Genomic DNA, 409633 nt, shown 5'->3' on the forward strand with positions numbered 1-409633 from the left:
GGTCCCGGGTCCTGATTGAAAAGACATTCCCGCTAGCTTGGCTAACGGGGAATTCCCCTTTGGCTGACCTGGTAGAGGAATGGTCTTTAGTGTGAGCTGTCCGGGTTCGATCCCACCGCCGTCCCGGCCACAAAGGTCCTGCAGTCACACTCATATAATTAAGACAAAGCCTTGGACCGAACATCGACGTAGGCTGATGTAAATATATCGTGTCGATTCTATGTGATACACCACAGTTCAAAATTTCTTGGGTGTATGAAGATCTTGAGATGAAGGTACTTTAAATAGACTGACACAATTTGTTAATAATAAACTAGGCTTTAATGGTGCATACATATGGGTTTATTAAAGGTATTCATGAAAATATCATTGCTAAGTAGAATATCAACAACAGAAACTTCTGTACTCTCGAGATCGATAGATTTATTGAATGATCAATGCAATTTACAGCAACAATAAATAATATCTTTATGTCGCCAACATTAATGAGCGAAGCTCCTCACCATCTCACCATGTCATTTAGGTACTTTGGGTGTTTTTTTCAGTAAAATGGCTCTGGGAAGCATTAGCATGGCTAAAATGCTTCAGCCCTCCAGAAGATTTGCCCCACAGACCCCTCAACCATGATCCTCATGAGCCGCGCCATTTTAACCATATTCCTTTATTTGCTTTTCACCCTCCCCAGAACCCCCAAACAGGCGCGTGTAATTCTACATTTATTTCATACTCAAAACTGAAAAACTACTTGTATTTGAAGAAAATGTACTTTTAAAATGAGGTACTTTTTATTTAGATTGGAAGTTGATCTTATCTCCTGCTAACCACAAGACCAGAAGGAGGATGCACGTGTCCAACTTTAACTATATAACCAACTATTGTTACAATAAAATACTGTGAATACAGTAAAAATAATTTTTCTGTACCTGCATAATAAAGCAGAACAGCTGTTCATTTGGCTGGCTTAGTCTTCGCTATGAAAAATTAGCACAGGTTAGCTTAGCTTAGCCGCATTAGGTGTAAGTTGAATCACTTTTGACTATAGCCAACATGCTCATTAGGATATACACATCATAACAGAACATTATACTTCAAAGTGGATTTAGAATTTCTTATAATTGAACACTGTCCGTGAGGAGACTTGAACCTATGAACATCAAAGATGGCTGATCTGGATTACATTATTGAGAAGAAGCCAAAGGAATAACCCTCTGAGAATGAAACAATGAGACAAAAACACGTCAACAGATGTAAACATTCATGTTGGACTTTGTTGAGGAATGTACTCTGAGTGTATGTATATATATATATATATAAACAAACAACATATATGTACAAAAATTACATCAAAAATACTCAAATATAAGTTATAGAACAAAGAAACACAAAACTCATTCAGCTGCATAAATTATTCATATAAATTAACCATTTTATTGCATTTAATGAATGTATTTAATTTTATTTAAGGGAGGTCAGTTATTCGGGTAGACAAATGATCTCAAATTAGGGCGGCACAGTCTCGTTTGAACCCCTGTGTGATATCTTGGGATTTAACCACTTCCAGGGACAGCATGCCGCTTTGCAACACAAACGCAATATAACTTCTAACGGGAAAATGGTGTACTGTTTTGTTTTCAGCTGCAATCATGGAAGCAGTTGCGAAAACTGTGGGTTTTTTTTTTGGTTCCCAGTGGAGAAGGGCAAATGGGAGACGTTATGTTGTTAAATGTTAGCCTACACATCTAACCAGAGTAGCGCCATTCTCTTGCCTGCAAAACCGCCTTCACATGTTTGAGCTCCGGGTCATAAACAAACCGCAACACATGTCCACTTTCCAATGCATTGTCACTTTTTCTTTGCACATTCGCTTTGTTTGTCTTGTAATTTGCCAAAAACTCAGAAAGGGCTGTCCCCAGGTGTAGGATCTTCCTGTCATATTTTAATCCTTTAGCGGCCACCCTCAAACGAGACTGCGCTGCCCAATGGGTTGGCGTGAGTATACATTATGTCTTGCAAAGTGACAAATCCAAAGGCGAGAATTTGCATTTCGCAACTGGACGCCCGATGAAAACACGCCTGGGCTGCAGCTGGTTTTGTTTTGTCTCTAACTTTCTTCTATCAGCCAGCTGACAGCTGTCATTGCCTGGAACAGTGAGATTTATACACCAAGCTGACCTGAAATGAATCATTGGCACATTAAAAATGGACTTTATTGACGAGTTTGACCCATTTGAAAAGTGATCAAATTATATGTATTTGTATTGAGCTTGGTGATGTTTTCATCTGCCAAAAATGGCCACCAGAGGGCGCTCGGTGTAAAGTCCACGCCAACCCATAGGCAATCACATTCAGGAAAGAAGCCATAAACAACTAATTTTTTAAAGCCCTGAAGTCGCTTATAATAACCAAGCCTGGCAACACAGCCGCATTCTCTTAGGGAAAGAGGGGTCGCTGGCACGCGCACAGGAATGCGCCTGTGCCGGTTTGGACGTATCAACAGGGGTGAAAAAAAAGGTTTGTTCAGAAGCTGTGACACGGAAAGGCCTCCTGTGACGCTCTGCTCCCCGTCAAATTGTTATTCCAGAGGGTGTCGTCAGTCCGAGTTAAGATAAGTGAACTCAGACCGCGAGGGCTTTGATGAGGGCGCAGGGGCTGATGGGAGTCAGCGCGTGCTTCGCGACCCTGTGATTGACAGGGCAGGTCGCGACCAAAAACTACCTGGAAGCTGGTTTACGTTCGGCAGTTTCCGTCCATCCAATCGAAAATCCGAGGAAAGCCCGCTGTGTGATGGCGCCACCTACTGGCCGAGGTGTGCCAGTGACCCAGAAGGTGAACGTTTCTATTCAGACGTTTAATAAATGAATTTAACATATTTAAATTATTTGAACAAAGTAGCATAAACAAAGAACACAAGCCTGAAAACAATTAAAAACATCAGGAAGGAGGTTTTAAGTTGAGTAAAACCAACTTGTTGAGTTTTTAAAGTAACATCACACTAATATTTTTAAGTTGACTAAACTCAAAAAATGTCTTTACACATTTTTGGAGCTTATTCAACGTACAAATTCAGGAATGTTGAGTGTACTCAACTTAAAAAGCTAATTAGACTGTATTGACCTCACAGTGACAGAGCGCGAGTTGTGTGTGTGTGTGTGTGTATATATATCCATATAGACTGAAGAATGACTGTCAGTGTCCTTTGTCGCTCACCACAGTGTGTGGTGTTCAAGGCATGAGGATGAACGGGAAGTTGACCTTGTATTTATAGGTTGGGAGGTTCCACTTCCATGGGCATGACTCTGTTGATATTCCGTCTCAAGAATAGACAGAAAGAAGGTCTTCATTCTATTTTGAAAAGACGGTCCACCTGCTGCACCAACAGCACAAAGTGTAAAGGATGTGGTGAGTTCTCTTTCTTCTTTGTTCATTTTCTCAATGCTTTTTATTTTGTCATTCATATATTCATGAAAGTCATTCATGCACTGATCAGAGTAGGAACCAGTACACATCCTTGATGAATGCCAGGATTCAGTGGGAAGAAGTCAGAGACTCACAGAGCAGTCAGGTCAACCAAATGAAACACTCAGCAAAAATGAAACACTGGTTTTGTGTGTTTTATTAAAATATTAACGTGACAGACTGGTGTCCTGTCTAGGGTGTACCATGCCTCGTGCCCTATGACTGCCGGGATAGGCTCCAGTCCCTTGTTACCCTTAACTGGAGTAAGCGGGTATAGAAAATGAATGGATGGAGAAATTTTTAAATACAAAATGACTCTTTGCAAATTAGTTTCCATCTCATAGTTAATAATGTTTATATAACGGCTGAGTGGATCCTTGTCATTTGATTGGTGCTTTGTATGTCACATGACATGGATTAATTCATCCCATTTGTGTTGCATTGCATTTTGAGTGCAGTTTGGTTCCATACATTTGGTACCATTGCACTCTGCACACGTGCACACACACGCACGCACGTCCTCGTGCACACGCGCTCTTGCATGCATGCACCACACGTGCTTGTGCACGCACATGCACGTGCATCCATATATGTGCGTGCACGCGCACACACAAAACAAATCCACTACGCTGTCTGGAGGCTGTTGGCAGGAAGCTGGAATGAAAAGCTGGACTCATTTCTGATGTGATTTAATCAGTCTTTTTTGGTAGTACACGCGCATACAAGCACCGACCAGGTTGCGTGTGTGTGCGCGCACGCGGGGGACAATGATACAATGATTTGATCGAGCTAACTGACGCTGCTATTTCTTGTAACAAACACAGACACACACACACGCACACACCTCGTTGAATGGTACTATATGTTACAGCTTTCACCTCATGAAATATTCGTACCATTGAACTCATAAACATTCATTATTTGTATAATATTTATATGTGGCCCTGTGATAGACTGAATGCCAGTCCAGGGTGAACCATGCCTCTCGCCCAATGACTGCTGGGATAGGCTCCTGCACCTTGACCCTTGATAAGAATATACAGGTATACAAAATGAATGCAGTGTGTTTCTAGCTTTGTGGAGGGGCGATGTAAGATGAAGTTTGGGGCTTCTGGTTTGCCAAACTAGGTTGGAGAGATTCCTAATACATTATGATCCATGAACATGCCACAGTCCCTTACACGTCATGAGCAAAACAGGCTATAGTCATGATAATCATGACAACCACCTCTGTAACAATCCACCAATCAGGCCTGTATGGTAGAGTGGCCAGACAGAAGCCTCTCCTGAGTAAAAGGCACATGGCAACCCACCTGGAGTTTGCCAAAAGGCACCTGAATGACTCTCAGACCATGAAAAACAAAATTCTCTGGTCTGATGAGACAAAGATTGAACTCTGTGGCGTGAATGTCAGGCATCATGTTTGGAGGAAACCAGGCACCATCCCTACAGTGAAGCATGGTGGTGGCAGCATCATGCTGTGGAGATGGTTTTTAGAAGCAGGAACTGGGAGACTAGTCAGGATTGAGGGAAAGATGAACACAGCAATGTACAGAGACATCCTGGATGAAAACCTGCTCCAGAGCGCTCTTGACCTCAGACTGGGGTGACGGTTCATTTTTCAGCAGGACAATGACCCTAAGCACACAGTCAAGATATCAAAGGAGTGGCTTCAGGACAACTCTGTGAATGTCCTTGAGTGGCCCAGCCAGAGCCCAGACCTGAATCTGATTGAACATCTCTGGAGAGATCTGAAAATGGCTGTGCACCGACACTCCCCATCCAACCTGATGGAGCTTGAGAGGTGCTGCAAAGAGGAATGGGGCAAACCGCCCAATGATAGGTGCACCAAGCTTGTGGCATCATATTCAAAAAGACTCTAATTGCTGCCAAAGGTGCATCAACAAAGTATTGAGGAAATGGTGTAAATACTTATGTACATGTGATTTCCTAGTTTTTTACATTTTTAATAAATTTGCCAAAAAAATCCCACCTTTTTTCATGTTGTCATTATGGGGGTGTTGTGAGTAGAATTTTGAGGGAAAAAATAAATTTACTCCACACAGGAATAAGGCTGAAACATAACAATATGTGGAAAAAGTGAAGCGCTGTGAATCCGGATGCACTGTATTTTTGATGGCATAACAGCATTTTTCATCCATATCCCTACTAACAGGAATGATACGTCAGTCGTTCCCATTGTACCTGTCAGCAGATGTAACTTTATGCCACAAAATCACTAGCCACAACTTATCACTGTGGTTTATTTTATTCTTACGTCCTTCATTTATTTTTAAACAAGGGAGATGAGGCTGAACATTCAGCTCTGGTGCCCCCTACTGGCTGATGGGGCTTAATGCATTTGCATTGCAAACTGATCGTTCAGTACTGTACTTCATTTTTTGTCCTTCAAAATAAAAGCATTGCAGAAACAAGCCCAAAAGACACCTTCAAAATGAGACTAACAATAAACTATTTGGGGTTTGTTACATATAAAAAGAAACCGCTCTCTGTCCATGGACATTTGACACAATATAATTCAGAACTCATGATGGTAAGAAAGTGAAAAGAAGCTAGATACCCAAGTTAGATAGTTTGGTTGTTTTTTGGGGGGGGTCATACCCTCCAAATACCTCCTGTAGTTTAAACCTTGATTTGAGAGGCTAATTAGCAGGGGTTGTCAAGTGGTTAGTGTGCTTGGTTTCACTGTGGATGGTTCCCAGTTCAAACCCCAGCCCAGCCACATTTCTCCATGTAATGTGGAGTTGTTTCAGGAAGGGCATCCAGTGTAAAACTTGTGCGAATCAACATGCCACCACGTGGCGACCACGAGTGCCAAGCAAGAGAGCAGCTGAAGGGTCTTACTTCTCTGAGAGGTTAACTACAACAAACATGTTTTAAAAACCATATATGTACAGTTGTGACATTTAAGAAAGATGCACAGTGTCATTACCAGTCTGAGGTCACGGTGAGAAGTCAGAGATTTGCACACCTGAAGGCAAGTGATATGATAAAATAACATTTATTTACATAACATTTTCCCACAACACAATCAAATAGTACTTCACAAGAAATCAGTGAAAAGAAGGAACGGCCAAATAAACTGCAGTTCTGTAGGCTACTAAATAAAAAACAGTAACATAAAATCAAACTAAATAAATGGGAAAAAAGCACAGCTGCTATGGAGACATAACATAAAAACCTCACAGAGCAGCAGACGCTAAATAAGGCAACAAAATCCATATACAACCAAAATAACAGTAAAAAGGAGAAGAAAAATAAAATATCTTCTGATTAAAAAAATATATGTATACACATTTTGAGAGGTGACGACCGACTCTGAGATCAGCCCTGTTCCTGGAAGGCGTTGGACTCCGCGAGGACGTCACCAATCCTGTTTGTAATTTTCACCCTTGAGGCAGAAGATGAAGGGACTGGGATGAGGACCAGCACCTCCAATTCTAAGACCATGGTCCTCTGACTGAAACATTTGGATTGTCCTGTTTGGTCAGGGGAGAGTTATTGTCCCACAGGGAGTTGTTCAAGTACCTTGTTCACAAGGTACTTGAACCTACCAAGCTCGTCACTGCCTGACGATGGCCACTGGCCGAAACGTTGCTTGATTAAAATTACACTGGAGTTGCAAGTAAGGCAGTGTGCAAGAGCTTTTCTGTCTTCATGTTCAGCAGCCGATGTGCTCTCTCTTACGCACCTGTCGCCAAGGGATGTGCGAAGTGACAGAGCATGAGATCATCAGATGGATTGGGGCTGCATCTCTACCTGTTCCTGGGGGAATAGGATGATAGGGAAGCGTGGGCCTACTGCTTGGTCTACTGCCACCGTGACCCAGACTCAGATACATACAGTGAAGGAAAATGAATGAATGAAAGTTTTGTCAGGAAGATATCTGTGATCCTGGTTACTTTGGGTGAATATCCACCTTTCAAATTTCAGCTTTTATCTTAATTGTTTTGATCGTGATTCCTTTAATTCTGGTCTTATACCTCCGCCAAAGAGGTTATGTTTTCGGTCGCGTTTGTTTGTTTGTCTGCTGTCAGCAGGATAACTCAAAAAGTTTTGAACGGATTTTGATGAAATTTGTGGAGTGGTGGTTGGAAATGACAAGAGGAACAAGTGATTAAATTTTAGTGGTGATCCGGATCACGATCTGGATCCCGATGCTAACGCATTAGCATGTGTATGGCATTTTCAATGTTAAAAGTTAGCATTAAGCAGTTGCACCTGTCATCACGTTCAGGTGCATTTGTTTTCAAATTGTAATATTTCTTAAATTTATTTTTGTTTATATATTAATAATCTAATGATTATTATATACAGTTTTAGAGAAAGAGACAAAAATAAATAGATCATTGTTTATATATTAATAATCTAATGATTATTATATACAATTTTAGAGAAAGAGACAAAAAGAAATAGATCACTGTGCCAAGGAGGGAATCTCTTTAGGGTCAGTGACCCTATGGCCTTGTTTAGAGAAGTGTTTCAGAAATGTTAAAAAATTTATATATTTGCAGTTTAGTTGAATAATAAAGTGAATTTTGTCTCATGTGTTTTTATCTATAAGCACATGCAATATCAATATCAGTGCTCAGATGACAGTAGCTTCTGGGAAAGGTGCAAGTTGCAATAAACTGTGATGCCAAGTGCTAAGGATACATGCTATCCAGTCACAGCAGATGAAACTTTTTTTACTACTGAGCAAACATCATTGTTAGACTTTTTTAGGTTCAGTGATTCCACGGCATGTAGATGTTATGGCGTCATTGACCCCATGACCTTGGCGGAGGTTTGCACTCTCTGAGTGCTTCTAGTGTTTTATCTTTGATTGTGATGGTAATGGGGATGACAATAGGATCCAGTACTGAAACAAGCATTACTACAGTCAGGATGATCACATCAAAGATTCATGGCAGGACAAGGATAAAATGAATCAAAATAAAAAGAACTAAAATAAAAGATCAAAGGCAATAAACACCCCTTTATCCACACCAGAATATAATCAGCTCTTTCTTTAACCATGGCCTACCCATCTTATAATGTATATGAAATTTCCAGTGCCCTTTAGAGAATATCAAGTTAGGTTTAAACCAAGATTACTCATGTTACTCCTCTGGAAAGTTGTAATATTAGCTTCGTTTAAAGAATATCCCAACCTAGTCCAATTAAAATCAAACATTGGCTGGTAACGACTTCACTTGAATTTGGTTCTGAAACCAGCTCACAAAAACAAAGACCAACACAAAAAAGACAAAAACAATAATAATAATTAAACACTCAGACATGGATATCTTTGTTGTATCTGTCCAGAGTTGAGAATGTCTGAGATATGGGAGGACCAGAGGTGCACAGTTTCTGCCACATTCAGTAGGACCGGGGCTGAAGAACGGGAAGATTGTGTCTTTGAATTCACAGTTGGTGAAAGAATGAATCAAAGTGAGATCATCTGCATCATAGAACTCCACCAGTCCATTTTCATAATCTGTAAACACCCTGACCCTCTCAGGTTTCTTCATGGCTGTGAGTCGGCTGGGACTGTTACATTTGGAGTTCTTCCTCAACCTTATGATCCAGATTCCAGTTTCAGGGTTTGGTGTAATTTTCTTTGTCTTCTTCATGGACTCTCTGATTAGTCCTAAATCCCAACCGCTCTTCCCTGTAACCTGAACCTCAAAGTAGAATTTTCCTGCACAAAAGCCCGTGTTTCCCAGCACATACGTGTATCTGTCAAATCGATGTGGGCCACCGGGGAGAAGCCAAATATAAGCAGTTTTCACCTGCTTCAAATCTTGTGAAAATAAGAGTTGATCATTTGCAGTTTGGGGGTCAAAAGTTATGTCCACTGCATGATACTGGAGAAATTTCATCAACATGATGTACTTGGCGATCTGCTGACATGCAATTTTGTCTGTTGGTGTCAGTAAGAGATCAGTTTCTTCTTCTTGGATTTTACTATGACATGTCCTGAGCTCGTTTCCATTCTCTTCCATGTTGTTCACATGAAGGGGTTTGCGGACACGGACGTCAGAAGAACCATCAATGATGGGTTCTGAGTTGGATAATAAAGAGACAAATCTCTGGATGAGTTGGAGGTGGTCTTCAATTTGTGAGAGACCATCCAGCTCTGCTCTGCTTGTCTGAAACTTGGTGATTTCTTCCTCCAACTCTTTGATTATCATGTCAGGTCTTCTTTCTCCTCTCCCGTTTTCTTTAGACACATTGTGTGGCTGATTCCAGTGTTTTTCACTGTCTTCCCTCTTTGCTCTTTTTTTCAGTTTCTGAACCATCTTTTGTTTTGCCCAAATGATCCTGTCAACTTTTTTCTTTTTCACTTCCAGCTCAGCCTTTTTTTCCTCATACACTTGCTGTAGGGGGGCCGTATCATGCCCGTTATGCTCTGTGCACATAACACAAATGCATATTTGTTCCTTCCTGCAGAAGAGCTCAAAAATCTTGTTGTGCTTGTTGCATATTTTGTCCTCCAGGTTCTGCACAGGATCGGACAGTTTGTGTGTCTTCAAGGAATTAACTCTGTAATGAGGCTGCAGGTGTGTGTCACAATAAGACACCAAACAAGACAAACAGGTCTTTGATGCTTTGATTTTGTTTTCCTGGCAATAGTCACATGGCACCTCACCTGGCTGGACTAAAACTTCAGCTACTTCCTTATGATGTTTCTTAAAACTTTCCATGACGTCTCTAAAAGTTGTGTTCACCCGAAGCTTGGGCACTTTATGGAACTTCTCTTTGCACAGCGGACACTCACAGTGCTGTTTGTCCTTCCAGTACTTGGTGATGCAGGCCTTGCAGAAGTTGTGTCCACATGGAGTGCTCACAGGGTCTTGGAAAAGCTCCAGACAAATGGAGCAGAGAAATAGGTCCTCAGAGAAACTGCTGGAAGTGGCCATCTAAACCAGAATATAATGTAAGCACAAAAATATCAGAGAAATCTTTCAAGCCCCTTTTCCTTTTCACTGAAATTGCTCTTAAGACCACATAGTGCTGGTGTGGTCATGTTGAGGACATTTTTATTTGCAACAATAAAGTTTATAAGAAAGAATCAAAGTAAATGTAATGTAATCACTGGGTTTTTGATCAGTTATTGTTTCTAATGAGTTATAAGCAGTTTAACTGTCTGGTTTCCTTTGTGACATGTTGAGTGAATCATCACTGTGGAATTGTTTTTGTCTGCCTTTGAGGAAAATCACAGATTTGACTTTGGCTTGCTCCCCGAGCCTTAGAAAAAACTTTGTAATAACTTCCACGCGGTCAAATTTCAGCATGTTTCTTACTCATCTCTTGCATAATTTCCTTTGACATTGGACCATACTGAAACTTTTAATCCTACTATGCAGTGCCACAAAAGTTCTATTAAGATTCAATAGATCTGCAATAATTGTAATAATATATGATTACTAAACACAGAGTTGAAGCTTAATTCTCCATTCATTCATTTCAAATTGTACCCTGTACCTTACTTGTATGAGAAAATTTACAGCCTTGGATGCTCATATTTCCTCATGGCAGATGTATTATAAAGTGACGATGGTGATTCATGATACTGTTTTTCTTAAAACAGGTACGTGTGATAACTAGCAGTGAAAATTCTTTCACAGAATAAATGCAAAACTATAAAGTTTCACCAACAATCCCTTATCATAAGCACCTGGACATGCAAACACAACAGAAAAGATAAATGTTACCTTTTGGATGTGGATGTTGTCTGTAGTCTTGCTTTTCAAATACTGATACTCACTGAGCAGTTCAGCCTTTAAAGGTTTCTGCAGAACCAGAAGTTTCATTTCTGTGTAAATAAAATTTTCTTGCCCCGCCTCTTTCTCTTACAATCTTGCTTCAGTTTTCTCCTGCACACCTGTTAGTCATTAGTTAGTCTTTTAAGTCACTCCCTGTTCTCAGTTCGGCATGGGTCCATTGTTTGTATGAATGTTAGTTAGCGTGTTTATCCCAGATCTTTAGTGAGCATAGTTGGTGTTTTCCCTCCGTGTCATCCAGTTCTTTTGTCTTATTATCCCATTTCCTCACGGTTTGTCCTGGGTTCCACAGTATGTTACTTTGTGTAATTAAAACACTTGGTTTTTGGCTGCCTGCTTCTGGGGTTCAAATCATCTTCATGTCTGGCTGCTAGTTTTAACAATATTTTCAACATATATGTGCTGTATTTACATACACAATGCGACTGAAATAAACAAATTATTCAACTCAACAAGATGGCTGTATTTAATTCACCCATTATATAAGAGGCATGAATAATCATATTTAAGTTTTCAAACGCAAATAAAATTTACATCAATAATACAATGAAAAAAGTAACAGACTGCAAATTCCAGATTAAATATAAAACAGCATTTATTATTTTTACAAATCATGCTCCACAATGAGTTGTCTTGTTTGGGTCTATTCAGTGTACAGATCCAACATCTTCTCATTTGGGAATCTTTTGAGAGGATGGAATGATACTTTCTTCCCAGAACGACTGTGAATGTGCCATCTTGAAAGCTGAACAAATGTTGAACCTGCAGCCAAGGTTGTAACCACTTTCGGCCTCTTTTGCAAATGGGAAAAACAATTGTGTGAGTAATATCAGCAGGGAAAAAATAAAATAAAAAAATTGAAAGGTTAATTGCATAAATGTGCTAGGGATATGACCATGGCTAATATTGGATTAACTGGAGAAATTTTGGATGGCCAGGTAAAAATTTGTGTCATAGTCAAACTCCCATTTTAGCATAAAAATTGTAGTACTCGGTATATCATGACAGCAGGAGAGTATATCATATTTTATTTAAACATAAATCCACCACAGGAAATAAGAGTTAAATCCCAGGATAATTGTACCTTATGTATTGTGGTTAAGTAAAGGTACCTTGACACTTGCACAAATTTGATCTGTGCACTGGTACACAATCTGCTTACCAGAGAGTAAACCTGTTGTAAACCATTGTAAACTGTGCGGGGCTGCATGCAAGTGTGCAAAGAAAATTTTTAAATATTCAAAATCTCTGGCATGTCTTGGGATATTTTGGGGTCCCCTGTGACCTCCTCTTATCCCGCGCTGTAGCTACGCTGGTCTGCTCAAAAAGGACTTCACGCTCCTTACTGATGTCCACAGACATTTATTTCTTTATTCAGCTCGTGTAACAGCCATGGAACAACCGTGGGTAACACCCGTGGAACACCGTGAAAACTAAAAAAGACAAAATGCTACATTTAAACTCATATTCATAGACATTAACCCTAAATTACACATTTCGGCTGTAACAAGACAAAACAGCATTATAAAATAACTTTTACCGTGTGCACCTGTTTGACCAGCAGTAGAATGACACCATAAGCAGATTCTGTGTCTTATATGAGTTTTACGTGCTGCTCTGACTTTCCTTGTCCCCTTTTCTCTCCCGCTCTACACATATGCCCTTCCGGGTCGAGCAATTATGTGGCTTATTTCCTCTTCAGCACAGGTAATTTCAAAATAAAATAAACATCTTAAGCTGTAAAGCCGTGTTACACATAGCCTTAAATAATCGTGCAGTTATTTACCAAAATGAACAAAGGAAATTTTGTATCATATTCCTGTTGTCGTGGTAACCTATATACAATTCATTTTGGCGTCAGTTACACTCCCACCAAATTACCTTTGATACACAATGAAGATGCTGCACTTTACACTCTTCATTTAAATAAATCAATGGTAATTTCAAAGAAATCATCTACTTTCTACAAGAACGACAAGCTTTTGGACGGGTCTCTCTATAATGGATGGTTTGCGCAAGCATTCACCCTTCTTCCCCAGTTGCTTGTCTCCAACTTGTAGTGACACCTTTCTAATCAGTCCATCATCACCCTCGTGTACATCTACCACTCTGCCAAGTGTCCATTCATTACGAGGGATGTTTTCATCCTTGACTATCACAATATCACCAACTCTCATGTTGCGCTTAGGGGCATGCCATCGCTGTCTCAGAGTGAGGTTAGCAAGGTATTCTTTCCTCCATCTGTTCCAAAACTGCTCTGTAGCATACTGGACTCTTCTCCAGCGTTTGGTGGCATACACGTCTTCTTGAACAAACTTGCCAGGTGGGGGCAGTGGTACAGCGCATTTCATGGTGATAAGATGATTTGGTGTTAAGGGCTCCAAACTTGTGGGATCACTGATACTGTTAACAGTGAGTGGGCGACTGTTTACAATGTACATGGCTTCATAAAGAAAGGTTCTTAAAGATGCGTCATCCAACCTTCCAACACTTTGGGCAAGAACTTTACTCAGTACACTTTTTACAGTCCTGATTTGGCGCTCCCATGCGCCTCCAGCATGGCTTGAGCTTGGTGCATTCATGAGGAAGTCGCACTGCTTATTTGCCAAGTATGATGTCACTTTGTCTTTGTTGATTTCTCGTAGAGTTTTTGCCATTTCATTCTTTGCTCCCATGAAGTTAGATCCCTGATCCGATCTGATTTGTCTGATAGCTCCACGGATAGCTATAAAACAGCGTAAAGCATTGATGAATGTATCAGTTGTCACGTCTTCTAGCATCTCTAAATGAATTGCTCTCGAGCTGAGACATGTGAAGAGAAGAGCATAGCGTTTGTACACTTTGCGGCCTTGTTTCGTACTGAAGGGGCCAAAGCAATCCATACCTACATAGGTGAATGGTGGGGAAGGTTCAATGCGATCACTAGGCAGATCTGCCATTCTTTGTTCCTCTGGTGGTGCACGGGCTCTCTTACACCACACACATTGTCTGATATACTTAGCTACTGCTTTACCTCCTCCAACAATCCAAAACCCATTAGCTCTGATCTCATTTAAGGTTTGACCTTGACCTTGATGCTGTGTCTTCTCATGACAGTGTCCAATAATGAGCCTTGTAATAATGCTGTCTTTAGGGAGTATTGCAGGATGCTTCACCTCAAAATGTGTGGATGCCTTCCTTAGCCTACCTCCAACTCTCACACAGTCCTTGAGGAATGGATCAAGCTGATAGAGTCTGTTATTACAGGGCAACTTTCCTGTTTTCTGTTCAAGGTTATTCAGCTCTTCCTGAAAAGCATTTTGTTGTGCAAGTTTAACAAGGGTCAATGTGGCTTGTCTCCTTTGTTCCACATCTGGTGGCTCCGATGTCTTTATTTTCTTTGCCATTCGTTGAATGCGTGCAACAACATTGACTGCAGTAGTCCATTTGGAGAGTCGTGACAAATGTTCTGCAATGCCCCATTGTTGTTCCAACTCAGTATCCAGCACTTGTATGGCCTTTACCTCTGGATCTCCCACCAACAGCTCCGGAATGTTTTGTTCTGTTACTATCTCTCTTTCCCATAAAAATCTGGGACCTGTGAACCAGTTTGAGTCAATAAGGTCAGTGACTTTTAGGCCACGTGAGGCGTGGTCAGCTGGATTTTCTGCAGTGGCAACATAATACCACTGTTCTGGGTTTGTAGTTTCGCGGATTCTCTGTACACGATTGGCTACAAAAACATGGAATCTTTTGGCCTCATTGTTGATATAGCCTAGAACTACCTGTGAGTCTGTCCAATAGTATTCCCTGTCAACTTTGAGCTCTAGTTCTCTTTTTAGCATAGAGCTCACAGCAGCAGAAGTTACGGCCGCTGTTAGTTCTAGTCTTGGGATAGTGACTATTCTGGTTGGCGCAACCCTTGCTTTGCCCATGACTAAAGTGCAGTGCACTTGTTGGTCACTCACCAACCTGAGGTAGGAGCACTGGCCATACCCTTGACTGCTTGCATCAGAGAAGTGATGAAGTTCAACTCTCAGGACTTCACCAAAGTTTATGGGTTTGAAGCATCTGGGGATCTGGATCATTTTGAGATTTTCTAAATCTTTCAGCCAACCCTCCCACCTTAGCTTCAGTTCAGTAGGTAGCGGATCGTCCCACCCAATGCCTTTCTGACACATTTCTTGCAACACTTTCTTTCCTTCTAAAATGAAAGGGGCCAGGAACCCTAAGGGATCATAAAGAGATGCCACAACAGAGAGAATACCACGGCGTGTCAGTGGTTTCTCATCGAATGTCGCCTGGAAGAAAAAGTTGTCATTTTCTACATTCCATCTTATGCCTAATACTAGTTGCACTGGAAGGTCATTGTAGTTGAGGTCCACGTCCTTTATCTCAACTGCACGTTCCATTACATCGATTATGTCTAGCACGTCTCTGCTGTTGGAAAGAAACTTGTGAAGGTGCAGCTTCCCTTTGGCACACAAAGCTTGGGCCTCCTTTAGAAGCTCAATTGCCTCTCCAACAGTTTCCACACTTATGAGGCCATCATCCACATAAAAATGCCTTTTAACAAAGTTGGCTGCTAGTGGGTACTCTCTCTCATTTTCATTGGCCAGATGTTTCATACCGTAATTAGCACAACCTGGGGATGAGGATGCTCCGAAGAGGTGGACTTTCATGCGGTATTCTGTGGGCTCCAAGTCTGTGTTCCCATTTTCCCACCAGAGAAACCTCAAATAGTCTCTATCCTCTGATCTGACGTGGAACCTGTGAAACATCTTTTCTATGTCACACATAAGTGCAATGGGGTGCTTACGGAAACGACATAGTACTCTCCGTGAGGCCATTTGTGAGATCAGGCCCTGTCGTTAAGTGGTCGTTTAAAGCTGTCCCTTCAAACTTTGCAGAGCAGTCAAATACCACCCTGATCTTGCCTGGTTTTCTCGGGTGATAAACACCTTGGTGTGGTATATACCAGACATTTCCTATCGTCGGCTTTGAGTCTGTCTTTTCAGCATCGCCATCTCTGAAAACTCCTTCCATGAACTTCACATAGTCATTTTTAAACTTAGGATCTCTGTCCAGTTTCCTTTTGAGGTGCTTCAAACGAACCAGAGCCAGACTCTTGTTGTTTGGGAGTTGGGGGCGTGCCTTAAATGGAAGGGGCATTTCAAGATGACCATGCTCATTTTGATGGATCCCTTCTTTTAGGATTTGGAGGAATTGGATATCCTCTTGCGATATATCACTCTCGTTTGGTTTGGTATCTGCAAAATCTGACTCGAGTACTTTAATAATGGCAGTTGGGGTTACGGGGGGTATCTCTTTCACAGCCACACGATGACATAGACCAGTTACATTGCTTGCATTTGCCAACTGTGGTGCCCCTCCTACAATGCTCCAGCCTAGGTCTGTTCTGACAGCATAAGGCTCGTTGTCATCTCCAGTGATGACCTCTCTGGGAGCTAGGGCTCTGGAACAGTCGTAGCCTATCAGCAATCCAACTGCACAGTCCATTAAAGGGGGAATCTCTTGAGCAATGTTTGCGAGATGTTTCCATTTGCTGGCTGTTTGACAAGTAGGAATGTGTGTGCGCTCAAGTGGAATGAAGTCTCTTGTGTAAGCTGGAGGTAGGTCGATGCACGTATTGGAGAAGAATCCTCTGACCTTAAGTCCTTGTGCTCTTTGACTCTTCACAATAGTGTCCCTTTTGACCATAGTTGCGAGCTTTAGTTTTACTGGCTCTAACACTGCCTGCAGCTTTCCACACACTTCCTGATCAACAAACGTGTGGGTGCTTTGCGTATCTAATAGCGCATACACCAAGGTTTCACTGCTAGGAGAATTAGTTGACGAAATCCACACTGGCACAATCATTGAGGTGCTTCCATTCTTACTTCCTTCCACTGAACAAGAGAGTGAGGCCATGTTCTCATCTGCTGTAATTTGTACAGGTTTGTCTGCTGGAGAGTGATCTTCATGCAGAGGAGTTGGATGGCTTCTTTTGCATATGCTGCACGTGGCTCTGTTTTTACAGTCTTTAGAGATGTGACCTGTCCTCAGGCATACAAAGCACAGTTTGTTTTCATGTACATAGTTTTTCTTATCATCCACAGACATTTCTGTTAGCCTTGGACATTTATGTATGGTGTGATTTTCTCCACAGCAAATGCACTTGCTTGTGCTGGAGTTTTGTGGCAGTATGTCTCTTTTCTTTTGCTTATCAGTGTCTCTTATCTTTATTTCCTCTATGTCAGACTTAGCTGTGAAGGTTGCAGTGTCTGAAGCCTTTACACGGGTGACAAAGGCATTTGCTTTTGTGCGTTTTGTTTCTCTCGCTAGGATTTCTGCAGGTGGCTTTAAAGCGTGTAAGGACGACACTGGGTTACAGGCTATGCGTGCCTCCTTAGAGATAAAGGAGGCAAAGTCTTTAAAGCTTGGATAGTTCTCACTTTTATCCAGCTGTTCTGTTACATAGCGATTCCACCTGGACGTTATCCAATCTGGGAGTTTGACCAACAACTTCTGGTTCTCCTCACAATCATCTAGCACTTGTAGACCTTTTATGTGAGGCATGGCATTGCTACATGTTTGCAGGAAATCACTGAATTCTCTCAGTTTGACATACTCTTTTCCCCTGATTTTTGGCCATTTGTTGAGTTTCTCTCTGAAAGCACGTTGCACTACAAATGAATGACCATATCTTGCATTGAGCCTATCCCATGCTTCCTTATAGGCTTCCTCATCTTTACGGTAGAAACTACCTTCAAGAGTAGATTTAGCTTCTCCTGCTATGTATTTTTGCAGATAAAATAGCCTGTCTGCAGGATTTGAGCATCGTCTCTCTATTAGAGCCTTAAAACTTGTGCTCCACTCTATGAACTTTAAAGGTTCACCGTAAAACACAGCAGGCTCTGGGGCAGGTAACCGAGTGAGAGCTATTGACTCTTGAACCATCTGTACAATGGCTGACTCATTTTTTGTGACTGGCTGATCATCACGTTCAATGTAAGAGGTGGACAGCGTAGGGCTTACTTTGCCGTGTGCACATCTCTCACTTTTTTCTTTAATCTCCTCTTCTGTGTAGACTTTCAGCTTTGCCTGCATTACTTCAATGTCTCTTTGGTTTTTTCAATTGTTGACGATGAGCTTCAATAGCTTCTTCCAATTCCATTTCGGCTTTCTTTGCAGCTAGTTGTGCGGCCGTCTCCGCTCTCTTGTTTGAGATGCTAGGTGACTCAGAGAGATGGTCAGAATGAAGGCTGTGTGTAGTTACTCTGGAAGCAGTAGATCCATATATTGATCTGGCATATTCGTTATCAAGGAGCATATGTAATCTTGCCTTTTCTGCTACAGCATCAAACCCATTTTCTTCTTCTATTAGTCGTAGTCTCATTAACCGCACCAAGTCCAAAGTTACAGCAGAGCATGCATCAACTTTCCTCCGAATTTCTTGACTTGGGACGGCTTGCCTTCTAATGTTGTCATAGGTTTCTTTCAATTCGGAATCAAGCATTTCAACATCATCCATCATGTCACACAAGTCCTTTCCTGAGCATGCTTCCTTTAATCTTGTGCGAGTATCTCTTACTTTAGTTTTCCACTTGTCATAGAGTGATTGGAACTTCTTTTGCTTTTGGTCTAACTCCTGTTCCTTGAGTTCTTGCATTTTAGGTGTAAAATGTCTTTCAGGGGAGGATTTTCTTATTTCTCTTCCAGACTGATCAGTTATAGCATACATTTCCTTTGGTCTTACAGCTGCCTCTGTATGTACTTCCCCTTGTTCTTGGGGCTCATGGTTGATTTGGTTATCATTTTGTAACAAGGAATTGTCATTGGAAGTCATTTTGTATTTTTCTTGCTTTATTTTCTGTCGTTTTGTTATTCATTTGACTCTTTATTTATCCATCAGTAGCTCTGGCCATTCATAACTACACAATTTGCCCTTAAGATGCGCATTTGCACTTGGTCTTGCAGCTGCAGATGAAACTTTGAACTCTGAAGCCTTGGCTTGCTGCAGGATGCGAAGAACTCTGGCGCCGCCTTGTGGGTGTAGGACGAAACAGCCTCAGCACGATGGATCAGGTCACGTTTTCACTGTAGCTACGCTGGTCTGCTCAAAAGGACTTCACGCTCCTTACTGATGTCCACAGACATTTATTTCTTTATTCAGCTCGTGTAACAGCCATGGAACAACCGTGGGTAACACCCGTGGAACACCGTGAAAACTAAAAAAGACAAAATGCTACATTTAAACTCATATTCATAGACATTAACCCTAAATTACACATTTCGGCTGTAACAAGACAAAACAGCATTATAAAATAACTTTTACCGTGTGCGCCTGTTTGACCAGCAGTAGAATGACACCATAAGCAGATTCTGTGTCTTATATGAGTTTTACGTGCTGCTCTGACTTTCCTTGTCCCCTTTTCTCTCCCGCTCTACACATATGCCCTTCCGGGTCGAGCAATTATGTGGCTTATTTCCTCTTCAGCACAGGTAATTTCAAAATAAAATAAACATCTTAAGCTGTAAAGCCGTGTTACACATAGCCTTAAATAATCGTGCAGTTATTTACCAAAATGAACAAAGGAAATTTTGTATCATATTCCTGTTGTCGTGGTAACCTATATACAATTCATTTTGGCGTCAGTTACACGCGCGTCCGTTGATTTGAAAGAAGGTATTAACCAGTCATTTAAATTTGAACACAATTACTCTGAGGGCTAGACCACCACTCAGAGATTTATTGAACAGGATTTAAATGTCACAAATTTTGACAGAATTTAAGTTTTACAGAATGAGTGAGATAAACAAAAACATACCCAGAAGTTCTTAGAGTCCCAGGAGCTGCGAGCTTCCAACCAGCAATCTGGTGTCCCAGCAAGCTGACAGCAAGGAGGAACCCTGAACAGTGGGCTGGCATTTAACTTTATACCCTAAGCTACTACAATGTCTTTCTGCTAATCTTGGGCATTGTCCTTTATCTGGGTGGTCTTGATCCCTCTTGTTCGTGGCATGGTCCTACCCACACGCGCTGTGAAGTCTTCTGATAAGGTTTTCAGGCAACAACTGCTAACTGAAGAACTGTCAGCAAGTTACATCACAAGAATGTTTGCACATTTCAAAAACAGCATTCAAACATATAACTCAAAATGTATTTAAACATTTGGATATCACATGATTAACCTTAGCTATTGTTTACATGTTTAATAAGCATTAATATTTGTTAATCATTATGTGCATATGATTAATGTATCTTTCTACAGCAACAAGCTCTATCACTTCAAAACATTTAAACACACTCAACACAATATATTCTTAGTTCAATAAAGGATAAAACAGTAAACTGATTCTGAATAGAGAAAGAAGCACAATTGGTTAATATTAAAACATTAAAATAAAACAATATATCCTTCACACACATTAATTTTGTGAACTACATGTGAACATTGTGCAAACAATTCAAAAACACTGAGTGTCAGTGTGAGTCATTGCATCAGCACAGTGTAGCTCATCTGAATGATTATGACAAGATGTTAAATCTATCATAAACATAATTTGCATATACTCATAAAAAGGACTGAAAATGCAACTGTTTTACCAAGCCATTACAATGTAAATATTATAAATAATTACCTTTGAGATGATTCCAAATGCGTGCTCCATGTCATGAAGCGCATGAGAAAAGCTGCAGCTGTGGAAAACTCCTCTGTGATTCCGGAGTGATTACAGGTGGTTCCATCAGCCAAACTCTGAAAGCAAATGATTCATCTGCTACGAAATAGTTAATTTACATAACTCAGCATCCAGCGGCACAAAGCGGCTCGCATTGGTACGACACTTTTCTGGTCACAGTGCAGTGGTTAAATGCGTGCAAGTGTCAAGGTGGCTTAAGACTTAAGCTCTCCTTTGTGCCCTAAGCCCACAAATTCAAACAAACAAATTAATTGGGCCAGTCAGGGAGACCAAACAAAGAGCTTGTAGTCTTGAATTGAACAATTTCCAGGGGTTCTCAATCCGGTCCTCAAGGACTCCTGAACCTGCACATTTTCCATCACTCCCTGCTCTGCCGCAAACTGATTTGCTAATTCAGCTGTCTGTTAGCAGTTGATTGGCTGTGCACCTGATGAACCGTCAGGCGGGCACCTCGTACCCCTCACCAAGTAGTCTCTGCAACTTAGAACATGTGCAACATGTGAGACAACTTGTGAGGGGTTGACACACACTTTTCCTTTTTTATGACTGGAGAGGAACAGCACGTCTGGAAGTGACTCCAGCAGCCTCCAGTCACCCCGCTCTGCAGCTGGGCAGCAACCACCTGACGTGCACATGCACGTGAGCGAGCTGGATGTGTCCTGTCCAGCCACAGATGAGACTCGTGTTTATTTATTTATTCATTGATTTTTCTGAAGAAAGAAGTGGAAGCTAAGTTTAACGCTCCTGGTCAGTGCACAGGCAACAAGCATGCGCGCTGGGCTGGAGGCATGAGCTGCACAGACCAGATTTATTGTGTTCATTTATTTATTTATTTTTCTGAGGACAGAAGTGGATTTAAGTTTAATGGTGCGGGATGGTAGTGACCCACTGTGCACACGTGCTGGAAACACAATGTCAGCACTCTGGCTTCTCTTGGGATATTTCAAGGGTCTCCTGTGACCTCGCCTCCCCCCTGCCTCTCTTATCCCTCGCGTCCGTTGATTTGAAAGAAGGTATTAACCAGTCATTTAAAATTGAACACAATTACTCTGAGGGCTAGACCACCACTCAGAAATTTATTAAACATAAATTAAATGTCACAAAATTTGACAGAATTTAAGTTTTACAGAATGAGTGAGATAAACAAAAACATACCCAGAAGTTCTGAGGGTCCCGGGAGCTGCGAGCTTCCAACCAGCAGTCTGGTGTTTCAGCAACCTGACAGCAAGCATTAACCCCCAACAGTGGGCTGGCTTTGTATTTATACACCCTATGCTACTACAAAGTTTTTCTGCAAATCTTGGGCGGTGTTTTCATCTGGGTGGTCTTGATCCCTCCATTTCGTGGCATGGTCCTGTCCACACGCGCTCTGAAGTTTCTGATAAGGTTTTTGGGCAACTGCTAACTGAAGGTCCTGTCCACACTGCTAACTGAAAAACTGTCAGTATATCTTCAGGGCCTCACCGAAACAGGGACACATCACATTTACAAGACTTTTGAAAATGATTATATAAGTAACATATCATCATGACAGCTTGCTAAGAAACTAAACTAATATTTGAGCAAAAGCAAATCTTAGAACAAAAGCAAATGTAATCATAAACATAACATACCTTTAATTTGGTAGACACAATACACAATTCAACAGCATTTGAACATGTAACCCAAGAGTATTTGAATATATAGATATCATGTAATTAACCTTAGCTATTGTTCACATGTTTAATAAGCATCGATAAATATTGATCACTATGAGCATATGAGTAATATATTCTTCAGCAACAAGCTCTAGTAATATATAAATGATGACTTCTAAACATTAAAACACACTCATGTAACAATATATTGTTAGCTCAATAAAAGATAAATAATATTATGATGATACTGAATGGGGAAAAAGCACAAAAGTTTAATGCATAGTTTAAGCACATTTAGGATATATTCCTTCACTTCTGTCTTTTATTTTATTGTTATCTGAGTGTTTTCAAAGGATCACGGTGCCCGTGTGTGGTGCTGATCATCCGTGACAGTGCCACATGGTATTCAAGTGCAAATTCTTGCACTTGTAAAGACTGCACCAGTTCCGCTTGACTTTCGTGTGTGCGCTGTGCACCATGTCAGTGGCTCTCGTGCGGTATGTGTGCGGATTGCTTGAGATTTGTGGCCGTAATTTTCAGTAGCATGAGACAATTCCAAAGTACAAAAAAAGATACTGTGTGGGAAACATAAATAAAATAAAAAGTCTGGTGAACCACAACAATCTGTGGATTTTGGTAAAGAGTAATATGATATTGTCATCATATTCATTCACACAGCTATTCTCCCATGTGTATTTTTGCTGAGCTGTCTGATTTGATGATGGAGAGGTCAAGACTTCTACCGTCAACCTAAAACATGCAGCCCAGTCTCATGTTTATTTTCGTGCCCCGTCACGAAAAGCGCCCAATTTTCATGACATGGTATTTTGCATTTTGCTTTGTCTAAACTCTAACCATAACGTAGCGTGAGAGTGTCCCCTCCCCTAACCATAACCATAACCATAACCCCCCCCCCCCCCCCCCCGTCGCCCCACATTTCCTGCCGGTCAAAAAATATCCTGCCCCCATCACGAAAAATGCCCAGTTTTCATGCCCAGACCACAAACCTATAAATGGATGTATTTTTCGTAATGCTGCCATGAACTGATGTGAGAAATGTCAAAAGCAACCAAAATAGTCTGTAAAGTGGCATCATTAATCACCAACGATGTCTCAAAGTTTAGCACTTAGGACATCATTACCTCGTACATATGCCGTGAGAGTCTCACGAAGGACACCACGCCAGAACATGACATCACTCCACAGGAGACCATGTGACTTTTGAAGGGAGCCAATCAAATGGTCTGCATGGACATGTGACTAGCAAAGCAGCGTTGTGACATCACGTCTCACATTTCCACAAAATTAAAGAACCAGTTGTCTTCTTTTCTCTTTGGCCTTGGTTTTTGGGGATGGGTTAAGGATAAGTGTGGAGTTAGGTTAGTGTCGTCTCTACTGTTGGTTACACACATTTGTGATGGCGTGATGGTGAGGGAGGGCTGCTAGTCACATGGGTAGGTTATATGTTCTGCTGAGTTTGGCAGTTCAGATTTGGGTGTTATGGTTAAGGTCTGTGTTATTCTGGGGTTGGGTTAAGATTACCATTGCGGGTTAGGGCCACAGCCAGAGCTGCAAGGGTTCATAAAATTATAACTACTAAATTAATCAACAACTGTTCTTATTTCAATTTATAATTTTTTTAATTTCCAAATTCTCTGATTTCAGTTCCTTTAATGTGAATATTTTCTGCTTTATTTTACTTGTTTACACCTCTCCAGTGGCAAATCAAATGTCTTCGGGCTGTAGATGCATTTTAAGGCATCGTGTTGGGCTCTCAAAAACATTGATCAACATTTTTCACCATTTTATAAAACTAACAACTAACTGATTAATCAATAAAAGAACTGATTATGAAAACAATAAGTAGTTGTGGCCCCATTTATGGCAGTTGAACCTTTCTGTGGTATTTTTTTTGACAGACGAGGTGTGCCAGTTTCTGGTGTGAAGAAGTGTCTCTCTCTAGTCCCCTTTTCAATATGGCGAGTTGGCGACCTGCACACGTATTTGGTGAACACTACTGGAATGCCTCTTCAATTACAACTACAGTTTTTATAGCAGTTAACAATCTGAACTAACAGCCGACCATGCCGACAAACAAAGGTGGCGTTGAACATAACAAAAATTCTTGAAATTTGGCAACCTCACGCCCAAACTGTGTGGAATTAATTTATTATCAACATAAGCAAAAATTTGTTCTAAAGAAGTTGATTATACTGCATATGAGCTATCAATCTTATATACACACACTACATAGATACAAGGCAAAAAATAAAAGTAAATCATGAAACACATATCCATGTTTAAAAAAAAAATCACATTTTTACAGAGGAAATGTTTCCTTAGCAGCTCCTTTGCAATGAGCTGGTCAACAGTGGATTGTTTTCAGTCTGATCCCTTCAGGGTTTCTACATCTACAGTTATGACGTTATTGGTTCAGTTCATACAAAGTCGTGTAAAAGTCCGGCATGTAAAGAATCAATTTCTTACGCTCTCCTCTGCCTGTGAATGTCAACATTGTTGCATTAATGTGGCTGCCTGCCGGCCCCCTGTCTCCTCCCAGCATCCACCTGTGTGTTCCGTCTGGGGGGAATAATTTGTATAACTAATCATAATAATCTGCGGTGATCCATGAGATTGCAACCTAGACTCCAGACTCTAAGGATGAGCTGCTGCCGCAATAACAAAGATCAAATATGAGTTGTTTGATATTTAGTTGTACAAACTTTAAGTCAGCTAACATTTATTTATTTACTGACTAATGGTCAAAAACGTTTGCAACCCTAAAATCCTACATGTTTGTTCCTGTTGGAGCTTCGACACAAATCCAATGAGCAAAATTATCGTACGAAGTCAACAAACATGACCTCAAGGAGTTGGATGAGCAGGAAGTCAAACCAGTTAAATACATTAATTAGATTACTAAAATTATTCTCCATTTGTATTATTATTCATTATTTATTATTAATTTAATTTCAAGTTAGCATTTAGAGGTAGGGGAAATACATTACCAGGACTAACATGCAAATCATCAAAAATGCAAAAATTATGATTGTTATCTCTATTTCCGCAGCATTGGGTTGTTGTTTTATCTTCAACCTGATGTTTTCAAAAACAGTTGAGATGAACTTAATCAATAATTTGATTAGGTTTGGTTTGTGAATTTTCCTCCAACATACCCTGACCTCTTTATCAATCCGCTTCACCTCTTCAGTGAGAGTGTCCAGCTCAGCCAGATTTCTTCTCACCAGCTCCATACAAGAGTGATTGTTGGCGCTGAGGTCAGATGAGCCCTTGGCGGTTGGAGAGGTGTTGATGAACTCAAAGTCATCTTCAGTTTGTGAGAGTTCCTCCAGCTTTGTGCTTCTCATCTGAAGCTTAGTTTCATGTTCTTGCAGCATTTTGACAGATATCTCAGAGAGTCTTTCTACTTCCTGCTGCTTCTCATCGAGCTTGTCAACCAGCTCGGCCCGGCGTCTTTGAATGGACCTCATCAAACTAAAGAAAACCTCGGAATCCTCAATCTTCAAGGCATCTCTGATTTTCCTCTTTGTCTGCACCTCTGCTTTCATCTTCTGAACTTTGTTTTGTGTCTGCTGAATCATCTCCTGCATTTTTTTCTTTTCAGTCTCCAATTCAGCCATTTTTTCCTTGTACACCTTCTGTCGTGGTTTCGTGTAACTGCTGGATGTGGCCATATCTACGGAGAAGAACAATTCGATAAATAAAAACCACAAGCGGCGATTGACAGGGTCCAAGCTTTGTTCTCACAATTGGACCCGTGAGGGTCTCTGGGGGTCTCTGGCATTAAGTTTTGCTGCGGACACAAAAACAACTTCTTTCTGTCCCCAGCTAGACTTATAAATAATGCCAGAGTCCCGTCCCCCCCCTCCCCCCCCGCACTCCCACAAAGGATACAGGCTGATCATCCGTAACTGTTCATCTGTATGCCTGCACAGCCCCATTCCACTATAACAGAACCACAATTCTTTGATATAGGGTTCAGTCATTATTGCCAAAAGTCTATTGTGGTGGTTGTAGCACTCCCATCAGGTCACATAAGGTATAATTTTTTGAAAAAGGCCATACTCATCATGTCCAAAAGTTTGAGTTAAAAAGAGTCACGCCTTCATGAGCTCGACCACACTTCATGAATTAGGCCACACCTACTTAAATTTGGCAGGCAGCAGCAGCAAAACAGAAAGAATGATCAAAAAACCATGTGATCAATTTTGTGCGGCCGGTCCAAACATGTTATGGCCAAATTTTATGAAGATTGGACAAAAACTGAAGTAAGAGTAGGGGGAAAAATAGATTTGTAAACAATTCAAAATGGTGGAAAAACTATTGAGTCGTAAATGGGTGTGGCTTATCTATGGGGCCATTAGTATAGCAAAAGTATTTGCAAATGTGTATTTTGATCTGTGTGTGTGTGCAAACAGATCCACAAATGCATATAGCAATCTGTGTGGTAAAACGGGTCCGTGTACCTTTCGTTCAATTGATTTTCAATTAAGAATGAAAAATGAAATAATGAAAAAACGATTCATTTTTCCATTTTTTTGTTTTCAAATTGAAAACGAAAAAACGAATAATGGTTTGATTTTTCATTTTTTGTTTTTATGTTTAGTTCAAACAAACGAAATGAAAAAGGCATTACAACGTAAGGATTTCATTTTAATATTTTATTTTTGTCGACTTGCTTGACCCGGAAGTAGTATTTCTACACCTGTGTCTGGATGTTTCGCGCACAATGGCATCGTTGGAAGCACACGCCGGTTTAGTTGAAGAGCTTTTTCATCAAGGCAAAACACGCCGAAATCTCCGCAACGCTGCAGGAGATTGGGATCCATAAATGCTCCAAAATGAGCGTTAGACGATTCTGTGCTTGGCACAATTTAAAACGTAAAACGCTCATTTCGCAAGCAGACTTGGAGATGGCTGTGCTTCGCTCAATATACGAGGTAAAATGGGTTGTTATTGATCTTATAATAATAATTAATAATAATAATATATGGCAGTTTACATTTTACACAGTGTTTTATACATTTTTAATCATATTTCTACAGACTGGACCTTCATATGGGCGCAGGTTTATGACAGGGTATTTGTCTTCCAAAGGTGTGCGGGCGGGAGAAGGTCGGGTTGGGAAAATCTTAAAAAAATATTCATCAGCCCTATCATGACCTGCGACGTGAGGTAAGTGGAGCGAGAATTTAACAGTGACAGCTATAATGATTAAAATATTATTTCGAGTGTCTGGCACGTGCTGCTTATTGACTGATATCAAATTGTGAGTCTGATATTATAGCGGAGTGGGTATTCTCGCTAGCGTTTACACTCTCTGTCAGAGGTGTGACCAATGAAATATAAAACTGAAAAAATCATGACACCGGGGTGGTTAGCCGAGTTTTTGAGCCTTGTCCTTGGTCGTTGACATGCTAACCAGGTTCTAACTCAACTATTAAATATGCAAATTAGGAATAACCAAGATTGTTCTGGCAGATGTCAACCACTTGACCACGTGTGTGAACTTTACCTTTAATTGGCATTAAGTTTAATTTTAAAATAACAGTTGGCATAAATAATCTGCACCTGAGCTCAAGGCTTGGGGCTTGGTGGAACAGTGGTGGGACAGTGGTTAGCACTCTTGCCTCACAGCAAGAGGGTTTGATTCCCGGACCAGTGGTCGGGGCCCTTCTGTGTAGAGTTTGTACGTTATCCCCATGTCTGCGTAGGTTTTCCCTACCACTAAAAACATGTACAATAGGTTCCCCATTGGGGCTAGGACTCCCCTGAAAAAGAGATTCTTAATCTCAGTGGGACTTTCCTGGTTAAATAAAAGGTCAAGGTTGGTTTATAAAATTGTTCATGCACTGGCACCTTCCTACCTGGCGGATTTGGTTAAGCTCTACGTGCCTGCGAGGCCTTTGCGTTCGCAGGGCTTCTGTGTGTTCCGAGGATGAAAAAAAAGTCTGTGGGTTATAGAGCCTTCTCCTACCGTGGTCCGGCTCTTTGGAACGATCTACCTGCTGTTATTCGGCAGTCTGACACGGTGGAGATTTTTAAATCAAGACTGAAGACCCACTTTTTTAGACTGTCTTATCATTAATTTTTTAATCTGTTTGTGTTTGCGTTGTAATTTCTTTTTATTCTTCTGTGTTTTATCTTTTTACTGTGCTTTTCTTGCTTTTAATTTTGATTTTAGATTAATTTGTTGTTTTGAAATATGGGAAGCGCGTTGGGGCGACTTTGTCGTGATTTGGCGCTATATAAATTAATAAATTGAAATTAAATTGATTGAATTGTCAAGGTTAAATAATATGTTTGATTTCAGTTTTCGTGCCTGCTGGGACCCTGCTAGTCACTAAACCTCTTTTTTATGTTTTTATGATGGCGATACCACAGAATATTTTGTAACAAATATGTAGTGTATATGTGGCATCACCGTTTTAGTCTTACTCTGGGCAAACTATTGGCTCTGACCATTGTGGCATTAGACCAGTGGCAGTTAATGAGGTCTGCCACTAAGCTATTAATGAGGAAAAGCTTAATAAAAAATATTTTCTTTTCTTTTAAGGGTGCCCGGAATCTGAATCCTGTCCCATATCAAGCCGAGTATATGGGTCAAAAATTTCACATGGATCAGAACGAAAAGTTGGGCATGTTTGGTGTGACCCATGTTTTGGCAGTAGATGGACACAGTAATAAAATAGTATCAAAAAGCACCATGCCAGTGGAAAAACAACTTGGTGATATATGAGGAAGTTTACAGGTAAATAAATACATATGTTACCCATTGTTATCTAGTTTCAGCATTGTTATACACATCGTTAAAGTCACAAGAGGATGTGCTTCCTTGTACAACACACACACAATATCACCACACACAAGGTGAAGGTCAACGGCATACTTTTTTCTACTTTGTAATTGTACTTGTTTTGTTTGTTACACAATTTTATTGCAGACCTGCAGTGATCAAGTATGGCCTCTGGGATCAAGTTAGGGTCGACCATGGGAGAGAATTCTTCTTGTGTTTGTACGTGCAAGAAAAGCTTGCAGAGCTTAGACATGATACCAGCAAACCAGCATACTGCCAGACTACATCTACGAGAGTGAGTTTTCAATAAAAAAATTACGGTACTTTTAAGATTCAAGATTCAAAGCTTTTATTTTCATGCACAGTAAGGAAACATGTTTCCCAGCACAATGAAATTCTTAATTGCTGCCAAGACTGGATACCAAAAATATATAGGTCTAAGAATAAAATATGTAAATACAAAATAAAAAAAAGCATGCAAACAAATTAATAATAAAATAGAAATATTTTAAAGTTACACGTTTTAATTTTTCAATTGCTACCAATTCAAACATTTATTTTCTTTTAAAGAATCATAGAGTGGAAAGGCTTTGGCCTGAGGTCAACAACCGGGTCAACTATCCTCTGAAGCAGGCTCTTGTACAGCTGCAAGACCAAGAATCAATTTCAATGAATGATCCACTAACCAGATACTGTACTTCTCAACTGACCTGTCAGCTGAGTGAAATAGGGCTTGAAAGAGTGGTGAATTCATGGAATGCTCACATGATTCCTGGTGTCTACATCTATTTCATTAGTAAAATTTGAAGTCTCATGATAAGACATTCAAAAAAAAAAAAAATCATGCTTTTTTTAAAAACAAAAAAAAAACAAAACAATTTCAGGCTCTGGAATTCCCAATGAATTGGCTGCAGGTGGCTGTCCAGTACAAGTAACAGAGGAGCTCCTGCCCAGTGCTGCTGTTGTGGCCAACCAATATGAAGAAGAACTTGGTTCATCATTAACATGGGCATCAGAGTTTGGTGCATTTCCCTTCACCGCAGAGGAGGACATGGATCATGCTGAGCAACTGTTCAGTGAGAACTACCCGGACATCTCAATTATTTTTAATGAAGTGGCAAACCATAACTTTGTTCCCTTTCAAAATGCCCTCTTGGACCTTATTAATGTTACGCAGAGATTCAGCTAAAGGGGCCATATTCTGCTAAATCAAGTTATCTGAGCTTTCTACTATGTCATAATATTGTTTCCTTGTGCTGTGTTTTGGTTAATACGTACATGCATATTTAAATCTTTTAGTTTTGCATTAAGTTTAATCTGTAGTTGAGGTGATGCGAGAAAAGAACTTTATGAAATGAATGTTTATTAATTCATAATAAATTAAAGGGATGAGGAACAAGTTAAGAAACTACAAGAGCATGCAAGGTGGTGTCTGTAGGTTGACTCCTTGGAGAACTGCTCCACCTGTCAATATATTGGTGTAGGGCAAGGGGTAATGATTTTGCTAATTGTCCAACTGTTTTTTTCATAATTGGATTCCGAGGGGCATAAGTAGATTTCTTTTTTTATTCAACCATGGGTAGATAAAACCATTTGAGCTAGTGAGGCTTTTGAGGCTTCTACCTGATAGATTGGAAATTAAAGGTCATTAGTGTACCCGTTTATTACTTCTTTTTTGTGTGTGTGTATAGTTTTGGCTTAATTACTGCTCTTAGTGGTTTGATCCAGTTGTTTCAGCCCTGTATGGATGATCACGTCAATGCTGTCTTTAAATAAAAGCATATTATAATAAGCTGAAATGTATAGCTGACTGTACACGAGCAGCTTTTCCAATAAAATGTAAATAGTTCTCTAAAGCAATGTTTCTCTGTTTATGTAATTAAAACAGTTACTCAGTATGTTACATTGACACCAGTTGTTGTCGAAAGCTGTTGTCAGTTGGCTCCAAACTCACTGTAATTGTATGGCAATCAAACATGACATTTGAATGTTTTATTTTGAATACATATACTATTGTTTGACTTGATTACAAAAAAGTAAGCAATCGTTAAGTGTTGCCTAAACAGTATTCTTCAAGTGTGTTAACATGAGCAAGAGTTTATTTTTTAATCAAACGTAGCAATATTTGCAAGACTTGTAATGAAAACCCATTAAATGTTTTAAGAGCTGTATGAACTTTTAACGGCTGGGTCAATAAAACTGGTATAAAAACACTTAAACTCTAAAAACATAGTGCCTGAACAAGCCACAACAGTAAAGGTAACATTTTACTCAAGTATCTTTTGTAGTGCTGTGAAAACTTCGCTAAGACCAATAAGTCTTTGCATGTTCACATCAATTCCACTGGCTTGGCATTTTGGACAAAATTCAGAGTTGTTCTTCCACTGTTCAAGGCAGATCCTGCAGGCCACAATGCTGTTACAACAGGATGTAACCATAGGGTCATCAACAGTACCTGAAAATTGAATGAAAAGTAATTAATATTGTACTGCCAGATGTGCATACAGTGCCTTGAAAAAGTATTCAGCCCCTTTATTTCACACTTTTAAATTTATGGCATTTCAAATACAAAAAGTAAATCAGGCTTCTCAATATAAAAAAATTCTAAAATGATCTTCCTTAAACTCAAACTGAAAGTAAATCTTTACAACTTGATATAAATTAATTAAAAATATAAAAGCCAAGATGATAGGTTGCATAAGTAATCAGCCCCTTTGGTATAATACCTGTAAATCAGTTTGATTGCCAGTTTTATTCTGACAAGTCAGGGGATGGATACATGAACATTTGCAAGTCAATGAATGTCTTGAACTTTATTTACGTCAGTTATGAAGAAATACAAACAGTATGGCACTCTGTGATAAATCTGTGTGGAGTAGACAGTTCTCAAAAACTGAGTGACTGTGCAAGAAGGAGAAGAGTGAGGAAAGCCACCAAGACACCCAGAGAACCCATAGGCTTCTGTGGCTGTGTTTGGAGAAATTGTGCACAGTGCAAGTTTTGCATTTTGTATCACCAGTTATACAGCTTCATGTTGAAGTGGTACAGAGGAGGATTTTATTAAATAGAAGACTTGAAAGTTCACCTACAATTTGCCAGAATGTACATCTTAGATGCAAGCCCAGATTTAATGTTTTGGTGAAAGAAAATCCTCCTCTATACCACTTTATTATGAAGCTGTATAACTGGTGATACAAAATGTAAAACTTGCACCATGCACAATTTCTCCAGTCACAGCCACAGAAGCCTATAACTTCTTCTGGGTTGTCTTGGTGGCTTTCCTCACTCTTCTCACTCAGTTTTTGAGAACTGTCTACTCCACACAGATTTACCACAGAGTGCCATACTGTTTGTATTTCTTCATAATTGATGTAAATAATGTTCTAGACATATTCAGTGACTTAAAAATGTTCATGTATCCATCCCCTGACTTGTCTGAATAAAACTGGCAATCAAACTGATTATTTACAGGTATTATACCAAAGGGGTTGATTACTTATGCAACCCATCATCTTGGCTTTTATATTTTTAATTAATTTATATCAAGTTGTAGAGATTTACTTTCAGTTTGAGTTTAAGGAAGATCGTTTTAGAAATTTTTATATTGAGAAGCCTGATTTACTTTTTGTATTTGAAATGCCATAAACAAATTTAAGTGTGAAATATCAAGGGGCCGAATACTTTTTCAAGGCACTGTATAGTTGTTACAGACCCACAAATCAGTTGTTTTGTCAAAATCTTAGCTTGAAGTGGTACTCAAAGACATGATTTTATTCATGTTATAATAAATTACATTTGTTTTAAAGCTTACCTCTACAGATTACACAGGTGAAGGCAGCTTTAACAGCCGCAGCTTGGGCCTCTGTCAGAGTCACTGTCAACATACGGTTGGAATGGGCAAGTTCTGTTAAGCTCTTTATGGTGGTGATGACATCCTGAAGTCCCTGTGCAGCAAGAACCACCTCTTCAATTTTGTCCAGTGTTTCACTGAGGCCAGTCTCATCTGCTCGACTTATAAAAACAAAAATATACAGAAGCACTTGATATAATTTTCCTAAACATTTATTGTTATTTTTATTTAAATCCATTATGTGTGGAAAACAGTGCAGATCTAGTACCTTAATCTCCTCCTTTTTCGTCCTTGAAGCTGTTGAAAAAGGCTCTCTTTCAGGGCAAATACCTTCTTAGCACTCTGTTTCCAGTATGATGACCCTGTAAAGAAAAGATATATATATATATATATATATATATATATATATATATATATATATAAATCTTTGAACTTTACCTCTGGTCCCTTCAGAGTCCACGATTTTGTTTCCTTGGCCATCAGTTAAGACAATGGTGTCTTCAGTTTGAAAAGCCTCCTTCACTTTGGACAGGATACCATCAACAGTCGCTTCAAACTCCGAAAAGCGTACAGTTAGGGTCTGGCTCGTTTCAAGCTTCCCATCTGCTAAGTCTGCAATGTAGATGCTCCTAAAGATGCATATATCTAAGTTAACAATTCACAGTTTTTACTTCATAACTCTTTTGGAAATATGTTACTTGTTACTCAAACCCAAAGTAAGACAGAAAAATATTACCTTTGAAAACCTTTAGCAATCAGAGTTCTTCCACTGGCCCTGTTGGTGGAAACAGAGCTTGCTGCAACACTGGATGGCCAGTGAAAAGAAAATCTATGGGGCTGGAGTGAGCTGTCTGGGGTTCCTGCCACAGGTGCCTCTGTGCACTCACCGTGAACCTCATAGTGGCTACGCTCAACCAGACAATTTGAACTGAAGTAACCATCTTGATTCGGAAAGATGGCCACATTGGTGTCATCGGTTAAGTAGACTGTTGTGCTGTTTACCTGTAGGAGACAAGAACATTGTTGCATTGTTACAAAATTATAGGACCTAGGAGACTGGTTCCAAAGGAGAGGAACTCTTCTAATGTTCTACACCTGTGGCTCTCAAACTGGTACTGGTAACACTGGTGGTTTTAGTCCTGCTCAGTCCTAGATATATCTGTGATTTAGACCTGGATTAGTCATTTATATTTATCTCTGCTTTGGAAATTATTTAGACTTGGTTTGTCCAACATTACACCTGATTAAGATGGGTTGTTCTTAGACGGTAACTGGTACTTGTGGTACTCTGTTCTTTAACACAAAATATACTACATTGTTTTCTTACCACACCAGTGGCGGATGCTGGTCTTTCAAGAAGGGGAAGCTCAATTTCGGGCTACATCATAAAATGTGCTGGTTTATTTATATGTAAATTCTACCCTCTGTTCCTTTTCAAGAAAATGATCTGTGACCCTGTCGTACCAACAAGGCGTCTTTTCCAGGGACTTGACTAGTGTCCTCTCAATGGCCAGCAGAGCTAGGCTGCTTAAATGGCCTTGGTCCATGGTGTTGCGGGTGTAAGACTTGAGCTGCTTTAAACAGGAGAAGCTCCTCTCTACACCTGCAGATGTAGCTCCAATCGTTGCCACTAATGACAATAGTTTGTACACCTGAGGCATTGCACTGTTCAACTCCATGTCTTTCAGAAACAGCAAGAAATCACATAGCTTTCCCCTGTTGCCCTGCAAGTCCTGGTTTGAATATAGGACTTGAAGTTCAGACCTCAGTCTCCCTGAATCAAAGAACTGGCCAAACCTTTTCAGGACACTCTGAAATGCCTCCTCTGGAAACACTTGTCTCATCTTATCAAATTTCCCCGGATTGACCAATTCCAAGAAGTGCAAACTTTCCAAATTTGCAAAACGCCGAGGTAGCTGCTCTGTGAGATTGTCTAGGATGGCCATGTACAGATTTCTGTAGCACTCCTTGGGATCCTGTAGTTGTGACACAGCGTTTTCTCATGGGCTCAGTTTGTGGGTCTGATGTGAGATCTGCTGCTTTGGCATAAACAGCTTGGAAAGCCCCCTCTGACCTCTTCTCTTTGACAAAAGCAAGAAGAGACTCGATTCTTTTCTTGCAGTACAGAACATCCATAGCTCTCTGCTGGACAATGTCAAACACCACATCAGTCTCAGAGAAGATTTGTTCATATGTGTACAACATGAACACAAGCTCAAAATCCTCCAGTTTCATCAGAAGGCCTTTGGCACAGTCTAATGTGTCATCATCCATGGACTTATCTGCAATGATCATCTCAAAAGTTTGCAGGAGGGCATCATAATTGTTTGCCACAGTGCTCACTATCCGTGATGTGAAATTCCATCGAGTAGGAGCATTTCTGGGCAACCGTGTGCAGCCTGCAGACTCAAGAAAAGACATCCTCTTTGTGGATTTTGAGAAAAATGTGGCAAACCCAGAGCGTGATGCAAAAAATATTCTGCACTCAGATAAGCATTTAGCCCCCTGAAACAGAACCAGATTCAGTCTGTGTGCATAGCAATGCACAAACATTGCACTGGGGGCTATTGCTTTAACTTTGGCCTGCAAACCATTGAGAGCTGAGCTACTTTTCTTACCTTTTAGTCCGGCGGCTAAGGGACAAATTTGAGGGGAATCATGCACTTTTTTCCAAAAGTGCCAAAACTTTATCAGAGGTACTTTATAGTGTCCTGAAGTATATAAGATCGGGAGACATTGAATCCATAAATATCTCCACTCTAAAAACTTGGGTTTAAGAGAACAACCATTTTCAGCCTTCTACAGCATGTAATTCATGACAAACTCTTATCCAAATGTCTTTTTAAGTTCATAATATAAACTTGAAGGTTATGAAAAATGTATTAAGGTTAAGTAGGGATGGTTCAAATGTACTTCAGTGTGCTTACACTGAAGTACACTGAAAAAGCGTTAATCTAGGGAAAGTGACAGCAGAAGCAGATATGCAAGCAACCTGTTTAAATCTTTGATAATAATCATAAACATCTTCACCACCATCATTATGTTGTTTTGTTGCAGTTTTTATAGATATTATTATTATTATTGTTATTATTATTTTATGTTATTGGTATTAAGACGATTATCACCATATTTTTTAACTGAAAACATTGTAAATATCTGGTTGGCACTGTATTATAACCATGCAAACACCCTTTAAAAAAAAGAAGGATACAGGGCTAAAATCAAATGTCTCCCGCTTTGACATGACTTAATATAACCTAAAGAGTCCCTGGACAAAGTTTGGCGCTTTTGTAAAAAAAGTGCACGATTCTATCCCTTAACTGCTGGGCTATTTTGCACCAAATTAATCTGAGTTGATCTGCCCTGCTGTTTAACTCTAAGTTTTTCTTCGTAAGGAAGACTATCAAATGGCTTCACCAAAATCCGGCCCACAACATTCAAATTGTCTGCCATTATGTGCAGCTTGCTACCTAGCTAGCTCACTAGCTGGGACTGGCGCGAGGCTAGTGTGAAGTTTGTCCGCCTGTGAGTGATTTGTGACGGTGGAGGAGCTCAGCAACACCCGCTGCTCGGTAGGGACAGAAACTGCGATAGAAGTCGGAGAGTGATAGAAATCAGTCTCCAAACACAAGCAGCTACAAAAAAACCCACCAGAAATAGAAGTTCGATTCGTCGCTAGTCGTTTTTACCAAAGAAAATGCCGCTAAGAGGATTAGGAAAGGCTCCGGTTCAACTCAGAACAGAATGAAAACGCTCCCACGGATGTTTACACCAAAAAATAAAAAGATTCGCTCATTTCGCTGTCAATCAAAAAGGGATTCAGCCTCAGACAGATCATCCAATCATCATGCAGAAGCTGAGCGTCCGGGCCAGCTGAGGCCAGCCCACTGCCCCATAGACCCCCAGACACGCTGAGCGTCCGATGGGCGGGACAAAGCCCAGCATTTATCCAATGACTCGTCTCGTTTTGCTGCGTGCTTTGTGTCGCTATTGAAGTCTGTGGGCGCTCAGCGTCCACACTGAGAGAAAAGCCGCGTCGTTATCAGTGATAAGACGCTGATTCTGAACAAAAGTTGAGCGCGTTGTAGCGCATATTTAGTCAATGACATGTACACACAACAGTATATATTTGATCACTTATTTTTTGACATTTTAGGGGAAGCTGAGCTTCTCTTGCAGTCTTAGAGCAAAATCGCCTCTAACAACACGCATATACACTAATATAAAGGGGCTCTTTCTTGTAAAATATTTTTTGAGCTTAACTGTATTGTAATCCCCATATAATATTTCAAAGACAATTATTACCTGGAAGATCCGGCCGACCTTCTCGGTAGTCATGTCATCTTCTTTAAGCGTCACTCGCTTATTTGCTTTAAATAAAATGTAGCTGTAGCTCTCCATTTTGATAAATTTCAGCGTTGACTTCTCTCGTGTCACTTATTTTTGAGCGGGCTTCTTCTTTACATTTATCTTCTTGCTTTGCAAATACTGATACTGAGTAGTTCAGCCTTTAAAGGTTTGTGCAGAACCAGAAGTTTCATTTCTGTTTAAATGAAACTTTGGTGCCTCGCCTCTTTCCCTTTTCCTGTTTTTTTCTCCTGCACGCCTGTTAGTCATTAGTGAGGAAGTAGAGAAATGGAATGCTAACTTCTGATCTCGGGAGCTGAGGTTGTGCTGCGCATGTGTGAGAGGAGTTTGGATTCTTTACTTCTGGTCTTTTGCTCTGCAGCCAGCACTTCGTTCTCAGGTATTATAAACTCCAACATTCTGCTGGGAACCAACAATATCAAGCATCACAAAATAAGGTTAAAGATTTACATGTTATTTTGATCAACTAATCTGAATAATTTACAGAGACTTACATTTTGCAGCTGCCCCGATTATCTCTCATAGTCACCTTGAATGAAGGCAGGTGTCAGGTCCTTCATGATGCCCCTCATATTTTCTTTGATTTGTGTGGACTGAAATAAATTATGCATATTTCATCGTATTGACTGTTGATACCTCAGTGATATCGAAATAATTTATGACGGGAATTTATGATGGGAATTGTGCTCAACATTTTTTGTTGTTCAGCAAAAAACGGGTGGTTCTTCTGGAACAATATCAGGATCTTCAAGATTGACGTCAGCCAATATTTATTTGAAATCCTGGGAAAAAAATAGAAATTGCTGCAGTGTGGCCTGCAACCTTCTGATATCGCACACATCTCTGCATGTTGCCGTTGGACTGACTGAAATCCCCACGGCCAAATATATATACATACATACAAAGTACACTGAGGATCAAAGAGTGTCTGCAGTGAAACACACATCAAAGTGTTGATTTTCACACCACACGTGACGTCAGCAGCTTTTACTGCTCCGTTATTTTCATGCAAACTGTTTTTGGTTTGGTGACATTAACAATGACTCAGCAGAAAATGATGACGTCATAAGTTGTGTGTGTTTGAGCTCCATCAAGACACAAAACCTCACGACCAAGACACCAATAAAGACGTAAAAATAAAACAAACAAAAAAAAAAAGATCACACAGAGACGGAGGTTCATAAAAAAAACAAAACAAAAAAAAAAAACACGTGAATGTGGTACATTATGAAAGTAACTTAAAGAAAGAAACCTTTGTGTTGTTCACTGGACTAACAGCAAAGAGAGCGAAGGACATCAACTTTTATGAGACAGAGATCGAGGTGCTTGTTTGTGGTTCACTGTGTGTGTGTGTGTGTGTGTGTGTGTGTGTGTGTGTGTGTGTGTGTGTGTGTGTGTGTGTGTGTGTGTGTGTGTGTGTGTGTGTGTGTGTTATGCTGCACACACCCTTGCCCAAGGGCCCTTAGTGATTTTCCAGTCAAGCGGGGATTTGAACCCAAGATCTTCTGGACTCAAGCCCAACACCTTAACCACTAGACCATCACCAACATGTGGCTCTTACGTATGTGCAAATTATCAATCAATTTTTTTTTTATATAGCGCCAAATCACAACAAACAGTTGCCCCAAGGCGCTTTATATTGTAAGGCAAGGCCATACAATAATTATGTAAAACCCCAACGGTCAAAACGACCCCCTGTGAGCAAGCACTTGGCTACAGTGGGAAGGAAAAACTCCCTTTTAACAGGAAGAAACCTCCAGCAGAACCAGGCTCAGGGAGGGGCAGTCTTCTGCTGGGACTGGTTGGGGCTGAGGGAGAGAACCAGGAAAAAGACATGCTGTGGAGGGGAGCAGAGATCGATCACTAATGATTAAATGCAGAGTGGTGCATACAGAGCAAAAAGAGAAAGAAACAGTGCATCATGGGAACCCCCCAGCAGTCTACGTCTATAGCAGCATAACTAAGGGATGGTTCAGGGTCACCTGATCCAGCCCTAACTATAAGCTTTAGCAAAAAGGAAAGTTTTAAGCCTAATCTTAAAAGTAGAGAGGGTGTCTGTCTCCCTGATCTGAATTGGGAGCTGGTTCCACAGGAGAGGAGCCTGAAAGCTGAAGGCTCTGCCTCCCATTCTACTCTTACAAACCCTAGGAACAAGAAGTAAGCCTGCAGTCTGAGAGCGAAGCGCTCTATTGGGGTGATATGGTACTACGAGGTCCCTAAGATAAGATGGGACCTGATTATTCAAAGCCTTATAAGTAAGAAGAAGAATTTTAAATTCTATTCTAGAATTAACAGGAAGCCAATGAAGAGAGGCCAATATGGGTGAGATATGCTCTCTCCTTCTAGTCCCCGTTAGTACTCTAGCTGCAGCATTTTGAATTAACTGAAGGCTTTTTAGGGAACTTTTAGGACAACCTGATAATAATGAATTACAATAGTCCAGCCTAGAGGAAATAAATGCATGAATTAGTTTTTCAGCATCACTCTGAGACAAGACCTTTCTAATTTTAGAGATATTGCGTAAATGCAAAAAAGCAGTCCTACATATTTGTTTAATATGCACTTTGAATGACATATCCTGATCAAAAATGACTCCAAAATTTCTCACAGTATTACTAGAGGTCAGGGTAATGCCATCCAGAGTAAGGATCTGGTTAGACACCATGTTTCTAAGATTTGTGGGGCCAAGTACAATAACCTCAGTTTTATCTGAGTTTAAAAGCAGGAAATTAGAGGTCATCCATGTCTTTATGTCTGTAAGACAATCCTGCAGATTAGCTAATTGGTGTGGCTTCATGGATAGATAAAGCTGGGTATCATCTGCGTAACAATGAAAATTTAAGCAATACTGTCTAATAATACTGCCTAAGGGAAGCATGTATAAAGTGAATAAAATTGGTCCTAGCACAGAACCTTGTGGAACTCCATAATTAACTTTAGTCTGTGAAGACGATTAGCTCACCAACAGGAGACTTTACGGTATTGTCAATCATCACATCACATATTGCAATATTTTTATTTATTGTAATTATTAAATTACATTCTCACAGTTTTCCTGGTGGCTAGACACAGCAGGACATCAGCAATTGTTTTGATATACTTTGTGTTTTCATCCACCTTTTTCTGGTGTTGTTGAGACATTGCCTGGAGAAAAGATGTCTTGTTCTCGACACCTCGACATCCTCTGTCTGTGGCACTGTGGCATTCAGATGGTGCTCTGCCTTGTCATGCTTCTGGAATCCTCCATCTTTGTACACGGCCCTTTTCCAGTTTGAAAAACCAGTACCTGAAGTTTTCACATTCACATGTTGCGATATTGTGTGTTAATAACAGTTTTATTTCATTAACATTCGACCTCAGAGACCTTTAGGCTGAACTGGGAGGTTCCTGCTGCAGCTGCTGCTGTTGTTGTCCGATGTTTCATGGTCATCATCAGGGTCAGTCTCCTCCTTGGTGAACCGAAATGTATTGATTGACATAGTCAACACTTCATTAATAATATTTCAAATTAAACTTACACTTTACTTTTTACAATAAAGTGCAGATGTTTAACTCCTATTAAGACACTATTAAAAACTGCACAGTGCACAATGTCGGCTTAACTTAGCAACTAAAAGTTGGTAATTAAGTTACTTCATTCACTGAGAAACTAAAAATCCTGCAGAACATCACATGATACTACATTTTTAAACAGTTTTCCTCATATGTGTATTTTCACCTGGAGGTCCATGAGTGCTGGTCCCCCCCCCCCCCCCAAAAAAAAAGTGCGCACCGAAGGGGACGTGCCTCTGAGCATGCGTAATGAATTGGGTGCGCTCCTGGAAAGCTCATGTATTTAGGCTACACCGTTGTAAGAGACTGACTGAGTAAGAGTAAAGAGTGATGACAGTATTTTTAAAGTATTATTTGAACGTATAGACCCTCGGTCAAGTGATCTCCTGCATACCACAAAACCAAACCAACAGCTGATCTGAGAAACGACACGAGACAGTAGATTAACCCCACATACAGCCCTCCATCACAATCGCAAACACAGCACAATTGGACATGTGGCACAGAGCCCAACTACGCATGCAGTCACAAAGTTCTTCTGAAAAATCAGGAACATCGAGGATCTGGACAAATATGACCAATAAGGTATGAGGACACAAACAGATCACAACACCATGACACAGACCAGAGGAACCTATTCATCTACTACCTATTCATCTACATCTGGAGACAAGAAGGATATAACTCAAAGGATTGCTGATCATGGAAAAGTAGAACTGAGAACATTTAAATACACAGACCACAATGTACTGGACTTGGAGCACGATATAGACCCGGACAATAATTTCTTCTCAAATATCAATGACAGTTGTTGCTATTATACAGATGAACAGTTTAATCGGATCATTAGAACGGATAACAAATTATCAATAATCCATTTCAACAGCAGAAGTCTATATGCAAACTTTAACAACATTAAAGAATATTTAAGTCAGTTTAAAAAAATATTTAACATAATTGCTATATCAGAAACATGGATCAATGAAGATAAAGGAATGGATTTTGAACTGGATGGATATGAATTTAATTGTGTAAACAGAAAAAATAAGAGTGGAGGAGGAGTGGCTGTGTATGTGGATAAGAACATGGATTATAAAATAGTAGACAATATGACAACTGTGATTGATAACTTATTAGAATGTATAACTATTGAAATATGTGAAGAAAAAAGCAAAAATGTATTAGTCAGCTGTATATATAGAGCACCAGGATCTTGTATTGAAACATTCACTGACTGTATGGGAAAAATGTTCTCAAAAACTAATCAAAAAACTGTGTTCATTTGTGGTGACTTAAATATTGATCTGCTCAATCCAAATAAGCATAAAATAACAGATGAATTTATCAGTATAATGTACAGTATGAGTTTATATCCAAAAATCACCAGGCCAAGCAGAATTACATCCCATAGTGCCACCTTAATTGATAATATATTCAGCAATGATATTGAGAATAACACTGTGAGTGGATTATTAATCAATGACATTAGTGATCATCCACCAGTTTTCATCGTTTATAATAGAAACCATCGGCGGAATCAGCCAGAGGAGAAAATAAAATACAGGCGAGTGCGGACAGAGGAAAACATGAACACACTAAAGAAGGATTTACATGCGCAAAACTGGGAAAAGGTATACAGTGAAAGTGATGTTGATAGTGCATATGAAACTTTTTTACAAATATTTACATCATTATATGATAAAAATTGTCCAATTAAACAAGACTACAGAAAACAAAAAATCCAAGCTCGACCATGGATGACGAAAGGGTTACGAAATGCATGTAATAAGAAAAATACACTGTATAGAGAATTCATAAAACTAAAGACTAAAGAGGCAGAAAATAGATATAAGAAATACAAAAATAGATTAACTAATACTATACGGGTATGTAGGAAGGAATATTATAGTAACATATTATATAATAACAAAAACAATATTAAAGGAATATGGGATATATTAAATATCATCAAAATGGTAATAAAAAACAGAGTTACCCTCAGTATTTCATTGATAATAATGTCAAGAAGGAAAATAAGGATGAGGTAGTCAACGGTTTTAATAATTTTTTTTGTAAATATTGGACCAAGCTTGGCAGAAAAAATTCCTGATTCCCAACCTGAGGATTGGGATAATAATCTCATAGAAAGAAATCCCTGTTCAATGTTCCTCACAGCAGTGGATGGAAAAGAAATTATAGACATTGTGAATAATTGTAAATATAAAACATCTACCGATTTAAATGAAATTGATATGGTGGTGGTAAAACAGGTCATTGAATGGATTGTAGAACCATTAACATACATCTGTAACTTATCATTTCAAACCGGTAAATTTCCCAATCAAATGAAAATAGCTAAGGTTGTGCCGCTGTATAAGACTGGGGATAGACACCACTTCACAAATTATAGACCTGTTTCTTTGCTTCCACAATTTTCCAAATTATTAGAAAAGTTATTCAATAATAGATTAGACAAATTCATAAATAAACATAAATTACTTACTGATAGTCAATATGGATTCAGAGCACATAGTTCAACATCACTTGCATTAATAGAATCAGTTGAGGAGATTACAAACGCCATAGACCACAAATTACATTCAGTTGGAATATTTATAGACCTTAAAAAGGCTTTTGATACAATCAATCATGACATATTAATCAATAAACTTGAACAGTATGGGATTAGGGGGTTGGTGTTGCACTGGGTGAGAAGCTACTTAAGTAACAGAAAACAGTTTGTGAAGTTGGGGGAATATACATCATCATGCTTGGACAATGCTTGTGGCGTCCCACAGGGGTCAGTATTGGGTCCAAAACTGTTTCTAATTTATATAAATGATATTGTCAATGTTTCCAAAATATTAAAATTAGTATTATTTGCAGATGACACAAGCATTTTTTGTTCAGGGGGGGATTTGCAGGAGTTACTGAGGAGGATCAGTATAGAAATGGGAAAATTGAAAATATGGTTTGACAGAAACAAATTATCATTAAACTTAAGTAAAACAAAATACATGTTATTTGGCTATTGTAATACAGACATACAGGTTCAGTTACAAGTCGAGGGGGTAGATATTGAAAGGGTACATGAAAATAAGTTTCTGGGGGTGATAATAGATGATAAGATAAACTGGAAGACTCATATAAAACATATACAAAGTAAACTGTCAAGAAGCATTTCAGTTCTAAACAAAGCGAAACATATTCTGGACCACAACTCACTCCGCATTCTTTACTGCTCACTGGTTTTACCATATTACAGTACTGTGCAGAGGTATGGGGTAATACTTATAAAGGTACAACACAATCACTATCAGTAATGCAGAAAAGAGCTATAAGAATTATTCATAATACTGGCTATAGAGATCATACAAATCCACTAATTTTACAATCCATATTCTTAAAATTCACAGACTTGGTTCATTTTCAAACAGTGCAAATTGTGTATAAAGCAATAAACAATTTACTTCCAGCAAATATTAAAATATGTTTTTTAACAGATCAGGGGATTACAGTCTGAGGGGGAAATTTAATTTAAAGCATCAGTGGGCACGAACAACATTAAAAGGTTTCTGTATTTCTGTCTGTGGGGTGAAGATGTGGAACAGATTGGGAGTGGGGCTCAAGCAATGTCCAAGCATGAACCAGTTCAAACAGCGGTACAAAAATATGTTTTTTTCTAGGTATAGGGAGGAGGAAGGGTAATGAGGGTTAGGGTGTTTTTGTTTTTTGCTTCGGCTTGTAAATATATAGTATTTTGTATGTAAGTAGGTATGTGTAGGTGTATATTTATGTTTGTGTATATATATGTGTATATATGTATATGTGTGTATATGTGTATATATGTGTATGTATGTTGATGTGTGTATATATATATATATATATATATATATATATATATATATATATATCGGTTTAGGTGTGTAGGAATCTATGTGTATATGTGGCAAAGGGTATTACTGTTTGTGGGGAAGAAGGGGTAGGGATAAATAAGCTGATGCTTCACCCTACCCCTTTTCAGACATGTTGGGTACACAGTAGGAACTTTTTTGTTGTTGTCTTTACTGATCTATCTTGTAATTGTTGTTGTATCAAATGTTCGAAATCAACAGTTTTCATTCATTCATTCATTCATTCATTCATCATTTTCATTCATTCATTCATTCATTCAAAAACTTCTGAAAAACTGGAGCAATCTGAATTCGGTTGGATGAATATGGGTGTGTGTGTGGAGACAATTCACCTCGTTCACAACGTGACAGAACGTAACGATGCGCTGTTACGTGCAATAGCGCACAACAACACGGAACACTATTCTTCACCGTGCGTAATGGTTCCTGATAATTCTCCAGCAACACGTGCCATTAATTGTAACGTGTGGTAACAGGTTGCAGCAGTTCCTGAGGACACCTGATGCCTCTGCCCCGAATCATCACATTCGTGATCAGCGGCCAAGAATGTGTGCTTCATGGCATTCGTGACTTGTCGTCGTTATGTGTAAACGCAGCATTAACACCCTCCCCAAGTGAGTCGTGCTGCATGATCTGCCTTTTGCTTGGTGGACTTGACGAATCCCAGGAACTCCAGCTCTGACACTGCTTGAATAAATCAAGCATGCTTTAATTCGTCCACCTTGCCATAATCGCTGGACTCAGGATCCTTGCCCTCTGCCGCACTGACAAACTATCAAATCGCTTGAACACAGACACACGCCATATCCGTTTGTTTTAAAATGAATTACTTTAGTTAATTAATTTGGTTTATTTGTTAAATACATGATATTATTGAATAACTAATATTTTGCTATATTTTCCAGTATTTCTTTTTCTCTCTTTTTTATTTTTATATTTTGATAACTCTCACATCTGAGGGGGCGTCGCCCCCAAACGCCCCCTCGTGGCGCCGGGTCTGGCTTGCATCAGCCAAGCTTGAACCTTCGTGCGCATGCGTGAGTTTTTTCACGCCTGTCGGTTGTGTCATTCGCCTGTGAGCACGCCTTGTGGAGGAGTGGTCCAGCCTCCTCGGCAGATTTTCATTGTCAGGAAATTGGCTGAGCGACTGCCGCTTTACTGCATCAAAATTTTTTCAGAAACTGTGAAAGACAGCCAGGTGGAAACCATTCGGAAAATTCAGATGGCTTTCAGTGAAGATCTTATGGGGATCACACAGCTTAAGGAGCATTACAACCGGATTAAAGACGGCCCACAGCGGCTGGGGGCGCGCCGCACTCTGAGCGGCGATCGACAGGCTGAAATGACCAGATCATTTCCAAACTGAACGCTGTGTTGATCCGGGACATCGTCTGACTACTAGAGAAATGGCACAAGAGGTGGACATAGCACTTTTTCGGCACATTCCACTGTTACAGGAGTTTTTGTCATGAAAAGACGTGCGGAGGAATTTGCGCTTTGGGACGGAGCCGCATGGCGCAGAACAAAAAGCAACGCCGTGATGAAGCCTCACAGGACATGTTGTGGCATGTCCACCTCGTCCACAATTTCTCGGATAGTCACACAACTGAAAAGCCACTGAAAGCCGTCTGAATCTTCCGAATGGTGCAAGAGCTGGGGATGTCAGGGCATGTCCTGTGAGACCAACACAGAGGTGCTTTTGTCCCGCGCCACTAGCGGCTCCATGGTGAATTCCTCTGCTCCTCTGATTCCTCTGACCAACTAGCAGGAGTATTTCTGGACATCTTCAATATCTCCTTGCAGCAGGCTGTAGTCCCCACCTGCCTTAAATCATCTGTCATTGTACCTGTGCCTAAAAAGTCAGCAGTAACCTGCCTTAATGATTACAGACCAGTGGCTCTGACTCCTGTCATTACAAAATGCATTGAGAGACTTATCCTGAAACACATCGGGAACAGCATTCCACTTAATCTAGACAAACACCAGTTTGCCTACAGGAGGAATCGCTCCACAGAGGATGCCATCTCCATTGCACTCCACATGGGCCTGTCTCACCTGGAGCAACCTGGCACATATGTCAGGATGCTATTCATTGACTATAGCTCTGCGTTTAACACAATAATCCCTCATAAACTGGTAGCTAAACTCTGCAATCTAGGATTGGCCCCCTCACTGTGTTCATGGATCAGAGACTTTCTTACCAACAGACCACAAGTGGTGAGAATAGGGGACCACACATCGTCCACAATCATTTTAAACACTGGTACACCGCAGGGCTGTGTGCTCAGTCCAGTACTCTTCTCACTCTTTACACACGATTACACCCCCAACTATGCCTCCAACACCTTTGTAAAATATGCTGATGACACTGTAGTGATAGGCTGCATAACCAACAATGATGAGACCCACTACAGAGAGGAGATTCACCATCTGGCACGGTGGTGCTCAGACAACAACCTAGTTCTGAACGCCACCAAAACTAAAGAGATCATCGTGGACTACAGGACAACTAAGAGAACTGCACATACACCCCTACTCATACATGGTGTTGAAGTGGAGCGTGTGAACGACATCAAGTACCTCGGACTCTACATCACAACTGATCTCACCTGGACTCTCAACACCTCATACCTCATTAAGAAGGCCCATCAAAGACTTTTCTTTTTGAGGAAACTCCCCCCACAATTACTTGTGAACTTTTATAAGAGCACAATCAAAAGTATCCTTTGTCTCTGCATGACTGTATGGTATTCCAGCTGTACAGTGCAAGACAGAAAGGACCTGACCCGGGTGGTGAGAACAGCGCAGAGGATCATTGGAAGTCCACTCCCAGATCTGGACTCAGTGTATGCTGACCGCCTACGCAAGAAAGCCAACAGCATTACCAAAGATCCCACCCACCCAGGACATGATCTTTTTGTTCCTCTTCCTTCTGGACGGAGATACCGAACAATAAAATCTTGGACTAGGAGGCTGAGGAACAGTTTCTTTCCCAGAGCTGCATCATCCATCACTCCCTCTGTATTACATAAAACTTAAAATAAATACTGTCAGATGTTGTCTTCCTTTGTTAAAGAGGTACCAATTGGAATTTCGTTGCATCATATATAAGGACAATAAAAGCTAAATTCAATTCAATTTAATTCAACAACTTATTCATTTATACCTTGCAATAACTCCATATTTTGCACTATTTTCTCTCTGCCATTTTGCACCACCTGTACGTTGTTGTTATTATTATTATTTTGTATTTTTATTCTTATTTTTCTATTTTATTATACCAACGTGCTGTATGTTGTCTTCAGTTGTAATATGTTATTGTATGCTGTTGTATGTTTCCCTCTGTTGTCTTTTGTTGTCATATGTTGTGTTCTTTTGTTAAGAGGGACCACACGGAATTTCGTTGTATCATATACAATGACAATAAACCTCAATTCATTCAGTTCATAATCTACTCAAACACTTCCTGCAAATTGGGAGGGCATTTAAAAAATCAGTTTCTTACACTGTCAACATTGTTGCATCAACGTGGCCGCCGGGTGCCCCCCCCCCCCCCCAGCATCCACCTGGGTGTTCCGCCTAGGAGGAATAATTTGTGTAACTAATCATCACTACCCAATATCACAGATAGTAATCTGTGGGGATCCATGAGCTTGGAGCCTAGACTCCTCTTAGTGCAGCAGATAAGAGAATATTTAGAACTTAATCTTGCAAATGGTGATACAGGCATCAAATTCGGCACAAATCCTCCTTAGACGTTCCTCTTTTGAAAAAACCGAGTGGCCAGGTAGGGGTCAATTGAAGAATTAAAAGAATTAAAATCAAAATTAAAAGATGCTCCAATCATATTAAAAACTATACCACATTATTTGCCTGATCATAAAGATCCCAAAAAGGTATAGTTTGGACTGTCTGTGACCGAATTTTATGGAGTTATGGGATAAAAACAGCAAGAATTCTGACAAAAGGTCAGTTTCAGTTTGTACAGGGGTCAAAAGTTCAAAGTTGCTCCAATTTTGGTAAAAAGTGATGCAAATTATTAGTTGAGTTAATAATAGGGTATTAAAAAGGAATAGTTTGGTCCATGTATCATGCTTAGTTATCGCGTTACGGGGTAACATATGTCACATGTCATGGAATCCAATGGACGTTGACCTTAGTTGACCTTTACGTTGGAGACCAAACATTCAACACTGTCAAAACTATTCCATTTATTCATCCTATTAGCTTAACCAATAATTTGCATCACAGATGTCAAACCAGTTAATGCATTAATTAGATTACTAAAATTATTCTCCTTTTGTATTATTATTCATTATTTATTACTCATTTAATTTCAAGTTAGCCTTTAGAGGTTGCAGAAACATACCAGGACTAACATGTAAATGATCAAAAATACAACAATTATGATTGTTCTCTCTATTTCCTGTGCATTGGGTTGTTGTCTTATCTTGAACCTGATGTTTTCAAAAACAGCTGAGATGAACTCAATCAATAGTTTGATTTGGTTTGCTTCATCTTTTTGGATTTTCCTCCAACATACCCTGACCTCTTTATCAATTTGCTTCACCTCTTCAGTAAGCGTGTCCAGCTCAGCCAAATTTCTTTCCAGGACCTCGACACAAGAGTGATTGTTGTCGCTGATGTCAGATGAGCCCTTGGCGGTTGGAGAGGTGAAGAAGGACATAACGCTCTGGATGAATTGGAGGTGATCTTCAGTTTGAGAGAGTTCCTCCAGCTTTGTGTTTCTCGTCTGAAGCTGAGTGACAATTTCTTCCAGATTTTTGACAGATATCTCAGAGAGCGTTTCTACTGCCCGCTGATTCTCATCGAGCTTCTCAATCAGCTCGGCCCGGCGTCTTTGAATGGACCTCACCAAACTAAAGAAAACCTCGGAATCTTCAGTCATCAAGGTGTCTCTGATTTTCCTTTTTGTCTTCACCACTGCTTTCATCTTCTGAACTTTGTTTTGTGTTTCCTGAATCACCTCCTCCCTTTTTTTCTTTTCATTCTCCAATTCAGCCTTTTTTTCCTCGTACACTACCTCTAGTGGGGCCGTGTCATGGGTGGTATGTTCTGTGCACATTATACAAAGGGAAAGCTGGTCGTTTCTGCAGAAGAGCTCGAAAAACCTGTCATGTTTCTTGCATATCTTCTCGTCCAGATTCTTCACAGGACCACTCAGCTTATGTTGCTTCAAGGATGGAACTTTGAGATGAGGTTCCAGGTGGTTCTCACAGTATGATGCCGAACAAGACAAAGAGGTCTTGGATGCTTTGTGCTTGATGTGAAGACAACAGTCACATGGCACCTCACCTGGTTTAACCCAATTTGAGGAGTCATTTGACGTGAATACCTGATGTTATGTGTCGGACGCAGCTCGGAGAACCGACCAGCGTTTGAAGGACCCAGTATGAAATAAGCAGAGCACGGTTCAAAGGCTAACTGAATTTAATACATAACAGTGATCATAATAATAATAAAAGGTGCGGTCTGGCGTGGTGCGCTCCCAGCAGCGCTAATGGTCCGGAGCCAGAAGCTGTTTCGGACCCAAGGACCCCGCCGACACCCCCCAGGTGGCCGCAACAACCGAGTCTGTGAAAGAAGGAACTATTATGTGAGTCCACACTCTACACACAGAACACTTAAAGGTGTACAAACAGCAAACACTTCCTGGCTTGATTACTGATCAGCTTCCAACCTGCAGGCATGGAACATCCCGTTCACAAAACTCCACCGCAGTGGAAGCTGATACATGACTAACATACAGCTCAATACAATAAGGTGTGAGGGACACCACATTTACTGACTGTATAACTGTTAGTCACAAAATCCAACGTACCTCAGGAAGTGTGCTGACGAGCGTGAAACCTCACCCTCTCCTCTTTCACAGACCGTGCATCAAACCTGGACATTCTCAGCGTCCGCTGCTGATGAGATGGCTCCCGAGACGACGATCTCACCCGTCTGGTCACAAGGTCGAGTCTCTGGCAAATGCACACTGTGCACTTCAGTCTTAAATGCCAACATACTCCAATCCCTCCAGATGCACCTCAGCTGTGAGTCCTGACGAGTCGCAGGTGATCAGGGTGAAGTCCTAACAGCCTCAGCAACACAGCCACTCAGTCCCAAATGCATGCCACCTGGGAGGAAACACAAAAGGCAAACAAACTGGCAGCCAGGCCCCCCCAGCCATACAACAGTACCCCACCCTCACGGGAAGCCTCCCGGCGACCACACACACCTGGCCCAGGAGAAACACCCCCCTCCAGGGACCATGGCTGGAAACCACGTCCGCGTTAGTCCTCCAACAGACTGGTTGAACTGGCTGCATCTTTGCCTTTGTTTCTGACAGTCTTAGCACAGGTGTGGCCAGGAGTTCCTACACCTGTGCGGTCAGCCTTTAACCAAACGTGTGATTAGCCAAAAACAAAACAACCAAAACATCCCCCCCCCCCCCTCCCCAGGGGACCGTCCCATCAAACCCCAGGGAAGGGGAGAAAGGAAAAACAACCCACATGTAAACACAAACAAAAATGCCAAAAAAAAAAACCCCCTCCTCCCCCCCAAACGACACGCAGGGACCAACACCCCCCAGAGGGCCACCCGCCAGCTCCAGGAGTAATAACCACGGCCGAGGTCCCTCTGGGATCCACCGTCACCCACGGGGACTACCAGCGCCCCCCAGAGGACCACTCGTCAACCCCAGGAGACGCCTCCCCACACGACCAATGGACCCAGCCCCGGCCGCCCACGGCTAGATGGACCCAACGCCTTTTCCCCCCCAGAGGACACCACAGTCAAACCCTGAGGGTGGAAACTGGGGGAGGAAAAACAAAACAAAAACTCCAAACCCCCCCCCCCCTCCCCTCCCGGGTGCAGAGGCCACCTGGGAAACGCCCAGTACAACCTAACTGCACCCCTCCAGCAATGCCGACACTACGGCACCCCCGGCTGGAGTCAGAGGAGAAGAGAGGGCATAACAAAAAACAAAGAGAAAAAACAACCCAAATACCACCCCATCACCCCCCAGGGGACCGTTCCACCTAACCCCGGGGAGGGGGGAAACAAAAAGAAACAAAAGAAAAAAAAACAGACCAACACACAGTTGTTTGGGTCCCCGTCTTTCTTATTTTTTTTTTTTTTTTTTGTGTAACAAAGGCCGCAGGATCACACCCCCAGACAAACAGTGGACAACAAAAAAAAACAAAATCCCACACAAAAAACACCCACACAAAACAAATCAGTGAGTTATACCGTCAAGCTCAACCACATGGAACACACCTGTTCCTACTCAAGAGCTTGACGGTACCGTGATTCAGTCACCACAAGGGGGAACCAGAGTGCTAAAAAATGAAAAACCCCCTTTGGTGACAAAAAACAAACGAGCTGCATCTTCGTGCGCAGCTGTGTGCAACACAACCAAAATGTGCTCAACTAAATAACGCCGGAGCTGAAACAACAGACGCAGTAGTTACCTTTTATCCGGGGAAACGGGGCTACGACTGTAGCACAGGAAGCCCAGCGACCCGTGCTAACAGAGCTCCGCCGTGCGCGTGAACCCATTACAAACGCACTCTTGCAGCTCCCGTTTAAGCCTCTTATCCGGTCGGAGTGTGACGCGAAGCTGTCGCCAGTCACACTCCACCACGACCCACGGATAAGGCACAAACACAGGACACGGCTGCAAGAGAGCACAAATTAGTATCCAGTAATGGGTTCTCAAACACGCACCTTCCGGGCGGAGAGCCCCGCAACTGATCCGGATAACCACTGAACGTCTGCTGCCGCCTTCCCGGCGCGTTACCGTCTCTGCTACCGCTGGGTCCGTGATGTTTGGCCAGAGACTACTGTTATGTGTCGGACGCAGCTCGGAGAACCGACCAGCATTTGAAGGACCCAGTATGAAATAAGCAGAGCACGGTTCAAAGGCTAACTGAATTTAATACATAACAGTGATCATAATAATAATAAAAGGTGCGGTCTGGCGTGGTGCGCTCCCAGCAGCGCTAATGGTCCGGAGCCAGAAGCTGTTTCGGACCCAAGGACCCCGCCGACACCCCCCAGGTGGCCGCAACAACCGAGTCTGTGAAAGAAGGAACTATTATGTGAGTCCACACTCTACACACAGAACACTTAAAGGTGTACAAACAGCAAACACTTCCTGGCTTGATTACTGATCAGCTTCCAACCTGCAGGCATGGAACATCCCGTTCACAAAACTCCACCGCAGTGGAAGCTGATACATGACTAACATACAGCTCAATACAATAAGGTGTGAGGGACACCACATTTACTGACTGTATAACTGTTAGTCACAAAATCCAACGTACCTCAGGAAGTGTGCTGACGAGCGTGAAACCTCACCCTCTCCTCTTTCACAGACCGTGCATCAAACCTGGACATTCTCAGCGTCCGCTGCTGATGAGATGGCTCCCGAGACGACGATCTCACCCGTCTGGTCACAAGGTCGAGTCTCTGGCAAATGCACACTGTGCACTTCAGTCTTAAATGCCAACATACTCCAATCCCTCCAGATGCACCTCAGCTGTGAGTCCTGACGAGTCGCAGGTGATCAGGGTGAAGTCCTAACAGCCTCAGCAACACAGCCACTCAGTCCCAAATGCATGCCACCTGGGAGGAAACACAAAAGGCAAACAAACTGGCAGCCAGGCCCCCCCAGCCATACAACACCTGATGTTTCTTAAAATTCTTCACAACATCCCTGAATCCTGTGTTCACCCAAAGCTTATATCCTTTCCTGAACTTCTTTTAGCACAGTGGGCACTCACGGCACTGTTTTCCCTCCCAGTGCTTGCTGATGCAGGCCTTGCAGAAGTTGTGTCCACATGAAGTAGTAACAGTCTCGTGGAAAACCTCCAGACATATGGAGCACATAAACTGCTCCTCAAAAAATAAACTGATGGGTGTGGCCATATGTCTGGAGGAGAACAATTACATAATTAGAATAATGTACTTTAAAAACATTTTAAAACAGGTGGTTGACATCCTACCTAACTAGTTGCTCTCTCTGTGTCCTGTACAATAATGTCCCCTCAAACCTTGTTCAATGAAATACAGGGTTCCACAGGGGTCTGCCTTAGGTCCCCTACTGGGATTACTTTTTACTGGCTAAGCTGAGCTAAACCAATAACGAAGCTAAGCAAAGCTACCGAGAGATGCCCAAAGATAGATGAACGCCGATTTCCTGTGGCAAAAACACAGCCACACACCATGGAGTTGTACATGGCTCCGTGTGTGAACACAGCAAGAGGAAAATCAGACACCACTTTCAAGGTATGTAATCATTACTATTCAGTCTTACTGAGATGTGTGCTGTTATGGATTGGTAATACTACCATTATTCCCCCACATGAGCAGGAGATGCTCTGTTGCTGTTGTCATGTTCATTCACCATCGAGTAATACGGGGTTGCAATGCACCTGACACGTGGTCGGTCTTCTCACACTCATTCTAGCATAGTGGTGTTATAGGTGATGATAATATCACTTTGGTGTGACGAGTGACTTCATAATATATGCAATGTTTATTTTTCCTTTTTTTCAGAATAGGCTGTGGGTTTATGAAGAGGTGGAGACAGACAAAAGTTGACTGCAAACAGTGGCGGCGCCAAGAGGGGGGAGCTTAAGCCCCCCCCAATAATGAGCCAAGCCCCCCCACAGCTCCCCCAATAATTCTGCCAATAATGTGAATAGCGACTGACATATTTGTGGATCTCAACTGCAGTTTTGCGCTGAGAATGTCTCAATATTGCATAACTGAGCAGTGATGAACGCAATCATTCTAAGTGATGTGTGTGCATTGATACCACATTTTAGAGGCGCACGGGTGACTAAAACATATACTGTTGTGTGTTGGGGGGTTTGGCTGGACAGTTTGGTGTTGTTTTCTTTTCTTTGCTCTCCAGGTGGTATGCAAACTGGTTTTTGTCTGTGGAGAAGGTGCTGGCAGAAGAGTCCTTCACCCTCATCAGCATCATTGGCTGCACTTGTGGAGGATGTTCACGTGCAGGCCTAATGACTTGCAGCACCTGTGGATGATGCTCACGTGCAAACTTAAAGACTTTCAGCTGAAGCAGATAATGAGATGGCGTTCTGCATTTAAGCCATGAGTGGTTCAAGCAGAATTGCCGGGAACTCGACCTTGTGACGTTTGGTTGTGAGACGCTGAGGACCGCGTCTGGGTTTGACACATCGTGCCTGTGAAGGAGGACGGGTGAGGGACACATGCTGTCAGCACACATCAGAGGTGATGATTGTCTGAATAAGTGTTAACAGTAATTTGGTATTTTGTTACACAGTATATTTGAACATTGATGAGAATTGTGAAGCTCGCTTCTCACTGCCGTGGCGTACGGACTGATGATCCTCCACCTGTTGTGAGAAGCTGCTCATTTACATAAAGCTTAAATTCAGACCTGAATGTGTTGCTGATAGTGTGTGCCTTTGAAGGATATTTGTTGTAGCTGTTGACTTACCTCACCTTTTCCATCCTTCACAGAGTCAGTTTGTCGTGTCCACCTGGGGGGTGTTCGGCGGTGAGTCTGGGTACAGAAGCGTCGGGCTTCGATCCATTTGGGCGCTGGAGAGCGCGCCGTCCTTCACCTCACCAGACAAATGCACATTTATGTTGTACACAATTATTGCACAAAAGGGAAATAAATTTGTTTTGTTTTGGAACTGCTTTCTGGTTATTTTAGCGCTGGGTTCAGTCAGACGCTGGTCCGCTCCTCAACTCGCGTCTGCACATAACAGTAGTTCCCGGCCATTCTAAAATGGACCCAGCGGCAGAAGCGGTTCCTTTTGCTGAAAAAGTTCAAGAATACTTGGAGAAGATATGGGAGCAATTACGGCCTCTCGCAAATCAAATTAAACAAACAGATGCTCGCATTACGGAGCTTGCAGCACAAGCCATTCTGCTTCCTGCTGCTCCAGCTGCGGCACTATCGATACCGGTGCAGATAACTCCGTCACCCAAGGGGAGGCGGAGTGCGGCGGATTATTCCGTGGATTTTAGAATTTTTTCTGCTCAGTCCGGTTGGGATGCCGCAGCTTTGAGAGGAGTGTTTGTGGATGGTTTGAACGATTCATTAAAAGACGAGCTAAAAGACGAACCAAAAGATTTAGATGAGCTGATATCTTTGGTTGTTCGTCTAGATGATCGGATAAAGGAGCGTGGACGCGAGAGAGGACGGACATCAGAGCGGGTCTTTTCGTCTCGGGGCTTTCCCCGACACAGATCAGGGCTGCCTCTTCTTCGCCCCACTGAGACTCCTCCGACGGGACCTCTGGCTCCTCTTGCGGATGAGCCCATGCAGCTCGGACGAGCTGAAGCCGCCATATTGCCCTGGTCACATAAGCGTCAAGAAAGAGAACAATGACGTATCTCCAGCTGTTCTTAGACAGGCATAATAATGGACACAAAAAAAAAAAAAAAAAAAAGGGGCAGATCTTTGGTTGTTTAGTTATTTGGGCTATTTTTGTTTTTTTGTAAGGGGTTATAAATTGTTTGGGGATTTAGAGGCGGTTCCGGAGGAGTGAACGACTGGCAGTTCGGAGCTCGGCTGGACTCAGGTAATCGTTTGTTTTCATTATTTGGACTTAGGTATTTTCTGTTTGAGGATTGGGTCGTTTTGTTGTTTTTTATTTCCCTGCTTCCCTAACCCCAACCTCACATTGCTCTGAGACTGTTTTGTCTTTTGGGTTGTGGGGTGGTGCAGGTTGGTCACGCTGAGCGTTTCTCAGAAGACCTCTGCACCTAGGGGGGGGGGTTGTCAGGGGCATTTTTTTGGGTTTGGTTAGGGCCCGGTTCCTCTCCAGCCCCGGTGGGCCTTTGACCGTTCGTCATTGGTTTTACCGGGGTGTGGTGCAGCGGGAACATACCTCAGTCGGAGTGGTGGGCCGATCTGTTGCCGTTCGCCATTTCGGTAGTTCCACCCCTCCCGATAGGCTGGTGGTATGGTCGGGTTGGGGCACCGGACGTCTTTCCGGTTTTCCGCTGCGCTTCGGGGATGGGACCGGGTTAGATTTTCCTGTTTCCTTCCCCAGCTTAGTAGTTTTGTGCCGTTCGCCAAAATTTGGCTGACGATAGGCTCTGGGAGTGATCTGGAGTCTTTTGGTGTGCTGGGGGGGGGGGGGGTAACAGGGTTTGCCGGTTGTTTTATTTGCCCCCGGGGTGGTTTAATGAAGTCCGCCGGGGGTTGGATTTTTGGGTTTTTTATGTTTCCTTCCAGGTTCCACCTCCAGGGTTGATGGGACGGTCCTCTGGGGGGGAATTGATTGTGGGGCTGACTAGCCAAGTGTGGCCGGGTCTGGGGTTCCTGGGTTGTGGGGAGGGTGCCTCCTGGGGTTGATGGTACGGTCCTCTGGGGGGCGCTGTTGCTCCATGAATACCTGGGGACCTCTGTGGGATTCCGGCTTTGGCTGTTACTCCTGGAACTGGCGGTAAAGGTCTTCTGGGGGGTGTTGGGCTCTGCAAGTCGTTCTGGGGGGGGGTTGTTTGTTATTTTTCTTTGTGAATTTATGTTTGTATTGTATTGTTGGGGCTGTGTTGGGTTGTTGGATTTGGGTGTTTTTCTTTTCTTCCCGGGGTTGGATGGAACGGTCCCCTGGGGAGGGTTTGGGTGGGTTTTGTGTTTTTTCTTGTATGTTGGGTTGTATATGGGACTTTTTGGGGTTTTTTGTTGATGCCAGCCGGCCTTCCAGCCGCGGTGCCCTGTCCTGCTGTCTGCGGTGGACCTTGGGAGCGTTACGCCATCTGCTTCCTGACGAGGACCCCGGAGGGAGGTGCTGTTCTCGGGCCTGGTCTGTTCGGTCGCCAGGAGGCTTCCAGTTGATGGGGGGGTACTGTTGTGTGTTGGGGGGTTTGGCTGGACATTTTGGTGTTGTTTTCTTTTCTTTGCTCTCCAGGTGGTATGCAAACTGGTTTTTGTCTGTGGAGAAGGTGCTGGCAGAAGAGTCCTTCACCCTCATCAGCATCATTGGCTGCACTTGTGGAGGATGTTCACGTGCAGGCCTAATGACTTGCAGCACCTGTGGATGATGCTCACGTGCAAACTTAAAGACTTTCAGCTGAAGCAGATAATGAGATGCCGTTCTGCATTTAAGCCATGAGTGGTTCAAGCAAAATTGCCGGGAACTCGACCTTGTGACGTTCGGTTGTGAGACGCTGAGGACCGCGCCTGGGTTTGACACATCGTGCCTGTGAAGGAGGACGGGTGAGGGACACATGCTGTCAGCACACATCAGAGGTGATGATTGTCTGAATAAGTGTTAACAGTAATTTGGTATTTTGTTACACAGTATATTTGAACATTGATGAGAATTGTGCAGCTCGCTTCTCACTGCCGTGGCGTACGGACTGATGATCCTCCACTTGTTGTGAGAAGCTGCTCATTTACATAAAGCTTAAATTCAGACCTGAATGTGTTGCTGATAGTGTGTGCCTTTGAAGGATATTTGTTGTAGCTGTTGACTTACCTCACCTTTTCCATCCTTCACAGAGTCAGTTTGTCGTGTCCACCTGGGGGTGTTCGGCGGTGAGTCTGGGTCCAGAAGCGTCGGGCTTCGATCCATTTGGGCGCTGGAGAGCGCGCCGTCCTTCACCTCGACAGACAAACGCACATTTATGTTGTACACAATTATTGCACAAAAGGGAAATAAATTTGTTTTGTTTTTGGAACCGCTTTCTGGTTATTTTAGCGCTGGGTTCAGTCAGACGCTGGTCCGCTCCTCAACTCGCGTCTGCACATAACAATATACCTTGGTATTTATAAAGCAATTTACTATATATTCCATTCCATTTTTTGGAGTAGGGAGATGAAAATTGGTACACGTGTGACTTGCATAGACGTACAAAAACGTCTCTTGCACCATGGGTCTACTCCAAACAGGAAGTCGGCCATTTTGAATTTTCTTGTCATTTTGGCATGATTTCCACATGTTGTATTTGAACGAACTCCTCCTAGGGATTTTGTCCAATGCACTTCAAATTTCTTTGACAGCATCCAAAGATGATACTGACCAAAAGTTATCAAAAGCTTTTCTCTATGTTGAAGGGTGTGGCCGCTATGGTGCCGCCATTTTGACCCTTTGCCATGGAACATCAAGTCATGATAACTCCTTCATGCTTTGCCTGATTGACTTGAAACTTCACATGTATGATGACGGTTGGCCCCTGAACACACCCAGCCCCTCTGTTTGTACACTGAGCGCCCCCTAGTGGATCAACAATCAACATGTCATAACTCCTTGATGCATTGTGTGATTTGTTTAAAATTTTAACTGTGTGATGAGTGGTTGCCCCTGCATGCACATGCCCACATGTGGTCACAAGGGCACCCATTGGCATGGGTAGGCGGTTGCGCGGAATGAGGGCCTGTATATGACTACTTGCAGTCCTAGTTCATATTGTTTTTGTCATCTGATTTTTTTAATTGACCACAATAGAGATAAATGTGTTCACTTTCTTGTTTCATCCATGTATTTTTAATGTAGTTATGCACTTAAAATCACACTTTTAATATAATGATGATTTACTGCCCCCTGCTGGAAAGGCGTGTGAGTCCAAAATGTAATCAGCAATGTTAGTTAAGGGCTATGAATCTTAGCTAACAGCATTATATAGCATTCATCTTTCCCTCAATCCTGACTAGTCTCCCAGTTCCTGCTGCTGAAAAACATCCCCACAGCATGATGCTGCCAACACCATGTTTCACTGTAGGGATGGTGCCTGGTTTCCTCCAAACATGACGCCTGACACAGTGACTATCGGGTTCTTGGTCACCTCCATGACTAAGGCCCTTCTCCCCTGATCACTCAGTTTAGACGGGCGGCCAGCTCTAGGAAGAGTCCTGGTGGATCCAAACTTCTTCCATGTATGGATGATGGAGCCCGCTGTGCTCATTGGGACCTTCAAAACAGCAGAAATGTTTCTGTACCCTTTCCCAGATTTGTGCCTCGAGACAATCCTGTCTCAGAGGCCTACAGACAGTTCTTTTGACTTCATGCCTGTGGTTTGTGCTCTGACATGCACTGACAACTGTGGGACAGCTGGGACAATTCTGTAGACAGGTGTGTTTTCTTACCAAATCATCTCCAACAAACTGAATTTTTGCCAGGTGGATTCCAGTTAAGCAGCAGAAACATCTCAAGGATGATCAGTGGAAACAGGATGCACCTGTTTGAGTTCCACATTGCTTTTCTGCTTTACTTCTGGATTTTGGTTTTAGTCCCTGTTCGTTCTTATAGTCTTTGTGTTGTGATCACCTCCTGTGAACTTCGCTTATGTTTTGTCGTGGCAGTGAGATAGGACTGTTTCATTTTCATTTTACCGTGTTCTCTCAGGAATTCACAACTTCTGGAATCACTGGCCTCGGAGGATGTTCATTCAGTTGTTTAATTTTGTAGAAAAAAGGCAGATCACAGACATGACACAAAACTAAAGTCATTTCAAATGGCAACTTTCTGGCTTTAAGAAACACTATAAGAAATCAAGAAAAAACGATTGTGGCAGTCAGTAACGGTTACTTTTTTAGACCAAGCAGAGGAAAAAAATATGGAATCACATACAGAAAAGCTAAACGAAAGGCATCATTATCACCTAAACAGAAAAAAACAAGGTTACAATGGGCTAAGGAAAAGCAATTGTGGACTGTGGATGACTGGATGAAAGTCATATTCAGTGATGAATCTCGAATCTGCATTGGGCAAGGTGATGATGCTGGAACTTTTGTTTGGTGCCGTTCCAATGAGATTTATAAAGATGACTGCCTGAAGAGAACATGTAAAATTCCACAGTCATTGATGATATGGGGCTGCGTGTCAGGTAAAGCCACTGGGGAGATGGCTGTCATTACATCATCAATAAATGCACAAGTTTATGTTGATATTTTGGACAATTGAAAGGATGTCTGGGGATGATGAAATCATTTTTCAAGATGATAATGCATCTTGCCATAGAGCAAAAACTGCAAAAACATTCCTTGCAAAAAGACACATAGGGTCAATGTCATGGCATAGGGTCAATGTCAATGAGCAGATCTGATTTGATGCAGGTGTTAATTTGGGGGATGAAAATTTACAGGGTGATTCCATAATTTTTGCCAGGGGTTGTAGGAGGCATGTGGAACAGTTATATTCAAACTGATGTTCATTCTACTTTTCTCAAAAAAAAAAAAAAAAAAATCAACTCTGCTTTGGTTGACCTTTGTTGATTATATTATTTTTTGGTATTGTACTATGTTTATGAGGTGAGAGTACTTCTATAGGTTTTTTTTAATCTCACCTGTTGTGTGGGCCGCTGAAGAGGAGGTACTGCTGGCCCACCACCACCAGAGGGCGCCCTGCCTGGAGGGCGGGCTCCAGGCACCAGAGGGCGCCGCCGCCTTACGAGAGCCGTCAGGGTGACAGCTGTCACCCATTACTGGACACAGCTGACTCCACTCAGCACGGGGGTATATCATCAGGACGGCGTCTCCACCTCAGTGCCGAGATATCGCCTTAAGACTGAGGTAACGTTCTCTGCATTCACATTCTGAATAACCAGCTAAGATTTGTAATCCGTTTCAGGACTGCTGACTACTAACAGCTAAATTGCTTGGATAAGTACTCACCTTCCTGCTGTATATTGTCAAGAGGTGGAGGCGGCTTCTCCCCTCTCCGTTGCTGGGTGCTGTCGCATCCACATCTGTGTGTTGTTGCTCTCTCCCGCCAGCAGTACCGGATCCGACGAGCGGAGGCAGTGGCCACCTGGGAATTCGGGACTTGGCGGTTCCAGTATTTCCAGGGTTCGGTGGCAGAGGAGATCTGGGTGGTTCCGGTTCGACTGAGACGGACGTCTCCTACCTTCGAGCCTGCCCACACGACACCAGCGGATTCGACCCCAAATTGTTAATTGTTGTATTCGTTGTGCTCGTTTTACAACAGTAAAACTTGTTATTCACCTTCCTCCATTGTCCGTTCATTACGCCCCCTGTTGTGGGTCCGTGTCCCTACACTTTCACAACAGGATATCTCGGCCAGCGTCATGGACCCCGAGGGGCGTCAACCGGCTGTTGAACGGCCAATGGAAGACCAAGGCGCGTCGGCGGCTTCGGGAGGGGTAATCGGTGAGTTGCAGCGGATCCTCACCGCTTTCACCTCTCGGATCGATTTAATGACCGAGCAGCACGTTCTCCTAAACCGCAGGGTGGAGGCTCTCGCCGCACAAGTGGAGGCGCGCCCTCCGGGCGCCGCTGCGGCTCTCCCTCCCGAGGACCCTGCGCGTGAAAGTGACGTTCCACTGGTCGTTCAACGGTCCCTTCCTCCGTCCACAGAAGCATACATAAGCCCTCCAGAACCGTACGGAGGCTGTGTGGAGACGTGCGCGGATTTTCTGATGCAGTGTTCGCTCGTCTTCGCACAGCGTCCCGTGATGTACGCGACTGATGCTAGCAAAGTAGCTTATGTAATAAATCTGCTTCGCGGGGAGGCACGCGCTTGGGCTACAGCGCTCTGGGAGCAGAACTCACGGCTCCTTCATACATACGACGGGTTTGTACGGGAGCTCAGAACAGTGTTCGACCATCCCAACAGAGGAGAGTCCGCTTCAACCGCACTACTGTCAATGAGACAGGGGCGTCGGAGCGCAGCTGCCTATGCAGTCGCCTTCCGCATCGCGGCGGCGAGATCCGGCTGGAATAGCACTGCCCTCCGCGCCGCCTTTGTAAACGGACTGTCACTGGTCCTAAAAGAGCACCTGGTGGCGAAGGACGAACCGCGGGACTTAGACGGGCTAATCGATTTGGTCATACGACTCGACAACCGGTTAGAAGAACGCCGTCGGGAACGAGGCGAAGGGCGTGGCCAGGCACGCGTCGTCCCTCTCCCTTCCGGGTCCGATCGAGCTCCGCCCTCCCCACGCTCCTCTGTTCCTGCGCTCCGTGCGCCTATGGCTCCCCCTGCTGACGAAGCTATGGACACGAGCAGGGCAACATTTAGGGCACCTGGAGCACAAAGGAGGCGGGCCCACGGAGCTTGTTTTGTTTGTGGCTCGAGTGAGCATCTCGCAAACGACTGCCCCGAGCGGTTAAACTCCAACGCCCGTCCCTAGAGACTGGGCCAGGGGTGGGCCAAAACATTCACGTGGGACACACCCACATTGCCACACGACTCCCAGTCACGATCCTGTTTGAGGATTCAACCCTGAAGGCCCCAGCACTGGTGGACATGGGCTCTGAGGGGAATCTGCTGGACAGCAGATGGGCGAGGGAGATAGGGCTCCCTCTGGTGGCTCTTACCTCGCCTGTGCAGGTTCGGGCGCTAGATGGCTCCCTACTCCCACCAATCACGCATAAGACACCTCCAGTAACGCTGGTGGTGTCAGGTAACCACCGGGAGGTGATTGAGTTCTTTGTGACTCAGGCCACCTCCCGTGTGGTTTTGGGTTTTCCCTGGATGCTAAAACACAATCCCCGGATTGATTGGCCGTCCGGGGTAGTGGTTCAGTGGAGCGAAACCTGCCATCGGGAGTGTCTAGGTTCCTCGGTTCCTCCCGGCTCCCAAGCTAAGGAGGAGGTCCGAGTCCCGCCCAATCTGAAGGCGGTGCCGGCGGAGTACCATGACCTCGCTGACGTGTTCAGCAAGGATCTGGCTCTCACGCTTCCTCCCCACCGTCCGTATGATTGTGCCATTGATTTGGTTCCAGGCAGTGAGTTCCCGTCCAGCAGGCTGTACAACCTCTCACGGCCGGAGCGTGAATCAATGGAGACCTACATCCGGGACTCATTAGCTGCCGGGTTGATCCGGAATTCCACCTCTCCGATGGGTGCTGGTTTCTTTTTTGTGGGTAAAAAAGATGGCGGGCTTCGTCCATGCATTGATTATAGGGGGTTGAACGAAATCACGGTTCGCAATCGATACCCGTTGCCCTTGTTGGATTCGGTGTTCACCCCCTTGCATGGAACCAAGATCTTCACCAAGCTTGATCTTAGGAATGCGTATCATTTGGTTCGGATCCGGAAGGGAGACGAATGGAAGACGGCATTTAACACCCCGTTGGGCCATTTTGAGTACCTGGTCATGCCGTTCGGTCTCACTAATGCTCCCGCGACTTTCCAAGCGTTGGTAAACGATGTTTTGCGGGACTTCCTGCACCGGTTCGTCTTCGTGTATCTGGACGATATACTCATCTTTTCCCCGGATCCTGAGACTCATGTCCGGCATGTCCGGCAGGTTCTGCAGCGGTTGTTGGAGAACCGCCTGTTTGTGAAGGGCGAGAAGTGTGAATTCCACCGCACTTCTTTGTCCTTCCTGGGGTTTATCATCTCCTCCAACTCCGTCGCCCCAGATCCGGCCAAGGTTGCGGCGGTGAGAGATTGGCCCCAACCCACAAGCCGTAGGAAGCTGCAACAGTTCCTCGGCTTTGCTAATTTCTACAGGAGGTTCATTAAGGGCTACAGTCAGGTAGTTAGCCCCCTGACAGCCCTGACCTCACCAAAAGTCCCCTTCACCTGGTCGGATCGGTGCAAAGCCGCGTTCAAGGAGTTGAAATGCCGGTTCTCGTCTGCACCAGTTCTGGTGCAGCCCGATCCTAGCCGCCAGTTAGTGGTTGAAGTGGATGCCTCAGACTCAGGGATAGGAGCGGTGCTCTCCCAGAGCGGGAAGACCGATAAGGTCCTTCACCCGTGTGCCTATTTTTCCCGCAGGTTGACCCCCGCTGAACGGAACTATGACGTCGGCAATCGGGAACTCCTTGCTGTGAAAGAGGCCCTCGAAGAGTGGAGACATCTGTTGGAGGGAACAACCGTGCCATTCACGGTTTTCACTGACCATCGGAACCTGGAGTACATCAGGACCGCCAAGCGGCTGAACCCCAGGCAAGCCCGCTGGTCACTGTTCTTTGGCCGTTTTGACTTCCGGATTACCTACCGTCCCGGGACCAAGAATCAACGATCGGATGCATTGTCCCGGGTGCACGAAGACGAAGTCAAAACGGAACCGTCGGATCCCCTGGATCCCATCATCCCGGAGTCCGCTATCGTGGCCGCCCTCACCTGGGATGTGGAGAAGACCGTCCGGGAGGCCCTGACCCGTGACCCGGACCCCGGAAACGGACCAATGAACAGACTATACGTCCCACCAGAAGCTAGGGCTGCAGTCCTGGACTTCTGTCACGGTTCCAAACTCTCCTGTCACCCTGGGGTGCGAAGAACCGTGACAGTCGTCCGGCAACGCTTCTGGTGGGCATCCCTGGAGGCCGACGTCCGGGACTACGTCCAGGCCTGTACCACCTGCGCCAGGGGCAAGGCCGACCATAGGAAGACCTCAGGGCAGCTACAGCCACTGCCCGTGCCTCATCGCCCCTGGTCCCACATCGGCCTGGACTTTGTCACGGGTCTCCCGCCGTCCCAGGGAAACACCGTCGTCTTCACGATAGTGGACCGTTTCTCCAAGGCGGCCCACTTCGTGGCCCTCCCGAAGCTCCCAACGGCCCAGGAGACAGCGGACCTCCTGGTCCACCACGTCGTCCGTCTGCATGGAATACCATCAGACATCGTCTCCGATCGTGGTCCCCAGTTCACCTCGCACGTCTGGAGGAGCTTCTGCCGGGAACTGGGGGCCTCGGTCAGCCTTTCGTCCGGGTACCACCCCCAGACCAACGGGCAAGCAGAGCGGGCCAACCAGGAGTTGGAACAGACACTACGCTGTGTGACAGCCGCGCACCCGACGGCCTGGAGTACCCACCTGGCCTGGATCGAGTACGCCCACAACAGCCAAGTGTCATCAGCCACCGGCCTCTCCCCGTTTGAGGTGTGCTTGGGGTATCAGCCCCCCTTGTTTCCGGTGGTCGAGGGAGAGGTCGGTGTGCCCTCGGTCCAGGCCCACCTACGGAAGTGCCGTCGGGTGTGGCGTGCCGCCCGCTCTGCTTTGTTGAAGGCCCTGACGAGGGCGAAGAACCATGCAGACCGGCGGCGGGCCCCGGCCCCCAAGTATCGTCCTGGGCAGGAAGTGTGGTTGTCCACCAAGGACATTCCCCTTCAAGTGGACTCCCCCAAACTCCAAGAACGATACATTGGTCCCTTCACGATCCTCAAGGTCATCAATCCCGCCGCAGTGAGGCTCCAGCTTCCGGCCTCGCTGCGGATTCATCCCGTTTTTCACGTCTCTCGGATAAAACCCCATCACACCTCACCCCTCTGCACCCCGGGTCCGGCACCACCTCCTGCCCGGCCTGGACCGTGCGCCGGCTCCTCGACGTCCGTCGGATGGGCCGGGGTTTTCAGTACCTGGTGGACTGGGAGGGGTACGGCCCCGAGGAACGCTCCTGGGTGAAGAAGGGCTTCATCCTGGACCCGGCCCTCCTGGCCGACTTCTACCGTCGCCATCCGGACAAGCCCGGTCGTGCGCCAGGAGGCGCCCGTTGAGGGGGGGGTCCTGTTGTGTGGGCCGCTGAAGAGGAGGTACTGCTGGCCCACCACCACCAGAGGGCGCCCTGCCTGGAGGGCGGGCTCCAGGCACCAGAGGGCGCCGCCGCCTTACGAGAGCCGTCAGGGTGACAGCTGTCACCCATTACTGGACACAGCTGACTCCACTCAGCACGGGGGTATATCATCAGGACGGCGTCTCCACCTCAGTGCCGAGATATCGCCTTAAGACTGAGGTAACGTTCTCTGCATTCACATTCTGAATAACCAGCTAAGATTTGTAATCCGTTTCAGGACTGCTGACTACTAACAGCTAAATTGCTTGGATAAGTACTCACCTTCCTGCTGTATATTGTCAAGAGGTGGAGGCGGCTTCTCCCCTCTCCGTTGCTGGGTGCTGTCGCATCCACATCTGTGTGTTGTTGCTCTCTCCCGCCAGCAGTACCGGATCCGACGAGCGGAGGCAGTGGCCACCTGGGAATTCGGGACTTGGCGGTTCCAGTATTTCCAGGGTTCGGTGGCAGAGGAGATCTGGGTGGTTCCGGTTCGACTGAGACGGACGTCTCCTACCTTCGAGCCTGCCCACACGACACCAGCGGATTCGACCCCAAATTGTTCATTGTTGTATTCGTTGTGCTCGTTTTACAACAGTAAAACTTGTTATTCACCTTCCTCCATTGTCCGTTCATTACGCCCCCTGTTGTGGGTCCGTGTCCCTACACTTTCACAACATCACCTGCTTCTTTTTTTTCTTGTTGCTGTGTTACTACCACTATTGCTGCACACACACACAAAAAAAATCTATATAAATAAAAGTAGAAATTCAGCGGTACATAAGTAAAATACATAAAAGCAGAAATACCAAAATAAGTAACCCAAAAAATGTGATGTATGGTTATGTAGACATGTAGAATAAAAACAAGGTAAGAGAAACTATACAAAAAATAAATACATTAGTCATATTTAAGTTTCTGTTACTTGTTAACAGCACTGATAGCTACTGGTACAAAACTGTTTTTGTAACGTTTGGTTTTACAAGCTGGTACCCTGAACGTCTGACCTGAAGGGAGCAGCTGAAACTCACCATGAAGAGGGCGGGAGACGTCTCTCAGAATCGAACCAGATATCCTCTGTACCTGTTTAGTATAGAGGGATTCTGGCTGAAGCTGAGACTCTCCAATCAGCTTGCTTGACCATTTTACAATTTGGTTTAAACAATTTTTGTTTTTGAGGGACATACTTCCAAACTACGAAACAAGACAGAAGGATAAAACTGATTCTATAAAAGCACGATAAAACAAGGTCAGCATGGTTCTGTCAATGTTAAAAGTGGACAGTTGTCTCAGACAATAGAGGTGCTGGCGTCCCTTTTTGTGCACAGCTTCACAGTTTGCCTCAAAGTTCAGTTTGTCATCAAGATATTTATATGTGCTGACACACTCCACTATCGGACCTTTTAAACTGTTGCCTCTTGACTGGGAGCACTGTTTTTACGAAAGTCAATAATCATGTCTTTTGTCTTGGAGATGTTCATCTCAAGAAAAGACTTACTGCACCAGTCAAGAAAATCAGTGACAACTGGGCCGTGACTCCTGTCATTGTCTTTCAGCAGGCTGACAAGAACTGTGTCATCTGCATACTTTAAAATAGTTCCTCTCTGCTGCTATGGCACATGTTTGTATAGAGGATGAACATTGTGTGTAACATTCACTATCATGTACGTACATATCATGTGGGCCATTACACAAGCATATTTTATATTTCCCTTCTTACAGTGTATATTTCTTTTTATTACATTATTACATTTTTATTACATTGCTTCTTATATTCTATTGTTCTTACCAGCATGCTTATTTTATGTTATTTCATTTCTTCCCCCCACTTATATTTAGATATTTTATACTTACTTATTTATATATATATTTGGGCATCCAGTGTGGGCAGCTAGGTAAGAATTTCATTGCACAGGGAAACATGTTTCTTTACTGTGCATATCACAGTAAAAGCTTTGAATCTTGAATCTTGAACAAAAGCGGAGACAGGGCACACATCCTTGTGGGGAACCAGTGGAGGATATAACCTGATCGGAAACAGTTCCGTTCACTCTCACTCTCTGTGTCCTGTCAGTTAAAAAATTCAAAATCCAGCCCACAAGATTGTTACTTACTTTAAAATGTTCTAAAAGCCTAAAGGCTAACACATGGGGCTGTATTGTTTTAAGAGCAGATGAAAAATCAATAAATAAAAGTCTTGCATGTGTTCCTTTCCCCTTCAGATGTTTAAAAAGCAAATTTAATAAAGTGACTGTAGCATCTTCTACTCCTCTGATGAGCCTATAAGAAAATTGCATGGGATCATGGTCATACTCTGTTATCTTCAAAATTTCAGATCTTACAAGTTTTTCAAAACATTTCATGACAATCGATGTTAGTGCAATTGATCTGAAATCATTGAAGGTCTTGGGAGAACTGATTTTTGGCACAGGGATAACAATAGCATCCTTCCAGACTCTTTGTACGTGCTGCATCTTTAAAGACTGATTAAAAATGTACTGAAAAATAGAGCTCAGCTCTTTCCCACATGATTTCAGCAAACGGCCACAAATACAACCCCTGGCCATAATTATGGAATCACCGGCCTCAGATGATGTTCATTCAGTTGTTTAATTTTGTAGAAAAAAAGCAGATCACAGACATAACACAAAACTAAAGTCATTTCAAATGGCAACTTTCTGGCTTTAAGAAACACTATAAGAAATCAGGAAAAAAAAATTGTGGCAGTCAGTAATGGTTACTTTTTTAGACCAAGCAGAGGAATCACTCAATGACATGTCCAGCTCTCCACAATTTCTCTTATACTCACTCGACTGGTAAGCACTGAAAGCCGAGATAGGCATGTCCCAACTTGTCCTCTAACACTCCGAAACGGAGGTGTTCCTTTGTCTCGCTTCCAAAGCGAATCGGTCGTGACGCGCAAAGCCTCCGCGCGGCTTTCCATGACAAAATCTCTTGTTAAAAGTGAAATCTGCTGGAAAATGGCTGATGTCCAGCTCTTGTGATAACCAAAGAAAGAACACACGACGGTCTTGTATCCACAGAGCCATCCGTTTAGAAATGATCCAGTGCTTTGTGCCTCGTCGTCGCAGCTCGGAGCGAGGCGCACCGACCGTCCTTAAAGGGGTCCTTAAAGGGGTCCTTAAAGGGGTCCTTAAAGCTGTAGTTAAAGTCCTTATTCTCTGTGAAGCCTGCAGAATTTTCACCGAAAGCCAGATAAATTTTTCTAATGGTTTCCAGCTGCCAGTCTCTAACAGCTTCTGAAAAAATTCTGATGGAAAAAAAGTCCTTTTCATTCCGCCATTTCCAGACAATGAAAATCCGACGAGGGGGCGGGACCACTCCTTCCCAAGGCGTGCTCACAGGCGAATGACGTCACTAACAGGCGTGGAAAAACTCACGCATGTGCACGAGGGTTCAAGCATGTCTGACGTAAAAACATATGAATGAAATCCATATAGTTTTTGAAAAAAATAAAAAAGGGCCGTTACTTTATGGACAGACCTCGTATGTGTGTGTGTGTGTGTGTGTGTGTGTGTGTGTGTGTGTTAGAATGATCATTGAGCAAAATAGAGAGTGAATAAAGTAGCGGCATCACAGTTCATTGTTTGAGAGTAGTCCTTTGTAGTTAAAAACAGGCAAAATAATGAAGACCTAGATCTGTATAATCTATATAAACATATATTTCTCTCTATTTATAGCCTCATAATGACTGCTGATAAAAGGCAGCTGTCATCAAGTTGCCACAGTGGAGTTTGTGGCAGGTCATGCGAACTGCCACAGGACAGTTATTCACTTGTAGTTAGGTGAAATAATGAAGATTGCATAATGTGCATATATATATATATATATATATATATATATATATATATATATATATATATATATATATATATATATATATCAACTTTATTTATCCAGAAGCAAATTATTTTACCAGAGTACAGAAACAATAACCAAAGATAACTTAAATGTACACAATTACAGATAGTGTTAGCAGCTAAATTTTATATACAGTGAGGAAAATAAGTATTTGAACACCCTGCGATTTTGCAAGTTCTCCCACTTAGAAATCATGGAAGGGCCTGAAATTTTAATTTTTAATTTTCTTAGGTGCACGTCCACTGTGAGAGACATAATCTAAAAAAAAAAAAACAAATCACAATGTATGATTTTTTTTTTTTAATAATTTATTTGTATGTTACTGCTGCAAATAAGTATTTCAACACCTGTGAAAATCAATGTTAATATTTGGTACAGTAGCCTTTGTTTGCAATTACAGAGGTCAAATGTTTCCTGTAGTTTTTCACCAGGTTTGCACACACTGCAGCAGGAATTTTGGTCCACTCCTCCATACAGATCTTCTCTAGAGCTTTCAGGTTTGGAGTTTCAGCTCCCCCCAAAGATTTTCTATTGAGTTCAGGTCTGGAGACTGGCCAGGCCACTCCAGGACCTTGAAATGCTTCTTACGGAGCCCCTCCTTAGTTGCCCTGGCTGTGTGTTTGGGGTCATTGTCATGCTGGAAGACCCAGCCATGACCCATCTTCAGTGCTCTTACAGAGGGAAGGAGGTTGTTTGCCAAAATCTCGCAATACATGACCCCATCCATCCTCCCTTCAATACGGTGCAGTCGTCCTGTCCCCTTTGCAGAAGAGCACCCCAGAGTATGATGTTTCCACCCGCATGCTTCACGGTTGGGATGGTTTTTTTGGGGGGGTTGTTGTCATTCTCTAAACATGGTAAGTGGAGTTGATTCCAAAAAGCTCTATTCTGGTCTCATCTGACCACATGACCTTCTCCCATGCCTCCTCTGGATCATCCAGATGGTCACTGGTGAACTTCAAATGGGCCTCGACATGTGCTGGCTTGAGCAGGGGGACCTTGCTGTCCTGCAGGATTTTAAACCATGACAGCATCATGTGTTACTAATGTAATCTTTGTGACTGTGGTCCCAGCTCTCTTCAGGTCATTGACCAGGTCCTCCTGTGTAGTTCTGAGCTTTCTCAGAATCATCCTTACCCCACAAAGTGAGATTTTGCATGGAATCTCAGACCGAGGGAGATTGACAGTCATCTTGTGTTTCTTACACTTTCTAATAAATAATCACAACAGTTGTTGTCTTCTACCAAGGTGCTTGCCTGTTGTCCTGTAGTCCATCCCAGCCTTGTGCAGGTCTACAGCTTTGTCCTTGGTGTCCTTAGACAGCTCTTTGGTCTTGGCTATGGTGGACAGGTTGGAGTGTGATTGACTGAGTGTGTGAACAGGTGTCTTTTATACAGGTAACACATTCAAACAGGTGCAATTAATACAGGTAAAGAGTGCAGAATAAGAGGGCTTCTTAAAGAAAAATTAACAGGTCTGTCCATCCATCCATCCATCCATCCATCCATCCATTTTCTTCCGCTTTATCCGGAGTCGGGTCGCGGGGGCAGCAGCTCAAGCAAAGCCGCCCAGACCTCCCGATCCACACACACCTCCCCCAGCTCCTCCAGGGGAACTCCAAGGCGTTCCCAAGCCACCCGAAAGATGTAGTCCCTCCAGCGTGTCCTGGGTCTTCCTCCCAGTGGGATGTGCCCGGAACACCTCTCCAGTGAGACGTCCAGGGGGCATCCGGAAAAGATACCTGAGCCACCTCAACTGACTCCTTTCGACGTGGAGGAGCAGCGGCTCGACTCCGAGCTCCTCCCGAGTGACCGAGCTCCTCACCCTATCTCTAAGGGAGCGCCCAGCCACCCTGCACAGGAAACTCATCTCGGCCGCTTGTACTCGCGATCTCGTTCTTTCGGTCATGAGCCAAATCTCATGACCATAGGTGAGGATCGGAACGTAGATTGATCGGTAAATCGAGAGCTTTGCCCCCCTACTCAGCTCTCTCTTCACCACGACGGTCCGATACAGCGACCGCATCACTGCAGATGCTGCACCGATCCGTCTATCGATCTCACGCTCCAGCCGTCCCTCACTCGTAAACAAGACCCCGAGATACTTAAACTCCTCCACTTGAGGCAAGGACACTCCACCGACCTGAAGAGGGCAAAGCACCTTTTTCTGGTCGAGAACCATGGCCTCGGATTTGGAGGTGCTGATTTTCACCCTATAACAGGTCTGTGAGAGCCAGAATTCTTGCTGGTTGGTAGGTGTTCAAATACTTATTTTATGCAATAAAATGCAAATTAATTATTTAAAAAATCATACAATGTTATTTTCTGGATTTTTTTTTTTAGATTATGTCTCTCTCACAGTGGACATGCACCTAAGATGAAAATTTCATGATTTCTAAGTGGGAGAACTTGCAAAATCACAGGGTGTTCAAATAATTGTTTTCCTCACTGTAACAAACAGTTAAAATCACCAGTTAATATCACATTATCACTATCATTATCATTATATATATATATATATATATATATATATATATATATATATATTTGGCCGTGGGGATTTCAGTCAGTCCAACGGCAACATGCAGAGATGTGTGCAATATCAGAAGGTTGCAGGCCACACTGCAGCAATTTCTATTTTTTTTCCCAGGATTTCAAATAAATATTGGCTGACGTCAATGTTGAAGATCCTGATATTGTTCCAGAAGAACCACCCTCTTTTGCTGAACAACAAAAAATGTTAAACACAATTCCCATCATAAATTCTTGTCATAAATGATTTCGATATCACTGAGGTATCAACAGTCAATACGATGAAATATGTATAATTTATTTCAGTCCACACAAATCAAAGAAAATATGAGGGGCATCATGAAGGACCTGACACCTGCCTTCATTCAAGGTGACTATGAGAGATAATCGGGGCAGCTGCAAAATGTAAGTCTCTGTAAATTATTCAGATTAGTTGATCAAAATAACATGTAAATCTTTAACCTTATTTTGTGATGCTTGATATTGTTGGTTCCCAGCAGAATGTTGGAGTTTATAATACCTGAGAACGAAGTGCTGGCTGCAGAGCAAAAGACCAGAAGTAAAGAATCCAAACTCCTCTCACACATGCGCAGCACAACCTCAGCTCCCAAGATCAGAAGTTAGCATTCCATTTCTCTACTTCCTCACTAATGACTAACAGGCGTGCAGGAGAAAAAAACAGGAAAAGGGAAAGAGGCGAGGCACCAAAGTTTCATTTAAACAGAAATGAAACTTCTGGTTCTGCACAAACCTTTAAAGGCTGAACTACTCAGTATCAATATTTGCAAAGCAAGACTACAGACAACATCCACATCCAAAAGGTAACATTTATCTTTTCTGCTGTGTTTGCATGTTCAGGTGGTTATGATAAGGGATTGTTGGTAAAACTTTATAGTTATGCATTTGTTTTATGAAAAAATGTTCACTGCTGGTCATCACACTTACCTATATCATGTCATCACCATCGTCACTAATGCATAGTAGGATTAAAAGTTTCAATATGGACCAAAGTCACAAGACATTATGCAAGAGATGAGTAAGAAACCTGTTAACATTTGACAGCGTGGAAGTTATTACAAAGTTTTTTTCTAAGGCTCAGGGATCAAGCCAAAGTCAGTTCTGTGATTTTCCTCAAAGGCAGACAAAAACAATTCCACAGTGAGGATTCATTCAACGTGTCACAAAGGAAACCAGACAGTTATCTCATAAAGTGCTTAGAACGCATTATAAACACTAATTGATCAAAAACCCAGTGATTCTTACATTTACTTTGATTTCTGTTTGATTGCACACAGTATGAACTAGAGATATCTTGTGTTTCGTGTGGTCTACTTCATTTCATTTGTTAATATACATCCACTCCAGCATTAAAGGCCTGGAGCACATTTCCAAAAGATAACAGACAGGGGAAATTAAGGGCACATAATGAGGTTTAAACAACAAATAAAGAATAACTGTAATCATCATTTGCAGTAATCATGAAAGGTTCAGTCCATGAGGAGTAAAGACGAGCAGATGATCTCCAGTTTATCAACAAATGCCTGAGAAAATTACTGAAAGTATTAAAAAACAATGTTCCTCAAAGAAAGATGGGAAGGGATTTGCAAATTCTCCCTCTACTGTGCATAATATATATTTTTTCTATCAAGACAATGTAAAACCACATTCTGCAACATTACAAAGGCACAGCTGTGGAAGAAGAGGGTACGGATACTGGACTTTCCTGGCTGCAGTCCTGACCTGTCACCAATACAGAATAGGTGGAGAATTTTGAAACAAAATTTTAAAAACACAATGACAACCGGTTTCGCTGACCAAACGGTCCCCCCTAAAAATCGATCCACCCTGCCTTCACTGCACATGCGCCATTAGCTGCGGTTCACTGATTATCACCTCGTTTCTGCTTAAAATTGACTTTAGAATGATTTAAGAGGTTTTACCACACAGATTGCTATATGCATTTGTGGATCTGTTTGCACACACACACAGATCAAAATACACATTTGCAAATACTTTTGCTATACTAATGGCCCCATAGATAAGCCACACCCATTTACGACTCAATAGTTTTTCCACCATTTTGAATTGTTTACAAATCTATTTTTCCCCCTACTCTTACTTCAGTTTTTGTCCAATCTTCATAAAATTTGGCCATAACATGTTTGGACCGGGCAGCACAAAATTGATCACATGGTTTTTTGATCATTCTTTCTGTTTTGCTGCTGCTGCCTGCCAAATTTAAGTAGGTGTGGCCTAATTCATGAAGTGTGGTCGAGCTCATGAAGGCATGACTCTTTTTAACTCAAACTTTTGGACATGATGAGTATGGCTTTTTTCAAAAAATTATACCTTATGTGACCTGATGGGAGTGCTACAACCACCACAATAGACTTTTGGCAATAATGACTGAACCCTATATCAAAGAATTGTGGTTCTGTTATAGTGGAATGGGGCTGTGCAGGCATACAGATGAACAGTTACGGATGATCAGCCTGTATCCTTTGTGGGAGTGCGGGGGGGGGAGGGGGGGGACGGGACTCTGGCATTATTTATAAGTCTAGCTGGGGACAGAAAGAAGTTGTTTTTGTGTCCGCAGCAAAACTTAATGCCAGAGACCCCCAGAGACCCTCACGGGTCCAATTGTGAGAACAAAGCTTGGACCCTGTCAATCGCCACTTGTGGTTTTTATTTATCGAATTGTTCTTCTCCGTAGATATGGCCACATCCAGCAGTTACACGAAACCACGACAGAAGGTGTACAAGGAAAAAATGGCTGAATTGGAGACTGAAAAGAAAAAAATGCAGGAGATGATTCAGCAGACACAAAACAAAGTTCAGAAGATGAAAGTAGAGGTGCAGACAAAGAGGAAAATCAGAGATGCCTTGATGATTGAGGATTCCGAGGTTTTCTTTAGTTTGATGAGGTCCATTCAAAGACGCCGGGCCGAGCTGGTTGACAAGCTCGATGAGAAGCAGCAGGCAGTAGAAAGACTCTCTGAGATATCTGTCAAAATGCTGCAAGAACATGAAACTAAGCTTCAGATAAGATGCACAAAGTTGGAGGAACTCTCACAAACTGAAGATGACTTTGAGTTCATCAACACCTCTCCAACCGCCAAGGGCTCATCTGACCTCAGCGCCAACAATCACTCTTGTATGGAGCTGATGAGAAGAAATCTGGCTGAGCTGGACACTCTCACTGAAGAGGTGAAGCGGATTGATAAAGAGGTCAGGGTATGTTGGAGGAAAATTCACAAACCAAACCTAATCAAACTATTGATTAAGTTCATCTCAACTGTTTTTGAAAACATCAGGTTGAAGATAAGACAACAACCCAATGCTGTGGAAATAGAGATAATCATTTTTGTATTTTCAATGTTAGTATGTTTCTGCTATATTCTAAAGACTATCTTGAAATTAAATGATAATAATACAAAAGGAGAATAATTTTAGTAATCTAATTAATGTATTTAACTGGTTTGACTTCCTGCTTGTCCAACTCCTTGAGGTCATGTTTGTTGACTTCGTACGATAATTTTGCTCATTGGATTTGTGTCGAAGCTCCAACAGGAACAAACGTAGGATTTTAGGGTTGCAAATGTTTTTGACCATTAGTCAGTAAATAAATAAATGTTAGCTGACTTAAAGTTTGTATAACTAAATATCAAACAACTCATATATTTGATCTTTGTTATTGTGGGAGCAGCTCATCCTTAGAGTCTGGAGTCTAGTCAACCTCATGGATCCCCGCAGATTATTATGATTAGTTATACAAATTATTCCCCCCAGACGGAACACACAGGTGGATGCTGGGGGGGGGCAGGCAGCCACATTAATGCAACAATGTTGACATTCACAGGCAGAGGAGGGCGTAAGAAATTGATTCTTTACATACCCGGCTTTTACACAACTTTGTATAAACTGAATAACCAATATCGTCAGAACTGTAGATGTTAAAACCCCGAAGATATCAGACTGAAAACAATCCACTGTTGACCAGCTCTTTGCAAAGGAGCTGCTAAGGAAACCTTTCCTCTGTAAAAACGTTGTAATTTTTTTTAAACATGGATATGTGTTTCATGATTTACTTTTATTTTTTTGTCTTGTATCTATGTAGTGTGCATATATAAGATTAATAGCTCATATGCAGTATAATCAGCTTCTTTAGAACAAATCTTTTTATGCTGATAACAAATTAATTCCACACAGTTTGGGCGTGAGGTTGGTGAATTGCAAGAATTTTTGTTATGTTCAACGCCACCTTTGTTTGTCGGCATGGTCGGCTATTAGTTCAGATTGTTAACTGCTATAAAAACTGTAGTTGTAATTGAAGAGGCATTCCAGTAGTGTTCACCAAATACGTGTGCAGGTCGCCAACTCGCCATATTGAAAAGGGGACTAGAGAGAGACACTTCTTCACACTAGAAACTGGCACAACTCATCTGTCAAAAAAAAAAAAAAAAAAAACCACAGGAAGGTTCAACTGCAATAAATGGTGCCACAACTAATTATTGTTTCCGTAATCAGTTATTTTCTTGACTAATCAGTTAGTTGTTAGGTTTATAAAATGGTGAAAAATGTTGATCAATGTTTTTGAGAGCCCAACACGATGCCTTAAAATGCATCTACAGCCCGAAGACATTTGATTTGCTGCTGGAGAGGTGTAAACAAGTAAAATAAAGCAGAAAGTATTCACATTAAAGGAACTGAAATCAGAGAATTTGTAAATTAAAAAAATAATAAATTGAAATAAGAACAGTTGTTGATTAATTTAGTAGTTATAATTTTATGAACCCTTGCAGCTCTGGCCGTGACCCTAACCCGCAATGGTAATCTTAACCCAACCCCAAAATAACACAGACCTTAACCATAACCCCCAAATCTGAACTGCCAAACTCAGCAGAACATACAACCTACCCATGTGACTAGCAGCCCTCCCTCACCATCACGCCATCACAAATGTGTGTAACCAACAGTAGAGACGACACTAACCTAACTCCACACTTATCCTTAACCCATCCCCAAAAACCAAGGCCAAAGAGAAAAGAAGACGACTGGTTCTTTAATTTTGTGGAAATGTGAGACGTGATGTCACAACGCTGCTTTGCTAGTCACATGTCCATGCAGACCATTTGATTGGCTCCCTTCAAAAGTCACATGGTCTCCTGTGGAGTGATGTCATGTTCTGGCGTGGTGTCCTTCGTGAGACTCTCACGGCATATGTACGAGGTAATGATGTCCTAAGTGCTAAACTTTGAGACATCGTTGCTGATTAATGATGCCACTTTACAGACTATTTTGGTTGCTTTTGACATTTTTCTCACACCAGTTCATGGCAGCATTACGAAAAATACATCCATTTATAGGTTTGTGGTCTGGGCATGAAAACTGGGCATTTTTCGTGATGGGGGCAGGATATTTTGTGACTGGCAAGAAATGTGGGGCGGGGGGGGGTTATGGTTAGGGGAGGGGACACTCTCACGCTATGGTTATGGTTAGAGTTGAGACAAAGCAAAATGCAAAATACCATGTCACGAAAATTGGGTGCTTTTCGTGACGTGGCACAAAAATAAACATGAGACTGGGCTGCATGTTTTAGGTTGACGGTAGAAGTCTTGACCTCTCTATCATCAAATCAGACAGCTCAGCAAAAATACAGATGGGAGAATAGTTGAGTGTGAATGAATATGATGACAATATCATATTACTCTTTACCAAACTCCACAGATTGTTGTGACTTTTTATTTTATTTATGTTTCCCACACAGTATCTTTTTTTTTTTTTGTACTTTGGAATTGTCTCATGCTACTGTCTGTGTTGACAAAATATGCAAGAAGCACAACAAGATTTTTGAGCTCTTCTGCAGGAAGTAAGAAATATGCATTTGTGTTATGTGCACAGAGCATAACGGGCATGATACGGCCCCCCTACAGCAAGTGTATGAGGGAAAAAAAGGCTGAGCTGGAAGTGAAAAAGAAAAAAGTTGACAGGATCAGGAAGAGTTGGAGGAAGAAATCACCAAGTTTCAGACAAGCAGAGCAGAGCTGGATGGTCTCTCACAAATTGAAGACCACCTCCAACTCATCCAGAGATTTGTCTCTTTATTATCCAACTCAGAACCCATCATTGATGGTTCTTCTGACATCCGTGTCCGCAAACCCCTTCATGTGAACAACATGAAAGAGAATGGAAACGAGCTCAGGACATGTCATAGTAAAATCCAAGAAGAAGAAACTGATCTCTTACTGACGCCAACAGACAAAATTGCATGTCAGCAGATCGCCAAGTACATCATGTTGATATTTCTCCAGTATCATGCAGTGGACATAACTTTTGACCCCCAAACTGCAAATGATCAACTCTTATTTTCACAAGATTTGAAGCAGGTGAAAACTGCTTATATTTGGCAGATACACGTATGTGCTGGGAAACACGGGCTTTTATGCAGGAAAATTCTACTTTGAGGTTCAGGTTACAGGGAAGAGCGGTTGGGATTTAGGACTAATCAGAGAGTCCATGAAGAAGACAAAGAAAATTACACCAAAGCCTGGAACTGGAATCTGGATCATAAGGTTGAGGAAGAACTCCAAATGTAACAGTCCCAGCCGACTCACAGCCATGAAGAAACCTGAGAGGGTCAGGGTGTTTACAGATTATGAAAATGGACTGGTGGAGTTCTATGATGCAGATGATCTCACTTTGATTCATTCTTTCACCAACTGTGAATTCAAAGAGACAATCTTCCCGTTCTTCAGCCCCGGTCCTACTGAATGTGGCAGAAACTGTGCACCTCTGGTCCTCCCATATCTCAGACATTCTCAACTCTGTACAGATACAACAAAGATATCCATGTCTGAGTGTTTAATTATTATTATTGTTTTTGTCTTTTTTGTGTTGGTCTTTGTTTTCGTGAGTTGGTTTCAGAAATCCGAAGAATGACCTAACGATAGAGATGAACCAAATTCAAGTGAAGTCGTTACCAGCCAATGTTTGATTTGAATTGGACTAGGTTGGGATATTCTTTAAACGAAGCTAATATTACAATTTTCCAGAGGAGTAACATGAGTAATCTTGGTTGAAACCTAATTTGATATTTTCTAAAGGGCACTGGAAATTTCATATACATTATAAGATGGGTAGGCCATGGTTAAAGAAAGAGCTGATTATATTCTGGTGTGGATAAAGGGGTGTTTATTGCCTTTGATCTTTTACTTCAGTTCTTTTTATTTTGATTCATTTTATCCTTGTCCTGCCATGAATCTTTGATGTGATCATCCTGACTGTAGTAATGCTTGTTTCAGTACTGGATCCTATTGTCATCCCCAATACCATCACAATCAAAGATAAAACATAAGACCAGAATTAAAGGAATCAAGATCAAAACAATTAAGATAAAAGCTGAAATTTCAAAGGTGGATATTCACCCAAAGTAACCAGGATCACAGATATTTTCCTGACAAAACTTTCATTCATTCATTTTCCTTCACTGTATGTATCTGAGTCTGGGTCACGGTGGCAGTAGACCAAGCAGTAGGCCCACGCTTCCCTATCATCCTATTCCCCCAGGAACAGGTAGAGATGCAGCCCCAATCCATCTGATGATCTCATGCTCTGTCACTTCGCACATCCCTTGGCGACAGGTGCGTAAGAGAGAGCACATCGGCTGCTGAACATGAAGACAGAAAAGCTCTTGCACACTGCCTTACTTGCAACTCCAGTGTAATTTTAATCAAGCAACGTTTCGGCCAGTGGCCATCGTCAGGCAGTGACGAGCTTGGTAGGTTCAAGTACCTTGTGAACAAGGTACTTGAACAACTCCCTGTGGGAAAATAACTCTCCCCTGACCAAACAGGACAATCCAAATGTTTCAGTCAGAGGACCATGGTCTCAGAATTGGAGGTGCTGGTCCTCATCCCAGTCCCTTCATCTTCTGCCTCAAGGGTGAAAATTACAAACAGGATTGGTGACGTCCTCGCGGAGTCCAACGCCTTCCAGGAACAGGGCTGAGTTCAGAGTCAGTCGTCGCTTCTCAAAATGTGTATACATATATTTTTTAATCAGAAGATATTTTATTTTTCTTCTCCTTTTTACTGTTATTTTGGTTGTATATGGATTTTGTTGCCTTATTTAGCGTCTGCTGCTCTGTGAGGTTTTTATGTTATGTCTCCATAGCAGCTGTGATTTTTCCCCCTTTATTTTAGTTTGATTTTATGTTATTGCCTTTTATTTAGTAGCCTACAGAACTGCAGTTTATTTGGCCGTTCCTTCTTTTCATTGATTTCTTGTGAAGTACTATTTGAATGTGTTGTGGGAAAATGTTATGTAAATAAATGTTATTTTATCATATCACTTGCCTTCAGGTGTGCAAATCTCTGACTTCTCACCGTGACCTCAGACTGGTAATGACACCGTGCATCTTTTTTAAATGTCACAAAAAGCCCACTGAGTTCATCTCCAGGAACTGATGTGTGGTACAATTTCAAAACGTGACCCTGTGTGTAGCGAACACAGTAACATAAGCTTTTTTCTTTGTGAATTTATTTATTTTATTTTTAATATCCATTTTATATTTTGTATATTTTTTGATTATTTTGTGCATACTTTGGGAAAATTGTTTGATTAATAACGTCACCTGATTACGTCAGCAGTTACGTCATCACTTGGTCACGTGATACACTTGATGGAGATATGTAAGTTTCGTTTTAATAGTCAGTCAGTGTGTGTGCAAGCGGTATATGCAAAGACAAAAGACTGAAATATGAAGAAATGGACTTCTAGCAACTCCTAACCTGGTTGGAGGCGCACACGGTATGGACATTTGAGTGACATATTCTTGTATTGTATGTGTGTAAATTATGGGGGGGGGGTTTTTGAGAGCATTGATATTTTATGTAATAAGTGTCAGTTAACCAATTCATAGATAGGACCATGACGGTTTCACTGATGTGTATTTGTCACCGTGTATTTATTTCAGTGTTCACGGTGGTCTTGGGTGTTTGTGAGACAGAAAATTCCTGTAATAAACCATCAGTCGGAGCGTGGCACTTTCATAAACCAGTTAAGAAAAGTTGGGAGCAGCTATAGTGAACACATGCACCGTGTGCAGCTCAGCCCGAGAACATCGAGGGACACCGCGTGGTGAATGCAAGCTGTGAACTCCTCGCTCGGAAATCTACTCGGACCGTTGCAACTGCAGTGACTTGCAAAACGTGGCGTTGGCTCTGCATTGAGGACAAGGATTGAGACAGTGCCGTTTCCACAAGTCACCACAAGAGAGCAGCAGCGCACCGTTGTCGTGACTGGGAAAATAATCTTGCAAGAAATGTGCAAGCGAGGTGTAGGCTGGGATGAGCCTGTCCCGCCAGAACTAAGGCCAAAGTGGGAGACATGGCTCGATGACCTGTACAACTTTCAAAACATTCAAATACCAAGGTGCTTTCTTGGCACGATTCAGAAGATCGAGCTGCATCACTTTTCTGATGCCAGTAATGATGGCTATGGGCAGTGCTCGTATATCAGGATCGTAGCTGAAGAACGAGTGCATTGCACTTTAGTTATGGCCAAGGCTAGGGTAGCACCCATGAAGATTGTCAGTATCCCACGTCTGGAGCTCACCGCTGCCACAATCTCTGCAGCTGTAAGCAAGAGTCTCAGAGAAGAGCTGGACCTGAGGACAGATGAAGAGTACTTTTGGACGGATTCACAAGTGGTACTGGGGTACATCAAGAACGATGCCCGTTGCTTTCATGTTTTTGTAGCGAATCGGATCCAGAAAATCAGAGATGCTACTGACCCCAATCAATGGTTTTACATTGAAACAAGTCAAAACCCGGCAGACCATGCATCTAGAAGACTCAAGGTGGCAGATCTAATGGCATCAGATTGGCTAAGAGGACCCAAGTTCTTATGGGAACAGGAAATTGTGACTAACCCAACAACCCCAGAGCTTCTCATAGGTGACCCAGAGGTCAAAGTCCTGAAAACTGATGTTGTGAGAGAAGATGACCTCCTGAAAAGGTTGGCAAGATTTTCAGACTGGGTCACATGCCTCAACGTCATTGCTCGCATTCAGAGGCTGGCTCATAAGGACATATCTGGGACTGTTACTGTAGAGGAGCGAAAGAAAGCAGCTCTCGTGCTGATCAAGGCGGCACAAAGATACATTTGGAGAAGAGCTCAAACTGCTTAGCCAATCACAAAAACTCAGGAAAACTCATAAAATGTATGAGCTTGACCCATTCCTTGAGGACGGAGTGCTCAGAGTTGGTGGCAGGTTAAGAAGGTCATCAGCTTCGCTGGAGTTCAAACATCCCGTAATACTCCCGAAAGAAGGCATTGTAACACAACTGATACTTGACCATTGCCATAAAAGAACACAGCACCAAGGCCGAGGGCAAACACTAAACAAACTCAGAGCCAATGGATACTGGATAATGGGTGCCAGTAAAGTGGTGGCCAAGCACATCAAGAGTTGTATGACATGTAGGAGGATGCAGGGACGAACTGAAGAACAGCGCATGGCTGACTTGCCTGTTGATCGAATAGAGCCATCTCCTCCTTTCTCATACACAGGCATCGACTGTTTTGGCCCTTTCTACACAAAGCAAGGTAGAAAAGAGTACAAGAGGTACGGGCTGTTGTTAACATGTCTAAGCTCCCGGGCCATCCATATCGAGATGCTTGAAGATCTGACAACCGATGCATTTCTAAATGCATTGAGATGCTTCATAGCAATCAGAGGAACAGTCAGACAAATAAGATCTGACCAAGGTACGAATTTCATAGGAGCAAAGAATGAGTTGGGAAAGTGCTTGATGGAACTTGATAAGGAAAGGATCGCGACCTATTTAGCAAGAAAGGAATGTGACTTTCTCATGAATGTTCCTGAAGCCAGTCACATGGGAGGCATATGGGAGCGTCAGATACGGACGATCAGGAGCGTGATGAGCTCTGTCCTTGCTCAGGCTAAGGGATGACTGGATGACTCCTCATTAAGAACGTTCTTCTATGAGGCCATGTCTATAGTCAACAGTCGCCCGCTGACAACAAACACCCTCGCTGATCCCAAAAGTGCTGAACCCTTGACACCCAATCACTTGCTTACTTTGAAGCCTACGGTACTCCTTCCACCTCCTGGAAAGTTCGTTCAAGAAGATCTGTATGCAAGAAAAAGATGGCGCAAAGTGCAGTATCTCTCAGAACAGTTCTGGAGCAGGTGGTGCAGAGAATACTTAACCAACATCAGCCTTCGTCAGCAGTGGCATACAATCAGATGAAACGTGCAGGTTGGAGATGTAGTCATTGTTAAGGATGAACACACTCCTAGAAATGAGTGGTCACTAGCTAAAATCGTTGAGGCTAAGGAAGATGATGATGGTCTCGTGCGAAAGGTAAAAATACAGGTCGGCCAAAATAAGTTAGGACCAAAAGGTGAGCGCTTAACACAACCTTCATTTATTGAGCGTCCAGTCCAGAAATTAGTTGTGTTAGTTGAATATTATTCAAAATAGCTCAGCATTCACATAAAAATGAAAGGTCAGTTATTTAATATAATAGCCATTGATGGAAATGGAGTAAAGGTTGAGTTTGAAGTTATTAAAAAATTACAAGTTTATTTCTTTGAATATGGTGAAAGTAAACCTTTGTAATTTTGCTGGCAGTGTAGCGAACACAGTAACATAAGCTTTTTTCTTTGTGAATTTATTTATTTTATCTTTAATATCCATTTTATATTTTGTATATTTTTTGATTATTTTGTGCATACTTTGGGAAAATTGTTTGATTAATAACGTCACCTGATTACATCAGCAGTTAGGTCATCACTTGGTCACGTGATACACTTGATGGAGAAATGTGAGTTTCGTTTTAATAGTCAGTCAGTGTGTGTGCAAGCGGTATATGCAAAGACAAAAGACTGAAATATGAAGAAATGGACTTCTAGCAACTCCTAACCTTCTGGTTGGAGGCGCACACGGTATGGACATTTGAGTGACATATTATTGTATGTGTGTAAATTATGTTTTTTTTTTTGAGAGCATTGATATTTTATGTAATAAGTGTCAGTTAAGCAATTCATAGATAGGACCATGACGGTTTCACTGATGTGTATTTGTCACCGTGTATTTATTTCAGTGTCACGGTGGTCTTGGACGTTTGTGAGACAGAAAATTCCTGTAATAAACCGTTTGAACCATCAGTCGGAGCGTGGTACTTTCATCAACCAATTAAGAAAAGTTGGGAGCAGCTATACTGTGGTTAAATCAAGTTCTTCCTCTGTGGCACTTAATGGCAGCCGGCATCCGTATTCATGCTTTGCTGCCACCTTCTGCATCAGTCGGTTATAGCAGTACTACAAGCAGTACAACATACTACAACTTGACATTCTTGCCTCACAGCATGAAAGTCATGGGTTCTATTCCCATCTGTGGCCTTTATGTGTGGAGTTTGCATGTTCTTCCTGTGCTTGCGTGGGTTCCCTCCGTGTGCCCCGGCTTCCTCCCACATCCAAGGACATGCAGCTTAGGTGGATTGGAAACTTTAAATTGTCCATAGGTGTGCGTGCAGGTGCAAATGTGTTTGTTTATCTATATGTGACCCTGCGACAGACTGGTGCTGTCCAGAGTGTACCCTGCCTCACACTCTATGATGGCTGGGATAGGCTCCAGCTCCGGAAGCATAGGGACCGTCTACAAAGTAAAAAAAACAAAAACAGACACTAGAAAAATATTCAATAAATTCATTGTTAAAAGGTGTGGTATCACCAAATGCACTGAACACATCACTGGTCTCCTGCTGGTTAGAAGGGATGTTCACTCAGAAAGCATCCCATCAGTGAGAGCTCTCTGCACCATGTGCATCTGCCTCTGATGCGCTGTGCAATGTTGTTAATCCCTCAAAATGCCATTGTTCTGTGTTGTGATGCACGTCACGTCATAGGTGATGCAAGTATAGACATCACTGTGACCTTGTCACTGTGAGTCAAGACCATGATCCATTTAATTGTAATATAATGTACGAATGTGTAATTCACAAACCATTAACATGTATCTTTTGGCTCCACACAGATTTATTTATGGCCCTACAAAATGAAATTATTCAATTGCTCTAAATTAAAACAGCGTGCATGTAGCCAGAAAAACAAGCTTCACCCAGCTTGTTTTATCAGAGGGGACAGCTTTTTTTTTTAATTACCTGCACAGAGTGCTTTTTAATTGAAAAATCCCTCAAATCTTCAGCAAGGTGCCGTCACGTCACTACAGTGTTTCTTCACAGCATCAGATGGAGTTTATTGTAAATTTAACATAAACTTTCTAAATGCTGATGTTTACACATTTAAAACCAAGACAAAATGGGCACAAAATGGGCTTTTCAATATTAAATTCAAATGTCCACAAAACCCACAATCAGATCTGAATTAAACTATCAGGGGGATAGTGATTGCCAGTCTGCACCTCACTTTCGAATATGAGAGTAATTGGTTTATCTTTGGTTAAGATATAATGTCAAACATACATGAAATGGGGTTTTAAATATTAAATGGCCACAAAATTTGTAATCTGGATTCGATCCAGATCAAACTTTGCCCTTTGATAAAGGATAGCATCCTATATAATACTCTCAAATTTGAAAGAAATTTGATATATCTGACAGAGTTATGAATTTTTGAAAATTCATTCAGTGTTAAAGATAGGGATTTTCCCTGACTTTGACCTATGACCTTGAAAACTGAATCACTTCTTGCCTATGAGGATGTGAATCTCTTCAAGCTGTTCACAAACAAACAGACAAACAGAGGCAACAACATAACCTCCTCCAACTCCATTGGTGGAGGTAATTCATTTATATATATATATATATATATATATATATATATATATATATATATATGATAGAACACATATATATTATAACTGCATACCTTTCATCTCTGAGTTTTGACAGGCAGGATTCTTTGGCTACATGGCGGTAACAGTCAGGTTTAAACCTCCCTTTGCCACCAGCAATGTAATACTTGTTCTTCTTGAGTTGACTGGGTTCTTCAATGTGATGCCCATCCAGTGTGAAAAGTCAATTGATCCCACAATTTAAAGGAGACAGAAACCTGAGTTTGCTTTTGTCAAATTCCTGAGTTGAAACAGTTTTCAGTATCACACACAACAGCACGGTCAGTACAAATTCTTAATGTAATTTGTACTGACCTAATACCTAATGCCATAGGTATTAAAGGCACTGCGCTGCGGTGGTTTGAATCAGATTTATCTAATAGATTACAGTTTGTTCATGTAAATGGGGAATCTTCTTCACAGACTAAGGTTAATTATGGAGTTCCACAAGGTTCTGTGCTAGGACCAATTTTATTCACTTTATACATGCTTCCCTTAGGCAGTATTATTAGACGGCATTACTTAAATTTTCATTGTTACGCAGATGATACCCAGCTTTATCTATCCATGAAGCCAGAGGACACACACCAATTAGCTAAACTGCAGGATTGTCTTACAGACATAAAGACATGGATGACCTCTAATTTCCTGCTTTTAAACTCAGATAAAACTGAAGTTATTGTACTTGGCCCCACAAATCTTAGAAACATGGTGTCTAACCAGATCCTTACTCTGGATGGCATTACCCTGACCTCCAGTAATACTGTGAGAAATCTTGGAGTCATTTTTGATCAGGATATGTCATTCAAAGCGCATATTAAACAAATATGTAGGACTGCTTTTTTGCATTTACGCATTATCTCTAAAATTAGAAAGGTCTTGTCTCAGAGTGATGCTGAAAAAACTAATTCATGCATTTATTTCCTCTAGGCTGGACTATTGTAATTCATTATTATCAGGTTGTCCTAAAAGTTCCCTGAAAAGCCTTCAGTTAATTCAAAATGCTGCAGCTAGAGTACTAACGGGGACTAGAAGGAGAGAGCATATCTCACCCATATTGGCCTCTCTTCATTGGCTTCCTGTTAATTCTAGAATAGAATTTAAAATTCTTCTTCTTACTTATAAGGTTTTGAATAATCAGGTCCCATCTTATCTTAGGGACCTCATAGTACCATATCACCCCAATAGAGCGCTTCGCTCTCAGACTGCAGGCTTACTTGTAGTTCCTAGGGTTTGTAAGAGTAGAATGGGAGGCAGAGCCTTCAGCTTTCAGGCTCCTCTCCTGTGGAACCAGCTCCCAATTCGGATCAGGGAGACAGACACCCTCTCTACTTTTAAGATTCGGCTTAAAACTTTCCTTTTTGCTAAAGCTTATAGTTAGGGCTGGATCAGGTGACCCTGAACCATCCCTTAGTTATGCTGCTATAGACTTAGACTGCTGGGGGGTTCCCATGATGCACTGAGTGTTTCTTTCTCTTTTTGCTCTGTATGGACCACTCTGCATTTAATCATTAGTGATTGATCTCTGCTCCCCTCCACAGCATGTCTTTTTCCTGGTTCTCTCCCTCAGCCTGGTTCTGCTGGAGGTTTCTTCCTGTTAAAAGGGAGTTTTTCCTTCCCACTGTCGACAAGTGCTTGCTCACAGGGGGTCGTTTTGACCGTTGGGGTTTTTACGTAATTATTGTATGGCCTTGCCTTACAATATAAAGCGCCTTGGGGCAACTGTTTGTTGTGATTTGGCGCTATATAAATCAAATTGATTGATTGATTGATTTTCAGAAAGTCATAACTCTCTCAAAAAAGACTGAATTTCCTCCAAATTTGATATCTTTGTGTAGGATAGTATCCTTTATATACTGACAAAGTTTGATCTGGATCTGAACCAGATTACAGATTTTTTTTTTTTTTTGGCTATTTAAATTTAACATTGAAAACCGCATTTAATATATATTTTACATGATATCTTCATAAAATCCACAATCCAGATCAGATCCGGATTGTGGATTTTGTGGGCATTTTAATTTAATATTGAAAGGCCCGTTTGGTGAACATTTTGCATTATATCTTAATCAAAAGAAGCCTCAATCACTCTCAGTTGTGATAGTGAGATGCAAACTGGCACTCTGAATGGACAAACTGTTTGATCTGTATCTGATCTGTATTGCAGATTTAGCGGATATTCATAATATTTTAAATTGAAAAGCCCTTTTGATCTATATTTTAGCTCCTGAAAAGCCACCTCCAACAGGACTTTGTCCTTGAAATCTTTTTCCGAGGTAAAAACTTGTGGAATTGGAAACTAGGGTTGGTAGAGCACTGTGCTCAGCTCCACATGCTTTTGTTAACAGCTCCTCAATTTTAGGCCTTCAAGCGATGGGTGCAGAGCAACAAACCTGAAGTTTCTGGTCTGGCTGGGGAAGACTCAAGTCAGATGCCTGCAGTAAGTGTACAGAGATGAGATGATGTCTTGCACACGGATTTTTGAGTGGAACAAGAGGTTCAAAGAGGGACGCGATCATGGAAGATGATCCTAGGAGCAGAAGGCTTTCAGTGAGCAGGACTGAGGCCTACAATGGGTATGAACAACAACAGGGGAGGGGTTATTTTGAAGGGGAAAACTTGTTTGGATTTGACATAAATTATTTACGACCCCAATCCTGTTTCTTTTCTGACACACCTCGTATATAAAGTGTGACATAAGGTGCTTTAATACAGTATATAAATATAATGCAATGCTAACATACCGTCGGACGTATGAGCATAGAAATATGAAACAGAATGTGACCTTTTTACCTCTTAAAACAGGTCAAGGTTAGGCATCTTTGAACTTGTCCAATGTCTGTGTCCCAAGAATGCTTCCTGTGAATTTGAACAGCCTGGCAGTCATAGGACTGGACTCATACTAAGCACAGAGACAGAGGGACAGACAGACAGATGCAAGGCCTTCGCAATACCCAATGGCCATATTTTGGTCTCAGGTAAAAATGAAGTTTATAGTCATTCATAAATTTTCTATACCCACGTATTCCTATCAAGGGTCAAGGAGCTGCAGCCTATCCCAGTAGTCACTGGGCGAGGCATGGTCCAGCCTGGACTGGCACCCAGTCTATAACAGGGCCACATATAGACACAGTGAGATTGTGCTTGTATCAACAAGGAAAGGTTTACTGACTTTGCCTTTAGAGACGATCCTCTGATCTTTGCTGCATCAGTGAAATTAGTCCTGGATCAAGTTCAGAACTTTCAGTTATTTGGTAGACTTGGTCATCAGAAGTGTATCTGTAACAGGGCTGCTGCCCTACATTTAATTGCTTGTGGGGGCCCCTACTTTGAAGAAAAGTATGTACAAGTTAATTCTCCTTTTACCAACGAAATATACATTTCACTGTTAATGTTTCAAGGAAGAAAAAGACATAAGGACACAATACCAAAAACAGAGTATATTAAAATACTGTGCAACAAAACAGGTAAACACACACACACACAACATTTTTCCCAGCAGAGACTCATAGGCTACAAACTGATATACAATATATACGTATTAGTAAGTCCCTTCGGCTTCTCCCCTGTTTGCACTCGAGGTCGCCACAGCAAATCCGAGGTGGATCTGCATGTTGAATTGAAACAAGTTTTACACCGGATGCCCTTCCTGACGCAACTCCACGTTACATGGAGAAATCCAACCAATGTGCGCTCACCACTTGGCCACCACCCCTGCACATACATACATACATATTAATTATGTACCGATAGCTTATAGTTGATTTTGAAATACATAGTTAACATTGATACATATTAACTGTGTATTTCAAAATGAACCATAATCTATCAGCCCAAGAGCTGCACTTTGCACTTCACTACTCGATACCTTATTGGCTTGCAGCTAAGATTATAAAACAGTTAGTTTAGTTTGGAATTGAGGGGTAATAATGGGCCATTAAATTGAGGGAGGTCTTCTAATAATCTGAGGTACATTAATGCATTTTGGGCTCCAACACCAGCTGTGCTAGACCTAAATTATGTTTATGTTTCTGTGAGCTCAGTCAGTGAATTGTGAGATTTTGAGAATGTTTATCGGAAACCTGATCTGATTTGATGCAGGTGTTAATTTGGGGGATGAAAATTTACAGGGTGATTCCATAATTTTTTCCTCTGCTTGGTCTAAAAAAGTAACCATTACTGACTGTCACAATCTTTTTTCTTGATTTCTTATAGTGTTTCTTAAAGCCAGAAAGTTGCCATTTGAAATGACTTTAGTTTTGTGTCATGTCCGTGATCTGCTTTTTTTCTACAAAATTAAACAACTGAATGAACATCCTCCGAGGCCGGTGATTCCATAATTTTTGCCAGGGGTTGTATATATGAGTTCTAGCTGCAACATTTCATTGTTACTTTGTTTGATTTTGTTGATATGGTCAAAGCAGATGGTCACCACACTGCTTGAGGTTTCTTCGTATACCTACGACTGTTATAAATGTGTGTATGTTTTCTTGTGATTTAACACTGTACAAATAAACTGAACTGAACTGATAAATATCAATGATTCCAAAATTACTTTTTGCCCCCAAAAAGTCTAAATTTTAAAGGAAAATTTGATGAATCATTTATAAGTGGTATTTTAAGAATGGCACTTGTTTGTTTATGGAATGAAACTCATATCAATGATTACAACTCAAATTATTATATTAAAGCTACAGTGTGTAGGAGTCAGCGACATCTAGTGGTGAGGTTGCAGATTGCATTATGCCACTTCAGCTTACAGTTTTGTTTCCTTTCACATTTTTGTCTCTTTGTGGACGGGGATTCATGCTGCTTTGCCTTCTCTTGTGATTAACAATATATGAGCCTTCATTTTACAAAATCAAGGATTCACAAACTTGGTAGCTTACACTAGTAGACAGTAGACTTCATTTTTCCTCAGTCTTATGGCTGCACTGCAGAATGCAAACGGTGGAGTAATCATGTCCCTTACTGTATCAACATGGTGGTGGAATAAATGCTACATTACATTTATGCTAATAAACGCCCCTAAATCCTGCACACTGTAGCTTTAATTTACTCTCCTTTGACATAATAATGTAAGACACAACCTACAGTATATGGGAACTATATCATGATGCTGCTGAATCCCGGCTCTGAGCGTTGCCATGCAGCGTTGTCTCGCGGGCAGTTGTGGTGACAAGCACAGGTCAGGATCACCATGATGGGCCTCTTGCCACTTTTGCCACTGGTACACTGGAAGTCCACCAGGGCGGTCTTGGTCCTGTGGGGAGTACAACAGCGGCCGTCTGTGCAGGAGCCGCAGTAACGAGGCTTGTAGGCCAGCAGGCTGGTGCAGTTCTTATAGGACAGATGGGTGGCGCTCTCGCTCCTCACCATCTTCTGGCACTTCATGCCTCTCTGTAGGATGAGAGGAATCATTTTGCTGTGTAAGGGTGATTCTTTAACTACGGGCCTTGTAAATGTAATTTCCACCACACCATTGCCTTACAATATAAAGCGCCTTGGGGCAACTGTTTGTTGTGATTTGGCGCTATATACATGTGCTCTGATGTCACTGTTTATCTCCATAGAAACTACCCAAACAATCTTTCATACAAACAGTTTAAAGGGACATTAGTGTTGTGGTGGAAATTATGGCAATAGTGTGGGACAACTACATTTTGTTTAAACAAATTACAACAGTTGTATGACATTGAATACCCCAATTATGTTTTTATGTTTTTTTATGTTTATGTTATTATTTTACTGATATTTTATTCAGAGATATTTTAAAACATTAGAAAAAACGTTTCTTTACCATTCATTTTTATCATTGAAGATCAAAAGTCTGGGTGTGGGACAAGCACAAAACAGCAATATTTGCATATAATGATGCTGAAAAAAGGTGAAAATGTCATCATAGACTACTAGAACAAATTTCTTAACACTTTCATTGTAAAGATAACTATAAAAGTGTGAAATTTCCCCTTTTTTCTGTTTTTCATACAATATGATCAAAGGACATAATAAGTGCCCGTAGTCTAAGAATCACCCGTAAATGTCTGTTGTTGATTTCTAAAATCAGGCTTTAGTTACATATTTTTGAGAGCTTTTTTTAATTTTCAATTTAAATACACTCTGATCATCCTTCTGTCATCCTTCACCTTGAAATCCACTGACGTTAACATAACAAAATGACATATTTTCATTAACTCTCCGGGTACATAGGGTTTAACATACGTTTAGTGTTGGCTGCACGTGGTGCTGCTGGTCGTCACACGGTCTGATCATGCACAGCCGGCTTTGCTTCACCATTTCACACTGGCGGTTCTTATTGGTCACTCTGGTGGACAAACCCATGCCGCAGGTCTGAGAGCAGGCGCTCCACTCTGTGGTCTGCTCAATACAGTTCAGGCTGGGGTCCCAGCCGTCAAAGCTCACAGCGTCCTCTTGTCGATACGCTGCAGGAAGACAGAGCGAAAGGAGCGTTAGTTCTGATGAACAATGGAAAAAAAGGGCCAACATTAAATATAAATGCAGTAAAACTGAAGGTGTAAGCATGTCATTAGAAGCTACACCCACTAACAAACACATTTCTAACTGGTAATTAAGCCGACTGTTGTCAGAGGACTTACTGTTCTCACCTGCATGTGTGTCTCATCAAAATATCTCCAAAACTAATGGAGGACGTTTAACCAAATTTTGCGCATTAGTGAAGTTCCACCCAAGAATGAACCCACTAGCTTTTCAGCTTCAGCATTGAAGGGTCAAAGTCACAGCACAAGCTCAAAATGTTTGCACAATACAAATAGACAGTGGAAAATATTTCCAAAGTTTATAACTCATAAATCCGAAGTGATAAACCCATGGGTACGCGTCAACATAAATAGGAAGTCATATGGGGGCTTTTAAAATATACTACTGCATTTGACCTTGAGGGACTTTTAAGGTCACAATCAAGGTTGTGCATGCTTTGATCATTTATAATTGTAAAATTGTGCCAGGTGGGCTCATGTTTACTATTAAATATGGATAGGAAGTCATAAGTGGCCTTGCAAAAATATACTATTTGCATTTACCTTGAGTAATCTTGGAGGTCACAGTCAAGGTCACTCCAGCTGTGGTCATTTATAGTGGCTGAATGCTGGGTTTGAATAAGAAATCTTATGTGGGTTTACAGCATTCAACTTCTCATCTGACACTGCGTGACCTTGAACATATTCAAGGTCAGACTCGGGTTGCTGTGATGAAATAAAATGTACGTTCCTCGCTGATACAATGTCCTTATAGTGATGGGTTTTGCACTCATTAGCGTGTCACTGTCTAGTTAACCTCCTGACAACTGCTGCAACTTTTAACCTGGTCAGAAACTCTGACAGGTCACAGAATTTGTTTTGACATCAGCTCACTGTGGTGGAGTTGAAGGATAAAGTTGCACAAATAATAAACCACTGGGGGTGGTATCATTTAGGTAGGCATTAAAGACATCATAAGAAAATCATTTATCTTCCTTTTACAGTCACAATCTTGGTCATAATTATAAGGACCCCCGTTTTTTACAAATAAAATTTTGTATATTTTCATGTAACTAGTTATGCAGGAGACAAAAGTTGCTCTATGCTCAGGCTGTCTAATCACAGCTACAGAAACCTATTCTATAACTCCTTTAGAGTTGTCACAAGTGTCTTGGTGGCTTCCCTCACCGGTCTTCTTGCACGGACACTCAGTTTTTGAAAACTACCTACTCCAGACAGATTTACATACAGGACTGTACTGTTTGTATTTCTTCTTGATTTATGTCAGTGAAGTCAAAGATATATTCAGTGACTTGGAAAGGTTCATGTATCCATCTCCTCATTTGTCTACAAAAACAAAACAAACAAACAAATAAAACTTCTGTAAAAGTGATTTATTGTAAATTCCTCAAAGTGCCCCTATAACTATATGCACAGTGAGAATTTTTTTCAATTTCACTTTGAAATCATTCTCTGTTGTTGCTGATGTTGTTGATGCTGTTGATGATAATTCAATAACTTCTGATATTTTGTAAAAAAAAAAAAAAAAAAAAAAAAAAAATTGTTTCACTGATTTGTTTCTGAATAAATTTAAAATTCTGTTACACTCAGGTGTGACCATAATTCTGACCATGATTGCACACATTTGGTGTTTCAGTCCTACAGCTCTATGACAGTGCACGCAGAAAATCTCCCACTATGACCAGAATGATTTATGCAAAGACCTGCATATTAACCTTTCACAGTGATTTGTGTTTACATCTCAATGTATTTCCCCGTCTGCTCACCTGCCATGGCGTAGCCACCCAGTGTGCGGGTCCCACCCTGAGGCCCACACACCCACTTTTCACAGCATTCTCCAGGTACTTGGATCCTTCGTGGGATGGGGCAGTCCGGTCCCGGCAACATCACGTCCAAGTTGCAGCGCGGCACGCAAGCGATCTGCCCATTTCTGCATACACACTGATATTTACAGCTGGGGAAGAAGGTTTGGCCATTCTGATAGACAGAACCTTCCAAAACGCAGACCTGTCCCACCTGAGCTGTAGGAGACAGAGTGCAGATGAACAGCCTATCTGGGTTATACAGATCAACGGATTTTAACTACAAAAACACTTAGTGGCTATGCTTCTTAGATTGGGTTTAACTAAATGTGACGTAGCTTTACTGTTAAATGTCTGATTGTCCTGCACAGTATGACATGATGCACACCTGCAGGTCTTTAAATAAAAAATGAGACTGCAAATGTTTATGTGAATCATCACCAAAAACATGTGACCCACCGACACAGATCCCCGCCCTCTTGTGGACGTCAGCTGTGTTATCACACTGCAGGCCTTTCCGGGAGTCACAGGGGTTGGCGTGAGAGCACATCTGTCCTTTCTGACGGGCACACACCAGGCAGCAGGCGCAGTCATCCAGGATCAGCGGCACACCGGGGAGACACATGGGAGGTTCCTCAGGGCACTGGCACCTCTGAGGACACACGTGGGATGTGGCAAGTGTAAATACCTGGAATCAAAAAAACAAAAACGAAAAGGTTGTTACAGTGATGGGCCTCCCTCAGAACGTTCCCCACAGCAACCAAACAGAATAACCTGCAAGACACAAAACTTCTAAAATGTTTAACAGTGAGTGTAGTTCACCTATTCAGAAGACAGAATTTGATTTATAGAAAGCACATGATTTAGAATGGTTACAAAATAATGTGTTCATGAAAAGTCTTTATGCAGGTTTTAACTTTTAACTTTTAATTAAACAAGCCAAGTCATCTGATCTGGGATCAGAAGTCTAAACACAGCGACACTACAAATCACTTCCACGTTGATGGTTTACATACCTGTGTCAAAAAGCAGAGGAGAAAAACGGCTCTTTGTGACATGCCGATCGTCTTCATGTTCGGTAGAAACGGTGTTTGCTCGTCTTTCCTTCAGGTTACATGGAGCTGATTTGGGTCACGGCGAAAAGTTTCCCTTCTCTTTTGTGGGTGGTGTTGCAGGCAGTTGTAGTCTCCGTGTCGCACTGGCTGCAGGTTTGAAGAAAAGCAGCTTTTTATAGCAGGGCTGTCCTGCTGGCACCATGACGACAAACGTGAAGGAATGCTGTAAAGATCACCAAGACTGTTGAATGAAGAAGAGAGCCACATTGCACTTTGTGAAAAGTCATTTCATCCCAAGCTACATATTGCATGTTTTGATTTTACTCATTTAATTATTCATAAATTCTCCTACTGGAACACTTTCTTCTCCGACCCTTGTTTTTCTTCTCTCCCCCCACTTCAGTTTGCTCATGTTATAGCAGGGAACCTGGGTGTTCTCATAAGTCCCATGGTGACCTTTGACCTTTCCCCGTGACCACCTACCTAAGAGGCCACAGTTGAAAACCGCTTTATTCCCTGAAGGATTCTTACTTGCTTCAGTGGGATCGGACAAAGCAGTCAAAACATAGTTCTGCTTTTATTATTTTTATTTACAACTCTGATTCCAATGAAGTTGGGACGTTGTGTAAAATGTAAATAAAAACAGAATACAATGATTTGCAAATCCTCTTCAACCTTTAACACGTGCAGAATGTGGCTTGTTATTGTCTTGCTAAAATAAGCAGGGACATCCCTGAAAAAGGCGTTGCTTGGATGGCAGCATGTGTTGCTCCAAAACCTGGATGTACCTTTCAGCATTGATGGTGCCATCACAGATGTGTAAGTTGCCCATGCCATGGGCACTAACACACCCCCATACCATCACAGATGCTGGCATTTGAACTTTGCGCTGGTAACGATCTGGATGGTCTTTTTCCTCTTTTGTCTGGAGAACACGACGTCCATGATTTCCAAAAACAATGTGAAATGTGGACTCATCAGACCACAGCACACTTTTCCACTTTGCGTCTATCCATTTCAAATGAGCTCAGGCCCAGAGAAAGTGGCGGCGTTTCTGGATGTTATTGATGTATGGCTTTTGCTTTGCATGGTAGAGTTTTAACTTGCACTTGTAGATGTAGCGACAAACTGGGTTAACTGACAATGGTTTTCTGAAGTGTTCCTGAGCCTATGCAGTAAGATCCTTTACACAATGATGTTGGTTTTTAATGCAGTGCCGCCTGAGGGATCGAAGGTCACGGGCATTCAATGTTGGTTCAGCCTTGCTGCTTACATGATTTACAAGATTTCTCTGAATCTTCTGATTATATTATGGACTGTAGATGATGGAATCCCTAAATTCCTTGCAATTGAACATTGAGAAACATTGTTCTTAAACTGTTGGATTATTTTTTCACGCAGTTGTTCACAAAGTGGTGATCCTCACCCCATCTTTGCTTGTGAACAGCTGAGCCTTTTGGGGATGCTCCTTTTATACCCAATCATGACACTCACTTGTTTCCAGTTAACCTGTTCACCTGTGGAATGTTCCAAACAGGTGTTCTTTGAGCATTCATCAACTTTCCCAGTCTTTGGTTGCTCCATCCCAGCTTTTTTGAAATGTGTTGCATGCATCCATTTCAAAATGAGCAAATATTTGCACAAAACAATAAAGTTTATCAGTTTGAACATTAAATATCTTGTCTTTGTGGTGTATTCAATTGAATATAGGTTGAAGAGGATTTTCAAATCATTGTATTCTGTTTTTATTTACATTTTACACAACGTCCCAACTTCATTGGAATTGGGGTTGTATTCATTTATTTATTTTTCAGCAGTGTGGATTCAGTCTATACCTAAAATCTACTGGTTCTATCATCAGAATGCAATCCAAAAGTTGAAGGTAAGGTGTCTAAAAATGTGTGCCTGTGTGGTTTTCAAACCTGTTGCACGTAATTAGATTACATCGGATAGATATAAGCTGACAGCACATCACCAAACTCACAGGTACACTCAGAGTGTAAACCCTCCACCTCTGCAATCTGACAGCTCTCCAACTTTTATTCGTTAGGCAAGCCTGAAGACTAAAGGTCAGGTTGATATGGGTTCATGCGTTGGTGCAGGGAGTTGCACCAAAATATGGAACCATCCTGGATCCTGTCCGGCAGCCACCCCAGCAGACTACTAGTCCATCTCCACACCCAGAAAGTAGCCATCGATCTCGCACAGCCAGGTGATATGTGGAGGGTCCCCTTGACCATGTCTTGTTTCTGGTGTCCTCAACACTGAGGGACCAGCATGCTGGATCATAGGCAACACACGACCACAGTGTTACAGGTGATGCTCCCTCACAATGCAACTAGTAAATCTCATCTGAGTCCTCTCGGATAATTGCTCATTTGGCAAGAAGTAATTTCAGCAGATTCTCCAGAGAGACTGAGTGCCAAAGACATCTAATCATCACATTAGGTCACTGGTTAGCATCCAAGTCTCACAAGCATACAGTAAAATTAGAAGCACAAAGACCATGAGCAGCTTGGTGTTTATTCTCCTGCGAAGACATCAGCATCACAAAGTGCTTCTGTCCAGCGACCTCATGATCAAATACATCTCTCAAAAAGTTTGACATTTTCATTGTATACAGATACATTTCTCATGGCCAAGTTCAGAAAGTCAATGAAATGAAAGCCTGGATCTCAGTTTTGATCCAGGACAATAACAAATCCAGACTCTGGTAATCCTCACTCATCTTTTCAAGTGCAGCAATCAAGGCTTTTGATGATTCTACAAACATCACAGCATCATCAACAAAGTCTGTGAAGTTTTCCTCACCAACGAAGACACCCTAGTCACCGGACTCCTTGACTTTACCCAACTACCAGTCCAAGTAACCATTTGAGCAGAGAAGTACACTTCACTCACCAGGAAGAATTCAACAACTCTGCCTTGCTATGAGGATCAGGAACTTATTGAGGAGCCCATGAATTGATGTCCAGCAAAGCAGCCTGATCTGACTCAGAGGTTTTGCACAACTCAACATCGGCTGCAAAGAAGCCTCATCAACATTCATGCTTGCATTCAGTGACTACTTGCAGAGCCATGATGTGGTTGATGGTTGACTTCATGGACATGATAGCAGAATGTTCTGGCCACTGATCAGCAACTAATAGCAACTTGACTTTCTGCAGAGTCAAGGTACTCAATCTCTGGATAATCCTTGGGTATTGCTGGAATGACTTTTTTGCAAAGTCAAGGTGCACTGAGCCATTTTCACCATGATTGCCAGATCCGTGGGGATGGGCACAGTCCTCGGTACCAGCTCTGTATTGTGAACAGTCATAACGAGCGATGATTGTTCCCTCTGGGACAGTCAACAGTCAGCCCATGAAGCTTTTGTGAGAAAAATATCATAGAGTTGGTTATAGTGAAGCTAGAGTGTACACTCCCTCTATACCGCTAAAGTAATGCTGCTGTGCCTACATGGGGGCATGGCGGCCAATATCAAAGTGGGCAAAACGGACACAAAGTACCCGGATGTGCAATATAGGGTGCATGTTGAGTGAATACAGAAGTACCAAGGACAGTCTCTACAATGGGTTTACATGGACCATAAAAGCCATACCTACCTGTTTTTGGTTCGCTTTTTAATTGAAATAATATCATTAATTAAATTAGAATAAAAAGAGTTCAAATTTTGGTACCTTCGTGGCAGACATAGTGGGGCTTCGGGATCATAACACACTTGTGACTCGATCATCGCTAAACACAGCACGCGGTGCATTATGCAATGTAAATACATCCATGGATAAATTCTTGTGATATCATTGTCTCAAGATCCTAACAACATGAAATTTCCAGCTTGGCACAAAATAATGCTCACTGCACATACTGGAGTTGACCATGGGATTAAAGAGCATGAATGCATGCATGCATTTAAGTAAAATCTACACAGAGTATAACTTGGTTGGTTGCAATATAGAAAAAAGAAATGTTAATCCCTCATTACCGGAGGTTGCAACAGTCGATGCAGGCAAATGAATATGTCATTTTGGATGATATTTTCCTTCTGAAAACAAGAAAGCACAATCACACTGTGTCACTTATAGCACTGAACTGTGCAGTAAACAGTCAATTCAAACATCGCTTTTTTGCCCTCTTTGATAATGGCAGTGCATACTCTTTGACGGCACATGGTCAAGCGTGACTCTGCCCTCTAGCTTTGCCATTTGGTTGCAAAGCCGTGACGTAACGCGTCACATGATAAATCTCTTTCCGGACCCAAAAAAACTGCGCACGTGGATTTCTCTACAGCGATGGCTGAGCCGGTCCCTTTGTTTACGTTGACAATCTTCTTTTCTTGTCCACCAGAACGGGTTAAAAAAGGCTTGAATTTGTTGGATTCTGGTCAGGTGATGTCTGTAAATGTTGCAAATGGCACAGGATGCTGGCTGCCATTAAACACCACAGAAGACGAGAGGGTGTTACTGTTACATATATGTCGGAGCGCATTTCTGCCTTCGCAAAATGCCTCAAGAAAGCACAAAAATGCATAAAAGTACTTACTTTAATCATAATTGTTGTCAGTCTGACTAAATCGTCGGACTCTGACCGACTGATTAGGCAGCTAATTTAATTTTCCACAGCAGAGCATGCGCGAGGGTGCGTTTGTGTAATAACACAGGACCGCATATTTCTGCATTCACAAAATGCCTCAAAAAGTGCATAAAAGTACTTACTTTTGTCATATTTGTTGTCAGTCTGGGTAAATAGTCGGAATAATGTCATTTCCTCAGCAGAGCGTTGGCGAGACAAAAACAAACGTGTTTTCGACATGGTTAAGTGGTCAGAGCTGTTATCTCCGACCACCAGCTCACTCCGGCACAATGCGAACTGATTAACAAATAATTTATAGATTCTTAACGATACTCGTCCCACTTGCACAGTGAAAAAAGAGAATGTTTGAACCAACTTAAAAAGTGTTACAAATTGTAAAAACCTGAATGAATTAAGTTGTTTGAACTTGAAAATTAAATCAACTCTATCTTACAAACTTAAGTTCAAACAACTTAATTCATTCAGGTTTTTACAAATTGTAACACTTTTTTAAGTTGGTTCAAACAGTCTCTTTTTTCAGTGCAAGCACTGATCTAAATTAAATACTTTTGTGAAGGTGACATTATCTGTTGGGTCCACTTGGCAGTAACATGTCTAATATAGTCGTGTTTATGTACCTTATCAGCTGTAGCCATCTACTTTTTTCTTTGCCATTAGTCGGAAACCTATAGAAAGACAAATCCAGCAAAGTTTCAGGTCGATTGGTGCACATGGGCACACAACACTGTGGCATTCTTTCACTGTTTACACTGTGCCACCAGATCCAACAAGTGCAGAGAAAAACACATGTTTTCTTTGTTTGGGTCTGGAAGGAGATTTATCACGTGACGCGTTACGTCAGACTTTGCAACCGAATATCCAACTCTATAGAAAATATATTTCAACAAAGATAATGCTATGAATGAATGAACTGCCTACACATTGTCCTTGTGTCTCTACACTGTGACTAAAGTGAAAGGAAGAGATTGAGGATGAGAAGAGAGAATGATGGAGTGCCTGACACTGTGCCATGGATGCAGACGGGATGTTTCTTCAACTGAATGCTTGCCAGTCACTTTTGTTTCCTGTCCTCAGTGGAGGTGCGTGGCAGCACCACTGGTTGCTGAAATATTGCATTATTCTAACCGGCACAGCTACTCCAGCGGCAGCAAATTCTTCAACACTACTATAAATAGATGTATGACACAATCCTTTCTAAACAAAAATGGATCTCATAGCAACCGTCTTTTATACAGTTTGCCAGCCTGTAGGTGTCATCTATGCTGTAGGGCTTTGATCCTTCTCCCAAGTGGTTGGGCCACACAGTCGATATTGCCTTTTGAGAACTCACAATGATACGCTGTGGTTTTACACGACCGTTACAACATCATTAATGTTTGAGCAAAAAAATCAGAGGTAACATTTGTGGCCAGGAGTGTGTGTGGCGCTATAAGTTTCAGCATCTTTGTGTTTTGGCTTTACTACAATGTGGAGGAGGTGGTTTTGTGGCGCGGGAGGTAACCAGGATTCAATTACAGGTAGGTCCACAGGACACTACCTGTCTGTCAGTGGACGTCACTTCATCTTTGTCCCAGTTTACCCAGTTGAAAATAGATACCAGCTTTGGCTGAGGAATGACCTGCGGTGGACAAGTGCTGGGTCCATCTGCTTCATGCTACAGAAACCAGAGATATAGTGAGCCCCAGTCTGATAGGACACAGGTCCTGGGAAGAATTTAGAGAATTTAGTCTCTCAACTGCAACACGTTTGGACTATATTTTTTTATAGCACTTTCACAGTCAAAGTGTTTTACAGCAATGCCTCACATTCACCCCATTCACACACAAAACAGTGTCAGGGTACTGCTATGCAAAGCGTTTAAGTGTGCACCAGGAGCAACTTGGGTATTAAGAACCTTGCCCAAGGACCCTTAGTGATTTGAAACTAGAATCCTCTGGTCACAAACTCATCACTATAACCACTTGACCATCACCTCCCCAAACTTTGAATTCATTCTTGAGTCAAAGATTAATTTTGGTGAAGGGAACTGAGGTGATGAGAAGGTGATGTGTAGGCACTGTGTCAACAAGAGGGATGTGGAAGAGGAGACGTTGGATTTTGCAAAAAGGGTAAAAATGGCTGTATTGAATACAAACTTTAAGAAGACAGAGTAGAATATGGTGACATAACAGAGGAGAAAGGTGCTCACAGGTGGGCTGTGTCCTACCTCGAAGAGATCGGAGACCAAGGTGGCAGTAGGGGCAAGTGCAGCAAGACAGCGTGGACGGTGGTTTGTAGGGACTGAAGGTGAAGAAGAGTAAGAGATTGAGGGTTGGACTAAGGATCAGATGATGGAAGTTGAAGGAGGAAATTCAGCGAGAAGAAGAGGCACACACTGGATGGAGGTGAAGAGATGCTGAACAACTGAACAACTACTTTAGAGGTCATAAGAAAGACAGCTAGTAGGTTTGTGGGTTTATACCTGGAGAGAGGAATGAAGACAAGAAGACTTGGTGGTGTTATGATGAAGTACACCAGCAGTGGAGTTTTTAGGCAGACTTTTTAACAAAATCCTTGAAAATGAGAGGTTTATGAAGAGTGCTGGTCCAGTTTTAAAGAATACCAGCACAGAGCTGCAGACATAATGTTGTTCAAATACAGCATGAAGTTATGGAAAGGAATAGTGGAAGCCAGGCTGATAGGAGAGGGAAAGATCTGTGAGTAAAAATATGGTTTATCCCGAGAAAGAGTATTATAAATGCAATTTCCTTTGAAAGTTCTGATACAGTATATAGTATATAAGCATAGAGATGACTAGAAGTATTTGTATCAGGTGTTTGTGGATGTAAAAAAAGTTTGTGTCAGGGTACCAGTATTGTATGAAGAGGGTGGCAATGTCCAACTCCTCATCTGCGTCGTTACACCTGGGTAACAGATCAAGTACAGCACTGCCTGTTGGGGTGAAATACGGTGGGGACCTTGTGTGCCCTTTGGCCACTATGGTAACCATGAAGGCTCACTGGGAATCCTGAACACAAAACAGCTAACAGGGCCCTGGTGAAAGAAGAAGTCCCTAATGGCAAAGTAATGCAATGTAACCCAAAGGCTGTGAAGGGTGATGAAGGCTGCAGCAGGTCCTCAAACCTCAATCATCTGGAATTTCCCAACCATCGGACCAGGCAAAGTATCTGTCAAGGATTGTGTGTTTGTTGGTGTGCAATAACATTGCCACATTAAACAAACCTACACACAGGCATCTCTAGATCAACCCTGGAGGTAGACTGTCTCCATGTCCACATCCCTTCTGGTAATCAATCAAGACATGATCTTCCTTGCTATCAAGGGATTGCCACAATGGCGACTGTATGAAGAAATCAATAGTGGCAGAAAAGTATGTGAAGGTGGTGCAGGACATGTGTGAGGACAGTGTGACAGTGGTGAGGTGTGCGGTAGGAATGATGGGTGTCTTCAAGATGGAGGTGAGAGCATCAAGGATTGTGTCTGAGCCATTTCTTGTTTGCAGTGGAGATGGGCAGGAGAAGAGATAACAGACAGGAGTCTTCATGGACTATGATGTTCAGTGTTTTGAAATGACTAATTGTGTAAAAAAAAGTATCTCAGCCTTTAAGTGATCTGTCAGGATTTTTTTTTTTTTTTTGTATTTTGGAAAGTTAAACAGTCTTTATTCTACAGGGAGTTGTAGAATAAATGCACATGATAAATACATTTAATTGGTGATGTGGTTCCCTAACGGTCCAAGATATGAATCGAAGGGTTATGTTGCTAAGGGTCCTTTTCACAGTTTTTCCATTCTTTGCTGTGCATTTGAAAGTTATACATTTATTCAAGATCCAACCTTACATTTACATACACCATGCAGCCGTTTAATGAGCTCAATGCAACATTAAAACAAACAGAATAATGACGTTACTTATCATGTTAAAGCTAAACATGCAGTAAATCTTGTATTTACTTCTGCTCTACTGCTGATGAAATGAAACAGATCATTATTACCTTTCGATAAACTGACACTTTATACTTTTATTTCAGAAGATGCAACAGTTAGGATTGTTAAGCGCACACTGACTTGATGTTGCTAAATATGACATCTTGGACTGAAAGATTCCTGACAGGATTAAAATCTTCCCAAAAATGCAATATTTAGATCATCGCTTGTGCATTTTGGAAAATATTTTTGGTATTAGAAGTTATTTGGTCAGAGGGGTTGTATTATTTTATACTTTTGGTCTTTTAGTTGTTTCTACTGATATTTATTGAAAGAAATATTGTGTTTCTTTGTTGTAATAACTCACATGCAACAACATCCAACACCTGATACCCAGCTGAGACCGGCTGTTTGTGGATCTAAACAGTTATAAACAGACATGCACATTTGGCTTTCACCATGTACTGGAATCTCAGTCGGAGAGTGATGTCATTACAGGCACATAGTCTTGTTAGTAATAACCGCCTGAGCATTACGTACACAGGAATTGTAACGTTAGAATAGCTTCTTTGCATTATAACATCATTTTTATACTTTTTGAGCTTGTGTTGCATTCATATTTGCTAAGCTTCTGATTTAACCCTTATGTTTTACGTCTTATAAAATAATAAAATCCAAGTAGAGTAAGTAGCTTTTATACAGTACAACTTTTTTCATAAAATATTAAAGGGGAGCTCTGACATTTTTCAACCTGCTGCACGTTTGGTGATTAAAACGGCCGCCGTTTTTCTCTTTTCTGCAAATATATGTACTTATGTCTCCATATACATTTCTACACGCTTTTTCTTGTTCCCCCCTTTTTAATATTATTATATTTAAGTAAATATTGGAGGAGTGGGGTACAATTAGTTATATCTAACAGCTAACATTAGCTTATCTAGCTGGCCTTAGCAACATTCATCATAGCTTACAAAATAGTTGGTTCTTTTGTGTTTGATAACCCACATTAATTCATACTTTTGCCCACATTTGTTTTATATGTATTTGTTAATACTGTTACTGTAGGTTTAACCACGCTATTATACTTTACACACTAATTACCGTTTTTGTTTATCGTGTTAGCTTGCTGGGTATGGTTGGCTTATTCACGGGTAATTTAGCTCTTCTACCACAACTAGCTTATTTTTACCATTTACAATTCTATTTTACATGGTGTAGATTTTTAATGATTCATCAGTTTATGTGTTCCTCTAAAGACATCAACATATAGTACCTAAGTTCTTAGGTTTCCATTTGATAGCATAACGATTATACTTTTTATTTTCCTATAGTATGCTAACAGTTACTTTAGATAGATACTGTACCAGTACACTCACACACACAGCTTCTGCTTCTACAGCTTAGCCTATTAACTATATTTGATTTCACTACTAGTCTACATACCAATTACCTTTACTACAATCTTCTCCTGTGATGTCTTATCCTTCTTATGTCTTATTACTTATTATATTATATATACCTTTTTCTTGAGCTGCTTGGGTGGGTAGGGAGAGTTCCCATGGGATAAAAAAGCTTTTTAACCTACCATCCCTGGTTCTCAAGACCAGGCACCTAAGTGGCTCTACTCTACTCTTTTCTACTCTCCTATTTTACTCTTCCTTTTTAGATATTTAGATATACATTTGTATACTGGCATAGTTCCACCTTAGCATTGGAATATAATATATAAGATATACCTTAATGAATTTTCATGAGATGTTTTGGGGGTAATTTTTTTTAATACTTGGAATAACAATCACTGTAATTACTTCAGTATTGATTTAGAATACAAACACATCTTAGGTTAATCAGTTTATAGTGTAATTGCATGCAGCAAGCTAAAAACAGAGTAAGGTGCTTCTTTTTTTTAGTGAAAGCGCGAAAATGTCAAAAGTGTCTGGGAGCATGAAGAGGGTCCCTATATGGAGGTAAATATGAACATGGGGGAGGTAATGGTCTAGTGGTTAAGGCATTTGGCTTGAGGCCAGAAGATCCTCGGTTCAAATCCCAGCCTGACTGGAAAATCACTAATGGCCCTTGAGCAAGGTCTTTAATCCCCTTATTGCTCCTGGTGTGTGGTGAGTACCTTGTATGGCAGCACCCTCACATTGGGGGTGAATGTGAGGCATTATTGTAAAGCGCTTTGAGTGTCTGATGCAGATAGAAAAGCGCTATATAAATGCAGTCCATTTACCATTTCACATATTTACCTTACTAAATCCGAATTAATTTAAAAATAATACAGTTAGTTACCTTAGCCTCATTTGGTAGTGTGGATCTCCACTAAGTCATTATAGGTTGATTGCTGATGGGGAGGTTGGCAGGACTTGACTCGACTTGTAATGACTTCGTGGAGAACAGCTAAATCATTACGAGTTCCTCTTTAGGGTTTAAAAAATGACAATGCAGAATGTAAAGAGATCAAAATCACCAGATATTAGGGTTTGTTCACTCAGTGATCCTACAAATATTTTATTTTTTTGGAATGATCCCAGATGGCAAAAATGGCATTTCTTTTGGTGAAAATATTATTGTAGCTTTCCAGATAGTTAAACTGGTGTGCAGTCTTTCGGCACATAACCTCCCAGACTTCACTGGCTTACACATCACACTGAGTGCAAAGAATTTTAATCACTGCTGCTTCTTGGTTGCTGCTGGACATAAAATGTAAATGTCAGTTTAATGGACTTTGCCACCAGGGACATGAAGTCTCACAGATGTTACTAAAAGGCGATTGGTGTTCTCAGTCTTTGGATAACTAAAGGAAGACTCAAGAGCTCCAAACTGGGAAACAAGTTTGTCGGTATGCAACAATCGAATAAACTGATTGGGGGGGGGCTGAACACATGCTTTTAGGTGCTGAGTGTCTGTCACTGTAAGCTTATGCTTCCTGACATATATGTCAGTTTTAGTCCGCTGCAACTTCACCGTGCTGCTTGTAGTTACAACTTGCTGGCAAGTGGCAGTCAAACAGTGGGTTAGACAGCTTGGGAGGCCACCACAAATCTCTCACACAAGGTTTATTTGCTGTACGCTGCTGTATGTGAGCTGTATAAAACCCAGAGGGAGCTCCGGCCTCTCACGGTATGAATTTTCCATTAATAACAGGTGTGCTACATGGAAAAGTCTGGATTTCAAGAGGATGTCAGAGTACAGGCCTGATGATTTACCTCCACCCAACAATAGAGGACAGCCTCCTGCCTGTTTGTCTATGTACAGTGCATCTGGAAAGTATTCACAGCGATTCACTTTTTCCACATTTTAGTTATGTTACAGCCTTATTCCAAAATAGAGGTAATCAATTTTTCCCCCTCAAATTTCTACTCACAGAACCCCATAATGACAACATGAAAAAAAGTTTATTGAAATTATTACAAATTTATTACAAATAAAAAACTAAGCAATCACATGTACATAAGTATTGACATCCTTTGCTCAATACTTTGTTGATGCACTTTTGGCAGCAATTACAGTTTCAAGTCTTCTTGAATATGACGCCACAAGCTTGGTGCACCTATCTTTGGGCAGTTTTGCCCATTCCTCTTTGCAGCACCTCTCAAGCTGCATCAGGTTGGATGGGGAGTGTCAGTGCACAGCCATTTTCAGATCTCTCCAGAGATGTTCAATCGGATTCAGGTCTGGGTTCTGGCTGGGCCACTCAAGGACATTCACAGAGTTGTTCTGAAGCCACTCCTTTGATATCTTGGCTGTGTGCTTAGGGTCATTGTCCTGCTGAAAGATGAACAGCTACCCCAGTCTGAGGTCAAGAGCGCTCTAGAGCAGGTTTTCATCCAGGATGTCTCTGTACATTGCTGTATTCATCTTTCCCTTAATCCTGACTAGTCTCCCAGTTCCTGCCACTGAAAAACATCCTCACAGCATGATAGTGCCACCACCATGCTTCACTGTAGGGATGGAGCTGGTTTCCGCCAAACATGACGCCTGGCATTCACACCAAAGAGTTCAATCTTTGTCTCATCAGACCAGAGAATTTTGTTTCTCATGGTCTGAGAGTCTTTCAGGTGCCTTTTGTTAAACTCCAGGTGGGCTGCCAGGTGCCTTTTACTAAGGAGTGGCTTACGTCTGGCCACTCTACCATACAGGCCTGAGTGGTGGTTTGCTACAGAGATGGTTGTCCTTCTGGAAGGTTCTCCTTTCTCCCCAGAGGAATGCTGCAGCTCTGACAGAGTCACCATCGGGTTCTTGGTCACCTCCCAAACTAAGGCCCTTGTTAGATAATATCTGTGCTAATTCATTGTGCTTGTCTGTGTTATCTGTTTGAAAGTTTTGAAACCTGGTTTAAAGTGTAAATATATGAGTTAAGCTTCACTTCCATCATGTGTAAGTTCCAGATACAGGGAGAGCTCCCCCTGTTGGCGAGAGCCAGTAACATTAGAAATGTGAGACTAAACCACACCTACTGTAAACGCCCCATGGTATAAAAGTGTTGCGCAAGTCACAGTCATGGTCTTTTCACAAGATGGACGATGTCTGTGAGAGGCCCAGGCCTGACTTCCACGTGAACTTCAATAAATTCAAAATGAGAAATATAGTGGTTTGGTTTTTGGTAATTGGCAGAATCTTACATAAAAGAACAGGGGGAAATTACACCATTCTCCACCGATTAGACAATCAGCTCTATGAAGAGTCCTGGTGGGTCCCAACTTCTTCCATTTATGGATGATGGAGGCCACTGTGCTCATTTTGACCTTCAAAGCAGCAGAAATGTTTCTGTACTCTTCCCCAGATTTGTGCCTCCAGACAATCCTGTCTCAGAGGTCTACAGACAATTCCTTTGACTTCATTGTTGGTTTGTGCTCTGACATGAACTGTCAACTGTGGGACCTTATATGTAGACTGGTGTGTGTCTTTCCCAGTGTTGTATAGTAACAAAGTAAAAATAATTGACTGCTGTAAGTACGTTTTGGGAGACTTTGTACTTTACTTGAGTTTTTTTAAATTCAGCTTACTTTCACTTTTACTTCACTACATTTCCGACCTTAATTGCATATTTCTACTCCAATACATTTTCTATGCGCCATGCCGTTACTCGTTACAAAAAAAACCCCAAAACAAAACAAAAAAAACACAAACACACACAAAAAAAGTTGTGTTTTCACCCAGAGACACCACTGGTTACTAGTGACTGCAACGAAGTCAGGCCGATTTGTGATGAGGCATGTCCGATAGGCTTTTTGCAGTTGTGCACTTGTGGGGTGTATGTCAGGAAAATGATAATTTCTCTGCATTGATTAAAGACCTGCAGCGGATCTGTAATCAACTTTTCTGCAGCGCGGCTTTGCTATGAACCTTGAACCAATCGAAGCAGTCATTCGCAGGTCAAAGCAGTGCTTTGATCTACGATTTGTGGATTTTATTTCGCTTTATCCTAATTTTTTCCCGCTAAAACCCTAAAGAGCATATGTCTGTGAGTAATATTTAATATTTTTATGTTAAACCGACCTGTTATGGTCTTCTGAAACAGTTGATAGATGTATTCTATAACTTAAAAACGGGACCCATGCTAATGCGTTAGCATGTCTATGGCGTTTTCAATATTAAAGTTAGCATTAAGCTGTTCGCATCAGCACGTTTGTGTTGATTTGTTTTCTGTATAATTAATGGCTCAGTGTTCGTTGTCGTAAAAGAGTCAAATTGTATTTTTTTAAATGTATTTTTATTCATATATTAATAATAGCAACAACAATAATAGTCTACATAATAGACAATAATAGTCAATAATAATAGACTAATAATGTTACAATACAATTTTAGAGAAAGAGACAAAAAGAACCTAATGAAACAAAACAACAGAAAAGATAAAACCATGTAACAATGAAAATAAATAAATACATATAGAAATAAATAACTGTTTCCTGTGAACACCTAGTGAGTAGCCTACTCTCGTTTAGGTTTTGAAACCTTGTTTCTGTTTTTGTGTGATGTGCACAATTTTCAGTATTTTGACTAATACTACCAGTCATTTACAAGCCTAGATAAACTTTTATTAAAAAAAAAAAAATCAGTCCGTTTTTTATTATTAACATTTACTTGTACTTTTACTTTCAATACTTGAGCACATTTAGTTGTACATTACTTGTCATACTTAAGTACAATAAATACTAGATACTAGCATTTCAATCAGTGACTTGAACTTCTACCAAAGTCATTTTTTAATGGGTATCTGTACTTTTACTTAAGTGTGATTTTCCGGTACTTTATACAACACTGGTCTTTCCAAATCATGTCCAATCAACTGAATTTGTTCCATGTGGACCCTGATTAAGCTGCAGAAACATCTCAATGATGATCAGTGGAAACAGGATGCACCTGAACTCAGTTTTGAGCTTCATTTATTTTTAATGAATTTGCAAAAATCTAAAAAAAAAAACCAACCCACAAACAAAATTTTTTTTTAACCATTACGGGGTATTGTGTGTATAATTTTGAGGAAAAAAAAGAGACTTTCATCCATTTTGGAATAAGGCTACAAAGTGTGGAAAAAGTGAAGAGCTGTGAATACTTTCCAGATGACGCTGCACATGAAACTCAAAAAGTATCCAAAATATAAATATAAAACTTTTAGGCCATCGGATGATGCCAGATACTGTGGGTGGAAATTAAGTTTCATTTGCCAGGTGAGCAAACCAACAACAACAACAAAACACTTGTTTTAGGATAATTTGAGGGTGTTCTTTCCAGAAATATAGTTTTCTGGAGAGCAAATTTGCATATTAATTGCCTATCAATCAAGGTGTAATTAGGTAGTAATGACCAGGAAAAATAAATGGTATCTGTCAATCCAAACTATATGTTACATGTTGAAAATCTGTATTTTTTCTGGTACTAATTATTTTTGTGTCCATAGTAGTAGTTTGAATAGCAGTAGTAGTTTTCATAGTAGTAGTTTGAAGCGAAACGTCCTCGCGTCAAGCAACCCAGTCCAGTCGAAGATTCAAGCTTCTCTACTATGGAAACCACCTGGACAACTAAGAGCCTACACAGAAACATATTTTAGTGTCACTACTCTGTTATGTAAATCCAAATTTGAATATATTTGAATATGAATTAAATCCAAATCAATTTGCTAAGTAATTGTCTGTTTTATTGTCTGAATTAAATCCTAAATAAAGATATCAATAATATTATATGTTAGATAATAAAGATTTTATGTAACAGATTTTATGGAAATATCATCCAGGTTCAAATTTGATATTTCTTCACTGAACTCTCATGCAGATGAAAGTTTCAGTCTCTATTTTTCACTGATTAATTTTTTTTTAACCTGCTTCACTGTCTATTTTGCACACAGGTGAAAATCTCCAGATCTCAGTTACGTACAGTAATAATGCTTACAACTTCAGTGCTCCAGCATAGATCGAGCGATCGATCGATAGGTATTATAGCATTATAATAAAACTTGCAATGTATTTTTCCAGGCGAAGAATGTGTTTGACTACGACAATCTATGTGAGATTTAGATGTCAAACTAAAGTTCATCTTTTCAGACCTCATCCCATGGCCTACTTTGTTTTTGTTCCCATTTTTCATGCACTGAAGTAAAAGCTTAGTTAAATTTTGTTGACTTGTTGAATTGTTGTTGAATTTTTGACTTTAGACTGGCCTTTTATTGTGACCAGTCTAAGGAACAGCTGTGCAATAGTCATGCAGTTTAATCAGCATCTTGATGTGTGACACTGACCAGGTATGGATAATCTTGGTAAAGGTGAAGTGCCTCCAAATACAGATCTTTAAAACATTGAAAAAAAATTTGAGGAAAATAAACCTTTTGTGTATATAGAATTAGTCTTAGATCTACTTCAACTCATGAAAAATGGGAGAATGGGAATACAAGTGAAAGGCCCTGTAGGTAAGATGCAAAATCTGCATTGGCACATAGTACTGCCCTGTGTAGAAATATGCCGTTAGTGGGGTTTTTTTTTTTAAATTCACTAGTCATTTCAATCACTGATGGTACCACATGACGGTGAATTGCTGAACAGCACACACACCTGCTGCTGACACGACACCATGCTGAGTTTTCAGTTTGTAGCTGGGCCAAGTGACCTCATCTATTCCACGTTTAAGGTCTTTGTTTGAGAAATGAACACATGGCTGCCACACAGGAGGTGGGAGATTTGACTTGTGAAAACAAAAGGAAAATATTCAAATTTATGGCCACATTTTTATTCGTCTTATTTTTAGCAGAGCACAAAGAGTACCAAAAACAACAAAATCAGGGAGGTCTGAGCGGAAAAATCAAAATATTTTACTGAGGAACAACGGTCAAGCCAAAGCTCATCACGCAACACCACGTCCCGTTTTCATACCAGGCGCATAAAAGAAAAAGATTAATCCAGGACCCTCACAATACCAAATATATTAATGAATGAAAGGCATCATACACACCCTGTGGTTCAAGTATTTTGTTCATTTTGTTTTTCAATCACAAATGTTTCTGGGTATCCAATCCAATCCATTCCACCTTTATTTGTATAGCACATTTTAAGAAACAACAAGGTAACCAAAGTGCTGCACAATAGATAAAGTATAAAAAAATAAAATAAAAATAAAATAAAATACAGCAGATTAAAAACATATATAAAAAGAAGATATCACATAAGATACAACACTAAAAGATAAAAATACAATAAAAACAGAGACAGAAGACCATGCAACTCTCATGCAGTATTAAAAGCCATGTAATAAAAATAAGTTTTTAAACGAGATTTAAAAATATCCTGGGTGGGAGCTATTTTGATATGAGTGGGCAGCTCATTCTGGTTCCCCTGGTCTTTTGTCTGCTTTTTGGCACAAGACAGCGCTGATCAGCGGCTCTCAATGCTCTCGTGGGGGCGTAGATATGTATAAGATCAGCAATATACTGAGGTCCCAGGCCATTTAGTGACTTAAAAACAAACAATAAAATCTTAAAATTGATTCTAAAACTCACAGGGAGCCAGTGGAGAGAGGCGAGAATGGGCGTGATGTGATCATGCTTATGAGCAGTGATGCCTAACCACTTTTTTTTTTTTAGCAACGAGTAATCTAACGCGTTAATCTTTCCAAATCAGTAGTCAGATTAAAGTTACTCCCCTAAATCACTGTGCGTTACTATTATTTTTACATTGTGGGTCAACAGCAGCATTAAACTTGGTCTGTGGGCAGGAGGTCGGGGTTCAACTGAACTGCCCACTTTAAGTGAGCTGTGAGCTTTTCATCCGCGGTTTTTTGCAGCAGCTACGACTCGTCCTCACCTTTTAAAGTGCGGTGATCAGCACACCTGCACTGAGCTTTACAAAGACGTTTTTATGCTTTTTTTCCCCCTCCTTTATTTAGAATTCTGAGCTGAGCCACTCAGTATCTGCTGCTAAAAACAGCTGATCCTCCGCGAAGCATCAACAACTAACACTATTTTCCACTCAAATGCACCTAAACTCTCGTTCTGAGGACCACATGATGTAAAATCGCAATAAAACTTTCTTACCTGTAAATCTGGTCCTGTTTTCTGCATAAATAAATGTTATACATTCTTTGTGCTCAAACGCCAAAGCAGGGGCGAATCCAGATGGAATGGGGGCGTGGGGCAGGGATGTGCCCCCCCACAACACCCCTAGATTAAAGGTCCGGTTTTGAAGCCCTTTTTTTTTTTACTACAACTATTAATACTACTTAATAATAATTTCGACAAGTAGAATGTTTAGAGAGAATTTAAATGTTAGAAAAATGTTAGAAAGAATTTAATAGTTACATTTATAAACAATGTAGGTTAGAAATTGCAAGCTTTACTGTTACAGTGCTGTCAACAGTTAAATATGAGGTCAAGAAAGAGGTCTTTATTTTACTTTTTATAAAAACAAGTATTTATTTTTATTGAAGTCAAGAAAGGGTGACTATAAAGTGAGTTTTGGCAAAACAGGTATTGTCATGTTGACGTGGCAGAGGGTTGTTGTCGACAGCTGGGGAAAGTAACTAAAAAGTAACTAGTAATCTAACTTAGTTACTTTTACAATTGAGTAATCAGTAAAGTAACTAAGTTACTTTTTCAAGAAGTAATCAGTAATCAGTAATTGGATTACTTTTTCAAAGTAACTGTGGCAACACTGCTTACGAGTATCCGTATGTATTACTTAACCTTTTAGCAATCAGGAGTTAATCATCTGGAAACACTAGGTAACATTTTCAAGCAGCCTTCACACAATTACAAGATCATGCTCACCGCATGTGTAGGGTGATTAACCAGCAAACTGTCATCAAAAACAGAGAATTCATGTGCACTGGGCTTAATTCCCATTAGCACATTAGAGTACTATTTAAAATATTGTAATTCACACCAAGAAATGAAATGGCAGAAGAATGTGATTGTGGACTGTTACACTTTTAAAAAAAATTAATTTATAGGTGACTAAAGGGGAATAATTTGTACATCCCACATTTCCAGAGATGTACATGTCACTGATAAGTGGTAAATCAACGTATAACTTTTTGCAACATAAATTCTGTGTTTTTGCCTATTATTTTCTAAAATGGTTAATTATTAATGTTCAACTCTCTGTAACCAGTTTGAGGCCTCTGTTTTACAGAGAGAATTTAATGTGTACATTTCCATTGTTGGATTGATTTACAATGGCTCCTGACTTGAAAATTGTAACTAACGTCAAAATGAATTGTATATAGGTTACCATGACAACAGGAATATGATGCGAAATTTCCTTCGTTCCTTTTGGTGAATAATTGCACGATTATTTAAGGCAATGAGTAACACAGCTTTACAGCTTAAGATGTTTCGTAGTTACAAAAATGACTGCTTTTATTTCCAAAAGTCAGGAAATCTACAAGACCTTGGTTCTGTACCTTAAATAAAGTCAGTTTGGGAGTTTCACTACTTACACGAACTTGTTTATTAATTATCAGCATTAGTTGATGATTGGTTGACTAGTGGACTAATTTTTTTCATTAGTTGACCAAACCCTAATTGTTGTGGAAGCAGAACTATTTCCAGTTCAAGATGACTCTGAAAGTACTGTTAGTTCCATTAAATATTTGGACAACAACAAAGTTTTGATTTTGTCATAGCATGTTAGCAAAGAGTGCAAATAATGACTTAGCTAACATACGGTCAGGGTTATCTTTTGTGAAATTACACCCAAAATTAGGTGCTTTCAACTGTAATACACCATGATACGTTAAAACACCAAGACATACAGCATATGGATCACAAACAATAGTTGAAACAGTTTTGCTCTTGATTTTCAACATTACAAATATTGTCTTCATGTGCTAACTCTGAAGGACATGGATTTCTTTTCAAGTTTCTGAAACTGAGCTACACTCAGCTTTTTGTGCTTCTGTGGGTCAAATTATACATTTAAGGACGATGCCAAATTCTGTCTTCTGGTGTGAAACGTTTAGGTAGTAACTGACTAAAGGTATTGCGCCCTCTGCTGGTGATTAAAGTAAGAAACGCAAACGTTGAAATACTGATACAAAGAAATTAAAAACAAACTTTAGAAGTACATATATGCTGTACTGCAGTATATCTCTCTTTGTGTTATATACAATCTATGGTTAAGCAGTGAAAATGTATTTTTTTTTCTCAGTTGTGGTCATATGTTGATTTACTTTCATGAGATGTTTCTTAAACATATAGTATTTTATCTTCTTGTCATTTTATATCATAGTAAATTTAATGTTGACTGAATGTTTCATGTCTGACTGGGCAATGAAATAATAAAACCTAAGATATAATCGTGGGCCCTGGAAAATGTAATTAAGATTTTTTTTTAGTGTTATACAAATGAGATATATTGGTTTTTCTCACACACCTCATTCTCGGCAGGAGACTTAATGTACATGACGGTTTATGTTATTTTTATTTGTTATTTAGTCAATGAATAAATCGTTAATTATGGAAGCACAGCTTGACCGACAGAGGGCAGCATTTTCAACCTTTACAGTTAAAATGATGTTCTGCAGAAAGGCAGGATCTGTTTCTCACTATCTTGTAATATTACCAGTCCTAAAGCAAACACGCATGGAGGCTAAATATAGTCTACAGTAGAACATACTTTGTTCTGAGTGATTACTTAGTTAATGAGTGTATCTCAAGTCATTGCCATGCTAGTAACGTCATGCTAGCATGTTGATGACAGTTCAGTGTAACAAACCTTGCATTATCCTTCATATATATATATATATATATGTAGTTTTGCTTAAATTACTATGAGCTTTTGTTTGTTCAGTTTCTTAATATACTCTAGCTATTCAAGAAAAGTAAAGTACTGGTATGTACTTTTTAGTTAAAAGAATATGTGCACCCAGTTATAATTCTAGCATAAGCAGCTCTCTCACACCTGGTCGAGTTTGGTATAGAGGTTTTCTGGGTGTTAACTCTTCAAAATTGTCTGGAGCTTGGTTACACACTTGGCTGCCATGGCTTAACTCCTGTTCAATCTGGATGGGTCAGTGTAGGTTTGACCCAATTCCGTGTTCATTTTTCACCCCAAGCACAAAAAGTTACAATATAGTGCATTATACACTGATATTTGCCTAGAGTTGCAGTGTGCTTGCCCCAGGCTATCCTGAATTGTGTTCAAGTGTGTGTTGGCCAGAGGAGGTTTGCAGTTTTGAATTAACACGACTTTTCCCAACTTGAGCCGAATGGCGTGCCAGTTTGAAAAGGACTCATCACCAAAGACTGCCAGGAGAAACCTGCCTGGGGGACATTAACCAAGCTGAACAGAGTTGAAAGAAGAAACAAAACCTAGGCAAAGTCTGTGATTTATATTTAAAAAAAAAGACTTGACTAGTTCCAACCAGTTCTTACCATTCTGAGTTAGCTGTTATTCCTAACAGAGTTTGGCAGTTTTCCCAAAGTGGCACGTGGCGTTAGGTCCTTTAAGGTGCAAAATGGCACCAGATGTGATAGTGTAGATCACTGAGTGGATAAGGAGCTAGTTAAATCGCAATTCTCACTTTGCTTATTTAGGGTTTGCTCCTTTCTCTATCCCTGACCAAGGCAGTGCCTCTACATCTGGAGTTGGTCCCCGGGCGTCGGACTGTGGCTAGTGGTTGGATTGTGTCTAACTTTAATTAACATGGGCTAAATGCAGAGGACAAAGGTTGTATGTATTCATCAACGTAAAATGGCAATAAAGGCATCTTCTTCCGATATGCATCATGGAAGGACACGGACTATAACAGTGTCAAACTGGCGAGTAAAGCTCACGGCGTCCAAACAGCCTGATTTAGCTGTGCCTGACTTGTGAATGGTGCAAAAACTACCATAGGCTAACTTTAGCACAGCCGTGGCAGTCCTAGAAAACATCCCAGTGATGCCGTAGCATGTACAACGTTACATGATTCACAAAAATGTCAGGAAGAACCAAAGTAGGTCAACGTTCATGAGGGTAAATAATATATTTTGAAAATCCCACTGAAGTTAAAACAAGACCATGGCCCAATGATGGAATGTCCTGGATCATCAAAAATACCCTGATAGACCCTCTAAGGCTTTCCATGGTATGGACAAGGTTTCGAACCATGACCTTCCTAGATGCATATCCGTGAAAGTGAGAATGGAGCTTTAAGTGTAAGTGGTTGACCGTCTGCTTGGGCCTGCGGCTGTGCATCTTGTATGAATCCAGACAGACTTCTGGTCATCTGGCAAATGAAATTTCCAAGATTAAGATAGTGATATCAAAGAATCTTGAAGCTTTTAAATGGAGTTTGAAACAATAGAAGACTAAGAGGTTGTACAAAAGTCATTAAATTGCGTATTATAAACAGGAACTTGTGCACAAGAGCATAAAACCACACATCTCTATGACACTTAAAAAAAAAGTCAACCTGATAAATGATTGTAGTATTGATGTTGCGTGAGTAAATGTCAAATATGTTTGTTGAGGTTATCAGTACTGAAGTGACGTGTTAGCGCTTCACCACAGTGATGCGTCGAGGTCAAACCTTTTAGCTTAAATGGGGAAACTGTTTGTGAGGGAAGAGCAGCGGCCGCACAGCTGCTGCAGAACAAACACGCACACTCACTTAGCCAGAACACACAATGCACACATGCAAACACAAGCACGTGTTTACTGCATGGAAAACCCATTGTAAAGAGGCCAATCCTGATGTGCACCGTGGTGCCTGAGCAGCTCATGAACACACAAAACAATGCTGCAGGCAGATCTTATCTAACTGCATCAGTGTGTGTACTTTAAGGACAATCAGGCACTTTGAGGCACAGGAAACCTTTTAAGGCTGCACCATTAGCTCCAGTTTTGTGGCCGGAGGGGTTTGTGTCGATTCACTGTGTTGGTTTTCCTTCTCTGGCTTAAACTCTCATCCTATAAGCTTGTTGCATCTGACAGGATGGTTTAGAATGATGTCACCAGTCTGTGTGGAGGAGATTCAACGTTTGTCAACTCAAACTCCATCCATTTTTTTTATACCCGCTTGCTTCAATTAAGGGTAATGGGGGGCTGGAGTGTATCCCAGCAGTCACAGGGCGTGAGGCAGGTACGCCCTGGACAGCACCCCAGTCTGTTGCAAGGCCTCAAATCAAACTATTCTGCAAAAATGTACATTTACATACAGATGATGAAAGTGTGACAGACGTTTGTCACATTCGTTAAATCATGGATGACTGCCATGTTCTTTATCAATCGAGAAAATTTATTGAAAACTTATACTGAAAAAAAAAAATAGGGGTACTGAGCAGAGTTGTTAGCGCTCTCTTCACTAGGCTGCAGCCAGACTCCAGACTTCTGCCCACTCCCCTGGCATAGTGGGCATCCTCCTTCTGAAAGATTTCCTGTAGTGCAGCGGATAAGAGAATATTTAGAGGGGAATCCGCAAATGGTGATAAAAGCATCAAATTCGACAGAAATACTCCTCAGACAATCCTTTTTTGAAAAAAACGATTGGCCACTTGAATTTTCAATCAGTGGTCAGGTAAAGATTCCAAAAAGGTATAGTTTGGACTGTCTGTGACTGAATTCTATGGGGTTACAGGATAAAAACAGCAAGAATGGTGACAAAGGTCAGTTTCATTTTGTACAGGGGTTAAAAGTTAAAGTTGCTCCAATTTTGGTAAAAAGTGATGCAAATTACTAGTTGAGTTAGCACGGTTTTAAAAGGAATAGTTTGGACCATGTATCATCCTTACTTATGTTACGGGGTAACATATGTCACATGTCATAGAATCCAATAGCCGTAGACCTTGTTTGACCTTTACTTTGAAGACCAAACATTCAACACTGTCAACACTATTCCATTTATTAATCCTATTAGCTCAACCAATTTTTTGCTGTTTTTATCCCGTAACTCCATAGAATTCAGTCACAGATATTCCAAACTATAACCTTTTGGAATCTTTATGATCAGGAAAATGTGGAATATTTTTCAATATGATTGGAACATCTTTTAATTTTGACATCTGTATAATTCCTCAATTGACCCCTACCTGAACACCGATTGAAAAGTCAAGTGACCAATCGATTTTTTCAAAAGAGGAGTGTCTAAGGAGTATTTCTGCAGAATTTGATGCTTTTATCACCATTTGCATGATTGTTTCACTTATCTGCTGCACTACTACGTGTTTGGAAAAAATGAACTTCTCTGAAGTTTTGAGGAAAACAGCTTAGCCCATCACATCCTGTCAATAGTCTTGCTTCAGCTTTTTGTGCAGACAGCGAGTTTTTGCAAGGTTGCATGACAATTGTTCCACAACAGAACTAACATATCTATGACATATTTCATCAGAAGGGCATCCAGAGTAAAAACTTCTTCCAATTCAACATGCAGATCTACTTCGGGTCTGCTGAGGTGACACCGAGTGAAAACAAGGGAGCAGCCGAAGGCACTTACTTCCTAGGAAAGTGATGCTGACATACGACGTTAACATCATAATTGCTGGGCACAGTTTTTATACACGAATATAGTACTGTGTTAAAATAACACAAACTGCAAAGTACTTAACATTTATGTATACGTTATGTGACCACATTTCAATTTCATCCATTTCTTTATTAAATAAAAAATTTTTTTTTACTTGTTTAATTTTTTTTTAATCAGTTTTTCATAGTTTTATAGATGTCGCTGCAGTTACAAGAGTCGTATCCTGGTCTATGGTACATCAACTTCATGTCTCTAGTTCTCATCTATCTAGGGGTCCACTTTACTTGTGATACATGAAAATAAGCCCCAGCACGTCTCTATCATACTTTTTGGTCAAGCCCAAATTTAGCAGCAATCTACTCATCTATTTTTGAACTTTACTGTGAAATTATAGGCCTTACTATTCAGCCCTGCCCATTTCTTGGACCTTTTGGTACATGACCGGAGGATCTTGCCCTATAAAATTAATAATTAAACAGCATACGAGGTCTGTCAAAGTATCGTACCTTTTTATTTTTTTCAAAAACTATATGGATTTCATTCATATGTTTTTACGTCAGAGGTGCTTGAACCCTCGCACGCATGCATGAGTTTTTCCACGCCTGTCTGTGACGTCATTAGCCTGTGAGCACGTCTTGGGAAGGAGTGGTCCCGCCCCCTCGTCGGATTTTCATTGTCTGGAAATGGCGGAATGAAAAGGACTTTTTTTCCATCAGAATTTTTTCAGAAGCTGTTAGAGACTGGCACCTGGAAACCATTCGAAAAATCTATCTGGCTTTCAGTGAAAATTTTACAGGCTTCACAGAAAATAAGGACTTTTACTACAGCTTTAAGGACTGCTTTAAGGACGGTCAGTGCGCCACGCTCCGAGCTGCGACGACGAGACACAAACCACTGGATCATTTTTAAGCTGATGGCTCTGTGGATACGAGACCGTCGTGTGCTCTTTCTCTGGTTATCACAAGAGCTGGACATCAGCCATTTTCCGGCAGATTTCACTTTTAACAAGAGATTTTGTCACGGAAAGCCGCGCGGAGGCTTCGTGCGTCATGACGGATTCGCTGATGAAGCGAGACAAAGGAACACCTCCGTTTCAGAGTGTTAGAGGACAAGTTGGGACATGTCTATCTCAGCTTTCAGTGCTAACAGTCGAGTGAGTATAAGAGAAATTGTGGAGAGCTGGACATGTCCCAACTTGTCCTCTAACACTCCGAAACGGAGGTGTTCCTTTGTCTTGCTTCATCAGCGAATCAGTCGTGACGCGCGAAGCCTCCGCGCGGCTTTCTGTGACAAAATCTCGTTAAAAGTAAAATCTGCCGGAAAATGGCTGATGTCCAGCTCTTGTGATAACCAGAGAAAGAGCACACGATGGTCTCATATCCACAGAGCCATTAGCTTAGAAATGATCCAGTGGTTTGTGCCTCGTCGTCGCAGCTCAGAGCACGGCGCACTGACCGTCCTTAAAGCAGTCCTGAAAGCTGTAGTAAAAGTCCTTATTCTCTGTGAAGCCCGTAAAATTTTCACCGAAAGCCAGATAAATATTTCGAATGGTTTCCTGGTGCCAGTCTCTAACAGCTTCTGAAAAAATTCTGATGGAAAAAAGTCCTTTTCATTCCGCCATTTCCAGACAATGAAAATCCGACGAGGGGGCGGGACCACTCCTTCCCAAGGCGTGGTCACAGGCGAATGACGTCACCGACAGGCGTGGAAAAACTCACGCATGCGCATGAGGGTTCAAGCATGTCTGACGTAAAAACATATGAATGAAATCCATATAGTTTTTGAAAAAAATAAAAAGGTATACTTTATTGACAGACCTCGTGGTATATACTCTGGAGGCAACGTGTCTTTTCTTAAATTGGAAAAATGGCTGCCCCACCCCCACGGGTCAATATGCGATGTTATGTATTTCCTTCAGTTTGAAAACATTCAACACACAACGGCTCCAGAGGAAAGTTTGATGCAATACGGAAGCCATTTTTACTGTACATAGAACAGCTGAAAACTCCAGCTATTGTGGCTTCTGTTTATTCTTCTCTACAAGAGTCAAGACAGAAGTCAGACTACCAGAGCAAGAATTTTAGCTGAGGAAGCTTCTGTGATTTGAAGCGAAACATCCTCGCGTCAAGCAACCCAGTCCAGTCAAAGATTCAAGCTTCTCTACTATGGAAACCACCTGGACATCTGAGAGCCTACACAGAAACATTGTGACTAATCAATGTGTAGTAACCACATTTAATGATTATAGTTTATTTTCTGAACAGAATATTACATCAGTCACAATGAACGACACATTTCACTTTGACATTTCTCAACAAAGAAACATGCACCTGACCAAATGTCAGTAACTGCCAACTTTATGGAACTTAAAAAAGTAAACTATATATTAGCCACATTTAAAAAAAAAAATTAAAAATCCACAGATCTGTCATGGGGAGCTTCATGATAAACGTTAAGTTCAAATGTCCCACATTATGCAGACTCATGCTGTTAATGGTATCATAATGCACTGATTACGGTTGCACTCTCAGACACAGGGCAAGCTCATTTTTCTGGATCTTCCCATCCTTGTTGACATCACAGTGACTCAGAAGAACTTTTCGCAGATCAGCTAGTTCAGGTCCAGTGATACTGGGCTGAGGATGGGCAGAATAAAACAAACAAAGAAACTGTAAATACGGGCTTGCACAAAGTTTTATTAGGCTTCATCAAAATGGTTTTTGTTCTCATTGTTGGAGGTTGTTGCTCAAGTAGCTGATATACAGCTATGTTCAAAGTTTTACATACAGTAGAGTTCAGAATAATAGTAGTGCTATGTGACTACAAAGATTAATCCAGGTTTTGAGTACGAGGGCTGTCAAAGTATAGGTCCTTTTTATTTTTTTCAAAACCTATGTGGATTTCATTCATATGTTTTTACGTCAGACATGCTTGAACCCTCGTGCGCATGCGTGAGTTTTTCCACGCCTGTCGGTGAAGTCATTCGCCTGTCAGCACTCCTTGTGGGAGGAGTCGTCCAGCCCCTCGTCGGAATTCCTTTGTCTGAGAAGTTGCTGAGAGACTGGTGCTTTGTTTGATCAAAATTTTTTCTAAACCTGTGAGGCACATTGAAGTGGACACGGTTCGAAAAATTAAGCTGGTTTTCGGTGAAAATTTTAACGGCTGATGAGAGATTTTGAGGTGATACTGTCGCTTTAAGGACTTCCCACGGTGCGAGACGTCGCGCAGCGCTCTCAGGCGCTGTCGTCAGCCTGTTTCAAGCTGAAAACCTCCACATTTCAGGCTCTATTGATCCAGGACGTCGTGAGAGAACAGAGAAGTTTCAGAAGAAGTTGGTTTCAGCATTTTATCCGGATATTCCACTGTTAAAGGAGATTTTTTTAATGAAAGACGTGCGGACGGGTCCGTGCGGACAGGTCCGCGCGTCAGGACGCAGCCGGCGCTGTGCGGCGGCACAGGAAAAACACCTTCGTGTTGATAACCATTTGTAAAATCCAGGCGGCTTTTGATGGCTTTCAGTGGAGTGAGTATATGAGAAATTGTTTAACAGCTGGACATGTTCCAACTGGTCCTTAAGGCTTCCAACGGAGGTGTTTTTCCTGTGACGGAGCGTCGCAGCGGCTGCGAGCCAACGCTGCAATCCATCCGCACGTCTTTCATTAAAGAAATCTCCTTTAACATTGGAATATCCAGATAAAATGCTGAAACCGACTTCTTCTGAAACTTCTTCTCTGGATCAATAGACCCTGAAATGTGGAGGTTTTCAGCTTGAAACAGGCTGACGACGGCGCTTGAGAGCGCTGCGCGGCGTCTCGCACCGTGGGAAGTCCTTAAAGCGACAGTATCACCTCAAAATCTCTCATCAGCCGTTAAAATTTTCACAGAAAACCAGCTTAATTTTTCGAACCGTGTCCACTTCGATGTGCCTCACAGGTTTAGAAAAAATTTGATCAAACAAAGCGCCAGTCTCTCAGCAACTTCTCAGACAAAGGAATTCCGACGAGGGGCTGGACGACTCCTCCCACAAGGAGTGCTCACAGGCGAATGACGTCACCGACAGGCGTGGAAAAACTCACGCATGCGCACGAGGGTTCAAGCATGTCTGACGTAAAAACATATGAATGAAATCCATATAGTTTTTGAAAAAAATAAAAAGGACCTATACTTTGACAGACCTTGTATATTTCTTATTGTTACATGGGAACCAAGGTACCAGTAGATTCAGTAGATTCTCACAAATCCAACAAGACCAAGCATTCATGATATGCACACTCTTAAGGCTATGAAATTGGGCTATTAGTAAAAAAAAAAGTATAAAAGGGGGTGTTCACAATAATAGTAGCATCTGCTGTTGATGCTACAAACTCAAAACTATTATGTTCAAACTGCTTTTGTAGCAATCCTGTGAATCACTAAACTAGTATTTAGTTGTATAACCACAGTTTTTCATGATTTCTTCACATCTGTGAGGCATTAATTTTGTTGGTTTGGAACCAAGATTTTGCTCGTTTACTAGTGTGCTTGGGGTCATTGTCTTGTTGAAACACCCATTTCAAGGGCATGTCCTCTTCAGCATAAGGCAACATGACCTCTTCAAGTATTTTGACATATCCAAACTGATCCATGATACCTGGTATGCGATATATAGGCCCAACACCATAGTAGGAGAAACATGCCCATATCATGATGCTTGCACCACCACGCTTCACTGTCTTCACTGTGAACTGTGGCTTGAATTCAGAGTTTGGGGGTCGTCTCACAAACTGTCTGTGGCCCTTGGACCCAAAAAGAACAATTTTACTCTCATCAGTCCACAAATTATTCCTCCATTTCTCTTTAGGCCAGTTGATGTGTTCTTTGGCAAACTGTAACCTCTTCTGCACGTCTTTTATTTAACAGAGGGACTTTGCGGGGGATTCTTGCAAATAAATTAGCTTCACACAGGCGTCTTCTAACTGTCACAGCACTTACAGGTAACTCCAGACTCTTTGATCATCCTGAAGCTGATCAATGGGTGAGCCTTTGCCATTCTGGTTATTCTTCTATCCATTTTGATGGTTTTTTTCCGTTTTCTTCCACGCGTCTCTGGTTTTTTTGTCCATTTTAAAGCATTGGAGATCATTGTAGATGAACAGCCTATAATTTTTTGCACCTGCGTATAAGTTTTCCCCTCTCCAATCAACTTTTTAATCAAACTACGCTGTTCTTCTGAACAATGTCTTAAACGTCCCATTTTCCTCAGGCTTTCAAAGAGAAAAACATGTTCAACAGGTGCTGGCTTCATCCTTAAATAGGGAACACCTGATTCACACCTGTTTGTTCAACAAAATTGACGAACTGACTGACTGAATGCCACACTACTATTATTGTGAACACCCCCTTTTCTACTTGTTTTTACTAATAGCCCAATTTCATAGCCTTAAGAGTGTGCATATCATGAATGCTTGGTCTTGTTGGATTTGTGAGAATCTACTGGTACCTTGTTTCCCATGTAACAATAAGAAATATACTCAAAACCTGGATTCATCTTTTTAGTCACATAGCACTACTATTATTCTGAACACTACTGTACACCAGCAGAATTTATTTATTTTCTTGCCATTTTTCAGAAAATATGAATAACACAAAAACTCTTTATTCAGTCACGGTTAGTCAGCACCATTTTGGCGTATTCACCGTCAAAGTCCACAAAACACATATTGAACTGCAAAAAATTCCAGTTTTCTCCTCCGTTTCAGTAATGTGACTGAGAGGGCAGTGACTCGCATGATGTCACTAAAGTCAACTTTTCTGACAGGTTCACATCTGTGAGTGTTTATTAGCCGCAGATAAAATCATGCTAATTTCCCCATGTTTATGACTTCATTTCTTAGGGCATATGGCACAAAAAATAAAACAATACATCAGTATTTTCATAATTTATTTAGAATAGTCAGCTCATTTGACTTTTCATTTATCAGAGATACGCACTCTAACATAATGCTTCTTTTTGGTACAATGTAACTCCACATTATAGTGGTTGACAAAGGTTTCTCAAAGTCATTCCTTGCCAAAATGGATATATCAGCTATTTATGAATGACTGTTCTGGATGCAGTGCTGTCTGAAGGATTATGCCCTTGCCCTTTACAAACTGAAATTCCTCCACATTCCTTGAATCATTCAATGATATTATGCATGGTAGAGACAGAAATATTCAAATCCCTTTCAATGTTTCTTTGAGGAACATTGTTTTAAAATAATTCAATAATTTTCCTCGTGTATTTGTTGAAAAACTGGGGATCCTGATTAAACTGTGAATCACATCCTCTGCTCATCTTTGCTCCTCAAAGACTCAGCCTTACAATCACCTTTTGACATCACCTGTTTGAAATAACATCATGATTTTTTTTTTTATGTATGTATTAATTTTTTTTATTGTGGACCTAATTACCCGCCCTAAATTGCCCCTGTTCAAAGTTTTTTTGTAATGTTTTGCCTGCCTGAAATGAAACTGACCAGACAAAATTTTAAATATCTTTGATTCATGTAGTCTGCAATGAAATAGAAATGAAAGAAAATGTAAGAACCAATACGTTTGTGTTTTAAAGTTGTATTTTTTCCATACCGTCCAAACTTTTTCAGATTTAGGGTTGTAGAAAGGGAACAATATCCACATAGTAAATGACAGTTTGATTCCTAAATTGCAGTTTGTTGTGGTTGACATACAGCTTGATTTTGATGAAAATCTGGATTGAGCAAAAGCGCAATTAAAGCTGGAGTCATTAATAACAGCCGTTATACTCGTAACCGCCACAAATGCCAGTGTCACCTCTAACACCCTAACCTCTTACCCTTATTAGTTCCATCATGTCCTTGACAAAGCCGTCCACTTCAGGACCTTCCAGCGCTCCCGTCTTACTCTAAGTGAGAAAAAAATAAAGGTGTTTATAGTTAGAAACTAACACCAAACTCATAAAAGCAAACATTCCTTTGGCAGTGTTTCTTGTATTTCTTAAGCTCACGAGGAAGTCTGTCCCCTGTCTCAGCATGGATCCTGAAAGTGATGGATGCTTTATATCAGAGCTCCAATTACATTTATTTGAACCATAACTCTCCTCTGGGTTACGCTGGAATGACTTTACTGAGACGGTTACTGAGAGAGACTAAGATGAGGAGTATGTCAGCTATGACATTTTGACATGATCCAGCATGTAGGTGCCTGAATGTTGAGGACCCCAGTGGCTGGAGAAGGCCAAGGGGATGTTCACATTTCACCTGGCTGTGGCAGATACATGGTTATTTTAGAGATGTCGGAAAGGACTGGTTGTCTGCCTGGGTGGTTGCCACCCAGGACCCGGGGTGGTTCTACGTTGTTGTGGATGCGGCAAAGCGCAGCACCAGCCCATGCCATCAGACTCAACTTGACTCGATAACTCTCCAGGTTACCTGCTGCATCTCTTGAAGTACAAGCAACCAAATGATATTACACACAACAGGGAAACTGAACAAAACTAGCTTTCCTTCAAGCAGTTTTATAAGTCAACTGGTGTCATTAAATGTGAAATTTTCAACACCTTTGCGCACTGTTGCTACCTACAGGAGGGAGGAATATTACAGTGTTTCCTTGAGCTCAGTCTTGGAATACTTCACCAGTTAGCAAAGACAGATGGAACTGGTCTTAAAAAGTTATGAAAATTTAATCCAAAGCCCCAACACACACACACACACACTTTTTTTTTAATTATGCACTACAGGGCATTTATGATAATAGATCCAACATTTCCTGGAAACATCTGGCACACTGTTGATACATTACTATCTAATTCCCACTGGTTGATGGAATGGAAGATTTAATCTGCAATCAATACTGCAAACTGCACACGATTTGCTTCCATTTGGAGAAAAAAAAAAATGGCACCTGAAACCATGACTATGACGAATGAAGCTTATGAAGAGGAAGCCATAAATAAAGAGACATCTTTTATTGAATCGTTTTGGTTGCTTTTCCACAAGCAGAAGTGACCAAATGTATCTGTAGGAGCAAAACTGAGACACAGCAAACTTGATGCATCTGTCACATCACAATGATCTCAATCTTCAAGGACGACCTGGAGATTTCCTCAAACACCCATCAGCTGCAGACAATGCCTTTACAAAGCTCGTCTCTGCTGTATTGACAAGGTATTCACTATGTTCTAAAGCTGTACAGTGTAAGAATGTGAGAGATCAATTGTCACTACGGAGCGTGACTTGACAACATAATGAGGCATTTAGTTTATGTTTCATTTCACCTTCCAGAGCTAATTAGAGTCTCTGTATTCTACAAAGCGTCCTGCATACAAACATGCATTCTGCACACGCATGCCTTGGTTCTGTTATGGCCACTATCTGACCACGACAGTCTCATTAATTATCTCTGCAAAGTAGCAGATGAGCCAGAAAATATAATTTCACATTTTAAATAAATACGCGCTCACACACTCATTCATTCATTCATCTTCAACTGCTTATCTGGGGTCGGGTCGTGGGGGCAACAGCTCCAGTAGGGGACCTCAAACTTCCCTTTCCCTGGACACATTAACCATCTCTGACTGGGGTATTCCGAGGTGTTCCCAGGCCAGTGTGGAGATATAATCGCTCCACTTAGTCCTGGGTCTTCCCCACGGTCTCCTCCCAGATGGACGTGCCTGGAGGACCTCCCTAGGGAGGCGCCCAGGGGGCATCCTTACCAGGTGCCCGAACCACCTCCGCTGGCTCCTTTTAACGCGAAGGAGCAGCGGCGCTACTCCGAGCTCCTCACGGATGACTGAGCTTGTCGCCAAGGGTGGGGTTATTTAAATAAATAATTCAGGGCAAATTAAAACCATCCATCCATTTTCTTCCGCTTATCCTAGGTCGGGTCGCGGGGGCAGCAGCTCAAGCAAAGCCGCCCAGACCTCCCGATTCATACACATTGTGTGTGGATCGGGAGTGTCATTGGTTTTCTTAAAACCAATGACACTTAAAGTGATGAAAAAGTTTGGGCCAACTTGAACAAATACAATAAAATTTTTGATGTATAGTCAGATGAAGTGGTGAAAGAAACATTTTTACTTTTTAATATAGGGTGCTCTACTAATAAAATAGTGATGGTGATAATTAGTAGCAGTACTCATAATAGCAGTAGTATTTTTCACAGAATGTTTTGAACATTTTTTGTAACACTTCACTCGCTTCAAAATAACAAGGGGAAGTTTGTATACAGCCGGAGAAAGCAACACCGATAACACAACTGGGCATTAAGGAGTTCTATTTGTAGCCATAAGTGACTCCAAATTTGGACATTGAGGGAAACTACCATGACAGAATTTCCTGTACGCAAACTGCAGATTCAAACCAACAACATTTTCTTTAACTTGCAATTTTCACAATCCATAATTGACTGATACTATATAGGATATAATCACACATTAGAGGTTTTCCCTTATTAAAGTGACAGGAAAAACATCCAAATCCCATTTTGACATGAAGAAAGAACAATCCAGATTTGTCTACTATGTTCAGCCTCGTTGAACATGTTTCTATCTTGACCGATCAATTACAACATCATGACTTACAACATCATAATGGTTGAAGATCTTGTTAAAGTCTCTCTTCCTCTCCTCTTTACTGGAGGCCTAAAAAAAAGGGAAAAAAATGAGAGCTTTTTAAATGTTGAAGGTTCATCTCCCAAAATGGAAAAAAAAACAGCATGAATGATACTTACGTCGATGTTAAACTGGAGCAGGAAATTCTTTTCTAGAGCCAAGATCCTACAAGTAAAATATTATTCAAGGAAACATATGGTGTAATGTTTACTTTGTAAAACTGGAGTCGTGTCAAACATGTTTATCTGAAAGAACACGTACAGAACGCTGTGGTTGAATGATCGATTCTTTGTCTCCTATCTGGGGAAATGCCTTGGTTTTGGAAAAGCCTCATCATGTCATGTGAAATGCAGACTGTTAACACCAGAAATGAAAACTGCAAATGCTATTATCTTGTAACTCACCAAATTAAAGCAGTACAAGATAAGAATAAATTGCAGACCAAGGGTCACTCACTGAGGAAGGTACAGGCTACACACTGTTCTGGTCAGGGAAGGCTAAAGAAGATCGTCAACTCTCAGGGGTCGGGTTCATGATTAAGAGCGCCATAGCACATAGGTTACACAGTTTGCCAGTTGGACATTCTGACTGACTCATGTCACTCCGGCTCCCCATCAACAACAAGGATTTTGCCACTATTGTTAGTGTGTATGCCCCAACCATGCAGGCCGACATCGGAGTTAAGGAGGCTTTCTATAGCGATCTGCACAACCTTCTACAGTGCGTCGACACCCAGGACAAGCTCCTCATCATGGGAGATTTCAACGCCAGAGTGGGCCGCGACTCTGATGTATGGAAGGACGTGCTAGGGAAACATGGCATAGGCAACTGTAACGACAATGGCCGCCTGCTGCTGGAGTTCTGCTCTGCACGACTTGACGATCACCAACAGCCTGTTCCAACTGAAAGAGAGATTCAAAGCAACCTGGAGACACCCACGCTCCAAACACTGGCACCTTCTGGACTACGTTTTGACGCGACAGCATGATAGAAGAGACGTACTACATACCAGGGTGATGCCTAGCGCGGATTGCTATACGGATCATCGCTTGGTCCGTTCCAAGATTGCTTTCATTTTCAAGCCCCCTCCTAAGAAGAAAGGCCCACAGTTTAAGAAGCTACAAGTCCACAAGCTGCAAGACAGACACAAAATGGAGTTCCAGGCCAAACTAGTGGAGAGACTGGGTGGAGAAGAAGGCCTGCCTGATGACCCTGAACAACAGCGGATGAGATTAAAGACCATCCTTCAGGAGATGGCAGCAGAAGTAGTGGGCTTCTCAGCCAGGAAAAATAAAGACTGGTTTGATGAGTCTGATGCACAGATCCAGGAACTACTAGAAAAGAAACGTGCATGCCACAAGACTTTTTTAGCTAAACCTGATGACCACTCTGCCAAGACAGCTTACAGAAAATGCCTGCTCCACACTGCAAAGCAAGCTCCGCATACTGTAGAACGACTGGTGGCTAGCTTTTGCGGAGAAGACACAACAACAACATGCCGATGCCGGAGACATGCGCTCCTTTTATGAAGCCCTTAAGACCATCCATGGGCCAGCACATCAAGTGCAAGCACCCCTGCGCTCCTCAGACTGCTCCACCCTTCTGACGGACAAGGAAACCATTATGCAGCGTTGGTCAGAACACTTTGAAAACCTCTTCAGTGACAAGCGCACTGTGCAAGAGTCATCAATCGAGAAGATTCCCCAGGTGGAGGTGAAATGGGAACTTGATGACCCCCCAACACTTGAAGAGATCTGAAAGGCCACCACGCACCTGAATCCAGGGAAGTCTCCTGGCATAGATGGCATCCCAGCAGAAGTGTACCAAAATGGAGGTGAGGCAGTCCTCGACAAGCTTCAGATTCTCTTCTCCAGTTGCTGGGAAAAGGAAATGGTTCCACATGACCTTCGGGATGCGGTCATTGTCTCCCTGTACAAGAACAAGGGCGACAAGTCCGACTGTTCTAATTACCGGGGCATCACTCTCCTCTCAATAGCAGGTAAGATTTTGGATCGAGTGCTGCTCAACAGGCTTACCCCTACCATAGAGCATGAAAATACTCCCGAGAGTCAGTGCGGATTTCGGGCCAACAGGGGAACCACCGACATCATCTTCATCCTGAGACAGATCCAGGAGAAGTGCAGAGAACAGAACATGGCCCTTTATGCAGCCTTCATAGACCTAACCAAGGCTTTTGACACGGTCAGTCGTGAGGGTTTGTGGAAGATTCTTGCACGCCTTGGCTGCCCTCCAAAGCTCCTCACCATCATCTGCCAGCTGCATGAAGGCCAGATGGGACAAGTGAAGTACAACGGGACTCTGTCCGGCAGCTTCCCCATCTCAAATGGCGTCAAACAAGGTTGCATCCTCGCGCCCACTCTGTTCTCCATCTTCTTCAGCATAATGCTTCGTGAAGCCAAAGAAGACTTGACAGACGGCATCTATATCCGCTTCAGAACCGACAGAAGTCTGTTTAACTTGCGGCGCCTTCTGTCCCACACTAAGATCACAGAACAGCTAATCACGGAGCTGCTCTTCGCAGATGACTGTGCCCTCGTCGCCCATACGGAGCAAGCCTTGCAGCACATTGTCAAGTGTTTTGTTGAAGCAGCAAGAGCCTTCGGCCTCACCATCAGCCTGAGAAAGACAGAAGTGCTATATCAACCGGTCCCCCATACAGCATATACCCCACCCCAAATCAACATCGAGGGTACCAGCGTGAATGCAGTAGAGCACTTCACGTATCTCGGTAGTGTTATCTCAAACGACGCATCTGTTGCCAAGGACCTAGACAGTCGCCTTGCCAAGGCCAGCAGTTCTTTTGGTCGACTCTCAAAGAAAGTCTGGCAGAATCATGCACTGCGCCTTTCCACAAAAGTGCAGGTCTACAGAGCCATTGTGGTCCCTACCCTCCTGTATGGAGCTGAAACCTGGGTTCTGTATCACCAGCAGATCAGATTACTGGAACGCTTTCATCAGCGTTGTCTCCGAAACATCTTCGGGATCAAGTGGCAGGACTACGTCTCAAATGAGGACATCCTTACCAGAGCCAAATTGCCCAGCATGGAGTCTATTATACTCAAACAACAGCTTCATTGGGCAGGTCACGTAGCCAGGATGGATGATAAACGCATGCCGAAATTAATTCTCTTTGGCGAGCTCAAGGAAGGGAGACGAAACCAAGGGGCCCCCAAAAAGCGCTATAAGGACCAGCTGAAGAAACAGCTCTCCCTTGCAGGCATTCAGCATCAGTCATGGCAGCATCTAGCTACAGATAGACTCAGTTGGCGTTCAGGCATTAAATCCGCCAGCCTGAAGTTTGAGGCAGAAAGAAGTGAGGCCTCACGCCAGAAGCGTCAAAGACAGAAAGAGCGGGCAGCAGCACAAGCCCAGCCTACTCAAGTGTTCATTTGCCCCCAGTGTAACAGGTCTTGTGCATCCCGCATCAGACTTTTCAGCCACCAGAGGGCTTGTAGAAAATAAACTAAAAAAACAAAACAAAACAAAAAAACAAACAAAAAAAAGGCCTTCCCACTATCCTCGCAAGCGAGGAAACTGCCAACAACAACAATATACACTAATGAACACATGGATATAACTGTTATATTCCATTTCTGCTAATAAACACCCTTAAATCATACACAGTGTAGCTTTAAACATGTTCAGTTTGTGGTAAATCCCGGTGTCACCAGTCGTTGTGTGTGTTTATTGTGTAACTATATTACACTGAGATCAGGCTGATTAACCGCACCGAGTAGCACGGGAAGACCTTTGGTCTGTTCATGCGAGAGACAGGAATACCTGGCCATGTCACTTAAGTCAAGACGACCATCCTTGTTTTTGTCAAAGATTTTCATCTGCAAGAAAAAGACAAACTTAGAAGCATGAAAATAACGGAAGACAGCATTTTTTTTTAATCAAATCACATATGACTCAGAATTAGGAGTTGTGCAGAGACACAACTCTGAAATTTCCAACTCTCACACTGGAACAGCAAGTCCTATAGATGTAAACTGGGAGAGAAGTCTCTCTCTCTCTCTCTCTCTCTCTCTCTCTCTCTCTCTCTCTCTCTCTCTCTCTCTCTCTCTCTCTCTCTCTCTCTCTCTCTCTCTCTCTCTCTCTCTCTCTCTCTCTCTCTCTCTCTCTCATCTCAAGGAAAAGCTCTGTTTTTTTTTTCATCCTCCGTACAGTCTCACTGTCTACGAGTGTTGACATTTAGTCGCTACAAACAAAATGTGTATTTAACAGGAGACAAGTATGCGGACATGCTGCAGTTTTGAATGAAATGCCTCAGTGTGTCTATTTTAAAATGGGTGATTTTTGCAAATTAAAGCAGAATAATGACCAATATATATTCTGCTGCACACTGAGGCAACAGGCGAATCTCATGTTACTGACTGCTGAAACATCCTGCAGTTGGATCAGGTGTCGCCGACCGAATGGTCCCCTCCTTACAATTGGTCCGTCCTGCCTTTACTGCGCGTGCATCAGTTGGGACCACAGCAGCACATCTGAGTCTGATTCTCTTCGCCCAAAGCGATCAAAGGGAATAATGTGATTATTAACCATCAGATGACAAAGTAAAACCTCGTAAATCATTTGAAAGTCAATTTTAAGCAGAAATGAGGTGATAATAGCCTCATTTTGTTGCTGACGTACCGAAATGATGTAGACGCAGCAGCACGTCTTGCTGCTGTGGCACTCTGATCGCGTCCCCACAAAAATACAAAATAGTTCTGAATTTATGTTGAAATGATTGTTCTACAAAAGTACAATATTTGTTGCTGAGATAGATGATGACTGGAGTGCAGTTTTAAGCAGAAATGAGGCGATAATCAGTGAATCACTGCTGGCGCTCTGAAATGACGCATGCGCAGTGAAGGCAGGGCGGACCGATTTTTAAGGGCGGACCATTCGGTTGGCGACACCGGCTATAACAGCTTATGCTGCAGCTGGAGCAGGTTGGCATTGTGTGTGCAAATAATCTACAGTTACGTGCACAGGATTCGTGAATCCAGTATGTTTGGAGACAGTTTTATCACCATGGTATCCGTGTACTCCTCCAGCTTGTCATTTGATACTTCCTCCTGGTGATGCTGGAACAGGTCTTTCAGGAAAGCCTAAAAAAATATTTTTAATTTTACATATATTAAAAGACAAATGCAATCAATCAATCAATCAATTTTTTTATATAGCGCCAAATCACAACAAACAGTTGCCCCAAGGCGCTTTATATTGTAAGGCAAGGCCATACAATAATTATGTAAAACCCCAATGGTCAAAACGACCCCCTGTGAGCAAGCACTTGGCTACAGTGGGAAGGAAAAACTCCCTTTTAACAGGAAGAAACCTCCAGCAGAACCAGGCTCAGGGAGGGGCAGTCTTCTGCTGGGACTGGTTGGGGCTGAGGGAGAGAACCAGGAAAAAGACATGCTGTGGAGGGGAGCAGAGATCGATCACTAATGATTAAATGCAGAGTGGTGCATACAGAGCAAAAAGAGAAAGAAACAGTGCATCATGGGAACCCCCCAGCAGTCTACGTCTATAGCAGCATAACTAAGGGATGGTTCAGGGTCACCTGATCCAGCCCTAACTATAAGCTTTAGCAAAAAGGAAAGTTTTAAGCCTAATCTTAAAAGTAGAGAGGGTGTCTGTCTCCCTGATCTGAATTGGGAGCTGGTTCCACAGGAGAGGAGCCTGAAAGCTGAAGGCTCTGCCTCCCATTCTACTCTTACAAACCCTAGGAACTACAAGTAAGCCTGCAGTCTGAGAGCAAAGCGCTCTATTGGGGTGATATGGTACTACAAGGTCCCTAAGATAAGATGGGACCTGATTATTCAAAACCTTATAAGTAAGAAGAAGAATTTTAAATTCTATTCTAGAATTAACAGGAAGCCAATGAAGAGAGGCCAATATGGGTGAGATATGCTCTCTCCTTCTAGTCCCCGTCAGTACTCTAGCTGCAGCATTTTGAATTAACTGAAGGCTTTTTAGGGAACTTTTAGGACAACCTGATAATAATGAATTACAATAGTCCAGCCTAGAGGAAATAAATGCATGAATTAGTTTTTCAGCATCACTCTGAGACAAGACCTTTCTGATTTTAGAGATATTGCGTAAATGCAAAAAAGCAGTCCTACATATTTGTTTAATATGCGCTTTGAATGACATATCCTGATCAAAAATGACTCCAAGATTTCTCACAGTATTACTAGAGGTCAGGGTAATGCCATCCAGAGTAAGGATCTGGTTAGACACCATGTTTCTAAGATTTGTGGGGCCAAGTACAATAACTTCAGTTTTATCTGAGTTTAAAAGCAGGAAATTAGAGGTCATCCATGTCTTTATGTCTGTAAGACAATCCTGCAGTTTAGCTAATTGGTGTGTGTCCTCTGGCTTCATGGATAGATAAAGCTGGGTATCATCTGCGTAACAATGAAAATTTAAGCAATACCATCTAATAATACTGCCTAAGGGAAGCATGCAGTTGGTGATATGGCAATAAGTCAAAAGCATAAATGTTAAACACTCAGTTGTCTCTCAAAATGGGACATAATCTTGTATTTATTTAGCCTTGACCAAAAGACTGAGCACCTCCATGAACAAAAAAAAAAAAAAAAAAGTGTGAAAAACATATTATTGAAATCAGAGACTGAGGAATATCACTGCAACCAGCACTATAAACAGTGGCTGAGTGACTTTACCCTGAGGAATGCTGCTTTGAAAACATACGAGGGTAGGCTGAAAAGTTCTAAGGCTCACCAAGAAGGAGAAATGCCATTTCAATAAAACTTGGCATGCATCAAGTTCAACTCTTCTGATGACTGACTGTTATTTTCTTCCAGGTTGTGAGGTAGTTTGTGGTTCATAGCCAAGTTTGAAAGTTCGTGGTAGAGGGAAACGGCAAAAATGGACAAAATCTGGCATTGCGGTGTGATTAAGTACCTGCATAAGAAGGGGTTAAAGCCCAAGGACATTCATGCGGATATGGTTGCTACATTAGGGGATGAAGCTCCCTCCATATCTACAGTGCAGAAGTGGGCAGCTGAATTTAAGAGGGGCAGAGAGAGCCTTGAAGAGGACCCAAGGTCTGGGTGGCCTGCAACAGCCACAACCCAGAAAAACATTGACCTTATTCATGAAATGGTGATGGACGACAGACGATCGACGATTAATCAGCTAGTAGATGCTGTGGGAATATCCCGTGAGAGAACTGAACACATTCTGCATGAAGAACTTGGAATGTCAAAGGTGTCAGCTCGGTGGGTGCCACGTCTTCTGACGCCTGATCAGAAACGCACCAGGCTAGTCATGTTGAAGGCAAACTTGGCACAATTTGAAGAGGATCCAGCCAATTACATGGAACGTTTTCTTACCCAGGATGACTGTTGGGTTCACCACTTTGAACCAGAGACAAAAAAAACAATCAATGCAGTGGAAACACCCAAGGTCACCACCTCCAAAGAAGGCCAAGGTCGTTTCTTCTGCGGGTAAGGTCATGGTTTCAGTTTTCTGGGATGCCAAGGGCATTGTGTTCGTGGACTATCTTGAAAAGGGACAAACCATAAATGGACAGTACTATTCTAACCTGAGACAGTTACGCGAGGCTATCAAAAAGTTCCATCAAGACAATGCCCCAGCTCACAAGTCAACAGTGGCCATGGCCACTATCCACGAGTATGGATTCGAACTGGTAGATCACCCACCATACTCCCCTGACTTGTCACCCTCGGACTTTCATCTGTTCCCAAACCTGAAAAAAAAACTTGGCTGGGAAGCACTATCGGAGCAATGATGAGGTGATGGCTGCCGTTGAGGACTATTTTGACCCCCTTGATGAAAGCTTCTATGCCAAGGGAATCGAAGCACTCAAGCACCGCTGGAAGAAGTGTGTGGAGTTACAGGGAGACTATGTAGAAAAATAACCATGAATTTGTTCAAATCGACAACTGCATCATAGTCAGCCTTAGAACTTTTCAGCCTACCCTCGTAAAACAGGTTTGGATTGTTGTGCGAGTTTTGTTTCTTCTTACCTTGAGCTCCTGAGCTGAAATGTAGCCGCTGCAGTCAACATCGTACTTCTTCCATATCTACAGTGAGCAGAGCAGATACGCAGGTTAGAGCGCATACCTGCACCTACGTGTTACAAAAACAATTTCCTGCTTCCTAAAACCAAGTTTTCTGCAACATTTTGTGGAAAACAACTCACTAGATTTGATTAATCCCGGGGTAAGAGGCGTGGACTAAAACTCAGTGAAAATAATGATGCAAAATGGATAAAAACTTTAGTAGAACCAAATTTATATCACCTTTTACAAGTAGCAGCATGACAAGTGTGCACCTGCTTCCAAAACAAAAAGCCTCATTCTCCACGTGCATCTGGAGTTGCGTCAGAACAAATATCCAAAGTAAAACTTGTGCCAACTCAACGTGCGGATCCATACTGATTCGTTATGGTGAGTCACAAAACGCACACGTGTGGTTGTACCATTGCACTGATTATAAACTTTTTCAGACTATTATGGAACGTCAGGGTTAGTACGCTAGGTGGTTTAGCACTGGCAAGCTTTCACAGATGCTCAGCAATGTCTGCAAAACTGAAATTAATGAATGAATTATAATGCACACTTTCCTATACTACTTTCCGGAGTATAAATCGCAACTTTTGTCTGTATTATCAACTCTTTAAAATGTTTTTTTTTCCATTATCATTGTCATTTATTCTTTTATTATTAGAGTTTATTGTGTTTAGTCCATTGATTTCTGTGAAGATCCTATGTAAAGTCATTTTAATTATTATTATACCATTATTATTATTAACAATGAATGTGTGATTACGATATACAATATATACAACTCGCACCAAAGTACAAGTTGCAGGACCTCCCAAACTAGTAAAAAAACCAGGACTTGTACTACTCCAGAAATACAGTAATGTCTAATATAAACAACACAACAAGTCCATGTTGTTAGCTACACAAACCGCACGGGCACGTGCATAAATGTGCAGCGATTTTTCCATGTGATCCAACCCACGTCTTTTTTGAGAACACAATTAGGGAGTACTAGTCAGGTTGGAGTTTGAGACCTTATCACTAGCTGGCGTAGAATTTGAGACCTTATCACTAGCTGGCGTAGAAAAGTCCATCATACTGCTTTAATAGTGTCATGATGTTAAAAAAGTTTTTAAAAACTTTTAGATTTTCATCTTGGTATATGGAGAAGCAGATACAGATGTCATGCTGTTATCTTTTGGAAAAAGTAAATCAAATGATGAGTCACCTGCATGCGTTTCAGTTTCTAGTTCACCTCTCATTTTAGGCTGAATGTTATTTAACCTCCTGATATTTTCACATGTTCTGTAATTATACCACAGTAAATACAGTGTCTGTCCCTACAAAGAAAAGCAAGTGAGCAAATTGGTTTGACTGAAAAACAAGAAAATTTAGTGTGAGGACAAGCAAACATGTTGAAGTGTGATTTTCGGCTTTCAGGTGGTGCACCACCAGGATATTGTTAATCCTAATAATGCTACATAATCCACAGTGTTCCTGTCTCCTTTAATGGAAACACTGAGTCAGTGTGTTCCTGGTATTAGAAAATGCATTCACCTTCATGAATTCAACGCTGTTGTTCAGAGGCGTTTCTCTGCGGAACACGAGCAGAAAGCTTTCATCCTCGGGGAGAATCATATTGGCCAACTGCAAAAGAGTCCAAAGGCCAGATATCAATCAGGGCAATGCAATGACATTGAGATCAGTCTTTAAAACACAAAATTCCCATTTTGAAGATGGTATAGAACCAGCACGAGCATTGTCACAGATAAATGTCACACTTCAGAGCTGCATTAAGAGAACATAGTAACTTTGAAGTCAGTTACCAATTTGCGGAAAATTATATTTTTTTTTTTTCTCACAGCCATATCCACGACACCATGGAATCACCTTGGGTCCTGGATGCCAAAAAAGCCAGGCAGACAACTGGCCCATCTCGGGCTCTTGAAAGTAACCATCTCTCTCCTACAGCCGGATGAGATATGGGTGTCCTCTTGTCCTTCTCCAGTCACAGGTTTACTCAACACTGGCTCATGCACAGGTCTCGGCCTGAACTTTATCTAAATTTTGGGTCTGTTATGAAGCTTGGGGCTAGCAGCTGCTGATCACCTTAGTATTTTCTCTGATTTCCTGTCAATTTACTGCTGATTTATTATACCTTAGGTACAGTGGTGTCAAAAGTACACACATTTGTTACTTAAGTAGAAGTACAGATACTGCAGTTTAAAAACACTCTGGTAAAAGTTGAAGTATCAACTTGACCTCTTTACTCAAGTAAAAGTGAAAAGGTATGTGCTCCAAAACCTACTTAAAGTATAAAAGTATAAAGTAACCTTTAAAAAAAAAAGGTAGATGCCACTATATGAATTGAAAGCTTAATTTAAAAACTGATTCATTCTACATGTGGCCCAAGACCCAAAACCCCAAATTACCCCCCAACACCACCTGCATGAAAATGTTTCAATTCTAGAAGCTCTGAAATGCAATCTGGGACTATTCCAGACAATAAACTGCAGTGAGTGCAGCATCCATTTAGTGAGAAAAAAAAACAACTTTCCTTATTCAAATTCATTCCCGTAGTATTCTGCTCTTACTAGGATGCAGCAGTTTTCTAGTTTGGCAGATAGTTCTGGAGGAAATCACTGAAGAAATTAACAAATTGAAAATATGGTTTGACCGAAACAAACTGTCATTAAGACAGGGATGAAATGGAGGTGTAAGAGTCACTACAAGTAGGTGTTCACAGGAAACATTTATTTATGTATGTTCATTGCTTTTATATTTTCTGTTGTGTTTCTATTCAGGTTCTTTTTGCCTCTTTCTCTAAAATTGTATATAATAATCATTAGATTATTAATATATAAACAAAAATAAATTTAAGAAATATTACAATTTGAAAACAAATGCACCCGAACGTGATGACGGCTGCAATTACTTAATGCTAAATTTTAACATTGAAAATGCCATAGACATGCTAACGCGTTAGCGTCGCTCCCGTTTTTCAGTTATAAAATACATCTATCAACTGTTTCAGAAGACCATAACAGGTCGGTTTAACACAGAAAAGGTAAATAATACTCACAGAAGTATGCTCTTTAGGGTTTTAGCGGGGGAAAATTAAGCGAAAGAATAAACGAAGCGATAGGTCGAAGCATTGCTTCAATCTGCGAACCACTGTTTCGATTGGTTCACGGTTCAAAGCAAAGCCGTGCTGCAGAAAAGTTGATTACAGGCGCATGACGTGAAATATATATATATATATATATATATATATATATATATATATATATATATATAAACATTAAACTGAAGCCAAGAGTAACGAGGCTGTTTGTTTAAAAAATGTAAGGAATAGAAAGTACAGATACTTGTGTGAAAATGTAATAAGCAGAAGTCAGAAGTAGGCAGAAAAATAAGTAATGGAGTAAAGTATAGATACCTAAAAAGTGTACTTAAGTACAGCAACGAAGTATTTGTACTTCGTTACTTGACACCTCTGCTTAGGTATAGTTTGTCCAGGAGACTGATTCTGTTCTTTTTCTCTCTGTCTGAGGTACAGGCAGTGGGATGGCTACTGAAGTCAGGATGCCGGACTGACAGACTGCACACTGCAGTCTACGTTTGGAATGGACATTGCCGCGGGAACAGGCCCACTGACGGCATGAGGACTGCTGGATGAGCCTTGCCTGTGGCATAACCGCATATGTGGATTTCTCATCAAATACATATTCTTTTGTTATGTCATGTTGTTTTCATTTCCCGTTTTCTGTTTCTTCACCTTTGTAAAACTTTGCAAAAACCTTGTAACTGTTAGAATGGCCTAAGAAATCAAGATTCTTTTATTTGTCCCCAAGGAGAAATTTGTCTTGGACACAGGCAGCCACATAAAATACACTAACCGAGTACAGACATGACAAGACGGACCCAGACAATACAATACAATCCCAATAACACATTAATGACCTGCTCTTTTGTTTGAGTTCAGGAGGTTCACTGATATAGGGCGGAATGAGTTTTTATACCTGTTTAGGTATCTGTTTTTGTTTTTAGATGGAACTCCGTAGTGGCGTCCAGATGGAACTAAGCAGTGGGTCACCCCTCTGAGTCTAGTCTGCTTGAGGTTTCTTCCTCAAATCATCAGAGAGAGTTTTTCCTCACCACTGTCACCAGCGTGCTTGCTCTAGGGGTTGGTAAGGTTAGACCTTACTTGTGTGAAGCCCCTTGAGGCAGATTTGTTGTGATTTGGAACTATATAAATTAAATAAACTGAAATTTAAAATGCTAATTGATGCTTCCTCACTGTGCAAGTGATACTCCTCGTCTGAGTTTCCCCAAGTAGCCACTCATTTGACACAAAGTCATTCCAGGGGTATACAAGGATCCTCCAAAGGCGCCCAGTATCAAAGGCATTCAGTCATCACGTTAGGTCACTGGTGAGTGACCAAGTCTCACAACCATGCAGTAAGACATGAAGCACCAGGACCCTAAAGACTTGGCCCTTTGGCCCTTTGTTCCCTTGCAAAGGTATCAGCGTTGCCAAACATCTTGACTCTGTAAGCTTTTCCCCACATCTCTCAATCTCAAAGGTTGAGGACCCAAAGACATGAATGTCACAGTGTGCTAGTTGCTGAAATAGTCACTAACAAAAGAAAAAAAAAAAAAGAGATCACTGAAAAACATTCAAACTGTTAAATAAGTCAGTTGAGTTATGATTCTTCAGGAAAAAACAAACATTTCTTGGGGCCATCTGTATTCATAGTAACTTGAACATACAGAGGTTTCAACAGATTTTCCGACTTTGCAGTTTCCGAGGTGAGTGGAGCACGATTGATGTGGAGAACAGTAACCTCCAAGCTAAGAATAGCATTAGAATCTTAAATACAGTTCATGCTGATCCAGTCTAGTCTTGTAATCTCCTGTGTTGATTAACATCGGGCTAAACAGTGTCTGTAATTACATTTTAAATCTGCTTTAAGCACCATAAAATTAAATTCCCCATCACCTGTGCTGTATTTGGGTCGCGGCAGATGTCTCTGTAAAAGGCATCTAAAAACCTCTGGAAAGAAAGTTAACCATCAGCATGGCAACAACGAGGTTTAAATACATTGTGACTGGGTGAAATGACCTTTTAGACATACACTAGTTGCTATTATTCTTCTGCTGTCCTCCTTTACTGGCCTTCCATTAGAAGATTAAACTGGCCTTCTTCCAAAATCTAATTACGGTAAAATATGACACTGCTGCTGCAGTTTGTATCTCAGAGCTAACATCTTACCATTACAAAAAACGCATTGCACCATGAGAGAAGACATACTGGGACAGAACAGCAGAGCCCAAAATTCTTTGCAGGGTAGAATGAATATGGGCGCTGCTTCTTTGCATCCTATATTGATTTTCTCAAAATTGTTTTATTGCACTGTTCTGTTGGATATCCTGAGAATGTGTAGGCTCTCCAATATGTTGCAGGACGTTAAAGCCAACTAGACCAAAAATAAAAAATTAACGGTAGAGGTGTGTGGTGATTCCAGTACCTGTGCAGGAGAATGAAGCAGCAAGTCTTTATGCTCCCGGTGCTTCACATGTTACAGTATAGGTGTGAGACATGGATACTAACCAGTGTTCCAAGACAAGAACTGCATGTCTTTGGTACTAGATGTCTAAGGAGGATCCTCGGGTACTACCACTGGAATGACTGTGTCAAATGAACAGTTAGTTAGGAAGACTCAGATGAGGAGTATCGCTTGCATCATATGGGAGCATTAGCCATGACATTTGGGCCATGTGCCATGTTTCTTTATGCATAATCCAGCATGCACCAGAGGAGCCTCTTCACCCACAGACTGCTCCTTCCCAAGTGCAGGACCAACAGACTGAAAACTCCTTTGTCCCTCAAGCCATCAGACTGTACAACTCCTCACTCTGGGGGAGGAGGAGTAACAGGAAGACAGAGGACGGGAATGAGAGGAACAGTAGTAGCCAGTAAACCAGTATGTCTGGTATTTAGATTTATTTATATTTGCAAATTGTTTTTCTTTTTTACTTTCACTTTTGATACTCTGTGTGCTTCTTACCCTGTGTGCTGCTATACCATGCTGCTGGAACTTCAATTTCCCTGAGGGAGTCTTCCCAAGCGATTAATAAAGTTCTGTCTAATTGAATCTAATGCAGGTCCCTCAATGTTGAGGACCCCAGTGGCTGGAAAAGGCCAAGGGACTGCCAGTATTTTACCTGACTGCAGCAGATACTTTCAAGATGTGGGGATGAATGACTACTTATCTGCCTGGGTGGTTGCCATTCAGAACCTAAGGTGGTTCCATAGTGCGGCAGATGTGACATCAGCACATGCTCTCACACTGGGCGTGATCTGATTATATGTTCCAGCAGGGATCTTTATTTATCCTTTAAGTTCTTTATTTTGTTGCACACCTACTTTCCCCAGTAATATCTTTATCATTTCATTCACTTTTACTGTCTAGTTGTGAATTTTGTGTCTAAACGTTCAGTCATATATAGAAGAGCACGAGCACAAGTGAACAGAAAAATGTGGTTTTGAGATGTGCTCGCCGACTTCCTCATTAATGCCATTTGTAGAGTTATGTGGGCAAATTGTACCAGAAATAATTTAGATGTTTCTTATTGTCCTGTACAGCTTCAAATGAAGCTACACGGGGTTTCCACCACAGTGGAATGTTTGTGTATCTGTGACTACAGACAACTTACTGAGGGTAATCATTGAGTTATGCCTTCATGATAATTAACAGTCATATGATTTAAGGTTTTTGCAGTCCTTTAAAGCATTGGATTTACAATAAAGTATATAAAAAAAATCCTTTGCTGATTAAAAAAAGTACTTTATTTCTCTGAAGGTTTGTTGTTGTGCCAGCAGCATGTTCAGTGTAGTTCAGCATTTGATCAGTTCAACAAAGTGGTTGCTGATGAAGCAGCATCATCAAATACACTCTGCTTCAGAAGAAATGGTCGACATCGGCCAAATGAACAGAACTCATTAGTGAATCCACCATAATTAATAAAGTGCAATTTCTTATTAAAACTTGGAGAAACAATTTGGACAACCAAAAGGACAATTATGTTCCTTATCCTTTAACGATAGTGGACTTGATCATTTTGACCAAAGGTCCCAGTGTACAAACCTGGTCTCACTTATGAAACAAAAGACAACATTACATGTGCCCAAAAAAAAACAAAACAAAAAAAACAATCAGCTTTATAAAATGTTTCAACTAAATCCCAACCAAATTAGAAATGCAATGTAAAACTTTCTATAAATACTGATATACACATAGATGGTATTGGGTGCAATCATCTTGGTGTCAGTCCTACCGAATGGTCCCCCCTAAAAATCGGTCAGCCTTTTATAACTGCGCATGCGTCATTAGCCGCGGTTCACGGAATAAAACCTTGTTTCTGCTTAAAACTGCACTCCAGTCATCATCTATCTCAGTGACAGATAACTAAAGCTTTTGTACAACAATCATTTCCACATACATTCAGCATTATTTCATCATAAAAGACAGATGAAGCGATCAGAGCGCCGTGGCTAAACAAGGTCCTAGCTGATGTGTTCGCTGCGCGTCGGTCATTTCAAAGCGACTTTTGAATGATTTATGAGGTTTTATCTTTATCATCTGATGGTTAATAATCACATTAATCAATCTGATTGCTTTGGGTGAAGAGACTCCGCCTCAGACGTGCTGCTGTGGTCCGGAATGACGCATGCGCAGATGCAAAAGGTGGACCGTTGGGTCTGTGACACTGGGTCATAATGTCTGCAGGTGGGTATATAAAGCTGAATACCATTATCAGTTCTGACTATTGGCTCTTTTTTTTATTTCCTCTTGATTCATTTTCTGTGTGGAAAAATAAATGCCTACAGAAGTTTTCAGTGTCACTGAAGCTGTTTTATTGGTTGCTTGATGCAGAGTTTGACATTACATCTCTGGTTACACACAAGCTTGCATGAACTGGCAAACATGTTGGCATCGACACCTTTTTATTTCTTGTTTTTCTTGTTGCTAAATGCTGATAAATTACACTGTATTTGTTTTCTTTCTGCCACCTGACTGTTGTTTCTCTCTGTTTGTGGTGTGGCTCCATCCAGAGATGGGTGTGGTGTCTTCTGCAGGCCTTCCGTGCTGGTGCACAGCATGGACTCCCAAAATTTCCTGTATAATTTAAGTATTTTCTATTGTGTTGGTAGCATGGCTGAAGCAGAGGGTGACCCCTTTTGAGTCTGGTCTGCTTGAGGTTTCTTCCTCAAATCATCAGAGGGAGTTTTTCCTTACCACTGTCACCTGTGTATTTGCTCTAGGGGTTGGTAAGGTTAGACCTTACTTGTGTGAAGCGCCTTGAGGCAGCTTTGTTGTGATTTGGTGCTATATAAATGAAATAAATTGAAATTGACAAGAGGAACTGATAACTACTGCATATGATTCTGATGGATTCCAAAAATGTGGAAGTAATTCTCAAGTGGAACCCATTCTTCAATCCCATCCATACCTACGTCAAACCGTGCAGCACTCTGTCATATTTTGTGGGTCAATGAGGACATATAATCTCGATTGTGTTGTACCTCCTGAATCTGCAGTTTTCCATCAGCAGTGACATCGTAGGCCGACATGAACCTCTTCTTCATTTGCTGCACTTTTTCTTCAGTCACTTGCTCCTGTAGAAACCCAACACAGAACATTATTTGCCTCTTTGCCGCAAGCATGGAAGATGGTGTCGTGGATGCAGTGAAGTGCAGCACCAGTACATGCTCACAGCGCACCACAAGCATGTCCCGGTGGCATGCATGTCCGCATCCGCTACACCATGGAGGTGCCCCGCAACCTGGATGGCAACCACACAGATAGACAACCCGTTCATCCAGTCCTCTTGAAAGTAACTTATGTATCTTCTGCGGTGAAACGAAGGCGTCCCCTTGACTTCCTGAGCTGCTGGGATCCACGACACTGCAGCACCAGTAACCCAGCACATGGCTGCTGCAGTGGTTCTACAGTGATTGTTTCATATCATGGGTTAGCAGCTGAGTCATAGTTATTTTAGGAAATGTCACCATGGATACTTCATTGATTGCTCTGATTCAAATTTCATTCAAGGTTTGCGTCCTCAGTTCTCGGTGCAGAATCCGTTTGTTCTGTCAGAGAACAAAGTGTTCTGCATGGTTTCTAATACAGTGTTGTGATGTACTCCAATCTTGGCCAATCTAAACTGCTTTGTGCACCTGAAAAGGAACAGTTTGTGATGAATAATTATTCTGTATAATTATAACAGTGATTAATTAATTGTTCTTGAAAGTATTTGCAGTAAAACTGCACTAACTGGGGGGTTGGTTGAGTCCAATATTGATTGTTGCCAAGTGTGGAAGTGTCCTTGACATCACATTATGCTACAAAAGCCACTTGATGCAGTTAAGCTCACAAAAAATGCTCTGTGTACCCATTATATATATATATATATATATATATATATATATATATATATATATATATATATATATAAACTAATGGAAACTAGTGTTGGTGTGGAGGCTTAAGCTCTAGTTTTGTTTTTTGTTTTTTTCCCACTTGAGAAAGCAGGTTTCCAAAGTGCATTGTGAGAAATTTCCAACCTGATTTGACATCACTACAGTCATCGAGACACTAATGCAGTATGTTCCTCTACAGTTCTGATCTGCACCTCGTTGTTGCTAATTTAATTATCACGCTCTTGCAACAACGATTTTTCCATGGCTGCTTAACTGCAACATTTCTATCTTTTAATGTTCTGTCAGTCTTGTGTTGTGGTTTTTGTTTTGATTTGTTAGTTTGGCGAGCAGATGAACACCTCACTGAATCTGGTCTGCTTGAGGTTTCTTCCTGCAAAAATCAAACAATAATAAGGGAGTTTCTCCTTCTCACTGTTGCTAATGTGCTTGTTCATTTGTTGGGTAATATATAGACTTTATTCATGCACTGCTCTTTCAGATCGCTTGTGTTATAATTTGGCACCGTATAAACAAACTGAATGTCAATTCCCTACTTTGTCCATACAAAGTAGTTTTAAAATACATGGAAATGCCAGTTTCCCAGAACCAAAAACCAATTTGTCAAATTATCTTTTGTCTCTACAATGATAATATTCCACTTATTTGGAAACCAGCAATTAACGTTATTGAAAATCCTTGCCTGTATCTGTTGGCATTTTTTCCCCTCTCTCTCCATTATTATATGAAATTAACTTGCAGCTAACAAGCTAGCCATTGCAAGCAAATAGGATACATAATACTATCCAACAAAGTGGGAAATGCAACTGTAATTAAACAGAAGACAGAAGCCTTTCGTCTGCACTGCAAATTAGTGACGCTTAACTCAAAATACTGCTCCAGAAAGTTTCAAAACCTGTTTTGAACTTTGTTCCAAATTCCATATAAAAAAGGGAGACTTCATAAGTGGTGATAAATGGGGCCTCGGTACGATACCAATTTATTTTTGTAATTACAATAAAGTTGACAAACTGAAAATATTCTTTCAAGTTATAACCAAGGACAAGCGGACTTGCTGCACAGCACAAGTATGTATGTGGGCAGCTTATCTGAATGAATAATTTGATTCTTCTCTTCCTGTGTAAACCACTTGACACACTTTAGCGTTAAGCATTTAAGGAAATGGAAGAAAAAAAACCCTTTAAGTTATTTAAGAACCCAATCAGCTGCTAATCTTTCAGGATGTCATTGCAAACCAGCGGTGTCTGAATCGTAACTATAGAAACATGTTGACGGTTGCTGCTGAAGTCTGAATCATCATTTCAAATTGTGCACAGGCCCAGACATCAAACTGTAGCTCATTCCCCAAACACGAGTATTTTTCTCCAGCATCACTTTTCTACGGAGCCCTAGAAGTGTCATTGCAAAATATTTTGCATGTTGAGACATTGTGCCCTCATTTCGCTAAATTGTGCACCCGTTTCGCTAAATCGTACGCCTGCTTTACTAAATCGTGCTCTTGTTTTACTATAGTGCACTCATTTTAAGAATTGTAAAATGAATGCACAATTTCCCTTACCAAAAAATAGTACTCATAAGTATATAAAAAGTAAACTGGAAGTATACTTGAAACATACTTGCATGTACTACTTTTTGGTAAGGGTTAGTAAAATGAGGGCACAATTTCTAAAACAAGCGCACAATTTATTAAAATGAGGGAATGAATTAGTATAATGAGAGCACAATTCAGTGAACATTGCTACAGAACACTGTGTGCACGTTCTACTTAAATGTGGCTGCAATTTGTTAAACATGCACTCAATATTGTCTTGAAACATTTAAACATGACCATGTTATTGTAAATTTGAGATCTTGATCTACTACCCACAGGCGACCCTGCTACAAAGAGTAGAAGTCCATTATAAACCGTCACCGCCTAACGGTGAAAACTAATTTGAGGGCTCAATTAAAGGAAAATGTGCTTACAAAATATCACGGCCAGAAAAAAATTATTACTTTAAGCGACCCCTCCGGGGTGCCACACTTTTCTGTTTAACACCAGCATAATCCTGTTCCTGGAGTGAAATGCCAAAATTAAAATATTAATATTTGACTGAGCATACAATATTTACTGTTTATACACAGCAGGAAATGCGCGTTTTCCACAAAACTGTATCGGCTTCCATACAAGCTACCACATGGGAATTTAACTGGTTAATGTGTGACAAAGTCGGTATAATATCAGGGAATAATATATATATATATATATATATATATATATATATATATATATATATATATATATATATATACACACACACACACACACAAATATTTAAAATTTAATCTAAAAATTCTTTCCAGAGCTTGAATAGTGACAGAAAGCAAACAGATCAAAGTGAAATGTGGTGGTTGGGCTGATACATAACCCTATAAAGGATTACACACAAACACGCACGTTTCGTTTTCTGCTGAATACAACCCCTGGCAAAAATTATGGAATCACCGGCCTCAGAGGATGTTCATTCAGTTGTTTAATTTTGTAGAAGCAGATCACAGACATGACACAAAACTAAAGTCATTTCAAATGGCAACTTTCTGGCTTTAAGAAACACTATAAGAAATCAAGAAAAAAAAGATTGTGGCAGTCAGTAACGGTTACTTTTTTAGACCAAGCAGAGGAAAAAAATATGGAATCACTCAATTCTGAGGAAAAAATTATGGAATCACCCTGTAAATTTTCATCCCCCAAATTAACACCTGCATCAAATCAGATCTGCTCATTGACATTGACCCTATGCCATGACATTGACCCTATGTGTCTTTTTGCAAGGAATGTTTTTGCAGTTTTGCTCTATGGCAAGATGCATTATCATCTTGAAAAATGATTATTTCATCATCCCCAAACATCCTTTCAATTGTCCAACATATCAACATAAACTTGTGCATTTATTGATGATGTAATGACAGCCATCTCCCCAGTGTCTTTACCTGACATGCAGCCCCATATCATCAATGACTGTGGAAATTTACATGTTCTCTTCAGGCAGTCATCTTTATAAATCTCATTGGAAAGGCACAAAACAAAAGTTCCAGCATCATCACCTTGCCCAATGCAGATTCGAGATTCATCACTGAATATGACTTTCATCCAGTCATCCACAGTCAATCAATCAATCAATCAATTTTTTTTATATAGCGCCAAATCACAAACAGTTGCCCCAAGGCGCTTTATATTGTAAGGCAAGGCCATACAATAATTATGTAAAACCCCAACGGTCAAAACGACCCCCTGTGAGCAAGCACTTGGCTACAGTGGGAAGGAAAAACTCCCTTTTAACAGGAAGAAACCTCCAGCAGAACCAGGCTCAGGGAGGGGCAGTCTTCTGCTGGGACTGGTTGGGGCTGAGGGAGAGAACCAGGAAAAAGACATGCTGTGGAGGGGAGCAGAGATCAATCACTAATGATTAAATGCAGAGTGGTGCATACAGAGCAAAAGGAGAAACAGTCCACAATTGCTTTTCCTTAGCCCATTGTAACCTTGTTTTTTTCTGTTTAGGTGTTAATGATGGCTTTCGTTTAGCCTTTCTGTATGTAAATCCCATTTCCTTTAGGCGGTTTCTTACAGTTCGGTCACAGATGTTGACTCCAGTTTCCTCCCATTCGTTCCTCATTTGTTTTGTTGTACATTTTTTGATTTTTTGAGACATATTGCTTTAAGTTTTCTGTCTTGACGCTTTGATGTCTTCCTTGGTCTACCAGTATGTTTGCCTTTAACAACATTCCCATGTTGTTTGTATTTGGTCCAGAGTTTAGACACAGCTGACTGTGAACAACCAACATCTTTTGCAACATTGTGTGATGATTTACTCTCTTTTAAGAGTTTGATAATCCTCTCCTTTGTTTCAATTGACATCTCTCGTGCTGGAGCCATGATTCATGTCAGTCCACTTGGTGCAACAGCTCTCCAATGTGTGTTCACTCCTGTTTAGATGCAGACTAACGAGCAGATCTGATATGATGCAGGTGTTAGTTTTGGGGATGAAAATTTACAGGGTGATTCCATAATTTTTTTTTAACAGATCAAGGTTTTCTCTTTGTCTTTTTTTTTTTTTTTAATCAGAGACCAGAACTCCATGTCCAGCGGTGTTAGTCACCACACCCATCCACATCAGTACAAAAGAGCCATCTGAGCCCAAGCTGCTGCCCACACAGCAGAAGTGATAGAAAATCTACCTCTGCAGCCACACTTCCTGGAAGATGATGGAAGCTTTAATTTTGATAAATGGTGTATTGGGTAAAGTATCCAGTATGAAATTAACTTGCACTACAGACTCGCCCTAATCAGGTTTGTGGCAAAACCTGCAGACTGTCATCAACAAACAGCAACCTCCAGCCAATGAAGCCAATGTAGAAGTGTCACAACCTGCAGTTCCTTCAATGGCCACTTGAAGCTGACTCAAAAAGTGAGTCAAGACCCACAGAAGCCAGGGTTAATATGCTCAACTTTATAATGGAAATAAAAAAAAATGCTTACAGCCAGGAATAACGACAACAAAAATCTGGTTTGTCTCTTATCTAATTCCTTTTCATGACGGCTGTAAGGGGTGAAAGAAAGTGATCCGGTTGTAGAGGACTGTATCTCTTCCTGGTGTACAGCTGTGCTTCAACTTACTTTCACCTCTGCAAACAGGCGTTGCACAATCAAATTTCTTCTACTTTTATATTGTAGTAATGAATAACAAAGATGTTTAAAGGAAATGCATTGGAGTAAAAGTATACATTTTAGTGAGGAAATGTAGTGGAGTAAAAGTGAAAGTGACCAGAAATGTGAATAACGAAGTACAGATCCGTCAAAATTCTACTTAAGTACATTACAACTGGTACTATAACATGCTCTGAGGTGCATTCGGTTGCAATTTGAGTAAAATTCGGTGAAAAAGTTCAGTTTAAAATCATTAAATCAAAAATGTTTGATTAAAATCTTCGTATTCGTACCTCTCACAGATGCAGCTACAACAGACTGATCAAGTACACAAGTCAGTCTGTAGGTCATATTCATTTCAAGGAAATGTGGTCAAAACCTCATTGAATTCTTTGTATTTGCACCTCTTGTTGTCTTTTACAACAATATTTTATCTGTGACAAAGGAATACAAAGATTTGATGAAATATTTGACCATATTTTTGTGAGATGTGTACAAATATGAACAGCAGAAAGAGAATATGTGCAGGTCAGTCGCTCTCTTTTACAGGATGTCATCAGGTGAGAAAGTAAACACTGACTAACCTTACACATGATCTTTAATCTCGATGAAACATGTCAATGTCTCTGTCTATATTATATCTGATATAAAACGGATGACATACTTCATCATATTCATTTATAATATAAATGTTCACTCTTGGCATGATTTAATTTTGGTTGAACAACAAACAGCTCCTGCAGCACAGGGAGGTTCCTCATGTAAGACGACCATCAGACTGTAAAATTACAGTTGAGGTACTGGCACATTGATTTTAGTATGTGTGCAAGCGGCACAACAGATACATGAAGAGTACACGGATGTGCTGGGGGTTTTTAATGACTTACTGGCTCTGCGAGTCCGTGCAAGACAGACGTGCTCTCTTGTCGATCTAAAACAGAGCTATTGTGTATTTAAAGCAAAGCGGTGTGTATGTGTAGTTAAAAAATATCCATCCATCCATCCATTTTCTTCCGCTTTATCCGGAGTCGGGTCGCGGGGGCAGCAGCTCAAGCAAAGCCGCCCAGACCTCCCGATCCACACACACCTCCCCCAGCTCCTCCAGGGGAACCCCAAGGCATTCCCAAGCCAGCCGAGAGATGTAGTCCCTCCAGCGTATCCTGGGTCTTCCCCGGGGCCTCATCCCAGTGGGACGTGCCCGGAACACCTCTCCAGTGAGGCGTCCAGGGGGCATCCGAAAAAGATGCCCGAGCCACCTCAACTGACTCCTTTCGATGTGGAGGAGCAGCGGCTCGACTCCGAGCTCCTCCCGAGTGACCAACCTCCTCACCCTAAGGGAGCACCCAGCCACCCTGCGAAGGAAACTCATCTCGGCCACTTGTACTCGCGATCTCGTTCTTTCGGTCATGAGCCAAATCTCATGACCATAGTTGAGGATCGGAACATAGATTGATCGGTAAATCGAGAGCTTTGCCCCCCTACTCAGCTCTCTCTTCACCACGACGGTCTGATACAGCGACCGCATCACTGAAGATGCTGCACCGATCCGTCTATCGATCTTGCGCTCCATCCGTCCCTCACTCGTGAACAAGACCCCGAGATACTTAAACTCCTCCACTTGAGACAAGGACACTCCACCGACCTGAAGAGGGCAAGGCACCTTTTTCCGGTCGAGAACCATGGCCTCAGATTTGGAGGTGCTGATTTTCATCCCGGATGCTTCACACTCGGCTGCCCGGTATGACGGAGCCGGGGTCCCACCCTGGAGCCAGGCCTGGGGTTGGGGCTCGCGCACGGGCGCCTGGTGCTCAGGCCTTAGTCCATGGGACCCGGCCGGGCTCAGCCCGAAAGAGTGACGTGGGCCCGCCCTCCTGTGGGTTCACCACCTGCAGAGGGGGCCATGGGGGTCGGGTGCAGAGAGGAGTGGGTGGCGGTCGAGGGCGGGTGGCCCGGCGGCCCGGTCCATGCTCACAGCCACTGGCTGTTGGGCCGAGTGTAGTTAAAAAATAAATAAATAAAAATACACAGCACTGTGTTGATCCCGCCAGCAGCAAACAGGGCTGCTCGATCCACCTTGCAGATGAAGAGAGAGAAAGTGCACACTTATTTTGTTAATCAAGTTTAACCAGTTAATCAAAAAACAAAACACCTTCATCAGGCTGATTCTTACTGGATTCATCCAGAGTTTTTGATCTGTTTATCAACAGGATGTACAGCAGATTCATCTATGCGCCTTTTGAAGAAATTAGTGTGTGTGTGTGTGTGTGGGGGGGGACACCCTCAGCAGCCCCGGGAACATCACTGAAGCAGCCCGATTTTAAACAAGCTGCATTCATGACGTAAGGACGTGCACGCGCAGCTGCAGGCCCTCCACTCACAGTGATTTTACTGTTACTGCATTGAAATAGCGCAGTTCTAACTTTAAAAAACAAGTCACCATGACACAAAATCCCACTTATGTTAACTTTATAATTAATCTGCAGTGCACCTGTTTGCCGAATTTTGTGTGTGGGTGGGGGGGTGCCGTCCATACAGATGATGGATCAACAAGGATATATTATACCACAATTGGAAACTGAGGACTGGCGTCTATATTTCTGAAAAATCATCAATCTGCAACAAAATGGAATTCTGGGAATAACCCAAAAACTTTCATCTCTGATTTTTATATAACTCATCTGTTGGCTATGTTAAGACAGAAAATAATGAATGTGTAGGGGTGTGGTTGCTTTGTGCTCATCTGTGGGATCCAGGAGACCAGTGCTAGTAGACTCTGCTACTAGCTGTGTACATGACCACGTTTGTCCTTTTGGAACATTTTATTACAAATACCTGAGATAATATGGTTTGCTGTGTGATAAATTGTACTAATGGACCATCTAACAAGTCTACTCCAGCATTTCCACAGAGTGAAATTTTAGCATTAACTTAATTTGCATATCAGCATCGTTAGTAACAATTAGTAGGCTTCGATAGTTTGGTAACTACAGTACTTTGGTAAGGTACAGTGATAGTGCCACAGTTAGAGAGTTAAGAGCCAGTCAATTTTTGTACTCAAGCTGTTATAAGAACTGGCACCCAGATTGCAAAAATATGTGTTAATCAATCACCTGAATCCAGGTGACTCAGCTTGTTAGCCTTAGCTGGATGGTAATTTTAAGATAGGTGGGTGGGTTTGGCCTTCATGAGTCCCACCCAGGTCATGCTGGTCTTGCCCGTGCTCCCTTTAACCAGGAGTCAAACCCGCTGTTCAGAAAACTGACAGGTGATGTCACAGTCTGTGCACAATGGTCACATGACTTCCTTTTCAACAAGTCAATATCCTTTGACGTGTCCCCTCACCCGCTTTCAGGAAAAAGGCAGGAGCGACGTACTGGTTGAAAGGCCGAATTATTTTCACAATAGTGCAGCAGATAACTGAAACAATCATGCAAATGGTGATAAAAACATCAAATTTGGCAGAAATACGCCTTAGACACGCTTTTGAAAAAAACGACTGACCACTTGACTTTTCAATCAGTGTTCAGGTAGGGGTCAATTGAAGAATTACACAGAGGTCAAAATTAAAAGATGCTCCAATCATATTTCACATCATTTGCCTGATTATAAAGATTCCAAAAAGGTATAGTTTGGACTATCTGTGACTGAATTCTATGAAGTTACGGGATAAAAACAGCAAGAATTGTGACAGAGATCAGTGTCAGTTTGTACAGGGGTCAAAAGTTAAAGTTACTCCAATTTTGGTAAAAAGTGATGCAAATTATTGGTTGAGCTAGTAGGATTAATAAATGGAATAATGTTGACAGTGTTGAATGCTTGGTCTCCAAAGTAAAGGTCAAAAAGGTCAAAGGTCTATTGGATTCTGACATGTGACATATGTTATCCCGTAACGTGACAAGTAAGGATGATACATGGTCCAAACTATTCCTTTTTAAAACCGTGTTAACTCAACTAGTAATGTGCATCACTTTTTATCAAAATTGGAGCAACTTTAACTTTTGATCCCTGTACAAAATTACACTGACCTTTGTCACCATTCTTGCTGTTTTTATCCCGTAACTCCATAGAATTCAGTCACAGATAGTCCAAACTATACCTTTTTGGAATCTTTATGATCAGGCAAATAATGTGGACTATTTTTCAATATGATTGGAGCATCTTTTAATTTTGACCTCTGTGTAATTCTTCAATTGACCCCTACCTGGCCACCGATTGAAAAGTCAAGTGGCCAATCGGTTTTTTCAAAAGAGGATTGTCTGAGGAGTATTTCTGCCGAATTTGATGCTTTTATCACCATTTGCAAGATTCCCCTCTAAATATTCTCTTATCCGCTGCACTAACATGCAAAAACAGGAATCACTAGTCCGTAGTCCAACGTATGATTGATCACTGAAGTTCTGATCAGGCTATGTGAGAACATTTTCCTCAGTTCTGCTGCTACATCATTAGACACCAGCAACATGACATTCACGCTGCTGGTGATTTGTAGTGTCAGCACTTCATAGCGCTTTTCACTCTGGCCATTTGCCTCTGACAGCAGGGGGCGCTCCAGGTTTAGGCTTCAATGACATGAAGCCTAAAAAGCTTTCGGAGGGCTTGAGATTCACAGGCACAAATTCATCAATCTTTATTATAAAAAGGCGCTTCAAATCCTATTTTGCACAATGACACATGACGTTAAGTGGTTCTGAGCAGTGGCAAAACATTTACTTTGACACACAAATGATGAATGTGTGGTTTTGCTTTGCTGCTCTTGCAGGAAGCCGTTTCCATCAAGAAAACACAAAACAATCCAAAGGAAAAAAGTGACCTCACCTGTGAATTCAGTCGTTTCAGCATATGACGGAAAAATTCATCCAGTTCTTTGCCCTCAATGTAGCCATTATCTGAAAGTTTAAACAGCAACAAAATTAACAATCCAGTGAAGCAAAAATATTTTGGTTCAAGTCTAAAGTAACTCTTAAATAAATAAAATATTGCATTTACATTTATGCCAAAATTTCAAATCTACCAGTTATGAGTGAAAACATCCATTTAAAATACTTTGTTAAAAAAAGACATTTTGCCATAACAAATATAATAGCAATGTACCTAAACATTATATCTTAAATGCAGCTCACTCATCAGAACTCCAACAGTTAAGAGTAGAAAAATGAGTCAAATATTAAAATTTTACCATCTGCATCGAAGCATTGCCAGATTTGCAGAAAACCAGCAGCATCAAGTTTATCAAATGGTTGCTCCATTTCAGTTAAAAGCGGAGAAATCAGCAGACAACTTGATCAACTGTGGTGACAGTCTGCTTTGCTTTTTTTGACATTTGCTCTTTCAGTTGGTTAAAAAAACCACACCTCCTGAGAGAGAGAGAGAGAGAGAGAGAGAACCAGTGCATTTGCCATCTGCTGGCTGCACAGTTTCATTGCAAAAGAAGAATAAGAGCCATCACATGGGAGAAGTTACAAATCAGACAACGGAGATGTTGCAAAGCCTGCAAAATTATTTTAATTAATACTAATATTTGCATGAAGATGTGTCCAACATCTGCAGAATGACTTGGTGATACATGTCAAAATGAACAAATAACGTTGAACAAAACCAAATTGGTGCACTCTTCCAACTCAAGCCAAACAGTTTTGCATTAACTTCTTTTATGAATCATGACCATAACAGTTATTTGATTACATGTAATAACAAATTGATACACTAAAAGAATTCATGTCTACATTTATGAACACAATGTACACGCAAGAGAGATAAAGGGAAAAAAAAAATCACCGGCCATTTTCAAAATGACAAATAAGTTACATACAAATTCCACGTATAGTAATGTACTTAGTACTAAAACAATATTTTGTTGTGTTCACATGTAGTGTGTGAAAATTACAACATGTGCAAATGAGACACATGTATGAAAGCACATGTACATACAGCACAGCTCACGGCCACGTCATGCAGTCACACACACACACACACACACACACACACGGAGGCTCAGGAGTACAAACTCAACATTATAACCTTTACTGTCACGTTCTCCAGTCTGCACTCCAAACAAAAGGTGGATGCAAATGTTTCAGCTTGGAACAGTCAATCATCTCCAACTTCTCACAATATATTTAGCAAAAACATCAATGCAACACCCTTGTTTTCATTCCCATTTTTAATGCACTGAAACCTGAAAAGAAAACTGAAAAGTTTAAATGTCTTCTATGCGCACAAAAGACATTTTGTTCACAATTTGTTAAAATGGCCGTTAGTGAGCACTTTTGCTGAGATAATCCATCCATCTGGCAAGTGTGTGATCCATCATGCTGATTAAACTGCATGATTATTGAGCAGGCGTGCCTTATATTGGTTACAATAAAAATGTGCATGTGCAGTTTTTTTTCCATACAATGCCACAGATCACTTCAAACTGTCCACCTGAGCTACTTCCCATAAACTAAATGTTCATTTCACTCCCACAAGCCGCCTCCGAGAACTTTAGCAATACATCCAACCTATTTCACAACTGCAGACCACGTTACCATGTCAGGCCAGGACCGCAACACTTGGCTTCTGCACCTAAAGCTCCTTCTTCAAGATCAACTGCACATGTTGATGGAGTGGCCTTGTCTTGTGACCAGTACAAGGCAGACCTATGCAATAATCAAGCTGTTTAATCAGCATCTTGATCTGCTGCACCAACCAGTTGGATAAATTTATCTTAAAAAATGTGAAGTGCTCACTAACATGGATTTTTAACAAATTTGTGAACACAATTAGAGAAAAACAAACCTTTTGTGTGCACAGAACTGTTTTTACTTCAACTCATGAAAAATGGCAACAAAGACAAAAGCGTCACATTTATACTTTTGTTGAGTATAATTGGACGAATGTCTGCTTTTAACATCAGATGGTGTCCAGGTATTTTTCCACTCATCGGAAAAATGCCAAAGCATTGCAGCACAAAGCAAAGTGATTGCTTAAAGGGTGTTTTAAAGTACCGACATGCCATCACAGAAGGTCTGAGCTTCATGTTTCAGATGGCCAGTGATGTTTGAGTTTTGGCAGTGAGACTGAAGATCAAAGCGACTGTCGATAACAAGAGTAATTTTATTTTCAGGCTTTTAGCTCAAACATGATAATGAAGTAAAATTTGACTATAAACACAAAAAACAGCAGACACCACAGGAAAAAGTGCAACAGTAAGACCTTTTCTGAATTAGATCGTTACAGACGCTCATTAATGTTGGATTACATGCAATACAGTTTAGTGATGTGTCATTTGTGGTGAAGCTTAAACTAATCATTGACATGAGCAAACAGATGCGAGTCTTCCCTGTGAGAGATTTGTTTGTCTGGCTCAGCTTGTTAATTGGGTTGTTTCAGCTGGTACACCAAATTAAACCATTGGAATCCCACTGTTCAATGATGTATCGAGCTGTTGGTGTGCAAAAGCAACTCCATGCTCATTCGCTGCAATACCAAACCATGGCAGCAATTTATGGATACACGGGGCAAATGTTGAGCTGAACCAAGAGCACAAAGTTATAATGCATTCAGAAAGTAGCAGTAAACAAACTGACTAATGAGCCGGTTGCATAGTATAAAAATAATGTTGAAAAATTAACAGAGCCAAATGAACAAATCTTTAAGTGAACAGATTCTAAACATCCGGCTGCATTAAATTAATTACTTCCCATCAGGAATACAAGTTAAATTGCATAAATCTGTAAAAATATTAATAATCCAGTATTTGAGATCCTAATTTTAGCCAGAAATTATTTTGTATGAAAGTAATCTATATGAAAATAACTTTTTTTTTTTTTTACACTTCAAAAGAAAATAAAAGGACTGTGTTCAATTTCAAACTTTAGAGTTCATAACCCAAAGCCAAAAGTGCACCATCCTTAAAAGAAAAAAGCCTGCTCCGATTCCACCGCCATGTTACACAAAAACTGTTTTTTAATCAACAATTCCAACAAATAACCACAAAAATTACTGGCTCAGAATTATTCCCCTTCAAGCTAGATACTGCCATGATAGCAACAAGTCCAGCTCAGTGTCAAATTTACTTAGTCATATTTTGAAAGTACTGATACCATCTTTGTTGGGAGGAAATTTGTATTTCTGAAAATAATGCTTCCGTCATCAATTCTGTGATAGTGCAAAAAAGTTCAACCTAATTAATTGTAAAAGTTTTGACTGACAAGTGTTAAATTAGATGATTAAACTTGCTGGATGGTAACTAGAAGCGCAGCCGGTGTTGCACCAAATTCTGTGACCCATAACATTCTGTGATCTGCTTCAGAATTTGAGTAGCTTTTAACGCAAATATTTTCACAACAGTCTCATAATGAATGTTCATACTTGTTATCATATTCAGTACCTCCAACTCCTTACACAGTGTCACTGAACTGTAAGTCACCAAATTTGGTGCATGACTAACACCACCGATACACTCTGCAAGCCCTATTCAAGGTTACAGGACACACAAATGACAGTTTTGGTAGCACTGGTCCTGTAGATAAACCACTAAACTGAGCACTTCTGACATTTACAAGTAGGTTTTAAAGCTGTTCTGTGCGCTACACCTGACACGCTAATGACAGTAACTTGACCACTATGCTAGCAAGCCTACTAGCTGATGTTAGCAGCTAGCATGGTTCTTCCCAAAAGAGAAAGTAGACTGTTAATGGCGTTTATTAGCTTGTGGCCAGAGTAGTGCAAAGAAGTGTCCATCATTTAGAAAACATTAGCTAAAAAGCTAATATGATTGGTAAGTATGTATTTATTTTTACTGTCATTTTGCATGCTGCTCACTTTCTTGAGAACAGTAAAATTAAGAAAAATACATACAAAATACCAAAAAAAAAAAAAAATACAAAAAATGTACACTTAAATAATTCATTTGAGTAATGTAAAAAAAATGTTAAAAAAAAAAGTGCTCCATCTGAGAATCTAGATCCAAAGGCAGGGGGCACTATTGAGAAACCTAAAGAAACTCTTTGTCCTTTCAAGATATTTTTTTTAACTTTTATTTTTAAATGACGAGAAGGTAGAATTACATGTACACATCCAAACTCTATGCTGTGTTTATGGCTGTCCCAAAGACAGTAATTTTATATGGACTTTTTACAAGCTTAAAATTAAGCCACTTGGTCTTTTTTTTAAATATGACTGATCATACAGTTTTGATGAACATGAGCCAAAGTGTTTGATGGGTCTCTGTAATGCACTTTGACACGACCCTGTAAATAGTGTAAAACAGACCTGGGTTTGCTAACATGAGCTAAAGGGGTCTGTCCCTGCCCCCCCCCCCCCCGCCAACAGTGTTTAAACACAGTGCAGTGCTAGTTAACAGTGCTACAGCCTTATTAATTTATCATCAGTGCTAAAGTGTACCACAGTCCGCTCAAAGCAAATCGATAGGACCAGCAGGAAGAACAGAGCGTGACGGTTTGCTTTGCGTTTACATTGCTGGTCTTTAGATTCAGGTCGGCCCTCTGTGGGTGACTTAAGCTACATAGGCGTGTGGGTTATGCGTTTGTGCTGAGAAATCTCAGCTGAACCTGTATTTCCCTGTAAAAAAAAAAGAAAAAAAAAAAACAAACAAACATAAAAATCCATTAAGTTAGGTGAAAACTTGCACATACTTTACAAAGTATATCGAAAAAAGTATCCAAATAGTGAATAAACAATCTCACTGAGTGCAGGTCTTGTATGTTAGACTTCAAGTACAGTACAATGATAGTGGCGTTTTTAGTCCTGGGCGGATGGCCGCTCAACATATGTGACAAGCCTTAAATCTACAGTTGCATTTTTGAGAAAAACAGAGAAGAAAGCTCTTTGAATCGGTATTGATTCGTAATTTCATTAAGTGTAGCTGTAATTTTTTTTTCTTTATTGCCTGATGCTGTAAGAGTTCATCAGGCAACTCAAACCTGATTTGTATTTTGTTGTAAGAATAAACCCCATGAAGAGATCAAATGCAACGTGGAACCTCTACAATAAATGATGGCATACCAATGAATCTACTTTTCTTAGCTGCTTTTTGTAAATTGAAGATATTTGGCTGTAGGGTTGCTCATATTAAAATATAGTCTTTGTCGGGCTCCTCCCCAGGCTCCAACTTCCTGCCCGTTGCCTTGTCTGGGTTTGGCGACTGGTCCTTGGCCTTTAAGGTGCTGCGATCCTCAGAGTTGGTACGTAGAGGGTTTGAACGTCGCACAGAGTCTGACACAGACGTCGCCCTCACTGAACAGAGAGACAGAACGAAAATGACAATCAGCACAATCAATATTGAAACAGGAAACAGTCCCATGACCTTCTTGCTGTGAGGCAACAGAGCTAAGCACTAAGCCACCATGCTGCCACACAGCTTAAGTCCACATCTTAATTGTCTGTTTGGCAACATTTAAAATGAGAAGTTTTAAGACAACAGACACAAAGTTGTCCGCTTATCATGCTCTGTTGTGCTGTCAATATATTAGGCCACATTACAAAAAAACAAAAAAAAACAAAAAACAGTTTATCATCCTTGACATCAGAAAAGAGTGATGTGGGAGTGCGGATTTTTCTTTCTTTCTTAGAAACAGGTGCATAAAACATTTTAAACCTAAAAAGATGACACATACAGCACCTGCATACCAAGTGAGGAGCTGAAAATATGTTTCCATGTTGAATACAGTCAGTGTACTGCACACTAGTAGAGTGATAAACATGCATTATGGTGTGTGAGTGAGACGGAGCAACCGACTGTGTGGTTGTCAATGACAACAAGCTGCAAGTTCCAGGCCTGACTTGGAAAACCTTGGCCAAAGCACACTTGCCACCTAGTGGGTGTGCCGGTTCTTGTACCAGCTGTACAGCAGTCAATGAAATTCACCCAAAATATAATAAATAAATAAATAAAAAAATTGATGTGGGCGGGAATGGTAAACTGTTTGTTTTTTTTTTTTGAAATGGGCCTGAGATCTAATGTGGTTTTTCTGTCTGTGCTAAAGAGCTCTGAAATCTAACAGCAGTTTTTTGTGTCCCACCTTCCTGAGCAGTTTGATTGGTGGAGTTCCCCGTCTGTCCATCATTGTCTTTCTCTGATAGTGCTCTCTTCATTGTTGCAGGGAGAACCTTAGTTGACACGGTGCCACTGTTCGGGGAGTCTGAGCTCTCATCTATGAGAAAGATGATTAAAAAAAGTTCAAGAAATTCTATTAGCAGTCTGCAGAGACCTGTTACTGGCTTAATATGAATGATATGAAACAAATACTGAACGGCTAAAGGGGCAATTTTCTCTGTATGTTTTGTGTGTGTGTGTGGGGGGGGGGGGGGGGGGGGGTCTGCATCACAGCACCTGTGCTCCTGCTGGCAGTGGTTCTTGGCTTCTGTGGGATGGTGGGTCGGGCAGCCAGGGCAGGCTTGACTCCCTGGGGGACAGATGGTTTGGGGCTTACTGGTCCCCCGGGGGAGCTCGAGGAGGAGGCAGCACGGAGACGAGGGGCCGTTTCTGGCTTGGCGTCACAGCGTGGAGACGTCTTTTCTGGGGAAGCAGGTGTAGGGGCGGTTTTATTAATGGAGCCAGCAGGACATCGGCTTTCTGCAGGGTTGGACTTAACTGTTAAAAAAACACAGGTGTGCATCCACACAAAGTGGAAGTGTTTACACAAAGAAATACAAACCTACACATTATGTAAATGGGCATAAACTTAAAATCCAGCACGTGCACAAACACTACCACTGCAAAGCTCCAATTGTCTCTCTGAATCTGTACATGCACAATGTATGGAGCAGGGACTGCCAGAGAAATGCAGTGAGACCGGCTGCAGGCTCTCCTCAATATCCTGTCTTTTCTGAGAAAATAAAATATGGTGCACCTAGAAAGTATTCACAGCACTTGTTCCCTACATTTTTTTATGCCACGTCTTATTGCCAAAACAGATGAAATTCATTTTTGTTCCCATCAAAATTCTACACACAATACCCCATAATGACAATGTGAATTGGTTTTTGTTGTTAAGGTTTTTGAAAATTTATTAAAAATACAACTAAGAAATCACATGTACATAAGCATTCACAGCCTTTGCCATGAAGCTCTAAATTGAGCTCAGGTGCATCACCTGTAAATTCAGTTGATTGGACATGATTTAGAAAGGCACACACTTGTCTGCATATAAGGTCCCACAGTTGACAGTGGATGTCAGAGCTCAAACAAAGCATGAAGTCAAAGGAAAGAAAAGGCACAAATCTGGAGAAGGGTAAAGAAGCATTTTTGCTGCTTTGAAGGTCCCAATGAGCACAGCGGCCTCCATCATCCGTAAATGGAAGACGTTCAGATTTACCAGGACTCTTCCTTGAGCTGGCCGACTGTCTAAACTGAGTGATCAGGGAAGAAGGACCTTAGTCACGGAGGTGACCAAGAACCTGATGGTCACTCTGTCAGAGCTCCAGCATTCCTCCACCAATCAGGCCTGCAAGGTAAAGTGGCCAGATGGACCACTCCTTAGTAAAAGGCACATAGCAGCCTGCCTGGAGTTTGCCAAAAGGCAGCTGAAGGACTTTAAGACAGAGAAAGAAAATTCTCTGGTCTAATGGGACAAAGATTGAACTCTTTAGCGTGAATGCCAGGCATCATGTTAGGAGGAAACCAGGCACCATCCCTACAGTGAAGCATGGTGGTGGCGGCATCATGCTGTGGGGATGTTTTTCAGTGGCAGGAACTGGGAGACTAGTCAGGACTGAGGGAAAGATTAATGCAGCTATGTACAGAGACATCCAGGATGAAAACCAGAGCGCTCTTGACCTCAGACTGGGGCGACAGTTCATCTTTCAGTAGGACAATGACCCAAAGCACAAAGACAAGGTATCAAAGGAGTGGCGTCAGGACAACTCTATGAATGTCCTTGAGTGGCCCAGCCAGAGCCCAGACCTGAATCCGATTGAACATCTCTGAAGAGATCTGAAAATGGCTGTGCACTGACACTCTCCATCCAAGCTGATGGAGCTTGAGAGGTGCTGCAAAGAGCAATGGGCAAAACTGCCCAAAGACAGGTGCATCAAGCTTGTGGCATCATATTCAGGAAGACTTGAGGCTGTAATAGCTGCCAAAGGTGCATCAATAAAGTATTTAGCAAAGGCTGTGAATACTTAGTTTCATTTTTAATAAACTCGTAAAAATTCATCCCCCCCACACACTTTTTTGTTGTCATTATAGGATATTGTGTGTAGAATTTTGAGGGAAAATAATTAATTTAATCCATTTTGTAATAAGGCTGCAAATGTGGAAAAAGTGAAGCGCTGTGAATACTTTCTAGATGCACAGTATAAATGTCAAACAGCTCACCTGGTGTACTGCTGTCAGGCCTGTCTGGGCTGGAAGACTGCAGGGGAAAAAGTTACATCAGTGTGTTTATTATTTCTAATTCATGAATCAGATCAGACCTTTACAAAAATCTAAGAACATAAGATCAAAGACCCACAGCTAGGGAGCTTCAGTGAAATTTAAAACACACTCAATGTCATTCTACAACGACTATACAGTTTTATAAGTGTTGTATAATACTTGTTTTAACAGACGGGGGAGCTTTTGTGTCAAACTACAACGCTGCTTTGCAGCCTGCAAACTGAAGCTTTGTGCCAAAGCCTGGCATGCTGTGCAACATTTGACATTTTGTCAAACTGGACACCAGCTGGAACAGACAGACTGCTGCAGATGTTTTAGGACAAAAAGGTGCAGAAGTTGTAGGCACCCAATTAAACATTCTGATAAAAATGTAGTATTTGATCTGCATACAAGAATGGGCCAATGGAACATCTAATTTCAAATCTAATCAAACTTAGGGTGCATGAATTGTGCATATTAATCTATACCACCTACAGCATTTCTCAGGAAACTTATGAAGGTTTGTGAAGACACTGAGATCCTGCTGAGTAACACGACACGTTGGCTTCTTTTTTGTTTCTACTTTGTCCCCTTCAATTTTCACACCCTGCTCCTTCCATCTCCCCGTCTCTTTGAGCGCCAAGGTTGTTTGGGTTTTTCTGTCAACACGTTGAAGGGTGTCATGAGTATCACAGCGATGCGCTTGTGTGGCATGATTTCCGAGCAGGGATCCAGTTAATGACTGTTGAACAAAATAATGTTGACAACTGAAGCCTGAACATACAAAGCTGCTTGTCCCCAAACTAAAATCTCATGAGAACCTCACAACAGGCTCAAAGTCACCTCAATCTGCCACATCGCTGCTCATAACACCTCAATCCTTACTTTGAATCAACTCATTCACTGTAAAAACTGTCCTTCTCAAAATAAACCAAATAATCCGAAATGCAGCCAAATTATTTTGTATTAAGAAAAAAAAAAATCTGCCACTGGGGTAAGAAAAATTTACTTGGTTAGAATTCTCAAAACTAGTAAAATGTCTAGGCACTGAATAATCAAACTGTGCCTTAAAACTAGACAGAATTCTTATTTTAAGATTAGCCTTGGTCTTAAAATAAGGAAAACTATCTTGTTCCTTTACTTGGATGAATTGCCTTTCCGTATTACTGGTTATATACAGCTTGATATTTGCTGAAAAAAAACTTAAGAAAAAGTGAGATACATGTTCCCAAAATAAGACATTTTTTCTTCAGTAAAAAATGCAAGACAAGATTATTTTTCTGTTTAGACAAAAATTAAATTTTCTTTAAATAAGTCTTTTTTTTTACTTTCTTAGATATCAGTTTTTGCAGTGTTCTGTAATGTTCAAATGTTGTTTTTAAGACGTTTGTAACACACATTAATACTGGTCAAACACTATGAATATCACACGTTGCTAATCATTGTTAAAACACTGAAATGAGTCATATCTTTACGCAAAGTGGCAGATCTATAGCCAAAAACACTCATGAGTGCGCACACACACCCACACAAAATCACTATTTGTAATATTGTAATAAACAATTTTCAATTATTTCAATATTAAATTTCTACTCAATACTGTGACTTAAAGGCCTGTGTCTTCATTATTTGCATGCATGTATTTGTTTATTAGTGGAAAACAAAATTACAGTGCAAATCAGATAGCTGCAAGGGGCTCGAATAAAGAAACACACATGCATCAATCACATCAGGTCAGTGAACATGCATGCGTCCACCACACTATGGAACCACCAATCAGGCAGAAAACTGGTCCATCCCCACCTCTTAAAAGTAACCATCTGTCTGCTGCAGCCAGATAAATGCATGGCTACCTAAATTTTAGACTTGTGACTCCCAAAGCATCCTCCGTGTTGCTTGAGTAAGGCTTTTTTTTTTTTTCATAAGAATTTTGAAAAGTACTTCAGTTTTTCAGTCAGATGTTTATCAGGGCGATATTCATAAACAACCTCAACACTGCACCTCACCTTGTGCGCTCTCCTTTCCTGCTTGGCCTTCATCTCTGCCAGGAGGCCACTGCCAATCATCTGTACTCCTGTATACCGTTTACCCCCCTGTGGACTCCACCGACCGTCTGAACCCTCCCAGGGCTCATCGATGGAGTCTGGAGTCCTCAGCTCCTCAGAACGGTCTGAGCTGCTGCTGCAATCCGTCGGCTGTGAGCGGCTGGAAGCATCTCTGGAGCGGAGACAGAGTTTGTGATGCTGGTGTAGATATAAATTTGTAATAAACCAAACTAAACTATGCGCTGTAAGATCAGAAGTCCACTGCTGACTTTATCAGACAGTCTCAGAGTCAAAACAGCTCCATTTAGATGTTAAAAAAGATACTAAATTTGGTTTGACCTGGTCTGACAGACATGTGGTGTTAGGAAGTTTGCTGCATCCTTAATAGGACAATACAAACCTGGACTTTGGCTCAGGCGCTGTGTTCTTCACAGCCACCTTTGGTGAGCTGGACTCCTCAGGTATGGCAGAAGCGGGGGCAGAAGCTGAAGATGTTCCAGAGGAAGGAGGCAGCGGCTGGTTTTTCTCAGATTTATCAGTCTTATCTGCTTTATCGGATTTGGAGGAACGTTTGATGAGGTTGAGAAATCCTTTACTCTTCTTCTTTTCTCCGTCTTGAGATTCGGAATTCTTCAGAGAACGTCTGGGACAAAGATCAAATGAGTGGTTTATGAAACAACAAAACCCGAGATAAGCCATCAAATGGGACATAAACAATGATAAAATGAAGACTGCTTTCTTTTAACATCACCAAATATCACGTACTCCTGCATAAGTATAGTCCTTACTTGGAATCTATTTTGGTGACCTTCTTAAAGAAGAACTCATCTACACCCTCATCCACCCTTCCCATGAGGCCGTTCTGCTCCCCATCTTGGGATGAAGCACTGGCGATTTGCTGAAACAAAGAGTTGAGACGTTTGTCTAGACCACGACACATCGACTGCTTCAAGCAATATCAATTCTAAGCCCTCAAATTCCGGCTACTAATCCTGTTAGGACATTTAGAAACAAAACTGATTTGAAGACTTGTTGTCCTGCTACATTTGGCTCACAGGTATTTTGCTGGAATGTGTTTTCTTGTCCCTGCGGGGTCGAAGTTTGGTGAAGTGCTGCAGCTTTTTCTCCTCCTCAGACGGTAACTCAACCATCTGTCCCGGTGGCTGTTGCTCCAGTTTAGGCAGAGCGTGAGATGGAGTGGGCGGGGTTTGAGATAAAGTTGAATTATCTTCCACGTGAACAGGGACATCCTCCAAGGCCTTGTCCAGGTCAAACTCCATTTCTGTGCGTTAGATGGCCAAAAGAAATCATGCAAATGGAGGATAAAGGTTTCAGTGAATCCATTTATATCAAAATCCACTTTCTCACAGTTTGATTACAGTAATTTTACAAAATGAGTGCATATTATTTACGATGCAAATAAAAACGGTCTCTCTATATGCTGCTGTCATGGTGACACCTGGCTGCGATGTCATACAAACACATTCTTTGCAGCATTTCTACAATTTCTACTTACACTTCTTCATATTTTCAGTTTGGGTACATCTGATTCATCTTTTTTTTAATCATTGTTATTATTTGGAAACTTTTAATTAAAGTGACTATGACCATCAAGTAATTTCATGCTGTAATCATCACACTTGACTTTAAGAAACTTTTGTTTGCTCCCCTACTACTCCCAGGTCCAGTCCGGTTTATGGTTTGTTCTGGGAAAGGTCAAGATCACAGGTCAGAATTTTGATTTTTTTTTTTTTTAATGCCAAACATTACACAGACATGGAGGTGGATTCTATAATTTTCCAGACAAGGTCAAAATTGCCAAAGTTCAAACACCGGGGTAAAAGTAGTTGAAATCAAAGGTTAAAATTTATGTTTTTTACTCTGCACCAAACCTAGCACACACATGTAGATGTGTTCTGAAATTCCATTGCTGGCTTTGAAACTGTGCCCAAATATTTCAAAAGCCTTCACTACCATCTGACACACTGTCACTGACAAAGCCTAAAATTGCACAGAGTCAAAATTATGTCTTTGACAATGATTTGAAAACCAATTTTCATTATAAGACCAAAAAACAGTAATTAAATGATACGACAAAGGTTATTGACAGGACTGTTATGATTTTGTAAATGTTGATTCTAATGATGTGCACTGTCAAGTCTCTGCTGCTTCTCCCTTAAGGCACCTAGACACTTGCACTATTTGATCCACGTAATCTTGCACAATTTGATTCACGTAATCTTACATACCAATGAGTAACGCATTGTAAACTGTGTGCAGCTGTGTGCCAGTGGGCAAAGAAAATTTTTTAAATGTTCAAACTTCTGACGCGGATTAATTTTGTGAACTAATCGTGAACATTGCGCATCCTATTCAAAAATACTGTGAGTCAATGCATGCCATTGTGTGCAGAGCATCTGAACGATTATGATGTGATGTTACAGCTATAATAAACATAACTTTACAGCCACATTATCTAACTCATAACAAGGAATGAAAATGCAATTGTTTTACCAATCCATTACTATTATATATATATATATATATATAAAATAAATAATTACCTTTGAGACAAGGTTCCAAATGCGTTCTCAGCCGCATGACGCGCATGAGACAACCTGCAGCTGCTTTCTCTATGATTCTGGGAGTGATGAGAGAATGATTTCATCAGCCAAGTTCTGACAGCAAATGTGTCATCGGCTACGAAATGATTATTTTATATAGCGTGGCGTCAAGCGGGGCAAAGGGGGATGCATTGGCACGATGAATTGCGCGGTATCAAATTCGTGCAAGTGTCAAGGTGCCTTTGTTTTCACTCTGGGTAACCACAGCAGATCTGAAGTTTTACGCTGAATGCTATTCCTGATGCTACTCCATATAACATGGAGAATGAGCAGACGTGGCCTTGAACCATGAATCTTTCACACTAGAAACAACAGCACTAAACCACTAAGCTACCACCCCTGCTGGTGTCATACAAAATGTAGATGTTCAAAATGAAAGCCTGCTTACCAAAGGCACGAGACACCGGTCGCAGCATTCTGCTGTGAATGCTTTTCCTCTTGGATTTAGGTGTCATCTGAACAAGGAGCAGGAAATACATTTGTAGCAGCAGCAGCCAACACAAGACCAACACAGAGATTTTTACCACTGAAGCTTTGAAATTATGCCATGCAGGACGTGATGGGTAACGATCAATCAATCATTGTCTCAGAATGGTCTCAGCGTCCAAAATGACAGTGTCAAATTGCATCAGTAGTTTGATCAACAGTGCAAAACCTAATAATATTCAATCTACAATGAAATAAGAAAGAGAAAAGCAGAAATGTACCAAAGCATCCACATTTTTGGCTGGTACTGTATATTCAAATACAAACAGCTCAATTGGTGCCCCACATCACATTTTCACACAATGCACTGGGACAGAGTGGTTTCATTATCTGGAAAATAGAAATGAGTAATTCTGCTTGTAGTTATTAATTCACTTTCAACAAAATACAGCTCAGTCTTTCACATTTAAAAAAAAAAAGTCAAGTGAGCGTTACAGTGACAAACATACGGTAGCCAAAAGGTGCCACACGACTTGCAAAAGAAAAATATAAAAACACCTGCATCAGTTCAATAACATCCACATGATACTGATGGCACCATGCTGTGTTCAATAGCACACTGTGCACAAACAAATAGCATTTTATATTTCTGTGTGATCCACAGTTACAGGGTGCTGATGAGAGAAAGGGAACCTGCAGTGTGGCTGGATGCAACAACAAAAAGAACAAACGCTGTAAAACTGTTAAACAGTGGAGTAAGAGAAATAAATTTAATACCATTCAAACCTCTTTCTGCACAATCAAATGTAATTTTAAACGCATTGTAGATAATGAAATATGCAAAAAGCAAGTGGTTCTTTTTTCCCCCCCAATCGAAAAAAGTGACAACAAAGAAGATGAGAGGAGGCACACATAGCGAGAGGCTGCAACAGAATGTGTAAAGTCCAGCCGTACAGAGAAAGTGGTCAGAAATAAGACCATGGATGCAACAGTCCAGTTACTTACACTGGTGCAGCACAGAGTCTCCAAGAAGCAAAAAAAGTGGAAAGAGAAAGTACAAAGGAAAAGATGCAAGAGAAAGATGAACTTACAATAAAGGCTAAAAAAAACAAAACAAAACAGGAAATAATGAAAAAACACTACATTGCTATTATTTCTACGTCATAGAAAAGAAATGGAAGTTAAAAAAAAAAACACACACACACAAGGTGATAAAAGGTGAAACAGAAGGAAGAGCAGCCACAGTGAAGAAAACTAAAGAAGACTGTCAGATTCTATAGAGACTTTTAAGTCCAGACTTAAGACGCACTTATTTTCCCTTTCATATGGCTGAAATATTGGCATAGTATGTTACAATGCTTTTTACCCTTTTAAATTCATTTTATTAGGAAATGGAGCATGCCATGGCCTCAACTTTATCTAAATTCTGGGTCTTTTAGTGAACCTTAGGGCTAGTGGCCGGCGATCACCTTAGTATTTCTTCTGTTTTTCTTGTTGATTAATGCTGACAAATTAATACTGTATTTGTTGTCTTTCTGATGCCTGATTCTGTTTTTTTTCTCTGTGTTTGAGGTGCGGCTCCATCCAGAGATGGGAGTGTTGCCTACTTATGCTACCCTCCCGTCATATATTATATAGTCATTTTGTAAATTGTGTCTGTAGCATGGCCCAAGCAAATGGTTGCCCCTTTGAGTCTGGTCTGCTTGAGGTTTCTTTCTCAAATCATCAGAGAGAGTTTTTCCTTACTACTGTCACCTGTGTGCTTGCTCTGAGGGTTGGTAAGGTTAGACCGTACTTGCGTGAAGCGCCTTGAGGCAACTTTGCTGTGATTTGAAAATTTAAAATATAAATTGAAAATATAAATGAAATAAGTTGAACTGAAGACAGCAGTCTGCATTTACAAGACTTTTCTGTCAATCCAGTTCATCATCGTCTTATTCCGTTTATCCTTATAACAACAAACTAACCCGTAAAACACTGCAGCTTTAACGGATGACAAAAGGTGCATATTTCCTCATTAGATAAAAGCTGTGAACAGGGATGGTGCCAAAGGTTTTTGCCCGTCCTGAAAATTACTTATTGCAAACTCAAAACACTGTTCTGAAACATCTGGTTCAAACATTGTTTTGGAGTCTGTAAGAAGAGGAACACATCATGTGCAATGCTGCCACCTCCTGAACACTACCACCTACTGGATGGTTCAGGAATAAGCATCCATATCAAATAATTACCTAATTTGAAAAAAATAATAAACCACCAACTATTACATAGTGATAAGGATTTTTTATGTTCATTGGTTAGCACTGTTGCCTCACAGCAGGAAGGTTGTGGGATCGCTTCCCATGTGGGACCTTTCTATGTGGAGTTTGCATGTTCTCCCCATGTTTGCGTGGGTTCCCTCCTACATCTAAAGTCATGCAGCTTAAGTGGATTGGTGACTTTAAATTGTCCGTAGGTGTTTGTGCAGGTGTGAATGTGTTTATTTGTCTGTATGTGGCCCTGCGACAGACTAGTGTCCTGTCCAGGATTTACCCCACCTCACACCCTGTGACAGACTGGGATAGGCTCCAGCCCTCCGTGACCCTTGATTGGAGTAAGCAGGTATGGAACATGGATGTCTGGATGTTCATTTAACCCCAAGGGAGAACTTTAAATTAATATGAAAAAATATATATCATTCCTCATTTGTCAAAGTTCATGTATAATCAAAGAAAGAGAAATTCAGCCTCAGCCAGTTTTTTTTTTTATTATTAACATCCCCTGATTTTCATCTACACTTCTTCATCTTACCATGCATGTCTCCAGATCTTCAAGACGCTCAGCCTCCAGTATCTCTGTTGACGCCCTTTTAGGAATCTTTTCTTCTGGCACATCCAGATCCACAGATTCCTGCTGGACCAAGGGGCGACCTCGACACACCAGATGGTCTGCCTGTGAGGACAAGAGAAACCACGAGGAAAAACAAAAGTGAGGAAAAGAGAACAGAGGTAGAGGGAATTAGAGAGTTCAACCAGAGGTCAAATATTACAGTGTGGGTGAAGATCAAGGTCATTGAGGGCCGTAGCCCTTTCTGTCCTCATACCCACGGATAGGATTACCCAGCCTGACATAATTCAAAAGGATAAAAAAGGCTTCACATGCAGCATATTTACAGAGTGAAAGAATTTCCAAGCATCTGAATTACAGAAAATGGAAAAGATTTAATGTGCATGTGGAAAGAAAAAATACTATCAATACATTAGAAGAGTGAGATAAACATTTAGTGTGAATGAATTAACAGAAGCAAGTACGGAGATCGGACAGTTGTCTTACCAAAGTGTGCTGTGACGAGGACAGAGCTTCTAAAATCTCGTCCACGATGCGGTCAGACAGGAAGGACGCGAGACTCAGCTTCACCTCGCTGTTACCGCGAACAGGAGCAAAACATGAGTAAAACCCAAACACACGGTTTCAGTGCAACAATCATCTCCACCGCACACACCTGATCTTGTTGATAATATCAACCCCAGACTGCTCCAGGAGAGTTCTGGTTACAAAGCTCTTCGCACAACCATCTTGGCCAGTGCTGGCCTTGATCAGGTCTGAGCGAAGGTTACTCCTCTTCATCACGTGAGGACACAGAGACTCTGCTGCGTCCACCATCGATTCCAAGAGAGTCTGGAAGGAGAGGATGGAAGAAATGGTCAATTCAGATACGAGATGCATATGTGACACATATTGAGGTCAGACCAGTGCTGCCCACTGCCACATCCACCACCTTACAGGGCTGAAGAACACACGCCCACCTGTGTAGACGAGGTCCACAGTGAAATCTTTGAACTATGTGAACTCAACTGAGAGTGATCTTTATATGTTTCTCAAAACCAAAGATGAATTATCCTACAGTATTTATCTCAGTGACCATAATTCAGATGACTTGCATTACGTATACAGTAAAAACTAGAATCTGACCTGCAGTTGTTGGTCCATCACAGTTGTCACCTCCCCAGCCATAGACTCCAGCTTCTCCTGGATGGGTCCCATTGAGGAGCTGTTCACCTCCTCTCTAGAAGCTGCTCCTAGATGGTAGAGGTTAGGAAGCAGCTGGGGAGACACAGGAAAAGAATTTCACTCCAGAAGCTATATATATTCTGTATGCATTCCATTATCTAATGAACAGGGCAACTGAAATTTTGAAATAAAAATGCTTTATGATGATTTCTCAGATTGTAATCTGCAAATCTTAAGACTATAAAAGCTTAATACTATAAAAGTGAAGAGCTGTGAATACTGTCCGGATGCCTGTACATATAATTACATTATAACTAAATGCACTATATTTTATAGAAAATAGTCAGCTGCATTTCATATACACAGAGAAAATTGAACATTCAATTCCACAAACAAGATACAGATGACAAATTTCTTGTTAGTTCCACCTCAACCTGACTGTCTCATTTCTCAGTTTGGTCTGTTCTACAGTGAGGAAAATAAGTATTTGAACACCCTGTGATTTTGCAAGTTCTCCACTTAGAAATCATGGAGGGGTCTGAAATTTTCATCTTAGGCGCATGTCCACTGTGAGAGACAATCTAAAAAAAAAATAATCCGGAAATCACAATGTATGATTTTTTTATATGATTATTTTATATTTTAATATTCTTTGTATGTTACTGCTGCAAATAAGTATTTGAACACCTGTGAAAATTAATGTTAATATTTGGTACAGTAGCCTTTGTTTGCAAATTACTTTACTTTGTTTACAAATAAAGGACTGTATGTTATTTGGCCAGTAGAACTCAGAAGTCAGTAATGTTAATTAAATGAGACTTCAAGTAATGAAGCTTTTGGTGAAGCATGTGGCTGTGGCGCTGACTGATAGGTTGAAGCCTCAGTGTTATTCATTGCAGATTATTTATTAACATGAAATATTCAGGCCGAACTCCATCTTCTGAGAGATGCACACACCATTAGGATATTCGTCAGTATGTGACTGTGTGTGTTTTTGTCCTTTGTCTGCTGAAAGAAAATCCCAAAGACTCCAGAAGAAAGTGGAGTGCTATGTTGCTTTGTCCAAAGATGTAAATAAGCAACAGTGGCCACCAGGATTATGCAAGTAGTGCTACAGTGTCACCACCAGATGTCAGTATGTCACTACTATGGTGTTAGTCAGGCCTCTCTGCCTTATGTCTCTATCTTAACTAATGGGCATTTTGAACGTTACAAGATGCCAACATTGTTTAGAATTTCAAGATTTCATGAGAAAGTAGTTTTTACAGCGTTATTGTTGGAACATCACTGACTCAATCAAACACATGCCCTGTTAATTGCAGAGAACTTTAAATTGTCTTGTGTCTTCTGCACTTCTACACTGGAGCTCTGCTTTAATGATACCAAGAAAATAAAGAATGTGACACCTCCCTGTTGCCCAAATCGCTTTTCTAACTCCAATAATAAAAGTGCACGCTTACGCACTATAATCCCAAATTAAAGTGCTGATAACACAGGAAAAGGTCAGACATATGTTTTGTTTTTTCCCTCTTCAAGAGTCATTTTGTTAACAGGTGTGACTTACGTATACTCCAGATAAATATGGTAGATGGATAATTTGTTTCTCCTCACTGTTTTAGAGTTTCTGGCGTCTTTGATGAGGTTCTCTGCTGACTTGATGTCCTCCAAAATGGCATCTATCTCAGAGTTTCTCAGTGAATTCAGGTGGTCCTGCACCTTCACACAAATCCTGTCAATCATCTGGAAAAGAAGACATGCCAGCCTGTGAGTAGCAGTTCTTCCAGTACACTGAGACCTCCACTTCAGAACACAAAGCTTCCATTTGTGATGAAAATGAACATACTTTACAAAGAAAGCTCACAGTGCGGTTTAGCAGTTCAACACCACGTTTACTATGTGACAGAGAACTACACAATGTGAAAAGACACTAATTACTGTCTGTTGTGTCACTGTGTATGTGTCCACCTGTTGTGTGGTGGTTGTAACAATGCCCTGCTGAAGCCGATAGGCCTGTTCCTGGAGGAACTTCCTGGTTTCCTGGTTCCGATACAGATAATTTTCAATCTGAAGGAAAAACACAATGTTGACATGACAATAGACCAATAATAATGTCAAATATATTGTGCAACTGGTTAAATGGTTTTTGCATGACACTATAGGACACTGCCATGGCTGGTTTTATACTTTTTAGGAATTATTTCTAAACCATGTTTCTGAACCAAAAGAGGCTTAAGACTGATTCTTAAGGCTAAATATACCTTCAGCAAAGCATCTTCTGTTTTCTCTGGGCTCGCCTTCAGAGCCTGGGAGGCATCAATGATTGGAATTGGCATGAAACGAATGGTGAAGTTCCTAACCAAAACACAAAATCAGAACATAATTGAGAACCATTTGCTATTTTCTGTGAGCCACAAAGTGATCAGTAACAATGCCATGCCTACACACAAGGCAATCCCAACTGTCTCTATTTGTGGTCCCTTGGTGGTGGAACAAACTACCCCATGCTATCAGGACTGGGGCGTCTCTCTCCATCCATGCTATACGGTCAAGAAGCTTTTGAAAACCCAACTATTCCAAGAATGCCTATTTTCCGAATATCTCCCTAACATACCAAACTTGCATGTACCATGCACTTCTATCCTCTCTTTTCCTTTTCAAATTTCACTCACTGGAAATCTACTCACTTTTTTACACTCGGTGGCTTCTATGTTTACTTAAAGATGCTGAAGTCTCCTTTAAACTATAAAGATGGGGTGGGTGGAGGGGGGGGGGGGGGGGCGCTAGTGTGCATGAGTAAGTACAGTGTAGACACGTATTGTTGGTGCTCCTCTCTGTCACCTCACAAATGTATATTTATACTGCATTTTACTCGCTTAAAAGACGTCAGCGCATCAGTGAAGTTATTTATCCACCTCATAGTCAAAATGCCAAAATCAGGGTCCTCTAGCAAACCTAAAATGACTGACTGCCATACTGCTGGAGCAACTGTTAAGGCTAATGCTAGCATGTTTGCTGGTTCTCCCTCCAAATAAGCCGCGAGACAAAACCTAAGCAATGAGTGGCAAATTATGTAAGGAAATTGCTAAGTCAACACTGCGGGGATGAATGAATGGTTTGATGCATTCAAAACCAACTTTCAATAGCTAGTAGCATCACAGTCTGAGCTTCAGGTACGCATGGCTAATCAGGAATTAGCAACTAGCAACCTTGACACCCGTGCAAGCAAACTGAAAGCTCAATATTCCAGTCTTTTAATGTTCAATATCCAGCTCCAAGCCAAAGTGCTCGACCTGGAAGCTCACTCCCGGAGGCACAATATTAAGATAGCCGGGATACCAGAGGGGGAGGAGGAAGGCAAGCCAACTGAATTCATCTCTACACTGATCTCTTAGCTGCTTGGAAATGAGCTATTCCTGCAACCAGTAAAGGTCAACCATGCGCACGGCGCTCCAGCAAAAGCCAGCCGCAGGAGTCAAACCACGCACCATCCTAGCACAACCCATGGAATATAAAGGCTGTTCCTCATGTTTCCAGATTACACCAACAAAGTGATGACAGTGCTGTGCACTCTGAGAGGTGATGCAGATCCTGCGTAACAGAGGGATCAGACATTCACTGCGGCATCCAGCCAAGCTCCATATCTACCAACAAGATGGAGGAGTCCCCACAATTTTTAAGCATTCCAATGAGGGAGCACGGGTCCTAGAAGGAGACGACATGCATGAAGGGTAGTAAACTCTTCAATGACTTGGTTACTTTTTCTCACCTATTCCCTACTATAATCCTGATTGATGGCAGTATATTGCAGAGTAATAATGTGGTGTATTTGCTAAATGTTGTGCGGGGGCCCTCCATCACCTCCATCACAAGTGAACGGGGGTTCTCAGTGTCAGGTTCAGAAAGTATTCAAAAGTATTCACCCCCTGTGCTTTTACACATTTTAATTTGTTTGTGCCATTTCAAACACAAAAGTAATTCAGACTTTACTATATTAAAAGTTCTAAAATTATCCACCTTAAACTCAGACTGAAAGCAAATCTCTTCAACTTGTTATAAATTAAATAAAAATATCAAAGCCAAAATTATGGGTTGTATAAGTAATGGCAACCTTTAGTGTAGCACATGTAAATCATCAGTTTTATTGCCTTATTGCCAGTTTTCCCAGACATATTCAGTGGAAATGTTCATGTATCCATCCCCTGGCTTGTTTGAAGAAAACAGGTAATAAACCTGATAATTTGTGTGTGCTTTGCCAAAGGCGGTCATTACTTTTGTAACCCATCATCTTGGCTTTGATATTTTTATTTAATTTATATCAAGTTGTAGAGATTTGCTTTAAGGAGAATAATTTTTGAATCTTTAATATAGAGAACCCTGAATTACTTTGTGCTTAAAATGCCAAATAAATTTAAATGTATAAAAGCCCAATGGGGTGAATACTTTTGCAAGGTACTGTAAAATCCATCACGATGAAGCCCCCTTTGAACTGTGGTTTGCGATTCCTCACTTGTACATAAGTCGTTTTGTATAAAAGCCTCAACTAAATGAACGTAATGTAATGTAAGGTCTCCATCGCACAAAATAAAATGTGGCACTTTTTCAGTATCTTTTCAAATAAAATAAAAATTGTTCTGGTACTTCAACAGGTTTTCATGATTGTTCAAGATAATCCTGACAAAACAGATGATACTGAAGACAAATTGTAAAAAATTTAAATGTGAATTATGCGTGTTTATGATGATATACATTTAAATAGAGCAGCATTTCACAGTGAAAAAATAAAAAATAAACTAATAGAAGTTGTACAGGTTGTATACTGTTGAATTGTATATTATTACTGGTGGGCAAGGAGCCCGAGCTGCTGCGGGAGGCTGAGTGAGCCCAACTAGAGGTAGCTGGGCTCACCTCCTTGCACAGCAGGGGCTCTGGAACCAAACTAAACTAGCTTTCCAGTTTTGCCCAGCATGAGGTGTCCGGGTGGATGGAACTTCTACATTCTGTGGGACATCGGGGATGTGTAATTGGCATGGTCCATGGTCCAGGCCTCCATTGTTAAGGTGGCTGCTTTGAGTTGTGGCTATCTGCACTTTTTGGGGCAGCAACACAAGAAAGCTCTGGTGGACACCTGCAGCGAGGGAAGCAGTCAGGCTAAAGGAAGTCTCTCGTGTCTGGCTGAGAGAGAGGTCTCTAGAATCAGTGGTCAGGAAGGACTGCAGCCTCAGTGGTTGCTGAGGAAAACATCCATGTGTGGAAGGAGTTTGGCAAGACCGTGAACTTCCGGTTGGACGCAAAGTGGTTCTGGTAAAACTGTCAGACAACTCAGAAAAGGGAGGCAGTTCTTAGCTCAGGTTGTATTCAACAAAAGTGGGGAGCTGCTTATCTGGCCTTGCATTTCCTCAATGCTACAGACATAGCCTCCTTAGAGGAGGCATGGATGGAAGATGGTCAGATTTGGTGCCATCTCACAACTGGAAGTCACTCAGATTGTCAAAAAACTCATCAGTGGCAAGTCACCAGAGCTGCCTAGATTGGCCAGTTTGGTCACCTCTCAATTGCATCTCTGCCTTTTGTGAATGATGTGGTTCTGTTGGCTGCATTAGATAGTGACCTCTGATGTGTAATGGGCAGATATGAGGCAGAGTGAGAAGCGACAGGGATGCAAAGTAGCACCTCAAAATATGAGGCCATGGTCCTTTGTCGGAAAAAGGGTGGACTGTCCCCTCTGAATTAGGGAAGAGCTATTGCGCCAAGTGGAGGAGTTCAAGTATCTCAGTGTCTTGTTCACAAGTGGGGGTAAGATGGAGGGCGAAAATGACAGATGGATCGGGGCGGTATCTCAGGTCCTATGGACGGTGTACCGGACCATCGTGGTGAAGAAAGAGCTGAGCCAGAAGGTGAGGACCTTGATTTACCAGTCGATTTCCACTCCTAACCTTACCTACGGTCATGAGCTTTGAGTAATGACCGAAAAAACAGGGTTGCAGATACAAACTGCAGAAATGCAGTTCCTTTGTCGGGTATCTGGTCTTATATTAATAGACATGATGAGAAGTTCAAAAGTACGTGGGGAGCTCATAGTACAGCCACTACTTCTTAGCATTGAAAGGCGTGAGCTGAGATGGTTCGTGCATCTGGTGAGGGTTCCCCCTGGTCATCTCCATGGGAAGGTCAAGTCCAAAGGACAAAGACCCAGGACATACTAGAGGGATTAAATCTGCCAGATGGTTTGGGAATGTCTCAAAATCCACCGGGAAGAGTTTGAGGGCTTGGCTGAGGACAGTGACGTGTGGGATGAGTTGCTTGGACTGCTTCCAACGTGACCCACACCAGAGGCAGAAAATGAATGAATGAATGAATGTATTGTTGAAACATTATGTATAGTTCCCTATGAGGGACTGGAGGGAACACACACACACACACACACACACACACGTTCATAAATGCAAAACACAGCTGTTGCTATAAGGAAAAAAAACCCTGTTATTTCAATAAAGCATCACAGACAAGCTGGAGACATGGTGCTGTGAGAATATGATAAAACAGAATGAAAAAGAAGAGAGGGTGGACATGTCAACGTCTCCTGGAAGCAAATGTGATTTCACATACACAGGAAAATAAACATTCACACCCACAGACCAGAGATACCAGATGACAAAAATCTGATTTGTTCCACCTCAACCTGAACTTGCAGTCTATCCTCTCCCAAACCGTTCTGTTCTCTTCTCTTCCCTCAGCATCTTTTTGTTCCTTTGTTGTTTCATTCCCCGTGTTTGTCACATTGCCATCTTCTCTGCCTTCCTTCCGCTCATCCTCGTTCCTTTGCTTCCTGTATAAACACACTTCAAGGCTTCCTCCTGCTCAGCACAACTCAACAAACTCACAAACTCATCACTGCTCCACAATCTCACAAACATCCACCATGTCAGCAGTTTTAGTTTTAGTACTAAACATTTAGTATAAAAATTATGCTTGTTTTTCTGTCAGCTTGTCAACAAATACATAGACCCCCAACTACAACATGTATTTACAACAGTGGTGAAAGAAATGGTGAAACTCTGGGATTCCCCTAAAGCAGGGAAGGCATGAAGGACCATGGACCAAAGTGCACACTTTCCTTGTTACCGATCACCTCACAAGGTGATTTTACAGATGATCATGTTTTTAAACTGCACCGTCTTTTCCCTTCATAACAAAAGGTTTCCAATCCCCGCCTTAAGAACATTTTGGCACATTGGCAGATCTTACAGTACACCACAAAGCTCTACATGTACTAGAACTCATTGTCCTGAAATAAAAGGTTTTTGTTTTGTTGCCTGCACCCCGCTCACACCGCTTTGAACTTGGTTGCCCCTCAGCTATGTGGGAATCCCTGGAAACTTACTTCTCCAGTGCGGCTGCTACATCCTGTAGACCCTGAGGGCTGGTGTTGTTCTTGTCCCAGATCACGGTCCTGTATAGAGAAACAGACCAATTGAAGGAAATAAAGTTTTAACTGATGTCAGCGAGCTGAACGGCAACATTTCCCATGTTAAAAGTGCTCATAGCTTGTGGAGCCAATCTGCAGTTTCTGTTTTGGTTGACTCCTTCCTTTACTACCCATGTTACATATTATGACCCAGGCAGGGAGCAGATAAAGTCCATAACCACATATTCTTTGCCAGCCAATGACAAGTGTAGCTGACTTTGCACTAAACATCTCAGCACCATGAGCTGTGGTTACCTGTAATCAGTGGCTGCATAGTGGATCTACAGTACTAAGGCCACTTGGTAATTGTGCCTTTGTCAGAAAACAATTTTCCTGTATCCTAAACTGTGAATAATGTGCATCAACTTTTACTCACCTGAGTTTACTGTTGATCTGTAAGGCTTTGGCCAGCATTTTGGCTCCCATATCCCCCATGGCGTTACCGCTGATGTCAAGCCTGGTGAGAGAGGAGTTGCTGCCGAGGGCGTTCAGAACAATGGTTAGATCGCTCTTTAGTCTAGAATCCGCTAAAGACAGAGAGGTGAGGGGCTGGGGCATAAGGAAAAGAAGGAGCAAAGGGACGATAAGGTTCATATTATTAAGATGTACAGTATAATACAGTTTTAATAATACAGTTTTTTATTATTTTATCTTTCACCATTTTGTTAATTGCGACTTTATTGACTTTATGTAACTATTGTTTTGCCTTGAATGCTGCCATCTAGGCCAGGTCTCACTTAAATGTTAATGCGATTTTAAACCATCTTAAATAAAGAAATTAAATGAAACCTTTTTTAACTGACTGACTGACTGGCACTGTTATGGTTAACTACAAGTCTGTAAGTTTATCAATCAAGGGCTACGATTAAACACAGGCAAGTTTGATGAGCTAACGGGTTGAGAATCCCACAGCTGGAGAAGACCAAGAGGACGCCCACATTCCACCTGACTGTTGCAGATAGATGGCTATTTTTGAGGGCTGGGGATAAACCAGTCGTCTGCTTGGATGGTTGCCATTCAGGGCCCAAGGTGGTTCCATCTCCTGGTGAATACGGATTCGGGGCCCAAGGGTGGTTCCATCACCTGGTGAATGCGGACTCGGGGCCCAAGGGTGATTCCGTAGTGTGGTAAATGTGGATATAGGGCCCAAGGTGGTTCCGTAGTGTGGTAAATGTGGATGTAGGACCCAAGGTGGTTCCGTAGTGTGGTGAATGTGGATTTAGGGCCCAAGGTAGTTCCATCACCTAGTGAATGGGGAATCAGGGCCCAAGGTGGTTCCATCACCTGGTGATTGCGGATTCGGGGCCCAAGGTGGTTCCATAGTGTGGTAAATGTGGATATAGGGCCCAAGGTGGTTCCGTAGTGTGGTAAATGTGGATGTAGGGCCCAAGGTGGTTCCATAGTGTGGTAAATGTGGATGTAGGGCCCAAGGTGGTTCCGTAGTGTGGTAAATGTGGATTTAGGGCCCAAGGTGGTTCCGCAGTGTGGTAAATGTGGATGTAGGGCCAAAGGTGGTTCCGTAGTGTGGTAAATGTGGATGTAGGGCCCAAGGTGGTTCCGTAGTGTGGTAAATGTGGATTTAGGGCCCAAGATGGCTCCATAGTGTGGTGAATGTGGATTTAGGGCCCAAGGTGGTTCTGTAGTGTGGTGAATATGGATTTAGGGCCCAAGATGGCTCCATAATGTGGTGAATGTGGATTTAGGGCCCAAGATGGTTCCGTAGTGTGGTAAATGTGGATTTAGGGTCCAAGATGGTTCTGTAGTATGGTAAATGTCGATTTAGGGCCCAAGGTGGTTCCGTAGTGTGCTGAATGTGGATTTAGGGCACAAGATGGTTCCATAGCGTGGTGCATGTGGCAACGTGTGGCACCAGCGCATGCTTCCAGACCTGACCTGACCTACACTGCTAAATTAAAAGATATTGGAATCTACATCATCACTGAGAATTCTGAAAGAGTTTATTTTAAACTTATTTTCTTGTCTAAATGCATCATTTTATTGACTGTTACCAGGATGGATGGATGGATGCCACTTGGTTTCTTCAGATCTTCTAGTTAGTTTCCTGCACACAGTGTGTTTTTATCCTCTCTGTCCTGATTCATTCCTTCTGTGGATAATGCCCTTTTCTTTTTTTTTTGGGGGGGGGGGGGGGGGGGACTGGGGGTCAACAGACAGTTTTTGAGATCTTTGGCACAAAAGTGAGGAAACTGCAAGTCTGCAGTGAAATAAATACTATTAAAACTCATCTTTTGGCAGCTCCTGTTAGGGGTTGCCACAGCAGATCATCTGTCTCCATCTCACCCTGTCCTCTGCAACTTCCTCTGTCACAATAACCACCTGCATGTCCTCCTTCAGCACACCCATAAACCTCCTCTTTGGCCTCCCTCTTCTTCTGCTGCCTGGTAGGTCCAGATATATCCTGGGTTCCTCCTCTGCACATCTAAACATCTCAATCTCCCTTGTCTGACCTCAACTCTGAGATTTTCAACCTTTACTGTCCCTCTGATGTGCTCATACTAATCTACAGTACCTCCAGTTCTGCCACATCAAACTCTGCCTCCTGTCGTTTTGTTAGTAGCAGCTCCTCTAAGCTGTACAACATAGTAAGTAGTCTCAATGCTATCTTGTAAACTTTCTTTTTTCTCTTGCAGATATCCTGTTTACAAATCACTTCTTCCACTTTTCTCCACCCACTTCACCCTTCTTCACCTCTCTACCACACAGGTGACCTCAAGCATTTAAACTCAGCTACCTTCACCACCTCTATTCCTTGCAACCTCACTATTCCACTCTGCTCCACCTCATTCACACAAATAATCCATGTTGGAATCCCGTCTCTCCAGAATATATCTCCAACACCACTGCAAACAAGAAATGGCTCAGAGCCCATCCTTCATGCAATCCCACCTTGAATGGATCTGCGCATCTCACTGCCATCATGCTGACCATGTACATATCCTGCACCATCAATCAATCAATCAATTTTTTTATATAGCGCCAAATCACAACAAACAGTTGCCCCAAGGCGCTTTATATTGTAAGGCAAGGCCATACAATAATTATGTAAAACCCCAACGGTCAAACGACCCCCTGTGAGCAAGCACTTGGCTACAGTGGGAAGGAAAAACTCCCTTTTAACAGGAAGAAACCTCCAGCAGAACCAGGCTCAGGGAGGGGCAGTCTTCTGCTGGGACTGGTTGGGGCTGAGGGAGAGAACCAGGAAAAAGACATGCTGTGGAGGGGAGCAGAGATCGATCACTAATGATTAAATGCAGAGTGGTGCATACAGAGCAAAAAGAAAAAGAAACAGTGCATCATGGGAACCCCCCAGCAGTCTACGTCTATAGCAGCATAACTAAGGGATGGTTCAGGGTCACCTGATCCAGCCCTAACTATAAGCTTTAGCAAAAAGGAAAGTTTTAAGCCTAATCTTAAAAGTAGAGAGGGTGTCTGTCTCCCTGATCTGAATTGGGAGCTGGTTCCACAGGAGAGGAGCCTGAAAGCTGAAGGCTCTGCCTCCCATTCTACTCTTACAAACCCTAGGAACTACAAGTAAGCCTGCAGTCTGAGAGCGAAGCGCTCTATTGGGGTAATATGGTACTACGAGGTCCCTAAGATAAGATGGGACCTGATTATTCAAAACCTTATAAGTAAGAAGAAGAATTTTAAATTCTATTCTAGAATTAACAGGAAGCCAATGAAGAGAGGCCAATATGGGTGAGATATGCTCTCTCCTTCTAGTCCCCGTCAGTACTCTAGCTGCAGCATTTTGAATTAACTGAAGGCTTTTTAGGGAACTTTTAGGACAACCTGATAATAATGAATTACAATAGTCCAGCCTAGAGGAAATAAATGCATGAATTAGTTTTTCAGCATCACTCTGAGACAAGACCTTTCTGATTTTAGAGATATTGCGTAAATGCAAAAAAGCAGTCCTACATATTTGTTTAATATGCACTTTGAATGACATATCCTGATCAAAAATGACTCCAAGATTTCTCACAGTATTACTAGAGGTCAGGGTAATGCCATCCAGAGTAAGGATCTGGTTAGACACCATGTTTCTAAGATTTGTGGGGCCAAGTACAATAACTTCAGTTTTATCTGAGTTTAAAAGCAGGAAATTAGAGGTCATCCATGTCTTTATGTCTGTAAGACAATCCTGCAGTTTAGCTAATTGGTGTGTGTCCTCTGGCTTCACACCACCTTCACATACTTCTCTGCTGCTCCAGACTTCTCATGCAATACCACAACTCCTCTCTTGGCACCTTGTTCTAAGCTTTTTTTTACATATTCATAAAAACATATAACTCCTTCTGGCCTTCTTACTCAGTACAAACACTGCATCTGTTGCGCTCTTTCTCAGCATGAAACCATATTGTCGCTCACAGATCTTCACCTCTTTTTCTAAGCCTAACTTCCACTACTCTTTCCCATAATGTCATGCTGTGCCCAACCAACTTTATATTAAATATATTAAAGGTCACGGGAACCAAAACAAGTGTTTATAACATTTTATTTTTTATGGGGTAAACAATTTTGTGGTACAATTTTAGCTAATTTAATTAAAAACATTATGAAAAAATGTGCACTTTTAAAAAAATACCCCCCGGAAAAAAACAACAACAAAAAATACATTTAAAAACATCAAAAATGTACAGTTCTCTGAGATTTCAATTGTGAAGCTTTGTATTTAAGTTTGAGGTTGTCAGAAAAAAAATACTTATCATAGGCTCAAGTGCTAGTCTGTATAAAAAAAAAGTACCAAATTTGCTGAGCTTTAGAGCACAATGCAAAATGAAAACCATTCAGTAGGGATCAAGTTGATTTCTTTGATGCCAGAGTGATGTGAAGCTTCACGAATCTCCAACAGCGACTGACTGTTGGTTCATGTTGAGCTGCTGTACGATGTTTGCCAATTACACAGCTGGAGAGTCTGATCTGCCGACATATCAGACTCTCCGGCTGACATACATTCAGGGTTTTTTTTTTTTTGTCTGTGTTTGAGAGAATAGAGGAGGAGACGAACAATTTTTACTTCTGGCAATAAGCTTTTCTCCATAATGAAACTCTCTCTCTCTCTCTCTCTCTCTCTCTCACAACTTCAATCGCTTATCCAAGATTGGGTCGTGGGGGGCTGGAGCCTATCCCAGCAGTCATAGGGTGTGAGGCGGGGTACACCCTGGACAGGACGCCAGTCTGTCGCAGAGTCACATATAGACAAACAAACACATTCACACTTGCACGCACACCTATGGACAATTCAAAGTTTCCAATCCACCTAACCTGCGTGTCTTTGGATGTGGAAGGAAGCCGGAGTAAACACGGAGAGAACATGCAGGCCACAGGTGGGAATCAATTCCACGACCTTCTCCCTGTGAGGCAACAGTGCTAACCACTAAGTGACCATGCTGCCCATGATGAAACTTAGAGAATTTTTTTTTTACATTAATAATGGTAAAAATTATTGAAATGGTTCTAAAAAAAAAGTAATTTGTAATTTCTAAATAATAAATGTGAGAAAACTATTATTTTTTTCATTTAGCAAGAAGAATTATAGACTGCCTGCCTGCTGTGGTGTGCACAAAAAATATGAAAGTACAAACTGAAGTACAGTGAAAATGTTTAATGCAATTTATTGTTCATTTATTATGGCTGACAGGGAAACCTAGATTCTGTATTCATGAACATCCATATAGACTGTGACACATAAAACCTAAAAACTTGGATTAAAACATTCTATAACACCAATAGCATGTGACTGCATACAGAAAACATGTTAGAAAGATGTCTGTCTAGTAAGGTGAGAGCTTTATGTTGTGCTGAGTGATGTAGTTATCCATCATGACTGATTCTACTGCCTTACAGCAGCTCAGATCCTGAACCCTTATAAGTCACTGAAAATATTAAATCGATGTGGGTACACCACTTCAAGCAGATACGAGCACCACGAAAGGCCTGTAGCCTATTAATGCTCATAAAGCATTGAATCTGAAACCTACATGTCTTCTTTAATATCTTTACGGAAAGAAGAAATCAAATTCTTGACATGCACATTAGAAAGTGCCAATTCCTAAAACTACAGTAAGACATTTACTGCTCTATTTTTGATGGTGGATGGAAAAAAGAAGTGGCACTGAGAGCACAAGCACATTTGGGCCATGTCCCAGCACAACCCTCCTAAGACTGGATTTACTCTGTTCAATAATCTTGAGAGGTATGAGCAGCAGAGTGGCCAAGCAGTTAGTGTGTTCATTTCCAGAGCCGAAGGTTCCCAGTTCAAGACCACCCCTGCCCACTACCCATGTGATGTGTAGTTGCATCAGGAAGGCCATCCCAGCATAAAACGTGTGCCAAATAAACATGTAAATCAATATCAGTTCAGTTGTGTTGACCCAAGTGAAACAAGGGGAAGCCAAAAGAACTTATGATTATTCCTTGGAATTTTGCAGTCTGAACATGATATCAGCCAATCAGAGTCCTTCCATATAAACTGGCACTCTGGTATTGAGAAAGCAGATGAGCAGCAAGTGATAAGATTTCTGGTTCTTGTTAATAGATTTAACTCTAACAGCCACCAAAGCTCCCTGAGGTGAAGCAACAAGGTGAAGGCTTTTGTTTTTACATTAGTATTTACTACTGCTTCATTTATTAGATGTTTGAATCAAGTTTCATCATGTATTTTAAACATACCTCTGAGTGAGAGAGAGAGAGAAAGAGAGAGGTGTTACCTCATGAAACGCGTGCCTTTTCCCCTCCCTCCTCCCGTGCAGTTTTTTTCTTTGCCTACAGTGACCATAATATTCATTAATTTTCTGTTGTTTATGTGGGTAGGGGCAGCGGTGTCACAATTTGCCATCAGATTAATAATTCACTGTTGCGGGTGACTGGGGACACTGTGCGCAGGCAGAACATACATGCTTTTTGAAGCTGCTTATATCAGGTGCATCTAACTATTGCACTCTTCACGCACCACTAGACAGACCTGTTTTTTGGTGGTCAAAGGTTCAAATGCTTTCAGGTGGCAGAGGGTATCAGTGCACCAGCACAAAGACCAACCATACCTCATTTTTAGACAACATGCCCATATGCTGTTGTAATTTAGAGGCCATGTGTGCTGAAGGTAAAGATGACGTCTACACCAGGTGGAAGCTATCACTGACACTTGCGCTAGGTGTCACATGTAGAATAAAGCCCTTTAAGTCCACCTATAAATGATTTTTAACACTCCGTTAAAAACATCTGCTTTTCCCGCATCTTGTTTGAAGCAGTCTGCTTCGTGAAAGTCAAGATGGCAAAAATTAAAGAGCATTCTTTTCTATAACTGCTACACAACAGAGAAACCTCAATACTACGAGTCCACAAGATTTTTTTTCTGAAATAAACTGCCTACTTGCGTTTTCACAACCATACTACTACTGTTTAAAAAAAAACAACCATGTACCTGCCCCTGCTGCACACCCATTAATCCATCCTCCTCCTTACTTTCCCCTCATGTGTATCCTCTGAACCTTTAACTTATTTTTCTATTTCTCTCTATTTCTGCATCCACCTGCACTGCCAGATAATCAGCTCATGTGCGCGCAGACACACACACACACACACACACACACACACACACACACACACACACACACACACACACACACACACACACACACACACACACACACACACACACACACACACACACACACACAAAATGACAGGCACCAGGAGACCAGTTCAGCACATATCAGGTCAATGGAATAATCAATCCCGCATGTAGCAGGCAAAGAGGAGGAGGTGGCACAGTGGCAAAATTCGTTATAGCTCCCATGATGCACTCGGACAGAAAACAAGCCAGATGGATTTAGAAGAAGAAAAAAATGACATAACAGTGGTGAACTAATGTGATTTTCTAACCATGTCAGGAGAAACTCAAATTAAAGTCACATGGTGAGAAGGAACACAGAAGCAGTGACAGAGTCTCTGGGAGATTTTTAAAGACGATAATCAATTGATGGCAATACTGTTATTTTTTTCTACATACTCTGGTTTAGAATTTGCGTGGACATCAGGAAATATCTGATCCACTGTTCTAAATGCCACAACAAAAATGTGATTTCCACAATGAGGTCTTACATTTAAAAGGTGTCCTATGACCTGTAATCTGGTTTTATCTACACTTTGTGTGATTGCAGATGCAAGTTACACATCCTCAAAGTTCCACAATTCTGTGTCTGTACAAACTGTGGCCCTAGAAGCACAACTGAAACCTAAAACACCCTCATATCTGACTTTTGTGATGTCTGAGGCAGAACCCAAAGATGACTGGAATTGGCAGTTAGATTAACACAGACACAGACGGAGCCTTCTCTTTGCATTTTGCGAACATTTCTTGTATATTTGGATGCTTTCTGAAAGCTTATGGAAATGGATGAAACAGAGCAATACTGCCAGAAAAGGACATGATGAAGATGCTTAACAATAACATATGGATATTTGGCTTCATCGCTGCCAATGTGTGGATGTGTGTGCAGTGACATTACACCGTTTGAAACACACATAAATTTACATACGTCACTGGAGCATAGATGAGCCTACATCCCCACTGGCAGGTCATGGATACTGTGTATGTGTTAAGCTTCACATGCTGTAAAACAACGAGCCAAGTTTCTCTCCATTTAGTGATTTATAGTTTTTTTTTTTTTTTTAATCTTAAGCCTCTTTGTCTTTTGAACAAATTGCAATGAGTAATGAATGAGCCATTAGTCTGCTCCTCCCTGTTTGTATCTTAAGGTGCCCTGACACTTGCACGACTTTGATCTGCGCACTTGCACGCACATCGCTGTGATGATCCCATCAGCTGTGATGGTCCCATCAGCTGTGTTCCCAGCTGGACACCGCGCTTTGTTCCACTGGATGCCATGCGCTGTGCACTGGACACTGCATTTGTAAAATAATTATTCTGTAGCGGATTAATCATTTTCTCTTTGAGTTTGCTGTTGAAAACTGCTCCAGCAGCAGCTTTTCTCCCTCTCGCGCACGGTGAACGAGGTGGAGAAAGCATTTGGAACTGTCTGAAAAGGTAATTATTTGTCAGGTTTATATTGTAATGGCTTGGTAAAACAGTTGCATGTTCATCCCTTCTTTTGTGCAGCTGTAAAAGTATGTTTACGATAGATTTAGCTTCTCGTTATAAACGTTCAGACAAGCTGCGCTCTGATCGTGTGTTGATGCAATCTCTCGCACTCACACAGAGTGTTTTTGACTTGTTTGTGCAATGTTCACTTGAAGTTCACATCATTAATGCGTGACAGAGATTTTGAACATTTCAAAATTTTCTTTGCACACATGGACGAAGCTGCGCACAATTTACAACGAATTTGAGATGAATTTACTCTTGTATCTACTCTTGCATGGCAGAGTGCATCAACTTTCAATCAATCAACTTTTTTCTTATATAGCGCCAAATCACAACAAACAGTTGCCCCAAGGCGCTCCATATTGCAAGGCAAGGCCATACAATAACCATGAAAAAAGTGCATGCAAGTATGCAGATCAAAGTCGTGCAAGTTTCAGGGGGCCTTTACTCACTTGTGCTTCATCTCAAATACACATCTACACACTCCAGATGATAATTACACACACGTCAGACGTCTGCAAGAATTAAAGCATGAATATTTATGCAAGGCTGCTATAACCCAGTTAGTCTGTGTTTAATGCAAGAGTCCATTGATCAACGTTAGGAAAGTGTATTCCCACACACCCTGTTCTTCAGCGGTCAGAGGTCAGCAGCAGCCCCTGCTATGTGCAGTGATTTGATAAAGGGTGTTTCAAAGACAATCAGTTTGATGGATGTTGTTTTAAGCAGTTACAAGCCAGACAACTAAAAATCAAATCTGCAACTCACCGACTCTTCCTCTTGAATCATGTGGACTAGGCTGTCCAACACTGGGGCAAGGTTTCTGCATCGGACAGAGAAGTACAAGAACAGTGGAAAAAACTAAGTTTAGAACGTGTTAATACAGTTACAATACAAATGTCATAACACTACTGAACAACCAAAAGTAACCATGTACATGTACTGCGGTGAAGACACTCATGATGGGCTCCAGTGGTAGAAAATAATACTTAAACTTCTTATTTTCACTGCAGAAGTGTAAATTCATATTATACAATGCAATTTCCACATCTTCACAAATACATGTGGTGGTACGTTTGGTGACACGGTGACTTTTCACAGGTCCCACTGTGTTGACATTGTGGTTACAATTATCAAACACTACACCTGTAATTTTTTTTTTTTTTTTTTATAAAATCACTACTTGGATAACAGCCTAACATTACCTGTTCAACTGCTATTGCAAAATTTAGAATTTGCTTGCAAACAAGCACGATAAGGTCACTGCCTTGGTGATAGCTAAAAATAAGCGGCCTGGCAAGTCGCTGAATCAATCTTGACCTGATCCAAATTAATGCACTGAAATATAGTGAAATACATTTATGTTTTCTCTGAACACTCGCTGCCAAAATGACTGTGTGGGTGTGTGACTTGCTTGTGGAGAAAGTCTTCTACAGTGGAGCTGTCCAATCTCTTGCCAAGAAAAGTCAAGTGTGTGCAGCCGGTGAAATTTTACACAAGCTCCACTTTGAGCAAAGGACATCATCAGAGAATCTGTCCACAACAGATCTTTCCTTAATCCCAAAATCCAGCAGCCCATACAGTCAAGCACCCCCTCCCCACCCATCAGGGTTTACACACTGGTTTCATTGATGTCCTCAAGCTTTGTGGTCTTACTTGGACTTGATGTTATTGAAGTTCTTGCCTAGAGACAAATGTCTGATAGAACGATTCTTGGCCAGCCACAGCAGCAGAGTGGACAGGTCTGAATCCAAACCTGGAGGTCAAACAAGCCTTAAATTTTAAAACGATTTACTGATATCCACTACTTGTGCTTTTCAGAAAGAACCAGAAGTTTAGATTTAAGAGATGAAGAGGTTAATCAAAATGTCACAGTATATTTGGATGATGTTGACTTACCATTGTCAGAGATATCGAGGCTGGAGATGTTTGGAATCTCTGCAATACAACCTTCAAGGATCTGAGATCCTCCAGACCGCAACTGTGTAGACAGGAAGATGTTAGACACATCAGACTGCTTCCCTTGGGCAGTATTATTAGACGGTATTGCTTAAATTTTCATTGTTACGCAGATGATACCCAGCTTTATCTATCCATGAAGCCAGAGGATACGCACCAATTAGCTAAACTGCAGGATTGTCTTACAGACATAAAGACATGGATGACCTCTAATTTCCTGCTTTTAAACTCAGATAAAACTGAAGTTATTGTACTTGGCCCCACAAATCTTAGAAGCATGGTGTCTAACCAGATCGTTACTCTGGATGGCATTTCCCTGATCTCTAGTAATACTGTGAGAAATCTTGGAGTTATTTTTGATCAGGATATGTCATTCAAAGCGCATATTAAACAAATATGTAGGACTGCCTTTTTGCATTTACGCAATATCTCTAAAATCAGAAAGGTCTTGTCTCAGAGTGATGCTGAAAAACTAATTCATGCATTTGTTTCCTCTAGGCTGGACTATTGTAATTCATTATTATCAGGTTGTCCTAAAAGTTCCCTAAAAAGCCTTCAGTTGGTTCAGAATGCTGCAGCTAGAGTACTGACGGGGACTAGCAGGAGAGAGCATATCTCACCCGTGTTGGCCTCCCTTCATTGGCTTCCTGTTAATGCTAGAATAGAATTTAAAATTCTTCTTCTTTCTTATAAGGTTTTGAATAATCAGGTCCCATCTTATCTTAGGGACCTCGTAGTACCATATTACCCCATTAGAGCGCTTCGCTCTCAGACTGCGGGCTTACTTGTAGTTCCTAGGGTTTGTAAGAGTAGAATGGGAGGCAGAGCCTTCAGCTTTCAGGCTCCTCTCCTGTGGAACCAGCTCCCAATTCAGATCAGGGAGACAGATACCCTCTCTACTTTTAAGATTAGGCTTAAAACTTTCCTTTTCGCTAAGGCTTATAGTTAGGGCTGGATCGGGTGACCCTGGACCATCCCTTGGTTATGTTGCTTTAGACGTAGACTGTGTTTCATAATTATTGTATGGCCTTGCCTTGCAATGTGGAGCGCCTTGGGGCAACTGTTTGTTGTGATTTGGCGCTATACAAGAAAAAAGTTGATTGATTGATTGATCCAGGGGAGTGTGGAGACCCATTAATGCTGTGTGCAATCTAATAAGAGTAAAGATAACGACATCTTGTGCCAATAAAACTAGCCACCGTGGAAATGTGATTCCTTCACTACAGGAAGGAGTAAAACACCTTTAAGGAACTCCTTTATGAATGTAGAGACAGCGAGAGAGAGCGAGAGAATATATAAATAAGAGAATATATAAATAATGAATGTTCATGAGTGCAATGGCAAGATTATCTGCATGAAAGCTGAAAGATGGAATATATATACCATTCCACAAGGTGCAGCTGAATGGAATAATATGTGAATGAAAAAAATATTCTTATCATTGCATGAATGGAAAACATTCATGATTTGTTTTATAGAACACCTCAACATAACCACTTTATTTGATTTTTTACTTAAAATTAGACAAGTGTTTCTTCTTTGACTCATCAATACAGTCCCTGCTGGACTCGCTGACACACTGTTGACTTCAGCAACAGTAAGATCCACTGCGCTGAGGAGCTCAGTGGTGTGTGTGTGTGTGTGTGTGTGTGAGTGTGTGTAGCACACATCTGCTTTCTTCAATCCAGCAAAAAAAAAAAAAAAAAAAAAATTGCAACAAGAACTTGCTCAATTCTGACACTGCTTCAACAGCTGCTAAAGATGTTAAAGATGTCCTCACGGACACTCCCACTGCTGGATTTAGTAGTTTCCGTGCATCACAGGAGCATTTTTACAAGAAGCTAATGGAGCAGCACAATCTTGTTGAATTTACATGTCAAGCGCATCATGACAACATGCAACAGTGCAAAACAGATGGGAGAAAAATGCACCGACAGTAGAGAAAATGCACATTAGTGACATCACTCATTCAATGACACAAATACTGAATGTCACATGGCACAGAATCTAATCACATGACAAGGGTCTATTTAGGCATCATCTATATACATAAAGGACTATGTCTGTCTGTCTGTCCGGGATAAACTCCCAAACTATAATATGTAGCCCTAAAAACTATGTATATTCGGAATCCTCATGACATGGGGAACAAACTGGTACCATTTTTTAAAACGTTGAACTGAAAATTACCCCCAAAATAGCCATTTATGTAAGACCATACAGTGTTGTACCATGTGCTTTTCATGCTGCCACTTCTGTCTTTCTGTCTGTCCGTTCTGTCTGTCTCCCAGCCCTAAAAACTATTATATATATATATATATATATATATATATATATATATATATTTGAACTGAAAATACCCCCAAAATAGCCGGCTGTGGGTGTGACCAGGCAGATTCAAATTTCCAGCCCTGTATATGTGTTGGCCATCTCCGTTTATTTAATCCCTTTCTTCAGCTACTTTATGTTCTCAACTGTTAAGCACCTGACTGTCCTGTACAACCCACTTTGCCTTCCTGTCTGAATACATTCATTTTATGTTTGCAAAATTGCAATGTAAAAACAGTGAACTACACCACTACCTCAATTTTGATTCATTGATATTTACATTTACTGTTACCTACCTTTTGTGTGTAATTTTGTTATAAATTTGATTGCAAAACAAAGTCTGCATGAAGGACTTCAAATGTGTTTGTCTTTTAACCAAGTATTTCCACTTAGTTTGGGGAGTCCACGTCTTATAGTTCTGCTGGACAAACATTAGCCCATTAACTGTTATATTTTTAAGACATCAGCATTACAAAAACAAATGTTGGGCAAAAAACGTGTTGGGCATAAAATGATTGGCATTTGGCTTATGTCTAAAACAGGTTAATCCGGGCAGCGCCAGGTACCCCAGCCAGTATAAAATAGAAGGTCTCACAGAAAGAAGGTCATGGGATTGATTCCCACTTGTGGCCTTTCTGTGTGGCGTTTGCATGTTCTCCCCATGTTTGCGTGGGTTCCTTCCAGGTGCTCTGGCTTCTGCCCACATCCAAAGACATGCAGGTTATCGGTGGATTGTAAACATTAAACTGTCCGTAGGTGTGTGTGTGTATATATGTGTGTTTGCTCATGTGCAGGTGTGAATGTGTTTGTTTGATTATATGTGACTTTGTGATAGACTGGCGTCCTGACCAGGGTATACATTATGACTGCTGGGATAGGCTCCAGCCCCCTGTGACCCTTAAATGGAGCACGCTGGTATAGAAAATGGATAGATGACAAAATAGTGGTAAAAACAGAGTGAGTGATATAGACAAACAGTGAGAGGGAGAGAAAGAGAGAAAACATAAATAATGAATGTTCATGAGTGTAATGGTGAGTGTGCTTTGGATATGTGCACACACACGAGCACACACAAAATCACTTCCACTTTGCAACCCTATTGGAATACACAGCAGGTGGTTTAAACCACAAAGAGTTACCAGTTTCTTGATGTAAAACACAGAACTTTTACAACACATCGTTGAAATGAATGAATCCATTAAACTGGTCTTCATGACATTTGACACGTTTGCTTAAAAGAGAGCACAGATCCTCCAGAACATCTACAGCAGGAATCTTTGCACTTGAGTGTAAAATGTTGGAGAGAAAAATACAGTCTCCAAAGAAAATAAATTTCAGTCTAATAAAAATGAAGTTGAATGAGAAGTTAATTATTGAGAGTGAACAGCTTGGTACTTACACAATGGCCAAGCTTAGAGAGGCATTAGGGGGAGAGAACAGATTGTTAGAGCCAAGCCAACATTTACAGATAACAAAACACGCAGATGTTTAATGACCAGATTTACATTTACACACACACACACACACTTATTCACAGGGCATATTACCCACAAACACACAATCCACAGTGAGCTGTAAACACTGTGTATTACGCACACCGTCAGCCCAGCTTTGAGGTGTCACAGCCAAACAGTTCATTAGGGCTTCGAAAAGGACATAACGCATCATTTAACGCTTAGTTCCAATCTGGGAAGTCTTCTGTGGGAATCTGGAAGTGGATTTCCTGTGTAATTTGCATATATGTGTTATCTTTAGCAACACAACTGAATCTTCAGCAAGCTGTGTGTGTGTGTGTGTGGTTATGTGAGGGAGTTGTGGTGAAACAATTAGAGAGGGAAACCAAACCCTCCCACGCCGTCATCCTCTCCGATCATCTCTCCCCATCCACCCCCTCCTGCTATCTACTGAGTTTTCCATTATTCCGCCTCATAACAGTGTCACCGGTGTTTCACAGGGCTTTGGAGTGAATCCGAAAAATTTCCTTTCACACTAAGAGTATTACCTCCAGAGTAATAAAACTGCATTCAACAAAACATGCCGACTATTACACTTAAAAATGCTACTCGTAATAAAACAGGAAGACGAAGCACAATCAGCAACTGTTTCTCTCCAACTGTAGAGTCACAACAGTTCAGTTTCTACAACATATATAGAAAATGTTTCTATACGTGAACTAGAACCAGATTAATGGCTTGAACTGATAAGTTCCTGCTATTAAATACATATTAGTGACTTAGTCCTAACCATGAATAATGGTGCGGAAACTTAAAAAAGTGTGAAGACCTATTCAATTCTGAGAGAGATTATGTTGCTAAAACATGAAAAATGGGGAAATGACTGAGCTTGTCCTGGAAAAGAGAGCATGAGAGAGTAAGTACTATACAAGACAACCTCCGGTCCACGAAAATGAAGCAAGAAGTTGAAAATCTTAGAGGTCCATGAATGGCCACTTAAGTTACTCCCGGTGGACCCCCATGCTAAAATCCCCTACTTCAGAGAAGAAAAACACATTTATAGCCTGGTACAAAAAAAATGGGCTTTGTCTCAATCCTGTTAAGTGCTGACATAACGCATCATGTGATAAATCTGGTTCCGGGTCCAAAGACCTGCAAGTTTACAATTAAAATTACATCTGTACGATCCTTTTAAGGATCTACAGTTTAAGTTTAATTTGTGTTTACAGTGTGCGCAAACCTCCGTCTCTCCCTTCTCCACCCCTGTTAACCGCATTCGTCTGTTTCTAAGGAAAGAACACTTAATAAAACTTTTTTCTTTTACTTTATATACTGTATTATGCACAGGTAAAATATACATATATAAATAAATAATAAATATATAAATATACAAATTTCACTTTCCCACCGAACGACATGAACAGGAAGCGATCGCAGCTCACAGCAACTTCCATTGAAAATAACGGAGAAACGACCTGAGCTTCTGGCATGATAACATAAAACAAAAGCAACAACAACATCTAAAAACCCAGTTAATATATCCAGGAGAGTTTTAGGCACAATATACAAAGAGTTTTGTGTTGTGATGTTAATGCTGTTGTCCGTGTGCAACGGTGTAAGTGCAGCATGATCACAGCGTCTCAGTGCAGTTCTCAGTGTTAATGACAGACCTTTTTTTTTGATGGACCCGGAAGTTGAAAATCACATGATGCGCTACATCACACTTAACAACCAGATAGCTAGTTTAACTTAGCCACATGGGGTGTACAGCCAGTGGCAGGTAAATGAGGATGTTAGAGAGAGGAAGGGTGTACACCATGCTGTCAAACTGGCCACATAAGCCAGTGCATTTAGAGGCCTGGTCACAAACTCGGACAAATAAGAAAGGTTGCATCAGGAAAGGCATCAGACATCAATTTTACTACCAAAAATACAGATGACAAATCGAATTTCCATAACGAGTCAGTCAATGCTGTGGTTAACTGTTCTCCATTAATCAGAGCTCAGTTCTGTTGTCACCACCGGTTATTTGTGGCATTGCAAAACCTCTTTCAGCAGCAATGTTCAGTGTGTCCAGTGTAACTGTGGGTCTTACCTCACAGCAGCTGAGGTCTAGAGAAACATCCTTCAGATTAGGGTTACAGGCCAAGCCAAGAAGAAGAGCTCTGAAACAATAAATTTGCATCAAACAATGTACGGAAAAACAAAACTACATAAGTTATAGTAGCCAGATCACACAGTAGGTACAACAAAAAACAAAGTTTCATAAAGCATGCACCTGTCAAAGAAACTTGGCTTTTGAGAACTTTTATTGTGTAACTCAAAGTCAATGTAATGTGCACAAATATTTTAAGTAGACAACCTGCTGCACATACATGAAAATCAATTTTTTAAACAAAAAAACCCCCCAAAATTATACAGCTTTTATTAATTCCACTCAGTGCAGTATTACAGTAGTAAAACTACAACAGAATTGTAATATTGATCGAACAATATGGAATGGATGAAAGACTGGCAGTTGTGTTTAAATATTAAAAAAATAAATTTCTCCTCAGTTATTTTATGATTCTCATAATTATTATGTGCATAACAGCAGGAAAACACTGTTGAGACAGGATGAAAAGAAAAACATGTATTCATGTGGAAAGCATTTCTTGACTGGCAGGTCAGACGCGTACAAAATGCAGCATCTGCTAAACACAGACTTTGTGCAGAACTGAAGTGAAGCAGAGCATAGACATGCTTTTGAAACACTTCTGAAATGTTCTACAATGTTGCTGGTAAGCTAGCAGCTAAACACTGAACAGAGTATGGTGGCTATCATCTCTGTCAACATGGCATTTATGAAATGAACCATAGATGTATAATGTGGATACTGCTTACTGGACATCCTTAACCTATCAAACCTCCATCCATATATCATGAGCAAGTATGTACATAAGGTTTGGTGTTAATTTTCCGTAGCACACATGGCAACATGTTCAGAGAGCGGTACTGCAATAATAATTTCTTCCCCTGTAAGAATACAGTAGTTATGCAGCAAACTAAACGCTAATAAATCAGGTGTGGCGTTGCAGGCGGAGATGTCTGCAGCAAAGCAGCAGATCACCAGCAGGCCACTAACTTGCAAAATTGCATAGGAGATGTGAAGCCCTGTATGGATTGTGGCACGTGCATGTTGCAGCTCAGCTCGACTAAACGGTCTGACAGGCTTAAACAGAAATACTGTACAAAGTGTGGTAGAAAGCAGTCGTAGTGCAGTCTGGGTAGCAGAACAAAAAGAATATGTACAGACACAACGTGTTAAACAGGAAGAGCTTCATCAGTAAAATATGAATGTATGTATGTTTCTCTCACTTGAGAGCTTCTGGCGACAGCTTGGTTCCTGACACATTGATGGAGCTGAGAGACATGGCGCTGCTGAAGAAGTGCTTGAATGATGGAGGCACCTCTTTGCTTTTCCTACAGAAAACAAGAACGAGAAATAAAATATTGCCACGGGGATGGCAGTGACTCAAAACACAACTCATCACCAAACTTCTATTTTCTTTGTTTTGTCCACGATGGAATAGATGGATTTCCTTCAGCGCACTTGAGCTCCAGGTCAAAATTAAACTTTTACGAGTCCTGGCAGAACCTAAACGTGACCCACTTCAGGTTTTATTTAAGATGTGACCAGATGTTGTTACACTCAAAGTCTCAGAAATCCCACCTAATCATCCTACTACTTTTCTAACTATTGCTCACCTCCTCCTATGTCAACTGATCCTCCTTTCCCTTCCGCCCACTTGTCCTTCCTCCTCCTCTTCCTCTCTCCTAATGTCTGTTCATCTTTCCATCCTAAAAACCCTCGGCTTTCCCCTGCCCTTAATGAATATGCCTTCCACTCCCTGGAGATGCAGTGGGAAGAGAGATAATGGGGAGAACACGACTCCTCCACCCATCTGTCACACGCCCACACTCAAACCACGTGCACATGTACAAACCAGAAACTACAGATGCACACAAATACAGTGCCCTCTAAAAGGAATGGGTCCCTTGGTATTTCGCACATTTTAATTTGTTTATGCCATTTCAAATACAGAGAGTAAATCAGGCTTCTCAATATAACAAAATGAAAAAGCGCACAATTTCTCCAATCAGCCTATAATTTCTTCTGGGTTGTCTGGGTGTTTTGGTGGCTTTCCTCACTCTTCTCCTTCTTGCACAGTCACTCAGTTTTTGAGAACTGTCTACTCCACACAGATTTACCATAGAGTGTCATACTGTTTGTATTTCTTCATAATTGATGTAAATAAAGTCCAAGACAAATACAGTGACTTGGAAATGTTCACATATCCATTCCCTGACTTATCTGAAGAAACCTACAACCCCTGGCAAAACTTATGGAATCACCGGCCTCGGAGGATGTTCATTCAGTTGTTTAATTTTGTAGAAAAAAGCAGATCACAGACATGACACAAACTAAAGTCATTTCAAATGGCAACTTTCTGGCTTTAAGAAACACTATAAGAAATCAAGAAAAAAAGATTGTGGCAGTCAGTAACGGTTACTTTTTTAGACCAAGCAGAGGAAAAAATATGGAATCACTCAATTCTGAGGAAAAAAGTATGGAATCACCCTGTAAATTTTCATCCCCAAAACTAACACCTGCATCATATCAGATCTGCTCGTTAGTCTGCATCTAAAAAGGAGTGAACACACCTTGGAGAGCTGTTGTACCAAGTGGACTGACATGAATCATGGCTCCAACACGAGAGATGTCAATTGAAACAAAGGAGAGGATTATCAAACTCTTAAAAGAGAGTAAATCATCACGCAATGTTGCAAAAGATGTTGGTTGTTCACAGTCAGCTGTGTCTAAACTCTGGACCAAATACAAACAACATGGGAAGGTTGTTAAAGGCAAACATACTGGTAGACTAAGGAAGACATCAAAGCGTCAAGACAGAAAACTTAAAGCAATATGTCTCAAAAATCGAAAAATGTACAACAAAACAAATGAGGAACGAATGGGAGGAAACTGGAGTCAACGTCTGTGACCGAACTGTAAGAAACCGCCTAAAGGAAATGGGATTTACATACAGAAAAGCTAAACGAAAGGCTGGAACTTTTGTTTGGTGCCTTTCTAATGAGATTTATAAAGATGACTGCCTGAAGAGAACATGTAAATTTCCACAGTCATTGATGATATGGGGCTGCATGTCAGGTAAAGGCACTGGGGAGATGGCTGTCATTACATCATCAATAAATGCACAAGTTTATGTTGATATTTTGGACAATTGAAAGGATGCTTGGGGATGATGAAATCATTTATCAAGATGATAATGCATCTTGCCATAGAGCAAAAACTGCAAAAACATTCCTTGCAAAAAGACACATAGGGTCAATGTCATGGCATAGGGTCAATGTCAATGAGCAGATCTGATTTGATGCAGGTGTTAATTTGGGGGATGAAAATTTACAGGGTGATTCCATAATTCTTTCCTCAGAATTGAGTGATTCCATATTTTTTTCCTCTGCTTGGTCTAAAAAAGTAACCATTACTGACTGCCACAATCTTTTTTTCTTGATTTCTTATAGTGTTTCTTAAAGCCAGAAAGTTGCCATTTGAAATGACTTTAGTTTTGTGTCATGTCTGTGATCTGCTTTTTTCTCCAAAATTAAACAACTGAATGAACATCCTCTGAGGCCGGTGATTCCATAATTTTTGCCAGGGGTTGTAGCAATAAAACTGATTTACAGGTATTATACCAAAGCGTTCCATTACTTATGCAACCCATCATCGGTGCATTTATACAACTTTATTAAGTTATATGAAGTTGTAGAGATTTGAGTTTGAATTCAAAGAATTTTAGAAATTTTTATACTAAAAAGCCAGATTTACTTTTTGTATTTGAAATGGCTTAAACGAATTAAAACGTAAAATAGCAAGGGGCTGAATACTTTTGGAGGGCACTGTACTCTAAACACATTCTGTTCATTGATCTTCTGCAATGACACACTCTCACCAGTAGGTGAGATACTGGCAGACATAAGATGTCGGGTCCAATCTGGATTTTTGAACAAAATTGACAGTAGAAATGATTAGACAGAGTTTATCTGGTTACGATGTTAAGGCCTATCAAATCATGACCCATAAGCAGGTTTTCAGGAGGTTGAGGTGTTGTCACTTTCTGATTAGACTGGTAACATATTGAAATAATTTGTCCTATATAGGCCCTGAGGTCCATTAGTGCTGCTGCTCATCCCTAGATACAGAGGTGTGAAGTGTTTGAGAGTCTACGATGATTTGCCCCTGGATGGGATGGGAAGCCAGGCCATCACAGGTTGCCGTATAGCCTTTTCCAGCCAGGTGGACAGAGACTATGCAGTTTTGGAACTCAGTTTGATATATTGGTACCCAACTCCTAATCCACTGAGCAAGCTACTTATTTCACATGCTGTCAAATAGTTGTGTGTAAAACTCAGGTAGATTCTTACCTATGAGGGAAGACACTCTTTGAGACATTTAGAACAGAGAGGTGTTGGACTGAACCTCGAAGCAGAGCAGAGCAAACCTGAAACACACACAATAATCCACGATTACTGTCAGAGTGACACAACCTGACTCTACTGCAATTTGATGCTGTATGTTTTATTTTTTAAACAAGCCTTCTGCATCCCGAATAAGTAAATGTGATTTAGGTGATAATCGATACTCTAGTGACAGTCTGACATCTGGCTACCTCACACTAATCAATAAGCTGTATTTGTTGGCTCTCAGGCCCACATCAATCCATCACGTACAGCATTAGACTATTTCACAAGTAGAGCACATCAACATGCAGTGAGTGAGTGGGTGGGTGTATTAAACTGGATTATACCCACCAAAACATAAAGATTAATGAGCACCACTTCAGTTTACAATGTCACACAACAAGGTACAAGTCGAATAACAACACAAAAAGATATCCATTATTATTCTATAATGTCTTACATATACGCAACATAGGCTTTAATGTACTCAAGAGACTTTAAATAAGAAGTTCACAAACAGTGGGATACTAGTTCATTTACGTCTGTTTTTATATATCAACACCAGAGGGCGCAATTTGAATGGAATGTTTGGAAACACTTGTTTTGAATCAGATGTGACATGTTTTGGCCTCCTTTAGCAGTTCAGTTTTCTTCCTCAGAGGGAGTTTTTTCTTACCACTGTTGCTCTGGGGGTTGGTAAGGTTAGACCTTACTTGTGTGAAGCGCCTTGAGGCAACCTTATGTGATTTGGTGCCATATGAATGAAAATAAATTGACATTGAAATAGAGACTCTGGAACACTGTTTGAAACATGGGTGTTATAAAGGTATCAAAAACATTTCAAAGCACTATCTCGAGTTTTACCATCACTAATTTGCAGTACATACAAAACATTCTGCCACCATCCCCATCCACTAGTTGTATCCATTTTTAAATTCAAGTTTGACTTTCCTGTTCTGTTGTATATAATGTCCCATATTTATACTCGTATTGGGCATCATAGCTGGGCGAAGTGCGTTGTCCCTATAGTCGCTAGGTTGTGCGCTGGGTGGAGCAGACAAACTCCATGTGAGTTTCACCAACAGCTGCTTGTAATCTACTGACAATCCAGAAGGTGGTAGAGATGTCTATGGAATATTACACATGCAAAACAAAGTCATGCTTGTAATCAAAGCAGTGCATCAAAGTTAATCAGATATAACAAGATTTGTCTTCATTAAATATGGTGACATGTTGTTTCTGAGTTATTGTCTGCACAAACTGGCTGAGATGGACTCACTCACTCACTCATCTGCATTGTAGCTGTTCAAGGACTACACTTCGAGCAGCGTAGGGAAATTCATTTTTAAGTTGTGACTCTTTCTGTGTGTGTGTGTTTTGACTCACCTGATCCAGTGAACAGTCAGTGTTGGAGAGGTCCAGGGTTACAAGGCTGTTGGGATGACCAAGAAAGTTGTAGAAATGCTAAAAAAAACAAAACAAAAAAAAAAAAAAACAGATGAAAGAAAGATCACACAAAAAAGCAAGTCCTTGTGGAAAAGGAAATGTGATCCATGCGTCATCAGAAAAAAAACATTTAATCCTCTTCAAAAACAGAGCTTTTGTGACTTTTTCTCCATTTACATTCTTCTATTGAACTTCTTCCTTTTCTTTCTCCATCTTGTCATTCTATTATTTCGTCAGATGTCCTCTCAGTCACCTTTTATGTTACTTTCATAGAAAAGCTGTTTGCTAATGTTAAAATATGTTTAAATTCCTGCACTTTTACATTTCATTATGTTTAAGTCTACTACTACTACTTCATTCAGGGTCACTGTCACATTCAATTCTTGATATTCTGGCCTGAGAAAAATACAACAGCATAAGTCTATTGTAGGTATATATATAAAAAAAGCCTCAGAGTTTCTGAGTTTAAATTCATAAATTTACATAAAAAAAACCTGGACTGCTGAGATCAGATGTTTTTTCCCTCAAATATATGACCTTTATGACCTTTTCTTCACAAGTTTGTCTTGTGGCTATATTTTAGAGAATATCTTTTTCGTTTTCATAAATTTACAGTTTTTTTCCCCTCACACATACAGTAGTGTTCAGAATAATAGTAGTGCTATGTGACTAAAAAGATTAATCCAGGTTTTGAGTATATTTCTTATTGTTACATGGGGAACAAGGTAAAAGTAGATTCAGTAGATTCTCACAAATCCAACAAGACCAAGCATTCATGATATGCACACACTTAAGGCTATGAAATTGGGCTATTAGCAAAAAAAAGTAGAAAAGGGGGTGTTCACAATAATAGTAGTGTGGCATTCAGTCAGTGAGTTTGTCAATTTTGTGGAACAAACAGGTGTGAATCAAGTGTCCCCTATGTAAGGATGAAGCCAGCACCTGTTGAACATGCTTTTCTCTTTGAAAGCCTGAGGAAAATGGGACGTTCAAGACATTGTTCAGAAGAACAGCGTAGTTTCATTAAAAAGTTGATTGGAGAGGGGAAAACTTATACGCAGGTGCAAAAATTATAGGCTGTCAATCTACAATGATCTCCAATGCTTTAAAATGGACAAAAAAAAAAAAAACAGACGCGTGGAATATAACGGAAAACAATCATCCAAATTGACACTACGTTTTGACTTTACTTAAAAACTGACTTTACTTTTTTTTATTGACAACGCAATTGACACTATTTTTTCTACAAGACACTCGGGGGCGGAGGACCCGACCTGTCCTGCCGGGACGCATGTGATGGGCTACGTGATGGACAGTTGGAGGAAATGGCAGGTCAGGTGCCTTTACACGCTGTCTGTGGAGGACGTCGAAGATCTGTATATATTTGGCTCGGTGGTGACCGGCTTTCTGCTGTGTGGAGCGGGCATAGCGCTGGTTTACCAGAAAATTAAGAAGGTAGAAGCGGCAATAATTGGCCCGTCCAGGCTGCCTCACATGATTGATTCGATTGGAAGGGCAGTGTCAGCTCAGTCGGCGGGTGTTAACCGCACGTTGGAAACCATCTCTGGGAGGATGGCTGCACTGGAAAACCGCTTTGATCGTCAGTAATGACCACATCTCCTTTCCTATATTCAGATGTAGTGAAAGCCACTCTGTTTCAGACTGTGGAATCTTTCAGGCGTCTGCTAATCTGGATATTCATTCGGCTTCCCAAAACACAGCTGCACTTCAAGGCCACTGTGATAAAAACCTCCTGAAGAAGAACAACACCCAAGCCTCACTCCCTGGTCTCCCCCCGCCCTTAGCTTCTCCAGCTCTGACGTTGACTGTGGACAGTGGACTGTTCAGGGCTGGGCCCCTTTTCCCTCCAGGATGGACAAACAAGGCCATTGACGGCACCTAAAGGCTGCCTCCGGAGTGTTCTGTCTGATAACTGGACTTTTCAAATCTCGGTCGTCTCGTCGTCTCTTGTCTCTCGTCTGTGTGTGTGATCATTGTTTTTTTTTTTGTGCTGATGTTTTTTTTTTCCTTCATTGCTGCTGTGTGGTTTAACGCAGCAGCTATGAAGGTTTTTCTCTCCCTAGTTTTACCTTGTGTGTGCTTTTAATGTGTGTTAATGTACCGGGCCGGCTTATGTGTGTTGTGTGTTATGTGTGTGTCATCTGTTGTCATGAGGCCGGTCATGGTTTGCTCAGCCCTGCTGTTAACCTAGGCAGGGATGTACATCTGGAGCTGGTCCCCGGGCGCCTAAAGGTGACCTCTGCTCCTAACTGGCAATTAGGATGGGTTAAATGCAGTAGACACAATTCATTGTGCAGGGAACATGTTTCTATGTGCATATGACAATAAAATTCTTTTGAATCCTTTGAAAATGGATAGAAGAATAACCAGAATGGCAAAGGCTCACCCATTGATCAGCTCCAGGATGATCAAAGACAGTCTGGAGTTACCTGTAAGTGCTGTGACAGTTAGAAGACGCCTGTGTGAAGCTAATTTATTTGCAAGAATCCCCTGCAAAGTCCCTCTGTTAAATAAAAGACATGCAGAAGAGGTTACAATTTGCCAAAGAACACATCAACTGGCCTAAAGAGAAATGGAGGAATATTTTGTGGACTGATGAGTAAAATTGTTTTTTTTGGGTCCAAGGGCTGCAGACAGTTTGTGAGATGACCCCCAAACTCTGAATTCAAGCCACAGTTCACAGTGAAGACAGTGAAGCATGGGCATGTTTCTCCTACTATGGTGTTGGGCCTATATATCGCATACCAGGTATCATGGATCAGTTTGGATATGTCAAAATACTTGAAGAGGTCATGTTGCCTTATGCTGAAGAGGACATGCCCTTGAAATGGGTGTTTCAACAAGACAATGACCCCAAGCACACTAGTAAACGAGCAAAATCTTGGTTCCAAACCAACAAAATTAATGCCTTGCAGATGTGAAGAAATCATGAAAAACTGTGGTTATACAACTAAATACTAGTTTAGTGATTCACGGGATTGCTAAAAAAGCAGTTTGAACATAATAGTTTTCAGTTTGTAGCATCAACAGCAGATTATTATTGTGAACACCCCCTTTTCTAGTTTTTTTTTTTACTAACAGCCCAATTTCATAGCCTTAAGAGTGTGCATATCATGAATGCTTAGTCTTGTTGGATTTGTGAGAATCTACTGAAACTACTGGTACCTTGTTTCCCATGTAACAATAAGAAATATACTCAAAACCTGGATTAATATTTTTAGTCACATAGCACAACTATTATTCTGAATACTACTGTACAACTTTGTTCCTCACAAATTTATGACTTTTTTAATCTTAGACAATTTTATTCTGGTAAATTTACGACTTTGCTGTTGCATTTTTATAATTTTTCTTTTAAATCTCAGATAATCTCAGGTTTTTTGTTGTAAATGTGTGAATTTAAACTAGGAAATTCTGAGCCCAACCCCCACCCCTCAGTCTTATTTTTCAGTATAATTTTACCTGTGTACTGTGATGAATGTAATTTGTGTGTGTGTATTCAGACCGTCAGTTAAACCGTCTTCACCAGCACGCTGAGGTCATTTTCCTGGACAGTGACCTCTGCCGAGCTCAGCCGCAGTAGATCAGTGTGACGGCTGCGACCGCGTCGCTCTGATGCTGATCTGTAGCTGAACAAGGTTTTTGTCTTATGTCTCTCAAACTGAAAGCGTCTTATCTAAAACACGGTGCTGTTTAATAACGTAAGACAGAGACTGCAAGATCATCACAGCATGTGTGGCTCGTACTGTTTTGTCAGACATAAATTAATCAGGGTTAAATTCTGCACGTTGATGCTCCGATGCAAAGTGAGACACGAGATGATTTACACCAACCAGTAAAAGCCGCCATAGTTTCAGGATAGATGAAAAAGCGTGCATGCATGTGACTTGGCATGGCAAGAGATTCCCAAACTCCAGCTATTGAAGTGCAGATCACACAGGTGCCAATGTGTGTGTGTGTGTGTGTGTGTGTGTGTACCTGCATTTCGTCTCCTCTGAGGATATTCCCTGAGAGGTCCAGATGGACTAAGCTGCTGGGGATGGACGGGTTGGCACTGAGTGACTGACAAAGGCTGTTCACCCCTACAAACACACACAATGTCAGCGTTATCACAACCTTCAATGCTCCACTTGAGTCTCTGACGGCACGCTGAAGGAAACAGCAGAGGAAATAAGCAGGAAATGAAGGAATGAAGGAACAGAGGATCCCACAGGAGAGGGAATGCACAAAAAATGAACTTGAAAGGTGTTTTTGTCATGCAGCTACATCTATTTTCTCTTTATTTTCATACTTGACAAGATTTTAATGTGTCAAATATGTATGTGTGAAAGACAAATTGTTCCTTACTGTTATTTGGACAATATATGCATAAAAGCAAAGTGAAAATACAACCGCTGACCCACATTCTACCTCTCACATGACTCTCAGACTGATTTTGGAAGAAGCTTGACCTGACTGTCATCATACTGAGATGGAGGACTGCAGAGAAATTAAACTGGCACAACAGTAATAATAAGAAAAACTATTTACAAAGTCTCTGTGGGAGGTTTAACAAAGTACATACATATATATCAAAACATTAACATTTTTGCACAACTGGATAAATATTTGGGCACTTTTAAGATACCCCCCAATATTATCAGTTATCAAGTTGGTAAAAAGCCATATTCATTGGTAAAACAACTTGATAACAATTTTATCATACACCTATAAATGATAAATGCTGTATGGTTTTCTGAAGGGTGTAAAAAGCCATATTCATTGGTGAACAACTTGCAGGGTTGGGAGGGTTACTTTAAAGATGTATTCCGATACAGTTACTAGTTACCTGTTGAAAAATGTAATCAGTAACATAATCCAAGTACCATAATATTAAAGTAATGTAATTTGATTACTTTCAATTACTTCTGGATTACTCCAATATCAAATATGCTAATACAGACAAAAGAAACTAAATATAGTCTTGACCACACAGTACAGTTTATTAAGCAAAAATAAAACTGTTTCTTTTACATGGCATGCTCTGTTTTACTTCACATTATGAATTAAGAGCACCCATAATATTGGTTTAAACACACCCAGTGTTCACCTGCTAAATTTTCGCCAAAAAATGCCAAACAAAGGATAATGAAAACTCAGGCGTGTGCGGAATTTGTAATTAAAAGTGGCTTGCAGAACAATATACAAAACAAAAAAAGTCTACTACTTGTTCAGTAAATTTGCACCATGTTTAGCATATCAGTCCACTTATTGCACTTTCAAAATAAGAAAAAAAGCATAACGAAAACCATCAAGTAAATACTGTCAGTAAGGAGGCGTGGTCGCCATTTTAATTCCGGGCAAGTTAGTGATTTGCGTGCATAGAAGTTCAAGAAACAGATGGAATATGCCGGAAAGCTGCGCATGTTGGCAAAGCCACAAACGGAGGAACAAGGGAGACAATATTTCCTTCCATAAGTAAGTGGTTTTGGTTCTTCTTGTCACTTTGTCCATGATATTGTTGTTGATATAGTTGCTATTTTCCAATGCTAGACCAATGTCTAGTTAAAATACTTGTCATTAGTGATTAAAATTGTTCAACAAGACTGGGGATTTTTTTTTTTTTAATTTGCACCTTAAAATAATGAGATTATAATGACCCGTGCTGTGCCGCTCACAGTCACATCCACACATAGAGATGTGTACCCACACCACTGACTTCATGAATAAAACTCGGTCAATAAAGGATAATTGTGTAAAAATATAATATGTATATAAATGTATTGTAATGGTTTTCGGAGCCACGCTGCGTTGACCAGCAGCTGGAGCAGCCTGAACAGCGCAGATCCGTGTAACTTTCAACACTAATATTTGGGAATGTGTGAGTGTCCAAGTAAGTTTAATACTTTCCTGATATAGTTTAATGTAATTTAATTTTACTGGCTCAATATCCAGGTCAAAATGGCATTTTAACATGTATTTTATGAGCATTTTTCTGAGTGTGTTCAGTCGCGGATCTCCATTGAAAATGCATTAACATCCAGGAACTTCATCAATATTTTGCCTGGTGAGGAGACGTCATGTCGCTGTCCATAAAGGGAGAAAAAAAAATTAAATACAGATATCATAAAATGCATTAAAATTGTAATCTGCGAAGAAATCCCCATTTATACTAAATATACCTGTAATCTGAATGTCTTTTTTCTGTAACTGTAGCAGAATACAGTTACCTTTTTTTGTATCCTAATTACGTAACGCCGTTACATGTATTCCGTTACTCCCCAAGCCTGACAACTTGATAACGATTTTATCATATACCTATAAATGATAAATGTTGTATGATTTTCTGAAGGGTGTAAAAAGACATTCATTGGTAAAATAACTTGATAACGATTTTATCATATACCTATAAATGATAAATGTTGTATGGTTTTCTGAAGGGTGTAAAAAGACATTCATTGGTAAAATAACTTGATAACGATTTTATCATATACCTATAAATGATAAATGTTGTATGGTTTTCTGAAGGGTGTAAAAAGCCATATTCATTGGTGAACAACTTGATAACGATTTTATCATATACAGTGGCCCCTTGTTTATCGCGGGAGTTACGTTCTAAAAATAACCCGCGACACGTGAAATCCGCAAAGTAGTCAGTGTTATTTTTTACAATTATTATAGATGTTTTAAGGCTGTAAAACCCCTCGCTACACACTTTATACACTTTTCTCAAACAGGCATTAACATTTTCTCACTTTTCTCTCCTGTGTAAACACTCAAAGTTCAAACCTTAGTAGAAAAAAAAATAGAACGTTATCCTATAATTATGATGGCTTTTAGAACTAACAAATTTAATTTTAACGATCAACCTACGAGGTTGGACACATAAGAAATTATTAATAGTGACTCACCAGTATTTCACAGTTCCTCTGACCGTGCCTCTTCATCGTGGTGCCGCTCCGCTGTTCGGATTGGCTGATTACTCGGGTGGTATGAAAAATATTACCCGTCCGCAAAAAGGGTGTATTGCTATTTATTCTTTAGTGTTTAATCCAATCATATTGGTGTATCATTTATAGGTATATGATAATATCAGTTATCAAGTTGTTCACCAATGAATATGGCTTTATACACCTTGAAGAAAACCATACACCCTGAGGCCAAAGGGTGTATGGTACACTAAATGCAATAGCAATAAATGCTGTGTCAACTGTAATCAGAATTTTATTAAATAGAACATTTCTAAACAGTTGTAATAAGACATTGAAAATATCTACGACAAACGTTCAATTGATAATGTCACTTAATAGAACAGAAAGAGGTGTATTACATTACACATTGACAATATCTAGGATTGCACGTGCCGTGACGTCACAACATATGTATAGACTGGCTGATTACCAAGGCGACATTCATTTTGTGGGTTTTACTCGGGTGGTATGATAAATATTACCGGTCCGCGAAAAATATCACAAGGGTGTATTGCTATTTATTCTTTAGTGTTTTATCCAATCATATTGGCGTACTCAACAAAAATATAAACGCAACACTTTTGGTTTTGCTCCCATTTTGTATGAGATGAACTCAAAGATCTAAAACTTTTTCCACATACCCAATATCACCATTTCCCTCAAATATTGTTCACAAACCAGTCTAAATCTGTGATAGTGAGGACTTCTCCTTTGCTGAGATAATCCATCCCACCTCACAGGTGTGCCATACCAAGATGCTGATTAGACACCATGATTAGTGCACAGGTGTGCCTTAGACTGCCCACAATAAAAGGCCACTCTGAAAGGTGCAGTTTTATCACACAGCACAATGCCACAGATGTCGCAAGATTTGAGGGAGCGTGCAATTGGCATGCTGACAGCAGGAATGTCAACCAGAGCTGTTGCTCGTGTATTGAATGTTCATTTCTCTACCATAAGCCGTCTCCAAAGGCGTTTCAGAGAATTTGGCAGTACATCCAACCAGCCTCACAACCGCAGACCACGTGTAACCACACCAGCCCAGGACCTCCACATCCAGCATGTTCACCTCCAAGATCGTCTGAGACCAGCCACTCGGACAGCTGCTGAAACAATCGGTTTGCACAACCAAAGAATTTCTGCACAAACTGTCAGAAACCGTCTCAGGGAAGCTCATCTGCATGCTCGTCGTCCTCATCGGGGTCTCGACCTGACTCCAGTTCGTCGTCGTAACCGACTTGAGTGGGCAAATGCTCACATTCGCTGGCGTTTGGCACGTTGGAGAGGTGTTCTCTTCACGGATGATGCGAAGGAGATGTGTTGCACTGCATGAGGCAAATGGTGGTCACATCAGATACTGACTGGTATCCCCCCCCCCCCCCCCCCCCAATAAAACAAAACTGCACCTTTCAGAGTGGCCTTTTATTGTGGGCAGTCTAAGGCACACCTGTGCACTAATCATGGTGTCTAATCAGCATCTTGATATGGCACACCTGTGAGGTGGGATGGATTATCTCAGCAAAGGAGAAGTGCTCACTATCACAGATTTCGACTGGTTTGTGAACAATATTTGAGGGAAATGGTGATATTGTGTATGTGGAAAAAGTTTTAGATCTTTGAGTTCATCTCATACAAAATGGGAGCAAAACCAAAAGTGTTGTGTTTATATTTTTGTTGAGTATAGGTATATGATGAGTAAAAATATATACCAAACAACTCAAAATGCTAAGATCACCTGCTACCCAGGGGACTGATGGTGCAGGTATCAAGTGCCTGCCGTGTCACATGAAGATCTTATGTATATACGATTAAAGAGAAATGTCATTTAACTCTCGATAATATGCAAACATATGTACCAAACAACCCTAACATCTAATCAGTTTCTCCATTTCCCAGGTGGTATCTGTCTTGTAGGTATCAAGTGTCTACCTTAAACTGTAAATATGTTCACAAGAAAATTCACTTCATCCTCATTAACTTGCACACATTAAGACCCAAGAAACCTAATATCTAAATCAGCTGCACTAAAACCCAGGAGATCCACACACACACACACACACACACACACACACACACACACACACACACACACACACACACACACACACACACACACACACACACACACACACACACACACACACACACACACACACACACACACACACTTCCCATAATGACACTGTGGTTGAGGAATGCTGACACAAATGAATTTCAAAACAGGAATAAACCCACTTTTCCTTCTCTACAGTCTCAAATGTATGACACCTGCAAACTATCATTTTTAATTTATGAGTTCCATTAAAATGAAATGGAAACAACACTTTAACTGACCATTTTATTGTCTCACAGTAAAACCACCAGCAAAAAAATACAGGGTGGAAAAGAACAGCAAGAAAAAAAAAAAAAAACAAATAAAATGCCCTTGAGCTTGTTTACAGTCGGTCCCATGAGGAAGTAGTCTGGTTGACTTGAGGGCAGATGAAAGCAACAAAGAAATCATATATTCATGTGATCGTCAACAGTAGCTGCATTTATTCTTATGAATTTATGCCAGAAATGACTAAGCCTCTGCACAGCCAGCCTCTGAGTGACATTTCAATTCAATTTAATATATGTAACATGGCACAAGTCACCTCAAAGCACCATACACAAGTAAGATCTAGATGCTACAAATCCCATGAGCAAGCAAAAGTGGTCAGAAGAAACTCCCACAGTTTTTTTTTTTTTTTAACGGTGCATCCAGAAGTATTCACAGCACTTCACTTTTTCCACATTATGTTTGTTACAGCCTCATTCCAAAATGGATGAAATTCAAGCTTTTCCCCTCAACATTCTGCACACAATAACCCATAACAACAATGTGAAAAAAAGTTTTGAGATTTTTGCAAATTTATTATTTTTGTATTAATTTATTTCCTAATCATGTCCAAACAACTGAATTTACCACAGGTGGACTCCAATTAAGCTGTAGAAACATCTCAAGGATGATCAGTGGAAACAGGTGCTCAATGCTGAGCTCAATAAAGCTCAATGTTGAGCTTCATGACAAAGGCTGTGAATACTACAAATGTGATTTCTCAGTTTTGGAAAAACACCCTTTTTTCCTTGTTGTCATTATGGGGTGTTGTGAGTAGAATTTTGAAGGAAAAATGAATTTACTCCATTTTGGAATAAGGTTGTAACATAGTAAAATGTGGAAAAAGTGAAGTGCTGTGAATACTTTGCAGATAGATGCACTGTATTTTACAAGAAGAAACCACAAGCAGACCAGACTTAGGAGGGTGACCACCTGTTAGGGCCATTCTAACAGCAAAACAAAAGGCACAATACAAGCTGGAAAGAAAATACATTGAGAAAAATGTTGCACCTACACAATGATTATATAATTACTATTATAATAGTCAATAGGTCTGTAGACCGCAGGAACTTACAGGCAAACTTTGTGTGACTCTCCACTGCAGGGACTGACCCTGAAAAGTGATTTGTTTGGGAATCTTTTTCAAGACAAGGTAAATCCTGCTGTGGGGTACGTACTTCTAAACAGCCCTAAAATGGCATTGAGTGGGGCTTGATGTTGATTGGTCGAACCAATGCACAAGAAGACGGCAAAATGCAACAAGCCCATTTGTGAAAGTAGGCAGAAACAAGCAGACGGAAACACAATGGACAGCAGAGCCAACATATGGACCAACATGGAGGAAGAGGAGATGGACAAGGCCAGCAAGGATCAAATCCTCAAGAAATGAGGGAATGAGGAAAATTATGTCATCGCACCTGGATACCTGTGGAATTAAACTCACAGCAAGACACTGCCAGGATAAAAAAAAGAAATGTTGAAGCAAGACTACAAGTGTTTGAACAACCACAGCAAAAGTCTCAAACTACAAAACCAAAGGAATACTGTGCTACAGGTCTTTGTGCATGGCAAAGCGGGGACAAATTATGTTGTCTTTTTTTTTTATGATAGACAATGCAATGGAAAGGACATAATCAAAAAGTCCGGAGTCTTTCATTACCTAGCACTACATTAGCAATCCTGTGGGAAGCCAAATACAAAAAACATAAATTACTCCTGATTCTGCCTTCTGACTTGCACATCAGCATTAGATACAAGTAATAGTTAGCGTAACGGTGGCCAGTAGGGGGTGCTGTGGAGTCACCCCTCAATGCTAAAGGACATTCTAGCATCAGACAGTAGAGTCCTTGGGTTTTAGCCTCGTCAGAGTACCTGGCTCACACTTTGGGGTCTGCAAGTTTAAGGCAAGTGACGGACACAACACAGTCAACATTGGCAAGCAAGCTTTTATGTTGCCTTGCATCTAACTTTAACAATGACTTGAGCTTGATAGCTATTACTAGAATTAAATGCATGTTGTTACTGGGGGCCCGGTGGCATTCACTGCAGGTGAGACAACTCCTGAGAAGGCCGCCGATTATCTGGCCGTCCCTGCAAACGTTTGTGTAATCTGGGGAACAGACTGACTTCCTTCAGCGGAAAACGGGCTTGTGTGTGTGTTGATGCCAGATTTATCTTTGAGGTAGACCTCCCAGCGCCCACTCTAAACCACATGGAATGCAGCTTTCTCTTCAAGATGTTTGCCCCTCAAAAAAAAAATCCCCCAGATCTCAAAGTTCCAACAGAGACGGCACACATGTCAACGAAGGGTTTCAGGCATTCAGACGCAAGATATCCAGGAGTTCAACCCACATACGCTCCATCTTCTTTTTGTTTTCAAGACAATTCAGGAGAGCAGTGATTCCCAATGTCTGAGCCGTGGACCCTGGGTGGGCCATGAAAGTACTGCAGGTGGGGTGTGAATGGCCATTATAAATTATACTATATAAAATTATAAATAAGTGTTTTCAATTTTGTAATACAGCTTAAAATGAACCAAAAACATTTATTTAAAAAAAATGCAAGAAGAAAAAACACATCCATAAGCTGTGTGTGTTGTTTGACCTAGTAATATATAGACACAAAAATAATGGAAATGCTTGATCTTACACTCGCGTGGATCAACAGAAAGTTGGCTGTGGAGTTTTTAAGTTTGAGAATTGCTGCGTGATGGCAAAAAGACTTTTCCATTAAGTAGCAAAGTTACTGGTGCTGAATAAAGCAACGTGCTCAAGATGCATTTCAGTGAATTAAAACATTACAGATAAGTGCTTACAGCTTGTCTTTGTACACCCAAACACTAAAGGTCACAGCACATCTCTCATTCACACAGGGATGATGAAGCAACAATTATGTGTAATTTGCATCTCAGTGGTTGGTGCAGAGAGATTTGTGGGAAGTGTGAGAACATCGGAGTGTCTAATGAAAACTCAAAGAGGGGAACAAAAATCCCCACAGCTGTTTTTATTTTTAACTACTAACCCCAACATCAGCATCTCTAATTACATCCACTAACATCCATTTGTACAACTTGCACATAAAAGTTCAGATAAAACATGACAAACCTTTGGGTGACAGTGAGGTTTTGGAAAAGTTTAAATGTTTGAGCCCCATACGAAGTTTGGCAAACTGAGCACCAAGGGCAGAGACACCTGCAAAGGGAGACAGAAAACACAATGACTTTTGACTTATCTACCGGGGCGTTTTTTTTTTTTTGAAGTCCTCAACTTGCCCTTACTTTTTGAAATATAGTTAGCCTTCCCCTGTGACCTGATCCTGGATAAGCAGTTGAAGATGTATGTATGATTATTCTCTCTCTTTATTCAAGAGCCTATTAAGGTTATTCCTATTCAGGTTATCTTCTACTCCCAGCTGAGCAAAGGAAAATGGTTTAGAGGAAGAAATGCTACAAGGACCTCCTGAAGCACAACCTGGGAAGAACTCGCCAGAGACAGAGGCAGCTGGCGAGCAATGATCTACAGTCTTTAAAAAAAAATGTGGACAAACAATGAGAAGAGGCAAAAGGAAGGAGACAGAGCAAAAGCTCCTGACTGGCAGAAGCTTTCCTCAGATTCCATGTGTAACATCTGTCAGAAACCCCACGTGTCAGGACTGGGCCTATTCAGTCATCTCCAGATCAACCATCCCTCTGTGAGAATCGACTAGGAGACTACAGAGGAACTGCCAGGATGACCCATGGGTCATCCTGTCCTCGTTATATGCCTTTTAATTTGATGAGTTTTGAGAATAAGTTCATCTTGAGAGGATTGCCTCATTTGCAGTGGTGGGCACAGTTCGGCTAATCTGCTAACCGCTTCGTTTTCATTAGCGGATTAGCTTTCCAGGTAACTTTGAAAACCATCAGCGGACCGATTAGCTTCCAATAAATTTAGTTCTGATAACTTTTAGACCTCTAACATATTTTTTGCGGGCATAGTAAATAAAGCTTAAAAGTTAAAAACATTTGTAAAGTCTGAAATCAAAGATTTTAGTGCCCGTCTGTTACATGTTTTGTAGCAGACAGACAGTCATGAATGGTAAAGCTCTATTCTCTGCAGGCAGTAATGCACTAACTTTGAAGGTTTTAGCATTAAGACACACATGCCGCATTGCATTATGGGTACATTAGTTTCCTGACATCAGTGGTTGGCTGGTCAGTATAACACACAGTTACTGAAACGTGTGGTGGGTTTTACAAATAAATCTGTATTTGCAAATATGTCATTTTCTCATTTGTAAAAATAAATAAAATAAACATGGCAGTGTGCCACACATTCGCTATTGAAGCTAACTTTTTGGTTAGCTGTGCCCACCACTGCTCATCTATCATCCATTTATTAATGCAGCTATACATTACTGCATTTTACTGGGTATGTGCTGCCAAAGCCCAGGAATAATTTGATGGATATTCAGCTTTTTCTTCACTCACTCAAATTAATGAGCAAAGCAGCACTAGGGAAAAACAAAAAACAACAACAAAAAAAACCCCTCCAACAATGACGTTCCAGATGTGAAATTACGTCAGGATCTGGAACAACTTCCATGGAATTCTAAATTGACATATTTTACTGTGCAGGTAATTTCTACACATCTAAAGCACACACTGTCTTAACACAAACGGTGGGGAAACAGATGTCGGAAAAGAAGATAAGAGAAGAGAAACAGCTACACAGACTAGAGACTGTACCTCTGTCCTCCAGTGGGTTGTTGGCGAGATTAATGGTGGTGAGTCCTGAGTTAAAGTTGTGGTTCAAAGCAGCAGCAAGCTTCTGGGCAAAGTCTCTAAAGAATGGCACAGAGCATCAGTTACTGGTGAACAACTTCATCCTGTCAAAATGTACTTTTAGCATCATAAAGATCCTGTGCTTGTGGCGGCAAAAAGACAGTCAACTACAACTGAATTAGATAAAAAAAAACAAACCTTACAAACAAGGGAATGCACAGAAACAAGAAGGAAAACCCAACTTCACTTACATCTGTGCTTGATCAAACTGGAGCCACAAATTTGTTGTGACTCAAAAAAAAATTTTTTCTACCATTGAGATGAATCATTTGCAACGTCTCACGTTTTGAGCCCTGTGTTGTCCAGCACCAACTCCTCCAGCCGACCAGAGCGAGACACCACCCGAAGAATCTGCTCACAAACATCTGCAGACTGGATACACAAACACACAGAGGGTAGGCAACACTGTGATAGCACACAAAATATCACTTTCATTTAATTTATTACTGCACACACAATGATAACAGGGTGACGTTAAGGAGTGAAAACATTACACATCATCCACTGAATCTGGGTCCAGACTGCTCCATATTTTGCCAGCAGTAGAACATAGTGTCTCTGATAGAACTGAAGTGGACGGGTGACAAAGCATCCGCTTAGCACGTTGAGCAATGTTTGGAAAATGTGAACCATTTTACTTCTGCCATTCATTCATTTTCTGCCAATTATCCAGGTCCAGGTTGCAGCGGCAGTAGATTAAGCAGCGCATCCCACACTTCCCTATCCTCGGCCAAGTCCTGTAACCCAGCAAATCCTGAGGCCTTCCCAAGCCAGCTGGGAAATATAATCCCTCCAGCCTGTCCTGGGTCTTCCCCGGGGCCTCCTATCAGTTGGTCCTGCCTGGAAGTCCTTCCTAGGAAGTCGACCAGGAAGCATCCTCACTAGAAGAATAAACCACCTCAATTGGCTCTGTACAATGCGAAGAAGCAGCAGTTCTACTCCAGGTCTTTCCCGGATAGTCAAGCTTCTCAACCTGTCCAGGAGTGGAAGTCCAGACATCCATCAGATGAATCTCATTTCCGCCACTTCTATCCATGTCTTTATTCTTTTGGTCGTTACCCAAATTTCATGACCATAGGTGAGGGAAGGAGTGTAAATCGCCTGTTAAATTGAGAGCCTCACTTTCTGGTTCAGCTCCTTCTTCAGCACGATGGTCCAGTACAGCATCCGTAAAACATCAGATGCCACCCCAATAAGTCCATCAATCTCACGCTTCAACTTACCCCTGCTGCTGAACGAGAGTCCGAGATACTAAACGTAAATAAAAGGTCAAATGAACTGACTATTCTAAATAAAGAATTATGAAAATACTGATGTATTGCATTTTATTTTTAGTGTCGTACCACGAGAAATCAAGTCATACACATGGGGAATTTAGCCTGATTTCACCTGCTGCTGATAAACACTTAGAAACATGAACCTGTGAGGAATGTGGATTTTGATGACATCATGTGGGGCAGAGGTCACCAACCCTGGTCCTGGAGGGCACCTGCCCTGCATGTTTTCCAACTCTCAGTGTGAAATCAGTGTTTTTTTTGTTAACTTTGACAGTGAATATGTCAAATGGTTAAAGTGGGTGTTTTCAGAGGATGTAATCACATGACTAGTGATGTTTATTATTGGACAGATTTTACAAAGATAATATTTTGGGGCGAAAAATGGGAGGGTTTTTTTGAGTGCCTCTGAGACAGACTGCAGAAGTGAAGCCCACCACACTGTGATTATGGTCTTCAAATCATGGATCTAACCACGAATTCTATTCTTTTCATTTGTGGACACAGGTGGAGTGACTTTCAGACAGGTAAAAGTCAGTGACTGACGTTACATCATGATTATGGATCACACTGGCTGTCAATCCGTTGTGCATTTTTCAGATGCACTCTGGCTTATTTTACATTTATCAGTTTATAAGCAAGAACTCTCCCCTGACCCAACAATCTAAAGAAAATATTTTTGAGCTTGGCTCTGATAGGTACCGTAGTACTTCAGCCTGGATATCGCTGTCATCACCATCCTCTTCTATTTCAAAACAGCCCGTCATCCAATACTTCATTTCAGTTAATTTATATAGCATCAAATCACAACATAGGTCACCCCCAAGGCACATCACAGGGGTAAGGTGTAACTGTACTGACCCCTCCGAGCAAGTACAATGGCGACAAATACCTCAAAGCAGCTTCACCGTGTTTAAGGGATTCCTTCTTTACCTTCCTCAGAATCTCGCAGGACATTTCAAATTGTAGGAAAAGCATAATTAAATTACCAGACAACTCGACTAGTAGAAAAATAGCCGACTATTCGGGTACTAGCAAGTCATAGTCAGCTATTACTTAACCTGTCATCCCAACCAGAGTATAAACCCTAGAAGTGAGTTCTTTCTCTGTCACTTATGGACTGTTTGTGCGTGGCAAAAAGTACAATTACCTTAAAGTCAAAAGTAAGTTGTGCATTTGTAGTCTGTCATTGCAGGAGATCATCACGGGTGCAAAGCAACTTAAATTTAGACCAAATTAAAAATTCATCAGTTAGACGTCTGTGCCCATCTCGCTGTTCACTGACCCAGTTCACTGTGTGCTGTCATGTTCAAACGTGCCAACATATTTGGCTCACCATACTTACCACAGTGTTCGAATAAATTTCCAATTATCTGCAGTCATTGACAAAAACATATTACATCCTAATAACAGGATCGTTTTATTATTTTTAACCTCATTCTTTGCTTCTTTCTCTTGACCAAAAACATGAGTGTGGAGAAAATGCTAGTTTGATGCTTCTCCACAGGAAAAATGACAGAAAGTACCAGGAAAATTAATATTAAAGAGTGAAAGGTAGGGAACGAGAAGAGAGAGATGGAGAGGAAGAGAGAAATTTCACTCTTACTGGTGAAACGGTGACATTTAAAGCAGTATGATGGAGGTTATGATGCCATCCCGTGTTGAAGTTTCAAAGTGCAGCCAACCCAAGAACTGAACCTTGTGCCTCTCTTACCACATGGGGGCGTTCACGCTATCATGTGCTTACAATAAAGGTTAAACAGAGACCAAGCTGAAACGTTTCAAACAATGAAACGTCAAGGTTAGCAAGCTAACCAGTTTTGCTCTGTCTCGATTTCACAGGGAAACGTCTGCCAAGATGACATTTCTGAATAATAACTGAACTACACACCAGTCTTCCTGATCTAATGTTAATTATAAAAAATACTACAAAGTGAGATGGAGGGGCAACATTCCAAACTTGCTGGTTCCCCTCGGGACCAGCATATACGTGAAGTTTACGTGAACAGATAGATTTTCTGAGGTGGGCCAACCCACAGCATTTTTGAGAATAGCATTACAGGCTATGGGATATGTTGCATTCTAAAATCTTACTTAATTTTAATTTTCTAAGACATCTAGTGCACTAGATGTCTTAGAAAATTCCGCCATGAGGAATAACAATGATGGGGCAGAAACACGTTACGTAATACAGAAAGTGGAAATGTGAGGTAAAATCACAGATTAAATAAAGGACAGAAAAGTGATAAGAGTGGATCACAGCATTCAATTAGCATGAAGGCAAGAAGAAAGAATGAAGACTTTATATCCCAGGAGAGTCTGAATAAGACACTATGTCTTATTAAATGTTAGTCTCATCTCAGTTATTCTGCTGAAGCATCACGTAAGTTTACACAGTCATAACGGAATTATAATCTGAGCTAATCTGTCGTGGTTAGATGCCATATGTCCAGATTTTGCTGCTGTTGTAATTCCGTTACCATAGAATTGCCCATTTCCGTTCCATATGAAACACTGGATTCTTAATACGATTAAAAGCAAAGTCCTCTTAATGCTGCTCTCCTCCTTTCTCATTTTCAGCTCAACATCTTGATGAGGCTGTAAGACAAACAGCTTTATTCAACTGAAGATGACCATCACAATTTCTCTCAGTGATCAGTCATGTGTTTCAGCTACACTGACAGAAATCTGTTTTATTAGAATGTAATTAAAGCCTCAAGCTCGTACATTTATTGTTCCTGATCACTGTTTCGGCCACTTTAACCTCATTTATTTTACAACACAGACTATCTTATTTGACACTTCAAAAGTCACGTTGTCCAGTCAGTGGTGGGCACAGCTAACCAAAAAGTTAGCTTTGATAACCATTAATCTGCTAACTGAAAAGTTAATTTTTATAAAGCTAAACCGATAAACCCCTAAAAAATTTAGTGGAAGTCACAGCTAAAAGCTAAACCGATAACTTTTACTATTGACTCCAGTACACTGGCAGCAACTGACACAACAACGAGCCAGTGCTTCTGTCTCAGGTCAGCCTTCTCTGACTATTATTTTCACAGCCATACAGACGTATCACAGGAGTTATGCACAGCCAGACAGTTTTTACTTATGGTTAAAATTTTAAACATACTAATTCCGGACAATTTATTGAAATTAACGTCACCCTCTGTCATTTTACAAAGTGAAAATATCAGCTATATGTTTCAGTTTTAAAGTAATGCACTAATTTTGAAGGTTTTAGCATTTACAAAAACACATGCTGAAATGCATTATGGAAAAATTAGCTTCTTGTCATCAGTGGTTGGTTGGTATATGTAAAAACCAACACACAAGTTACTGTAATGTGTGTTTTGGTTTTTATAAATAAATCCGTATTTATAAATATGTCATTTTTTTCATTTGGGAAAAAAGGCAGTCTGAAAACTCAATATTCTGTTTAAGTGATTCATTGCTTTTAGCGAATGTGTGGCAATTGGTATTCACACTACCATGAACACTGCCATCTACTGCCATTCAGATGCATAATTATGGATGCAAGTATCACATCAATACAAAGAGACAGTCTACATGCATGTCCTGGCACGGCAGTGGATCTCCCGAAGTGAATACCCCCAAAGATCGCACCATGAGGTGTTAGGAGTGTAGGCTTTGAAGACAATAATAATGCAAATATTAAAATTGAAAAATGAGTAAACTGAACTAGGAGATAGAACACAAACAATAAATTCTCATCCAATTATTTCAGTTCAACGTATTTATACAACATGAAATCACAAGGTGTTACACACACACACGTAAGGTCTCAAAAATACCCACCCCATGACCAAGCATATCAGTGACAGTGGCAAAGAAAAACCTCTATTTTTTTGTTAGTTTTTTAAAAGAAGAAACCTCAATCAGAGCACAGTCAGTGAGGTGACCAACAGCTATGTTCATTCTAACAAGGCAAAACCAAAAGCAATAAGGTACAGAAAATGCAAGAAAACAACCATATTGAAACCATCGTTCCTAAAGGTGGAATAAACTGAACCAACAGAATGTACTGTATTTTCCACACCACAAGGCACCTAAAAGCCTTAAAATTTTCACAATAATCGGCCGTGCGCCCTATAATCCGGTGCGCCTTATGTGCGCACTGAATTCCAAAATCTGTAAAAACGACCGACGTTGTCTTTGACCGTCGGAATATCGGACCATTTCCCGCTGACACAGGGACGTAATACGTAAAGTACGTATGCTGGCAGCGTAGAGTACGTACCCTGGCAGCGATAAACCAATCGGAGAACATTACGTAATACGTAAGTACGTACACTGGTAGCGAAGAGTCCGTGAGTCCATGGTACGTACACTTACCTCCGCCACTCCTCCGGTATTTACCGTATACTACAGGTATCCTGCAAAACAACATTTGTTTGTCTAAGGACCCCAGAAAATGGCGCCAGCGAAGAGACATGCTTACGAGGCACAATTCAAACTGCAGGCTATCAGTTACGCGGTTGTTCATGGGAATAGAGCAGCTGCGAGAGGAAACAAGAAAATGAACTGCGCCAAGTTAAAAAGACCAAACGGAGTTTCCGCGGAAACAAAGTTGGCCACAGCTAGAAGACCAACTCGAGCAATGGGTCATTGAACAAAGAACAGCCGGGAGAAGCGTCTCTACAGTCACCATTCGGCTGAAGGCAAAAACGATAGCGATGATGAGAGGGAACCTGGCATGTTTGATGGCGAAATTGCCCAGCTGTTCAATTCAGACACAGAAGATGAGGACTTCAATAGATTTGTGACAGAACCATAATAAAAAACAATGTGAGTACCATATTGTTAAATACCGGTAGTTCAAAGTTGTTAAAAAGTTCAAATAAACTCACCGTTTTGCTTCCGTGACCTTTTTTTTTTGTAGACTATATGTTTCAGCGTGCGCCTTTTGTAAGGGTTAAGTACCCGCTAATTGAGGCCGCGCCTTATAATCCGGTGCGCCTTATGGTGCAGAAAATACGGTAGGTTAGAATGCCACTGGTTTGGGGAGTCAGCGAGTGTACTGATTCTAGATCAGTGACTGAGCTACAGTATATTTTTCGATAGCCCACCCCAACCCAGATGGACTGCCAACCTCTCCCCAAGACGCGCCACCATCCAACAAAGCCAGTTCTCCAGATCCAGAAGTTCTAATATAAACCACATACGTTATTAATATCAGTTCCCAGCCACACATGAAAAGATTGATATTTCTCAAGAGAGCACAATTTACTAACTATTTTTGAAATCGTCTGCTGGTGCACACAGCTCAACAGCGAACTTGACTCACCACCTACAAACCGCACCGCCCAGAACACGAACAATAAGAAAAGTCAGCAGTTATCTGTCCGTGACCCGCCTAAATCAGCAAAGGTATCAGCGCAAAAAATACAATCAGCAAAGTTTAGAGGATCATACTGAAAAAAGTTCCTTATGACAAGGAAAGCAATAGTTCTTGTGCCATTTTCCTTTGATGTGCTGGTTTCATTAATTATTAAATATTATCTTATTGCAAGCAACAAATCCCACAACATAGATATAATTTTTTGGTCAATATCAACCCCCCCAAGTTTGCCTTTCAGCTCTTTCCACTGGATGTGTGTGTGCGCTTGTCTCAGCACTGTTATCTCAGATCCACAGTAGCCAGAGAGAAGTTGCGGAGACAATGTGTTTCTGTTTTACTCTTGTGCTGCTTAAACTAATAAATCACAAGTAATGTATAAACAGGGAACTTTAATTAAAACTGTATTTATAGTCAGTGCATGTTAATATTAGAGAAGCGTGAGTCAAATCTGCTCTGTTGTCTCTTCCTCCGTCAGTACAGCAACAACAGTACAAACTGATGGACAGTGTTTTTTGCATTTTATTAGATTTGGCAGCAAACTTCAGCATCAGCAGTTTCACTTCTTGTTGTGGAAAATGAAATTTTCTAAGATGTTCACACTCTAAAAGCTGATTCTGGCTCTCAGCCTCAGTACTTCTTTTAATCAATCAATCAATCAATCAATTTTTTTTATATAGCGCCAAATCACAACAAACAGTTGCCCCAAGGCGCTTTATATTGTAAGGCAAGGCCATACAATAATGATGTAAAACCCCAACGGTCAAAACGACCCCCTGTGAGCAAGCACTTGGCTACAGTGGGAAGGAAAAACTCCCTTTTAACAGGAAGAAACCTCCAGCAGAACCAGGCTCAGGGAGGGGCAGTCTTCTGCTGGGACTGGTTGGGGCTGAGGGAGAGAACCAGGAAAAAGACATGCTGTGGAGGGGAGCAGAGATCGATCACTAATGATTAAATGCAGAGTGGTGCATACAGAGCAAAAAGAGAAAGAAACAGTGCATCATGGGAACCCCCCAGCAGTCTACGTCTATAGCAGCATAACTAAGGGATGGTTCAGGGTCACCTGATCCAGCCCTAACTATAAGCTTTAGCAAAAAGGAAAGTTTTAAGCCTAATCTTAAAAGTAGAGAGGGTGTCTGTCTCCCTGATCTGAATTGGGAGCTGGTTCCACAGGAGAGGAGCCTGAAAGCTGAAGGCTCTGCCTCCCATTCTACTCTTACAAACCCTAGGAACTACAAGTAAGCCTGCAGTCTGAGAGCGAAGCGCTCTATTGGGGTGATATGGTACTACGAGGTCCCTAAGATAAGATGGGACCTGATTATTCAAACCTTATAAGTAAGAAGAAGAATTTTAAATTCTATTCTAGAATTAACAGGAAGCCAATGAAGAGAGGCCAATATGGGTGAGATATGCTCTCTCCTTCTAGTCCCCGTCAGCACTCTAGCTGCAGCATTTTGAATTAACTGAAGGCTTTTTAGGGAACTTTTAGGACAACCTGATAATAATGAATTACAATAGTCCAGCCTAGAGGAAATAAATGCATGAATTAGTTTTTCAGCATCACTCTGAGACAAGACCTTTCTGATTTTAGAGATATTGCGTAAATGCAAAAAAGCAGTCCTACATATTTGTTTAATATGCGCTTTGAATGACATATCCTGATCAAAAATGACTCCAAGATTTCTCACAGTATTACTAGAGGTCAGGGTAATGCCATCCAGAGTAAGGATCTGGTTAGACACCATGTTTCTAAGATTTGTGGGGCCAAGTACAATAACTTCAGTTTTATCTGAGTTTAAAAGCAGGAAATTAGAGGTCATCCATGTCTTTATGTCTGTAAGACAATCCTGCAGTTTAGCTAATTGGTGTGTGTCCTCTGGCTTCATGGATAGATAAAGCTGGGTATCATCTGCGTAACAATGAAAATTTAAGGAATACCGTCTAATAATACTGCCTAAGGGAAGCATATATAAAGTGAATAAAATTGGTCCTAGCACAGAACCTTGTGGAACTCCATAATTAACTTTAGTCTGTGAAGAAGATTCCCCATTTACATGAACAAATTGTAATCTATTAGACAAATATGATTCAAACCACCGCAGCGCAGTGCCTTTAATACCTATGGCATGCTCTAATCTCTGTAATAAAATTTTATGGTCAACAGTATCAAAAGCAGCACTGAGGTCTAACAGAACAAGCACAGAGATGAGTCCACTGTCCGAGGCCATAAGAAGGTCATTTGTAACCTTCACTAATGCTGTTTCTGTACTATGATGAATTCTAAAACCTGACTGAAACTCTTCAAATAGACCATTCCTCTGCAGATGATCAGTTAGCTGTTTTACAACTACCCTTTCAAGAATTTTTGAGAGAAAAGGAAGGTTGGAGATTGGCCTATAATTAGCTAAGATAGCTGGGTCAAGTGATGGCTTTTTAAGTAATGGTTTAATTACTGCCACCTTAAAAGCCTGTGGTACATAGCCAACTAACAAAGATAGATTGATCATATTTAAGATCGAAGCATTAAATAATGGTAGGGCTTCCTTGAGCAGCCTGGTAGGAATGGGGTCTAATAAACATGTTGATGATTTGGATGAAGTAACTAATGAAAATAACTCAGACAGAACAATGGTTATGAGTAATTTTTTCTCTAATAGTTAAAATTTTGTTAGCAAAGAAAGTCATGAAGTCATTACTAGTTAAAGTTAATGGAATACTCAGCTCAATAGAGCTCTGACTCTTTGTCAGCCTGGCTACAGTGCTGAAAAGAAACCTGGGGTTGTTCTTATTTTCTTCAATTAGTGATGAGTAGAAAGATGTCCTAGCTTTACGGAGGGCTTTTTTATAGAGCAACAGACTCTTTTTCCAGGCTAAGTGAAGATCTTCTAAATTAGTGAGACGCCATTTCCTCTCCAACTTACGGGTTATCTGCTTTAAGCTACGAGTTTGAGAGTTATACCATGGAGTCAGACACTTCTGATTTAAAGCTCTCTTTTTCAGAGGAGCTACAGCATCCAAAGTTGTCTTCAATGAGGATGTAAAACTATTGATGAGATACTCTATCTCCCTTACAGAGTTTAGGTAGCTACTCTGCACTGTGTTGTTATATGGCATTAGAGAACATAAAGAAGGAATCATATCCTTAAACCTAGTTACAGCGCTTTCTGAAAGACTTCTAGTGTAATGAAACTTATTCCCTACTGCTGGGTAGTCCATCAGAGTAAATGTAAATGTTATTAAGAAATGATCAGACAGAAGGGAGTTTTCAGGGAATACTGTTAAGTCTTCTATTTCCATACCATAAGTCAGAACAAGATCTAAGACATGATTAAAGTGGTGGGTGGACTCATTTACTTTTTGAGCAAAGCCAATAGAGTCTAATAATAGATTAAATGCAGTGTTGAGGCTGTCATTCTCAGCATCTGTGTGGATGTTAAAATCGCCCACTATAATTATCTTATCTGAGCTAAGCACCAAGTCAGACAAAAGGTCTGAAAATTCACAGAGAAACTCACAGTAACGACCAGGTGGACGATAGATAATAACAAATAAAACTGGTTTTTGGGACTTCCAATTTGGATGGACAAGACTAAGAGACAAGCTTTCAAATGAATTAAAGCTCTGTCTGGGTTTTTGATTAATTAATAAGCTGGAATGGAAGATTGCTGCTAATCCACCGCCCCGGCCCGTGCTACGAGCATTCTGACAGTTAGTGTGACTCGGGGGTGTTGACTCATTTAAACTAACATATTCATCCTGCTGTAACCAGGTTTCTGTTAGGCAGAATAAATCAATATGTTGATCAATTATTATATCATTTACCAACAGGGACTTAGAAGAGAGAGACCTAATGTTTAATAGACCACATTTAACTGTTTTAGTCTGTGGTGCAGTTGAAGGTGCTATATTATTTTTTCTTTTTGAATTTTTATGCTTAAATAGATTTTTGCTGGTTATTGGTAGTCTGGGAGCAGGCACCGTCTCTACGAGGATGGGGTAATGAGGGGATGGCAGGGGGAGAGAAGCTGCAGAGAGGTGTGTAAGACTACAACTCTGCTTCCTGGTCCCAACCCTGGATAGTCACGGTTTGGAGGATTTAAGAAAATTGGCCAGATTTCTAGAAATGAGAGCTGCTCCATCCAAAGTGGGATGGATGCCGTCTCTCCTAACAAGACCAGGTTTTCCCCAGAAGCTTTGCCAATTATCTATGAAGCCCACCTCATTTTTTGGACACCACTCAGACAGCCAGCAATTCAAGGAGAACATGCGGCTAAACATGTCACTCCCGGTCCGATTGGGGAGGGGCCCAGAGAAAACTACAGATAATCCAGCCAATTATCTGACACCTTTTGAATATTAATAAATAAGTCATCTGGCATCTGTCCCATTCATTCAGTCCAATGACCTCTGAAGTCTTTTTTTTTTTTTTTTGCCAGCATCATGTTCTCTCCTTGATGCATATCTCAACTTAGACTTCCTCATAATTTATTCTTGTTTCATTTGGCTGAATTTCAAAAACATCTCAAGCATGCCCAAAGTCAACTACAGATTCTGCTCATCTCTTACATTTCTGCACAGTAACAGCATTGAAATGCAGCGAGACAAAAGGAAACCCCTTGAAAAAACACCAATAGCAGGTATTGTGCTGCACAGTATTGACACCTGGTTTCCAGCGTGGGGAGGGCAGGGATTCTGCTATGAGGTAGCCAAAATTAGAAGTGCACATTACTTTTAGGAGTCTTAGTCATTGTGGTGTTGAGGTCATTTTTTCTTATTATTTGAGTTCTGCTGTAGTTTGCAGCCATTGCTCCTTTATTTTTGGTCCTCAGCCAGTCTTTAGCTTCCCTGCATGGGTCGTAGCTACAAATGCAAGGCTTTAAGAAATAAAACATTGGGACCCACAGGTGTAGACAATAACTATGATGCATGCCTGTTTTTTACACCCCTATTCCACAGGATACTCTTTTACTAAGATTGGACATGATCCAGAAAAAGTGCAAAAATGGGATGAAATGGCTTAATGTGGTTTGCCTCCTAACAGGCTGACTTATAAGAGCAGACCTGGCAATCTGCCCAAAAAAAGAGCTGCACCCTCACCCACAACGCCAATGCGAACGCTTCAGCTTCAAATTTTTACCTCAGTGGAGCATGATCAAGTTTCAAACTGTAGTCACTACGAGTACCCTGTTTAAAGAAGTTTCAACATGATTGAAGCCATTAAGACTATGAAGTTACCACATACCACATTGACCAAGTTACCACATACTATCAATGATTTTTGGAATATGGATGAAATTTTTGAACATTTGAAAACTTGGATCCTGATTTCAAATCTGGTGCTGATGATGGATGTAACGACTATGTACACCAAGATTTTTCAAGATCTGACAGACAGATCAAGAAGTTACTGCTGTGCTTCAAAACATGCCCCAATATGGTATTCAGGATTAAACGGGAAAGAACTGTGCTCTGTGGAATAGCACTGTTATGGAAGGATCATTCAACCAAAATGCAATGCAGTAACTGTCCAAAACATGAGTTTGTAACTATCAGAATGTAGAAATAAGCATGGACTCATTCACTGGATGGTGAGTGTACACAAATGACGGGATTTTAAAATTCAGGATAAACTGCACTGGCATGAGACTGTGACAGAGGCGTGAGATAATAGTCGGCACTGAGGAAGCTGCGTGTGGTAACTGGAGAGACATATGTTGGTAATGGAGTGCCGCAGAGAGCAACAGCCCAAAACACTGAGCGCTTTTGTCAGGCCCGGATTAGGAGTCTTATCACACTTGAACATTCAACTGATCCTCTGTCAACAGACAGGAAAGGAAGACTGCAGAAACAAAGGGAAAAACACTCTCGACAGACACATACACATGGCTCTACAAACAGAAAAATGTAGGAGGTGATACATACACGGAGGAACATAAGGTGACAACGCAAGACAATGTGAGAGGAACAACATACTGGATTACAGGGAGAGATGGAAAAAAGGGATGTGATGATATGGATGTGAAATGTCTTCACTTTAAAATAAAGGCAACAGCAAAACTGATACAATTTCAATTAAAAAACAAACAAACAAAAAAACAGTGTAATGTATACAGTTCCAAAGACAGCGCGAAAATAAATTACGAATTTTGCTTTGATCAAAATGTGACATTTTGTTTCTTCCACTAGAAAGGAAAATTTGTCTGGAGTAGACTGAGCAGGTAGCCGAGTGCATAAGGAGCTGGCCTGTCAACATGAAGACCAGGGTTTGAATCCTGATCATGCTACATGTCTGTGTCCTTGGACAAGACACTTCATCTACAGTGTCTTCAGTCCACCCAGCTGTAAATGGGTACTGGCCTCAGTTAGGGAAGAAACCTACTTCAGGCTGGCATCCCGTACAGAGGAATCATAAACTCCAATCTGCTGGTAGCTACAGAATCTGGAGATAAGCACCAGCACCAATGGGCCTCAGGGCCTACACAGGACTTACTTTTACTATATGGAATATATGAAGAAGGTCCCAGGGATTTACACCTATGCAGGTCAGACCTGGAACCATGTACTGGTACCACAAGTAACCATATCCACCAGATACCCCAGTACTGTTTGGCAACCACCCACACAGAACACCAATCAATTACTTACCTCCAAAAAGTACCTACCGTATTTTCTGTAGTATAAGTTATTATTATTGTTATTATTATTATCATTATTATAAACGGTAAACAGACTGCATTTATATAGCACTTTTCCATCTGCATCAGACGCTCAAAGGGCTTTACAATAATGCCTCACATTAACCCCAATGTCAGGGTGCTGCCATTCAAGGTGCTCACTACTCACCGGGAGCAAGGGATTAAGGACCTTGCCCAAGGGCCCTCAGTGATTTTCCGGTCAGGCTGGGATTTGAACCGAGGATCCTTTGGTCTCAAGCCCAATGCTTAACCACTAGACCATTACCTCCCCTAATCACAAATTATTAATCACAAACAGGTGATTTTTCGGTATTTAATTTAACCTTTATTTAACCAGGTTAGTCCCATTGAGATCAAGACCTTTTTTTGCAAGGGAGACCTGGACAATTATAAAGTTTCCAATCCACCTAACTTGCATGTCTTTAAATTTGTGGAGGAAACCGCAGCACCCGGAGGAAACCCACACAAACACGGGGAGCACATGCAAATGCCACAGGTGGGAAATCAAATCCATGACCTTCTTGCTGTGAGTCAACAGTACTAACCACTAAGTCACTGTGCTGCCACAATACAAGCTGCACCTCAGTACAAGTCGTAGAACCTAGTTAAAAACAAAAAACCCCTGTGAGTTATGCAATATTTATTTGCTGCAGTTAGGTGATCCAGGGGCGTCCCCATGGCCTTGTACAGCTGTTGGAGTCCCCAACACTGAGGCACCTGTGTGATGAATCGTGCACAAACAAAAACAACACACGGCCACAGTGTTGCTATTGATGAACTTATTTAATTAATCAACAACTATTTTTGTTAATGGACTAAAAATTTCAGTATTTTTTTTTTTAAATCCAGATTCTCTAATTTCAGTTTTACAAACATGAATATTTTTTACTTTATTTGACCACTTTTTTTTTTACTCCTCTCTGGGAGTAAACTGAACATATTTGGGTTGTGGGCAAAACAAAACGTAAGTGGACAAAACAAGGCATAGTAGTCTTCAGCTCTGGAAAACACTGAACTTTTTCATTGTTTTGTGACACTTTAAGGAACCAACAACTAACAGATCAATCGATCGATTCGTTTCTGGATTAAGGGATTATGAAAATAACTTTTAGTAGCAGACATGTTTGCGACTGATGTTCTCAAACAATGCAAGTTAAGTAATACGCCTCCTGCGAGTATCCATATGTAACCACGCCTTTGGCACAGTCTTTCCAGCAGTACTCAAGGTATTCTCAGGACAGATGGAGTACAAAAAACAACCGCTCGTTGCTTTTTGTCACTGGTTGTTGTCCACTTCTCACAACCATAAAGTAAAACTAGAAGCACCAGGACCTTCAAGAGTTGGACCAACACAGTATGACGTACCATGGTGTGGTGGACAACAACAGGTCAAGAGAACTGACCAAGTCTTCCAGTTCACTGTGCACGGTCTTAAACAGTGTGAAGGTAGAAACCCCCCTGAGGACAACAGCATTTTCCGAACAGAATAAAATTAGCGGAAAAAGATAAAAATTGTGAAAGAACAGTAACTCACCAGTTTATAATCCTTGGTGGAGAGTTTGCTGAACCACTGGTTAAACTCCAGCACTGCTATAATGGGCATTAGATCCCTGGGAGAAGAAACATATTGCAAAGACATAATGTCTTACTTGTAATGATTTCTCTTATTTCTGTTACTTTATCATCAGTACTGCATCACCAGAATATTACATTACATATGTTTTTTTTTCCCTCCCCCTCTAGCTGCCACCTTATCGTGGTGGGGGAGCTTGCGTACCCGGATGATCCTAGGAGCTATGTTGTCGGGGGCTTTGTGCTCCCTGTAGGGTCTTCCAAGGCAAACAGGTCCTAGGTGATGGGTCAGACTAAGGGCAGTTCAGAACCTCCATGACCAGTAAAAGATCAAGGACAGAGACGTCGCCCAGTATGGCGGAGCCGGGGTCCCACCCTGGAGCCAGGCCTGGGGTTGGGGCTGGCTCGGCCGGGCTCAGCCCGAAAGAGTGATGTGGGCTGCCCTCCTGTGGGTTCACCACCTGCAGAGGGGGCCATGGGGGTCGGGTGCAGAGAGGATTGGGTGGCGGTCGAGGGCGGGTGGCCCGGCGGCCCGGTCCATGATCACAGCCCCTGGCTGTTGGGACGTGGAATGTCACCTCTCTAGGGGGGAAGGAGCCTGAGCTTGTGCGGGAGGTTGCGAGATACCGACTAGAGATAGTCGGGCTCACCTCCATGCACAGCTTGGGCTCTGGTACCCAACTCCTGGAGAGGGGCTGGACGCTTCATTTTTCTGGCGTCGATGCAGCTGCTCGTAGCTGTGGTCACAAGGTCTCTGGTGCCTGTCGCGGCGGCAATCCCCGAACCCGGTGGTGGACACTGGAAGTAAGGGATGCTGTCAAGCTGAAGAAGGAGTCCTACTTATCTTTGTTGGTAGGTGGGACCCCAGAGGCAGCTGACAGGTCAGGCAGGCCAAGCGTGCCGCAGCCCGTGCGGTCGCAGAGGCAAAAACTCGGGTCTGGGAGGAGTTCGGGGAGGCTATGGAGGAGGACTATCGGTCGGCCTTGAAGAGATTCTGGCAAACCATCCGATGCCTCATGAGGTGGAAGCAGCTCTCCACCAGCACTGTTTACGGTGTGGGTGCGGAGCTGTTGACCCTGACTGGGGATGTTGTCGGGCGGTGGAAGGAGTACTTCAAGGATCTCCTCAATCCCATCGTCACGTTTTCCGAAGAGGAAGCAGAGAATGGGGACTCAGAGGCGGACTCATCCATTACCCAGGCCGAAGTCACCAAGGTAGTTAGAAAGCTCCTCGGTGGCAAGGCTCCTGGGGTGGATGAGATCCGTCCTGAGTACCTCAAGTCTCTGGATGTTGTGGGGCTGTCTTGGCTGACTCGCCTCTGCAACATCGCATGGCGATCAGGGACAGTGCCTCTGGATTGGCAGACCGGGGTGGTGGTCCCTCTGTTTAAGAAGGGGGACCGGAGGGTGTGTTCCAACTATAGGGGGATCACACTCCTCAGCCTCCCCGGTAAGGTCTATTCCAGAGTAATGGAGAGGAGAATTCGACCGATGGTCGAACCTCGGACTCAGGAGGAGCAGTGTGGTTTCGTGCTGGTCGTGGCACACTGGACCAGCTCTACACGCTCCATCGGGTGCTCGAGGGTTCATGGGAGTTCGCCCAACCAGTCCACTTGTGTTTTGTGGATATGGAGAAGGCGTTCGACCGTGTCCCTCGGGGCGCCCTGTGGGGAGTGCTCCGGGAGTATGGGGTCCTTTGCTAAGGGCTATCCGGTCCCTGTACGACCGCAGCAGGAGCTTGGTTCGCATTGCCGGTAGTAAGTCAAACCTGTTTCCAGTGCACGTTGGCCTCCGCCAGGGCTGCCCTTTGTCACCGGTTCTGTTCATTATTTTTATGGACAGAATTTCTAGGCGCAGCCAGGGTGTAGAGGGGGTCTGGTTTGGGAACCACAGAATCTCGTCTCTGCTGTTTGCGGACAATGTGGTTCTGCTGGCTTCATCAAATCAGGACCTTCAGCGTGCACTGGGGCGGTTTGCAGCTGAGTGTGAAGCGTCCGGGATGAAAATCAGCACCTCCAAATCCGAGGCCATGGTTCTCGACCGGAAAAAGGTGCTTTGCCCTCTTCAGGTCGGTGGAGTGTCCTTGCTTCAAGTGGAGGAGTTTAAGTATCTCAGGGTCTTGTTCACGACTGAGGGACGGATGGAGAGTGAGATCGATAGACAGATCGGTGCAGCATCTGCAGTGATGCGGTCGCTGTATCAGACCGTCGTGGTGAAGAGAGTAGGGGGCAAAAGCTCTCGATTTACCAATCGATCTACGTTCCGATCCTCACCTATGGCCATGAGATTTGGCTCATGACTGAAAGAACGAGATCGCGAGTACAAGCGGCTGAGATGAGTTTCCTCCACAGGGTGGCTGGGCACTCCCTTAGAGATAGGGTGAGGAGCTCGGTCACTCGGGAGGAGCTCGGAGTCGAGCCGCTGCTCTTCCACGTCGAAAGGAGTCAGTTGAGGTGGCTGGGGCATCTTTTCCAGATGCCCCCTGAACGCCTCGCTGGAGAGGTGTTCCGGGCACGTCCCACTGGGAGGAGGCCCCGGGGAAGACCCAGGACACGCTGGAGGGACTACATCTCTGGGCTGGCTTGGGAGCGCCTTGGGGTTCCCCTGGAGGAGCTGGGGGAGGTGTGTGTGGATTGGGAGGTCTGGGTGGCTTTGCTTGAGCTGCTGCCCCCACGACCCGACTCCGGTAAAAGCAGAAGAAAATGGATGGATGGATGGATATTTTTTTTCTTTCTGATATTAACACACTCACCTGTTCTCCAGATGGCTGAAATCTTGCAAGTTTAGTTCTCTGGAGTCTTGTGTAAGATAGATTGTGTCCACATCCTAGAAGAGAAACATTCGGCAACCAACATAGTGCATCAGAAAAGAAAAAAATTAAATGAACAATGAGCTATGTATACAGAACAAAATAACTACTCTCTCGAATCTCAGTATACTGGGTATTATGGACTACCGATCAAGTTCCACCAAAATTTTAATTCAGTTTATAATCTGTACACCTCACCCTGTTGAAAAGGTGTGAACTGTTTGGCTGGGTTCATGTAATATAAGGTTGCACTTGTAAATCCTGCAGATGTTCATGAACCAAAACACTTGCAAATAGTATAGTTTTTAAAGTAGCTGTCACTTTCAGGTAGGGACCCCCAAATTGTTCCACAATGTGGGCAGGAGTGTTTTTTTTTTAAATTATACAAATGGTACTGTGCTGACGAGTGAGGAGAGTGTGTTGAGAAGGTGGAGGGAACATTTTGAGGAGCTGATGAACGAAGAAAATGAGAGAGGAAAAGGTTGGATGATGTGGAGAGAGTAAATCAGGAAGTGCAAGAGAAGAGTAAGGAGGAAGTGAGGACAGCTATGAAGAGGATGAAGAATGGAAAGGTTGGCTCTCACTGCGGTATTGTATCACTTCCTGTTCCGGAGCACAGCGGTGTTTTGCTGTATCTGTTAGCTGTTTAATCTGCGCAGTTAGATTGATCTAGTTAACTAGATAACGATTTGTTTCACAGTGTAATCTTCACGTGCCTTAACTAAAGCACTCCTCTGCTGAATCACCTCTAAATTATTTACACATTATTCACTTTGTGTGTTTTTAGGAATCCGCTAGCTTAGTGGATTCCTAAAAACCAGCTCTTAGCCGGTTTAGCATGGCGGCTTCTCCCGTCTCTCCTGCACTTTTCTGCTCTGGGTGTGAAATGTTTAGTTATTCCTCGGCCTCCTTTAGCAGTAATGGTACTTGTAATAAGTGTAGCTTATTCGTAGCGTTGGAGGCCAGGCTGGGCGAATTGGAGACTCGGCTCTGCACCGTGGAAAAATCTACAGCTAGCCAGGCCCCTGTAGTCGGTGCGGACCAAGGTAGCTTAGCCGCCGTTAGTTTCCCTCTGGCAGATCCCGAGCAGCCGGGAAAGCATGCCGACTGGGTGACTGTGAGGAGGAAGCGTAGTCCTAAACAGAAGCCCCGTGTACACCGCCAACCCGTTCACATTTCTAACCGTTTTTCCCCACTCGACGACACACCCGCCGAGGATCAAACTCTGGTTATTGGCGACTCTGTTTTGAGAAATGTGTAGTTAGCGACACCAGCAACCATAGTCAATTGTCTTCTGGGGGCCAGAGCAGGCAACATTGAAGGAAATTTGAAACTGCTGGCTAAGGCTAAGCGTAAATTTGGTAAGATTGTAATTCACGTCGGCAGTAATGACACCCGGTTACGCCAATCGGAGGTCACTAAAATTAACATTGAATCGGTGTGTAACTTTGCAAAAACAATGTCGGACTCTGTAGTTTTCTCTGGGCCCCTCCCCAATCGGACCGGGAGTGACATGTTTAGCCGCATGTTCTCCTTGAATTGCTGGCTGTCTGAGTGGTGTCCAAAAAATGAGGTGGGCTTCATAGATAATTGGCAAAGCTTCTGGGGAAAACCTGGTCTTGTTAGCAGAGACGGCATCCATCCCACTTTGGATGGAGCAGCTCTCATTTCTAGAAATCTGGCCAATTTTCTTAAATCCTCCAAACCGTGACTATCCAGGGTTGGGACCAGGAAGCAGAGTTGTAGTCTTACACACCTCTCTGCAGCTTCTCTCCCCCTGCCATCCACTCATTACCCCATCCCTGTAGAGACGGTGCCTGCTCCCAGACCACCAATAACCAGCAAAAATCTATTTAAGCATAAAAATTCAAAAAGAAAAAATAATATAGCACCTTCAACTGCACCACAGACTAAAACAGTTAAATGTGGTCTATTAAACATTAGGTCTCTCTCTTCTAAGTCCCTGTTAGTAAATGATATAATAATTGATCAACATATTGATTTATTCTGCCTAACAGAAACCTGGTTACAGCAGGATGAATATGTTAGTTTAAATAAGTCAACACCCCCGAGTCACACTAACTGTCAGAATGCTCGTAGCACGGGCCGAGGCGGAGGATTAGCAGCAATCTTCCATTCCAGCTTATTAATTAATCAAAACCCCAGACAGAGCTTTAATTCATTTGAAAGCTTGACTCTTAGTCTTGTCCATCCAAATTGGAAGTCCCAAAAACCAGTTTTATTTGTTATTATCTATCGTCCACCTGGTCGTTACTGTGAGTTTCTCTGTGAATTTTCAGACCTTTTGTCTGACTTAGTGCTTAGCTCAGATAAGATAATTATAGTGGGCGATTTTAACATCCACACAGATGCTGAGAATGACAGCCTCAACACTGCATTTAATCTATTATTAGACTCAACTGGCTTTGCTCAAAATGTAAATGAGTCCACCCACCACTTTAATCATATCTTAGATCTTGTTCTGACTTATGGTATGGAAATTGAAGGCTTAACAGTATTCCCTGAAAACTCCCTTCTGTCTGATCATTTCTTAATAACATTTACATTTACTCTGATGGACTACCCAGCAGTGGGGAATAAGTTTCATTACACTAGAAGTCTTTCAGAAAGCGCTGTAACTAGGTTTAAGGATATGATTCCTTCTTTATGTTCTCTAATGCCATATACCAACACAGTGCAGAGTAGCTACCTAAACTCTGTAAGTGAGATAGAGTATCTCGTCAATAGTTTTACATCCTCATTGAAGACAACTTTGGATGCTGTAGCTCCTCTGAAAAAGAGAGCTTTAAATCAGAAGTGCTTGACTCCGTGGTATAACTCACAAACTCGCAGCTTAAAGCAGATAACCCGTAAGTTGGAGAGGAAATGGCGTCTCACTAATTTAGAAGATCTTCACTTAGCCTGGAAAAAGAGTCTGTTGCTCTATAAAAAAAAGCCCTCCGTAAAGCTAGGACATCTTACTACTCATCACTAATTGAAGAAAATAAGAACAACCCCAGGTTTCTTTTCAGCACTGTAGCCAGGCTGACAAAGAGTCAGAGCTCTATTGAGCCGAATATTCCTTTAACTTTAACTAGTAATGACTTCATGACTTTCTTTGCTAATAAAATTTTAACTATTAGAGAAAAAATTACTCCTAACCATCCCAAAGATGTATCGTTATCTTTGGCTGCTTTCAGTGATGCCGGTATTTGGTTAGACTCTTTCTCTCAGATTGTTCTGTCTGAGTTATTTTCATTAGTTACTTCCTCCAAACCATGGCTTTTAAGGTGGCAGTAATTAAACCATTACTTAAAAAGCCATCACTTGACCCAGCTATCTTAGTTAATTATAGGCCAATTTCCAACCTTCCTTTTCTCTCAAAAATTCTTGAAAGGGTAGTTATAAAACAGCTAACTGATCATCTGCAGAGGAATGGTCTATTTGAAGAGTTTCAGTCAGGTTTTAGAATTCATCATAGTACAGAAACTGCATTAGTGAAGGTTACAAATGATGATCTTATGGCCTCAGACAGTGTACTCATCTCTATGCTTGTTCTGTTAGACCTCAGTGCTGCTTTTGATACTGTTGACCATAAAATTTTATTACAGAGATTAGAGCATGCCATAGGTATTAAAGGCACTGCGCTGCGGTGGTTTGAATCATATTTATCTAATAGATTACAATTTGTTCATGTAAATGGGGACTCTTCTTCACAGACTAAGGTTAATTATGGAGTTCCACAAGGTTCTGTGCTAGGACCAATTTTATTCACTTTATACATGTTTCCCTTAGGCAGTATTTTTAGACGGCATTGCTTAAATTTTCATTGTTACGCAGATGATACCCGGCTTTATCTATCCATGAGGCCAGAGGACACACCAATTAGCTAAACTGCAGGATTGTCTTACAGACATAAAGACATGGATGACCTCTAATTTCCTGCTTTTAAACTCAGATAAAACTGAAGTTATTGTACTTGGCCCCACAAATCTTAGAAACATGGTGTCTAACCAGATCCTTACTCTGGATGGCATTACCCTGACCTCTAGTAATACTGTGAGAATCTTGGAGTCATTTTTGATCAGGATATGTCATTCAATGCGCATATTAAACAAATATGTAGGACTGCTCTTTTGCATTTACGCATTATCTCTAAAATTAGAAAGGTCTTGTCTCAGAGTGATGCTGAAAAACTAATTCATGCATTTATTTCCTCTAGGCTGGACCATTGTAATTCATTATTATCAGGTTGTCCTAAAAGTTCCCTGAAAAGCCTTCAGTTAATTCAAAATGCTGCAGCTAGAGTACTAACAGGGACTAGAAGGAGAGAGCATATCTCACCCATATTGGCCTCTCTTCATTGGCTTCCTGTTAATTCTAGAATAGAATTAAAAATTCTTCTTCTTACTTATAAGGTTTTGAATAATCAGGTCCCATCTTATCTTATGGACCTCATAGTACCATATCACCCCAATACAGCTCTTCGCTCTCAGACTGCAGGCTTACTTGTAGTTCCTAGGGTTTGTAAGAGTAGAATGGGAGGCAGAGCCTTCAGCTTTCAGGCTCCTCTCCTCTGGAACCAGCTCCCAATTCAGATCAGGGAGACAGACACCCTCTCTACTTTTAAGATTAGGCTTAAAACTTTCCTTTTTGCTAAAGCTTATAGTTAGGGCTGGATCAGGTGACCCTGAACCATCCCTTAGTTATGCTGCTATAGACGTAGACTGCTGGGGGGTTCCCGTGATGCACTGAGTGTTTCTTTCTCTTTTTGCTCTGTATGCACCACTCTGCATTTAATCATTAGTGATTGATCTCTGCTCCCCTCCACAGCATGTCTTTTTCCTGGTTCTCTCCCTCAGCCCCAACCAGTCCCAGCAGAAGACTGCCCCTCCCTGAGCCTGGTTCTGCTGGAGGTTTCTTCCTGTTTAAAGGGAGTTTTTCCTTCCCACTGTCGCCAAGTGCTTGCTCACAGGGGGTCGTTTTGACCGTTGGGGTTTTTATGTAATTATTGTATGGCCTTGCCTTACAATATAAACTGTTTGTTGTGATTTGGCGCTATATAAATAAAAATTGATTGATTGATTGATTGATTGAAAGGCAGTTGGTCCAGATGACATTCCAGTTGAGGCATGGAAATGTTTAGAAGAGATGGCAGTGGAGTTTCAACCAAATTGTTTAATAAAATCTTGGAAAGTGAGAGGATACCTGAGGAGTGGAGACGAAGTGTGCTGGTTCCTATTTTTAAGAACAAGGGTAATGTGCAGAGCTGCAGTAACTACAGAGGCATAAAGTTGATGAACCACAAAATGAAGTTATAGGAAGGAGTAGTAGAAGCCAGACTTATAAAACAGGTGAAGATCTGTGAGCAGCAACATGGTTCCATGCTGAGAAAGAGCACTACGATGCCATGTTTGCTCTGAGAGTACTGATGGAGCATAGAGAAGGCCAGAAAGAGTTATACTGTGTGTTTGTGGACTTAGAAAAAGCTTATGACAGAGTGCCAATAGAAGAGTTTTGGTATTTTAAGAGGAAGTCTGGAGCAGCAGAGAAGTATGTGAGGGCAGTGCAGGATATATACAAGGATAGTGTGACAGCGGTGAGATGCACAGTAGGAATGACGGATTCATTCAAGGTGGAGGTGGGATTACACCAAGGATCAGCTCTGAGTCCTTTCACAATGGTGATGGACAGGTTGACAGATGAGATCAGGCAGGAGTCTCCATGGACTATAATGTTTGCAAATGACATTGCGATCTGTAGTGAGAGTAGAGAGCACGTTGAGTCTAGCCTGGAGAGGTGGAGATATTCTCTGGAGAGAAGGGGAATGAAAGTCAGAAGGAGCAACGTGTGTGTGAATGAGAGGGAGCCCAGTGGAATAGTGCAGTTACAAGGAGTAGAGGTGATGAAAGTAGATAAGTTTAAATACTTGGGGTTAACTGTCCAAAGTAATGGAGAGTGTGGTAGAGAGGTGAAGAACAGAGTGCAGGCAGTGGGGGAATGGATGGAGAAAGGTGGCAGGAGTGATTTGTGACTGAAGAATATCAGCAAGAGTGAAGGGGAACGTCTACAAGACAGTAGAGAGACCAGCTATGTTGTACGGCGGCTTAGCGACGGTGGCAGTAACAAAATGACAGGAGGCAGAGCTGAAGATGTTGCGATTCTCTTTGGGAGTGACAGAATGGACATGCCTTTTCTGTCATGCAAACTAGCATATAGAAGTAAGTGTTTTACTTTTTGTGAAGTGAAGAAAACAGTTTTTTTTTTGTATGGCTCCTCAATTGCATTTTCCATTACATTTGTAGGCATCACATTGTCTTAGAATTTCCACACTGTAGCTCCTCAGACAGACACACATGTCTCATTACAGTTTTACCATGGTCATACCACATATTGTAGTATAGCTAACAACAACTTAGTAAAAAGTTCATGTTAGTGGCTGGAAGTAATAAGAGTAATAACATTTGTTGTGCATCAGTCATACTGCGGCCGTCGCCAAACCCTTTAACGCAATACCTATCCAGTGCATTAGATTGGTGAACCCCTACAGGGAATCCCTCTATTTCAGACAGTTATGTGCAAAAATATTTTCTTCATCATCAGAGTACTGCACAGGGTTTTTCTTGGATCTGTTCTTGACATTATCCATTGAATATCACTGAAGCTGAACTGAAGTAATACTGACCCACTGGACCTCCTCTCTGTAAGGCAGCCCCAACCAGTCACAAACACATCTGTACAGCTGAGAAAAACCACCTAAACAGAGACAGAGAGAAATGACACATTTTAGACCATACTTTCAAAGAGCCGAGAATGATTTTAAAGACACCTTAATGTCAACTATACAACAAGCATGTTTATAAAGTGGTTTAACCAGAAGTCATGGTCACACTGATTTATTACATAGAACTCTTACATTGTTGATGTAGTGTCAACTCAGTACAGAAGAAATATCAACTTCACTGACTGTTGTACAGTGATGCCGGTAACGCGTTAGTAACGCGTTACTCTAATCTGACCACTTCTTTTAGTAACGAGTAATCTAACGCGTTAATCTTTCCAAGTCAGTAATCAGATTAAAGTTACTTCTCCATGTCACTGTGTGTTACTATTATTTTTCATTGTGGGTCGATAGCAGCATTAAACTTGGTCCGTGGGCAGGAGGTCGGGGTTCGACTGAACTGCCCACTTTAAGCGAGCTGTGAGCTTTTCATCCACGGTTTTTTGCAGCTGCTCGACTCGTCCTCACCTCTTAAAGGGCGGTGATCAGCACACCTGCACTGAGCTTTACGAAGACATTTTTATACTTTTTTCCTCCTTTATTTAGAATTTTGAGCTGAGCTGCTCCGTATCGTCTCGTTAAAAACAGCTGATCCTCCGCGACGCATCAACAACTAACACTATTTTCCACTCAAATGCACCTAAACTCTCTTTCTGAGGCCCACATGATGTGAAAACGCAATAAAACTTTCTTACCTGTAAATCTGGTCCTGTTTTCTGCATAAATAAATGTTATCCATTCTTTGTGCTCAAACGCCAAAGCAGAGGCGAATCCAGATGGAATGGGGGCGTGGGGAAAGGATGTGCCCCCCACAACACCCCTAGATTAAAGGTCCAGTTTTGAAGCCGTTTTTTACTACAACTACTAATATTGCTTAAAATAATAATAATTTTGACAAGTAAAATGTTTAGAGAGAATTTAAATGTTAGAATTTAATAGTTACATTTATAAACAATGTAGGTTTGAAATTGCAAGTTTTACTGTTACAGTGCTGTCAACAGTTAAATATGAGGTCAAGAAAGAGGTCTTTATTTTACTTTTTATAAAACAAGTATTTATTTTCATTAAAGTCAAGAAAGGGTGACTATAAAGTGAGTTTTGGCAAAACAGGTATCATTGTCATGTTGACGTGGGTTGTTGTCGACAGCTGGGAAAGTAACTAAAAAAGTAACTAGTAATCTAACTTAGTTACTTTTACAATTGAGTAATCAGTAAAGTAACTAAGTTACTTTTTCAAGGAGTAATCAGTAATCAGTAATTGGATTACTTTTTCAAAGTAACTGTGGCAACACTGCTGTTGTATCAACAGCAAATTTAAGTAGCATTTACGTCATGATGCTGTGGGATCTACATTGCCGATTCCCAGTTGGATGATCCCTGCAGTTTTCCATCCAATGGTCTGCACGTGGTGTTTGGACCCAAGTCGCATGATGATGAACGTTGCCACTCACGATGAACTCTGGGTCACATTGCCCACTGGACTTTACTGTCTTGATACTTAGTTCAATCATCTGTTTGGCATATTTGACTATTCAATGTTGTATTCTGTTTATTTGATCTTTGTTGTTGTTAATATGGCCAAAGTAGTTGGTCACCCCTCTGAGTCTGGTCTGCTCGAGTTTTCTTCCGATAAGGGGGGGGGGGGGACACACTCCAGAGGGAGTTTTTTTGCCCTTACCACTGTTGGCTATGTATTTGCTCAGATGTGTGGGTAAGGTTTGACATTACCCTCGTGAAGCACCTTGGGGTGACTTATGTTGAGATTTGGTGCAATATAAATAAACTGATGTCATTAACCAAACAGATAAAGCAGTCAGTCTTACAGTTCACGTTTCTTGAATCTGATTTTTTTTTTTTATGTTTAACATAAACATAATTTTATGTTCACTATAAAAGCAGGAATCTTTTCACACTTCTTATCTTAGGCTCTGGGAAACTGTGGCTAATATTTTCATTATGGTCTCAAATATAGAGTGAATGTGTGACAGCTTCATTCATAATGGAAATGATCCATAAATTGTGGCCACAAAAGGCATAACTGAATACACAAATACACACAAAACAACAACAAAGGGAAAAAAAAAGGCATCTTAGAAATGGTATTGAGCGCAAGGATGGCGCCGGGTTTGTACCGCAGGGTCCAGGGTCAGCGGACTTGTTGCTGTCCCACAATGTCTGCAGTGAAGTGAGACGATCTGGAGGCTCCATGCACAGCTTCTTCATGACTTTACTGGGAAGTGATAACACGTGAATAAATTAACTCAGTGCTCCAAAATATTATACCATCTTAAAGCTTACTTCTCAATGACTGATTTGTCACTGGACATATTTTTTGTTACATTAACAAGAAGACAAAAGTTGCATTAAAGTGACTATCGTAACATTTATCCTGTTCAAGATATGAAGTAATCAAACTTCATGGGTTCGTAACTCTACTATATCCCCTTTCTGGCCTTGCAGCCAGTTGGGGATAAAAAAAAACAGGTCAATTTTTTCCATATATCAGTGGTGTAACTCATACTGCAGTAGATTTCCCCGACTCCACCATGTGCCAAAAAAAGATGGATACTTTTTTTTTTTGAGAGGAAAGTCAAGAATAGAAAGTTTTAAATAACGATCTGTCAAAATCAAACAAGAATAAGTCCTAAGCTGCTTTGCTGTTTCTTGGTTTTGTTAAAAGCTCTGTTTCGACAAAGATACATTAAAAAAAGAAATCTTTGTGTCCCCAATGTTATAACATCACTAAAAACTGGTGCCTGGAACCTTTTTTTTTTTTTTTTTAAACCTAAAGAGATTTGACAGTTACATTTTAGGATTCTGAGCTATAAACAGTGGATATGTGCACGCAAGTGTGAAGAGCAACAGCAGACTGACAACAGCAGTGAGAGTAGCTGAATTTCTCTCAGGTTTGCTTCACTCATGCAGAAGAACTTACCCTGGTGGTAGACCAGGACATATCCTCTGCAGACAGTTTCCAATGTGAGCAACGACCTCATTGACTTCCTCTGTGGAAAGCAGCTTCAGGGAGAAGGAGCCGCGCTCGTACTCTATAAATAGCTAAAAAAGAAAGACATCATTAATTACTGATCCAAATCAGCACGCAAAGTTCCACAAACACCACGTCATACCAGGATTTTTATTTAGAAATTTTATTTCTCATTCCTCTGTTGATCCAGTCTGCCCTAAAAACTAAAACCAAAATTTTACACAGCAAAGGTGCAGAACAGGAAGACATCAGTCTGCCAATCTGGATATGTTCTTGTGTATCAGCCTCCTATCCTACATCCACTGCACAGAGCAAAGATTTTAGAAAAACTGGTGAACAAATCCATCGGCCACTGCAGTTATGCAAATGCTGAGGACTCGCTGTCTCTATGGGCCAATATTAACATAATCCTATATTTTGCTCATTAAAACACATGATGCCAACAGTCGCAATATTAAGAAGATTGACATCTCTTGTGCAGACCTGAGAGAGGTTGAGCTCAATGAGAAGTGTCGTTAGTAAAGGATTATCATATCAGGTGGGTAAATTATGCAGAGTGACAGCTGGATGGTGCTGGTCAATAAACTCTCAACAGAAAACACTTGGGCAAAGCTCCAATCTCTGGTCCTTTAAACGACTGTTTCATATTAACGTCTTCAAAGATCGTAACAGAATTTTAGACATTATGCTGAATGATATTTCACAGCTTTTACTCACTAACAAATGAGCTAATAAGACAACTGCATGTCTTCAGTGGTTGGGCTCTCTGGAGAACCCTTGAACACTACAGGATTGACTTTGTGTCTACTAAGTGGTTATTTAAGGAGACCCTGTGAGACCTATTTCATGTATTTGGAGAGAGCATCAGCTGTGACCCTGAGGCCACTTGGTTCCATTTCCTGAGCATAATCCAAGATGCAGATGCTTCATTGTTGAGGACTGTAGTGACTGGATGAGGCCAAAAAGATGCTCTAAGTGTCGTAGATTACTTTTTTAAGACAAGTCAGTGGTGCACATGACCATTTTTGGTCAAAAAGTGAAAATTAGTAACTTGCAGATGAACTGTCGAGCACTCAAGTCATCAGCACCCCCAAGTAGTTCACCCTGAAAATGATCATTTTGTGGTATTGGGCTAATGAGACTGTGGCTAATGCAGCGGTCACACAACAACGGCAATAGCTGGACGAAGGATAAAAAGTCAAAAATCATCAAGAAAAGTTGGACAAAAGATCCTGTACTTTTCCCATCGCTGAAAAGGCTGCGAATCAAGTGAAGTAAAACGAAATTCATTGACAACGTCTGCAAAGCTGTCAACGGAGGATTGAATGAAAGGAATGAAACAAAACCAAAACTAACAAAAGCAAATGAAGCGAATGCTGACCTTGCTCTTCAAACAAAATCAAAATGAAACATTCACGATCACGTGACTGAAAGAGGGCATAGAATGGAGCGCAGCCAGCAAAGCTGGATCCATGGCCTCATCCACCATCTCCGTCGCTGTCCCCTTCACCACTGCTGCCGGGCCTGCAGGTACATGTTGACCATGAAATCATCATCGTCAACATGCCTGAAGAATAGCCATCTTGTATTCATCGACAAGGCGGGCTGGCTTGTTGCTATGTTGGAGATCATCCCCATCCATGGCAACAGCCACAGGGAACTGTCCGTGTCAGACGAAGGCTACTATTTCGTTCAGCTCGTCAAAGCTTTAGTTATTGATTCGTTCAGATATTGTTGCGTTCGTCAACCTTTGTTGAATATGTAGGACTTGGGAGGTTGAATGAAGTTGGACAAATGTCAAAGACACTAATGTTACGAAAACTAAGCAAACGAAAAGAAACGGTCAAGAATGAAAGCAAAATGAAATACAGATGAATTGAGGTTGTCTGCGTTTAAAAATTCTGACGCGGCACCAGCTGCAGGAATGAAACTGAACGAAGGTTAAAGGATGCCTGCAAAAGACAACGAAAGAGCAGATTTCTTGTTTCATTTGGGCTTTGTTGTCCTTCGTTAGTGCCGTGTGACCGGGACTTTAAGGGAAGAAAACACCCAAAAATAAACCTACAGCAGAGGGCCAACTTATGAGAAACAAAGTGAACCTCATGACAGTAATATGCCTCCTTCCATACTTTACCAGATAGCCAATAATGATCAATGCATATCAAAAATGATGATACACACATAATATAGTGGCACATATGTAAAACTATATACTGCACAGTGAGTACACATGAGAACATGTGGCGTCTGCAACATTGAGCTGATCTGTTACGGACTGTTTTAGTGTTAAAAAAAAACTACAATTTCTCACACAAAATGTGTTAAATGGGGTCTGAGGATCAGTACCTGTGTTGGCTTGTTACAAGCAATGCCCTGAATCTCCAGATAATTAAAGGTGTGTTCCACCTAAAAAGAAAAAAGGCACAAAAACATCACCATTATACACTTACATTGAACCACATATAAGCTTCCCAGAATCCTAAGAAGGTGAACTGGTTCAATAACTAATAGGCCATTGGTTCTACAGTTTAATGTTAAATAAAAGTTTAAGTGGAAATAATGTTTAAGTTTGAATAAAAGTTAGTTTAAGTGGAACATATAATCGCTGTAATACTTGTGTAATAGCGTTAACGAAAATGGATCTATTTGTAGAAAGTGATAATTAAATCAATAAATGTTCATCGTATTTTGGTTCTGATGCATTTTGTTCTTGATTATATTGACCAAAGGTTAAATTCAGTCAAAGGGAAAGGATAGAAATCTTTATGTAGTGTAACGACACTGGCGTTATTCTGGAGGAGACTCGCTGAAATTTCTAATTTTGCAAAAAAACAGTGGGGCCTTGGGAGACCACTTAGACATGATGGATTTTCATGAAATTTTAACAACATGTTTTCTTCACCATTTCTCCTAAAATGAAGGGGTGTGTGACTTGAAATAAAAAAAAAAACAACTTTTTTTTTCGGCCACCCTAATCGTGATACAGTGCTGTCACCATGCAAAAAGTGAAAAATACAGTGATAATAATTTTACATCATATTGTCCACCCCTAAAACCCAGTAGTTTTGGATTTTTTAAAATCCTTTTGGCGGGGAGAGGATCCAAGTCTTAATTAGGGGGTCATACCACCTCTCCCCCAGTACCCCCTGTAATTCAAACCGAAATACAACCCCAATTCCAATGAAGTTGGGAAGTTGTGTAAAATGTAAATAAAAAAAAGAATACAATGATTTGCAAATCCTCTTCAACATATAGTCTGTTGGGGAAAGTGTAGTGACACGGACCCACAACAGGGGGCGCAAATGAAGGGTCAATAGGAAACAGCTGACCTGCTGCATAGATCAGCATATAAAACATGTAGACACACACAGCGTGTTTAATGCGTCGACACGTCTGACCAGTAACAAACAATATATTTTCATAAAGACGTCTGAATGGAAAAAGTAAATAGTGCAGAATTATATCAACAGGGAAGGTTGTATAAATTTATGTATTAGTCTGAAAGAATGTAACAGTGTAAAAAAATATGTCTGTCTGTAATTAATTGGATGAAAACAGCAATTTCTCATTTCTTGCTCATCTCCTGTACAGACGATGTGACTCACATATTCTACATTTTAATGTGACTCATATATTTCTACATTTCAGCACAGTACTGAACAGATTTGAAGACTAAAAATAATCCAGGACACAAGATCACTTTAAAGCTGAACTTGGAGCCATTATCTCACTTTATCCTTGCACTCTATTTGAAATGTGGACTCTTTAAAAGGCACAAGAGTCTCAAGTCCAAGGAATTCAGCAACACCACATTTTTGAAAATTGATTATGCAGTTAAGACGTTACTTTTAAAACCACGCCTCGAAATTTGACCCATTAGTGGTGTTAGCTAAAGGTGCGTACTATGAGCCTCTGCATCAAGAATGACAGGACTATTCCCAGTGTGTGGACCACATTTCACAACATTTTATCATACAGTTATAGTGTTGACATGAAAAATGATGATCACATGCACACGCACTAATGGTCAGACTAAATCCTGGCCCATCATCTGGTGGGGGATTTTTAAAAAAATACATCAGAGGAGATTATGTTGAAAAATCTGTTATATGTTAAGTCGACTAAAATTAAGCCTTTGTACCTTGAAATACAAACTTCTAAATTACCACTCGTTAAAGAGTATTAAATTTTCTACCAGAAATTCTTGAACTGAGTGTATAATTGACAAAAAAAGTAAATCTAAAAAGGTCCCCAAAATATATTTCTCTGTTCAGATCCAAGTACAGGATTTTCCAAACCAGTTGGCAATGAATAACTAGAATAGTCTTACAGTCACATGTTTTGTTTCTGTTTCTAGAGAGCATTTCAGGACAAAGAAAACAAAGGAAAGCACCAGCCGGCTGTTCCATGACCGCAAAGCACTGAAAAGAAAATTCTGTGTGTGTGTCTTGGGGGGGGGGGGGGGGGGGGGGGGGGTGCATATAAATGCCAGCTAGTGTATTTTGTGCATGCACGCTTCCTGTTCTCCACCTCGCACACGTGCATGCCCACACATTCACAGCGCCTGTGGGCAGGCCAGAGAGCGAGACCACACTATTCCAGGTGGGCAGCGCTTTCCGGAGGCTCAAAGATGAGAGAAGCGTGAGGATAAAGCAGACTGTCTGACTGTCGTACATGTGTGTTTATGGTTAGTCACTCAGTTTTAGTGTAAGTGCTTGAAATAACTGCACAGTAATTTTCCTATGAACAGTGACACACTTGCACATTTGGACTCATCTGCAGTGAGCCGATTTTCCACAGTGTAACTGTGCGGACCGATTGCCAAAAGGAAATGAGTGTGAGATAATGAAATATAAATCAGGGCTCAATTTACAACACTTTGCTCACGTAAAAAATTAAGCAGCAGATTGAAATAATTAAGACTTTAAAAGCAGTCAGATGCATCTCAGTGCTGACGTCACCAATATCTAACCTAGCACTCCGAGTGCACACCTCCACCAAGACCCAAATAAAATAGAAGTAAATGAGCAACATAAAAAAAAAAAAAAATCATAAAAAATTATTATATACAGCTCAAAAGCTCACCAATTTTATTTATTTTTTTCTTGACCCAAAGCCAATGTCTCCACCAAATGTTTTGGAGATATCCTGATTACTGACAGACTAGGGTTGGCCAGTTGGATGATTCCATCCTTCATCACTGATGGGCGACTGACATCATGATGGCGAGTCATCACTGTGATGCTACGCCCTCAAACTGCCCCCCCCCCACACACACACAAGCTCTAATTCCAGAGATCAAATTGGGCACTGGTGAATATGCACTTCAAAGAATACCAGCCAGAAAGTGCACAAATGAAGAACGGCGATGAGTTTTTATTTGCATGTGCAACAGCTGAGACGCGCTGTGCATGGGCTGAAAGGCCAGCGGACAGGTGCGCTCCAGCGGTGTGTCCAGCTGGTCGGCACAGAGCTGTCCTGTGGTGGCATTCGTGCACAATACAGTATCTAGTTATAACACAGCTCACATAAAATAAATACTGTAATATAGGATAGAATTAGTAACTGCTCAATTATTATTATTTAATTTATAAGTACAAATTTTGAGTGTATAAAATACAGTATGTACAAAGTACAGCCCCATGATTTCATCAACCATCACAATGTTTTACTGCAGATGTTCTGATTTTCCAATTAAACTGACCAACCCTAAATTAGAGAGAGACTCATCAAATTATATCAGTATGTGTTTAGTGGCATTTCTAAGAGCTTCACTCAATTCCTCTTACAGTCTATTAAACATTGTAAAAGGCAGCACAAAACACATTTTCCTCACCACTACACTATATGACCTACATTTCAGCACAAACAATGTATAATATAGGTTACTGCATACTGGTGCAGAAATCTATATTATGTCCTACTCAGATCCTTGTTATTTGATTACTGGACTGTACATCACGTTATATTCATTATTTGTCCCACTGTATGAGTGACATCATGTACCATGCATTTTCCTTCCATCCGTTTTACTTGATTGCAAGCAGGGGTGGTGACCAAGTGGTTAATGTGCTTGTTTTCAGTGTGGAAGGTTCCCGGTTCAAACTCCACCCCTGCCACATTTCAAACTCCACCTCTGCCACATTTCTCCATGTAATGCAGCGTTGCATCAAGGCCAGTGTAAAACTTGTGCCAAATCAGAATGCAGATCCACCTCGGATCTGTGTGGCGACCAAGAGTGAAAACATGGGAGGAGCCAAAGGGACTTGCTTCCACTTTGCTTGATTGCACACCTCCATTAGCGTTTTGGAAAAATGATAGGAAGAAGCTAAATCCAGTAGGCGTAGAGTTAGCGAACATGTTCCTATAACAACTTCGTTATTCTACATTGCAGGAAAGCAGGTTTGTGTTTCCACACACGCCCCGTGACTCTCGCTCTGATCAGCGGTGTGTTGGCGAGTCGCCTGCGGAGCAGAATCAACTGCTGGGCGTGGATTTATAATTCCCAAACTGAACTGACAGCTCTGTTTTGATGGACTTGCAGTGACCGTGTTGTTCTTGATGTCCATGTTGATGGACTTCAAAATATTTCTTTGTGCTGCACACAGCCTTTATGTGTCTTAGACGGAACAAAGTCACATTAAGCATTGGTGACAAAAAAGTATGTAAGAACATGATGGAGCAAAATATTCATCCACTAAAACCACTTATCTTCCCATTATCATGGCTGTGTACACATGCACGCACGTGTGTATGTACATATATATTATATCTGTTGGGCAATGCAGTGTGTTCAGCTCATTTTGAAGTAATACTGTAATTGTAAAATAATTCCTGCTAATTGTACAGAAGCAGAATCTTCTTTAATTAAATCATTTATCTTCCTTCTAAATGCAAGAGATACAGTATCCTGTTCAAGTCAGTCCCACAAGCATTATTTTGGATACAGTGGTCCCTCGCTATATCGCGGTTCACCATTCGCGGTCTCGCAGTTTCGCGGATTTTTTTTAGTGCGATATTGCATGCTGCTTCTTTTTTAAACTGTCTGCTGTGCTTAGTTGCAGCCAAAATCTGGCAACAGGTCCAGAGACTACACTCGCTGTTTTGATGCAGAGCGCTCCAGCAGCCCGCAAGGATAGAATTCAGCAGTGCTGCATGGTCTCGGTGGCGACTGAGAGAAGTTTGTATCTTTTTAATTACTTGGATTCTTTGCGGGTCCCGCATCCGTCCCGCAACGGTAACACCGGAGGCAGTGAGCGAAGAAAAAGCACGCGCATTGTGTTCTGCGTGTGTCTGTTTATAAGAATCTTCTCGCTCAGAAGAAAAAAAGAGCGCAAACAACTACCCATAACTGTGTTCTTCACTCGGAAGACACCTGCCCCGAGGTGGAAAAAGACGCTGCACAGCAACGTAAGGACGAAGAGGCGCGATCAGAAGAACTGTGAAATACTGGTCAGTTACTATTAATAATTTCTTATGTGTCCAACCTCGTAGGTTGATTGTTAAAATTAAATTTGTTAGTTCTAAAAGCCATCATAATTACTTATAGGAAAACGTTCTATTTTTATTTCTCAAACAAATGTTTGAGCCTGAAAACAGGTTTTGATCTTTGGTTTCATTCTATAATACTGGACTTATTTTTGTACTAAGGTTTGAACTTTGAGAGTGTTTACACAGGAGAGAAAAGTGAGAAAATGTGTGTAGTGAGGGGTTTTACAGGTAGGTAGGAAGTAGGTTTCTACTTCGCGGAATTCACCTATCGCGGGCTATTTTTAGAATGTAACTCCCGCGATAAACGAGGGACCACTGTATTTTAAATTGATCAAAATTTTCCACGGTACAGCAGAGCAGTAAGGTTAATGTCACACACAAAAATAATCATTTATTGATCCTAATTCGGGGGGAAAAAAACCCCACACATGCTGATAAAATATTCTGTCTATCTGGACTTCCAAATGCAGAAGAGTGAAATAATGCATAAAAAAACTGATCATACACACATTATTATACATTTAGTTTTCAAAAACCCTCACTGTGGCCCAGCTCACCTGTCATCACCCCAGATAAAACACAAAAGGCTACGCACAGTGCAAAGAAATACTTTTTAAGTCCATCGAAACAACATGTTCACTGAGACCATGTGCCCATGTGCTCACTGAGAGCCAATCACAGCCGAGTTGTGACAGTTCAGTTTGGGAATTATAAATTCACACGCAGGGCAGCCACAGACCCGTCTGTAACTCGCTGCTTTTCACTTCCGGTTCCGCGAAGAAACATGTCTAAATTAAAGCAAAATATCAAATGGCATGCATTTATTTAGGTGTCATATAAAACAAATAATGAATGTTTTCCCATTCGTGCACTGGAAAAAAAATATTTTCATTTGTTGAAAGATGATAGTCCATGTTCCATTCAATATGTGCAAATAGTCTATTGCACTCATTAAGATTCATTATTTGTATACTATGTTAGGCTAGTAGAGTAGCCTATGCTGGGATGTTTCTTTGTATCTGTTTCAAACTGTGTGCAGAGTCAAACTCTAAAGTGAAAGCAGTCAATCAGTACATTTCATCCTGCTGAAAGAATGTCAAGCTCACATGCTGGGAATTGAGCACGAGGCCAATGGTGAATGAGCACGCTGATAAATTGTAGCCTTTGCCAATCACCAGACATCATGCTGAGAATTTTAAAGGAGAATGTCTGAATAATTTCACTGTTCACTCATTCATTCATTTTCCATCTGTCATTTTAACCTCCTGTTAATCCTGATTTATTTCAGTTGCTGTGGAAAATATGGCTTTAAATAGCGGACGTGTGCAGATGATGGTTTTATGCTCACCTTATTACACTCATGAAGAATGTGATGCTCACAAAGTGAGTTGTTTGTCTAGCTGTGGATTTGGGGATTACTGACATTTATTTTATAAAGTCGATGTGACAAATGGCAATTTAGAGCTGCTCGCTTAAATATGCTTTACATTTATGCACTTTTACCTTTTGATGCATAGAGCCATTTACTTGTAACATAAAATAAAATAATAAATTACAGTGTGCGGATCTCTCATACAGACACAAGACAAAGGGAAACAGAGTACAGATGAATGGAAGTGCGTATGTGAGAGCATGTGTGCACGGCCTGTTTGGGGGAGTTTGACAGATTTTAAATCCCTGCAGCTTCTCAACTGGGGCCAAAATATCAGTTGGACACCAAAAAACCCACACAGAAGATGGTGAGAGAGGAGTGAATCCACAATTCTGCATTCACAGAGCCATTTTCAATGGGAGTACCAACATTTAGATCAGTACTAGAGACAAGACTCAACATTGTTCCACAAAACACATTTACTGACTTTGAGGATGATGTACAGATAATAGCATATGTTTGGGAACAGTAAGCAGGACCCAACTGTCTTGTCAATATAAGATTTACAGTAACACAGTCACTTTTTCTAAGGAATACTGAGTAGTGTTGGTATTTTTTTTTTAATATAATGCAATGCTAAAATACCCTTGGCCATAAAAAAATAAAGCCCCTCTATTAATCAACCAATCAATCAAAAACAGTATTTACATTTATGAGCTTTTAATAAGAGGGGAAGTTAGCTTTGAGTTAGCGGAAATTAGCGTGCACGCCGATGTCCGTGAAATGTCTTGTAAATCACTTTAGAGGTGTTATCAGGTGCCAAAACAGTGTTTTCAGTTTTAGAAGTGTTTATTTATCGCTAGCTTTTACATCATATATTAGAAACATGTTATATAAACACATAAATGAAGTCTTGTAAATCAATTCTGAGGTGTCATTAGGTTCCAAAAACAATGTTTTCAGTTTTAGAAGTGTTTATTTATTGCTAGCTTTTACACAATGTATGAGAAACATGTTATATAAACACATAAATGAAGTCTTGTAAATCACTTCAGGGGTGTCTTTAGGTTCTAAAAACAACATTTCAGTTTTAGAAGTGTTCATTTTGCGCTAGCTTTTACAGAATATATGAGAAACATATTATATTAAACGCATAAATTAAGTGTTTTAGAGAGACCTGTCACTGATGTCACAGTGCCGCTCTACTCTGATTGGCTGTCACCTCCGCCACTTATTACACATGTTCCAAAGAAATCAGCATACTGGGGACAAATCCAGGTATGTTAATTCGATTTCTCAAAATCAGATAATGGTCGTTATGGGATAAAGCATATCAGATTTTTCAGTTTACATGACCACTTAATAACCACATAATGGCCAAATAATCAAATCAAATCAAAATCAAATCAAATCAATTTTCAGATTTCAGATTTGGCAATTTTCAGCCAAATCACAACAAACAGTTGCCCCAAGGTGCTTTATATTGTAAGGCAAGGCCATACAATAATTACGGAAAAACCCCAACGGTCAAAACGACCCCCTGTGAGCAAGCACTTGGCGACAGTGGGAAGGAAAAACTCCCTTTTAACAGGAAGAAACCTCCAGCAGAACCAGGCTCAGGGAGGGGCAGTCTTCTGCTGGGACTGGTTGGGGCTGAGGGAGAGAACCAGGAAAAAGACATGCTGTGGAGGGGAGCAGAGATCAATCACTAATGATTAAATGCAGAGTGGTGCATACAGAGCAAAAAGAGAAAGAAACACTCAGTGCATCATGGGAACCCCCCAGCAGTCTAAGTCTATAGCAGCATAACTAAGGGATGGTTCAGGGTCACCTGATCCAGCCCTAACTATAAGCTTTAGCAAAAATGAAAGTTTTAAGCCTAATCTTAAAAGTAGAGAGGGTGTCTGTCTCCCTGATCCGAATTGGGAGCTGGTTCCAGAAGAGAGGAGCCTGAAAGCTGAAGGCTCTGCCTCCCATTCTACTCTTACAAAGCCTAGGAACTACAAGTAAGCCTGCAGTCTGAGAGTGAAGCGCTCTATTGGGGTGATATGGTACTATGAGGTCCATAAGATAAGATGGGACCTGATTATTCAAAACCTTATAAGTAAGAAGAAGAATTATAAATTCTATTCTAGAATTAACAGGAAGCCAATGAAGAGAGGCCAATATGGGTGAGATATGCTCTCTCCTTCTAGTCCCTGTCAGTACTCTAGCTGCAGCATTTTGAATTAACTGAAGGCTTTTCAGGGAACTTTTAGGACAACCTGATAATAATGAATTACAATAGTCCAGCCTAGAGGAAATAAATGCATGAATTAGTTTTTCAGCATCACTCTGAGACAAGACCTTTCTAATTTTAGAGATATTGCGCAAATGCAAAAAAGCAGTCCTACATATTTGTTTAATATGCGCATTGAATGACATATCCTGATCAAAAATGACTCCAAGATTTCTCACAGTATTACTAGAGGTCAGGGTAATGCCATCCAGAGTAAGGATCTGGTTAGACACCATGTTTCTAAGATTTGTGGGGCCAAGTACAATAACTTCAGTTTTATCTGAGTTTAAAAGCAGGAAATTAGAGGTCATCCATGTCTTGATGTCTGTAAGACAATCCTGCAGTTTAGCTAATTGGTGTGTGTCCTCTGGCTTCATGGATAGATAAAGCTGGGTATCATCTGCGTAACAATGAAAATTTAAGCAATGCTGTCTAATAATACTGCCTAAGGGAAACATCAGCTCATCAGCTCCAGACTTGATTATTGTAATGCACTTTATGCGGGCATTAATCGTCTCTTGCGCGTCTCCAGTTGGTGCAGAATGCTGCTGCTCGTCTTTTGACAAACACTTCTAGACGTGAGCATATTGCGCCCATCCTATACTCACTCCACTGGCTTCCAGTTCATTTTAGAATTGATTTTAAAATGTTAATGTTTGTTTTTAAAGCTATTTATGGCCTTGCACCTCCCTACTTGTCTGAAATTTTAACTTTGCGCACCTACAGTAGGACGTTAAGGGCGTCTGGCCAGCTTTACTTAGATGTTCCAAGGTCAAGATATAAACGCTGGGGTGATCATGCTTTCGCGGTAGCTGGCCCCAGACTGTGGAATGAGCTACCTCCTGAGTTACGTACTATTCCTGACCTAGCACTTTTTAAATCTAAGTTAAAGACTTATTTATTTAAACTGGCTTTTAACACTTAGTGGGGAGGTGACATGTTCTGTTATTTTTATGTTCTTTTTTTATGTGTTGTGTTAAAATTTTATTTTATGTGTTTTATTTTGTAAATTTGTGTTTTTAATGTTAAGCACTTTGGACACCAGTCGGTGCTGTAAAGCGCTTTATAAATAAATGTTGATTGATTGATTGAATAAAATTGGTCCTAGCACAGAACCTTGTGGAACTCCATAATTAACCTTAGTCTGTGAAGAAGATTCCCCATTTACATGAACAAATTGTAATCTATTAGATAAATATGATTCAAACCACTGCAGTGCAGTGCCTTTAATACCTATGGCATGCTCTAATCTCTGTAATAAAATTTTATGGTCAAGAGCATCAAAAGCAGCACTGAGGTCTAACAAAACAAGCACAGAGATGAGTCCACTGTCCGAGGCCATAAGAAGATCATTTGTAACCTTCACTAATGCTGTTTCTGTACTATGATGAATTCTAAAACCTGACTGAAACTCTTCAAATAGACCATTCCTCTGCAGATGATCAGTTAGCTGTTTTACAACTACCCTTTCAAGAATTTTTGAGAGAAAAGGAAGGTTGGAGATTGGCCTATAATTAGCTAAGATAGCTGGGTCAAGTGATGGCTTTTTAAGTAATGGTTTAATTACTGCCACCTTAAAAGCCTGTGGTACATAGCCAACTAACAAAGATAGATTGATCATATTTAAGATCGAAGCATTAAATAATGGTAGGGCTTCCTTGAGCAGCCTGGTAGGAATGGGGTCTAATAGACATGTTGATGGTTTGGAGGAAGTAACTAATGAAAATAACTCAGAACAATCGGAGAGAAAGAGTCTAACCAAATACTGGCATCACTGAAAGCAGCCAAAGATAATGATATGTCTTTGGGATGGTTATGAGTAATTTTTTCTCTAATAGTTAAAATTTTATTAGCAAAGAAAGTCATGAAGTCATTACTAGATAAAGTTAAAGGAATACTCAGCTCAATAGAGCTCTGACTCTTTGTCAGCCTGGCTACAGTGCTGAAAAGAAACCTGGGGTTGTTCTTATTTTCTTCAATTTTGATTTAAGGCTCTCTTTTTCAGAGGAGCTACAGCATCCAAAGTTGTCTTCAAAGAGGATGTAAAACTATTGACGAGATACTCTATCTCACTCACAGAGTTTAGGTAGCTACTCTGCACTGTGTTGGTATATGGCATTGGAGAACATAAAGAAGGAATCATATCCTTAAACCTAGTTACAGCGCTTTCTGAAAGACTTCTAGTGTAATGAAACTTATTCCCCACTGCTGGGTAGTCCATCAGAGTAAATGTAAATGTTATTAAGAAATGATCAGACAGAAGGGAGTTTTCAGGGAATACTGTTAAATCTTCTATTTCCATACCATAAGTTAGAACAAGATCTAAGATATGATTAAAGTGGTGGGTGGACTCATTTACATTTTGAGCAAAGCCAATTGAGTCTAATAATAGATTAAATGCAGTGTTGAGGCTGTCATTCTCAGCATCTGTGTGGATGTTAAAATCACCCACTATAATTATCTTATCTGAAGTAAGCACTAAGTCAGACAAAAGGTCTGAAAATTCACAGAGAAACTCACAGTAACGACCAGGTGGACGATAGATAACAAATAAAACTGGTTTTTGGGACTTCCAATTTGGATGGACAAGACTAAGAGTCAAGCTTTCAAATGAATTAAAGCTCTGTCTGGGTTTTGGATTAATTAATAAGCTGGAATGGAAGATTGCTGCTAATCCTCCGCCTCGGCCCGTGCTACGAGCATTCTGGCAGTTAGTGTGACTCGGAGGTGTTGACTCATTTAAACTAACATAATTATCCTGCTGTAACCAGGTTTCTGTAAGGCAGAATAAATCAATATGTTGATCAATTATTATATAATTTACTAACAGGGACTTAGAAGAGTCCCTCTCTTCTCTTCTTCTAAATAATCAGACAGCCACCGGATTTTTATGTGCATGTAAATGGAACCACTACTCTAATTAATTAACCAAAACCCACTGTTAGTCATCTCTTGAGTGGCCGAACAGCTGATCATGGCTATTAAGGTGTATAAAGGCTCCTCTCCTGTGGAACCAGCTCCCAATTCAGATCAGGGAGACAGACACCCTCTCTACTTTTAAGATTAGGCTTAAAACTTTCCTTTTTGCTAAAGCTTATAGTTAGGGCTGGATCAGGTGACCCTGAACCATCCCTTAGTTATGCTGCTATAGACGTAGACTGCTGGGGGGTTCCCATGATGCACTGTTTCTTTCTCTTTTTGCTCTGTATGCACCACTCTGCATTTAATCATTAGTGATCGATCTCTGCTCCCCTCCACAGCATGTCTTTTTCCTGGTTCTCTCCCTCAGCCCCAACCAGTCCCAGCAGAAGACTGCCCCTCCCTGAGCCTGGTTCTGCTGGAGGTTTCTTCCTGTTAAAAGGGAGTTTTTCCTTCCCACTGTAGCCAAGTGCTTGCTCACAGGGGGTCGTTTTGACCGTTGGGGTTTTACATAATTATTGTATGGCCTTGCCTTACAATATAAAGCGCCTTGGGGCAACTGTTTGTTGTGATTTGGCGCTATATAAAAAAAAATTGATTGATTGATTGATATAAAGAGAGAAATACATAATATAGTGGAGCAGATAACTGTAAAAATTGTTCATTTCTGGAAACAGCACCAAAATTGGCACACATAATCCTTAGACATTAGTCTTTTGAAAAAGCTGAGTATCCACTTGACTTTTCAATAGTCAAGGTAGGCGTCAATTGAAGAATTGCACAGGGGTCAAAAAAAAAAAAAAAAAATGTTCCAATCATATTGAAAGCTATACCAGATTATGTGTGATCACAAAGATTCCAGAAAGGTATAGTTTGGACTATCTATGATTGAATGTTATAGAGCTATGCGGTAAAAACAATAGAATGGTGACAAAGGCCAATTTCAGTTTGTACAGGGGTCGAAAGTTAAAGCTGCTCCAATTTTGGTAAAAAAGTGGTGCAAATTATTGGTTGAACTAATAGGATTAATAAATGGAATAGTTTTGACTGTGTTAAATGCTTGGTCTGCAACGTAAAGGTCAAACAATGTTGACGTCCATTGGATTCTATGGCATGTGATATATGCCACCCCGTAACATGATAACTAAGCATGGCACATGGTGCAAACTGTTCCTTTTTGAAACCCCATTAACTTAACCAATAATTTGCATCACGTTTTACAATATTTGGAGAAACTTTCACTTCTGACTCTTGTACAAACTAAAGCTGACCTTTGTTACCATTCTTGCTGGTTTCCCCCATAACATTCAGTCACAGATAGTCCAAACTATACCTTTTTGGAATATTTATGTTCAAACAGATAATGTGGTATAGCTTTCAATATGATTGGAACATTTTCAAGTTTTGACCAATGTCTAATTCTTCAGCTGACTCTTACCTGGCCTCCTATTAAAAATTCAAGTGGATACTCAGTTTTTTTCAAAAGAGTAATGTTTAAGGAGTATTTGTGCCAACTTTGGTGCTTGTATCACCATTTGAAGGATTCCTCTATAAATATTCTGTTATCTGCTGCACTAATATGCTGAACACGGAGTTCTGAAGACCCAGATTTGGAACTGCTGCTTCAGAAATCTTAATTAAAGAAAGAAAGCGAGATGGAAAGATCTAAGGATGGTGAAAAGGAGCAGAACAAACAAGACACTGGGGAATGTGAAGCAGAAAAGAGCAACTGATCAATATAGGAAGAGAAGGTGATTGAGATGAGTGGAGACATGGTAGAAGGTGCTATTCGTTCTCCAGAAATTATATCTACTCACCCCACTTCAGAAAGTACAGACACAAAAACATAAATGCAGAGCAAATGACACATACACTTTGATTCTGAAACCACACTGTATGGCATCAACTGAAACACGAGCCTCTGCTAATCCAATCAAACCTATAACTCACAACTGAAGCACCAAACTGTCCCTGAAGGCATCTCACTGGCTAAAAGCATGCATGCATCTATTAAGTATGAGAACTCTGAGTAAAGTAGTGTTTCTTACAACAAAGTATTGGCAGTACTGCAGGTCAAACAGGGTTTTTTACAACCTGTTTCCATATAAAACCCAGAACTTTTTAGATTGGCAGTCATGTTGAGATTAGAATGAAGGGCTCTCACTACACAATGTTTATGGCCTGTTTTAACTGCGATGTTATGAGCAAAAAATCCGTATTAATGAAATGGCTAATCCATAACCTTTTTGAAGAATTTATTTAAAAAAACCCATCAGTTCTTAATTGATGAGGTGATTGAAACAAGTGGAAACATACCCTGTTTGGCAAAAAAGTCTGAAGGATTTGCAAAGTGACTGCTTTCAAAAATAATTCAATGAATAGTTATTCATCAATCAATAAAGCACAAACTGTGTAAATACAAAAAATCAATTAAAGCAATCAATTAAAGTTGGTTAAATTTCAGGTGTACAAATAATCAGTAGTGTTATATAAAAACAAATATGGGGGTGGTGGCCAGGTGGAACACTTAGTGTGCTTGGTTTCTGTGAGCAACATTCCTGGTTCAAACCCCACCCCTGCCACATTTCTGTATGTAATGTGTTGTTTTGTCAGGAAGGGCGTCTTGTGCCAATTCAACATGCAGGTCTACCTTGGATCTGTTGGATCTCAGGGTCACACTCGGTGACCCCGAGTGTGAAAAAAACCAAGAGATCAGCTAAAGGGACTTAATTTTGATATACGTTATAGAAAAACAAATACTGCTTCAAAAAGGCACAGTGTTTATAACTGCAACTGCTGGGAATAAATGTAATCTCTAGAACAGCTTTTCTCCTAGAGGGGTCCACGGATCACTGGTGGTCTGTCAGGGACCCCTAGTGGCTCATGGGGCTATTGGTAAAATATCACTTTAAATTAATATCATATTCTAACAAAGTGTTTCTCAAACTGGCTAAAATGATTCTAAAGACAGTAATATGCTGTTACTGTTGGAGTGGTAATCAGACCTATGGTTTTTGTATATTTGGGGAGTTCAGTGGTCCGTGAGATTTTATTTTACTGGTTGAGTGGTCCTTGGTCCAAAATAATTTGAGAAACACTACTGGAGAACAAGTGCATCAACATACTTAAAACTTGAAGCCGAGGCTTTGGGGTTACCTTTGCAGGAATGCGTGCTGTTAACAAGTAGGTTCGATAAGCAGTGAGGGCCTGAGAAAGAAAGACAGGAAGGGGGAACAGAGACAATAATAAGTATTTAACAATAATCATCATCATCATCATTTCAATTATACAGCACTTCAAAATGTTGCACAGCATCAAATATATCAAAGTACTTAGACAACACAATTAAAATTTTCAGTTTAGCAAATACCTTTTTTTACAAATGAAAAAAAGACATTCACAAATACACATTTATTTGTAAAAACCAACACACACGTTACAGCAACTTGTGTGTTGGTTTTTACATAGTAGTGCTATGTGACTAAAAATATTAATCCAGGTTTTGAGTATATTTCTTATTGTTACATGGGAAACAAGGTACCAGTAGATTCAGTAGATTCTCACAAATCCAACAAGACTAAGCATTCATGATATGCACACTCTTAAGGCTATGAAATTATGCTATTAGTACAACCCCTGGCAAAAATTATGGAATCACCGGCCTTGGAGGATGTTCATTCAGTTGAACATCATCACATCTGCTCATTAGTCTGCATCTAAAAAGGAGTGATCACACCTTGGAGAGCTGTTGCACCAAGTGGACTGACATGAATCATGGCTCCAACGCGAGAGATGTCAATTGAAACAAAGAAGAGGATTATCAAACTCTTAAAAGAGGGTAAATCATCACGCAATGTTGCAAAAGATGTTGGTTGTTCACAGTCAGCTGTGTCTAAACTCTGGACCAAATACAAACAACATGGGAAGGTTGTTAAAGGCAAACATACTGGTAGACCAAGGAAGACATCAAAGCGTCAAGACAGAAACTTAAAGCAATATGTCTCAAAATATGAAAATGCACAACAAAACAAATGAGGAATGAATGAGAGGAAACTGGAATCAACGTCTGTGACCGAACTGTACGAAACCGCCTAAAGGAAATGGGATTTACATACAGAAAAGCTAAACGAAAGCCATCATTAACACTTAAACAGAAAAAAACAAGGTTACAATGGGCTAAAGAAAAGCAATCGTGGACTGTGGATGAAAGTCATATTCAGTGATGAATCTCGGATCTGCATTGGGAAAGGTGATGATGCTGGAACTTTTGTTTGGTGCCGTTCCAATGAGATTTATAAAGATGACTGCCTGAAGAGAACATGTAAATTTTCACAGTCATTGATGATATGGGGCTGCATGTCAGGTAAAGGCACTGGGGAGATGGCTGTCATTACATCATCAATAAATGCACAAGTTTATGTTGATATTTTGGACAATTGAAAGGATGTTTGGGGATGATGAAATCATTTTTCAAGATGATAATGCATCTCGCCATAAAGCAAAAACTGTGAAAACATTCCTTGCAAAAAGACACATAGGGTCACTGTCATGACATAGGGTCAATGTTAACCAGCAGATGTGATTTGATGCAGGTGTTAGTTTTGGGGATGAAAATTTACAGGGTGATTCCATAATTTATTCCTCAGAATTGAGTGAGTCCATATTTTTTTCCTCTGCTTGGTCTAAAAAAGTAACCGTTACTGACTGCCACAAACTTTTTTTCTTGATTTCTTATAGTGTTTCTTAAAGCCAGAAAGTTGCCATTTGAAATGACTTTAGTTTTGTGTCATGTCTGTGATCTGCTTTTTTTCTACAAAATTAAACAACTGAATGAACATCCTCCGAGGCCGGTGATTCCATAATTTTTGCCAGGGGTTGTAAAAAAAAAAAAAGTAGAAAAGGGTGTTAATAATAGTAGTGTGGCATTCAGTCAGTGAGTTCATCAATTTTGTGGAACTAACAGGTGTAAATCTGGTGTCCCCTATTTAAGGATGAAGCCAGCACCTGTTGAACATGCTTTTCTCTTTGAAATCCTGAGGAAAATGGGACGTTCAAGTTCAAGTTGTAGTTTGATTAAAAAGTTGATTGGAGAGGGAAAAACCTATAGGCAGGTGCAAAAAATTATAGGCTGTTCATCTACAATCATCTCCAACGCTTTAAAATGGAAAAAAAAAAAAAAAAAAACAGACGCGTGGAAGAAAATGGAAAACCAACCATCAAAATGGATAGAAGAATAAGCAGAATGGCAAAGGCTCACCCATTGATCAGCTCCAGGATGATCAAAGACAGTCTGGAGTTACCTGTAAGTGCTGTGACAGTTAGAAGACGCCTGTGTGAAGCTAATTTATTTGCAAGAATCCCCCGTAAAGTCCCTCTGTTAAATAAAAGACGTGCAGAAGAGGTTACAGTTTGCCAAAGAACACATCAACTGGCCTAAAGAGAAATGGAGGAATATTTTGTGGACTGATGAGTAAAATTGTTCTTTTTGGGTCCAAGGGCCGCAGACAGTTTGTGAGACAACCCCCAAACTCTGAATTCAAGCCACAGTTCACAGTGAAGACAGTGAAGCATGGTGGTGCAAACATCATGATATGGGCATGTTTCTCCTACTACAACCCGGGGTCTGAAATTTACATCTTAGGTGCATGTCCACTGTGAGAGACATTCTAAAAAAAAAAAAAAAAAAATCCGGAAATCACAATGTATGATTTGTTAATTTATTTGTATGTTACTGCTGCAAATAAGTATTTGAACACCTGTGAGAATCAATGTTAATATTTGGTACAGTAGCCTTTGTTTGCAATTACAGAGGTCAAATGTTTCCTGTAGTTCTTGTTCAAGTTTTCACACACACTGCAGCAGGGATTTTGGTCCACTCCTCCATACAGATCTTCTCTAGATCTTTCAGGTTTGGAGTTTCAGCTCCCTCCAAAGATTTTCTATTGAGTTCAGGTCTGCAGACTGGCTAAGCCACTCCAGGACCTTGAAATGCTTCTTACGGAGCCCCTCCTTAGTTGCCCTGGCTGTGTGTTTGGGGTCACTGTCATGCTGGAAGACCCAGCCATGACCCATCTTCAATGCTCTTACTGAGGGAAGGAGGATGTTTGCCAAAATACATATACATGACCCCATCCATCCTCCCTTCAATACAGTGCAGTCGTCCTGTCCCCTTTGCAGAAGAGCACCCCCAGAGTATGATGTTTCCACCCCCATGCTTCACGGTTGGGATGGTTTTCTTGGGGTTGTTCTCATCCTCTAAACATGGTAAGTGGAGTTGATTCCAAAAAGCTCTATTGTGGTCTCATCTGACCACATGACCGTTTCCCATGCCTCCTCTGGATCATCCACATGGTCACTGGTGAACTTCAAATGGGCCTGGACATGTGCTGGCTTGAGCAGGGGTACCTTGCTGCCTTGCAGGATTTTAAACCATGACAGCATCATGTGTTACTAATGTAATCTTTGTGACTGTGGTCCCAGCTCTCTTCAGGTCATTGACCAGGTCCTCTTGTGTAGTTCTGAGCTTTCTCAGAATCTACACTGGCAAACTTGACCAAACTTTTGTTTGCAAACATTACCAAACACCGCATTTGCTTATGTTTGGCTTGGGCGTCCATACTATGAAACAGTACCAAACATTACCAAACAAATGTTTGGTAATGTTTTCCAATGTTTTGTACTTTCCCTCTAAAAATTATCAGAAACAATGGCAAAATTCAAGAGAGAAGTCATCAGGGTATCTGCAGCGGTAATATGTGTAATTACTGTGGAACGTCGCCACCGCCGCCAAAAACAACACAAGCCTCGTTTGTGGTGCAGATCCTGGATTAAGAAAAGACAAGTATGGGGCCTACAACTGCCTTCTTAAAGAAATACAGTCCTCAGACAAACCAAGTTATAAGAACTTTCTGAGGATGGATGAGGAGGAGGCAGCTTTCGAGGAACTCCTTCAGAAGGTGGAGCCACTGATACAAAAGAAGACACACTTGATTATGGTGTTGTATAGGCATGAATGTTTCTCATATTCCTCAAATTTTGTATCTCTTCAAATCCCCACACTCTTTCCTTCTTGGAGGCTGCCATTTTGTCCAACTAGTAATTCACATGATCACCAGCTCTTCTCTGATTGGCTGTTTGTTGGCAAACTTCACCAAACATGTTTTCAAGAATGAACATGTCCAAACTTTTGCAAACTAGTTTGGTGGTGTTTAGCAATACGTCTACACTACCAAACTCGGGCAAACGTTTCATGGCAAATACCACCAAACATGAAGTTTGGTGGTGTTTGCAAACAAACGTTTGCAAGTGTAGACTAGGCTTAATGCTGCAGAATTTGATGGATTATGAGTCTGGAAATATGTTCTTACTTCAGTTACTAACAACAACAATAGTTAAGTAACATGCTGTTGCAGACGTGTTGCAGATAAAATGTCTGAGCTCCACCAGAGGTCAGATTTGTCTGCTGAGCAAACTTGTCACCATCTGACAACTGCTTAACAGAACACATGCTGAGGTCTGCTGTGTCCAGAGTCACAGAGGCATAGCTGGAAAGCAGAAACATTCCTATAGACAAGCAGCTGTAAAGGTCACTTTGCTGGTTCACCACAGAATGCCGTATTGTTACAGGGACGACTCGCACAACTCGTGATCTTGAATGTGTTAATCCTGACAAAGGCATCATTTTTAGGACCGGTCCACTGCTGCGTAACGCGAAGAAGTCACCACATTAAGCAATGGCTGTTTGATTGCAAAGTACATTTATTACACCGGATATTCATAATGCACCAAAAAGAAACCATTATGAATAAACAGCAAAAGTAAATGGCAGCACCATGAAGAACAACAAAGTTCGTAACAAAGTGCTGATTAAAAGATCCACGTTTCAACAGTAATAAAGTTGCTCTTTAATCTGCATCGCCACACAGCATCGTATCCTGTCAGGAGATATTACAGCACGCCACACGCTGACCTTTAGATAAACGAGGAATAATGCTGACTAAGAAACATGCCACGATCACAGCTGAACTCTGACCAAACATCACCCCTTCAATTCCTTTTACTTTACACTGATGACAAAAATTAAATCAAACACCTGGGTGTTTTTAAGAAATGTTCCAAACAGATGGTAAGAAAGCAGAAATAAAAGATGAGGATAAGGGAGGAAAAGTTGCAAACCTGATGGCAAAAAGAGGGGAAAGAAGCTCACCAGATGTGTAAAGAAGGAGCCACGCCATCATGTGCTTGCAGATGAAACATGACACAGCGCAGCATGTTAACGAGTCCCAAAAAACAATGACATCAAGGGCAGGGAGGAAAAGAAAGCAGGAAGGAGGTACGTAAAGGAAACAAGGACTGTGTATAAACTGGCACTATCTTTTAGAAAGATGGAAAAACAGAGGCAGAGGGGTGAGAGACATCGGAGTATGAAGGAGACTATAAACCTTCTGAAATAGAGCTCGATGGGCAGGACGTGCATGGTCTGATGAGAAGACGACAGGCAGGCCTGTGACCTCTGTGACCTTTCCTAAAAGTCTCCATGGACTATGATGTTTGCAGATGACATTGTGATCTATAGTGAGAGTAGAGCGCAGGTTGAGTCTAGCCTGGAGATGTGGAGATATGCTATGGAGAGAAGGAGAATGAAAGTCAGTAGGAGCAAGACTGAGTACATGTGTGAATGAGAGGGAGCCCAGTGGAATTACAAGGATTATACAATCAGTAGAGGTGGTGAAAGTAGATGAGTTTAACTACTTGGGGTCAACTGTTCAAAGAAATGGAAACTGTGGTAGAGAGGTGACGAAGAGAGTGCAGGCAGGGTGGAGAAAGGTGGCAGGAGTGATTTGTGACCGAAGAATATCAGCAAGAGTGAAGGGAAAAGTTTACAAGACAGTAGTGAGACCAGCTATGTTGTACGGCTTAAAGACAGTTGCACGAACAAAAAGACAGGTGGCAGAGCTGAGGATGTTGCAATTCTCTTTGGGAGTGACAGAATGAACATGCCTTTCTGTCATGCAAACTTGCATATAGGATTAAGAAGAAAAGCTTTTTTCTAATATGTACTCAATCATATATGTAACAATCATTACCATAAGTACTATTACCCTGTGACAGACTAGCATCCTGTCCAAGGTGTACCCCCCCCAACGATGACTGCTGGATTAAGCTCCACCCCTGTGACCCTTAATTGGAGTAAGCGGGTATAGAAAATGGATGGATCAGTACTATTATTATGTGCAATAATATCTTTAAAATGCCTTCAAAACTAGACCTTTACTGGGTTGTGCTGTTTCCTCGCCCTTCTGGCAACGCACCAGTACAATCACTGTGAGCAGAAGAACACAAACAAGATGAGAAGGAATAAATGTTTATTTTATGTGGAAAACACTGTTTCATTACCAGTAAGAAAGTTCTATCACATGTGGCATCTGTCAGAAGCAGATGGTGTGCGTATTTGAACCAAAACCCCCCCCCCAAAAAACGTAAATTTGTTTTTATAACATTACACTGTGCTTGCTCTGGCTCTTATAGGTGCATCGGCACCATGCTACGAAATGGAGACTGACGCACATTGTTGGTGATCTGTGTGAATAAAATAGACTTGTTGCTTATTTAAACCAAAGCAGAGTGTTAATGTCGGACCGCCGTAAGTAGCATTTATCACTTGTCTGGACAGACAACTGATACAAAGCATCCACTTTCCCCCAGAGAGTTTCCTGTTGCATCACACAAGTGGACAACAGTTAATGTCGAATCGTGACTCCCTGTCACTCTACTTTAAATTCCCTGTTGCCATTCCCTCATCTCCACCTGCTTCTTCTCATCTTGTCTCAAAGTGTGTTGCTGTCCAAATACTTATGGACCCAATTCTAATAGCACGATGGCATCTAATTTGAAAACTCCTATACTTTATTTTCTCTTTCAACAGTAAAAGATATTTTCTGTTTTGTCTAATTACTAAGTAATTTATTCATGAATTCATCACTGCAGCAATCAGTGAAGCTGCTGGATTCTTTAAAAATACTCAAGCACCACATGCTGTAATTACCCCTGCGAGGGATGATTCACCTCCATTTGTGTTTTTATGTGTTTGTTAGTGAGTTCGCTGAAAAAGTAATGAACTCATTTTTATGAAACATTGAGAAAATACTGATATTATAGGAAACAGTAAAAGATGGTGTTGATCTGGATCCAGGAATTAATGGTCACTTTCTTTAAAGCTGTACAACCTTTCAAATTTCACAAAACTGACAAAATTTCTATTCTACCAAAATCAAAGCATTATAATGTAGGTTTATTTTTGTAACATGTTGCAAAATTACAGCTCATTTTAATGAAGAGAACATATTGACCTGGGGGGAATTGCATGGCGACTATTCCTTCTAATGCCATCGTGCAGATGGACTGCAAGAGGAAGCGCGTGTGTGCATGTGTGAGGTTTTGAGATTACCTGTCACTTGACCCACTTGCATGATGGGAGTTCCCAGGGTGTGCACACCAACATTCATACAGCACAGCTGTGTAGCTATAAATGATCGTTCTCCACCCTTCCCTATTGGCCAGTTGGATATCTGCGCCACATTTCACCAGCTCCAGGTTCCCGTCAATGATGGACTGATGGAGCGCCGTCTGTTCTTCTATGCCGAAGGAGTTGACGTTGAATTTGCAGTTTGTCATGTTCTGCAGCAACGAGTGCAGCTCCTTGGTGTTGCCTTTCTTCGCTGCTTCTTGGAAAATCCTCTGTGTGTGGAACAAGTCGACATGTCCATGTGGCTCATGACCGCAGCTCGGCTGCGCCTTAAAGCTGAAACAATCATTTTGATCACGGTGTAGCATCCACAATAAGCACGATATCACACATCCATTGTCAGTCCACCTCATATGTCAGAGGATGCATCTGTGATATCATGTTAACATGGCTGTTAGTCCCCATTCAGACGGCCACAATGCGCGTCACTGTGACACACGGTGCATTTGGTGGGAGCGCCCAATGTTCATATCCAGTGCACATAATGATTGTGTGCCACAGACTTTGCACTTTAAAAATATTTTCTTTGCATGCCCTCAACAGGACGCACCAGGGGGGGCAGCTCATCAGGGGCGCAATCGGGACATGCAAGCAAGATTTGGCATGCCTGATCGATTTCGAGGTAGTCTGGAACACGATCAAAATGCTCCGAATGCAGAACAACTGCCCTTCGAATATTCCCCAGTTCAAATGCAGCATGACAGTGGTGTGCACGTTCTCTACATTCGTGCTGGCCGTGCAATTTTGGTGGATTTTCTTAAGTACCAAATGAATGCTGTATGAGAAATTCAAATGCAGCTTGATATGTATGAATGTCGTTCAAATCCTCATTCGTACAGCATTCGTGTTCTAGTGTGATGGGGAGGACGGTCGAGACATTCAGCCAGGATTCGATGTGCTTGAACAATTCATACAACCGCTCAAACACTGTTCGAATTGCGTATGAATTGCTATACGAATGTTGTACCACATTCGTACGGCGCTCACAATGCAGTACGACTGCAACTCGACTGCTGTTCAAATGTTTTCCAACACAAGCGCAACTCGAATGTAGAGTGCATGTGTTCTGGCCGGATGAATGTGCCAACTGCTGTAAGAATGCTGTATGAGGCGTTCAAGTGCAGCTCGAATTTGCACGAGTGTCGTTCTAATCCTCATTCGTACAGCATTCGGGTTCATTCATGCTCTAGTGCGATGGGGGTATCAACAGCATTATCTGCTTACCGGATCAATGACTGTGGATGGACAAATGACAGATGTTAGCAATGCAAACACGAAGATCAGATCTTTACTGACTGTCATGTGTTCCTATAACATGGATTTTTTTTTAATGAGATAATGACTTTAGAACCAGAGCAGTAGCAAAATTCTACATCTCTGCTGTGTGTGAACACACAGGTGAACTCTGCTGGTTGCATCTCTCAAGGTGTGCATTTATGAATACTGTGTGCTTTTCAATCTTAGTTAAATGTGTTTGATGTGGGATTTTTTATTTTCCTCCTGAAAGTCTGTCCTCAAGGTTACATAATGATTATGGATAAAAATTGCTATTAATCTGACGTGCATTTTTCTGATGCACTTTGGCTAAGTTTACTTTTATCAGCGCCCGCACAAGTTAAAGACTTCGAATAAATGATTTATAAATTGGTACACAATTTTTTTTAAAAGACAGCACTGGAGTGAGACATTTCAGCTGTGCATCATTTTTATTTACACTTGCAAAAGATCACAACAGGACATCTTGCAAAAGCATCAAATTAATTTTGAAAGATATGCACTTAAGGAGGTTGAAAGCACGGTACGATATGTGCAATGTTACATCTAAGTAGATAAAAACAATAAAGTAGCACATTTTTGTGATTTTTTTTTTTTCCCCATTTCCTCCTCCTGTCAGTGCATGACCGCCCCCTTTAGTTTCAGTGCCACCATCTGTCCTTTGGAGTGGACAAAGTCATAATACCCATCCACAACTCTCAGTTACTGCCCTACTACCCCGTTCTGACTGTTTTCTGCTTGAAACGGTTGTCAGGACTTGAGCCACCACCCTCAGCCAATCGTTTCATCGTGACCACTGTCCCACCCTCATTTTCACTCTGCCAATCGGAAATCAGTGTCTCCAGATGGCAGCAGCAACGATGCACGTCTCCAACACCACAGAGAACATCTGATGTTGTACTCCGGATATTTCTCTTGCCGTTATGTCGACGCTTTTGTCTTTAAACTTTCAAATGTAGTTCACTGTATTTACATTATTTCCAGAATTGCAGGACCCACAGTGACAATAAATGTCTCTGCTGGCATTAAGAGATAATATGACCATTACAATGACATGCTGCTCCATCAGCCTGTGAGCGCAGATGGTTAACTGCAGGACTGGGACAGTACAATTAACTCCTGACATAACACACATCACCATACCTGGGTGCCAATTCAATACATACCATGATTCTTGAGAAATGTGATTCTACAAGTGTTGCAGCTTGATACATGGTAAATGGACTGCATTTATATAGCGCTTTTTCATCTGTATCAGAAGCTGAAATCGCTTTAAATTATGTCTCGCATTCACCCATTCACACAGACACACTCACACACCGATGGCAGGGTGCTGCCATACAAGGTGCTCACTACACAACGGGAGCATCTTTGGGATTAAGGACCTTGCCCAAGGGCCCTGAGTGATTTTTCAGTCAAGGCGGAGTTTGAACTGAGGATGCTCTGGTTTCAAGCCCAACGCTTAACTATTAGACCATCACCTTGATACTACTTATTTTATATACTCATGTATTCCAATAAAGACTCACAGTGGGAGCTGGATCCTATCCCAGCAGTCATTGGGCATGAGATGGGGTACACCCTAGATAGGATGCCAGGCCATCTTAGGGCCACATACAGACAAACATTCATTCACACCTATGGACAATTTAAACCTTCATATTCACCAAACCTGCATATCTTTGGAAGTGGGAGGAAGCCAAAGCAGTCTGAGGAAACCTGCACGAAGACAGGGAGAACCAGGATCTTGATGTGAGGCAACAGTGCTAACCACTGAGCCACATTAATAATGATAATAATAACAATAATGATGCATACATACAAACAATGAAATTTGTCCTCTGTTTTTAACTTATCCTAATTATAGTTAGACACAATCCAACCACTAGGAGCAGTGGGCAGCTACAGCCCGGCACCCAGGGACCAACTCAAGATGTTTAGACGCTGCCTTGGTCAGGGGCAGAGAAAGAAGCAGATCCTAAATAAGCATGTTTCTGATCGATTGTTGGAGGAAACTCGCACAGATACAGAGAGAACATGCAAACTTCACACAGAAAGGGCGGGAAGTGATTCTACGACCTTGTCGCTGTGAGGCATCAGTGTTAACCACTAAGCAACCATACCACCCATCTTGATATATTATAATTTTTGTATGCTTTTCCTAAAGTAGATATGGGGAAAAGTGGAATAAAACATTTCTACAGACTATATCATATATATGCTTGTGTGAGGTTTAGCTAAAAATTACTCTGCGTCATAAATCTTGCAAAAAATTTAAAGTTTATTCGGGCTGGCAATGTCTAATAGGGCAGCGCAGTCTCGTTTGAAACCCTGTGTGACATGGCAGGCGACATTGAAGGAAATTTGAAACTGCTGGCTAAGGCTAAGCGTAAATTTGGTAAGATTGTAATTCACGTCGGCAGTAATGACACCGGTTACGCCAATCAGAGGTCACTAAAATTAACATTAAATCGGTGTGTAACTTTGCAAAAACAATGTCGGACTCTGTAGTTTTCTCTGGGCCCCTCCCCAATCGGACCGGTAGTGACATGTTTAGCCGCATGTTCTCCTTGAATTGCTGGCTGTCTGAGTGGTGTCCTAAAAAATGAGGTGGGCTTCATAGATAATTGGCAAAGCTTCTGGGGAAAACCTGGTCTTGTTAGGAGAGACGGCATCCATCCCACTTTGGATGGAGCAGCTCTCATTTCTCGAAATCTGGCCAATTTTCTTAAATCCTCCAAACCGTGACTATCCAGGGTTGGGACCAGGAAGCAGAGTTGTAGTCTTACACACCTCTCTGCAGCTTCTCTCCCCCTGCCATCCCCTCATTACCCCATCCCCGTAGAGACGGTGCCTGCTCCCAGACCACCAATAACCAGCAAAAATCTATTTAAGCATAAAAATTCAAAAAGAAAAAATAATATAGCACCTTCAACTGCACCACAGACTAAAACAGTTAAATGTGGTCTATTAAACATTAGGTCTCTCTCTTCTAAGTCCCTGTTGGTAAATGATATAATAATTGATCAACATATTGATTTATTCTGCCTAACAGAAACCTGGTTACAGCAGGATGAATATGTTAGTTTAAATGAGTCAACACCCCCGAGTCACACTAACTGTCAGAATGCTCGTAGCACGGGCCGGGGCGGAGGATTAGCAGCAATCTTCCATTCCAGCTTATTAATTAATCAAAAACCCAGACAGAGCTTTAATTCATTTGAAAGCTTGTCTCTTAGTCTTGTCCATCCAAATTGGAAGTCCCAAAAACCAGTTTTATTTGTTATTATCTATCGTCCACCTGGTCGTTACTGTGAGTTTCTCTGTGAATTTTCAGACCTTTTGTCTGACTTAGTGCTTAGCTCAGATAAGATAATTATAGTGGGCGATTTTAACATCCACACAGATGCTGAGAATGACAGCCTCAACACTGCATTTAATCTATTATTAGACTCTATTGGCTTTGCTCAAAAAGTAAATGAGTCCACCCACCACTTTAATCATATCTTAGATCTTGTTCTGACTTATGGTATGGAAATAGAAGGCTTAACAGTATTCCCTGAAAACTCCCTTCTGTCTGACCATTTCTTAATAACATTTACATTTACTCTGATGGACTACCCAGCAGTGGGGAATAAGTTTCATTACACTAGAAGTCTTTCAGAAAGCGCTGTAACTAGGTTTAAGGATATGATTCCTTCTTTATGTTCTCTAATGCCATATACCAACACAGTGCAGAGTAGCTACCTAAACTCTGTAAGGGAGATAGAGTATCTCGTCAATAGTTTTACATCCTCATTGAAGACAACTTTGGATGCTGTAGCTCCTCTGAAAAAGAGAGCTTTAAATCAGAAGTGTCTGACTCCGTGGTATAACTCACAAACTCGTAGCTTAAAGCAGATAACCCGTAAGTTGGAGAGGAAATGGCGTCTCACTAATTTAGAAGATCTTCACTTAGCCTGGAAAAAGAGTCTGTTGCTCTATAAAAAAGCCCTCCGTAAAGCTAGGACATCTTTCTACTCATCACTAATTGAAGAAAATAAGAACAACCCCAGGTTTCTTTTCAGCACTGTAGCCAGGCTGACAAAGAGTCAGAGCTCTATTGAGCTGAGTATTCCATTAACTTTAACTAGTAATGACTTCATGACTTTCTTTGCTAACAAAATTTTAACTATTAGAGAAAAAATTACTCATAACCATCCCAAAGACATATCGTTATCTTTGGCTGCTTTCAGTGATGCCGGTATTTGGTTAGACTCTTTCTCTCCGATTGTTCTGTCTGAGTTATTTTCATTAGTTACTTCATCCAAACCATCAACATGTTTATTAGACCCCATTCCTACCAGGCTGCTCAAGGAAGCCCTACCATTATTTAATGCTTCGATCTTAAATATGATCAATCTATCTTTGTTAGTTGGCTATGTACCACAGGCTTTTAAGGTGGCAGTAATTAAACCATTACTTAAAAAGCCATCACTTGACCCAGCTATCTTAGCTAATTATAGGCCAATCTCCAACCTTCCTTTTCTCTCAAAAATTCTTGAAAGGGTAGTTGTAAAACAGCTAACTGATCATCTGCAGAGGAATGGTCTATTTGAAGAGTTTCAGTCAGGTTTTAGAATTCATCATAGTACAGAAACAGCATTAGTGAAGGTTACAAATGATCTTCTTATGGCCTCGGACAGTGGACTCATCTCTGTGCTTGTTCTGTTAGACCTCAGTGCTGCTTTTGATACTGTTGACCATAAAATTTTATTACAGAGATTGGAGCATGCCATGGGTATTAAAGGCACTGCGCTGCGGTGTAAATGGGGAATCTTCTTCACAGACTAAAGTTAATTATGGAGTTCCACAAGGTTCTGTGCTAGGACCAATTTTATTCACTTTATACATGCTTCCCTTAGGCAGTATTATTAGACGGTATTGCTTAAATTTTCATTGTTACGCAGATGATACCCAGCTTTATCTATCCATGAAGCCAGAGGACACACACCAATTAGCTAAACTGCAGGATTGTCTTACAGACATAAAGACATGGATGACCTCTAATTTCCTGCTTTTAAACTCAGATAAAACTGAAGTTATTGTACTTGACCCCACAAATCTTAGAAACATGGTGTCTAACCAGATCCTTACTCTGGATGGCATTACCCTGACCTCTAGTAATACTGTGAGAAATCTTGGAGTCATTTTTGATCAGGATATGTCATTCAAAGCGCATATTAAACAAATATGTAGGACTGCTTTTTTGCATTTACGCAATATCTCTAAAATCAGAAAGGTCTTGTCTCAGAGTGATGCTGAAAAACTAATTCATGCATTTATTTCCTCTAGGCTGGACTATTGTAATTCATTATTATCAGGTTGTCCTAAAAGTTCCCTAAAAAGCCTTCAGTTAATTCAAAATGCTGCAGCTAGAGTACTGACGGGGACTAGAAGGAGAGAGCATATCTCACCCATATTGGCCTCTCTTCATTGGCTTCCTGTTAATTCTAGAATAGAATTTAAAATTCTTCTTCTTACTTATAAGGTTTTGAATAATCAGGTCCCATCTTATCTTAGGGACCTCGTAGTACCATATCACCCCAATAGAGCGCTTCGCTCTCAGACTGCAGGCTTACTTGTAGTTCCTAGGGTTTGTAAGAGTAGAATGGGAGGCAGAGCCTTCAGCTTTCAGGCTCCTCTCCTGTGGAACCAGCTCCCAATTCAGATCAGGGAGACAGACACCCTCTCTACTTTTAAGATTAGGCTTAAAACTTTCCTTTTTGCTAAAGCTTATAGTTAGGGCTGGATCAGGTGACCCTGAACCATCCCTTAGTTTTGCTGCTATAGACGTAGACTGCTGGGGGGTTCCCATGATGCACTGTTTCTTTCTCTTTTTGCTCTGTATGCACCACTCTGCATTTAATCATTAGTGATCGATCTCTGCTCCCCTCCACAGCATGTCTTTTTCCTGGTTCTCTCCCTCAGCCCCAACCAGTCCCAGCAGAAGACTGCCCCTCCCTGAGCCTGGTTCTGCTGGAGGTTTCTTCCTGTTAAAAGGGAGTTTTTCCTTCCCACTGTAGCCAAGTGCTTGCTCACAGGGGGTCGTTTTGACCGTTGGGGTTTTACATAATTATTGTATGGCCTTGCCTTACAATATAAAGCGCCTTGGGGCAACTGTTTGTTGTGATTTGGCGCTATATAAAAAAATTGATTGATTGATTGATTGATTGATGGTGGAATTTGACCACATCCAATAACAGCCGCCACGAACATGGCACAAAATCCCCAGGCAGATTGTTGGAGTTTCAGCACAAACCATTCGGCTGGCTCAGTAAACCTAAAAGTTTAATAGCCGTCACATGGTCATGCCTGTTTAAGACGTGCCGGTTTAAAATGGTTTCCACTGAAACCGCCATCCTCCAAATGGTTTGTGCTGACACTCTCGCACTCTGGTTTCCAGTGGAGAAGGGAAGACGAGGTAAATGGGAGAGGTTGTGTCTGTGTTAGCCTACACAGCTAACCATACGTTCTCACGCCTGCACAGCCGCCTCAACACATTTGTGCTCTGGGTCATAAACAAACATGTCCACTTTCCACCGCATCATCACTTTTTCTTTGAATTTTCACTTTGTTTGCGTGTAATTTGCCTAAAAACTTAGAGAAAATGCCGTGTTTCTGTCCCTGGAAGTAGAGAAATTACGTCAAATGTCATATTTTACCCCTTTAGCGCCCCGCCCTCAAACGAGACTGCACTGCCTAATTAATTGGTATAAATCATGAGGTTTGCGTTATTGTAGATTTTTTTTTTCCTGCTCCAAGTAAAAATGAGAAACATTAGTGGTTTGTCCTCAGCAGTGCTGCCGAGTGTGGAGCCCAGAGACACAGCTTCATAGCTGCTCCAACTCGGCACATACAAGTCAAGACTTGGTTCTGTCCATAATTTCTGTTCACTCTGGCTCGTGCGCCTTTACGTAAATAATCAGCAATACTCAGGCTGATGTCTGGAGAAATTTTCTGCAATCTGCCATTTTTTAAAAGCCTTTTTGAAATGGAGGTAACATCGTGTAACACTCAGACTGGGTGTACAATATAACCCACCATCTGCTGAGTAAAAGTGGGACTACACGTCCACCTCATTTCAATAAATAATTGAATATCAATTTTGTGACTTTTTAAAATCGATTTCAAATCGTAAAATTAAATATTATTTATTACAAGTCTTGATTTTTGTTTTACCACCCCTAATAAATACAAAAACAACACAACAGTTTTTTTCTCCCCAGAATAACCGTACTGCATAATTGGCAAATAAATAATTAAAATGCTTTTTGTGTGAACTGCTGCTTTCCAGTACATCTTTCACAACCCCAGACTTGGTTACATAAAATGATAAAAACAGTTTGCGTCATGAGTGAGCGATGACTACTGACGAGGTAAATTACGATGCCTGGCACTATGGCACATCAAGCAGACAAACTCTTCTTGGCATCTTTGATTCATGTTCTGTCATGCCCAGCGTGGAAAAAAGAAACTGAGTTGAGCATCACTGCTGAACCTGCAGCAAACTAGTGTCGTGCCGGGACTCTTCACTTTGACCCCACTCAGGTTTGGGTCGCAAACTGTCTGCACATCTCGGCTGTTTCACTTAAAAATAAAGCCCAACCTTCATTTTTGCACTCTCTGGCTACCTTTCAAAGTATATATTGGTCAGACCTTAATTTATTTTCCAGAAAAATCTCCCACACTCCAACATTTCCAGCCCTCATGTCTGCTAGAGATAGAACTGACATCATTGATTAGGTATACACCATGTACATTTTGCCCCCTGCTGTCTGAAAGTAGCATTACATTCGGTCCACATCATCTATAAGCAATTGATTTTGAATTCCATTGATTCTCAAATTTAAAAATTGATGCTCATGTCTCATATCCCTCCCGCCAGCAGTGATGGTAAATATACCAGATAACTAGATAAAAGGTTCCAAAAACAGTCTCGTCTGTGGCCTCCAACATATCATCAGATGGACACAAAGTGCTATAAAAGTTAAAGAGTTCTACAGAGTAACCTTGTGTTACTTCACAAGACAAAAGGGTAAAATAGTTGCACTACATGAACGAGGGATTGAAGCCATTCAGAAGGTCAAAAAGAGACAATCCAGTGAAGTACATGTGTGTGTTTCACTGTCAGCATTAATGTACGAATCCAACACTGTTCTTTATTTCTGTCAACCCTGCAAATCTCAAGTTTGCCGCCACAAAACATACAATGTTGCTATAGCAACAACTAGCCCACACACACACACATTTTTTCACACAGTAAAACAGCCCACTAAAGTGCCAAGCCTTGCCGGAGAATGTCAATGAGTTTTCAACCACTTAAACAACAATGTTGATGGCCTGCAGTTATTCTGAAACTCTGAGGGAGCGAGCAGCTACAGTTCACTCTTTCATCGGCCATCAAAGCAGCTCTCAGCCACAGGAACTTACTACCTCAAAAATGCTACGCACATCCATCATGTCTTCGCTTCGGTAAAATCCACATACATATTCCAGTATTATCAGTTTGGTGCATTTAAAACAGTAAATGGACTGCATTTATATAGCGCTTTTCCATCTGCATCAAATGCTCAAAGTGCTTTACACATCAAATACCTCACATTCACCCCGATGTCAGGGTGCTGCCATGTAAGGCGCCCACTACACGCCAGGAGCAACTAGGGGATTAAGGACCTTGCCCAAGGGCCCTTAGTGATTTTCCGGTCCGGCTGGGATTTGAACTGAGGATCCTCTGGTTTGAAGCCCAATGCTTAACCAATAGACCATCACTTCCCCCATTTGACAGCATATAATGTACAGTATTTGCATGGAATAATTTAACACACCTGCAAAGACTTTAAAACCCAGCATAAAATCTCAGTTACCCTCAGTCAATGAGATGAATGACAGCGAAAGGATGAACTACATACAGTCTGGAGTTACACACAGGCACAACCCCACTGGGAAAACTAGGGGGTCCATCTTCCATGCCATTGTAAATTTCTCACCCAGCACCCACAACCTTTAAACTGCAAGTCTACTTACACTCATGTCCGTGCCCCAGGGTGCATACATGTAAAAATAAGGCGTGGTCAATCGTATAGAAGAAGAAAGTGATTGCACCATAGACCAAGATTACAACAGAAGTGCATCCTGTTTGCATACATAATTTAAAGCGACCATTAAAAAAAAAAGAAAAAAAAAGCAAATACTTGTGGAAAATAAAAAAACTTTCCTTCATGCTTTACCTCAGGGAGCTTTGGTGGCTGCTGTCTGCTGAAACCCTCTGGATAATCTGATAATTACATTCTGGAATCACACACCATTTCAAATCATTATAGAAACTTTGAATAATTTATTACCACCCTTGAAAAAAGGTCAGCTACCCAATCTTAGCAGCACACTGCCATCAGGAAGAATGTGAGGCATTATTGTAAAGCGCTTTGAGCATCTGATGCAGATGGAAAAGCGCTATATAAATGCAGTCCATTTACCATTTGAAAAAGATCAAAGTCAGTATTTGTGTGGAGAGATGTGTACTGACTGTCGATAATTTGCACATATGTCTTACAAGAGAAAAACCTACCCTATGAACTGACAAATGTATTTCTGTTAAATACTTTGTTCTTGGTGTTCTGACTTTTTATGCTGCATTGAGAAATTCTACTAACGGCATCAGGTGGCAACACAATCCGACAGCCATTCTGCCAATTCACATGCTGAACAAATAAAAGTGCATCCACCTGCAATGATGTTAAAGCCATGAAACAGAGGTACACTAGGACTTACTTTGTGTCTGACCGGGCAAACATCATTAAAATGTTTCTGCCCAAACCTTTACTTTGAGCAAAAAGCCCAGTGTTGAGTGAGGCGGAACAAAATTTTAATGAGGCAGCCGCCTCACATTTTTCTATGCAGGAACAACCCTGATCAAAGTTTACTAACGCATACCCAGATTACAACTAACTCAGAACAGCAGACAACTTTTTAAAGTGTCATTGATGGCAAAACTATAAAAATGCATCACATGAAGGATAATGACAGGATGATGTCTAAAATGTTACATTATATTCCTCCTCTTACTCCACTTCTGACACGAGCTCTTCATTGCATTAATGTTACTTTCAGGCCTGCATGTGGTTGGATGTAACATTAATGAGTTGAGACTTGTCACCGCAGCATGGGGAAAATTTGATTATTTAAGACGAGCAACACAAAAAGAGAGACATCAACATGACAAAGAAGACAGAGTGATGCACCAAAAAAAAAAAAATAAAAAAAAAAAAAAAACAGAGGCCGATGACGGGCAAGAAAGTGACTTAATAGAATAAGTGGTGATGCTGATAAGGAGCAAAGATTTACATCCAAACATAAGGAAATATTTCATGAACGGAAATGTTTAAAAGCTGTTTCATCTCTGACAAGAGCTTTGACAAGGTAAAATGAATCCTCTCATTACTGCTGGATCCAGTACAGCGGCTCTCCCTCCTTCTCATGTGACTCCAACTTAAAATAAAATCTTCCTCATGTTGCCTTTTTCTGTCTTATTAAAAACACAGCTACACTACAGCTGCTCATCATGAGCATTTTAAGTGGTAAATGGAACCATACTGACACATTTTTCCATAAAAAAAAAACACTACATAGGTGTTCTTCAGACGTCATGCACTCATTCTATCAAGGTGAGAATGCAAAAGCACAAACCTGCCCCTGAGATGGTGACGCGAAGGAATGATATGTGGTAAAATGTTCAACAGTTAATAGTACAGAATACACACCATCTGTTTGAAGAAGCAAACTTTTTTTTTTCCTTTTTGGGACTGATGCAGTTAATACTCTGGTGTGTCATACAGTCCGGGAAATACAATACAAATTGTATTTGTTGAAGACTGCTCAGAGTTCTCCTGCTGCATTGCTGCTGATAATTTATTAGGTCTTTCTAGGTCTAATGGAAGGAAACAGAATGAGATATCCTTGTTTTTCTCAAATGCTGAACGGTGCAGCCATGTGCTATGTGTTCTTTGAGCAAGACCGAAACTATATTGAATATTGGTATTATTAAAAGCATTCTATGCATGTACCAGCATACATTTATATAACACCCAAGTACATTGTCATTTGATTCGTGGTTTGTATGTCATGTGATACTGATCATTTGTCCCATTTTTAATTTTGGTTCCATTTATCATGCAATTCTGGTTCCATGCATTTTGCACCACTGCATGTCACGACCACCTTAATCTAAAACATGACATAGTGTTTGCGTGCATGCAGCAGTCAAGCATTGACGGATCGCGTGCTCACACTATCACTATCGCAACCTTTGACACGGCGATGGCGCTTAGTTTATAAAAAAACTGGCTGTGTTTGTTTTGCTGACAGACAACGATTTAAATGAGCTCATTGATGTTGCTCATTCTTCTAACACAAACACACAAAAACAAATCCAGTATGCCGTGAGCCATCTGGAGGCATTGGCAGTTTCATTTTCTGGGATGTCTCTAGCTGCAGTAGAAGCTCTGTTGGATGAAGAGCTCGATCAATTTCTGTCACGATTTTTCGCTGGACTGAGGAAAATAGAAGGCAGTCTGTAGACAAAGATGTCATGCACAGTATCAGGGTTTTTCTGCAAGTACACTGAGAACAATTTTGGATTGGATTGCTATTTAAAGTTCGTGTCGGAACCTCTTGAACTCAAAGGACCAGTGACGCACACTAAAATGCAAGTCCCTTTTCTCTTGTTTGTAAATTAATTAAAAAAAAAAAAAAAAAATCAAATGACGATCTATTTTTGGTGTTATATAAAACAAATAATGAATGATTGTTTCATTTGAGTAACGGAAAGAATGTTTCACCTCATGAAATATTCTTTCCATTGCACTCAAACATTTGTTATTTGTATAATAGTGAGCATTAATATGCATGTGAAAGGTAGTGCACGTGTATATGGAATGTGTGGAGATACTCAACAAACGCAAAGCACCCAGTTTTTAATCAGAATATTCAGGGGTGGTGCAACTTAGCATAAGAGGTAAGTAAGACTCCAGACCAAAACCGTCGTTTCCAGTGCAAACATTAAAAACAGTGATGACTCGAGGCGTTTAATATAGGCAAAGGCTATACACCCAACCGTTGGGCAGATAAATCTAATGTCTTACTTTATTTGCCAAACCGATGGGCAGATAAGTCATACATTGAACGTTAAATGCATAACCGCTGGGCAGATAAATATAATGTCTTATCTTATTCGCCCAACCATGATCGTGTATTTGACACATTTTGTGCATCTAACTACATTTTTTTTTTACACCATTTTTTAAGGCTCTATTCTAGTGTATGTTTGACACATTTAACGGCGTCGTCTTTAATTACTGTGAAAACACCGCAATGGATCAAAACAGACAAACTTCATGAGCATTTTGAATGGAAGCCTGTTAACGACGATGAAACAGTATTTGAACAAAATGCTGCTTGTTGACTGTAAGATGGTGTTAGTTTGACACTGTTCCCTGGGTGTGATGAGCCAAACAGAACCGCTTTAGATCACAGCCCCTCTGCGGGCTGCAAACCCTCCCGCAGCCGGCGAGAAAATATCCGCCTTTTTTTCCTCCCGCGATGAAACCAGAAGTGAGCTTACAGGCACGCTCATTGGTCGGTTGTGGTTGGGTGTATATGTTCGCGTATTTACTTTATTGACCCAACGGTTGGGCGTATAGCCACTCCGTTTAATATAATACTAAAAGTTAAGCATGCTTTAAGTAACTGGGTCACAGTTTCTCCCCTCACTCATCAGAACTTTAGATATAATTCCCGATTAAGACCATCTTCATGAACCTGAAGCATTATCAAAACTGTACTTCACGTATGTGCCAAAACATCCAGAATCAACACTAAAGACATCATTTAAACCTGATTAATTTCCTCAAATGCAAATGAACCACAGTCTGTTGTTTTTTTTTTTTAAACTTGTACCGACAGCGGGCTCTGAAGCCAAAGATAACAGCTTATCTAAAAGTTGCTGGGAAAAAGACGTACTGAGAAGGAAAAGCTGCAGGGCTGACACAGGAGATATCCCCACACTGGGATCTGATCTGAGGCTAGCTTGAACTTAATGTGGTAGCAGAAAACAGGCGCCTGCCAACTTGACTAAACTCTAAGGACCCTGAAGTGATGTGTGGAAAAGTACAAAACAATGGATGTGTTTCCCTGTGATTAGCAGGGCAAGCAGAGGATTAATAGTGTCTGTCAGTCAGTAAGTCCACATAATGTCCTTAAGTTCTATATTGGCCTGAACATAAAACGGTGGGGTTTTTTGGGGTTTTTTTGTCGTTATCGTTGAAAACACGTCAGAAAAATATGGGCTGTCGCTGTGGCTTTCACATATCAAACATCCACAACAGTAGATGGGGCCCATATGCCCATAAAACAAGTGTGCCCCTCTGCTTGGCTTTCACTTTGGTGCCTCTTGCCCAACAGGTTAAAGTCAGGCTCCTGGATGTGAATGTTGGCTACTGCATTCAGACATAAATGTTTACAGCAGTTTTAGATGTTTCTTGACTCAGTGGAGCTACCCTTGATATAAATTGGCTCTACTTTATATATTCACTCCGGGCAGATGCTCCATGACATCACCCTCAGTCTTTCAGAAGCGCAGCTTTAAAGCTCAGATGTTGCAGTTTCATCTTGCCAGCGCCTGATAGTGCAGCAGAAAACAGAATATTTGCAGAAGAATCCTTCAAATCCGGTTACAAGCACCAAAGTTTGACTGTGTATACCTTTTGCTACATATTTTAGAAAAATAACCTTAGCCATTTGAATTTTCAATAGGGGGCCAAGTAGGGGTCAATTGAAGAACTGCATAGGGGTAAAAAAAAAATAAAATAAAAATGTTCCAATCGTATTGAAAGCTATACCACATTATATGTCTGATCACAAAAATTCCAAAAAGGTATAGTTTGGACCATCTGTGACAATGTTCTGGAGTTATGGGGTAAAAACAGCAAGAATGGCGACAAAGGTCACTTTCAGTTTGTACAGGGGTCAAAACTTAAAGTTGCTCCAATTATGGTAAAACATGATGCAAATTATTGGTTGAGTTAGTAGGATTTTAAAAAGGAATAGTTTGCACCATGTGTCATGCTTAGATATCATGTTACAGGGTAACATATGTCACGTGTCATAGAATCCAATGGACGTCGACATTGGGTGACCTTTATTTTGGAGACCAAACATTCAACACAGTCAGAACTATTCCATTTGTTAATCCTGTTAGTTCAACCAATAATTTGCACCACGTTTTACAAAAACTGGAGCAAGTTTAACTTTTGACCCCTGTACAAACTGAAACTGACCTTTGTCACCATTCTTGCTGTTTTTACCCCATAATATTCAGTTAATGATGGTCCAAACTATACCTTTTTGGAATTTTTGTGATCAGACACATAATGTAGTATAGCTTTCAATAAACATTTTTTGACCCCTATGGATGGATACCTGACAATTAGTGCTAACAGTGCTAACATACAAATTAAATAATGCTAAAATTTCACTCAATAGAAATACTGGCACACAAATTTCTGAGATGGACTGTTAGTACAATAAACTGCACAGACAGCAAGCCAAATTATACCAGACATTTGCTTAAAAAATTAAAATGCTCAGAAAGGATAGCAGCAAGCGGCCTCTGTTAGCGGGTCCTTGAACCGCTGGCACACTAGCTGTCACTTAAAACATCTATGCCCCTAATTGTTCCAACTTTATGCTTAAAATAGCTTAAACCTCTGAATTATCTAACCCCCTCCCTCCCATATTGCCATGACAGGGAAACTAGCTATAGAGATCAAAATGTTTTTGTTTGTTTGTTTTTGTACCAGACTGTATGTTTATGTCTGCTGTAAGTTTGGACATTTTAACATAGGCGTCTATGCGGAGTGTCAAGTACTTTCAAGTTGGCCTCATGTTTCAGCACCAGAGGTTCCTGTTTGTGAGCAGTATTGCAGCCTGTGGTCAGTCGCACTGTATGAGGCTCAGTCAGTCACACTGATTGTTACATAGTTACACCACTAGCTTCAAATCCATCCACAAATATATCAACATGAGCTTGAAATGCTTACATTTGTAGGGCCTTTCAAGTTTCACAAAACAGAAAAAAAAAGAAAAAAAAAGTAGTTTCTACTGAAATCCAAGCATTATAATATAGGTTTATTTTTGTAACATGTTGCAAAATATAGTTCATTTTAATGAATAGGGCATATTTAACTGGGGGGGAAATTCCATAGTGAATATTGTCTTTCCCTTCATCGCCGTCATGCAGAGTAACTACAAAAGGAAGTGCGTATGCTCAAGTGTGATGTTTTGAGACTACCTGTGACCCATCTTACGTTACCATCCATAGGATTTCTTGGAAAACACTGCAAATCTACCAACTGTTGGTCATAGCATCTGATCCCTTGAATTTCTCCCCCTCAGGGGTTGAAATTCTAAACAGTTTCCAGACAGCATATATTTTGATCATATTGGCAATATCATATTATGAATCCCTTATCCCTAAACGCTAAGGAATAAAATTATAGTGGTGCCAAAGAAAATTTTTATAACTTCAATCTTTAAAAAAAACCAAAAAAAAACCTAGTGGAATTATACTTTTATTTTTTTCCCAAATGACATCATAAGGGCCCTGTCTCACTGATGTTTAGGAGGATTTGCGTATGGATTGCGCACAAAATTGGCTCATATTTGCTTAACATCCGCAATAAGCGTGAAACATGCTTGTATGAGTTGGCCGACACCCGCACACGTCCGCAATTATCTGCAGAGGCACGTTTTTCCGTTACCAGGATTTTTGAGCTGCACAAAATTTTGGCTGCGGATGACATCCGCCTTACATACTCCATACATACTCAATCTATGTGCTGTATATTCGCCGTCATCTGCTGACAAGGATTTGCGGCTTGGCAGCAGACTGGGACAGTGTGTCAAAGGGATATTTTGCGTGCCCATCATGTCCACATCACGGACTAAAATAAGTTGTAGCGACTGCATACAGATTGGCCACGAATAAAGCATTTTTATTATGTCTGCTTTGCATCTGATTTGTGGTGGATGCAATTCAGATGCGCTGTGTTCATAGCTGGACGTTGTTCTTTGTTCTACCGGCTGCCACGCGCTCTGCGCTAGACGCTGCCTATATGAAATAATTATTTTGTGGCAGATTAATCATTTTATTCTGCAAATTGGCTGTTGAAAATGGCTCTATTCACCTTTTGAATCACAGAGGAAGCTGCAGCTGGGCAGTGCGCGTGTGCGCGCAAACGGCTAACAAGCTGCAGGAATCATTTTGAGCCATCTAAAAAGGTAATTATTTGACTTGTTTACATTGTCAAGGCTGATAAAACAGTTGCGTGCAGCTATTACACTATTTTTTCCTTCTTGTCTGCAGCTGTTACACTATTCCTGTTTATAACAGATTTAACTTCTTGTTATAATCGTTCAGAGGAGCTGCGCTCTGATGTGATCCGCTGACGTCACCACTCGCCCTGTTCACTGCTTCTTTACTCCAATCAACTTGTCCAAGTCCAGCAAATGCTCCAGAGGCTGTATTGTTGGTGTGAACAGTGATGCCGAAAGGAGTGAATGCGCTTCTTTTATGACCGCAATGCAGATGCCGTGCACGTGCAAACACGTGCGCGATGTATTCATAATACACTGGTAATACTGCCGTGATAATCGCAATGCATCAGATCTGTTTCCTCACTACATGCATTATACAACCGTGATTGTTCATCATATATTCGCTATATATTTTTAATAGATCCATAATTCATACTGGGACATTTGTCATTTTTAGCCATTTTTGTTTCGGACGACAACGAATGCCCGTAATTTGTGTACTCAATTCATGCGCAATTAATCCTCTCCCCAGTGGGACAGGGGCACAAAGCTTGGGTCAAAAACACGACTAACCTTGATCTTACATTGTCCTAAATTTGTACAGATTGTTAAAGAAAGCGATTGGAACAAAAGTCACCAGGAGATGCCATACCCACCACCCACCCCACCCCCAGTTCCCACAAATCAATAATGCAAAGTGTTGGGGGATTGCCAAAGTCCATGCTTATACTAAATATGAATAAAACTGATCAACTGGTTGTTGATATACTGAGCTAACAAAAGTGGCAATGACAGTATCTTGAATATCTCGCTGTGACCTTGAAATTGACGACAAGGTTACCGTAACTGACTGGTGTCAGGGGATCACCTGAGTACACCTTTATGCTAAATACGAATGAAACTGGTCAGCTGGTTCTTGAGATATCACACTAACACGCAAAAATGGACAGATGGACATGCTGATCACTATATCATCCCCCCCTTCATGCCGGGGGGATAAAAATCAGCAGTGTGATACTTACAAAAGATAACGCCAATGGACAGATGAAATGAGAGAATACAGACGGTGATGACAACATGCTTTTGTCAATAACTGCGAGGCCACAGGGTTAAAAAAAAAAAAAAAAAAAAGCTAAACTGAAGTGCAGAAATTTGCAGCATTACAGCCACCACAAAAATATTTGCTTCAAAACACAAATTTTCCATCAGCCAAACGTGCAATATCCATTTGTCAGCACTTATTTCTGCCAAATAATATTAAAAAGTAAAAATAAAACAGAGAAGCATCTTCTGTGCTCGTCCTCACACCGCAGGAGCAGCCACACGGAGAACGCGGAGAGAGACATCAATTTTCTTTTATTGCTACTCTGTTCATCATTATGTATTTTAGTGGCGAGGAGCGACGCTCCGAATAAAGGCGGCCGACACGGCTACTTCCTGAACACATCCGATTGGCTCGTTTCATGAGACCACAGCTGCAAAGAGGCAGCGTGCAGGTTGCATGAATAAACATGGTGTCTGATCATATTTCATGGTTAATTTCGGATCTGGCAATTTCGTTCATATTGCGGCTGCTGCAGCTTTTTTTTTCCTTCTTCCTCTTCCAGTCATGCAGCACACAGCCACAGTATGTAATATGTTGAAAAATGAACAGGACATTAAATTAAAATGCATGGAAACACTTTGGAGGCAATTAAAGTCTGCACGTCAGCACGGACGAAATTAAATTCTGGTGATTTATTTTTACTTCTGACTGCAAAAAAAAAAAAAAAAAAAAAAAAAAAAAAAAAAAAAAACTGTATGAAATGGAAATCAACATTAATTTAAAGCATAATAACACTTACATTATCTACGCTGTCTGAACATCATTTCCTGTAGATCCTTCCTTAACACACAGCCAACATCCCAAATGTTTCTGACCCGTCACAGCTCAGGCTGATCAAAATTTAAAAACAGCTGATCAGTGGGATTAAATGATTGCCCCTCTAACAATGGGTACATGTGGGGTTTCACATTTGATGGAGTCAGGGTTGTTCTGACAAACATGTCGGCCTGTTTTGGGTTACAGATAAGGAACCCAAGGCTTCATTCATCAGTATGCCAGACAGACACAATGGGAGAAAGTGTGTGTGTGTGTGTGTAGCTATGTGATAGCGAGCCAAGCTTTCTGGATAAAGAGGATACTGCTGCAGACCAATGAGATGAGAGGAGAAAAACAAAGAAAACCAAAAACACCAAAAGAGAAATAGAGGTGGAGAGGTATTTTGGTGAAGTCATAAAAATCACACAAAATAACAGGAAGCACAAGAAATTTTCACATTCCAGCTCTTTGTCAAGGAGGAAGAGACGCATGTCGGTTATGAGAGACAGAAAGCAAGAGGAAAAAGAAAGGGATGAGACAAAGAGGGTGCAGAGAGAGGGAAAGGGGAGGGGGAGATTTTGCTTTTGGCTGGTGTTGGCATCATTGTTTGTGACTGGAAGGCAAGATAACATCAGTCAGTGTCAAACACACACGCTGGTACACACCGATTTTATTGATAAAAAACAGTCAGTGTCTTGACCTGCTGTACAGCAAAAGCTCCTCCAAAGAATCTGTTCACATCCCCAAATAAATATGATTAAAAGAAGATGATGATGACAAAGTCATTCTGGGTTTCAGACACAATTCAATTTATTTATACATAAAGTGCTAAATCACAAGATAAATTGACGCAAAGCACTTTATACACACACACACACACACCAAGGAAACATAGCATTAATTTCTCCATCTAGTTGTGTTAACTGGGTCCACAAAATGTTGTTTAAATTGGAATCATACAATTAATTGTTAATTTTTTTTTTGTTTGTTTTCCCCATTTGTACAACCAAGTTTGTAGGCCCGACTGACACATATTATTGCATATTTAGGAAATATAGCATTTCATTTATTACACACTTAACGACCAAAACTGGCTCCATACACACGCACACACTATATCTATGTGGCAAAAATCTATGCATGAGAGAGAATTCCAAGAGTTGCTTACAGAAATCAACTGTTTTGATTTTATCTGCACCCAATTTGGTGTGCTGATGGTTTGGGACACTGGGCTCCATATGGGCATACAAAAATGGTTTTACTGCGCATTTAACATGGGCAGCCATGCTGTGGCTGTAAATAGCTGGGCAATGCTTACTTCACCTAAGTCACAGCCAACCAATAAATTATAAATGTGGGGTAAAAGCAGTGGTGTGGCAGGGTTAGCGTGGAGTTAAAGTTAATGATACCTGCTAACACGCCAACATAAACTAAATAACACGAAAAATTTCACTTGGCGGAAATACTGGAGCACACACTTCTTACGTGATCCATTGAGACAATTAACCACACAACAAGTCATATTATTACAGATATTTGTAATAAAAGGCTTAGAAAAGAAGAAACTCTGCTCATGCTAACATTAGCCCATTAGTATCCTGTTATGTGACATTAGCGAGTTCGAAAAGATATCCTTTTCAAGACACCTGATTAAAATCATCGTGAGGACCAGCTTTAAGGTATGCCCTTTGTCAGCCCCAGTCAACAAAAATTTCTCTGCACTAACACACACCACATTTCCCACAACGCATTTCCCCATAATCATCATAATGTTTGTTGGTCACATCTTGAATATAATGACATAGCGCTGACGGCACGTGCCTTGGGAGAAATGCACATGCCGTTGTCTGAACCATAGATAATCAGACAGTCTGTGGTCTCAACAATTTTGATCTCATCTACATTAATTTGGTGCCCTGATGGCTTCCATCACTATGTATTTAGAATATGTTTAATTTGCTTACACACACACACACCCTGCACAGAGGCAAATATTACGTACAGTGTATAGCATTAAAACAGTGCCGTAAAGCAAGTGGTGAACTGTGCGAACAAGACACATAGTTATATGCTGTTGATATAAAAATCTGAAAATACTACACAGAATTTTGCACTTGTGTTGTAGCAGTGCCCATGTCACCATAATTCCACGCCAACTACATTCTTCAGCTTGTTAACAAAGAGGAGGATGAAACATTGATGCCATAGCCACTATTCTGTGACATCATCACGGATTGATGGCATAAAAATACTGCAGAGGTGCTTCACTGTATGATGTATTGACGCACACTGCAGCTTGTCATGTGAACATGTCATTGACTCAAGCAAGGTGCATTTTTGCGCAACATGCTCCTTCATTTGATGAGAAAGTAGCCATTTCAATTTTTTATTGTTATGAAAACCAGAAAAGTATGCTTTTCTGTACACTACACGCATATAAATCATTTAATATGGATAAATTTAATGCAGAGTATCTTCTTTGGACAGTATATAACCCTAGGATAAGATGTGCCAATGGAGACAGAGGACCGTATGTTGAAAATAAGGTCATTTTCCAGTATAGATTCTAGAATTAGATTTGAATCCAGATGGGTCAAATGAAGGAATGAGCCACGTTCTAAACATTTTCAAATCACAACACAAAATCATGTAGCTTGAAATGACCTTGATGAATCAAACACATTGAAATACAACAAGCAGTACAACAAAAAGGTTCTTGGTTTCAAATCTGACACCAGTTATACAAATTAGAGATCAGAATTGATAAGATTTTATCAAAAATCAATGTCATTATTGATTCTGAATGAGTTTATTTGTCACACAATTGAACAACAACAAAAAACTCATAAAGCAACTTTACAAAAGCCCCACGTGGCCGAAAGGGTGAGGGCAGAAGCAAAGCTTATAAATACCCACCCCTTATACTAAAAAAATAAGAAATATATGCACAAAGTTTCATAAATACATATCTACACAATCACACAAACATATATATATATGTTTGTGTGAACACATATTGCAGAATAGTTGAATAGTTACAAACATTTACAAAATCTAAAATCAGTTGAGTACCTACCTGTTAAATGTTTTGTAGTAGATGCACAGTTTGGGTGGTTTATTGGTTTAGCTTTATAAAAGATAACTTTTCAGTTAGCTGATTAGCTGTTATCGAAGCTAACCTTTTGGTTAGCTGTGCCCACCACTATGCGCACGCACACACACACACAGATATATAAATGTATACATACCTACATGTACAAACATACATACGCACACACATGGTGACAATGCCAAAAAGAAACAAAAAATGTGCAAAGTTAGTCAATGAACTCAAATTTACAAAATACAAACATAAAAATCCAAAAGTAGACCTAAGTCTTCAACTATAGCACACAATTTTGTTATTCTTGTAATGTCTTTTAAAACCTACTAACGTACCAAGTACTTTAATATTGTCAGGACAGTTGGTCCAGATATTAACACCTTTGACAGATACACAATGACTTTTTGCAGTAGTTCGGATCCTTGATTTCTCAAAAAAATAAAATTCCTCTCAAATTATAACTGAAGTCCCTCAGTTGCTTATTTGTTCCAATTCCTTATTGGATTCCTGAAAAATGCACAGCAAAATATCCGGGAATCAACACAACATAGACCACAGGATTTTAATATCAAATCAGCAGTTTTCCTTGTTGGACAGAGATTAACATCAAAATCAAATCAAATCAATTTTATTTATATAGCGCCAAATCACAACAAACAGTTGCCCCAAGGCACTTTATATTGTAAGGCAAGGCCATACAATAATTACGGAAAAACCCCAACGGTCAAAACGACCCCCTGTGATCAAGCACTTGGCAACAGTGGGAAGGAAAAACTCCCTTTTAACAGGAAGAAACCTCCAGCAGAACCAGGCTCAGGGAGGGGCAGTCTTCTGCTGGGACTGGTTGGGGCTGAGGGAGAGAACCAGGAAAAAGACATGCTGTGGAGGGGAGCAGAGATCAATCACTAATGATTAAATGCAGAGTGGTGCATACAGAGCAAAAAGAGAAAGAAACACACAGTGCATCATGGGAACCCCCCAGCAGTCTAAGTCTATAGGGGATGGTTCAGGGTCACCTGATCCAGCCCTAACTATAAGCTTTAGCAAAAAGGAAAGTTTTAAGCCTAATCTTAAAAGTAGAGAGGGTGTCTGTCTCCCTGATCTGAACTGGGAGCTGGTTCCACAGGAGAGGAGCCTGAAAGCTGAAGGCTCTGCCTCCCATTCTACTCTTACAAACCCTAGGAACTACAAGTAAGCCTGCAGTCTGAGAGCGAAGCCCTCTATTGGGGTGATATGGTACTATGAGGTCCCTAAGATAAGATGGGACCTGATTATTCAAAACCTTATAAGTAAGAAGAAGAATTTTAAATTCTACAACCCCTGGCAAAAATTATGGAATCACTGGCCTCGGATGATGTTCATTCAGTTGTTTAATTTTGTAGAAAAAAAGCAGATCACAGACATGACACAAAACTAAAGTCATTTCAAATGGCAACTTTCTGGCTTTAAGAAACACTATAAGAAATCAAGAAAAAAAGATTGTGACAGTCAGTAACGGTTACTTTTTTAGACCAAGCAGAGGAAAAAAATATGGAATCACTCAATTCTGAGGAATAAATTATGGAATCACCCTGTAAATTTTCATCCCCCAAACTAACACCTGCATCAAATCAGATCTGCTCGTTGACATTGACCCTATGCCATGACATTGACCCTATGTGTCTTTTTTGCAAGGAATGTTTTCACAGTTTTTGCTCTATGGTAAGATGCATTATCATCTTGAAAAATGATTTCATCATCCCCAAACATCCTTTCAATTGTCCAAAATATCAACGTAAACTTGTGCATTTATTGATGATGTAATGACAGCCATCTCCCCAGTGCCTTTACCTGACATGCAGCCCCATATCATCAATGACTGTGGAAATTTACATGTTCTCTTCAGGCAGTCATCTTTATAAATCTCATTGGAACGGCACCAAACAAAAGTTCCAGCATCATCACCTTGCCCAATGCAGATTCGAGATTCATCACTGAATATGACTTTCATCCAGTCATCCACAGTCCACGATTGCTTTTCCTTAGCCCATTGTAACCTTGTTTTTTTTTTCTGTTTAGGTGTTAATGATGGCTTTTGTTTAGCTTTTCTGTATGTAAATCCCATTTCCTTTAAGCAGTTTGTTACAGTTCGGTCACAGACGTTGACTCCAGTTTCCTCCCATTCGTTCCTCATTTGTTTTGTTGTGCATTTTTCGATTTTTGAGACATATTGCTTTAAGTTTTCTGTCTTGACGCTTTGATGTCTAACCAACATCTTTTGCAACATTGCATGATGATTTACTCTCTTTTAAGAGTTTGATAATCCCCTCCTTTGTTTCAATTGACATCTCTCATGTTGGAGCCATGATTCATGTCAGTCCACTTGGTGCAACAGCTCTCCAAAGTGTGATCACTCCTTTTTAGATGCAGACTAACGAGCAGATCTGATATGATGCAGGTGTTAGTTTTGGGGATGAAAATTTACAGGGTGATTCCATAATTTTTTCCTCAGAATTGAGTGATTCCATATTTTTTTCCTCTGCTTGGTCTAAAAAAGTAACCATTACTGACTGCCACAATCTTTTTTTCTTGATTTCTTATAGTGTTTCTTAAAGCCAGAAAGTTGCCATTTGAAATGACCTTAGTTTTGTGTCATGTCTGTGATCTGCTTTTTTTCTACAACTAAATTACAAAATTAAACAACTGAATGAACATCCTCCGAGGCCGGTGATTCCATAATTTTTGCCAGGGGTTGTATTATTTTTGCATTGTGGGTCGAAAGCAGCATTAAACTTGGTCCGTGGGCAGGAGGATGGGGTTCGACTGAACTGCCCACTTTAAGCGAGCTGTGAGCTTTTCATCCACGGTTTTTTGCAGCTGCTCAACTAGTCCTCACCTCTTAAAGTGCAGTGATCAGCACACCTGCACTGAGCTTTACAAAGACATTTTTATACTTTTTTCCCTCCTTTATTTAGAATTGTGAGCTGAGCCACTCTATCTGGTTGTTAAAAACAGCTGATCCTCCGCGACGTGTCAACAACTAACACTATTTTCTACTCAAATGCACCTAAACTCTCTTTCTGAGGACCACATGATGTGAATACGCAATAAAACTTTCTTACCTGTAAATCTGGTCATGTTTTCTGCATAAATAAATGTTATCCATTCTTTGTGCTCAAACGCCAAAGCAGGGGCGAATCCAGATGGAATGGGGGCATGAGGAGGGATGTGCCCCCCCCCCACAACACCCTTTGATTAAAGGTCCAGTTTTGAAGCCTTTTTTTTTTTTTTACTACAACTACTACTAATACTACTTAAAATAATATTAATTTCGACAAGTAAAATATTTAGAGAGAATTTAAATGTTAGAAAAATGCTAGAATGAATTTAATAGTTACATTTATAAACAATGTAGGTTCATAATTGCAAGTTTTACTGTTACAGTGCTGTCAACAGTTAAATATGAGGTCAAGAAAGAGGTCTTTATTTTACTTTTTATAAAACAAGTATTTATTTTCATTGAAGTTAAGAAAAGGGTGACTATAAAGTAAGTTTTGGCAAAACAGGTATTGTCATGTTGAGGTGGGTTGTTGTCGGCAGCTGGGCAAAGTAACTACACTCAATAAAAATATAAACGCAACAATTTTGGTTTTGCTCCCATTTTATATGAGATGAACTCAAAGATCTAAAACTTTTTCCACATGCACAATACCACCATTTCCCTCAAATATTGTTCACAAACCAGTCTAAATCTGTGATAGTGAGCACTTCTCCTTTGCTGAGATAATCCATCCCACCTCACAGGTGTGCCATATCAAGATGCTGATTAGACACCATGATTAGTGCACAGGTGTGCCTTAGACTGCCCACAATAAAAAGCCACTCTGAAAGGTGCAGTTTTATCACACAGCAGAATGCCACAGATGTTGCAAGATTTGAGGGAGCGTGCAATTGGAATGCTGACAGCAGGAATGTCAACCAGAGCTGTTGCTCGTGTATTGAATGTTCATTTCTCTACCATAAGCCGTCTCCAAAGGCGTTTCAGAGAATTTGGTAGTACATCCAACCAGCCTCACAACCGCAGGCCATGTGTAACCACACCAGCCCAGGACCTCCACATCCAGCATGTTCACCTCCAAGATCGTCTCAGACCAGCCACTCGGACTGCTGCTGAAACAATCGGTTTGCATAACCAAAGAATTTCTGCACAAACTGTCAGAAACTGTCTCAGGGAAGCTCATCTGCATGCTCGTCGTCCTCATCGGGGTCTCGACCTGACTCCAGTTCGTCGTCATAACCGACTTGAGTGGGCAAATGCTCACATTCGCTGGCGTTTGGCACATTGGAGAGGTGTTCTCTTCATGGATGAATCCCGGTTCACATTGTCCAGGGCAGATGGCAGACAGCGTGTGTGGCGTCGTGTGGGTTAGCGGTTTTCTGATGTCAATGTTGTGGATCGAGTGGCCTATGGTGGCAGTGGGTGGGGTTATGGACGAAAAACACAGGTGCATTTTATTGATGGCATTTTGAATGCACAGAGATACCGTGACGAGATCCTGAGGCCCGATCACACCAGATACTGACTGTTATCCCCCTCCAGTAAAACAAAACTGCACCTTTCAGAGTGGCCTTTTATTGTGGGCAGTCTAAGGCTTACCTGTGCACTAATCATGGTGTCTAATCAGCATCTTGATATGGCACACCTGTGAGGTGGGATGGATTATCTCAGCAAAGGAGAAGTGCTCACTATCACAGATTTAGACTGGTTTGTGAACAATATTTGAGGGAAATGGTGGTATTGTGCATGTGGAAAAAGTTTTAGATCCGAGTTCATCTCATACAAAATGGGAGCAAAACCAAAAGTGTTGCGTTTATATTTTTGTTGAGTGTAAAAAAAGTAACTAGTAATCTAACTTAGTTACTTTTACAATTGAGTAATCAGTAAAGTGACTAAGTTACTTTTTCAAGGAGTAATCAGTAATTGCATTACTTTTTCAAAGTAACTGTGGCAACACTGATAACATCTGAGGCATATGATTCTGAAGCACTGACAACCTTGGAACTGGTTCTTGATTCCTATCCTTAATAAAAAATAATGCATATTTGCAAATAAAGAAATGGCAGAATGGCTTGCCGTTTACAGAATGAAAGAAAATGATACTTTTGGACACAGGAAGAGGTATTCTAGAACTCACCCACATTTGAATCCTCCATGTTTTGACCCAGAAAAAACAAAAACAAAAAAGGTCCACGTTGGAGCCCTCTCAACACACATGAGAGAGTGATCTTATATCCCAATTATGAGGTCTGTTAGAAAAGTATCCAACCTTTTTATTTTTTGTAAAAACCATATGGATTTTAATCACGTGTGATTGCATCAGCCAAGCTTGAACCTTCGTGCGCATGCGTGAGTTTTTTCGCGCCTGTCGGTTGCGTCATTCGCCTGTGAGCAGGCTTTGTGTGAATGAGTCTGACATGCCCCAACATGTCCTGTGAGGCTTGATCACGTCCCGACGCGCAAATTTCTCCGCACGTCTGTCTCAATGTGCCGAAAAAGTGCTGATGTCCACGTCTTCTGCAATTTCTGTGGAAGTCAGACGATGTCCCGGATCAACAAAGCCTTCACTTTGGAAATGAACGGCACATTCCACTGTTACAGGAGTTTTTGTCATGGAAAGAGGATCGGAGAAATTTGCGCGTCGGGACGGAGCCGAATGGCGCAAAGCAACGCCGTGATGAAGCCTCACAGGACATGTCCTGCCAATTTCTCAGTCACACGACTGAAAAGCCACCGAAAGATGTCTGAAAGCCGTCCTGTGAGACCAAAACGGAGGTGCTTTTTGCCGCGCCATGAGCGGCTCTGGCGCATCCCTCCGCTTCTCTTTCCATGACAAAAACTCCTGTAACAGTGGAATGTGCCGAAAAAGTGGTGATGTCCACGTCTTCTGCCATTTCTGTGGAAGTCACACGACGTCCTGGATCAACAAAGCCTTCACTTTGGAAATGATCTGGTTGTTTCAGCGGGGTTTGAGCCTGTCGATCGGCGCTCGGAGTGCGCCGCGCTCTCAATGGTGTCCACCTGGAGGTCTCTCACAGTTTCTAGAAAAATTTGATGCAGCAAAGCTCCAAATCATTCAGACTTTCACAATAAAAATCTGACGAGAGGGGTGGACCACTGCTCACACAAAGCCTGCTCACAGGCGAATGACGCAACCGACAGGCGTGAAAAAAAAAGTCACGCATGCGCATGAAGGTTCAAGCTTGGCTGATGCAATCACACATGATTCAAATCCATATGGTTTTTGAAAAAATAAAAAGGTCGGATACTTTTCTAACAGACCTCGCATCTTGGTTCTGCAATGATTTGGCATTGAGTAATGTCACAGCAAAGGCCTATTTTTAAAATGTTGACCCGGATTTGACCTAGAAATCGTAGGCCAAGGTCAGCATTGTGTGACGAACTTGCATTCCAAATATCTCAAGTCTGTTACAGTGTAACTCTGTCTGACCAGGGACACAGAAACAGTCAGACACGCAAACGCCCATTTCTATAGCTCTGGCGCCATGACGACAGAACTAAAATGATAAAAAAATGTAATGAAATATCAACTGCAAGGACCCACCATAACAACCAGCCATGCAGAACAAAGCATGACAGTCAAGTTGGTGTCAAATGGCAAATTGTGGACCTGAATATAACATGACGACTTCAAAGCAGAGGAAGAAAACTAACAAATACCACAACATCTGGCTTTAGGTTTTCATGACACAGATACCCTCTAAAATTAAAACATGGGCGCTCAAAGGCAGGCTGCCCAACATTATGATTTTTATTGTCAGTTTAATGCCAAACAAACCTATAATTTTTTTATTTGTGGAAAATGAATGGAGGATACATGATGAAGTTATTTTAATCACTTTGCCTTTAGCAGTGGTACCTGCACTGAAAAAGTGCAAAATCTTATTTCAAGTTAAAACCATATTCTAACAAGTTAGGAAAACAAATGTCAATGGATTCAGTGAAAGTTCACTTAAGATTTCTTGAAATAAGGTCTTGAAATTAGCTGAGAAAATTCATTTAGGAGCTACATTTTCTAGTATTACGAACTGTTACATCTTTTACAAGTAACAGCAGCTTTAAAATCTGATGGTGAGTTAAAAAAAAAAAAAAAAGCTTATTTTGTATGAGAGATAATTTTCAGTGAACAATATTATAGACATATTTGCTTAAAATAAGCAATCTAAAGTTTTACTTCAGTGATTGTCTTATATTAAGTTCAATTAGATATTTGACTAGAAATTAGACAAAAGTACATTTTCTAGAACATCCCTGTAAGCATTTGGGCTACAGAGACCGTGTGAAGCTTATATCAAACAGCAAATCATCTGTTATCAAATGCTACGAATGATGCTGGAATAACATCACAAAGACATCATCAAATAATAATAACTGGCTGATAAACATCATTAAGGATATTTCCACAGCTCATAGGGCTAGAGATATGATCAAAAGCTTTTATCGATCAGCTAATCATTTGGTATTATGTGGAATAATTGACATCATATAATGACCTCACCACAGCCCCCCACCCCACCCCAAAAATATATTTTTTTGTGCATGTTATACAATACACCTCTGATTCCTTTCATTTTGCTTGACAGTATAATACCGCGCATTTCTCTGCAGAATGGACAGCAGTGATGGCTACATTTATACTGCTACATGTCTATACACTAGGGGTGCACATCTTTCCCTTCTAAACAATATGACACATCTAGAAACAATTCTTTGTTCAGACACATTTGTTCAAATGTAGACAATTTTCCATGATAAATCATGAGCCAACAAGAGTGCTCTGAGAGCACAATATCCCCCGTTGGCAAATGCTGCTTTGGTACAAACGCTTGCTACATTCTGGTAACATTTCAAGGTATCTGATAGTTCATGTAAGAATGCAGGCACCAACTCATGAATCTGGCAGTGTCTTGGTTTGTTGATCAATGTCCATAATTCTGATAAAAATGAGCCCAATTCAAATGATATTAAAATATGGGTATTACCAACCTATTATAAGGAATTGCACCACATTTCCCAAAATTCCTACTAAAAATGTGAGAGGAGTTTATTTCAGAATGCTTATATCCTTTCAGGGAGGGAGGGATGGATAGACAGAGACAGGACAGGACAGACAGAGAGCCACGACATAATCCCCCTTTGGGCCTTTGGCCAGTGGGAGATAAAAATGGGATTGGTTTCATTCAAATACATATTTCATGAAAGACCAGGGAACAACTTCAGGCTTTTACTACTATGTTGAAGTTTGGTGGCACTGCCTTTGCTTGCCACAATCTTAAATTAATTTCAAAAATGTTTTTATAGTGTACTTTATTACCATGGAGATCTAAGAATCTAATTTTATTCCTGTCGTTTTCATGCCCTGTAATAATAACAGACATCTTTTTTAAATATAAAGCACAAACTCTTTAGCCCCTTTCACACAGGGCTTGCATACAGTTGCATTGTGATGCATATGGAGTACACTGTAAAATTGCGCAGCTTTGGCGTAGTCCCTGTGTAGACTGTTATCTTTGCGTGTGCTTGCGTTTCTCGTCTTGCTTTCAGTTGCTTACTGCCACGTATGTAGCCCTTGCCGCTATTTTTCCTGCTTCTTTTTCTGGCCACTTTTATTTTTGACATTTATGGAAATGTGCGCCGTTCTCAAAACGGTACATGAACAGCACTCTTGTTTCCAGATTGGGCAGAACTGTTTTTATGGCTGTTATAGCTTGGTGGCACACAAATGCTACCACCAACCAATAAACACAGACTTACAGTGCCTATAAACCATGTAATATTACACCTACTGACAATCCTGCCAAATCAATCACTTCTCCAACATTCAAACAACAAAACCAAGGCTCAAAAACGGACAGGACCAAATTAAATATCACCATGAAAATGCAAACCTAAATGCCATTAACCAGCAGGACCTTGTGTGTCCCATTTGTTCTTCAGGTGGAAATCAGGTTATTAAAAGCCAATAATGGCAAATTATAAAAATCTAATCAGTCAAGCCACTGACCTCAACCAGGGTCAATTAGATATATTACCAAATCTGTCAGTGAGACAATGACCCTAGCTATGAAGTAATGAAGACAAATGACTGAGGGTGGAGCTTCAATAAAACAAGGCATTGTTGTAAATGGGGAGAGGGGGTGAGTGCATGGCATTGTGGGGCACAAACATGCCAACAATATCTGTATTGAGCCCGGTGGATCGCAACACAACACATAACATATAGTGCTGAGAGAGTGTCAACAGCGAGACACAATGAGCACACACTGTAGAACCTTTGCACTTATGTGCTCGCTGTCAAAGGTGGACAATCCCGCAGCGACACGGTCAGTGCAGAGACACTTCATACACAACATCAGAAAACACACATTTCTGCTTTCATTCATTACGTACTATGCTGAGAAGACAGAAAGGGGAAGACACAGAGTTTGTCCTTATTAGATGGGACTTTCTGCAGAGTCCTCTGAACATGTTCGACACTCCAAACTACTTACAAGGAGAGGAAAAAGCCAAGAGTGATGTCATGGAGCAGCTGCACAGCGTTCTAAAATTAGGCCCCTGAATTCTGCATCCACTCAATGAGGGTTTGGTTGAACTGGTCACAGTCTGACGGCATAGATCTACTTCAAGTTGACTGGAATTACTGATGTGTTTTAGTTTCTTTAATCTTTATTAAAAGCACAATAAGATAACACATTTTCGTTGATATGAAGCAAAGATGTGTAGTGGGAACATCGAGGGTTTAAAACACATCTGGATTATCAAATGTATTTAGGAGGAACCAAGTGAGCTTTGATGTCTCACAGTTAGGCTAATGTTGATTCTTCGCTTCCCAGCATGAAGATAAAGTCAAACCTCACCCGGGCCAACTGGGATTTTTCTGTGTGGGGTTTTTATTTTTCTCCCACAGTGCAAACACAGCAGCAGGGGCTGAACCTGTGCTGTTAAGACAGGTCACTGTATGTGACAGCGTTAGCAGACACATCAAAAGGATGATCCCATTCTTACATTTATCACTGTTAAGGCAAAAATACTACTATAGCAGATGAGCTATTACATTTCCTACTGTAGTTCTAGTGTTCAATGACCCACATCTCCACCAATCACTACAATTCTGACACCCACTTGGGAGGGGGCAGAGGACTGAGACGGTTTGCAGCTGCATGTTAAGCATCAGCACCTCCAAGTCAGAAGTAGTCCGCCAGAAATCAGTGGATTTCTTCCTTTGACGTGGACGAAGCATTCATTTTTCCAATACAAATTCTTTCCACTCAGCACTATAGGGATATATAAGTAGCTGTTTAATCCAGACATTCATTTTCCATGATCAATGAGCAAAAAATAAATAAATAAAAATTGCCATTGCATGAAATAGATGTTCTTCAAGTTTTTACTACTGTGCTGCAGCACGCTGGCACTGCCTGGTCACAAAATGTGACCAGAGAGTAAAGTACAAATGGGCAAATTTATCAGTTATAGTGCCTCCCACTATCCAAAATGTTGGTTTTGTCTTTATCTCACACTGAACTTTGAACTTTTATGAGCGTTTGCAGACATGGAAGCAGCAGTGAAAAAAGACAAATTCAACTGATTTATAACATTAAAATAAAACCGTTGATCTGTTCATAGTACATTTAGATTCATTCAGGGACACAGATGTATTTATTACTTTTAAATCAGTTTTTGATTTGCATCAGTTAACTGCGACAGCACTTATAATTAGGAGAGTGCTCGCCTCGAGTTACAGCTAGCGTGCCGAGTACAGAACGCCGCTAGTCGAGGCGCTGGCTGCTGTGGACTGAACTGTGTTTCTTCTCAACATTTAATTACCATTTAATTTAGTGCTCCAATATTCAAAGAGAAAAATTTTAGTATTATTTCATTTGTATGTTAGCATCATTAGCGCTATTTAGTAGGTTGACCCAAATAACAAGTTAAGAACTACCGCCAAGTTCACAAAAAACAAAAACGAAACACACACACAAAAGCATTATTCAACCATCTACAGTAGTGTTCAGAATAATAGTAGTGCTATGTGACTAAAAAGATTAATCCAGGTTTTGAGTATATTTCTTATTGTTACATGGGAAACAAGGTACCAGTAGATTCAGTATATTCTCACAAATCCAACAAGACCAAGCATTCATGATATGCACACTCTTAAGGCTATGAAATTGGGCTATTAGTGAAAAAAGTAGAAAAGGGGGTGTTCACAATAATAGTAGTGTGGCATTCAGTCAGTGACTTCATCAATTTTGTGGAACAAACAGGTGTGAATCAGGTGTCCCCTATTTAAGGATGAAACCAGCACCTGTTGAACATGCTTTTCTCTTTGAAAGCCTGAGGAAAATGGGACGTTCCAGACATTGTTCAGAAGAACAGCGTAGTTTGATTAAAAAGTTGACTGGAGAGGGGAAAATTTATATGCAGGTGCAAAAAAATTATAGGCTGTTCATCTACAATGATCTTCAATGCTTTAAAATGGACAAAAAAAAAAAAAAAAAAAAGACGCGTGGAAGAAAACGGGAAACAACCATCAAAATGGATAGAAGAATAACCAGAATGGCAAAGGCTCACCCATTGATCAGCTCCAGGATGATCAAAGACAGTCTGGAGTTACCTGTAAGTGCTGTGACAGTTAGAAGATGCCTGTGTGAAGCAAATTTATTTGCAAGAATCCCCTGCAATTTCCCTCTGTTAAATAAAAGATATGTGCAGAAGAGGTTACAATTTGCCAAAGAACACATCAACTGGCCTAAAGAGAAATGGAGGAATATTTTGTGGACTGATGAGAGTAAAAGTGTTCTTTTTGGGTCCAAGGGCCGCAGACAGTTTGTGAGATGACCTCCAAACTCTGAATTCAAGCCACAGTTCACAGTGAAGAAAGTGAAGCATGGTGGTGCAAGCATCATGATATGGGCATGTTTCTCCTACTATGGTGTTGGGCCTATATATCGCATACCAGGTATCATGGATCAGTTTGGATATGTCAAAATACCTGAAGAGGTCATGTTGCCTTATGGGTTGCCTTGAAATGGGTGTTTCAACAAGACAATGACCCCAAACACACTAGTAAACGAGCAAAATCTTTGTTCCAAACCAACAAAATTAATGCCTCGCAGATGTGAAGAAATCATGAAAAGCTGTGGTTATACAACTAAATACTAGTTTAGTGATTCACAGGATTGCTAAAAAAGCAGTTTGAACATAACAGTTTTGAGTTTGTAGCGTCAACAGCAGATGCTACTATTATTGTGAACACCCCCTATTCTACTTTTTTTTTTTTTAGTAATAGCTCAATTTCAATGCTTGGTCTTGTTGGATTTGTGAGAATCTACTGAATCTACTGGAACATTGTTTCCCATGTAACAATAAGAAATATACTCAAAACCTAGATTAATCTTTTTAGTCACATAGCACTACTATTATTCTGAACACTACTGTAAGTTCAAGTCACCTAGCCTGTTAGTCATAGTGGTAATGTGGAGATAGATGGGTGTGTTGGAACTAAACTGTCCACACTTCACCTCTGGGTTGACCAAAAATTAGGCTAAGCCAGGCACTGCCATTATGGTGACATTTGGAGCCACCCCATTTTCAGGAAATCTATCAGTGACTACTTAAAATCTCAGTGTGCATGAAACTATAAGAGTGCATCCTCTCCGGTAAAATTACACCAACATAATTCAAATATACCAGATACATGTTCTAAATGTGTAGAAGAAAAGGCAACACTGGTTCATTGTATTTGGGAATGTAGGGAAATTAAGTCATTCTGGGTTGTAATAAAACAAATGGTGAAAGACATTAATGCAACTCAGCCACATGGGGTGTGCAGCCAGTACATTCTGAGTGCTGGTCCCAAGCCCGGATAAATGAGGAGGGTTGTGTCAGGAAGGGCATCCGGTGTAAAACAAGCCAACCCCACTATGCAGATTAAGAATTGAATTTCCATACCGGATCGGTCGCGGCCCGGGTTAACAACGTACGCCACCGGTGCTGTTGCCCAACAGGGTGCCGGTGGAAATTGGGCTACTGCTGGGCGAAGACGACGAAGAAGAGGAGAAGAACGTTTCCACAAACAGCGGGAGAAGAAGTAAACTAGAAGGGTGGAAATGAGAGTAGGGACTTTGAATGTTGGTAGTATGACTGGTAAAGGGTAGAGAGCTGGCTGATATGATGGAGAAGAGATAGGTAGACATATTTTGTGTGCAAGAGACCAAGTGGAAGGGAAGTAAGAGCAGGAGCATCGGCGGTGGGTACAAGTTGTTGTACCATGGTGAGGACAGGAAGAGAAATGGTGTTGGGGTCATTTTAAAGGAAGAGTATGTTAAAATTGTGTTGGAGGTTAAGCGAGTGTCTGACAGGGTGATGAGTGTGAAGTTGGAAATTGAAGGGGCAATGAGATAAAGGAGAAAGAAGATTTCTGGAGTGTGTTAGATGAGGTGGTGGAGAGTGTGCTCAAGCATGAAAGAGTGGTGATAGGAGCGGACTTCAATGGCCATGTTGGTGAAGAAAACAGAGGTGATGAGAAAGTAATGGGTAGATATGGTATCAAGGATAGGAATGGGGAAGGACAGATGGTAGTTGATTTTGCAAAAAAGGATGGAAATGGCTGTGGTGAATACCTACTTTAAGAAAAGGAAGGAGCACAGGGTAACATAAGAGTGGAGGAAGGTGCACACAGGTGGACTACATTCTTTATAGGAGGTGCAAGCTAAAAGAAATCAGAGACTGGAAGGTGGTGGCAGGAGAGTGTCGTTAGACAGCATAGGATGATTGTTTGTAGGATGAATTTAGAGGTAAAGAAGAAAGAAGAGAGTGAGAGCTCAACAAAGGATCAGATGGTGGAAGCTGAAGGAGGAAGACTGCGGTGAGGGAGACAGCTAGGACAGTACTGGGTATGACATCTGGACAGTGGAAGGAAGACAAGGAGACCTGGTGGTGGGATGAAGAGGTCCTGGAAAGCATAAGGAGAAATAGGTTGGTGAAAAAGTTTTGGGATAGTCGTAGAGATGAAGAAAGTAGACAATAGTACAAGGAGATGCGGTGTAAGGCGCAGTCGGAATGACAGACTCATTCAAGGTGGAGGTGGGATTACACCAAGGATCAGCTCTGAGTCCTTTCTTGTTTGCAGTGGTCATGGACAGCTTGACGGATGAGATCAGACAGGAGGCCCCATGGACTATGATGTTTGCAGATGACATTGTGATCGGTAGTGAGAGTAGAGAGCAAGTTGAGTCTAGTCTGGAGAGGTGGAGATATGCTTTGGAGGGAAGGGGAATGAAAGTCAGTAGATGCAAGACTGAGTACATGTGTGTGAATGGGAGGGAGCCCAGTGGAATAGTGCAGTTACAAGGAGTAGAAGTGGTGAAAGTAGATGAGTTTAAATATTTGGGTGAGACCAGCTATGTTGTATGGTTTAGAGACGGTGGCACTAACATAAAGACAGGAGGCAAAGCTGGAGGTGGCAGAGCTGAAGATACTGAGATTCTCTTCGGGAGTGACGAGAATGGACAAGATTAGGAATGAACATATCAGAGGAACAGCTCAGGTGGGACGGTTTGGAGACAAAGTCAGAGAGGCGCGATTGAGATGGTTTGGACATGTGCAGAGGAGGGACCCAGGGTATATAGGGAGAAGGATGCTGAGGATGGAGCCACCAGGCAGGAGGAGAAGAGGGAGGCCAAAGAGGAGGTTTATGGATGTGCTGAGGGAGGACATGCAGGTGGCTGGTGTGACAGAGGAAGATACAGGGTGAGATGGAAATGATTGATCTGCTGTGGCAACCCCTAATGGGAACAGCCGAAAGACAAAGAAGAAGTGAAAGACATTAATGCCAAAGACCTGCCATTGGAACCATCTTTTCTAATTTTAGGTATATATCCCAAAATACACAGGTTTAAAAAAATGGCCATCTCTTTATTGATATTTGCCTTTTACAAGCAAAAAAGCTAATTGCAGTACATTGGAAAAATGTACTGCAAAAGTGTTGGACAGTGGATCAAATAAACACTGGCTACACTTCCACTGGAAAAGATCACATACATACTGAAAGGGAAAAAGGACATGTTGAAAGTATATGGAGACCTTTCATACTCTTCACTGAGGGCATGGACTTAACAGAAGATCAAGAGGAAGATGACACATAAGAACAGTTTAGAGACAGTCCCTGTGAATTTGGATTGATTTTTTAATGGATATGATTTTTTTTAATACTGTGATTTTTGTGTCTGAGAGGATGTTCTCTTACGTTTGTTCATGTAACTTAAAAAAACTAAACTGACAAATAAATATATTGTTGGAAAAAACAGTGCATCCTAACGTTTCAGACAAAACCTGTTTTCTACAATCGAGTTCAGAACGCTCACTGTAGCGTAGACTCGGAGGGAAATGGTGGACTGTGTGACACGTTTTCTGCCTGGTTTGCTCTGAATGTCACCCCAATTATGATAATAATTACCACAGAAATATGACAGAAATGTCAAGGGACCTTGAAAAAGAGGTAACTAATAGACAAAATTATATCCTCAGTTGCACTGAAGGTGAACTCAGCCTGAACACAGACTAAAGAGAAAAAAATTTCAAGTCTTGTTTGCAAAAAGATTTCCAGCCACAAAAGATGTAAGCAAAGCTAAAAATAGAAGTCTTTAAGCAGTGACTACAACGGTAAGGTTAGTGTGGCTTTTGCCAGACTCTCTTCTGACCACAGATCATAACACACACACACCCACAACCTAACTTAGACAAACAAAGGAAAAAAAGAAGAAGAAGAAAGATGAGTCAAATCCACAAAGATCATCAGGTTGAGATGACAGTAGGCCACATGCTGCTTGAAACCACTTCTGGATCCAAATTCAAAATAAAATCCTTCATTTTCTAGGATATTTTCCATCTGCTCAGCACATTTCATCAACATCCTCTGACAACTTTCTGAGTTAAATGTTGCTATGTGCCAAACAGTCTTCTGGTTTTCAGTTCCAGAAGATACTCCTAATCACCTCCAAACTTAAGTCACTTGTTTGTTATTTGTAATATTATTTATCTGCTCACCAACTGTGATTGAAATCTCTATTACTTTTTGAGTTAGTCTGCTAACAGACAAATGCCAACGAAGACACTACCTCCTTGGGAAGAGTAACAATAATTCAACTACAACCCCTGGCAATAATTATGGAATCACCGGCCTCGGAGGATGTTCATTCAGTTGTTTAATTTTGTAGAAAAAAAGCAAATCACAGACATGACACAAAACTAAAGTAATTTCAAATGGCAACTTTCTGGCTTTAAGAAACACTATAAGAAATCAGGAAAAATAATTGTGACAGTCAGTACTTTTTTAGACCAAGCAGAGGGAAAAAATATGGACTCACTCAATTCTGAGGAATAAATTATGGAATCACCCTGTAAGTTTTCATCCCCAAAACTAACACCTGCATAAAATCATTCCAATGAGATTGATAAAGATGACTGCCTGAAGAGAACATGTAAATTTCCACAGTCATTGATGATATGGGGCTGCATGTCAGGTAAAGGCACTGGGGAGATGGCTGTCATTACATCATCAATAAATGCACAAGTTTATGTTGATATTTTGGACACTTTTCTTATCCCATCAATTGAAAGGATGTTTGGGGATGATGAAATCATTTTTCAAGATGATAATGCATCTTGCCATAGAACAAAAACTGTGAAAACATTCCTTGCAAAAAGACACAAGGTCAATGTCATGGCCTGCAAATAGTCCGGATCTTAATCCAATTGAAAATCTTTGGTGGAAGTTGAAGAAAATGGTCCATGACAAGGCTCCAACCTGCAAAGCTGATCTGGCAACAGCAATCAGAGAAAGTTGGAGCCAGATTGATGAAGAGTACTGTTTGTCACTCATTAAGTCCATGCCTCAGAGACTGCAAGCTGTTATAAAAGCCAGAGGTGGTGCAACAAAATACTAGTGATGTGTTGGAGCGTTCTTTTGTTTTTCATGATTCCATAATTTTTTCCTCAGAATTGAGTGATTACATATTTTTGCACCACAGACTAAAACAGTTAAATGTGGTCTATTAAACATTAGGTCTCTTTCTTCTAAGTCCCTGTTGGTAAATGATATAATAATTGATCAACATATTGATTTATTCTCCCTTACAGAAACTTGGTTACAGCAGGATGAATATGTTAGTTTAAATGAGTCAACACCCCCGAGTCACACTAACTGTCAGAATGCTCGTAGCACGGGCCGGGGCGGAGGATTAGCAGCAATCTTCCATTCCAGCTTATTAATTAATCAAAAACCTAGACAGAGCTTTAATTCATTTGAAAGCTTGTATCTTAGTCTTGTCCATCCAAATTGGAAGTCCCAAAAAACAGTTTTATTTGTTATTATCTATCGTCCACCTGGTCGTTACTGTGAGTTTCTCTGTGAATTTTCAGACCTTTTGTCTGACTTAGTGCTTAGCTCAGATAAGATAATTATAGTGGGCGATTTTAACATCCACACAGATGCTGAGAATGACAGCCTCAACACTGCATTTAATCTATTATTAGACTCTATTGGCTTTGCTCAAAAAGTAAATGAGTCCACCCACCACTTTAATCATATTTTAGATCTTGTTCTGACTTATGGTATGGAAATAGAAGACTTAACAGTATTCCCTGAAAACTCCCTTTTGTCTGATCATTTTTTAATAACATTTACATTTACCCTGATGGACTACCCTGCAGTGGGGAATAAGTTTCATTACGCTAGAAGTCTTTCAGAAAGCGCTGTAACTAGGTTTAAGGATATGATTCCTTCTTTATGTTCTCTAATGTCATATACCAACACAGAGCAGAGTAGCTACCTAAACTCTGTAAGGGAGTTAGAGTATCTTGTCAATAGTTTTACATCCTCATTGAAGACAACTTTGGATGCTGTAGCTCCTCTGAAAAAGAGAGCTTTAAATCAGAAGTGTCTGACTCCGTGGTATAACTCACAAACTCGTAGCTTAAAGCAGATAACCCGTAAGTTGGAGAGGAAATGGCGTCTCACTAATTTAGAAGATCTTCACTTAGCCTGGAAAAAGAGTTTGTTGCTCTATAAGAAAGCCCTTTGTGAAGCTAGGACATCTTTCTACTCATCACTAATTGAAGAAAATAAGAACAACCCCAGGTTTCTTTTCAGCACTGTAGCCAGGCTGACAAAGAGTCAGAGCTCTATTGAGCTGAGTATTCCATTAACTTTAACTAGTAATGACTTCATGACTTTCTTTGCTAACAAAATTTTGACTATTAGAGAAAAAATTACTCATAACCATCCCAAAGATGTATCGTTATCTTTGGCTGCTTTCAGTGATGCCGGTATTTGGTTAGACTCTTTCTCTCCGATTGTTCTGTCTGAGTTATTTTCATTAGTTACTTCATCCAAACCATCAACATGCTTATTAGACCCCATTCCTGCCAGACTGCTCAAGGAAGTCCTACCATTATTTAATGCTTCAATCTTAAATATGATCAATCTATCTTTGTTAGTTGGTTATGTACCACAGGCCTTTAAGGTGGCAGTAATTAAACCATTACTTAAAAAGCCATCACTTGACCCAGCTATCTTAGCTAATTATAGGCCAATCTCCAACCTTCCTTTTCTCTCAAAGATTCTTGAGAGGGTAGTTGTAAAACAGCTAACTGATCACCTGCAGAGGAATGGTCTATTTGAAGAGTTTCAGTCAGGTTTTAGAATTCATCATAGTACAGAAACAGCATTAGTGAAGGTTACAAATGATCTTCTTATGGCTTCAGACAGTGGACTTATCTCTGTGCTTGTTCTGTTGGACCTCAGTGCTGCTTTTGATACTGTTGACCATAAAATTTTATTACAGAGATTAGAGCATGTCATAGGTATTAAAGGCATTGCGCTGCGGTGGTTTGAATCATATTTGTCTAATAGATTACAGTTTGTTCATGTAAATGGGGAATCTTCTTCACAGACTAAAGTTAATTATGGAGTTCCACAAGGTTCTGTGCTAGGACCAATTTTATTCACTTTATACATGCTTCCCTTGGGCAGTATTATTAGACGGTATTGCTTAAATTTTCATTGTTACGCAGATGATACCCAGCTTTATCTATCCATGAAGCCAGAGGATACGCACCAATTAGCTAAACTGCAGGATTGTCTTACAGACATAAAGACATGGATGACCTCTAATTTCCTGCTTTTAAACTCAGATAAAACTGAAGTTATTGTACTTGGCCCCACAAATCTTAGAAGCATGGTGTCTAACCAGATCGTTACTCTGGATGGCATTTCCCTGATCTCTAGTAATACTGTGAGAAATCTTGGAGTTATTTTTGATCAGGATATGTCATTCAAAGCGCATATTAAACAAATATGTAGGACTGCCTTTTTGCATTTACGCAATATCTCTAAAATCAGAAAGGTCTTGTCTCAGAGTGATGCTGAAAAACTAATTCATGCATTTGTTTCCTCTAGGCTGGACTATTGTAATTCATTATTATCAGGTTGTCCTAAAAGTTCCCTAAAAAGCCTTCAGTTGGTTCAGAATGCTGCAGCTAGAGTACTGACGGGGACTAGCAGGAGAGAGCATATCTCACCCGTGTTGGCCTCCCTTCATTGGCTTCCTGTTAATGCTAGAATAGAATTTAAAATTCTTCTTCTTACTTATAAGGTTTTGAATAATCAGGTCCCATCTTATCTTAGGGACCTCATAGTACCATATTACCCCATTAGAGCGCTTCGCTCTCAGACTGCGGGCTTACTTGTAGTTCCTAGGGTTTGTAAGAGTAGAATGGGAGGCAGAGCCTTCAGCTTTCAGGCTCCTCTCCTGTGGAACCAGCTCCCAATTCAGATCAGGGAGACAGATACCCTCTCTACTTTTAAGATTAGGCTTAAAACTTTCCTTTTCGCTAAGGCTTATAGTTAGGGCTGGATCGGGTGACCCTGGACCATCCCTTGGTTATGTTGCTTTAGACGTAGACTGTGTTTCATAATTATTGTATGGCCTTGCCTTGCAATGTGGAGCGCCTTGGGGCAACTGTTTGTTGTGATTTGGCGCTATACAAGAAAAAAGTTGATTGAAGTTGATTGAGTTGATATTTTTGCCAGGGATTGTAGATGAGCACTCAGAGAGATGTACAGAGTAGTACAGTCATTGTCACAAGTTTTACATTCTATATCCTGTACTGATTTCCCCTCATCTCAGGTGTCTCAAGTACGTCTGTCCGGGTCAACAGCATGAACAGTACCTGACTTGAATGCCTGAGTGAAACGTGACTCATGTCACTTGTCTGTGCAACTGCACAACACAATGAAGATTCACACTTTTCTTTTTCATTAGAGATTAAAATCAGGTGTCACTGTGTTGATGCACACTTTCTCACACGTGTTGTGTTACTGCCATTCCACACACAAAGCACACAAATGATGCAATAAAAAGGTTAAACATTAGTGACGGTCACTAACTAGGACAAACACACACCAAGACAATCTGCTACACTGCACCAGGAGGTGATAGTACGTTGTGACTGTAACCTCCTTCTGGCCCCACCAGCACAAACAAACACATGGACACGCAGCAGGCGCATCAGCTTTCAGCAACAATTGTAGATGGACATCAAGTATCGTTTAATCAAATTATTCAACTGTTTATATGTCGTACTGCAAACGCTGCTGATCCAGTTATTGAATGTAGATCACCAAAGAAACAGCCAGAAGTTCAATGTCGGACAATCCTTTCTGCTTTAACAAAAAACAAAGAGCTGACAGAGTTAGCCTTCTGCTCTTTATTTCTGATTCGCTGGGAAGAGATTTACACTGTGCTGTCTTCACAATTTGACACATATTAATCTCTGTAGCATCTCGGCGCTGGTGTAGTTTTCCGGTTTTAACTCTCCCTCTGTCTATTATTCTCCTCTCCTCTCCCCCCAGGGTGTGTTTGATAGTCGGAGGTTATTATCTCTACCGCCTTCATCCTTCCATCTTCAAAGGGAGACGACTGTATCTATCAAGCTTTAGTGTGTTTAAGAGGGGCTTCGGGCCGCGCAGAGCTCTGCTCCCAGTCTGACTGAAAAGTGCTGCTGAACTGGGAGGACTGTACGGTATAAAAAATAAAAACTATACTCCTGGTTATCAGCTGTCTACTTTATAATGTACGCAGACCCATGTCACTGTCTGAACTAGAGGGGCAAAAATTAATCGACAAATTAAAACTGATTAAATTAACTGCCAGCTATTTTGTTAATTAATAGCTTTCAGTATTTGTTTTTATAAATTGTGCAAATTCTTCAATTTCCCCTTCTTACAAGAGAGTATTTTCTGGTTTATTTACGCATTTCTAACAGTAAACTCAATATCTGAGTTGTAGACAAAACAAGACATTTGAGGACGTCATCTTGAGCTTGCATGAACTGATCGATAAATTTCACCATTTTCAGACATTTTATGGACAAACTAATGGTTTAATCCAGAAAATAAACATATTAACTGATTCTAATCTACCAACTAATGATTACTTCCAGGCCTGTGAAATATGTTAGGATTTTTATTTTCTTTTGTGTGTGTGTGTCTCTCTCAGAATTAGGCAAAGCTGTGCACAGATTTTCTGCTTATTTTTCCTAAAAAGTAACTTGTTACCATGGTGGTGCATGAAAACAAGGTGTCTTATAATTTCAAATAAATCTGAAAGAGCACTCCTCGCTAGGTAATTAAGTGCCAGACACAGTTTACAATGTGGTATCCCTCATCTGATTGGTGCAGATGGACAAAACATAGACAAAAAAAAAGTTATTTCAGACCACATTTTCCTTGACTTTTGACCAAACTCCTTTAAAATATAATCACATCTAGAAATCTAACCAAGTAATATTCCCACCAAGTTTGAAGGAAATCTGTTCAGACACTTTTACATCATCTTGGCCACATACACACAGTGTAAACAACACCCTGCTATCGGCGGATTGATGATGCAAACATCCAGGAATCTGTAGTCACACTTATTATGCAGCATCTGATCTTCACCTGTGATATGATGCCATTTCTCCCGCATTTAATAATTCCACGGCGTATTTGCTTTTGTTTCAACCTACACACACAAACAGATTCTCAATCTTGTTTCTGCAGAACAACAATGATTTATTTGTTCAGTCTGGTCATCCAGAGTCAAAAGGAAAGTCACAGGATCATTCACATGCTTTGCATCTGGAACAAAAGCCAAAAAAAAAAAAACCCAAACAAAAAAAAAAAAACCCAAACAAAAAAAAAACACTCAGATGGAATTTTACACTTCTCCTTTTGGACTCGTACACCTTTGCATCATTTTGTGCCGAAAAATGCTGCTCATCTACTCCCAGCTTCTGTATGATGAAACTACTGAATCACTGCTAATTTTTTTTAAATTCAATATGTATTAGAGCCCTGGCCAAGACAGCTGTCACAGTTCAGAAAACTTGCATAAATTTGTAGAAATCATCATATACCAAAACAAAATATACATAAGCAATATACAATAGACCTGGAAATAATCAGACGGTGGGAAATACATTAGGCTCAGAAAGGAGGAAGCCACAAATTCCAATAGGATCTGCCTCCAGTCGCATTGCAATGTGTTTAAAATCTGTGAGTGAGGTCAGCTCTTCTGTCTGCAGGAGAGTCCAAGCAGCAAACTTAAAAAAGATTGTTTACCAAGTCTGGCACGAACCTTTCGGAACAGACAATCAAACAACGGAAACTGAGTGCAAGTCGTACCTGCTGGTTTTAAGTGAAATGTGCTATGCATGCACACAAAAAATAAATATAATAAATATTACTGTTCCCCTCCCCTCCCGGGGTACTGATGAGGCGTTTAGCAGGCTGACATCGTTAAATAGGTGGCTGGCGCAATTTTGTAGACAGCAAGGCTTTAGCTTTATTGATAACTGGTCTTCGTTCTGGGGCCGCCGTGGCTTGCTGATGCCGGACGGCCTCCACCCTAATGGGGAAGGCGCTGCCATCTTGTCTGCAAACATAGATAGAGCGCTACAGGGAGGGTAACATTAGGAATTTACAGAAGGCCACGGAGCAGGTGATTAGAGACGCTGCAAGGCTTATGACAAATGTGAATGTGGAATCCATTAGCTTAGTGGGGAAATTAGTGCAGAAAATCCACTATGGTGATAGTGCAGTTTATCTGCCAGGGAGGGAAATTCAACAAGTTGAGACTGTGGTCTGCTTCCACAGATGTGTCCATAAAAATCATAGAGGGATATGCTTTGCAAACTTAATACCCATTACTATACTGGATGATGTTGAAATTGAGGATGGCCCAGTGGTTGTTCCAGCAATAGCAAAGATTTTGTGTCTGCTACCTACAACGTGTGTGGAATGTCTCAAACCTAAACCTACTTCTAGGCATCTTATAATCTTATATATGCTACTCTGGAACCACCCCTAAATCTAAACAGTTCAACTGTCAACCCCACTGAGGTCCTTAGTCTGGGTCTCGTTAACGTAAGATCACTGTCCTCAAAATCTTTGTTGATTAAAGATCTAATTATTGATCATCACTTAGATATGATTGGGTTATGTGAAACCTGGCTTAAACCTACAGCTGTCCTCCCCATAAATGAGGCCTGCCCACCAGCATATACATTTAGTCATGTCCCTCGTGATGCGAATCAAGGTAGGGGTGTTGCTCTTACTTATAAATCTAGGTTTAGCTTATTAGCTGTTGGGGGTCACAAATATAACTCGATTGAGCATCTGATTCTCCGCTCTGCTCAGGATATTACGCATTGCCAAGGTCAGAAGAATAAAAATCAGCCGTATTACTTTGTCACTGTATATAAGCCCCCCGGCCCATATTCTGAATTCTTAGAGAAATTTGGTGCGTTCATCTCAAACTTGTCAACTAGTGCAGATAACATTCTGATCATTGGTACCTTTAACATTCATATAAATAAGCCTTCTGATCCCCTCTGCAAATCATTTATGGAAATTGTGGATGCATTAGGATTTCGGCAATACATTCGGGACTCGACGCACATTAGTGGAAATATCCTGGATCTGGTTCTCACACGTGGTATTGCTGTCACGAACAATGACATCATGCCTCTTACATCAGTGGTCTCTGATCGCTCACTTATTAAGTTTACAGTTTCGCTGCCGTGTTTAGTGGAACAACAACCTTATATATCACGATGGCGATGCATCAATGCCTCAACTTAGACTGCCTGATGTCTTAGATTCACATCTGGAATATACCCAATCAGTAGACAGACTAGTGGATAGTTTAAACTCAGTGCTCAAAACTACACTCGACATGATTGCACCACCTGTGTTAAAACCATGCTCCCCCAAATCACAGTCACCTTGGTTCAATGATTACCTGCATGACCTCAAGCATAAGGCAAGAGGTCTAAAACGGAAATGGCATTGTTCAAAATTAGAAGTATTCCACCTTGCATGGCATGATGCCATCTTAGACTACAAGCATGCGTTATTGGCTACAAAGTGGACCTATTACTCTGATTTGATCAACAAAACAAGCATAACTCAAAGTTCTTGTTTGACACGGTGGCAACACTTATTCATGGACAACCACCTGTAGTTCGCTATCCTTTTACAGCACAAGATTTCCTGGATTACTTTGAGAAGAAAATTGAAGACATTAGGTTAAACATATCCCAGCATGCCTTAATCCAGCCACTACACCCTGCTATTGAGGTGGGCGCCATTACTGAGGTATTACCCAGAGTTACAGAATTTGATAGTATCTCACTAGGCATGCTGACGAAACCCGTGACATCAACAAAAAGCGCAACCTGTTTATTTGATCCTATACCAACAAAACTGTTTAAGGACCTGTGGTCCACTCTTGGGCCGACTGTGCTGGAAATTATTAATCTTTCTTTAACTTCTGGATCTGTTCCTAAATGTTTCAAATCTGCAGTGATTAAACAATTACTTAAGAAACCTAATCTTAACCCTAGTGTATTGAAAAACTATCGGCTGATATCAAAAAAATTCTGGAAAAAGTGGTGTCAAGGCAGCTCATAGACTATCTTACTGAGAATAATCTCTTTGAGCCACTGCAGTCTGCTTTTAGACAATATCATTCCACAGAGATGGCTCTCACTAAAGTGGTGAATGATCTTCTGCTTACAATGGATTCAGACACCACTATGGTTCTGGTGCTGTTAGATCTCAGTGCTGCATTTGATACAGTGGATCATCAAATTCTACTTGGTACGCTGGAAAATCATTTTGGGATTACTGGGAGTGCCCTTGCATGGCTGACGCCATACTTGACCAGTTGTTCTTACTGTGTTTTGTACAGTAACACTACCTCTAACCTTAGTGACATGAAATTTAGGATTCCACAGGGGTCCATCTTAGGCCCCTGCTTTTCTCACTTTATTTAGCACCCCTTGGGCACATATTGTGGCATTTTGGGATTAAATCAAATCAATTTTATTTATATAGCGCCAAATCACAACAAACAGTCGCCCCAAGGCGCTTTATATTGTAAGGCAAAAGCCATACAATAATTACAGAAAAACCTCAACGGTCAAAACGACCCCCTGTGAGCAAGCACTTGGTGAAGTGAGAAGGAAAACTCCCTTTTAACAGGAAGAAACCTCCAGCAGAACCAGGCTCAGGGAGGGGCAGTCTTCTGCTGGGACTGGTTGGGGCTGAGGGGAGAGAATCAGGAAAAAGACATGCTGTGGAAGACAGCAGAGATCAATCACCAATGATTAAAAGCAGAGTGGTGCATAGAGAGCAAAAAGAGGTGAATAAAAAGAAACACTGGGTGCATCATGGGAAAACCCCCAGCAGTCTAAGTCTATAGCAGCATAACTAAGGGATGGTTCAGGGTCACCTGATCCAGCCCTAACTATAAGCTTTTTCAAAAAGGAAAGTTTTAAGCTTAATCTTAAAAGTAGAGAGGGTGTCTGTCTTTTCAGTATCACTGTGAGACAAGACCTTTCTAATTTTAGAGATATTGCGCAAATGCAAAAAAGCAGTCCTACATTACCTTTCACTGCTATGCTGATGATACTCAGTTATACATGCCGATAACTGCTGGTGATCTCGTTCACATAAAATCCTTAGAAGATTGCCTTGCATCAGTGAGAAGTTGGATATCTAGAAACTTCCTACTTTTAAACTCATAAGACTGAAATGATGGTTCTTGGTCCAGTGAGACATCAGCATCAATTTGACCAGTTAACGCTCAGCCTTGGCTCGTGTGTCATACATCACACTGAAAAAGTGAGGAACCCTGGGGTAATTTTTGTTCCTACAAAGTCCTTTGACCTCCACATTAGAATTATTATGAGGACTGCTTTCTTCCACCTGCGAAATATAGCGAAGATTCGTCCCATCCTGTCTATGGCTGATGCTGAGACCCTGATCCATGCCTTTATCTCTCCTAGATTGGACTACTGCAATATTCTATTTTCTGGTTTACCGCAGTCCAATTGGTTCAAAATGCTGCAGCAAGACTTTTGACACAAAGCACAAAGTACAACCACATTACACCCATTTTGGAATCCCTTCACTGGCTTCTTGTCCCAGTGAGATCAGATTTTAAGGTTCTGCTACTAACCTATAAAATTATTCATGGACTGGCACCTCCCTACCTAGCTGACCTAATTAAACCTTACGTACCGGCTCGGGCTTTACGTTCTCAGGGTGCAGGACTACTTTGTGTCCCTAGGGTGAATAAGAAGTCTGCAGGTCACAGAGCTTTCTCTTATCGTGCCCCTGTTCTGTGGAATGATCTCCCTGCGTCAATAAAACAGTCAGATTCTGTGGAGACTTTCAAGTCCAGACTTAAGACGCACTTATTTTCCCTTTTGTATGGCTAGCATACTGGTACAGTTTTGTTTTACGCTTTTTATTCTTTTAATTAATTTTATTAGGAAAAGGAGCGTACCGCGGCCTCACCTTTACCTAAAGTCTGGGTCTTTTAGTGAAGTTTAGGGCTAGTGGCCGGCGATCACCTTAGTATTTCTCTTTCTTGTTGTTTAATGCTAGCAAATTATACTATATTTCTTGTCTTTCTGATGCCTGATTCAGTTTTTTCTCTCTGTTTAAGGTGCAGCTCCATCCAGAGATGGGAGTTGTATTTGTGCTGGCGATCCTCCTGTCCTGTGCACCAACAGCATTTCCTGTATATTCGTTTTGTGAATTGTTCTGTAATTTATGTTTGTAGCATGGCCCAAGCAGAGGGTCACCCCTTTGAGTCTGCTCTGCTTGAGGTTTCTTCCTCAGAGGGAGTTTATCCTTACCACTGTTGCTTTGGTGGTTAGTAAGATTAGGCCTTACTTGTGTGACGCGCCTTGATGCAACTCTGTTGTGATTTGGTGCTATATAAATGAAAATAAATTGAAATTGAATTGACTAATATTATTATTAATGTACACAGACAGCGCTGCCATAACAGGTGTGGAGTGAATTGAAATACAACAATTTAACGTCTGAGTGCTGTCGCAGCTGCACATCTGTAATCTGGCTGCAAAGTGACATTTGTGCAGCTGACGCACATCTCATCTCAAACAGACGAGTGCTGCTGCACACCTGCAGGAACAGTGTGCAGCGGTAATTGCGAAAACAGAGCAGCACATCTGCCATCAAACACCCCAAATCAGGGTACAGTAAACATTCTGAGTAAAACACAGCAACAAAGGTCCAGCAGGTTACATCAGTTTCTTATTCCTGCAATAACAACCTGATGCCAATAAATGATTATATTGCAAAATGATAGGCGAAATGTCATTGCATTTGATCTTAGGCTCTGTCTGCGACCAATTCTCTGATTAAATCTGAAATAGCTCAGTAGCCAGAGGCTCAAAATGAACTGCTTCATTTCTGTCGATCGGCGCTCGGAGCGCGGCGCACTCTCAGCAGCTGTGGGCGGTCTTTAAACCGGCTGGAGCACTCCTTAATCTGTGTAATCCCCATAGAATTGTCCCTGAAAGCCATCTGAATTTTCCGAATGGTGTCCACCTGGAGGTCTCTCACAGTTTCTGGAAAAAATTGATGCAGCAAAGCTCCAAATTGTTCATACATTTATTCGCAATAAAAATCCGAAGAGAGAGGTGGACCACTGCTCACACAAAGCCTGCTCACAGGCGAATGACGCAACCGACAGGCGTGAAAAAACTCACGCATGCGCATGAAGGTTCAGCTTGGCTGATGCAATCACACGCGATTCAAATCCATATGGTTTTTGAAAAAAATAAAAAGGTCGGATACTTTTCTAACAGAGCTTGTACATTGATAAAAGCTATAATAATACTATTACTGAGTGATGAATTGGAGTGTCTTGGTTTGTCATTGTGCTGTATGAAGAATAAACTTCTCATATATTCAGACTGAGATTGGGAGGGGAACAACTCATGGAGCCATGAGGTCACTGGCATTGTTCACTCGTCGGAGGATGAAGGTCCAAATCTTTCAGGTCCTGGTGCTTCCTGTCTTACTGTATGATTGCAAGACTTGGATGCTAACCAGTGACCCAAGTTGATGACTGAATGTCTCTGGTACCAGGTATCTTCTGAGTCTCCTTGGGTTCCAATGGAAAGACTGTGTGTCAAATGAGTGGTTACTTATGGGAACTCAAATTAGGAGTATAATTGCAAGGTGAGGGAGCACAATCATGTGGCACACTTCTCTGTGCATGATCGAGCTGCGGGTGCCTCAGTGCTGAAGACGCCCAGTGGAGCAGAAGGTCAAGCAGATGTTCACATTGCAGCTGCAGCAGATTTATGGTTACTTTCAAGAGGTGGGGATGGACCAGATTTCTGCATGGGTGGTTTTTCCCCAGGACCCAGGACTGTTCCATGGTGTGATGGATGTGGTGACATCAAGTAGTAGTACTGCAGTAAACTGTTAATCACTAGTATTGGGTTCCTTGGTAGCAGCATCATGGAAACGTCCCATAAAATCATAAGTGTGGGACATGACACCTGAATTGGAAGATGTTCTCTGCAGAATGTGCATGTTGCTCACTTTTAAAGACACCCATATATTACTTGGATGATGTAATTTCTGCTTAAAATATATATTATATATTATATATATATATATATATATATATATATATATATATATATATATATATATATATATATATATATATATATATATATATATATATATATATATATATATCAATGCCACCTGCAGGATCAAAGGAACAAGATCATTCTTGGAAGCACTTTTACTTGCTTGTTCCAGCAGTGTGAATCACAGCTGGTGTCAATCTGAATGTGATAAGAGATATTCACTACAGTGAAGAATAGTCTTCCCAAAATTGCAAATCTGACCGAAAGTCCAAAAGATCAAAGTGCATCAAAAGTTGAGGACATAAAGTAGAGATGTTTGCTGAGAAATCCTTTTAATCACTGAAGAGACTTTGATGTTCTCTTATAAAAATGTAACTTTCAAGAGAAACGAGGAGAAAAGACAAGACTGTATTCCTCATTGTGGAGGTTAAAGCAAGAGGAGTCGACTCACCAAAACTCTGTTCTCCGTTTTGTCTCCTTTGATCTCCAGTTTGACTCTCCTCCTCAGCGACAGCTTCACCTTCCTCCCCACCGCATCCCTCACACTCTCTGCACACCACACACACACATACACCAGATTAGAAAACTCTTACATTTCTGTGAAATGGTGTCAAAAGGTGTTTTTTTAAATGACAAGAGAAGATAAGGGCCGCTGTCAAGTGGTTTATCATGTATTATATAAATTCATAAGCCATTTCACTCCGAGTCTTAACTCGGACCCACGTTTTAATCAAAAGTTGAAGCTGAGTGAGAATTTCAACAGTTTGACTTCATCACCACCAGCAGATTACTGGATTTCTGCCGCTAAATGAGAAACTGTCCAAACCCACTGATTAGAAAGTACATATACATAATATTACGAAAGACATTAATACCTTCCAGATTGGACACACCAAAGAGAAGAATGTACTTTTTAAATTTACATACTATGAGTCCCTGTTCTCACATCTACATTCTCTAGATTTGGACTCAGTAAATGTTAGGGTGTGTCAAGATCTCACAATATTAAAATATGACAATATTTCTTGTTGCGATGAAAAACTGTTTTGTGAATTAAAGCAACTGAAAAGAAAAGGAAAAAAGTAGCGCCACAGCATCCCCCACCACCCTCGGGCCGTTCTGAGTGCTTTATTTTGAAAATCTCTAAATTGCTGTGTCGTCACTGCAGTGCTTTTTCTAACAACCAATCAGACGGTTGTCTTCATGGTTTTAATAGTTTGCATTAGTGAGTATTATAGTGCACTTAATTCATATTATTTTCTGACTAGGGGTGTAACTATACACCTCTCTCATGGTTTGTACAAATCACCATTTCAAGCTTATGATATGGTTCAAATCAAGGTATGTTCCTGTCAGGTTTTTCCTAATCAGGTACAGAGCAAATGACTTGTACAAAATTGATACTCGGATTAGGGATACACTGATCCACAATTTTTCACTTCCGATCCGATCTCGATACCTGAATTTGGATATCTGCAAATACTTTTCCAATCAGATACCAGAGCTCTGTTTCCTTTAATATTATTATTATAGTCATTATTGTTGATTTATATGACGATTTTCTTAAAAAGGAGACCTGAACGTTCAGCTACAATTTGCCAGAAGGGGTATCTAAGATGAAAGCCTAGATTTGATGTATTGGTTAAAGGAATTAAGTACTTTTATATAGCCTTATTTTTATATACTTAAAGAGAAAAGACAGCACTCTCTCTTTGTTTGTCTCTGTCTCCCTCTCTCTCCTTCTAAATGTTCAATTACAGTGGAACTTTATTGACATGTAAAACATGTTTACATTGTCAAATCAAGTGTTGTTGTCGTCCATTCGGCTGCTCCCGGTTTTTTTGTTCGGGGTCGCCACATCGGATAGATCTGCACTGGTACTTGGCACAAGTTTTACGCCGGATGCCCTTCCTGATGCAACTCCAGTGACACCTGGAGAAACACACACAGCCGCTGGTGTTCCAAAGAAGTCTCCCATCCAAATACTAGCCGCATGCCGCACTGCTTAGCTTCTGAGATCCAATGGGATCAGGCTGACACAGAGCAGACCGGCTGCTTTGTCAAATCAAGTGTTAAGAGTAAAAATTAAAAATAAAGTTCTCTCTCACCCTCTCTTTCTGTCTATTGTTTGCGCTCTCGTTCTCTCTCTTTCGCTTTCTCTCTGTCTTTCTTTCTCTCTCTCTGACTTTTTCTCCCTCTCTCTCGTTTTTAGTGCTGCAAAATTTCGAACTTTTTGGAAACAAGAAGCCTTTCAACTGTAATATAAGCTGTAAATTTCTAAATGTAACATTAGCGATGCTCACGCACGGGAATTTAATGGAGATTTTTTTCCCCTTTCAGCGGATAGAATCTCTGTTCGGCTGTCCTTCTTAGCTGCGATCTGTGCTGGAGTTTCAAAGTTTTTCACAGCCTCGGGGATGCTGAAGTGGCTAACTTTTCAGCACACATTTTCAGCAATAATTCAGTTCATTTTTTGGAAAATCCGTGCTCGACAAACAGACAATTTGCACCAGAGAGCCGGGCGGAAATTTGTCACTACCCGCAGCTAGAACACTGTGGAAGACAGCTCTCTCAAACAGCTCAGCTTCAGAAACCTCCCCCCTTGCCTCCTCACACTCAGCAACAAACAAAGCAGAGCAAACAGCAGCAGTTCAGAGTAGGGCTGAAACGATGACTCGAATAACAAATAATTTGATTATAAAAAAATGATCAAGGCAAATTCTGTGCCTCGAAGCTTCGTTTAACGTTGTAGTACATATGCCAGGCCTGTGTGTGGCGCTGTAACGTCCCCAGAAAAACAACAGAAGAAGTCTAGAGCATGTGCTCTGGCCGTGTAACAGCTAATAATTTAGCCCTTAAAGCTACCACTTTCCAATGTAACACAGAGTAAAATAAAGCCTTTAAAGAGAAAGAGGGTCCACACTGATCATCTGAAATAGACTTACTGCACATTTAAAGTGAAGTAGTGTGTTTGTCTATTATTGAAAAACACACGGTCTGCTCGACGTGGTGAGTGACGGCCGGGCATCCATAGTCGAAGCCGGCTGCTGTCTGTTTTGTTCAGACTTGCGCTGACTGAGTGTTTCGCTTTTTCATTTTTGCTTTTTTTGGACAACACACAATGCTTTACAAACACGGTAACTTAAAAAAAACAAACAAAAACCAGTGACTGCGAGGCTTACATGTTCATCCTCCTGCTGAAATGCATCTGGTGAATCGCAGAGAAAGAGGGATAAAAAAAAAGTTACGTAGGGACCCAGTCCACCAACATTTAATAATAATAAAAAAAAAAAAACTCAAAATGGTTACATTTTACAAGTTGGGGAAAAAAACAAAACAAAAACAACAACAACAGAAAGCCACATCCCATCGTCATTTCAGCAAAATGTCAAGACTTTGGCACAGTGACACTGCTTAGGAAGAGCCCTGGACTATTGATGTTTGAAAGCGCAAAAGTAGTTTTTATCCAATTACTCGATTAATAGCCAGAATAATCAATAGAATACTCGATTACTAAAATAATCGATTGCTGCAGCCCTAGTTGAGAGGATTCACAGTGGCTCCTCACGTATTGGAAAATGTCACGGGTTGGATCGGTATTTTACGATACTTGAATTATGTCGGATCAGATGGGTCACAACCTTAACTCATATTTCTGACATTTTCAAGACACAAAGGTTTATCTTTGGCCATACTCGTAAAATATTTGAAAATATAATCAGTAATGAAAATACTACTTTACTGTAGTTGTAGCCTTAATGAAAAAGCACAGGAATACTGATTCCTGCCATGACACACCCCCAATGTAAAGAATCGTTACTCTTTAACATATGATAAAAGGAGGTTTTTGCTTTATACCAAATATCAGAAATACATCAAATAAATTGGCAACAAGTTTAGAGAGTCGGGTTCAACAATTATAAAAAACATTAAAATATTTAAGGAAACAATTTTATTTTGAACTATAAAATGTCTAAAACCTTGTTTTAAGAACACAATTAAGTAAACCACCTCCTTGGATTAATTTTCTCTCATGTTGCTATATACACAGAAACTAAAAACACTAAGATTGGAATTACTGAGCAACAAAGAAAAAAACCACAGCACCATATTTTCCAAAGTATAAGTCACTTTTTATTTTCCTCCTGTTCGGGAGGTCCTGCGACTTATACTCATGTAATTTATACCCCCCCCCCCCCCCCCCCCGCAAAATCAAACATTTGTTACTAATCATAATAAATATAATGACTTTTTATATAGGAATTTCACATTACTCAAAGCACTAAACAAAATAACTCTAAAATAAAAGAATAAATTCCAATAATAAAAAGTACACTACAACAATCAGGGCTCGAAATAGTACGTGCATGTGCTAGTTTGTGCACGTTTTATTCGAGCGGTGCAGGTATTTTATACTGCACTTGCACTGGTGCAAGTAACTTTATCCAACTTTTATCAACTATAAGCACCAGTAAAATGAACCAATAAATGAATAAATAAGGAAAAAAAAAAACAATTTCCAGTGTATTGTCTTCGTTTTCCCTGCGTTTTATGACTCAGACACACGGAGCGAGTTGCTGTGCTTCATTTGTTGTGTTCGCGTGCACATGTAAACAAAGAAAAGAAAAAAAAAACTGGCTGGCTGCGGTTCCTCTCTCTCTGTCCTCAAACTCTATCATCATTGTGTTATAAACCAGTCACCATTTGTTTTATTATACATCCGAGTAGTTAAAAAAAATTATCTTCACAGACGATTAGTTCGCGCGAGCACGTGAAAAAAAGTGCTGCCACTGCGGTTCCTTTATGGAACCCAAGAGACGTCACTTAAAGTGATTTTTTTTTCTGGCCATGATAATTTGTGCGCACATTTTCCTTTAAGTGAGCACACAAATTAATAACAGGTGCTCTCAAATTAATAAAACGTGCGCACGTTTTCCTGGCCATAATAATTCGTGCACACGTTTTCCTTTAATTGAGCCCTCAAATTAATAAAACGTGTGCACGTTTTCCTTTCGTTCAAAATTAACTTCATAATATGACCTAAATTGTCATCCTCACGCTTCAACCTCAGCATTCTTTTTAATGTGCTTAAACTCCAGATGATGTCATGCTGGGCAGCTGGAGTTCTCTGTATGTCCTATGTCCTTGTGTGTATATGATGATATACCCTGACCAGATCCATTTCTAATGGGGAAATGTATCACACTGTCTGCTGGTTTGTTGACTAATAGTCAATGTGCGCACAATATCATAAAACGAGTGCACAATATAATAAAACGTGCACACATTCTCTCCACATGCAAAACATTTTGTGATGATACTTCCAGTGCTCCGTAGTGTCTCTCTCCCCTGAAACTGTCATAATTGTGTTATAAGCCAGTCACCATTTGTTTTATTATACATCTGTGTAGTTAATAAATAAAATAATCTTCCCGGACGATTCGTTCACACGCGCACGTAAAAAAAAAACAAAAAACTGAGCAGCAGCAGCGGCAAACTCTCCCCAGAGAGGAATTAAGAGTCTGACACATCAGAGGAGGAGTTTTAAGGTTGATATAAGACTGACTTTTGGTTGTGCAAGTAACTTTTTTTGGTGCAAGTAAATTTTTGTTACTAGCACCAGTGCAATTAGGTTAAAAAATGTATTTCGACATGGAAATACAGACCTGGAATGGACATCACGTGACTAGCGGCGTGCCACATGGCGGCCATTACTAAGGGTTTAGAGAGCACCTTGAGCCAGTTAAACAGAAGCGAAATGAGGGGAAAAAAGGCAGCCAGTGCTTCATCAACTGCACCAACTACAAAAACAAATTCTGAAATACTAAAATGAACTGTACAAGAGCCTTAATGTAATTATGTAAAATAAATGTCTATTTAAAGTCATTATGTCGCAATTTAATATCGATATACTGAGACTATAACTCAACGCTATAAGTTCTTTTCATTAAGCTGCGTTCACATGCATACAAATACGGAAACAAAAATGTTTAAATATATTTATGTATACGAGGTCTGTTAGAAAAGTATCGGACCGTTTTATTTTTTTTGAAAAACTATATGGATTTGAATCACGTGCGATTACATCAGACAAGCTTGAACCCTCGTGGGCATGCAAGAGTTTTTTCACGCCTGTCGGTTATGTCATTCGCCTGTGGGCTGGCTTTGAGTGAGGAGTTGTCCACCCCTCCCATCGGAATCTCTTTTGTCTGAGAACTTCCTGAGAGGACTGACGCTTTGCTTGATCAAACTTTTTTCCAAAACTGTGAGGCACATCGAAGTGGACATCATTCGAGAAATTCAGCTGGTTTTCTGTGAAAATTTTAACGGCTGATGAGAGATTATGGACTGCTGCTGTTGCTTTAAGGACTGCCCACGGAGCGGGACGTCGCAACGCGCCCTGAGCCGCCGCTGTCTGCCTGTTTTGAGCTGAAAGCTTCCAAATTTAAGCCTCTGTTGACCAAGGACGTCGTGAGAGAACAGAGAACTTTCAGAAGAGGTCCGGATCAGCAGTTTATCCGGACATTCCACTGTTAAAGGAGATTTTGTAATGAAAGAAAGTGCGGACGGGTCCACGCGTGGGGACGCAGCCACAGGAAAAACACCTCCGTTGGAAGCCTTAAGGACAAGTTGGAACATGTCCAGCTGTTAAACAATTTCTCAGATTCTCACTCAACTGAAAGCCATCAAAAGCCGCCTGGTTTTTACAAATGGTTATCAACACGGAGGTGTTTTTCCTGTGCCGTCGCACCGCGCCAGCTGCGTCCCGACGCGCGCACGTCTTTCATTAATAAAATCTCCTTTAACAGTGGAATGTCCGGATAAACTGCTGATCCCGACCTCTTCTGAAAGTTCTCTGTTCTCTCACGACGTCCTGGGTCAACAGAGGCTTAAATTTGGAAGCTTTCAGTTCAAAACAGGCAGACAGCGGCGGCTCAGGGCGCGTTGCGACGTCCCGCTCTGTGGGCAGTCCCTAAAGCGACAACAACAGTCCATAATCTCTCATCAGCTGTGAAACTTTTCACAGAAAACCAGCTGAATTTCTCGAATGATGTCCACTTCGATGTGCCTCACAGTTTTGGAAAACATTTTGATCAAGCAAAGCGTCAGTCTCTCAGGAAGTTCTCAGACAAAGAGATTCCGACAGGAGGGGTGGACCATTCCTCACTCAAAGACTGCCCACTGGCGAATGACGTAACCGACAGGCGTGAAAAAACGCACGCATGCGCATGAGGGTTCAAGGTTGTCTGATGTAATCGCACGTGATTCAAATCAAATCAAATCAATTCAAATCAATTTAATTTATATAGCACCAAATCACAACAAACAGTTGCCCCAAGGCGCTTCATATTGCAAGGCAAAAGCCATACAATAATCACAGAAAAACCCCAACGGTCAAAACGACCCCCTATGAGCAAGCACTTGGCGACAGTGGGAAGGAAAAACTCCCTTTTAACAGGAAGAAACCTCCAGCAGAACCAGGCTCAGGGAGGGGCAGTCTTCTGCTGGGACTGGTTGGGGCTGAGGGAGAGAACCAGGAAAAAGACATGCTGTGGAGGGGAGCAGAGATCAATAACTAATGATTAAATGCAGAGTGGTGCATACAGAGCAAAAAGAGGTGAATAAAAAGAAACAGTGCATCATGGGAACCCCCCAGCAGTCTAAGTCTATAGCAGCATAACTAAGGGATGGTTCAGGGTCACCTGATCCAACCCTAACTATAAGCTTTAGCAAAAAGGAAAGTTTTAAGCCTAATCTTAAAAGTAGAGAGGGTGTCTGTCTCCCTGATCTGAATTGGGAGCTGGTTCCACAGGAGAGGAGCCTGAAAGCTGAAGGCTCTGCCTCCCATTCTACTCTTACAAACCCTAGGAACTACAAGTAAGCCTGCAGTCTGAGAGCGAAGCGCTCTATTGGGGTGATATGGTACTACGAGGTCCCTAAGATAAGATGGGACCTGATTATTCAAATCCTTATAAGTAAGAAGAAGAATTTTAAATTCTATTCTAGAATTAACAGGAAGCCAATGAAGAGAGGCCAATATGGGTGAGATATGCTCTCTCCTTCTAGTCCCCGTTAGTACTCTAGCTGCAGCATTTTGAATTAACTGAAGGCTTTTTAGGGAACTTTTAGGACAACCTGATAATAATGATTTACAATAGTCCAGCCTAGAGGAAATAAATGCATGAATTAGTTTTTCAGCATCACTCTGAGACAAGACCTTTCAAATTTTAAAGATATTGCGTAAATGCAAAAAAGCAGTCCTACATATTTGTTTAATATGCGCTTTGAATGACATATCCTGATCAAAAATGACTCCAAGATTTCTCACAGTATTACTAGAGGTCAGGGTAATGCCATCCAGAGTAAGGATCTGATTAGACACCATGTTTCTAAGATTTGTGGGGCCAAGTACAATAACTTCAGTTTTATCTGAGTTTAAAAGCAGGAAATTAGAGGTCATCCATGTCTTTATGTCTGTAAGACAATCCTGCAGTTTAGCTAATTGGTGTGTGTCCTCTGGCTTCATGGATAGATAAAGCTGGGTATCATCTGCGTAACAATGAAAATTTAAGCAATACCGTCTAATAATACTGCCCAAGGGAAGCATGTATAAAGTGAACAAAATTGGTCCTAGCACAGAACCTTGTGGAACTCCATAATTAACTTTAGTCTGTGAAGAAGATTCCCCATTTACATGAACAAATTGTAATCTATTAGACAAATATGATTCAAACCACCGCAGCGCAGTGCCTTTAATACCTATGGCATGCTCTAATCTCTGTAATAAAATTTTATGATCAACAGTATCAAAAGCAGCACTGAGGTCTAACAGAACAAGCACAGAGATGAGTCCACTGTCCGAGGCCATAAGAAGATCATTTGTAACCTTCACTAATGCTGTTTCTGTACTATGATGAATTCTAAAACCTGACTGAAACTCTTCAAATAGACCATTCCTCTGCAGATGATCAGTTAGCTGTTTTACAACTACCCTTTCAAGAATTTTTGAGAGAAAAGGAAGGTTGGAGATTGGCCTATAATTAGCTAAGATAGCTGGGTCAAGTGATGGCTTTTTAAGTAATGGTTTAATTACTGCCACCTTAAAAGCCTGTGGTACATAGCCAACTAATAAAGATAGATTGATCATATTTAAGATCGAAGCATTAATTAATGGTAGGGCTTCCTTGAGCAGCCTGGTAGGAATGGGGTCTAATAAACATGTTGATGGTTTGGATGAAGTAACTAATGAAAATAACTCAGACAGAACAATCGGAGAGAAAGAGTCTAACCAAATACCGGCATCACTGAAAGCAGCCAAAGATAACGATACGTCTTTGGGATGGTTATGAGTAATTTTTTCTCTAATAGTTAAAATTTTGTTAGCAAAGAAAGTCATGAAGTCATTACTAGTTAAAGTTAATGGAATACTCAGCTCAATAGAGCTCTGACTCTTTTTCAGCCTGGCTACAGTGCTGAAAAGAAACCTGGGGTTGTTCTTATTTTCTTCAATTAGTGATGAGTAGAAAGATGTCCTAGCTTTACGAAGGGCTTTTTTATAGAGCAACAGACTCTTTTTCCAGGCTAAGTGAAGATCTTCTAAATTAGTGAGACGCCATTTCCTCTCCAACTTACGGGTTATCTGCTTTAAGCTACGAGTTTGTGAGTTATACCACGGAGTCAGGCACTTCTGATTTAAAGCTCTCTTTTTCAGAGGAGCTACAGCATCCAAAGTTGTCTTCAATGAGGATGTAAAACTATCAACGAGATACTCTATCTCACTTACAGAGTTTAGGTAGCTACTCTGCACTGTGTTGTTATATGGCATTAGAGAACATAAAGAAGGAATCATATCCTTAAACCTAGTTACAGCGCTTTCTGAAAGACTTCTAGTGTAATGAAACTTATTCCCCACTGCTGGGTAGTCCATCAGAGTAAATGTAAATGTTATTAAGAAATGATCAGACAGAAGGGAGTTTTCAGGGAATACTGTTAAGTCTTCTATTTCCATACCATAAGTCAGAACAAGATCTAAGATATGATTAAAGTGGTGGGTGGACTCATTTACATTTTGAGCAAAGCCAATAGAGTCTAATAATAGATTAAATGCAGTGTTGAGGCTGTCATTCTCAGCATCTGTGTGGATGTTAAAATCGCCCACTATAATTATCTTATCTGAGCTAAGCACTAAGTCAGACAAAAAGTCTGAAAATTCACAGAGAAACTCACAGTAACGACCAGGTGGACGATAGATAATAACAAATAAGACTGGTTTTTGGGACTTCCAATTTGGATGGACAAGACTAAGAGTCAAGCTTTCAAATGAATTAAAGCTCTGTCTGGGTTTTTGATTAATTAATAAGCTGGAATGGAAGATTGCTGCTAATCCTCCGCCCCGGCCCGTGCTACGAGCATTCTGACAGTTAGTGTGACTCGGGGGTGTTGACTCATTTAAACTAACACATTCATCCTGCTGTAACCAGGTTTCTGTAAGGTAGAATAAATCAATATGTTGATCAATTATTATATCATTTACCAACAGGGACTTAGAAGAGAGAGACCTAATGTTTAATAGACCACATTTAACTGTTTTAGTCTGTGGTGCAGTTGAAGGTGCTATATTATTTTTTCTTTTTGAATTTTTATGCTTAAATAGATTTTTGCTGATTATTGGTGGTCTGGGAGCAGACACCGTCTCTACGGGGATGGGGTAATGAGGGGATGGCAGGGGGAGAGAAGCTGCAGAGAGGTGTGTAAGACTACAACTCTGCTTCCTGGTCCCACCCCTGGATAGTCACGGTTTGGAGGATTTAAGAAAATTGGCCAGATTTCTAGAAATGAGAGCTGCTCCATCCAAAGTGGGATGGATGCTGTCTCTCCTAACAAGACCAGGTTTTCCCCAGAAGCTTTGCCAATTATCTATGAAGCCCACCTCATTTTTTGGACACCACTCAGACAGCCAGCAATTCAAGGAGAACATGCGGCTAAACATGTCACTCCCGGTCCGATTGGGGAGGGGCCCAGAGAAAACTACAGAGTCCGACATTGTTTTTGCAAAGTTACACACCGATTCAATGTTAATTTTAGTGACCTCCGATTGGCGTAACCGGGTGTCATTACTGCCGACGTGAATTACAATCTTACCAAATTTACGCTTAGCCTTAGCCAGCAGTTTCAAATTTCCTTCAATGTCGCCTGCTCTGGCCCCCGGAAGACAATTGACTATGGTTGCTGGTGTCGCTAACTTCACATTTCTCAAAACAGAGTCGCCAATAACCAGAGTTTGATCCTCGGCGGGTGTGTCGTCGAGTGGGGAAAAATGGTTAGAAATGTGAACGGGTTGGCGATGTACACGGGGCTTCTGTTTAGGACTACGCTTCCTCCTCACAGTCACCCAGTCGGCCTGCTTTCCCGGCTGCTCGGGATCTGCCAGGGGGGAACTAAGGGCGGCTAAGCTACCTTGGTCCGCACTGACTACAGGGGCCTGGCTAGCTGTAGGATTTTCCAAGGTGCGGAGCCGAGTCTCCAATTCGCCCAGCCTGGCCTCCAAAGCTACGAATAAGCTACACTTATTACAAGTACCGTTACTGCTAAAGGAGGCCGAGGAATAACTAAACATTTCACACCCAGAGCAGAAAAGTGCGGGAGAGACAGGAGAAGCCGCCATGCTAAACCGGCTAAGAGCTAGTAGCTGCGCTAAGCTAGCAGATTCCTAAAAACACGCAAAGTGAATAATGTGTAAATAATTTAGAGGTGATTCAGCAGAAGGAGTGCTTTAGTTAAGGCACGTGAAGATTACACTGGGAAACAAATCGTAATCTAGATAACCAGATCAATCTAACTGCGCAGATTAAACAGCTAACAGATACAGCAAAACACCGCTGTGCTCCGGAACAGGAAGTGATACAATACCGCAGTGAGAGCCAACCACCAGTAGAGGCAAGCCAAGAGTCCATATAGTTTTTGAAAAAAATAAAAAGGTACGTTAGTTTTATCACAGACATCGTATATACTTGCAGTGTTGTTTAATATGATGTGTACATAGTGGTCACAGGAGGCATTTAAATTTTAACAGTGTGGTTGGAGGGGAGGTCCTTTTTACCAAGACTGAGGGTCATAAGTCAGAAATTCTGAATGGCTTTATATCTACTTGTAATGAAATGTTAGTAAAAAAAAATCATATATATGTTGTTGTCATTAAAAGACTAGCAATAATATTACAGTGGAAAAAGCAGCAAGGTACAGTGAGGAAAATAAGTATTTGAACACCCTGCGATTTTGAAAGTTCTCCCACTTAGAAATCATGGAGGGGTCTGAAATTTTCATCTTACATACATGTCCACTGTGAGAGACATAATCTAAAAAAAACAAAAAAATCTGGAAATCGCAATGTATGATTTTTTTTAATAATTTGTTTGTATGTTACTGCTGCAAATAAGTATTTGAACCCCTACCAACCAGTGAGAATTCTGGCTCACACAGACCTGTTAATTTTGCTTTAAGAAGCCCTCTTATTCTGCACTCTTTACCTGTATTAATTGCACCTGTTTGAACTTGTTACCTGTATAAGAGACACCTGTTCACACACTCAATCAATCATGCTCCAACCTGTCCACCAACACCTGTGAAAATCAATGTTAATATTTGGTACAGTAGCCTTTGTTTTCAATTACAGAAGTCAAACATTTCCTGTAGTTTCTCACCAGGTTTTCACAAACTGCAGCTGGGATTTTGGTCCACTCCTCCATGCAGATCTTCTCTAGATCTTTCAGGTTTTGAGTTTCAGCTCCCTCCAAAGATTTTCTATCGGGTTCAGGTCTGGAGACTGGCCAGGCCACTCCAGAACCTTAAAATGCTTCTTACGGAGCCCCTCCTTAGTTGCCCTGGCTGTGTGTTTGTGGTCACTGTCCTGCTGGAAGACCCAGCCATGACCCATCTTCAATGCTCTTACTGAGGGAAGGAGGTTGTTTGCCAAAATCTCGCAATACATGACCCCATCCATCCTCCCTTCAATACGGTGCAGTCATCCTGTCCCCTTTGCAGAAGAGCACCCCCGAGTATGATGTTTCCACCCCCATGCTTCACCATTGGGATGGTTTTCTTGGGGTTGTTCTCATCCTCTAAACATGGTTAAGTGGAGTTGATTCCAAAAAGCTCTATTGTGGTCTCATCTGACCACATGACCATCTCCCATGCCTCCTCTGGATCATCCAGGTGGTCACTAGTGAACTTCAAACGGGCCTGGACATGTGCTGGCTTGAGCAGGGGGACCTTGCTGCCCTGCAGGATTTTAAACCATGACAGCATCATGTGTTACTAATGTAATCTTTGTGACTGTGGTCCCAGCTCTCTTCAGGTCATTGACCAGGTCCTCCTGTGTACTTCTGAGCTTTCTCAGAATCATCCTTACCCCACAAAGTGAGATCTTGCATGGAATCCCAGACCGAGGGAGACTGACAGTCATCTTGTGTTTCTTCCACTTTCTAATAAATAATCATAACAGTTGTTGTCTTCTACCAAGCTGCTTGCCTGTTGTCCTGTAGTCCATCCCAGCCTTGTGCAGGTCTACAGTGTTGTCCCTGGTGTCCTTAGACAGCTCTTTGGTCTTGGCTATGGTGGACAGGTTGGAGTGTGATTGACTGAGTGTGTGAACAGGTGTCTTTTATACAGGTAACAAGTTCAAACAGGTGCAATTAATACAAGTAAAGAGTGCAGAATAAGAGGGCTTCTTAAAGAAAAATTAACAGGTCTGTGAGATCCAGAATTCTTGCTGGTTGGTAGGGGTTCAAATACTTATTTGCAGCAGTAACATACGAATAAATTATTTAAAAAAAAAAAATCATACATAGTGATTTCCAGATTTTGTTTTTTAGATTATGTCTCTCACAGTGGACATGCACCTAAGATGAAAATTTCAGACCCCTCCATGATTTCTAAGTTGGAGAACTTGCAAAATCGCAGGGTGTTCAAATACTTATTTTCCTCACTGTAAACGACCACAATTACAAGGCACACTTCAGATTTATATTTTAATACATAAGGATTTTTTATCCAGGCATATATGGGTTCATTAGAGCTTTTAATCAGCTTGAATACAACTTACAAGGCCTCATTTATAAAAATCCATCGAGAATTATGATCACAGGGGAAAAAAAAACATCACAGTAAATGAACAGAATGGCATATTTTTCCCCATATTTCCACACTTTACATAAAACATTTTTTTCTACCCAGGCATGTATGGGTTCATTAGAAAGCTCAATTAAAGGAATTTGAAACAAGCCTACATTTATTAAAATCTGCTAACAAATAGCGACAACAGAGCAAGAAAAGCAGCACAATTTGTCATAATTTCCCCAAATTTCTGCATTTTACATAAGTTTTTTTTTCCACCCACACATTCATAGGTTCATTGGAAAGAGCTTTCAAAGGGCTTTAAAACAAGCCTACATTTATTAACATCCGTTAAGAAATAGCGACGCTAGTGCAAAAAAAACGGTCAGTTTATTATTGATGATCGGCACATCTCCACCCTTAGTAATGGCGCCTTCCTGTCCTGAGCGACGCTAATAGACTGAGGTGCGCACGTCCATTCCAGGTCTATATTTCCATGTATTTTGACCCCTGACAATGAACAAAAATCCTGAATTAAAAGGCTGGTATTTCAGAAAAAAAAGGTACAACTTATACTCGGGTGTGAGTTGTATATGGGTTTTTTGTCTTTAAGAGGCATTTTTCCACAAGTGTGATTGATACTATGGAAAATACGGTAACATGATCCCCCCCCCCCCCCCCCCCCCCCCCCCAAAAAAAAGCAATCCATGTTCAGCTTCATATTCTTCTCATTATACACCGTTGTTTGTCCCTATGGAGGGACATCTTATATGCATGGAAACCTGTACCTGGGTCACATTCAGGTATTTTATTCTATTTAAATTACTGCAGACTTGAGACTCTGCAGTAGTTTTTCCTTTTCATTTCAATACTGTAAATAATATTTCTGCTTTCACTACGGCATAAGCCCATATACTCTCTCAGAACAGACAAACTCAGACACACGGGCATGTGCATTCTGATGTTCAGACTCAATGCTGACACCCCAGAGAACTGGTTCAGAGAGCAGAACTGGGTCAGCCGCCTTTTCACGCTGCTCAGAGACCCACCACACCATGGCAGATACAGTCTGTACCCATGTGACAGAAAGACAGCATTTCTGTGTGCGTATCTGACAGCATGTCAGTCTACCACAGCCTACGGGCTTCGAAAAACCAGTATCAAAACTAAACAAGTGGGGGAAATACTTTTATCTGTGAGCCTGGAGCTTATAAAATGCACTGAAAACGTTAATTTCCTACATTAAAAATATAGGTCAGAGTGGCGGCTGGCCCATAGGGGGCGCTCGGGCGCTGCCCTCCTATAGATGTGGAGGGGAAAAGTAAATATATATATATTTAAAAAGTACTATCCATGTCAGTTTTACTTAATAGTATGTGCCTACATGTAATATGAATGATTAAAACAACACTTCCTCCAACTGACTCTCATTCAACAGTGCATTTCCACCGACAGAAGCAGAGAACGTATCATTCCTCGTCTTGGGCGATCATTCAAAGCGCCCTTGAAGTGCAGCGAAATAACCAATTGTATGTAGTTGCTAGGGAAAATTAATAAATATTTGGCAAATCAACATTGCCAAAATTAATGGCTTTGGGGCGCTGGAATTTTAGCCCTTGCTACAAAAATGCGGGAACGTTAGACAGTTACAGTCAGTGATATATGTGACGCTGCAGCTGCTGCTGTCAGTCAGTCAGGCAGGAAGAGATGATGGTGACGACGACGTTTGATAATTATTTTTATTTCGTCTCCGTGTGTTTTTGCTGGAGTAAGTTGAAAAACTCTTCGGAGGTTTAATCAAATCAATGACACCAAAGTTTGGCGGGGATCCTTTTGGAGGCGCATGGAGGTGCGCACATCAGATCTTTCTCGTGGTTTAATGAAAATTGCACATCCCGGTTGGAGGAGAGACGTTTGTCTGACTCGTGATAAACCGTGTCAGGCTTCATTCACAATTTCAGCGCGCACACGTCACGGAGGCTGCTGATCTGCGCTCTTTACTGCGGGGTGGAAAGGAGCGCATCCACCTCTGCCAGCTGCAGACTGACTCCTCTGGATCCACTTCAGCTCAGGTGAGCTGACGAGCTGCTCAGATTTATATCAGAATGTTGCTCCTGGTGTGGAAACAAGGATGAAAATTTAAGATAAAACAAATGAGTGATGTTTTTTTGTTTGTTTTAGGGGGTCAAAGCTGTGATCTTTATTGGGACAGCGGACCAGTTATAATGGTAATATGGGAGGCCGGGGCTGTTTGTAACAGTGTTCAAAGCTGCAGCCATGCTGGTATTTTGATTTCACTTTACACGTTCTGAGGATCAGTTCACAGAAGTGAAATATTCTTTGGAGTATTCCACACTCTAAAACAAATTATTTGCTCAGTTTAAAAACAAAATAAAACCCTAAAATAGCAATTTGCATGTTTTTTAAAGAAATTCTAACTCAGCCACTGAGCACACACAACACACTTATAGTAAGACAAACCCAAGTTTAGCAATGCATTTAATTAAGTGGTTTTGTAAATTTTGCTTTGTCCTCTACACTGTTAATTTTAACCAATTTAAAGGTTTTGGTGTTATTAGTTAGTCAAGTTATTTAATTTAAGTTTTTCAAGCTTCTTTAGTTTGCCTCCATTCCACTCAGTAATGTTCATGCACAATATTACCTTAATTTTCTCTCGCTCACACACACACACACACACACACACACACACACACATTTTCTCTCTCTCTCTTGGAAGGTGGTGTGAACATTGTAGTATGTACATAATGTTCTTTTGTCAATTGAAGAATTTTTCCATATTTTGAAAGAGTGTAAATTTGGTGATATTTTCGATTTTGTTAAGGGGGTGTCATTGTGAACCCCAGGATCTGTTTGTCTGAAGATGATGGCAGTTCAGTACAGTTTGGTGTACTATGTGTGCAATTGGTGTCAAATGGTGAAATGTTTTTTGCTCAAGAACTTGAGTGTTGTATTTGATACTGTTCCTTTCCAAAGTAGAAATGGGGCCTAATATAGCTGTAAATGGTTAACTTTATCTGTAAAACTGCTGATTTTGAGAAGGACATGAAATGATTATTGTGGAATTGTAGTAATTTTCCGACTGTTCACTTGAATGCCTGTACTGGACAAGGCAAGGGAATCTATTGGCACAGCAGCCCCACCAAGACTGTTTTTCACCAGCTGCCACTGGGTCAGACACCAACAACTGACAGTGTTCAGTCTGAAGGAATCCCACCCACTGTGAGGATTAATATGTTTAAAGGAGCCAGGACAGTTTGGATACTTCATTAAATAAATAAATAATGGTTAATTTATTCATATATCACTTTGCATAATAACGGGTAACTTGAGACTGTCTGCCTTTTTGACTAAATACACCATATTGGTATACTGTAATAATGCAATTAATTTATTAGTTATATGGTGTTGTTAATTTCTTAGTGCTTAGCTCAGATAAGATAATTATAGTGGGCGATTTTAACATCCACACAGATGCTGAGAATGACAGCCTCAACACTGCATTTAATCTATTATTAGACTCTATTGGCTTTGCTCAAAAAGTAAATGAGTCCACCCACCACTTTAATCATATCTTAGATCTTGTTCTGACTTATGGTATGGAAATAGAAGACTTAACAGTATTCCCTGAAAACTCCCTTCTGTCTGATCATTTTTTAATAACATTTACATTTACCCTGTTGGACTACCCTGCAGTGGGGAATAAGTTTCATTACACTAGAAGTCTTTCAGAAAGCGCTGTAACTAGGTTTAAGGATATGATTCCTTCTTTATGTTCTCTAATGTCATATACCAACACAGAGCAGAGTAGCTACCTAAACTCTGTAAGGGAGTTAGAGTATCTCGTCAATAGTTTTACATCCTCATTGAAGACAACTTTGGATGCTGTAGCTCCTCTGAAAAAGAGAGCTTTAAATCAGAAGTGTCTGACTCCGTGGTATAACTCACAAACTCGTAGCTTAAAGCAGATAACCCGTAAGTTGGAGAGGAAATGGCGTCTCACTAATTTAGAAGATCTTCACTTAGCCTGGAAAAAGAGTTTGTTGCTCTATAAAAAAGCCCTCCGTAAAGCTAGGACATCTTTCTACTCATCACTAATTGAAGAAAATAAGAACAACCCCAGGTTTCTTTTCAGCACTGTAGCCAGGCTGACAAAGAGTCAGAGCTCTATTGAGCTGACTATTCCATTAACTTTAACTAGTAATGACTTCATGACTTTCTTTGCTAACAAAATTTTGACTATTAGAGAAAAAATTACTCATAACCATCCCAAAGATGTATCGTTATCTTTGACTGCTTTCAGTGATGCCGGTATTTGGTTAGACTCTTTCTCTCCGATTGTTCTGTCTGAGTTATTTTCATTAGTTACTTCATCCAAACCATCAACATGTTTATTAGACCCCATTCCTGCCAGGCTGCTCAAGGAAGTCCTACCATTATTTAATGCTTCAATCTTAAATATGATCAATCTATCTTTGTTAGTTGGTTATGTACCACAGGCCTTTAAGGTGGCAGTAATTAAACCATTACTTAAAAAGCCATCACTTGACCCAGCTATCTTAGCTAATTATAGGCCAATCTCCAACCTTCCTTTTCTCTCAAAGATTCTTGAGAGGGTAGTTGTAAAACAGCTAACTGATCACCTGCAGAGAAATGGTCTATTTGAAGAGTTTCAGTCAGGTTTTAGAATTCATCATAGTACAGAAACAGCATTAGTGAAGGTTACAAATGATTTTCTTATGGCTTCGGACAGTGGACTTATCTCTGTGCTTGTTCTGTTGGACCTCAGTGCTGCTTTTGATACTGTTGACCATAAAATTTTATTACAGAGATTAGAGCATGTCATAGGTATTAAGGGCACTGCGCTGCGGTGGTTTGAATCATTTTTGTCTAATAGATTACAGTTTGTTCATGTAAATGGGGAATCTTCTTCACAGACTGAAGTTAATTATGGAGTTCCACAAGGTTCTGTGCTAGGACCAATTTTGTTCACTTTGTACATGCTTCCCTTGGGCAGTATTATTAGACGGTATTGCTTAAATTTTCATTGTTACGCAGATGATACCCAGCTTTATCTATCCATGAAGCCAGAGGATACACACCAATTAGCTAAACTGCAGGATTGTCTTACAGACATAAAGACATGGATGACCTCTAATTTCCTGCTTTTAAACTCAGATAAAACTGAAGTTATTGTACTTGGCCCCACAAATCTTAGAAGCATGGTGTCTAACCAGATCGTTACTCTAGATGGCATTTCCCTGATCTCTAGTAATACTGTGAGAAATCTTGGAGTCATTTTTGATCAGGATATGTCATTCAAAGCGCATATTAAACAAATATGTAGGACTGCCTTTTTGCATTTACGCAATATCTCTAAAATCAGAAAGGTCTTGTCTCAGAGTGATGCTGAAAAACTAATTCATGCATTTATTTCCTCTAGGCTGGACTATTGTAATTCATTATTATCAGGTTGTCCTAAAAGTTCCCTAAAAAGCCTTCAGTTGGTTCAGAATGCTGCAGCTAGAGTACTGACGGGGACTAGCAGGAGAGAGCATATCTCACCCGTGTTGGCCTCTCTTCATTGGCTTCCTGTTAATTCTAGAATAGAATTTAAAATTCTTCTTCTTACTTATAAGGTTTTGAATAATCAGGTCCCATCTTATCTTAGGGACCTCGTAGTACCATATTACCCCATTAGAGCGCTTCGCTCTCAGACTGCGGGCTTACTTGTGGTTCCTAGGGTTTGTAAGAGTAGAATGGGAGGCAGAGCCTTCAGCTTTCAGGCTCCTCTCCTGTGGAACCAGCTCCCAATTCAGATCAGGGAGACAGATACCCTCTCTACTTTTAAGATTAGGCTTAAAACTTTCCTTTTCGCTAAGGCTTATAGTTAGGGCTGGATCGGCTGACCCTGGACCATCCCTTGGTTATGTTGCTTTAGACGTAGACTGTGGGGGGGTTCCCATGATGCACTGTTTCTTTCTCTTTTTGCTCCGTATGCATCAGTCTGCATTTAATCATTAGTGATCGATCTCTGCCCCCCTTCTCGGCATGTCTTTTTCCTGGTTCTTTCCCTCAGCCCCAACCAGTCTCAGCAGAAGACTGCCCCTCCCTGAGCCCGGTTCTGCTGGAGGTTTCTTCCTGTTAAAAGGGAGTTTTTCCTTCCCACTGTGGCCAAGTGCTTGCTCATAGGGGGTCGTTTTGACCGTTGGGGTTTTTCATAATTATTGTATGGCCTTGCCTTACAATGTGGAGCGCCTTGGGGCAACTGTTTGTTGTGATTTGGCGCTATATAAGAAAAAAGTTGATTGATTGATTATACCATCAGTCATAGCTGTGTAAAATGTATGCAAAATATACCGTTTGAGATCGCTTTAGAATTGTTCAAAACCCAGAAATGAGAAACATAAATAAGAACATAGAAATAAGAACATAACTGATTTAAAGTGTGTTAACGTCTTGTTAAATTTATTTTGAAAAGTTTCAATCCATCTCTTAATTGGTCCATCAATTATCAGTTAAAAACAGATTCATCCACATTAAATTCATTTAAAACAATGAACAAAACAAGTTCAACATAAAGCATTATCTGGTTTGAAATGGTTACATTCCTTTTAAAGCAGGTATAAAGTGCATCACATGAAACTATCCTTGGTGGAAAATCTTTCAAATTGGATAAAAATCAAGGTTACTCCACTTTGAACCATTCACTGCATTACAATAGTTTAGATGTTGTAATCTAGACAACACCTAACAAGTTGAAATCGCATTTAAAAATGGCTTTTAAAACAATTTAATCCATACTATCTTTGGTGAAGAATGGTTTAAAACTATATTCCCACTCAGACTGTTGCTAAAGTTCTGAATCAGGACATACCTGTATTGCATTCCAATTATTATTCCGGCACTTCTGGGTACGCATCCACAATATAGGTCCAAACATTATATGCCATCTTTCAGCATTTATGGCCTGATTCATTACACACAATTATTGTTCTGGCACTGAGTGACTGAGATGATGAGTTTGTATCCCATGGTAGTGCAATCAGGCCTATCCTGACTCCCAGCACCATAACTGAGACATACAAGTATACAGCTACAGTCACTTGCCCAGTTCCGGATCACTGCTGTAGTTTTTGCGCCGTCGTTTCTCGTAATCAGCATGAATAAGTTAATACTTGGTACCAATGGAAAGACTGATGTTTTGTCTACAAACGACCACAAGCTGGACTGGATGCAGCCATCCTTGTGATCAGCAGAGGAATCTAAACATCCCGGTGTCAGCGGTGTGCGCACATTTTCTCACTCATTCCTGCAAGTTTGAAAGTAACGATCTCTAAGACGTAGCAAAGGTGAGTTAGACATTCTGTGTTTTTGGTTCTAGAGTGGGAAAATACTTACTTACTTGGGTAGAAAATGTCAGTGTGTTATGTCTAGCTGTTTAATTGCTGCACGTATTTATCTCCAACGTGAAAATTTGCCGGTTGTGGATCACTGAAGCAGCAGCCTCATGTCTGTAGTTGTGAGTCATGTGGACTTTGGGGGTCATCTCAACATCATGAATGGGCATGAATGTGGGGGCTTTTACTTTTTAATTCGGGAGAAATCTCACCTCCACACTTCATTTTTTGCTCGTAAAAACGTATAATGGCGCCTTTCGAAACTAAGTAAATTCTCATTTAATAAGTATAATTTATATCATTTTGTGTCCAAAACACATTCTCGGGCACAGTGTGTATCATTCTGCATTAGAAGGGCTCCAGCCAGATACCAGGAATGACGCCAAAGTGACAGAGACTGTCCAGAACCGGGCAAAGTGTTCCATTTCTGGCAAATGTTTGCACCACACATAATGTTGCTTCACACTTTAAGTAGAAGCGTTAGTCCACCCAGACGTTTTCAGCTAAATAACACCCAAATACCCAATACAACAATACACAATTAAAGGACATTCAGTTGCTTTATGGCTCCGTAAAGTGGGACTTTAAAAAAGGTGATCCGGAACTGGGCAACCGTTTGTACCTGCCACACAGACAGACACTACAATTTTATGTTCCCCATAATAACTGGAATTGGTCCACTTTGCAAAGTAGACCACATGAGAATTCCGTTACTACATGTACCTTCCTGATAGGGCTGCAACGATTAATCAATGAATAACAGACTACGGAATTTATCAACATCTATTTTGATAATTGGTAATTGCTTTGACTCACTAAAACAAATTATTAGATTTCAGCTGCTTAAATGTGAATATTTTCTGGTTAATTTTATTAGTCCCTTTAAACGCATCAGCTTGGTCTCTAGAAATCACTGATCAACATTTTCTCCATTTTCAGAAGAATCAGAAGAAGTTTATTGCCATTGCCAATGAACAGGATTCACAGACTAGGAATTTGCTTTGATATAATGGTGCAACATTAAGCAGAAAGCCATATAAAATGCTAAGATAAAATATAAAATATGTGCTAAAATAAGATAAAATATAAGATGAAATATGAAAGGCTGTGTGCAACAGAAAAACAGTGCAGTGGGAGGAGTGCAATTAAAAACCAAAGTACATTTGTCTAAGGTGACCTGTGAATTTTCTGAATGTAACAACTAATAAGTCTTATTTTCTTGATTTCATTATTAAAATAATCATTTGCAGCCCTATTTCCGGAAACACCAAATCCAGAAATTGTCCATGTGAAATCTTTCAAGTTGGACCACATCAGAAATAACTTATAGGGTCTCCTGCTGATTCCAGAAGTGTCTGACACCCTTGCAAATTGGTGGCCAATTTCAAAGCACAAAGCAATTCTGATTTGGTTCTCTTTCCAATTCTATGCAGAAGACACAGAAACTGGAAATGGTAGGGACACATAGTATTCACTGCTCCAGACCACTTACTTTTATTTGTTCTGCCCGGAACAATGATTTTTTTTTTTTTTTTTTTTTGTACTTCCAGATCTGACCACAATTTTTGGAAGGGTGCTGCAGTCTCTGGTGTCAGAATGAGGCAAAAAAAAAAAAACCCTGAAGCCGCAGCTGCCTAGCAACATCGGATTTGGATTAATTTGGTAGAAATCATACCAGTAAAAATACAGGTACAATTAAAAAAAAAAAAAAAAAAGGACAACACAAAGCATAAAAGCACTTATTTCCAATGTGGTCCTCAAATGGTTTGGATTAGGGTTTGGATGAGTACTCAAATGGTTTAGACTAGGGTTTGGATTAGTTACATAGACATCGACCTGATTCCACAAAGGGCCAAAAGGGTGCAGTTTTTTCTTTGTAACCACCAACTTCACCACCAGGTGATTTCATTGATTAACAACACTTTGAGCAAATGGGATGAGTTCATCAATGATATCACCAGGTGGAGTTGATTAGAAAGAAAATGTGCACCCTCGTGGCCCTTTCTGGAATCAGTTTGACACCTGTTAGTATAAGGATTAGGGGTTACTTTTGGGAAATACATAAAAAGTTTGGAAATTTAAGTAACAGTTTCACACCAAGACCAGGATTTGCACACTTCTGGGAGTCTTGCACAGAACCATAATTCCACTATTGTCTAGACCTGATTAGGGAATTTTTCAGTTCACAAATTGTTGTTTAAACAATTTGGGTTAAGAGTGATATGAAACTAAATTCATAACAAGACCTGGTTGTTTCAAGCTATTTAAAATGTTTGAAGCAGTTTGAAAGGAGATTCTGTTTGCACATCTGGATCAATGACAAAAACAAAATCATTATGTCAAATAAAATGGGACTGCCACACATTCGAGATTCTAAACGTAACATTTTCTTTATAAATTACTAAACTGATTCATTTTAATCGAACTATTTCTTTCTTGTTTCGATGCTACGGGGAATTTGTGTGGACAACAAAATGTATTTTATGAAAAACGTAGTAATTCGGCCATTTAGCGGAATAAAAATAAGTTTTAAAAAAAATGGGAGGAGCAGATTGAGAGCATGACTCAGTCACATGAAGTGTGGCTGTATTAGAGCATTTATTTGATAACATTTATCAGACAGAATGGGCTAAAAATAAAAAATAAAACTAGTGTCGTGTTCTTACCCACGAGCTCCTTGGGGACCTCTGACACTTCCTCGCTCATTCTGCCGAGATAAAAAGTCCAAACAAACGACAAGAGTCCAGCCGAACACACCAACCGACCTCCAGGAACGAGGGAAGGAAGAGCGAGAAATGTGAAATGGTGCAGCCGCTCGGCGCAGCCTTTCTGCCGGTTACATGCTCCACTCCTCTCGGTGTGTCGGGCGCATCTCTTTTCTGTTTAAACAGCGCGGGTGATGTGATCAATAAAAGGGGGGGGAGAAGAAAATCATCACTAGAATCGTCTCAGGATCATGTTGAAAAACGGTGCATCCTGCATTTCAGAGAGATTTAAAAGAAAAAAGCAAACGACTCGCACCGTAAAGCTGTCGGTAATAGTACGGTACCAGCCAGTGGGAGACACCGGAGCCCCGCCCCGCTCCGTGATGCGACAGCCGGAGAGCCGCTGTGACGCCGCGGCAGTGTGGCGTGTCGGGAGGGGGCGTGGTCACTGTGTCGTCAGCCCTCAGCCCGCTGAGCAAGCGACGAGAGGGGAATCAGAGCTGGGAAACACCGACATCTAGTGGTCGGTAACGAGACTGCAAACGAACAACTCAGGGACTTAGAGTCAGCAAGATTCTGAGAGCCCTGACCTTCAATAAGTGCTTTGTTACCTCTGCCAAGGAGGTTATGTTTTCTGTCGAGTTTGTTTGTTTGTTTGTTTGTCTGTCTGTTTGTCAGCAGGATAACTCAAAAAGTTTTGAACGGATTTTGAAGAAATTTTGTGGAGTGGTTGGAAATGACAAGAGGAAGTGATTAAATTTTAGTGGTGATCCGGATCACGATCCGGATCCAGGAATTTTTTAAAGGATTCTTCACCATTGCGGGATAGGGGGAATTTTGACATTCTAGTTTCTAACTCCACAAAAACAAGGCAGAAAGGCTTGAAAAAATTAGGGTGTAACATAGTTCTATCAAATGTTCTATCAAACAACAAAGTTTGGTGATGATTGGATCCGGATTCCGGATATGGTGATCCATAATATGCAAAAATATAGGGAAAATAGAAAATGTGTCAGTGTGAGGTGACAAATGAAGCTAGAGATGCACAACTAACACCAAACTGTAGCTGAATCTGTACTGATTCAGTAAGGTGTCATCAGATTTGATGTAACGTCAAATGTTATGGAGCTAGATCCAGAAGAAAACCGCCATTACCGAAAAATCATTTTTATACAATAACTTTTGAACTAAGACATAAAAGTGATTCCAAGTTTTAGTGGTATGTTTTCATGGTCAAGGATGTCAAATATAAAGGAAAGAAAAGTGTATGTATCATAGTTTTGGTTGTAACACTGAATTGTTGAATAGATCACTGTGCCAAGGAGGGAATCTCTTTAGGGTCAGTGACCCTATGGCCTGTGGAGCACATGCAACACTTAAAAAATAGTTCTATTTCAGAATTTACTGTTATTTATTTAGAGAAGTGTTTCATAAATGTTAAAAAAATTACATATTTACAGTTTAGTTGAATAATAAATTGAATTTTGTCTCTTATTTGTTTTTGTCTATAAGCACATGCAATATCAACATCAGTGCTCAGATGACAGTAGCTTCTGGGAAAGGTGCAAGTTGCAATAAATTGTGATGCCAAGCGCTAAGGATACATACTATCCAGTCACAGCAGATGAAACTTTTTTACTAGCAATCATCATTAGACTTTTTAGGTTCAATGATTCCACAGCATGTAGATGTTATGGCGTCAGTGACCCCATGGCCTTGGCGGAGGTTTGCACCCTCCGAGTGCTTCTAGTTTGTGAGATGTTTTCATACCCACTACAAACAAACACTTGAGAGGATATATATATATATATATATATATATATATATATATATATATATATATATATATATATATATATATATATAGTAGTTCTTCTGGTCGACTTTCCATGAGTATTGTAAGTGCAACTCCTCTGCAACTAGTTTGAACAAAACTTCACACAGTAGTAGCACATCATATGAAGAAGTTCAGGGGCAAAAGTTGGAAACGAACTAATAGCAATACTATACGAGTCATCCATGAATACAACTTTTTGTTTTGTATATTTACAATATTTTTTTAAATTTTTTACATTATATATATATATATATATATATATATATATATATATATATATATATATATATATATATATATATATCAAAATTTTGAAGCTTTAATACTGAGAGGTCAAAGCTCCGCTTGCCAAAAAATAAACAAAAAACAAAAACAAACAAACAAAAAACAGCCCATGCATTTCTGGCATTAATAAATGCCTTTTTCTGAATTGAATTTTGGGTTTCAAACAGGAAACGTGACAGAAGCCATGAATTGTTCACTTCACCCAGTGGCGATTCTACACTGAATTACTCCCCAGGTGAGACCCTCTCCGAGCCCCCCCCTCCCACACACACACACACACACAACACACACGCATTTTTGTATTTTTTTTCTTTTTTTGCACAGCTATTTTTTAATTATATATATATATATATATATGTTCTTTGTTATTTTTGTTTTTTTAACAAGTGCCCCTACATTTGCTGCAGGCTACAATATAATTCTTATACAAAATATCCATGAATTGCACATCTGAATAAACATGTCTTTCTATGCTAAATGTCTGTTATTAGATTCTTTTTTAATCTGTCTTTCAGGGAGGAATAATTAGCTCTTTTATTAAGGTGCATATTTGTCTTAATATTTAGCTTGATGTTTGTAAATATTAGGCTAAATGTGTAAATATTTAGAATTAATTAATCTGGAATAGTTTTAGGTTTGACAGAAATTTGATAATGCAGTATTTGTTTGTTTTTTTTTCTCCCTAATTTTTGGTCTTCATTTGTGGGTAAAAAGAAACTCATGCCAATGAAATCAAATGTGATTCTTTTTCTCCAGCAAATAAACCAGTTAATTATAAATATAAGCCTTATTATTATTATTATTATTATTATTATTATTATTATTATTATTATTATTATTATTATATTTTGTCAATGTACATGACAATAAAAAGAGAGTTTCCAGCTGCTGGAAAATTTTTGTAAAAACTGAATAACACACACTCTTGCAGGCACACAAAAGAAGGTCAGATGGAAGTCACTTCAGCTAGTAATGTGAACGGAGCTCCGTCCACTCCAGTGAGATTCAAACCCGTTCCTCCAGCCTGTCTGTCCGCTTTCTGTTCTGCTGCATCCTTATGGGCATCGCTCTGCCAGAGCGGAGATGAGCCATACCTGATTCCATGGCCCGTGGAAGAGCACGCCTGTCCCCGTTGACGCAGGAGACAACCGCCAAACCTCTGTCACAAGTTCTGTTCTGCACACGTCAGCAAGCAGGGGCACCAGCTTGCAGCTGCGGGATGTCAAATTGCCAATTGCTCAAACAAGTGATATGATAACTGTTTTTTTTTAAGTATACTTGTGCTCAGTGTTGCCACAGTTACTTTGAAAAAGTAATCCAATTACTGATTACTGATTACTCCTTGAAAAAGTAACCTAGTTACTTTACTGATTACTCAATTGTAAAAGTAACTAAGTTAGATTACTAGTTACTTTTTTAGTTACTTTCCCCAGCTGCCGACAACAACCCTCTGCCACCTCAACATGACAATACTTGTTTTGCCAAAACTCACTTTATAGTCACCCTTTCTTGACTTCAATGAAAATAAATACTTGTTTTATAAAAAGTAAAATAAAGACCTCTTTCTTGACCTCATATTTAACTTTTGACAGCACTGTAACAGTAAAACTTGCAATTTCTAACCTACATTGTTTATAAATGTAACTATTACATTTTTTAAACATTTTTCTAACATTTAAATTCTCTCTAAACATTTTACTTGTCGAAATTATTATTATTATAAGTAGTATTAGTAGTTGTAGTAAAAAAAAAGGCTTAAAAACTGGACCTTTAATCTAGGGGTGTTTTGGCCCACGACCCATTCCATCTGGATTCGCCCCTGCTTTGGTGTTTGAACACAAAGAATGTATAACATTTATTTATGCAGAAAACATGACCAGATTTACAGGTAAGAAGGTTTTATTGCGTTTTCACATCATGTGGTCCTCAGAAAGAGAGTTTAGGTGCATTTGAGTGGAAAATAGTGTTAGTTGTTGACGCGTCGCGGAGGATCAGCTGTTTTTAGCAGCAGATACTGAGTGGCTCAGCTCAGAATTCTAAATAAAGGAGCAAAAAGCATAAAAATGTCTTTGTAAAGCTCAGTGCAGGTGTGCTGATCACCGCGCTTTAAGAGGTGAGGACAAGCTGCTGCAGAAAACCGCAGATGAAAAGCTCACTTAAAGTGGGCAGTTCAGTCGAACCCCGACCCCCTGCCTACGGACTAAGTTTAATGCTGCTATCGACCCACAATGCAAAAATAATAGTAACGCACAGTGTCTTGGAGAAGTTACTTTAATCTGATTACTGATTTGGAAAGATTAACTTGTTAGATTACTCGTTACTAAAAAAACGTGGTTACCTCCATCACTGCTTGTGCTGCCCCTATATACGAGGGCTGTCAATAAAGTATAGGTCTAAACTAAGTTTCTATTTTGTGAGCTTGATCACAAAACTAGTTTCAAAAACTATATGGATTTCATTCATATGTTTTTACGTCAGACATGCTTGAACCCTCGTGCGCATGCGTGAGTTTTTCCACGCCTGTTGGTGACGTCATTCGCCTGTGAGCACTCCTTGTGGGAGGAGTCGTCCAGCCCCTCGTCGGAATTCCTTTGTCTGAGAAGTTGCTGAGAGACTGGCGCTTTGTTTGATCAAAATTTTTTTTTAAACCTGTGAGGCACATCGAAGTGGACACGGTTCGAAAAATTAAGCTGGTTTTCGGTGAAAATTTTAACAGCTGATGAGAGATTTTGAGGTGATACTGTCGCTTTAAGGACTTCCCACGGTGCGAGACGTCGCGCAGCGCTCTCAGGCGCCGTCGTCAACCTGCTTCAAGCTGAAAACCTCCACATTTCAGGCTCTAATTGATCCAGGACGTCGTGAGAGAACAGAGAAGTTTCAGAAGAAGTCGGTTTCAGCATTTTATCCGGATATTCCACTGTTAAAGGAGATTTTTTAATGAAAGACGTGCGGACGGGTCCGCGCGTCGGGACGCAGCCGGCGCGGTGCGGCGGCACAGGAAAAACACCTCCGTGTTGATAACCATTTGTAAAATCCAGGTGGCTTTTGATGGCTTTCAGTGGAGTGAGTATATGAGAAATTGTTTAACAGCTGGACATGTTCCAACTTGTCCTTAAGGCTTCCAACGGAGGTGTTTTTCCTGTGGCTGAGCGTCGCAGCGGCTGCGAGCCAACGCTGCAATCCGTCCGCACGTCTTTCATTAAAAAAATCTCCTTTAACAGTGGAGTATCCGGATAAAATGCTGAAACCGACTTCTTCTGAAACTTCTCTGTTCTCTCACGACGTCCTGGATCAATAGAGCCTGAAATGTGGAGGTTTTCAGCTTGAAACAGGCTGACGACGGCGCCTGGCAGCACTGCGCGACATCTCGCACCATGGGAAGTCCTTAAAGCGACAGTATCACCTCAAAATCTCTCATCAGCCGTTAAAATTTTCATCGAAAACCAGCTTATTTTTCGAACCGTGTCCACTTCGATGTGCCTCACAGGTTTAGAAAAAATTTTGATCAAACAAAGCGCCAGTCTCTCAGCAACTTCTCAGACAAAGGAATTCCAACGAGGGGCTGGACGACTCCTCCCACAAGGAGTGCTCACAGGCGAATGACGTCACCGACAGGCGTGGAAAAACTCACGCATGCGCACGAGGGTTCAAGCATGTCTGACGTAAAAACATATGAATGAAATCCATATAGTTTTTGAAAAAAATAAAAAGGACCTATACTTTATTGACAGACCTCGTATGTCATGAAAAAAGGCGCCCCGGGCGACTGCCCGCCTCGCCTGTGCCAAAAACCGCGTCTAACTTCACCTGCTAGATGGCGACAAAAGCTGCTCAAATGCTCAGCAAGATCTTGACTGTTTATTCATTTTGGAAAAAAATATGGACTGACAGCAAAAAAAACCAAAAAAAAACAAAACAAAAAAACAAAAAAACAACTGACAGTTGTGTCCTTGCCCTTATGGGCAATTTATTTATTTTGCATCAAAAATTAGTTTTTTGTTTTGTTTTGTTTGTTTTCTTTCTGAATACGTCACTGAATGTCTGTTGTGTGTGGGCCGCCAGAAGAGGAGGTACTGCTGGCCCACCACCAGTGGGCGCCCTGCCTGAAGTGCGGGCTTCAGGCACGAGAGGGCGCTGCCGCCACGGACACAGCCGGGGGTGACAGCTGTCACTCATTATCTCTTGACAGCTGTCACCCATCTACTCAACATCATCTCACTCCATAAAGACCAGACGTCATCTCCACCTCGTTGCCGAGATATCGTACTTCATTGGAGGTAATATACTCAGCCGTTGTGTTTTACACATCAATCTGTATATTGTGAGTCTTTGCAGGAGTACCTGTTATCCTCTGTCTGCGGGAGCTGATTGAGTGCTGGACTGCACTCTTTTCCCCTAAGGAATCACTGCGGTACTCTGCTACATATTGAGTGAGAGGTGGAGGTGGCATTCCCACCGTTGTTGTTACGGGGTGTACACACACCCACACTTGACTGTCTTTGTTCTCACCAGCAGTACCAGATCCGACAGTCGGGGACGGTGATCACCTGGGAATTCGGGACTTGGCGGCTCCAGTATTCACCAGGTTCGGTGGTGGCGGAAATCGTGTGGTTCCGGCTCTTCTCAGGACAGACGTCTTCTATCCTCGAGCCTGCCCACACGTCACCTTTGTGGATTGACTGTAATCATATTCTGAGATTGTCTGTATGTTCGTTGTGCTCCTTCACAACATTAAATTGTTAATTTTTGGCTCATCTATTGACCGTTCATTTGCGCCCCCTGTTGTGGGTCCGTGTCACTACACTTTCACAACAATGTCTTCACATCAGCTACTGTGGAAAGACAGCAACACCACAGGAGGAGAAAATGGTAATGTTAATAATAATAATAATGATAACAACAACAACAACAACAATAATAATAATATTTCCAACAAAGAATGAACAAAATTACATTTAGAAGAAATCTCAATAACAAAAATCTTGATTGTGTTTGTGTTCTATTATGATAAATCTATACATAAAGTGTATATTTCTTTAATTATGACAGCTACATATCAAAAAACTCATTGAGGCTTCCACTTCTTCCAAGGAATCTATAAGCAACAATAGAAGCAAGACCCAAATTAAGCTATATGTCATACAGTGAGTACAGTCTTTCAGGTGGCTGAAATATTTTGTTCCTCCAGGTAACTTTGGTAAGGAAAGAGTAAATACATTCAAACTCACAGTAGTGACTGTCCATCATGAGAGGAATAAAATATCTAAAACACAATATCATCAGGAATTGTTTGAACTTGATACAAGCGGGAACAGATTATTTCAGAGTGAGAAATGTAGGCTGAAATTCTGCAATTCTAAATAAAAACGATGTGTTCATATACACAGTGTTTGGGGGGGACTGACTGACTTTGTTATCTGTCAGGTTAAACCATCAATCAAGTAACGATAACGCAAGTTGGAAAAGAAAGACCCCAAACACAAAACATGTCAAGAATTGAAACAGCAGGTTCAAAGATTAAATAAGAACCTTTACACTATCGTTTTACTGACAGTTTTCTCTACTTCTCTTGTCTGTCTCAACTTGTCTGTCTCTTGGTTCTTGGTGGTGGGTGTTTACCTCTCTCTGGCCACACCCTTGTTCTGGTGCTTTCCATGCACACCTGTTTCTGATTTGCTGATTATCACCTGGGGTTGTATAAGCTCACTGGGTGTGTTAGCTCTTTACCAGTTTGTTGTGTCTTGTGCCTTCATTCCAGCTCTGTACCTGCGTTCCATAGTCCTGTCTGCCTGCCTGCTTGTGTGTTCATGACCTCCAGCCCGTTGTAACAACCACGCCTTTTTGTCTGATGAATTTTGTACTGCTGGTTTTCCTTGACTGCCTACTCGTGTACCGACCTCTGCAATCCTCAGCTGTAAAGCCTTTTAATATGTTATGTGTCGGACGCAGCTCGGAGAACCGACCAGCGTTTGAAGGACCCAGTATGAAATAAGCAGAGCACGGTACAAAGGCTAACTGAATTTAATACATAACAGTGACATAATAATAATAAAAAGTGCGGTCTGGCGTGGTGCGCTCCCAGCAGCGCTAATGGTCCGGAGCCAGAAGCTGTTTCGGACCCAAGGACCCCGCCGACACCCCCCAGGTGGCCGCAACAACCGAGTCTGTGAAAGAAGGAACCATTATGTGAGTCCACACTCTACACACAGAACACTTAAAGGTGTACAAACAGCAAACACTTCCTGGCTTGATTACTGATCAGCTTCCAACCTGCAGGCATGGAACATCTCGTTCACAAATCACCACAGCAGTGGAAGCTGATACATGACTAACATACAGCTCAATACAATAAGGTGTGAGGGACACCACATTTACTGACTGTATAACTGTTAGTCACAAAATCCAACGTACCTCAGGAAGTGTGCTGACGAGCGTGAGACCTCACCCTCTCCTCTTTCACAGACCGTGCATCAAACCTGGACATTCTCAGCGTCCGCTGCTGATGAGATGGCTCCCAAGACGACGATCTCACCCGTCTGGTCACAAGGTCGTGTCTCTGGCAAATGCACACTGTGCACTTCAGTCTTAAATGCCAACATACTCCAATCCCTCCAGATGCACCTCAGCTGTGAGTCCTGACGAGTCGCAGGTGATCAGGGTGAAGTCCTAACAGCCTCAGCAACACAGCCACTCAGTCCCAAATGCACGCCACCTGGGAGGAAACACAAAAGGCAAACAAACCAGCAGCCAGGCCCCCCCCAGCCATACAACATAATAACCAGAGCTGTTTGTTTGAGCCGTGCATTTGTGTCCAGCAATTCCTGACAATCCAGCCTGATAGTTTGTTAATCTGTGGATTTTATGGCAAAGAATCCCTACAAAAATGTAATGCATGCAAACAACTACTATGGCCGATTGGTGCTATTTTGTGAGCTTGATCATAAATCTTCAGCCTTTGCTGTTGTTTGTCTGATTGTTTTTTAATTAGTTGTGGAAGGAATGAACTTAACTTTGTAATTATTGTGCTGGAAGTTACAAAAATCTATTGTATACTCAAAGTAGTAATTACGGAAGCGTATTGCAATCACTGGTTAAAAACAAATCAGACCTCTGATCTCGTAATTACGAGAAAAGATCTTATAATTACGAGATCAGGCTATTTTTATTTATTTATTGTGTGTTTGTGTGTGTGTGTGTGCACACTTGCGTAAGTAATGAATTAACACAACTAACTTTGTGACTATAAAATTTTATTACAGAGATTAGAGCATGCCATAGGTATTAAAGGCACTGCGCTGCGGTGGTTTGAATCATATTTATCTAATAGATTACAATTTGTTCATGTAAATGGGGAATCTTCTTCACAGACTAAGGTTAATTATGGAGTTCCACAAGGTTCTGTGCTAGGACCAATTTTATTCACTTTATACATGCTTCCCTTAGGCAGTATTATTAGACGGCATTGCTTAAATTTTCATTGTTACACAGATGATACCCAGCTTTATCTATCCATGAAGCCAGAGGACACACACCAATTAGCTAAACTGCAGGATTGTCTTACAGACATAAAGACATGGATGACCTCTGATTTCCTGCTTTTAAACTCAGATAAAACTGAAGTTATTGTACTTGGCCCCACAAATCTTAGAAACATGGTGTCTAACCAGATCCTTACTCTGGATGGCATTACCCTGACCTCTAGTAATACTGTGAGAAATCTTGGAGTCATTTTTGATCAGGATATGTCATTCAAAGCGCATATTAAACAAATATGTAGGACTGCTTTTTTGCATTTACGCAATATCTCTAAAATTAGAAAGGTCTTGTCTCAGAGTGATGCTGAAAAACTAATTCATGCATTTATTTCCTATAGGCTGGACTATTGTAATTCATTATTATCAGGTTGTCCTAAAAGTTCCCTGAAAAGCCTTCAGTTAATTCAAAATGCTGCAGCTAGAGTACTAACGGGGACTAGAAGGAGAGAGCATATCTCACCCATATTGGCCTCTCTTCATTGGCTTCCTGTTAATTCTAGAATAGAATTTAAAATTCTTCTTCTTACTTATAAGGTTTTGAATAATCAGGTCCCATCTTATCTGAGGGACCTCATAGTACCATATCACCCCAATAGAGCGCTTCGCTCTCAGACTGCAGGCTTACTTGTAGTTCCTAGGGTTTGTAAGAGTAGAATGGGAGGCAGAGCCTTCAGCTTTCAGGCTCCTCTCCTGTGGAACCAGCTCCCAATTCAGATCAGGGAGACAGACACCCTCTCTACTTTTAAGATTAGGCTTAAAACTTTCCTTTTTGCTAAAGCTTATAGTTAGGGCTGGATCAGGTGACCCTGAACCATCCCTTAGTTATGCTGCTATAGACGTAGACTGCTGGGGGGTTCCCATGATGCACTGAGTGTTTCTTTCTCTTTTTGCTCTGTATGCACCACTCTGCATTTAATCATTAGTGATTGATCTCTGCTCCCCTCCACAGCATGTCTTTTTCCTGGTTCTCTCCTTTAGCCCCAACCAGTCCCAGCAGAAGACTGCCCCTCCCTGAGCCTGGTTCTGCTGGAGGTTTCTTCCTGTTAAAAGGGAGTTTTTCCTTCCCACTGTCGCCAAGTGTTTGCTCACAGGGGGTTGTTTTGACCGTTGGGGTTTTTACGTAATTATTGTATGGCCTTGCCTTGCAATATAAAGCGCCTTGGGGCAACTGTTTGTTGTGATTTGGCGCTATATAAATAAAATTGATTGAATTGATTGATTGATTGACTGTTGTCCCGTAAACACCAAAAATCCACTGTATGCTCAAAATAGCAGCGAAATAATGCTAAAAAGGTTACTGCAGACTATTTTAACGTTATTTGGTGCACCTTAATGTTGACGATTTGTTTTTTTTTTATACACACGATAACTAACGTGTGAACCAGCAGTAAAGCACCCAAGAGATTTCTAACTTAGTGTCATCATGTGAGTTAATTGAATAAGTAAAGAAATAAAGCCAATAATAAATCCACAGGCTTGACACACAATAGAAGTTATGACTTAAGGATTAAAGAGGGAAAACGGTGACACCTTGTGGACACTCACTCCTCACTCTTCAACCGCTTATCCGGGATTGGGTCACAGGGGCAACAGCTCTAGCAGGGGACCCCAGACCTCCCTTTCCTGTGCCACATTGACCACCGCTGACTGGGGGATCATGAGGCGTTCCCAGGTCAGTGTGGAGATATAATCTCTCCATCTAGTCCTGGGTCTTCCCCGTTGTCTCTTCCTAGATGGATGTGCCTGGAACACCTCCCTAAGGAGGCACCCAGGAGGCATCCTTACCAGATGCCCAAACCACCTCAGCTGGCTCCTTTCAACACAAAGGAGCAGCGACCCTACTCCGAGCTCCTCACAGTTGACCGAACTTCTCACCCTATATCTAAGGGAGACACCAGCCACCCTGCTAAGGAAGCCCATTTCGGCAACTTGTACCCATGATCTAGTTCTTTCAGTCATGACCCAACCTTCATGACCATAGGTGAGAGTAGGAATGAAGACTGACCAGTAGAACGAGAGCTTTGCCTTTTGGGTCAGCTCCCTTTTTGTCACAACAGTATGATAGAGCGAATTAAATACCGCCCCTGCTGCGCCAATTCTCCAGCAAATCGCTCCATTGTCCCATCAATTGTGAACAAGACCACGACATACTTGAACTCCTTCATTTGGGGCACCGTATTCCCTACCTGTAGTAGGCAAGCCATCAGTTTCTTGCTGAGAACCATGGCGTCAGATTTAGAGGTGATGTTCCTCATCCCAGCCGCTTCACACTTGGCTGCGAACCAATCCAGTGAGTGTGGAAGGTCACCAGCTGATGATGCCAACAGGACCACATCTTCTGCAAAAAGCAGTGATGAGACCCTGAGCCCACCAAACTGAAAACCCTCCGCCCCTTGACTATGCCTTGATATCCTGTCCATGAATATCACAAACAGGATTGGTGACAAGGCGCAGCCCTGGCGGAGGCCAACCTCCACTGGAAACGAGTCCGACTTACTGACGAGCACCCAAACACAGCTCTCATTTTGTGAGTACAGAGATTGGATGGCCCTGAGAAGGGACCCCCCACTCCATACTCCAGCAGCACCTCTCACAGTATCTCCCGGAGTATCCCATCATACGCCTTTTCCAAGTCCACAAAACGCATGTAGAATGGATAGGCATACTCCCAGGCACCCTCCAGGATCCTTGTGAGAGTGAAAAGCTGGCCAGTTGTTCCAGGACCAGGACAGAACCTGCATTGTTCCTCTTCAAAGTTTGACTATCGGCTGAACCCTCCTTTCCAGCACCCTGGAGTAGACTTTACCAGGGAGGCTGAGTAGAGTGATACCCCTGTAGTTGGCACACACTCTCTGGTCCCCTTTTTTAAATATGGGGACCACCACCCCAGTTTGCCACTCCTTAGTCACTGTCCCAGACGTCAATGCAGTGTTGAAGAGACGTCTTATCCAAGACAATCCCACCACACCCAGAGCATTCAGCATTTCTGGATGGATCTCATCAACCCCAGGGGCCTTGCTACTGTGGAGTTGTTTGACTACCTCAGTGACTGCCACCAGGGAAATTGATGAAAATCCTCCATCAGCTTCCAGCTCTGCCCCTACTGTCTAATGCAGGAGTTCCTCAAAGTGTTCCAGCGGTGGATTACATCCTCAGTTGAGGTCAACAGAGTCCCATCCTTACTGTAGATGCTTGGAAGGTTCCCCATTTTCCCCTCCTGAGGTGCCTCACGGTCCACCAGAAGCCCCACACAGGACTCCATTCAGGGACTCCAAGAAGGCCGAATACTCCAAAATGCTGTTCAGTGCATACGCACAAACAACAGTCAGAGTTTTCCCCCCCGCCACCCGAAGGTGCAGGGAGGTGACCCTTTCATCTAACGGGGTAAACTCCAATGTAGCAGTGCTCAGCCGGGGACTCATGAGTATCCCCACACCCCTGGTGCCTCACACCCTGGGCAACTCCAGAGAATAAGGTCCAGCCCCTATCAAGGAGAGTGGTTCCAGAGCCGAGGCTGTGCGTGGAGGTGAGGCCCACCAGATCTAACTGGTATTGCTTCACCTCCTGCACAAGCTCTGGCTCCTTACCCCACAGCGAGGTGACATTCCACACTCCCAGAGTTAGCCCCTGGAACCTGGGTCTGGTCCGCTGAGGCCCTGGACTTTCACTGCCACCCATGGAATAGCGCACTCGACACCTGCGGTTCTCCCTGCGGGTGGTGAGCCCACAAGGTGGAGATGGAAGGTCCACGTTGCCTTTTCGGGCTGTGCCCGACTGGGCCCCATGGCGACCCTAGCTACCAGGTGCTCACTGACGAGCCCTACATCCAGGCTTGGCTTCAGATGGTGGCCCTGGGCTTCCTCCGGGCTGGCTCACATTTCCTCTGCCTGGTTCTGTCATGGTGTCTTGTGGACCATTCTTAGTCTGGCATCTCACCTGAGACTATTTGCCATGGGAGACCCTACCAGGAGCACAAAGGCTCCAGACAACACAGCTCTCAGGTTAATAATGGCTGGCACACAAACCTCTCTACCACGATAAGGTGATGGTTCCCTTGTGGTAGTGTACTTAAATTGCAGGTCAAGGCTGCAGGGATTTGTTTTTTTTTTTGTAAAGTTTATCCAGCAGCTGTACATGAAAAGTAAAAGCATCACACAACTTTTGACACTTCTACAACAACATTTATTTTTAGTATAGCTCATTTTGTATTAAAACAGTTACACAAACAAAATGGTTTATTTTACATTTTATACGTCAGTCACTTTTTTCTTATCATAAATCTGGACTAAAATAATAGTCTGAGTCCAATATACACAGAAAACCGCTGAAGACAAATAAGACTTGCACTTTGAAAATTAAAAAAAGATTCACTTCAAAGCAGCCGTCGATGAGCATCTTTCTCATAATAATTTTCTATGGATTAATTAAGATTAGGATGATTGGAAATTTAACATAATTCTACTCAGAAAGGTCTTCATGTGTATAATTAAGACTCCAGACAGAGGTAGGCTTTTAACTTCATATTCTTACAAGTGTGTTGCTTTCTCATGTTGCTAAGCCACAATTTGAGCCATGTCGCTGAATATCACTGAGCCTTTTCTCCAGTTTGTCTGCCAAGGAGGTGAGCCGTGAAGTCGTCAACATCTGAGGCACTTGCCTCAGCTGCTCCTCCGGAGCGTGGGCCAGCCACGCTTTGATTTGTTCCAGGAGCTTCACTCTCTGTCTGTGCAGAGCCGTACCCCTGGAGCGCCTCGGTATGCCTGCCTCCTGGATGTGTCTGTTGGCGACAGAGGATGGTTTATGAGCCACAGAAGAGGAAGATCAATCTGGAGAGTCTACAGAAGATCACACCCACCTGCTAACAAATTTCTTCATTTTCCTCACACGCACACTGTGAGTGGAAAAAAATCCAGAGAGGAAAGACCTGAAAAAGTCACCTGAAAAACAAAATTTGGAAATAGCTTTAGTTTTTAACACAGACTATGTTGTTTTTTCCTTATTAACATCTTGTCATCATCAATCGCTTTTCCGGGCTCAGGTCGCAGGGGCAACAGCTCCAGCAGGGGACCCCAGACTTCCCTTTCCCATGCCACATTGACCACCTCTGACTGGGGGATCCTGAGGCGTTCCCAAGCCAGTGTGGAGATATAATCTCTCCACCTAGTCCTGGGTCTTCCCCGGGGTCTCCTCCCAGATGGACGTGCCTGGAACACCTCCCTTGGGCGGCACCCAGGAGGCATCCTTACCAGATGCCCGAACCACCTCAGCTGGCTCCTTTCAATGTGAAGGAGCAGCGACTCTACTCCGAGCTCCCCATGGATGACCGAACTTCTCACCCTATCTCTAAGGGAGACACCAGCCACCCTCCTGAGGAAGCCCATTTCGGCCGCTCGTACCCACGATCTAGTTCTTTCGGTCATGACCCAACACTCATGACCATAGGTAAGAGTAGGAACGAAGATTGACCAGTAGAACGAGAGCTTCGCCTTTTGGGTCAGCTCCCTTTTCGTCACAACAGTATGGTAGAGTGAATGCAATACCGCCCCTGCTGCGCCGATTCTCCGGCCAATCTCATGCTCCATCGCCCCCTCACTCGTGAACAAGACCCCAAGGTACTTGAACTCTTTCACTTGGGGCAAGGCCACATTCCCTACCAGTAGTAGTCAATTCATCGGTTTCCTGCTGAGAACCATGCCCTCAGATTTAGAGGTGCTGATCCTCATCCCAGCTGCTTCACACTCGGCTGCGAACTGATCCAGTGAGTGGTGGAGGTCGTCGGCCGATGAAGCCAACAGGACCACATCATCTGCAAAAAGCAGTGATGAGACCCTGAGCCCACCAAACCGGAAACCCTCGTCCCCTCGACTATGCCTCGATATCCTATCCATGAACAGGATTGGTGACAAAGCGCAGCCCTGGTGGAGGCCAATATCCACCGGAAGCGAGTCTGACTTACTGCCGAGCACCCGAACACAGCTCTCGCTTTGCAAGTACAGAGATTGGATGGCCCTGAGAAGGGACCCCCTCACTCCATACTCCCACACTTCCTTATTAACTAAAAAATAAATTAATACACACAGGTCTGCAACCCCAATTCCAATGAAGTTGGGACGTTGTGTAGAATGTAAATAAAAGCACAATACAATGATTTGCACATCCTCTTCAACCTATATTCAATTTAATACAGAACAAAGACAAGATATTTAATGTTCAAACTGATAAACTTTGTTGTTTTTGTGCAAATATTTGCTACTTTTGAAATGGATGCCTGCAACACATTTCAAAGAAGCTGGGACGTGGCAACAAAAGACTGGGAAAGTTGATGAATGCTCAAAGAACACCTAAATGGAAACAGGTGAGTGTCATGATTGGGTATCAAAGGAGCATCCCCAAAAGTCTCAGCCATTCACAAGCAAAGATGGGGCGAGGATCACCACTTTGTGAACTGCAAGAAAAAATAGTCCAACAGTTTAAGAACAATGTTTATCAATGTTCACTTGCAAAGAATTTAGGGATTCCATCATCTACAGTCCATAATATAATCAGAAGAGTCAGAGAATCTGGAAAACTTTCTACACGTAAGCGGCAAGGCCGAAAACCAACATTGAATACCCGTGACCTTCGATCCCTCAGGCGGTACTGCATTAAAAACCGTGTGTAAAGGATCTTACTGCGTGGGCTCAGGAACACTTTGTCAGTTAACACAGTTCGTCACTACATCTTAGCGACTCATCTCAAGTTAAAACTCTACCATGCAAAGCGAAAGCCATACATCAACAACATCCAGAAACCCCGCCACTTTCTCTGGCCCCAAACTCATTTGAAATGGACAGACGCAAAGTGGAAAAGTGTGCTGTGGTCTGATGAGTCCACGTTTCAAATTGTTTTTTGGAAATCATGGATGTCGTGTCCTCCAGACAAAAGAGAAAAAAGACCATCCAGATTGTTACCAGCACAAGTTCAAAAGCCAGCATCTGTGATGGTATGGGGGTGTTAGTGCCCATGGCATGGGCAACTTACACATCTATGATGGCACCATCAATGCTGAAAGGTACATCCAGGTTTTGGAGCAACACATGCTGCCATCCAAGCAACGTCTTTTTCAGGGTGACGTCCCTGCTTATTTCAGCAAGACAATGCCAAGCCACATTCTGCACGTGTTACAACAGCGTAGCTTCGTAGTAAAAGAGTGGGGGTACCAGACTGGCCTGCCTGCTGTCCATACCTGTCGCCCATTGAAAATGTGTGGTGCATTATGAAATGCAAAATACGACAATGGAGACCCCAGACTATTGAACAACTGAAGTTGTACATCAAGCAAGAATGGGAAAGAATTCCACCTACAAAGCTTCAACAATTAGTGTCCTCAGTTCCCAAATGCTTATTGAGTGTTGTTAGAAGGAAAGGGGATGTAACACAGTGGTAAATATACCACTGTCCCAGCTTTTTTGAAACATGTTGCAGACATCCATTTCAAAATGAGCAAATATTTGCACAAAAACAATAGTTTATCAGTTTGAACATGAAATATCTTGTCTTTGTGGTGTAGTCAATTGAATATAGGTTGAAGAGGATTTGCAAATCATTGTATTCTGTTTTAATTTAGATTTTACACAATGTTCCAACTTCAATGGAATTGGGGTTGTACATGGCTGTCCATGTTGTACAGGCTACATAATCACCCAGAACACAAGGATCCAAGTACCTTGTTGAGTTTGAATCTCATTCTAAAACCGATAACTGAGCATAGGGGAAAGTACACACCTCCATTTGTAAGGTCCTCACAGGAACCACACACTGTGTCATGGAAAACTGAGCCGGGAAAGAGCACAGTCTGTTCAGTTGTGCATTCCGTGTGTTTTATGCACGGCTCTGTGGCTGAAGATGTGTGTGAAAAGGAGACATTGGAACACTTTTCACACACAGTGTTCATTTGTGGTGTACCTAAAAGACAACAACAAAAGCATTGTGGGTTAAAGAGTCTCACATGCTCTGCCAAACTGCACTCAAGGTTCTTGAAATGGAGCAACATTTCCACCTCGTGGACATTTGCCATTAATGCAGGTACAACAGAATTTTACCAAGATATATATATATATATATGAAAAACAGTATACTTTCTCTTTGAATTGAGGTACATTTTTTCCCATCCCATGGCACAAATCAATATGATATAAACATGTATATTTTGTTACTTCCCAGCTGCTGTTCCACACTTCAGCTTATTAAGTGGCAGTAATGCACTTTCTGAACCGTCAGGGTGAGCAATCCTGCTCTTGGAGATCACCTGTCCAGCATGTTTTCTCACGCTTCCTTCCCCACCTACCGCTAATTATCAGGTCTGCTCAGCCAATTAAGCTCTCAGAAACACTAGAATGGACTAATCAGAGCTGTGGTTAGAGCTGGTACACCTGTAAATCATACAGGGTGGAAGACCTCCAGGAGCTGGTTTGTTGACCCCCTGGTTAAGCGATTATTTAAAATTTATGTTATTGTTTTGCTCTTAATTCATGAATTTCTTTATCAGAGTGAAATAAAAATGTACATACAATACATCACAAGAGCAATTAAATGAGTGATCTGTCATACTTTATGCAAAACTATTAATTTAATGTACAACCTTGCAAGGTTGTGATGCAAGTTTATTCCCCTCTCATACCTTTGGTTCTGACACCGTGTCCAGGTCCACACTCTGTGTGGTGGACACAGAAGTCCCCTGTCCAGTAGAAGCCCTCCTGGCAACTTCTCTGTTCTCTCACGACGTCCTGGATCAATAGAGCCTGAAATGTGGAGGTTTTCAGCTTGAAACAGGCTGACGACGGCGCCTGGCAGCACTGCGCGACATCTCGCACCGTGGGAAGTCCTTAAAGCGACAGTATCACCTCAAAATCTCTCATCAGCCGTTAAAATTTTCATCGAAAACCAGCTTATTTTTTCGAACCGTGTCCACTTCGATGTGCCTCACAGGTTTAGAAAAAATTTTGATCAAACAAAGCGCCAGTCTCTCAGCAACTTCTCAGACAAGGGAATTCCAACGAGGGGCTGGACGACTCCTCCCACAAGGAGTGCTCACAGGCGAATGACGTCACCGACAGGCGTGGAAAAACTCACGCATGCGCACGAGGGTTCAAGCATGTCTGACGTAAAAACATATGAATGAAATCCATATAGTTTTTGAAAAAAATAAAAAGGACCTATACTTTATTGACAGACCTCGTATGTCATGAAAAAAGGCGCCCCGGGCGACTGCCCGCCTCGCCTGTGCCAAAAACCGCGTCTAACTTCACCTGCTAGATGGCGACAAAAGCTGCTCAAATGCTCAGCAAGATCTTGACTGTTTATTCATTTTGGAAAAAAATATGGACTGACAGCAAAAAAAACAAAAAAAAACAAAACAAAAAAACAAAAAAACAACTGACAGTTGTGTCCTTGCCCTTATGGGCAATTTATTTATTTTGCATCAAAAATTTGTTTTTTGTTTTGTTTTGTTTGTTTTCTTTCTGAATACGTCACTGAATGTCTGTTGTGTGTGGGCCGCCAGAAGAGGAGGTACTGCTGGCCCACCACCAGTGGGCGCCCTGCCTGAAGTGCGGGCTTCAGGCACGAGAGGGCGCTGCCGCCACGGACACAGCCGGGGGTGACAGCTGTCACTCATTATCTCTTGACAGCTGTCACCCATCTACTCAACATCATCTCACTCCATAAAGACCAGACGTCATCTCCACCTCGTTGCCGAGATATTGTACTTCATTGGAGGTAATATACTCAGCCGTTTGTGTTTTACACATCAATCTGTATATTGTGAGTCTTTGCAGGAGTACCTGTTATCCTCTGTCTGCGGGAGCTGATTGAGTGCTGGACTGCACTCTTTTCCCCTGAGGAATCACTGCGGTACTCTGCTACATATTGAGTGAGAGGTGGAGGTGGCATTCCCACCGTTGTTGTTACGGGGTGTACACACACCCACACTTGACTGTCTTTGTTCTCACCAGCAGTACCAGATCCGACAGTCGGGGACGGTGATCACCTGGGAATTCGGGACTTGGCGGCTCCAGTATTCACCAGGTTCGGTGGTGGCGGAAATCGTGTGGTTCCGGCTCTTCTCAGGACAGACGTCTTCTATCCTCGAGCCTGCCCACACGTCACCTTTGTGGATTGACTGTAATCATATTCTGAGATTGTCTGTATGTTCGTTGTGCTCCTTCACAACATTAAATTGTTAATTTTTGGCTCATCTATTGACCGTTCATTTGCGCCCCCTGGTGTGGGTCCGTGTCACTACACTTTCACAACAATGTCTTCACATCAGCTACTGTGGAAAGACAGCAACACCACAGGAGGAGAAAATGGTAATGTTAATAATAATAATAATAATAATGATAATAACAACAACAACAACAACAACAACAACAATAATAATATTTCCAACAAAGAATGAACAAAATTACATTTAGAAGAAATCTCAATAACAAAAATCTTGATTGTGTTTGTGTTCTATTATGATAAATCTATACATAAAGTGTATATTTCTTTAATTATGACAGCTACATATCAAAAAACTCATTTAGGCTTCCACTTCTTCCAAGGAATCTATAAGCAACAATAGAAGCAAGACCCAAATTAAGCTATATGTCATACAGTGAGTACAGTCTTTCAGGTGGCTGAAATATTTTGTTCCTCCAGGTAACTTTGGTAAGGAAAGAGTAAATACATTCAAACTCACAGTAGTGACTGTCCATCATGAGAGGAATAAAATATCTAAAACACAATATCATCAGGAATTGTTTGAACTTGATACAAGCGGGAACAGATTATTTCAGAGTGAGAAATGTAGGCTGAAATTCTGCAATTCTAAATAAAAACGATGTGTTCATATACACAGTGTTTGGGGGGGACTGACTGACTTTGTTATCTGTCAGGTTAAACCATCAATCAAGTAAAGATGACGCAAGTTGGAAAAGAAAGACCCAAAACACAAAACATGTCAAGAATTGAAACAGCAGGTTCAAAGATTAAATAAGAACCTTTACACTATCGTTTTACTGACAGTTTTCTCTACTTCTCTTGTCTGTCTCAACTTGTCTGTCTCTTGGTTCTTGGTGGTGGGTGTTTACCTCTCTCTGGCCACACCCTTGTTCTGGTGCTTTCCATGCACACCTGTTTCTGATTTGCTGATTATCACCTGGGGTTATATAAGCTCACTGGGTGTGTTAGCTCTTCACCAGTTTGTTGTGTCTTGTGCCTTCATTCCAGCTCTGTACCTGCGTTCCATAGTCCTGTCTGCCTGCTTGTGTGTTCATGACCTCCAGCCCGTTGTAACAACCACGCCTTTTTGTCTGATGAATTTTGTACTGCTGGTTTTCCTTGACTGCCTACTCGTGTACCGACCTCTGCAATCCTCAGCTGTAAAGCCTTTTAATAACCAGAGCTGTTTGTTTGAGCCGTGCATTTGTGTCCAGCAATTCCTGACAATCCAGCCTGATAGTTTGTTAATCTGTGGATTTTATGGCAAAGAATCCCTACAAAAATGTAATGCATGCAAACAACTACTATGGCCGATTGGTGCTATTTTGTGAGCTTGATCATAAATCTTCAGCCTTTGCTGTTGTTTGTCTGATTGTTTTATAAACGCAACACTTTTGGTTTTGCTCCCATTTTGTATGAGATGAACTCAAAGATCTAAAACTTTTTCCACATACACAATATCACCATTTCCTTCAAATATTGTTCACAAACCAGTTGAAATCTGTGATAGTGAGCACTTCTCCTTTGCTGAGATAATCCATCCCACCTCACAGGTGTGCCATATCAAGATGCTGATTATACACCATGATTAGTGCACAGGTGTGCCTTAGACTGCCCACAATAAAAGGCCACTCTGAAAGGTGCAGTTTTGTTTTATTGGGGGGGGATACCAGTCAGTATCTGGTGTGACCACCATTTGCCTCATGCAGTGCAACACATCTCCTTTGCATCATCTGTGAAGAGAACACCTCTCCAACGTGCCAAACACCAGCGAATGTGAGCATTTGCCCACTCAAGTCGGTTACGACGACGAACTGGAGTCAGGTGGAGACCCCGATGAGGACGACGAGCATGCAGATGAGCTTCCCTGAGACGGTTTCTGACAGTTTGTACAGAAATTCTTTGGTTATGCAAACCGATTGTTTCAGCAGCTGTCCGAGTGGCTGGTCTCAGACGATCTTGGAGGTGAACATGCTGGATGTGGAGGTCCTGGGCTGGTGTGGTTACACGTGGTCTGCGGTTGTGAGGCTGGTTGGATGTACTGCCAAATTCTCTGAAACGACTTTGGAAACGGCTTATGGTAGAGAAATGAACATTCAATACACGAGCAACAGCTCTGGTTGACATTCCTGCTGTCAGCATGCCAACTGCACGCTCCCTCAAATCTTGCGACATCTGTGGCATTGTGCTGTGTGATAAAACTGCACCTTTCAGAGTGGCCTTTTATTGTGGGCAGTCTAAGGCACACCTGTGCACTAATCATGGTGTCTAATCAGCATCTTGATATGGCACACCTGTGAGGTGGGATGGATTATCTCAGCAAAGGAGAAGTGCTCACTATCACAGATTTCAACTGGTTTGTGAACAATATTTGAGGGAAATGGTGATATTGTGTATGTGGAAAAAGTTTTAGATCTTTGAGTTCATCTCATACAAAATGGGAGCAAAACCAAAAGTGTTGCGTTTATATTTTTGTTGAGTATAGTTGTGGAAGGAATGAACTTAACTTTGTAATTATTGTGCTGGAAGTTACAAAAATCTATTGTATACTCAAAGTAGTAATTACGGAAGCGTATTGCAATCACTGGTTAAAAACAAATCAGACCTCTGATCTCGTAATTACGAGAAAAGATCTTATAATTACGAGATCAGGCTATTTTTATTTATTTATTGTGTGTTTGTGTGTGTGTGTGCACACTTGCGTAAGTAATGAATTAACACAACTAACTTTGTGACTATAAAATTTTATTACAGAGATTAGAGCATGCCATAGGTATTAAAGGCACTGCGCTGCGGTGGTTTGAATCATATTTATCTAATAGATTACAATTTGTTCATGTAAATGGGGAATCTTCTTCACAGACTAAGGTTAATTATGGAGTTCCACAAGGTTCTGTGCTAGGACCAATTTTATTCACTTTATACATGCTTCCCTTAGGCAATATTATTAGACGGCATTGCTTAAATTTTCATTGTTACACAGATGATACCCAGCTTTATCTATCCATGAAGCCAGAGGACACACACCAATTAGCTAAACTGCAGGATTGTCTTACAGACATAAAGACATGGATGACCTCTGATTTCCTGCTTTTAAACTCAGATAAAACTGAAGTTATTGTACTTGGCCCCACAAATCTTAGAAACATGGTGTCTAACCAGATCCTTACTCTGGATGGCATTACCCTGACCTCTAGTAATACTGTGAGAAATCTTGGAGTCATTTTTGATCAGGATATGTCATTCAAAGCGCATATTAAACAAATATGTAGGACTGCTTTTTTGCATTTACGCAATATCTCTAAAATTAGAAAGGTCTTGTCTCAGAGTGATGCTGAAAAAACTAATTCATGCATTTATTTCCTATAGGCTGGACTATTGTAATTCATTATTATCAGGTTGTCCTAAAAGTTCCCTGAAAAGCCTTCAGTTAATTCAAAATGCTGCAGCTAGAGTACTAACGGGGACTAGAAGGAGAGAGCATATCTCACCCATATTGGCCTCTCTTCATTGGCTTCCTGTTAATTCTAGAATAGAATTTAAAATTCTTCTTCTTACTTATAAGGTTTTGAATAATCAGGTCCCATCTTATCTGAGGGACCTCATAGTACCATATCACCCCAATAGAGCGCTTTGCTCTCAGACTGCAGGCTTACTTGTAGTTCCTAGGGTTTGTAAGAGTAGAATGGGAGGCAGAGCCTTCAGCTTTCAGGCTCCTCTCCTGTGGAACCAGCTCCCAATTCAGATCAGGGAGACAGACACCCTCTCTACTTTTAAGATTAGGCTTAAAACTTTCCTTTTTGCTAAAGCTTATAGTTAGGGCTGGATCAGGTGACCCTGAACCATCCCTTAGTTATGCTGCTATAGACGTAGACTGCTGGGGGGTTCCCATGATGCACTGAGTGTTTCTTTCTCTTTTTGCTCTGTATGCACCACTCTGCATTTAATCATTAGTGATTGATCTCTGCTCCCCTCCACAGCATGTCTTTTTCCTGGTTCTCTCCTTTAGCCCCAACCAGTCCCAGCAGAAGACTGCCCCTCCCTGAGCCTGGTTCTGCTGGAGGTTTCTTCCTGTTAAAAGGGAGTTTTTCCTTCCCACTGTCGCCAAGTGTTTGCTCACAGGGGGTTGTTTTGACCGTTGGGGTTTTTACGTAATTATTGTATGGCCTTGCCTTGCAATATAAAGCGCCTGGGGCAACTGTTTGTTGTGATTTGGCGCTATATAAATAAAATTGATTGAATTGATTGATTGATTGACTGTTGTCCCGTAAACACCAAAAATCCACTGTATGCTCAAAATAGCAGCGAAATAATGCTAAAAAGGTTACTGCAGACTATTTTAACGTTATTTGGTGCACCTTAATGTTGACGATTTGTTTTTTTTTTATACACACGATAACTAACGTGTGAACCAGCAGTAAAGCACCCAAGAGATTTCTAACTTTAGTGTCATCATGTGAGTTAATTGAATAAGTAAAGAAATAACGCCAATAATAAATCCACAGGCTTGACACACAATAGAAGTTATGACTTAAGGATTAAAGAGGGAAAACGGTGACACCTTGTGGACACTCACTCCTCACTCTTCAACCGCTTATCCGGGATTGGGTCACAGGGGCAACAGCTCTAGCAGGGGACCCCAGACCTCCCTTTCCTGTGCCACATTGACCACCGCTGACTGGGGGATCATGAGGCGTTCCCAGGTCAGTGTGGAGATATAATCTCTCCATCTAGTCCTGGGTCTTCCCCGTTGTCTCTTCCTAGATGGATGTGCCTGGAACACCTCCCTAAGGAGGCACCCAGGAGGCATCCTTACCAGATGCCCAAACCACCTCAGCTGGCTCCTTTCAACACAAAGGAGCAGCGACCCTACTCCGAGCTCCTCACAGTTGACCGAACTTCTCACCCTATATCTAAGGGAGACACCAGCCACCCTGCTAAGGAAGCCCATTTCGGCAACTTGTACCCATGATCTAGTTCTTTCAGTCATGACCCAACCTTCATGACCATAGGTGAGAGTAGGAATGAAGACTGACCAGTAGAACGAGAGCTTTGCCTTTGGGTCAGCTCCCTTTTTGTCACAACAGTATGGTAGAGCGAATTAAATACCGCCCCTGCTGCGCCAATTCTCCAGCAAATCACTCCATTGTCCCATCAATTGTGAACAAGACCACGACATACTTGAACTCCTTCATTTGGGGCACCGTATTCCCTACCTGTAGTAGGCAAGCCATCAGTTTCTTGCTGAGAACCATGGCGTCAGATTTAGAGGTGATGTTCCTCATCCCAGCCACTTCACACTTGGCTGCGAACCAATCCAGTGAGTGTGGAAGGTCACCAGCTGATGATGCCAACAGGACCACATCTTCTGCAAAAAGCAGTGATGAGACCCTGAGCCCACCAAACTGAAAACCCTCCGCCCCTTGACTATGCCTTGATATCCTGTCCATGAATATCACAAACAGGATTGGTGACAAGGCGCAGCCCTGGCGGAGGCCAACCTCCACCGGAAACGAGTCCGACTTACTGACGAGCACCCAAACACAGCTCTCATTTTGTGAGTACAGAGATTGGATGGCCCTGAGAAGGGACCCCCCACTCCATACTCCAGCAGCACCTCTCACAGTATCTCCCGGGGTATCCCATCATACGCCTTTTCCAAGTCCACAAAACGCATGTAGAATGGATAGGCATACTCCCAGGCACCCTCCAGGATCCTTGTGAGAGTGAAAAGCTGGCCAGTTGTTCCAGGACCAGGACAGAACCTGCATTGTTCCTCTTCAAAGTTTGACTATCGGCCGAACCCTCCTTTCCAGCACCCTGGAGTAGACTTTACCAGGGAGGCTGAGTAGAGTGATACCCCTGTAGTTGGCACACACTCTCTGGTCCCTTTTTTAAATATGGGGACCACCACCCCAGTTTGCCACTCCTTAGTCACTGTCCCAGACGTCAATGCAGTGTTGAAGAGACGTCTTATCCAAGACAATCCCACCACACCCAGAGCATTCAGCATTTCTGGATGGATCTCATCAACCCCAGGGGCCTTGCTACTGTGGAGTTGTTTGACTACCTCAGTGACTGCCACCAGGGAAATTGATGAAAATCCTCCATCAGCTTCCAGCTCTGCCCCTACTGTCTAATGCAGGAGTTCCTCAAAGTGTTCCAGCGGTGGATTACATCCTCAGTTGAGGTCAACAGAGTCCCATCCTTACTGTAGATGCTTGGAAGGTTCCCCATTTTCCCCTCCTGAGGTGCCTCACGGTCCACCAGAAGCCCCACACAGGACTCCATTCAGGGACTCCAAGAAGGCCGAATACTCCAAAATGCTGTTCAGTGCATACGCACAAACAACAGTCAGAGTTTTCCCCCCCGCCACCCGAAGGTGCAGGGAGGTGACCCTTTCATCTAACGGGGTAAACTCCAATGTAGCAGTGCTCAGCCGGGGACTCATGAGTATCCCCACACCCCCTGGTGCCTCACACCCTGGGCAACTCCAGAGAATAAGGTCCAGCCCTATCAAGGAGAGTGGTTCCAGAGCCGAGGCTGTGCGTGGAGGTGAGGCCCACCAGATCTAACTGGTATTGCTTCACCTCCTGCACAAGCTCTGGCTCCTTACCCCACAGCGAGGTGACATTCCACACTCCCAGAGTTAGCCCCTGGAACCTGGGTCTGGTCCGCTGAGGCCCTGGACTTTCACTGCCACCCATGGAATAGCGCACTCGACACCTGCGGTTCTCCCTGCGGGTGGTGAGCCCACAAGGTGGAGATGGAAGGTCCACGTTGCCTTTTCGGGCTGTGCCCGACTGGGCCCCATGGCGACCCTAGCTACCAGGTGCTCACTGACGAGCCCTACATCCAGGCTTGGCTTCAGATGGTGGCCCTGGGCTTCCTCCGGGCTGGCTCACATTTCCTCTGCCTGGTTCTGTCATGGTGTCTTGTGGACCATTCTTAGTCTGGCATCTCACCTGAGACTATTTGCCATGGGAGACCCTACCAGGAGCACAAAGGCTCCAGACAACACAGCTCTCAGGTTAATAATGGCTGGCACACAAACCTCTCTACCACGATAAGGTGATGGTTCCCTTGTGGTAGTGTACTTAAATTGCAGGTCAAGGCTGCAGGGATTTGTTTTTTTTTTTGTAAAGTTTATCCAGCAGCTGTACATGAAAAGTAAAAGCATCACACAACTTTTGACACTTCTACAACAACATTTATTTTTAGTATAGCTCATTTTGTATTAAAACAGTTACACAAACAAAATGGTTTATTTTACATTTTATACGTCAGTCACTTTTTTCTTATCATAAATCTGGACTAAAATAATAGTCTGAGTCCAATATACACAGAAACCGCTGAAGACAAATAAGACTTGCACTTTGAAAATTAAAAAAAGATTCACTTCAAAGCAGCCGTCGATGAGCATCTTTCTCATAATAATTTTCTATGGATTAATTAAGATTAGGATGATTGGAAATTTAACATAATTCTACTCAGAAAGGTCTTCATGTGTATAATTAAGACTCCAGACAGAGGTAGGCTTTTAACTTCATATTCTTACAAGTGTGTTGCTTTCTCATGTTGCTAAGCCACAATTTGAGCCATGTCGCTGAATATCACTGAGCCTTTTCTCCAGTTTGTCTGCCAAGGAGGTGAGCCGTGAAGTCCTCAACATCTGAGGCACTTGCCTCAGCTGCTCCTCCGGAGCGTGGGCCAGCCACGCTTTGATTTGTCCAGGAGCTTCACTCTCTGTCTGTGCAGAGCCGTACCCTGGAGCGCCTCGGTATGCCTGCTTCCTGGATGTGTCTGTTGGCGACAGAGGATGGTTTATGAGCCACAGAAGAGGAAGATCAATCTGGAGAGTCTACAGAAGATCACACCCACCTGCTAACAAATTTCTTCATTTTCCTCACACGCACACTGTGAGTGGAAAAAAATCCAGAGAGGAAAGACCTGAAAAAGTCACCTGAAAAACAAAATTTGGAAATAGCTTTAGTTTTTAACACAGACTATGTTGTTTTTTCCTTATTAACATCTTGTCATCATCAATCGCTTTTCCGGGCTCAGGTCGCAGGGGGCAACAGCTCCAGCAGGGGACCCCAGACTTCCCTTTCCATGCCACATTGACCACCTCTGACTGGGGGATCCTGAGGCGTTCCCAAGCCAGTGTGGAGATATAATCTCTCCACCTAGTCCTGGGTCTTCCCCGGGGTCTCCTCCCAGATGGACGTGCCTGGAACACCTCCCTTGGGCGGCGCCCAGGAGGCATCCTTACCAGATGCCCGAACCACCTCAGCTGGCTCCTTTCAATGTGAAGGAGCAGCGACTCTACTCCGAGCTCCCCATGGATGACCGAACTTCTCACCCTATCTCTAAGGGAGACACCAGCCACCCTCCTGAGGAAGCCTATTTCGGCCGCTCGTACCCACGATCTAGTTCTTTCGGTCATGACCCAACACTCATGACCATAGGTAAGAGTAGGAACGAAGATTGACCAGTAGAACGAGAGCTTCGCCTTTTGGGTCAGCTCCCTTTTCGTCACAACAGTATGGTAGAGTGAATGCAATACCGCCCCTGCTGCGCCGATTCTCCGGCCAATCTCATGCTCCATCGCCCCCTCACTCGTGAACAAGACCCCAAGGTACTTGAACTCTTTCACTTGGGGCAAGGCCACATTCCCTACCAGTAGTAGTCAATTCATCGGTTTCCTGCTGAGAACCATGCCCTCAGATTTAGAGGTGCTGATCCTCATCCCAGCTGCTTCACACTCGGCTGCGAACTGATCCAGTGAGTGGTGGAGGTCGTCGGCCGATGAAGCCAACAGGACCACATCATCTGCAAAAAGCAGTGATGAGACCCTGAGCCCACCAAACCGGAAACCCTCGTCCCCTCGACTATGCCTCGATATCCTATCCATGAACAGGATTGGTGACAAAGGAGGCCAATATCCACCGGAAGCGAGTCTGACTTACTGCCGAGCACCCGAACACAGCTCTCGCTTTGCAAGTACAGAGATTGGATGGCCCTGAGAAGGGACCCCCTCACTCCATACTCCCACACTTCCTTATTAACTAAAAAATAAATTAATACACACAGGTCTGCAACCCCAATTCCAATGAAGTTGGGACGTTGTGTAGAATGTAAATAAAAGCAGAATACAATGATTTGCACATCCTCTTCAACCTATATTCAATTTAATACAGAACAAAGACAAGATATTTAATGTTCAAACTGATAAACTTTGTTGTTTTTGTGCAAATATTTGCTACTTTTGAAATGGATGCCTGCAACACATTTCAAAGAAGTTGGGACGTGGCAACAAAAGACGGGGAAATTGATGAATGCTCAAAGAACACCTAAATGGAAACAGGTGAGTGTCATGATTGGGTATCAAAGGAGCATCCCCAAAAGTCTCAGCCATTCACAAGCAAAGATGGGGCGAGGATCACCACTTTGTGAACTGCAAGAAAAAATAGTCCAACAGTTAAGAACAATGTTTTATCAATGTTCACTTGCAAAGAATTTAGGGATTCCATCATCTACCAGTCCATAATATAATCAGAAGAGTCAGAGAATCTGGAAAACTTTCTACACGTAAGCGGCAAGGCCGAAAACCAACATTGAATACCGTGACCTTCGATCCCTCAGGCGGGTACTGCATTAAAACCGTGTGTAAAGGATTCTTACTGCGTGGGCTCAGGAACACTTTGTCAGTTACACAGTTCGTCACTACATCTTAGCGACTCATCTCAAGTTAAAACTCTACCATGCAAAGCGAAAGCCATACATCAACAACATCCAGAAACCCCGCCACTTTCTCTGGCCCCAAATCATTTGAAATGGACAGACGCAAAGTGGAAAAGTGTGCTGTGGTCTGATGAGTCCACGTTTCAAATTGTTTTTTTGGAAATCATGGATGTCGTGTCCTCCAGACAAAAGAGAAAAAAGACCATCCAGATTGTTACCAGCACAAGTTCAAAAGCCAGCATCTGTGATGGTATGGGGGTGTTAGTGCCCTGGCATGGGGCAACTTACACATCTATGATGGCACCATCAATGCTGAAAGGTACATCCAGGTTTTGGAGCAACACATGCTGCCATCCAAGCAATGTCTTTTTCAGGGTGACGTCCCTGCTTATTTCAGCAAGACAATGCCAAGCCACATTCTGCACGTGTTACAACAGCGTAGCTTCGTAGTAAAAGAGTGGGGGTACCAGACTGGCCTGCCTGCTGTCCATACCTGTCGCCCATTGAAAATGTGTGGTGCATTATGAAATGCAAAATACGACAATGGAGACCCCAGACTATTGAACAACTGAAGTTGTACATCAAGCAAGAATGGGAAAGAATTCCACCTACAAAGCTTCAACAATTAGTGTCCTCAGTTCCCAATGCTATTGAGTGTTGTTAAGAAGGAAAGGGGATGTAACACAGTGGTAAATATACCCCTGTCCCAGCTTTTTTTGAAACATGTTGCAGACATCCCATTTCAAAATGAGCAATATTTGCACAAAAACAATAGTTTATCAGTTTGAACATGAAATATCTTGTCTTTGTGGTGTAGTCATTGAATATAGGTTGAAGAGGATTTGCAATCATTGTATTCTGTTTTAATTTAGATTTTACACAATGTTCCAACTTCAATGGAATTGGGGTTGTACATGGCTGTCCATGTTGTACAGGCTACATAATCACCCAGAACACAAGGATCCAAGTACCTTGTTGAGTTTGAATCTCATTCTAAAAACCGATAACTGAGCATAGGGGAAAGTACACACCTCCATTTGTAAGGTCCTCACAGGAACCACACACTGTGTCATGGAAAACTGAGCCGGGGAAAGAGCACAGGTCTGTCCAGTTGTGCATTCCGTGTGTTTTATGCACGGCTCTTGGCTGAAGATGTGTGTGAAAAGGAGACATTGGAACACTTTTCACACACAGTGTTCATTTGTGGTGTACCTAAAAGACAACAACAAAAGCATTGTGGGTTAAAGAGTCTCACATGCTCTGCCAAACTGCACTCAAGGTTCTTGAAATGGAGAGCAACATTTCCACCTCGTGGACATTTGCCATTAATGCAGGTACAACAGAATTTTACCAAGGATATATATATTATATATATATATATATATATATATATATATATATATATATATATATATATATATATATATATATATATATATATGAAAAACAGTATACTTTCTCTTTGAATTGAGGTACATTTTTTCCCATCCCATGGCACAAATCAATATGATATAAACATGTATATTTTGTTACTTCCCAGCTGCTCGTTCCACACTTCAGCTTATTAAGTGGCAGTAATGCACTTTCTGAACCGTCAGGGTGAGCAATCCTGCTCTTGGAGATCACCTGTCCAGCATGTTTTCTCACGCTTCCTTCCCCACCTACCGCTAATTATCAGGTCTGCTCAGCCAATTAAGCTCTCAGAAACACTAGAATGGACTAATCAGAGCTGTGGTTAGAGCTGGTACACCTGTAAATCATACAGGGTGGAAGACCTCCAGGAGCTGGTTTGTTGACCCCCTGGTTAAGCGATTATTTAAAATTTATGTTATTGTTTTGCTCTTAATTCATGAATTTCTTTATCAGTGTGAAATAAAAATGTACATACAATACATCACAAGAGCAATTAAATGAGTGATCTGTCATACTTTATGCAAAACTATTAATTTAATGTACAACCTTGCAAGGTTGTGATGCAAGTTTATTCCCCTCTCATACCTTTGGTTCTGACACCGTGTCCAGGTCCACACTCTGTGTGGTGGACACAGAAGTCCCCTGTCCAGTAGAAGCCCTCCTGGCACCGACACACCCGGTTGCTAACAGGCGAACACTCCGCTTCCACCTCCAGGTTGTAGATGCAGAAGTTGTCGCAGTAAAGACAGCGAGGGAGGAAGTTCCACAGGTCCGTGAAGTGGTCCTTTCTACATGGCACGCACACTGTGGACGTGGTGGCAGTGCAGTGTGCCGCCATATGTGTGCCAGGCGGACATTTGTCGCACGTGAGGAGTTCACCGGTTTCCGGGTTGTGGTGTTTGTAAGTGGGTGTGGCTCCTCCAGCCATCAGTGGGGCGGCGGGGAACACAAGGAGGAGCGCCGGTAGTAAGAGCTGTGGAGAGGAGCCGTGAATGTATCACTGTCACACAAAAGTACTGTCACAAAAACTCTCATTTAAGGGCAAGTTCAACACTTTAAAACCAGGTTCTGTTTTTAGATGTTTTTGGGTAAATCATTTGGGGCAATAAGCGAATTTAATCTGTGGAGTACTGATTAATGTAATTTCTCCCAGCTCTTTATGTATTTTACTGCCCCTTACAAAGAACCACATCGATATATTCCTCATTTTGAATTTACTGAAGGTCACTTTGAAAATCAGGCCTTGGTCTCCACAGACAGCATCCATCTTGTGAAGGGACCCAGAAAATGAGTCGTGCAACACTTTTATACCATGTGGGTGTTACAGTGGGTGTGGTTTAGTCTATATGTTACGGCTCTCACAAATAGGGGGAGCCCTCCCTGTAACTGAATCTTGCACATGCATAATGGAAGTGAAACTTAACTCTTTTTGAAACTAAACCAGGTTCCAGACACTTTTATACAGATAACAAATACAAACACTTGATAACTAACATAAAATAAGGAGATATTATCTAACATTTAGAACACAAATACTGTCACAATTTTTGGTGAACTCCACTGAACAGGCAAAAATTTCACTAGAAGTATCTGGAGGTAAATGTGTGTATATAAGAAACTTTTTTAAATGACCGATTACGCGCATCTCGCCTTATGCTGCATTCATGTTGGCTGTGAGTAGCAGACTGTAAACCAATCGGTCACACCTGCTTTAGAAACCCCCCCCCCCAAAATACAAACAAAACAAAAAAAAAAACTTTTGTTCCTTACCACAGTACGACGGCATTTTAGGGCCACATTGAATTGATTTTTTTTTAGACTTCGAGAATAAAGTCATAATATTACGAAAATAAAATCGGAATTTTATGGCTTTGAGAATAAAGTCATAATTTTATGAGAATAAAATGTAATATTTCAAGAATAAAGTCATAATTTTACGAGAAAAAAAATCATAATATTACGAGAATAAAGTCGTAATATTACGAGAAAAAAGTCGGAATTTTATAAGAATAAAGTCGTATTTTTATGAGAAAAAACAAGTTTCCCTGTCAACACACATCAACACAGCTAACGTAGGCTAACGCTATAATGTGGAAGCAGCCTTAGAAGGCTTTTTTTTTGGAAACAGCCTTATAAGTAATTAACTAAACAGCGCCTCAAACTTGGGTTTATGAGCAAGCAAAACCGTTTTATAGAAGTTTGACGTGGATGCGGCGCAACAGAGAGGAGTCACGTAGGCTGTTTTGTGCGCTGTCAAGGTTTCATTTCCGGAATCACGCTTTTTTCTTTCCGGATTATGAGTTTTTTTTCTCGCAATATTACAACTTTATTCTCGTAATATTACAACTTTATTCTCGAAGTCTAAAAACAAAACAAACAAACAAACAAAAAAAAACAGTGTGGCCCTAAAATGCCGTTGTACCGCAGAGACAAGGACAAACCAGATGTTGTTTGTCTTTAAAGCAGACCTGCATTGAAATAAATGTGGTCAGATTTCAGAAAGAAATAGCTATGTATTTATAAGACCCTTGTGAATGCAGTAAAGTAAATCTGTAAGCCCAAATTTGTAATTCAGCGGAGAAATCTTCATTTAAAAATGACAAATTTGCAGCTAAAATTTAGCCCTCTGTGAAAACAGTTTGTACAGCCGTATCATTTCCATGATGTCAGGGACAAGACGACACGCTCCCGCCTTCAGTCTGATCCCGCATTGAAATTGATTTTATGTTAGTAATGTTACTTATACACGTCCTGGTTTCAACATCCAAAAGTAAACTGCAATGAATGTGAGATACAGATCTGTGTGCTCAGATCAGCAACGACATCGACAGCGTGCGCCGTTCTTCACCGACGCCTCGCTTTCTGCCTCCGCTGTGCTTACCGAGTTGTGCTTAGTAAACGCAGAAGCGGGCCACTCACATCGCCCCCGTGTCTGCTGTGCAGCCGGCACCACGTCCCTGTCTACTGAATGGAGGTGCAGCCAACTTGGCACAAGTCCAGAGAATACGCTTGCTGTTTTGATGCGAGCGGCCAGTAACACCTGTTGCTGCAAGGACAGACTTTCCGCAGCGCCGCACGTCTTGGTAATCGGAGGTGCAGAGCTCCGTGGCCGCTGAGAGAGGTTTATAACTTTTTTAATGACTTGGATTCTTGCGGGTCCTGCCTCCGTACCCCGTGACGGTACCGCAGGCAAAAGACAGTAGATTTTCAATGCGACACCACTCAGTCAAACGGGCGTATGAAAAAGTCCCCCAAAATAATTTTCAAGCACAAATAAAAGAAATGTGTACTCACCAAACGTGCCGCAAGACAATATGAAGTTTTAAAAAAGTAGATCCTTCCGTATAAGACAAGAAAAAGGTGCAGATGCAAACTGACGTAAATTCACAAATTACAATTGGCGCAATGCATGCTGAGAGAGGGTCTTGTCCATGACGTCTCGGCAGCGTCCATGATGAGAGGGACAATTTGTGGAGGGCTAAATTTTAGCTGTAAATTTGTTATTTTCAAATGAAGATTTCTCCGTTGAATGACAGATCTGGGCTTGCAGATTTACTTTACTACATTCAGAAGGATCTCATGTGTAATATGTCATTTTTTGTTCAAAAAATCTGACTGCATTTTTTTCAATGCAGGTCTCCTTTAACAAGGAGGGAAGCAGACAGCAAGAGATGGATGATTTAAGTGCAGAGAGTCTCCTGGTATTAATCAGCAAAATGTGAATGATTTGTATGGTATTACAGTGAGAAATTAATCTATAACCTCAGAAAATGTTAATTTTTTAAGCTGCCATCAGAGCCCAGGTTATCTGTTTTAATAATGAAGATGTGCAAATGCTAAAACTCTGTTGTATCTTTAAATTAAGGACATTATTGTCTACATCATTACCTTTGAAAAATGACAGTGCCTCACATCAGTACCTACAGTCTGCTGCTGCTGCAAATGACAAGAATTCTGCTATAACGACCACTGTGATGAGTTTTCTGCAGCATTCGCCTCCTTTCCATTCGGCATGCTTATGCTGAGTCATTACAGCTCAATTGCTAATGATGGGCTACGTTTTACAGAATGAAGAGATCTGAAATTTTGGCTTCAGAGAAGCACGTGAGGACCGGTGACATCTTATTTTGGGCTATGTTGGTGTCTTTCAGCATGCAAAATAAAATACAGAAATATACAGGCCTATCAAGATGCTTGTGAAGCCTTTTTGCTAACTGCAGGATCCTGGTGACCACTGGGGGTCGCCTTTGCTTGTAAAATTATTGATGCATTAACGTGAACATTTTAATGTTGCAGGTGGTAAATAAATGAGAAGCTAATTTTAATTTCTATATGTCGAACTCCAGTTCATGAACAACTTTAAAAAAAAAATCTGATTTACATTCATACAGTAGATGCAAGATGGTGGAGACTAAAAATGTGTTTTTATTAGTCATCACACAGTTTCAAAGTAGAATTCATTAATGATATCTAAGTAACATTTACGGACAAAATCTAGAGAGTATCTCCAGGGAAATGTACTTTAGAATTTCTGTTTGCAAATTGTTACAAAGGTTTTCTTTAATCCACAAATTTTACTCCACAACTTTTCAGTGAGGGTTACAGAAATAAATATTTTGTTATGTTTATGTTGTCTTTTTTCAACTTGAGGTGCTCAGTCTTCCTTCTATCAAATGATGGAGCCTTTCATCTTCACCACATGAAACTGAAGATTTAACTGGGTGTAGTTTTGCTGAGATACCTTCACCCTCGAAAACTCTGATCTCCATCTCTCAATATTATTATGCTGTGAAATCTTTGCATTTCAATTAATATAATTTGAGATCAAGGCATGTATTCTTGACTCACTTTAAGTATAGCTGCAATATTACCTATCAGAATATGCTTCACTGTGAAGGTTCATTTCAAAGAAATGGAAATACATTATTTCACTTTACAAAAAGGAAACAAAATCACAAAAACAGTGTTAAGCAGAAATGAACACATCAAAGTGTACCTTGATTAAATTATTTTAACAGAATGTCACTGCAGATGTGCCACTGAGAATAATGAAGTCAATAAAGCTCAGTAATGTAAAATAATTTGATGGCAGCACACATGAAATAAACAGCATCACCAGAATCGAAGTGGTTAGTGTGCTTGGTGTCAGTGCGAAAGGTTCTCTGTTCAAATCCCACCCGTGCCACCTTTCTCCATGTAATGTAGAGTTGCATCCAGTGTAAACTTGTGTCAAATCAACATGCAGATCCACTTTGCATGTGCTGTGGTGACCCCTAGTGAAAACAAGGGAGCAGCCGAAGTGGCTTACTGATTTTTTTTTTTTTTTTTTTTTTTTTTGTTATCAGAATCCATCAATAGAATTCAAAAGTTTTACTGTTGATCAACTGTTAGATTGATGAATTAATTATTTCAGCTTTACCCATATCGTGCCACACAGAGATTATTTCATACCTCTTTGAATGAATCTCACAATGTCACTGATAAACCTACTACAAAATCAATCAATTAGAAAATGCAAGTATGAAATAGATATACCTGAAGTGGAGAAGTCTTATGAATGCCTATTTTACTGGAAATTTGCTTTATTTTTGATCATTCTGAGTGCAGAACTATGTGAAAAACCTGAAGCAGGACAGTATCCTTTTTACTGCTACATATTAATGTGCTCCAGCTACATCAGAATATTCTTCATTCATTATTTTATCAATGCACACTGTCTGCACTGTCCCACTCTTTTTTTTAATGATCTGCAAACATCTAATATTATTAGATTTCAGGGATCTTTTAAATTCACTCTCAGAAAACCTGCACTAAATATCTACAATTATTATATAGTTATTAATAGCATCCTGAATGGAATCAAAATGGATTGCTGTTACATTCATGCACTTTCAAGAAAAGAAGTTACACAAGGTTTTTCAGTTACATTTCTTCTCATTTATATTCCTCATGTAAGTTTTTCCCCCCATACTTTCTTCCCAGAGAAATTGGTACAAAATACTTTAGAGTTACAACCCTTATAAATTATGGGTGTTTTTTTTTTTTTAAAGCGCATTCTCACATACTGCAATAACTAATCGTCACATCAGTCTGAGCTTCATTTAAAGTATATGTTTAATAATGTTATAGAGCGAACTTACCATGTTGCTGTAGTTTGGAACCTGGGCAGAAAAGGTTTTCTGAGATGGATTTACTTCCTTTTTATAGTCTGTGCAAGGAACTGTATTTTCTGTGTGGGTGTTCTGCGGCTTTGTTGGTTAGATCACAAATCATAGACCTCTTAAAGGTCAGACAAAACTTCCACATGTACATATTGTTGAGTCTTGAATATAATAACTAACAGAAGGGTATTACAATTTTATGAAACATGTAGGAAGCATTGTAATTAGGATCCATTCAGACAAAGTGCAGTGTCATTAAATAAAGTTGTTTGCTTGCTGCTTCTCATGTTTTCATGAGAAATAAGTTGACATTTGCAATCTTTTAAGCAAACTTCCTTTTCATTGGAAGTTGTTGAGTGTTAAGAAATCTGACCTTTTTTGGGGGGGGGGGGGGGATCCACAAAAGCAGCTATTTGATCTCATGAAAGCAGTTCTGTTATAATGTTATGTCAGGTGGCTTTTTGATTTTGTGCAACATTTTTGATTTGAGGAACACTTTTTCAAATTAAAGTAGGCAGTCACAAATAATTGTGGGGTTTTTTTTTAAGTTTAGATCTTGCTTTTTTCTCAGTTGCCTACAGTCTTTCATGTCTGAATTATTTATTTATTTAGTTTTTAATCCATCAGCCTAATCGTCTGTTTTCAAAGTATGTTTCTGTTTTTAGTTATTACATTTATTTTTTAAACTTGATTTTTAATTGTATTTTTGTTTCTCTAATTTTATCATGTGAAGCAGTTTTTCTTTGAAGGTGCTATACAAATAAATCATCATCATCATTATCGTTGTTAAATAGCACAACAGCTGAAAAAACAGTAATTACATCCCACCAGGGGGCAGCAATTCGTACATCATTTCTCCTCCAACATCAGCTCAATTAGCCTCGAACCTGTAAATCGTGCGAGATTATCTTATTTTGGACAACTACTATAGTGCACACTTTTAAAGCACGTCATGGCATTTAGGTGTAACCGGAGTATCACTGTTCCTTTCCAGAGTTTATGGCGTATCTCCATAGTAATAACTGGTGCATTATGTCAGACTGCTGTCCTCTGTGTTGGCATTAAAATGTTTCTGATGGTGGTTTATGCATGTTAAAAATGAACATAGGCAAATGAATCAGTCGGAAGTAAGTAACCATGCTGCAGGAATCAGGATTGCATAATAATACAGATGGTCTGCAGATTTTATTATTCACATCACAGTTTAGGAAATACAGTTCTGCACCACATACATTACAACCCCTGACAAAAATTATGGAATCACCTGCCTCGGAGGATGTTCATTCAGTTGTTTAATTTTGTAGGAAAAAAGCAGATCACAGACATGACACAAAACTAAAGTCATTTCAAATGGCAACTTTCTGGCTTTAAGAAACACTATAAGAAATCAGGAAAAAAAAATTTTTGGCAGTCAGTAACGGTTACTTTTTTAGACCAAGCAGAGGGGAAAAAATATGGAATCAACTCTGAGGAAAAAATTATGGAATCATGAAAAACAACGCTCCAACACATCACTAGTATTTTGTTGCACCACCTCTGGCTTTTATAACAGCTTGCAGTCTCTGAGGCAGGGACTTAATGAGTGACAAACAGTACTCTTCATCAATCTGGCTCCAACTTTCTCTGATTGCTGTTGCCAGATCAGCTTTGCAGGTTGGAGCTTTGTCATGGACCATTTTCTTCAACTTCCACCAAAGATTTTCAATTGGATTAAGATCCGGACTATTTGCAGGCCATGACATTGACCCTATGTGTCTTTTTGCAAGGAATGTTTTCACAGTTTTTGCTCTATGGCAAGATGCATTATCATCTTGAAAAATGATTTCATCATCCCCAAACATCCTTTCAATTGATGGGATAAGAAAAGTGTCCAAAATATCAATGTAAACTTGTGCATTTATTGATGATGTAATGACAGCCATCTCCCCAGTGCCTTTACCTGACATGCAGCCCCATATCATCAATGACTGTGGAAATTTACATGTTCTCTTCAGGCAGTCATCTTTATAAATCTCATTGAAATGGCACAAAACAAAAGTTTCAGCATCATCACCTTGCCCAATGAAGATTCGAGATTCATCATGAATATGACTTTCATCCAGTCATCCACAGTCCACGATTGCTTTTCCTTAGCCCATTGTAACCTTGTTTTTTTCTGTTTAGGTGTTAATGATGGCTTTCGTTTAGCTTTTCTGTATGTAAATCCCATTTCCTTTAGGCGGTTTCTTACAGTTCGGTCACAGACGTTGACTCCAGTTTCTTCCCATTTGTTCCTCATTTGTTTTGTTGTGCATTTTCGATTTTTGAGACATATTGCTTTAAGTTTTCTGTCTTGACGCTTTGATGTCTTCCTTGGTCTACCAGTATGTTTGCCTTTAACAACCTTCCCGTGTTGTTTGTATTTGGTCCAGAGTTTAGACACAGCTGACTGTGAACAACCAACATCTTTTGCAACATTGCGTGATGATTTACCCTCTTTTAAGAGTTTGATAATCCTCTCCTTTGTTTCAATTGACATCTCTTGTGTTGGAGCCATGATTCATGTCAGTCCCACTTGGTGCAACAGCTCTCCAAGGTGTGATCACTCCTTTTTAGATGCAGACATAACGAGCAGATCTGATTTGATGCAGGTGTAGTTTTGGGTATGAAAATTACAGGGTGATTCCATAATTTATTCCTCAGAATTGGTGAGTCCATATTTTTTTCCTCTGCTTGGTCTAAAAAGGAACCGTTACTGACTGCCACAATTATTTTTCCTGATTTCTTATAGTGTTTTCTTAAAGCCAGAAAGTTGCCATTTGAAATGACTTTAGTTGTGGTTCATGTCGTGATCTGCTTTTTCTAACAAATTAAACACACTGAATGACATCCTCCGAGGCCGGTGATTCCATAATTATTGCCAGGGGTGTATATAGAGAAATGTAATTCCTGCACAGATTTATCAAACAACCCCAATTCCAATGAAGTTGGGACGTTGTGTGACACGTAAATAAAAACAGAATACAATGATTTGCAAATCCTTGTTGTGAAAGTGTCGTGACACGGACCCACACAGGGGGCGGTAATGAACGGACAATGGATAAGCCAAAAGTAACAATTTAATGTTGTGAATCGCCACAACAACGTACAGACAATAACAATATGGTGGACTGTCAATCAACACCAGGTGACGTGTGGGCAGGCTCGACGATAGAAGACGCCTGGCGAGAGAAGAGCTGGATCCCCCCACACCACCAACGGAGCTGAAGAACACCGGAGCCACCAAGCCCTGCGCCCCAGGTGGCCGCTGTCTTCAGCAGTCAGACCCGGTACTGCTGGCAGAAAACAGAGACAGTCCAGATGAGTGTGAGGTCGCACACTCAGTAATCTGTTATGTGTCGGACGCATCTCGGAGAACCGACCAGCGTTTGAAGGACCCAGTATGAAATAAGCAGAGCACGGTACAAAGGCTAATATATAAGATAATATAATAACAAAAAGGTGCAGCCTGGCGTGGTGCGCTCCCAGCAGCGCTAACGGTCCGGAGCCAGAAGCTGTTTCGGACTCAAGGACCCCGCCGACACCCCCCAGGTGGCCGCAACAACCGAGTCTGTGAAAGAAGGAACCATTATGTGAGTCCACACTCTACACACAGAACACTTAAAGGTGTACAAACAGCAAACACTTCCTGGCTTGATTACTGATCAGCTTCCCAACCTGCAGGCATGGAACATCCAGTTCACAAAACTCCACTGCAGTGGAAGCTGATACATGCTAACAAACAGCTCAATACGATAAGGTTGAGGGACACCACATTTACTGACTGTATAACTGTTAGTCACAAAATCTAACGTACCTCAGGAAGTGTGCTGAAGAGCGTGAAACCTCACCCCTCCTCTTTCACAGACTGTGCATCAAACCTGGACGTTCTCAGCATCCGCTGCTGAATGCAGATGGCTCCCAAGACGACGATCTCACCCGTCTGGTCACAAAGTCGAGTCTCTGGCAATACACAATGTGCACTCCAGTCTTAAATGCCAACATGTTCCAATCCATCCAGATGCACCACAGCTGTGAGTCCTGACGAGTCGCAGGTGATCAGGGTGAGGTCCTGACAGCCTCAGCAACACAGCCACTCAGTCCCAAACGCACGCCACCTGGGAGGGAAAACCAAAAGACAGAACAAACCGCAGCCAGGCCCCCCAGCCATATAACATAATCCCACAGTCCGGTTCAGTAAAGGAGGGAGAACCTCCACCTCCAATCACACACCTCGTGCAGCTCCTGTTTAAACCACTTATCTGGTTTGGGGTGTGAGGCGAAGCCGTCGCTGTCACACCAAACCGCCAATCCCCACAGATAAGGACGAACACCACAGGATAACGGCTGCAAAAGAAGTTCAGATCATCACTCAACGGTTTTGAGTCAGCAGAGAAATTACCTGAATGGTATCTGATTTCTCGGCGGGGAGGTGGAGTTGGCAGTCCGGCCTTTATGGTGGTGGTGATGAGTAGTGGATGAGTGACAGCTGGTATGGATGATGATTGACAGCTGTCCACTCCTGGTTGCTCCGACGCCCTCTCGTGCTTGAAGATCCCGCACTTCAAGCAGGGCGCCATCTTGTGGGTGGGTGGGCCGCAGTACCTCCTCTTCAGCGGCCCACACAACAAGACCCCCCCCTCAACGGGCGCCTCCTGGCGCCCGACCAGGCTTGTCCGGGTGCCGCCGGTAGAAGTTGGCCAGGAGGGCCGGGTCCAGGATGAAGCTCCTCTTCACCCAGGAGCGTTCTTCGGGTCCATACCCCTCCCAGTCCACCAAATACTGGAACCCCCGGCCCTTCCGACGGACATCCAGGAGCCGGCGCACAACAGCGGCGATGATCCGGGCAGGAGGCGGCGCCGGTCCGGGGTACAGAGGGGTGAAACGTGGTGAGGTTTGATGTGTGACACATGGAAAACCGCAGTGAAGCTGGCAGCTTCAGCATCACTGCGGCTGGACTGAGGACTTTGAGGATGGGAAAAGGTCCAATGTATCTGTCCTTCAACTTTTGGGATTCCACTTGCAGGGGAATGTCCCTTTGTGGAAAGCCAAACCTCCTGCCCAGGCTGATACGCAGGGGCCGGGGCACGCTGGCGGTCTGCATGGTTCTTGGCCCTCGTCCGGGCTTTGAGCAGGGCAGAGTGGACGGTACGCCACACCCCGACGGCACCTCTCAGATGGGCCTGGACCGAGGGCACCCCGACCTCTCCCTCCACTAGCAGGAAACAATGGGGGCTGGTTACCCCAAACACACTTCAAATGGGGAGAGGCCGGTGGCAGACGAGACTTGGCTGTATGAGCGTAATCGATCCAGCCAGATGGTCACTCCAGGCCGTCGGGTGCGCGGAGGTCATGCAACGGAGGGCCTGCTCCAGTTCCTGGTTAGTCCGCTCTGCCTGCCCGTTCGTCTGGGGGTGGTACCCAGACGAGAGACTGACGGTGGCCCCCAGTTCCCTACAGAAACTCCGCCAGACCTGGGAGGAGAAACTGAGGCCAGCGGGCTTGCCTGGGGTTCAGACGCTTCGCGGTCCGGATGTACTCCAGGTTCCGATGGTCCGTGAAAACCGTAAATGGTACCGATGCTCCCTCCAACAGGTGTCTCCACTCCTCAAGAGCCTCCTTCAACCGCAAGAAGTTCCCGATTGCCGACGTCATAGTTCCGTTCGCTGGGGTCAACCTGCGGGAAAAGTAGGCACATGGATGGAGAACCTTGTCGGACTCCCCGCTCTGGGATAGCACGGCTCCTATCCCTGAGTCAGAGGCATCCCCCTTCAACAACAAACTGGCGCTTGGGATCGGGCTGCACCAGAACCGGTGGCAGTCGAGAACCGGCATTTCAACTCCCTAAACGCGGGCTTCGCCACCGATCCGCACAGGTGAAGGGGACTTTTGTGGAGGTCAGGGCTGTCAGGGGGCTAACTACCTGACTGTAGCCCTTGATGAACCTCGGTAGAAATTTGCAAACCAAGGAACTGTTGTAGGTTCCTACGGTTCGTTGGTTGGGGCCAATCTCTCACCGGCGCAACCTTGGCCGGATCAGGGGCGACGGAGTTGGAGGAGATGATGAACCCCAAAAAGGACAATAGAAGTGCGGTTGGAAGTCACACTTCTCGCCTTCACAAACAGCCGGTTCTCCAACAACCGCTGTAGGACCTGACGTACATGCTTGACATGGGTCTCATGATCCGGAGAAAAAGATGAGTATATCGTCTAGATATATGAAGACAAACCGATTCAGGATGTCCCGCAAGAACGCATTAACCAATGCTTGGAAACGTCGCGGGGCGCATTGGTGAGGCCGAACGGCATCACCAGGTACTCAAGTGACCTAACGGGGTGTTAAATGCCGTCTTCCACTCGTCTCCCTCCCGGATCCGAACCAGGTGATAAGCATTCCTAAGATCCAATTTCGTGAAAATTTGGGCTCCATGCAGGAGCGTGAACACTGAATCCAACAGAGGTAACGGGTATCGGTTGCGAACCGTGATCTCGTTCAGCCCTCTGTAATCAATGCATGGACGGAGTCCGCCGTCCTTCTTGCCCACAAAAAGAAACCAGCACCCATCGGGGAGGTGGAGTTCCGGATCAACCCGGCAGCTAACGAGTCCCGGATGTAGGTCTCCATTGATTCGCGTTCCGGACGTGAGAGGTTGTACAGCCTGCTGGACGGGTACTCAGCGCCCGGTATCAAATCAATGGCACAATCGTACGGACGGTGCGGGGGCAGCATGAGTGCCAGATCCTTGCTGAAGACGTCAGCAAGGTCGTGGTACTCAGCCGGCACCGCCGCCAGATTGGGGGGACTAAAACCTCCTCCTTAGCTGTCACACTGGGTGGAACCGAGGATCCTAAACACTCCCGGTGGCAGGTTTCGCTCCACTGAACCACAACCCCAGACGGCCAATCAATCCAGGGATTGTGTTTTAACACCCATGGAAAACCCAAAATCACTCTGGAGGTAGAAGGTCTTACATAAAACATAATCTCCTCCCTGTGATTCCCAGACACCACCAATGTCACTGGCTGAGTCTGGTGTGTGATTAGTGGAAGAAGGGTGCCATCTAGTGCCCGCACCGACAATGGTGACGGTAAGGCCACTAGAGGGAGCCCAACCTCCTTTGCCCATCTGCTATCCAGCAGATTCCCCTCCGACCCCGTGTCCACCAGTGCTGGGGCGTGAAGGGTTAGATCCCCACTCAGGATCATGACTGGGATTCGTGCAGATCGTCTGGGTTTCCCCACGTGGGTGTTGTGACCCACCCTTAGCCCAGTCTCTAAGGACGAGTGCTGCTGTTTTGACCGTTTGGAGCATTCTCTCTGTGTGTGCTCAGTAGAGCTGCAGAGAAAAGACTCTCCACGGATCAGCCTCCTTTGTCTCTGATCTGATCGTTTTTTGGCCCTGCTCGTCTCCATAGCAACGTCAGCAGGGGGAGCTGTTGTCACGTGGAGAGCCCTGGCAGTGGAGCGTGGGAAGTTGGCTCCCTTTCAGACCCGGGAGGAAGAGGGACGGCGTGTACTTGACCACGCCCCTCGTCTCGCTGCCGTCGGTGTTCCATTAATCGGTTGTCTAACCGTATAACCAGGTCGATAAGCCCATCTAAATCCCGCGGCTCGTCCTTCGCCACCAGGTGCTCCTTAAGGACCAGAGACAGTCCGTTTACAAAGGCGGCACGGAGCGCAACAGCATTCCAGCCGGCTTGCGCTGCCGTGATGCGGAAGTCGACTGCATACTTCGCTGCGCTCCGACGCCCCTGCCGTATCGACAGCAGCACACTTGAAGCGGTCTCGCCTCTATGAGGGTGGTCGAACACCTGTCGGAACTCCCTCACAAACTCAGTATAAACCGTTAGGAGCCGTGAATTCTGCTCCCAAAGCGCCGTAGCCCAGGCGCGTGCCTCTCCTCGAAGCAAATTTATAATGTAAGCCACCCAGCTAGCGTCTGACGCGTACATGACGGGACGCTGTGAAAAGACGAGCGAGCACTGCATCAAGAAGTCCGCGCACATCTCCACACAGCCTCCGTACGGCTCCGGAGGGCTTATGTATGCTTCAGGGGATGGTGGGGGGGGTCGTTGAACGACCAGCGGAATGTCTGTTTCTGGCACACGGTCAGCAGGAGGAGGTGCTGCAGCAGCGCCCTGAGCACGCGCTTCCACCTGGGCGGTGAGAGCCTCTATCCTACGATTGAGAACACTGCTCTGCTCGGTAACTAAGTCCAACAGAGCGGTAAAGGCGGTTAAGATGTGCTGCAGCTCACCCAACATGCCTCCTGCTGGCGCCTGTGCACCTCGCTCTTCCATTGGCTGTTCAAGTGATGGTTGATGCCCCTCGGGATCCATGACGCTGGCCGAGAAATCCTGTTGTGAAAGTGTCGTGACACGGACCCACAACAGGGGGCGGTAATGAACGGACAATGGATAAGCCAAAAGTAACAATTTAATGTTGTGAATCGCACAACGACGTACAGACAATAACAATATGGTGGACTGTCAATCATACACCAGGTGACGTGTGGGCAGGCTTGACGATAGAAGACGCCTGGCGAGAGAAGAGCTGGATCCCCACACAGCTTCCACCACCAACGGAGCTGAAGAACACCGGAGCCGCCAAGCCCTGCGCCCCAGGTGGCCGCTGTCTTCAGCAGTCAGACCCGGTACTGCTGGCAGAAAACAGAGACAGTCCTGATGAGTGTGAGTTCGCACACTCAGTAATCCCCCAGTCAGTGTTCAGTAAAGGAGGGAGAACCTCCACCTCCAATCACACACTCGTGCAGCAACTGTTTAAACCACTTATCTGGTTTGGGGTGTGAGGCAAAGCCGTCGCTCTCACACCAAACGCCAATCCCACAGATAAGGACGAACACCACAGGATAACGGCTGCAAAAGAAGTTCAGATTATCACTCAACGGTTTGAGTCAGCAGAGAAATTACCTGAATGGTATCTGATTTCTCGGCGGGGAGGTGGAGTTGCAGTCCGGCCTTTATGGTGGTGGTGGAGTAGTGGATGAGTGACAGCTGGTACGGATGATGAGTGACAGCTGTCACTCCTGGTTGCTCCGACGCCCTCTCGTGCTTGAAGCCCACACTTCAAGCAGGGCGCCATCTTGTGGTGGTGGGCAGCAGCAGTACCTCCTCTTCAGCGGCCCACACAACAATCCTCTTCAAACTATATTCAGTTGAATACACCACAAAGACAAGATATTTAATGTTCAAATTGATAGACGTTTTTGTGCAAATATTTGCTCATTTTGAAATGGATGCCTGCAACATATTTCAAAAAAGCTGGGACAGGGGCAACAAAAGACTTGGAAAGTTGATGAATGCTCAAAGAACACCTGTTTGGAACATTCCACAGGTGAACAGGTTAATTGGAAACAGGTGAGTGTCATGATTGGGTATAAAAGGAGCATCCCCAAAAGGCTCAGCTGTTCACAAGCAAAGATGGGGTGAGGATCACCACTTTGTGAACAACTGCTTGAAAAAATAGTCCAACAGTTTAAGAACAGTGACTATGTTTACATGCAGCCAATAACCCTTTCATAACCCTTTCATAACTGGAATATTAGCCATACCCGGTTGACACGGCCATGTAGACACCCGCAAAAACCAGAATATCCTCATATTCCGTTTTTTAAAAACCCGAATAAGACCCCTGGGTTACCCCTTTTCTAACCCGAATATCAGGTCATATAAACGTGCATTGGGATATCTCCATAGAAAGAAACATTATTTTGTGTTTTGCGTATGTCCTATCCGTAAGGAATCTTGGTCTTTTGAGTACGGCAACTACTTGTATGCGGCGCGCACAGCCCACCGGACACCATAGAAGCAGAGGTAAACAGCGCATTGTGTTCTGCGTCCTTATCAGGCGGCCCGGTCGCAGCACCGGTCGCGGAGCCAGTCGGCATCACCGCGATTGCTCTCACTGCCTCCGATGCGCTTACTGAGTCTGCGGGCTCGGTAAACGCCGCAGCGGGCCACTCACACCGCCCCCCTCTCTGCTGTGTGGAGCTGCGCCAACTGTGGCAACAGGTCCAGAGACTACGCTCGCTGTTTTGATGCGGAGGCAGCCCACAAGGATAGATTTCTTGCGGAAAAAATCCACAGCGCCGCAGGGTCTCGGTATACTGCAGCCGCAGAGCTCTGTGGCCATGACTTGGATTCTTTGCGGGTCCCACATCCGTACCCCCAGAGGCAGTGAGCGAAGGGACAGCACGCACATTGTGTTCTGCGTGTGTCTATTTATAATCTTCTCGCCCAGAAGAAAAAATAAAGTGTTTACACAGGAGAGAAAAGTGAGAAAATGTTAATGCCTGTTTGAGAAAAGTGTATAAAGTGTGTAGCAAGGGGTTTTATATGAAGCAGGATTACACGAAGCCAGATTTGCATGAACAGCAGACCAAATCAAGCACCGGTGGAAGACATGCATCGCTGTTTAGATGGGGATACTCTAAATGATACCACTGACCATGTATACAAGAGTAACTCTGTCTGCTTAAGCATGTAAATGGGTTATTCCTAATGATTCAGAAACCAGAATATTGACCTTAACCCGAATATTAAGGGCATGTAAACGTAGTCATTGTTTCTCAATGTTCAGTTTCAAGGAATTTAAGGATTCCATCATCTACAGTCCATAATATAATCAGAAGATTCAGAGAATCTGCAGAACTTTCTTCACGTAAGCGGCAAGGCCGAAAACCAACATTGAATACCCGTGACCTTCGATCCCTCAGGCGGTACTGCATTAAAACTGACATTATTGTGTAAAGGATCTTACTGCGTGGGCTCAGGAACACTTCAGAAAACCATTGTCAGTTAACACAGTTCGTCGCTACATCTTAGCAACTCATCTCAAGTTAAAATTCTACCATGCAAAGCAAAAGCCATACATCAACAACATCCAGAAACCCCGTCGCCTTCTCTGGGGCCAAGCTCATTTGAAATGGACAGACGCAAAGTAGAAAAGTGTGCTGTGGTCTGATGAGTCCACATTTGAAATTTTTGGAAATCATGGATGTCATGTCCTCCAGGCAAAAGAGGAAAAAGACCATCCAGATTGTTACCAGCACAAAGTTCAAAAGCAAGCATCTGTGATGGTATGGGGGCTATGTTAGTGCCCTTGGCATGGACAACTTACACATCTGTGATGGCACCATCAGTGCTGAAAGGCACATCCAGGTTTCTGAGCAACACATGCTGCCATTCAACCAACGTCTTTTTCAGGGTGACGTCCCTGCTTATTTCACCAAGACAATGCCAAGCCACATTCTGCAAGTGTTACAACAGCGTGGCTTCATAGTAAAAGAGATCTGTCGCCCATTGAAAATGTGTGGGACATTATGAAGTGCAAAATATGACAACGGAGACCCTGGACTGTTGAACAACTGAAGTCGTGCATCAAGCAAGAATCGGAAAGAATTCCACCTATAAAGCTTCAACAATTAGTGTCCTCAGTTCCCAAACGCTTATTGAGTGTTGCTAGAAGGAAAGGTGATGTGTCGTGCCAACATTTTTGAAATGTGTTGCAGGCATCCATTTCAAAATGAGCAAATATTTGCACAAAAACAAGTTTATCAGGTGAACATTAAATATCTTGTCTTTGTGGTGTATTCAATTGACTATATGTTGAAGAGGATTTGCAAATCATTGTATTCTTTTTTTATTTACATTTTACACAACTTCCCAACTTCATTGGAATTGGGGTTGTATTTTGGTTGTAATTACTCTGAAAGTGGACAGCACGGTTTGAATTACAGGGGGTACTGGGGGAGAGGTGGTATGACCCCCTAATTAAGACTTGGATCCTCTCCCCACCAAAAGGATTTAAAAAATCCAAAACTACTGGGTTTTAGGGGTGTACAATATGATGTAAAATTATTATCACTGTATTTTTCACTTTTTGGATGGTGACAGCACTGTATCACGATTAGGGTGGCCGAAAAAAAAGTTTTTTTTTTTTTTTTAATTTCAAGTCACACACCCCTTCATTTTAGGAGAAATGGTGAAGAAAACATGTTGTTAAAATTTCATGAAAATCCATCATGTCTAAGTGGTCTCCCAAGGCCCCACTGTTTTTTGCAAAATTAGAAATTTCAGCGAGTCTCCTCCAGAATAACGCCAGTGTCGTTACACTACATAAAGATTTCTATCCTTTCCCATTTGACTGAATTTAACCTTTGGTCAATATAATCAAGAACAAAATGCATCAGAACCAAAATACGATGAACATTTATTGATTTAATTATATCACTTTCTACAAATAGATCCATTTTGTTAACACTATTACACAAGTATTACAGCGATTATATGTTCCACTTAAACTTTTATTCAAACTTAAACATTATTTCCACTTAAACAAACTTTTATTTAACATTAAACTGTAGAACCAATGGCCTATTATTTATTGAACCAGTATAGGTGACAACATTAATAATGTAACAAATCAGACTATTATTGAAAAAATAACATGAAAGAACCATTTTTGTAGTACATTAATATCTAAAATATAGGAAAACTGTTTCAATGCTGAAAGAATCAAACAATTTAAAGTTACTCTTAGCGTGCAGTCATAATATGAGAACAACAGTTAACTGAGGTGATTCGGATTGTCTGTAGTTCAAACATGCATGACTAATCAAACAGTAACAGACTGAATTCACATGAGTTGTTGCTTTGTAGCATCTGTTGGGACTAGTTTTCAGTGGTGCTCAACCACCTCGTACAGCAGTTGTTGCTGCTCTTCACTTTTAGTCAGGATTTCATTGAAATCAGCTGCACCTTTTGTAGAACTCTGAAAGAACAGTTAGCAAATGTTTAGATTATTACAATAAACATAAGTGATTATATACTAAGAATATTATTATAATAATTTGTAGTTCACACTAACATTCTGAAGCATTGAGCAGTTTAGTAGTGTTCAGTGATTAAGTATGATATCAAATAAAATATGATTTTCATATCCATACCTGCATACTGCTTTGTTGTGTGTGACCTCTGAATGTCTACGCTTTCTTCATGAAAAAGACTGTGGTTGCAATATCAAGCATGGATCTCTTCAGATGGGTAGGATACACGGTGCACTTCAGCTGGGAGGTTGGATTCCATGGAGAGTCAGCATGAGCTCTCATCCTGTGCATGTGTGGGTGATCGGGCTGATCCCCTACCGAACTGTTCCAAATCTCTTATACTTGAGACTGGATCTCTTGAAGTTTATTTGACAGGCCATTGAGCTTTTGAGAGATGATTTTGCATTAGTTTGTAATTGATATTTCACAGACCTGATGAAACTGACCTTCTGTGATAGTTTTGGACAAAGACTTCATATGTGCCAAATCCTACTTATCAGGATTCGTTGACAGGATAGGCAGGACGCAAATGCAGGATGCAGAAACACAGCTTTGTGGTGTAAAATCATTTACTTGATATTCAGGCTGAGGTCGGTACACGGAAAAGCAGTCCACACAGAGCAACAAGATCAAGAGCATCAGGCTAAAGGCGTGGTCGAGGTACATAAGCAGGTAGTCAAAAAACACAAAGAGGCAATCAGAGCAAGGCAAAAATATACAAACAAGGCTGGAAAGAGGCACTAGGCACATCGATCTGGCGAAGGACAAAGGCAAACTGTGAGACTTATAAAGCACCCAGGTGATTAACTGCAAATCAAGAACAGGTGTGTGGAGAAGCTCCCAGAACTGGGGTGTGGCCAGACAGAGAGAAACACCCACCACCAAGAGCCCAGAGAAGAAGACAAGGGAGAGCAGGACAGAGGACAACCAACCAAATAGACAGAACAAGAGACAGACAGAACCCAAAAGCAACCCAAAAGATCAAAAACCTGACAGTCCCCCCTCCCCACCCCCCCAAGGGCCGACCCCCGATGGCCCAGGAGCAGAAGGGTGAGAAGTATGAAACTCACGAACCAGACCGGGGTCCAAAATAAACCGGGAGGAAATCCAAGACCGCTCCTCGGGGCCATAACCCTCCCAGTCCACTAAGTACTGGAAGCCATGCCCCCGCCACCGGGAAGCCAGGAGGGGCCGCACAGAGAAGACAGGCACCTCATCCACGAACCGGGTGGTGGGAGGGGGACCGGCAGGAGGGCACAAAGGACTCATACGGAACGGTTTCAGATGGCTAACATGTAACGAAGGATGGACCCTCATGGACCTTGTAAGATGGAGATGAACAGAAACAGGATTAATGAGCTTAGATACAGGGAACAGGCCAATGAAACTGGGAGCCATCTTTCGTGGCACTCCACGAAGCGGCAGATGACGAGAAGACAGCCAAACTCATTGTCCGGGCACGTAGGATGGTGCCACTGACCATTTGCGATCTGCTGCCTCTTTTTAGCTCTTGAAGGACCGTAGTAGGGCCTTCCGGGCCCACTCCCAGGTCCGTCGGCACCGCATGATGAGCCCCAGAGCTGAAGGTACAGGAGAGTGCAGATCTGTGGTGGAGAACAAAGAAGGTTGGTGGCCAAAGACAATGTGGAAAGGTGAAAAACTGGAAGAGGAGATAGGCAGGCAGTTGAAAAGGCTAATTCGATCCAAGGTAACTGAGTGGACCAGGAGGCAGGAAATTGTAAGGATAGGATGCTTAAACCTTTTTCTAATTCTTGATTCAGATGTTCCGTCTGCCCATTAGCTTGGGGATTATAACCAGAAGTAAGGCTTGATGTGACCCAGAGTAGACGGCAGAATTCCCTCCAGAATTGCAAAATAAACTGTGGACCCCGGTCAGAGACAATATCCTGAGGCAAACCATGCAATTTGAAGACATGTAACAATAGTGCTTCAGTGGTCAGACGGAAGTTTGGGTAATGGCACAAAATGGACCATCTTTGATAACCGGTCAACCACAGTCATGATCACAGTTTGGTCCCTAGAGCAGGGGTGGGCAACGAGGGCCTTCTCCCTTGAACATAAACACCTGGTTGTCAATGAAATCACCTGCTGAAACACCTGAACATTAATGAAATCACCTGCTGAGGTGATTGGTAGCAAGGATTCTCCTAGACGTGAAAGCGCGTCAGCCTTGCCATTCTTGGACCCTGGATGATATGATAAGACAAAATTGAACCTGCTAAAGAAAATAGCCCACTGAGCCTGACGCGCATTAAATCTCTTAGCGGTGTGTAGATATTCCAGATTTTTATGGTCAGTCCAGACTAAAAATGGCAACTGTGCCCCCTCCAACCAATGACGCCACTCCTCCAAGGTCACTTTGACCACCAGCAGTTTGCGGTCTCCAATGCCATAGTTTTGTTCAGGTGTAGTGAGTTTCTTTGACAGAAAGGCGCAGGGATGTAATTTGTTATCCCCGGACCTGGTTTGAGAAAGAACTGCCCCAATACCAATATCAGATGCATCAACTTCAACCACGAACTGCCAGGCGGGGTCAGGAAGGAGCAACACAGGGGCCATTGTGAAATGATTCTTTAGGTTCTTGAACACCTCATCACACTCTGGTGTCCATACAAAAGACTTAAGTGAGGAGGTTACATTATGCAGTGGAGCAGCAATCGTACTAAAGTTGCGGATGAATTTGCGATAGAAATAGGCGAACCCCAGGAATCTTTGAACTTAGGAACTACCCAGTCCCAGACAGCCGCTACTTTGTCTGGATCCATCTGGATCTGTCCTTCAGAAATTACGAAGCCTAAAAATGACACGATGGAGCGGAGGAATTCACATTTTTCTGCTTTAACATAAAGATTATTCTGTAGCAAATTGTGGAGAACGGAGCAGACATGCTGCTCGTGTCCTTAGATCAGGGGAGAAAATAAGAATGTCATCCAGATAAACAAATATGCACTTGTTCAAGAACTCGAACAACGCGTCATTTATGAGATTCTGAAATACTGCAGGTGCATTGGTGAGTCCAAAAGGCATCACTAAATACTCATAGTGACCGGTAGGTGTATTAAAAGCTGTCTTCCATTCATCCCCCTTACGAATACGAACCAGATGATAAGCATTCCATAAATCCAGCTTGGTAAAGACCTTGGCTCCTTCTAATAGCTCAAATGCAGACGAGATTAACGGAAGAGGATAATGATTCTTTACCGTGACGTCGTTAAGATCTCGGTAATCAATACAGGGATGGAGTGATTTGTCTTTTTTCTCTACAAAGAAAAACCCCGCCCCGGCGGGAGAAGATGAAGGATGAATCAAGCAGGCAGCAAGCGATTCCTGTATATAGGTATTCATAGCTTCGCTGTTGTGTGGGCCACTGAAGAGGAGGTACTGCTGGCCCACCACCACCAGATGGTGCCCTGCTTGAACTGCGGGCTTCAAGCATGAGAGAGCGTCATAGCAACCGGGAGTGACAGCTGTCACTCGTTATCAGCACCAGCTGTCACTCATCCACATCACATCACCACCACCATAAAGGCCGGACTGCAACTCCACCTCCCCGCTGAGAAATCAGCCATCAGAAGAGGTAATTTTCTCTGCTGAACTAAACCCTGACTTATAGTCTGAACTTATTTGCAGCCATTTTCCTGTGGTGTTGCCTTATCTGAGGGATTGGCGTTTAGTTTGATCAGCGACGGCTTCGCTTCACACTTCAACCAGATAAGTGGTTAGACAGGAGCTGCACGAGTGTGTGATTGGAGGTGGAGGTGCTCCCTCCCAAAAGAATACAGATTGTGGGATTACTGAGTGTGCGAACTCACACTCATCAATACTGTTTTTCTGTTCTCTGCCAGCAGTACCAGGTCTGACAGCTGGAGACGGTGACCACCTGGGGACCCAGGACTTGGCGGCTCCGGTCTTCTTCAGATCCATTGGCGGTGAAGGCCGTGTGGGATCCCGCTCGGCTCAGGACGGATATCTCCTATCCTCAAGCCTGCCCACACGTCACTCAAATCTGTAATTCGGTGGTACCTAAACTGTGATTGTCTGTGTTTCGTTGTACACTACAACATTAAATTGTTACTGTTTGGCTTATCCATTGCCCGTTCATTTAACGTCCCCTGTTGTGGGTCCGTGTTCCTACACTGTCACAACAGGATTTCTCGGCCAGCGTCATGGATCCCGAGGGGCGTCAACCATCGCTTGAACAGCCAATGGAAGAGCGAGGTGCACAGGCGTCAGCAGGAGGCGTGTTAGGTGAGCTGCAGCAAATCTTAACTGCTTTCACTGCTTGGCTGGACTTAGTCACTGAGCAGAGTGTGATCCTCAATCGGAGGATGGAGGCTCTCACCGCCAAGGTGGAAGCGCAGGCCCAGGGCGCTGCTGCAGCACCTCCCCCTGCTGACCGGAGGCCTGAAACAGACATTCCGCTGGTCGTTCAACGAACCCCCCCACCGTCCCCTGAAGCATACATAAGCCCTCCGGAGCCGTACGGAGGTTGTGTCGAGACGTGCGCGGACTTCTTAATGCAGTGCTCGCTCGTCTTTTCACAGCGTCCCGTCATGTACGCGTCAGACGCTAGCCGGGTGGCTTACGTAATAAATCTGCTTCGGGGAGAGGCACGCGCCTGGGCTACGGCGCTCTGGGAGCAGAATTCACGGCTCCTAACGTCATACGCTGGGTTTGTGAGGGAGTTCAGTCAGGTGTTCGACCACCGTCATAGAGGCGAGACCGCTTCAAGTGTGCTGCTGTCGATAAGACAGGGGTGTCGGAGCGCGGCGAAGTATGCAGTCGACTTCCGCATCGCAGCAGCGCGAGCCGGCTGGAATGCTGTTGCGCTCAGTGCCGCCTTTATAAACAGACTGTCTCTGGTCCTTAAGGAGCACCTGGTGGCGAAGGACGAGCCGCGACATTTAGACGGGCTTATTGACCTAGTTATACGGTTAGACAACCGATTAACAGAACACCGACGGGAGCGAGATGAAGGGCATGGTGAGGCACAAGCCGTCCCTCTTCCTCCCGGGTCCGAAAAGGGAGCCGTCTTCCCCACGCTCCACAGCCAGGGTACTCCACGTGACGACAGCTCCCCCTGCTGACATTGCTATGGAAACGAGCAGGGCCAAAAGGCGATCAAATCAGAGACAAAGGAGGCTGATCCGTGGGAGTGTTTTCACTGCAGCTCAACCGAGCACACGCAGAAAAACTGCCCCAAATGGTAAAAACAGCAGTACTCGTCCTTAGAGACTGGGCTAAGGGTGGGTCATAATACCCACGTGGGGAAGCCCCGTAAATCTGCACGCATCCCAGTCACGATCCTGAGTGGGGATCTGACCCTTCACGCCCCAGCACTGGTAGACACGGGGTCGGAAGGGAATCTGCTGGACAGCAGATGGGCAAGGGAAGTCGGGCTCCCTCTAGTGGCTCTACCTTCACCTTTGAAGGTATGGGCACTAGATGGCACCCTTCTTCCATTAATCACACACCAGACACAGCCAGTGACATTGGTGGTGTCTGGTAATCACAGGGAGGAGATCATGTTCTATGTAACACCTTCCCTCCCGGGTGATTTTGGGTTATCCTTGGATGATAAAACACAATCCCCGGATTGATTGGCCGTCTGGGGTTGTGGCTCAGTGGAGCGAAACCTGCCACCGGGAGTGTCTCGGATCCTCGGTTCCGCCTGGTGTGACAGCTAGTGAGGAGGTTAAAGTCTCCCCCAATCTGACGGCAGTGCCAAGTGAGTACCATGATCTTGCTGACGTTTTCAGCAAAGATCTGGCGCTCCCCTTCCCCCGCACCATCCGTACGATTGTGCAGTTGATTTGATCCCGGGCGTTGAGTACCTACATCCAGGACTCATTAGCTGCCGGGCTGATCCGGAACTCCACCTCCCCGATGGGTGCTGGTTTCTTTTTTGTGGGCAAGAAAGACGGCGGACTCCGTCCATGCATTGATTACAGGGGGCTGAACGAGATCACGGTTCGCAACCGATACCCTCTGCCCCTGTTAGATTCAGTGTTCACGCCCTTGCATGGAGCCCAAATATTCACAAAACTGGATCTTAGGAATGCGTACCACCTGGTTCAGATCTGGAAGGCAGACGAATGGAAGACGACGTTTAACACCCCGTTAGGTCACTTTGAGTACCTGGTCATGCCGTTCGGCCTCACTAACGCCCCCGCGACGTTCCAAGCTTTGGTAAATGATGTCTTGCGGGACTTCCTGCATCGGTTTGTCTTCGTATATCTGGACGATATACTCATCTTTTCTCCGGATCCTCAGACTCATGTTACGCATGTACGTCAGGTCCTGCAGCAGTTGTTGGAGAACCGGCTGTTTGTGAAGGGCGAGAAGTGCGAGTTCCACCGCACTTCTTTGTCCTTCCTGGGGTTTATCATCTCCTCCAACTTCGTCGCCCCTGATCCGGCCAAGGTAGCGGCGGTGAGAGATTGGCCCCAACCTACAAACCGTAGGAAATTGCAGCAGTTCCTCGGTTTTGCTAATTTTTACCGGAGGTTCATCAAGGGCTATAGTCAGGTAGTTAGCCCCCTGACAGCCCTGACCTCTACTAAAGTCCCCTTCACTTGGTCAGATCGGTGCGAAGCCGTGTTTAGGGAGTTGAAACGTAGGTTCTCGACTGCACCAGTTCTGGTGCAGCCCGATCCTACACGCCAATTTATAGTTGAAGTGGATGCCTCTGACTCAGGGATAGGAGCCGTGCTATCCCAGAGCAGTGAGTCCAATAAGGTTCTCCATCCTTGTGCCTATTTTTCCCGCAGGTTGACCCTGGCAGAAAGGAATTATGACGTTGGCAACCGGGAACTTCTTCCGGTGAAGGAGGCTCTGGAGGAGTGGAGACAACTGTTGGAGGGAGCTTCGATGCCATTCACGGTTTTCACAGACCATCGGAACCTGGAGTACATTCGGACCGCCAAGCGTCTGAACCCCAGGCAAGCCTGCTGGTCACTGTTCTTCGGGCGTTTTGACTTTCGGATCACATACTGCCCCGGGACAAAGAACCAACGGTCTGATGCCCTGTCCCGGGTGCACGAAGAGGAGGTCAGGACGGAGCTGTCAGACCCGACGGAAACCATCATTCCCGAGTCCACTGCCGTGGCCGCCCTCACCTGGGACGTGGAGAAGACTGTCCGGGAGGCCCTGACACGGAACCCGGACCCGGGAACTGGCCCGAAAAACAAAATGTACGTCCCACCAGAAGCCAGGGCTGCAGTTCTGGACTTCTGTCACGGTTCCAAATTCTCCTGGCACCCAGCGGTACGAAGAACCATGGCAGTCGTTCGGCAGCGCTTCTGGTGGGCGTCTCTGGAAACCGACGTCCGGGAGTACGTCCAGGCCTGCACCACCTGCACCAGGGGCAAAGCAGATCATCATAAGACCCAAGGCCTCCTTCAGCCTCTGCCCGTGCCTCATCGCCCCTGGTCTCACATCGGCCTGGACTTCGTCACGGGCCTCCCGCCGTCCCAGGGCAAGACTACCATCCTCACGATAGTGGACCGGTTCTCCAAGGCGGCCCACTTTGTTGCCCTCCCGAAGCTCCCGACGGCCCAGAAGACTGCAGACCTCCTGGTCCACCACGTCGTGCCTCTGCATGGGATTCCATCGGACATTGTCTCAGATCGTGGCCCTCAGTTCTCCTCCCAGGTCTGGAGGAGTTTCTGCAGGGAATTGGGGCCACCGTAAGTCTCTCGTCTGGGTACCACCCCCAGACGAACGGGCAGGCAGAGCGGACGAATCAGGATTTGGAGCAGGCCCTCCGCTGCGTGACCTCCGCGCACCCGTCGTCCTGGAGTGACCATCTGGCCTGGATCGAGTATGCTCATAATAGTCAAGTATCATCTGCCACCGGCCTCTCCCCTTTCGAGGTATGTTTGGGGTACCAGCCCCCATTGTTCCCGCTAGTGGAGGTAGAGGTCGGGGTGCCCTCGGTCCAGGCCCATCTGAGGAGGTGCCGTCGGGTGTGGCGTACCGCCCACTCTGCCCTGCTCAAAGCCCGGATGAGGGCTAAGGCCCATGCGGACCGCATGCGTGCCCCGGCCCCTACGTATCAGCCCGGGCAGGCGGTTTGGCTATCTACGAAAGACATACCTCTACAAACGGAATCCTAGAAACTAAAGGACACATTTATAGGACCCTTCACCATCGTGAAGGTCCTCAGTCCAGTCGCAGTGAAGCTGAAGCTACCAGCTTCACTGCGGATACATCCGGTATTCCACGTCTCCAGACTCAAACCCTGCCACACCTCTCCCCTCTGTACCCCTGGACCGGCACTGCTGCCTGCCCGGATCATCGACGGGGAGCCGGCTTGGACTGTGCGCCGGCTGATGGACGTTCGTCGAAAGGGCCAGGGATTCCAGTATTTGGTGGACTGGGAAGGATACGGACCCGAAGAACGCTCCTGGGTGAAGAGGAGCTTCATCCTGGACCCGGCCCTCCTGGCCAATTTCTACGCCCGGCACCCGGACAAGCCTGGTCGGGCGCCAGGAGGTGCCCGTTGGGGGGGGGGGGGGGGGTCCTGTTGTGTGGGCCGCTGAAGAGGAGGTACTGCTGGCCCACCACCACCAGATGGCGCCCTGCTTGAAGTGCGGGCTTCAAGTATGAGAGGCCGTCATAGCAACCGGGAGTGACAGCTGTCAGTCGTTATCAGCACCAGCTGTCACTCATCCACATCACATCACCACTATAAAGGCCGGACTGCAACTCCACCTCCCCGCCGAGAAATCAGCCATCAGAAGAGGTAATTTTCTCTGCTGAACTAAACCCTGACTTATAGTCTGAACTTATTTGCAGCCATTTTCCTGTGGGTCTTATCTGAGGGATTGGCGTTTGGTGTGATCAGCGACGGCTTTGTTTCACACTCCAACCAGATAAGTGGTTAGACAGGAGCTGCACGAGTGTGTGTTTGGAGGTGGAGGTGCTCCCTCCCAAAAGAATACAGACTGTGGGATTACTGAGTGTGTGAACTCACACTCATCAATACTGTTTTTCTGTTCTCTGCCAGCAGTACCAGGTCTGACAGCTGGAGACGGTGACCACCTGGGGACCCAGGACTTGGCGGCTCCGGTGTTCTTCAGATCCGTTGGTGGTGAAGGCCGTGTGGAATCCGGCTCGGCTCAGGACGGATGTCGGATGTCTCCTATCCTCAAGCCTGCCCACACGTCACTCAAATCTGTAATTCGATGGTACCTAAACTGTGATTGTCTGTATTTCGTTGTGCACTACAACATTAAATTGTTACTGTTTGGCTTATCCATTGCCCGTTCATTTAACGCCCCCTGTTGTGGGTCCGTGTTCCTACACCGTCACAACATTCGCTTTCCGGCAGCGACAGAGAAAACAGTTTTCCCTGGGGGGGTGGTCCCTGGGAGAAGATCGATTGCGCAGTCATAATCACGGTGTGGTGGAAGTGATTTAGCTTTAGTCTTGCTGAAAACCACCACGAGGTCATGATAACACATCGGGACCCCCTCTAGATCTGACGCATTTACACCAGAGGTGCTGACTGGCTGGATAAAACAGACATTGTTACCAGCTGGTCCCCATGACTCTATCTTCCCGTGGGACCAGTCAAGGCGGGGATTGTGACGTTGCAGCCAGGGATGCCCCAGGATTACCGAGTGAGTCATTTTATCAAAAATGTGAAAACTGATGAGTTTGGAATGATTGTTGGGAATAGTCAGACAAACTGACTGGGTATGGTACTCAATTTGGCCCAACTGGCAACTGTCCACCGCGTGGACCACCAGGGGCCATGATAGCTGGTACAATTTAAGGTGGAGAGACCTGGCGAGAGAGGACAGCATAAGGTTAGAGTCAATGAATACTGAATCAATGAATACTGGACAGACCAGTGAGGTATAATCTGACTTTAGCTCTGCGTTTATCGAATTCTGGGAGGATGAAACAATTGAGCTCTGACTCACCCGTATTACCGTTCTCAGTCACACCGGGGCACCCCTGACAAAACAGTGTGTAATAACATGATCAGCTTGTCCACAGTAAAAACAGAGTCCTTCCACCCGGCGGCGCTCCTTCTCCTCTCTTGAGAGTCGAGTCCATCCCACCTGCATGGGTTCTTCAATGGAAGAGGTGGATCCGGAGCTCAGATGACCGGAAGTGAGCGAACGGTCAGAAGCGGCAATGGACTGAGGAACAGGGTGATGATTGTCTCGGCATGGGCGGTCAGACAGACAATAGTCGGTGCAGATTGCTAGGGCGATAAGGTCGTCCAGGTCTTTGGGGAGATCCACCGTCATGAGCTGACTCTATCTGCTGTCGTTCAGGCCTTGGAAAAACACACTTGCTCTTCGTGGCCAGGATGCAGAAGTCTGTGGCGTAATTGGGCGCTCGGCGATTGCCTTGCTTCAGCCTCACAAGTGAGGCATCATTTCAAAATGAGCAAATATTTGCACAAAAACAGCAACGTTTATCAGTTTGAACATTAAATATCTTGTCTTTGTGGTGTATTCATTTGAATATAGGTTGAAGAGGATTTGCAAATCATTGTATTCTGTTTTTATTTACATTTTACAAAACATCTCAACTTCATTGGAATTGGGGTTGTAATTTTTCAGTTTATTTCAATTTATTTTCCTTTATATAGCGCCAACTCACAACAGAGTTGCCTCAAGGCACTTCACACAGGTAAGGTCTAACCTTACCCAGCCCCAGAGCAACAGTGGTAAGGAAAAACTCCCTCTGAGGAAGAAACCTCAAGCAGACCAGACTCAAAGGGGTGACCCTCTGCCTGGGCCATGCTACAAACAATTACAAACATAAATTACAGAAATAATTCACAGAACAATTCACAGACGAATAGACAAGAATTGCTGTTGGTGCACAGGACAGGAGGGTCGCCAACACAAACACAACTCCCATCTCTGGATGGAGCTGCACCTTAAACAGAGAAAAAACAGATTGTGACAAGTGTCTAGGGATGATTTCTAATACTATAGCTAGTCTAGCTAATTGCTAACTTTTGGCTTAAGCTCCAGTTTAACTTGCTAAACTGTAAAAATGATCAAGGTAGTTGTATTTAAAAACTTAAGTTTAATCACAGCCTTAAAACTGCGTAAGATCCAGTTATGCTGATTCAGTCACACTGTCAAGTCAAAATGACACATTGAAGTTTTCGTTTCACTGAACGAACTCACAAAACCGAGTTTGTATGATAATAACTTGTGACATTCCGCAATTCATTATGTTAAGTAGAAGTAAATTAAAGAAACACCATATCCTTTGTTACAGTGAAATGTTACCAAGGTAAAATGAATGTTTGCCCGAACTATTGTCAGGTAAGGACTCCTCCCAATAGTTAAGGTATATGGCCAAACAAATTTCACGAAACGTATAAAATTTAGTTTCTGCTGACATCTGAGCATTAGAATGTAGGTTCATTTTAGAAGCGCCTTGTTATATTACAGCTCATTTTAATGAAGAGAACATATTTACCTGGGGAGAATTCCATAACCAATATTTTGTTATCTTTTTAATGGCATCTGCAGGAGAGCATGCATATGCGCATGCATGTGCTTTTGAAAAGGCCAGAGGTTACCTTTGACTGTGGGTGATGCGCGGGCACACCGTCCGTGACATGTCTTGAAAATCTCTTCAGACATGTTATCTAGTTACAATAACAGTGTTATTGTAACTAGATAACATGTTACAGCGTTTTTAGTTTTAGAATTGCTAATTTATTGCTTTTACATAATATATTAGAAACATGTCAGATTTACACAGAAACGCAGCAGTTTTGGAGCGTTTTCCACCATGTTGGATTCATAGCCAGAGAGAGACCAGCCATCTGACATCACCGTGCCTCTCTACTCTGATTGGCTGTCATCGTGTGCTTCCCAGTATCCCTCACGCAAGTCTGGGGAAGCCCCACATGATCTATGATGTCAGTGTTGTAGACTGTATGGGTCTCTAGTACCGTCACTGCTGTAAGTAGTTTAAGGCCGTCTGTTCTTTTGAAATGTTCCCATTCAGGGGAACTTTATTTAATTTTTTTTCTAAACAATGTGAATTTTAATTTATTGGCAATGTCATATTATGAACCTATTTAAAG

The 409633-nt window shown here is 41.5% G+C and overlaps 6 protein-coding genes, 1 long non-coding RNA gene and 1 pseudogene across 8 annotated transcripts; 1 reads left to right on the plus strand and 7 right to left on the minus strand.

Moving 5' to 3' along the window:
- Positions 1-8164: 8164 nt before the first annotated feature.
- On the minus strand, positions 8165-11333 carry LOC117514661 (E3 ubiquitin-protein ligase TRIM39-like). Its single transcript, XM_034175230.1, has 2 exons — positions 11178-11333; positions 8165-10382 (listed from the first exon to the last, which is right to left on the minus strand). The coding sequence occupies exons 1-2, from the start codon at positions 11274-11276 to the stop codon at positions 8646-8648; spliced, it is 1836 nt and encodes a 611-aa protein (XP_034031121.1). The 5' UTR covers positions 11277-11333; the 3' UTR covers positions 8165-8645.
- Positions 11334-31344: 20011 nt separating this feature from the next.
- Positions 31345-37781, minus strand: LOC117514662. The gene is made up of 6 exons (XM_034175231.1): positions 37540-37781; positions 33971-34236; positions 33673-33863; positions 33503-33596; positions 33196-33395; positions 31345-31839 (listed from the first exon to the last, which is right to left on the minus strand). Exons 1-6 carry the CDS (start codon positions 37633-37635, stop codon positions 31652-31654), a joined length of 1035 nt encoding a protein of 344 aa, XP_034031122.1. The 5' UTR covers positions 37636-37781; the 3' UTR covers positions 31345-31651.
- Positions 37782-49379: 11598 nt separating this feature from the next.
- LOC117513354 lies at positions 49380-54096 on the minus strand (annotated as a pseudogene).
- A 19559-nt stretch (positions 54097-73655) lies between these two features.
- LOC117513355 lies at positions 73656-77273 on the plus strand. The gene is made up of 2 exons (XR_004561578.1): positions 73656-73779; positions 75672-77273. It is a non-coding gene; the product is annotated as an uncharacterized LOC117513355 (long non-coding RNA).
- Positions 77274-91721: 14448 nt separating this feature from the next.
- On the minus strand, positions 91722-96292 carry LOC117513356 (CCN family member 3-like). Its single transcript, XM_034173573.1, has 5 exons — positions 96178-96292; positions 95621-95849; positions 95126-95380; positions 93064-93284; positions 91722-92241 (listed from the first exon to the last, which is right to left on the minus strand). The coding sequence occupies exons 1-5, from the start codon at positions 96232-96234 to the stop codon at positions 91948-91950; spliced, it is 1056 nt and encodes a 351-aa protein (XP_034029464.1). The 5' UTR covers positions 96235-96292; the 3' UTR covers positions 91722-91947.
- A 26608-nt stretch (positions 96293-122900) lies between these two features.
- On the minus strand, positions 122901-157846 carry LOC117514665 (secretagogin-like). The gene is made up of 11 exons (XM_034175234.1): positions 157697-157846; positions 157336-157406; positions 146922-147014; positions 139889-139978; positions 138311-138367; positions 135320-135397; positions 134079-134134; positions 130397-130442; positions 130248-130307; positions 127503-127571; positions 122901-123306 (listed from the first exon to the last, which is right to left on the minus strand). The coding sequence occupies exons 1-11, from the start codon at positions 157764-157766 to the stop codon at positions 123184-123186; spliced, it is 813 nt and encodes a 270-aa protein (XP_034031125.1). The 5' UTR covers positions 157767-157846; the 3' UTR covers positions 122901-123183.
- Positions 157847-161673: 3827 nt separating this feature from the next.
- LOC117514664 (F-actin-uncapping protein LRRC16A-like) lies at positions 161674-365158 on the minus strand. Of its 2 annotated transcripts, none has more exons than XM_034175232.1 (41): positions 365147-365158; positions 347413-347760; positions 323668-323765; positions 264104-264154; positions 249234-249293; positions 246837-246958; positions 246034-246131; positions 243806-243876; positions 237064-237137; positions 234275-234350; positions 219699-219787; positions 219320-219414; positions 217698-217784; positions 209263-209366; positions 205204-205281; positions 203782-203858; positions 200656-200760; positions 199394-199463; positions 197244-197255; positions 193457-193538; positions 193214-193313; positions 192326-192380; positions 182807-182979; positions 182347-182415; positions 177224-177317; positions 176931-177029; positions 176577-176705; positions 174927-175058; positions 174457-174632; positions 174288-174375; positions 173766-173906; positions 171981-171998; positions 170938-171004; positions 168981-169207; positions 168714-168823; positions 168326-168568; positions 167887-168097; positions 165842-165878; positions 163856-164116; positions 163545-163676; positions 161674-162759 (listed from the first exon to the last, which is right to left on the minus strand). In XM_034175232.1, exons 2-41 carry the CDS (start codon positions 347450-347452, stop codon positions 162590-162592), a joined length of 4221 nt encoding a protein of 1406 aa, XP_034031123.1. In that variant the 5' UTR covers positions 347453-347760; positions 365147-365158; the 3' UTR covers positions 161674-162589. The 2 variants fall into 2 exon arrangements, with proteins under 2 accessions (XP_034031123.1, XP_034031124.1); XM_034175233.1 differs by having other exon boundaries at positions 163856-164041; positions 219308-219414.
- Positions 361288-384711, minus strand: LOC117514666 (tumor necrosis factor receptor superfamily member 11B-like). Its single transcript, XM_034175235.1, has 5 exons — positions 384651-384711; positions 379096-379483; positions 364873-365052; positions 361964-362045; positions 361288-361885 (listed from the first exon to the last, which is right to left on the minus strand). The coding sequence occupies exons 1-5, from the start codon at positions 384651-384653 to the stop codon at positions 361654-361656; spliced, it is 885 nt and encodes a 294-aa protein (XP_034031126.1). The 5' UTR covers positions 384654-384711; the 3' UTR covers positions 361288-361653.
- Between the last annotated feature and the right edge of the window lie 24922 nt (positions 384712-409633).

The sequence above is a fragment of the Thalassophryne amazonica genome, chromosome 7 (genome assembly GCF_902500255.1).
Source record: "Thalassophryne amazonica chromosome 7, fThaAma1.1, whole genome shotgun sequence".
Classification (NCBI taxonomy): domain Eukaryota; kingdom Metazoa; phylum Chordata; class Actinopteri; order Batrachoidiformes; family Batrachoididae; genus Thalassophryne; species Thalassophryne amazonica.

Coding starts and splice junctions, on each gene's coding strand:
- LOC117514664 (XM_034175232.1), bottom strand. CDS start 347,452: ATGAGCGAGGAAGTGTCAGAGGTCCCCAAGGAGCTCGTGG. Junction 205,282..209,262: donor TCAGAGGAGACGAAATGCAG/GTACACACACAC, acceptor TGTTTTTTTTAG/CATTTCTACAACTTTCTTGG. Junction 175,059..176,576: donor ACGCCAGAAACTCTAAAACA/GTGAGGAGAAAC, acceptor GTGTCTCCCCAG/CTGCTTCCTAACCTCTACCA.
- LOC117514661 (XM_034175230.1), bottom strand. CDS start 11,276: ATGAAACTTCTGGTTCTGCAGAAACCTTTAAAGGCTGAACTGCTCAGT. Junction 10,383..11,177: donor ACAACATCCACATCCAAAAG/GTAACATTTATC, acceptor ATTCTGGTTTAG/ATGGCCACTTCCAGCAGTTT.
- LOC117514662 (XM_034175231.1), bottom strand. CDS start 37,635: ATGGAGAGCTACAGCTACATTTTATTTAAAGCAAATAAGCGAGTGACG. Junction 34,237..37,539: donor AGGTCGGCCGGATCTTCCAG/GTAATAATTGTC, acceptor TGTCTCCTACAG/GTAAACAGCACAACAGTCTA. Junction 33,396..33,502: donor CGAAAAAGGAGGAGATTAAG/GTACTAGATCTG, acceptor TGTTTTTATAAG/TCGAGCAGATGAGACTGGCC.
- LOC117514665 (XM_034175234.1), bottom strand. CDS start 157,766: ATGGAGCAACCATTTGATAAACTTGATGCTGCTGGTTTTCTGCAAATC. Junction 157,407..157,696: donor GCAATGCTTCGATGCAGATG/GTAAAATTTTAA, acceptor TTAAACTTTCAG/ATAATGGCTACATTGAGGGC. Junction 147,015..157,335: donor TGAAACGACTGAATTCACAG/GTGAGGTCACTT, acceptor GGGTTTCTACAG/GAGCAAGTGACTGAAGAAAA.
- LOC117514666 (XM_034175235.1), bottom strand. Junction 365,053..379,095: donor ACACGGTGTCAGAACCAAAG/GTATGAGAGGGG, acceptor GTTGTCTTTTAG/GTACACCACAAATGAACACT. Junction 362,046..364,872: donor TGAGGACCTTACAAATGGAG/GTGTGTACTTTC, acceptor TTTGTTTTTCAG/GTGACTTTTTCAGGTCTTTC.
- LOC117513356 (XM_034173573.1), bottom strand. CDS start 96,234: ATGAAGACGATCGGCATGTCACAAAGAGCCGTTTTTCTCCTCTGCTTT. Junction 93,285..95,125: donor GGGTGGCTACGCCATGGCAG/GTGAGCAGACGG, acceptor GTCTTCCTGCAG/CGTATCGACAAGAGGACGCT. Junction 92,242..93,063: donor ACGTGCAGCCAACACTAAAC/GTATGTTAAACC, acceptor CTCATCCTACAG/AGAGGCATGAAGTGCCAGAA.